Consider the following 576,716-nt stretch of genomic DNA (forward strand, 5'->3'; position numbering starts at 1 on the left):
TTGTTGGGGTTGTGGGCCAATCGCCGTGCCAGAACCCCAACATTTAGCCCAGTTGACAGTGCCCCCACTCACAGAACAAAAGTTCTTCACAGTTTCAACCACAACACGAAAGCTTTTGCAGTCAGCACAAAATATGGCAATGTCTTCTGCATACGCCAGAACGCGGACCTCGGCTGTATGCAGACGAAAACCATAACTGCTGCTGCTTTGAATTATGCTCAAACAAAAGGGTTCATTATACAAACAAAATAGCAATGGTGACAGGGGGCAACCTCGACGCACAGAGCGTTGCACTCGGATGCGCGCACCCACCCCATTATTCACTATCAACCGCGTCGTGCATCCCCTGTACGCCATGGCTATGCCCTGAAAAATGACTGATCCGACATTCACGTGCTCTAACAGAGAGAACAAGAGGTCATGCGGCAACCTGTCAAAGGCTTTTTTTAGATCAAGCTGGAGCATCGCGATGCTTTCATGCATGGCGTCGCAACACTCGAGCATAGACCGGGCTGCGTGGATGTTGGTATATATGGTGCGACCTTTAATACCACAGGTCTGATGTGGCCCTACTAATTCTTGCATAACAGTTTGGAGTCGTTTAGCCAGAATTTTTGTAAAGATCTTATAATCTACATTCGTCAGGGATATTGGCCGGTAAGCGGTAACGTGTCGCAGTCTAGTTTCATCGTCGCTTTTTGGTATTAAAATTGTGTGGGCTGTTAGAAATGACAAGGAAAGCATATCCTTGTCATAAGCCTCATTAAAAAACGCAGCCATAACTTCTGCAAAATCATTCTCGAATACCTTATAGAGCGATGCTACTAGCCCATCTGGTCCCGGAGACTTTCCAGGGTTGAGGTCTTGTATGACTTTCCGCACTTCGTCGGTTGAAATAGCCATTTCTAACCCTTCTTTCGTTTCGTCACTAAGCTTGGCATTAAGGACAGTAAATGGGTTTTAAAGTCTTCGGTTCTTTCGTGTAACCAAAAATCCAGCTATAGTATTCATAAAAGGCCCTCTTTATATTTGCTTTATCGGAGTAAATTACACCGTTCCACTCCATTTTCAGTATGTCATTCTTGTGGGCATGCCTCTTTTCCAAGCCGAGAGCACGTTTCGTGGACATTTCGTCCGCTATCAGGCGTTGTGCCCTCGCTGTCACGATCGCTCCTTGATACCGCTCCGCATCTATTGCCACTATAGTTTCCGCTTAGCGGAGCGAATTTCTTCGATGCATGCTCATGGCTGCTTGCCCTGTTGCGCTGTCAAAACCCTCAAGTCATCTCTAAGCATATTTTCCTCCACTCTTTGTTTTTGCTTTATATCGCACGATCTTTCAATAGCTGTCATTTTCATTGCCTGCTTAAATATTTTCTACTTCACTCCTAGAAGTTCATTGTCCTCGATTTGCAGTTCGCGTATCGCCAACGCTGCACGTTCCATAAAGATATCACCTTTCAGCAGCTTTTCATTAAGTTTCCAGGTTTCCCACATAAATTTGCTTTTCGTTCCTTTTTTTTCTTCAGGGAAGACAACAAAACAATGGTCACTAAGCGGCACTGGTTGTACGAGGTATTCGGCGGAGAATGGCATCAGTTCGGCAGATACATAAGCCCGATCCAAACGTGCGTGACTCGTTCCCTGGAAACGGGTAAAACGAACGCCAGAACCACACCTGAGACAATCGCCAACGTCTTCGAGATGACAGCGATCAGTTACGTCACTCAAACAGGCAGTATACTCGCATCTCTATAGGGAGTCGAACTGGTCTTGTCGCGTGCCATGCATACGCAGTTGAAATCGCCAAGACAGACGACCAGACGGTCTGTATCTCAATAGTTTCCAACTGTCTCAAAAAGTTTTCGCCTCTCCTCCACGTTAGTGTGCGCGTAAATACAGGTGACGCGCCATTCCAGACCAGCAAATGTCATGTCACAGAGAATACAACGACCGAAAATGCAAGTCTGAACTCTTTCCACAATCACTCCCAGAGACTGGCGGATCAAAAGCATGCACCCTGCCGATGTACCCACCGCATGAGACACGCAAACGTCGTATCGGCTGCTGAACGGACGCACCATACTGTAGGTCTGGTCTTGACTCTCGATTTTGGTTTCTTGTACCGCTACAATATCCAATTCCAGCTCAGTCACGAGTCGTAACAGCTGATTTTGCCTCCTCCTGGATGAAAGACCTATGACATTGAGCGTGGCTACGACGAGGTGTCTTTCAAAAGCCGCCATCACTTAGCAAGACCAGGCCACCAGTACGGCGCTTAACTCTGTATGCACAACGTCGCGCCGTGTAGTGTCGTCCCGCCATTATTAGGACTTTGAGTTCACGCGAGGAAACAACGACGATCGTTGCCCGCTGGTGACACGCTGCTTTTTCACCTCGCCGGCGTCCCGCTAGCTTTGTAGCAGACGTTGCCTTTGCTCCGGGCTCATTGCATCGACGTCTTCGCGGCGCCGTTTAGCAGCAGCAGCGTCGACCTCCATGGATTGCCCGTTGCCTTTTTCAGCGGGGCATGGGATATCCTGCCGTTGCTCGGTAACCTTGTTCGTGACTGCCGCCTCGGGTGGCTGAGCGTTGGTTCAACAGTCGGTGGCGTGTCGTTTTCCTTGTCGTCGCGCTTCAATGCAGCCGTTAGGGTCTCGACCACTGGGTTAGAGGCGGCCTGCCCAGCTTCATCATCGTCCATATGCAGCTCACTGTTTCCGCCGACCGTTCCTCGCCCAGCCGCGCGGGCGTACGACTTCATGCATTCAGCCTCTTCGTGCCCATACGCGTGGCACTGGCTACACTTGCATGCAAGTCTTCCATTTAACAGTGATATGCCCGGCGTCGAGCAGCTTTTTCTTGGCCTCCTCGCTGTGGAAGTTTACTAACCAGACGTGCGACATCTGGTATGCTCCGATACCGCCCACCTGTTCGATGACGCCGGCTTCTTTCATCGGCTGGCGGAAATCTTCAATCCTGCAAGGCCTTCAAGAGGTGTCGCAGTGACGAACAACCATTGTTTTCAGTCTTTCTCCGGTAGGCAGGTGCGGTAGAACAATCCTGTAGTCTTTCAAACCGTCCAAAAACGATGTTCCGCGGCCAGCATCGACCGTTATCACAGCTCGCGAAGAGCCAGCCATCCTGCGTCCTTTCACGACCGCGGCCGGAATCAGAATGACTCGACCACTGAGGAACTTTCTTGTCATTATTGCATGGAAATAGTGCCGAAAATAAAACTGTAAGCATGCTTACGCCACACAACACCAGGCCACCATACCCCCGCACAACCCCACCTCCTAAAACATCAATAGTCCGGCAGGCACACACATGCACCCGAATAGGAGAGCCAGCCAGGCGGCTCTTCCATGGCAGCATATACTCCCCGTACCAAAGCGCACTGCTCATGGAACAAAGATTTCGACGACCGTGGTAATTCGGTGTGGTGGTCTATCATGCGGCTCTTCCAGAGACTAAATAATCCCAGCAATATAAACAGATCATATGGCGCAACGCAGTTTTCATCCACTGGCAAAAAACATACTGTAGGGTGTGATGCCAATGTCCTTCTTAATTGCTCGTTGTAATATGTCCCAGATGAACATAGCATAAATGCACACAATAAAACAGTGGTCAATTGTCTCTGGTGTATTGGCAGAAATTCACCGTCCATGGCGCAAGCATCTGCTTAGCATGAAGTCATGCCTTAACAGGCAGCGTAGATGTGTGCAGTCTAAAGAATAATGTCTTTGCCGAAGAACATTCGCCTAACACGTTTTAAAACACTGGTGTCAAGGAACTCCAGAAACGGTTGCTGGTACAACGGTACAGGAAACAAATACTCTGTAAGTGCCTGAGTCATCTGCCATCTGGAGAGGCTATACAGGTAGTCTAAAGTAAAGCGCACAGTGAGGAAATTGAAGGCGTCAGCAAATTTCCTTAAGGAATCCCCATAAAGGCCCCTCACGAGCGTCTCCGGTCGGTGCGACGACTGACCACTGAGGAACGTTGGTTCCAATTCATTAAAGGAAGGCCTTGTGTCACCTTTTTAGAAAAAATTTAAGAGTGAAATAAAAATAAAAAAAGAAAAGTAAAGAAGGGCTTGTGTGATTTCATATGCAAATAGGACAGGCAACTGAAGGGACCGATTAAAGCTATCGCGTCGTAAGTGGCCCACGAATTTTTTTATCCGTGAGTGTCATTTTAAAACTAAAGCGCTGCTTAACACGGTCCCAACCACGAACCTTCTGTGAAGCCTCGGAGTAACTCGGGTACGCTCATGTTAGTTCCGAGAAGCGTCGCTCAAGCTGCAGCAAATGAGAGGAAACTCGAGTGAGGTGGGAGGAGCGTCGCGCTACTTGTAGCCAATGGGAGGGTGACCTTGAGGGTGGCCCTGAGGGTGACCTTGGTCAAACCTATCATAGCAAAAGCCCATGCAGAAATAAAATAAATATTGCCGTGACTGCGTTTTGAACCAGCGGAGGAACGAACAGATCTGCTTCGAGAGGAGTGCACTTTGGTGCGCGGAATATATGCTGCCCTGGAAGAGCCGCCTAGCTGGCTCCTCTATCTAGATGCATATGTGCGCCTCTCAAACCTTTGATGTTTGGGAATGTGGGGACGTGCAGGGGTATGGTGGCCTGCTGTTTTGAGGCGTAAGCAAACTCAGGTTTTTTTTCTTTTCGGCACTATTTCCATGCACTACGCTATCGCCGCTGTCGATCATGCCTCGCATTAAACTGCAACACGCACTCGCGCTGTGCACTCCACATTGTCGTCTTCATCAACTTTCATCTCTGGCGCGAACAGATGAGATCAGCTTAACCTCGATCAGAGCTTAACCTGGGTCTAATATCGTCGCCAGATGGGCCGATGGCCCAGCAAAGCAAAACGATGAGCCAATCAAGCTAAGCACATGCTTTCGCACGCCTACTCGGTTTAACTACGCTAAAACCCTATCAATTTTTTTTTAATTTGGTGCACCATGGCGCTGTTCTGTCATTGTGCAGAATTTCACAAAGTTGTATCATCTGCAGGCCCTGTAAACTAAAAATACATCTGTAAGCATTCAAAATGGTCACGTAGTATGACTGAAGCAGATCGATATGTTATGCACGCGGCATTATGGCGGAAGGAGAAGAAGCTTCCTGCCTGCAGAAGAAAAAGAAGTTGACTACTCGGACCGTGGACCGAAGAGAGAATGCAAACCTAGGAATTTTAATTCCCGAGAACATCCTCCAAACCGAGGACATGGCCATTTTCCTTCCTAGTCGACTGGAAGGCCATAACCTTCTATCGAGCGAAGAATTTGACTGTTACGACGGCTTCGGCCAAGGCGCCTTCCAGATGCGTATGTTGGTTCTCTGCAGCCTCGCGGTCTACCTTGTGAACACCCATACGTTCGTGATCCCCCTGACTGTGAAGGATGTGGACCACTGGTGCAAGCGACCACCAGGTCTGAACATGACCAATATTGAATGGAGGAACGTGGCCATCCCTACTGAAGCGGGCGGACGGTACAGTAGCTGTCTCCAGTACTCGAACACCTATGACCAGAACGACACCAGGACGCTACCGTGCGTAGCGTGGGAATACGACGAAGAACAAGCGGTTACTTCAGCAGTCAGCAAATGGGACCTGGGGTGTGACCGACGGCCACTGCGCGTTGCACTTTCCTTCATGCACATCGCTGGCGCCGCCATTTTCGGCATTGCAGGTGGATCTGTCGCTGACAGCATAGGCCGTAGGCCGGTCCTTCTGGAATCCACGGTGATCTTGCTGTCCTCTACTTTTGGTCTATGCCTCGCGACGACCTATCCTGTGCACGCCGTGATAAAATTCTTCGCCTCGGGAAGTGTGAACGCCTTTTATATTGCCACCGGCATCCTCTTCTTCGAAGTCACGACCCACGAAAACCGTCCGCTGCACGTCGTCATCGCCGGGGTAGTAGCGGCCGTTGCTTCCGATCTGTGGGTCGTGATGATGACACCGCTCAGCATCCGCTGGGAGTTTAAACAAGCACTCTTCCTGGCACCCACGGTCCTGTCAGCCGCAGCTGTCTGCGTGGCTGTGGAGTCTCCACGGTGGCTGGTCGCGAAGGCCCGGTTGGAGATGGCGGAGGACGTCATGCTCGTCGCCGCTGAGACGAACCTCTTTTCCTTGCACAACACTGCGTACCTGCTGGACAAGTTGAGGAAGAAAGTGATCGATCACAATCACCAACTCCAGCGAACGGCAACTTTGGAGATACTCCAAGGAGTCTCTAGTCGTAAGCGTGCCTTTGCCACTTTCTTTGCCTATTTTTCCTTGCAATTCGTTCTGCGAGTCGTGAATGCCTCTTCGACGATGCGGCAGACTCCCGTTTTGCAATGGGTCTCCTTGGCGCTTGTCGTGCTCAGTTTTCTGACGATGCTTTTGGTGATCACTCGGGTCACCATGCTGCAGTTAATCAGCACCTGCTACGTATTTCTCGGCGTACTGCAGTGCATCTTGAGCCTGACTATCACGACTGATTTCACCGTTGTGAACCAGGCTCTTCTTCTGTCTGCCAAGGCTGTGGCCTTCACTGGGAACATAGTCTGCGCCGTGTACAACCTGGAGCTCTTCCCGACGGCTGTTCGCGGCACCGCTTGTGGCTGGATTCACGCACTCGGCGCTCTGGGCGCCATCATAGCGTCTGTGGCAATTCCGCTGCAGTACGCTGGTCGCAACGACGTATCTTTTGCTATGGCGGGCTGCCTGATGTTCGCTTCCCTGCTGGCTCTACAAACACTTCCCAGCAACACTACAGCTGAATGTGCCAAGATCGCTGTGAGGCGCGCATCCGTCTTCAGGCAGCACAACATGGAGCGCATGAAGGAGACACTCGAACAACGAGAACCAGTTCACCAAACCAGGGGCTCCAAGTCAGTGTCGATTAATGCTTCGGAAAGGTCGAGGATCAGCACGTCTAGGGGAAGCAGCCGTAGCTGGCCCCACTAGATAGTCACATACGCAAGATCATTGCTCTCGGCGTGCGGTAAACCTACCTTAAGTACTCTTTAGCTGCGCACTATGGTTATTTTGTCTTCAAGGCGGCGCTTCGATGGAGCGCATGGACATCGGAGAGTCAGAATTTTTTTTAAGGACGCTGGCAGTGAAGTGCCGATGAAAAAGATTTGCTTTTGCGCTTAAGGCACGCTTTGCTGTACGTGTGCTGGTTCGATATTTTCGTGAGCAAATGGTCACTGAAGCATGCTACAGATGCGTGACTGTTGTTATTGCTACGTGGTCTGTCCGGAATGACTGTGGAATAACTATCGTGTGTGCCACTCGCGTAAGGGCCGTTTACCGATGCAATCGGTTTTGGATTGTTTGCCACTGACTGAGTTGGAATGTCTGAAAATATGCGCGCCAAAAGAATGTGAGCGAAAGATTTGAATTGTTGGCCACTGACTGAGTTGTAATGCCTGAAAAATATGCGTGCCAAAAGAATGTGATCGAAATATTCGCTTTAGCCATCTTTCACCCTAACTGCTGCTTGACAGCGACCTGTACAATAGGTGTAGAGCGCCTGCACCTGGATTGTGCCATTAGTCTTTTAAATACGTCAGTAACTCTGGATTAAAATGTTTATTTATTCCAGTGGCTCCTGTTTTCAACCACAATCCCCAATGCGCGAGAGTGAGCATGAAAAGGAGCAAAACCAGTTTTGAAATGCACAGGCGATCATAAGATGCAAGGCGACTAATCTGCTTTCAGCAGTATTTGTTGTACAAGTCGCTTTCACAATGACCACTTTTGCCTCGTTGAATTTCATTTAACCATCGCTTTTTCGTTACGCAACCACTTTTGTGGCCTCTGGAGGGTGGAGCTGGGTGGAGGCGCGTAGGAAGGAGGTATTTTTACCGGTGTGTGCCCGGCGGAGCACCCAATGGATAGAATTGCATTGAATATTATGACCACACCTTTTGTATCTAGCAGGCATCGTACAACGCCCAAACATTGTAATAAAAATTTAAGGACGAGAAAAAAAACTTGCCCACAAACACACGCTGATATGTGAATGTGTAGTATTTAGCTCTAATGTGGTTGACAAACTCATAAACGCACAAAACTATGGATACATTAGCATATTAGATACATTTGGATGCATTAGCATATCATTCACTGCGTTACCTACGCTGTAAACTGAGCAAGCACGACACTTTAGTTTGCTGTGCCGTAGCGTCCTTCAAGTGCACGTGCATGCAGTGCCACCATACAGTGACAAGAAGAATAAACTTTATTCTGAAAGTTTTTTCGATGTGAGCAGCGTGGGTTGCCCCGCACTTCTTTCTTCTAGTCCAGGGCTTCTATGGAGACAGAAATCACACGGGCTCGGTCTATGAAGGCGATCTGGTCCTCAAGGACCATGCTTGTCAAATCCGCTTCCCGCTGCACCAATGTGGGACTTATGTGTGAAAGCGCTGCCGGGTTAGGTTGGTAGGCCCACGTGGTGTGGAATAGAGTAGCCCTCTCCTCGCAATGGGGACATCTATCCTCATAGGTGGTGGGATGAATTTTGCTCAGTATATTGCCACCTGGTGTTCTCAGGTGGCGCTGAAGTGTCTTCGAAGACGTTGAAGTGTCTCTCGCTGGCTGGCTGGCTGCTTGCTGTATTCTGCTGGTTAGCGACCTGTCTCCCTGTTTTCCGTTACATATTTTGGTGTAGGCGCTGGGTAAAGATCCCTGTATATGTCTCATACTCCTCCGGATACCCTGGGCTCCAGTCCTTCGCTAGTGGACATCCCCGTGCACCGTGCTAGCCGGAGAAATCAAGGCCTACCTCCCGAACACGGGCTTTTGGAGTCTGCCAGAGCACCCACCCATCGACCTGTCATGCCAGCTGCTGCCTACTACACCTTGCAGAATCCGCGACTGCCCAAACCATTCCACGGAAGTCAGCTCGAAGACGTAGAGGACTGGCTTCTCGAGTTTGAACGCGTGGCCTCATTCAACCAGTGGGACGACGCCGCTAAACTTCGAAACGTCTTCTTTAGTCTCGAGGATGGTGCACGTACCTGGTACGAAAACCGAGAAGACGCCCTAACATCATGGCACGAGTTCCGCCGACGCCTGCTGGAGACCTACACCAGCACGGATCGTCGAGAACGGGCTGAACGGGCTTTGCAGTCTCGCATTCAGATGCCGAATGAGACTGTAAGCATGTACGTGGAGGATATGACTCGTCTCTTCCGGCGAGCTGACCCGGCCATGCCCGAAGATAAAAAGGTGCGCCATCTCATGCGCGGCGTTAAAGAGCAACTTTTCGCTGGCCTCGTGCGCAGTCCACCTGGGACTGTTGCTGAGTTTCTCTCGGAGGCGGTCACGATGGAGAAGATGCTCTTGCGGCGGTCTACCACCTACGACCGGCCGGTACTCGCCGCTTCACTTACAGAGCCGCTTCCTGCCTTCGGGGCTAACCCTGGTCTTCTCCGCGACCTGATCCGCTCCGTTGTGCGCGAAGAGCTCCAGGCGCTTTTCGGTGCTCCCCTGCCGACGGCCGGCTCTCTCGCTAGCCTGGTCCGCGAAGAGGTTCAAGCCTTGAGACCTTCGTTCCCGTCCGTTGACCCGCCGCCTTTACCAACGGAGTGCCGTCGTCCAACGTACGCTGAAGCCTTGCAACGTCCTGCGCCCTCTTCGGCGCAGTTTCCTCCGTCCAATCAAGGCTCGCTGTTTACCGCACACCCCGACACGTACTACATCGACAATCGACGATCACCCCAGCGGAAGACGGACCTGTGGCGTGCTCCGGATCGGCGGCGTCTCTGCTTTCACTGCGGGGAACCCGGTCATCTGTATCGCCAGTGCCCGTATCGACAGCTTGGGCTGCAGGGGTTCCCTATCGACATGCCCCGTCCACCAAGAGGTCAACGACCCCGGGAGATCGAGGACTACGTAGCCCAGCAGCGCATGGCGACAATTCCCCAGCGGCAGTCTCGGTCTCCATCACCACGCCGACCTTCGCCACAGCCCCAAAGCTCCTCCTGGATGGCGCAGAGACGGTCGCCAAGTCCCCGCCGGGAAAACTAAAGAGAGCGACCTCAGGGGGCGAGGCCGCTGGCAATCGATACGAACAAGACCCCCCGACAACGCGAACAGCGACCGACCGCGATTTAAAGGCAACGACTGCAGTACCTGAACTCGGAGATCGATTCTCGTTGGATATACCCGTGCTTCTCGATGGCTATAAGGTTAGTGCTTTGGTGGACACTGGCGCTGATTTCTCGATTTTAAGCGGAAAGCTAGCGGCGCTTCTTAAAAAAGTAATGACACCATGGTCCGGCACGCAGATTCGCACGGCTGGCGGACATGTCGTAACTCCGCTTGGCCTATGCACAGCAAGAGTCCAAATTCGCAGCTCCACATTTGTTGTCAGCTGCCTAGTTCTACCGAACTGCTCCCGTGACTGTATCCTTGGCGTTGATTTTCTCCGAGAGTATGGAGCTATTATTGACCTCCGAAAGCGCACTGTCACATTTTCTACCGAGAAAGCTGATGTTTACTCCGAGGACTGTCCACGCCGCGCCGCCCTTAGAATATCCGCCGAGAGCGTTTGGATTCCGCCACGCGCCAGCGTTTTTGTGAGTGTTCACTGCGACGGACTACGTGAAGGGACAGCGGTCGCAGAGGGCAACCTGTCCCTTTTGCTCACCCACGGCATCTGCTCAGCGCGAGGTCTCATCCATCTCCGCGACGGCGGCTCTGAGCTCCTGGTGACTAACTTCTCTAACGAGCCCCGGCACCTTTTTCGTGCTACTGCCATCGCATTCGCCGACCCCTTAGCGGAGGTTTCTGAATGTTTCGCGTTCGAAGCTGTTAGACCTGTGCGCCCATCCCTTGACATCAGCCCGGACCTTTCGGTGACTCAACAGCGAGAACTACGTGCCCTCCTACTTGAATACTCCTCCTGTTTCGCTTCTTCGTCGAAAGTCCGGCAAACGGCTCTTCTCAAGCACCGCATCATTACGCCCGACGATGCCCGCCCCATCCATCAGCAGCCGTACCGTATCTCACCGAAGGAGCGTGAGGCGATCCAAACGCAGGTGAAGGAGATGCTTTCAGATGGAATCATTCAACCTTCCAGCAGCCCCTGGTCTTCACCTGTCGTGCTGGTGAAGAAAAAGGATGGGACACTCCGCTTCTGCGTGGATTATCGGAAACTGAACAACATCCCCAAAAAAGACGTCTACCCGCTGCCTCGTATCGACGACTCGCTCGACAGACTTCGTCGCGCCCAGTACTTCTCCTCCATTGATTTAAAGAGTGGGTACTGGCAGATAGAGGTCGACGAGCGGGACCGCGAAAAAACGGCGTTCGTGACACCCGACGGACTGTACGAATTTAAAGTGCTACCTTTTGGGCTATGTTCAGCGCCGGCAACTTTCCAGCGGATGATGGATACCGTTCTCGCTGGACCAAAATGGCAAACTTGTTTGGTTTATCTCGATGATGTCGTCGTATTTTCCGAAACCTTTGCCGAACACCTTGAACGCCTGAGGACAGTATTAGATGCCCTCCGATCGGCCGACTTAACGCTAAAGCCCGAGAAGTGCCACTTTGGGTACAAAGAGTTGAAGTTTCTCGGTCACCTCGTGAGTGCCGATGGCGTTAAGCCCGACCCCGAGAAAACTGCTGCCGTCGCCAACTTTCCTGTTCCTGCAACAAAGAAAAGTGTGCGACGTTTTTTGGGTCTGTGCGCATATTACCGCCGCTTCATCGCCGACTTTTCAAAGATTGCCGCACCCCTGTACCACCTCACGCGCAATGATACACAGTTCGTGTGGGCTGCCGAGCAGCAGGAGGCTTTTGCCGAGCTGCGCAGACGACTGCTAACATCCCCTGTTCTTGCGCACTTTGATGAAGAGGCTGAAACCGAAGTCCACACCGACGCGAGCAACGTCGGCCTCGGCGCCGTACTCGTCCAACACCAAGGTGGCGTGGAAAGGGTCATCGCGTATGCAAGCCGCACGCTTTCTCGCGCTGAAACAAACTATTCGACCACAGAAAAAGAATGTCTTGCGGTTATGTGGGCAACCATGAAATTTCGTCCGTACCTCTACGGCCGCCCGTTCAAAGTAGTTACCGACCACCATTCGTTGTGCTGGCTTGCAAATCTTCGCGACCCATCGGGGCGCCTAGCCCGATGGAGCCTCCGCCTCCAAGAATTCGATTACACCATTGTGCACAAATCTGGCCAGACGCACGAAGACGCTGACGCACTCTCTCGCGCGCCCGTCGGGTTAGCGGATGATAGCATTGAGGACGAGAGTGGTTTTATTGGAGTTGTCAGCGCCTTAGACCTAATGACCCGCCAGCGAGCTGACCCAGACCTGCGACCTATCATTGATTATCTGGAGGGCCGAGCTTCTGTCGTACCCCGACAATTTTCTAGAAACCTGCCGGCCTTCTGTCTCCGGAACGGCATTTTGTTTAAGAAAAACTCCAGCACTGTTGACCGAGCGCACCTCCTCGTCGTTCCGGCAGATCTCCGCGCCGATATCCTTCTTGCTTGTCACGATGAGCCGACCTCCGGCCACTTGGGCTTTGCCCGCACACTTGCACGCGTGCGCCAGGTGTATTATTGGCCCAAACTTTCTCACGCCGTCCAGCGTTACGTCAGAGGCTGCCGCGATTGCCAACGTCGTAAGGCGCCTCCTCTCAAGCCAGCGGGCTTGCTCCAACCTATTGAACCCCCTCGGACGCCTTTTGATCAAGTCGGCATCGATCTTCTGGGCCCATTCCCTGTGTCATCGGCCGGTCATAAATGGATCATAGTCGCGACCGACTATTTAACAAGGTATGCGGAAACTAAAGCGGTGCAGCGCGGTACGTCATCTGAGATCGCCCAGTTTTTTATGCAACAAATCGTGCTGCGTCATGGCGCACCGTCCCACGTAATCACTGATCGAGGTACGGCGTTTACGGCACAGCTCATGCGCGACGTGTTCGAGCTCAGTCACACGAACCATCGCAAAACTACTGCCTATCACCCACAGACGAACGGGCTCACAGAGAGACTCAACAGAACGATCGCCGACATGATCGCAATGTACATAGACTCGCAGCACAAAACCTGGGACGAGATTCTCCCGTACGTCACATACGCTTACAACACGGCCACCCAGGAGACGACCCGATTTACACCATTTCGTCTGGTCTACGGACGTGACGTTCAGACGATGCTGGATGCAATGCTTCCATGCAGCACTGATGACCACCCACTCACGCCAGACGCCGAGCAGTTCGCTCAGCGCGCCGAGGAAGCACGTCAACTTGCCCGTCTTCACATTCAGCGGCAGCAGGGCACGGATGCACGCCGCTACAACCTCCGTCATCGGCACGTCGAATACCATCCGGGAGACCAAGTTTGGGTGCGGACCCCGGTACGCCGCCCAGGCTTGTCTGAAAAACTGATGTGCCGTTACTTTGGACCGTACCGAGTTTTGCGCCGCGTCACCGAAGTGACCTACGAAGTTCTTCCTGACGGGACTGTGCAGCCTCAGCGTCGTCCACCCCGCTCTGAGGTTGTGCACGTTGTCCGCATGAAACCCTACTTCACGCGGTAATGGATAGTACGCTCAGTGTTCTGCTAGTTTTCGCGTGGGACACCTTCGCCCACCTCCCTTGTACATTTTTGTGTGCTTGTGCTGTTTTTTTTCTCTTTCCACTGCCCATACTGCAACCCCGCTTTTGTTTTTCTTTTTTTTTTTGGAGGGGGAGTAATGCCACCTGGTGTTCTCAGGTGGCGCTGAAGTGTCTTCGAAGACGTTGAAGTGTCTCTCGCTGGCTGGCTGGCTGCTTGCTGTATTCTGCTGGTTAGCGACCTGTCTCCCTGTTTTCCGTTACAATATACAGGCAGGGAAAGCTGCCATCCTCGCTGTGTTGACGCTTTTCTTCGTAATTTTTGATAAACGTGGGTGCATCGTGTGGGGACCTGCCCTGCAGTCCCCTGTGTTTGCTTTCCCGCGAGGCACTGTGCAGCAGCAGCCTCGCCTCGAGGAGGAACACCTTCCCTTGTCAGTTACATCAACTAGCAAGAGAGGGCGCCAGCGTGACAGCGCGAGAGGCTTCTTCCAGCCCACGCACGGGAGAGGGCATGGGGCTCTTCTGTTGAGATCCTCGGCGCGAGCGGACGTGTCGCTCGCGGCTCCGCTCTTCGCCAGCGGGGCGAGGAAGCGATGTATCTCGTCCCGTCCGGCCTCGGAGTATGTCCCTTGCCTTAGCGCGGGCGAACATTCGCTCGCAACCTTACTGGTGAGTCGGACAACCTCGATTCATTAGCGTATCTTCTTGCTAGCTGGCGTTATTCTTGCTGTAGCAATAAATGCCTGTTTGTGTCAGCCAATGTGTCCTTCCTTTGTTCCCTCAGAGCAAGGCCCGCCGTGGTTGGCGTGTGCTCGGTAGCGTACGCGATCACGGGGTGGGGTCCGGGCAGTTTTGAACTCTGTCAGCCGCGGTTAAGAGAGGAGAACGTAAATATCCCCCTAGTCAACCCCACAATTGAGAGCCTCTTCTTTTCCAAGAAGAAAGCTATGTAAATAGAAGAAAATTTAGTAGCTGGCAAAAATCTAGAGAACCGGTTCGCGAGGTGCCGTTGCTGCGGCTAAAACGAATTCTGCTCATAGTTTTGTTTAACAGCTTGAAAACCAGCGAATTATATGGAAAACGACGTTAAGTTGTCGCTTATAAATTGAAATGTTGGCCAGAGTATGCGAAATGAAAGCGACCACCCCAATTTAGAGGGAGCTATGTCGCCGAAGAATGCAGCTGTAGCGGGTATTTGTTCCGAAGCGGACGAACAGCGCACCGCCATCTTGTCAACGCATCCCGTAACGTGCCAGTAGTAGTGCGCGCACAGCATCGTTTGTAGCGTACGCATGCCCGCAAGACGCCATGAGATACTCAGCATTCTGCGCATGCGCATTCTTTTCTCTCAGAGTCGTACGTACGCAAGCTCACTGCGTACATCACCTAAGACTGTTTATTGTTAGTCTACTAGCGTGGACTCACCATTGGCCACCACATTGTCAACCGTCTCTTCTTTAGTGCACTTTTCCAGCTAGTTGCGTTGTCCGCGTGCTCAGGCGTTTCATACAGGCAAATAGCGAGCGCCTGTTTGATCGTTGTGCCTCCTGTTGGGGGTGTCGGCGAGGGGCCTGTGCAGTGAGGGACCAGAAGTAGACGATGTTTCGCTGTGGGTATGTGTCATGTTTACTGAGGTAAACAACAGCACCGGCTTCTCTCTAAGGCAACGAAAACAGCAAAAACATTTTTCTAGTCTTTATACGACCTTTGCCCCACAATGGCCATAAGGTGCTAAAGAAGACCATTAAAGGTGCAGAAGAGGAATCTGAACGCGTCTTATTACCGCGGGAACTCTATCTACACGTTCCAGGCATCCTTAGAAACTTGGAATTATTGTCCAGTGCGGCCGATTGCCCTAATTAAATCGGATTAAACGTACCAGCTGCCGCTCTTTTTTTGAACTCAACGCGGTAGGTAGGAGGAGTCAGCCAGTCCCGTGGCGGCTTCCCGCTCTGCCATCGGCGGAGTGACACGTAAATCAAAGAGTCCACTTGTATTTTTTTTTTGGTGGGCCTAATTTGCGGCTATATTGTCTGTGACTGAAAATGTTTATTCACAGAAGCCTAAAAAACAAAATAAAAGCGAAAGCGAAGCCGCCACGGGACTTGCTGACGCGTTGGTTGACTCCGCCTGCCTACCACGTTGAGTTCAAAAAAAGGCGGCAGCCGGGACTTTTAATCCAGTTTAAAAAGGGCAATCGGCCACACAGGATAATAATTCGAAGTTTCTAAGAATGGCCGGGATGTGTAGATAGAGTTCGCGCTGTAAAAAGACGAGTTCAGATTCCTCTTTAGTGCACCTTTAAGGTCAGCCCAGCCGCCCGCGGCAAGACAACCCAGGACTCGACGCACCAGGTAGAAGCTGCCGAAAGTCGATGTGGCTCGGCTGTTAGGCATATGGGGCCGTTCTGAGCCTTCGCGCCGATTGGACGCCAAGTTTAGAGAAGATAACGGACCCTCTCATCGCCGCCGCGACCCCTGCTAGTGCGACAAAGGGCGCCTCATGGGGTCCTCCGTGGATCGGCGCCTGCTGTGGTCACGAGTTAGCCCCTGGAGCCAGAACCGGGTCACAGAACGACATGGACGCCAGCACTACTGCAGCGCGAGCCTACATGAGTACAGATGCTCCGCGGGCCATGTAGGCACAACCGCAATTAGCCGCTTGTTCCTCCCGACGGATACCGAGACCGGTCAAGATTCCTGGCCGTCCAGTTGAAGCATCACCTGCAAAGAAGGTAAGAGACGTCCCTAATATGCCAGTTACCGCTTACCCTGTGACTCCCCTCAAGCAAGCCTTCGGGGTGCACTGCAGGCCAACTGTAAGATTTGATACCACCAAGCTGCCCAACTAAATCATTCAAAGAGTTATCGACCCCACGCTTGGTACTGCAGGATACCAGGGCTTCGTAAGTCACGGGACATCTAACAGCGCCACTGTACGCTTAGCTAAACTTAAGGACGCAAAGAATTTGTGCACAATAGCACAGATACCAGTTTCGCCAGAAGAATATCTGCCAGTATAAATATATTTTACGCCATGTCCCAACACTCAGCGATGTGTCGTGTACGACCTATACTTAACTGATTCCTTTGAGACGGTGGCAAGAGAGCTATTATCAGCAACCCATACAGTGTTGGCTGCACCTTGTGTGGGGAACAACGGCACCTTCCAAGTGACATTACAGAGATCGTATACACTCGCCTCGACAGATTTCACTATAATGGATGCATAGTTCTCACTAAACAGTACAAGCCTAGAACATTTTGCTACTATAGATGCTACAAAGAGGGTCTGCAATTATTTTGTCGGAATGCAGTCGACCCGGGCTACCTAACAGAAACCGATGAGGTCAAATTTAGATGAGGACTATGCAAGTCCAATGGCCACGACATTAATTCTTCCCAGTGTCCGAAGAGAAAACAAAAGTTATAGTTAGCACGAGATGGGCGACACAATCGGATGACTCCATTAGTAGCGCAGAACAGGTTTGCTTTTCTATCGCCAGATCTGATGAGACGACTGAAGAGGTAGAGCCACTCATGTAGTACACGCAGGACAAGTCCTCCTATGCTACAACGCTCCAAAACGGACAATACAGAAAGCGCATGCAGTCGACGTGCGCTGCTGATGAGTTCCTTGAACTCGGACTGCACACGCCAGCAGGACGAAATAGGCAAAGATATTTCTGTGCTGGCAGCCCACATTGAACAGCCTTGCCAGAGGAAGGTGCGCATAGCTGAATGGCGAAAGGAAAGATCAGATCAGCAGGGAGCGATGCCTGCGTGCAGCAGATCAGCAAGGTTGGTAAATGTGACAAAAGTTGAACCAGCCGCCAACACTACAATATGGGAGGAGATACTACAGAGAGAAAAAGAGAATAAACTTTATTAATATAACGTAATTACGCGGGTGGTTCACCCAGGTCCGGGACACAATTGGCTTCTCCTCCCACTGCTCATGATTGAGTTCCTGCAAACTGTACGCTTACAGGTTGCTCGGGGAAGTTCCAAACCTTGTGGAGGATGTCGGAAATCTCTCCTCAGGCCGGGCATGCCTTTGTTGGGTATTGCGCGGGCCGAGTCTTATTGTGCCGAGCTGGGTTTGGGTTTGGGCTTGCACGTCTCGCCATATAGTGGCTTCCTGACGAGTGAGGTCTTTGTGGGGGGCTGCGTATTTCCTGCGACTAAATCGGTGGTAGTTAATGATTTCGCCGTATGTTAGTGGCGATGAAGGTTCGTAGGTGTACGGCGACGGGGCTCGGAATGTATGACCTCGAGCTATCCTGTCAGCCGCCTCACTGCCCTCTATGCCTTCGATGAGCTGGGATCCACAGAATACTGTGATGGGTGTACGTACCGGGAGTGTAATTCCTCATGATGTGGGCAGTCGCTTGGCAGAGTTCCCCATTGAGGTGCTCCTCGAAGGCTTTCTGCGAGTAGCTCATGATGGTAGACATTTGCTCTGTGGTGTCAGCATGCTTGATGGCAAGCGCGATTGCGACTTCTTCAGTGTCCGCTATGCTGTTTCGGCTTTGAACCGTGGCGCTGGCTATCTCCTCCCCGTGATTGGTTGTGACGGTTGCTACCGCAGCCACCCGGCCTTGGTAAGTGCTAGCGTCCAGGTAAAGGATGTTTGCTTTGAGACGTATGACCTTATGTTGTATTTGTTTGGCTCGGGCCTTTCGTCGTGTACCGTGGTGTATGGGGCTCATATCGGTTGGAATTGGGAGGATGTGATGCTCTCCGCGGGTGGCGAAGAGTTTTATGCTTTATTATCTTCTTCTAGTTTTACAAACAATATAAATTCTCCTACAACGTTAATGCAACAAAGCTGTACATTGCACATCTAAGCCAAACATTATAAATCCGCCGGACTTCAATCGTGGTTGTTTCTCCTGTGCTTTAAAGGGAGTCTGAAGGGAAACAACAAAATAGTCAAGACGGATAAATTATTCCTGCGAAGCACTAATGAAGTTTTGTTCTACGCGGAAATATAGCGGCGTAGCTGAGAAAACAGCAAATGAAAGTTTCCAAATCCTTTGAGACTCATAACGCCTGCGAAAAAAATGAAGTGTCGTGTGACGTGTTTGCTACCTGAATCAATAAGAGGCCCCAATTTCCACAGACCAAAAAATCTGTCGGAGACAGAACACCGAGAGTCAACAGATCAGTGGTCACGGCGCAGTGGTGCAAAAGCAGGCCGCCTCAGGCCCCACCACTATTTCGCTGGGGGATCTCCGCTTTATATATTGTGCGTCTGCGTCTCGTTGAAAGCTCCGTGGGTGCGACAGAAGCTACGCGAAGTTGCCTAGGACAGCCCCAGAATGCAGAACAAACTGCACTTCGCACTCACGCTTGTATACACTGCAGCGGCGATAGCGCGAGCGTGAGGCGTGAAGCGTACACGTAAGCTTCGTGGAATCCTCAAAAGTATGCGGGCAGCTGACATGCTCTCTTACGTATTCGTTAAACACCACATCTGAGTGAAAAAATCGCACTCGCATTAGTCATCAACGGCGCACTGTGCTGTCCATTATCGCCTGTTTGGTGCCTAACGACGCAGTTAGCATGACTGCCGACAACCCTTGTGATCGACTGTGCCGTGGTCGTTGCGATTTCTGCGTTCGTGTATGGCTTCCTGTGGGTTGTGAATGGAAATGGATCAGGATATATGCTGCAGTCTGCTGCCTTCGCACTTTTCAGCGGCGGCATCGCCGCCACGAAAAACGGAGTTGTGATGGAGGTGCCACGGAATCGCCCGCATGTGAATAAGCACGCAGCCCTCGACCCTGTTGTGTTTGTCTAAGCGATTCACTCACTCGCTAAAGGAACGCAGATCTGCGTCGTGGAGGATGAGACTCCTTTTAATTGAGTAACTTGAGTAACTGAGTAATTCAATAAGCTCAGCTGTTAGTCAGCACTTTTCTTTCCTTTGTGTCACCTTCATTTTGCTGCGCACCCACAATGAACACCTTTCAATGCCAGCCATGTGATCCACTAACCACTCGAAACCATACAACGCAAAGGAAGCCAGGGGACGAAGTAAGCACTTCCATGAGCCCCTTTGCATTACTTTGCGCTGCAACTTTTAACATAAATGGCTAACTAATTGGCTTCCGTGTGCCGTAATTTCAGGTATGTAGTCCGAGGGCTTTACACGTCTAAAAGCTGGAATTTCCCGCTTTGCGCGCGATTATAGGCGCGGACAGTACAGTATTTTTCAATATCGCCGGATATGGCGTGAAATTCTCTACGCTTGTTCTTTTACGAGGTTATGCTTCCGCTGTGCGTGCAGATACATTTTTATGCACCGGTCGGACACATTGCTTCTGTGAGCTATATGTATCCGGCGCGAAAAATCTAGTGAATAAAAAAATATTTGCAGAAACTTAACCCTGCTGAGGGGCTTGGACTATATATCATAAATCACAGTAATCAGCCACCTCCGGAACTAATGCACTGCTTTTATCTCGCCCTATCTAAAAAACATGTGTGAACGAGCGTAAAATACCCAACGTTTCGTAAAACATTACTGTTCACACGGGTCCGCTACATTTAAACGTTTTATCAGTACTAGGGTCAAAATGCACCCTCAGCTGTTCACATTCAAACCACACCTTTAAAACATAAATCTGCAACCTCCCTAGCCAGCTTGTGCTTTATTGTTTTGTTTTTTTTTTTGCATTCTTGACACCTTGTCTTAAGAGCACACGGTAATCTGTAGCGACGACACGGTGCCGGTCTTCAGCCGTAGTCGCACAGGGTTGCGATCCTTAATTGATATCATAAAACTTGGGACCGAGGAACGCCGTAACCAGTTGCACTATGGAGGCTAACTCTCCTAGATAACACCAGAAGAAACCTTCTTTCTAGATGTTCTCACTGTATACGACCACTGCATTCGCATCAGTCACTTCATTCCCGATCCACAGCTCCAAGCTACAAAGTGCTTTCAATTGTTTGTACCTAGGGGAACTGCGCAGGCTCAGTTCACCTCACACTGCACGATTCGTGCACTGGAGACACTGCGCAAACGCTTGCTTTCCACTTTTCGCATCGGCGCATCCATTGCGCGAAGGGTAGCTGCTTGCACTGATCACCGGTCGACCACTTCGGGAGAAAAAAACGCGTGGGGGTACCTCCTTTGCTGAAAAGTGCGAATAGCTGTCGGCAGGGGACGAGCGCATCATCCTGACGAACACGCATAAACCGGTTCAACGTATTTCTCTAGAAAAACCCTGGCTTCCGTGCCGGCCCCTAACGTAAAGCGTGCACGATGATCCACGCGGGGAAACCTTTTTCTTTAATGATCCAAATGAGACGTGACGGTGCATACATGTGGTAAATCTCAGCTATTTTTCGGGACATCTACAAAGCACATCCGCCTTTCCTCTACGCTGAAAACATGGCAGACCACGCGCTCGCTCAGCGCTTCATACGTTGACATGCACGCATGATGGCGCGTATAAAAAATAAGCAAACATTTTGCAACTTCATAACGCCCGCAGCCAGCAAAAAACAGCCGATTCGACGGCTTGAGAGAACGAAACCGTTTCGCAGGCCACGCCTCAAGCGCACACTGCGTGAATGCCGTCGAGAGCTCGCGGCTCTGAACTTGCTGCGTGCAATGGTTACGTACAACCTGGTACAACATGGTACGTACAGGTGCGCTCGGTCCTCGCCGCTGATAGGGTGTCTCCTTCACTTAGTAACAACTGTGCCACCGCTCGCCGTATCACGTACTCAGAGCGGAGAGGGACAAACAAAGAGCGGCTGCCTGGCAAAGCCTCACTAGACGACATCATGGCTGAACAGCGTACCGGGCCCTCGCGGCAAACGATTTGCAATCGAAGGCCAGCAGAGTTGGCTCATCCGGCTGATAGAGCTCGGAGACAAGCTGCCTTACAGCGGAAACGTGTGGCGTACGATACAGGGACGGATGAAGAACGAGAGCGGAGACTGGAGGAAAGTGCAACCTTGCTTAACCAGGAGTATGCGAGATTTTCGCTCGTCTTACTATGTTGAGCCGGGTTGAACTACAGCCAATTTTTTTATTCATTTCATTACGTTCTCTAATTATTACTACGACGTTTCGACTCATCATCAGCATCACCATCATCAGCCTGGCTACGCTCACTGCCGGAAAAAGGCCTCTCCCATGTCTCTCCAATTAACCCTGTCCTGTTCCAGCTGCGTCCACCCAATCCCTGGAAACTTTCTAATCTCATCCGTCCACCTAACCTTCTGCCGCCCCCTGCTACGCTTGCCTTCTCTTGGAATCCACTCTCTTACCCTTAAGGAGCAGCGGTTATCTTGCATTCGCATTACATGCCCTCCTCAAACCCATTTCTTCCTCTTGATTTCGACCAGGATGTCATTACCCAGTGTTTGATCCCTGACCTGCTGTGCCCTCTTGCTCTCTCTTAACGTTACATCCATAATTTTTTCTTTCCATAGCTCGCTGCGCTGCCCTGAAGTTGAACCCGTTTCGTTAGCATCCACGTTTCTGCCCCATAGGCGTGTAGCGGTAAAATACAGCTGTTATACATTTTCTCTTCAGAGACTAAGCCAGTCTAATTACCATTGGTGGCAAACAGCGCAACGACGCGGACAGAGTGGAAGAAAAATACAGGACAAGCGCTGACTCACAACTGAAATTTATTTAAGGAAAGCAGTACATTTTATAGACAACGTGGCCAACTTATCAGCTAGTACATAGACAAAACCCAAGTTTCTACGTGGCATCGAGGTATGCAACCTCACTGTCATATAATGAAATAGATGGCTCACTGACACATAACCTTGTTTTTTTCTTCATGTGATATGCTTCCATAATCTCTCGTGTTAATCGGGACGGGTGTTTGTAGAGGATATCACAGTAAGGCAATGAAGGAAAACAAAATTGGCAGTCTCGAACATGGTCAACTAGATGATTAGATTTGTTAGCTTCCAGATTATTTGCATGCACTTGGAAGCTAACAAATCTAATCATCTAGTTGACCATGTTCGAGACTGCCAATTTTGTTTTCCTTCATTGCCTTACTGTGATATCCTCTACAAACACCCGTCCCGATTAACACGAGAGATTATGGAAGCATATCACATGAAGAAAAAAACAAGGTTATGTGTCAGTGAGCCATCTATTTCATTATATGACAGTGAGGTTGCATACCTCGATGCCACGTAGAAACTTGGGTTTTGTCTATGTACTAGCTGATAAGTTGGCCACGTTGTCTATAAAATGTACTGCTTTCCTTAAATAAATTTCAGTTGTGAGTCAGCGCTTGTCCTGTATTTTTCTTCCACTCTGTCCGCGTCGTTGCGCTGTTTGCCACCAATATGTACCACCAACTCGCCCGTATGGCTATTGTGCTAATTACCATATTTTATCTCTGCAACAAACAACAAAAGTTGTTTCCAATGTTAAAGTACTAAACAGTATATAATATGTAATACTTCAGCATGAGCCCATCTATATAGGCCACAGATAAAATTTGTAACTCAATTTTTCTTTGAACAGCCCTCTTTTTTTATGCTTTGCAATCTGTCGGCCACACCATGACCATGGTTTTCCGATAAAGCTTCAATATGAATATCCCTATTGCCCTTTGGATAAGTCGTTCCTTTCATGCACGCCTTATCAGTGGCACGTGCGATTCTGTAAGCACAACGGATTGTGAATACATTTTGTGATGTACGCAAGCACATGCAATTACCGCTACGTGTACAGTATGTGTATTAGCGGCTATTGCAAGAAGGGGTGCAAAGGAAATTATGCTCGGTCGCGTTGCTGCACAGAACCAATGAGTGGTACTTGAGTGGCCCTGTCGGTGGCATTCGACTGAACTCGAGTATATGCCGTGATATGCCTTCGGCAAGTCAGAGGAAGTCTTACGTAATTTTATTCGGTGAATTCCCATTTTACTGCGTACTGTCTAGAGTCCGATACGTTATGACTGCTTATAAGAAATCTTTTGTGACACACAAAAGGTAAAGTTTTCATGCTTTTTTGTAGTTTTTATTATTAAAGCGCTCCAGCATTAGTGCGCTATACGCCGCCTTACCTGTTTCCTATGCGCCGCTCCTTTCCTTTTGTTTTCCATTCTTTTTCTTCCCCCTCAGCAGCAAAAACAACCCCAAGGGTGCCAAGCTGAGTCAAACGCTCCAATTCCTGGGTCTCACAATTCTTAACGATCCCCAAGAAAACACGCGGGTCGGAAATAGCGTTAGCATAGATACCTCACCGGATCTCACACTCTCCAAAAACATTCCCGACGCCCGCTGGTCCAACACGAAACACACACTGGGAAGCGACCATTAGATACTAGCCACGACATTTGACACGAAATTGCACAAACTGCACCTCATCCGCACTCGCATTACTGACTGGGATAGGTTCAGGCGCTTACGAGAGCAGACTGCCCCCGGTCAGATCAACCCAACGGAGTGGACCGCTGCACTCAAAGACGACGTCAAGACCACCACGGTCGAGACGCCTACTGAGGAGCCGCATCAAACGATAGACTCTAAACTCCTCCACATGTGTGAAGCGTAGACCCTTGAGAACGTACATTCAATTACGTCCGATCATTCCTATCCGAGTGGACCGCACAGCTTGTATTATGTGGCCTCAAATCGGAGCCCATTCCTCTGGGAAGCCAAGGCACACCACTATAGGTTCGGTGCTCTCGCCTTTCCTCTTTAACCTTGCACTCATTACGCTACCCCCCAAACTCGCCACATTGCCGGGGCTGCAGCACACCTCATAGGCGGACGACATCATCCTGTGGGTAACCACTGGGAATGACGGTCAAATAGAAGATATTTTGCAGCAGGCGGTTGACATAATTGAAACTTACGCATCGGGAGCGCGCCTTGAATGCTCGCACTCGAAATCAGAACTGCTGGTTCTTAGGGCGAAGCCACGCGGTAGAAACGCAAACCTGACCCCGCCGACCCCTCTGAATGGATATGTGCAAATACTTCCGGTCAAGGAGGTCCAAACTATACGCATACTGGGCATGTAAATACAGAACAATTGCAAAACCACCGAAACAATCAACAGACTCACGGCCACGGTCAATCAGACTGTGCGGCTAATCAGAGGGATCTCCAGCGAGAGACGAGGCATGAAAGAGAAAGATCTATGTCGACTTGTGCAGGCTTTCGTGCTGAGCAGGATCGTCAACTTCCTCCCTTGCCTACAACTGCAGCTCGCGGAAAGGAACAAGGTCGACGCTGCAATCCGGCAGGCCTACAAGGCGGCCCTTGGGCTCTCGCACAGTACGCCTACGGAAAGGTTGCTGGCGCTTGGGGTACAAAATACACTCTCGGAGCTGTGTGAGGCGCACCTCGTTTCCCAGCTCGGACAACTCACTCGTACGAGCGCGGGAAGGGCCATCCTATACAGACTAAAGATGTGCGAACAGCTCCCAGAGAGAGGCTCTAAAACACAATACCCACGCACATCAGGAAAGCTCTTTTAATTAAACCCCTACTCAAGAACATGCACCCCGCGCACCACGAAGGCCGACGCACAGCGAGGGCTCGCGCCCTGCACACCAAATACGGCCGGAACGAGAATGTGGCGTACGTGCACGCAGCGAAATACCGACAAACACCGGGAAAAGCGTTTGCACTTCTCGCGGTGAACGGGAACGGCGCCACGTTGGCGGCCGCGTCGATAGAAGCCACCTCCTCCGAGACGACGGAGGAAGCGGTAATAGCCCTAGCTATAGCGAACACGCGTGCTGATATTATATTCAGCGACTCCAAAACAGCCATTCGCAATTTCGCGAGGGGCCGTATCGATCACAACTACCTCACTCCACATCGTTCAATACGCCCCCCTTCAGATTCGATAAGTTGAATTGGTCTGGGTCCCGGCCCACTCGTCTAATCCAGGGAACGAGCCTGCTCACGCGCAAGCCTGAGGTTTCGTCGACCGGGCAGTGAACGCGCCCTCCGACCCGAATTTCACGAGGAATGTGTTGATCTCATTTCATGACATCACCCATCACTTTAGGCTGGAGAGGCGCGCATATCCCCCTCCCCACAAATCGTTAACAAAAGCGCAGGAAGCTACCTGGCGCCGACTGCAAACACGCTCCCTTCTGAATCCGGCAGTGCTTGCCCTCATGTACCCTGGCCAGTACGACCCAAACTGACATAAATGTGGTGAAAGGGCCACATACGACCACATTCTCTGGAACTGCGCAAATGATTCGCCTTCGGCGGAGTTGATACAGCTCCCTTCTCCCGAGCGGTGGGAGGCCGTGCTGGTAAGCTCGGACCCTAACATTCAAGTACGGGCAATCGAGCAGGCCAATGAGGTCGCCGCCAGCCATGGGCTAGCGGCCATCTAGTATGTCTCTCCTGCAACCTGCTCTCGACGCAATAAGTGTTTTACAATACAATCCCCATCAGACATTTAAGGTTGATTGTACAAAACCTCCACTGCAGCTTTTCATCCCTGAGTCTGCATGCCGCCCCGTAGAAATCAGAACTGTTTTTTTTCTTCATCATTATTATTCTCGGCGCATTATTCTCGGCAATATTATTCTAGGCACATTATTATTATCGACCGCGCCGCTTGGAAGAGTGCCTTGGCAGCTGTCTAGAAGAAAGGGGGCCGTAAACCGTACGACAGCCATAAGACAGTCGTAAGCGCGCTCTAGAATTTCCCTAATCGAAGACTATGGCACAGAACTTTGCCGAAGCAACTTGGCTAATCACCACGATGTTTACATTGTGAGGAACTGAATATTTATGTCGGCTCACTGCTCAATTTTTCAAACCAAAACAAATCACGACCAAGGCAATCCGCCCTCTCAATACTTCCGGAGGATGTATATTTGCATACGCAAAAATCCCTCCATGCATCTGGCGATAAATTTTTGTCGTACTGCTTCACAAGTTTTAACGCTTCGCAAAGAAATGCACGTTTCTGTGTTGACTTCATTTTACGTTGACTGCATTTTACGCGATAGCGTGTACAGCTTGTTTGATCGAAAAGCCTTCGGCGTAGCCGGCCCCGCGCGTCGGAAATAATCTGGGGCAGCGTAAAAAAAAAAAGAAATCGTACCGTGGTAACTTGTGGTTTTAGCGATTGATGATTTATTGATGTGTGATAGGTGATGACGGGTTAATGAATTCACTGTAATTAACTGATTAATTAAATAAATTGAAACATTTGAAAACATTGAAAAAGGGGGTTCAAAGGTGTCATAATGCTCAGAATGAAAACCAATGCTTGATGATGCTAATTAAGAAATTTAGAGTGTGTAATTGATAAATTAAATATTTGAAACAATAGAAAAAATGCAAAATACGCAGAATAGCGTCAAACTGCTCAGAATGGAAAGCCTAACCCACTACGCTATCGCGTCGTGCCATTAAGACAGCGCTTAAGTGCCCTGTTAGATTTTTTGTTTTTGTTTTCTTCATGGGAAGGCACTCTAATGATAGCCTGCCAAGATTCTAAATCTGGGCAGACATATGAGACAAAATTTAGCGCGGTATTTTATACCTTATGCTAGTTATTGATGAGCAGGTAAAACACGAAAGACACCACAGCAGGGTGTTTTAAAAGCTGACTTCATTTTAAACAAATTCAGTCATAAGCTACGCATGCAAGAAGTGGCTGCACCCTAGTTTTCGATTTGCAGACTGTAGCAAAAACTGGCGACCACGAGAGTCTGCTCTAGGGAGCTACCGAAACCAGCCTTAACAAGTGAGGATTGCACGCCCGCGGTATCTAAGCAGCCTCATAACAAAGTGGTCAGAACTTAATTGCAAGAGCACGAAACAAGAACATATCATAAGAGTAAAAGCAATCATGTCAAGGCAAGAAAAATGGGAGAAAACCTGTGTGACACCTTTTATGGAAGATTGCTACGGTTCCTACCACTCATTGGCTGAGCGCCACTACTCGCGTTAGGTTGTGGCCTCAGCGTAGATCTCCATGTGCACCTATATGTGCTGTTGGACGTACAGTCGGGCAACACCGCCATCGCCTTGCAAAGCACCATGGGCGATAGAACGCTTTCCAGCGGCACCCTGCCGAGACTTCGTGGCCCACTTTCACGCGATCCGTACTCTCGCGCAGGAAATCCCAACAAAAGCACGCAGGCGGTCGGTGACCCCCACATCGTCTAGCGCCTCGCGAATCGCCGCACGGCTGTTGTCGAACGCTGCCCGAATGCCGAGCAGAGCCAGGCGACAGACAAGTCTCCGCGCATGGGCGTGCTCGAGCGACGAGACCGCGTCGGAGGTGGCGTCAGCTGCGCAGCGCATCCTTCTCAACCGGTATTGCCGCTCCGCGAAAAAGCCTTCGGTTCTGCCGCGCGCCTTTGCCGCAGACGCACCGCTGCATGAATTTGAGCCCGTACAGCTCCGGCATTTATTTTATAGGCGATGAAACCTTGCGCCCGATCCCCGCAGGCTGACCCTGCCTGATCGGGATCGCACACGCCGACACAAACGCACAGCAACTCCCTCCGCGCTGATTGGAAGAGAGGCAGTGGGCACCGGTCAGACCACAGCGGTTGTGAACCCCCATCGCGGGGCATCCTCGCGGGCTCTGTTGGTCGCTTCTCGTCGCTGGCCCCTACCTGCGAAAGTGTTGCATGATATTGCCCTTCGGAAAAGCGCGAGGCCTTCTACTTCTGCATTATGGCGTCAGTCGATACGCTCACTGGACAAGCGGCAATGTGGCGTCCCACCAAGTCTGAACTCATGCGGTGGAAAAACCAAGCGGGAAGTCAACAGTAATAAGTGAGTAATTCATAATTGAGGAAAAATTGACCCCGGTCCGAGGACCAGGGCCAGGATAAATCTTTAACTGTCAAGTTTTAGTGGAAGCTATAGCTTTCGTTTGCGCTTGGGTTGATGCCAATGAAAAATTACTCCCTTATTACAAATCTACTCCACCTGAAGAGATTCCCCTAAACATTAGACCGTCATTTTAGTACACAGTAGCAGAATGCAACTCAACAATTATAATTTAGTACCCTAGTTAATTCCCAGCAGTGAGGCGTTTTGTGCAAAATGAAAAACATCCCTATTTAAACCTCACCCGGACGTAAACCGGCCGGATGTCATGCATTTCGTCCTCTTTCATTTATTTTGCTAAATTGACCGTTGGCAATTTCACGTCCCACGTCTTAATTATTTGTTACTGAAGAGTTCTGGTTCGTGGCACACTACAAACCTACAGAACTCTCTACTGCCACGTCAAGGTAAGGAACTTAATCTCTACACAATATTGTCAGTGTCACCAAGAGGCGACCTTGGTAATAAATTTAAAAAGAAATCATTTGACAGCTAAAATTGAGAACACACTTGCATTTAGTCTTATGGAAGCGAGCGAAATTTACCCCACATATTCTAATCGAATGCACATCAGATTTCTGGCCATGCCCGATTTCATTGAACAAAATCTAGGCTTTTGGTTTCACTGACTTTTAGTTTCGACTCGCTTTTACAGCACAGTCAGAGCCCACAGCCTTGTTTTTGTCGACTGTGAAGCAATGCCCTACGTAAAACAAACAGAAAGGGCGCACTCTTCATCGTGCGCTGACCGCTCTTTACAGAAATAACAGTTCTCCCACGCACGGGCACACCACTGTCATCTCTCAAGCGGCACTTGTGTGAGACACGGCAAAATCCAGCGCGCAAGCACGCCCACATCACGCCTGCATTGTTACGATCTGAGCGATAAACAGGATGGCTCCCGTCGGTTCGTGCCTGATGAGGGCGAGGAACGGCCGGTCAACGATGAACTGCTTGAAGTGCACAAGAGACTTGGACACAAACTGCGCCTCCGTCGCGGCCACGGCGCGAGTGCCCACTTCGTCGACGTCCATCGCCGCCTTGTGGAGGATCTCGTTCAGCCTCAGATCCTGGCCCTTGCTGATCCCCTGAAAGTCCGCCGCGTCCGTGAAGGGGACCTTGAGCCCAAGCTGCTCGAGAATTCCGCGCAGCTTAAGCAGCCTCTGCACGCTCATCTTCGGAAGACTAAGCTCAACCTCTTCGGGCTCCATGCTGTCTACGATATCTTTGACCTTCTGAGCGCTTAGCCCCTGCACGACGCTGGACAGCGGACTCTGGCGGTTGCGGGGAAGCATGAGAATCATGCTGTACTGGTCGTCGGCGTACGGCACCTGCAAGGCGTCTACGTTCAGCTCGTCGTCGTGGGCGAAGTTGAAGGTGTTGATAATGAACATGATGGGAACGCGCGAGATGCTCCCGTCGTAGTTGCTGAAGACGCGGTCGTCGGTGAACTCCGGGTCGAACTTGGTTTTCCAGTCGCCCTTGAAGTACATCGCGTTGAGGACCAGCATCTTCGTGCTCTCTTCGGGTATCTCCTCCAGAAAGCGCGGAATCCGGCCACGAGTCTTCTTGCTTGCCCACTCGTTGACCTCTTTGACGACGTCCTTGCCCCGTCCTTCGGCGAACTGCACCGTTGCGAGGCTTGCGTCGAACAGCTGGTTAATTTCGCGGTAGTAACTGGCATTGAACGGGGCACCTTCTTGAATGAGCACGGCGGAAGCGTGATCCGTGGCTCCTCCCGGAGAAGACATTTGCCGCAGGAGCTGGCTCATGAGCGGACTAGAGGGATGGCCCATCTGAGCGGACATCTGGTAGGCCGTCCGTCCGCGCGCTCCCATGAGGACCATATGAAGCACTATATTGACGCTGATGGGAGACACAAGCACGTTCTGCTCTCCCAGAGTCTGCACGATGCGCAGGCCCAGGCCGTTGTTTCCTCTGACGACATCATCCAAGGTTTGTTCCGAGCGCCGCAGCGCGCTTTGCGTTTTGCGGGCGCGGATTACGTCCAGAACACCGCCTTGGATTCCCAAGGGAGCCATGAGGCACAGCAGAAGCCACGCGAGCTTCATTTCTGCGGCAGTGAGCCCTGACTGTGACCTTCTTACTTGAACGACGCTGCGTCTGGGGCTGCACGAAAACGATAAACAAAGCCACTTTGTGAGTACCGACCCCTAGAGAGGAGGCGTACATCGAAAAGCACTTGACGTGGCGCTCGAGCCAACGAGGCGCTCATTCGGCCTCCGTCGGAACCTGATTGGAAGCAATGGACGCACAGTTGTTTTGTGCCTTCACGGCATAAGGCTTTTCGCTAAAGTCTGCATGAAACGGGAAGAACAGACCCGGCTGCTGGCCGCTTAACACTCACAATTCGTTTTTTTTTTTCATTTCCTCTGGGTAGTTCAGACTCGAACCAGTTTCAATGGCTTGCGCCGAAGCTAAATGGTTTTCCGACTACTGGCTCGGCACCTTTTCGCCATTCCGTACATCTCGTAAACAACACCGTTTTAGTAGGTTTTGTGCAAGCCCAGGTGGAAACGTTTCTCAGTTAAGCTCCGCGAGAAGCCAAGAGCTCATTACGTGCAGTTTTCCTCGTTCCCGGACTAAAGCAAAGCCTACACTACCGCAACATCAGACAGCACGGCTCGTGAGATTATCACTCAGTACGCGAACGTGTTAGGACTCTTCGGTAGAATGCCTCGGCCGACAGAGTGCCTTTACGCCATTGATAATTCTCGCTTTTTCGCTTGCATGAGACGATAATTTATGTTTGTGGTGCCTTTCGATCAAGCTTTCTGCAGTGATGATATCCCGCGACGCTGTACCTCCTGACGTTGAAGAGAAAAGCACTCGCTGCAAGCATCGAAGAACACGCACCTGGAGCTACCTCAGAGAGCCTAGGACCCAACGGGCGGCAACTGCGCAAGGCATACAGATCAGGGGAAGAATATTTCGTTTCTGTGTCTTGCGGTGTTGCCACCCGTCCGGCATGCGCCAAGTAGCCCGCAAAGCGGTCTGGTAATATTCCGCCAAGACCCTCGTTCAATTAAACATGTCCCTGTGAACGGGCGTACAAATAAGGAATGGCAGAAATACGAAAGGTTCAGTCGAAATGAACCACTCACCCGTAAGACGCAAGCCTCGGCAAACCAACACGGGAGCGGCGGCGGCGCGCGTTCGGATGGTGCGCCCGACGCGCTTATACGCAGCAACAGCGCCGATGCCGCAATGAGGCCGACGGAGCATCCATGCCTTGCGTCCTTGTTTCACCGCGAGTCGAGCGCACACTCACAAGGAGCGAGGCATGTACGCATTACCGGCGCGAACGCAACGCATCAAAACCCGTTTTCGGAAAGGATGAGCCGACGGGCGCGACAACAGCGCTCAAGGACGCCAGTTTTTCCCCCGCTGCCACTCGCTTTGCCTTCGCGGCGACAGAGACGCGAAACACGCTGCCGTCCGAGCGCGTTGAATGAACGGTGACGTCCGCGCGCGAGCCAACGCGTGCACGACTATGGGTAACCCACTCCAGCGCAGCGATCAATTCTCCTCACGTGCCGGATGTGGTAGCCGTGGCGGCACGATGCACCCGTAGCGTGCTGTGGGCGTCAGAAACCGGAACTTGTGATCTTCGCCTTGCAGTCATGCGCGGACCGCCCTCTCACGCAGAGTTTAAAAGAGTGGCACAAAGACTTCATGAACTTCGTGAAGTCGGTGCAGAAAAACTACAAAGAGCGCCTAAGTGCAGGGACAGAATTACTAAATGATCTCAGGACAGCCACAAAATTGTCACAAAGCCCCGCTCCTATTTGTCGGCACGTACTGGCGGTTATATCGTCCAATAGGAGCGGGGCTAACGGATTCATTTGCGGCAGCTTTGTGATTTGACCGTTTCATAATTCGGCCCCAGAAATCCAACCGACGCCCAACTGCCATCGAAGCAGCAAGCGATACAGACTGGCAAATGCCCACGCAGGCTTTATGAACTTCACGAGGTCGGTGCACGACTGCTAAGAGCGCAGCAGTACAGAAGCCCACATGTTTTAGTGGTGTAAAGCTCATGAGTACTCATATATTTCTCAATAATTGCACACAGTGAAAAAAAAACAATGAGGTTTTTCTCATTCGCGATCGAAATTCTTTCATTGAGCAATATTATTTCTTTATCCGCAAAAGTAACGTCAATAGTTTTGTATTAACATATCCATTTGCGTAGAATTAAGCGAACCCCCCCCCCCCCCCCCCCGTTTGAGGTTATAGCTTATGTTTTCTTCAATATGGTATAGACGTCCCAAATTAGTAAGAAATGCTCCGTGCACCAAGTGTAAAAAATTTCACGATTTTTGAACATTAATAACAGGAAAAATTAATAGAATGGCTCTGCAGTAAGCGTCAAATCCCTGTAAAGATTTTAAACGTCTTGCCCGATATATTTTTAGTAATTCGTAATCAAATTTGTTAAAAACAGCAGTGTGTGCAAGCGCGGGAAGTCACACCTGCGTGATCAGGAAGTTTTCGTCCTTCGAAGCACTTTTTCTCGATAAAGGTATTTTATGATTACATCTACTTGTCAGGCAATCTCATAAAAATCTTGCTATTGTAGAGATTAAAATAAACAAACCGAGTGTAGTACCCGCATGTAACCACGTTAATTACGAAAATATTGCTAATTACGACTTTTTGATGGCACTGCGTTTTTTGACTAACTGCAGGAAATAATAGCAGCAGCCATTAGTAACGAGTTTTTTAAATAAATATTTTGAGTCAGGCAATTCATTTTTGGGGAACGACAACATACGACGACGCACTTGTTTCATTTATTTTTTCACCGAATTAAGCTAAAGGTACTTTTATTTTTCAGGGTCAAAAGGATCGCTTCAGTCAGTTAGCTTATCACGAAATTTAATTGCGATCTCGTTGGGCATTTTTGTTGAAGCTAAAGTATTACCATGAATGTTATAGAAGATATCAATAAGATTGTTTCGAATCACGTGGTTATAGCGTACACCACAGGCGTAGCCGTAGCTCAAGACACACTGCCGGCAGTCGTGCAGCCCGCTGGCCTAAAAGACGGAAGCGCGGTGCCGACGCCATTTTCGTTTCTTTTTTATCGTCCCGCTTTGCTTTATACATGGTCTCCGTTCGCGGTGTCACCGTGCATTACATGTGGTTTGTTCGTGTTGTTATGGGAAACTTGACGTCCCAGAGCAGCGGGTAAGCTATGTGAGACGCCGTAGTGTAGGGGCCCGGGTTAATTTCGGCCGCCTTCGCACTGGCATCGCATAGCACACGCTCGTTTTTAAAATTCGCCTCATGAAAATGCGGCTCCCGCAGCCTGGATTCGATTCCGCGACCTTTGGTTTAGCAGCCGCATGTCCAACATTCTTAGACAAAAATTTTGAATAAGGTAAATTTTTAAGGTACTGGTGCAGAAATTTTGATGGTAATGTTCCATTCTTCCCACATGTAGCAAAATGTTTCTTTTGTAGTGTTTCCATCGCTCGCATTGAGCAGTAAGACTGCCATAAAGAAACCAAAGGGGAACGCTTTTCACGATACCATAAACGTTAATAGCCAAAAAAAAAAATGGAAGCATGCCGACGGGAGCTCAGCGGGTATATTAATTGTTCTACTCAAATCTTACAATAATGAAAAAATCGCCCTCAAAAACTCTTTCCTGTTCAAAAATTCTTTTGTCCAGAATTACTGGGTATGAACGTCATAACCGCTAAGCCACCGCGGAGGTTGTCTTGCATAAGTAACCGTCGTGAACCGTGGACTATACAAGTGCATTTGAAAGTAGAAGTTGAGGAAGCCGTAGCCCAGTTCAAAGCGCACCATATGCGACATGCAGAGGTCATGTGTTGGAATCCTACCTGCGGCACGCGGCTTTACTTTGATTTAAACCAGCTTCCGTCTAAAGTAAATAGTTACTCGACTAATTATACATTTTTGTCCACGCTATGACAAGGAAAAAGGTAAACACATTCCAGTATGTTTTCCTTGCTTTCAGTGACTGTTGCCTTCTTTCATATTGTGAGACAGGGGTTATACATATTTTGTGTGAGAATTGGCTTCTACCTTCACGCTACCCCGGATCTGAGTCACTGTTTTTTTTTTGTGGTCTACCGTCCGAGGTGCGAGAAAAAGAGAATTGGTCACGGGCGGCAACATGAGGGCTGTGCTACCCCGTAATTGAGGGTGCCTGAAGTATCCAGGGTGATCAAATTCTAGCTTTAAAGATCTCATAAAGTTAGGTCCTGGGAGGAACGTGAAACCTACATCTGCACATAAGTTAAGCCAAGGGGACACAAAGTGACATTATAGTTGTCCCCGTGGATAACCGAAACGACTAATACCGATTATCAAACGTTGTAGTAAATGCCGTAAGCGGACATATTTATACTTAAAACTTAGAGGGAGCCACATTCCTAGACAATGCCATTTAGTAAATCTCTCCTAGCCCGCGTGTGTTCCGAGATATTCGCTTCCAAAATTTTCAGCTCAATCCCGCTGAATGCGCATGCAATGCGGTGATGATCGGCGCGAAACACCCTGCCTTTCGCCTGCCAACGTTGTATAGTGACCGGTGAAGCTCATAACTGTTCCCCTTCCCCTGCGTCATCGAAATAGAAGAAACGCCCAAAGCAACAGTTGCGTCACACTGTGGAGGAGTTTCGCGTCGACTGTTATGGCCTTGCATGCGCAATTACGCAGATTGAGCTGGAAGTTTGAAAGCGAATATCTCGGAACACACACGTGCTATGAGAGGTATACCAAACGACATTGTTTAGGAATACGGTGGCCTCTAAGATTCCAGTATAAACATGCCCGCTTACGGCATTTACTGAAAAGTTAATCTGTTTTAGTCCGTTTACCTGACACTGACAATTATCTCTCAGTATGTCCCCCTGGCCGCATAATTTATATGTCCGCGAATCTTTGAAGTGTTTGTTTCTTCATTCTTCGAAGCTGCAGGCACACCGCTTTATCGCTTTGTTTGTGATGCAAAACGCGACCAGACTTATTTCGATTGATCGCATCCAGGCGGAGCCCATTCTACGTTGTGCCAAAATGTTGTAACTTTGCACGCTTTATCTCGAAAGTTCGTTATCAGCTTTAAATTGAGCACAGCCGAGAGCGGCGGGCATTCTGTTCGACGACCGCAGAGCACCGAGTGATTCAGTTCGTTGTGGGCGCAAGTCCGCCCAAATAAGGGGTTTCATTTAGACGCCATTTTTGCTAACTTTCTTCTCTCCGGATTGCAGTCAACTGTTCGTGACAATATGCAGAGGTGGGTCTCACATACCCCTCAGCGCCTAATTTTTTTTAAATCTGTAAAGCTTAATTTTGACCACCCTGTATCAATCGCCCTTTTACCCGTCTACCGTGCTGCTCCAAATGTTATGTCCTTTCACTCATTCTGAGCACCGGGGGCTGGAGGCTATACAGGCAACGGCTGGTCGAACAGAAGCTGCTGCGCCACGTACTACATGCGCTTCGGTGCCAGTCGAGAGAGTCTATGGGGATCCGCAGTTTTTCTTAACTCGCATGGGAGAGTTAACGCACCGGACAGATGCGTTTCGTCTGATTAGCCGTCCTTTCGTTTCTGCCCTCGTTTCTCTTTTCTTTTTGAGGGGAGAGGGGAGGGCGACTTATTAGAACGCAAACAAACGATCTTAAGTGTTTCATGGGCGTAAGGAGATGCTTTCTAGCAAGTTTCAGCCACAGGCGTTCAGTTGAACGTCATTTAGTTTTTAATGTTGTCCAAGGAGTGGCTCGGCATTTCCACCCGCATCAAGTGACGTCAAGGTGCACTTGCTCCAATTATTCTGACGTCACCGAACCCAGTGGTTGTTCTCAAGAATAACCAGTGCTTACCGGCGACGATGACATCATCAGCAATGCGGTAGCCCAGGTTGCCGGGATGGTGTGACGTCAAGGGGCACTTCAGCGCTGGCGCCAACCGAGACCAAAACTGGCGCTACGGAATCGGTTGTTTCAATTATTAACGCGGCGCACTGGTGTTCTGAGTTCATTTTCATGATTAATAGGCCCGTGGGAGTCTTCCAAGGAAAGAAAAAAACGCACACCTAAAAACTGTGACCCTGTACCCCGTGAAAAGGTAAGCATCCACCCAGCCCCAATTCTTGCCCCGTTTCTCAACTCGGTGGACAGTGGAACTGACGGCCATCCAAGTTTGCCGGCGTGAACACGTTCTAGACGCTGCTTTGTTTATAACTATCGGTAAATTTCTTTTTGTTTTTGCTTTTCTCTTTCCCGGCTAATTGCACGAAGCCGATAAGTTTTTTAATGTGACCCACGTGCCGCGTTGGGTTGTAATGCGAAAGCATTACTAGTCCCATTACGAGAGAAGCCGGCAGCTCGTGTTACTCGTATTTATGTGTACTCGCAGATGGTTGAGAAAATCCCAGCGATGGCAAGAAAAATGAAAAATAGGATGACGCCGTCAAGAGGCCGTAGGACGCATACAGCAAGCCGAGCACCGTCATATACATGTTTTTCGTCTATATATACTCTCCATGCACTGGTCGACCGGACCCCATTGTGGTGCCAGTCTTTCTGACATTCGTACCAAAATTGCGACGCAACCGTTTGTCGTACAACGTTCCGGGTGGTGTCATACGCGTGTATATGTGGGTGGTTGTCAATGCACCCAGGGAGATTAATGTTTTCGCTTTCGTTCGTGTAAGCAGCCTTCAGTGTTTCTGCCGAATTCTCATTGCTCCATCTGCCAGTACCCCAAAGCGCTTTTCATCACTTGATGAAAAGCGGAAGTGTGTGATTTTGACAGAGGATATAGAAGTACGGGCAGATGGTAACTAGCATCAGCCACGGTAAGAGCTTATGCTGGCGGTTGCAAGGAGTTACGCGCTGTTTACCATCGTTTTGATAAATATCTATTAAAAATGCACTCGGGCTAATTGACGGTTCGTTACTAATATTGGGAAGAGCATCACAAGGAACGACGCTCGTAAGAAAGCAGTGAATAGAGGCAGACGCTGTCTGCAATCGATGTTTCCTTCTGTGTCTCGGTAAAGGGGCTACTTTTCCTGTTGTTCGCCATGATGAAGACACGGATCAATGACGGTGCGTTGCATCGATGCTTGCACGTAACATCAATAAAAGCCAATTCCCCTAATAACTGACGAAGTTCGGTCGAAGGACAACGTCCGACATGCAAGGCCTTTTGACCACACCATTTAAAATGCCTATTTTTGATCGAAAGCCGCTGACACAGTACTTCATAAGCCTGTGTGACTATAAAAACTTCGACACGATTTTGCGCTTGTATCTTTTTTTGCTGACTGAAAAGGGCCGGAGGCTTTCACCTCCGACGCACCTGCATCGGCGATTTAGGAGGAAAGGACGTATAGACTCGGATGCAGAGAGAGAGAGAGAGAGAGAAAAAAAAACTTTATTGGCGCCAAAAATTGGTCGATTCAGCGGGACCCGGGTGTCTTCATGTTGAAGTCCCGAGTCTTCCAGGGGTGGTGCCCTTATTCCAGGGCCCCACTGAGTCTTGCTACCTCATATGCAGAGAAAAAATTTCGGCCTGCCAGAGCTGAGGGAGAGTGCGCTAGCGGCCGATATTAAGGAAACATTGTTAACAGCGCTAGGGCTTACTATTGCAACTCACCACTCAGCACAGGTACCGGCTGGCCGAATATTGTAAATGCATTGGCAAAAGATCGGTCCTACAAAGGACCAGAGTGAAACCTCGCACCGTGCGAAAGGTATATGTCGAAATGTTTGCTTACAGAAAGCAAAACGTCACGCAGGTGATGTAGCTCTCGGGCTACACTACACAGTGCATGAGCGCACGCGTTCGCCAATTCTCGTGCGAAGATATTGCGGCGCAACTTGTGCTTGCGAGGGAAACGTTTTTCCCGAGTTCATACAAGACGCAAAATTTGTCTTACAACAGTTTCGTGAAGGGCACAAACGAGGCAAGCGTGAATAAGCTAGAATTAACCTACGTTGTGAATGCTACTTAGAGCGTAATTCACCCTCATCGCGACACAAACTAACGCACAAGCACAAGGAACTAAAAGTTCATTATGGGTCATCGACACATGATTAGTTAGTGATCATTTTTCCACCAGTTGGCAAATGCATTTGAAGATGTACCTCCTCGTGTAAGTTTTCCCAATTTCCTCCTAGCCTATTCTTCTCCTTCGAAAGCCTAGTATGGCCCATTCTTTCAAGACGAACACCTCACAACTGTTTTCTACCTGTTGCGATCAGTGTACGGCAATCAGTGTTGATCGCTATCAGTAAGAAGGCGACCCCAGAAAAATGCCTTGGTTTCCGCACTGATATGAAAGACCTGCACTATAGGCTTCCGCAGCACCCAGAAATGGTGTCTTCCGTAAATGAGTGCATAATGGATAATAGGGACGAGATCAAATTTCAGAGATCGTCCGCCATCTGGGTGGAATGCTTTCTTCAACTACTTTCCTTTTACCTGCGGTCTACATCATTCGTCAGCGGGGTGGTGTGGACACTCCCGGCGTGGATCTTGACTGGTCTAGAGTACGTATCGTCTCAGTATAGCACAGTCGATAAGGCTTTAATGTGCAGTTTAGATGACGTGGATAAGCGAAGTAGTTATAGACATGTTGATTAATTTACCATCGTTGCACTTATGTTATTAATTGTGCTTCCTGAAATTGCCTGTACAAAACTCCCTTTTATTTTCTTACAAATCCTCGACGCGTATTCGTTTTTTTCCCTCCGATTTGCTTCAACCCTACTCACGCTAACAAGTCTTTGGAGGACGAGGGAACGGTATATAAATGAATAAAATAAATATATGGTTCTGACGCGAAGAGGTGTTAAAAACGGGTCAGTGGTATTGTGGAGATGGCTAGTTAAAAAGGCACAGTGTGAAATGTTTACGCTGGAATAGCAAAAACGGGGTAATGTGGCATTTCAGTACTAATTAAAGGAACACTGAGGGCGAACATAAGTTGGTCTGTGTCGATAGGCTACGGCATTTTACGACAAAAACATGACTTTCGCGGAAAACGAAGCTTCTATAAGCGAAAGAAGAAATGAGACACAGGTGTCGTCATCCCAGGCTCATTTCTAGAGCAAGCTGTGGCGTGTTCAACAGTTTTTTTTTTTTGTACAGATCCCAAAGGCTTACACCGCACATTCAACGGTGATTAAAGAGTCATTCTCGTAGCAGATGTCATGCTTTATAATCGAGTGGCGGGAGATTTTTTAATGCAATTTTGGCAACAAAACACGCGTCTTTCGCTCTTGCTGCCCCATAAAAAATATATAGCCGGCCGCATAACGTCAGAGAATCGATTTTTTACGAAAAGCAAAGATTGCACTATTTTCCTCACTGTCCCTTTAAGCTCCTATTCGCTGACCACCACATTTGCTGGCATTTTCAGCTGAGACCGAAAAAAGTCATTGTCTGGCTGTTCTTCAGACCAATAAAAAGTAACCAAGAATGCCTCCGTAATTTCGTGCTTGCAACCAGCCTTACATAAATCTTGTTATCACGTAGCGGGGCGAGGCAACGCGAATAGACCAGGACTAAGATAAAAGCAGCAGACATGACAGGAACTTGCCTGCTTTCTTTTCGCAGCGTGGCTCACAGCGCTGGCAGAGTGATCGGTACCTATCATCATCGGTATTTCAAGAGCCATAGCGTCTTCCTGAGGAAAGCAGCTCAGGAACGAATCCATAAACGCAAGTCCATGGGAAGCTATCTGGTGTAGCTTCTGAGAAAGCTGACAGACTGGTAACCATCCATTTTAGCACATCACTTACTGCACAACCTAAAAAAAATGGCCAGGCTTAGCTTGGTTAAGCCAAGAATGCGTTGCATATCTCGATGGAGTTCCGTGCTGCTCCGTTGACTCGATAGGCTATTGACTCGATCGCCATTGAAACTGCCCGTGTAGCAGCGCTCGATCGCCGTTGAGTCGATAGACTATCGGTTCGAGGGCCCTCGAAATGCCCGTGTGACAGGGGTATAAGACTGTCCCGGCGAAGGAGCGCAGCTCTTTTATACATATGCCGTGACGTCAATCATAGCGCAGCGCCCCTAGCGGGAGGAGCGGGAGTCAGGTGGTGGCTGCGGCCGCGCGCGACCGCGCCAGTTGGGGCCCAGCTTTTCCTCCGGCTGTCGTGACGTCACGTCACGTGGTTTGGTGGCTGCCCGGCCACGCCCAAGGGCTGAACTGAGCGATTGCAATATGCGACGCATAAAACGTGGCGAAACGACATGAGATATATGGTTCTTAATTTAGCGCTCCTAAAAATGAACCGCCTGTTTTCCGCAGTAACAGAAAGCTGCGTATAGGATTGGGCAAGTTGGTCAGACATGCTAAATGGAATAATGGCGCAGCACAAGCGCACACGCACAAGCGCCATACAAGCGCTTGTGCGTGTATGTGCTCTCCTGCTGTCCTCGTCACTTGATGCTGCGCCATTATTAACTTTAGAAAGCAAGGAGCGGTTCTCCCAGCTTAGTCCTTAAAATCTAGTGCTCACTTTTGTTGCCTACGCTTATGCAGTCGTTCACAAGTTTCCTGTCTCACTTGTGTACGACTGTTCATCAGACACACGGGCACAATAATGTAAGGCTTGGAGAAGACCGCTCTAGTATGCTCGAAGCTTGGCGGCCGTTATCAATTGCAATGCGACCTTTAAGTGCGCTGTGATATTATTTAGGCTTCATAATGAAGATTTCAACGGAGGCGTGTCGCATTTTAAGAGCACGACTGCTCGCGTTGGTCGGCCACCGGAGGCGCTCGACCGCAGTTAATGACGTCTGAACTTGATGCTTTTAAGGAAGCGCCTGAGCTTTGTCGTCTTGAGTTCCCATTTCTCGTGTTTTTCTTTTCTTTTTGTCTATGCGCCTTCTGTATTGCTTATATCCTCCTGTCGTCAAAAAATAAACTCTAGCCGAAAGAGAGGGCTCGCCCCTTCTTTTCTTCTTTACTGTCAGTCGCTTATCCGAGCTGCTGAACATCAACATGAATCGTTTTTTTTATCTTTCTGTAGCAGCCACTGAGGGGCACATGCGGTGCAACTGCCCACAGACCCTTGCAAATATTCTTCTTTCACAGCACAACTGACACGTCCGCTATTGCGCGTGGTGCGAAGAAAAACACCACCTCCCGCAGTATTGTTGCTTTTCCTCAGCTCTGCCGACTGAAAGTGAAAATACGGCGTGGTAACGCACCTTGAATCGCTCATCGGGCTCCCCCGCGCACTTGGGTGAAATATTCCGGGCCCTCGAGAGATCCTCGAGTCTATCCTTTCATCGACGGCAGCCGCGTTCACGCGCTCCATGCATGCTTGCTGGCATTTTCAAACGCGGCGAATGGAAAAGCATCCGTTCACTACTCCACGCCCGGAGGTGGAAAGCGAACGCATCGGCCAATCGATGATGTCCCCGACGATGTTGCCCGTGTGCAACCTGCCTTCTTTCTTTATTCCTCACTCTGCATTTCGCGCGTTCTTCTCATCTTAAGGCCTCCTGGTAGCGTATTCGCCTGTTGGAAAACGCAAAGCCATGGTGTTCTTTAGAAGGGTGTTTACAGTGTTTTGTTTTTGTCTTTCTCGACTTTGCATGCGACGTTCATTGAACTCGATGTCGTGCTGACAGCATATTCCCATTTTCCGGCGTCGCGCGTGCTTTTAGGTCGCGCGCCCTCCGTGTCGACGGCTCCTCCCAATGGCGCGTTTTTTCCGCCTTTGGCATCACGCTGCGTGTTCACAGACATCATGCAAATTTGTAGACGCGCCAGAAGCAGCCTTTATGCCAAGATGGAGACTTGGAAATTTTCAACTCTCACTCCAAAGTTACGTAACACCTGCAGCTCAAGACGCATACTCTGGCTGATCTTATCATCTTGTTCCCGACGCGGTCTTCAAAGTCCTTGAACCATGCGGAGGAAGCAACGACCTTAAAAATGCAACAGATCAAGCACCTCTCGCATGCTCCCGTGTGCCTTTGCACATTGCCGCATCGTTATTAAGTAGTACATCAGAAGTTATACACTTTATGTCGGGGCAGACACGAAGTGCTGAAAATGTGCTTTGCGGGCCGCACCCGGCCGAGGTGATCTTTTCACAAGAAGAAGCCAACCAAGTACGCCAGGAGAGGACTGGGGATGAAGGAGAGGTTATAATGAGCACTCAAGAGCGACATGACAGTAACAGAGATAGTGTGCAACATCGGCGTAGAGCTCGGTGCAGTTGATGCACTAGGTATCACAGCGGAAGCGGCATAAAGAAATTCTTTCTGGTGTAATGAGTGTGTTCATATTTCAGCACAAAAAAAGAACGCTCACTTCCCCACACTGTTTTTTCATAACAATTATATTCCTTTGAAAGTCGGTCTAACCTGCCAAAGAAAACATTTGCACGCGAGACAGAACATGCAGGCAACAAATCACTCACTAATGCTATTGATTCTGTTAGGCGATTCCAATTGCCGGGTTTTTTTTCTGTTTTCGCTATTTAGGTTCGCTAGATTTTTTTCACGAGCTCCTCTCCTCCTCAATACCAGTCTAGCCACTTCTTTGCAGCAATATTGCAGCAACCCGCATTGGAGAAATGCGAAAATTACTCGAAGTTCTGATGGTTTTGATCATAGTTTCTTACTATTAACTAGAGGGAAAGCTGGCGCCCCGCCTATGGGAGTTTGCATGGAGCTTCCTCGAGACCACCTGTACCACCATGGGCTCTCTGGGCATCATGGGGCGGAGAGCTACCGACTGCAGAACTACAACTTTTGACCAAAAAATAATGAAGAAACAAACCTTGTTCGATGATCAAGAATGTCCTATAATTTAATATTCTGTCTATAAATTGTAACAAATGAGCAGAAAAACATGTAAATGCAAAGTTTAGACAAAATAAGCGATGGCTTGCTCTGCTATTGGCCAAGCATTGCAGACCACAAAAGCCAATATTTTGTTTAACAGGCGCACTTTTAAAAATAAGTGTTTGAAAAAACTTTTGTCGCTTTAACATTTTAAAAGGTTTTTCCACAGTTTTTCCACACAAAAACCTTTTATTGGCGTCGTGTGCTTTTGCATTTTCGCTACTATGGCTTTTGCACACTACTTTTGCGCCGAAGTCGTCAGCGCGCGGAGTGCCCCGCTGCTACGGAATGGGACACTTCAGTAACGCCACTCTGTGTTCCTGACAAAAAAAAACCTACTGTCCCGCACCAAGTAGCTCATCGCCCCATGATGCTTTGCGCGCCCATGCAGGTTCAGGTGCAGCGCCGCTAGCTTTCCCGCTAGTTATGCCTAAGACAAGCAACCAACTCGCCCAAGAGCTTGTTTTACTGAATAGTAAGAAACTCTATGGTTTTGATAGAAGCAACGAAGTTTTGGTGGTTTTCTTGTTGCTTCTATCACAACCATCAAAAATTCGAGTAATGCTCTCGCATTTCTCCAATGCGGGTTGCCACAATGATCCCGAATTTTTTCATGAAGGCTTATTCTTAAAAGAACTTTTTGGTTTAATTTGGGTAGATTAAAACGCATTCATTTTATTAGCGTTATTGTCAAGACTTTTTGGCTCGAAGCAACAAAGTTTTGATGGTTTTGATGTTTACGGTGCAAGTTAGTATGCATGAAGGAAACCATGCGCCCTCCCGCCGGCGAACTCAACATGTCCTGCTTTCTTTGGAGTATACGGCGCGACCATGCTTCTGGGTGAGTATAGACCTGAAAATTCATTGCGTTTGGATGGCTGAGCGGTGCATAAGCTTGGGAAATATATTTGGGATACTTATTTTGTTCTTAACGTGTTTAGTCCCGCTTTGGTATGATGCAATAACGCACGATCAACCATGTGCGCCAGAGCGGTGACATGTTATATTGTCTCGTTGGCGTTAAGCGGCCGAGAGTCAGCAGCGGCGTAGCCCTGGACGAGCGCTTCTATAACACTTCGTTCTCCTCCTCCTCCGAAGGCATCGACCCGGTGCTGAAAAGAAAGCAGGGGGGTTAGATTGTTCTTGCGTAGTAGGGCTTCAGGCGAACCACGTGGACCACCTCGGGCCGGTGGTGCCGTCGAGATGGTTGAGTCTCATGAGGGACGACTTCATAATTCAGGGCTACAAGGCGGCGCACAATTCGGTAAGGACCGAAGTAGCGGCGCAAGAGCTTTTCACTCAGTCCGCGTCGTCGGATAGGAGACCAAACCCAGACAAGGTCACCCGGGTGGTATTTCACATGCCGCCTCCGTAGGTTGTAGCGTTGCGCGTCCTGGCCCTGTTGGTCCTGAATTCGAACACGTGCGAGTTGGCGGGCAGCTTCGGCGCGTTGTAAGAAAGACGCAACGTCGTCATTTGGATTTATCGTGGACATGAGGCAGCATGGCATCGAGTGTTGTCGTCACCTGACGTCCATAAACTAGGCCAAATGGTGTCATGTTGGTTGTTGCCTGCACGGCTGTAATGATATGCGAACGTGACGTAGGGTAGGACGTCGTCCCAGGTTTTATGTTCAACGTCAACGTACATTGAAAGCATGTCTACAAGCGTCTTGTAGATTGGTATGCCTGAGAATTAGAATATGGTGCAGGAGCTCACAGGAAAAGGCAGCTGCTGTGTGCGTAATCAAAACTTGTGGAGCACAATGGCGTAATATGATTTGATGAAGAACTGGGCTACTTCGGTGGCGGTGCTACTTTGAAGAGATGCTGTCCCCGCATAATGTGTCAGTCAATCATCGTCTACTATTATCCACCTTTTTCCGGAGCCTGATGTAGGAAATAGCTCGAGCAAGTCCATGCCGACTTGTTGAAACGCTTGCGATGGCGGCTCAGTGGGCTTGAGGAGTCCGGCTGGCTTCACGGGCGGAACTTTGCGGCGCTGGCAATCCCGGCAAGTGCGGACGAAATGCGCAACGTCAGGACCCAGGCGAGGCAAGTAGCACTTGTGTTGAATCCTAGCTTGTGTTCTAGTAACACCAAGGTGGCCGGAAGCTGGTTCGTCATGGCAGGCGTGAAGAATTTCGTCGCGTAGGTTCACAGGGACGACCAGCAAGTATTGCCTGCTGTTCGCAGCGAAATTCTTCTTGAAGAGAACACCGTTTCGTATGCAGAGAGACGACAAAGCTCGCCTGAAGGCTTTAGGAACTCTCCTGCTGGCACCTTCAAGATAACGAATGATGTCGCAGAGGTCGGGGTCGGCGCGTTGATGCTCGGCGAAATCGTTGGCATGTACTGCATTCAAGAAGACTTCATCGTCGTCAGCAGCGTCGTCCGGAGCTGCTTGCACGGGAGCACAGAGTTAAGCAGCCGGCGTCTGCGTGTGTGTGACTGGATTTGTAAATGGCGGTGATGTCGAACTCTTGGTCGAAGGCTCCATCGTGCGAGGCACCCGGAGGGATCCGTGAGGTTGGTCAGCCAGCATAGTGCGTGATGATCGGTCACTACTTTGAAAGAGCGGCCATGAAGGTATGGTGTGAACTTCGAAACTGCCCACACGATGGCGAGGCATTCTTTTTCAGAGGCAGAGTAGTTGGCTTCTGTCTTCGATAGTGCGCGGCTCGCATAGGCGATGACACGTGGCTGATCCCGCCGAACTTGAACTAGGACAGCGCCCAAACCAAAGTCGCTTGCATCGGTGTGGACCCTTGTGTCTGCAAGTTCATCAAAGTGCGCCAGCACAGGGGGTGACTGCAGGCGGCGTTGCAGCTCTTGAAACGCCATCTGCTGTGGTGGTTCCCACTTTAACGGTACATGCGCCTTTGTCAGATCAGTAAGGGGTGAGGCAATTTTAGAGAAATTCTCCACGAAGCGGCAATAATACGCGCATAGTCCGAGGAATCGACGAACTTCCTTCTGATCACGCGGCGGTGAAAAATTGGCAATGACTTATGTTTCCTCGGGATCCGGAAGGACTCCTTCGTAATTCACGACTTGGCCCAAAAACTTTAACTCTTCGCATGCAAAATGGTATTTTTCGGCCTTTAGAGTAGGCCTGATAACGTTATGGCCTGCAATACGGCCTCGAGGCGACGCAGGTGCTCCTCGAAAGACGGGGCAAAAACGATGACGTCGTCCTGGTAGACCAGACAAGTTTGCCACTTCAAATCCGCAAGAACGGTATCCATGAGCCTTCGGAATGTCGCGGGTGCCGAACAAAGACCAAATGGCATCACCTGAAGCTCGTACAGGCCGTCGGGAGTGATGAATGCCGTGTTTTCGCGGTCCCTCTCGTCTGCCTCAATTTGTCAATATCCAGACTTCAGGTCTATGGAGGATAAATATATGGTGTTATATAAGCGGTCCAAGGCGTCGTCAATTCTGGGTAGCGGGTACACAGCCTTTTTAGTGATGTTGTTTTACCGACGGTAGTCAACACAGAATCGTAAGGGGCCGTCCTTCTTCACAAGCACGACAGGTGCCGCCCGCGGGCTCCTAGAAGGTCGAATAACGTCGTCGGCGAGCATTTCTTTCACTTGTGTGGTGAGAGCCTCTCGTTCTGTAGTGGACACTCGATAAGGTGACTGCCGGAGTGGTGGAACATTTTCATCTGTAATAACGCTATGTTTCGCAATATGCGTCCGCCCGACGCGTGACGAAGACGCGAAGGCGCCACAGTAGCGATCGAGCAGTTCGCGCACTTTGTCTCGCTGCTCGAGCGGCAGGGTTGAGTTAATGTCGTACTGAACACCAGGAGGTATATCAGGCTCAGTCATTGAAGCACCTAGTTTCACTAAGAGCTTCAATATACGCCACAGTCGTCCCCTTGTTAAGGTTCTGGTGTTCGTTACTGAAATTTGTGAGAACGTTGACCTTGCTATCTTGGAGGAACACAACCGCCCTGGCGACGGAAAGTCCTCTGTCCAGAAGCAACAACTGCTTGCTTTCCCCGACACTCTCAATTTGCCGTATGTTGTTTGAGCCGACGGTTACCATTATACTGGAACGTAGAGGCACAATCACGTGTTCGTATAGAATGTGCAGCGCCGCTGGAGAACACTATCGACGGATATGGCCTTCTCGGTCGAGAACTTGACAGACTGCGATTGCAGATCAATCACGGTACCGTTTTGAGGCAGAAAGTCCATGCCGAGTATGACGTCCCGGGAGCACTCGGCTAGCACTACGAACGTTGCCAGGAATGTTTGGCTTTGCACGGTTACCCGCGACGTGCACATTCCCGTTGGTGTCACCAAATGGCCCCCTGCAGTACGCATCTGTGGGCCGTCCCAAGCGGATGTGACCTTTTTTAGTGCGGCAGCAAAATTTCCACTGAGAACCGAATAATCGGCACCAGTATCCACCAGCGCGGTTACATCGGCGCCGTCGACCGATAAGCCGGCTGTTGCTAGCGTCTTACTTTGGGGATGTCGAGGCAGTCGGTCTCGGCTGCAGTGCGTCGAAGGAGTCCGGCATCGTGGAAAGGCGTCGTGGCCACGGAGGGGTACGTGGGGACATCTGCTTGCTTTGAGGCACTTTCTCTGCTGAGTCGTCGGTACGGCTAGGGAATTCGGCGTTGTGTGTCTTGCGGCGATGGAGGATCTTGCACACTTTGTCGTTGAGCAGCCGCACCTAAAGAGGCTGCTGCATCTAGTTTCCGCTACAGGGACTCCGAAACTGGTCTTGTCCTGGGGAACTGTAGCGACGCGGAGATGGTGATCGAGAGAAGCGGCGCTGTGCTGAGTCCGCTAGCGAGATGTAGTCCGCGATCTCCTGCGGTCGTTCTCCACACGTCAAACGGGAACAGCCGGCGGGGAATCCTTGAAGGCCCATCTCCCTGTATGGGCAGCGGCGCCAAACATGTCCAGCCTCACCGCAATGTTAGCACAGCGGCCGATTGTCTGGCGCTCTCCAGATATCCGTTCTGCGTCGTCTTAGGCGCTGTGAAGAATTCGGCTGGGGAGTATCCGCCTCGTGCGCTGGTATGGTGGCGCCACTGCTCCAGAACAAGTGGCGCCACCTCACGCGCGGCGCGCGGAAAGCGGCTGTCCGCTGTCGTGTGAGGCAGCAGAAGGAGCCGTAAAATGCGTGCTTCCCGACAGCGTCAGCGCGTTAGAACAGGGCTTCTTACTGCCGCTTTTGTGTTTGCGTCGCATGCACATTCTCATACACCGTGTTTGTGTTTTACAATAAACTAAAAGCAGAGCAATGCAAGTCACAGCCCGTTCTCCGCCAGGCGCGCTTTTTGTGCCCCGGCGCCTTGGGTGCGCCTCTTGTCGTGAGCGCTTCTGAAGGCGGCGCTTCGTTTTAGGAGTTTACACCAAAACAGCCATTGGAAAGGCGTTGCAAAAAAAAAAAAAATATTTTTGCGGGGCGGGCAGACCACACACTTTCTTAGCAACACGGGTCGCATCTCAAGATCTGCCCTGAGAGCCGGTCATGCATATGTGCAACTACAACATCGCTCTGAAAGCGTCGTCGGTATCCACCAGCAGGTTCGGTCACCACCGCTGTTCTTTTGCTTTCTCGCTCGCTCGGTCCAAACGACGGCGGGATCGCGCTTGAGCGCAGTCTCCGGAAAGAACAGCATGCATGACCGGCCTAATTAACATCGTCAGCGCGTGATTATGTAGCTTTCGGATGAATGGAAATGTTGACGTGTTTTTAAAAACAACGGTTTGGTGCGCGGTCGCAGATTCTGCGACCCTACGCCTGTGTATGATGCGTGCGGTGAACCTTTCTGTGCAGCAATGTCCGCAGACACCTTCGAGATATGTGCAGGCTCAGTTTTGAGGCGAGTTTAATTCTTTTACGGCTCGTTTCTTCACCGTCTGTTGGTTTCGAGCACTGGGCACAAACATCGAGCTTGAAATCCCTCTTGCTCATCGCCAGGTATTGTGCGCATTGACGTGAACGCTCAGCGCGTGAAATACTTCGGACGATATGCGGCCGGGTGCATAACCCAGGCTGCTTTCAGTGTGCCGCGTGCGGAATTAGCGACGGGGTGTTACGTACACGCTGCTTTGTATATACAGTGCTTTTTTATGTTTTGTAAATTAGGCCACTGGTAGTCGCTCGCGCAGTTTGTTCTCGGACAGTGCCTGAGACTCACGCGTGCGGCTCAGATTTGTTTACTTTTTGTGTACACAGCTCTCACTTGAGAATTATCTCTATCGCTTCTCCACGCTGGCCTGTTTACCCTGCACGCCGTACTGCTCTCGGCAGCGCTGTTTCGTTTTGCACTCGTATTATTTCCAGGAAAAACGATAAAACATAATCTTTAACTGCCTCCCGGCGGAATTTTTGCAGCTATTAGGGCACCCATCGAGGCAACCGTAAATAGACATGCTTGTTTCAAAGGGCGTTTTCTCTTGGTTCTTGTGGGAATCCAGATCGAACGCCTAGCAAGCAAGCAAGAAAGCACTGTTGCTATGGGCTTTGCTACCTGTGGCGTGCGTCTACGGCAGGATACACTGCCCAGATGCAAACGCCGAGAACAGCAGGAAACGGTGATAGAAACTGTCAGCATGTCATAGAAAAGCGTTTCTGCAGGCCGGACAGACGTCGCGTTCGCTCATTAACGCGGCTCATGTCTGAAGACTTGTCCTGAGGCGTCGAGTCAGGCATGTCTGCAAAAGAGTCTGAGTCTAAAAGCTCCATCTGGATTTACAGCTCAGTGGTTCCTTTTCCTTCCCCTGCACTCGATTCATGCGATAGGTCGTGATGTGACTGCACAGTCCCGGAAAAACCATTACAAATACGCAGCCCTCCAAAAAAAAAAAACAGTGTACCCGAATTCAGGTGTGGGATGTCCATAAACGTAACAGTAACCGAGGTGAGTGTTTTACGAGGCATTTCCAGCTTGTTCTTGAGAAGAGTCACGACGAGGTCAGAGGAGCACAGCGTCGGCTGCAGCGGCGGCGTCTGATCGGAACAGCCGCTTTTTTCCCGCTGCGCCTCCCAGATGGCGCCATATGTACGGCCGAAACTGCAGCGCACGAGGCGGTGGAGGCAGGTGCGTCAGAACGTGGGTTCGGCTCGGACGGAATGAAACGACGTGTAACGGCGGCGTAGCTGAGATAAGGGTGCCGCGGCTGCACTGGACCTGGGAGAGGTATTGATGTGCTCGCACTTAAAGCTTGTTGCACCTCCTCGCGAACAACATCAGCAAGTGTGGCAACCTGAGGCTCTACCTTAGCCGGAAAGAGCTTCGCCAGTTCTTCTCGCACGATGGATCGAATAACCTCACGTAGAGATTCTGCCGAGTTCGCCGAGGCTCCCTCCACAGTGACCGTGTGCGTCGAGGCTGTTGTGCGGTCGGACTGTCGGGCCCTCACGTCAAGAGGCTTTTCCATGGAACTCGCCTCCTTTATGAAGTCAGTTACAGTCACTGGAAGACTTCGAATCAGGCCGGCGAACAGGTGCTCCTTTCATCAGGAAGCTTACCTTCCTCTCCTTCGACACGCTTGGGTCCGCACGTCGGAAGAGTCGCTTCATTTCTTCCACGTACACCATCACACTCTCGTTGGGGAGTTGATGTCGGGCCCGCAAAAGCAGGTCAGCCTTCTCCTTGCGTAACGTGCTGTCCTTGAAAACTTGGACGAACTTGGTTTTCAAGGTATTCCACGTGCACGTTCGAAGTCCAGATTCTTTGTTGATAAACCAGGTCCTCGCGTAGTCTTCGAGGGCGAAATAAACATGCCGCATCTTGTACTCAGCGCCCCAGCCATTGTAGATGGCCACCCGGTCGTAATGGTCCAGCCAGTCTTCGGCGTCCTCGTGGGGTTGGCCGTGGAAATGCGGTGGCTCTCGCTGGTGGTGGAGCAAGACCGGAGGAACTGTAACTGGAGGATTCATTGTGGGAGTAATCCGAATTCGGGAGGTAGGCCTTGCAATCGGCGACTGCCCTGGTGGACTGGCGTGTCTACCTCAGGTATTTGTCCGGGGCTTGAGCTGCGGCTTGAAGGGGGCGTACGGTACATTAACGACGCACCCCGCACCTCCACCAGATGTCACGTTGGCGTTAAGCGGCCGGGAGTCAGCAGCGGCGTAGCCCTGGACGAGCGTTTCTACACTTCGTTCTCTTCTCGATAGGCGCGTTCATCTGCGCGAGCGCTGGCGTCAATATGTCGCCGCTCTGAGGCGGTTGTGTACTCACATTTAGCTGCCACGTCAGCATCAGACTATCACGGGATACCAGTTTGGGCGCTGAGTAGATTATGACAGCGCCGGCCGCTACTGACACATTAGCAGATGCCGGAATTTTGAGTGCCTATCGATCTCGAAGCAGTGGCGCTGCTATCTCAGTGGCCATTGAAATGATTTGTGGTAGATTTATGAGGGTTTAACATCCCAAAGCAACCCTGACCTGACCTAACCTAACCTAACCTAACCTAACCTAACCTAACCTAACCTAACCTATAGGCCACCAGAAATGAGGCTCTGCTGCTGCAGAGCTTGCAGGCAAAGCAACCTCTCCAGTGCATGTAACTTGATGCTTGATTTTTCGGGATTTAGGGGGGTGGGGGGGGGTAACGGGGGTAACCGAGGTGAGGGTGACGCTGCTCACCTGCCTGTATGCCTGAGTACAGCAAGTGTCGCAAAAACAACAGCAGCAGTTTTTGTTCTTTGTTTGTACGCAAATTTTGTAAGCTTCTTTCACAAAGAAGCGAACACCTTTCCTCGAGAGAGCTTTAACCACAAGTACAATCCTTTTCACTTCCAGATTGATGTTGCCAGCCCAGTTTGTCAGCAGTGGTCGCATCAGCTTGCTCAGGGATACTTTGCGAGGTCCTTGGTGTCGTCTTTACTCTCACAGATCAGGCCTGTATGAAGCTTGCTGCTTCGTCTGACCTCCTGGTCATATGAGCTTCACTACCTGGAGCAGGGTATTATACGAATCACAAGGTAGACAGAAAAACTCCCCCTCCCCCCCCCCCCAAAAAAAAAATAAACAGTAGCAGTTCTTTTCTCGCTCAAAAGAAGGTGAATGACCCCACCCTATACTTGAGCAATACTACCAATAAAACAACATAAATTTCTGGCCATAACATTCGATAAAAAACTTATGTTTTTACCACACTTGAGCACGCTAAAAAAGATAGCCTACTAATCTCTAAACATACTAAACATGCTGTCGGGATCGATGGAATGGGACTTGATATAACATGCCTTAATCTGCACATCTCTTTGGTACGTTCCTCCTTAGACTTTGGGTGCATTATGTGCAGTTCAGCACGACTGTCATATACCTAATAATAATAATAATTGGTTTTGGGGGAAAGGAAATGGCGCAGTATCTGTCTCCTATATTTATTTATTTATTTATTTATTTACCCTAAAGACCCAGAAGAGGGCATTACATAGGGGGGGGGGGGGGGAATGATGAAAAGAAAGCACACATAACAAATCAACTCATAACAAATGATGGTAAATATACAGAGGGAAGAGTTTGGGTAACATTTGGTTAAGTGCAGTATAACATATTGAAACCACAAAATTCAACACGTTCAAACAAGTGAGTAATAATTAGGGCAAAATAAGTAACTAAAAATACAATGGCACATAAAAGAGGCTCCGGAGCTGTTCAGCACACAAGAAATGGCAAAGCAAAAAAGGACTGCCAAAAAGTCACGGACACGGTAAATCATTCAGCACTCTATGACGCATTTTCCGTGTTCAGAAATGTTAGTAAAGCTGTTTGAAAAGATGATAATTCAGTATGGCCGACAATGCTGGGTGGCAATGAGTTCCATTCATTTATTGACAAAACCAGCGGTGACTTCTGATATTTTAGTGTGCGAGCGAAAATCGGACGTACCTTATGCGCATGATCCAGGCGAGCTGAACAATGAGGTGCAGGAAAGATATGATTTCGGGAGAATGGCGTTACGCTATAGTATAAGGTGTGAAATAATGACAACCGGGCGAACTTTCTACGTGTAGCAAGAGGTTGAAGATTCATGGCTTGCTTCATTGCTGATACGCTTTGATGACGTGAGTAGGATGACAGTATGAATCTGACGGCTTTATTTTGTACTGCTTCTAGAGCATTTGTAAGAATCGCGTGGGAGGGGTTCCATATAACAGAAGCGTATTCAACAGATGATCTGATAAGCGTTGTATAAGCGCTGTGCCGTGTTTCAGCGTTCGCAAGGGGTAAACGGCGTTTCAAGAGACCAATTTTTTTAAAGGCTTTATTAGTTATGTATTCAATGTGAGCACCCAGGTTAAGTTCTGACTGAAAAACACTCCCAGATATTTTATACACGACACGGAGTCAATTCCACTATTATTTAACCGGTAATTATTCTGTGATGTTTCTGCTACGCTAGAGAATCTTACATGCTTAGTTTTACTGACATTAATATCCATCTGCCACGTTGAACACCATTCAGTTAGTTCTGTTAGATCTGATTGGAAAGCTAGTGCATCAGTCGGGGTGGTTATCTGCCTGTATATTACGCAGTCGTCTGCGAAAAGCCGTATTGATGAAGTAATACTAGAGGCTATGTCGTTTATATAAATTAGAAAAAGTAATGGCCCTAATACTGAGCCCTGTGGGACACTGGATAATACGTGAGTGGGTTTAGAAATGAGGTTCTCAATTTTGACCGACTGGTAACGATCGGTTAGGAATTGCTCGATCCATGTAGTTGTTTTGTCGTCGAGCTGTAAATTTCGGGTCTTTAGCAGTAAGCGTTTGTGGGCAACACGGTCAAAAGCTTTTGTAAAGTCAATGAAAATGGCGTCTGTGAGATGAGACATGTGTAGGGATTGATGAAGGTCAGTCACAAGCTCAAAGAGTTGCGACTGGCATGATCGGTTTTGCCGGAATCCGTGCTGGTTCTCGAGAAGTAAGTTATTTAGGTTCAGATGGTTCATGATGTGGGAAAAGAAGATATGCTCTAGTAGTTTGCAGCAGATACAAGTAAGTGAGATAGGCCTGAAGTTGTTTGGATCGGTGTTACTTCCTGATTTGTGTACGGGAATGATGTGTGCTTGTTTCCAGTCGTCCGGGAGCTGTCCTGTATCCAGAGATTGTTGAAATATCAGCGCGAGCAAACCAGATGATTCGTGACATGTTTCAGAATCTTTGTACTGATCCCATCGGGTCCTGGGGCCTTTTTCAGTACTAGCTTGTCGATTGCGCGGGCGACGCCATTTGTTGTGATAGTAACAGGTGCAAATTGAAACCGTATGTATGTTGGAGAAATGGGCGGTAAATTATCAGTGGGGAGTTCATTTGTGAACATGTCACTAAAAGATTTGTTGAAGATTTCGGCGCACTCGTCTAACGGTAAGGGCGAGCCCTCTCCTGTAGTTAGTGCTGGTAAAATGTTGCTGCTTTTAGGATTTACAGTGCGCCAAAACTTTTTGGGATCACTTTTTAATAGTTTCGGAAGTGTGTCGTTATAGTATTTTTGTTTCTCTTCTTCGAGTTTTCTTTCAGTAAGCGCAGCAATTTCCTTATATTTCATCCAGTCGAGTGATGCATTGGTTCTTGAAGCTCTTCTGTATACCCTCTTTTTTCTGTTTAAGTACCTTTTGCATTCGTTAGTGAACCAGGGATCATTTATTCGGTTTGAGATTGTGAATTTGGGAACGCATATCTTCTCAAGTTCTTTTAATTTATCACGAAATAAGCACCAGTTTTCATTCGTAGTACGTTTAGTGAAGTCGTGGCGGAAATCAGCTGCAAAGCTTGTTAGAATGCTATTCATTTTAGGTATATCTGCACGTGCGTAATCCAGTATCTCTTTGCTGATCCTTGCGTTATCAGGGCGAGGCAAGCTGAAGCGGCAATGAATAATCTTGTAGTCGCTGATTTCCTCCAGCACAGAAGCAGACGCATGGTCAGGATGGTTGGTGAAAACTAGATCTAAGGTATTATCGCCGCGTTAGGGTTCACGAACCAGCTGAGTTAGTTGATAAAGTTGCAACAGATTGAGAAAGCAAACACATTCGGCTCGGTTATTATGATGGCTGACAGAATAATCCAACCAGTTGATAGAAGGATAGTTGAAATCTCCGCACAGGACAAGAATTGATTTGGGATGTTTAAGTGTTATCTGCTCTAAGGCTTCATGCAGGGAATCAGTAAAATCAGATGCAGAGTCAGGAGGTCTGTAAAGAACTCCTAAGATAATTTTTCTAGTTCCAACATGTGCCGAGACCCAAATCATTTCCAGTCCTCTGTCAATAGGTACAACGGTCGGGCGGAATTCCTTTTTTATTGTTATGATTACTACTCCCCCTCGAGAACCGATCCTATCTTTATGAAAAATTTGAAACGAAGGCGGAAATGACAATTCAGAGTCGGGGATGTCGTCCGAAAGCCAGGTTTCAGTGCCGACAATGACATCCGCGGAACATGTGTAGATGAATGAATTGAGAACATGAAGTTTCGGTAGTATACTGCGGAAGTTTGCCAAGAGAACCGAAACGTTATTGGTGTCCATGTGTTTGCTATAGCCGGGCGGGGGAAGTCAGTCTGAAATTTTGTTTGGTTGTTCTTCGCTTGGCTGAGAGTTGGTTTGGCTGGTTTCGGCCGAGGCTAGTTCATCTCGTTCTGTGCTCGGCCTATTTTGGCGTATTTCTACGACACTGCTAGTAGCTGCATCATACATAAAGGTGCTCCCCCTAAAATTCAATTTGTTGAAGCGTATGCGGAAACGTTCCCTTTCGTCCCGATTTGCCTTGACGAAGTCTCGACACTTCTTGCGCGCTAGCTGAATCTTGGGAGAGAAATCCTCCTCCAGCCATACTGTCATTGATTCCAAGTGCTTCAGTTTGTGAGCGTTGCGCAAAGCCTCTGTTTTTGTTTTAAAGTTGAGAAATTTCACAATTAATGGCCTGTTAATTCCTGAGCGGCGCTGTCCTATACGATGAGCACGTTCGATGTCAGTGACGTTTAAATCGAGGTGGGTGGAGAAGAAATTCTTCACAATACGTTCAGATTCGGCAAAACCCTCCTGTTCTTCTTCGGGGAGGCCTTTGATGAGCAGATTGTTTCGTCTCATGCGGTTATTCATGTCGTCTACTACATCTGCCAGCTCTTCACTTGTTTTTGCAATGCCCAACTTCACCGCCTCGACATTGTTCCCAATTTCGGGGACACTTCCGATGTTCTGTTCAATGTTTTTAACCCACGTTTTTATGCTGATTATGTCTTTTTTGATTGCAGCTAGGGTGGCTGTGGTTTCACTATGGCATTCACTGATGAGAGCTAAAACGTCGTCCATCTTTGGACCAGGGTTTGCCTCGACATCCCCAGAACAAAGCAGTAACAGTGAAAAAAGAGTCAGCAGCACCACAGACGGTCTTGGGCAAAGCACGCGGATTAGTCCGGGTGCCCCTCTCCAGCCATAATCATCGTTGGACACCTGAACCGCGCCGTATGGGAAGGGATGAGGGAGGGAGTGAAAGAAGCAAGGAAGAAATAGGTGCCGTAGTGGAAAGCTCCGGAATAATTTCGACCACCTGGGGATCTTTAACGTGCGCGGACATCGCACAGCACACGGGCGCCTTAGCGTTTTTCCTCCATAAAAACGCAGCCGCCGCGGTCGGGTTCGAACTCGGGAACTCCGGATCAGTAGTCGAGCGCCCTAACCACTGAGCCACCGCGGCGGGTTCATATAACTAAAGAAACTAGGATCCAGTACACAGCTCAGGCTTGCACCTTTCGTGTGGCGCATACAGAACATTTCCCATTATCAGCCTCTATGTAAAAACAATGAACCCCAGTTTGAAATCGGAAGAACCGCTCTCATTTGTGCTTATATCCTTAAAGTGAGGTCGCTACCCAAACGCATATCTGCTACCTAGCAGTAACGAAGTGTCCTTTTAGAATAATACTGCACAAGAAACGAGGCTATTGCACTGCACTTTGAAGAGATGTGCCAGAATCTCAGCCTACGAGACACATTATCAAGCACTGCGCAAAAGGTGAGATCCACTACCTCCATGGAACATTTTTTGTTTTGCAACCTCCTATTTCGATTCTTACACAGTTCCGCAAAAAACAAGCTCCACGACAACATAATCATGCCAGAATTTCTTGTACTCCAAGAAAAATACGGTGGATTCATGAATTTTGATACTGATGGTTCAAGAACGGATGTTTAATTATGTTGGAAGCACAGTGGTATGTGGGAATTGGGAGGAAACAGTATGACGTCCGCAGTGTGCATTTAACTTCACTGTTGAATGTTACGCCATCTGGGTAGCCATGGAAAAAACAGTAAACGAGAATCTCTACAATAGTATTATTTTCACACACTCGCTAACTGCACTTACAGCTCTTCACTCTAGAAATGCCATCACTGCTCTTCTTGGTAGCATCATACACAACGTAACAAAGCCACAGCTCAAGGACAAAACATAAAACCCTACTAGGTTCCCAGTCATGTTCGAATAAAAGGCAATCAGAGAGCAGACTTGTGGCAAGCTTGTGGCAAGCAGATAAAAAAAAAAGTTACTATGCCTTTTAAGGTCTCCATCACCTTAGTACACCGTAAATTAAGAAAAAATTGGCGGTCTGCTTGGAACAATAAAGTAAATAACAAACTACACTTGCTGAAGACAGTGTTAGGTTAATTGAGGTCTTGCACACACCAGGAACGTTTCAAGGAAGTGATTTTCTAAGAGTAAACAATGTTACATTTTCGTGCAGGAAACTACGAACACTTGGGAAAAAAGCACATTGCAATGTTTTACATTGAGCTCATACCGTTCCATCCACCATCTCTTAGGTGAAGACAGTCTTGTTGATTCGTCCTGTATTTTTAGGTTCTTAAAGGAAGCAAATGTTTTAAACAAAATATAGATTGGAAAATTTTTTTCAATTATATAAACAAACTGACTTCTAGCCTCGTGGTTGGTACACAAAGCTACAGTCACTTATGTGTGATAAAATCCAACACAACACACAAAGGGCTCTCAGCTGAACATGCATGCATGGCTACTTGACAGCATGAAGCATGTCTTTATGCCATATTTAGGTCAGATATCGGATTCCATTAGGAATGTGGCAAGATGGTATGATGTGGATACACTATGATCTCCCTCGATCAAGCTTTCTACGGCCTGTAGACCTGTGAGATCACAACTAGTAATACAGAAAGGAAAAACGGCAAAGTATGCAAAGTCAAACCCGAGTATAAGTTTGTGCCTTGCAAACTGGAGCCATATATATCATATGCCCTTGAAATGTGGTGAACGTAATGTTAGTCATGCATGTTATTGCTTTAATGTGAAAATAAGAGAACATCATAGATCAATGTCAGCTTTCAGGCCGCCACTCATGTCAGTGTAGTGTCAAAACGTAAATTTCAACCAGCTTGTTCTTGCAGGAAGAATTTCATCCAGATAGTCATCAGTGCACATTTGAAATCGAAGCATTGTATATAGCATGACAATTAAGTCAGTTCTATCAGTCAGCCCTTGATTAAATGGTATAGAAAACAGCTTCACTACCTCGCATGTACTGTATGTGCAAGGGTTTTTCTGTAATTTTAATTTTATAAGCATATTATGCATTTATTTGCTTTTTCAAGTGGTGAAGGTTGCTCCTGATCCCGTCCTGGAGCTGCGCAGCGGCACTGTAACGTCAGAAATGCCGAATAACGCCCCCCTGGCTACCCAGCTGCCTCCTGTTCCGCTTGTCTGCTCCGGCACGCCTCGACAACGGGACCCAGCTGTCTTTAGTGGGATCGGCGACTCTGACGTCGAGGACTGGCTGGCTTCCTACGAGCGGGTCAGCACGCACAACCGCTGGGATGAGGCCACCAAGCTTAACAACGTCATTTTTACCTGGCTGATATCGCCAATCTCTGGTTCCGCAACCACGAAGCGGATATCGCCACATGGTCCACGTTCAAGGCCAGCTTTACTGAGGTATTTGGCCGCCCTGGCGTGCGCGAACTCCACGCCGAACAGCGCTTACGAGAGCGCGCTCAGCGATAGCACTGCCGCTACCGCGTTGGCACATCTTCGTCGTTACAATTCCTTGTATTTCTTGCTTTCTTCTTATTGTCTTGCTCCTGTCTTGGGATGTGCAAAACTGTATTTTTCAATAACATAATTCAGTTGCGGAAAAGCACTTATGTTATCACGTTATTTTCGTGCATAATTGTTCTGTTACATACTTCCTAAAGATGAACTATAGTCTCGTGAATTCGCTTTCCGCAAAACAAGGGTCCCATGCACCACATAAAATACTTTGTGTCATTTCTAATTGATCAATAGGTATTTGATTTCAGAGGAAGAGGAGTAAATAATAGTGTAACGTCACGAGGCTGTTCTTGACATTGCCACAAGCATAATCTCATAGTTCTAGATATTGCAGGACTAGGAGTCGTGTTTTGTTTATAGACTGCTGACTACAGGTCTACTAATTCTGCAATTTTCAACGCAAGGCTAATCTTGCCTTCCCCTTAATAACACCACCACTTCTTCCACATCTACATGTCCTTGACAAGAAGTGAAATCTTCAATTATGTTACTCTCTTAAAGGGATACTGAGGCAGCTTACAAATCTGCTAACCTTCTAGAGTTCTGAAGTAGACTCGTTGCTAACCATGTCCATGAAGTTTTTTTTTTTTCGATTCTGGCTAAGACACAGGCGCAATGATCAATTGAAAGCACGCCGTTCAAATATCCCGCGTCCCGCGCAAGCGCAGGGGAGGAGGACAACGGAGAGGGAAACCTCGTCAATGCGAACGTGACGTCACGTTGAGGAGCCGGGGATACTTCGAACCACCATGGAGGAAGTTCCATGGAACCACCCGAGTGAGCTTTCGGCGAGCTTATTTCTTGCGCTGTGTGCGTTGTTGCTCGTTCCGCGTGCGTTGCGGACGCACAAAACGTGCCACCTGAGTTCAAGCGCAAAGTTAAAACTTGAGTTACAGCTCTGCGTTCGGGTGCACGAACAACTTATGCCTCAAATGTGTTGTAGCGCAGCAGCGACACCTGTACCCTGGAAGAAGAAATAAAGTGAACACAGCCTGCGATGAGGTCCGACAGGGAGAGAAACGGTCACAAACTCAAACCTGGAAGCAAGGGCTTCCGCGGCTTCTTTCACTCCCGTGGTGCAATCCGTAGGGTATAAAAAAAGGGGCAGTCGGGAGTATCTGTTACGGGTCCAAGATGGACTTATTTTTTGAAATGTGGCGGAGAGTTTGAAGGATGCTTCACTCCCGCCACCGGTTGGCCCGGTATTGCACTACCTCCGGGATCGGCCTTGTCTTTAGCGCGTCTTTACTATTGTGACGTTCCCACCTGTCGGGAGTCAGTCACAGAATCTACGGGTCCTGCTGAAGCGAGGAGAAATGAGTCAACAAGGCGGTAACCCGGCGAAACAATATTTATTCTTCTCTGCCTGAAGGCGAAACTAGTGGTCCGCTCACCGCTGGCTTTCAGGAGCCTCTGGTTGTAGGTCCGGCAGATCGGGGCTCCACTCCAATCGTCTCGCGTAGGCGGGCAGCGGCTGCTTCGACTCTCCCGGGGTCTGCCTCTCTTCCAGGCGTCTCTCGGCTGGCGGTGCTGTGACGGGTCGAGGCCACAGGACTCTTGGGCGTTTCGGCTGGCTGTCAGTTTGCTACGGACGCTGAGGTCCGGCTTCGCTGACTATAGACCAGCGCGATATCTTGCGTCCGTTCGCCTCGCCCGTCTCTGCTCGACTTCTCTTCTTTTTCTCCGCTGCCCCTGCCGCGTCTCTCCGGAGATTCCCTTTCTCTCTCTCTCTCTGGGTAATCTTCGCCCAACGGTTTTTCGTCGTCGCTGCTCACACAGCCGACCAAAGCCACCCGCCAAACTTCTAGGAATCCGCAGCTGTTACGACGGGAAGGCCGATGGCGCCGTTGGGGATGGGTCGAAGGAGATCAGGTGTCCCTCGGAGGGCGACGCTTCTCTGCAGTCAGTCCGTCTGGTGCCAGCCGCCGACCTCCTCCGCCACCTCGAGCCATTACGCAGCCCGTCGTGTCCGCTGCTAGTAAGGTCGCCTGTCGGCCTGCACACACAAACGAACCCGTCTTCGCGCGCCGGTGGGGGGGGGGGGGGGGGGGGGGAGCACGGCGCAAACCACAGGGAAGAAAGACTGCGGTTGCGTAGGGCACCGCGCGCAGCTTCTCCTCTTAAGCCGTCTGGCGGTCTTTGCACATCTGTCTTCTGCATCGCCCGCCGCATTCCCCACCACCGCCTTCGCCGACATGTCTGGGTCGATACATTTGAAGGCAGGGAAAATGTCTTGGGCACTGGTCGCCTGGTTAGTTCTTTTCAGCAATGCCGGGGCCTCCCGTGTGCGGCCCTTCACACTATCCTGTCTTTCTATTCCATCTTTCAACTCTCCTTCTATCTGCACGTGGTAGCGATTGTGGCTCGGCTTGAGCCAGTGAGCAGGCCTGTGCACTTTCCTTTCTTTCTTCCTGGCAGCAACAGACAGACAGCGACGGGGGGCGGTAGTCCCCGGGCTGCACCGAAGCGTTGGTCTTACCCCTCTCTTCCCGAGCTTGCCGTGGACCGTCGGAGTCAGCGTTGCGGTACTGGTGCCCACCAGAAGCCCTCACTGATCCGATGGTTCCTGGTCGGGGCAGTGTATAGATATCCCTTACTTGGACCCGCGGACTTAGTGTTGCGGCACCGGTTGAACACCGGAAGCCCTCGTTACTTCCACGGCCCCCCGATCAGCTCCCCTAATCGTTCACGGCAGCGTCCCGCTGCGTTAGTAATTTGTACCCCTGCTGTCAGGCCCTCAAGCAAGGTGTTGGAATTAATCGCAAACCCCCCGGTTCGGTTCTCTGAATTCTACGACTCTCCGTCGCAACTAAAGGTGTTCCCTTCTTACTCGCGACAAAGTGGTGGAGGTGCGGGGTACACTCAACCTGTACCATGGATGAAAAAAAAATCGCGAACGCAGCAACGTCGCGACCGCCGGAAGCAAACTATAAGGGAAGCGTGAGTGCGCCACGCATCAACCCGAACGAGTCTGAAAATCAACCGAGGTCTCTAAATGAGCGATTTGACCGGCTGTTTGAAATTGCGACCGCGGCTAAACGGGCATCAGATTAAAGAAGCACCGTAAAATTAATGACAAAAGGTTGTATCGAGCGCGTTATGCGTACTCGCACAATCAAGATCGCTAGGGACGGCAGCACTGATACCGATCAGCAGCAAGGGAGGCTTTATGGACCCCCTCCGTGTTTTTCCGCAAAAACCGATGAGGAGGTTGAAGACTGGATTCGTCTGTACGAACGCTATTCGGCAGTAGTAGGGTGGTCCGACACGCAGAAGGCGAACAACCTCATTTTCACTTTCGGCGACGAGGCCTGCAGGTGGTACAGTGCCGCGCTACGGCAATTGCCAACACGACAGCTCGAAACATATGGGACCAGTGGAAGCAGGCCCTCCGCGACAGTTTTTCCGGAGAGGATGTTAGGGACTGGGCTTTCATCCAGCTAGAAGAGAGGCGGCAGCAGCCCCCCTCATGTAATACCCCTTCAATGGGGCCTTTGACGTATTAATAAATAAATAAAAAATAAAACACCTCGAGAGTATGTGGCGAGCGTACTGCACCTCTGTGCTCGGGCCAACACATCCATGACAGACTCCGAAAAAGTGCGCTGCTCGTTGCGAGGGCTGCGGCCGGAAATGATGGAAAGGGTAGCCATATCCAACCCCAAAACACCGTCCGAGTTCCTGCAGCACTTGCAACGCCTAGCGCACGTAGGCGCTATGGCGCGACACGCCATGGCAGCCATGCCAACTCATCCCCTCCCAGGCTTTGCAGCGACCTTGCCGTTTCTATCAGCGGCGCCCAATGATTCAAGAAGAACCACTGCGCCTGAACACAACTGGGGGTGCCTCCGAGTCATGAGGCATCGACTGCACGAGTCGTAACGGCCGAATTGTTTGACGCCTTACAAGACAGCGTGAAGTTCCTCACCAGTGCCGTCGAAGAGTTAGCCCGACCCACACCACGCAGGTTTCCAGGCCGACAGTCGCGAAATCAGACGGGGCAGGTTCAATGGTACCGATGTGGCCGGTTGGGACATATAATGCGGCAGTGTAACGCGCCGTCAGGGCCCACAGTGCCACAGGGCTCCCAGTCATCGGGAAACTAGGACGGCGGGGTCCCCGAGTTCGCCGCGAGACAAAAAAAGGTAACTCCTCAGGAGAGGCCAGCTACACACACCGGTCGCATCTCATCACCCTCCCCGTGTCAGTAAAAGACCAGGAGGCCACAATGATATTGGACACAGGCGCCTCTGCGAATATCGCCTCGCAGCGCTTCATATCCAGGATAGATGCACAAGTAAGCGGAACCAAGGCCACACTCAGGAACGTCAACGGAAAGCTCGTCAGCGCCGCAGGCGAGGTGACACTTAATGTGCGTATTGGCCCGGTCGAGCTGCAAGAATCCTTCTTAGTGCTGGATACACTGCCTTGCGAGCTCTTGGGTGAAGTGCCTCTTTGTGGAAACTCGAAAATGGTGATCAGTTTCCCAATGCGAATAGTCATTCAGAAGGTATCCGTGGAGTGGAATCTTCCCATGCTCGGTGTTAATGGAAATGTCCCCGAGGAGCCGATCAGCCGCCGCCAGGTTCGGGGTGTAAATCGCAATGAGGTTTTGTTCACGGGATGGTAAAACCGTAACAGACGTTGCTACCTCGGGCCCGAGATAGGCGGTAATGGCGGCGCCATAGCGATTCTCTGAAAAGGCTTGGTGCAGCGACATATGTTTGCATGGCTTGAGCACAACCACGAAGTCGTCTGGTCCCGGTCTTGGGAGTCGGCGAGGCTTCCAGTCAGGACGGGCCTTGCCTTTGCTTCCTGCAGCGCGCGAGGCAGGAGGCTGCGTCTTGCCAGCCGGTGTGCCGGGGGCCGGCGCTGCGATAGACGCCGCAAGCTTGGCTTGAACGATCGAGCGGCGCGCGACCGCTTCATTGAGAGATTGGTGCCGAAATTTCGGAACAGAAGCGGAGTTGTCCCCTTCCGATGTTGAAACTGTCGTCCAGATCATGCCATCGGGATCGTAACGCCTCGCGAATAATGCAGGGTCAGCCATTTTACCTCGGGAGGCCGGTTCCACGCCGACGCCGTTAGGTCAAACAGCGTCGCCCGGGTGTAATTCGGCCGTAAAATTAGCAAACTTGGGCCCACCTGACGAAATTTGGTGTCCACGTAATCCAGATTGCTTGCTGCGTTGAAAGGCGTCGGTCTTGTAGGAGGTGAAGAAGATTTAACCGTGGCTCCAGCCGAAAAACGACGGAGCTGACACCGTGCGTTTGTAGCCAGTTCTTAGTTTCGTTTTCCTCTAGACGGCAAAGGAGAGAGACGTTTGTGTCGGGTGTTCCGTCTGACCACTCTTTGTGTACCCGTAAAGTCAATACAGTTTTCCTTCTCTGTTTGTTAAAGAATGCGTCTCCGAGTCGTCACTGTTTCCTGAATATTCACCGTCGCACGATTCGACTCCCACAATTTCTCAAAACATGGTGCCGAAACCTTTCAGAGCGCCTCTAAAGAATATGCAGCATTGAGAGACCCGGCCCTTGTTGGAAATTTCCACGACCACTGTTCCAAGACACGCGGGAAATGGAAATTCATCGTGGAAAGAGCAGCATGGTGGGGTGCATTCTGGGAAAGGATGGCGAGGACTGTGAAAGTTTACCTCCGTAAAATCCTACACCAGGCAAGACTCACCTTCGAACAGCTTACAACAGTACTGCAGGAGGTGGAAAGCATTGTTCACTCCCGCCCCCCTAACCTACATGTCTTCGTCGCCAGAAGACGCCGAAATTCTTGCTCCGGCGCATTTTTTGACAGGAAAGAGACTGACGTCGCTACCTTCTCCGTATCATGATGTCAGTTTGTCAGCGCAAGCTGTGACACGAAGGTGGATGCACCGTAAATGATTGCTGGAGCAGTTTTGGAGGCGATGGCGGAATGAACATCTTTTGACGCTAAGGTCGGCGCACACTTTCGGCAAACAACAGGCTCGACAGACCTCTGTACGAGACTTAGTTCTCCTCCGCGAGGATAAGGCGCTGCGACACATGTGGAAGACGGGGAGGATCGTCGAAGTGATCCACGGAAGAGATAACCAAGTCTGAGCGTGTGTTGTGAAGCAGCCCAACGGATCCACATTGCGAAGGCCGGTAGAGCTTCTCTACCCCCTCGAGTTGTGTGTGTAGTGCTGCCACTGTTGGGGCCGGGAGGTTGTTGTGTATTCTGTCTTTTTTGGGGAAAGAGAGAGTGCGTCTTCCACGAACGGCATCGTTTACTACTGCCTGTGTTTCTCGTCGCCCGTGTGCCCTCCTTTGAGTTTTGTGCGTGTTTCCCACGCTCGTGGGCGCGACGGCGTGCCATTGGGGACCGGAGCAGTGCGGGGACACTCCCCGTTTGTGGAGCGCTAGTGTCTGGCCCGGGATCGGGTTTCGACGGTGGCGCCCGGGATGCGAGTTGGGCAGCGGAACGGCCGGGGCAGCAGAAAGCGGCCGGGCCCCTCGGACTCTTGGCAAGGCAGTGGCTTCTTAGACGGCAAAGAAGAGAGACGTTTGTGCCGGGTGTTCCGTCTGACCACTGTTTGTGTATCCGTAAAGTCAATACAGTTTTCCTTGTCTGTTTGTTAAAGAATGCGTCTCCGAGTCGTCACTGTTTCCTGAATATTCACCGTTGCACGATTCGACTCTTCCACAATTTCTCAAAAACATCAAGGGCAAGAGGACATGGTTAACAGCAGGGATATTGGAGAGGTCTTCATCTTGCAATGGACGGAGTTTGGCTTCCAAGGATGAAAGTTCTATGCCTAGAAAAGACATGTTCCTTTGAGCTAGCTTTACATGTTAGCAAGGGAGAGACTGGGAAGCAGATGATTGGAAGCATCAGCATTTTAATAGCACAAATATAACATGTTTCATAAACTAGCCAAATTTGACATTTAAAGGGCAACTGCATAGGTTTTAGAAATCGGCTAGCTTAAAGAGGTTTAATGTATAAAGCTTGAAGGTAAAGCATGCGAAGACCTTTCGGGCTAGCATTTGAAATGCTGACGTAATTGCTGTCAAAAATCCTGACGGCCTTCAAGCTTCTCCGCAACGCACAGCACCGATACCTTCGATACCATCGAAGGTATCGGTGCATTTCTAATGCAAAAACGCTTGCTTTCAAGAAAAAAATCCAATTACAGCAAAGGCAAAGGCCCCCGACCGTTGTTTGGCGGCATCCAACGAGGCACAGCAGGGTGTGGTCGACGACAGCGGAAATTTGAAATTTACCTTCAGTCACCTCATACCAAGCTTCTCTGCACTCTTTTGGTGCTGTGAGGTGAAGAATAAAATTTAATTGTCGAATACATCACTATTGGCAACTGCTTCGAAAGGGGTTGATGCGTCACATGGGCTCCGCAATTTTCGAAGATCTTGAGCGGATAAAGACATTGGACCACCGAAATTTTCGGCTGAATCAACGTCGGAAGTTGGGAGGATCAAGTGGACATCAACACCAGACCGGTAGGCCCATTTTTTGGACTATTATCGGGACTCGAAGTTTCCACGTGGTCCGGCGCGACCTTGTGTTTCTTGCTTTCTTATTGTCTTGCTCCTGCCTTGGGATGTGCAAAACTGTATTTTTAAATAACATAATTCAGTTGTGAAAAAGCACTTATGTTATCACGTTATTTTCGTGCTTAATTGCTCTGTTACATACTTCCTAAAGATCAGCTATAGTCTCGTGAATTCACTTTCCATAAAACAAGGGTCCCATGCAGCATATAAAATACTTTGTGTCATATCTAATTGATCAATAGGTATTTGATTTCAGAGGAAGAGAAGTAAATAATAGTGTAATGTCACGAGGCTGTTCTTGACATTGCCACAAGCGTAATCTCATAGTCCTATGATATTGCAGGACTAGGAGTCGTGTTTTGTTTATAGACTATTGAATACAGGCCTACTAATTCTGTAATTTTCAACGCAAGGCAAATCTTGCCTTCCCCTTAATAACACCACCACTTCTGCCACATCTACATGTCCTTGACAAGAAGTGAAATCTTCAATTATGTTACTCTCTTAAAGGAAGTGGTACAAATTTTTTTTCCTTCAAAAAAAGTATAATGCTTGAGTTATCAATTACCGTAACAGAAAAAACTGTAAGACTACTTAGTAATTGCCAGGCAGTGGCCTAGAAATTTGAGCATGCGCCTTGCATGCGGACGGTACTGGGTTCAATACCCGGTGCTGTTGGGTAGGCACCAGCTTTTCACAGGCCTCGTTTCCAGCTTTTATGGCACCTAACGCTTTGGAAAAGAGTCTTTGACCAGAAAATATCATCAACAGGCCGGTAATTCATTCCGCTATGCAAAAACTTAAATCTGCTTTGTGCAATAAACCCCAATTATGGCCCTTTTTTCCCAATGTTTTCAGACAGGAAAACTTTTGTTCTGTTGCCTTGGAAAGCACTATTCATGCTGACCTACCCAAAATCAAATTTACATGCTGCAGTAGAAAGCTGTACGTTACATAGCTAATATTGGTTTAGTTTACATAGCAGAGCCATCAAATATATAAAAAAACGAATTTTCTCACCATGACCACATATCTTTCAACTGTCGCCCCTCAAGCCAACCTCGGCACTGTATATAAATTTTTAAAACAAGTATATTGGTAACTTCGCTTTAACCTCACAGAACTTGGCTTACAAATGATACATCATGCAATTGCATGATTAATAAAGATGCTAACTTCAATAGGTTTTTGAGTACAAAAATCTAGTCTATCGCCTTGTCTAGCGTCTTTGTATTTCCCCAGTGCTAACATATGATGTGTGCATTCTGGTTTGCACGTGTCCTTTGGTAGGGAAATGTGCTATGTGTTTTAATGAACATTTATTAACTTTTAGCATAGGTGGCTGCATCTGACACTTTTTTTCTCTCTTCTGCTTAGTGCTCTGTAATTTTTTTTTCCTTTACTACTTGCACTTGCTGTATGGCCTCCCCATATCATTGTGATGTAACTAAATCTAACTCGGCTTAACTGTCCTACTATAATGCAACATGCCTGATACAGATGGCTCGGTAGTCTTATAAATTAACACAGTGCATGCTGCCGATACTGGCTTGCATCAGACCCATACAGAGCTCTGGTATGATTCATATGAAATTATAAAGCATTCCGACATGCTGACCAAACAACGTAAAATATTCAGGATTCTTTACAAGCATAGCATTCACATTGTGTTTAGAATACGCTCAGAATTGTGCTTGACATATATGTAGTCTTAGAGGGTGACTGCACCACTTTTTTAGACTTCTGCGCTATTCAAGGATTCAAATCTATTTTGGCTGTAGGTTATTAGCATGCCAAGAGTTTTGGCACTAGCATTTAAAATAGTGATGTAATCAACGATTAAATTTTAGACTTCTCCTCACAACACCAAAAGAGTGCAGAGAAGCTTGGTACGAGGTGACTGAAGGTAAATTTCAAATTTCCGCTGTCGTCGACCACACCCTGCTATGCCTCATTGGATGCCGCCAAACAACGATCGGCGGCCTTTGCCTTTGCTGGAATTGGATTTTATTTTTTCTTGAAAGCAAGCGTTTTTGCATTGGAAATGCACCGGTACCTTCGATGATGTCATGATGAGCCCCCCCTCTTGGTGCTGTGCGCTGTGGAGAAGCTTGAAGGCCGTCAGGATTTTTGACAGCAATTACGTCAGCATTTCAAATGCTAGCCCGAAAGGTCTTCGCATGCTTTACCTTCAACCTTCATACATTAAACCTCTTTAGGCCCGCCGATTTCTAAAACCTATGCAGTTGCCCTTTAAATGTCAAATTTTGCTAGTGTATGAAACATGTTATAATTGTGCCATTAAAATGCTGATGCTTCCAATCGTCTGCTTCCCAGAGTCTCCCTTGCTAACAAGTAAAGCTAGCTCAAAGGAGCATGTCTTTTCTAGGCATAGAACTTTCATCCTTGGAAGCCAAACTCCGTCCATTGCAAGATGAAGGCTTCTTCAATATCCCTCCTGTTAACCATGTCCTCTTGCTCTTGAAGTGGCCACCCTGCAATCTTGCTGATCTATCCACCCACCTGACTCTCTGATATGCCTGTCTTGTCTTGGAATACATTCCTTTAGTATAATGGATCATCATTTATCTGTTCTCCACATTACATGCTGTGCAGATTTGCTCGTTTCCAGCTAGGATATCCTTAACTCCTATTTGTTCCCTAACTAATTAGGATCTCTTCATACCCTTTACCATTACCCCATTATTTTATTTTCCATACTTCACTGCATTGTCCTCAATTCCAATTCCACCCACTTTTTCGCCCTCAAAGCTTCAGCCTCATCAGCGAGTGCAAGCAAAATGCTATGCCTTTTTGAGGAATACTGGCTACCGGACTTTCATAGCTTGAGGATAACTGCCAAACACCCTATTATTCTCCCTCTTAGAATCGAAGGCATACTACCAAACGTCCCAGTAAAATTGAGACTCCCATAAGCACCTTATTATTACAGACACTTCAACACACGTTTTGATGACTGTGTCATTCATGTGCCTGTAGATGCTGTGGAAAATTAAACATTTTCTCTCAATTTCAGTGTCTTTCTTTTCCCACACTAAACAGGAACAGTAACCTGGATGGTCTTCGTCGCATTTCACACGTTAGAAGGTGGAAGTGATCGGGGCTAAAGGGTGCTGCTGACAAAATTACATCTGTTGACGCCAACTGGGCCTCAGGGGCGTAGGTATAGAGGTGTGGGGAGGCAACACTTTCTCAATCGAGAAATTTTACATAGGAAAGCCATGCTGTGCCCTACTTTTTAGATAAAAAGGGCCCAAAAACATGCAGCCCAAATGAGATTCCCCCAAAACCACCCCTATAAGAGTGACCCATAAGTCTACCCCTGCTAGTCACATGCCCATATCTGTAATAACTTATACCAATGAGGTGCATAGCTCTTTTCATGCCATATGTGATTTTTGTTTTAGGAAGAAGCATGGAACAAAATTTAGAACTCACAATTTTGTTTTTGTCACAAGTAACATACAACCTTTGTCCGTAAAGTTTCGAGACTGATTTATTTTCTTCTCTAGAAATTTTGTTTAAAATATTTCTTTAAAATATGCCCACTTGTGATGCTTCGTCTGTTTTTTCTCTTCGTCGCTGCTTCCTATCGGCCACTGTGTATTAAAATTGTCTTCGCCAACAGCGTCATCTGCACGTGATTGCACCATGCTCGCCTGTCGGTCTCCACGGTTGCACGCACTCGTGTTGTGCTCGTCCCAGCCGAACGTACGGCACTGCACGAGTGGTATCCAGCCGAACGTGGGGCACTGCACGAGTGCGTGGAAAGCTCCACGAGTGCCGTCAGCTGAATACACCATAAGTTAACTGCCACCTGCCAGGGTAGGTGCACTGCCTATCCAGTGTGCAAACACACTCAACATTACAGACGCCAAGCCACGTCTAGTTGGCCGTCTAGATGCACCACAGCTTTCGCTCTGTAACCAGGTTTAGCAGCAGTTGAATCACAGCTAATTTTTTTTAATGAGCCAAATACATCTAAACACAAGCTGAGAACTTGACAAAAGAAATACTGCTACAAAGACTAACATAACGGCAGAAGGACGCAGGACAAGCACTTGTCCCGGGTCCTTCTACCGCTGTTTTTATCTTTGTAGGCACTTTTGTTTCCTTTCTTAGGTACCATGCACCATCTAGCCCAAATTGAAGTACTTGTAAAACTGAGAAAAACACGACAGTTTGTTATCCGCACAAACCGTAGCAAAATCCAGGCTATTTACGATATGCTTTATGTGTTCGTTGGAGCAACTCGACACCAGAATGTAATTAAAAATAATGCAAATAATTTAGTCAATATCAGGAGTAAACTTTGGATTTGACTCTTTTCAGTATGAAACTGAATTTGACCCAATTTAGTTAAGAAAATTTTTTCCTACTTGTTTTCACACTCTGCTTATGAAAATAATGCTTAAAAATTATTTATGCAGTGAATCAAGTAGAAAAACAATTGGGAAATACATTATGTGCAGTTAGGTTCACTTCTGTGCTTCAAGCCAAACAAGTAAATGCGAACTAAGGGTTCTGTCGCAAGCCCTATCGTAGCAAAACAACTAGTTATAAGTTATATCCCGGTGTAGGGAAGTTCTACATCATATATCATCATCATCACCAGCCTGACTGCGCACACTGCAGGGCAAAGGCCTCTCCCATGTCTATCGAATTAACCCTGTCCGCTCTCCAATTAACTGCGTCAATGTCGTGTAAACAAAATATTAAACAAATTCACTTCAATGATAATGGCTATTCCTTCATTGTATCCATTAATTAGTATAACAAGGTTCGACTTAACTCCTTACTGGGCAAACTTGTGCCAACACACAGAAAATAATTAGGTGGGGAGGATAGCATCAAGTGCAGTCATCAGGCTAGGATGCCCATCAGCCGTACCGTACTTAAGTCTGCAGTGAAGCTCCGCCCACATTCAGGACCGCCACACAAAATTTCTCAAGGGCAAAACTTAGACGTTGTTACTGCAGTAGCATGCCAGACCAACAACCAGGCAAACCTGTCCTGTTTCATTAAAGTTCTCCTCCTCCTTAGACATTGTTTAAGCTTTTCTTATTACCTAATCAGGAACCTAATCCCAAGAAAAAGTTATCTCAAGAATTTTTATGCCTCTGGTTTGTTTCACATAGTCAAACATTAAAAAGCTGATTTCATTTACTGTTGTGATTGGTCAGCAGAATAATACCAGATGAGCAGACCACGACCTATGGTTACCAACTGTTTTTTTTTTTTTTAAGCTGCATCCTACTATAGGAGTTTTCCACATCGCTACGTGCTTAGAAACACCGACAACAATCCCAAATATTTTAAAAGCTGTCACATGTAGGCCGTTCCAGAGCAGTCTGGAGGAGTCTCGATTAGCAAAGCAATAAAGCCATGTGCCAGCAGCGATTAACGAAGCACACTGCAACACATACAAGAAGCTTTGAGGCAATTAAAGCATTTAAAAGCATAGGCGTGTAAAGGTCTCTCAATAAAGGTGCTAGTGGTGGGAGGGTTAAAAGTCTACAGTAACGCCTGTCCATGTCTTCTCTGCATCAGGGAACAATGCGGGATAAAAACTTGGTGCACACTTCAATAGTGCACACCTCAATAGTTCACCTCAATAGTATGACAAGATAGCATTAAGAGGTCCCTGCATTCGCTTGGGATCCCTTCGTGCACCATCTTACAGACATTGACACACCTGTTGCCATCACACACTTCTTTAACGCACACAGTCGTCCATATTAGTGATGCTAATTAGTTACCCTAATTAAGTATTCCTGTAATGTAATTTGCCTACTGTGCAGTGTGAAGTGCTCATACAAGGCCTCCATTTATTTCACTCAACAGACACCTCTCAGAGGTGTAGACGCAGCGGGCCGGCTCCCGAGCAAAACTACAGCGGTTCAATTCTGCTTGACCACCATTTTTCTTTTCAGCGAAACTGCTTTTCTATGTCACTATTCCCGAACCAATGCGATTTTCCAATAAGGATGGCACTATTGACATGGTGTGGAAAACATGCAGGTTGTTTTTTATCGAATAGGTCCTTTAAAGTCACTCTGAAATGATTTCGATGGAAATATTCTAGTGCAACAGATCTGTAGAGGTGATCTTTATCAGCATTCGAGTCAAATTTGAAAGCTGTGTGGACCCTATAATTTTGAAATACGTAACTTTCAAAAATCGCTGCTCACAACCGATTAATGCGACACACCTCAGCGTGCATCCCCTACCCCGATGACGTCAGTGGGCAGGAAAGCCAGCCTTCAAGCTCACCCCGTCAGCCCACTCACATCATCGAGGTAGGGGACGTGCATTGAGGTGTGTCGCCCTAATCGGTTGGAAGCTACTGCAAGCAGCAATTCTTAAAAATTACTTCTAAATTATATGGTCCACGCAGAGCTTTCAAATTTGACCCGAATGCCCACAAAGACCACCTCTACATTTTTGTTGCACTAGAATATGCCCATCAAAATCATTTCAGGGTTCCTTTAACGATATCGCTTTAAAAGCCCTGTTTATGAAGTGGCAACTTCTGAACCCTGAAACTCAACTTCTATGATAAGAAGGATAATACTTTTACATTTACTGCACAGCTTAAATGTCATGAGAAACCAATAGCATGCATTTTAGCAAGTTCCCTGCAACAAAATTTCTTCGAAGCTCTTGGCAAAAAGTTGCATAACACATGAGTGCGCAAGGACTTGCCTTATATAAAATTAAATGGCACAGGTACGTATTTGGAATCAGATGCAAAAATATATATTGCCTGCAGATTTCAAAATGTGACCATTAATAAAAACTTTTTTTCAAAACCCTCTTTCCCCTTTAACATGTTCGTTGCGATGCGAGTCACCGGTGGGTCACGTCATTTTCTTATGCCATGCGGCCACGAATACTGGGTACCACGATGAAGCCATGGGACAGACCTTATAAAGAGGTCCTCCTCGAACCTCACAATAAAATTTGACCCATGGTCTCATACGAGGCCTATTATTCGAGGCCACACAGTATGGATAAATAACGTGACAAGCCAGTGACCCAGAATGCAGGGAATGTGTTAAGAGCCGATTTGTAACTGCTGTACCTAAGAAGCACACAAGCACTGAATGTTGGGCGAGCTGGTATCAATTCGTCATGGTAAACAGCCATCTCATGCAGCGGCTCACTACCACATGTGCAAGTGCATGTTCCTCTTTGACTGCAAGCAAATGCTTCGCTCGTGAAAACTGGCCCATCAGAAAAAACAGTCGTTGCTTTCATAGCCAAGGTGCGTCCCAAATGTACCATCAGCTAACCCAGGCAGCCTTGCCCTACAAGAAATGCGCTTCTTGGGATGCCTTCTGATTGCAACGCACAAGCTTTTTGAGTCAATACATTTCATCTTTTACCTTCTTTAGACAATAAAATAATAAAGATTCAACTAAGAGTCAGTACATGTCCTCTGCACTGCCATCATCAGCACTGTTTACGACATTTCACAAAGCAAGCCCATGCTGCCTGATATGTCATCAGTGTAACGTTATTTCACTAATGAATTGCTCTCTATAGCCACTATACAGAGCAAAACATCCACAAAAATTAGTTTGATTCTTGTGTCCTCTAATGTTTGCATGCTTGATATTGGTGTATCATATCAAAGAGAACATAAGAAACTTAAAATTCCTTGAGACACTGATAGTAGTAAGATGCCTTTGAGGTTAACAGAATTTTAATTCAGCACATAAACGCCACCTTTGATCAACCATGCAACCCAGCATCATTTAAAAAGCCCTGAGGCCGTATTCAGAGTTTGTGTCATAATAAAAAGCGTCATAATCTGCCGCAGCGGCTGCACCCGATTGGTCAAAACGGCGGAAGTGGATGTCGGTTCAATTGTGACTGTGAGCGGCGGCAAGATGTCGCCGCGTAGCGGTTGCCGCAGGGAAACGTCCAGCGGTGCTTTTGCTCTTTTCCGACAAATGGAACACGATCAATGCGAGATAAGAAACATTCAGCCGCAAGTTTAGTTGCCCAACGGATTCCACTGTAAAGGGGTAAAATGAAAGCTGCTTTATTTGCCCAATGGACTTCGACAAATAGAAACAATAGTTCAGATACTTTTTTCTGCACTGTAAAGGCGGGAGGTGTACTTATAGGAGAAAATATTGTACGCAATACGCATGCCTTTTCAGTGACAGAAGGCGGCCGCTACAGCCGTCGATAGCCTATGGTAATTAAAAGGCAGCTAGCTCGTTCACACAACACTGCATTTTTCATTTATCTTGAGGACAAAAGGGAAAGGATAGGAAAGCTTGTGGCATGCGCTCACTCGCTACACAATGCGCGCTCTGTGCCGTACTGAACCAAGATGCCATGACGAATTGCCATCTGCAACATCGCTGAACGTAAGTTGGCACTGTTAGCGGACGGTTGTGCAGACAGTAATTTACGTTTTTCATTCTTTTTATGCAGGCACTGCAAGAACCCCGAGATGCCACTGATAGGTTTTGAATTTTTCTGCCCCAAATAAATAAAAGGGACGAGCTAAAAAAATCTTCTTGCTGGGTTTCTCTTCATAGATGTGCTGGGAGACTTCGCAGATGAACTTTTCATAGGTTCGCCATGGTACGAAGCGCAGGCATGCCCACACTGATGCCTGAAAACTAACTTGCAAGCTAACCTATGAGCTCAAGGCAGAGCCACACCACCGCAGCTATCGAGAACCGTAAGGGACGCCTAAGAACCACCTCTGGAATGTCAAACGCGTCGGCATAGCAGCGCGTCGCTGACTGACCATCCGTGCACATGAGCGGTTTCATGCTGACGGATATTACACACAATCATGGTGCAGGACGCTTCAAAAGCTAGTAGAGATTTCTATAACAGGAAAAGCACATTTGCGTGCAGTAAACGCAAGTATTTTGTGGATCATTATGCTTTATGTTACATCACTCAACATACGCAGATGAAATAACTCTGGTGATAGTGGCACCATCCAGTTTGAATGAAGAGAATTTGTACAACAAACCGGTGCTCGTTAGGCCATGAAGCTACCGAAATAAAAAATAGGCCAAATTTATCGTCCATCCAATTTTTCATAGGCACGATAAGACGAAGCGAAAGCCCCGTACCCTGTTTATAGCCAGTTCACGTGCTGAAAAACGCAGTAACACCGACGAGTTCACTTCGAAGCGAGAGGCGCCGCTTCAGAGCGCACCACCATGTTGGCTGTCCTTGAGCATCTGCTGCTAGAGGAGCATACGCTGTGTGTCCGACATCACTAGCCGATTTTTTCGACCCTTTTCACTGCATCCGAACTACCGCATCCGCTTCCAGCGTTTCGACCAATCAGATGCGGCCGCTGCGGCAGATTATGACATTTTTTATTATGACAAACTCGGAATATGGACCCTGCTACGTGCTACAATTGTTACTCATGTTTCTTAAAAAATTTCTTCAGGTTTTGCTTGTCCCATTGAATACACCATGAATAAACCATCGCACTTTATTCTGACCAGGAAGTAAAATGCACACAGAATCACTTTGTGAGAATTCAGTAGTAGTGTCCACAATATCGTGCTCACTCCTGCAAATACAATGACAGAGAAAGCACTGATGACAGAAGGCACGAACAGTGTGCTGCATAAGGCTCATGGCCCTCCATGAGCAAAAACCCACTGCAAGATAAAGCTCTTTGATGCTACATTCCTCATTAGGTGAATCCTGCTCTTGATGTTTTTTTACCAGGATGCAAACACAAGCACGTTTTCAAATGGGGTGCAATCGGTATTTGCAAAGAAGGAGGGGGGGGGGGGGGGGGGACACACAATGGACACACAGGCTCTGGAATGGTTCTTTGCCCCCAAAGCACTAACAACACTCTCACACTAAATAAGGAAACAAAGATGCCTCAATGCACACAAAAGATAAAAAAAACCAAGACACAGTGCCCAGAAATGCAGTGACTAGTGATAACTGAGAATTCCAGTTTTAAAGACCCACCAATGGTTACAGACAAGGCATGATAAGTCAGAGGAACAATACATAAGGAGTTTATACAACAGGTGTATTTAACAATGAGCTCGTACAGGGACATCTAACAATGCATACTTCTCAACTAGAAAAACCACAATGTAAAAGAACAGAAGGGCTGAAAGAAATTTTGGACTGAAAATGCACAAACATACATTAAGTGCACTTGTTCGTGAAATACCTCAACACTGGCATGACAAAGTATGCAAGCCCTCCAGATGCCTACGTTACATAGCAGAACATTTTAAGGCAAAGACAAATATGAAAACAAATATAAACAAAGATAAGTGATAGCCCACTGACTTTGCAACCACTGCTAAACAGCACAAGCTGTTAACACTTACAAGGGTAGATAGAGGTGTGGGCTAGTTGGTTCTGCATATCTTGAAACAGGGCGAAGGATGCCAACAGTGACTTTAGTGGACAAATACAGTGCCATGTGTATCCACTCTTGTGACTGTCTGCATTCTTAGTGCTATTTTGAGATACGTTAACACTTCAATTGTTGCCAGGTACTCTTATGCAAAAAAAAAAAAATCACACCAGGACATTTTCATTGTTCTCACCAACCTGACACTAAGAATTTACACCTACCAACGTAGCACTGCACACATCAAATGAACTCCGAAAGACCACTTCATGCTTATTTGTACAGTCATTTTGTGTGTCCTTTTTGCAGGCTAGTTTCTTTTTTTTCAAAAAAGAATCCCAAAAGAGAAATGCATGTCTCTACATTGGAAATGTGCTTATAATAGGGTTTCCAGTCTGATATAATAAGCACCTCACCAGTGTCATACATGCAGCACAGCCACATGCTTAAAAAAGAAGGGAATTAGATGCCATGACATGGAACTGCCACGGAATATCAGCATTGACTACTACGACCGGTCAATACAAAAAATACATAAATAAGTGAATAAATAACCTACTGCTACTGTAATATTTGACACCTTTAGACAAACAGACCAATGTGTATAGATGGAAGCACACTAAATTTTCAGCATCTGTAATGCTATAATTCAATTTTTCTTATTGCACTGCACATTATTTTGCATATTATTTTGCGCCACTATTAAGTAGTCATTCATAACCATTAACCAAATCCCAAGCAAGTCAGCCAAACATTTTCATGTATAGTTCTCTGAAAATTGCCTGCCATTGAATTGGTTATGTAATACGCCCTACTGATGCACATTTCTTGGGCTAAAGAATGCCTCCTAAAACAGCAAAAAAAAAAAAACTAAAAACAAAACAGCACAGTTCCAGGAATTTTATTCACTGAAATCCTTCCCCCAACCCCTGTTTAAAAAAAAAAATGGCGTAACACAAACCGAATGAAATGAAGGGCAATTAGAGCTGAGCCACACACCTCAGTCATTGCTGGGCAGCTCCACCACGACGGGGCGGTCGTCCTCTGGCACCTCTTCGTCAAAGCTCCAGCCCATCAGCTTGGTGAGGCTGATCTTGAAGCGGGAGGCCTTCATCTTCAGGGTCGTCGGTGTGTTGTCTGGCAGGCTTGACTCGGCAATGTTTCGGAAGAGTGATGCCAGAGCCTCTGTCAGAAAGTTTTTTCTCGACACAACGTCGACGAAAAAGTCGCATGGCACCTCGCGCAGCTGAAAGTGCAGCACTGAGATGAGGTCGCTGAAGAGGTCTGGGTGCTGATCAATGGCCTCGCAGCTGGTGCAGAAGACACGCACCAGCTTCTGCCACTGCTCGAAGCAGGGGTACACGTGCCCCACCAGAAAACAGACGAAAACAAACTGCAGTTCGCCCAGCAGGTCCTCCTTGTGTGGCCAGCAGGCCAGTAGACTCTCCAGGATGTAGCTAGAGTCCATGCCGTGCTTGGTGATCTCGGCTGGGGTCACATTGCTTGGGTGCCTGCAGTGAAGCACGCAACCGCAGACTGCAAATGGAATCACAGCAAGCAAACACAAATGCCCTCAAATATGGTCAGAACGCATGGTACCACACTGTCACTGGGAGGCATCCTTCTGGGATCTGGCAACGTAAAATTTGTCCAATATATTGGACAATGGAATTGCAGGTGTGGCAGCCATCGAAGGAGGCCTAGTACGGCAGCAAGCTCTCCCACATCATCTGCTTTTAGAACCTGTGCTGCCATCTAGTGAGTGTGGCTAAAGCCATATACACAGTTTTTCTCTTCTTCAAGACCTCTCAAAAAGATGGGAGCCAGTGCAAGCACATTTTGCCATGGTGTTCAGAAGATGAAACATGCAGTAAAGAACCTCTAAGCATGTCTTAGCACTCATGAAAACAAACACTCATAAGCATATATATTTGAAAGATGGCACGAACTTTCATAATTTTCTCTCCATTGCGCATTTCTTAACACATGGACAAAAGTTTTAAATGCAGCAAAAGGTACTTTAACCATGTTTTGAGACCGAAATTATTATACCCCTCAGCATATGAAAAAAGAATAAAGAATTGGTGACGGGACACGGCCATCTCCCACTGACATCCAATCTGACTTTCACTTGGCAACTGCACTCATGTGCATTTCTCCTCTTCTGTCCTCTTCCGAGTTCCAATGGTTAAAAACAGACTGCCAGCTCGCATCACACATGTGCAGTTTGCATTAGCCACAAGTGCAAGCACACACCAGCCACTTCATGTGAACTGCTGCCTCTTAGAAGTGGACTGCGCTGCAGCGTTCATATGCATTTGTTTTCAGTGAGTTTTCTGAGCAGAAGATGAATTGGCGAGCATTATTCAGATGGTGCAACCTTGCTCTAGTTGAGGCCAACTCATCACACATTGATCTAACCTCATTGCCCTATCAGAATCTCTGCTGCCCTTGACTACATTCATCCCCCGCCCCCTCTGAGTTTTTGACCTTGACACTCTGGAGGCCACCGGTCACATCTCTTGTGTTTTACATGTGCCGGCTAAATGCATTTCCTCATCTGAATTTCAGCTACAATAACAAAATATGCATGGTTCAAAATGGTATCGACCAGGTTTTGTCCGGAAGGTACTAGAATCCAATGGCTACTCTCACGGCATGTGCATGCTGCAGTATGATTTAATGCTATTCAACATCACAGGCAAGTTAAATGACTTTGGACAGCTAGTTAACATTCAATTCTAAACACAACCCTTCACTCAAAATTGGAAGTTAAAATACACAGACGCCACACGCCGATAAACTGCACACCACTAAAGAAAAAAATGCATTTCATAACACTTCAGGAAAAAGTTTTCCATAATGCAGGCTGCCAAGGAGTGCTATCGTATTTACTCGAATGTAATGGGAGTCTTTTTACCGGAAATAGAAGTGAAAAGTCACCCCTCTGGTTATAATTGAATATTGCGCGGAGACAAAAGCACACTATGCCACATTTACTAGCATATTGATTGATGGATCGCGCAGGTCAGCTCTTAACTTCGGGAAAAAAAAAAAATTTAGAATACTGCATTGGTCGGCCAACAGAAGCTTCATGCCACAAATACCGAAGAAGCGGCCGATCAGTCACAAGCTCCTCGCTGGAGACGGCACACTTGAGCACCGAGCACAGAATCGACGCCTCATCCGGAGGAAATGTGACAGAATAAGTGCAACTTAAAGGCACCGTAAAAGCCTTCATCTGAAAGTTTGGGAGACTCCCTCAACATTCGCAGCACCACAGCAGTAATCCACCTAGAGTGCATGGAAAGCTTGGCATTACTACTTTATGCGAAAAGGCGGTCTTGCTACTTTCCTCATTATCACTACCTGATGCAGTTTTCAGCGACCCATTTTTGAAGCAAATTTTGTTATGACTTCGCGCAAGATGACTCATGTAAATGTTACTCGGTTGAGCAACAGGGATAGTACTTGTACGACAGCATGGTCGACACGGCGATGATGCGATGGGACACAGTACTTATCTTCATATCAGTCTTACCTCAATCATTCGTGCGGCTGTGTCTAAACAGAAGGGGCACATGTCGAGGCACTTCTGTTCGCAAGCTTCTACTCATCTTTCCATATAATGCGGCATACTTCCTAACGTTACAATCACATTCCTTCGTTTTTTCCTTTAAGCGCCCATAAAGCCAACCCTCACGTTACAATCTTGTTTTTTTTCCCCATTTGACACCAGCCAAGTCGACCCTCGCGTTACACGCATGATCGCATTACAATCGGGTAAATACGCTATTACTCTCCATTTCAGCAGCAGCATAGGCACCAACCTCCTCTTGGGGATCTCTGTGTAGCGTATCCTGCACTCCGGCACCTCCTTGAGCTCCAGCAGCTCCTTCACCTTGTCCGAGAGTCGGATGTCCTCACCGCCACCCCCTTGGGAGTCTATGGAAGCCAGATCGGCCCCTCGACGCGAGCAGAAATTGAGCGGCTCGAAAGGGGTGGCTGAGTAAATGCAGCAGCTCTCTGGCTGCAAGCGCTCCAAGACCTCGCGGGTAACATGCTTCGTGAGCGATATCCAGCGGCGCCACTCCGTGTACGCGTACACGGCCAGAAATTGGTCCAAGTCGCCCCTGAGGTTCGAACGAAGACACGCCACCTCCTCCTGTGACACTGGCTCCGGTGACACGTCTGCAAGGAGGCGGTGCATTGGCAGGAGGCGTCAGTGAGGTTTTACAACAAGGAAATCTTTCATCCTGCACATGCTCCATGGTCCACAATTACTTCTGAGTTTTCCAAAGCCAACCTGCCAAATTTGTTTGCCATGCACACTGATGCACAAAATGGCTCTCCATGGCCCACTTTGTCCAATACCACGTTACCGCATCATGACCACCTATCTATCACAAAAAATTAACAGTTAATGCATAGAAAAGTAGCACGACTACAGAAAATGCTGGCAAGATGAACTTGCGGTGATATCACTTGGAGCAGAACGCAACCTTCTGAAATTGATGCAGCTAGTACAGGGGGCTGAGGGGAAAGTAGGAGGAAGGAGGGGGAAGTCCTATTTGACAATAAATTTCTTAGCTTTTCTGTGTCAAAAAAAAAAAGGGGTGTCAATGCAGCTTTCCCAAAGAAAATTTCTCATTTAGAAGGATGGGAAATTAGGATACATTTTCCCTGCTGCCTCCGTTAACCAATCCTTAAGCTAGTGGAAAAACTAGAAACAACTTTTTAGTGCAGTTGCACTGCTAGGCACATTTTCCAATTCTAGGCATAGGTACATACATATGTCCCTGAAGCCTGCTTTGTGGCAGGTGGCCCACCTGCCCACAGCCCACCAGGAGTGTACACCTGGCAGGCCTTCACCTGGGTGAAGGGTACACCTAGGTGAAGGTCTTTAAGGTAAACGCCTTCAAGGTAAAGGCCTTTGTGGCAAAGGCCTTTAGGTCAAATGTCTTTAGGGTGAAATCCTTTAGACCGGATTCCTTTAGCACCTAGGTACCTTAAAGGGACCAAACACTAAATTTTAAGGACACAATTTTTGCAGCACAATGGAAAGCTTGGTGTCTAATGTGCTGGATTCTGCAATGGTTTGGATTACGGTTTATGCGGGTTCAACGTCCCAAAGCGACTTGGGCTATAAGGGACGTCGTAGTGAAGAGCTCCGGAAATTTCGACCACCTAAGGTTTTTTAATGTGCACTAACATCGCACAGTACATGAGCCTGGCCGGGATATAACGCGCGTTTTTCAGGTCAGTAGCCGAGCACCATAACCACTGAGTCACCACAGCGGCAAGGTTCCGCAATGATTTTGTTAGACAAACTGCGTAGAAAATTTTTACAAAGAATTTTTAAATCAGTGCTTGCGCCTATTTTTATGTATCCCGAAGCTGGAAACCATGATTACCGAGCGTGATAGTGATTACATGCTACCGTCTACTTTTTAACTCCATATCCTATAATAGTGTGACCGGCACCAAGTGGTGAAAATAAGGAAATCCCCTTTTACTGCTGTCACCAAATTAAGGAGTAAAATAGAACATTCACATAATTTTACTACATACAACAAATGAAAAATACAAATGATGGCAGATTTAGTAGAAGAGAGGTACACAGAGACAACACAACTTACAGCGCAAGAGCTCAATTTCAAAAAATTTTTTTCTCGCTTGAAACAAAAATCATCTTGAATAAAACTTCAGAAATGAAAGGCAAAAATCTGTTCTAATAACCGCATTATCATTTGTATTTTTACTTAGACCACATCATGGAAAAAACAAGTGTTTATGGTTCAAAATGCACTTTTTTGCAATTTCAGTATTTTACCTCGACATATTTCGTTTCATCATCTGTAAAATTTCTTATAAGTACTTGAAATCTAGAGGAGCAAGGTGGCTATTTTGTAATTTTTGAGAGGAAGTTGATGCCTTGTGAAACAGATGTCAAAATAGTAAAATTTTTGCATTTTAAACTGTAAAAAAATATTCATACCACACAAAAATACATGATCTGAATTATATCGAGAGCTGCAACCTCTGCGAATAAATTTTTTTTTCAGCAAAAATAGTTTAGACAGATTACGCACACTGCGATAAGTTTCCATGAATTTTTTGTTACAAATCGGTGATGGTCGAGTGCAACGTCTGGGACGTTTTACATAGAATGACCCTATAGCGAACAGCGCGGTATATGCACATGGGAAAATAAAACCGCGACAACTACGTATGTGCCAAGGTTGACGTGGTTTTATTTGAACACCTTCGGTTTGCAACAGTGCTTGGGTCCATCAAGGAGCTTCAAGCCAGGTCAAACCAAAACACAAGGGTTAAGCGGGCTGAATGTCATCATGAGCAATGCGCATGGAGAGGCATTGCACAGCCAGAGCTTTGCATTCAGGCGCACGATGGAGCATGAAAGAGATGGCCCCACTTGCATTGTACCTTAAGTTTGCAGATTTGTGTCCATTTCGTGAGCTGTGTTGCTGTGTTTTGCCAGCAATCCTGTGCACCATGCCACTCAAACAATTGACTGCTGCTGTCACTCCTCCAGTACAGAAGTATCTGGGCATATAGCCTGGCTACCTTACAGTGCTTCACGACAGCATTCAGTAAGCTCCGTTGTCATGTAGGCATTTAGTCAAACTTTCTTAATAAGCTAGTCACTGAAGAAAGTTATGTTCAGAGAATTGTAACCAAGATATTAGCTAGTCTATAATTAACTTACTGTTACAACTACATGATTCCCACTCCCTTAATACTACCTGGTAGGCCATACAGGTATACAATAGGTGAAAACAAAATCTACAAAAGACGTAGACATTTTTTTTTCATAGCTGCCTTTTATAAAAAAGTGTTTGTTTTTAGTTTAAACTACCTGCATTGATATTCTAAACTGTTTTGGAAATATTCAATTTCATTCACAACCAATTTCTATCATTCATATTCACTTTGCAACCAAAAATTTGATATTCGCACATCTCTAGTTGAACTGTAACTCAAGGTGTTTTCTGAAGCAGATAATTTAAGAACGAGTGGCATTTTATTTGTGCACATACAGTAATAGTGCTGTCAAAAAATGCAAGAACAATGACTTTCTCACAAAGCATGTGAGCGCGTTGCTGTCAAAGCTGCAGCATTTGATGTGCAAGCTTCCTTAGACAGATGGGGGAGAAAGCATGTCAAGGCATCAGCAGAACTTTTGTTGTGAAATTCTACCCTTCAAGAGAATTCAGGGGATATAATTAATCACATTCTCATCATTCTATAATTCCTACTGATGTCCACAAACACAATATCGCAAAAAAAAAAGAGAGAATGTAGCTCAGAATTTCGTGAGAGAATGTTCAAATGTGCGATTTATCGAACAATCACGGGAAACTAGGGGCCTTAATTATGGCTGTCAAAGACTCACAGGTCTTTTTTCCAGTGGTATTTAAAATGCACCGAAGCAGCCTGGTTTCTGCACTATAGAAACCTTTGGCACACCTACATCCTGTGCACTGATTACACACACATTTATGGTAATGGCACTCAGGCATTCCGAGTAATCCAGTACAATGAATAGACGTAAGTACGAGTGTAGTGTTGTTTGTGATGGGCTTTATGACGCATAGGTAGCTAAGGCTATCATGCATCAGGCATTAGGTAAAATGTCTGTATGTTGAGTAAGAAGAAATAAAGGTTTTCAACGGCTGAAGAACAAACACCTCCTTCTGTTAGGAACACAAATGCACATGACAAGTCTACAAGAGCAATTCCTCTTAAGAGCGACCAAGGGTGGAAAGGAATGTGTTCATCGCATAATACCGTATTTACACGATAGTAAGTCAAACCTTTTTTTGAAATTTAAAATTCCGAAGTGGGGGGGTCGACTTACAATCGAAACGAAACCTTGAACTGCCAATAAAAGCAAGAAAAACAATCTATCAGGGACGCTACTGCGATGTTAGAAGTTTTGTTTGCTCTACGGCTCCAAGCGTAGCATTCAGGTATTCCGCGGGCTTTTTGGCCAGGATTTTCCATTTTTTAATTTTTACTGCGCACACCGTTACCCACCGCGATGGTTCAGTGCTACTGGACAGGATACCCGGGTTAGAACCCGACCGCGGCAGCAGCGTTTCGATGGAAGTGAAACGCAAAGGCGCCCGTGTGCTGTGCGATGTCAGTACAGCGGGTTAAAGATCCCCAGGTGGTCGAAATTATTCGGGAGCCCTTCACTACGGCACCTCGTTCTTCCTTTCTTCTTTCACTCACTCCTTTATCTCTTCCCTTACAACTGGGTTTCCGCCGATATTTGAGACAAATACTGCGCCACTTCCTTTCCCCCAAAACCAATTTCATTTCATTTCACTCGCGGGAAGGGCCGCTGTCCCGCTGTTCCAATCGCGGAGTCTGCGCCAGCGTCCAGGAGTGTCGCTAGCTGATGGAAGAGCCGCTATTTCAGTTGGTTGCGCAATATATAACAGCGGCGCTTCTGGGGAATGCCGATGTTTGCTGGAAGAGCCGACGCCCCGACACCGATCACTCTTTGTTTGGTGGTGCTTGGAGTTGGTGCTTTTGACTCGACTGCCGGCCGCGCGCTTCGCCATGAGCTCTCCAGGTTCGAAAAGCATTCGGCGCTCATTCACTGCAGCGTTCAAGAGGGAGGCCATCATTTACGCCGAAGAAACCAACAACTGCGCGGCGGGCCGCAAGTTCGACGTTTCTGAACGGTTGGCGCGGGAGTGGCGGAAGCAGCGAGACAAAATTTATTTTCGATTGCGACTCCAAGCAAAGAGGTTTCCGCGGGCCGAAGTCGGGACGCTTTCTGGAGCTGGAGGTCAAGCTTGCAGCGTATGTCACCGAAATACGTGATCGGTCCTTTCCAGTGACATGCGAAATGATCACGCAACAAGGCCGGGTCTTTGCTGCGGAAGCTGGAATACTCCGAACAGACTTCAAAGCCAGCAGGGCTTGGGCTTCGAAATTTATGAAGAGGGCTGGCTTCTCTCTTCGTCGGCGTACTAGTGTATGCCAGAAGCTGCCTGCTGCTTACGAGGAGAAAGTTCTCGCCTTCCATAGGCACTACCTCAAGCTCCGCGACTCGCGGCGATACCTGCTCGGCCAAATCGGCAATGCAGACCAGACTCCCGTCTACTTCGGCATGACGAGCAACACAACAGTGAGCGTGAGGGGAGCTTGCGAGGTTAAGCTTCTCACGACAGGAAACGAGAAACTTCGGTTCACTGTTATGCTATCATGCTTGGCAGATGGCACAAAGCTCCGACCGTACATTGTCTTCAAAAGAAAAACTATGCCAAAGGAAATGTTCCTGAAAGGTGTGATTGTGCGAGTGAACGAAAAAGGCTTTATGACAGACAACTTAGTTATTGATTGGTACCGTCAAGTGTGGCTTTTGAGGCCAGGGGCATCCCTCAAAAACCACAATCCGAACCTCCTCGTGCTGGACTCATTTCGCGGCCACCTTACCGCGAAAGTGAAGGCAGAGCTCCGAAAAGAAGATACAGATCTGCTGGTGATTTCCGTCGGTCTGACGGGGCAGCTGCAGCCGCTAGAATTTGGCATTAACAAGCCATTCAAGGACTTGCTCCGGCATGAGTACAACGAGTGGCTGGCGGCAGAAGCGCGAGAACTTACGCCAACGGGGCGCGTGAAGAGAGCCTCCCTGGTGGCCGTGTGCGGGTGGGTGATTTCCGCTTGGGCGGCCGTTCTACGCGATGTCGTGGTGCGATCATTTAGGAAGTGCAGGCTTTCCATGGAGGACGATGTGCTGTGGGATCGCAGCAGCGATGACGACGATGACGACAGCAGTACCACTGAAGATGACTCAAGTGAGGATGAATAGCGCATCTATGCAATAAATTTTTGTTTTTGAAGCGCTCCACCGGTGGTTTTTTTTTTTTTCGGACATGCGATTGGGGGGTCGACTTACATTCGCGTCAACTTTTTTTTTTTTTTCGGACATGCAATTTGGGGGGGTCGACTTACATTCGAGTCGACCTACAGTCGTGTAAATATGGTACTGTGAAATGCATTTTTTTCTTTTTCTCAACTTTTCTACATTGTATGTTTGCATAAAATGCACTTTACTGTGACATCTCCACATGCTACACACAAGAGGTTTGCCTTGTTTTGCGAGTATGAGGTTCTGTGTAAGATAAGTAGCACACAGGGAACTAGAAGTGGTTGCGTGGGCGTAGCTCCACATGCATTACTATGCTTGACCCATAAAGCTACCAGAAACAACATTGGCTCAGAACTCTTCAATAACAATATATATCTAAGACAAAACGCTAATACGTTCAATGCTTTGTGATGTGTGGAGTGAACAAGGAGGAAATGCAGGTCCTGAGCAAACCATGTGCTTGCGCTGCCAGCACAGCTTGAAGGAAAGGTGCTGTTGGAGTTTAAAATCTACATATCCATTGATTCACTGAAAAGTAATTCACATCCCCCTTAAAGGGCAGAAACACTGAATGTTTTTTAATGTGTTTATGCTTTGGAATGATGGCTCAGGTATAAGTGAACATAGATCGTGACACATAATTTGCCCACACTCAGTGAATCGGTCATAATCGAATTCCTTTTCCCGTGCATGCAGTTTTAGTTTCAGACAGCTGCGGTGCTGTGATGTCACAACTACATATGAGATCACATAAGGCATATAAAAACTGCAATACAATCTCTGCTTTATCGGTCATAATTGAATTCCTTTTCCCGTGCATGCAGTTTGTTTCAGACAGCTGCGGTGTTGTGATGTCACAACTACATATGAGATCACATAAGGCATATAAAAACTGCAATACAATCTCTGCTTTGTTGATTTAATTCACTCCAACTCTTAAGGCTGGTTCACATGCAAGCGACTGAGCGATTGAGTGTCGCGTCGCAGCGAGAATTTCCAACTTGCTGGAACCTCGTCGCTCATCGCCACGACTGTAAAGTTTTTGCGCCGCAGTGGCAGGATTCGCTAGCTTTTTCCCTTGCATGTGAAACAGGCATTATTCTAGCCTGGCCCAAAAGTCAAAATGGCATATGTGAATGAACAGCTATTATATTGCAGTTCCTGCATGCCTGACATGATCTCATACTTGTGTTGTCACAACTACGGTTCAACTGCTGAAACTGAAACTAAATCTGCATAGCAGATGGAATTCAAATATGATTATTTACTGACAAAGGCAAATTTCACATGGTGACCCATGTGAACTGATGTCTTATGCATCCCTACAAAGCAATAACACACTACAAAAAATTTGGTCTCTCCTCCACATAAGCACGTTATAATAGTAATGTTCAAAAAGGTCCTCACCCTCGGCGGCTTTGTCCCATTTCCTGACGAGCATCTCTCCCTTCTCAAAGTAGTGGAAGAAGCCCGTGCGGGGAGCTGGCGTACCAGCCTTGCTCACGGCGCTGTAATGTATGAAGTGCAGGCCTGCAGGGATCATCTTGACACCACGAAACTTGTCCCCCACCACGTTGGTGGACATGTCCAGGCCGAATTCAGTGCCGGGTGGCACATCCAGGAACACCAAAGTGGCACCTTGCGTCAGCAGACGGTCCACAACAGCCGGGTCCGTTTGGACACTGCTGGCACCTTCACTCGCTCTGCGTGCACACAAAAGAACATGCACACCATTCACCTGCTGTGCCAAAAATTTTGGAAAAGAAAGAAATACGTACCATTTGTAGGAAAATCCTTAGGCCATGCTTATTAGTATCGTGTATAAGTCAAGTCCTGCTCACACACAACACAATCATAGTTACCAGGCCATAAAATAATAACCGAAACAAAAACTGCCAACTCCGTCTCTGGAAAAAGCAATAGCTGTGCAATGGGTAGCTGTCGCTAATTTGTTCACAAAATAGGAAGTTAAAGGCCAAGTGCACAAATATCCTTCCTGAGCACAAACGAGTGCTGGCACTTCCTCAAGTACACAGTCCTGGGCCGAATTACAGAACGATCACAAATTCCGTCAAAATTTGTTGAAAGTGACGTCAAAATGACGAAACGAAGAGACATCGCCACGTGAAACAACGAGGAATCAGCCAATTACAGCAGGGCAGCGCCCTGAGAGCATTTATTTGCACGGCGAGAGACCTTCTGCTAAATTTTTGTAAAAAGACTTAGGAAATATTTGGCGATGACAATAATTATATTTTATTTTAACAAAACATTGTGTTTCAAGTTGAAGAATATTAAGCAAAACAAAAAGCGTTCGAAGTTGTGCTATTAAATTTGCTAGTGGGCAACTTTTGCCGCCGCGAGGAAGCGCTGACGGCAGTAAATTGTCAAGCCGCTTTGCACGAAAGCAGCCGATTCCACACTGTGTTGTTTTTTATGCGGCGTCTGAAACTAAGCTACTGTGCGGTTGGCCTAAGTGCGCAGAAAAATTTGAACGAATGTAGTGAACGCTACATGCCTGCCGAGCGAACTTGCAAGGAGCGCATGGAACGAAATCGACGAAGACGACTTGTTGAAGTCTGTGTTGTTCGGCTCTCTTGATCGATGACAAAAAAGCCAAAAGGTGAGGTGTTGCAGTATGTTACGTGTGGTTTCTTTTCCCTTGGGAAACAGAAGACAGCCACGAAGTGCAATATGCTGGGAAAATAAAGTGCTTTGCCAGCATAAGCGTGTTTTGTTTACATGTATCTCTCGCAAAAAGGTGACTGCGGGAACCCACCCCTTCTGCGCGCTAACTTTGCAGATTGCCTACAACACCTGCCACACGCATTTGCTTACCATCGGTTGTGCGATGCAGACGTGCGCCTCGTTACCAATGGCAGCTTGAAAGCCACTGATAGAAAAGAACCACAGTGTACACAGCACCTGCCGCCACACCGACAGTGCGCTCGCTTGCAAACCTCCCAGTTCATCAGCGACTTCATTGCACAGCCACACCAGTCTGCTTCTCCAGTCAAAAAAGGCGTCGAAACAGCTTGTCCGGCAAGTCAAACATAGTCAAATGTGTCTTCGTGCGCTATCTTTCGCCGTTGCTTGCACCAGCATAGCCGCCTCACTCATATCGCAGCGTACACCGCCGCCATTTTCTGTCACAAATGAAACGGTCAAATTGACCGCCTCAAGGCTGTAAAAAAAAAACTTTCAATTTGCTCCTGCATAATTAGGTGTGCAACGTCACCACTTCTGCCACATCCGTGAGGTAATCTGCAGCCACCGATGACGCAAAAAAGAAATACAGCCGCCGGTCACGACCGACCAACAGAAGCAAAGCTAATTGATTTTTGACAAGTTTTTAACAACGTTGCTATTTGACAGTTCCATAATACGGCCCTTGAAGTACGTTTTCCATTGCAGCTATGCCACCTAAGGGCCCAACCTTGAATGCGTCGGTGAGAGGGAGAATGCAGGTAAAACATTTATGGACATTTATGGAACACTACAACAGATTCAAGAGACGTGTTCAAAACTTAAGACACCAATGCGTGTATGCTAAAATTTCGCACAGAGAGATAGGTTTCTGCTATCATTGGGTAGCATATTTTCATGCAGTAAGGGAAATAATTCACACATTTGTTATAATGAACTGCCATAAAAAGCTGCAGGCTTGAAGGCAGGGGCGGTAGGTGTACCTCGAAGAGCCTGGTAAAGGGCAATGTGCCTACCCTTTGGCCAGATAATAGCCTAATCCGGTAGTTTCTACTAATCCCCGGGACAAATTGCTGGCCACTAATATCATCAAACCCTCTGCAATCGCTGACAACGGAACAAGTGCTGTAAAAAAAAAACACTTTCCACAAAATAGTCAGTAAATGCGACCACACAGTCGCCGAGAATTTAAAATGAGGATGCCTTTGAAACGCAATACGAGAGAGGAACGCAGCATTCGGTACGTGTCGTCGCCGACAGCGTCCCGTACACCGTCCGTCGGTCGAAAGCGCAGCCTTTGAGCAGGACGGAGCGTAAAGTGCTCATCACTTTCACCTAGCACTGAGAACGCTGAAATGCACTTTTCACGGCACCGATTAATGCCTTCAGAATTCGCACGGTGCACTGTGAGCTGCTCCATATGAAGTTCGATGTGTACGCAGGAAGTACCGCCTTTGCCATAAGTAACCGAGCAACAGGGTTTGATTCTCAGCGGTATTGTGGAGACTTTATGGCACTCCAAAGAATCAAAAGGTTGCGAATTGTGAGGACAAAGCTTTTCTTTACCCTAGTCTGATTTAGAGCTTTTAGGGATGCAGTAAGTGCTCTGTTGCACGGCTAACAAGTGAAACCCGTTGATCGGTTACTTTTGACAAAGATGGTACAGCAGCCTCGTAAACGGATGCACATAATTACGCAGTGTCTGGAAGCATCAAGATGTCAGTTGACAATATCCCGTGAGGCACACAACAAGGGCCAAATGGAACCAGAACGACCGAAGTTCCCGCTATATCTGGAAATTAGCGTTACCAACTGATAATTACCATTCGCAGCTACGAAAGGTACTTGATCTCATTGCTCTCACCCTCGATGTGAGGTAGAACAGATACTTACTCAGCCATTATAAGCTGCTCTTATACAGAGGTTAGCAGTTTGGAATGCGCAAGCAAACACAGCGACAATCTCGCACGCGCTGCAACGCCGCCGCTCGCTGTTCCAAACCTGACGGATGCAGCCGCGATATGTGGGTGAACCGCTGTTTTAGTAATCAGAAGTTTACATTAAAACACTACTCGAAGCATAAAGTTAATATACTACATAATAAAGTTAATATACTACATTTGACAATTATACTTACATATTAATACTTGATAAAATATCCAATAATTCCAAAATGAAGACTTCTGACATGATCGAAACATAAGATACGAAACAGCGGATATGTAAAATTTTGCTACTGTAGCCAGGGGGGTAAAGCGCGGAGAGGAGGTTGTCATACTATGGTGTCTGGAAGGGGAAGTGTGACGGGCGCCAGCGAGGGAGTGCTCAGTTTAGCGATGAAGTGCCTAGGTGGCGCCACTAGCAGGAGGGGAGCTAACGCCGATGCAGCGCAAGCAGGGAGAGTTTGCACGTGCTACGCGTTTCTGCTAAATGTACACAATTGCTGGGCATTGTTTTTGTTTTGTCTTCGCATAATCGCAGATAAAATTGTCTAACAGGTTCGCCTCATGACGTGAGCAATGTATTAAGCTGATAAGGGACGTGTGTAGCCGACTACGTAGCTCTCACTTGCGTAGCTAGCGTAGCGTGTTTTGGGGCACGCAAAAGGTAAACAGGCACCTTCCTTCCCGGGAGTTATCACAGCTGTTTATTCAGAGCAGTCATCCACTAATGATGCTGTTTTACGCCTAGATATGTTGATCCAGAGGCGCTGCTAATTGCCATCGAACTCGCGATTCATGCATAGCAGCAAGGAAGGTTGTGCATGAACGGGTGCTAACATTCTTGCATTATTGAAACAGTGCTCAGGCAGCTAGTACAACACGATCATGAAACTTGAAATGTGAACATGTACAAACTTATTATCCCCACGTGATTAACGCGAGTGTTGTTACGCTACGCTTATAAAGCCTTAGAAGCGACCCTGACAAACTATTACTGGGCTAGCTTACCTCGCCTAAGAGATTCTCAACTTTTTTTTTTTTTCAGCTTGTCTTAAAGCGAAGCATTTCACAGCCAAGAACACTACTATTATTTATAAGCAGGAAACTTCAGAGAAACCATCGGATTCAGGAAAATAGTTTGCTGAGCACATACCAGCAGAATAAGTACACACCAACATAAATTCATAAGCATGTATCAGGAAGTCAGTTTATTGCTCACAGACTTCAAGGTTTGTAAAAAAGAAAAGAGTAAAAGGGCATTCAGTGGCATCTTCGAAGCTTTAAAAGCTTTTGCCGCTCCCTCTGTGCAGCCCTTTCCTTATTAAGAGACTTGGTAAAAAAATGCAGCCGTGTCACCACAAAGAACTGTATGATTTTGGCAGTGAGTTCTTTGCAGTGCTGCTCGCAGCCAACAGTGTCGAATCTTAGGCTGCGCAAAAAGGTTACAAAATCATGCACACTGAATGCATGGAGCTTCTCCTTTGAAAAAAAACATCGTAAAGGCATCCTCCAAAACAGACACAAGTTTGCCGAGCTTCTCACATGGGTAGAGCAGACCTCCTTTATCAAAGTGTGCAGTGAATGTGCTGTTTGTGTTGTGCACAGCTGCTGTTTTGGTACTCATGAGGCATAATGCACATTCCTTGCAGGCATTCTTAACTCCAAACTTCCTTGACATAGCCTGCCATGTAATAAACAAGGCGGCTATCACTGAATTCCATCACATAGCTGCTGTGATCAGAACGCAATGCAGAACGAATTACTTCCCCTGCATTATCTACATCCCCAAACTCAAGCATATCTTCGATAATGTCCTGAATGCTAAACACGGCCGCATCTGCTTTAGATGGAGGGGTCAGAAGTGGATTTATCATTTCTTCACTGCAATTGCCTGACTTTAGGGCTCGTGCCAAATTATAGAAACTTAAACAGTTCACAGTTATTAGGAACTGGCTTGGGGATGGGTGATCATTACTACCCGAATATTGCCTAATAATCCCAAACAGATTTTCTAACTTGTCTTGGCTCAATCTGGAAGTCAGCAGGTACTTAAATCCTAAAGATGTCACATACTTTAGCACAGACAGAGTGCTGTGTATTGTGACACGAAGGCCTTCAGCAGTACTGATGCTTACAAAACCACCCCCAGCCTTTTTTGATTCTTCCTCCCAGTCATCTAAGAACTGGAGGAATGCATTAAGATCTGTGACAGCTTGTGAAGATCCCCTTAGTCCATCTCGGGGACGCCTTGAGGTCATTAGAGATTTTATCCTGCTTAGACGCTGCACCAGTTTTTCCGTTGGTGCAACATAATCAGAGATATCCTTCCTATCAGTTCTGTACAAAAACATGCCCTTCAGTACCTCATCACTGAATAGTTTAAATGCCAGATTAACTTTCATTTTCTCGAATGAATTAGGCCTTATATGAGCTTTAGTTAAACTTGGCATTGCCTTCAGTGTGATGGAACTTCTGTCTTTGTCCCAAGCTGCTTCTATGTGTTGGATGCATGCCCGGCCATCAGGTGTCGAGAAACCTTTGCTCACAAAAGAATTCCGAAGACACTTAACTAAGTGTGGAAAGTCTGAGCAAAAGTGAAGAGACCTTGTTGAGTCCACGGGGTGGGTAGTTTTACATGTGACTTGGCCTGATTGCGCTGAAAAGCAATAAAACTGATTAGAAATAAGCACACCTATGTATGCCACTTTGCCTATTTAGCAGATTCCTCGATATATTAAATAAGCACATTGTTAATTACAATAACATGCTCTTTGATATGAAAACATTACGTATTACGGTCGACATGATGGTAGCACTTCAGGTTTGCAAGTACATCAAAATTGTTGTTGAGGCTTGTTATGGTGTGGCAATGCAGCAATAAAAAAAGAAAGTTATTTTACCATGAATCCCAAATGACTTCCACAGTCTCCGGTTCCATGAGGCCCCATCGCAAGTCACAAAGTCCACAAAAAGGCCAGCTTTCTCAGACAGCAGTATGGCTTCAAGCAAGATCTTTTCAAGCATTTCGGCCTTGATATTGCCCTTAGATGAGAAGACTCCAAGCACTTGGGTCCAGTCACCTGCAGCATGAAAAGGCAAATCAGGTGCTCCTATCACTTTTCCATGAAGTCTGCTTTTTTTGAAACCCAAGAACAGACACTCAAGCAAATTGTATTGTAAAAGGAACCACTACTAGAAATTCATTCTGTCTCTGATAATGAAACATGAGCAATGCCATTATACAGATAACAAAGACATCAATGTGAGAAATGTCACAGACCTTGGAATGGCTGAAAAAGCATGACCATTCCATGGTCTGCTGCAGTTGTCTCTTCCTGGGGCGTAAACTTTCCTAGGTCAACAAATCCTTCGACAGCACCTGAAATGAACATGATACTAATGATCACTCCAAAATCAAAGTGAGGATGTCACAGACCGAAAAACCAGCCCTGAAGGCCAAGAAATCAAACAGAGTGTTCCTAAAACACAGAAATGCCGTTTGTCACTACAATATTACTTACCAGCTGTGTTTACTCTGAAGTTTTCAGACAACTTCATCTCATCGAAGATGATGCCGCCGTGTCGACTGCATACGTCCATCTGTTTCGTTTTCACTGAAAGCGCTGTGAACACGTTTTCATTAAAGCCGAAAACACTCTTGAATTTTCCCATGTAGCGCTGTAGACAGCTCCGGCTGGGCAGGATGAGTATGTTATGTTTCCGCAAGTGTTCGTACAATTTTGGACTCTTCATGCGGAGAAGCACACACTCTAATATCCACGTTTTTTCATAGCTCATGCCAGATGTACTTTTTCGTGTAGCCGCCTGGAAACACGCCCTTACGGCCATCTGCTGTTTTGAAGGCAGTCCTCAGTCCTTTAATGCGGGAATTCACAACTTCATCTCCAATTTCTTCATTGGCGGATTTCATTTTTTCTAGCTCCCGCTCGACGTTGTGCAGCTTCTTCTGAGCAACGCGTAGACGGCGGCGGACTTTCGCATGCTTTTTCAGGCGACTCACCTTCATAGCTTGTTTCTTCTTTCGCGAAAGCTGATTCTGCACAAGCTTGCGCAAGCATTTGCAATAAATGCATGAACGTCTACTCGAAGCTGTCAGAGCACATTTCACAGAGTAGTAAGCACCAGCAAAGTGCACATATGTGCTGCTATTTGTGGGCTGCAGCCCACATCCTATGCACATTACAAGTGCGTGTGTTTCATCAAGTACGTCTTGAGCCTCGAGTGGTGATTCGATGGTTCGCTTCAAATGTAGTTTTCCTCTGAGAAAAACTGTGCACAACACACGGCCTGAATGACATGTTTTCAGTGAACTGGACCAACTTCGGCAGCAATGCGCAATTCATTTCCGAGCCCTCTAGTTCACAACAGCCAAAAAAAAACGATGCCTGGCTGTGCTATAAAGCACAGCCTATTCCAGCCCGGGCCCGGCAGGCGGAGGCTGTCACAAAGGACGTAAACTCCTGTTTGACTTGCTGCCATTTGCGAAGCTGCCCCATCTGCAGTTGGAGTATCCGTTCCCGAATCGCACGCTGCCGCGTCGTGTGCTTCAGCACCGCTTGCAGTTTTTCTTCTTTTCGCAGGGGGTGCGCCTTGCTTACAGAGATTTCTGTTCTTCCTCCTGACCGGTGCTTTTTTCGAGAAATACTTCGGGGCGTCTGGAAAGATAGTGGGCACGGCGTCATCTGATAAACTCGGTCTATCCCGTGGTACTTCCACAACTTCGCCGTTTATGATGTGCCGCCAAGACCTCACTATGAACTTGTCCTCAAAATGCCGTTCACAAATGCCGCAGTTATCCGACAGCTCTTTATCTGCTCGTTTAATATTACGCGCCCACTGCTCTCTCCTCAAATTATCCTTCGGAGGCCGAAAGAGCGATGCCTTCGTAGGGCAAGATTTGTAGCCGCTGCTGCAGCCGGGCACAAAGCAAGTCCGTGGCTTCGGCGGCATGGTTTGCTTGACAGCTTCGTAATACTACTGTTTCAAGCAAAGGGTGACGACACAGAGGTCCGCACATTCACACACACACACATCCTGCAACAAAAATAAACACGGACAAGTGGTTGCACTGCGCGGCCAGAACACGGTGACACGGTTGACATGCGGCTGCTCGCCGGGCGCCGCCGATGCCGCTTCCAAACTCGCTCCCATCCTGGATGGATGGATGGATGGATGGATACGGCTGAACCCTTTACATCGGGCGGTGGCTCAAGCCACCTAGCCATGTCTTGTGAAATTTTACTCCTGTCTTGCTTTTAGCCACCAATCAGATAACCTTCGCTTGGTTACTTCTAACCTCTTAAAATCCACTTTCCCTTCACTATCCCTAAACCCCAATGCCTTGGGTAAGTCAGCCCCGCTGCCTTCCACTGTAGGGTGAAGCCCTTTACAGAAAAGTATCAAGTGTTCAGCCGTTTCCTCCTCCTCTCCGCACGCAATGCACAAAGTGTCTATCTCCTGGTACCTGACTCTATACTTCTTAGTCCGCAAAACTCCAGTCCTGGCCTCAAACAACAAAGAACTTCCCCTACAATTATCATAGATATTTTCTTTGACAATTTCCTGTTTAAAGGTCCGGTATGTTTCTAGTGCCGATTTCGTCAGCATCCCTGTTTTCCACAAAGCTCTCTCTGTTCCTTTAACCTTTTTCTTAACCGATAATTGCTGATTTGCCCCCTTACTGCTGTCCAGATATTTGCTTGTCAATTTTCTAGTTCGCTTTCTCCATTTCGTGTCAACATTCTTTATATACAGGTATCTGAAAACTTTCCTAGCCCACCGCTTTTCCTCCATCCTTCTCAATCGTTCCTCAAATGCTATCTTACTGCTAGCCTCTCTGCTCTCGAAAGACGCCCATCCCATATCACCCTGTACCCCCTGATTTGGTGTATTGCCATGTGCTCCCAAAGCTAACCTCCCTACTCCCCGTTGCCTAATTTCCAGCCTTGCTTGAACATCTGGCCTCATACACAGGACCGCATTCCCGAAGGTCAGGCTAGGGACCATCACCCCTTTCCAGATCCCTCTTACCACCTCATACCTATTGTAATTCCACAGTGCCCTATTTTTCATGACAGCTGCATTCCTACTAGCTTTATTCATTACATATTTTTCATGCTCTGTCAGATACTCAACACTGTTATTTATCCACACCCCAAGATACTTGTACTCATTCACTACCTTTAGCACGAACTCCTGTATTCTATGCTCGCCGCCCTCTTCATTAAATGTCATGACTGCAGATTTTTCCTTACTATACTTGAAGCCTAATCTATCTCCCTCTGTACTGCATATGTCTAACAACTTCTGCAGGTCTTCCTTGTTGTCAGCCATTATCACTATATCGTCCGCATATATTAGTCCCGGTAATGTCTGTTTAATCAATTCCCCTTGCTTGAAAAAAGATAGGTTGAAACCTAGTCCGCTCCCCTCTAGCTTGGCCTCCAAACCTTGCAGGTACAACATGAACAACAAAGGGGACAGAGGACATCCTTGTCTAAGCCCCCGTTGTATCTCTACAGGCCCTGATACATTTTTTTCCCATTTTATGAGCACTCTGTTACCTCTATATATATCTTTTAAAAGATTAATTACTCCATTTTCCACATCCAATGTGCCCAATATGTCCCACAAATGCTCCTGAGTAACGTTGTCATAGGCTCCCCTAATATCCAGAAATGCTAGCAATAAGGGCCTATGTTCCTTTTCCGCAATTTCTATACACTGTGTCAATGAAAATAGATTGTCCTCCAACCTCCTTTGTTTCCGGAACCCATTCTGTAGTTCCCCTAGCACCCCCTCGTTCTCCACCCAAGCCTGCAGTCTATCCTTTATAATTTGCATCACCACCCTGTAAACCACAGACGTCACTGTTATGGGGCGATAGTTACTTACGTCTGCTTTGTCCCCCTTTCCCTTATATATCATGTTCATTCTACTTAATCGCCATTCATCGGGGACTTTCTCATCCACTATCATTTTGTTCACTACCTGTATTAATGTTTGCTTGGAGTTTGGTCCTAACTTCTTTATCAACATACCTGACTCTAAACCATGAACGCAGCGCCCCTAGCGGATTCGAAAGGTTTTCCTCGCGTTTCGTGCGCCTCCCAAGCACGGCGCGCATACAGCGCCCGTCACACTTCCCCCTTCCAGACACCATAGTCATATTACAGTGTACTAGAAGAGGGCAGTGGAACGAACAAGGTAGATGTATACTGGTAGCGAAGGCTCCATAGACGCCCATTGGTCCAAAAAATGGCGGCTCATGGGCACTCCAGCGCCCCCTGGATTTTGGGGGGCAAACTACGCAAACGTGACGTAGAATGACGTCACGCATACGTATGCTTTTGGCGCGAATTATAAAGCGGTCTTTCTGTAGAAACCGCGTTTTCGAGCCCGTATCTCTCGAAGGTTGCTGCCTTTCAGCGCGCCCCAACCTTTGCCAGTCAAATGTGCTCGAGTTCCTGCTAGTTATGGCCTTGTTAATGTGCAATTGGGAACGCAATGAAAGTGACTGGTAAAGGAGGGGCAGCATAGAAAGGCAGCAACACTTCCAGACACTGGCGAAGCATGCATGATTCGTAGTGCAAATACTGGTGCTAGTACTTTTGAGAGCTTTTGAGTACAGCAAGGTATGATGCACAAAACACTGGCTCAAGTGCACAGTTCGCAATAGAGTGTACGGCAAGTATGGTTTTCATAGTTTCATATTCATTGTTTATTGCAGCAACCAAACAAATACAGTCACAAAGCACACCCTTGGCACACAAACAAAAAATACATGTCACAGGCAGCACAAGCAGTATTGTGTAAGTTGGCTAATCATCTCAATAGTCACAGTGCAGAAGGAAAAAGCCCTGAAGTGCCACGAACGTTGTCAGTTAGGAAATTGAAGTATAGAAAACATTGCTACGACAGCTTCAATTGAAGCAAACATAACATGACATAAGTAGGCGCATCAACACAGACCATAGAGCACACTGGGATTATTCTTCACATTTAATTTCTTCAGCTGAAAGAATATAGCAGGTGCGTTTACATCTGCAAGGCAATGTTAAAGCCAGCTTTAGCACCCTCAAACGTGCTCAACGTAGGAGCAAATACCATACATTGAAAAAGACATGAAGCCAAGTACGCACGAACGGGTTATAGCTATGAAACACGAGCGAACAGCCCGGCGAAACCATATCGAAGCTATCGCGCATACCTAGAGCAGACGACACACCTGTGAAAGTCCAGCGGGAATCGGTGTAGCGTGACACCAATGGTACTATCCACGCTGTCGCAGTGTACCGCCTTGGTGTACCACGGAGCATCGTTTCTTCACATGCCGCAAGCTCATCTTTAAATGAAGCGCTAAGCGCTTCAAAAGAAGAGCGCGAAGCGTGCAAAGACAGAAAAAGACTTCGCACTGGCCGCACGCCGAAGGAAACGACAAAACCGAGAAAACTGCCGCAGCGGTGCAGCGGGGTGCAAATCTTACCGAACGGTGACAAAGAAGCGACGTGCAAGGACGACGAAAACTTCGCAAAAGGAGCATTTTGAGACCGGCGAGCTAAATTTATACGCTTTACCAGGGGCGCGATTACGGATCAGTCTCAATCGAAATTGTCTCAAAAAGTATATCATTTGGCTCTCTCCTATTGGTCGGCGGCCATTTTGATTTTTTTCGTCACTGACTGACGTCGTAAATGGCGCAGAAGTGGTGACGTTGGCCATCTAATTATGCGAGCAGATTGAGACGATTTTTTGAGACTGGAAAAAGTAGTATCAACACGTTTGAGACAGAAAATGGCGGCTGTTTACATCGTCGTATACGCGGGTGACCGCGCGAGCAACGGTGTCATAGTCGCGCGGCTAAATGTACTGTGCAAACAAGAAAACACGGCATTCCTTTGAGAAAATCAAGAATATGTCTCACACTGTGCATAGTTGGAGCGCTGCAATAAAGGAGTGCTTTGTTTTATAAAAGTTATTTTATCTTGTCTTGCATTCATCAGCGTTTATACATCGGCGGCAATTGACCCTTCGTTTTGATGAAAAAAATGCATGCATCAAAACAACAATTAAAACAGGGGCATGAAATCTAAAGTTCGACGAAAACTCGTCCGGTCAGGTAGAAGATTCATGTAAAAAGGAAAGGAACGCCGACCAAAGGTTGTTAGAAAAAAAGACTTCGGCTTCCCTACGGAAGCCTTGATCAGAGTTATCAAGGCCTCCATAGGGAAGCCAGAACGTCTTTTTTAACAACAACCTTTGGTCGGCGTTCCTTTCCTTTTTACAAAACAGAGGCATGCATACCACACTTAAAATTATCGCATTCACATGTAGTACGCTGTACACACAACGGTCTCTAAGTGAAGCGTTTTTTTTATTCCAATTTCTTGTTGCCCCGCCCCTCTACTAAAACACTTCCGATGGCTCAAGCTGGAGTACACTCGGCCACGTTTGCCGACAGCTTCGAGTTGGCCGCTGGATAACCCCGATGATCGATAGAATGTTTGCTCCTCTCCCTGTACTCAGCCTTTCCTATGGGTGGCGATAATACTAGTATGCACTAACGTTGAAATATGGGAGCCGTACCTGCAAAAGAGCACGATCAGCGTTGCGAAGCATTAACGGGGCCGCTCGTCCGCACCACCGCGCTATCGGCTGTTGGCTACTACTACATCTAATTTTCTTGATTCGCCGACAATATCTGTGTACAGCTTCACCTATTTGTAGGACCTGTTTTAAAAGACAGAGCCTTGCTTATTTCAAGACGATTCTATGCACAGCGCGCATCCAAGGCGCGGCGCGCCGCATTTCATACAGCCCATGCTCTGGTGGCGCCATCTGGTATCGTCGACACAAGTCGCCTCACCGCTGGCCGCTCCCTGGCTGCGTTCCAATACTCCCAAGTAGACGGCTACTTATACGTCTAGCCGGACAGCCGCCATCTTGGGACGCGTTCCATTTCTCGGCGAAGCAGTCTCATAAGACTGCTTCGCCGAAGTCCACATCGATGCAGGCTAACTTGCTGTCTAAAGATGGCGGAGCTGATATACGCGGATGAGCGAGTCGTGCTCTTGCGGGCGTCGGACTGTACACGGAGTATAGGAAAGGAAAAATGTGAGTCATTCCATAATGTTATTTGGTACGCAAACTAGTGGCTAATTAATCTTCGTGGACGTGCGATTACTAGCAGTGAATCACGCAGGAGAAAATCGTGCAGTTGAGAGCTTTGCTACAGCAGCGGACGCTGTAGGTCTGTTTACGTGATCCGGACGATGCCGGATCTTAATTAGCACTTGATTTTAGAGAATACTCGTCGCTGTCGTTGGTTTCCTCGACGGGCGTTAAGACGGCTGGCGTGACGGTTAACAAATGTGTTCTTCTGTTGCTGTATTAGTTGCATCAACTCTTTCGCGTGCATTCTTTTTTATCTCTACACTCTCAGAACAAATACACCGGCATGTTGCGAATTGATTTTAGTCGTTGCAGGATTAAAGATCGCTGCTGTATTTAGGTCTCTCGCTGTCTCCGAGTGCCACGTAGGGCAGACAGCGGGTTTAATGTCACGTATGTGTTTTCCTGTTGCAGTGTATATTAGCCGTATCGTATTTCGCGCATATTAATTACAGTCTTTCGTATTCTTATGTTTACAGGACCGTCTGGACGAGCACGCTCGAGGAGCATGTACAGTTGAGCATCAATAATAAAAGAATAATCGCATATCTCTTTAGCGTCGTCTTCGGAGAGCGGTCCCGTCTGCTACAAGTCGACTGACCGATAGGCACATCCACCAGTCCGGTTTACGCGCAAATTCATTCCAGAAGAAATGTGTAAACTTGTTGAAAACACGTTTTTAATTATCTTTATTGCTCAGTTTGTGAAAAATAGTAGTACAACTGTTCATAAGCTTTAGTTACATTATTATGCCGCGAGGCGGCGTGAGCACTAGACAAGTTCCAATACATGGACATGTAGACTGCTTCCTAGACGTCACACTAGACGTCTTGTTAGACGTCTAGTGTGACGTCTAACAAGACCCACTACCCATATTCTAGAGCACTGTAGAATAGCGCCATCTTGCTACTCCCATAGTTGCCTGTACTTATTAGTTGTTTGCACTACTGAAAATTAAGCGAATATTTTCAATATAGCTACATTAAATATAGACTTCTAAAACTTTAAACATCCAAGAAGATGTTTGAGCATTACACCAAACTCTTTTTGTTGTTTCAAAATTTGAAATATGCAAACGTGTACAAGAAAACTTGGGAAAGTTTCGTTTTCGTTTCGTCTGCTGTAGCAGCTGTAGGTTACCTACGTATGCTAGTTTATTACTACTTACGGCGTAGACTGCAGGACAGAATTAAGAAACGGCAGTTTCATACGCCCAATACGCGCTGCATTACACACCTCTCCACCCCATGTGTCTGCTCAAGGCACTCCCTTGCATAGTCCATTGAGAGCGGTCTCCCTCTTTTTCGACCGCGCGTTCTAGCCACTCTTCGCACTTTGGAGTCATTCACTCCCGCCGCTCGGTTCGCAGTCTTTCGCACGAACGTTGCTTTCACTGCTGGTGTTGGTTTTGGGTGTCTGATTCTGTGCCAGGAAAGCGCTGCACACGCAAGTCGTTTCCCGTGCGCACGTTGGCCGATCGTATCTCTTGCGCGCACGGCGGTCGATCATCGCACACAAGAATCTGGACTCTGGACCCGTCGGCAGCGTTCAGAGCGACACCCGAAACTACCATAGAAGTCGGCCGGGCGAGTAAGTCCGCCTTCGCTCAAAAGCATAAGAACACAGATAACAAATAAGATAATACAGAGAACAGAACCGTCCGCTTATGCACGCTCGCCTGTCAGTTGCTCAGAAGATGCCGTAAGCACGCAGCGCGCTGTGGCTCCGCGCCTCGCGATCTACCGCTTTGTCTCGCTCGTGCACAGAGTTTCCTCAGAATGCCGCCATCGTGCTTTATGTGTGAGTACTGTTCTTCTCTGAAAAATTCATAACGGCACTGTCGCGTTTTTTTTTTAAGATTTTCCGCTGCAGTGATGAGCAAGGGCACAAAAACGTTGACCGCTTGGTTATACAGTCCTTCCAGCAGTTCTGCCAACGACATGAGCAGAGCTTGAATGAAGTAGAACATTACAAACAGAGCCCAGCACATGTAATTGGAGTGATCAAGTTCGTTTTGAAGAAATATGTGACACTCAGACTGAGAGAGGAGACTAGAAGGATAACAGAGAAGGCAAGAGGGGCAGATGTTAGAGCACTGCTTACAAAGCAAATCTTGTTTCAGCATCAATAACAACCATTTCCAATTGCACTAATCAACTTAGCGACATATACATGAAGGAGTCCAAAGTTAATGAACTGTCAGTGTATATGTCATAATGAGCCCCTCGATTATCTCCCTTTGTCTGCACCGCAACTTAATGACAATTATTTAGTGCAAAGCAAGGAATGAAGGAAACACGAATAAACTAATAATAATAAATTTTTACAAGCCAAAGTCGCACTTGGATTATGCAGCACGCTGCAGAAGAGGATTCTTCAATAATTTTGATACCTGGGGTCTTACACATGCCGAAAATTTATTACAAAATACAGAGTACCAGCTGTTCCAACTAGCTGCATTGCATAATCTCTTAAATACTCCTGACTTTACATTATCACAAGTTGGCGTTCAACAACTGTTGATACAGCGACAGTAGTGGGGTAGCTTCACCAGTGCATTGGAGGAATGAACCTGGCCAATGTACATGTATATAGAGTAGTATCGCAGTGTAAAATTCAGGACTGCGTTCCATTACCTTGCAAAGATCTCTTGTCGCGCCTTGTCAGATAAATGGCAATGATGCATGACACGCAAGGTAAATATGTCTGTTGATTGTAGTAGAAGAAATAAGCATCCTTTTGTTGAAGTTCCTTAAAACACACCTTATATGTGTAATGCAACAACTCTTCACCAGTGCAAGGTTCAGTGCAGAAAATGTTTCCAAAGCTAAGATCACTGAAGTGCTCAGCAGGTACTCAAACATTTATTCGCGTTAAAGAAATCTAAATGCAAAGCAGTTGCACATTTCAGCTTTTACACAGATGCTCATGTGCATTTCTGAAGGTTCTATTTTTTTGGTTTTGTGGGGTTTAACATCCCAGAGTGGCACAGGCTATGAGGGATGCTATTTCTGAAGGGATCTGCACCAGATGCACAGTCCTGCTATAGATAACAAGTATGATGAAGAGTGACATCGAACATTTATTCGAACATTGTTCATGCAAAATCACTGTATTGATACTATGTTGAACATGTTTTTTTTTTCCAAGTTTCCCTCAGTACTGCATCAAGGCTGCCCTATTAGGTGTTCAACAAATGAGAGCAGAGGTCTTGGTACTGTTTCTTTTTTTTTTTCATGTGCATTCTTTGAGTGTGTGAAAAGATGTGCAAAGTATTGAATGCTATTTTGTGTATGACTGAGACATTATTTACAAGCTATGATACTTTTGTCTAGTGTGTACAACAGTAACATCAGTGAATTTATGGCAGAAATAAAAAGCAGGCATTCACAAACATAACTGCTGAAGTTAAATGACTGTCAACTATGAAACCAGCTGTAACTTTGCAGTGGCAGGTTGCTTAATAATCTCATATGCTTGTAATTGTGCAGATACACTGATTGTCAATTATTTGTTTTACAGAATATGGCCTGAATTTTTAATATTTCCAAAGCTGTACGCAAGCAAACCGCATTCCAACGTTTCTATTTACTATCATCACCTTGCAGATCTTCCGTTGTATTCAAACAGAATTCGCATCTTCACAGGCAGCGGTACAGAAGGCATGCGCTGCACTCCGCGCGAGTGTCGTCTCCCTTCTGCCTCGTCTCCTGTATGGAACACCGAGATCTGACCGCCGGAGAAGACAGGAGGTGGCGATGGTGCACACTTTACTAAAGAGACTCCAGGTTACGCCAAAAGGCATGGGGCATGCATGTTTTATAATACCCCGTACATCAAAACAAACCTTGCTGAACCTCGCCAACCATCCTCGTTGATCTCGGCTCACACAAACACAAATCATACGTAATGAGCGGCACAAGATTCACCGCCACCTGGAAGTATCTTCGTGCGCGCACCATCGCGAACATTTTGCGCATGAACTAGAAAGGAACTCAACAGAGTACGTAAGCAAGCCGCAGCACCATTCCTCGTACAACTTTTTGACGCGCACTACGAAGCGTGCGGCCATACTGGGAGAAGTTGTGAGGTTGCCAGATTAGTACGCTGCAAACTGCCGTTAAACCTGGTCTAGGTCGCCTGGACCATGCATGGAACCATGAGCGGAGTAACAAGATGGCTGTCGTCCACGGTTATAAAAAAAGTGGAGAGGGTTCACATGGGACTGCTGCCGCTTTCGCTCTAGTATGACTGTAGCCATGGAGATGAATCCAAAACTGAAACTACGTTGCCGCATTCCGCCCGTTCTAGTGCCACCAAAGATGTGATCTATTTCGCTTACGCTTATTAACCTCTCCGTGCGCGTAAAGCACAAGAACTGAAGAATGATGGATGAAGATGTTAGCGCCAGAGTAATCAAGAAAACACAAGACCTCTTGGGATCTGTGATAAAAAAGCCGCCTCTGCCGGAAAAACTGCTCAAGAAACCGCCTTTCCGATTTCTGCATGACGTTATCCATAATGTAAGCGACCACCTATGTCGTAACTTTTGCTGAGACTGTAACGCAAGTGTTTTAACCCGACAATGACAAGGTGAGCGATTATTTATGGGCGCGTACCGCAGGTCATCAAAGCAACCAAGTTTTTGGATGGCTTGTACACGCAAGAAGAGCTTACGTCGGAGAACATTAGAGTGAGTGCGAATCTGTTTGATTTCTTTCTGAAATTTTGACACGGCTCAATAAGATTTTTTTTTCGCGCTCTTAGGACAAAGAAGGCAAAATAGCCTTCTTGCAGAAGGCCATTGACGCAGTGGGTAAGTGAACCCTTCGTGCCAATTTTTTAAGCAGTAAACTGCAATTGGGTTTTGCAAGGCAGAGACTCGGAAGCATGAATGTGCCACGTGTGTCACACACAATGTATTTTAACGTATTTGACTGACAGAGTGTACCTTGCTGAACTTTAAATACATGCAGGTTTTGTAACTGGATCAGCATTGCCAGTACGGCCGTCAAAAATCGTTGCTGGACATGAACCAGATAAAACCAATGAGTTTCTTCAAACACTTGCAAAATATGCGGCGAAAAAGGTGATAAACGAAGCTAAATAAATTTGTAATTATTTGAATAATCTGATTTATGCTGCGTATATGCTTGATCGTGTCCTTACAAAAATCGCAGGTAGACTCTACTGAGGCTGTACAGAAAGTACTGGCGGGTGAAAAGCCTGCTGCATCCAGCAAGTCTGACAAAAAAGATGGCAGCAAGAAAAAAGAGGTAAAGTATGCTACTAAAAGTGTAGTGATATACTACGTGTTCAAAACTATAAGCTTTCATAATTTTTGAGAAAATGATTATTACATTAAGGCTGTTTTCACAACTAAACCATGTAGCAAGGCAGCCACAAAGTGAGAAGGCAATTGTTGCTGTCCAATTTTTAATTAGCCAAAATCGATTACTGAACTCATTGCATGCAGTTAATGCGCATGTTCATATTCGGTGTCTTTGATTTCGCTGCACAAGTTCCGTCAACTTCCGTCAAAGGTGGATGTGTTCCTAGACCATGGGATCTGATAGAATTTTTGTAACACACCTATGTTCCGTGCTGACTGGCTAGTATTCCATTAGGCAGAATCTTCATAGCATGCATGCATTCTCAAATATCTGACTCCAAATGTTCAACTCAATTGTTGTAGATATATGTAGGAAGATAGTTTGTTTTCCAAAAAGCCGTGAAAGCATAACTTTGTGCACAAAGGTGCAAAGTGTTGCAGGATAATAATTGTTTCACTTTGCAGTCATCAAAAGCATCAAAAAAGTCTGAAGGTGAACGAAAGTCAAGAAAGACTGCTAGTGAAACCGAAGGGAATGTTGACAAGAAGTCAGCGCCGAAGGAAAAGGATAAAAGTTCACTCAGCAGCAAGTCATCCAAGACAAGCAAAGCAACTTCAGGAGAGCACAGATCTAAATCCAGGGAGCCCATTCCAAGCAAGGCTCCCGAAGGTGTATCACAGGGCGATGCTGCCCATCAGAGCAGCAGCACCGAGAGGCCTAGGACCAGTTCGAGAAAAAAGTCATCACGGGAGAGGAAAGAGCCCACAGACCCTGCCCTGTCTGAACTTACCTATGGGATGGCAAAGGCTGAACGTGTAAGCTCCATTTTTTTTTCTGCAGATGGCACAACTAAGGAAGCGTCAAATGAAAAGTGATCAGTTCCCCAGGTTAAAACAGCAGGCCACTTGAACTAGCTGAGCACATTCTAGAACTAGTCAGACCCCTTCAGCCCATCTTCATTGAGTAGCATTTGGTTTTTGGTAGGCCTTCCATGGTATAATTAGTTATAGATGTTGATGGCCTACTATTGCCGAATTACCAGTGTGTCCCAGTTGTCATTTTCATCTGAGTTTTGCAGCTGCAAATGACAGATTAACGACATTCTTAGACTGGCTGTTTTGTTCATTTCAAGAATGAACCAACTAGCCTAAACTCTTTTATGGAACACAACAGAAAACTCTGCTCCTGTGATTTACAGCTCCTTTTCAGCAGCGTCAGGCTCATAACTCAAGCTTACAGCACGAGTGCCTCTTGCGTGCTGCAGGTTATATTGAGTGCGACAGTAGAATTAGACATATAAATAAGCCTAAAGTGTGCTTTGCATGCGCAAGCTTTGCTATCCAAGAAAAACCAGTGCTTGTAAAGCCAACCTTGAATGCATTTCATTTTTTGTAAACATTGTTTTGCAAAAAGTGGCAGTGCTTGGCGAGATGGCGGTGGAATTCATGCTTTCACTCGTGAAAAAGCCTATGTGTATTTTTCTTTTTCTTTCAGGATCCAATACCCACAAAAGAAGATACTACTACACAGTTGGACCTTCACGCCAGCAATGTATGCTGTGGCTATTGTCTTTCATTTGTATTTTTTGCCTATATATGTTACTATGATGCACAGTGCTTTGCGCAGTGTTTGTTGTGCATCTCAAATGCCCCTAAAAGTGGCATTATATGAGGACCAACCTGTAGCGGCTAATGCACTCTTTGTCCTACAGCACAACATCCAACAAGAAGAGGAAGTCGAAGTAAAGCGTCCACGGAGTTCCAAGCGCTCATCTCGCAAAGAAAAAACTCCCGATGGCAGGGCTGAAGCACAACAGGAGAGGCAGCCCACTTGTAAGAGAAATTACAGCGCAGGCTGCATGCCATCCTTTGCTCCCACAGCTAAGGCTTGAAAAATGTTGCAGCAAATGACTTTTGTTCAGTAAACACCCAGGAGACAAACTCTGAGGAGGTAAACAACTTGGCTCTGCCTGAACCCGAGGGCAGTGCTCCGGGAGAAGTAGAGAGACCAGTTTCACGGTGAGCATTTCTTCACAATGTTTTAGGATGCTGTGAGTCAATGTTCACAAATGGCAACGCCAACATATTGAACAAAATGATAGACACGAAGCCAACTGTTAGAGGTTCCTGAGGCTTTATCAGGACACACGCTTAGTTGGAGAGAGAACACAACTTTGTCGTGCATGATATTTATTTTTGTCTTGGACATGAAGTGCAGATGAAGTGAGCTTTGTCTGCTGGCTTGATTTGTCCTTGTCTTTTTGTGTCCAATATGAGTTGCCAACCAGCTCAGATCCACACTTTACTGAGATTTATATTTGGTTGCACAGCTCTGAGGTAACTTCATACACATTTATTATAAGTAGCACATTAAAGGGACACTGAGGGCAATTGCAAGTTGGCCTGCATCAGGTTCTACAGTACCAGGTTCTAATCATAAAGAAGAGCACTCTCACCGAAAATGGAGCCATTATAAGCTAGAAAAGATCAGAGAATGAAATGCAGGTGTTGCCACCATCAGCCAATTTCGCAAGTAAAATGCATGCATTGGCGCTGAATTTTGGGGGTGGATCCCAGAGGACACGCTACACCGCAATTCGCTTCAAAACGGTAACAACCAGTTCCTCTCTGTGTGGACGTCAGGAGTTTGAATCGATTGGCTGGAAAATTTTTAAATTCAATTTTCTTAGCCACACATGCGTCTTTTGCTGTCGTACAAATGCCAACAGAGCCAAAAAGAGCTGTGGAATCAATTTTTACTCAGAACGATTAATTTCATGGAAGTCTCCTTAGTGTCCATATAGGACTGCACAATCAAGATACAGGGAAGAGCCATGTTTGGTCCCATGGAAGAAGCAGTGCCAACTGTACAATTGCTGGCAGACCATCATTGGTTTGTGGCCAGTTTACCGGGACAGTACCAATAGCGGGCAATACATCATATAAAATATACCTGTTGTGCTTATCATCCTTTGAACCAAAGATTCCACCAGTTCTCCGAGTAGGCGAATGACACGTTACCTCTTCAAACTCATTGACGTTTAACTTTCCCCACCCCAAGTTAATTTGCAGGGACCGGACATTGAAAAGTGGAAGGATACTAAGAGTGCTAGATATACAACGCCAAATTGTCTGATTTCAGAACATTCCAACTCACTGAGCAAGCACACTTACTACGCTGTCATGCTTCTAGGTCTATTCTCACTGCCAAACACCTCCAATTGGATAACCAACAAGAAGTGTCATGAAAGGAAACACAATAAAGCTTTGAACAGATCCCCAATAAATGGTGTATGTGAGCACACTGTGTCAGGCTTGGCACATGTCTAGAAGGCACCGTTCATAGGTAACCATTTACACGGCATTGCTGTTACAGTAACCGCTCCTAAAGAGCATTCATTAGGCACCTAAAAAACTGCTACCAGTGGCCCTTTTTGCCTTGTGCATCCTAATGAAACCAGCCATGTGTTAGCATATTACTGGTCCAGTAGATGCGCAAGCAACATGGTGATATGTTGGGTAACTTGAAACTGCTCCAGAAGACAAGACCACGATAAAAACTTACCAAGTGCTTCACAAGCGAGATTTCAAAAGTGCCACAAGAAGCTGTTTCTACCATCTTAGGATAATCTGGGTTCACGGCTATCTGTGCTTTCTGCATCAGACAGGAAGTGACGCAGCCTATAATTGACTCGGATTTTCCCATGAGCGATTCTTTTTGTTAGGTCAACACTGCGATCATCTCGGCCTCGAAGCTCCAGACCAGCAGCACCAAGGATTCGAAAAAGGGAAAGTTCGGCTGACAGCACTCCTGTTGCAAGGTAACAACATGACCGTGGCTCGTGCAGTTGAAGCTTGTTCATTTAATAGTAACCAGTGCCTTTCCTTGGGTGGCTTAACACTGTAAGATGTAGTCATGAAGCTAGCTTTGAACCGAGTGTTAGACAGTACTGCTGCTTGAATGAGCCACCCCTTTGCGGCTGAAAGATTCGCATGAGAGCCGCCTTTGTGGCAAAAGTTCAAAAGCTTATGTGGCATGGTAGATTCAAACAATAGCATGGAGGTGATACTCTCAAACATAAACAGTGCACATTTATTTCTGCACCACTCTCTGAGCACTAAAAGTTTTTGTTAGTGTGAACTGCGAACACGGCTGGAATCAGCCACGTATAAGAGATGCAATGGCAAAAAGTGTTTTCATCAATGCGGGTATGCTACAAACACAGTTGGTGTACTCTCACATCTTAAAAGGCTTTGACTAGAGTGATGCCATTGTTGTGAAGGCTTGCTACTACTAAAAACTCATTTGCTCAACCAAGATATTGACAGCAAGAGCCGTTTTTCTGCACACGAATGCAAGCATGCAACTTTGATGGTTCGAATTCCAATCTTCGTGCCAGAAAAAATACCGTTTGTGTTACAGGGCCCCAACTGCAAAGCCAGTAGAAAATGTAATCTTAGACACCAATGATGACAGGAATGAAGACGACAAAGACGAGGAATTTGTGATCACCGAAGCTCCAGTGGTAGAACCTGTGCTTGTGAGTAAAACGCACAATTTTAACCAAAAGCTGATTTCAGCACACACGCATTTAATTTCAGCTTAGGTTGGACTAGAGTCTCGGCTATTGAGAGAATAAGCCTGAGTGTTAGCTCGTTCTGTTGAAGCTGTGATTGCATGCTCAGATTCTCAGCCCCAGCACACTTGAGGCTGAAACAGGGCGCCGTGAAATATGACCGTGTATTACTGCATCCTTGCAGGTCAAGTCGGATGCCCCGCGGTCAGAACAGCTTGTCGAGTCTGAGCAAGGTAGGTTCACCGATCCAAATAGCCAAAACATATGTGTCCACTTACTTTCAGATGGTGCATTTTATCATCCTGAAGAATTTTATCATCTGGAGAGCAGTGCGTTGGTGATACCTGCATGAGCTTCAAGTGAGGAGCTGATATTTTAATGACAGCACAGCACATCAAAAAATAAGCCAGACTCGGTAACATTAAGGTTGGGTTCCGTGAAGCTAAACTTCTTCATGATGTATTTATTTATTTATTTATTTCGCATACCCTCAATCGCCAAAGCATTGTATTTCAGTGTGCAAAGAGGTTTTGAAACAAGTGCTCCATGACGTGTAAATTTTATCCAGGCAAACAATCTCTTTTGCGCCTCTGTCATGACATTAGCTGTGACAATAAAGTGTAAACAGAAATGTACAGTGGGTTTAAGGCAATGTCCTACAGTGATGCAGAGTCACTTCTGGGTTGGACTTCCCAGGAAACCATAGTGCTGATCTGTTCCTACTTCTCATGACCATCTGCAGATGGCAGCAGAACAAATGCCGGAACACGGGTCATGTTGTCTCACTCCTTCATCAGTGTTATACTTGTTCCAACTGCTAATGACAACAACATGGTATATTGGTGAGCTTTGAAAGAGTGTCTTATAGCAGGATGCGTGTTCTTGCTTTCAGGCAGCCTGGTAAAGCAGATCCTCGAGGCAAAGAAAGAGTTGGAGCAAGGAAGCCAAAGGTCATCGATAGGCTTCGCACCAACTGAACCTGTAAGAGGGCACAGCTACATGAAAATGCACCATGCAGTATAGACACAAAGTGCTGTTGCAGCTGAAGCCTAATATCATATTATGAATGAAATGCAATGAAATAAGAGGCTTCCGTTATGCAAGTAGGTGAAGAAATATTGGTCAAGTAGGGGCCCTGACAAAGAAGCTGGAAAACTGACTTTTGTTAGCAAGACCAACAAAGAGGCTTTAAATGCAGCTGACTGACCATAGCTATTCCCAGCTCTTATTATATGTGGTGTTCAACCAAACATGAACCCAGGTTTTCTTTTTAATGTCTAGAGAAATCATGACCTAAGGTCTCCTAGGATTTTTTTCATGCTCAAGTAAAGTGGTTATAAAAATGATGCCACGAGTACTTTTGTGTTTTGTAGCACTTTACGGCTTTCTGACTGAATATTTATCTGCAACCATATTGTTTAATGTTTCAATTCATCAGTGCATATCGAACTGTTAAAAACTCCTCAAATACCCCTAACTTGAGAAAAAGAAGCTTGAAGTACACCCTTTGCCTCGAGAAATAGCACCATATACCCAAAAAATACGTAGTGCAGCATTCGTGGGTGCCTCGCCTTTATCTTGTTCCCAGACTCTCCGTTTCATGACGACATGTTGCACCAACTGGCCGCATCACCTATGCCATGTGCACAAAATCTATGTTTGGTGTGAAAGCCCCCAAAAAAGTGCACGAATCTTGCACGTATCGCCACAAAGTTCTCAAGACCCAATAGAGCACTGCCGCGGTGGCTCAGTAGTTATGGTGCTCGGCTGCTGACCCAAAAGAAGTGGGTACTGTCCCGGCCACAATAGTCGCATTTCAATGGAGGCAAAATGCTAGAGGCCTGTGTACTGTGCGATGTCATTGCATGTTAAAGATTCCCAGGTGGTCAAAATTATCCGGAGTCCTGCACTACGGCATCTTTCACAGCCTGAGTCTCTTTGTGATATTAAACCCCCACAAACCAAACCATAAACAAGTAACCAATCAAAATCAGACAGAAGAGCATTTCAGTAAAATAAAATAAAAATAAACTGCATTTTAGCGCTCGTGTCGTCGGTTCTTCCCTTGGTCCCTGTCCTGTGTGCGCTGTTTTTCTAGAATGGCATAGAATACTTCAGCCGCAATGCTGGCAGCAAATGACAGTAAAAAATGAGCAGGAAAAAAGGAATGGTTAAGTTATAAAAGATTAGCTGATGCAGTTAACTTCCCCATCTGGATGAACTATAGTTGTATGCATACAAGTCTTCAAACTGGTGCTAGCACCTGGTGTTTCTGACAAAGTATGTTTTTTAATTGCAACTGTAAGAAAGACAGTTGGGGTTTGATGCCCCAACAGCCAGCACTGATGAAGACGAAGCGGACGAAGCTCGGGTTGGCACTCGGGAACGCTGGTCTACTGAGCAGGACCGTTCTAACAAAGATTGTGGCCGTCCACATTAGTTGTTTGATTTGCCTTTTTACACAACAAATTACAGTGAGGTGTGCAGATCCTTTGCTAAAAGTTACTTGCTTATGCTGCTTTTAGCCTTTGTCACTACCTGACACACCATCTTGAGATCATTTCGCTGTTTCCAGCATCTACAGTGCTTAGCAATGCTGACTTACATGACAGAAATGTTCAGAGCCTATTACAGACAATGAAATCGTGCATTTGGCTCGCAAGCAGTTCATATGTGGACTACAATTGTGCCCCCTGCAGTTAATGTTAACTTTGTCTTAACAGCTGATTGCAATGTTGAACCTCCCAGTAGAATTTGGTCTCCACATAAGGTTGTAGCCGTACCGTCAAGGTAAACAACTGACAGGACAATTGTGACGGCATTAGTTAAGCCAAGTTCTTATCTCATGAAAATCAGCTTAGCACCATTTATTCCGCATTAAAAATTGTGTCCTTGAAAGCTACAGTCCTCTTTTGAAACTAACGTATTGCAGAGGAATCACAAATGGCAGTTCTGAAGGAAGTGCAGCCAAATGTAAATATTTTTGACACAGATACCAATATATTTTTTTTTTAATGTGGAAGCCATCTATCTACTTGTACAGCCGACAAAAAAGTTACATGGAGCATGCAAGTGGTCTATAAATTGCACGCCGAAATTCTCTAGCAGTGGATGCATGACTTGCAGTGAGAGCGCAGATGTTACACTGCCTGCATTCTCCATTTAGCTTTTGGGGTGCCTTTACTGTGCAAGCATGGATGCTTTGGGCAAAGCATGCGCTGATCTACTCAGCATGCTTCATTTCAGGCCATGCCCAGTGCTGTTTCCAAGGCAACAGCCGGCCAGGACAAGATGGAAACGCTAAGACAGCACATCCAAGCAGTTAGCCGCGGGGCACTGCCGCTCGGAAAGCTCCTTGACTTGCTCTCCGAAGACCTCGACTCTATGAATGCCGAGCTAAGCTCGTGGAAAAAGGAGCATGACAAGAATCTCCGCGCATACAACTCTGAGCAGAGGTACGAAACATGTGCAGCCTTGAACTCGTATTGAAGACAACTCGCTCAACACATACCCAAGGAGTATACAGCTGGAGGGCTAAGCAAGGAACAAGAGGCTCCCATCTGACTCCACTGAGCAGGCCACATTTAGTTTCGTGCTTGAATATATGAACGAACTGGTGCCCCAAATTGTGGCTATTGTCTCAAATTATGAGTGGTCTACAGGTCAGTTCGGTCCTTCTATTCTAGCTGCAGAGGTGGGAAACCTCATGAGGCTTCAATCTCATGAGGTCGACCTCAACCTCGTGTCGTGAGGTGAAGTTGAGGTGAGGTCGGCAACGGCTCGAAATTTTATGAGTGAGGTCAGCAAATCAGACCTTAACATCACGCGTGAGTTTGAGGTTGAGTGAGGTCGGCATGCAGTGAGGTTGAAATTGTGAGGTAGAGACTTTTTGCAGTTGCCACAGCTTACTCCGACGAGTGCCGGTTCTGAAGCAGAGTTGGAGCGCACCACCGTAGTGTTCATGCAATGATGCTTGATGTTCAGTTTCCCCTGTTTGGACAACCGGATGCCGCAGTCCGCTCTTAGCTTTTGGTGCTGCGCCGCAATTTCCGTTCAGCCCGAGCCTACAGGAAGACGCACCCCTCTGGTCTTCCTGGAAGGAGTGCTGCTGTCACAGCACGCCACTCTCACTCCCCCTTGCCCCCTCGCATAGCACCCGTAGCTGCCTGCCGGTCGGCTCAATCTCCCGGGAGCGCGAAAAGCACATTACTCACATTGACCCATGATAGCTTTGTCTGATGCCGCAAACAAATAAGTTCAGTCCAACAGGCATGCTATAAATTTGTCGCAGCGCGGATGGCCCAAAGCAAGACTGCTTCGTGCTCATGTTTATTGCCAGCGCTGACGTCATGGCTCCTTTTTTTTTTAGGCAAGGTTAATTGGTCCCAGAATATATACAAAAGATCATAAGTGTACAGACGAGGGTCCCATAGTCAAAGACTGTACCGGGACCCTCGATTGATCAATAATACAAGAAATAATTACAGCACAGTTAGCGCATGATTATAAAATATAGAAAATAACAAATCAATACTTCACCACAAAAACAGTCTAAAAGCATAATAGCGCAGGTAATATTCATAAAAAGAGAATAAAACATCAGCATTCCAACAAATATACCTTGAGCTTATTCTTGAATGCAGGCAAGGAAATTTTTAGGGTGGAAATGCTTTTAGAGTGGGCAACAATGTATATCAAATGAAATTGCTTGAAAAGACGACGTCGTTTTACCTGGTATGATATCACAGTAAATCGTCGTCACTTGACTAGATTTGACGTCACATTACATCGCTGTCACATGACCTGGTATTACGTCACACTCATATGATGTCATCAGTAATACGAATTAGTCTTAGCATTACCTAATTACATTAATAAGAACTTGTTAGGCACGTTTATCAGTGTATTAATTAGCATTAATTAATGATGTGACATAATCTTCGTCACGTGACTAGTCGGCTCATGATGTCACATGGTGCTGTTTCTTGCAGGCACTTTTTTCAGGATATGACCTTGAAACTGAGCCATCCAATGCTTTCGCATTAATAACAGAAGCTGCTCGCTTCTACACAGACATAACCACAACATGCCTCTGTTGGTGTACTACAGTCTCAGCTTATTTTCGAAGGCAGCATACAGAGGACTGAAAACAGCGTTTGCTGGGTGGAAAAATTTTCATCTACGCTGAGTGCTCTCGCTGTGCTGGATAGAGCTAAAATATCGAAATATACTGATATGCATCTGCGTAGCCGTCACATTGGAAAACACATCGGCGACCAGTTTCTATATGTTCACTATTCTCAAGTTTAAGAAGAGTATCGTGAATACCTCTGCCCCTCGTCCTCCCAAGTTCTGGTAGATGGTGTAGAAGGTCTGCATTTGTCAATTGCCGGTTCATGCATGAATGAGCGAGAGGCTGCAAATACGAACAACTATACGCGAAGCAGTTGCCGAACGTTGACACTGATAAGCTTGCAATTAGTGAAGCAAACTTAATGAAAAAAGTACCATCTAATGTACTGGTGGTAACCGCGTAAGGGACACCCCTGTCCGCAGGCCATAATCTCTCCGGGGGTTCATCCCAGATTATAAGCTTCTCCTATTGCGTGCACATCGATAGTTTCTGCACACACCTTATTAGATAATTACATACTGCTTAGTGCTGCTACTGTGATAACTAGTCATCACAATGGCACCATCACCATTTTGGCTCTCCTGTTTCACAGGATTCTCAAAATTGTTTTTAACTGAAAAACTTCTTAATCACGACGAAACTTATAGCTCTAAGAAACCAGGACGAACAAAGAAAGAGACACCACGAGCGCTCGTGGTGTCTCTTTGTTCGTCCTGGTTTCTTAGCGCTATAAGTTCTGTCATGGCAAACCAACTCGCCTGAATAGCCACTCTGATCAAGTTCTTAATCACTTTTGTTTTGTTGTTTTTTGTTTTCTGAGGTCAAGCAGCCAACCTCAAAATTTGAGGTTGAAGTCGCCAGTGGCCTCAGGAAAAGTGAGGTGAGGGCGTCTCAGGAGACCTCAACCTCAAAAATGAGGTTGAGTGACGTCAGCATATCTTTTTGAGGTTGTGGTCAAATGCCCATCTCTGTTTTAAGTCCCAAAGCGACTCAGGCTATGAGAGACGCCGTAGTGAAGGGCTCCGGAAATTTCGACCGCCCTGGGATCTTTAACATGCATTGACATCACACAGTACACGGGCCCATAGAATTTCGCCTCCATCAAAATTTGACCACCGCGGCTGGGATCGAACCTGCGTCTTTCGGATCAGCAGCCGAGCGCCATAACCACTGAATCACCGCGGCGGCCTATTCTACATGTAATGAACAACACAAAGAATGGGTGGCTTGGTAATAGACCATTGTGGCCAGTGCAAGCAGGATGCAGATGAGCATTAGAGAGACATTTACTCGAGCGATAAATGTGCAGTTTATGTCTGAGAAACAAGGCATGAGTACAGGTGTGTATGTAGTGATGCTCTGTTTTCGTTTGTAAACCAAACAAAAAAAAATGGCAAGGAAAGACCAATGACCCTCTGAGATTAGGACCTCTCAGACATAGTTACATGTTGCATAAATAAGTATAGCATAACCTTTGTGCTTCCCAATGAAAATGATTTCAACACCGTGCGTACACCAGCTGATCTTTTCGTTTGCTCCAAAACATGATGCCGATTATAAACACTAAATGTCACCGATATGTGCAACAGTGCATTGCCATAAAAGATGGATCTTTGTTTCATCTGATGTACCCATGGCTCAATAACTGAATGTTGCTCTATCATGGCAACAGTGCAAAGTTACGAGCACCAAAAGAATCCAAGAACTACAAACTACATTTGTGCCCTGATCGAAAAGGCTGTTTGTGCTATCTGCTATGCTAGCATAATTCGCCACTTGAATAACTGCATGAACAGCAAGCAATAATAGCACTGTTCATTTGTGTACAAAGGCCGTCTAAAGTAAGGGTACCATAGAAGGGGCAGCAGGAGGGGGCAAATCTTTTACATTTGGTCACAAGTGTAACACCCTGCAAAAATCTCGGGTCATAAGAAATGTGAAGCAATTAAAATGACTTTGAGCTTATTCTGATACACCGGGCAGTACCTAACCGTAGCCACAAAGGTGGCTTCATGGTCATGGTAGTCGGCTGCTAACCCAAAAGATGTGGCTTCGATTTAAGCCACAGCGCTCGCATTTTGCAGGAGGTGAAAGACCTATGTACTGTGCAATGTCAGTGCACGTCATAGAACCCCAGGTGGCCGAAATTATCCGGAGGCCTGAACTACGGCGTCCCTCAAAGCCTCAGTCGCTTTGGTATGCAAAGCCACAAAAACCAAACCCTGCCTATAAACATACAGGCCAGCCATAATGAATATCAGCCAGAAAACTGCATTTTATCACTTTTACTGAAGATGCATACACTTCCTCTTCCTGTGATGTCCATCATTCATGACATAACTGGCACCACAGGGAAATATAATCTCCCATCTTTTGTGATGACCACTTTGGTGGACTGCGATGAAGCAAGAGGAGCATGTAGCTGTCAAAGCATGCCTATGCATGCCAATCAGAAAAGGGGTGAAAAAGCAGCTTACAAAAATACAGCTGATAAGTGTGATAAATAGTGCACATTTTCTTGCCTTTGTATTTGTGAACCCTAATAATGGTGCCAATTCATCATCATCATCATCAGCCTGACCACGTCCACTGCAGGGCAAGGGCCTCTCCCATGTCTCTCCAATTAACCCTGTCCTTTGCCAGCTGTGGTCACCCTATCCCCACAAACTTCTGAATCTCATCCGCCCACCTAACTTTCTGCTGCCCTCTGCTACGCTTCCCCTCTCTTGGAATCCAATCCTTTACCCTTAAGGACCAGAGGTTGTCTTGCCTTTGCATTGCATGCCCTGCCCAAGCCCATTTCTTCCTCTTGATTTTGAATGGGATGTCATTAACCCTCGTTTGTTCCCTCACTCACTCTGCCCGCTTCAATATATTCTAATTGGAACTCTTGAGTGACACAAATCAGAAGTGCACGTCTATGTCGAATTTCTCACTCCATTACCACCAAAGTCGTCTTTCGGTGAAAACTTTTGCTGGTGGATGTACCTCCGTGCACCCGCTGGTAAAAATGCATCTCCCACCCATGAACCGCACCCACCTTGACTCTCCAGAAACTTCCACCCAGCAGAAGCCCACAATAAAATCAAATTCAAAGATAGAAAGGGAAGGCAACCAGTGTAAAAGTGGAATGTACTATCAATACTACTAACACAAATTTGCTGCATCACACTGTATGATCACCTGCGCATTTTTTGCACTTGTGAAAACAAACGCTGAAAACTGGAAACACGAAACATAAAACTGGGCAAGTTGTCAATGAACCAACTTGCTCTGTTTTCTGTTATTTTGGGCAGTTTTTATTCCTTGATCATGCAGTGTAGGTCATACACTGAGTAAAAATGCCAAATTATAAATATGGAATATTTTACTTTGGCTCAGTACTTCTGTGCCATATTAAAGGAGCTCTGAAACACCTTCTGAGGAGAGTACATAAACTCGCTCAATCACTACATTCTCATGTCATGAAGACCTGAGCCAAATAATACACTTCTAGACGCAGCAGTAACACCATAATCATTTGCGAAAGTTGGCGAGCCGTTTTCAGTGACATTTTCCTGCTTGTGCCCTCCAGTGTATCACACTCGTGCCTATGCTGACTAAGAGGTGGCTGTTAGGTTCTTTCAGACATCACACAGCTACCACGGCTGCAGCCAGTCAGCCGCGCCACTCCGGCGTGTCGGGAAGCTTCACGTCCCCCACACCCGCTCCCTGGAATTCCCATGTGCATCGGCTGTGGTGGCCGGCGGAGAGGCGCTGATCTTTCATCATGCAAAAAAGTGACAAGAGGAGAGGGAAAGGCGCAAAAAAACTGAAATTCAAGTTCTCACTAAAGATAACTCAGTTTACAACAAAACACAAAAAATTCTTGCTGGAGGATATTCATGGAGCTGTACCCTCTAACAGATACCACAACTTTATTGAGAGCTTCTTTCAGAGCCCTTTAAAAAATATTTCAGAATGTATAGTCGTGTCAAAATATAGTGACTGTTTGCAGCAGCAGGTGTAATAAGTTCGCAAACATTACTGGAAGCTGCTTTGGAGATGTGACTGGTGTTGGCCCTTCATTCTTTCACAATCAACAAATGAATAATAAAGAAAGTAGCTTTATAGCTTGGCCACATAGAAAACAAATGCAGAAGAGAGATTACAACAAATAAATATAACTCTAGGAGAGCTTGAAGCTCTCCTGGAGGTGAGCACTGCTGTATAAGCTGCAGACATCAAGAAGACAAAGTGCAAAAAAAAAATCCTCGAGGCGATCCTTGGCGATTTGTTTGAATGAGTTAAAATTTTCTGTTGCTGCTGATTCTGTTGTAGCTCTGCCTTAAGTGGATGATTCGATAAACTGAATGGGTTAATTCCCATATATGCGGAATTGGTAATTCTTTATTTTACATTTATAAATTGCGGGGAGTCCTCACACCACTTCTGGCACAGTGGCGTAACGGTTAACCAACACGCCACTGCCCCAGCAGGTGGCTGTTTCAAACGCAGCCACCGGTGCGGATTGCAAGAACCAAGCTGCTTTTCCCGAGCAACCTCTAGTGACCAATCATTAATTTAATGGCCACCTGCCACGGTGGGCAGGTTGTGATGACGTCACAAGGTCACGTGACGTAGGTGGCAGGTGGATTGCCTGCTTTCAATCACGCCACTGCCGCCACCATGTTTTCCACTGAACAGGACCCTTAATGCTGCCGCATTTAAACCCAATTTTGTCCAATTCTTCACCTTCTTGTATTTTTGATTTGATAAGTGAAACGATTTTTGTGTGCAAGAACCAGCTATTGACAACTCTGCCTGCTCTAGTCTCAGAAGCACACAAGGAGCCTTTTGGCGTGCGATCACCAGCTGTGAAAAATATTCCTGCAGGACCTCCTTTGAGTAAATAGCATAAAATGAGGTTACTTTTGCCTGCGTCTAAACCGGAACCAGTTCATCCCAAATGGGGTGCCAGTTTGGTTCTAGTTGGGATTCAAAACCTGTGCCAGTGGCGTTCCTCCACTGTATTGTACATAAACATAAAAAGAAACTCAAAGATTTTAGCTGTTCATGCAAGCTGAAAACAGCTTTCCATGGTAGCCACCAAAAGTGCATAAGCCACAAAATCATGCATTTATATTCGAAGCAGCCGCCGCGGTGGCTGAGTGGTTTTGGCGCTCGGCTGCTGATCCGAAAGACACAGGTTCGATCCCGGCCGTGGTGGTCAAATTTTGATGGAAGCACAATTCTAGAGGCCCGTGTACTGTGCGATGTCACTGCATGTTAAAGAACCCCAGGTGGTCGAAATTTCCGGAGCCCTTCACTACGGCGTCTCTCATAGCCTGAGTCGCTTTGGGACGTTAAACACCCATAAACCAAACCAATTATATTCGAAGCAGAAGTTTCAGATGGCAAGAAATATATTAGGTGTTGTTTGTTTATTATTTATACAATACTGGTAGCCTCAAGATGAGACTGTAAGCAGGAGTGGGAGGTATGAAAACAGACACAAGTAATACGTGCAAAAAAAAAACCAAGGCACAACAAGATTTCCTCCACAAATCGACACAAACAACCAAGCAAATGCACACGTGGATTGATAAAATAGTATAACAAACTAGTGTAACAAGTAAGTTACACGAGGCTGAGTTCAAAGCACTCAAGGATCATCTTCGGAAACAATGAGTTTGCGAATGTGTTTATACGATAGGAATAACCTTTTAATTTTTTAATGTGGTGTGATCGGGTGGTTCGCCTGCATACTGGCCGAATGTACTTGAGGTTGCTCATACCAAGTTTATCGTGGTATAGCAAGTACATGTATTTTAATCGATCGTGTTGGCACCGCTTTTCTAAACACTCTAATTCTGCCTTCCTTACCAGAGTGCTGACTGAAGGATGCCAACTATAAGGACGATATATAAATCTTGCCGCTTTCTTTTGGACAGATTCTAGCTTAATTATGTTTCCTTTTGTGGACAGGCGCAGAGTTCAGAATCAGAATGAACAAAAGGCTGTTTTGTTTGTTTCACAGTGTGACAGACTCTACCCTGGAACCACTGAGACAGAACTTAGAAGAACTAGACCAGCGCATTGGTGACCAGCTGGAGGAAATTTCAGCAACGAGGGCCACCATCTTCAGCAATGCTCAACGACTAGAGAAGATGCTGGCTGCCGCTAACCTCGGTCGCTGAGCTTTTCCATGTTTGGGCTTTTCATAGGGCCTAGCCTCGCACGTGTTACGCTGTTATATCCAGAGTGAGAACAAAATAAAGAAAAAAGGTGCATTCATGCTATGGGTTCCCCCACCAGATATAACGCCTGTATTCCGAATCATGAGCTTGACTCTAGACTGCAGAAGCGTGAACATGGTGTATTAATTGAAGCGATGATCCAGCCACATCAGTTTTTCAAGCGTCCCACAGACTCATGTTAAGAAAAACAGCATACAGTTGCCAAACAACCAATTATAGAATGCATTTTTCCTAGGGTATTAAGCTGCACAAAGTTTTGAAATGACATACAACGATGTCATTGGTTAGGCTTCAAACAATGCTCTTAGATCCTGACCTCCTCCAATACCCTGGGTAGACGATTAACTGCCATATGAGGTACTCAATGTCTTACTCCATAATCGTCACATGACCCCATTCATGTGAAAGACATACAATTGGCCGAGAAACTCTAACCCCTCAACCACAAAATTAATTCCCGAAAAGCGTTCCAAATAACCAAATTTTTTAAAGTAGTCATAACTTTTCCCATGTAATTCTGATTCTGAAAATATATTACTTCATTGGTTTCTGGTTAAAATTAACACAGATTTAAAAAAGCAAAAGCTGCTCTTGAGGGTGGCTTTCCCTCAGTGCATGTCATAGTAATCGGTCACAACACACAGAACTGCGCCTTATCAGCAACGCTGTTGTCAGGACTGCTCCAAGAAGTAGCTCTTTTTCTCTGGACATCATCGCCACCGGCATTCTTCATGTGTGACGTCATTGTGAAAATGAATGTTTTCAGGCTAAAAACACGCTACAGACGTGAAGCGTGCTTTTCTCATGGACAACTACTGCCCTCTAGTGATGAAAATTGCAAGCAATGCAACTGCTGACCATAACTCACCTTTGGCAGTGGAAGCAGCGCAGCACCAGGCCGGACGAGTGTGACTCGCCATTAGTGATATGGGTACAATTTTCCATGATGAGTACAGCTCAGGGTTGGCGCTAAAGGTTTGGTTTGGTTTATCGGGTTTCACGTCCCAAAGCGACTCGGGCTATGAGGGACGTCGTAGTGGAGGGCTGTGGAAATTTTGACCACCTGGGGTTCTTTAACTTGCACTGACATTGCACAGTACACGGTCCTCTAGAATTTCGCCTCCATCGAAAATCGACCACTGCAGCCGGGATCGAACCCACGTCTTTCGGGTCAGCATCCGAGCACCATAACCACTGAGCCACTGCAGCGGCTTGGCGGTTAAAGGGTTAATGTGCACATATAGCCTATCAAAGTCTTATTTAACGCTTCAATGCCCCATGCATCACCTGTGAAATAGCACAGATAATACATAATTTTCATTTTGCTTACAGAAAAATTACTAACATAATTGTAAAAGTAGTCTCTTGCAACATATTTATCAAAAAAGGTCAAAGTGCTAGCTAGTGGGCATGCGGGAGAGCTGCTGAAAGACAAATTCATGCAAAAGCTAACCTTAACTGCAAAACAGCCCAAAATTTCTGCGGTCGTAATGCTCCAATTGCAGGCGATAAAACAGTTCCGAGTCTTGCTCTTGTGGGCGCCTGTGTATTTGCGTGCAGTTCTATATCATCCTTAAGCATTTAGAAATTATCAACATTATCTAAATTTTATTACACTCCGATTGTCCTTTCTTATCAAATCTCAACCTTTTACACTTCTGCAGATAACGGACCTTTAATTATGAAGGTGGAAAATTTAAAACTATGCGAATTTATTACGTAAAATCTGCAAAATTGCATAAGAAGCCTTAAACACAAATAAATGTATACAGTCAAGCCCGCTCATAATGAACACAACTGTCATGTGTTGTTTGTTATGTCCGGATGTTTGCAGTAAGTGGGCTGGTCATAATGCAGATGACAGTCTCAAGGCATAGAGTCATGCTGCCTTGTCTATGCGGTGTCAGAGAGACGCCATCAGCCTGGCCAAGCTCCGACACCGGCTGGCACATTTGCACTCACCGCAATGAACTGGGCGATTGGCAGTGCATGCATTTCAGCCTAGCGCGTCACGCGATGAAAGGCTGCTTTTAGTTATCAGGCATACATCAGCCAGAAAATAAATCTGTACCAGAAAATGTGGTCATTTCTACACCTATGGTGCTTAAGTTTCCTGAGGACTCCATCTTTGCTGGGTACCAATGAGCAGATCATGATCATGAAACTTTTTATTTTTGAAGAGAACGGAAAGGGAAGAGGAAGAGTTGTCAAGCAGGTCAGGGTGGCTCGCAGAAGATCACACCGACGCTACATGCGGGTTCAGCAGCACCGGAGGCAGCTAGTTTTTGCGGAAACATTCCACACCATTCAAGCTTTAGTCCTAGCTACAGTTAATAATTCTTGGGCCAAATAAAGCATAGGAATGCTTGGTGAGCTTAACAAGGAAGCAGTGCAAGAGAAAATGCCTTTGGGAAGCTCGTATACAGCGCTGATATGAGTCTACAAGGCGTAACCACCAATCTGCTTTTGGCTGGGAGCCATGCAAGTGCGCAGATTTTACGAAGTAGACACTTTAGATGATTCCCTGGTGCGCAGTCCCACACCTGCTGTTGCGATTATGCTTGGGATGCAGACTTGGAAATGTTTGGCACCTACTTGTCACTCACTTTCATTCCTTGATGGCCTGGTGCCATGACATGAAGCTCCCAGAGTGGATGCTGAGCATTATTCGAAACAAGACAAGTGTTTTTCCCACTGCTAATAAATTCCTTTTAAAAGTCGGCAGTATGGCGACTGTTCCCGCAGAAGATTGTGAATGCATTGTGGCCAGAGCCACCATGCTTGACATGCTAGTTTGCACATGCAGATGATGGAGCAATGTCAAGACATCAGTAGTACTTCATTCATTACAAGGTAGTCTATTGTTCAAGAGAGTTCAGCCAATTAAATTAATCACATTTCCATTGTTCTGTCCTTCTTACTGACCAGTAACAATAATAAAATTAAAAAATAATGTGATCGCTAACAGACAATTCCAAAAAAATGCTCAATTTGTGATTTTTTTTCGAATCACAAGAAACTACTGCTGTACTACAATCTTTACGACCCGATTGTGGTTGCCATTAATTTCAGGATCCTGCAGTTCAAAATGCAGTGAATACATTGCCATGTGGTACACTTGCATGCTACACAACCAAAAAGTGGGAGCCAGACGGCAGTCAGGTCTGGCGACAACAGAGAACAGCCCTGATTTACAGTGTCCGTGTCGCGGAAGCACCGAGCTACATATGCATATGTGGCTTGGACATCAAGCAGCCTCTCTCAGTGCATTTCTTTCAAGGAACACTGAGGACATCCTGAAGTTAGCCTATACCAACAGAGTACTACATTCTAACAACAAAGGTGCTTCTTTCGCTGAGAAAGGAGCTTTTATAAGCCAGAAAAGGCCAAGAAATTAAATAGAGGTGTCGCCAGCACTGACTGATTGCACAGGTTAACTGCAGTGCACTGACAGAGGTTTTCGGGCATGGATATCGGAGGCAAGGCAACACCCCCATTCATTTCAACAAGGTGATCATGGAGTCCTTTTCAGTGTAGACATCACCGATTTAAATTATGTGGCAGGAAAATTCTTTAATCAAATTTTCACAGTAACAAATGCATATTTTGCTGCCAGAAAAACATCAACATACCCAGAAAGTGTTGTGGGACCGATTTTTACCGAAAGGAAAAATTGGATTGAGTTTTCCTCAGTGTCCCTTTAACACATTCACTGCACCATGGATCACCGGTGAGGCACGTTGTGTATCCCTGCTGTATGGCATGAATACAGAGTGGCGCCATGAAGCCGTGGGACAGCTCAGATTTTTCAAAACAGCCTGCGAAAAACACACATGCCAGACTGCTATAGCCATCTCTTTGTCGGTTCCAATAAGTTTACTTGGCCGCACCGCAACCAAAACAATTCTTAGGGTGGCCCACGGTGGGCCATGAAGCACAAGGATTAGGGATTAGGGTTTCTTATTTTGTTTCTTCAACGCCTGAAGGATACCCCAAGTTTCCAGATTTGCAACTTTAAAATAATTATGGGAGGTTGCGGATTTCAGCAAAAATATATTTATTTTTTATGTGTTTTATGTACTTACATAAAATTTCTGGAGCACATCAGAAATAACTTTACGACTACTCTCACAAAAATTTACTGTTATATCTTCAAAAAACTGTTGTATAACACATACTTTTCCTCTGAATCTTGTGAAAAGGCAGCACAGTTAAGAAAAGATGGTAGAAGGTTGGTTCAACATTGCGTTCCTACTGGCAAACTACAGATCAAGACATTTAGAATATTTTTTGTTTCTTTTGCAAAGCAGAAATTTATTCCGGTTTTCAAATTTTGGGATGCAGTATCCATTGACGTATCTAGAGTGACAATAAAATTTCATACAATAAGATCTAAAATTCATAAATTTGAAATACATAAAATATCCTGACCTGCCCTAAGGTCCTATGAGTGCAACAAAACAAACGGGGTCAAAATAAATAAAACTGTCGTGACGAAATCTGCTCCACAAGGCAAGTACATATTCAGAAAACCATAACAGACAAAAACTTCAAGCATTTCCCCATAATGTACAGCCGCTGCAGTTCCTGAAAAACATTCTTTTTTAGTGCTTCCCAGTTAATACCAGCAATGAAATTTCAGGAGAGCTGCACACAAATGGAAACAACAATTATAAAGAAAAAAAGAAAATTACCATTTTTTCGGGGGTTTCAAAGCTGCGCCTTCCCTTGAGACATGAAAACAAAGGCACCCAGTTTTATTCACAGTCTACAGAAACTTTCGCATTTATCTGTCCGGGTTTTAAAAATTCCTGTGCACAAACTACTGGCCCAATCGAGAGCAAACATCGCTCATAAGGTGGCGTATTATTGTCTATAACATGGAATTTAACATTGGTACTTGCCTGAATTTTCTCCAATTTAGCAGAAACTGCTGTCGGCTGCGTATTCAGTTTCCGCAAAGGTGAACTAAGCAGGGGATCTGACGGGCCGCACCATCTGGTGGGCAGCAAAGCAACCGATGTCCCGGTTCAGTGGATGGGCGAGTACCACACTTTCTTTGAGGGTGCTGTCAGCTGCTTGTCCAAATTAATAACGCAAGGCAGAGCCATCACTTTCATTGCTAAAAAACACAGTGAAAATACGAAATAAATAGCACTGCACACACTAATAAATGATAATTCGTTGCTTGTGTTTCCTCACTGTTTACAGTATCGTCTGCTTTCGATGGCTGGTCTGCTCTGAGTTCCGACGACTGCGAGTTAATCCCTTCTACCCCTGCGGGAAGGCAAGCTGTTTTTTGTGTTCAGTACATAACGTTTTGTTCTTCTGACGACTGCAGTAATGTGCCAGTGCACTCTATGAACGAGAAGGTGGCAGCTGTGTCATGGTTCCTCGAATCTGGCTTGCTTCCCTGCGTGCACACAAAATTCAAAGCGAAGTTCCGCCGTCGTCCTCCCTCTGAAAAATCTGCGCTCAGGTGAAAGAAAACGTTCCAAGAAAGAGGCAGTGTCGAGAGAAGAAGAGAACAGATCAAGGCAAAGTTATCGCAGCATTGCAGATGCCCTTGATGGGGCATTTTTATCCAACCCGCAGCTGTCTTGCAAGCGTGCTGCGCTGTTGTTCGCAGTCTCTCCGGCAACGGTTAGTCGTGCACTGAAAAGCAAAGGCTACTATCCATACAGGTTGTGAACTGTGCAAGAACTGTCACAAGGAGACAAGGACCGTCGCTTTCTATTTTGTCACACGGAACAACAAGAATAGCCACCAATGGACGTCAGTTTTCGCTGTTGAGCGATGAAGCAGTCTTCCACCTCGACGGCAGAGTGAACAAGCAGAATAGCTGGTTTGGGGCACAGACCAATCCGGGGTTTTTTTCTTCAACAAGAAGCATTGATTTCCAACGCACTGTGGTTTGGTGTGGATTGCGGCGAGAGGGTCACGTCGGTCCTTTTTTTTTAAGGACACAGTGACAGCCAATTCGTATTTGGAAATGCTACAGGATGAGGTTCTTCCTGAACTGGAGCAGAGACACATGCAGAAAGATGGAGTCCTGGCTGATTATGCTGTAATTGGCTAAGATCAAACTTTCCCGAGCATTAGGATGGGATGAGGCTCATCCTCATGGCCTCCTCGCTTGCCAGATCTCACTCCGTGTGACTTCTTTTTAAGAGGCTACTTGAAAAGCCGAGTCTGCAGCCATAGCCGGGCACCAAGCTGTACCGAACTGAAACAGCGCATTGAGGGTGCCAGCTCAGAAGTGACGGATTGCATGAGGGCATCGGTGCTCAAGGCATATGAAGAAAGGTTGCATCAAAGCATTGACACCACCGGAGGACACTTTGAGGTGTAAGTAATTTCCTGCACCTTAAGACAACCAAGGCACCCCTCAGCCCATCGTAACTTTATCGTTTTCTGACTGTGGGAGTGTCATCCAAGCAACATCTCGGAACACTCTGACAGAGCTGAAATGCATGAACGCCCTTGTGCTATGCGATGTCAGTGCTCATTAAAGAACCTCGGGTGCTAAGAAATATTGTCCTAGGAGCCTTCCATTACAGTGTCTTTCACAGCCCATGTGCAGCCTGGAGATGTTGAACCCCAGAAACCAACCTACCAAATCGGACCACACAGACGACACCGGAAACAATGTGGGAACACGAGTGATGAATTATCACTTATTAGTGTGTGCAGTGCAGTTTATTTCGCAATTTCACTGTTTTTTTTAGTAATGGGAGTGATGACTCTTCCTTGCGTTATTAATTTCAACAAGCAGCCAACAGCATCTTCAAACAAAGCGAGGTACTTGCCCATCCACTGAACTGGGACGTCGGTTGCTTCGCCTTCCAGCAGATGGCGCGGCCTGTCAGATCCTCTGCTCAGCTCACCTTTGCGGAAACTGAATATGCAGCCGACAGCGGTTTCTGCTAAAATTCAGGCAAGTACTGATGTTAAATTACATGTCAAATAACATAGGCAATAATATCGTAGCGATGAGAAAGTTGAAGCGCGATTGCCGCGTGCCGCCGCCGCCGCTGCTGCTGGCGGACCTGCGTGTTCCTGTGTTCTTGTGCTCCTGCTATCACCACCTGTGCTCACCGCCGGCCTCTACGTCAAGCAAGCCGTGACAATATGCTACCTTGTGAGCAATGTTTGCTCTCAATTAGTCCAGTAGTTCGCGCACAGGAATTTTTAAAAATCTGGACAGATAAATACGGGAGTGTCTATATTTAAAGAAGTGCAGTAAAAGGTGACGTACAGTAAATAATGCTGTCAAAACAAAGAAAAAAGAGATAAACACTGAAGAAGCACAAGATAAGCTATATATCAGAAATAGTTTATTGGAGTTCAAGAATAGCAGAGCAGAAAAACAACAAGGTTATTTGAGTAACCAGAAGTAGCTAATACACGTGCAGTATTAGTTATATACACTCTATAAAAAATTTTTCCATCAAAAAATCGGCAGCAACAATGGTATAAGACTTGTCCGGTTTGTATGCACTGCAAAAGCTGCTACCTAGAGGCCATCTTCGTCTTGCTGATCAAGAAACAGGGTGAGTGCTCCGGTCTCAATGGGAATCCACAAGTTCTCTGTCCCATCATGGCCCTGATGCAAAGTAACAAAAATGGACATGAACAACTGCCTAACAGTACAACACCTATCTGATGACAGACTTCAGGAAAATACCCGTTCACATTTTGCCCACAGTTCCAGCTGCTGGTACGAGAAGAAAATATTAAACAGCTGACTTGTGTTACTTCAAACTTGGATAATTCATACTGCTAGTTAACTTAGACGGTCGCCAAAATTTTAGTGCAGCTGTTATGTCTCTGAAATATTTCAACACCACTCACTTCAAAAAGTTTTTTTGGCTGATTTTTTTCTTTTCATTCCTTCACTCAACATGTTTGGGAAGAAAACAGTTTGCAAGAACAGCAGTGGTCTGCCAAGGCCAATGAACATGGAGTGAATTCAACACTCAGGCCCTAGAACACACTATGAAGAGCAATGCCATGGTGCTATCTAGCAAGCCTAACAAAGCCACTGTCACTCAATGCTCCATGACATTGTGGGCTACTAACTCAATCGATTATGCATATCATGATTTTATGTACTAGTAATTTTATGGATTTAATGCTAAAATCAACACGGTTTCAAATATGAATTCGAACTCCCTCATATAATCTGGCACGGACAAAGACAGCAAATACACAAAACTTACTTTACTATTTGCATTCAAGTTCCTTTGTTCTAAGCTCTCATGCATTGCAAGGACAGCCAATGAAGGGCACTTTTTAACAGAATATGTGTAGAGGCATACCCCACAGGACCTAGAAGAACCTGGCAGCAGCAGTAGGCCGCAACCTAAACCAGCCTTAATAATATATCCACCAGCATGGTAAACGAAGATGTCAGAGGTATTCAATGAAAAAAAGCACACATGGAAGCTGTTATTTGCATAGGACCACAGATATCCGTTATTCATGCCTGCTGCTGAGGTGGCCTCACAGCTACTAGCACAGCCTTGAAGGCACTTAAACCGGGTCCCAAATACTCCACTAAGTTCGACATAACTGCAACGCGAAAAAAGATGAACACAATGGAAGGAAAACATCGACGACACGGACAATTGCTACTGTCCGCGTCGCGAGTGTTTTCCTTCTATTGTGTTTGTCGTTTTTCGCGCTGCAATTATGTCAAAGCTAAGCAACCAACTTGCCCAAAAGCTCGTCTTACTAAAGCATATTTCTTCTACAGTGGGTCCTTCTCTCTGTGTTAATCAAGTATTTCCTTCTGTCGAAAAAAAAAAAAAAAATCAGCGATTGTCCGCGTCGTGAGTGTTCTTCCATTGTTTTTTTTTTTGCATTGAAGTTATGTCAAAGCTAAGCAACCAACTTACCCAAAAGCTCGTCTTACTACAGTTGAAGCCCGCTACAACGAAATTCACGGGGTGCGCGAAAAATTTCGTTGAAGCGGAAATTTCGATGTGGCAAAAACAGCCCAAAAACACTGTCAGGTTGGACAGCATAGTCCTAAAACATCATTTATTTCCAAAGAAGTCGGTCACCTTCTTCTCCTGCTTCTTTCCTTTTTGCCACGAGTGCCGTGGCGCAACTTGCGCGCTTGCTGAGCAGTTACATCGCGATGTCGTCATTGTGAGCACCAATAAATCTGCAGAGCACATCAAATGCTTCCATCACTTTTAATGCAGATGGTGGTGCTAAATCCTCTGCGCCGCTCTCATCATCCGATGATGCGTCGCTGTGGCAAACGCCCTCAATTATTGCTTCATCACTCAGGTCCTCAGAAGAAAGGAACGTCCGCTTCGTAGACAAAGTCGCCATGCTCGTGTCGATTGCAGCGCACAAGCACGAGTGAAAAAAACTAGGGCAAACGCGCTGCTACTGTTGCCAGGCTGCTGCGTCCTTTGGCGACGGATTGGTTGCGGCTCTGGCTTGGAAGAAAATGGAAGCTTGCACCCGCGCACTGTCACAAGGCACCCAGCCCAATTGTCATCACAACCAAGCAATGGCGGTCTTCATTTTCGTTTGAATGAGTGGATCAATTGGTTCCGGCGAAAGTTTAGTGAAACAAAGCAGCGTGGACCTATGGAAGTACACAGATGGGTGGCGATATGCTTGTATTATTGTAAGATAGATTTTTAAACCCAGCTTCGCATACCAAAAATTTCGTTGAAGCGGAAACGCGCCCCAAAAATGGTTCGTTGTGATAAGAAATTTGTTCCATTACTTTCTATGACGATCTGATGGGGAATTGCAAATATTTCGTTGAAGCGACGTTCGTTGTAGCGGGGTTCGACTGTAAAGCATACTTCATTAGGCCCCGTATTTGGGATAGCAGACAAACATATCTAGCGCACACACATATTCTCTAATGGTAGGGCCCAGGCGGTTGCTGTCGCTTGCATTGGATGACTTTTCGCCAGTGAAAGAGGCCTCAATGTCACTATCAGACCATGGTGGAGAAGTCTCAACTGTGCTGTCTATGCAGAACATGCAGAAGGTGACAGTTTCCACAGCATCTCCCCGTCGCAAAACTTCTTCGAAACGCTCTTCACAGGTGTCGCCGTCTACAGCGGCCGCCGCTTGGAGCTTTCCCCAACATGAGACACACTGCATGCCGACAGAGGATGTGCCAGGGATCGATGCACTGTACTTTACCTCACAAGCCATTTGCCGCTCTGTGAAAGGCGGAGCTTTACCATTCAATCACAGCCATGGAAGACAACAAACAGTCCGTCAAATATTAGAGCAGATGTTATGACTATTTTTCAAACTGTTATCGCAGCAATTGAAAAGGTAGGTCAGGATGATGTTTTGCAAGTGCAGTGAGAGTTTCATCCACTGGTTAAATTAGCAGAGAAAGTGCATGAACACAGCATGAAGTGGTGCGCCACCATTTGTAAACATGGCGGCCACGGAGTCGGCTGAGTCTCCTGCGTGCAGCAGCTAGACACTGGTGTTCTTTCCTTTTGAGAGATAGAGCCACAAGTCACGTGGGTGAGGGGCGTGGAGGAAAACGTTTTGCTGCGCATGCCGTTCTGACTGGCCCAGATCGCCACAGCCTTCACAGTGCTGCAAACGAATTGTGAGGTCGGGCATAGGAACCACTAGCACGCAATCCACAACAAAGCCAACGATGCGACAACAAAATGAGATGAGGCCGAATCACAACCATGCTGTGGCGCCGGTCAGCCTGCAACGCAGCAAAAACGGCTGCGGCACAAAGAGAAAAATTAAATTTTGCTCCAGCGAGCCTGAATTGTGGAGGCACCATGTTGCGGAAAAATCCGAGTCATGTGAAAAAGATAAGCGATGGCTATGGCAATGGGCACATCCGCGCAGCTCAGACTGTGACCGCATGCATGGCAGTCTTGTACACATTACAAAAAAATAAGTAACTGATTATAATTACAATTACTCCAACTGAAATTCAACTGATTTCAGTGGTCAATTGAGGTCCCAGGAAAGCAACCAATTAACTAAATAAAAGAATCAATTACTATTGTGTTATTTTCCTTCCAACTTTTATTGCCATAACACAAAGTTAATCAGACTACAATGAACTATTGCAGCTTGCTTGATATTTTGTTGCACGTTAATTTTCAAGAGAAATTGTTTTCAAAGTTGTCGTCACTAACTTTCCCACATCTCGTCGTGAAGATATCGGCAACTACAATGAACACTCTCTCAGTGTATGCGCTGGAGGGAAGGGCGGTATCATAAAGTATGAATGCCTTACGCACCCGCTCGTAATTGCGCATTGCTATGATGCCAGTGTCCCAGTCCTCTACGAAGCAGGGTGTAGTGGCAGGTAAGTTTAGGCATCATCTGACAGGACGGGGGCCCCTAAAGAGTGGTCACATGATATTTCTCGAGACTAGAACTGCCGTAGAAGACGGTGGTGTCACAGTTGTGGTCTGGACATGATTGCATACATGTTCCTCCTCCGCAGCAGGCCTGTTGTCGCTCGGTCAAGAAGGAAACATCCCTGTGTTTGCCGTCAAGTTGAGGTTCTCATAGCTGCTTTGTTGGTTATGATTGTTTTTGGAAAAAAAAGTAACCGATTACCAGTAATCAGTTACTTTTAATTACCAGTACTTACTGGTAGTCACTAATTACTGTTTACCAGTAATCTAGTTAAGGAAAATAACTGAACTCCCTGGAACATTGCCGTCTAAAAAAGCAATCGATTAATTACAAAATTACCAGAAAATGTAATTAATCATATAAGTAATCAATTACTTGCAACACAGGACATACAACTCTGCCACACAGACACCGGTATCTGCGAACAGGGTGGCGGTTGGTACAGTGACTTCAGTGGTGGGGGCACACTGGTGCCCCTTGAGACGGGAGGAGAGTGTCCTCTCTCTCCAAGCATGTCAGCAGGTGCCAGAGTGCTCGTTCCACGCTGTGCCATATCAGTATTGACGTCTTGCCGTGATCTACGCTTTAAGAGCACAGGTGAATTTTCTTTACAATGCGTGCCATGATTCATTATGTGTTCCGAGATACCTCTTCAATCTTGTAAATGGCAAAAGGTGCACGCTGACCGAGACATTCGTGATAAGCCACTACATCATAAGTGGACACCAAATGCACGAGGTTTAACGGAAGCTGAGTGGGGGTTTCATGTGACTACGTCATAAGCAGAATTAAGTGAGGATGCCTTAATGAGGTTTTAGTGTACATGATTAGATCAAGAAACAAACGTTTGTTATGTGCTCCTCTCTAGCATATGCTGGAAGCTTATCTGAATTCAGCTCATGGACAGAAACCATCAGTGAGATGGCGAGTTGAGCTAGTTGGTACATACTGACAGTGCATAATAGCGTAGAGACAAGGGACAGAGGACACATGGAACAGGGCTCAATGTACAAGAAATAAACTTGAGTAAGACGGCGAGTTGAGCTAGTCGGTACAGTCGAGCCCGCATATAACAAACCTGACGGTCAATCGGGTGGCACTTGTATCTGAAGTTCGTAGTAAATAGACTTTCTATAATACAGCCAAGAAAGCTAAGTCTGACAAAAGTGGCATTTATTTCTTTAAAAAGTGAGTTTTGTGTGTCTACTTCTTCAAAGCTGACCCTACCACGGCGCTTTCCAAGCTCTGCAGAGCGGTCATGTTCTCCTGGCGAAGACCTTTTCTGCTAACAATGTGCTAACATGTAACTAATCACAGATGAAGTGTTCATGGTAGCTGGTGGCAGTTTGGCCTGGTGATCAGGGAATGCTCGTGCTTTGCGTACAATAGCTTCATTAAAGCTTGTCTTTGCGACGTTCGTATCCGCACCAATTAACTTATTCCATGAGATATCCAACTTGTTGCACATCAAAGATGTGTTGAAAGAAATCTACATGAGTCTGATCCCTTGGACTTCCGACAGCGTCATCTGTAGTTCCTGGGCAGCGACGAAGGTAGTGAAGTGTAAGATGGCAGAGAATTTATCAGCTGCACTGGTTATTGTCTGCATGCTGTCCGCACACAGTAGAAAAGGCCGGCAGCTGACTGGGCAGGAGTTGCGTACCCCGTGACCTGCTGTTCCAGCGAGGCATTACAATTTTCGATACTGTTCAAATCGCTCCCATTGATTGATCCCCGAGAGTGCGCAGTGTAGCTTCGCTTTCAACGCTGCCCCTGTCTCATGCTCACTATGCTTCTTTTACTATAGACGCTTTTCCCAACCGGAACAGATGAAACAATTCACTTGCAGGCCATCGGTACACACTGAGCTGGCAGTTGTCTGCAGTTTCAGTCGCCTTTTTTATGCTCTTTTAGGTCACCATGTTCTCTCCGTGGTGGTGTCATGGGGAATGAGGGATGCTCTTCACTCTCCGCACTTACAGGAAGGTAGTTTTTCGACTCCGGAGGCAAGTTTACGGCGCCTCCTCATTCGATATAACCGAGTGAGGCGGCCACAGTTGTTCGTTCTACCTGAGATGTGTTGACACTGCCCTAATACATATTTTCATGGTAGCGTAACCCTTGTTCGTAATAACGGAACAGAGCTCAATGTACAAGAAATAAACTTCAGTAACACGGCGAGTTGAGCTAGTTGGTTGGTCTGGCTCCGTCGCATCGCTCTTGGTGCTGGCCTTGAGCAGCTCCTATGTCAAGGCGCAAAACTGGCATCCCCTCCCCGCGCGCGCGTGTGGCGGCCGATGGCGGCTATCGATAAACAGCAAACTGGCACCCCACACTCTCCACATGTGGCTGCTGACTGCGGTTGCCGATAAGTGGCGGTGCCCCGATAACACAATTGTGTTCTAAGGGAAGCTCAAGCGTCCAACAATTTTTCTTTTTACTTTCAAATGCGTGCTCGGTGTACAAGAGAGTGTTGATAGTTGATGGAAGGGCCGCTGTTCCGCAATATAATTAAAGGCAAGACAAACGAGATATCGGGCATGCTACAACGTGGTTGCATTTTTGCTGCGCAGCTCCGTCGCATCACTCTTGGTGCTGGCCTTGAGCAGCTGCTATGACAACGCATAGAACTGGCATACCCTGCCCGCGTGGGAAGCGGCCAAAGGCGGCTATTGATAAGCAGCAAACTGGCACCCCACACGTGGCTGATGACTGCGGTTGCTGATAAGCGGCGGTTCCCCGATAACGCAATCGCGTTCTATGGGACGCTCAAGCGTCCAACAGGTTTTCTTATTACTTTCAAATGCGTGCTCGGCGCTCAAGGGAGCGTTAATAGTTGATGGAAGGGCCGCTGTTCCAAATGAGGCGGCACCCCCACTCGGAACGGCAGCGGTACCGGGGAGTGTCGATAGCCGACAGAAGAGCCGACGCCATTCACGCGCAGTTTCTCTTTGGCTCTGGCGCATTTGACCACTGCCGGCCACGTTTCACAAGTTTTTAATGTAGTGCTTCGTCAGTCATCATTTGTGCTCCAGGTCCGGCAAGCGATCTCCGCTCGTTCACGGCTACATTCAAGATGGCTGCCATTTTTTACGTTGAAAAAAACAAACAGCCGCGCGCCGGGCTGCAAGTTTGACGTTCGCAACGGGTGATACAGGTGTGGCAGCTGCAACGAGGAAAATTTTTAGCTGTTCCACGCGATGTTGTGATGTGGCTGTTTGCGAAGTGTGGGATTTTGCTGAACGATGACGTTAGAGCGACGTGCTGTGGGACCGCAGCAGCAATCACGATGGCAGCGCTAGTGAGGACAATGGCGCAAGTGTGGACGAGTAGTCCAGTGACTAATACATTTCCGTTTTGGAATGTGTCCACGGGCACACTTGCGAGCGGCAGCCGATAGCAGCTGGCGATAAACGGCGGCAGCTGAATAATGCTATCGTGTTCAACTATTCAAGGCCAAGCTTAAACAACCTCAGAAGTTTTGTTTTTTTTTTCTTCGGAAATGTGATTTAGGGGCGTCGACTTACATTCGAGTAGACTTACAATCATGTAAATACAGTACTGTACATACTGACTGTGAATAACCGTCCCTCTGTCCCTTGTGTCTGTGCTGTTATTCAATGACAGAAACCATCAAAAATAAGCTTATCACTTATAACTATTCGTGCACAATAAATGCTCACAAAAATTAATTTTTAATAATTAAATTAAGAATCAATGGCCGCATAAAGTTCAAATTGCCATGAGCTGACTGTACTGCAGTCATCCTTATAAAACAGCTGTCATTCCCCAGACAGCAATTCCCACCGTGCCTCTTCCCAACATGTGAACGCTCAGGAACTACATAGTAATGGTTCCAAGATTCGGGAATTAATGTTCAACCTTAATAACTACACCTTAGACAGGACGAAATATCTCCGTCCTGTGCTTAATGTAAATACGGAAGAGAGGCCTGGAGCCCTGCGCTCTTAATTGCCTCTCAGCATACAATGCCGCACTCTAGCAAGACTAGCATAAAGTTGATCATAACATGCAATGAAATTGCATAAATGAAAGGCAGAAAAGAAAAATACCTTCTTGATCTTCAGCAGCATGTGGTCCAGGAACTCCCTCAGCTGTGCCCGGAGGGTCAAATCACTGTTGACAAGGAAAGCCTCTCGACAGCGATGGTAGCAGTCGTGGAAAGACATCCCTGCAAAAAGCGCAGAGGCGTTAAGTTAATAGGGGGCATGGCTTTCAGCAAAAATTTGTTTTTACTTTTTGATGCATATACATCATATTTTTATTTCACATATCAGAAGTAATTTTATGACTACTCTCAAAGATTTTGCTGTTACATCTCCAGAAAGTTGTTTCCTAATATACCAGGTGTTTCAGGCAAGCCAGCCACTAAGTTTTAAAATAGGGTTTGTGAGGTAGAGAAGCTTTTGCAGCATATTAATACCAGTGTTGGTGGACATCAAAAAACAGGCAAATCGCGTTAACTAGTAAAGTCATTAACTAAGTTCGAACAGCTAACTCTAACTGATATTGTTAGGCAACTGATCGTAATTAGAGATTTGTAGCCGGCTGTTCGTAATAGCCATATCAGTTTTGAGAATTTCAAAAACGCGATTACCCTCGCCGTTGTGGCTCAGCTAATTTGGGCCATTTCTCGCACCATTAGAAAATCGCACACTTGTGGGAGGGCACAAAGCGACATCAATCAAATCGCAGCACTCCGTGACGCATGCACCACGCGACAATCTCAGCCCCGCCTGTGCTGCAATGCTCCCTGCTCCTTGCCACTTCGCTGCTCCAGCGTGGACGGGGCAGATTATATAATGTCATGTTGTACGTGCATAACGAAGTGTCGCGATTTGATTGGCATCACTCTGCGCCCTCCCGCAAGCATGCGGCTTTCGAACTGCGTGAGAAATTGCCCAAATTAGTCAAGCCACAGCGGCAAGTGTAATCATGTTTATGAAACTATAAAAGCTGATATGGCTAATATTACTAACAGCCGGCTACAGATGTCTAATTGCAGTCAGGTGCCTATACGTAATATTTAAAAGTTGACTATTAGAATTTAATTAATCATTTTAATAGTTCACATGATTTGCACATTTTTTGACGTCTGCCAACACTGGTGTTACTATGCCGCAAAAAGCTTCTCTTTACCTCGAAAACTCTATTTTTAAAAATTAGTGGCCCGCTTGCTTGAAACACCAAGTACAGTTCAGTAAACTTAGCAGAAGGCTGGCTCAACATTCCTTGCGTTCCTACTGGCTTGCTACAGGCTACAGGTCAAGACGTGCTTAGAATATTTTTTCACAAAGCACAAACTTTGGTTTTTAATGTTTGCAATGCACTGCCCATTGACATACGAGTCGTATCTAGTCGTGACTCATATCTTGAGTGAGAAAAAAATTTTGTACAAGAAATTCAAAAATTTAAGAAACAAAGAATTTTATGACCTGCACTATGGTCCCAGGAGTGCAACAAAACAGTCAAAATACTGGCTCAAACAGTCGTGAAAAAATCTAGGTGAGTCTCAAGGGAAAAAACTGTAATGAAGAAAACTACCCATCATATTAGCATTTCCCTGCATTGCAGAGCTGCCGTGGTTCACAAAACAATTTTTTTAGAGTAAGTCAGTCGATTTCAGCAGCAAAACTGAACAAAGAGATACAATTTTCAAAATAATTAATTTTGGGCCATTTCTTTAGATTTCGAAGTTGCATCCCCCTTCAAGCAGTGAAAGCCTACTCTTCCTGTCTCCTTTCCCCAGCCAGAAGCTGTGGGCTTTTTGGCCTCAGGGAGGTCGAGTCTCTCAAGCCACATAATCGTGGTTTCTTTCCTGCCTATTTTAGCATAGTTTTGTGCACAATGCTTTCACACTTCATGTGGCTGCACTATTGCGATAAAAAGTACAGCAAACCAAACCAAACCAGATATCCTGACAAGCCCCTAATCCCCTGTACTCCTGTCTGCTCATTGCTGAGCAAGGATTTTAATTCTGGAAGTCTCAATGCCACAGGTAACCTGGGGGATATCTCACTCAGCTGCCTCTTTCAACCTTCACACTCGCGTCATAAAAGGGTGCAATGAAAGGGTGTGTCATATCCACTGCTATTTGAGTTGTGGCACTAGCAAACACTTTCAAAACTAGGGCACACCTAACTAAGCATAAATGTCCTCGAAAGACAGCTGCTGTTGTAGCTCAACTGGCAGGGCACTGCAAACGGCACGCAAAGATTGTGGGTCCAAATCCCATTGGCAACGTGTTGCCGCTTTTTCTGGTATGTTAAATTGTTTGCTACCTAAAATGACACTCGATTACTTTCCCACTCTAATGATAACGACAATAAAAGTAACAGTAATGTTCTTAGATGCCTGACTTGGTTTCATGGACCCCTGGCTCCTTTCACTTGTGAAAATGTAACCACTTGTGTTCGGTGTTGCAAACTGAATTGGCCTTCCAGAAACCTGCATAAGCTACTTAAGCAAAAAAAAAAAAATAAAGAATTATGAAAAGGAATAGCCAGTGGTGCCCAGAAGGGTTAGCATTACAGTGAACGCACGCAACATAGAAAAGTCTCCGCTTCTTCCCCGTCATTCTCATCGCCTTCCTTTGCTGCATGAATAATGAAGTTAGGAGACAGGAAACACTTGTCAGCTTCTTCAGCAAGCTTCTAGGTGCATCACTTCTTTGTCCAATGCACAAACAGAAGGCCTGCTACAATAGGCTCCACCCCTCTTTTCAAGGACAATGCACTCTGCCATGCCATTCACTGGAGGCAATCAATGTCTGCTACTTTAAACTGTTGCCACACCCTCCTTACACATCTGACCTCGCATTGTCAGGCTTTAGCTTGTTCCCTGCCGTAAAAAAAAGGGCATAAAAAAGAAAAAGCACTTCCAATGAGACAATGCAGTCATGATGCTGTTGAAGAGTGGTGTGGCTCCCAAGATGGATTCTTGAACACATGAGGGAAAAGTGCACAGAAGTACAAGAAGACCAAGTGGAACCGCCCTGAAGTTGTGTCACTCTTAGATGACCACATAGCATTCCAGTGAAAAGCTTTGTCCAATAGTTTTACGGGGCTGAAACTGAAACATCAAGGCTAACGAAACAGCTTATGACCGGACATAAGAGTATGCTTGGATAATGAAAAGGAAATTCATAGGTGTGATGTTGATAGACAGAAAGACAGCAGCATCGTGAATTAAAAAAGAAACTCAATAACAGTGCTGCGAAAATTAAGATGAAGAAACTTGAGAAGGGCCAAATATTGTCCAGAGCATTCAGGCTGTGATCTGTTTGGGTAACTAAGTTGACGCCAAGAAAAGGTTGGCTTGGTTTTATGGGCTTTAACGTCCCAGCCTATGAGGGACGCTGTAGTGGAGTGCTCTGGATAATTTCTACCACCTGGAGTTTTTTAACATGCACTGAGATCGCACAGTATACGGGTCCCTAGCATTCCGCCTCCACCGAAATGCAACTGCCACAGCCGAGACCAAACCCGTGTTTTTTCGGGTCAGCAGCCAAGCATCATAAGCACTGACCCACCACGACGGCTGCCACGGGGAAGGAAAACATACTCAATGGCAGCAGAGAATCATGAAAAGTGCGAACAATGCATTCAGATGGACACGGTGGCCACACACTGTGTAGGAGAAGAGTATAAGTGCAGACCTCCAGTACAATTAACTTATCTATTGGGAAGATAATGGTGTCAGTGGTCACAGCAACAGGGTTTGCAATGGACTAGGCCTCAATCACACTGAACTGAAGGACTTTTGCACTTCAGGAATGTACGCAAACTTGCAGTATCATTGCACTCAAATGCCATTTTGAGCTTTGCTGTACTCATTACTTTACTCTGGTCAGCTAGTCTTCTGAGATAGCTGCAACTTTGTGGCTAAATACATGGGTATAGCTCATGTAAACACTGACATACCTGCATACGCTGGTGAGTCTGCACTGACCAACTGATGCCGAGCAATGAGGAGGAATATCTTGCGGGCGTTGGGAGTCAAGCTGCAGAAGACGTGCTTTAGCGAGCTCAGCGTGTTGGATGCAGAGCTCTTGAGAGGCTCCAAACTGGACTCCAGCACATACGGCTCAAAGGTTGTTGCATTTATCCACACAAACCGGAATGTCCGCAACATCTCCTGGTTCCACACTGCACCAAGGAACAAGGTGTTGCTTGTGTGGCTGACACAAAAGCACAGTGACTTGTGACTGGCACTTTCAGCAGCACTGTGTTTGCCAGAAGCAGACAAACACGATGCGAGATGAAGCCTTCAGAAAGCTGCACCCTCATTGCCATAAGCCCACATTGCAAACACGATGTCAAGGATGATTTAAAGAAAAACACACATTTTATGCCTCACTGGACCAAACTGAAGCTTCCCTACCATAATAAATGCAATGAGTGATTCCCCAAACAAGGCAAAAGGACTCTTTGGTTTTTATTTATCCACTGCACAACTTTCTACTGCTGCTTCCAGGACACAGTGACGAATGCGGGGCACGTCATTTGAAGAAGTGTGTTCTTGTATTGCCAGTGCACAGAGGAGATACAACTGAATTTGCACTCTTGGCTATCAAGACAACCCAGTGAGCTGATACAGCAAACATGAATAATCTGATTTGTATACACGTGTTCTACATTGGTGGCACCAGCATGGTGCACCCTTGTTACATTTTAACTCCAGTTAGCATGAGCTGGGAATGAACACATGAAATACAGTAACCTCCCTTTAATATGAACTCGCATATCATGAAATACCGGTCAACTCAGAATTCTTTCACAATGCACAAATTGCCCCAAAAGGTATCGTGTTCATGTTACAAATTATTCTGAAAGGTTTTCACAGTGCAATTTGGATGCTTCAAAATCTGGCGTTTCCAATGTCAAAAAAAAAAAGGACCACCAGTCAGCCTTCAGTCTATTCCATACAGGCAGCCTGTGTAAGCATTATAGTATACCACTAGGAACACCTCACGAGATCATTAAGCAAGTATGAACAGAGAGGATTCAGCACAGCAAAAATGAGGTCTCTCCCACTGATAGCTATTAAAAACAGAAAAAAAAGAAACAGTTATATGAGTTGCTAGCTAAGAGGCTAAAGATGGCTAAATGCTGTACTGTACCTACCAATCCTTAACCACTTAGTGGCCGACTGCCACTTCTGGCTCATGACGAGTCCAGTTTGCCATGTGTCTTCTGCCACTCTGTGTCTGGCTTAAGGTGAGCAGGACTCATTCAAAGCATTTTTTAAATGTTTTTTGACAGATGGCAACACAGGCACTAAATGACTATTTCAGCACCATTTTCGAAAAAAAAATGTGCCCATTAGGGGATTTAAGGGAAACTGCGACACTGGGTGTTTGTAGAGTCGCCCCCTCCCCTATCTCCTCTTCTTTTCTTTCCATATTTTCAGCCATAGTGTCTGCTGATTAGTTCAATTTTTTGCCGTCTTCTCAGTATCTGCAGCTTGAACTGCAGGTGCCAGTAGGGCTGAAATGTTCAAAAGTAGGGCCAACAATAGGGTCTGATCTGTTTTCAGCTTCCTCGTTGGCATCACTGGCATTGGAGGATGTTTTGCCAATGATGGAGGCAACAACGCTGCTACTATCAGAGCATGATGGAGAAGTCAGGACTGCACTGTCTATGTCCCTAAACATGCAAAAGCTGATGCTCTTCCACGGCGTCTTCCCACTGCAAAACTTATGAGAACAGCCTTTTGCAGGCGTTGTCGTCGGTTGTGGACAACACTTGGAGCTTCACCTTGACGTGAGACGTGCTGGAGAGTGATGGCACTGAACATGGGAAGTGCACGAACCATGAAAACACCAATTACATGACAATGCGACGAGATGTGGCCGAATCCCAGGCATGCAGCAACGCCAGTCAGCCAGCAACGCGGCAATGACGGACACGGCACATGTGGAAGGAACCGAGGTTTTGCTGCGCCAGCCTAAACTGCGGAGCCACTGTGCTGTGGAAAAGCCAAGTCAAGCAACAATGATAAGCGATAGCTATGACAATGGGCACATGCGTGCGGCTCAGACTATGACCACCCGGACACCACGTCACCGAGCGTCTCTCTCAATGTGTCACCACATGCATTAGGAGTTTCCTTACAAGCAACCACATAGTTCATGGCTGCTCTATAAGAGACTTCTTCAGTTACGTGCATGATAGGTGCATACTAACCAAGACGTTCACGGTAAGCCACTATGTGGTAAGTGGGCACCAAATGCATGGCATTTAATGAAAGCTGAGACGGGGATTTCATGCGACTACATCCTAAGTGGAACTATCACTAAAGCGAGTTGTAGACCTTAACAAGGTTTTACAGTATATTACCTATTAAAACCTCAGCAATTTCAAAAACCGTGAATGCAATGTCACATCTCACACTATGCTGTCAAAGAATTTTAAAAAAGGCACACGCCTGATCTGCATTCCAGGGCCCTTAAAGAGAACAGATGAAGATAACCAAAGAAAAAACTCACATAGGAAATAAAATATCCAAACATCTGTAAGCTCGAGCAAACACCCACAAGGCCCCCAACAATATCAATAGGATGTTTTTGATAAAGATAGAAGAGGCTTTAAAAGAAACCAGTCTTACGCAAGGCAGCATTGATGTGGTCTACTGAAGCAACTATGTGGATGTGACGTGCTGTTGAGAGTGTCGAAAGCATCTCTTGGGCTTTGGCATTTCGCAGATTCAGGCCATCAATGTTGTTGATGAGGATGAAAATATCCTCAGCACCTAAACACCGAAATGGCACAAAGAGAAATGTGACATTACTCATCTAAACTACCTCACACCATCATAAGCTGCCAATTCTCCTAGTATTCATTCATTGCAGTCGAATATCTCCAATCCAAATTCAAGGCAGACCGATAACTCGCTCAGATCATGCCGAGTTTAAGGAGAAGCCTAAATGGTCTTCCCGAACTATACATGATGTTGACGGGTCCACAGGATAAGCTCAAATAAACCAGAAGTTTGAGTTATGCGAGTCTGAATTAATGACATAACACTGTGGCAGCACACCTGAAAACAATCAACTTCTCTAGCATAGCATGGTGCCTGTATACAGCTTGTATAAGAGGTTTTTGTATTCATCACCCAGCACCCAAGATGGGACAACCGTAAGCTGAAAAATCAGATTTCTAAAGGACACAGATGCCATGCGTGCCTAAAACCGGAACAAATAAAGAACAGTTCCTGTCCAAGAATAAGCAGTACATAAGCAGTGAAGGGAAAGGAGTCCAACTTACCCTCTCTTGAAAAATGTTCAACGATATGGTCCACTTGTGGTGATAATGTTGACTCACTGCCTGGGATGCACTGGAGGATGCTGCTAAGGATCTAAAGGCAGAAACCCTTATTAAAACACTGATCTGCTTTTCATGCCAGTCATGGCAGCCACAGTGTCTTGAATTTGATTTCTTATACCAGGCACGTATAAAGAATGATACAAATGTGTCATGGATTTCTCCGGAGAACACTCGGACCGAAAGAATGGACTAGGCGACGGGTGCACCCACACAAACGCACATTTAATACACCCTACGTGGCACACACACTAGAACACAAAACTAACAAAACTAACACAAAGCACAAAGACTATAAATACACACGACCCGGGCACACTGCTACTAGCGTCTACTACTAGTGTTCTACTATTAGCGGTCGGCGTTCGTGCTCATGGTTGGTTCGGTGTGGCTGCGGCGTTGTATGGATCCAGTAGGCGGCGTCGAGGCGGCGTTTGCCGTGCTTGGGCTGGTGTCGCTGGCGGCATTCGACGTGCTTGGGCTGGCGTCGCTGGCTGCGTCGTACAAGCTCCCAGTCCAATCGCCCGTGGATGTGATGCCGGTGTTGTTGGCGTTGGGGGAACCATCCGGATGAGTGGCAACAGCGCTGGAGACACCCCTGGCTGTAGCAGGTGGTAGCGTCCTCCGTTGACTCCCCGGAATGGGTGCAGGCACGGCAGGAAGTCCACGATGCGGAGTTGTAGAACGCGAGCTCACCGGAGCAGTAGCCGGCGTCGCTCTCTTCCAGCCAGTGTCCCTGACCCGCTGGAGCCTCCGCTTCTCTGCTGTTCCCCCCGAGTCCCTCGCTCTCACTAGCCCTTTTATAGCCTCGGTGTTAGTCCAGGTAAGCCTTGTCGTCGTCTTCTTCTCTTCTCCACCAATCACCTCTCTCCACCTCACCAAATGCTTCTGCAGCAATCATCTCTCTCCACCTCAACGAATGCTTCTTCTTCCTCTTCTTTATTCTTCGGTTAATTCGCATTGGTGTCGTCTTCTTCACACCTTTTTCCTTTAAAATTTAATTTAGGCTCCTTAATTAATGTGACAAAATGTAATTGTGCCATCAAAGATATATGGAAGGAGACTCAGTTAAAGAAATGTAATGATGCACTGTGCAATTCGTACAGTGACCATTAGGCTGCGTGTGTGTGTGTGCACATGTGTGTGTGTGTTTATTCCAGGATGCATACAAAGAGGGTGTTAATTCAATTTTTTTTTGCTACTACTGCCTTCCCTAATCTTTTAACATATATGCGTACTTACATGCATGCTCACAAATGCGCTCAAGTGCATAAAAGTGGTTGAAATAAGCACACTGTTAAGGACACACTACTTGCAGCTCACGATATTATTCCTGCTCTTCTTATCTGCAATGCCACCAAACAGGCAGTTTTGATTTGCCTAAGGTTGCACACGTGTTGTGAGGTACAAGTTTGCTCTGTAACTGCTTGAATGCTTTGGCTGACGTTTTGCTTTTCCCTCTGGCATGCCACAATAAGCCTTAAACTTGATGAATGGACAATTCTCTGGGCCTCTGCAATCAACTACGCATAATCCACAGCCACTTGCGAAACTGCCCCTGCGTCAGCCACAGCTGGGCGCTGATGTGAAAAGTGCCAACTTGCTGATGCCACTGTTTGCACTTCGCAGGCACGTAAGCAGTATAAAATGCGGAGCAGAGTAATGCAACTGAACCAAAAGAGTGGATAGAAATGTGACCTGTGACCATACGTGTGCAGTTCTTTACAATCAGATTATGCCACCTTGCATTCATTACAGAGATTACAGGGTGTTCAAAATCAGACTTTCAGAATTTTTAAAAGCAAATAATCAGCAGTAGACGAAAACAAAAAACCATGCAGACACAAATTGGCTAGACTGGGCAAGATAAAAAGAAATAAAAACAACAGTGCCCTGCCTGCACAAAGTAGGAGGATAATCGTCGCTGTCAACTGCTCAATTATTAATAAGCTTCTTAGTCACTTGGTCTGCTCAATTACACATGCAAGATGGTGATGTTTGGCACAGCTTTCCCCCTTGATGTGACACAGCTTCTGCACGTGGCATTTCTACAATCTCGGGATCCGAAAGAGACAGGGGAACAATTATCAGCTTAATCTATTGCTTTGGTGCTGCTGACAGACGAAACGCCATACAAAGCAGCTGCACCATACCAAAACAATTTTGCCCCAATTGCCACCACTTAGCATGAATAACTATGGGAATTGAGCAGAAAATTTGGAGGTGAACATTCCAGAACACGCGGGTGCTAGAATACTACCAAAGCCCCCACCCAGAATGGATGCTAGGCGTCACTCAAAATTAAGAGCGTGTTTTATGGCAATATTAACATTGCTTTTGAAATAAACCAGTACCGTGACTCATCCTGCACAAATGTGTGAGTGTGTTGTCAGCAAAGTCGCTGCACCTGATGCCGTAGCTTGATCGAGCGGACATGTGAGCAAGCAGGTCAAGGCACAGCAGAACTTCATTACCAAATTCCGGACTTTTAGAGAATTCAGATGCTTAAATCACCATGTTTAAAATCCATGTTTAAGTTTAAAATCACTGACTCACCCATTCAGCTTATGGCGGCTAATAATATTGAATCACTTGAAACGTGAAGAAGAGAACACCGTCTTGACTTTCTTTATTCTTTGCTTAACCAGGCTGTAGCTTTTGACCCTACTCAGTACTTGTCCCCTTTATCCATCCGACATACTCTGCATCACCACATCTGCTCACTAACATCGTATTTTGCGAAAACTGACTGTTTTAAGTATTCGTTTTTTCAGGAGACAGTATCCGACTGGAATCATGCTATGGCGTTGTTTTAGTTTAGTATAACACTTGTCACTTTTTTTCTTACGCACATTTCTCTTGATTGTGTTCTGCGTCTTTCTGACATGCTCTTATCAATACATGCCTGTCCTGCTTGGACCCTGACAAGGGTCTGCAGTATGTACTAAATAAATAAAATAAATAAATGTTCTCATCGCTCTGTCGTTCCTACTGATGTCTGCACGAGCAAACCATAAAAAGAGAATGTGGTTGCTGCCACACAAAAAACTGAAATCCGCAATATTTCGTGGAATTACAGAAAACTGGGGCCCAAACTAAGGTGCTGACACAATCGAGGAACTGCGTGCAAACCACCTATCCTTTTCTTGAACAAAAAAGAGGCTGCCCTGTTCAACATGCAGATATCATGCCTTGGCCTGGGCAGACTCGCTCCACTCGCACAATTCAAGCATTCATTTTCTACAAATGGAAAACAGTTCTAAAACAGCACTAGTGTTGTGCCCTCCTGAGTGTTATTACTGCTGCATCTACAACCCTGACTTGCTGAGACTAATGAAAGAGCCACATGCCAGTGAGCATCTGGCAGTTAAAACAACCGTCACTAGCCTAAAGCAAAGACAAAAAAGACAAAGGCTGTGACGATGAGACAAAGGGCAGCACCTCATATATGCCTACATGCTAGACTGCAAGGCAAGCAAGTATAGCTACACTGAAGTGGACATTTATGCGGGTTTGACAAGGCTAATGATAACCTTGCACATTTATTATTGCAGTTAGCTGTCCGATCCTATTTCCCACAGAAGCTTGCATTTCAGCACAGATGAACAACTGTTGTCAGAAGTTAAGAGAATACGACTTGTTTGAAAAGTTCAAAAAATATAACTCATTGTATCCAAGGCTCAATGCTTGAGATTTATTGGTAAGAAGTGCACACTCTGAATGAGGTTGCATAAATCTAGAGTTTGGATCTTTCGGTTTCAATCAACAGAGGTAAACGCATTCCAAATTAATTTTTTGGAAGTTGATTTTAACTCAAGCAAGCCAATATCCTTAATGTGTATGCCACAGCTTGTTAGCTAGTCTATCGCAACAAAAATTAATAAAGCGTAGAAGCCAGGGGTTGCAGTACGACAGTGGGATTGTTATGTTAAATAGTGCAGTCGTGTGTGCTTTTGCCTGCACCCACAAATGCAGGCAAAGAATCTCACCTGCTCCCCAAGCTGCATTTGCTTGCCTAATGCCGTTTGCTCACAGGCCACCACCACCCAATTAGAGCCTTTACTTGGATAAGGAGGTTTTTCCACTGCTTACCAGGGCAATTGCAATGTTTGTAACCACAAGCCATCGTCAGTCAGTACAAACCCATGCTCAAGCGTTAGAAATAAGGGTCGTGTTCTGGCTTTGGTGATGCATCAGCAACCATTAAACTACTACTGTCATGACGCAAACCATGAAATGTACGGCCCTCTGGCTCCTTCTGGATTTCTGCTGCGGTCACAATTTTCTTTCCTTCCAAATCCGAAAGTGCTGCTCTCACAGTTCCTTCCATGAGTGAAGCAGTGGGCAGTCTGCCGCAAGCAAGGGATACACATGCATTTATCCCAACCAGATAAACTGATTCTAACATAAACACAACCATCCTGATATGACCACAGATTAGAATGTGCTGCCATATGATTATGTTCTGCTTGCCCCCAATGACTGACCTGAATCGTCAGTTGGCGTTGTTTATAACGCGTTGCATTGTCCATGTCGCGTACTGTTTCCTTTCTCATGTGGCTCCTTTATGAGTAACAGCATTTCAGTTGGCTTTGTATAAGTACGCAGTGCCCATTTTCAGTATCTGTCAGTAGGAATGCTATTTTTCACGGCCACAGTTTTTGCACTATATTGTTTGTATTCTGCCTCTCCTGCTTGGACTGTATTTGGCTCACAGTATCTAATAAACAAAAATACAATAAATATAGAAAGGCTCCACTTGCTTAAGCATGGCAGGTAAGTATGCATGCACGTAGCTAACCTGTTGCTTTTGTGTGTTTGTTTCTCATTCATTTCACTATTGCACAAGCCAATTTTAAGAAATGCAGTTCATCTTTGTTTTTACCCCACACAGTTCAATCACAGCTTTACTTTTTTTGCATATTAGTAATGCTTTCAAAGTGAAGTGCACAAAACTTCAGCATTACATTTGGGAACATAATTCACACAAATTTTTCTCTTCTACACCTTGTGAAACACCTGCAGACTAGACAAAATGTGGTAGACAAAATGTGGTAGAAGACTGCTTCAACATTCTGCATTTCTGAATGCATGCTATGCGTGTTAACATTTCTTAGGTTGTTTTTCCAAAACATATAAAATCTACAATTCATTAAAATGAAAAAGCAAGAATGTTGACACATAAAGCAGAATTCAGTGTAAGAAAACAAACAGGTCAAAGTAGACAGAACAGCCGTGATGGAATCTACTGCACAAGGTAAGCATCCAGTTGCACACCCGGAATGGAGAAAAACAGATTTTTTTTGCATTTCCTTGGTAAGCAGTGCCACCATAGTGGATGACACAATTTTTTGAAGGGTACTTCCTGGTGGATTTCAGCAATGAAACTTTGGGACAGTATAGAAAACGAGGCACATGAGCAGATACAATGATTTTTAAAACAACTATTTTCTTGCCATTTTTCACAATCTGAAAGCCGTGCCTTTAACTACTACAATATTGCTTTTTCTTACAGTAATAACATATCATCCTACAAGCACTGCTCTAAATAAGGTAATATGTGCTTTAATTGCTGGCACATCAACTGTTTGCACTAAATAAACACAGAAACTCTACATGATTTCTGACTACAGAGGAATACCTCATATTTCATTAAAAATAAAAGCTACTGTTGTCAAACAGATAACGTGTGGCAAAAAGAAACAAAAACAAAAATTGCATTTTGAAATAAAAACGAAAAAAAAGTTCACCAAATTTTCATACAAATACTGAAAAGTTTAGCCCTTACATCCACCTTTTCCAAGCTACATGGAACGACAGCAGTGAAATTAATTTTTTTCCATGCGTGCAATATTGCATTCCACAAACATCTGAGGAGTGACATTCCTTCTAGCATGAGCTACCTGTGCAACATTTCATGCGCAACAGCATTTACCTCCATGTAAGATAATGCAGGGTTGAAACCGTTGAGAGTAATGTTTGCAAAGTCAGCCAGCTTTTCTTCCTTGAACTTCTGCAAGAGCTTTATTTTTGATCCGGGCCCATAGAGCAGGAGACTGAATCCTTCCCTTGGAAGAAACACAGGAGATGTATGCAGCACAAAAAGTAAGAAAGAAAATGATGGCCAATATACCATATTTACACGATTATAAGGCAACCTATTTTTTTAATTTTGAAAATCTGAAGTGTGGGGTCGACTTACAATCGAAACGAAAACATCGCACTATAAGTAAAGGCGGGACAAATGAAATATCGGGCATGCTACAGCATGGCTGCATTTTTGCTGCGTGGCTCCGTCGCATCGCTCTTGGTGCTGGTTTTGAGCAGCTGCTATGTCAACACGCAGAACTGGCATTCCTGCCCCGCGTACGGACGGCGGCCGATGACGGCTATCGATAAACAGCAAACTGGCACCCCACACTCGGCTGCTGACTGCGGTTGCTGATAAGCGGCAGCGGTCCGATAACGCAATCGTGTTCTATGGGAAGCTCAAGCGTCCAACAGGTTTTCTTTTTACTTTCAAATGCGCGCTCGGCGCTCAAGGGAGCATTGATAGTTGATGGAAGGGCCGCTGTTCCAATCGAGGCGGGGCACCCCCACTCGGAATGGCAGCCGTGCCAGGGCAGTGTCGGTAGCCGACGAAAGAGCCGACGCTATTTACACGTAGTTTCTCTTTGGCTCTGATGTATTTTACTACTGCTGGCCGCGTTTCACAAGTTTTTAATGTAGTGCTTCGTCAGTCATCATTTGTGCTCCACGTCCAACAAGCGACCGGCGCTCGTTCACGGCTACATTCAAGATGGCTGCCATTTTGTACGTCGAAGAAACGAACAGCCGCGCGCCCGGTCGCAAGTTCGACGTTCGCAGTGGGTGATACAGGTGTGGCAGCTGCAGCGAGGAAAATTTTCAGCTATTCCACGCGATGTCGTGATGTGGCTGCTTGCGAAGTGTGGGATTTCACTGGACGACGACGTTAGAACGACGTGTTGTGGGACCGCAGCAGCGATCACGGCGGCAGCGCGGGGGGGGGGGGGGGGGGGGGGGGGGGGGGGGGGGGGGGGGCGGCTTACATTTGAGTCTATCACAATCATGTAAATGTGGTACGTAGCCAAGCCAAATATGAATTAGGTGCGCTAGCACTTCGGTTCTCACTTCAGCTTCAGTGTTCAGATAGCAATAATGGTTTAATGCTCATATATTATGCGGAATTGGTCATCCTTTACGTTCATAGATTCCTGGAAGTCCTCATTCCACCCCTGGTGCAATGGTGCAGCTAAGTGATGCGCCACTGCCCTGCGATGGTAGGTGCTGCCATCAGTGAAGCTTGTGAAACCCATGTTTCTCTTCCCAAGCAACCTGTCGCAACCAATCATTAATTTAACTGCCACCTGCCACTGTGGTTTGTTTGCCCACAACTCGTTTGGCAGTGACAAGTAGGCAATCTGCCAGGCGTGTGTGTATAAACGCATGCATGCACGCACCTGCGCATGTGGGCTGCCTGCCACAAAACAGGCTTCAGACAGAAGAACAAAGGAACACTCAACAGCCAAATGCAGGGAATGGTTGCAGAAGAATGGTGAGTTGGGCGAGTTGGATGTAGTTTATTTCAGTTCAGCGTTTGTTAGTTCAGCATTTGTTTTGTCCCCTTTCTATGTCCTTCGTTCCTCCGCGCTGAATTTACCGCCAGAATGAGCAGGAAATGGCCACTATAAGGCGCAAAAACAATGCAGACGCTTACCTCAGCAGTGCCAGCCAGTGTGAAAAGCATGTGCGGTAGTGCACCAGCAGCCTTTCACAATGCTTCGCATGGGGGTCGTTCACGGCCCCCAAAGTTCTGTTAATCTCGTCTGGAGCCATCACAGGCCGGCCAAGCTTGGTGAGAGTGTGGTTGGAAGTCTTGGACCGTGAGCTACTTGCAAAATAACTGCTGTATTTCCCCAAGCCCGTCTGTAAAAGACAGGAAATAAAATAGCCAAAATGCAGTGATCTTCACTTGTCCAGGCCTACCTTTATTCTGGTAAATCGGAAGGCACTACGATACATTCAGATTCAAATTTTAGCAACCTCCGTGAGAACAACTCACAAAGTCCATTATGAGCACTCATTTTTTGCACAAATGAAGCATTACTTTTTTTTCAGCACCATCTTTTAGGCATTTATGGCACCTTTCTATTTGAACAGCCACACACATTTTCTTGCAGTGGTAAGCAGAGGTCATAACAATAAAACATCACAAAACTAATCTCATCAGTCTCATTTTGTTGAAACAGATGCACAAGCATTGTTCCTATTGGGCAGAGTGGTTCTTGAATTGGGTTTTGCACACACTTTTCGGTGCTTGCAGTCATTCCTAGGGCCTCTGAAGCTCTCGTCAGTAAAGTTCGCACCTTGCCTGATCAGATGCTCAGACTTGAAGCTTTTGTTCAAGTAAAAAACATGTGTCCAAGTAAAAAACAGGTGATTGCACACTTTAACAGCAGTGATGTTCTATGCTGTAATCAATACTACCCTTATTAGGTCCAATAATCTCCATTTTTGGCCCCCTTTTCCCTACACATGTTTGCAAAGTCCAGAAATTTGAAGAAAAAAAAAGAGAAAATTCTGGTCTTTAAAATTTCCTCAATACCCGTAAAAATTTCCTTTCTGCCAAATTTCACTCCTAAAATTACCTGAAAAAAGGGAAGATTCCCAGAATGGAACATTACTGTTCAAGAGCTGCTTTTTAAACACCAAGAGTAACAATGTAGCACTGCAATGAATGGACTTTTTGGTGAATTGAACTGAAAAAGGTTTTTTGAATTTCTATTTTGTGCATATTTCTGACAGAAACAAAATTCAGATCTCCAACTGGTTGCATAACCTATCCTCTGCCAACACAACAGTTCTTCCCCAGCATCCACGGGCTTCTTGGCTACTTTCACTGGTGCCCAAAGGGTTCCCAACCCAAAACCACTTGTCTGGAAAGTAAGCACCACGGCTGCCTCCGATGTTAGCAACCTCCAAAATACCGGGTCCACTAAAAAAGTGCTACCAGATATCCCAGTGAGTGCACTGACCCTGATTACAGTGCCTTTGTAACTTTTAATTGTGCTCTCGCTAGATAGCTGTAGGTTCTAATGATTGTTGGTTCCTCTGTAAGCACTAGATTTCTGAACACTGCCTTCTTATTTATTGCCAAGATGATGGTCCCTGGCCGTGAAGTGGTAGGGGCCAGTTGACAGCTGGTAGCACTTTTGTTGACACTATGTAAAATACTGCTTCAAGACAGCTACTTTGGGCTGGCTTACTCTTAGCTTATGAAATAGAACCTTACAGATCACAACGTGCAACCTACAACTGTTTATTACCGGTCATCTCTTGCTAGCTTCAAAAGTCACATGAGAAAAATCTTGAAACACGACAAAGAGCTATTGTCCGTGCAAATTTATTTTTAATAAATTATTATTACGCCCAGCCCTAACACAGATCATCTTTCCAATACAAATTTCCTTTCTTTTTAAATGATGCAACTGGTGGCAGATTCAAAATACAAAATAACTAAGACTATCTATGGATAGGAGTGAGACTGCACTGTCTGAAACATGCCATCCTTTGTACCCATGTTTATAAGTACATTTTTGAAGCTTCTACCCAAAAAGGTTATGGCACTATTCGAATAGCTAACCAGCATGAATGACACCCTCTGCCTGCCCTCCAAAACTCCCTGGACTAATTTATTTTTTACCTTTTCTCACTGGAAAAGGTAAAAGTTTGTGTACTTTTTTCTCTGCTGTCCAAGCCTATTTATCTCAGGAACACTGCAGCCTCTCTCCCTACACAGTCTTTGGAACGCACTGCTCAGCCTGATGACTGCACCAGTGCATGGCGCTGCCTTCCACAGTTGTCCCTGGCTACGACGCCTTCCTGGATTCAGCAGTTTTCAGTGTACGACCTTTATTGGCAAATGCAAGTAATTGATTACTGCTCACAGGCATTAACGCAGTCTTGATTAAGGTCAACCCTATGAGAAAAAGAAAGCTTTAACTTACATCACCAGGTTCTTCGTCCACATCATCTTCAGACGATTTCTCACTGTCAGACTCCCCAGAAGATGCTTCGTTTTCCTCTTTCATCTTTGATAATTCTTCACAGGGATTCACATGAAATGTTCAGTAATTCACTACTTAATATGAGGCATGCATGCATTTGAGTTGTGCCAATAACTCACTTTGCTTGATCTTCTTTCGAAGCGTGTAAGGCGATTTTGTGGCACCAGGCTGACGAGGTGTGCTAGATGAACTTTTTCTTTGCTCTCTGCTTGGTGTCTTCGAAGCCGTTTTGACCGCTAGGGGCATAAAACTGACATAAATATGAATACAAGAAAATTTAACTGGTATATGGCTGTACTCACCATGCTTTGCCTTAGGTGTACACGTCAGGTTAAAGACTTCACGTCCGGTTAGTGTATCGCTGTTGGCATGGAGACCTTAAACAATGTACATATCTGTTAGAGTGATAAGTGGGTAGATAACCTCGTCATAACAGAATAGAAAGCTGGGCGAGTTGGAAGCCATTCACGATGCTTTGTGGGCACCAACTTTACAATGACGCAGAGAGAAGACACATGACATGCACCGTTCTCACATCCGGTTTATTGGACAGGAAACCAATATTTAAATATGATACAGCAACGACAACAGAAACTATCGGTTATCGATTCCAGCTCACAGAGAAAACAAAATTACAACACATGACATGCACCGTTCTCACATCCGGTTTATTGGACAGGAAACCAATATTTAAATATGATACAGCAACGACAACAGAAACTATCGGTTATCGATTCCAGCTCACAGAGAAAACAAAATTACAATCTCCGAAGATAGCCTATTTCTTTCTTTGACAGTGCACTCGCATACATAGGCCAGACTGGGCGGTGCTTGAACATTCGTCTCAGAAAGCATAACGACACCTCTTCCAGGGTAGGCGAACGCTGCCGCAAATGCAGAAATTGCTGGCATATCTTCGAGAAAGCACGTCTTGTTTTAGCACCCGCAATAGCACACCAGAGAGGTGATGGAAGCATTCCACATCGCCTCGTGTAGATATTGTCTCAGCAAGCCACCACTCTCAATGTCAAATAAATAGGCTATGATCAAAGATTCTAATTTTGTTTTCTTTGTGAGCTTGAATTTATAACTGATAGTTTTTGTTGCTGTTGCGTCGTATTTAAGTGCCCGTTTCCTTTCAAATAAACCAGTCGTTAGAACGGCCCGTGTTGTGTGTCTTCTTTCTTCGTAAAGTTTGCGCCCACAAAAAAACATCGCTCAAACCTACCGACGGGAACTGGCGTCTCGTCTTGTTCCACACCAGCAACAGGTGGAAGGTTCTCAGCCAGAGATGGTTCTGGTGCAGCTCCTTTAACTGTAACGGCAATGTAAGCATAGCATTGACTATCAACAACTGTTTCTGCGGCAGCATGGACAGCACATGACGGCGCTGCAGCTACATATCGTTTGGTAGCGGCTCATTTAATTATTAAAGCAAAAGTTTCTCCTTACCGGATTAGAAAAAGTTCCGCGCGTTGACGCCTATGGATGCATTAAAGACAAAGCATGAAAAGAAAAAGGCAAAAACTGCCCGAAAGATCTTCGCCGCGAACGCAATTTAGTTTCTAATTTCTTCTGCAAGCAGCGCGCGCAGCACTTGCAGCCTAAACATCACTAAGGGATCATGCGGGAGCTACAGTGAAAGTTTTACCGTTCTTCTTTTTCTTGCCTGCGTCTGAAATGTTGTATATGTGTTCAATGACATCATCGTCGCCAACAAAGCGAACTTTAACAGCTCCTTCGAGAGTAACAGGAACCACTGAACTCAGCATGCTTGTTTCCCCGACTCGTGCTTCTTGTTTGCGTTGAGCGCGAATTGATGTCGCGCACCATTGGGCTGGCAGAGGTTGCCAAGAAGTCATCTTGTTAATAATAATAATAATTGGTTTCGGGGGGAAAGGAAATGGCGCAGTATCTCTCTCATATATAATGAATATGCAACAAGATGACTGCCCCGCCGCGGTGGCTCAGTGGTTAGGGCGCTCGACTACTGATCCGGAGTTCCCGGGTTCGAACCCGACCGCGGCGGCTGCGTTTTTATGGAGGAAAAACGCTAAGGCGCTCGTGTGCTGTGCGATGTCAGTGCACGTTAAAGATCCCCAGGTGGTCGAAATTATTCCGGAGCCCTCCACTACGGCACCTCTCTCTTCCTTTCTTCTTTCACTCCCTCCTTTACCCTTCCCTTACGGCGCGGTTCAGGTGTTATAAAGCAGTTGATAGCGCGTACGTTTACTACTAATACCAGTAAATGAGATGAGTATAGTACACTTTAGTAAGCATTTAGTGATATTCAGGAAGTCTTGGATCGACGGTAAAGGTGAAGTGGCGTTGGGAGTGACGTCACACGATCGCATGGTCCTTTCCAGCCAGTGAAACCTGAGCTTAGGGTCCCGCGTCGGACATGCATCTTATAGCAGCAAAAGCCGGAGATTGCAAGACGAAAATAAAAACAGTGGTACTGGGCGTAGTGGGGAAATGCAAGTACAACGATCTGTTATGGGTACGCCACTGTTCACACAGTGAAGTAGTTTCAAGCGCTGGCATAAAAATGGTAGTAGCAGACGACACACGTTCTACTTTCGTGCGCAACTTCTTTCACGTACACGAGCAACTTTTTCTAAGTAAATAAATTTCAGCACCGTTGATTCAAATGCGAAAAAAAAAAAAAGCTTGCGCCGAGGCTGGTCGAGACCGCGGTACCTTAGCGATGGAAACATCATTATTATGTACGTTGTAAGCCAAGCCAGGTGCGTAATAGCGTTTGTGTATGCTTGTGTGTGCTGCAATGAGCAGTTCTGCTGTAGGTAATGCTATGCGACTTTTTGCAAGATATTCTTTCTACAGTTTGCTGAGACGATCGCCTTCAATGACATGCACACGAAATCTTTCCGAACAGTCCTTCCAGGTGGAACATGACAAAGCGAACCGGGAGTTCTTCATAAAATTCGGCAAAGGTGCATAACACTGATCAGCTCTGTGTGCATACTTTCGAAGTTGCGAGAAATGGTTTCACTTCTGCACATCATTTGCGATTTTGATTTTGTGCGTGGCTGCTGCTGTTTGTTTCAGCACTGACCTTTCTCTTTCCCGTACGAGGCCTTAAATAACTTGAATTATTTCATTTTTGTGTTGCAGACAAAGCCGTATTGCAGTATGAAGTGATTGATCCAAAAACCCTCGATTTCGTTCACACAGAAGTACCGGAGTCTCTGCGAGGAAAAGGCATTGCTAAGCACCTAGCCAAGGTATGCCTGGTGATAAGGTCTGTCTTCGCATTTCATGCGGGATACATGCTTAGGCACCGGCGGACTATGTAAAAAGAAGGCAGGGATGAACTAGTCTACTTGCATGGGATACAGTGAAATGCAGTATAATTTATTATTTGGTTACAGCGACTCTTAGCTTCTTTTGTATATGCCCGTGCATGCCTGGACCACCAAGAAAAAAAAAGTCCATAATAAAGTTATTATTAGCATCATCATTACTATTACTTCTAAAGAGTAACTGATATGTGTCTTCTCAATGGCATATCATGGGTCAGCCTTGATGTCATATGGGTGGTAGCAAAGAAGGGCTCTCATACTTTTGCTACATTTCCTGTTCAGCCAAATTTTACATTCCAATTTCAGTATAACGGAGTATAACACGCATAACGGCACATCGGTGTAACAGAGTGTACCACATTCACCACTCTGGCCAGTAGTGATGCTGGTGAACTCACCGAGTTGTATAGCACTGCACACAACATACGGGAGTCGTCAATTTGGATCCCACCAGTGGCACGTAGTTGTTCTTTCTCATGCTTTCTGTGAAATTGCTTCCCATCTGAAATGATTCTGCAATTAATTTCCACCTCTGAGCAAGTCATAAAAAAAAAGCACTTAGAAAGAACTAGCATTGTTTTCAATGAATGTTGGCTTGTTTTATGCTGTAGTTGAACGGAACACTATATATGATAATGCCTTATTAAATAAGTCTTATTATGTCATACCAACTAGGCCATCAGTCTGTGTTGTAGTGTTATGACAAAGTAATTTGAAAGCGGCACATCACCAACTTTATTCAATCCAATCCCATAAAGTCCATTTCAGGCTGAAGGAAGCTCGTACTGTGTTGACCAGGGGCTATTCATGAAAGTTTGTGAATGTTGCTGAGGGTTGTGCCCTTGTTGTCTTCTTTCCTGATTGCTGCAGCAAGTCATTAAAATGAAATTAGACAGTTGGTTCCTTCGAATGGGTCACCTGTGAAGGTTCTTTAATATATATATATATATATATATATGTATATATATATATGGGCATGTTCAGATAAGAACGGTAATCGAGGTCCCATGACCATTTTTTGTTTTCAATTAAATTTTTATATGTGATGGGTAAATGTGTCCACACAAAGGAATGAACCTTAGTTTTGCAAGGAACTTCATGGTTTTCTCGGAAAAAAATTGTATGTCACAAGAGGTGGAGTATGTCGTTTTTGCCACTTCGCAAAGTTGCAAGTTTGGAGCATCACTGCATGCACAATAAGTTGTTTTCGCGCATAAGTATTTTTTCAGCACTTTATTACAACTTGCACTATACGATTAATATAAAAAACGTTTTCTTGCTGTGTCAGTCTTCTGAGTAAAAAATCGCAAACTTCGCTTCCGGAGCTGTGCGGCCGGAGCTGTGCGGTGCCAAAAAGGCACTTTTCAGGGCAGCCTTAGGGCAAGATGCGTAAAGATCTCCCGACTGAATCTTTTTCTCTGTATTTTTCAGCTACTTTTAATCACTTCAGGCAAGTTTTGTAGCTGTACACTTGACCTATATTTTTCAATATGGCCTCAAAATTGGCAGAAGTTCAAAAACTTCAAAAAAGTGACAACTTTGACTTGAATTTAAAAAAAAACATCATCATCGAATTTTATTAAAAAATGCCCTAATAATACTCAATACTCGATAATTTTAAAACACCAAAAAAGTGTTGCATTATTTTGTTTTAAAGTATAAAAATAAATGCAAAACTGAGTTCATGTTTTTGTTACCTAGAATTGCTTATTACTGCCTCTTAGAAATAGTAACTGTCAGAAATTTGATTTAGCACTCACTGAACGTGGTTACATTTCAATTACCACAATATGCGAACCATCCTGAATGTTTTTACAGCTTCTACTCGCTTGTTAGCGGCGTTCTTAATGCGTCAAAATGGGAATAAATTCGTTTTTTCACCTGATGAACTGACTGCTGGCGGTCAAACGTTTTTTTTTTGTATTCTCTAATTTATCATCGTAAGGTACATTGGTATGTAATCGATTTTTTAAAAATATTAGATAATTTGTGGGTTCCTAGAAAAAATTTTATATATAAAAATTTATATTAATGTATTTCTGAAGCCGACGTTTCCGTACCTGCATCTGTTCACCTCTGTGTTCAAAGGTTCTACAGGGCAATGTCAGGAGACAGAATGTCGTCTTCTGAGAGGAACAATTTATCTGCGAGATTTTTAATCAGGAGGAGTTTTAATAGGAACGCAATTTACAAATGGGATGCCGCTTTATATGCAGATTGCAATTCAGAAAATCGTAACAAGAAATTAACGGCAGCAGTTGAAGTCGGTATGCGCACAGTATATTGTCCAGCACGAAGCACAAACCAGATCACAGTCTCTTCCATTCCGAAGCAGCGGTGGAGGCCACGTAGGATGCACTGCCTTCATTTGTTTGAACGTACTTCCACATATGGAGCGCCTGAACTCCAGGCACTTTCTTTGCCATTTTCCATTCTTCCTTCTTCGTTTCGCGAAAGTCTGCAAGCTTTCTCTGTGGGAGCTCCAGAATGGTGATGTTCTTTAGCGTTCCTTTAATTGCGTCTACGAAGCCGCTGGCTGTTTGTATGGACTCACTTGCAGGCTTCCGCAAGTTGTGGTGTGATGCTCGATGTTTGACAAGCCCACCAACGCCGTCGCAAGCATTTTTGCCGTGTCCAGTGGCCGAAAACATCCATTTCGTCTCTCGACATTCACTGCGTTGTAGCTCATGAAACTGATATTTATTCTTGAAGTGAGCGGGAGCCCCGTCGCTCACATATGTTATCTTGGTGTAGATTGGCGCGTTGTCTTCGAGGTGTGCTTTGATTTTTGACAGAGCCAAGCATGCATGAGCTGAATCATGAGACATATCGTCGGAAATTACGGCGTAGTTCCGAGTCGATTTTCTTGACGTGACAACGCAGGTAAACACGGTCACCTGCTTTTTCTGCCAATGGTAAGCTTGTACTGCGTCTGGAAGCCCAACTGTCCAGTTTTCGGCGAAATCAAAATGCAAAACAATTGCACCTCTCTTGCAGCTGTGTTTTTCTTCATGTATTGCTCTTGCTTGCACAGATCTAATATAGTTGTGGGGAATCCATTTCATGGTCATTCTTAGACATTCTCTCATAAATGATGAAGCGGTCAGAGTCTTTTTAACGAGCTCACCGTATTCCCATGAAGCAATCAACACCTCGTCCTCGCTGCTCATTTCAAAATTTTCCGAAGTGAAAATGCCATCTTGTGGACAGTGCTCACAATTCCTAAGGAAACACGACGCAGTAGGTTCCTGGCATACGCAGAGGCTCTGCATATCTTCGGGAGAAAGCGACCTTCCGGACGCGTTCTGCAGTCCCACGAGGCACAACTGAAAGTTTGCACAGCACACACAAACACACACTTGCCACTGTGGCGAGCATTTCACCCACTTAGGACGCAAGGATATGAATTTTGTGAGGCCAACCTGGGAGGCAGGGTGAGCTTGCTTGTAGAGGCGGAATGCTTCTCGCAAGGACCGCGTCATGAAGCGTTTAGGTATCCATTCTTTCTCTCCTTCCTTCTCGATTCTCACAACATCCTTTTTGTTCGGAGTCTGTCTAGAGCAATCGAGTTCATCCATGGTGTAATATTCTAAAACGGTGGTAATGTCTTCCTGTTGTAGTTTACATCTTGTATATCTCTCCTGTGTTGACCATACGCCTTCCTCATCCACCATCTTCTTCGATTTTTGGATAACGTACCTCGTTGCCTCTGGAATAACTTCCTGCACATATTTCACGGTTAGGTTGCGTGGTAGCAGTGTCAGCAGCTGGCAACGCTCTTGAAAGGACGTGCACCTATTGTAGGCAGCATGTAGGTTGTCCTCCCAACTGCGGCATTGCGCACACTTTTCTTCTGACGCACGCGAAGTCTCTGGGACATTATATGCTGCCTGTATCCCCGATCGTATTTTCGTCACCATAGCTCTTGCCACCTCTTCCTGCTTTCGCTTTGCATAGGAAAGTCTGAGGCGTTTTTTTAGAGCGCTCGGTGGCTTTAGGGGCGAGATTTCGGAGGTAAGGCTGACACTTGAATTTAAATTTTCTACGATTTCTTCCCCAGGGCGGAATTCTTCTAATGTTTCGGTTGACTCTGCCTGCATATTATCTATGTCTTCCTTGAACCGACGGTAACAATTCTGACAGATGAAGTCACTTTCTCGTACTCGGAGAGCTTCTTCGGGAAGTAGGACTTTTTTGAGAGCAGCGACATTGAGTGTCTTTACACTGCGAAAATTACGTCCTTTTTCAATTCTCTGTTTGTGCCTTTTTGAGTAGTCGGCACAAAACGTTCGCCGCGGAAATCACTTCATGAATGCAAAAGCTCACCGCTTCCGGAGATTATCGCGAGACAGAAGAGCAGGTGACGGATGCAGGGCCCAGAGCTGATTTTCCAAAAAGAGGAGATGGACAGATGAATGGATTTTTAACACAGGCTGCCCACCGTCGACACTGATGTTCTTTCGGTCTGGCGTACGAGCTGAGACTGATATACCAAGTATGCTTGTCGAGGGAGCGCTCCAGCGCAGAGAAAACACGTGAGTACAGAAAACGACCCCACCGGGTCTACCAGGCCTGGAAAACGACACACAAAATTCGAGATCCGAACAACATCCGCTCACAAGGGTTATCTCGGTCGAAGGTCGAAGGCTGAGGCATAACTGCTAGGCGTTCGGTGCGTTGCGATGAAAAGATGATAGCGGCGGCTAAAGCCTCGGTGCGGCGGCGGCACACATGATGCTGTGAATTTCAGGGTCGCGCCGGGCGTTATATAGCTATAGGAGCGGCTGCAAAGCGCGGTTCATCCCTGGAGCGGCGGTAGCAGTTAAAGTCACCTTGAAAGTGCGACGGGTGCATTAATTGTTTGCATGAACTACTCCTACACACACGTCACTCCAAAATAACGTGTTGGAATATGCTTACAGTAATTTAGGTCCCACCGTTAGAACAGTACGAAAGCGAATAGGAGCTTTAGACCTTTGATTGTAATAGAAAAAAATGCTTACAAATTACACTTATGAACTCAGCAACTGTAGCGCTTAAAATTTACTTACAAAATACCAATACTAAAACCAGCTTCTGACGATTGCGCATTCTAAGAGGGAATACTGAGCAGTCGTAGGGATTGAAATCATAAAGTCCGTTTTGTATTTATTTCCATACTTTAGAACAATATAATGCAATACTTTTTTAAAGCCTTAGAATTATGAAATGTTGAGTATTATTAGGGCAAATTTTAATAAAATTCGATGATGATGTTTTTTTTTAAATTCAAGTCAAAGTTGTCACTTTTTTGACGTTTTTGAACTTCTGTGAATTTTGAGGCCATATTGAAAAACATAGGTCAAGTGTACAGCTACAAAACTTGCCTGAAGTGATTAAAAGTAGCTGAAAAATACAGAGAAAAAGATTCAGCCGGGAGATCTTTACGCATCTTGCCCTAAGGCTGCCCTGAAAAGTGCCTTTTTGGCACCGCACAGCTCCGGAAGCGAAATTTGCGATTTTTTACTCAGAAGATTGACAAAGAAAGAAAACGTTTTTTTATTTCTTCGTATAGTACAATTTGTAATAAAGTACTGAAAAAATAATTATGCGCGAAAACAACTTATTGTGCATGCAGTGATGCTCCAAACTTGCAACTTTGAGAAGTGGCAAAAACGACATTCTCCACCTCTTGTGACATACGATTTTTTTCCGAGAAAACTACAAAGTTCCTTGCAAAACTAAGGTTCATTCCTTTGTGTGGACACATTTACCCATCACATATAAAAATATAATTGAAAACAAAAAATGGTCATGGGACCTTGACTACCGTTCTTATCTGAACATGGCCATATATATATATATATATATATATATATATGGCCACAGGTGCATGATGTGCGCGACATAAAAAATGCAGTGAATTCTTAAAAGAACGTCTTGCTGGGCAAGTTGGTAACGGCGGTCGCAGAAAGCCTACTACAGAAAATAAAAAGAAAGGCTGTGAGAGCTGGCCAAGATGTCCCTCTAGAAGAGGTGGTGCGACCTGTGGTGGTGCCCTATGTGCACAAGTTATCCCACAATTTGAAAAAGGTCGCGAGCAGGCATGGTCTGCTGCTTGTCTTTTCAGCCCCAAAAAAGCTCGGAAGCCTTTGTTCTCGCATTGAAAGAGAACGAAATGATGAGAGAGGGTGTGGCACCAAACATGGGCGATCGTTCTTGAAGTGCATCGAAGGTGTGGTCTATGAAATCCCCCTCTCGTGCGGCCGCTCCTATATAGGGCAAACTGGACTCTGCGTTAATGAGCGAATCAGGGAACATGAAAGAAATGTGGAGCAAAATAAGGAAGGGCCAAATTTGCCTAAGCATATAAGGTCTTGCCCGTCACGTTCTTGTGAGCCATGTTTTTCTGGTGTGCGAATTTTATCAAGAAGTAAAGACACAAAAGCCAGGGAATTAATCGAAGCATTCTTTATTGCTAAGAAAAGAAGCATGTGCGTCAGCGACATGTCCATATCGTTGTATAGGGCAGAGAACGATTTTTTCACGCGTTCGCTGTCATATCAGATTGGAACATGATAGTATTCCTTGCGTGTCAGCTGGTATATATATGTTTGTCGTGCCTTCGAATAAATCAGTTGTGAGTGGCGCTCCGTCCCGTTCATCTACCTTGTGGTCTGTCTGTTTTCGCGCCTGTAATCCAAAGCAGTGAATTCTTGTTGGGAATTCATAAGTCTTGTAGTGCCAGACCTGCAAAGAAACACTGGGTTATTACCCTGAACGATGCCTAGTTTGCACTGTACAGTTGCCATGTTTGCACAAAGTTGTTGCAAGGTGGTGCAGCAAGGTTAGCCATTATCCACTGGTGTGCTCAAGCATACCGTCCTAGAGGCTATGGCTCGAGATGACCAAATACCTAGGAAACGCATTCTCACGTTAGCAGCTACGTCCACATCAGACCAGGACAAACATGTGCTTTGCCAGTGAAAGCCGAAACATACTTTTCAAATTTTGGTGCTCCCCAGGCAAAAACTTTTACAGCTGCATATCAAAAAGTTCATCTCTTTGTTCTATGCTATTGGTCTACGGCTCCAAAAAGTGATGAAGGCATTTTGTGCCTCCTATGTATTTGAATATATACGCAGAAGAATACATACCTAAATCAATGTTGCTAGTAATGTTGCAGTCAACAGCGAGAATCTTGTCACTTATTTGGCCAGTACATTAGAACACCCATTTAGACTAAGCTCTCATCACAAAAGTCTGATCAATTCTTGAAAAGGTAACTAGGTGGAGGCATGGGAAGTACTCCTGTGATTTCCAGTTGCAATGTTAGGATGCAGGAATAGTGTCTCTTCATAAAAATGAAAGTGACAATGCAGTTGTCATTTCCGCGGTATCTGAGAAGGGCATCTGTTTTTAGTTCTTCCGAAGTTTTAGGCTGAGTAGAAGGTTCATACTAGAGAACATGGCCTTTGCAAAACTATTTTAAAAACTGGAGCACTGTGGCAGCCATCTCATTGGATATCTGTGCTCAGAAATGCTGTGAACGTAACTTGTACAGTTAAGACCCTTTATAGATAAGGAGTGCCATGCAAGCTATTTTTTTTGTATTTAGTGTAAATAGATGCTTACATAAAGCAGCTGTTTGAGGAATGCTGCTGAATGTGAGGACACTTGCCAGCAGTTATAATTCTGCCACAACCTAAAGCTCCACACCTTTTGTAGTACACACTGAGAACTGCCGAGTCGAGACAGGGTAGTGTACTTCTCATATGATGCAGTATCCCAAGGCACAATATAAATCTGAGGATGACATAGGCTGTTGCTCTGTGCATCAACTTGTGTGCGCTGCCCACGTGCATTTTACTGCCATGGGATTCCCTTTGCCAAACACTGAGGCAAGTGATCTCTGCTTTCAGGCTGCTCTTGAATACGTCGCTGGGAAAGATTTGCAAGCTAAAATCACTTGCCCCTATGTCGGCAAATTCGCACAAACTGACGCAGCAAAGGCACAGTACCAAAACTACATCCTCAAGTGACGCCTCATGTCTTGTTTCAATAATAGCCACTTTAAGAATCTGAAAATGCCACTTTGGAGATGTCCTGTCACGTCAGCAGCTGCCTTTGGACAGCTTCATGTATACAGTGAATATCTTTTGCAAAAGAGCAATAGAACAAGCAATTGTGATCTACCTTGGTATTGTTGTTTTCTAAAGCAAGCCCGAACAGGATTGCGTTTTGTGTTACACTGTGCCTCAGAAGCAGTCTAACGTCAAGTTATACTCAGTGAAGCGATGAGCTTGAGCTTGTGGTTGACGAAAATACTGCTAACTGATGCAGTTTCATATTTAGGCAATCTGTGCTGCAGCATGTGATGCAAAACTGTCAGATGGTTTGCAAGGGCTGGCCTCACCACTGTCCATATTCATTAACATCTTTAGTTCTGTTCTGCGACTCTTGGGGCAATACATTAGTAGCATTTGTGCAAATTTTTTGCTGCAGGTTATGTTGAGTTGGAATCATGAGGACAGTAGTAAGCAGTACTCGGAACAAAGTGCATCCCAAGCTTGAAGTAAACTTCCTTGATCTGCAAAAGGAACCTTCAAAGAGAATTCAATTAAAGACAGCTGTATACATTAAAGAATGTTCACTTCGCTGCAGTTTTAAGCATTGGAAGCAAAAGCTATTTGAGCATTGTGCAACCTTTAAGCAGGAGCAGAAAGTAATCCGTTATTCAGTAGGTACCAGAGTTGTACGTAACATTTTAAATGTAATTGATTACTTGTAATAAAATACATTTTGTAATGCGTCTACTACTTTTTGCAAAGGGTAAAGTTCTTGGTAATCCAATTATTTTTGTTCAGTAATCGATTACTAGTAATCAGTTTTACTCTATTCGATAGTTGTAACCTTTGGTATAACTTCGAGAACATGAACTTGGTAGCAAACACTATTGCTAACGTGGAATAATCATTCATGATAAAGAGACAATGTTCGGACTGTGAAAAAGCCGCACACATGAGGATATGCGGACATACAAGCATACATTTAACTAGCCTTAGGTTACGTGCTTCGCTTTTCTTAATGATGGCACAACAGAATAATATGTTTAGCGAGCAAACTTGAGCCTCGTTCTCTCAGAGCGCAAACAACAAAGCACAGCGCTTTGTTGAACTTTGAGCTCGTGTACATGGTCTTCATATATTACAACTCTGTCCTTCCCTCCAGTGTGTACACCAGGAGATTCTTCAGTGTTGCTTCTGATGTTTTCACAATGAAATGTGGAAAAAATGTCTACGAGAAACAGCTGCTGGCGAAAATTAACAGCGAATTAATTGCAACAGGCAACATATCAAGGATGCCATACCGCTCATTCTAGTCTGTGTATATATTTTTTATGCTAATAAAAGTGGGAAGAAAAATGACATAATAGTAAGGGTCCCATTCAGTGGACAACCTAGCATCATAGTTGGCGTATCGAGAAAATAGTGATTGATCCAGAGGGTCATGACATCCCAGCCACATGACCTCACGCAGGTAATTAAAGCACCCCACAATGATTGAAAGAAGAATAGTTGAGGCAGGACTCGAAACACTGCCCTTTGGGTTGTGGGCCAGGCGTGCTATGCCTCCACCACTGAGGAACGTTCATTAACCCTATTAAAGGGAGGCTTTGATTGTGTTTTGTAGGGGAGGGGATGAAAAATAAAAACAAACAAATAAAAAGACAACAAACAAAATAAAGAGCAGTGTCCGTGTCTGCAAAGAGGACCTGAGGCTGCCAGCTGAGAAAGGGCTGCCAGCGAAGCATCAGTTGAGTCTTGAGGTGGTGGGAGGGTTCAGTTGGGTGAGCCTAGATAAGTCATGTTGCAAGCTGTGACTTGTCTGAGAGTTGCTTCACGGCCTGGTTTGATTTTCGCGATGCTGGGTGCACGGCACAGGTTTACTTAGTGCTTGCGGAATGTGTGCTCTTGCACAACAAAGCGGTGCTAAATTCTACCCCAAATTTTTGTAATTGTTCAGTTACTTTTAGATGGCTGTCCATTAAACCCAACACGACACACATACTTTTAGATGACTGTAATTGACCACACTGAAATCAGTTATTTCAGAAAAAGTTATTGTAATTGGCTACTTCTTTTCTATAATGTATGCAAGACTGGTAGGCCTTGAAAGGACTGTTGTTGAAGATGATCCTCTCACTCAACGATATACTAGTGGGCGCAGTTTTGTGCAGCACAATAAATGTGACAGAGGGGTTGTGGGAAGTTGCATCTTGTTATGCCCGCCGTGCCTTCCAGCCAAAATGGATTGAGACGCGGACTCCTTCGACCAGAATTTCTAGAAAACCAAACCAATGTGAAGGCAAAGGAGTCCTCTGAAGAAACACTGCTGCCTGGACTGGCGTTCGCAGAAGCAGTGGCGACAGTGGCGGCGCCACGTGGCCGAGTATGCCATCGGGTCGCCGGGCAGAGCGTTCCTTTCATCAGACACGTCTGGGGATGACAATTGAAGGACGGCTGTGTCGTTGACAGAGTTCATGCATTTCGGACAACAGGCGAGGAAGTGAAAGGTCGTTCACCCCCCTGCTGGGAAACGGCTTGACATTCCAGACCCACGTGGGCGCACACCTGGCAGCTGTGTTGACAACGTGACAGAGTCTTTTACCCTTTCCATTGACGAACTGAGAGAGCATCAGCACCACCACCTGTCGTGGGTGGTACCGCCAGTGCCTTTGTCTGCTCGCTTGATTGGACATTGTTCTCCGAACTGTATTCCCCGGTCACGAAGGGTATATAACGACATGCTGGTCTGGTACCGAAAGACCCTTTTGGCGGAGAGACTCGCTTCCTAAGAGACTCCCGTCCACTAAGAAGCTCCCTTTTCCTCAGAGGCATTCTCAGTTTCTCTTATCTGTACGTTACGTAAATAGTGTGTATAAAGTTTTCTTTGCTTTTTTTTCCCTTAACCATCTCCGATGCTCCTCGTCCCTTCTCCGGCCCAACCACGCTACCTGCATTCCAACAATCTGTACAGCACTTCATGTTTGAGTGACATGGTGTAAACCTCTAGGTTTCTAGTACCTCTAATAGGTGCAACATTTGCAGTGTGCCAAAGCCATTCTTCATGCGTGGCTTTGAAATCCTAAAAAATATCCAAAAATTGATTTTTTTTGGTAATTGCTATATCCGCTTGTATGCTTTATTTTGTATGCTGTGCCGAAGTTGCATTGCTGAAATTTACCGGGAAGTACTACTCCAAAAAAATTTTGTGAACTGCGGCTCCTGTGCATTATGGGGGAACACTCAAACAATAGGCACTTTTCACCGTTACAGTTTTCTGCCTAGATACTCGCTTTGTAAAGGAAGATCTCAGAAAATACCTTGGAAGCATGTGTTTGCTTTTAAGCATATTTAATAAATCAAAACAAGAACATGTTTGCTTCTTCTCATGGCTGCTTTTTGTCCGGCTAATGGGATTCAGAATTTTGCCTTATTTCAAAAGTATTTCATAGCAATTTGGCTTGGAATCAGATTTATAAAACACTTACCTCTAACTCGCATAAAATTTAGATTAACGATTACCTCCAACTTGCATAGTGCTTAGATCTGCAATAGTTCATTTAATTAAACTAAAGGTGTGCTAAATGGTATAGTTGTGCTTTGTGTTTTTGATACTCCAAAATAAGCCAGAAAAGCCCCTTTATTCCAGAATCAAGAAGATTCTGTGCATATGTCAGCAAGCTAGTGCCATCTGTGCCTTCAGTAAGGAGAAGCGTTGCCGAAATGAGGTAACTTTCACCACAAAAAAAAAAAAAACAAGAATTTTGTAGTGAGCACGAAAACCAAACGGCAATTTCGGAGCAGAATTAGATGGTTAAATAGCCGAGATTTCTGTATTGCTATTGAAGTAACTTTTAAGGAAGGCCACCGGATTACTCCCCACAAGTACTAATGGAAGGCAGAGCTACAAGTAGAAAATGTAGTTTTGCATTTTTACTTTGTCTAGTACTAAACAGTTGGGTGTCCAAATGCAGTCATAGCATACCACTGGCAAAAAAAAAAAAAAAAATTGTTACCATCATTCACATGCATTTCCCCCTCAAAAAAAGTTAGGCAGTGTTTAACCACGGTTATACCTAAGGTCGATTGATAGCATTTTGGCAATGGCCAGGCCCATATTTGGACACCTCCATTGTGTCGGGCATATTCAATTATGGTTGGACATCGATTTTGGTCCAAATCGGCCTAAGTCAAATTTCAGGGTTGGCCCAAGCCAAATTTTGGCAATGCCCTGGGCCAAATTTGGAGGTCACCATCGTGTTGGGCTTGCTCAATTATGGTTGGACGTCAATTATGGTCCAAATCGTGCAAGGTCAAATTTTGGGGGTGGCTGGGGAATCGGTGCGAAAGCATGAATTTGTGCTACGTAGAAGACGACGATGAGTGGCCAGTGCTACCGGATGGAGCAGGTAGAAGTTGATGAAGATGGTGTTCTGCAATTCCAAGAGTGTTCGGCAGTAGTGATAGCCTAGTGGTGCCGCAGCGTCCTGTGAAGCTGATCTGTTTGCGCCGCCACGGGTTCGACCCCCATTCATGGATTGATTCCTATTTCTGGCTCTTTTTTTCTATCTAGGCACATTTTGACCTTGTCTAGGCTGAAGGTCAGTTTCAGACAGTGGACAGGCGACGTGGTGTGAGCGGGGTCGGTGCATCTAGTACAGCTATCGCTCTAAAGCTGGACATCGAGATTTGCCATTATTTCCGATAAACTGTGTGATGAATGGCTGGCTGGCTCCGTCGAAACCAAGGCACAACTTGCTTCCAACACAGCATGTCTATTTATATGCTAAGGCAACTTTTGCCAGTAAGAGGACTCCCATTGGCTGTCAGGGCAAATATTAGTTTCATGAGCTCTCACACAAAGAATATCATACAACCAAGCTCATGTTTCTGGCCACAGGGCACAGCAAAAGTGCATGCAATGGCGATGGTGGGCTAGTTAACAAACGCTATTCACCCTGATCTCGATTCGAAATAAATGCTTAGAAAGAGCCAGTGGCTTTGCAGGTGCACTCAAAGGAAAGCTAAATGATATTAGCATTCAGGACCTTCAGCATAGTCAGCTTACAGAATTTTAGGACAGGATGCGAAAGAGCTGAAAAAGTACATGATAACCACATGTATCGAATGTAAACATGTTGAATCTAATTTAGGCAATGCTTAGGTGGCCTAGACCACTGTTTCGGAGTGGAGTCAGTTCTGTATTAATTTACCGTTTTGAGTGGGGCAACTCGTGGGGATAGCGACATGAACGGTTCCTCTTTATCTGGTAATACAGTTTATGGAAACGTAGTCATGTGCCTAAAGAAAGCCTTTAAGAGCGTTAGCTCTTGCTACTTACATTGTCAAGGACGCGCCTGTGTGCAACTAAGGTCAAATTGACCAAAACAGCTACCACGTGACCTTACTATATATCAAATAGCAACAATGTGCACATAGCACCTCAGTTGATACCTGTACTTTTGATCCGTCATATATGTGCCAGTATAGCGGCCATCGAAGTGGGACGTCCTCGGGACCACCATTTGCATAAAATTTGGGGGCCTCCCGTTCGACGCAAAATGCTTGAAGTGGTGTCAAATGACTTGGCATGTTCCTGAGAATAAAATTGCTAATTGAGATGAAGCCCAAAATATGTGTGGGATTCGCAGCGACAACCTTCAGACGGCCATTACGGCTGAACCATTTGTCGCAGGGGGTTTCGGATGGTGTCAAAACGATTTGTCATGTTGTGATGCACACATTTATAAAATTTGTTAACTGATATAACGAGTAAATATACCGAATATAGCGAATGTGGCTGTAAATCACAATAGCAGTAGTTAACAACGCATTTGTATCTGTTAATGTGGCTGTAAATCACAATAGTAGTAGTTAACAACGCATTTGTATCTGTTTTCACTAGTGAACTTGATGTGCCTTCTCAGTTACCATCGTTCAACATAGAAGCCATCATGCCAGCTATCATATTTTTCGCAGATGGTATCGCTTCCATAATTGATAACATGAAACTCTCATCATCAGATGGTATGAACATGATTAATACAGAACTGCTGAAAAATGTAAAGTCAACATGTGCAGCCTACTTACCTTTGATTTTTTCACAGTCACTCTCTTCAGGGATCATTCCAGATTATTGGAAAACGGGGAAGGTTGTTCTAGTCTACAAATCAGGTAACAGAGACTCGCCCCTGAATTATCACACCATTTCATTAACTAGTGTACCCTGCAAAATCATGGAACATGTCATCTACTCTCAAATTATAAATTTCTTAGATTCAAACGATTTCTTCCATTCTTCAAAACATGGGTTTCATAAGGGCCTCTCTTGCGAAACCCAATTAGCGCTGTTCCTTCTCGACTTGCACACTAATCTTGACCATAACACACAGTCTGACTCCATCTTTCTAGATTTTGCGAAAGCTTTTGATAAAATTCCTCACCGTCGTTTATTAGTAAAACTTTCACAGCTGAATTTACATCCTAACTATACTACAATGGATTGAGCAATTTCTCACTAATCCTCAATCGGTCTTTGCTAACAGCCTCCCGGTTACATCAGGCATTCCGCAGGAGTCTGTACTCGGTCCCTTACTGTTTTTAATATATATTAATGACTTACCTGACCATGTTTCGTGCAGTATCCGAATGTTCACTGACGACTGTTTTACTGCACTATTAACAACTCTTGTGATCAACTTAGTCTTCAGACAGATCTTAACAGCGTACTTAATTGGTGTAACAACTGGCTAATCACCCTCAATCCTAATAAATGAAAACTCTTATCCTTCTCTCGTCGCCACAGCCCGCATCGCTTCCAATATTCCATTGCTAACACCCCGATTGAATTAGTATCATCTTATAAGTATCTAGGAGTCACCTTGTCTTATGATTTATCTTGGCGCACATATATTGGCAACATCATTTCAGCATCAAATAAAACGCTCTGTTTTCTCAAGTGCCATCTCCGCCTTGCTCCCCCAACAGGTAAAATTACTCGCATATAAATCATTTATCAGACCAAAATTAGAATATGCCTCTGCCATATGGAGCCCGCACCCAGCGTACTTAATCAATGCATTGGAAGCAGTCCAAAACAGTGCCTTTAGATTCATCCACTCTTCATACTCATATGATATCAGCTTTTCTTCGTTGAAAGCGAGATCAGGACTACCACCCCTTTCGTTCAGTCATCGCATTGCAAGTTTCACCCTTTATCACAAATTATTTCATTCTTCACTCAATTGGTCACCATATATCACAGCTGCAGCACGCATACCTCACCACACTAGTCATCCCCTACAAGTTGCCCGGCTGCCATCGCATACTGCCACCTTTTCTGCTTCATTCTTCTTTCAAGCAACAACGGAGTGGAACGGCCTACCCTGTGACATCGTCAACATCGCTTCATCGTCGGCTTTTCAAGAACGTGTAGCCAGTCTCCTTCAGTGCTAAATAATATAAGCTGTTTGTTTGCTCATTTCACTAAAATCCCACCCCTTGTGTAATACTCCCAAAAAAAGAGGGCCTTTAAGGTAATAAACCACGGCCACCTGGATCGGCGCGCGCGGGGGGGGTTGCTCCGGCCGTTCCATTCGGACGGAGAGGGCGTAATTGCCTCCTTTCGCCGCACCGCGGCGCGCGTGCCCTACCCCTTGCCTCCCCTGCTACGGCTTCGCACGAGGCGATTTGCGGCGCCTTGGACGTATTGCGTGATGTAGAGTGGTGGAAAACCACGATGAAGAAAATTTACACAAGAACACCAATGCCTCCTGCGGCTAGGTATTTTTTTTTTTACTAAGCTCCAGACGCTACGGCCGCATGTGGTCAGACGCGGGCAGTCATGATGCCATGCGAAACGAGTGTTCCCCGGAAAACAATCATATCTGCGGGTTTGGGCGCAGCAGGCCAATGAAAGCATGGAAAGGCATTACTTCTTTATAAAAGAAGTGCCACGACTGACGAGGCAACGCAGTAATAAATTTTTTCCTGTAAATTCATGAAAATTTTTACATGACGTACTAGCTCTGTCAGAACGCGTTTACCGGTCAAAATACGGCCTAGAAGGAAAATGCCAATTGTACTATGATGAAAATCGGCAGGCGATGTTGCACGCTGAGCTGTCAATTTTATTTTCATTAGCCAAGCTCATCACGGTTCCTCCTGTACGAGAGAATCTGCTCACCTGAGTCGACAGCCGTGGAGAGGAACGTCCAGTGGCTCTGATTAATCTGTATAGCTGAATATCATGGCTGTATTCATGGTAAAAATTACAAGCATCACAGAGTCAGTGTATGCAGGAATTTATTTGCAATAAAAAGTCAGCTCGCGCGTGCTCAAGCTGTTCAAACACGCAAAACCTTTCGACTGAGTGGCTTGGAGATTAATTTTTTTCGATAAGCCACTCTGTCCGTAACAACAGCCGCAATGTTTGATAGGAGGGGCTTGATGAATTTTTTTTCCACTATTGAAGATGTGATCGAGGCATGGTCTTGTCTTGCGTCACATATAAAAAGAGGGCAGCTCTCCAGATGCGGCAAAATCATTGCCGTGATCGTCTTGCACACATCGTTTCTGCCAATATGTGGCACTGCGATGTCGATGGCCTTCTTAACTTTTACGAGAACAGCCACAAACTCGGCCTTTGGGAACACCAAACCCCCTCTATTTTGGTGGTTAATAAGTCCCATCAGTGGTGATATAGATGGTCCCGAATCATTCAGTCTTGGGCAGGCACTGCATATCCTTTGTTCTTCTATCGCTTTCACAACAAAGCCAGCGACGTATGCTACTGCAGCGGTTTCTACTGTTGAAGGTGGCCGCTGCACTGAAAAATAAAGGTAAGAACAAAGTGCTCATATCAGGACTAATTAAAGAATATGGAGCTCCAATCCCGGCTTGAAAAAGTAATAAGCTTGAAAGGCTATTAAACTGCATGCGCAATACATTTAGTCCACCTACTTACAAGGCGTCACTTTCAAGGGCGCCAACAAACTGTTGACATCATCCACGAAACTCGGTGGTTCACAAATGCTAGAAAACAAAACGGTACAGAAACTATATATTACTGACCGGCACGACAAAGGTACAAAAGCACGGGGAAACAGCACCAGCTTCAAAAACATTTTTAAACGGAGCTGGGGCTTATATACCTAGGTAGGGAATCGTTAGTTGCTGCTGATACACTGCTTTGATCATCCGCAATATCGGGTGGTTCAGACAAGCTGAAAAACAAACAGTGCAAAAACTAGAAGTTGGTTACCACTATATGTGGTGTACAGAGGTAAAAGAATCAAAGGAAGTGGGCATCCTTTTTGAAAAACTGACATCACATAAATGGTGCTGCAGTGGATGTGCATACCTGAGTAGTGCACTACTGGTTGTAGCCGAGGTGTTCTGAGGAATGCTCGATGTGTTCAGTCCTGAAGATGTCCCGCTCGACACAGCTGGATCAACTCTGCTCAATTGGGTTGATGTAGAAGGACTGTACATGCTGGAGAACAAAAAAAAAAAACGAATACGACAGAAATGACATCCGAAGGAGAAAATGCCAAGAAAATTTTCTTGCATGGTCAGCACAGACTACCATTAGTGAACAAGTGAAAATAAACCACAAGAACTTGACATACAGCGAAATACACTTAATTTTGCAGCAAAACTTGCGTGCTTACCTCATAACACTCTGACCATTTCCCACATTTGATGCCTGCGATGCACACAGGATGCCAGTCCGCAGTAACTTTTCAAGGCCGAAGGTGACAGCTCTAGCGTCTAGACAGTCATTGCAACCAGCCATTTGACGCAAAGCACTGAAGAGGACCTCAACCGGATCACTTGACAGATTTCTCGTGAGGACATAAAAGAACCCACTCTCCAGCAAGTACTTAATACAAAGAACAGAAGACTTGCTTGTGAGCAGCAGTGCCTCGTAAGTTTCTGCACTTAGGAATTTTTTTCCACTTGATTTGCAGGCACTGTGGAGTCTCTCAAGGTACTGCGGGAATTCGTCCTCAAGCCAGTTCAAGCGTCCATCTGTCGCACAGAAGAAATGCATCTGGTCGGGCTTGTTTAAGTGCACGTGGGCTCTTTTGTTGGCCACATTATGGATAGCAAACCACTTTTGGATTGCCTTCATGAACTGCACAGTTGCACCAGCATTTATGAAGGGCTCAGCTCTTGGGTGATAAGTGGGGAGCTCCATAAGAAAGGAAACTGCAGCAATCACCTCATCCGAGAAAAGCTGCACTGCCCTCCCAACATTCATTTTCTCGAAATTGCTCGGCTCCACGTGCTTTTGAGTTAGAAAACGAACAGGCTTCACAATCTCATTCTTCTGGAGTTCATAGAGCTTTTTTATGAATAATCCCGTTACTGGAAGGCTTCCATCAGTCATTTCACCTTCAAGAAAGAGATTTCGCACATTTTTTTATGATGTGACATTGGTCGAAGGACAAAAATAGTGGCCTGCTTGGGTCACATGGGTGACTGACAGCTGGCTTCAGCGATCCATTTCCAAAATGGCGCATCATAGCCACATTAATTTTGTGGCTGTCTGTAACGATTCCTACAACATGAAGACCACACTTTTCGACTTCTTCGATCACATGCTTTGTCAGTTTGTGCAGCATTTTACCACTTAGCCGGTTCGTGAAGAAGAAGCCGCATGGAATTTTGTAAGATGTTGACAGCCCTGCAGCCACAAAGCACAACACCTTATTAGCAACTACAACATTGCTTACATTTTCTTGGCTGATGGTGTCAGGCTTTGTTGTTTCATGACCAAAGAAACAGTCCATTTTGCGGTCATATATGTATTTTGAGCTTATGGCCATTTCGTCAATAATTACTGAACACATCTTTGCTTGCTCTTTTAGCTGCTTGACTTCTTGCATGAGACGCTCTTTCATCAGCGGTGTGACTCCACTTTTATTGTTGGACTTCCCAACATACCGGAGCAAAGTATTTTTTGAGGGTAGCTTCAGAAGGCCACGTTTACGTATGTAACGGTAGGTCTTTGGCGATAGGTAGTATAGGACTACACACTCCTTCACAAAATCCGATGACCAAGAAGGACGCTGCCTTGAAGCGTTTGCTAACTGCTCAACAATACAGTCTTCCAGGCAAAACTTTGCTGTGCCCACTTTTTGCAAGCATTTCCTCAATGCAGACTGCACTGTATTCGACTTAAAATCACTGAGTTTTTTCTTCAACCTTTCATTTTCTGTGCGAAGTTTTCGAATTGCTTTATTTTTCCTGAAAAGCTGCACCCTCAACCGATTTATTTCTCTTACATCTGAATGTTTATGGGGGACAATATCATCACTTGTTTGAGTAGCACATTCAAGTATTGAAGTAGCTGGGCGATGATTTTCAAAGTCTTGAGGATTAGCCTGAAGAACACAATTCAGTGTTTGGCTGTTTACAGCAGGTAAGAGCAGATGGCTGCTTTCTTCATGGCCATCGGTTGTTTTCCAATTTTCCTCACTAACACAGTTCATTGGACTGAAAGCATCATTTGATCATTTGTTTTAGGAACTGCGCAAGGTGGTTGCTCCCGCTCCAACTTTCGCCGTTTTTTTGCTATCTGCGGCTGCATATAGCTCGGGTATCCAGGAAAAATACTGGGTACAGCAGTCCGCTTCAGACGCCGGATCTTTGCGGATTCAGAAGTGTAGTCATGGCTCGAAAAGTGCAAAGAGCAGACGACACTGCTGGCGGACTTATCATTTGGAGTAAAGTCTTTCCTCGAAATAGTTTTCACCCAAGCGTGCCGGAGAGTTTCATCTGCTGGGAATTGATGGAAGCTTAAGCCAAGCTTTTTTTTTGTGCTGGATTTGCAACACGGCACGCAGCAATGTGGCATGTTCCTGAAAATACAGGAAATTATCCATGAGGTCAAAGTCCCTGATTATCAAAATAATGTTTTGTCTGAATCGAAGTGACTCGAACAACGCGATAATACATAATACATGGTTGATAGCAGCATTGCCCCTTCAGCCGCAGCACTTGAGGGCTGGGAAGCCTACTCCCAACACCACTCAAGTTCGCTTGAAGCTACACAATGTAAAAAGAATAAAAGCCATGCGTGGAAGGGCCCCGAGTATATTATTATTTGGCCAGCACGAGGCTTGAGAAAATGTACCTCAAAAGACAAACCCAGAATGCAGTCAGAGGCCACGATGAAAGGAAAGCTCGGAAAGAGTAATGTTTTTTTTTTTTTTTCAAGGGAAAAGAGATAAAAAGAAAGGAAGACGAGCGTTGTTGCCCCGCAGCGGTAGCTCACTCGCCAGAATAGATATTTCAAGACACGGGCAATGCGGCACATCAAGTTATGCATCAACGCAGCCTTAGCTGCGTCTCGATCGTATTATGCTACAAAAAACAACGTGCACTGTGTAAACCTGATGTAAGGATATACAGAGACTTACCTTGATTTCCTTGCGGTTTCCTCTGACTGTCAACACATTTCAGAGCGAAGCTGACGCCAGATTGCACACGTGCACCTTCCGATGCATGCGATTCTCCAAACATGTGCCGTGCCGCCACGCCGTCGGCAGGAGTGGGCGAACAGCGCCGATGGGGTGCGCGCTGAATGGGACGGCCGGAGCAAGCCCCGCCGCGCGCGCGTGATCGAGGCGGCCGTGAATAAACTGAAGTAGTGCAAAATCCATGAGGTAGATGGCGCTGCTTGTGTCTTAGAAGGGATGTTTGGATATGGTCTTCTTCGAAATTATTCCGGAGCCCTCCACTACGGCACCTCTTCTTCCTTTCTTCTTTCACTCCCTCCTTTATCCCTTCCCTTACAGCGCGGTTCAGGTGTCCAACGATATATGAGACAGATACTGCGCCATTTCCTTTCCCCAAAAACCAATTAATAATAATAATAATAATAATAATAATAATAATATGGTCTTCTCGATGTGTGCTGAGCACACCGAGAATTTTTTTTGTTTGGAGAAGTTTGCGCTTCATCTAAGACATTGCAATTGAAATGATTCAGTGTGGGATACGTTTTGTCAACAGACATGGGCGTGTAGGACCATCGTAACCCTAAAATGCTAGAGACGAGAGCATTATTGGGCTAATGCATGCTACCAATGTCCTATATAAAGAAAGTCCATGGAGTAACTGAGCCCACTTCAGCTTGTACCTTAGCCTAAATTAACTGACCAGTTAAAAGGTAATTTTCACATGAAGGAATTAACTGATATTTACATTTGAAAAAGTTGCCCATCTTAAAATGCACAGATAATTTCTATGGGCAATTGGCGGTCGTATAAAATTCATTAAAAGACAATAAATAAATAGTGACTTAACAATACTCGCAATAGCTTAACAATAAAGTAACATTAAAAGACTCGAGCTAGGAAGAACGGAATATTTGTCTTTGCTAGCAAGACCTGGAGAGATTAGGATAGAGGACTTACATTAATGTTGAACGTGATTAAAACTGTGCTTACAAGCAAAAACACGCTTCCAAGGTATTTTCTGAAACTCTGCCATTGTGCTAACTAAAACGCAACCACATGCGCTCATTTCGAAGTCGAATTCATGACCGTTTCTCTTTTTAACACACAATATCCAGTAATGGTAACTGGGTGAAATATGGTCTGTGTTAGGCCTTTAGTGTTAGTTTAAAACAATACAATGCAGCACATTTTTCTTGGTCTAAAATTACCAGGTACTGAAGGTGTCCCAGGAAAGTTTTGAAGAAAATCGTAGAGGTTGTTTCTTTTTCAAATTCTAGATGATTTCAGTGCCTAATTAAAGATCATCTTCCCTTTCCCAAAGTACAAATTTTGTCCGGTGACAGTAAAAAGAAGGGATTAATACTCAGAAAAAATTGCAGCCCCGGATTCTCGCTCCTTCTTGCCCTATTATTGTTGTAAAAAGTGCCCTTGTCTGAATGCCTTATTTTTTCAGCAATGTTTGCTTTCTTTTGGTGCAAAATTATAGGAATGAAAAATACTCTTGCATTGCTTCGAACAGGAAAGTTTGCTTACAGTTACGGAAAGAGTAATTAGGTTCCACAAAATTTTTACTTTGTGCAGAGATCCAAACTAGCGATTTTGCAAAATCGCAAAATCGATGTTTTCCCCATAGCTTGATATGCATTTTTTTCCAAAAGAACTGCAGCATTTATTGCAAAACTTTGAACAATTCCCTTCTGTGGACACGTCTGCCCATCACATATGAAAATTTATTCAAAATAAAAAATGGTCATGGGACTTTGATGACCATTAGCTGAACACACCCACATATATTATAAAACTATTCTCTGAAGATATAACAAGTTGTGAGCACAGTCATAAAATTATTTCTAATATGCTCAAAAAGTGTAATTTGAATGCATAGAGAAAAAAAATGCTGACACCCATGTCACCCCTTGATAAATAGGTGCAACGTGTGCAATGTGCCAAAGCCATTCTACATGCATGTCACTGGAAGACATAGTCATTGGCTAGTGTACTAAAGGGACACCGAGGACAGATTGTAGCTGGCCTGTCCCAAAGATTAATGCAACCAAATGACAAAGTACAGTCGAGCCCACTTATAACGAACCTGACAAGTCGTGCGGATTGCGTTCGTTCTATCCGAAGTTCGTAGTAAGTGGACTTTCCCTATTACTACCAAAAATGCTAATTCAGATAAAGCTGGTGGCTTTCTTTGAACATTGTGTCATGCGCACCTGCTACTCCGTCACAACGCCTGCTTCTTCACTGGAGACCCTTGACGGTGCTTTCTTAGCTCTTGAACACAGTCACGTATTTATCACAGAGATCCTTGCTGCCTACGATCCGCTTTTGGAGACATGATACAAGTACCTACCGTTTAACTGTACACAAGCCGCTAGCGCTAGGTCAGCCTGCTTGTTATGGCAATCTTCCAATTCCACTAGTTGGGAAGTGTTCGTACTTTGCGTACAGTGGCTTCGTCAGTTCATGGCTCTGCGATGTTGGCATTATCATCCGCACCAATGAAATCATTCCAACCGGTGACATCAGCTCTGATCAGTTGTACATCAACAACGCGTTGTGAAATTTCTGTGTTCGTCTCACCAACGGGGCTTTAAGTTGTGTCACCTGTCATCCCTGTCAACCAAAAAATAGCACAGCACACTTCTCGCACATAGTAGCACCGCACATGGTAGAGAAGATTGGGTAGGTGACTTATGCTACGCGACTGGCTGACCCAACAAGGAATAGCACCTTGTGTCTGTAGTTCCACCTTTGCTGCAATTGGTTGACCACTGACCGAGTGCAGTAGTTTTGACTTGAACGCTCCACCTATCTAGCACCCACCATGTTTATCGTTCTGTTTTAGACAATTTGCATGAGCTGGCAGGCACGCCTGGACAGATTTAGCTGGGGGTCCTTCTAGCTCATCTGCGCTTGCTTGGCCGCCCTTTTTATTGCTTTTCTGGGTAGTGTCGAAGTCTGCGAGAAGCGAGAGTTTATCGACTGTAGGGGCGAGTTGACGGCCCCTCCTCGTTCGCTATAACATAGGCCACTGTTGTTTATTGTATCTGAGGTGCGGTGCCATTGCCCCAATGCATAATTTAATGGTAGCACCATCCTCATTTGTAATAACTGCGGCCATTATAAGTCACTTTCACCAAAAACATCGGTTTTGCAAGCCAGAAAGGAAAAAAAAAAATGAAATGCAGTGTCGCTACCATAGACCGTCATGCAGAGACAGTCTTTGTCACATGCATCCCCGAGACTAGCCTACACTGCCATTTCCTTCTACATGGTGATCATGGAGAGCCCTTTCAGTTTTCACATCACAAGTTTGAATCAAGTGGCAGGAGAAGTTTTCAGTCAAATTGACCAGTAAATGTGCTTTTTACTGCAGGACAATTGCCAACATAGCCGGAAAGAGCCATATAATTTTACTAAGAACTAAAATTGGATGTGATTGTCGTCAGCATCCCTTTGAATGGTGGGTATTGACGTGCCACTTACAGGAAAGCAAAATAATTGCAGAGTATGAAAATGAACTTGACAGACCAGCGTCACATAAAGGAATACCACACATCTCATATTTATCTGTCCGGGTTGCAAAAAATTCACCTGCGCAAATTATTGGCCTATTTGGGCTCAACCACCAGCCACAAGCTAGCTTATGATAGTTGCGTTGTTCGATAAACAATGTAATTTCAGAACTTGCCTGCCTCTGGGATTGGCGAAAGCTGCAGTCGGCTGCACGCAGAATTTTTGTCGAGGCAAACTGAATAGCTAATTTGAGAGGCTGCACCATCTGGCGAACTGTGAGGAAACCAATGCCCCTGCTCGGAGCTAGGGTGGCTCTCACAGTTCCCCAGATGGCGCAGCATTTCAAATTGGCCTTGTTGGAACATACAAAGGCATGGCCATGCACAATGCCACATGTATGCGACCCTCCAGCCATGGTGTACCAGCCTGGTGTCACCTTTTCAGGGACATGGAGTCTCTTGCCATGATAGGTTGCAGTGCTGCTGCGTCATTTAGTCTTACTCTGCCGATTCAACACATGTAGATTTTGCGACATTTTGAAATATAAGCACTGATTAGATTTTCCAGTGATGAGATGCACTGCTGGACAAGTGTGGCTCTGTTTCACAAAGAAAGGTGCTTGCTGCCCAGTCTGGTCTCGGGCACGAGTAGCGTCATCTTGGCCACCACCAAAGTTTTGACTAAATTTGCAGGTGCCAAAGTGCTATTGATTTCGTTCCATCTTTACCTTTTCCCACTAAGTGGGGAAAAGGCAATGCATGTGGTTGTGCATATCCTGCGTACACTTAACCATAACTATCAGTGTAACCATGCAACTGTGCCTTGCTGTTGTTTTACAGGCAGCTTTCGATTACCTTGTCAGTGAAGATCTCCGAGCAACGCTGTCGTGTACATACCTGGTGAAGTACTGGAATGAAGCCCAAAACCCAGAATATAGAAGACGTGTTGTAACATGATGTCCTGCAAACTGCTCAGTGCATTGGCCTACTTGTGAGAGGGGGTGTTGGAAGTGCTCCTTTTGTCAGTAAAGCTGTGACAATACTACTTCTTGCCTGTTATCACTGTGGTCTGGTTGAAGCTGGAAACACATGCGCTCACACACACAAATGAACATTAGTGTAAGGCTTATATACTTTGACATGTTTATTGCCTTGCAGAGACACTAAAATACACTCACATTGACATTTCTTTTTCTTTTGCTTCCTTTTAGTGCACTTGGCCAAAGCACATGTATAACAATTGCGCAACAGTCTTCAATTCGCGCAACCACGTATATATTGCAAACAGCTTTTTCTAAGATAACAGGCTGTTATGCATGACACTAGTTATACATTCCCGCAGTTCGTTGCAAATAAAAACAAGCAGGGGGGGAATTACACAAATTCACCCGCACATTTTGAAAAAGTGCTCTTTATGCGTCTGGACATTTGATTCATGCACGGCGCTTGTTGCGCTTCCGGTACACGTGACTTGGCTCGCTCCCGGAACTGGAGCCAGGGAGGCATCTACCCATCAGATCCGATACACTACAGGCCCTGAGTCATCTGGAATCTGAGGAGGAAAAAAAAACACCCGTATTCATGTGTGTCTGGCACATGCGTTAACACCGCTGCTGAACAAAAAAGCACCACTGAAAACACGGGGAGGAACACAGTCTGCCCCCTCGTGCTCGTTTTCCCACACAACAGAAAAGGCAGCGAGAATGAAACCATCAAGAACAGAAAACTTAATTTGAAACAGATTGCACTCGTAGGAAAAGAAAGAGCTCAGAAACAAGACCATTAAGTAACAAACAATCATTTAACTAGCCAAACAACCAACAAAAGATGCAACAATGCTGATTTCTGCACTTTTCGTATGCAGGCAAAGCCAGCGCTTCAGGCAAAATTGGCCGGATGAGAACAGGGTTCTCTATATTGCCTTTCAAGCAAGAACAGTGAAAGAAAATGAAAGAAAAAAAAGAGCTCACTGCTATAAGCTTCCTGTGAACACTAATTGCCACTCTGTGATAACCAACAACCAAGGAACTTCAAGTCATGACACATTCCACTCGGGGTAGCCAGCAGATTCCAACTGCCTGCCTTAAGGCAGGAACAACAACAACAGCAACAACAGAAATATTAATGCAAAGAAAAACACCTAGGTACTCTCAGCCAGCTTCCACTAAAACAGGAAACAGCACAGCATGCATACTCAGCAAAGCAACAAAAAAAAAGGCTAAAGGACATATTCCCGTAGTCATCAGCTTGGAATGTCACCACAATGCTCTCACACATCCATGCTAAGAAAGCAGTCAGAAAGAAAAAATGAAAAAAAAAGGTCACCAGTATTCCAGTTCATCCACGTCTGTATCTGTGCATGTGTGTGTGTGTGTATGTCTCAGCATTCTCTTGTCTGCATGTAGACCCGTTATGAATATCACTTCTCTGAAAAGCCGGGCAATGGCCGCAGGCTTGTGAAGAGAGGGAGTGAGATCTTTGCTGCGCCTTTCTGCTCACAGCGCCGCCTCAAAGCAGAGCAGCTTTTTCTTTAAGAGGACACAACTTTTCTCCAGCCGGCTCCCGTCCCCAGCTGTCGAGGAGAGACTCGGCAGGTCTTCTGCGAGCGACCTCCGAGACGGTGAAAGCGGGCTTGGCGACTCGCCGCCATTTCTGCTCTCGAAGCTGCGGTCGTTGTTGTTGGCCTCTGCTGTGCTGCTGCTGCTTTTGACCTTGGCCGTGAGGTCGCGCACGGCACCACAGCTGAGGGCGTGCTCGCCGAGCAAGGTCGGGGAGTCGAAGCCCCGGCCGCACGTGGGGCAGGCATTCTGCTGCCGCACCAGGTGCTGCCGTGTCTTCTCGTGCCGACCGAGGTCAGACTGTGTCACAGCGTGGTAGCTGCAGGCACGGCACACAAACTGCCGGATTCCTGCCAGTGTGGAGAGACAACAGAGCAAGCCTGGTTACAAGTTGCTTTCCCATCAGACAAGCACAACAGACAGTGTGGAGTACTCCAGCTCAAGCAATTTTCCAGATACTCTTTTGCGCCATTTATGATTGTGACCCAGAACAAATGTCTTTCAGCCTAAATAGCATATAGAGCCTTCGAGGAAGGCAGTTTGATAGGTTACGAATGAAAAACAGCAGTGGTCAAATTTTTCTACACACATACAAAACATACAAACTGCAAAATATTTGGAAACCACAATTTAAACGCAAGGATTCATGAACTGAACACGTTAGCGATTGTGGAATCATTTTGTTTTCGAAGATAAGCGCGATGCATTACATTCATAAAAAGAAAAAATAGCAAACTCTGTCAGGCAGAAAATGGCGGAAGCTCACTCTTTCATGAAACATGTCTTGCTGTGCTTGGTAGTTAGCATAAAAAAGTGTCTTATTTGCAAAGCGAAGGGTGCAAATTCACCTGAAACGAAGAAGTTAGCAGTAGCTAGAGCACACTTAAAGCTGAGAGTTCGCAATGTATACAGATGTGTGCAAAGCGTCTTGAAGGGCTAATGTCGCAGGCCGTGCATGGGTTTCGACATGCACCACAGTGGAGTGCTCCTGATCAATTTCAACCACCTAGGTGTCTTCAAAAGTGCACCAACGTTGCACATCACACAGGTGTCTGTCATGTTTTGCCTCTATCGAAATGCAGCCAAACGCCATGGCCACCGAACCCCTGCAGGAGGTACTCTTTTCACAGACTGCTGTAAGCATTTAACAGTTATTTTTTCACACACTTAGTTGTTACTTCTTTATGTTTTGCTTGCTCTTGCTTATTTGTTTGTTTGTTTTTCATTTCCTGTCTACTTTCTTGTGCTGTATCTTCGTTTTGAAATGAGCTGATCAGCCTGAGCCCATTGAACTGAATACCATCCAGGAATCTGTTTTGGAAGAACGTCGCGGAAAGGCATATGTGAAGTCGAAGCGCAATCAAAAGCTTTAGTAAGCTCACAGGCCCTGCAAGGCAGCAACATTTCGATGACCATGAACATAAAACGGGGGCACAAGACACCAAGCATAGTTCAAATTATGGCATGTATGGTTACAAATAGTATGGTTTGCAATGCACTGGTGGTGACCATGGTGCGGTTTGTGTTTTACAGCACCTGAATGAGCCACAAAGAAAGGCTTGCCTTTTGAATGGCAGCTAAATGCATACCTTTTCATCACCATGGCCTCCTGTGACATCATGAAAAAAAGCTCTTTACTATACCTAGCATGTTACAAGTCAGAGTAAGACTGACTGTGCATCTGCATCACCCTCGTGTACAGCACCTGAACAGTGCACACCAGGTAACAAAAAGTGAGAACTAAACAGGATTTCATGGTTTTCCGGCAGCATGCTTGTGCCCACCTAGCTTGGCTGTACTTGCACGCAAGTGTTACCTTTAGAACATAACAGCTTTAGCAAAATGTCACTTTCATTGCAAGGCAGTACAGAGTTCATGTGCTTTGCACAAGGGTGATGCAGACCGTATACTAAACATTGTCCTTTTTAAGTGAAAGTTCAACAGATGTTGTACAGTACTGAAAAAGTTTTTAAAACATAACAGTTGTGTGAGACGCTGGAAGCAGCACTGCCAATAACAAGCAACATGCTACTGGTACTAAATTCCAGCAGGTTGCCAAATCTATGAAAAATGTGAATTGCTGTGAATCCTGGAGTTAGCAGGTGTATTGCATGGGCTGTATGTTCAAGTGCAAACTGGACGACTCAACTGCAGGGTGGTTTGGCTTGTGCCATGTTTCAAATGGCAATCCGAAGCGGCTCTCTGGATTTATGAAGGAACAAGATATATCTGCCCCAATCCAATCAGAATTCAGGATCTGAATCCAAATCGCCCATTGAAACATGCTCTTCAGTTCACACAGCAAATACACCATTAGGGTGCATGGTAATTTGGATTTTGCATCAGTCCAGAATTCTTCAAACTTTCTGTGCCAATGACTTATAAGCAAGGATTTGCTGCTTATATACAAAAGAGCTTTCAAATTCGTTCACAGTGAAGCTGGCAGCAGATTTCTATTTCCAAGGACCAGTCAGCAGCTTTCCCTTCAATGACTGTTTCATTGGCATGCCTTTATAAACACAGAGTTTAGCAAATGCGAGTGATGGAAAACAAATTTACTGCAACACCACATCATGACTTGGTTGCCTGATACTGATATCAGCGAATGAGGTGTGCCCATTACTCCAACACTTCTCTCATGCCGGCAGGCATTTGAGCTAAATGATTCACACAACGTATCGACAAAATTTTTTTTCTGCACATCGGTGTCCCATGAACATTAGCAGCAAACAATACGTTAAAAAGAATATAAAGTCGGAAGAAAAAAAAATCAGCTTTTTTTTTATGCCTCTCTCATTTTTCATTGGTAAAAGTGACCCTTAGGACTGTCCCACACAAAGTAGGTGGTAAAATGTTTAGCACACCATTGAAGAAAGGCACAGGAAGGCGTTCATTCCGACCCTTCAGTGTTGCCATGTAAAAAGACGAGTTCAGATTTCTCTTTAATGCACCTTTAAGCTATAAGCCCCAGCGCAACTGTAGTAAACAGGCTGCAGATTATTGAGGCAAACTTAAAATGAAAATCTTGCATATGCAACCATCTAAAACACATTCTGCGAGGCACTGACTGCCAAAAATGTCTGGCAAAGTAGGAGAAGTTAGCATTAAGCATTAATGCACGTTTCCTCCCCATAGCAAATCTCCAGTTTTCATGAAAATTGTGATCCACGGAATAAATGTTCATCTTAAAAGTTCAGAGAGAGCATCATCGGAAGCACTGGACAGGAAGGTGAACGAAATGCATTTTCACTGCCCAATAAAAACAGCACAGTACTTACAGCTCAGATCAACTTGAAAGAACAATTCCCCGCTGTGTGAAGGCAGAAGGAGAGGACAGAAATAGAAATGACGATGAAATGACACGAAGAAGAAAAAGGCAGATGCAAAGCAAATCGTTGTTTCTTGGGAGCAGGGAAAAACGGGCACTGAGAGAATTACCATAGGTTTGTGCATTCTTCTCTATTTTACAGGAGGAGAAAAAAAAATTCACCTGCCTGTCCCGCCTCCTCAGAAAACTAAAGCCTAGCTGTACACCCCGCTTGCTGTAACTGAGCAGTTGTACACATCCTTGACCAGAATCACTTGTTTTTCATGGTAGAGTCAAACCTCACTATAACAAAATAATGGATATAATGAAGGAACAGCTGTTCTCCTCCGAAGCTCCACATAAGCCCCATATTTGACATCTCGTTCTTACAAAGTAAAATTTCCCTACCTTCAGGGATCCTCACTGACCATTTTGCACAGAATACGTCAATTCGTAAAGGTAACACTTCTGTACCGATTCAATGCGGTAAACAAGTCACCGGGCTTCAACCTGCTCTGTCGAGCACCATACAAATCATGTGGAAAATTTGCCCTGCCTCATGCAGACCTGCATGGAGTGCACTACTGGACATTTCGCCAACTTCGGCGCGTGGTTTGACACTGGCACTCCCTTCTGTGTCAAAGATTGGGTAAGTGGCCGGTTGAACGATACCACACTACGTCAATCTGTGCCTTGACAGAGTCCCAAGGTTATTGCATCTTCCACATTTTCCAACCTCCTCACTGCACATGGCTCACTGCGAGTGCGCTCTGCTTCCTTGGTTAGTTCCATGTGCAGCGTAGCTTCCGTTTCTTTAGAATGGTCGCATGGTTAAAGTTGTTTGGTAGTGCACCAAGTGTCCTTGACGGTATCGAGGTCTCACAGGTTTCACAGGGCCAAGCAGCAGAAAATGAAAGCGGAAAACAATTTCTGTTGAATAGAAGGTGGCCGTCACAAAAGCCTTCCGTCTTATGTGCGTATTTTCCACACGACACACCGGTCGTACAGGAAGGTGCTGTGGCCCACGTGCTCATGAGCTGTGTGGCAAAGCAAACAAAAACAGGCACTAGCTACGAAACTGCCGATGCGCGCCTTCTTTTACATCGGCCTGTATCGGTTTTAGCGCATGGAAAAATGGAGCGAGATATAATACATCTCTCCCAGTCCTCTGACATCATTCCTCTAAGTCCCATTTAAGGCCATGCAGACAGTGGAAAAATATGTTTTTTTGGGTAATAACATGGCTCTTGCAGGATATTGATGACAATGTTGGTGGACGCCAAAAAAAAAAAAAAAGAAAAAGGTGACCCGTGTTAACTAGTAATGTGGTCAACTAAATTCTAATATTTCAGCACTGTGGCTCAACAAATTTCAGCAATTTTACGTGCGGTCATGGCGACGCCCATCTTTGCATGTCACTCCGTTGTGCACATGCCATATAATCTTCTCTGCTCCCCTTCGGCTGGAACAGCGAGGAAGGGAAAGAGGTGGCCACGAAACATGTGCACCAAGGTGTAAAGTGCAGAGATGGGTGCCACTATGCGCTCACCGCCGGCACGTGATTTTCCAACCGCACATGAACTTGCCGAGATATGTTGAGCCACAGCGCCGAAGGTAATCGCATTTTCGTAAATTCTAAAAATTGACATGGTTATTCCTAATGGCCAGCTACAAATCAGCAATCTGCAATAGTTAGGATGTTAACTGTTATAATTTAGTTGACCAGCTTATGGCATTCTCAGCTGTGTGGTAGGCACTTGGTGCACGTGTTGAAGGCTCCCACAACACACATCGGCGGCATGCTAAATGCTGGCCATGTTCTCCTCGGTGTACACATTACTCCCGTTGACATCAACAAATGCAAACGAGGTCGCAAACCACTACAACAAAGCATCGTCTATAATAAATGCCAGAGCCCCTTTTCGCTAGAATGAGGTTCAACTGTACTTGTGTGCTGTTTCATGCTTAGCATGCTGCATTTGCAAGCTGCCACACCTTTCTGAACTTCTGTGGTTGCTTTACAAAGTATCCAGTCACCCACTGAAAAGAGACTTGAGGCTGAAATATAAAATTTAGTCAAGTGATAATACACATATTACAGCCTCGATAAGCCAAGCGGTCACTATTGAGAAACTGAAAACAGAGAATAGCAAAAGTTTTATTTTCTGCTACCCTTCCACCACTGCTGCTGCTGCCAAAGCCTGTGCATGAACTGCATTACACTGTGCTGTTACTTTGCTTGGAATATGAAGTTTAGTATAACCATTATGCACTCCTCGATTTTAAGCTGCTCAACAAAAAACTAGAGCCGGAGCCATATTCACCCTTCACTTATGAAATGCTGCAGAAATTTGCTGCCAACAACTATACAACGAAACAAAAACTGGAGGGACGCAGCAGTGTTAATGGGTCCCTTCACCGCCGGGGGTCCTCCTCGTGTATCACTTCGCCTAGGATCTGCCAACATGCTCATACATGCGTAACTGGTGATTCTCTACTTTACATTCATAGATCACGGAAAGTACTCATGCCAATCCTGGTGCAGTGGTTAAGTGGCATGCCACTGGCTCAGCAGGTGGCTATTTCAAACACATCCACTGGCAGGGTTCGTGCGACCCATGCTGCTCTTCCCGAGCAACCTCTCGCGACCAATCTTTAATTTAACGGCCACCTGCCACGGTGGGCAGGTTGTGGTGATGCCACAAGGTCATGTGAGGTGACAGGTGCACCTCCTGCTTTTAGAATGAAAGCTCTACTCCTCCCATACAAAACCTCAAGGTCATGTCACTCCGAAGAATGACCTTCGAGCGCCAGAGCGGGGGTGTGACTGCGACATCATACCATGCGACTCCTCACGCCTCAGCGCACGGAGCCAGCGGCATTCGCTCGCTTTTGCAACTGCGTTAAAGGGACAGTGAGGAGAACACTATCAACTTTTTTTTGGTAGCAAAATCAGATAGTTCGGCATTTCATGGCTTTGTTGCCGCTTGTACATGAGCAAAAGATGCATTTATTTCAAAGAAATTTGGATTCGAAGTTGAAAAAGTTTTTCCCGCCCTACGATTCCAACTCAGCGCACTCTTATGACGTCACAGGACGGAGTGACGTGAAATGTGACGTAAACGCAGACTCCATGATTTCTGGCACCTAGCGGTGCAGTCTAGCAGCAGCCAAAATGAAAGCTACCGCCACCGCACGTTGAAGGCATCTATCAGGAAGTCGCTACCGTCGCTTCGTTTACGTTTGCACCGCGTCTTGCCAGCGTTACGATGGATCCCGTTCCTGAACCTGCCACCAAAGTTCTCACAAAAACTCTGGCCTGCATTTCAGTGACCTCAGCCCCACAGAGGATGCTTTTGAAGAAGCACGGTTAGGTTAGGTGCCGGTGGGTCGTTTCCTCCTTCCTCAGTGAGCAGCCATTGCCAATTAAATATCTTAATCCCAGTGCGGGGAGTCGCGAGGGGCGAGGACAAGGTCGGCACGTCGCGCCCATCGGAGGCTGGCCGAGGCTTTGGGGCCAATGGATTGTGATCCCTTGAAAGGCGCAGTTGCACGGTGCAGCAGGCAGCGTCGAGGAGGTTTCTCACGGTTGCACGGGCCAGGTTTTTTTTTTTTTTGTTCCCACAAAAAATGGATGGGTGCTCAAGGGCGCTCGCATTTAAAGTTGGCGGCTTAAAAGTAAAACCGATGCACGACGCTTCAACGGGTTCCGCAACGCTACGCACCAGTGCTTGTGAGTAGCCAGCACTGTAAAGACGGACTTGTTTCTCAAAGCTGCTCTGCATCGTACGGGAACAGCTTTTCATGAGCACTGCCTGGATGGCAGAAGAAACAATGCCTCGCTTAATCAGTTTCGAGTGAGCACTGTCATGCAGAAGAAGACCCTTCTTAGAGCGAGGGTTGTACGTCCAACATAGGTAAGTTAGTTCAAAGCTAAACAACAGGTCCAAACACTGTACAGCCTTGCCTCTCGGAGGTTCACACGTAAAGTTGAGTCCCCCAGAATGGGATTTGAAAAGGGCGACAATGTCAGAAGTAACGCAGTCAGCAGAACCAGGTGGGCAACTTTTGAGGACAATCAGAAAATCGTCCACATACCAGAAGACCGAATGGACCACAGTGCTCGGGAGAACCTGGCTAATGCGCTTATGGGCAGTGGCCAGGTAGATGTCACACAGGACTGGCGCGATTAACGACCCGATGCATATGCCATTCTTTTGCACGAAGTACTGACCGCTGTGCTGAACAACAGTAGATTCAAGACAGAACTCGAGAAGGCGAACGAAATTGTCGCTGCTCACACCTGAGCTGTTCAAACGCACTTCACCTGACATTTGGATCAGATCGCGCACCGCTGCGTATAGACCACTGTGTGGAACGGAATAAAACAAGTCTTCAGATCTTGCCTGCAGAAAAAGGGCTCAGAGTGGAACATACACAGCAGCAGTAGCATTTTTTTTTTTGTGCTCCTTACTCCTCCACTCTTGCAACTTTGAAGACACTCATGCTTGACATGCACTAAAGTGGGCTTATATGCAAAACTATTAGGAAAATAGTAGCAGCAGTGTTACCACAACATTTTCTTTCTGCATATTCCCATCACCATGGTAGGTTATTTTTGGTGTAGGCACTGCACAGTAATGCAAAAAATCAGGCTACAGCGGCAGAGTGTGGCAGGATACACAATTTTTTGCAGTGCAGACCAATAGCCCAGCAATTCCATCACTGCCGCAGGGCTTTGCTGTCATGCTCCATTCAGGAAGGAGACAGCTCAGCCATTCACGAGCCCAGCACGACCCAGCCACCCCCTCTTGAGAATGTGTCAACAGATCAAGTGGACATACCCTCATGGAAGTCCATGTGCCTGTTGAGATCGGAGGTAGAAGAGAAGGCCTTGTAACAGTAGGAACACGGGTAGATAAACTTTCCATCAGGCCCCATCTGGGAAGTGCAGGCTTCATCTCGGCCAACGGGTCGCTCAGCTGTGTCCAACCTGACCGGGGGAGGGATGAACAGGCCCGGTTAGGACAGGTTAGACTGGTTGCTCAATAGTTTGCTGCAAACCTGCTGTACAAATGCATCTGTTACGGCTGCAGTCAGTACGCAGCCATACCTTTCACAGAAACAAAACAATGCCAGCTGCTATGTTAAATGGACAGTGAGGTCAAATAGAAGTTGGCCTGCATCAAAGACGTACTGCATTCTAATCACAAAGAGGCCATTCTCAGCGAAAACAGAGCTTTTATAAGCTCGAAAAGACAAAAAGAAAAAGAAAAATGAAATGCAAGTGGTGGAAATGCACTATCCGATTTCACAAGGGTCCGTTCATGATTAAAAAAATAGCGCAGAGGGAACACGATGGACACACAGGACGATGCAGAAAAGCGCCCTGTGTCTGTCCTTCGCATTCCCTTTGCGATATTTCTTTCATCATGAACATACACCAACTTGGCCAACTTTTGGTACTGCTTAGCAAAATGCGCGTGTTGAGAGCGATTTTTGGGTGTGAATTCCAGAGGCTGCACTACACTGCCATTCACTTCAAAACGATGGCAGTAACGACATCATGAGTCTGAATTGACTGGCAGGAAGAGTTTTAAATTCAATTTTGTCGCTAATAAATGCATCTTTTGCTGCCAGATGCATCACCAACACAGACAGAAGGAGCCAGAGAATCAATTTTTAGTGAGAACAGTATTTGGATGGAGTTGTCCCTTGTGTCCCTTTAAAACAAACAAAAAAATAGCACAAGGCCCAGCAGACGATCATGAACCTTTGCAAGCCAATACTGCACAAGCTACAACAGCACAGACGCACTACTTTGTGCCAGCAATGCTGTAGCCGTTGTTGTTAACTGTGCTTCATCGGCTGTTAAGTTAGCTATAGTCAGATACAAGTCAAGAAAAAAGCGGCTTTTCCTCGTCAAAGGGCCCCCTTCCAGCCAATGGAGTCGGCAGATTCTCATGAACCTGCCAGCATGACAATCCAGGGAGTGTAGTGCCAATGTAGGAGGGGGACTAGTCCTAACAATGCAGGGGGAGGACTATTTCCTTTCGTCTGCTACTCCCTGCATTGTCACGCAGATGCTTTTTTTTAAACTTATAGTATCCGGACTATTGCAAGCATTGTGTACTCAGGCTGAAATGAAATTATGTAGCGATTAGTCACCTTTTTCAAAATTAACAGAATGACTTTAACACAGTGAAGATCAGGAAACAAACTCAAATTAGCTTTCTTAGTTTCGTAGTTAAAAGGCAGCACTTTGCTCAAATACAGTAGTGACAACCCAGACATTATCAGGAAAACACGTGCGCATGCTAAAAGGCAAAGTGGAAGCGATGACTCTGGTCATAAAATTTTTAGAATAGCTGAAAACAATCATGAAGTCTTTTCGACCAGAATGCATGGCATGGGTGACAATGGGCATTTGTGGCATGGCAATGGCCCCTAAAGAGGCCTTGATTATAAGTGCACAGGATCCCATGAAATATCATGATTACCACAGAAACAGAGCGATGTAAAACAGACAATCATAAAAGAGAGGAAAGTTCAAGATAAAAGCTTTGTAAATGTATATGAAACTGAAAAATCCTGCAGTTACCCTTTGAGCACCTTATTGGTGACCCCATACCTTGGGTTGTATGCTGACATGAAAGTCCCATGACCCACTGTGCCAACTTGGTTGCTGTTGTTGTCAGGGCTGCCGACTTCCCCATTTTCACACCTGCCAGGGTTATTTGCTGGAAGTAAGGCAGAAGAGGACACTTCAAGTCACAGAGAAAATATTGCGCTGCAACATCTCTTATACACCTAAAACAAAAGCAGCTGCCATGAATGATTTTGAGAAAGTTATACTGTGCACATAATAAGTACACAAAAAGTACAGATCGACCTTACTTTTGATAATTGCCTAAGGTGTGCGTGTGTGTACACGTGATATTTTTGTCTTTCGTAAGTGTAGGTTTAACTGTGCACAAATTTTGCGTCTCTTGGCAGTTTGTTGCAAACATACCTACATATTCAACTCATCTTCATGTTCTTCGTACATTTTGTGCATTGCTGTAAACAAAATGAAAAGCATCAGTTTCTGCAAAGCCTACTCTTCCAGCAAGCAAGCACGGCATAACCCTCCCTACAGTTGGATACAGCTCAAGAAAGAAGCAGCAAGCACTCCTTAAAGGAAGCCCTCGAGCCAAAGGCATCAGCTGTTTGTTGTGACGTCGTGGTTGATGCCATTTCACGGAGGCAGCTGCCAACCAGCTGTGGGATTAATCGCAATATCATGACATATGGTCGATGCCACCGGCTCGAAGACCTCCTTTAAGGGGTGCTTGCTGCTTCGTTCTTGAGCTGTATCAGGCTGTATCAGGCACAGGGTTATGCTGTGCTTGGTTGCTGGAAGAGTAGGTTTCACAATAAACTGATGTCTTGCATTTTGTTTACAGCAATGCATATGTATACATGCAGAGGATGAAGAGTTGAATATGTATGTTTTGCGACAAACTGCCAAGAGAAGCATGTACAACTAAACCTGCATTTACGAAAGGCAAAAACTTAACACGCACGCACGCGAGCGCATGTGCACGCACGCACACACTTTCTCTCTCTACAGTAAATAACACTACAAAAGATACACCCTTTAATATATATTTCAGCCTAGTGTTCAGGCATCACAACAAATTTTGTGCACCCGCTCTAATTGAAATAACAGCTAACTGCAGGAGGTCAGCATAAGATAGTGAGACTTCAGCATAGCAGCGTTCACAAATATGGCATCCACGAACTCCCTTCTGCAGTAGGGATTAATGGGGTTTTTGTTTACCAAGGAAGCTAAATAGTGCCACTGAATCTGCTTCCCTTCCTCATCGTTCATAGACAATGCTGCTTCATCTCTTTTCTCAGCTGTATCTGTAGATGCGAGCTGATGACAAGCAGAAATACCGCTTAGGTGTGTTTGGCCTCCTGGTTAGCTGAGGAGGTCTGCAGATTCCACAGTGCAGCAGGCAACTTATACGAGACGGGGTAAGAACAAGGAGACTTTCTGCAAATCTTTTGTATGTCCTGCAAAAGGTCTGCAGAGCTTTAGCGGCTCACGATAGTTAAGGCCCAACAAGACAAATGGACACATATATTCTTGTCATTGGTAGTCCTGCAAAGGCCTGCAGAGTTTTAGGGGTTTGCGATAGTTAAGGCCCAACAAGACAAATGGACACACATATTCTCGTCATTGGTTTCACGTGTAAAAACTGCTGTGATAAATATGGACACAGTTGCAAAAGGGGAAATAGAGGGGAATACTGGCAATATGGGTGTCAACAATGTATTTCTAGTAATACCAAATTCAACTTGGACGTCACCACATAAAAATCTAGACATTAATGGCTGCCTATAAGCAAGACAATAAAAAAGACGTACAGTTGGCTAAGTTACAAACATCACTTCTGGCTCCAGGAGCAGGTGTTTCCAGGCGGTACGTTTGGAAGCTGATCGCGAAGAGCTTTTTACCGCAACCCAGACAAGAAACTGCTGCCAAATCACCAAGGGAATGATATTCTGAATCTTACCAGCTGCTTTGCCAAGCTGCATCCAGGCTGCCATTTCCTCCTTAGAGTAAGGGTTTACATCATCTTCAGCTACTCTTTCATCACCGGTTTCAGATCCGATCTCTCTGCTTTCACTGGCACCTTCTTCCGCAGTTTTATCCCTGCCGCAGTCTTCAGAAGTTTCAACAAATGTTGGCCCGTAGCGCATTGGCCTTCCCTTCTTGCGCCTGTTGCCCGTTGGCCGCCTCAGCTCTTCATTGCTAGCATCCAAGTCTTGCGAGGACAATGGCGCATCAGTACTGCGCTTTTCATCCATCTGTGCTGGTTCAGCAGGTGCCATGGGCACCGGCTCCAGAGGATATATGATGGTCTTGTTGTCCTCTTCCCCTTCTTCTTCTTCAACCTTTCTCTCTGCCTCAGCTAAGCAAACAGGACTACCAGTGTCCTTCATGCAAAGTGCAACAGGCATCTCTGGTGCCAATGGGCTAGCTCCCTCCTCTTCAGACAATTCTGGATTGCTGCCATCCATCCTGTGGTCCTCTTTGAAGCCATCAGGGCTTCCGTTCTCGGTGAAGCCACCATCATCCCCTACTCTTATGTCGTCCTCGTCATCCAGGTCGCCCTCAGCCTTGTCCTCAAGGTCGTCCATGTCTTCCAAGTCATCGTCGTCGTTGTCGTCCTCTTCCTTGCTCTCGTCTACAGTATTGAGCATGTGCACCGCTGTCTTCTTGAGGAAGGACACCAGCTTGAGTGAGCCCTGGGGGTTGCTGGCGAGGTCGCCTTCGCCGTCGCACCCGCTGGCAGCGACGCCCCCGTTGGCGCCGCCGGCAGGCGCCGCCGCGGCGCGGCTCCTAGCGGCCGCCGCACGCCGGCGCCGTCTCAGCTGGTCCCGCTGGCTTACGTCCGAGTGGAAGCGGATGATGTGGTGTCGCAGGTTTCGGCGCTCGCTGAAACCGCGCCCGCACGCCTTGCAGTAGCACGGCTTGACACCCGTGTGAATGCGCTCGTGGCGCTGCAGCGAGAAGATGCGGTCGAACGACTTGCTGCAGTAGCTGCACTGAAAGGGCAGCCGCATGCCCGCCTCCTGGCTCGACGACGGGCACGAAGAACCCCCACCACCGCCCTTGGAACCGACGCTGGTGCGGGGCGGCAGAGGCGGCGGCGGCGGAGGGGCGTGCGACGTGAACTCCGGCATCGAGGACGTCGAGGACGGCGCCACCGAGGTAGTGCCTGGCATGGCCAGCGGCAGGCTCATGGCAATGTTGGGTAGGGCCCCCGGCTGGAGAAAATGTCCCGCCGCCAGCGCACCCAGCTGCAGGGCCTGGTCGAATGAGACCCGCGGCTCGCCAATGAGTGCGTCCGGCAGCGGATTGAGCACGGGCAGGCCCGCAGGCGGCGGCGGCAGGCCAGCCTTGCCCTCCATCACCTGGTGCACCTGCTCATGAACCAGGAGCTGGCTGCGCCACTTGAACACGGCGCCGCACTTGTCACAGTGGTGCTCCTTCACGGCACGCGTGTGCGCCTGCAGGTGGTCGCAGAGGCCACGCAAACTCGGCTGGGTCTCCCCGCAGATGCCGCACTTGTACAGGGTGTACTGCTGCTCGGTGAGCTGGTTCACCACGTCCACCTTGCTCGCCAGCGGCACCTCGGCCTGGAGCTTCATGCTGCGCCACGCCTCCATGCCCAGCAGCGACGATGAAGGCGGCAGGCCCGAAGCAGCCAGGCTCATGCGTGACAGCCCGCCGACGCACGACGTCGTGGTCGGCACGTCTTGCGATTCGGATTTGACCACTCCGTAGCCCTCAGGTGAGGGCTCCTCCTTCTTGATCGAGGACGGCGGCTCCCTCTCGGCCGCTAGGCTCGCCGCGTCCTGGGGAAACTCCGGAGGCACGTCCGGCTCGGACCGAGACGACGACCCGTCGGCCCTGGCGTGCGGCGGCAGCGAGAGGTCCTCCTCGCGGCCCTCGCTCGCGTCCGGCGGATCGCTGCAGAAGGCGGCACTCGAGGAAAGGTCCGTGGCCGGCTGCGCGTCCCTCCGAAGCCTCGAGAGGCGCGGCTCCACCGCGGGCGCCGCGCTGTCGTGCGTGGTCTTGATGTGGAAGCGCAGCGTATGCAGGTACTTGAAGCCGCGGCCGCACTGCTCGCACGAGTAGGGCTTCGCCGCGGGCGTGCGCCGGCTGTACGGCTTGGCCTGCTGCTGGTGCTGGCGCAGCACGTGGGCCGCGTACTGCGCCATCAGTTGCTCGGGCGACTGCTGCTGGTGGTCCATGCTGGCGTAGAGGGCTGGGGCGCTCAGCGACGACGGCACCGCACGCGGGTGGATGGACGACGAAGAGCTGCTGCTGCTGCTGACATGGCTGCTGGCGACGTCGCACGGCAGAATCATCGCACGAGGACCGCTGCAGCTGACCGCGCAGGGAAGGGACTCTCCGGCCCGCTCTGCAGGCGATGACAACACCGAGTGAAGTACGGCTCCCGTCTGCTGACTGCTTCTCAACAGATTCCGTCAAACATCACCGACGGTGTGCACTGCTGTCTATACACTATGAGGTAGTAGGTCGACGAGTTAGTGAGTAGGAGTGGCACTGAGATTCCCCACTTTTCGTGTTACCCGTATAACGACGATGGCTTCTAAGGCAGGCACAGCTTTCGAAGGTGCTTCGCGTCGCCCATGCCATGCAGCAATCCTGCAAAAGGCCAGAAACACAATATGGCTATCAGGCAACGTCCTTGCTGTTTATTCTCTAAAGCGCAGACAGGCAACATTCATTAAACATGAAATACTTTCACTCGGCTGGTTTCAGCACAAATTTTAACCAAGTCCATATGCTAGCCCATGCAAAGAAAAAAGAGGAAAGTATACTAGACATAAGAAGAAAATTTGGAGGATGCTTAAGCTTCTTTGCGTTTAAGAGCAGGATGGGACAGCATGTTGCAACATTGCCAAGGAATCTATGGAACTGACCCCCAACTGCGCCTTAAGGGAAGGAAAATCCCTTCCCTTACAGTGTCCAAAAAAGAAAAAGAGGAAAGTATACTAGACATAAGGAGAAAATTTGGAGGATGCTTAAGCTTCTTCGCCTTTAAAGGGACTATGCAATAAATTAATTGAGATTACGTAAAGGAGACCAGAAATAGGCACTTCATCACTCGTCACCCCAATGCAAGAATTTATAAGCTAGCATCAATAACAACGAAGATATAGACGATTAAACATTACGCTCCTCCTCGCACCCCTCAACTCTTACACGCGGGGCACCAGACAAAAATAAAGAAAACAGCTCTGGGACTGGGCTCTGCCCATGAATACGTCATCCGCTGACGTTACTTTTGCAACTTGCGGTTGTCGCTCCTAGCACTCCAGCAGCAGTGTGGGCGGCGTGATTGCGGCGCGCGTCGGGTTTCTTTGCTTGTCGTCTGTTGTAGTTACCAGTAATGGACCCGGATCTCAAGGCGCGACTGCTCTCTCTCACGGCCGCGATGGGCATCGAGCCCTATGCGTTCACGCTGTACCGGCTGAACGCCAGCGACGACAGTAGCGACTCGGCGAGCCACTGTGAGTGGCTCCGGAACTCCCGACAAAAGGAGACGACAAGAGGACAATTGAAACCATAGGTCTCCTCGATTTGGCTGCACTTTCTGCACCAGTTCAGGAAGTGCGGCACTCTCGCACTCGATTTGACAGTGCAGCTAGAGCCACCTGCACTTCGGCACTCGATTTGGCCTCGTGCTGCACGAGTTCTTCTGCACTGCTGCACTAGCCTCCCGGCGAGTTCTCTTCTCGTGCAAGTAGTGCAAGGTGCTTGGCGCGCTCCGTAGCAGACGGCTCCGCGGCCGCTTGTTTTAGTGAGCGGCGTTGAGACCATGTTTGAGACGGCCGCGTACCCGTGAAAGACGCGGCATCTGCGCCGGGCCCTCACCAAGCAGCTGAAATGACAGTGCGCGTATACGTGTGTGTATGCGCGCGCGTGTGCGCGTGTCTGTGGACGCGTGTAAGCGACTGGCTGGCATGGCGCACGTACGTAAGTACGTACTGCGTATGGGTTCGCATCTTTCTGTCCAGCCTCGCACGCACGTTGCTTACACCATTTCTATTTTGTGTGCAATTATTATTATAGACGCAGCACGATGGAGCGCTTCCATAAGAGGCAGATTGTGAGATGTTCTACAATACGTGGGTGATCGCAACGTTTGTGGCTCGCTGCGACGTCAGTACCTCCGCTTACGACAGCGACTGGGCTTGAGGTCGCCGTCAGCCCACACCTTTGCTTGCCACTTAGCCTCTGTCAGTCACGTCGCCGTCACCGTCCGCCGGAAGTGAACGCGATTGAGTTCAAATATAGATCTGGCAACTCTTGGCGGACAACCGTAGTCACTTTTCGATAGGACGGAAGCAGCCTGAATCACCCGTATGGACTGTAAAAGATTGTCTCGAGCGGTAGTCTGAATAACCTGTCTAATTAATTGTTGCCTCTTCAAAGTGCCCGTTGAATCAGTGACGGTCGACCGGCCTGCGCCCCTTTAAACAACACAACGGAATGAACGGTGTCAAATTCTTCACCACTTTTGGAATTAACAAAGTTCATAGCCGCTCCACGAGATGTGCCACTTGGAGCAAATACACAGCGTTCAATGCAGCTAGCACAATCTCGCGCATATGTGAAAACACGCGACAAACACCAACACGTACATGGCCGCAGCAGACGAAAGTTTCTGCACTTTTGCACTCGATTTGGCCGCTGCACCGACAGCACTAGTGTCGGGCTACACTCGCGCCGCAAGAACTGGCACTACACTGACACGGCACTTTTGTGAACTAGTGCCGAAAGTGCAGCCAAATCGAGGAGACCTCATATGCGCGAAGGCAATGCCCTGGCTCACGCTTGCCCGAGAGGCTCACGCGGCGGCACGAGCAGACGATTTTCACGGCTACCGGAAGTGTGCCCGTGACGTCGTGGCTGCCGTGGCTCCAGCGAATGACAGCGTGTGGTGGCCTGGCGACGTCATGGGTACAGTGACGTCTTTTTTCACGATTTTAGTTTGAAAATCGGTCCCTACACCAATCTGCCCGCGAATTAAAAACACGGTTTTTAAAAATTCATGATAAATTGCCGGCTCAGTTCCAAAGACTCATACTTGGTGTGAATACTCCTTAGCATCATTTCTAAGCACTGAAAACATTTGCAAGCGACTTTTTATTCATGGCATAGTCCCTTTAAGAGCAGGATGGGACAGTGTGTTGCAGCATTGCCAAGGAATCTACGGAACTGATGTCTGTCTCACAATTCTCACTGGTCAGCCTAACTGTGCCTTAAGGGAAGAAAAATCCCTTCCCTTACGGTGTCCACCGAGATGCGCCATTTTTCGCTCAAGGCCAAAGACGCCAACCACACCAACTTTTCTGCAACATGAGCTCATTAGCACTGTCGCGTTAAAAAGCCGCGGTTTTGCTACTCAACCTGGTTAGAGTGCGAAAGCTGTGGTGTATCGGGCAACTAGACGCCCCTTGGCGTCTGTGACGTTAAGTGCGTTCCGCACGCGGATAGGCAGCGCGCCCAGCATACGTTAGTGTGTTCTGCACGCGGGATAGGCAGTGCCGCGCTCAGCATACATTAGTGCGTTCCCGCGCACGGGATATGCAGCGTCCAGCACCGCAAAAGGCGCCCACGTGCTGCGCAATGTCAGTGCACGTTCAAGATCTCCAGGTCATCAGGAGCCCACCACTACAGTACCTCTTTCTTCTCTCAGCCATAAGGATGTGAGACAGATACTGCGCCATTTCCTTTCCCCAAAAACCAATTTCATTTTCCTTTCTTCTTTCACTCCCTCATTTATCCCTTCCCTTCATGTGGTTCAGACATCAGCCAATATGCGAGACAGATACTGTGCCATTTCCTTTCCCTAAAAACCAATTTTCACACCAATGAGGCGGCTGCGTTTTTATGGAGGAAAAACGCTAAGGCGCCCATGTGCTGTGCAATGTCAGTGCACGTTAAAGATCCCCAGGTGGTCGAAATTTCTTCCTTTCTTCTTTCCCCCGACCCACGCATCGCGGGAGGTGAGCGCATCGACAGTGTCACCGGCTGTCGCGCACTTACACGATCACAATGTGCAATGATCCTCCGCGCGCGCATTGGCTGCGTGTGGCCCGGGGAACGACGGGTGCGTCACGGAATCGCGACGAGTGATGTGTGTGACGGATGCGGTGCAGTGGAAACACTAGAACATCTGTTCCTTCGCTGCTCCGCGTTCGCCGATGCTCGTCGCGATATGCTCGCGGCCGCAGGGCATACTACCAGACTCCATCGAGACGCTATTGTGGCCGCAGGGCAGTGCGCGCACTCGTGAGCGAACTTTGGTGAGCCTCTATGCATTCCTCGAACACACGGGCTTGACGTCCCGTCTGTTCTCCGTCAGGTAGTTACACGCAGTGACCGAACGCTCCGCGAGTTCTACCTTGAACGAATAATAACTGGACGCCCCACTCCAGTTGTAACCTACACAGTGCTGTGCGCGTGTGTGATTAAATTCCTCTAAAATGAACTAATCACGCGCGCAACCTGGACACATTTCTTATTGTGTAAATAGTTTGTACATATTTCTCCCCCTATCACCTCTTCCTGTCGCATCACCTCTTTCATTTCATTTCTCCATTCTGCCTGCTATCCTTTATTTCCGCTGCCCCAGCTCAGGTGCTTCAGTATCGATGGCAGATGCCGGGGCTAGCAAAAATCTTTTCCTTCCTTTTTACTATTATTTTTTAATAAAACCACTACCACCACCACCACCACTCCCTCCTTTGTCCCTTCCCTTACGGCGTGGTTCAGGTGTCCAACTATATATGAGACAGATACTGCGCCATTTCCTTTCCCCAAAAATCAATTATTATTATAATTATTATTCATTTCAACCTGGCTGAACCCTGCAGTGTGGTGCACTCTTCAATGATCACGTGTATATATGAGCGTCACGAACGCTGCCACACAAACGCGCAGACCAATCGCGGAAGCGCGTGCTACGCGGCGTCGGAGTGGGTCCTGTTTTTGAAACAGCCGTCGAAGAAAACTACGGCATGCCAAAAGTTTCCATCTTCTGTGTAGTGGGCCCCACTGCGGAGTGCTAGGATGCGCCTCCCCTCCTAGATCGAGATTCGGAACGCTGTCGATGCACTGTGAGCCATGCGGCCGCGCTCTGAACTATCGACAAGGGCTGTGTACCCCGACAGCACCCAGCGCAGATAAAGTGACGTCAAGAAATGGCTTCGTGTTGTTATTGTCTCATTTCAATCGCTATATGTGTACACTCGGGGACAGCTTTCGGTAGCTACGCAGAGGAGCGCGCGCGGCTAGCTCTCAGGCCTGCGTCTTGGGCTCGTGGAAGCCGGTGTATCGCACTCGTCGCCACAGAACGCTGTGCCCGAGTGTAGCCAAGCGCTTTCGGCATGGAGAATATATAAAAATGTACACATGTGAGTGATTGACTCCATTAAAAAAAGTTTCTCCATACTATAACCGCTCGCTTTCACGCGAGGAGAGATACAGCACAGCTTTCCACCATTGCTCCACTGGCCTTCTCTCCCTCCCCCTCGGTTTTCTTTCCGAGCCACGCTGCAGGCATATATGAGCAGCTCCAGTGTGACACGCTTCGGCCATCAAACGTCCGTTGCACATTTATTTATCTATTTTTGTTTCATTCTGCAGCACAGCGCGTGGGACGCCTGGCTCTGTCAGCCCTTGTACCAATGAACTCGGAACATCTGTCGCAGCGCTGTCAAGGTTGCAAGGCGTGACACCGCCGCGTCAGTATTAAAACGCGTACTGAACGGCGTTCGAATCGCAACGTTTCGCGAGGACGCAGAGGATGAGCAAACCCGGCAGGCTGCCACGGCTTCTCTTTTTCCCCAGCAGGGGCGCGTCGTAAATGGCGCAGAAGTGGTGACGTTGGCCATCTAATTATGCGGGCAGATTGAGACGATTTTTTGAGACTGGAAAAGGTAGTATCAACACGTTTGAGACAGAAAATGGCGGCTGTTTACATCGTCGTATACGCGGGTGACCGCGCGAGCAACGGTGTCGGAGGGTGCATGAAGACGACTTTGACGCGCGGGAGAGTTATTTCGAGGAGACTGCGCAGTGTCTGTGCGACGAACTCGCCGTTGAACTGGGAAGTGCGCGGGTGAGTGCGCTGTCAGTGGTGCGCGCTGCGCTTCTTCGCCTCCGGTGGGTTTCAAGGCGCCGTTGGAAGTGAAGAAAACGTCGGCGCAGCCCAACCGACTGTGAACAAGCCTTTGCGGCGGGCAGCGGAGACCAATGTCAACGTTGGGTAACAGAAGGGGGGTGTTCGCTTTCCGAGGAGACCCGAGGAGAAGGCGGCGGTGAAGGAGGGCGTCCTTTGCCTAAACGTTCGCCGCGGCAGCATCTCCGGCGTCGTCGGGTGTGTCGATTGGGCACTCATCACTATCAAGGAGTCTGGGGGCAGTGCTGCGAACGAGCCGCAAGCGGTTCTACGCTGCGGACGTAATAGTGAGTATACCTCGGCTACTGTTTTTGACCGCATGAGTTCAAGTGCTACAAGTGCATGAGCTACAAGTGCGGGCCTCGGCAGCGAGAGTGAGTACGGGCTGTGCTTGTTTTTTCTCGGATCTGTGGCGCGAACATGTGCATCCTGGCCGTGGACTCGCGCTGACCCGGATCCTTCCGCGACGCGTTTGTCTGGCGGCATTTCGAGGCGGAGGAAGGCCTGCTGGACGACGGTGATTTTTTTTCTGGGTAAGCAGTAAAATAGCCGTGTCACCCGTCGGGCGAACTCAGTCACATCTATTGAGCTCCAGCACTATGCATTTGGCCGGATCTGCTAAAGCTACAAGAATCAGTCTGGACAGTTACACAAATGCAGACACTTTACAGTATGATACAGTGTATTGCCACCCTTTCCTTTTGTTAAATATAATTGCAGCAGAAACACAGGACACATATTACATTGTTGAAATGCATAGCCTTTCCTGTTGAAGAAACCAAAGCAAAATGCACCTGACAGCGCTTGTGTTTTGTAGGCAATCATAGCGCATCATTTATATGAATATGGTGGTAAAAGACTGACCTTACAGTAGTGCTCACTTATACATCTAAATCCTGCATGTATGTATGCTCTTGAATGTCATATTCAGCAAAGCCTGGATGTGGGCTACTTGGCGTGAGTCTTCTACTGTATAGCAGAGTGTCCTGTAATGCTGTTGAGATCACTGAGAAAGGACATGCTTAGCCGCATCATTTTTTGTTATGCAGGAGACTATGTCTACCCACTGGAGCCATGGCTGCCTGCACCAGTTGCATGACATTACAGACCTGACTCAGCAGAAGGCCTGTACAACACGCCACATGCTTTCACACAATTTGTGGCTGAGCGCTGTATTGGTGTGCCGAAGAGCTGCTTCCGTTGCTTTCAAGGGCACCGGATGCACCAGTGCCAGTGGAAGTGGACAGTGCGCATCATCACCGCACGTGCTGCACTTCACAGCCTCTGTTTGGATGTGCCCATATCAGCCGAGGGTGCAGGCGACACTGCCTCTGACCCAGATAACAACGGGCCACCTCTAAATGGTGGCTGCCTCGTACAGACGGGATCCCTCCTCACCTGCCTCCTGAGAAGAGCATGCGGTGCTGTACTTTTGGCCTCTCTAGGACGACCCGTCTCCAGAGGAAGGCGTACCGAGGGATGGTGCAGCGGCAGTTGCGATGGAAAATCTAGCGTCCAGAGACGACTCACCATGCTGGCATAGAGAGTCATATCAGGCACTCTTCCCCTGTTGCCACTGTCATTTCCTTGTGTCATTGCACAACACACATCTGCAAGTGTGTGAGTAATTGTGTGATGTGGTTGTGCCCTTGGCCAACCTGTGTGCAGCGAGAAGCCAGCAGTGACAAACAAGTGCCCCCCACCGGCTGCCACTTCATTTTCAGTGTGTTTGCTAGTATATCTTCCAGTCCCTCAGCAGCGTGTTGCACAGTCTCTTCCTGAAGACGGAAAAGGTGTTGAAGCAGCTCGCCCAATTTCTGAAAAGCATCATTTTGAACTCTCTTTTGTCAATGCTTATGTCAGCCCACCTGCCCCTTCTCTGCTGTCTCCTTCCAGCTTGGTGGAGTGCCTGTGGTCATTACCTGTGTGACGAACATGCATGAACCAAACGTGTAGTGCTGGAATAAGGCATGAAATATTTGTGATGCTTGTTGGAATCAAAAAGCTGTTTTTTATTGCATCATACATTCAGTAAGCGCGTTTATTTTTTTAGGCACAGCATTTGACACGAGTGTTTCTATTGCAGAAAAGGCAGTGTACATACAAGCATAGTTTACCTTGATGTACAATTACCGTATGGCATTTCTGAGTGCAGTTAAGAAAAAAAATCTGAAAAATTTAGTTCAAAGTGCATGTTTTCTTTCATACAGAGGCTACCTGTACAATAAATATGGCATAGTACAGTGTACATGATGCATTTTCCAGACTACAAAACATTTTGGCACATATAAGTAGTGTAAATACCAAAGCTAAGCTTTTAGCGTAATGGTGTGTGGCTAAGGGTTTCGCTCTGTGCTAAATGCTGTACCTACTGCAAGGAAACTGCTGTACAACAATGCATAATAAAGATTGTAAGGTGCAGTGGCTCCAATGGCTGCTGAATGACTAGAACATCTTCACTGATAGACAAAGATGTGTAAACATCACAGACACATCATCAAGGAGATGGTGTGTGATTGGAGGTTAGTTTACAATCACAAATCATGCAACACCGTTACTGGAAATGCTCTACAGCTCTAAGAATATACATGCAGCTCCATTGTGGGAAATTTTGAGCACTCGGTTATTGCCCCATAACTGACACCTAGCTTGGTTTGCGTAACACAGGGCTATGAAGTCTTGTCCATGATGACACGAGACGGTGACAATGCCGAATGGCCGGACAAGCTCCTTGTGCTATCATATAATATGTGTGATAAGTGCAACTGCTGTCAAGCTACTTTTCGCCTAGGTATTTAATGTCCTAGTCATTTTCAACTGGCTGTTCCCTTTCAAACTGGAGTGGCCTGTATACAGGGTGTCTCAGATATGATGGACCATAATTAAAAAAAAAACAAAAACAAGTGGTCTTCCGACCTGAAAGGAAGTGCATGTTAGAAGCTATGCAAAGTATTTAAAGCCCTTCAAACACTGCCCTCACCAAACCCAGTTATACCAACATCACTCCGCCTGCTGAGCAAAATACAATATTACACATCACTGCCCTGTCCTACCTACCTCACTGCCCTGGATCATATGCAATTCAAGCGCTGTGTACCAGCAAACATGAACAAACTTGCTCAACTTTCTGCCCAGTTGCAATTAGCCTCTATACAAGCAAACTACTTCTTTCCAGGTTGACCCTGGATCTACTACATGATCAGTAAATAACGTTAATGGAACAAGCTCGTTCTCTCCTCGGTGACAATAGCAAAGTTATCAAGTCAAGTGCTTCCTTTCTCTCTAAACAAAGTGGAGCATAAACATCACAATTTCTGCATCTTGCACAGGAAAAAAAAGAAACTACGGCAACAACTGAACATAAACCGAACGGAGCTACAAAAATACAAACGGAACATCAAGTGCTTAGCCCGATGTGGGCGGCAACACTTGGTTACGAGGCAGAAGAGTGCTGCCACAGAGGCAGGCCGTGTCGGCTCTCATTTCCCGCACCGAGATTGCAAGCTATCAGCAGCTGCACCTGTCTGTCGGCAGTTGCTTCTATGTGATGATTCATGGTTTTCTGGTATTTTCTAAAGAAAATAAACAGAACCACACGTCACTCGGCGATCGAAAGGCGCCGACCGAGAACACAGACTAAAGTTGTCTTCGTCGATTTTCGAGCCGAGCGCTGCTTGTAAGTTGATCTCGGCAGGCCCGTAGCATTCACTGCCTTCAATCAGATTTTTCTGCGCACTTAAGACATCCGCAAAGTACCTTGATTTTAGACGACACGCGAAAAAACAGGAACTAGCCATGGAATCAGCTGTTTTCTTGCAGGCCGCCATGTTCACGTTATGCCACTGCCAGCGCGCCCTCATGGCAAGAGAAGTTAACCTGCAGCAAATTTAATTGCAAAACTGAGAATGCTTCTAATTTTCCCTCGTGTTGTTGAGATTGCAACACAGTTTACTATCAAAATAAAACATTACTTGTTTTCTTCATTGCGTTTTTGTTCATTTTCAGACTAACATGTTCACGCTATACCGCTGACAGCACACCTTCGCGGCAAAAAAAGTGACTGAACAGCAAACTTAATTGCAAAAATGAAAACACTGCTTCTTTTGCTTGGTGCTGTTGGGTTTGAAATACAGTTTCTTAGCAAAATAAAACATTACTCGTTTTAATTCACTGCGTCTTTACTGCAAAACATTAGTCTACGGTCACTTGTCGTGCGAATAGTGGTTTCGGGGCGGAGCCCACCGCCTCCTTGCTCCGCATTGGCCGATTCGGCGGTCGGCATTACTCGGTGTCGTCATTTTGACGTCACTGTCTCAATATTGAGACAGTTTTTTGAGACTGATCCGTAATCGCGCCCCAGATCTCTGCAGCACAAGGTTTCCGAAGCCTTTGCTGCAATGTTCTAAACGCTGCTGCCGAGTCACGTTAAAGATCCCCAGGTGGTCAAAATTATCCCGGAGCCCTCCACTACAGCACCTGTTTCTTCCTTCACTCCCTCCTTTATCCCTTCCCTTAGGGCGCAGGTTCAGGTGTCCACAGATATATGAGACAGATACTGCGCCATTTCCTTTCCCAAAAACCAATTACTATTATTATTATTGCTGCCGCGTCTCCGGAAAAAAAAAATCTGGGGGCACTTGGTTACTTACGTGCAGTAATGCGAAAGCATGGACTTTTCTAGCACGCTGGGTTTTATAGCGATAGCTACATTACGGTAGCATTCCAAACCTTCCGCATGGTTGGTCACGTGATGCGGAGCAGCTGCCGGCGCCGTGGCTGATCACGTGACCAAGTTCCACTCGGCCAGCTGTAGCTATCGCGTCAATCCAGGTTTAACCAGAGCTAAACCACCGCCAATTTTGTAGCGTAGCTACATTACAGTACCATTCCGAGCCTTCGGCGTGGCGGCGCCGACACGCTGTCACGTGGTCGGCCACGTGATGCGCAGCTGCCGGCGGCGCGGAGCCGTGGTTGGTCACGTGACCAAGTTCCACTCGGCTAGCTGTAGCTATCGCGTCACTCCAGGTTTAACCAGAGCTAAACCACCGCCATTTTTTTCCACGACGGCCGTACGCGTTGTATAACTTTGTTCCGTCCACGGCGCAGACGACTTTGGAGCAAACGTAGTGCGCAAAAGCCATAGCAGCGAGAAGGCAACAGCACACGACGCCAATAAAAGGTTTTTGGTTTCCGAAGTGATATTAAAAAACCTCTTAAAGTGTTGAAACAACAAATTTTTTCAGCAAACATTTATTTTTAAAATTGCGCCTGTTAAGCACGAATTATTGGTTTTTGTGGTGAGTTGAGGTGTTGAATGCTACAGGTGGCATTCAACACCTCAACTCACCACAAAAACCAATAATTCGTGTGGTGTGCAATACTTGGCCAATAGAAGAGCAAGTCATCGCTTATTTTGGGCAAACTTTATATTTACATGCTTTTCTGCTCGTTGGTTGCAATTTATAGACAGGATATTGAATGTCATGACATTCTTGATTATCGAACAACGTCTGTTTTTTTCATTACTTTTTGGCCAAAAGTTGTGGTTCTGCAGTCGGTAGCTCTCCGCCCCATGGTGCTTAGAGTGCCCATGGTGGCTCAGCTCAGGCGGTCTCGACGAAGCTCCATGCAAACTCCCATAGGCGGGGCGCCAGGTTTCCCTCTAGTTAGTAGTAAGAAACTCTATGCTTCTGGCGGACTCATGAGGCAAGTAAGGATTGCGCCTCAAAAATTGGAGGACGCTTAAGCTTCGCCTTTAAGAGTGGAACGTGACAGCGTGTTGCAGCACTTCCAGGGAGTCCACGGAACGCCATCGCCCGTTGGAAACGCATTTCTTTTTCTTTTTTTCAATTGCTTTAACTAATGAATTGATCAATTACACACTGAATTTTCTTAATTACCATCATCAAACATGGAATTTTTCATTCTGAGCATTTTGACACCTTGGAACCCCCTTTTTCCAATTTTTTATATTTATTTTGTTAATAAATTCATCATTTAATGCATGACTTCATTAAGTCGTCACACAACAATCAATGCCTAGAACAACAAATTATCATGATAAGATCTTTTTTACGCAACCCCCGATTATTTCGGGCACGCGGTGCCGACTACTACTGCGCCGACGGCTTTTCGACCGAACGATGATTATGATTATGGATTTTTATAGCGTGAGGGCATCTGCGGCCAAAGAGCGCCATGACACAAGGTATTTTCGATCCCTCAAGGCGGGGTGGAAGACTCATTTCCCAAGCAATTCACCCTAAATAAGCCGAGCACCAGACAAGCCTGTACCCATTGCGTCACCGGTGGGTACCCGGCGGCACAGGGGATCGAACCCCGCACCTCCCGCATGCGAGGCGGATGCTCCACCACTCGGCCACCGCTGCGGTCTTCTCGACCGAACGGGCTGTATACGCTGTCGCATAAAGGTAGCGCGATTTTCGCCGCCAACTTTTGCTGCTAATCAGCTTCCCATTGAAATAAACGAACAGAAATTAGCATGCAAATAACATTCATTCTGATTTCAGCTGAACCAGTACTCCTATCATGCGCGGCGCAGCATCCCGCATTTATTTCCATATTATTTATTTGTACATAGTGCATATTACCCCCTATCCTTTCTCACTATCGTTCCCCCCTTTCCTTCCCTCTCCCTGTACTACATATACTTAGGAAGGTGTATCCTACACAGTATAGTAACACACGCCCGTGGTGCGGGACAACCCCCACGCTTTGCCATATAACCTGGGAGTGTAAGCGAAACTACACGTTCCACCAACACAAAACCCCGAGTGCGGAGCAGTGGGAGAGCCGCCCAAATGGTGCAGCGCGACTCAGTGGAGCCCTGGACTAGGGGCCCAACCCTGCTTTGAAGGGCAGGAGTCTGCAGCGATGCAGACGAAGACCGAACGCTAAACCCTTAATGGACCAAATAAAGTTTTCTCTCTTTCCTTCCATTGTTATTATATTAATAAATAGCCACTAACAACAACATTCTGCACCGTATGTATCAACGTACGCAGTGAACGCACCCGGCTTCAAACCCGACCGCGGCGGCCGCGTTTCGCTGGAGGCGCCCGTGTGCTGTGCGATGTCAGCGCACGTTAAGATCCCCAGATGCTCGAAATTATTCCGGAGCCCTGCACTACAACACCTCTTTCTTCCTTTCTTCTTTCATTCCCTCCTTTATCCCTCCCCTTACGGCGCGGTTCAGCTGTCCACCCAGAGATACGTGAGACAGTTACTGCGCTATTTCCTTTCCCCCAAAACCAATTTTCAATTTCGAACCCGGCGCGGACACAAAAAAGTGGCGACACAAAACCTCATGACGTCAGACGGTCACCCAGTAAATCATCATCAGCCTGACTACACCCACTGCAGGGCAAAGGCCTCTCCCATGTCTCTCCAATTAACCCTGTCCTTTGCCAGCTGCGCCCACCCTATGCCTGCAAACTTCTTAATCTCATCCCGTTCCACTCCGTTACCCTTAAGGACCAGTGTTACCGTAAGGATCTTGCCTTCGCATCACATGCCCTGCCCAAGCCCATTACTTCCTCTTGATTTCGACTAGGATGTCATTAACACGCGTTTGTTCCCTCACCCACTCTGCCCGCTTCCGTCATCTTAATGTTACACCTAACACCTTCATTTCCATGGCTCGCAGTGCTGTCCGTAACTTAAGCTGAACTCTTTTGGTTAGCCTCCACGCTTCTGCCCCGTAGGTGAGTACCGGTAAGATACAGCTGTTGTACACTTTTCAACTGAGGGAACTGCCACTCATGATCTGAGAGAGCATGCCATACGCGCTCCACCCCATTCTTATACTTCTAGTTATTTCCCTCTCATGATCTGGATCAGCTGTCACTACCTGCCCTAAGTAGATTCCTTTACCATTTCCAGGCCCTCGCTGCCAATTGTGAACTGCTGTTCCTGTGCTAGACTGTTGAACATTACCTTGGTTTTCTGCGCGTTAATTTTTATACCCACCGTTCTGCTCTGCCTGTCTAACTCATTGATCATGAGTTTCAGTTCACCTCCTGAGTGACTCAACAAGGCAATGTCATCAGCGAATCGCAGATTATTTAGGTACTCTCCATTTACTCTTATTCCCAACTGTTCCCAATTCAGGCCTCGGAATGCCTCGTGTAAGCAGGCGGTGAATAGCATTGGCGAGATCGTGTCTCCTTGCCTGGCGCCCTTCCCTATTGGTGTTTTATTGCTGACTTTATGGAAGGCTATGGTAGCTGTGCAGTTGCTATATATATATCTTCCAGTATTTTGACATAAGGCTCTTCTACACCCCAGTAAATAGTCAGAGATAGTTTAGGTTAGTCAGTATATGATAGTCAACAAGACCTAGTGATAATTAGCAGAAACCAAGTACCAATAAGTAAATGCTGATTAATGGTTAAATTGTCAACGGACATTGAAACAATAGTGCATGCTAATTAATGGTTACTGCAATCTAATAGTTGGCACTAATTAGTACTTGATTTACTTAACTATTAGTGAAAAGACCGGCAAATGCTTTCGCATTAACCGCACGTAAGGACCTTTTCAGCACTTCGGCTCCATCGAAATGCGGCCGTCGCGACCGGGATGCGAACCGCTAACTTCGGCTCGGTAGCTGAACGACAAAGCCACTGCGGCGGGTGATGCGCCCACACGGTTTCGCCCTCACGCAGACGCCTTTGCTCCCTTTGCCAATGTCACAGGTTGCCGTGGCAAGCAAGCATACGCTGTTGCACTATACGAGGGAGGCCGCTGTGGAGGGCACACAGCATGCTTTCTGGCTAGTCGGCAGGGACTCCGGAACAGAGAATCCGCCTCTGCCGGTGGGTGCCGTTTGCGAAAAAAAAGATTGAGAAGTAAAAAAGGGCCCGCGTTTTCCCCCCGAGGTAAACGTGGAGTGCACATTTCTCATGACGGTCAAGCGAACCAGCTCGCTCCCCCGTTTCTTTCCCTGTCCTTTTGTTCCCGCTAGTCGCAGCTCAGGTTCCGATGGCAGCAACAGCTTTTCCTTCCATTGTTGCTTTATTAATAAATACCCACTAACAACAACAAGAACAGCGTCCCTGCTATTCGGATTCAAGGAGAGGAACTGCCGCAGTAAATGTCTCTCATATCTCGGTGAGCATCCGAACCGCGCCGTAAAGGAAGGGAATGGGCGAATGGTTTATAGTTTACGGAGGTCTAACGTCCCAAAGCGACCCAGGCTATGAGGGACGCCGTAGTGAAGGGCTCCGGGAATTTCGACCACCTGGGGTTCTTTAACGCGCACTGATTTCGCCTCCATCGAAATTTGACCGCCGCGGCCGGGATCGAATCCGCGTCTTTCGGGTCAGCAGCCGAGTGTCATAGCCCCTGCGAAGAAAGGGAGGAAGGGCGGAGGACTCCGCAATAATTTCGACCACCTGGGTATCTTCAGCGTGCACTGACATCGCACAGCACACGGGCGCCTTTTGCGTTTCGAATCCATGGAAAAGCGGCCCCGGAGGCCACCACCACTTCTCAGATGCGCACCTTTCCGCATTTTGAAAGAGTACAATGCCGCAATCTTTTCTTTTTCTGGTGCGTGGGCTGAAACTGTTGGCAGCGGCCTTCCGTTAGTAGTCAGCGTCATTCAACTAAAGGCGGCACGTCAGACTTGTCGGACGCCATGGAAGACGGAGCGAACACCGACCGACGGCGCACGTGGCTCGACAGGAGGATCCCTCGGCTGCGGCGAGCAGCCCATGACGCAACGCGCCGCTGAGTTGCGAAACGACACTGGCGCCCATCGTGCAAGAAAGGCGCTGCTTTCTGCCCGCACGTGCACGCTCCACCGACGAAGCCCCGCTCTCGCCTCCCGCAGCGACAACGCAGCGGCCTCCGCCCCACTCGTTCGACGGGCCAGCAAAGCAATCTGGGCCGGCCGGTTCATAGCCAGGTCATTCGCGATGGGGTGGCGGGAAAAACAAAAAAAGGGGTGGCTAAAATATGCTGGGTGCTTCACTGGCTTTGCTCCTCAAAATGCAGTTAGGACAGCTTCAAATGCATGAAACGTCTTCTCGGTCACGGTCTGAGGTGGTGAAAATGCGTAATTGAGAGTTTATGAGAAGGACTGATGCTTGCCAAATCTGTCGTCAGCCTCCCCTTGGCGCCGGCAGAAAGAGCCCGTGCTCAGAGACCTGAAGCTGTCCATCATCGCTAGTCGCGGCTCGGCAAAGACCTCTCCAAATGCTTCCCTGCAGGATGGATAGATGGATAATGAGGGGTGCCAGCGGGCGCAACATCTTTTTCTTTATAGATATTTTTTCCCCAATCGTCCAATCTTACAAAGTACGACTCTGAAATGTATACACATTCATCTCACTTTTACGACTTTGAACTTGTACTCCTCCTCTGCTTTCACGCCACACATCCTGCAACCGTTTCTTCCTGACGTCTATACTCCAGGTTGCATTCGCATAACCGTCGCCATCTCTGAACCCTATCGTCCCACCCCTGTCATGACCTACGCTGTTGAGAGCCGGATTTCTAGAATTTGAAATTCGCCACTTCTCTGCTCCAGCGCGGATGAGGCAGAGATTGTCACGTGGTACGCGCGTCACGGAGTGTTTGCGAATGCGAGAACTGCCCCAAATTTGCTTAGCCACGGCGACGAGGGTAATAGTGTTCTCGAAATTCTAAAAAAACTATTTGGTTATTACTAAGGGTTAGCTACAAATCTCTAACTGCTATCAGGCACCTAACTATCTGTAATAGTTGGAAATTTAACGTCCGCCAACTCTGCTGCAAAAAGCTTCTATTTACCTACAAGAAAACCTATTTTTAAAAATTACTGGCGGGCTTCCCTGAAACGCTTGGTGTATTTCGCATCACCCGAATTAAGCTGCGTGCAAAGCGGCGGTAAAATTGTTTGTTTGCTAATATCAATTGCGTCCCACAAACATTTCACGGAGAGTGTACACAATTTGAAATAATGTTCTGGATGAACGCAACGAGACAACCTCAGCCGGAGAACAACTGACCTGACCGGGAGCTCAGTAACCGATATTATTGAAGACAGTGGAATTTTAGGGCCGAAATTTGGCAAAAAGGCGATCTTTATGGGTTTTCAGGGAATTTTAAGAACGGAAATTTTATTTCTATGAATTTCTGGCTTTTCCAAATAGCTGCAGGAATACGGTAAAAAAAATTAGGAATTTTTGCGTATAACAACTGCAATTTCCGGTTACATCACAGAATGTTACCGACTGAGGGGGGCCGTTGCCCTCAATCCGGCTTAAGCTGTATTGTTAGTATGCACGCACGCACGCACGCGCACACACACACACACACACACACACACACACACACACACACACACACACACACACACACACACACACACACACACACACACACACACACACACACACACACACACACACACGAGTATATAAGCAGGTGGATCGACGCATGGTGGAAGAACGAACAACTTTATTCCAACGTTTCGACGAGGGTCCGGAATAAAGTTGTGCATTCTTCCACCATGTGTCGACCCACCTGCTTTTATGTTTCACGGGATCCATACTTCACCGCACCGACTGTCTGCACGCTCCGCGGGCACCATTGGACACCTTTAGCATACTGTGTTACCGTTACCGTGACCGGAGTACCAATCCCGCCCACCGGCAATAAGCATGCGCTAAATGGTCGCGATGCAAACGGATTGTTCGCAGCTGCCGGGTACCTGGCGCTTCTGGCGGCCTCTAGGCGATCTGCGCATGCGCAGTGACTGCGCGCGGGCTCCCGGTACTCCGGTAACGGTAACAACACGCTAAAGGAGTTATAGCATATCGTTACCGTGTTTACGTTACCGTTTGCCGTGTTACCGGGCTTTCCGGTTAGCGCGGCGCACGCCAGAAGACGTTTTAGCATACCGTCTCTCCCGTAACAAGTTAAGGTCGACCCCCCCCCCCCCCCCCCCTTCCCCGGGAAAGGTCTCATACAATGCTTTCACCAACAACACTTGGCTTAACCTCTCCACTTTCCGCTTCTGCAACATCGCGATCCCCACCAGCCGCGTATGCAAACGAGGCAACCGCAGCGTCCCACACCTGCGCCACCCTTTGCCTCACACCCCGACGCCATTTGCGTCACATACTCTGGAACTCCCCTCTTTCACGCTCAGTTTATTATTATTATAGCTGCCAGGTGTGCGCGCAAGTGTTCCTGTCTGCGCCTGTGCCCGCCCCCGTACGGAGCCGCACCGGATACGTCCACGGCGAGCCAGCCTAATTCACCACCGCGCGAGGCCGAGGAGGAAACCAGCTGACGGACCCACTGCGCGCCTGGCGACACGAGAGCACATCAACCCCGATTACGACGGGACATTTTCTTTCTATTACTTTCTGTTCGCACGCCGTCGGCTAACGCTTTATTTGCACAGCAAAGACAAATGAGCAGCAAGCTTGTTACTTGCTATACGCACAGGGACGGTCAAAAGTTTCCAGGCCACAGGGCCTGCCTTTGAGCAGTACAGTCGGGAAGTTACGACAGCCCCGAAGCTCAAGCTATCGCGAGAGGGCAGAAGTATCGTTTTAACCTCTGGACACTTTGGAAGCTTTATCGGCATCGTGAGGGCCATGGATATACGTATGAAAGCAGACCCAGTGGCCTGGGGTCTTGTGACCAACCCTATACGTACGAATACCCCGCACTCGTGTAGTACAACACCTTGGTGCAAAGTTACTGTCACTTGGACGTTCTCACCACCGCATGCCTCGTGGCTGGCGTGAACGTGAGACTGCACGAGGGAATCACGATGACAGCTAGAGAGCCCGAAAAGGAGCTATAGTGTTGCCCTCTCGCACTGCAGCTCCTCACGCACTGAGGCCGGCGCTTCAAAGTATCCGCGATACTTTCGACTCGACCCGTCCGCCTCAGCTTCGCTTCTAGACGTGCCTTCCTTGAGTGGAGTATAGGCGCGATACTAGCGCACAGCCACTGCCTACTGAAATGGCCGACACGAAGCCGCCATGTTCTTCTCTCGCTGGTGGATGCGCTTGTGGATATTAGACCATTTATTTGCTATATTCTAAACACACGGGAGGCTCAGCTCTCGCATGAAATACGAATCTGAAGTGCGTAATATTCGAAGGAAACTTTTTGAACATTAAGCGCGCACCGTTTGTGTAGACAAGCCATCTAACGAGTGCCAGTATCAGTTTAAAGACGGTATAAGTTTTATTCAAATGTTCATGGGAATCCCCCGATGTGGGGTAGGTTTCTAATAACGGAGCGATTATCCACCCAAGCGCAGCCATACGGCCACAAGAGAAAGCTATTTAGGTTTCCTTTGTAGCCGTGTGGCTGCACTTGGGTGGATGCCAGTGAGTAATAATAACTCGCTTAATTATTACATATTATATAGGTACCAGTTCTCCAGAGAAACGCGCTCAGCTGCAACAAGGTTGTGGCGAATGGCAGAGCAGTGACGTATGGCTTCAGCTTCTGCACCTCGGGCGGTCATGGCGGACCGGGTTTTTGAATCACGTGGTCTGGGAAGTAAGCGTACCGTTAGAACGCTGCTAAGAGCCGTAACAGAACGGGACTGGCACTTTTAGTGCAAAAAAAAAAAAAATCAGCGATTGTGATTGAGAAAAACGCGTCCGCCATTTTCGCTCGGGAAACTTTACCTATACCGGTAAAGGCCTGCTAGTCCGTGAGCGGTCCATTCGTCTTACTTCCGTGAATCAGGGACGCGCATTTACGAGATAAATAAGCCAAGTGCAAAACGAGGACGTTGCACAAAGAAGGTCGACAGCTACAACGTCATGAGCGGGTCATTTCCATCTCTTCAGGCGTAGCAACTAGATCAATTAAGCAGAAATGCCAGTTTGAATCAGTGGCGATCAAGCTAGTACACGCCTAGATCGTTCACACCCAATCATAGCGCCGTTACACCATCGCATAGCATGACATCCACTGCCTGAGAATTTGAAGAGCACTTCCAAAGGCCTATTGCCTCGCCGCCACAGGACTTCCCACACTTCAAGCTTCGTAAAAGCTTCAGCTACGAAAGCCACTCTCGTAGCGTCATATCAGTCAGCGAGCGATTCAATCAGGTCGATGAACAACAGTGATTCGGCAAGGGAAAGCTTAATGGAGTAGACACACGAAATCTCAGTTTTTTTCTCCTTAAAATGATGCGCAGCACGTTAGAAAACATGGACAGCCACTTGGATTGCACCAACAAGTGGCCAATAATTTATAATTAGAATTCTTTTCGGTCACGCTATTTCGCTTTTAACAGCCAAACCACGGCTGTGGCATGCAATTAAGACACGTTCAGGTGACGTGAGAAATGCAAAAAATGCAGTATGGTCGCTGCTATTTTCGGTTTAATTCAGATCCAACTCTCACGCAAGCTTGCTCAAGAGTCGTAATGACAAAAAGTGAATAAGCAGCGATTAAGTCGCAGTTTTTAGACGCCTCACTTGACCTGAACGCGTCTTGTACATCACAGGCGGCGTTTCGAGTTTGAAAAAATCAGTTATAAATTATTAAGCTGCCGTAGGTAAATTCCATGTCGAGACTCCTGTATGCCCATTGTCCAGCGCATCACTCCAAAGAAAAAAATATGCGCCCAAAATTGTGGTCTACTCTTTTAAGGCGCCAATCGCGGCAGTTCTTAACGGGACCCCTTAATTCCGGACAGTAGGTACTGTTCGACGCGTCGGTGCAGGTCAGCTTCCTGGAGCTGCTGCTGACAGCCACTCCAATGCCGACAACACTGCACAGTTTTGCGGGGGCACAAGCCCAGCGCCTGGCACGACGGGGCTGAAATGAACCTGAGCGCGGGGGACACTGGTCACGGCTGCGCGAGTGGCGAATTTCGCGCCACGCCGCACGTAGCGGCAGCTACCAGGGAGGCTTGGACGAGCACCAGTCCGAGGGGCCGCTAGTGGGCGCCACGAAAGCAACGGAAAACGAAAGAAAAGGAAAAAAAAAAAGGAGATCGACGCGCGCGACCGCGCGGTGGCGATCTTGCAGCAACAGCAGCAGAAGGAGCGTGCTGGGACTGCGACCCGCCGCCAACTCTACCGAGCTGCTGCGCCAAATCGCCAAAACACCGAAGAAAAGGACGTGAGGAACAAACAAAAAGTAGTTCGGCAGATGAGTTGGGAGACGGAGGAAAAATCTGACAAAATAAAAACAACAGAAAGAGTCAACGAGCAGCTGGGGATAAAACAAACAAAAAGAGAGAGAGAGAGAGACAGAAATGAGTCTCAAAATCAATAGCTGCTGGCCCGTTGGGCGGGAGGTTGTTGTAAGCGGCTCGGCTAAAGGGACCAGGAGCGCTGGACGTGAGAGATTCTTTTTCTGCTTTTCCTCCGCGCCGCTCCAGGCAACAACATAAAAGCAGAGCAGCAGCAGGACCCAAACGCGGAGTGCGTGCCGCCACAGCCATAGCTGCAGCGCACGAGGAGCCGGCCAATCGAAAGAAGAGAAAAAGAAGAAAGCAAGCAAAGGTCCGAAGGAGGGGCGGTAGAAAAAGGGGGATTGGAACGGAGGCGGCTGTGGAGGAGAGAGTACCGATACCACAGGAGGGCGAGGGGACAGATCTCAACGACGGTCGTCGCACGTACCGCCGAACGTGGGCGCACAACGAGCCAGCGCCGCCGCCATCGATAAAAAGAAAAGGAGGAGCGACTGCTGAAACAGGGAGGACACACGCCCGTAACGACGAGGAGAGAGAAAAATAAGGGCAAAGCGTTCAAAGGCGGAGATGATCGCCAAAGCCGAACGGACAAAGAAGGCGGCAATACACGAAGGCAGAAAAAGAAACAGCAGGGGGAGGGAAGGGGCAGCAACCACCGAGAAACGAACGATCCACCGAGCGTGGTGTGCGTGCGTGCCGTAAGCAGCGCACGCTGTGGAAAGGCTCGAAACGAGCCAGCCGAAGCAAACGCGCCACCCGGATCGGCCGTGCGCGCCAGTGGGAGAGGCGACGTGAAAGGACAGCGTGCGCGCGCAGAGACAAGTACATACAAGAAGGACTGGCAGAGGAGAGAGAGAGAGAGAGTTGCAAAAAACAAAACGAGGAAGAGAAGAAGAGGGGGCGGCCCAGCACGGATTCTTTTGGAACACAGAAGCACGCGATTCCGAAGCCCGCCAGCGAACCACGCGCGAGCCGCAGAAGGGGGGAGGTAGGTGGGGAGGGGGGGAGCGAGGTTAAACTGAGGGGGGGAGGCAGAAGAGCTAAAAGCCGTGCCGCACCACTACTGATGAGTGGAAGAAATAAAAGACGAAACGAGGGAAGCGCGCAACGCAGCTAGTTCCGCGAGCAAAAAAGCGCGCGCTCGACGACGCGGGTCCCAGCGCGCGCGCCGCACAGCAGCAGCAGACAGCGTTGGTTGCCACGGGAGACGCTCGCTGGCTGGCACGCACGTACAGGCGGGTTGCAGCGCCAGCGGCTAAAAGTGCCAAGAACGAGAGATAGTGAGAAAAAAAAAAAGAACGCGGCCAGAAACTAAATCTGGCCACGGGCTCTCTCCTAGTGCGCAGGCTTCGCACGCTCGGAGAGAAACGAAGACAGAGAGAAAAAAAATGCCGGCTCTTCGAAAGAGAATGTTCTGCTGCGAAAAAAAGTTGCAATAAAGTAGAACGGTAATGAAACAAGCACGCGTAGAGGTACGAGAAGGAACCGAAAGAACGAAAGGCTCACTTCAGGGCGTTCCAAAAGCAGAGAGAGGGAGGATGAACGGCAGACCTGAAAAGTACACGAAAAGGTTAAAAAGCAAGATGCGCCCACTCTTGCAACAACCGCACCGACCGGCTAAAAGGAGAGGAAGAGAAAGATGCTCGAGAGGCGAGAACGGCCGATGGTTCGGATAGAGAAAAGAGAGGGAGGAGGAAGAGCGAATGAACGAAACGAAGGCCGGATAAAAACAAGAAGGTCGGCCGGACCAGCGAGCCGAGCGAAAAACTTTTGGCGCTTGTTCGCGCGGCCCGGAGGACGTGAGTTGTGTTGTCATGGCGACGCTCGTGCAAGAGACCAACCGAGATCGATTCGGCATTGGGCCACCACGCACGATGAACGCACCGGCCGAAGCTCCGGCGGGAGAAAGGGGGGGGGGGGGGAGCGGACAAGCAAGGCACGCAACGGCCGCCGACGTGGGGGAGGGGGACAGACAACGGCACACAACTGAAGGGAAAAAAGCAAATATAAAGCAGCGAAACGCGGCAGGGGCGTCCAGACGTCAACTTAACCAAGAGAAGAAAAAAAAATAGAAGCTGACGACGGCCCACGAACACAAACAAGTAAGCGCGATAAAAAAAGGAAAAGAGCAGCGTGCTTTGCAGTGCGTGGATGGTGGCCCCGGCGAGTGCGAGTTCGTGATCAGAGAGGAGACAAAAAAAGCCGCCCTTGCCCACGTCTTCGCCGCGCCGCCGGACCCACCTCGCGTCTCGCCAGACTATCGGCACCGAGGCTCATGGCAACCGACGGCCGGGGGGGGGGGGGGGGGGGGGGGGGGGAGGGGGGGGGGGAGGGGTCAGAGAATGAGAAAAAACATTGAGGTGAAAATTCCTGAAAGAACTAGCCGGGGAAAAAAAAAAAAAAAGGAACGGTGCCTGGTGCGCCTTGAATGCCCCAAAAATCCAGCGGCCAGAGAGCAACGAAGCACAAAGTCGTAGAAAAGACGAAAGCTGGACCAAGCAAAAAAAAAGACGCGCAAATGGCGGGGACTCCTCCCTCACTTTTTTCCTAATTTAAGAGACGCTTTCGCTCCAAGTATCGTCGCAAAGTGGCTAATTAGCGGGCCCGGCTTCCCGGCAAGACGCGGAGAAAGAAGAAAAAGCGGCTAATACTGTGAGGCAAGACGCGCACGACAAGCCCGCCCAAGATTCCCACTTTTTTTTTTTTTAGGCACGTCCTCTCACAGCCTCCCCCGCTCGCTGGACCGTGATTACGCTTCATTAGATGTCGACACTTGCCAGCCTCTAGCCGAGAACGAGTCTTGGGACAGACCAGTGAGCGAAGCACTCGACGCTCGGCTCAACGGCAGCGCGCGAATCATTGTAGCGAAAACTGCGCTCGGCGCCAACGCGACGCCTGTCACACCGCGGAAAGTCGGAACGAACGACGTTTGGGCACAAAGTGCGGTTTCCGCTCCCCACGACGGCCGTGGAACGCGGTCGCGCGCGCCAGCGGCCGCCGGTGCGTCAACTATCAGCAACCGAGGGAGGGATGCAAAGCGCGCCACGCCAGGGGAAAGCCTGCCTGCCGCCTTCCTCCGCCGTCTCTCCAGCGGGGAACGTGAATCGTCCGGCAGCTACCGGCAGCAGTAGCAGGGCGACCCGGAGAGCAGGCATCGTGGCAAGCCGCGCTGCGCGTTACGCAAGGTCGGCGGAGCGCTACCACGATGGGCAAAAAAGAAAAGCAAAGTGCGAGACCGAACAGAAAGGAGCACATTAAAAACCGAAACGGAAAGGTCGAAGTGAGGTGTGCGCGGCAAACAAGCCCGGATAGAGGGTGAGATTCAGCTTCGCAGAACAAATTATTCACCCTGCAGCCCGAACAACAAACAGCCGGAAGAGCGAGCCGACCCTCCCTCTCGAGTGGCAGAGGAGGAACGGGGGCAGTCAGTCGACCCGTTAAACAGGCAGGGGGCCGAAATCCTTTCAAGCCCCTCCGAAAGCCACTGAGGCCGCTACACACGGGCGAGGCCGCCTTAAATCGTTCTCTCTCTCCCACGAGACTCGATGCGATGCGCGCATGAAAAACAAACTCCACTTTCGGCAGCTGGATAATTTTATTTTGTTTTTTTTCCTCGTACCCCGCTCTCGATATGCGCATTTCGCACATACCACAGCGAAGTAAATCCCGCCGGTCGAGGCCGTCGTCGCTCTGCGTGCGCTAGATGAAAGCACTTTTTACGAGGCGCTCACGTGTCACGTGCGACAAGGGCAAGCACATAAGCGGAAAAGCACGCGAGGCGCAACGTGACCAAATAATCCCGCAGTCAACTAGAGCCCTTAAAGTTCAAGGCCACCGTTAGTTTTCTTTCCATTTGCTTTTTGCGAAACGTTCTTACGATACCGCGCAGGAGAGCCAACCTTTGGATATCTGCACCGTCTTACGATCTAAGAACGGGTGCAATCGCAGTCTGGCGCCCAACCACAGCGGCGCGTTCAGCTCAAATTAGGTAGCGCGCTTCTGTCGAAACTTCAGCCGATCCTTTTGTCTAAATTCAGGCTTAGTTCACCGTCAAGTGCACCATGTGCATGTGGCTGAGGTTATAATGTGCTAACTACTAGGCTACGAAGATTTTTCTTTAAGACTGTCCAAGTGCAAAACACAAGATTAAATAGATATGCAACGGTATCGGCGGCAGTTTAAACTTTAAGCAGGGTTGGATTCTGGTCCCTTCCCCGAAATGAGAAATTTTAGATAGGAAAACAACCATGCTGAACCCCGTTCTTCGACGACAAAAAAAAATTGCAAGTAATACATCGTTCGAGCAGGACCGCCCCCCTCCAAGAGCGAGCCATAAATGCGCCCCTGAACTGAAGTGACTGAATGTCTCTAAGGGAAACGAGTCTGGTTGTATGCGTCCATATCGGCGAGTAAAAATGGAAGGGATTCGAAACTGGAGGCACCCTCGGTGAAAAATTCCACAGAATAGTGACGCCCTTCTCGTACACGAGACTTGCCTGAAACGAGGGCACGCAAAACGGAGGGCGCACCACCACCAGACAACATGCCCCGGAGAAACCACAGCCTGTGCTCTTGTGTTCTATTGGCGGCATTCGTTGTTTTCGTTCGTGCTGCAGTATTCGGTGCTTTTTCGAGCGCATCAGAAGAGGTGGCTCGACTGGCTTCGCATTCAGTGGGTTAGCCGTGTGCATCGTCAGCATGCTCGAATCGCTCGTCTTAACGGCCCAAGCTGCCGTAGGTGACACCTTCCCGCCTGTCATGTGTACGTTTCAAGTGACAAAGAAACGACTTACAAGCACAGAGCGCAAGAGAACGATCATCGTCGGGAACGCGGCCATGAAACAACAGCACCACGTTGCAGCACGGGAGAGCCTGCAGCGCTCAAGGCTGGCACACGCTTCTGATCTATCGGGCGTTTTTATTGTGAACTGTCGCCACCACCAAGCTTTCCGCCCGCAAAAGGGCTGTGAGGCGCTCCTCGACCGGCGATCGTAGTGGCATGGCATGTAGCGCGCCGTGTAACCTAGATAATGATTGGTAGTCAGTAATGGCATCTGTAATTGTGATTGCAACCGTGATCGGTAATGTGATTGCAGATTAGAAATCGGTGAGAAATGAGAAGGATAAAAAGGGGGAAAAAGGAGGCGCTGTCACGTCTACCCATGGAGTTAAGGCGAAGCTTAACGCGTCCTCCTCATTTTCATTAAAGGGCCCATGACATGGTCGTTCTTCATATCGCAGTTTTCTGCTTCATAATGCAAGAGCTTATGACTCAATTTCCGAAATTTGGCTGCTCTGGACGCACTGTATTTTCCAAAAAATACGATCGAAATTGAGACCTGGAGACTCCTTCCACAGGCAGCGACCGCCATATTGAAAGCTCTCGTGACGTCACTAGCACATGCACGGTCTAGCTCTCGTTGCTGCAATACGCGCAGCGAGGTCTCCCCCTGTACTTTCGCGGGCAATCGAAGTAGCAGTCCTCCCCCGCATATGAATGACTGGTACCGCAAAAGCGATAATAACGCAGTTTTTCTTCGGTATAGGTAGGGTCCGGTCACACTATAGGCCGATGCGACGGCGATCGACAGTCGATGGGTTGATCAGTACACAAATGCCGTCGCTGACGCACTGGTCTGTCACGCTAGGCCGATGACGACGCCAGCACGATCAACGATCGCGTTTTGCAGTGATGTTAAAGAGTCAGCTTAGTGGGAACCAGAAGAGAGTGGTAGGGGACTAGTTGGTATCACGTTCTATAAACCTAAGAATTTTAAAACTCATTGCACATCATGCTAGCCACGGCGACATACGCGATGTGCGTGCACCAGCGAAGATGTGCTTGCATTCGGTGCCTGCGCATAGAACCGATCGGCGAGGCAAGCGACACGGGCAGAAAACTCCGCACGACGGTGCCGCTTGCCGCCGTCGCCTGGGCTTCTGCCGCCGAGCGAAAGCTTCACGCCCGGTGAGGCCACGGCCGGAAAAACTGCGCTTGTGTACCTTATTCGTATCAAAAAAAGCGCAACAAGCGGCTACATATCATACCTTCACACTTTGTTACTAATCAGTGAGGAACTTTTGCCATATTCTTGAACTTCGGTTGACGGTGGTCCGCCGGCCCCTTTCGTGACGAGACCTAGCGAGTACGCAGGATTCGTGTGTGCGATTTGGGCGATTGCGGAGAGCGAATTCGCAAGTTTTAGCGCCTGCAAATAGCTGTCGAGCGTAGTTTTGGCTACAGTGAACTCAAAGCGACGACTGCCTACATCGCAGGACGCGAGTACAACAAGGGCGAAGTGCCGATATATGTGACCCGGTCTGCATAGCATGTGCAGAAGGAAGCCGGCAGCAGCCGTCGGCGTCGACTGTGGACAGCAAATCTGGTTGTTTTCATTAATTCAAGTAATGTCCGAACGTATTTTTAGCTAAACCGATCTAAAATTAAATTTTGGTGACATAAGAGAAAGCAGATACAATTAGCGGAAAGCGCCGGTATACTAGCTACGCGAAGCGTTTCCCAAGCAGGCGACATATATATATATATATATATATAGCATCATCGGCCCTTATAGCAGTGTTATCATGGTGTGTAAATAAGTAAAAGTGTAATTTGTGAGCAAGAGTGCGTAATATTTAAGATAAGGACAACCCACCTGGCATTTAATGCCACGCAAACGAGCAGTACTGTTTGCACACAGCCGTGTAAACAACCTCAGCGCGGGGCTGCAGTTGTCCTAAACGTCTCACTCCAGGGGCACAATGCGCACGCACAGCAAAATACTGTACTATTATTTCGAAGCACTCATTTAGACGGCGGCGACTATTCATCGGTGCGGACAGTGAAAGCATTCTAGTCGCGTAGGGGATTGCAAGCGGCAATTGGTTCCTGCAAAAAGGTTATACGAGTCGAAGGAAATGTATGTTCGACTTACAAATGCGTACATGCAGCGAGGAAGTCGTCGCACTCGGCACTTTTCTCTGCTTCTTCCGTGCCTCAAGGTTACTGCAGTGCATCTTTTGATAATTTTAGTTTAATTATTGATCCGATGAATAGCGGACAAGAACTTTGTAGCTAGCTACACAACGCCGCGGCTTTCACGAAGCACATTGGCGAAGGCATGCACGGCACGTGCCGCTTTTCACATACGGGAGCACTTGACTGCTCAGAAGAGACCACACTTATAACATACGAACAGCATGCTTCTGAGCGTAGATAATAAAGCAGGGGTCCATCCATTTCTGTTTCCTCAACAATCACAAAACGGGCGCCACGAGCAAGTCCGCTTTGCCAAGGATCACTCGGCTCGCGTACTAAGTTGAAAGCTTTCCAAAAGAGAACAAGGAAAAAGCATTTTATTTCGCTAGGCTAAAAGAAAAAAACATTTAGAGCGACCGCTGTCTACGATGTGCATGCAAGCACCTCAACAGCTCGCAGCAGACGACGCGTGGCCTGTATGCTCTCGTGACGTCAGCGATCAGAGGTTGCCAGACCAGAAAGCAGTTCGCAAAAGAAAAGAAAAAAATAGTTTTAAAAATATTTACCCCACAGAATCAACTTAAAATTGGGGGAATTGTAATTTAACCTGTTGGGAATTAAAGGCGATAAGTAGGGTGAAAACAGGCTGTCATGGCCCCTTTGAGCTGGTTACGGCGCATGCATGGTTTGCCGCCATAAGGCTGCTGATGGGGACGGCGTAGTGGAATACGGATTGATTTCGCACACTCAACGCGCACTCACAGCAACACAGACATCACGCGCCGCTGCCGAGTGCAAGAATGAAACGCGCAACCACCAAGGACAGCCGGAATCCTTCGAGGATTCTCTCTCAAACAGCATCCCGCCCACCGAGCACCTTTTCCGTTAGTCCGCGGCAAAACGAGCCTCAAAATCTGCATATACACGCAGTACCTCACGCACGTTTCTTCTTTTTTCTTTTCCTAGCTGCAGGCATCCTGGCCAAATTACGCGCTCATCGTTGCCAACGCGAGCCGAACATCGCTGACGGCAAGCAGTGCTCGCAACAGCTCGGCCTCGAGCGGGCAAGAACCGCCACCATGCCGCACTCGCCCATTCCGTCCGCGAGCAGCAGCCCGGCGTTCCAAGCGCACGGGCGGCCGCCGCGCGAGATGAGATCTTGGAATCGCGTGGACCGGGGGGCCCGCCTCGTAGATGGGAGGACACCGACGGGACGGCAACCACCCCCTCCCGCCAAGACTGAAGCGAAGAAAAACGCCAAGTTAAATAAAAGCGCGGTGAGGGGGGGGGGGGGGGGGGGAGGGGGTGTACCCGCCGCAGCGACTGCCCGTTCTCGTCAAGGTCAAGCACGCGCAGAAGAGCGGTTCACGAAAACGCGTGCGTTCATCCTGACACGCGATCACGTGACTGCACGACGTCCGCTCATCCCCCCCCCCCCCTTGCCGCCCCCCTTTGCGGTGCCGTGTCACGCTCGAGCCGCCCTCTCCCCTAGCTCTCACCCTCACCGGGTTGCCTCCCCCTCATCTCATCAGCGCCGACATTCCACCTTGCGGCCCCCTCCCTCCGTGCCACTTCTCCGAAGTCTCCTCTTGCGTCATGGGCGAGAGCCGCTGGCTCAAAGCAACGCCGACGTACGCGGCTCACAGGGTGCTAATTACGCGCCGCAAACAAAAACAGCCCCGCAGTGTGCACAGTGGCCGCGAGGCGCTTACCCCCGCGATGCACGCGCATCCGCGGCTGAATAGATGTTAATCAGGCTCTCGGTTCGTGAAATAATAGTAATAATAAAATACGAGCGAAGGCGGTCAAGCGCCCACATTACGCGCATTTTTCGCGACGCTCGCATCCCTACCAGATTGGCAGTCGCCGTTCGGCGGCGCTTAGGGAAACAAACAACACAGGGCACTGAACGACGCCTTTCTGTTCGGCCATGTCCCGATTCCCTATCTACGCAGAGGCGCCTCCCCCGCATCAGAAGAGAAAGCATGACACCGGCAAATGGTTTTCGATCAAGACGATGGCCCGGCGAAGTGGCGCCTCTCTTAATAACACCGTTCTGCGTATCCAGCACGAGGCGGACCTTCGCAGCATCACACAAATCGCACACCCAAAAAATACTTCTCAAAAACAAGATGTGACAGTGCAGAGTCACTGACAGAGAACTTTAACGCACTAGGTCCGGGACACTCGAGGTCCGCCCTCGAAACCGAAGCACCTAGCCCGAACGAGCAGCGCTCTCCAGACTGCTTTAAAAGTATTCGGCTGAGAAGTGGGCACGGCCGAGGGGGAGACAAGAAAAGGTGCTCGAAATCCGTGCCACGCGCTTTTGTTACGTCGTGAGCAGAGGACAAAGCACAGACGCCGGCATCAGCTGCTTTCCCGCGGGCCCCGTCGTATCCTCACGTGAACTGTTCTCTCGGCGAAAAACAAATCAAACGGGATAGTAAGCTTCCAACTATACAGCAAATCTGACCAGCCAAACAACTCTATCAAATGCCCCGTCTCCAAGAGCGAACGGTCGCGTCGCCGGCCGAGGGCGAAGCACTTCGTAAGCAGGTGTTAATAGAGCAACAACCTTGCATCCCGTGCCACGAAACCCTGCATTATAAACGTAACGAACACAACGGCGTTCGATAGAGGCACCGTCCTATTGAAACGACACAGAGGACAGCACTTTATTTGGCAATTTCGCTTTAGTGGAGCCGGCCTGTGTTGGCAGGGTACCGCATTCGAATGACAAAGATGCCACGCTCATCGATAACGGAGTCTTTAAACCCCGAAACAAAATACAGGTGTCGCCATCACCGGCACATTTCGCAAGTAAACTGCGCGCGATGACACCCGATTTTTATGAACGGATCCCGGAGGCTATGCTACACCGGCATTCACTAGAAAGCAGCCATCACGGAGTGCACATTAATTAGATCGAGTTGACCTCAGCGCCCCTTTAGGACTCACCTACTATTCTTTCAACTGAATCCCCGCAGAGCACTGTACACCTGCAAGCACACCCAGCAAGCTCCAGAGGACACGTATATCAATGAGAGACCCAGTGTGTAAATTGTGTGGCCAATTTTTTTTAAGGCTTAGGGTATGGATAATAAGGATTCCAAAACGTGACATAATTACCGTTTGTCGCGTTTAGAACTGTTCGCTGTATGTTGGGAAGTATCCTGCAGGGAGGAACCTATCAAATTTCCGAAGTACCGGGGGAAATGAAAGCCCGCTGTTCACTAAACTGTGTTCTGGCGTGTTAGAGGTGCACTGCTACTCGGGTGCATAGAAGAGCTTTACGTAAAGCCTGCGCTCCCGTTTTTAGACCACAGCCGTAGAAGTGCTAGCACCAACTCCCACCTTTTTTTTTGAGAGAGCTCCCGAAAAAGAGGGAAACGATACAACTTTGACCATACTCACTGGAAAGCAACACAGATTGTAAAAGTAGCTGAGAAAAAGCTTTTTACAGCAATCGACTTTCTTCCATGGCTGCCGCGCGAGCGATTTCGTTGCCCTATGCACTGGACAGATTTTCCTCGCACCAAGCATTAATAGGCGGAACACCAATTATCTGTAGCCACGTCACAGCATCAGCAACGCACACGCCTGTTTCGAAAGGTGTCGTTACCGCTAACAGCGATAGAGAGTTTTAGCATTGCTGTAAGGTAAACACGGTAACTGCGACTGTACAAGCAAACGCGGCTAGGCAAGCCTGCAAACGGTAGGCAACGTGTTACCTATTTGCCGTACAGCTGTGCTAAAGAGAGAGAGAAAGAAAGCTTTATTTGGTAAGGGTTTAGCGTTCGGTCTTCGTCTTCATCGCAGCAGACTCTTGACCTTCAAAGCAGGGTTGTGCTAAAACATAAGAGAGTTATAGCATATCGTTACCGTGTTTACGTTACCGTTTACCGGGCCCGGCAAGCGACGTCTGCGCATGCGCCGCCACTTACCGGTCCGCAAACACTTTACGGAATCCCTTTTAGTGTTGCGGAGAGTTAGCGTTCGCTTGTAAACAAACATGGCGGCGCCCTGCACGGGCGCTTCGGACCAAATACAGCACCGCCGCCGCGTTCTTCGGCGCCATTTCTCGCTATACATGAAGGCATTCGCTTTTAATTTGCAAGCTCAAACTCGTACGTTGAGGTTTGAGTAACAACTAGGCCATGTTTTTGAGATTACTTGCCGATTTTTGAGCAGTTAGCGGCAGCGATGGGCGACGGCGGCGTCATCGCGCGACGTATCGCGAAGGAATATCGCCTCATGCGGTTACCGCTTTAAGCCTGGCCATATGTCGTGTACATAGCCAAATAGCAACGACTACACTGCAGCTCTTCAGTTTCGTGCCCGATTTAACATCTTTCTATATTTTCATGATTTTTGTCATCGAAAAAAAAAAGACTAGTAATTCTCTTGGTATATTCATCAGTAATTGCAGAAAATAAAAAGTTTCTCCGGCCCGGTGTTGGCGCGCTTTAACTGACTGCCACTAGATGGCGCCACAGTGTTCACATCCAAACACATAAAGAAGCGACATTGCGGCACGGCGAACAAGTGTCGTAGTAGTGCTTTTTTTTTTTTTTACAGCGCTCGCAACACAACGTGCGCTGTGTATGCAAGCTTACTGAGGCCTACGTAGTGAAATTGTCAACTGGCCAGGGCAGGCAAATGTGTCTAGCTTCACGAGTGCACATTTCAAAAGCCGCTGAGGCGGCTGTTAGCTGAAGTGCAGTCGGTACGTCTTTATATGCAGAGAAAAAGATTATTAAACAACTGTAGCATTTCACTTCATAGAAATGATTGCAATGCATCCGTTTTTTTTTATAATCAAAAGCTGGGCATCTGCCATCATCATCACTCGTTTTAGCCCTACAGTAACTTGTTACGGGAGAGACGGTACGCTAAAACGTCTTCTGGCGTGCGCCGCGCTAACCGGAAAATCCGGCGTCCGGTAACACGGTAACGTAAACACGGTAACGATATGCTATAACTCTATAGTTTTACCACAGCCGTGCGGCAATACGGTAACGCGTTGCCGTAGCCACGCTTGCCAGGCCGCATTTCACCGTACGGTTGTAGCTGCCGTACTTTATTTACAATAAGACGGTTCCAAATCTCTGCAATGTCTAGTAGTTTTTATATAGCCCATAAGCGACAAAGGCATGCGCCAAACGCAAGGTTAAACGTGTCTGCTTTGCAGAAAAATCGTTTTTTATTGTTTCTTTGATGAAAGGTAATAACGCAGTAACTGTCTCACATATCTCGGCGGACACCTGGACAGCGCCGTAAGGGAAGGGATAAATAATAAAGGAGGGAGTGAAAAAAGGGAAGAAGAGGTGCCGTAGTGGAGAGCTCCGGAATAATTTCGACCACCTGGGGATCTTTAACGTGCACTGACATCATTAAGAAGCCCGGACCCTGAGCTCCAGCGCACCCCCATCCATCTGGCGGAAGAGGCCGCTACCAGTCAAGGACTGCCAGCCAGCCTCTAACCGCGGATAAGCAACTCCCCGTCTCCCAGGTATGCGTGCCGGGGGCGGGGACTTTTATTTGCTCAATCAATCGATCAAAGAGACGTTCTCGGTGCGTGCACGACTTCCATTCTCCATTCCCTATTCCATTCATAGTATGCCTTTCACCCCTCAGCTTACAGCGCGCCAACTTCACGCAATCTTTGTAGGGAATGTTTACTTTCTTGACCTGTTCCGTGCTTGTGCAGCGCACATGTCCGCCCTCCCATTGCCGTCAATTCCGGCTTGGCTTGGGACCATGCAATATCCTTGCGCTGCGGCTCTTGTTATGTTGTGTAACTAGTTGTGTACGACATCACCCACCAGTGGTGCGACTGCATTTCTAAGGTGAACACCAATGAGTACGCTCAGGGAATCAGTGTAAATAATGCTCGATTTTCTCACTTATATTTTCAACGGCCATACAGATGGCATAACATACAGCAGTGAACACTTTTTCCTACTGCGGAAGCTTAAAGGGACTATGCAATAAATTAATTGAGATTACGTAAAGCAGACGAGAGATAGGTATTTCATCACTCGTCACCCCAACGCAAGAATTTTTAAGCTAGCATCAATAACGATTAAAAATTATGCTCCTACTCTCCCCCCTCAACTCGTACACGCGGGGCACCAGACGAAAATAAAGAAAACAGCTCTGGGACTGGGCCCTGCCCATCAATACGTCATCAGATGACGTTCGCTTTGCGACTTCCGGTTGTCGCTCCTAGCACCCAGCAGCAGCGTCGGCGGTGTGGCGGCATCTCCCCGGTCTCTCTTCGCCTTCCTGGATTGCGGCGCGCATCGGGTTTCTTTGCTTGTCATCTGTTGTAGTTAGCAGTAATAAACCCGGACATCGAGGCGCGACTGCTCGCTCATACGGCCGCGATGGGCATCTAGCCCTATGCGTGCGCACGAAGAGCCGTGCGAGTGGCTCCGGAACTCCCGACAGAAGGAGGCGGCAGAGGACAATTGAAACCATATGCGCGAAGGCAATGCCCTGGCTCGCGCTTGCCCGAGAGGCTCGCGCGGCGGCACGAGCAGACGATTTTCACGGCTACCGGAAGTGTGCCCGTGAGGTCGTGGCTGCCGTGGTTCCAGCAAATGACAGCGTGTGGTGGCCTGCTGACGTAATGGGTATAGTGACGTCTATTTTCACGATTTTAGCTTCAATACGAGCACAACAGTCGGCCCGCGAATTTTAAAAAACACGGTTTTTAAAAATTCATAATAAATTGCCGGCTCAGTTCTAAAGACTCATACTTGGTGTGAATGCTTCTTAGCATCATTTCTAAGCATTGAAAACATTTACAAGCGACTTTTTATTCGTTCCATAGTCCCTTTAACTTTTTTTTTTCTTTCAGTCATTCAGTACTACTGCGCTTTCGACGTAAGAAGCTATCTTCGAAACGTCGGCATAAAACTCAGCGTGCTTATCACGTTTCTGTGTGAGATATTAGAGTTTTAGTTTCGCGTACGTAGAGGCTTCACGTACGTAGAGCTCTTACGGGTGACCAGTGCGCATGCGCAGAACGCAAAGGGTATGCGCGAGTCCCACGTACGTACGTGAGATTCGGATTTTTACGTTGCGGTCTCTGCGTTGCTTGCATACGTAGCGTTGACAAACATGGCGGCGCCCTGCCCGCCCGCTTCGCAGCGATAACAGCTTCGTCGCTAATCCCTCGAGGCGATATCGTGTTCTAACATGTTGTATTCGCCTTCGATTTGCCCATTCTTACCCTCGCATAAGGTTTCAAGCGACAAATGGCTTTTGTTTTCCAGACAGAAGGGCGATCTTTCAGCTGTTAAGCCTGACGAAGTAGCGTTGGTCGTCGTCATAGCAACGGTCTCGCTATGAATGGCTTGGCTTAAAGACTTGTCTTGGATGATTTAGGCTACAACCAGTGTCTGTGTTTCTTAGTAGATGGCGCTAGGCGTAACGCGCGGCGTGTTTCGCGTACGTGAAACTATAAGGGTTTCAAACGACCTGCGCGCGGGCTACGTAGACTCCTCACGTTTGCGTACGTGAAACTAAAACACTCTATTCTTTAATGATATGTTCTGGTGGGGTTTGTCTCTACGGAATCGTATTAGCGTGCGATGCCAGACTGCGGGAATACTGACTATACACGGGGACAGTGAGTTGCGGCTTCGCACAGTACAGAGTAACCTGTTATGCCTGTACCGAGACTGCAGTGGCACATATCTCAAACTTTAGTGGTGAATATTGTTCCAGGGGGACAGTTTGCGGCAACCGGACAATGGAGGTGTTCTGGGAGTGCGAACAAGTCAGTGGCGATATTTTTTTCAAGTGGAGGCTCATATGATTCGACATGGAGGCTCGCACAGGAGACGTCTTGTACGCTCGACACGACAGGCGCAGACATAAGTTTCGTACAGGATCTAATCGTTTTAGGTATGGCGGTCTCGCTGAGCCACACACGCACCCGTCCGTAATCTAGGAAAGATCGCACCCAAAAAAAAAAACGATAAAAATGTTCACGGCAGTTGAGGATGTCAAGGAGTGTCAGTTTTTTGTACAAAGTTTAGCCGAAAAAATTGCGCCCGTTTCAAGAGATAAATGGTTGGTTGATTAATTGGTTTGGGGGGGAAGAAAATGGCCCAGTACCTGCCTCACATATCTCGTTGGACACCTGAACCGCGCCGTAAAGGAAGGGATGAAGGAGGGAGTGAAAGAAGAAAGGAAGAAGGAGGTGCCGTAGTGGAGGGCTCCGGAATAATTTCGACCACCTGGGGATCTTTAACGTGCACTGACATCGCGCAGCACACGGGCGCCTTAGCGATTCGCCTCCATCGAAACGCGGCCTCCGCGGTCCGGTTCGAACCGGGAACTCCGGTGGAATCAGTTTAAGCTTTAAGAATAGCCCGATTTTTGTTTCAAACACGAATTCATCTGCGTCTGCCCATTTCTCTAGTTTGTTTTAAAATGTATTTGTTTATCGCATGTTGATATGCACACAATTTGGAGGTCGTCGACTAATAGAATGCCTTCTGTGCGAGCATTTCAGAGGTTACTTACTGAAACTGATTTGGTCTTTCGGAACGCAACAAAATAGGAATCAAATTTGGGACCAATAATAGCGCCGGTTTCTTGCCGTCACGTCCCTGCAATGGACGGTCAGCGATATTTGAACACATCAGCGACAAGGGTTCAAAGTGGCACAATGGCCTACGAGACTCCGGATTAATTTCTACCACCTGGGGGATCTTTAACGAGCACTGACATCGCACAGCCTCTTTCACATTTCGCCCCCACAGATATGTACAGTTGCCGCGGTCGGGATCGAGCCCGCGTCTTTCGGGTCAGCAGCCGAGCGCCGCAACCATGGAGCCACCGCGGCGGCCAGCGCTGGAAACGTCAATGCGCAATGTTAGTCAAGATAACCACTTTATTACAATGTTCCGCTCTACTCTCATAATCGTCCCGCCAAAAACTCATCAGGCGTTGAAAACTGCGCGCATCACTGGTTTCGCATATATGCAGGGGCCGGCTGCGCGACAAATGTCAACGGCGAAAGAACCGCGGCTCTTTCGACCAAGGGGAGCTGATACGGCAGCATTCTGAAAAAAATGCAGAGGAAGCCAGCGACAGCAGACTGCTAGCAGCGTGCCGGGTACATTGATCAGCTTCGGCGTTTCATGCCGTGAACCAGGGGTATTTCTTGTAGCCACCATTTAGCAAAGGTGATGCAAAGCGGCTTTTGTTCCGCACGTCATGGAGGAAAGCTTAAAAAAAATGCACTTTCAATACCACCAGCCATTATCGTTACGAAGAGCGGTTTTGGGGGGCACTGAAGATTTCGCATACATTTTTTTTCTTTCCTGCAAGTAATCTTCCAACAGTCTACATCGGATGGTTAACTACCAAAATATTGGAAAATTAGCAAAGTTGTGCCGGTGGCAACCGATCAGACCCATTTAATTATTGCCCCATTTCCTTGGTATGCTTTAGCTTGCAAGCTTCTCGAACACGTAATATATCCGCAAGTCTCATCGCCTCTGAATCCTAACCCTTTCTATTTTACTCAGCAGCAAACTCTTCTCCAGCGAAATTCGGCTTTTTGAATTTACTACTGACCTTCATTTAAATCTGGACTTTCATTCCAAACTGACAATTTCGATGGTTTTTGTAAGAGCTCTGATCGCGTACCTCAGCACAGTCTCATTCATGTCTAAACTTTCCATCGACCCACCCAAAGATCGCCTGGTTCATAAATTATATGACAACTTTCCTGCCCTCCGTGAGACATTATTTCTAGTCCAAATCAGAACATCACGTCGCCTCTTTAATTCCCTGAGCCTTCAGCGTTTACATGGATCATCAAAAGCGTTCAATAAATCTCTTTCACCAACAGCAATGTTTCGAAAACTGGAACCAGCTATCGGACAACACTGTCAACAAGAGCGACCCTACTAAATTTAAACACGTGTTATTCGACCTTTGGCACGAATAAATAGTACTGAATATCTGTCTGCAGCCTGGTGCTTTCACTAACAAAATTTTCCCTTTCTTATAGTTCCTGCCCTATCTGCCACTCTGCATTGTATTTTATCATCAACACTTTATTTATCATATCACATCCCATTGTACTGCACTACACTGCGTTCTATTTTATAAGCATTGTATAACTCTCTTTACATTCTATTTATTCTGTTCTCTCCAATGCCCCAATAGGGGCCCTAAAGGGGAAAAGAAATTATCATAATGGAAGAGAGGCTACAGGCCGAGTTTTCTGTAATGAAGGGCTATGCTTTTATTGTAGGAAAGTTCAGCATTTCCTTTTTCCACACCATGTCTTACCGTTCAGACTTTCAGTGCACATATAGCTTGCACGAACTTCTTGCGACGTGGCAGCTTCCTTGTGTTCCAAAGAGGAATCGTGGATAAATTTGCCCTTTGTGTGTTTGTGACTGCAAGCACATATACGTGTGATTTCACTGAACAGTTCCCATGCGTGATATGTTAAGAATGTTGACCGCGATGACACGTATAGTACGGCCGAGTCCTCCCCCCCCCAATTTCGTGCTTGCCAATCGCTCGCTACTGAGGCGGATAAATTTTTGCCGACAACCAGAGATCGCTCCGTATCTCTCTCTCGGCAAAGTGTCGCGTGGTGTTTGGTTCCATGGAGCATAAGGTAATGAGGCCATCACGTACCAAGCACACGGTTAAGCGTCTGTTGTTGTGGTAGCGATCTAAAACACTTTTAAAACGTTAGAATTCCATAAGGAAATTTTCTCTTATGAGATCTAGGGTAGACTAAACTGATGTCTTAGACGTAGAACCCTACTCGCGGAACACAGCCATCGGAGAAACAGCGACCTGATATTTAAAGCTCTCGCATGTTCGCTGCGGTCGCAGTCGCCCTTTTCAGGAAAATGCGAATTTCTGAGAATGAAGAGGCACTAAAACAGTAGGAAAAACAGACACGTTGAAAGGCTCTTTGCACAACCTACAAATTAAATATTCGGCGCAATGCTATTTCATTCTCCCCTGCCACACAGGCTGCTCCAGCTACGTCCGCCAAAATGCACACAGTCTGAAGTGACAGATCGCGCTTTACGTAAGGCCGAAAGCACGAAAGGCGCGCGGCTACATATTCATTACCGCAAACATCCCCAACCGCCACGCCCACTCCCAGCCGGCCAATTTCCATGCGCGGAGAGAACTCCCCACCGAAAGCGATTTATAGCGCCGTCAACAAATTCATAAGCCGCCAGAAATGCATCGCAGAAGAGGGGGCTTCGTCGTAACGACGGGAGCAGCCGATAAAAGAGAGAAATAAAAAAAAAGGGGGGGGGGGGCGACACTCGCGGTTGGGGCGCGATAAAATACGTTTACGTGTCGCCACATTCAAAGCGGCTCAAACTCTTTCCCGTTCATGCGCTTACTTTTCCCGTTCAGCCTTGAAAGCAGCGAAGCAGCAAACAGAAGCACAAAAGCGCAACCCTTATTCCCGTTTGTAGCACTCTCTTGTTTTTTTCTCTCTCTCTCTCTCCCTCTATGGCGAGCGGCCGTGCCGTCTTCAATCTCGGTCCACATTCGGCGCGCCCCCTACTTTCGTATTCCCACGCCTAGTTTCCCATTCAGACGGGTCGGGTCGCTACCGTCGCGCGCCGGCGTCTCGGCCCCGCAACTTGAGCGCCCCGCGCAGAAAGTTAACTTCGCGCCGCTCTCTCGCGTGGCCGTCGAACTCACACTGGACTTTCGAAACAAACTGGCCCACACGTTTCGCTGAAAAAGGACGAACGAGGAGAGATTCGTTTGCGCATCGCTCACCTCGGCGTTGCACTCCGACGCAGACGACAGCGTTTCGTTTTCGCGGCGATCCCGAGTGAAGCACCGTGGATTCACACACGCACCGACACACACACACACACACACACAGGGGGTGGAAGATATCGTAGAGCGGCGGTTCACCGCGCCGCGAGAATACTTTCGAGAAGGAGGTTCGCACACGCAGTCGGCGGCGGCACTGGCAAGCGTCAAGGCATGTCGCGCGGCGTCGCCAACACGGCTCGAGCGAGGAGCGACGACAGAGCCGGCAGACACCGGCGGTCGACTCCCGCGACCGGCTCTCTCGCAGCGGCGACGGTTGCTGCCGCGAGCGCCGCAGCAGCAGCCGAGGAACACGGGGGGGGGGGGGCTTGTGCGCGCTTGCCACGTCCTAACTACCACACGCACTGCGTGCAGGGAACGAACGAACGAGCCAGCGACGCGAGCGCGCGCGCAGCTCACAGCCAGCGCAGAACACACGCACGCCCGCTCGCTCGCGGACTGGCACAGGAGAGAAAGCGAAAAGAAAGAAAAAGCACGCAAGAGAGAGAGAGAGAGAGAGAGCAGAGAAAGAAAATAAAAAAGCTGGCGGGCTGCTGCCGCAGCACGCTGCTGAACGCGCGGCGCGAGCTATAGAAGCGTTAGCGGGCACTCGCCGCTAGCTCGGTTTTTCCAAGCGACAAGGGAAGGAGAGAAAAAAAGGATAAAAAAAGAAAGCTACGTGGAGAAACGAGTATAGCGACTAAAAACAGAGGGCCCGCCGAGGAGAAAGAAGAACAAAAAAGAAAGAGAGGTGAGGCAAGAAGAGACGCGGACGACAGCCAGAGAGAGAGATAGAAGGGGGAAGAACGCGAGAGCGCTCGCGCGCGAGCTGCCGCAGCAGAAGCGTGAGATGAAAATAAAAAGAGAAAAGCGGAGGGAATCCACCGGCGAGCGAACGCCGCGCGCAACGCGGCGGCTTCGAACGAAATCCGAAAAGAAGCACGCACGCAATAACAGCGCACGCACACGCACGTACACTGGCGCGTGAAGACCGAAAAAGAGCCGAAGGCAGGGAGGAGAAAAAAAAAGAAGAGTAAAAGCTGGGAGGACCCAGCGCGAGCTCGGCTCCCAAGAAGAAGAAAAGAAAAGAAGGGAAGGCTGCCCGAGAAGCGAAGCTAATAAAAACCCGCGCGCCAGAGGGACGCGCAAAAGAAGACCGTGGGGGACCGATCCAGAAAAAAACAAGAGCGAGAAAGCACCAAGAAAGCTCGCGCCACCACCGCCATGTATCGGAAAATAAAAGAAATGAAAGAAGAAGGCGACCGTCCAGCGGCCGAAAACAAAAACAAAGCGCCAAGTCAGAGGTGGACAAGAGTGGAAGGGAAAAAAAAGTGAGTTGGCCGAGAACAAGCAGGGATGGAAAGATAGAAAGAACAAAAAAAAACTAGAGACCGGCCAGCGGAGACCGACGAACGTGCTCGAGGAGCAGGGAAGCTCTCGCTAAAGAGAGGAGAGAGAAAAAAAAAAGAGAAAAAGCGAGCGCGGTCCAAAGACAGCGCTGGGCTCAAGCAAGAGAAAGTAGGCAGAGTAGAACAATTCTAAACTGGCTCCCCCCCCCCCGAAGCAGCACGAGGAGTCAGGGCTCGTCCCTCGCCACTAGCACCTAGCGTCTTTCACGTTTTCACTTCGCTTTTTCTTTCTTTTCTTTACACCGTTGCCTGTGAAGCGGGGCGTCGCCGTTGCCATCATCATCATCACGACGACGACGGTGCTGGACGCGAGGCTTCACCCATCCCCTCCCTTTCCCGCCCTTCCCTCGCAGTTCCGATCGGCGCCCTTCTACGACTGCCCTTGGAGGCGTCCACGAAGGGCGATCATCAACGTCGCGAAGGGAGCGTGCGCGAGGAACAGCTCCACATCGTCCGCGCCCTTTCACGCTTCTCCCACCTTTTCTTTCTGTCATCTTTGGCGCCTCTCTTTCTGGGGCCCCGCTTTCCTCTCTGTCCTCCCTGTCAAGCTGCACCGGCTTCCTTCGCCCCACACCCTTTGCGCAGGCTGCATCGTTTGCGGATATCCAAACGGAAAAAACAGAAAAGCTAACGCCGGGAGATGCCGGACGGAGCGCCGCGGAAACGGGACGACGTCTTCAAGGAACGGCTTCGGATAAGCATTCAGCATCGGAAGGCCAGCGCTTCGGGGCGCGCAGCGAAGATGGGGCGCTCCCAAATAGAAAGAAAAAAACGGGAGAAAAGGAAACAGAAAAGGGCACCGCAGTTGGGACAAAAACGCTTAGCTAACCCGGACGCATCGGCGCTGCCGCGCGACTCCTCCGCAACTCATTTTCCGAGCAATCACGCGTCGGCGGCGCCACAGAGTAGAGAGAACCCCTGGAAAGACGTTGGACGTCGTCGGCGCAAACAGCAGAGGACTTCGCGGAGGGTGCTGATGGGGGAGGGGGTCGACCGGAGAAGAAACAAAGAAAAAGATGGAAGGCGTCCAGTTCTATTTCGTTTCCCAGCGCGCCGCCGTCTCCACTGGCACTCTTTCTTTGTCTCTCCGCTATTTCTGACTCGCTGCTGCAGGCGCTTGCGCGATGAGCACGCGCGCGCAGGGCAAAAGAAACAAAAAAGAGGGAAGCGCGAAATGGCGTGCAGGCGGCGGCAGCCTCACGTTCCTTTCTGCACGAGCTGGCGTGCGCAGACGACGCCGCCGCCGCCAGTTGCGTTCGCTCGCCGGCAGCGATTGCCATTACTCTATTTCCTTCACGGGCCCCCGCTCCTCGCACACGTGTGTGCGTCATCAGCGCGGCGCTGAAGCCTCGGGCTCCTCGCTCGCAAGGAAAAAAAAAAGGGGGGGGGGGGGGAACGTCCAGCTACCCTGGCGCACGCGACAACCGAGAAACGAAAGGGCGGCACACGCTGCGGTCCTGCTTTCACCGCCCCCACAACCAAGTGTCGCTGAAATATCCTTCTGTACGCACCCCAAGACGCGCAAAGAAAGAGAAAGGGCTGCAGACACAATATGGCCAACGCTCATGACGCCGTCTGCAAACCTCCTTTGGCCAAGTCGCCTCGATGAACCGCATCACAGGTGAAAGGTCGCAAATCTCAGTGACACATCACCTGCATTTTCTCTTCCATTAATGCGGCCAGCGAAGTGAAGCTTCTGACATTCACACACTTGACACATGGACCGACGTAAATTTCCGCACAGTTCCGGCTGAAGAGAACCGAATGAGGCGTCCCCGACTTAATTCCTTAAGGCTCCAGCCAAGACTTACACAAAGAACCCAAATAACCGTCCTCTTGTGGCCCTCGAACCTCCATAAGGTAGAAGGACTGCGCGAGTCCGTGCATTCTTCGATGTACAGCGGCAGTGATATTTAAACACGACTGTCAAGAAGGCCCAAAATGACAGGGACGATGAACTGCACAAACAACCATGTTTTCATTTCAAACCACTGCGCTTTGATACACCACAGAAAGCAAGATAGCCTGCAGCCTAGTGTATCTGCCTGGAGCCACGCGCTACTTCCTAATCCGGTGGTGGTGCCACTAACACTGTGCTGAGGCACTGCTTCCTGGAATCCGATGGCCCGGGCTTCCAAGATCAGTCTGTCGCACTCTACTCGACCATATCCGCATTGCGAAAAATTGCTGTGCAGTTTTTCGGTGCGAAAGCGCCACTCCAGACGTACCAACCCCGAGCAAGAATCTTGTCTTGTGCTACGAACTAGCTCGGAATCTCGGTAAGTTCGAAGGAGTGTCGCGCCAGCTGTAGCCGATGGGAGGAGGCCGTCGCGCCACCTATAGGTCACGTAACCTTGTGGCGTCGTCACAACCTGCCCTCTCAGGTGGCAGTTAATGACTGGGCGCGAGAGGTTGCTCGGGAAGTGCAGCATGGGGCGCACAATCGCTATCGGTGACTGATATAGAAACAGACTCCTGCCAGTGCAGTGCTCATAGCTTAACCGATGCGCCAGTGTGCTGGACTCCCAGATCTACGAATGTAAAGTCTAGAATTACCCATTCCTCATACATAGATATTAACCCATTAACGCTGTAGCGTTAATGGGTTAATAGGCATTCCCAGGGCCGGCATCACGTCCTCTGGGCCGGCGCTTTAAAAAATCACCGGCACCAGGGTCACAGCAATGCTGCAAATCATGGAACGCCACACGTGGAATCCAGCTTCCACAAGTTCACACAGAGATCTTCCATGCAAAGCTACGCTTGAACTGATGATGGCAAGATTGCGACCCCCTCCCCTTTTCCACTGTAATCTTTGTGACATTCCTTGTGTGTGCTACGAGGTACAGTACTCACGGATTGAAATAGGACATTCGGAGCGCGTGGCCGTCGCTTCATGGAGCGCCGCCCGTAGACGCTCATGGAACCAAGGTGGTGCATTGTGGTATGGCGTGAGAGGGAGAACATCTACAAAGCAGAATTGTTCCTTCCAGTAGCCAATCAGCCGGCCTGTGGTTTACCACATGCCTGCGTGGCACTGCAAGGCTAGCGCTCCGAATGTCCTATTTCAATCCGTGAGTACTGTACATTCCTTGTGTGTGCTACGAGGTACATTCCTTGTGTGTGCTACGAGGTACATTCCTTGTGTGTGCTACGAGGTTCCGCGTTCGACGGCGCGGCGTAGACGGAGACCCAGATGACAGCGGCATCATCAATTACCCAGCCATGCTCTTTGAGTGACGACCAGAATGAAGGGACCCGCCGCCGTCGCCGCGGGGAAACGGGCTTATCCTCCCCAATTGGCGTGGCGGTTCCAGGGGCGGCTTTCCCGAGCACATTCCAGGACAAGGGAACTGTCAGCGGGCCAGAGCGCGCCTTACCTTGAGGAGCGAGTGTCAGTTGATGGATGCAGAATGGAGGCCGGTGACCCGCGGGAACTGTCAGCGGGCCAGAGCGCGCCTTACCACAGCCGACGCTATGCGCTACCTCGAAGACAACCTTCTTTCCCTCGGACTCAACACGTGAGGGGGGCGAGACAATAAGTGCGGTGGTATGTTTGTGCGCCCAAGTGAAAGCCCTAGCCCCCCCCCCCCCCTCCTTCCCCTCCGGCGTGGGCGTCCTCACCCTAGGGAGTGTGGAGAAGAGGATATAAAAATCGAGAAGCAGTACGGAAGAAGGACGCTCAGGACGACATCGTTCGCCAAGAGGGCCTTCAGCGCCGAAACCCGACGGCGTGCAGCTACCACCAGCAACCGCTCGAGCCCAACTCCGGAGCCACTCCATCGCCCCCATGAAGTCGTCGGCACGTAAGCTCGGACGCCCCAGCCTCTGAATCTTAATCATGTATAATTATTGAATATATCTGTTTGTTTAAACTGAGCCATACGGTGTCTCTTTGCCTCTCCGTCCCGTGTGGACCTGCGCATTATGGGGGTCATCACACTGGTGTCAGAAGTGGGGTCTCAAAAGCAAATGTCCTCTGAATGCTGCGACATTCATGACTTCAAAATTGTAATCAAAAGGTAATCACGGGACTGATTGTGGGACTTTTACCCCCATTTGAGAGGCTTGAGGCACCGGAGGGCTTGAAAAAAAAATGTCTTTATCTGAGGGAGCTCCCACTCCACAGCCGTCGCTCGGAGCAAGCATGCTGGCATTAGGAAGCGTCATTCCGACGTTTACGGGAGATAAGACAGGGGTTCCAATCTGCGATTTCTTTTCCATGCTAGAAGAGATTGGGAAAATGGAGGGATGGTCCGATGCTCAAATGCTGGGAATGGCGAGGTGTAAGATGGCAGGAGCTGCTCATGATTTTGCATGGCGAGACGAAAAAGTAAAATCCACAAAATCATTTGCGGAATTTAAGAAGCTCGCGTTTGAGCATTTTGACACTGAACCACGTCACGTGCGAGTACAGAGGTTCCGTGACGCCGGACAGATGGTAGGGGAGGACATGCGAACGTTTGCGTCGCGGCTTCAGCGCTTAGCGCGCGATACGTTAAGCAGGGAGGAGGAAGGAGACCAGCTTAAGAAGAAATATGCGGAGGATATACTTAAAGAGGAAATGACCGCTTTGTTCGTGGCTGGTCTGCAAGACCCCGTGCGCCGGTTCGTGCTCTCGCGCAAGCCGAGCAATTTCGACCAAGCCGTGGAGGCCGCATTGGATGAGGAACAAAATGAGGCGTTAACGACAGCCGCAGCGAGAGTACGCGTCATAGAGAGAGCGGTGCTCAACCCTGAGGTTGCTCTCTTGACAGAGCGGTTAGATCGCTTAGAACAGCTGCTATCTCAGCAGGTAGAACGCCAGGTTGAAGCGCGCGCTCAACAGCGCCCATTCGCTGGAAACCGGAGACCGCCACAAAGCTACAGGCGCGGTATGCGAGATTTTGCAGAAATCGTATGCTTCGCTTGCCAGGGTCGCGGACACATCGCCAGGTTCTGCCAAAACGTGCGCCGTGGGGAGCCACAAAGAGAAGCAGGCGAGACACGCCCTAAGCAAGCCTACAGCGGGGCTCCAGATACCGAGACAAAAAGCTATATAGTCCTCCCCAGCCTGAGGAGCGTGGGGAGGGAGCAGTGGATGATGAGGTGGTGGTAGTTTGTGTGGCCGACGAGGCATGCCCTGTTGTGCGTTGCAAGTTAAATGGTTGTTGCATGGAATTGTTGATAGATACGGGGTCAAAGGTGACATTGCTTAAGGAGAGCAGTTTTAACACGCTTCGAAGGAAGGGGGACCGCGAGGTGTTGGAAGCGTCTGGTGGTATGGCAACCAAATTTGTAGGCATAACGGGGGATCCTCTTGGCATAAGTGGACTCTACCGGTTACACTTCTCTCTCGGCGGAATTGCATTGGAGCACCCCTGCTACGTATGCCCGGACACGGTGTCTCTGCCAAACGGAGTGTCAGGTATATTAGGGCAGGATTTTTTGAGAAAAGGGAAGGTAGTAGTCTCATTCTCTGAGGAAGAGGTTAATGCGGGCGGATCAAAAGTTCCGTTTTTGAACAGGAGAGGGGCTGAGATTCGCATTACCGATATTGACACCCGTCAAACAGTGGTATCATTGGAGAAGGTATATTCGCGGGTTGCCGTCAGGCTGGTCGATGAGGCGGTCGTCCTTCCTTGGTCGGAGCACGTTTTGTACGCGTTTGTGCCTTCAGATGTAGAGAGCGGCGCCGTGGGAGTGCTTGAGCCGGTCGACTCTCTCAGCAATGGCCTGAAGGCAGCCGCGTGCCTCGTGACAGTTAATGACGCCCACAGAGTGCCCCTACGGGTGGTTAACTGTAGCCAGCAGCCACTGAGCCTTCCCAAGAACAAAACATTGGCTTTCTTCACCTCTGCGATAGAGAAACGTGAGCCCACCGATACGGTACTCGCAACTGTAGAGCATGCTAGTCCTTCGGCTGCTCCAAAGGTGTCGTTCGATCTTTCTCACGTAAAATCCAGGGAGAGGGAGGCTCTGGCTGGTTTGCTGAACGACTACTCGGAAGTATTCGCCGCGTCCAACCTGGATTTGGGCTGCTGTGGCGTTATAAAACACAGGATAGAAACCGGCACTTCATCGCCCGTTTACCAGCGTGCGTACAGGATTCCTTACTCCCAACGCGAGGAGATGGAGCGGCAGGTGCAGGACCTGATTGATCGCGGCATTGTCGAACACTCAAAGTCACCCTGGGGAGCACCAGCACTATTGGTGGAAAAGCCAGATGGCTCGTATCGATTGGTAGTGGACTACCGCAAACTAAATGCCGTAACTCGCATCGATCCATACCCCATCCCCAATATACAGGAGACGCTTTCTCAGCTGGGCTCTGCCAGGTACTTCACGGTAGTGGACATGGCGGCGGGATTCTGGCAGATAGCAATGGATCCGGCAGATGCCGAGAAAACGGCATTCAACACGCCCTCAGGGCACTATGAATGGAAAAGAATGCCGATGGGTCTGGCCAACAGCCCTGCTGTCTGGCAGAGAACCGCTGATGTTATCCTGGCAGGTCTTCTGGGGAGGCTGTGCTTCGTGTATATGGATGACATTATCATATACAGTGACAGTTTTGATAACCATTTGCGCGATATTGAGCAGGTTTTGGTGCGACTAAGAGCAGCGGGTCTCAAGCTGAAGCCCTCTAAGTGCCAATTCCTCAAAAACGAGGTGAAATACCTCGGGCACGTTGTTTCAGCTGACGGCGTGCGACCGGACCCTGAGAAACTAAGGTGTGTCTCGGATTTTCCATCCCCGACTAGCGTCCGCCAGGTCCGGCAGTTTCTCGGCCTGATCGGTTACTACCGAAGGAACATAGATGAGTTCGCCAAGCTCGCCAAGCCGCTCACCGCCTTAACAGCCAAAAATGTACCCTTACGCTGGGACGAAAACGCGGAGGATGCTTTTGGGGCCCTGAAAAGGAAGCTAATGAGTGCACCGCTGTTGCGCCACCCGGATTTTAGTTTGCCCTTCGTTATGGCCACAGATGCGTCAAAGTTCGCAGTTGGTGCCGTGCTATCTCAGGTTATCGAGGGCAAAGAACATCCCGTTGCTTTTGCTAGCCGACAGCTGAGCCCCACAGAGCAAAAGTACGAAGCTACGGAAAGGGAGTGCCTCGCCGTTGTCTGGGCAGTAAAGCACTTCAGATGCTACCTTTACGGCCGCAAATTCAAGCTAGTCACAGACTGCCATCCTCTGAAATGGGTGATGAGTGTCAGGGACCCTAGCTCGCGACTCGCTAGATGGAATCTACACCTGCAGGAATATTGCTTTGAAGTTGAGCACAAGTCAGGAAAGACACATCTGAATGCTGATGCACTCAGCCGCACAGCTGCCGTGGCAGCTATAGATGAGTTTGTCCCCGTAGTCGACCCCGCCGAATTACGCACAGAGCAGTGCAAAGATCCTGACCTGAAGCGAATAATCGAAAGCTTAGAGGGCGCATCGTCTCACCCCGAACAGCTAGGTTATTTCATTGGCAAAGACGGCACCCTGTGTCGGCGCACGAGGCCAACCAGGAAAGGGAGACCAGAGAAAACCGCTTGGGAGCGAGTCGTCATACCTCGGTCGTGGACAGAAAGGGTTCTTCGCGCGTTTCACGATGCGCCATGCGCCGGTCATTTTGGCGTAGCGAAGACACGCAGGCGTGTGGAGCGTTTGTACTTTTGGAGTGGCATGCGACAGGATGTTAGAGACTACTGTGCGAAGTGTCATTCCTGTCTCGAAAGAAAAACACCCAAGGGACGAAGACCAGCTCCAATTCAGCCGTTCCCTGAGGTTTCGGCTCCCTTCGAGCGGACAGGTATGGACATAATGGGCCCATTGCCCACGACCACTTCCGGAAACAAGTACATTTTAGTATTTGTCGACCACCTTTCAAAATACGCGGAAGCGGTAGCACTCCCAGATCAGAAGGCAGACACGGTTGCAAGAGCATTTGTCGAACAGATCGTGCTCCGACATGGACCCCCGAGGCAACTCTTGACAGATCGGGGAACGAACTTCGTGTCGCAGCTAATGAGGAGAGTTTGCGAGCTGCTTAAGATCGCTAAGAAGCAGAAAACACCGTACCATCCGGCTTGCAACGGCGCGGTGGAGCGACTGAACCAAACCGTGGCCGGGTTCCTGTCGCATTTTGTTTCGCGCGACCAGCGGGACTGGGACTTGTGGCTCCCGTATGCAATGTTTGCCTACAATTCCGCAGCACACGAGAGCACGGGCGAATCGCCTTTCTTTCTTCTCTACGGCCGAGACCCGGACCAGCCTAGTGAAGTGCCAGAGGGCCCCCGTCGTGTCCCATACGCTTCACTGGACGACTATAAGGTTGAGCTAGAATCGCGCTTGCAAGTGGCGAGGGACATCGCAAAGGAGGCCTTAAAGAAAGCGGCGAAGCGCAGGAAGGAGGTGCACGATCGCAGTGCTAGAGACGCGCCGTTTGATGTGGGGGACAGCGTGTACATTGAAAACTGCCAAAGGCAGATTGGGCTAGCTCGTAAGTTCCAGACGAAGTGGAGAGGACCGTGCGAGGTTGTCGAGAAGCTTTCTCCGGTAAACTTCAGAGTCCGAGACGTAAACCGGCGCTTGATAAGGATACACGCAAATCGCCTCAAGTCGGCACCGGTTCAGTATTCACGAAATGAGGAAAGGGAAAGCGCGGATTTTGATGGGGACAGAAGTGAAGCGGAGCGCGCAGATAGTTCGCAAGAAACGCCCTCTCCTGCATTTGTTCGGCAGGCGCCAGAGGTGACGGCCGGAATGCCACCGGATTTACTTCATGCATTGCTAGAAGAAGAAGCGCGCGAGGTTGCCGCGCAGATAACGCCAGGAGAGGCTCCTGCCACGAGCCCTCGCGAGTCCCAAAGCAGACAAAGGGTCACAGACTTACTTAGTATGACTCATGAAGGCCGATATCCGCTGCGAAATCGGAAAGCTAAGTCGGACTAATGGCGTATACAGAGCGGAGTTTTGAACTGGTTAGAATTGTGTAATGCCACAGCTCATAACATTGCTATGTGCTTATGTGTTAAGTTATCGGAGTTGGTAGTTAAACCTTTGTCATTAAGTAACACCTTCACAGGAGAGCATGCGGAGCGCATGCAGAACCTGCCCTACTTCCTTTCGTTATCTATATTTTTGTCTGTGCCGTGATCGTGCTAGAAGTGGGAGCTCCTTTGTAACTGTGGTAAATTTATTTCGTCCAGTTTGGACTAGAAAGGAGAGGCTTGGGTGCTGAGTTTCATGTTTATCTGTAAAAGAAGATCAGTGCTGCCCCTGGAGACGCCAGTTATGACAGCGGAGGCATATGGTGTTGTGCAGTGGTGTTGAGTGCAGCGAAAAGTGTTTTGTCGGACGCACTGTGCGAGGCGATTCAGAAAGACAAGGGGAGCTGCGTGGACTCAAATGTTCGGAGAACATTCTTCTGGAGGGTGAGCGAGTGTGACATTCCTTGTGTGTGCTACGAGGTACATTACTTGTGTGTGCTACGAGGTACATTCCTTGTGTGTGCTACGAGGTTCCGCGTTCGACGGCGCGGCGTAGACGGAGACCCAGCCATGCTCTTTGAGTGACGACCAGAACGAAGGGACCCGCCGCCGTCGCCGCGGGGAAACGGGCTTATCCTCCCCAATTGGCGTGGCGGTTCCAGGGGCGGCTTTCCCGAGCACATTCCAGGACAAGGGAACTGTCAGCGGGCCAGAGCGCGCCTTACCTTGAGGAGCGAGTGTCAGTTGATGGATGGAGAATGGAGGCCGGTGACCCGCGGGAACTGTCAGCGGGCCAGAGCGCGCCTTACCACAGCCGACGCTATGCGCTACCTCGAAGACAACCTTCTTTCCCTCGGACTCAACACGTGAGGGGGGCGAGACAATAAGTGCGGTGGTATGTTTGTGCGCCCAAGTGAAAGCCCTAGCCCCTCCCCCCCTCCTTCCCCTCCGGCGTGGGCGTCCTCACCCTAGGGAGTGTGGAGAAGAGGATATAAAAATCGAGAAGCAGTACGGAAGAAGGACGCTCAGGACGACATCGTTCGCCAAGAGGGCCTTCAGCGCCGAAACCCGACGGCGTGCAGCTACCACCAGCAACCGCTCGAGCCCAACTCCGGAGCCACTCCATCGCCCCCATGAAGTCGTCGGCACGTAAGCTCGGACGCCCCAGCCTCTGAATCTTAATCATGTATAATTATTGAATATATCTGTTTGTTTAAACTGAGCCATACGGTGTCTCTTTGCCTCTCCGTCCCGTGTGGACCTGCGCATTATGGGGGTCATCACATCTTCAATCAATCTTAATTTCGCCGGAAAAAAGGAACAGGACACAGACGAAAAGCTCTGATGAACTTGACGGGCTTCCGAACTCAATGTAAAAATTAAGGCACAACTACAGCGCCGCGAATAGTACCAACAGTAAAGCAAAAGAGACCGACCGATATGGGGGGGGGGGGTGTCTTTCAAGTGGCCATAGTTAAAAGAAAGCAATTGCTGGTTTGATCTTGATTTGCTTATACGTCCAAACTCATTCTTTTTCACTGCGTTTTTTCACTGCAGGAAAGCATGCCCAAAGACTTTGTACCGACAACGATATCTGTGCTATGAATTCCATATAAATTCAGAACCCCAGGTGGTCGAAATCGAAGGACAGCCCTGCCCCTCACTGCGGCGGACCCCAAGAATCGACGGAGTTCTTCTGACTCGCCAGAACAGCCATTGCTCAATCACTCTTCCCACTGATCGTCGCGTGCTTTCGCCCTTGATGGCTCGGCCGGAACTGCACCTACCAGACACTGCGGCAGCCGCACTGGCTTTCTGAAAATGCCACGCTGGGACAACAGTCTCGCACCGGCACGGAAAGGGACGCCTGGCAGCACGCGGCGCGCCTCTTCGATGTAGAGGGCTTTATCGCCAGGCTGATTGCGCAAACCGCGATGCCTTCCGCCAACGACGTCTTCTTCTGTGTGTGCCCAGCATTAGCGACACAGCGCACTGTCGTCGAATTATTGCGCGCGGACGTCACTGTCGAACTTGGCAAAACCACACTACGCGCAGGTGGATCACTTCGCACGCCTCGTGAAGAACAATGGAGCCTAGAGAGAGAGAGAGAGAGAGAGAGAGAGAGAGAGAGAGAGACGAGCGGACGCTTTCGAACGCAGTACTGCTTTCATTCACGTGCGCCGGTGCCTTGACGGGACCGACCGCTCTGCTGTGAGTTGCGAAAGAGGATCGAGTTGCCAAATACTATACGTCTGAATGCGCCAAGGGCTTCACGAAGACACATGAATCTTGCTGGGCCAATCACTGGGGAAAGTGCTAGTGCCTGAGCGCACAAAAGTCTTGGCACGTGGCATGCAGACACAGAGAACCAAGAAAATCTGGGAAGCGTTCCATATCAGCGGGACACACGGCACCTGCGTAAGAACATCACCGAAGTCCACTTTGCGGCAATAGAGAACCGTGTACAGTGTTACCGTTACCGGAGTACCGGGGACACGACTGCGTATGTGGGACTTTTATCGGAGGCGTCTGCAGTACCGCGACGCACTTTTGCAGCGAAAGCTACACTGGCCACGAACTCGCAGCTTTGCCGTGCTCGCAGTCCCACCGTGGTCGCACCGCACCACGTGACCAACCACCGCCGGCAGCTGCTCTGCACCATGTGACCGACCACGTGGTCGGTGGCGGGAGCCACTGAAACCCCCGCACACTCACTGAATAAAAAAAACAACAACCTGTGTCGAGGCTGGGAATCGAACCAGGGCCTTTGGAGTTTAAAGCGGAGACGCTACGACTCCGCCACGACGGCTTTTTTTTTCTTTACTGCATGGAAATAGTGCCGAAAATAAAAGTGTAAGCACGTTTACGCCACACAACACCAGGTCACCTTACCCCTGCATGACCCCTCCTACCAAAACATCAAAAGTCTGGGAGGCGCGCGCGCGCGCGCACGCACGCACGCACGCACGCATCCAGATAGGGGAGCCAGCGAGGCGGCTCTTGCAGGGCAGCATATACTCCCCACACCAAAGCGCATTGGTCACGAAACAAAGACTTCGACGAACGTGGTTATTCGGTGTGGCGGTCGATCATGCGGCTCTTCCAGAAACTAAATAGTCCCGGCAACATAAATAGATCATATGGCACAACACAGTGTTTCTCCACAGGCAAAAAACGGATACTGTGGGGTGTGATGTCAATGTCCTTGTTAACTGTTCGTTGTAAAATGTCCCAGAAGAATATAGCATCACTGCACATAATAAAACAATGGCCAATGACCTCTGGCGTATTGCACACCCGGCAATTCACCGTCGACGGAACAAACATCTCCTTAGCGTGAAGCCATGGCTTGGCAGGCAGCGTCATAATGTGCAATTTAAAAAAAGTATGTTTTTGCAGCAGATGAAATGCACATTCGCCTAACACGTTTTAAAACACTGGCGTCAAGGAACTCCAGAAAAGGCTGCCGATACAACGGTACAGGGAACAAATAATCTGTAAGTGTCTGAGTCATCTGCCTTCTGGAGAGGCTATACAGGTAGTCTAAAGAAAAGCGCACAGTGAGGAAACAGAAGGTGTCCGCAACTTCCTTAAGGAATCCCCATAAAAGCTCCTCACACGAGTGTTTCCCGTCGGTGCGAACAGGAAGGGCAAATGAGCACTGAGACGCCTAATAAGCACAGCTACTAAATGAAGATTTGAAAAAGAAAGAAACGTGAAACAAGATGACGCATGAATAAGTGAACAAGGCCGATTCCACCACTCTCGAGAAAGAAAAAGGTTATCGCGACGCATGGGTTCCCATTGGGAACGCCACACAAATGTAGTGTTCTGTGCATCACCACTGTAACCGCACCCAGTCACCAAAAAAACGCTGGATAACATGTCTGCTGAAACGTAAATCCTCTCAAGCCGAGCACTAGAGGAGCACTGATAATGAGTGAGATGGATGTGGTGTCCCTTATCCTGCCCAACATCCACCAGGTTGTATTCGCATGCCAAATCAGTGAGTAAAGAAGCACTAGGGTGATATCGCTTACTTGACACTGTTCGGTCTTCATCCCTACAAACACAATTGAAATCACCCAACAGCATAAGTTTACGATCCGTGGACAAATGGTCGATTAATGACAGGAAAAATAGCCTTCTATTACTCTGCTTTACAGGGGCCAGGAATGGCATGCACCCACCTGACAAGCTTCCCGAGTGACTAATGATAACATTGAATTCTGAAAAAAAAAAAAAAAGCTCGACAGCAGCTTCAGTCTCCTCATCAGAGAACAGCTTGGTTTCTGGATGGCTGCCACACTCACACCCCAATTGTTTAAAAGATGCCGTAACTGATGCTGCCTTCGACGATTGCGCAAACCCCTAATGTTAAGGGTAGCGACCTGAAATGCTGTGGCGCCCGCCACGACGGATCAATGTTTAATTATGAATAAAGGCACGTCTAGTGAATGCACGGGTTTCATATATTAGCTCTTCCGAACCAGATGTCGCCGCGCTTTCGCCGCGTATAACCTGGCTTAACAGAGCTAGGCCATCATTTTTTTTTTTACAGTGCATTGTACCGCAGTGGCCCTGCACCTTCATTCGAGTAGAAATTCGCCCTTGCTCAGTCGCTTCACTGGCCACGAATTTCGTGTTCCCGATAAACTGTGACCTGTTCTCGGATCGCGAAGCTACTGCATCTAATGAGGGCAGTCGGACTCCCTTTAACGGTGTCGAGGTACACAGTACGCTTAAAGGGAAACTGTATATGTTTTAAAAATTGACCAGCTTAAAAGAGTCGAATGTGTGAGACTTGCAGGTAATGCATGCCAAGTCCCTTTAGGCTAGCAGTTGAAAAGGTGACGTAATCCCCAATTAATATCGCGACAGTCTTCAAGCTTCTCCGCAGCGCACAGCGCTAGGTGTGTGTGTGTGTGTGTGTGTGTGTGTGTGGGGGGGGGGTGATGACGTCATCGAAGGCATCGGTAGTTTCAAACGCATAAACGCTTGCTTTGAAGGAAAAAAATCAACGCCACCGAAGGAAAAGCCCGCCGCGCGCTGTTTGGCAGCATCCGACGAGGCACCGAAGGGTGTGGCTGAGGACAGCGGTAACTTGAGATCATACCTCCCGTGACGTCACACTCAACTTCATCGCATTCCTCCGGGGATTCGAGGAGAACAGCAAAACTAAATTGTCGATTCCGTCACTATTTTAAATGCTAGTACAAAAGCACTTTGCATGCTTTACCTACTGTCTATGTAGGTTTGAATCCTTGAATACAGCGAAATTCTCAAAAAGTGGTGCAGCTGCCCTTTAAGGTTTCTAATTAAACCGGGTAGTTGTGTTCCTTTTACCCCTTTCTCTTCCTTGATGTCAGCCCGAAGGGGAAAGGTAGAAGTTGTTGGATGCCGACGTCTTGAGGTTCTAAACTTGCTCAGTCACATTACTCGTGGAACTTCAGGAAGTAAACTGTTTAATCACACATAAAATAGCTAAGACAGAACGGAAGGTACAACAAGGAGAACAACTATGTACATAGTGATTGATCCGCAGAGTGACCAGACGAAATCAACCCCCGGTCCCACCAAAACGTCTTCTTTTAATCCCTAAGTCCCCGCCCTCAGTGGGGACACCAACCAATTAGGTCAAAACACAAGCACGCATCCAATCAAGGACCGGGGAAAGGAAAACACATCCAATAAAACACATGGGAGAGGAAAACACATTGAAAAAGAGACAGAGGAGCGTAAAACACGCCCATTGTCACGAATACTAACAATTCCCCTCTCGGATCACTCCACCCTCCCCCCGCGGGGCGGCAAGATTACTCGCTTAAGGAGCATGCGAGGGCCGCACAGATTGTCGAAAGCCGTGCCACTTAAGGCGCCATCGCTCCCCAATTCTTCCTGATGCCCCACGTGTACAGGAAGTGCCTGGCAGTCATATGGAGCTGATAAGCGCTCACAGTGAACATGAGGAACGCGTCTTCAAAATTGCCTCCTAGCCACACACTGAACGACCGCCGCCCGGGTAATGGCCTTGGGCAGCGTCGCCGCGGTAGGGATGAAAGGCGACGCGCCTTCGTTGCTGCTTCTCGGAGCGGGCTGCGAACAGTGGGGCCCGGCCAAGCTGGGTCGTCTGCGCACCCCGAACTCCCCTCCGTCGCCGTCCGCTTGACTCGTTAGTTCCATGTGGAGTCAAAAGGAAATGGATCACAGCGTACGCACTCTTGTCCACATACAGGCGGCGTTCCGTACGTGATTACTTGAGGCTCCGGATGTGTCCAAGCCAGCCGCGCACGACACCTCCCCACCAAGTGTGCTGCATAACATCTTGGAATGAAGCACACACAGAAAACCGAAACAGACCAACGTGCCGCGGGCCCGGAGCCGAAGAAGCACCACCTGCCGCTGCCGAACCATATGCGTTGCCAAAGCCTCAGGGTACACCTCCATAAATGACATAACTCCAGGCCCCGGATACCCCCACGCCTCTAGTTGGCAGCTACGAGTCGCGACGTTGCATCGGCATTAGCGTTTTGCTCCCCCTTTTTGTGCTCGACCCGGATATCGAATCTCTGCAGAGCGAGTGCCCAGCGTGTCAGCTTGGCGCTGTGCGGACTACTCAGAGTCAAATATTTGAGCGGGTTATGGTCCGTTATGACCCTAATTTGTGCGCCACACAACCAGACTTCAAGTCGCCCTAATGCCCAAATGATGGCATAGGCCTCCTTCTCGATAGTCGCCCAGCGGGTCTGAGCCGGGCTTAGCTTTTTGCTCAGAAAAGCGATAGGCTGCTCGCGGCCCTCGTCATCGCACTGGGCAAGGCAGGCACCCACCGCGTAGTCCGAAGCATCGGTTGCGAGCACGAACTCCTTACTTGGGTCAGGCGCATGAAGTGAGGATGCGCTCTTCAAGCAAGCTTTCACCTCAATAAAGTTATTTCTCCCTCTCTCGGGCAGCAATCGGGGCAATCGAATCAACTCACCGACTGGTTATTAAGAGTCTGATTAAGCGGCGATTGCGCGATCATGTGATATCCAAAAGGAATGTTTTTAAACAATAGGACCGCGCTCGCTGCTTCAAACCTGAGGGTGCGTTCCAATAAGTTCATGCAATGGATACTTTTTTTTTTTACTTGAGATACTCTCTTAGTTCGCAATCAATTATTAGGGACGTCATAGGTGAATCAAACGTTATCGCTTCTATATCACTGTCCAATAAATATTTTGCTAGCTGCCATGAGGTTTACTCAGTGACAGTCTGAGGGATTATGTCTATGCGCCTCTGAAAGCGCGAACCTGACGGGGTGCACCGGAAGCGTATGGTGTCTTTCCAGAGTACAACTCTGAAAGCGCTGGCCGAACTCATCACGCTACCGACTGACTGCTCAATCACCGCTTTGCACGACCATGCTCACCGAGGCCATGCGGATCATTGTGCAAAATACGCGCTGACGACACCTCGGAACCGAAAGCGTGGCGAGGAAAGGGAAAAACAGCACGCCGAACACAACGGGACGTGGCAAAGTGCAGCAGCCAACCAGTATCTCCAACGCCAAGAATAGCAACGGCCGAAAATGCCCACGCGTCCTGTAAACGACACGAGCGTCCTTAGCAGATATATACAAGCTCAGACCGTTCAAATTCTACTGGTAGGCAAATTTATACGCCCATCTATAACGGTGTGACCAAATAAATTGTCAAGCTTGACCGGAAGCCGACTGCACCCCTGGACAGCGGGACCTCTCGCGCTGCCTCGACGGTGAGCTGGTGCAACCCGTCCGCTCTAAGTAGGCGACCTTGGCCCAATGTGCACTACTCGAAAACACACATCAGAATGACAACCCCGTCCAAATTTCGAGCGTCGCTCCCCTCCAGGTCATTTGTGCCACCGTCGTCAGGTGCTAGAAGGGCATACGCCCGGCCAGCTCCATCGGAGCGCGCAGCGTGCTTGACCCGACGGGCCTCCTTCGAGAGGGCTGGCCGGTAAGTTCACGACGACGCTATACGTCCTTCGAGGTCATGCTCCGCGTCGGTGGCAGGATGGACGCCGTGCCTGGCTGGAAGAGCCAAGTCCAGCTCACGTTCCGTCTTCTTCGCAGACCTGGACGATCTGCTCTACCCGCTGGATACAGGGGCGCCCCGATGGTTACTGTGATGAAATTCTTAAGCAGCGCATCGGCAAGGTGCTCCACGTCCAATGAACGGCAAGCCGCCTACGCCAGTGTCCGACTGACTGGCCGGATGAGGGCGGCAATGGTGCGGACTGCCCGCTAGAACCCCATCGCCACCAAGCGGTCTGCTGCGTCCAGAACCAGCACAGTGCTGCGACGGAGGCTCCCCTTTCCCCCTAAAATGAAAGCCAAAAGGCGGAACTTGATTGATCTATGCATTTTGTAAACAGTGTACAAAGCTCTCCCCCGTACGCTCTCGCCATCGCTCCCCTCTATACTCCTCCGCGCTATCCTCTCCCTTTCACCTCCGCCGGCTGCAGCTCGTTAAGGGGCTCTGAAAGAGGGTCAAATAACTTTGCGGTAAGCCTGGGATGTTAAAGCACGCCGAATCACGAATATTGTCCGGGAAGAATTTTTCAATGCGCTTTGTAGAAACAGCGTTATCTGTAGTCTAAATTTCAATTTCAGCGTCTTCGCGCCTTTCCCTCTACTCTCGGCACTTTTTGCACGCTGGAAGGTCGGCGCTCCTCCGCTGGCCCCACTTCCGGCAGCGGAGCTTCCTGGCCCGCCGGAGCTACGCGGCTTATGGGCCGCGGCCTTGGTAGCTGCCTGACGTCTGAAAGAATCTAACCAATGGCCACCTCTCAACATGTATACGTAGATGCGAGCGGCGGAGGAGGCTTTGAGCACGAAAACGTCCCAGGGAAGGGCTCGCCAACTTTGACGCGTGATTGTGCACGGGTCCTCTGCTGCGTGTAGAAGTGTATTATTTGGCTCAAGTGTTCATGACAACACAATGTAGTGATTAAGCAAGTTGATGTCCTCTCCTCGGAAGTTGTTTCAGAGCCCCTTTAAGATATTAGATACTAGATAGCAACTGCCGCGGCCAGCAACGTTTTCTTAATTTTTTTTTAAATAAACCACTACCGCTGTTGCGATGCACATTCGTACGGCTTCGCTTGCTTCTTCAGCTGCCGCTGCTTGCAGTAGCCCGAAAACATGCAGACGCTGCGAACACCCGCGCCTTTCTCGAAGTCAGCTGCCACGCGCTCAACTTCTTCAACCAGCTCGCGAGTCGGAAGCATGCAGCCCGACGACGAGGGGCCCGTTACTTGGCTGTACAGGGGCGGCTGGCGGAGGACGTGGGCGATTGCGGGTAGCCGAGCGTCTTGCCACCACCATTCTGCACGGCGGCCAGCACGTTGACTGAGCGCAATGGGCCAGCAGTGGGCCGCCTCAATCCTCTGCACTACGCTATCGGGGAAGTTGGCTTCGTACCAGCGGCTTGGGCACGACGCGTCCCTGGACTACGACGCCGTTGGTCTCCCGGTAGGCGTCCCCTTCAGCGGCCGAGCGCCGTGCCGTCGAAGTGCTCCTCGCAGGAGTTCTCGGACGGCTGGGGTGCGATCTGCCCCCAGTTTGGCTGGCGAATGGCAAGGTCTGCCTGGCTCTTGCCCAAGACTCGGGCACTCCGGCTTCGGCGAGATATGGCGGCATCCGGGATATAGCCTGCTCCGCTAGGCACGCATGTGGGTCACCTGTTCAAGGAACGTGTTCTGATCGTCCGTGGACGCAGGATGGTCCGAGAAGGCGTTCACTACTTCCATGTCCTCCATGCCGTTGAGGCCGCCGATGCCATTGGCGTCATTCATTTTGAAGGTTGCTAGATGTCCTTTGCGGGTAGAGTTTCCACCGCTTTCAGTCGGGCTTCGCCTTAAACACCCTGCCCCTTTTGATGATGATGATGTCCTGAGGCTTAATGTCCCCCCCCCCCCCCCCCCCAACCCCCCGCTCCTCTCCCCTGCTTCACCGGGCGCCGCGCGCGCGCTTCTTACCTTTTTCGCGTTCGTTGCGCGCCGGACGCCGCTTCTGGAGAACAGGAAAACCAGACAACAGGTGCTCCAACCACTGGGCGACAGAAATGGATCTCCGCTTGTGGCCACCGGTGCCCACAAATGGAGCCGGCAAGAAGGCAGGGAAGAGTAGTTATCAGTGAAGCAGCTCGGTTCGCCAGGGATCTCCGAAGCACAGGAATCAACCAGTCTTCACACGAAATCAGATTGAAAATAACACACGTGACCATGGCGGAATGAAGCGACGCGATGCATCTATGCAGGGTACAAAGACCAGAGATGAGGACAACTGACTCTCAGCGCCGAAAAAAAAAATTGTAAGCCACTGTTTTCTGAACGAAAATTTCTCGCTAGGAAAGACCCCCCCACCGCCCCCGCCCCCATTATATCCGCGACTGGATCCTCATTCGAACACCCCAAACTCGAAAGCTGGTCACGCCCAGACGAGCTTCTTTTATCATAAAGTGTTGGATGCCATATGAGCTCGTCAAGACTCGCGAAGCCCAGCTCTGTCCGTTCGACGAACGGAGAAATGCAGATGCAAACTGGAAAATATGCATCACGTTAACAGCAAGGCTCGACAGCCCGCGACCTCCTTTCGGTGCAGTTTACTGGAAGCAGAGGTTGACCTTAGAAAGCTCCGTCAGCAGAATAGGAAACTCCTGTTAGTTTCGTTTTCTATTACTCCAGCGCAATTGGTGACTAGAAGCTAGAGAAGTGGTGCTTAAAAGTGAATGGTTCCTGCGCATGCACGCAGCACGATAGGCTGCGGCGGTGGCCAAATTCACCACTTACTCCGGTACACTTTACACTTCGTTCAAAACATCCAAGATTTGACGAAAAGAGTCGCCAAATACTCACGAATGTCTCTGACATCAGCCGAACAGCTATTCGGCGCTTCCACACGCTATCTAAACCGAATAGCATTAGCGTATCATACGACACACGATCGACATTCTGTACACTGCCAAAAACCGGATCCCATTGGGACAAACTTTAATCATTTATAGCGAGACCAGTTGTCCGTAAACCAGCTCACATTTCGAATTCATGCAGTACGTATTTTGCTTTGGGAAATAAAGCCAATAGAGAGAAGAAGAAAGAGCGGCGATGGTGGTAGACTACGGCAGCGAGATGCGAAGCCGCTCTGTTTTGGCCGGAGGTGATACGAACCCCCCACTAGGGGATGATTTTTTTTTTCCTGCTGGATGTTGTTGTCATGACGACTTCCCTCCTCCCGCTATGGAAGGAATTGGCGCTGCCGTCTGTATTGGCTGGACAGCGTGTATATATGGAAGTTTCCTATCCTTTGCTCCGTACCCAGTTATATGCTAATTAAAACTGACTAAGCACGCTATGCTGCGCAAGTCAGGAAACTCGGCGACGTAGTCCATTTCTTGTTTTACCTAATCCTCTGCCCCTTCCACTCCATCCTGTACGGTCCAAGTGTCCACCAAGTGTATTCTACCACGCCTTTCCCAAAAGCGTCACATAACGCCTACACGGACGCGTACAACTAAGGCTGCACGGGGCGCGAGACACGTGGGGGCTGCATGCACGGGGGCTGATCACGGGGTAGAGGTGATCGGCGGCAGAAGGTGTCCGATAGACGGCTCCTGCTGTAATAAAAACGCGGCAGCTGAGTGCCCGCTGGCTTGTATTCGGCTGCTAGGAAAGCAATGCCTGGAATGTCCTTAACCGCATCAGCGAGCCGCATTTCTGGACAGCTCCGCTCGACCGAGCCGCGCTGCAATATCGGCCACTGCAACAACCGCCGCCGCGGAAACAAGAACAGCAAGCACCGCGAGAAGAAGAAGGCGGCGCACGTGCAGCGGCATGCCCTTTGTTCCTGGCCGCTGTAGCGCGCCGTCGAAATAGCGGGGCCGGCGCGCGTGCAGCATGCGGACACATCGCCCTTTTCTCACCGGCGGTGCATTCGAGCAGAGCAGAACCGCGCCGCATTGTTGGCTCTCTTCTCTGCAGGTGCGGCTAAACTGCTCCAATTCTCGCCCTCCTTCACGCGATCGAAGAAAAACACCGCCAAGGAGTAGGCACAACTCACGAGCGCCGTTCGTCAAGAGAAAGGCTCGCGTGTCTTTGCACGGGTGTCTGCGCGGTCATTCAGAACCGAAAGGCGGCACGTGACAGCCTCCAAGAGATGCTGCTCCGGCGTCGCCCAAGCGGTTCCTGTTATTACGGTGCCATCACCGCTGGCGACCGCCGTTGAAGCCGAGCACCGGGGCAAACATCTGCACGCCTGCTTGGCTTCAACGAATCCTGAAGCACTCTTGGAGGTCTCAACCCCTAGTTCATGCTCCATCGGAGTGGCACAGTTAATGAAGTCCTTTACTACTACTACTATACTACATTATGTCGCAAAATTTATTTTTTAATTTACGGTAATCATTCGATTTGATACAACAAAGCTGCGTCAGCAATACTGGCTCTACGTTTACGTCTTTTTTTTTTAATTTTCGCTTCCACTACAATAGCCTTTGAATTTTATGTCGCCGCCGATATTTTGTTACGCTGTCGCGTGGTCTTTTCTGGTGGGCGCAGGCAGGAGATGCACTTTCACCCATATGCTTTTCCGCAGAAAGACGAGTACACCACTAACGCTTTAAAAAAAGAATAAAGGACGAATGCGAAATCTCAGAACAGCAGCTGTCATCTTTCCCGTACACCGGCCTGCATGGCACGTTAACGTGGGGTTATGACGTCACAGAGCAAACGCTGACTGACTGTAGAGAAATGCCCACACTGCACGTTAGTGGGAATGCGGTCACTTGACGCTATGGCATCGGAGAGTGAAGCACAGTGCGGTTCCTTAAAGGGACACTGAGGAGCACTCTATCATTTTTTTTTTTGTTAGCAAAATCTGACAGTTCGGCATTTCATGGCTTTGTTGCCGCTTGTCCGGGCGCGAAAGATGCATTTATTTCAAAGAAATTTGGATTCGAAGATCAAAAAGTTTTTCCCGCCGCTCTGATTGAAACTCAGGGAACTCTTATGACGCCACGGCAACTCTTATGACGTCTCTGAACGGAGTGACGTGATACGTGACGTAAACGCAGACTCCGTGATTTCTGACGGCTAGCGGTGCGGTGCGCAACCTTTCTTTGCCAGCCTCAGAGATTCGTGGCTTCCATGAAGTAAGGAAAATTCCTTCAAGGTGGCGCCTCTTCTCCAAGGAAGTCATCACGCTTGTACTTGCGAGATTGGCCTGTGGCTGCGATACCTGTATTTTGGTTCTTGCTATTTTCTACATTACAAGAGCTTTGTTTTCAGTAAGAGTGGCGTTTTTGTGATCAGGAGCTGCTATTCTATCGATACAAGCCAACTTCAATTTCTCCTCAGTGTCCCTTTAAGGGTACCAGTTAGGAACCTCGGAATCAAAATTCGGCCACAACTTGCGGTATAGCTCACGGGCTTCAGATGGCGCACGTCGCACAACTTTTCCCAGCCAAACCGGGTTTTCAGCAGACCAGCGGAGTTCACCTGGGCGCCGCAAGGGTCGTGACAGTCTGACAGCCTCAAAGCTGTATTTAGTGCCGGATTACAAAATGTGCATCCTACGACGAGTTTCGCATGATCCAAGTCGGTAAAGAAAACAGCACAGGCAGAACCCGGCAGAACTGAACTCGGAAGCAGCCATTGTCGTAAAAAAAATAAGGCAGCCGCAGTCATCCACTTCGCGTTCTACAAACCAGAGAGCACAGCACGGCCGCGAGCGCAGTTCCACGAAGACGAGGCAAAAAGACGCAGCGCATTGACGCGCGATCGGTATTTCGCTGCGTGCGCTGCCCCCGCCAGACCGCTGAAAGCAGTTACCGAAAGGGAAAAGCCTTGCCCCAAGGCCTCCCAAGTTAAAGCTAGGCGACCGTGTAAGGAGCCCTCCCCGCCTCGCTTCTTGTCGGCCTTGCGTTCTTCATTCACTCGTTAACATCCCTCAAAGGTCGAAGGTACGCAAACAAAAACAAATGGAGCAAAAACTAAGGAGAGTGGAATGCGACACTTTAGATTTCTCATTTGTCCGTCACAACTTCTATGCGTGTTAGCGTCAGTTTAGTTGAAATTTTCGGTCATCATATTCAGACTTCCAGCTGCAGTAGTAGTGCCGACATTGCATACATCTCTAATAGGTTGCCGTCATAAACAAGGTTGCTCACAACCCGGTGGCCAGGTTGTGATGACGGCTGTCACAGAAGGGGCGGCATTTTTTGATTCACTTGTGCTTACATAAAACTGATGTGTCCGCGTTTCTTTACACACACGTATGTCGATGCAGCCTCTATGTGTCTGTGGAAGAGCACGCGTACGTGCAGGCTGTTTCGGTTGTAGTTTCTTCGAGTGGTGCAACCCCCTCGCACTGCACGTGCGGGGGCGTACGTTCTGCTTGTTCTGTCCATCTCTTATTTCTTACCAGCTCAAAGTCACCCCTACTGCTGCCAAAGCCTTGAGCTAGCTGCTTTTGTGCATTCGTAATTTTCTTCCTACTTCAAGATGGCGGCCATACAGTGTCCAAGTGTGAGTGCCTACGTGACTCCCTTTTTGTGTGAGAACTACTTGGTGCGTTTTTGGTGTGTTTTTTTTTCGCACACCGAGTCATTCGTCCGCTAACGACCTAAGCCTTTAAGAAGGGGCCAAACGGGCGCGAGGCCCTCTACTTTCAGCACGCGGCAGCGAGCGTGGCTCGGCTTGAGCCAGTAGGCAGGCCTGTACACTATCCTTTTCCTTCTTCCTATCAGCAACAGCACGAGCTTCGGTGCGCTCCGCGGAGGGAAAGCCGCCGCCACGCACTCCCGGGACCCCCAGCCGCTGTACCGCATCCTTGAAGGCGCGCAGCCCGCGTCTTTGTGGATGGACTGCCGCCACGCTCCCCGGTCAACTGCATGTTCGCTCCCCTTCTCAACTTTCTTCTCAACTGACTCGCTCCTTCGTCGTGATCTCTGCAGACAATCTCTTATTGAAATGTATAACTTAATTGAGTGCATTTAATGCGATGCGGGTTTTTCCGCAGCCCGTAGTAATTGTCTTGTAAAATTTCCATTCCTCTCCTGTAAAAGCTGTCGTATTCCTCGTATCGAATCTATAAACGCTGTTTTGTTGCTGTTATATCTTAACACGCCTCTGTCTCATTCACTGCGTTTGCTTACCGGCTACGCCGGGCATCGGACGGCCACCCCCTTATTGTCGTTACTCGGGGATGAGTTCGCGTGAACACCGAACCCGTGACAACGGCACATGATCACGTGACCTCTCGACCAATCAGCGACTTTCGTCTTGGACATCGGTGGAGTTTTGGTTTGAGAACTCTGATGCTTCTTTTCTGCGTCCGTGTCCTTTACTGCACATGTTCCGTACACTATGAGTTACCAACAAGTCCGGCCTTCCGTCCCAGAGAACTCTAATGCCCTCACATTAGAAAACACGATTAACGGTTTTCGGTGATCCGATTGCACATTAGTGGGTCGATCGTGGCGGCACGTTCGGTGGGCAAGCCATTCCAGTCTCGGTCTGGTTGAAAGGTATGGGGGCTACACAGCGCCAGGGCGGATGGGGCAGGCGACGCTGTGGGCTCTTTTATTCTACGGGTTATGAGAAGACAAAATATGGGGGGGATTTTTGAGGGAATGAACACGACATCCTTACAGTTCGCCAATGAAATCTTGGAAATTTGGACACTGGTCGCCTTTTTCATCTATCGAGTCGAATGACGCGCAGCAGCTCAGGTTGATCTATCTGAATCAACGCAAAGTTCAGTATATACGTCGAAACGCATTCGCATGCACACCCAGCGCGCGTGACCGGTGTCAACGAGAGACTGCGGAGGCACGGGCACGATTAGCATCGAGCGGCTGCACTTCGCTCGTGGCGCACATTCCGAAAGTGCAGCTGTCCTCGTCACAAGCCGATGGCCGCGCACGCTTGCTCAACCGAGCCTCGCAGTCGAAGGGACGCACAGCTGGTGGATGCCGCCAGAACCGTGGCGCCGACACCATGCTCGAGTGGGGAAACATACGCGAATGAGTCGCTAACGCGTTTATCAACGCAGCTGGGGACACGCTTACGAGTCGCGCACTGCACACGCAACTGCTCCCTGTCAGCCATGACGACAAATATGGCGTCACCTTGCGGAGCTACCAGAGCTATTATTCGGTCATACAAGTTGCCAGACTCCCCGCTTCGCCCATGCCTCAGAAACCGGGCGCTCTGATTGGGCCCCAATTTGTAGCTCAGTGGATTGTCACGCCATTCGCGGTGCCCAGATGAGCTCCAGCCGGATTTGTTGAGATGTGTTGTGAAGAAATACAAGCTATAAAGAGGCGGCGCCAACATCTGTTGGCCTCCACGACCTGGCCGGACTGTGATACATTGTAGGGCTAAACAAGTGAGAAGCCACGACAGCAAACCAGCGGACAAGATGAAGTTAGCCAGTAGTGGCTGATTATATCGTATTTTAACGACAAAGATGATGTTACAAGCTGGGAAAGGTAAAAAAATAAAATAAAATACAGGTGCCGCCAGCACCGGCCGTTTTGACAAGCAAAGCGTAATGACGTCAATAGTTTTTTTTTTTCTTACGCGAATGTCAGAGGCAACGCTACTCCGGCATTCAAAACGAATATGGCGACCGCGAAGACCCTTTACCCACTGACGTCACAGGTTTCAATCGGGTGGCTGAAATCGTACTTCTTCAGCGACAAATGCATTCATCAACACATCCAGAATGACTCACAAAAGAATTTTTAACGGCAAAATTCTGGGCGGAGCTCTGACGTGACCGCAGCAGGCCGTCGGGTGGCATTCGGCAAGCCGCAGCAACTTTCACCACCCTATCACACGACCGACGCGGACGAAAGCGCGTGCAGTGGCCCCTCGCGCGCCAACCTTATCGTAGCCTCAGCCTTGACAGTTCACGGTGCGAACAACACCGCGCTTCGATTCAGCGCCGCTGCAAGCCCGCCCAAAGACGGGCGCTATCGCCGCAGCACGCACGGAGGAAGGCTTCGCGCGGCTACGTGCTCCGCAGCAGAAAGAATGGCCCCAGCCACGACAGCTTTTTGCTCGCGTCGCACCTGAAGCTGTACACACAGCTGGACACCTGCATGCAGCTTGAACGTTAACGCCCCAGCAGTAGCAGCGCTGGCACGTGACTGATGGCTCGACGCAACCGAACCAGCGCATCCGCAAGCAGACCCATGACGGAAACGCGCCGCAGACAAACATGAAACGGGGATCGCGGGATATGGTTTGATTCATGCGCGGCGTCAGTGCAACCAGGACGGTGTGCGGCGGCAAAACCGATGATTAGAGCTCCTGGGCTGGCCACAGGGAACTTATACTGCTCGTACCTGTTAAGGGATGGGGTCGGTTTTATAATGCTTTTACGAAGCTTTGGTGTTTTTGGTTTTTCTAAGAATTCGACGAGATTCAAGGATTTGAATGCATGCAGCTTCTAGGTATACCATGCCAAGTATTGCTGCGCTAGCATTTAAAATGGCGACGCAATCGCCCATTAAATTCACTGCTATCTTCGGGCAACTACTGGTTTATGGGGGCTCAACTTCCCAAGGCAACTGAGACTATCAGGGGCGCCGTAGTGCAAGGTTCCGGATAATTTCGACTACCTGGGGTTCTTTAACGTGCACTGCCATCGCACAGTACGCGGGCCTCTAGAATTTCGCCTCCATCGAAATGCAGCCGCCGCCGCCGGGATCGAACCCACGTCTTTCGGGTTTGCAGCCGAGCGCCATAACCACCGAGCCACCACGGCGGCCTTTCTTCGGGCTGCTATTCACTGCGTCGGAGAAGTGCTTAGAAGCTCGGTGATGACGCCGTTCCTGCAAGACTACAGATACTATTTCCACTGCCTTCGGCAACATCCTGCCGTACGTCGCGCGATGCGGTTGTGAGCTGCACATTCGGTGGCACATTCGGTGGTTTCTTCCTTCGAGCAAACGTTTCTACCCTGGAAATGTAGCGCCGCCGTACATGACGTCATCACTGCGCCCACGCCCTCGCGGCTTAATTCGGCGATTACGTGACCAAGTCAAACGATAGCACGAAAAGACTTGGCATGTTTTGCGTTTCACACATCTGATTCCTTCAGCCTCGTCGCAAATTCTTCAGCTGCCACTTAGCAAGGCGTCCGACAGGTCAGTGCAAACTACGACACTGCAAAGAAACAATCATTCCACATAACAGGGAAGGAATGACAGTAAGGATGTTATAATAAGTGCAGATGCAGCTTTTCGCGGTAAAAAAAGGCGTATGATCCGTCTTCGGCTCTCTGGATGGGTCAAAGCATTCTTTGCTCAACTTCAGTTGCTAAAGAGATAGAGAGAAAAAAAAACTACGCGACCGATCCGAAGCAGTCGCCCGGTGCGGCGCAAAGCAGCCAAGACTCTCCCTCGCGGCGGCGATACAGAGGACCGGAGCTAAGCGTGCTTTCCGAGCGCGAGTCGTCTTCAACTGCCCACCTGATGATAGCAGTGCACGCTTAGAGATCATACAGGAGTGCACCTTCAGTCCGAACGTAGCACGTGGTCTCAGATGTCAACTTTCTGCACAGTTTTCACGCCACGCACAGCACGCAAGAAAGTACCGTTCCTTGCGTACTAGACCATGCGCTCAGGTGACCACTAGCGATACTGTTTTGTAGCGATAGCTACATTACGGTAGCATTTCGAGCCTTCAGCGTGGCGGCGCCAGCGCTGCCACCTTGAGGCTGCGTCGCCACGCTGTCACGTGATTGGTCACGTGGTGCGAAGCAGCTGCCGGGAGCGCGGCGCCGTGGCTGATCACGTGGTTGGTCACGTGACCATGTTTCACTCGGCCAGCTGTAGCTATCGCGTCACTCCAGGTTTAATCATAATCAGAGCTAAACCACCGCCAGTTTTTTCATCAACCCCCCCCCCACCCCTCCTCCATTTTTTCGTTCCCCATATGCCACTCGCCACGATATTTGTCTCGTGCTAATACCATCACGCCGGATGGCCGGTCAACCAGATGACGCCAATAATTAGTCTGTAGATCAAGCAAGCAGTAAAATGGACGCAGATCAACGAATTTTCTAACACGCGCGACGGAAATTCACAGCGCGCAAGCTACGGCAGCATTTCCGGGTTCAGGTCCACTGAGCGGGTGCCGAGAATGACAGCGAATCGAAGCGCCACCCCTGCAAGCTCACTACGCGCATACGCCAGTAGATGCAACTGTTGGACGGCAGCGATGGACAGAGCGAATTCACTGACTTTGTGCGCTATGCTGAGACCAATTGAGTTTTTAGATTCTACTGGAACGACCACCCACGGGCGGAAAAAAACAGCGCCGCTACCGGATTGTGCAACTCGCCGAAGACCTCCCCCCCCCCCCCCCCCCCGTCCCCCCTCTCGAAATCGCTGAAATCAATCTCCCGGTTTCTTACACCAAGAACGCACTTCGCAAATGCCCAACTTGAGCTCGCTCTAGGTAAAGCACAAAGAAAACGTATAAAGAAAAATCCCCCCCCCCCCCCCCGCGTTACGTCATTAGGCGCTGTGAAACCGGCCGCATTCCAGTGGGTGCATTCGCAACAGCGCATCACACATTCAGGGGTGCTCCGTGCGCAAGGAGGCTGTTCTCGGCATAATTCTTACGCGTAGAGCAGAGCCCCCCCGGGGAGGGGGTCAGCGCGGTGCACAGCGAGAGAAGGGAGAGACGTGCCCGGCGAAAACAAAGCGATAAATAAGGCGGAGCGGGGCAGACCTTGGACGAAGGGGCATCGCGGCGCCACCGCGCGCCTTCGCTAAATACGGGCCCAGAAGAAGAACGCGCAAGAGAAGGGCGTGCGGGGGGGGGGGGGGGGGGGGGGGGGGCACAGTCACGCAAAAGCACCGCGACGCAAAACGGCGCCGCCCGGACGCTTTTCTGAATTTCAATCGGCGGCTGAGCGCTCGTTCAACCCGACCGCGGCGGCTGCGTTTTTATGGAGGAAAAACGCTAAGGCGCCCGTGTGCTGAGCGATGTCAGTGCACGTTAAAGATTCCCAGGTGGTCGAAATTATTCCGGAGCCCTCCACTACGGCACCTCTTCCTTCCTTTCTTCTTTCATTACCTCCTTTATCCCTTCCCTTACGGCGCGGCGCGGTTCAAGTGTACAACGGTATATGAGACAGATACTGCGCCATTTCCTTTCCCCCAAAAACCAATTATTATTATTATTATTATTATTATTATTATTATTATTATTATTAATAACCAGCCATGCAAACTCCCCTGACGTCAGCGGTGGGAGAGCGAACACAAGGTGTACCCGCCTTTACTCGCCCCCTCTTCCTCCCGACTGGATCGACACACGTTCGTTCGCTTCGCGGTCTTCCATCCCTCCCTCGCCACCTCCCGTTGTTGACTTGTTTTGCTCGTGCCCGGCCGTCGTTTGGGGCGCAGGGGAGTTCTGGTGGTCGGGGACTCGAATGTAGCGAGGGTTGAGGGAGGCGTTCTGACGGCAGTGAAGGCAGACAGGCGGGTGCAGGTGGAGGCTCAGTCGGGAAAGTGCATGGTGGATGCAATGGCCAGAGCACGGGAGGTGGTGGTGGGCAGCATGGATGGCGAACACCTTGTGGTCATCCATGCTGGTCTCAATGATGTACTGCAGGGGAGGAGCCAGAATCTTGAGACGCAGTTGGAGGTGGGGATGCGTAGGCTTAGAGAGGCCTCTGAGAGTGTGCATGTGACCATATGCACAATCCCAGAGGTCCAGAGGCAGGCTCGCGAAACGGAAAGGAGGGTCGTGGAGACTAATCGGGTAATTAGGCTATTGAGTCGACGACTAAGATACGAGGTGATGGAGGTGAACAGGGAAGTGCACGAGGTTAGGCCCCACCCTTTTGCACAGGATGGCATCCACTACGGTGGTGCCACTGGCAAGAAGGTGGGTAGTAGGATAGGTCGCCAGGCAACAGCTTTTTTGGGGGGACCCAGAGCTCTGAAGGAACCAGTGTAGAGAAGGAAGAATTAAGATCAAACGGACAATGGAACCATAGGGGAAGAAAGAGACGCAAGCGCCAGGGCCAAGTTAATTCAGATATAGGTCTCATTAACATGCAAGGTGGCAGGAATAGACTGAAATGGGAGGAAATAGAAGAACAGTTAAGACAGGAGGAATTAATGGTATATGGTTTAGCGGAAACACATCTTAGAGACATGGAGCAACCACCCTGTAACCCAGACTACGCATGGGAATATTGCAATAGAACAGAGGGCAGCAGAAAGGGAGGTGGAATTGGGGCATTCATTCATAAAAGTATGAATTTTCAAAGGGTTAGACTGGGATGCAGGGAACATTTATGGCTAAAAGGAACAGTGGCAGGCAAGCAAACACTCCTTGGCTTTGTATACCTGTGGACAGGGGTCAATGCCAAAGAGGAAAACAGGAAAATGTTAGAATGTATTGCAAGCGACATTGATGAGCTAGGAGGACAGGGCGAGATAATTATATTAGGCGACATGAATGCACACATAGAAGACCTGGATGGGTACACGGATTCGACAGGAAGCATGCTGCAGGACATGTGTGACAGGCATGATTTAGTTGTATGCAACAGCACCGAGAAGTGTGAAGGGCTCATAACATGGGAGGCGGGGAGTCTGCACTCGACGATAGATTATGCACTAATGTCACAGAGGATGTATAACAGATTAGGGGTAATGAGCATAGATGAAGATGGTTCCAGAAGTCTAGGTAGTGACCACAAGCGTATCAAGTTGAGCTTCAGAAGAAAAAGCAATGTAGGACTGAAGCAAGATGAACAATCAGGGGAAATTTTTACTCAGAAAAGCAATTGGAAGTAGCAGCCAAACAAATCGAGAAAGTAATTTTTGAGGATAGTGAAACAGAATGGACTTATACCAAATTAACTCGATTACTGGAGCTAGAGCTAGCTAAGGTGCGAGTAAAGCTAAAAGGGAAAAGATGCAAACCCAAGAGTTGGAGGGATGAGGAGGTCAAGAGGGCAATAGAAAAGCGCAAGGAAGCATCCAGGGAACACAGATATTCCAAGAAGAGGGGGGAACCAGAAGTTGAAGTAGACAGAAAATGGGATACCTTCATAAAGTGTAGAAGGGACGCATCCTATTTGATTAATGAGAAAATTAGAAGAAAGGGTGCCCAATGGATGTCAAAAGTAAATAAAAAGGATAGAAAAGCCGCCCCAAAGTTCTGGAAACATCTAAATGCAATGAGTAATAAAACTAGGCTAGAACAAAGGTTTATTGTTACAGATGAGGGTATTCGACTAGAAGGGGATGAAGCAATAAAACACATAGGAACAAGGATGACGGAAAAATTTTCAGCAAAGCACGTGGTACATAATTTATCGAAGGAGGATAGACCGGTTACAGCAATAGCTTCACTTGAGCAAGGAGAGTGGGAAAGGGCAGAGAAGAAGGTTCCTAGTGGCACATCAACAGGACCAGATGGTATCCCGATTATGTTGATAAAGAAATTAGGACCAAAATCCAAGCAAACATTAATACAGGTAGTGAACAAAATGATAGTGGATGAGAAAGTCCCCGATGAATGGCGATTAAGTAGAATGAACATGATATATAAGGGAAAGGGGGACAAAGCAGACGTAAGTAACTATCGCCCCATAACAGCGACATCTGTGGTTTACAGGGTGGTGATGCAAATTATAAAGGATAGACTGCAGGCTTGGGTGGAGAACGAGGGGGTGTTAGGGGAACTACAGAATGGGTTCCGGAAACAAAGGAGGTTGGAGGACAATCTATTTTCATTGACACAGTGTATAGAAATTGCGGAAAAGGAACATAGGCCCTTATTGCTAGCATTTCTGGATATTAGGGGAGCCTATGACAACGTTACTCAGGAGCATTTGTGGGACATATTGGGCACATTGGATGTGGAAAATGGAGTAATTAATCTTTTAAAAGATATATATAGAGGCAACAGAGTGCTCATATAATGGGAAAAAAATGTATCAGGGCCTGTAGAGATACAGCGGGGGCTTAGACAAGGATGTCCTCTGTCCCCTTTGTTGTTCATGTTGTACCTGCAAGGTTTGGAAGCCAAGCTAGAGGGGAGCGGACTAGGCTTCAACCTATCTTTTTTCAAGCAAGGGGAATTGATTAAACAGACATTACCGGGACTAATATACGCGGACGATATAGTGATAATGGCTGACAACAAGGAAGACCTGCAGAAGTTGTTAGACATGCAGTACAGAGGGAAATAGATTAGGCTTCAAGTATAGTAAGGAAAAATCTGCAGTCATGATATTTAATGAAGAGGGCGGCGAGCATAGAATACAGGAGTTCGTGCTAAAACTAGTGAATGAGTACAAGTATCTTGGGGTGTGGATAAATAACAGTGTTGAGTGTCTGACAGAGCATGAAAAATATGTAATGAATAAAGCTAGTAGGAATGCAGCTGTCATGAAAAATAGGGCACTGTGGAATTACAATAGGTATGAGGTGGTAAGAGGGATCTGGAAAGGGGTGATGGTCCCTAGCCTGACCTTCGGGAATGCGGTCCTGTGTATGAGGCCAGATGTTCAAGCAAGGCTGGAAATTAGGCAACGGGGAGTAGGGAGGTTAGCTTTGGGAGCACATGGCAATACACAATAAATCAGGGGGTACAGGGTGATATGGGATGGGCGTCTTTCGAGAGCAGAGAGGCTAGCAGTAAGATAACATTTGAGGAACGATTGAGAAGGATGGAGGAAAAGCGGTGGGTTAGGAAAGTTTTCAGATACCTGTATCTAAAGAATGTTGACACGAAATGGAGAAAGCGAACTAGAAAATTGACAAGCAAATATCTGGACAGCAGTAAGGGGGCAAATCAGCATTTATCGGTTAAGAAAAAGGTTAAAGGAACAGAGAGAGCTTTGTGGAAAACAGGGATGCTGACGAAATCGGCACTGGAAACATACCGGACCTTTAAACAGGAAATTGTAAAGAAAATATCTAGGATAATTGTAGGGGAAGTTTTTTGTTGTTCGAGGCCAGGACTGGATTTTTGCGGACTAAGACGTATAGAGTCAGGTACCAGGAGATAGACACTTTGTGCATTGCGTGCGGAGAGGAGGAGGAAACGGCTGAACACTTGATACTCTGTAAAGGGCTTCACCCTACAGTGGAAGGCAGCGGGGCTGACTTACCCAAGGCATTGGGGTTTAGGGATAGTGAAGGGAAAGTGGATTTTAAGAGGTTAGAAGTAACCAAGCGAAGGTTATCTGATTGGTGGCCAAAAACAAGACAGGAGTAAAATTTCACAAGACATGGCTAGGTGGCTTGAGCCACTGCCCGATGTAAGGGTTCAGCCGTATCCATCCATCCTGGACAACGTCGAAGGCAGCAGGAGTGGGTCCACCCAAGCTCTTTTCAGACCTGTCTCGCATACATGCAGCCCCTTTCCAGTTGCGCAGTTTCAACTGAAGACCTCTTGGAAGTGTTACTTTATACACTGCTTGTAGTAACCGAATATGGATTTGATTCCGCCCAAGCAAACGAATTTGTTGTCACCGAAAATTACACCGTTACGAACAGGTGGCCACCAAAACACCCCTTTCTGCTTTATTCAAACGTTTCCATAAATAACCACGACTTGATTAGGGTGAGAAAAAAAACGGGGGGGGGGGGGGGGGGGGGGGGGCGTCCGCGTCATCCCCTAGGGACACTGAAGAAGCAGCGGAGCGACGCAACTGGGGGGTGTAGAGTTTCTGGCGACAGCCGGTGGTCTGATTCAGCTGCGTATTCAGCCAGGACACCTGCAGCCCGGGTCCCTGCACGGCGATAGGCATTTTGGTTCCCACGGCCCGGTCCTCGCGTGGTTTATTGGATTCGAGACGGAGGATTCCACTGCCGTTTGTAAACAACATTGTTCCCGGAAGATCGTGCGGCCCGGAGGCAGTTGCGACCGCCAGAACCGAGCAGGGGGTGACTCACCCCTTCAACTGTGCCTGCTCGCCGGCGCCTCGCCCCTTCGGACTTCCCGGAAGACGTGTCCGGCTGGAGCGTGAGAAACTGTCGTTCGGACGCGAAGACAACGCTCTCTCTGGTGGGGGCGATTGTCCAGCGGCACCCTCTTTCTCCGGCGAGGCATGTGACGGGGGGCGTGTCCCTATGTGAAGTGGTGTGTGTGTGTGTGTGTACGACAACGCAAGTTAGGCCACGCCCAACCTGGCGAAGACTTCCTCGAATTTGGGGAATCCTAGGGACCGGACCCTTTTTAAACCGGACGACGAGTGCCGTGAGAAAAGAATCCTCGATCATCCTCAGATCTTCTCAGATCCTCCGACCTTCCCCCATCACCCTCCAATGGGTTCCAAAATCTCGTAAATAATGTAAAATAAACCCCCTGTGCAGTTTCCTTCATAACCAAGTCCGACAACGTCATTCGGAGAAGGGACCTGCGGCGCTGAAAGAGTCAGCTCACTCAAGGACCCCTCGTCTCTAACAACTGGTGGCAGCGGTGGGATGGACCGTGCGACATCGTGATTTCTCAACCGGTAAGCGTTTCGGCATTTTGCTATAGGATTCGCCAGGCTTCAGATTTTGAGAGAATAATCTAGAATCACTGGGAAGTGTATGTCAATTGAGAAAGGGTAATCTCACGACATTTTGAAGATAGCATTGCCAAAGCGGAGAAGGCATTGTCATGGACCTTATGAAATTGTCAAAGTCGGACTTGCTGTTGTTATGCGAGGAACTGTCAATAGAAGTACAGGGAAAGATTACAAAACTTGAAATATGCAAGACAATTCAAAAGCACGTAGATGACGATCAGCTGGTAGATACGTGGAATTTGGTACAGGAAGAAAAAAGAAAAAGGGAAGCGGTATGGGAAAAAGAGAAAGAACGGCAAAAGTGGGAAGCTGAAAAAGAAGAAATCTAAAGCGATTGCAGCTTGAAAGCGAAAATCGAAAAAAAGGCGACAGTTCGAGAGCCGGGTCTCCTGAAAGAGCAAGCGATGTACAATCATATAGAATGAACAGATTCATGCAGCCCTATGAAAGTGGAAGGGACATAGGATTGTACCTGGGAAACTTTGAGAGAACTTGCGAAACGGAGAACTTTGCTCGCAGTACATGGCCGCAACGGCTTCTGACACTCTTGCCATGTGAAGTAGCTGAAGTCATAGCGAGACTTAGCACACAAGACGCAGCTGACTACGAAAAAGTCAAAGCCAGCCTGCTAAAAAGGTACCGGCTGTCAGCCGAAGCTTTCCGACAGCGCTTCAGGAACGCAATGAAAAACGATAGCGAGGGCTATCCGGATTTCGCGTATGGACTAAAGACGAATCTGCTAGAGTGGCTAAAAGGAGCCGAAGTTTATGAAAGCCGAGACAAAATCATTGAGTGTTTTTGCCTTGAGCAATTTTACCGAAGCATTCCCCAAGTGGTGAAACTGTGGGTTCAAGACAGGGAAAAAGTCGACACAGTTGAAAGGGCCGCTGAGCTAGCAGAGGAGTACGTTTCGCGCAGAAGGTTGAGCACTGAAGAGGGTGCGTCACACGCTCGAAACGCGATGCGAGATAAAGGGCCTAGCAGAAAGACGCGAAGTGCTAGAAGTTCGGATCAATCAGAGGCAACGAAGGTAGCGCCAGAAAAGCGTGAAGAACAGGCGAAGAGACAGGGAGCAGACAAAGCCGCGAAAAAAGAGTTTGAGGCTAGCAGGCCATTTTGTTGCTACAACTGCAATGGTGTCGGGCACTTTGCAGCCAAGTGTACAAAGCAACGTTTGGTGTTCTCGTGCGTCGAGGATAACGCCGAGAATCTAGAGCTCCTTAAGCCATACCTGCACGAGCTGCACGTTAACGGGAAACCGTGCAGGGTGCTTCGTGATAGCGCCGCGACGATGGACGTTGTCCACCCGTCTTACGTGTCAGTGGACGATTTTACGGGTGAAGTCTCGTGGATAAAACAGGCAGTAGAAGAACACAGTGTATGCCTTCCCATAGCTAGAGTGATAATTTGTGGACCGGTTGGAGAGCTAATCACTGAGAATCACTGAGGCCGCAGTTTCGAAGGCCGTGCCACGTCAATACCCTTACCTCTTCTCGAATCGATCAGACCAATTGCTACGCGAGAGAGGCCAGAAACTCGGAAGCGGGGTGATACAAGCTTTGACAAGATCGAAAACTCGTCAGCTCGCATCTCAACTAAGTCAGATTCCCGAACCTCAGGTAGCCAGAGACGCACAAGCCAGCATATCGTTGCAATCAAATGAGGAGGGAAGTGAACCATCGAGGAATGAAAGCCAGACAGCTGACCGAGCAAATGAGCGACGAGGGACTTCAACCACTAAGTCGGTAGAGGAATCAGAAAACGCTGAAGGATCCGTTTTATCTCCAACATCGCGTAGTTTTGATCGCCTTCTGCAGGTGAACAGGGAGTCCCTAACAAAAGAACAGAAGCAGGATCCCACTTTGGAAAGACTGCACCTTACAGCTAAATAGGGCATCGGGAGACGCAACATAATGATGCATGAGAAGGGAGGCTTACTATACCGACACTACCAGGACAGAAAAGGCAAAACATTTGATCAGCTGGTCGTGCCCGAAAAATACAGAGCGGACATTCTGAGTCTGCCACGGAAATGGCTGGGCAGGACATCTGGGAATCAATAAAACAAAGGAGCGCCTATTAATAGAATATTATTGGCCGGGTTGTTTCAAAGATCCAGAACGCTACGTAAAATCATGCGATGCGTGCCAGCGCGTGGGCAAGCCGGGAGAGACATGGAAGGCTCCACTGAAAACTGTTCCATTGATCTCGGAACCTTTCCGCCGGCTTGTAATAGACACAGTAGGCCCTTTGCCTAACACGAAATCAGGCTATAAATACTTGCTTGCTATGCTATGTCCCGCCACAAAATTTCCCGAAGCAATTCCGTTGAAGGACCTGAGCTCCACAGAAATAGTTGATGCCCTTTTGTTAGTGTTCGCGAGAATAGGATTTCCGGCCGAAATCCAAGCCGATCAGGCGACGGTCTTTACAAGCGCCTTGACGACCACATTCCTAGAAAGATGCGGAATAAAACTGTTGCACAGCTCGGTGTATCATCCGCAGTCCAACAGTGTAGAGAAATGGCATTCGGTGCTGAAGCGGGTGCTACGCGCTCTTTGTTATGAGCATAAAGCAGACTGGGAGGATTGTCTGCCGGCCACACTTTTCGCTTTACGAACAGTCCCCCACGAAGCTATGGGGTTTACGCCAGCAGAACTCGTGTACGGAAGAGCCCTCCGCTCTCCCCTCCGAATGCTGAGAGAAATGTGGGAAGGGACAGGAGAGAACCAGACAGTGGTTGAGTACGTGCTTAAGCTACTGGACCGCCTTAACAACACGAGGGAATTAGTAAATCGAAATATGAAAGCTGCCCAGAAGGCCGCCAAGGTCTACTATGACAAAAACGCTCGCCTTCGAGGTTTCACCGCGGGCGATCGCGTGATGATCCTCCGGCCATCTAGAAAAATCATGCTGGAAGTTCACTGGGATGGTCCAGTAGAAGTGTTGCAAAAACTTTCGGAGACGAATTATGCGCTAAGGGTTCCAGGCAGGGGAAAGCAGGTGAGAATATATCATTGCAATCTGATGAAGCCGTTCGTGGAACGCAGCGGGATCGTCAATCTGACTCTAAATGAACCAGAAGAGCTGGACAGCGAGAGTCAGGGTTGGAAGGGAGGTGCGGACGCTAGTGACAACGTGGAAAACATTCTGGCTCACTCCGTGAATGCAGATTTCCTAAGCGGGACACAGGTCGACACGCTAAAGCAGTTGTTGAGCGAATTCGCTGACCTATTTAGCAGTCGCCCGGGAAAGACACACCTCCTGACACACGAAATCGAGCTCACCTCTGATGAGCCGGTACGGTCGAAACCCTACAGGGTATCACCGCGGCAAAAAGAAATAATGGACGCGGAAATTCAGCGCATGTTGGAGTTGGGGGTTGTAGAGCCAGCGGAAAGTGACTATACCTCACCGCTAATTCTTGTTGAGGCCCCAGGGAAAGATCCTCGTCCCTGCGTGGATTATAGAAAGCTTATTGCAATTACCAGGGATCAGCTATACCCGATTCCCAACATAGAGGAAAGGATAGAAAGGGTGAGCGGCGCGAAATTCATTTCCACCCTCGATCTCGTACGGGGATATTGGCAAGTTCCCCTCTCAGAAAGCGCGAGCATGTATGCCGCTTTCATCTCCCCAGCGGGCACCTTTCGACCCTTAATGCTTAGTTTTGGGTTGAAGAATGCCCCCTACAGCTTCTCGAAACTCATGGACATCGTACTGAAGGACATGCAGTGCTTTGCACTCCCTTATTTAGACGATGTGGCAATTTTTTCGGAAACCTGGCAAGAGCATCTAGAATACCTAAAGACTGTGTTTTCCAGTTTACGACAGGCTGGACTGACACTGAAGGCAGAAAAGTGTAGATTTGGTTGCGCACAGGTGACGTACTTGGGCCACGTTGTAGGCCAGGGAACTAGATTGCCCCGATCGCAGCATTTCCGCAACCACGGACGAAAACGGCCATTCGCTCATTTTTGGGATTAGTTGGGTACTACCAGCGATATATTCCTAACTACTCACAGCGGGCTAGTCCCTTAACTGACGCCTTGCGAAAGGGAGCACCTACTAACGTAAGTTGGGATAACCAAAAAGAAAACGCCTTCAAAAGCCTGAAGGAAGCACTCGTGTCCCGACCCTTGCTCAGGACCCCTGACTATGGGAAAGAGTTCATAGTCCAGTGTGATGCCAGTGATAGAGGGCTGGGTGCTGTCTTAAGCCAAATTGGCTACGACCATGAAGAACACCCAGTTCTGTACATCAGCCGCAAACTGACCAGTAGAGAGGAAGCGTACAGCGCTTCCGAAAAAGAGTGCGCGTGTTTAGTTTGGGCAGCGCAGAAGTTGTCGTGTTACCTGTACGGAGCAAAGTTTGTATTTGAGACTGACCATTGTCCTTTAACGTGGCTGCGACAGATGTCCCCCAAAAATGGTCGCTTGCTCAGATGGAGTCTGGCTCTCCAACAGTACAATTTCTCGGTGCGTTATAAGAAGGGGAAACTGCACGGAAATGCTGATGGCTTGAGGAGACTGATGTAAGCGGGAGAACTAAGAGGAATCTCCTCCTGTGTGAGTGTTTTTTTTTTACTTTGTTCCGAGTAATCCGGCTGTGGCAGTTTCAAAAGGAGATGTTTCGCGCTCAGTCGGCACAACATTAACACAAATTTGAACACCATTTTTTTTAAAAGTGTATTGTTGTCAATGGAAGAAGCCTGGTGATTCTTTGGCGAAGTCCGAGCGCTTGCGGGTGGGGCAGTGCTTTGCTGTTTGGAACGTCCCACCTGCGCTTTCCTTTGTTGGTGGTGCTTTGGGTTCTGCCTTGGGGGCGATGATATTGCAATCCAGGGGACCAACACGGACGCCATCTCATCTCTTCCTGCCCAGCGGTCGTCAACGCTGGACATTCGAGATTTTTCGGGCCGCGGAGGAGCTGTAAGGTTTCTGGCGACAGCCGGTGGTCTGATTCAGCTGCGTATTCGGCCAGGACACCTGCAGCCGGGGTCCCTGCACGGCGATAGGCATTTTGGTTCCCACGGCCGGTCCTCGCGAGGTTTATTGGATTCGAGACGGAGGATTCCACTGCCGTTTATAAACCTTGTTCCCGGAAGATCGTGCTGCCCGGAGGCAGTTAGCGACCGTCAGAACCGAGCAGGGGTGACTCACCCCTTCAACTATGCCTGCTCGCCGGCGCCTCGCCCATTCGGACTTCCCGGAAGACGTGTCCGGCTGGAGCGTGAGAACTGTCGTTCGGACGCGAAGACAACGCTCTCTCTGGTGGGGTCGATTGTCCAGCGGCACCCTCTTTCTCCGGCGAGGCATGTGACGGGGGCGTGTCCCTATGTGAAGTGGTGTGTGTGTGTGTGTGTGTACGACAACGCAAGTTAGGCCACGCCCAACCTGGCGAAGACTTCCTCGAACCTGGGGAATCCTAGGGACCGGACCCTTTTTAAACCGGGCGACGAGTGCCGTGAGAAAAAAATCCTCGATCATCCTCAGATCTTCTCAGATCCTCCGACCTTCCCCCATCACCCTCCAATGGGTTCCAAAATCTTGTAAATAATGTAAAATAAACCCCCTGTACAGTTTCCTTCATAACCAAGTCCGACAACGTCATTCGGAGAAGGGACCTGCGGGGCTGAGAGAGTCAGCTCACTCAAGGACCCCTCGTCTCTAACAGGGGGAAGGCAACACTTGCTCCACCCGAAATGAATAAGGTACTGAAAGATACAAGAGCATAGAGAGAGAGAGAGAGAGAGCCGACTGCCGAAAACACATGATTGGAGGAATAGGTAAAGCCAGAGGGAGGGGGAGTGGGCTTCCATCATGACTAACCAGACAAAGGACTCAGTTTAGCTGGGCACGGCGGGCGCTTCGTCATAGGTGCGGACACAGGACGAGAGACCGGGATGCAGACTTCGCGAGGGTAAGGTAAGATTAGCTTTATTGCTCGCAACTAACTGTCCGAACCAAGCGCTGTATTTTCCCGTTCCGCCTACTTTAATGATTAGTCGATGTTAATTAATGATCTTTTAAAATATGCCTTTACACGCTCAGGTGTGAATTGGAAAGTTGTCAAACGCCATGAAAATGGTGCAACCCGGGTGCCTCTGACGAGGTAGCCTAGTAGCCCTTTTTATTCGGCAAAAATGAAAGCCCGTAGAATTTAAACACGACTACCACGAGACAGCGTGCTCCGTACGCCCCAATGCGCCGCAATAGCAGCGCTATCATCTGCGACTAGGTAAGGCTTCTTGAGTGACCAGAGCGCGCGCCCACTGCTGCCGTTTTGATCGTTAGAGAGATGGTGGTGGTGGTGGTTGGTACTATGAGTTATTCTAGGGAGGATGGAAAGATTCCCCCCCTGGACACCTGAACCGCGCCGTAAGGGAAGGGATAAAGGAGGGAGTGAAAGAAGAGAGGAACAAATAGGTGCCGTAGTGGAGGGCTCCGGAATAATTTCGACCACCTGGGGATCTTTAACGTGCACTGACATCGAAGAGCACACGGGCGCCTTAGCGTTTTCCCTCCATAAAAACGCAGCCGCCGCGGTCGGGTTCGAACCCGGTTACTCCGGATCAGTAGTCGAGCGCCCTAACCAGTGAGCCACCGCGGCGGGTCACTCATTTTTCGAACGTATCGTTTTCGTGAAGCAACCGCGCGACGGACGTCCGAGAGCGCCGAACAGGCTTCCGGGCCGGGTGAAAGGGTGCGAGCTGTACACGGCTAAAAGGCCCATAAAGGTCCTTTTCCACAGCAGTAGTTCTCGCGTCGTTGCGGAGCGTTCGCTGGCTGAGATCACCGGCACGCGCACCTGACGAGGGGCGACACACACTGCGCGCGCATTTTGCAAGCGTCGAGCCGTTCAAAAGCGCGGCCATACACCTCCGCGAGCTTCGTATCCCACGGCGCGCGTCCGCGTTTTAACAGCCCATCATCAGCTGCGTCGCCTTCGCTTTTACGTCCCTCAGACAGGACGTACGAGCCGACCAATTCAGTGCAGCCGGCAATAAATTCCTACGCGTGCATCTGTCCGCAGCCAGCGCAGCGGGGCTATTGATAGCGCCCAGCCTGGTGCGTAAGGCTCGTACGCAAAGCCCCATTGAGGCGTCCGTTTAGGAATGGCCAACAGCGAGCCGAGATGTCCCACACGCCTTGCAAACTCATGCGTACACGAGAAGGGCTCGTTGTGCTGCTTTGAGCGACGCACGATGGCTTTGCACGGTCGCCACTGGGAGCGCAGAATGACGCGGCAACGTGTCTCAGCCGGCTTTTGAGTTATTGTTTAATCAACCACATTGAAAAAGGGGAGTGGCGAGGCGGTAGTGAAGGCGAGAATTGCACCTTTAACTCTCGTAAGGCACGCAACGAGCTTGGAACAGAAACAATAATTACGTAATTTACGCTAGTTGCGCAATTCACGAAAATCACAGAGAAATAATGCGATGCCCGCCCCTTCCTCCCTTTTTTCACCGCACGCTCCTCTCATTATACTGCCGGTCCCCCGCGAAGAGCCGTTGCGGTGATGCCAATACGGAGACCTACACACCCCGTCCTTACTTATAATAACAGTCGTCTTGCAGCAGCGCAGACGCCCGATTAGGGAGAACGGCCAAAACTGCGAGCAAAACGGACGCTACGCAGGTTCAACAAAGCCGGCTGCAAAGCTGGTGCGAACAGTGAATTCTCGGCTCGACGGCCGCGTTGCGAAAGTTGGGGCACTCCGCATCATGCAACGGAGCTCGCAGACATGTAGGCTACTCCAGACCCCCTTTTTGCCTGTTCGATACATTCCCACTTAACGAATTAGAAGGTCACGGAAGGTTAAAAAAAACAATAATAAATTGTGGGGTTTCACATCGCAGAGCGGCAACATGGACACGACGTGGTCGAGGGCTCGTTATTTTAGACCCCCAGGACGGGTTCTTTAACGTGCGCTCGTATCTTGCATTTTTCTCCTCCCATCGAAATACCGCTGCCGCAGGCGGGATCAAACCCGTGACCTTTGGATGAGCAGCCGAACTCCAGAGCCGCCGTGGCGGGTGGGTGGGCATGCAAGGATGAGACATACACCGACGGAGCCAAAGGTGCTGCACAGTGCACTTTCCAAACAACGTGATTGAACACATCCTCCTGAGCGAAGAGGAGGAAAATATGCCCTTGCTCACGGATCGAAAGCACAACCACTGCAAAAGGAGGGTATATAATATATATATATATACACCTTACGCAGCGTGAAAATGCAGGTGCGCACGTGTGCGACTCTCACCTCAAGTGCTGTGCGCGACGATTTCATTAAAGAAAAAAAAGCTCAATTTCAATTACCCATCGCGGGACACATCATTCACGCTGGTCGACCAAGAACTGGCGCGGGGCTAATTCACTGCGCGATATATGCAAGGCGAAGCGAACTTTTCGCGCGCTCGTCCCACCGGGTCGTTAAACAACACGACAGAACAGCACACACAGCTGTTTCGCAAACGTCATCGACGCGCTTGTTTTTTGCCCCGCTTCGCTTTATTTCGCCGCTTTCGAACGTGCCTACAGCACCGCGCGGCGCATTTCCTGCAGCCCGCCACTGCGTGTGCGCATAGCCGCGACCGGCCTTCGCCCCCCCCCCCCCTTTTTTTTTCTTCCACACCTTCGAAAGTTCTCCGACCTCCCCTAACTAACTCCCCAGGACTCACGGCAGACCGGACTGTTCAGTTCGCTTAACCATCCTATTCGCATCTCTCCAGCCATGAATGAACGCGAGTACAAGCTGCGCCAGCCAAAGGCTGGAACGTATACAGGCGTGGACCTTCAGTGTGCGAATGGACGAATGGAAGCAGTCAGTCTGCACACACTGCAGGCACGAATTCTATTTTTACTTTTGCACTGAAGCTGAAAACGTCTCGTGAGCATCGTTATCTGTCCTGATGGAAACCATTCAGAGAAAAGGTGTTTTTTTTTCTAGGGGGAGGGGGGGGGGGATTGGCGCAGTATCTGTCTCATATCGTTGGACACCTGAACCGCGCCGTAAGGGAAGTGATAAAGGAGGGAGTGAAAGAAGAAAGGAAGAAATAGGTGCCCGTAGTGGAGGACTCCGGAAGAAACGGGAGAAAAGGAAAGAAGTGTGCTTTCACTCTGAATACTTGATGTGCAATCATTGGTCGAACGCGGATAAGCGTGTCCCTTTTTGTACTCCAGCTGAGCTGAACGAGCGAGACCGACACAGCGCGTAACGCAGCACTAGTTGCTGCCCCTGCAGACATGAACGCACGAGAAGCATAACAGACCCTGATAGCCCCCTTCACTGCTAAAATACGCGACGGGGTATATAACTAAACTGTCGCTTACCGCCAGAGCAGAATCAAGTCCGACAAGCCGACGGTTTTTCGTCCCTAATTTACCGCACCACACAGCGGAATTTCTCTGGCGTTCTCCGTTACTTTCCGGCGCCAGAGCTGGAAGAGCCGTGGTGATCTGTGCGCGAAATGCACCTTATTTCGACCGCTCCGCAACCAAAAACGCAACGGGCAAAGGCGTATAATTACCGCTTACCCTGAGGACCTGAGCCATACTACACGAATTGTACACGTTCACTATGACGCGAGAGGTTTCGGATCGACCGCGTACCCGTGGAATTTGTCTGGTTCTTTCAAAAGCAGTATACTCTTCACAGCGAGCACATTATTGCACACATAGGCAGGAATGCTTGCCTTCCCCTGAAGGAGTATACGCGACTCTTCCTTTGACGTAAAATGCGGGTACCCTTAAAACCAAGACACGCGGTAAGCCCCCCCCCCCCCCCCCCCCCCTCAGAAGAAAAAAAATCTTGAGAGGCATTAGACACAGAAAGTCCAAATAATGCATGCGGTGACACCACCTTCACTCAACGTCGTTACCGGGCCTACGGTTCGCGCGCTGGCGAGGAAACAACAGCTACGTCGATCGCCTTGCAAAACAATGCGACTCTATAATACTCTCAGAAAAGCAGGACGGATTTAAGTGGGCGCCCCTTCGAACAACCCCCAAGCAAGAAATTTTACATAGGAAACCATGCTGAAGCCCATTTTTCGACCCAAGCAGTCCAAGAAACACATGGCTGAAATGGGACCGCCCCCTACCACCCTCCGCCTCCAAGGGCCACCACTGAATCCGCCCTGCAGACAATGTACTGGGGCTCTGCCTACGTTCACGGTGTTGTGGTCTTTACACAACTGTGCGCAGACGTATACACGCGAGTGAATTTGAAAATTTTGTTGCCGAGGAATGGGAAGGCGCAGTAACCGTCTGACCTGTCGGTGAACGCCACAATCGCGCCGCGAGGGAAAGGCCGGAGTGAAAGAAGGAATAAAGAAAGAGGCGCCGTAGTGGAGGGCTCCGGAATTATAGACACCTTGAGATTATGGAGACCCTGCCGGTTAGGGAGACAGGGGATAGCGGGGCGCCAGTGGGCATGCGCAGAACAATACCACCCCTCGCACCCCAGGCATCTATGAATGTAAAGCAGGGAATACATGGGCATTATCCGGACAACTTCTATCCATGAGCAACGGTTTCGAACACCGGAACCAAAGTGAAGACCGAAATGCCGGCGCACCTAATTCGCATGTCGGGCCCCGTCATGGCCTTCCAGGCCCTGTAGTGTGCGCATACGTGCATACTGGCAAGCAGTTCTCGCCACACGAGCTCTTCGTGTTGCTCCATCGGTGGTGAAGAAAGCGCTGTCCAACAAAGCCTGAAACGCGCAAATTGTGAACCCGTGGCAGAACGAACTTGTCTGAATCCATGCTGGCAGCATGTTCTTTCCACTCTCCCCGCCAATCCTCGACACCTCCACTCGTTTTTCTTTCTTTCGGCGGCCTATCTGCCGTTCGTGCGGCGCACGCGCACAATGACTCTTTGCAGTGACGCCAGCCTCTCAACACTTCTCTCCCCGCACAATTAAAGTTCCCTTTCCGCACCTCCATCTCACTCCAACAGCCGGAAAAACTGCAGGAAACCGGCACGCTGAAACTGAAAACGCTAAAAAGTGTGCGTATATATGTTCGCAGTGTACCTGAGGTGAATTGCTAGTGCGAGACCACTATACTTCACGAGGTCTCACCGGGTTTGTGTGAAGCTTGACCTTAAAGCTGGCGTCGGCAAAACCTAGCATGGCAAAAGCCCGTGCAGAAATAAAATAAATATTGCCGCCACTGGGCTTCGGACCCGTGGCTTCGCTGACCACTGCTCGAGAGCACTATGCTACCGACGCAGTTTTTTTTTATTGCATGGAAATAGTTCTTTTCGGCACTATTTCTATGCTATCACTGCAGCCGATCAAACCTCGTGTTGTTGTTGTTGCCTTCGTGACGTGGCACATAAACTGGAATCGCTCTGTGCATTGCACACCGTCGTCTTCACCAATTTCCACCTGCGGCGCCAACATATCCCATCAGCTTAAACCTCGATCAGAGCTTAGCCTGAGCCTAATATCGTCGCCAGACGTGCAGGCGACTCACCAATGAGCCAACCAGGCTAAACACATGCTTTCGCACGTCTACTCGCTTTAACTACGTTAAAACGCTAGCATATTTTTTTTTCTAGGTCTATAGCGCAGTTGTAATGTACGCAGCTCACAGTACGTTTTCCGACTTCAATCGACTTGCATCCTATTACTCTCTGTATTACGTCTGTATTACTCTTGGATATTTGGTGTGCATGCAGTTGCTGAGCAACACGCGGGTGCCAGGAGGTCCACTTTTGTGTCTAATAATAATAATAATAATTGGTTTTTGGGATAAAGGAAATAGCGCAGTATCTCATATTATTTGGAGTCGCCACCAGAAATATTTAATAGGCAGATTAGAACGAATTCAGAACCTTGCAGTACGCTTTGTATACTCGAACTATTCCAGGCACTCCAGCATATCTAACCTACTAAAGAAAGCCGATCTGCACACCCTAGCTCAGCGTAGAGTGGTATCAAGACTGAAGTTCTTGTACCTACTTTATCACGGACACTTTAACATAAAAAAAAGAAATACCTTCAGGAACCATTCTACCACTCCTCAAGGACTAACAATACGAAAGTACTTCGTCAACCCATAAGCCACATTAATGTTCACAAATATTCCTTGTTTCGTTCAGCTATTCATTACTGGAATATACTACCATCCACTGTTGTGAACTGCAGCACAGTAGAATCTTTCTTACAACATGTTAGTCACCTTGATCCAACGTTCTCACCGTGATGCTTCTGTAATGATGAAACTGTATTGTGTATTTATTTGTGCATATACCTGTCTCCCTTCTTGAATCTGCCATCGTAATTTTTTGTGCCTTGTATCTACTCCTGCATGGGCCCAGGAAGGGCCTGCAGTATTCGCAAATAAATAAATATATCGTTGGATAAAGGAGTGTCTGTTAAAACAATTATGAAAGTCACGCGTCGCATAAGGGCGCCTGAAGACCAAGCGCGCTAAATCAGCAGAAGCTGCGAATTGTCCCGAGTCCAACGGGCGTCACAAGCATCGCGCACCGGGAAGCGCCACGCGGGTCACGGGAACAGGCGGCGGCGCACTCACCTTCAGACGCGCTCACGTGACGTCGTCAGCGCCAAATTGGGTGAGGCGCACGTGAGAGGCCCGCGAGTTGGCAACCTGCGACAGAGCAGAGCAGAACCGAGGCACTGAGGAGGCAGTTTACCAGTATTATTAGATTCCCGCGTTCTAATCCCCAAGAGTTAATACTTTAAATGACAACCGAGCGTTTAATTGTCAGACAGGAAACGTCAGAAAATGAAAGGCAGGTTTCGCAGCCACCGACAGTTTTCGAGAGAAAACCGAGGTGACGGCAAGCCCGCTTTTGAACCGCGAATCTCTGAAAACAGGCTACACCGCCATACACGTCCTAACCATGATCACCGAGTCCCTTTTTTTTACATCATGGGTTTGAATCCAGTGAAGGGGAAAAAAAAAATGTTCCGCGAAAGCTGCCGGCCAAACATCAAAATAGCCAAAAAAGGAGAAACAATCGACTTTTACCACAGCAAAAAATTGTACGCAGTTGTCCCACTGAGGCAACACACATGGCTGTGAGCGGAGCTTCCGGAAAAACGAGGTGGACACCAAGGCGCGCGTACGAGAGCGATATGTAATACGCCGACAGGAGCCCTTCAGAGGTTAATAAACTACGATAACAAAAAGTGGGCACTTGATGACAGCGGACTTTGTGGGAAAAGCACCGCATACTGCAGCGCTTTGGCACGGGGGAATACCGCCGATGCTTGACTGGATGGGGCCACTCACTGAAATCTACCAGCGGCGGCTTAGTGGTGAGCATCCGCATCGTGCGCGAAAAGTGCTGGGTTCGATCTCCAGTTCGATCCCCGGTAACAGTTTTCTAACGTCCAGAGCTATAGAAGTTAGCTTCCTGGCACGCGTGGGGCGTTTTTCGCGCGTGATACATCACGGGCGCAATCGAAGCGTGCGCGAGGAGCGGCCACGATAACGCAAGTTCGGCAACACGGTCGCTTGTTGTTGCACACGCGGTGCGCTTTCGCCTGCGAAAAGCACTCCACGCGGGCCGGGTTTCAGGGCCCCTTCCCGGCCATGGGTGAAGCGTCCACCGTGGCCATGGGAGACACCTTGGTGCCGGTAAAAGAAGTAGAATGGGACCGCCGCCCTGGCCCTTTGTGTGGGGCGCTCGGAACCATCACAAGCCTAAACCAGAGGAGACCCGGGCACAGGGTCGATTGCTCCCAGATATATTCATAATATGCCGCCATTAGCTCAATCGACGCTGTGCTTCAGCCAAGGGGAAAGGACTGAATTGAGGAAATAATCGCTACAGGACTGAAAGCAAGCACGAGACAAGTGCAGCGACGCACTGCAGCAAGCTATAATTGCGCGCAACCGCATCGTGGCAGGTGCGAGCAACACGAGGAGGCTCCTTCTTAAACTCCGCGCCGCTATCTGGCTCTGCGCGGCCCACTTTAGGAGGGCGCTCGCCGGGGCACCGCTTTTGTAGCTCCCTTCGCGAAATTCCGGAGCGCGAAGGAAAACGCGCGAGTTGCGCACTGCTGCCTGCCGGCCGGTATTCGCCCCTCAGTGGGGGAATGAAAAATGAACGGCGACAAAGAGCGACACACGGCCAGGGGCGCCAGAAGCGGCGGTGCCATCAACGCCAGCATTAGCAGCTGCGTGGACAGAGAGGAAAGGGCGCTCCAGGAAGTGAAAAAAAGGAGCAACAGAAGCTCCTCAACCAGGGAGCTAGAGAGAGAGAGAGAAGAGAGCGTGCGTTCCTACTCTGCGCGCACAGACGTAACGGTGGCCTTGCCTTGAATGGCTGACCCGTACACCCGGCTCGTCGAAGATCGCGAACAACCAGTGAAGCTGCGGAATAGCGAACTCGCCCGGGAAAGACGCGTCCGCGAGTGAGGATCGTGCAACTGAGGCGCATTGGCACCCGAGTTCAGGACAAAAATTATTGTGGGGCTATTAAAAAGACGGAGAAACAAAATGTCCCCGTCCGCCGCCGAGTTTAGGACAACAGGAGGAGAGTCCAGTGCTCAAAGGGGGGCAATTAGCGACAAAATCACACGAAGCGCTATCCCTCGCAAATTACCCTGCCGATGGCGAGGAAATTCTCGGCGTACTTTTGTGACGGCATGGTAGAACGACAACCAAAGTTAGTAAAAAAATAAAAAATAACGAGCTCAAAGAACCAGGCCCGTGCACCGTTCGAACACAGCGGGAGGCGGGGATGGTGAGAATAACTGCACAGAATGGAAGGGTGCTGAATCCATCTGGAAGCGAGTCCGATTCCGGCGATAGCGACGCCACCCGGTGAGGTGCCACGCAGTCCCGTGGGAGGGCCTCGCAGGAAGGAATCGGCGCCTGCGCGGCCGAAACGAAGCGGGAGGCCGAAGCGGGCCAGACGGACTTCGGGGCGCGTCTCACCGTGCAACGCTGAAATCACCGAGCCAATTCCACGCAGGTAGAACACATTCATACACGGGCAAAGTACCTTACAGAAGTGGAATGAGTTGGCGGCGATATCCATTACGACAAACAGCACAAAAAAACACAAAGGCGGAAAGAAGTTCACATGGCGAGCGCGACGCCGAGCGCTTTTCGTCTTGGACGTCTCCGGCTCACAGCCAAGTAGCTATACTATGTGCTCCGCTTCATGGCAGCCGTTTTTCCCCCTTCATTCAGGAGCCGCAAATAAATTAATGTTTCACTGTTATATGACCGCCGTTAATATCGACGCCCCTTGAAAAAAAAACTAAAATATACCTGCATTGGAGAGTATCGATAAGCCTCTACCGTACTATTCGACGCTATAATAGAATCGTTTGGGCCAAAGTTTCAGGGTTTTCCTCCGCTTTAGTGAGGACCAATAGAAGTTGACCAGTATCGATGGGTATACACTGCGTTCTAATCACAAAGAGCCCAAACTCAACGGAAACAAAGTTTCCAAAAGCTAGAAAAGAGTACAGGTGCCGCCATCGCCGACCGATTTCGCAAGTAAAATGCGTGCGTCGACACCGGTATTTTTTTAGCGCAGATTTCAAAGGCTACGCTATCGCCATTTGCCCCGAAACGAAAATTTGCATCACGTCCTTTTCGGTAAGGGCTTCACGAGTTTGAATCGACTGGCAGAAAGATTTCTATAAATGAGTCTTTTGCTGACGGACAAACCCAGAAAGCGCCAGAGAATCATTTTTTTTTACGGCAAACAATAATTCGATGCAGATGCCTTAAGTGTCCCTTTATTTCTTGTGACACTGGAAGCGCCGAAAGTGCGCTGAGAAAATGCAAAAACAACCATCGGCGACTCTGTCTTTGCTCGTGTTAATATGACAAATAAATGTATCCGGCTGTGGCTGTCGTGCGAAGCAACACAACCGGCAAAAGCCCCTTCAACGGTCCTCAAAGGAGCCCCCCCCTCCCCCCTGCCGCTCCAGCCAATGGCGTCGACCGGCTCTCATGACGCCGTGGTTATAATCTCCTTGCGCACTGCAGGGGGCTGGAAAGTGCAAGCGGTTATAACCACGGATTAAGGGATTAACCATAACAACATGACAACTAGTCGAGGCCACTGGCTGAAAGGTTACTGTGAGGAGCATTTGCCGCTTCGTACTTGAGCTGCACCCGACTGTATAAAAACCATTCCAACTGCGGCGAGCCACGTGGGGAATCACGTCGCTCTGCACGTGCGTTCACGCCTTTACACGAGCACTTAAAAGGCAGAAACAAACCACCTATGTCAAAGACACAAATTTCTAGTAAAAAATCAGGTGACGCCAGGTCCCCCCCCCCCCCCCCCCATTCGGCTGTTTTTCCCATTTCCCCTTTGCTTCCCTATCTAAAGTCCTTTTTACTCAAGATTCATATCTGCTGTTCTTCGTCTGCTGTCTTTTTACTTTTTCATTCAAAATTACTTCGGCACTGTGCGATAGCATTTTAAACTATAACTTACTTTCTCGTGTGGCGATAGAGCACCGACTGTATCTTCTCCCTTAACTGGCCGGCCTCAACAGCGTCTACTTTCGATATTAAAACTACGCATGTGCATCCCACACAGTGCTGGCGATAGCTGTATGTACCATGTGAGGTAGCAGCAAACATTTTAATGTGCGAACAAAAAAAAAGATTTTGCTTTCTCTATTTTTTTAGCCTATTCTCAGATCCCAGTAGAATGTCAAAATACAGAAAAAAGAGGGCTGCTGAAATGTTTGCCCCAGCTCTCCGAACACTGCTGATGTGCCGGTATTTCTCACGAACAGTAGCGTTGCAAGCACACTAGAGCTGGAAGCCGGCACTGCAGGAACAATCAGAGCCTTAGAGAAAGGAAGTGCTCGGCTCATAGGCACATTGTTATTTTGTAGCAGCGCACTGACGATATCCCTAGCACGGTGTTTGTTTCAAAGCGCATTCGTACTGTCGCAAATATTTAGACATTCAAAAGTTAGACAAGCGCGACTTTCAACAGGTTTTGCGTCCTGGCCTGTGACTTTTTACTGTGAGACAGCATTGAGAGATTGACAGTAATGAGCCTCTTATTCGTAACTTAAACGTTCCAATCACATCATTTGATGAAAAAGTTACAGCCAAGGAAACAGAGCTCTATGAGCACGATTCGGAATTCCGGACACCAAGATAAGGAACTGACCGCACGATACTCCCGTTATTTCTTTCCAGTGCAACAGATACATATCAATGATCTGGCTTCTTTTTTTTTTTTGACAGCGTTTAACAAGACTGCAAGTTCCCTCACAAAATACGGGAAGCATAGTCCAGTCCCACAAGCGGTACAGTCTATGCCGCTGAGCGCCACAGCGAGAGGCTGAACGGTGTTACGTGGCAAACGCGCCACCTATCGCACTTTAGTGAGAGAAGCTTTTATTTGGACTGCGTTACGTATCCTGCTAAGCAAAAGTGTATGAGTCCAGCGTGTGCCCGGTGTCGCAGTCTGGCGATATGGCACAAAATGACTGGCGAGGGCCATTCCCATTCTGAGTGCACTTATTGACAGCATGTAACTCGCGGTTTCGCACGTTTACATTTTGCCTCTTTTTTTTTTTTATCAGGGAGCAGAATCAAGATCACGTTGTATAACAACCAATATTCCATGTCGTCCATCCACAATGATTATCCAGAATATCCGCGATGACATGTACACCCTTACAGAACTGCCTGCGCTCTCGTCAAGTGTAAGGAAACAGCTAGGTTTGGACGGCAACGCAATCAAAATTTTAACTTCCCCTCTCGTCCAAGAACTGGCGACTCCCAGCCTATAATTCCCCGTGCGCTAAGCCTAACGAAGCTCAGAGACGCAGAGAAAAAAAATAATAAAAGAAACGTCGACGCGGTTGCCTATCGCGCGTTTGGGCGGCGCCGAAAGACGCCAAAAGAAGCCGTGCTGCTTCTGCTTCGTTTCACCACGGCGGCCGGTGAGTACGCGTCTCGTCTGCGGAGAGGGAAACTCGCTGCCGCCAGCGCGCGCTGGCTGCGTCGCCCAAGGAGCGCAAACGCAAGGCACAAAGACGAGAGACGCTATCTTTCGCGCACGAGGAATTAGAACGGGGGCATTAGCGAGTCGCCACGGCGGCGGGTCCTTCGCTTCTCGCGAGCAGCCGCCCGACAGCGGCAGCGCGCGCAATTCCCGACACGATCGCGACAAAACCGGAAGCTGCGCGCTCTGCGGCGAGGGCAGCTCGCGCGACAGCGGCCGGGCGCCGCTTGGCGGAAGCTTTTCTCGGGCGGCGGGAAGAGGAGCACGAAAAAACTTGGACGCGGGCGCACGCCGCCTCTTATCGGGGCTCCCGCAAAGAAAAGGAGCCACACACACGCACCATGTAGAGTTCGTCCATACAAAAAACCGCGAGCCCCCCGCGGGCTCCGCTGCAGAGGCGGCGCCCCGGGCGCATCCGGAACGCGCTCTGCGTCCGCGATGACGGGGCCAACCGCGCGGGGTGCTGACCGACCCCGTTAACAGCCCGCCTCTTTCGTCCAAAATCGCCCCGAGTGTCCGAATCTGCCACACGGGGAGAGAACGTTCTCACAGGCGGTGCACGTCCCGGGTCCACGTGGGTCGCGAGATATGGTGTGTGCATATATATATCAGCTATAGGGGAAACACGTGTTCTCTGAGCAGTTTATCTTACATGTTGGCAACGAAGGTTCACCCCTCAGGTGGCGCAGCCAGCAGGAGACACGTAGCGGGCACTGACGACGTTACAATGCACGTCTCATGCCTTCTCCCCTCGGGTAGCAGTGCTGCAGCAGACCCCACGTTCTACGTGTCCCTGCCCCGAGCTCCTTTTTACACGATTAGGATAAGAGAGCGGTGCGCGAACATATTGCAACCTTGTCGATCATAAACTTGATTCCATGTTCATTTCAGCATTGAACCCAATACGACTATCAGTTAACTTGGAATATTTTGGAGCGGATTCCAAGTTCGAGAACCTAAAAACCAACCATCTACAACGAGAAAATAGATGAAACATCACTTCAAAAGATCACCTTCATTGTTAGATTGGTTTATTGGTTTATAGGGGTTTAACGTCCCAAAGCAACTCAGGCTATGAGAGACGCCGTAGTGAAGGGCTATGGGAATAATTTCGACCACCTGGGGTTCTTTAACGTGCACTTACATCGCACAGTACACGGGCCTCTAGAATTTCGCCTCCATCGAAATTCGACCGCCGCGGCCGGGATCGAGCCCGTGTCTTTCGGGCCGGCAGCCGAGCGCCGTAACCACTCAGCCACCGCGGCGGCTTCCTCCATTGTCAGAAAACCGCAAGTAGTTCGCGACCACAGTGACGTAATTAAAGTTCATTCATTGCAGTATCCCTCACAAAACGACCGATAAGCTCCTTTTTTCTTTGCCTACGTTTTCCTTCAATCGCCTTTGGTGCAACCAGCAAACAATGACGCTAAATCAAATGGTCATGACTGCACTCGCGCCCCGAGGGAACGTCAGCCATTTGCCTGACGCGCATCGAGCTCCCGTGTCACGGTAAAAAAAAAAAAGAAAACTTTGCCGACGACTCGGCGACTTTCACGCTACCTATCCCGCACGCACGCAAAAGGGATAGGACGGAAGAAAACACAAGCCGCGGTCCCCTTGATGCAAGGCTACAGGTCTCTTTGGAACAGCGCGAAAGAGGCTAGGCGAAGACAAGGAACACACAAGACAGTGATTACCAAGAGATTTTATGCACGTCTCATGCCTTCTCCCCTCCGGTGGCAGTGCTCCAGCAGCTGCAGCTGCACGTAATACAACATCATGTACGTGTTTGCTTCTGTTGTTTGCGCACGGCATGATGGCTCTGTGCTTCCCTCAGGGCGAAAAATCTGTTGGTAGACAGCGCCCGTCCTGTCTTCACGTTTAACTTCGTCCCGTCGTTTCTCGCGCTATTCTAAAGAGACCTAGCACCATGAACCAACTCGTCCGACCAAGATTGGCAGGGCAAGGTATTTTTCGTTACTGCGAAGCTAGCTTCACCGCAGCCCTCAGTGTCGAAACCTCCGGCGGAACAGCCAACTTTACAGGGCACTGGGGACAAATTCGAACTCGGCCGTGTCAAGTTACTGCATCGTAATCACATCGATAAAGGGACCACTTTCACTGAAAGCGAAGCCTCTTGGTCTAGAAAAACAACAAAAAAATGAAATACAGCTGTCGCCGCTAGCAACCGTTTCCCCATGCAAACGGCGGTGACCTCGAGAGCAGCATAATACGCGCGGATCCCTCATACAGGCACACCGCTTCCTAACGGTGATGACCGGTTCCTTCCAGGTCTTGAAGTCGCGCGTTTGAATCAAGTGGCGGTAAACAAAAAGAAAAGCACCATTTTGAATACGATTTTCTCATCAACAAATGGGTCATTTGTTGCCGAACAAACACCAACACAGCCATATATAGATCAATGCAATCAATTTTCACTAAGAACGAGAATTGGACGGAATTGGCCTATGTGTGCCTTTAGGACCGAATCTGATGCCGCAATGTATGTGCGGCTCTGCACGCAAGCGACGATTCTGAGTGAATTTCGAGGGATGCAGGCAAGTCTCCCCGTTGAGAAGGAGCACAAGCAACAACATCCCTAGGAGACTGCGAAGAAACAAGAGAAAGCCAATGCGTGTGCGTTGGTCAGGTCGCAAAACTCGAAGAATTTCGTCTAGCAAAGTGGAATTTCAAGCATAAACGAACGCCAGGCGGATGGCTACAGTCTAGGCAGACCTTGGCACCCAGGGCACTGGATTCGGGAAAACCGTACCAGCACAGATAAAGGCAACTATCACGATGCCAGCACCGTCCTTTTGAGTGGAGACGTTCTCTTATGGATAACACCATGATGGTTAGGAAATGCTGGGAAAATGATGCAGACACGTTTCTTATACTAGATGTGTTTAAATTGCGGCCTCAAATGAAAAGTGGACAACGGTTTCGCTCGGCTTCATGGCCTTCGGAAGCAAGTGATTTCTGTCACGTTAGCGCAGTAGCACGAAAATACACTTTTTAACCAAAATGGCGGCTATAGCATCACATTCAACGGCAGCCTGGCCTTCATATAAATTCGAATTCAGTCTCATTTGTTTTCCAAGTGGAACTTGGGGCTTTCTTGGGTGATGTCGCATCTACAGCTCGACCTAGTGAAGACAAAATCACGATGGGGGCACTACACAAACTCGCCCCCCATTCCCACACTTTTTCTGTTCTATCGAGAAGCGTCACTTTTGGGAACAGATTTTGGGCCGACCTTTGGTGTGGACAGGAAGTCTGTGTCCACCTGAAATAACTAGCAGCATGGCGTCTTGGTTCACGGAGCCGAAGAATGCTGCCTTCGGGAATCAGCGGCGAAAACTGCGCGCTCGAGCACAAAAAATGGCGCGGAACTTACTCCCCGCCCTGAATGGAAGCAGCGCAGGCTGGCGCCGAGCAACCCAGCGTTATCCCGAGGAAAGGGGACGGTGCGAGGCACCTGTAGGCAGGTCCACAACAGCAGCTCGTTCGCAGGTCATCAGACCACGGCCCCGAGTTATCGAGCGGTCCGTGCGCATGCGCGTACGCCGTTCATCCATTTCACGGTCGCTCTTCGTCACGCGGTGCTGGCCGACAGACACCGTCGTCTCTCCAACGGTGTTACTTCTAAAACCGGACAGCTGCACACAATTACGCGCCCTACAGGCGCAAACACAACGCACGCAGCAAAACAACCGACTGCGTGCGCAGGCGCCAAAGCGGTGCACTCAAAAACGAGTGTTGCCGCTGCATCGGCCGCTGTTTTCCATTATTGCGACGCGACTTCTGGCCAAGGCGACGACCGCGCAGAGACGAATCCCTCGCAGTCGCCAATCGGCCGAGGCATCGTTTGACGCAGTAAGCTACGTCACGCGCCGATCGAGGAAAAAAAAGAAAACGAACGGGCATCGGCCGGAGAGTACGCCACGCTCACCTCGCGTCGACGATCGGCCAAAGCTCGGAAAATTACAGCCCACTGTGCGCAGCGCGTTCGGTCGGCCGAACGCCCTCTGCAGCGCGCTATAGGCAGAGGCTATACACAAGCAGCGATCTAGCGCGTCCAACCGACCGAAAGCGCGCGCCGCTTTCTGCCTGGCAGCGCTGGCGCAGCATACGCTTCGCCCCAGTCGTATGTGTATTGTGTGCACGCGGTTACACTGCTGTATACGAGTAGGAAAAATGGCCAAATGCAATGCCCTCGTCATAATTTCGTCCATTCTGCCCACAAGACATTTGCATGGGTTACAAAGACCGTTTGAACAACTGTAAGGCGAAGTTTTGGCTGCAAATCATGATGGTTCCCCGACTGCACAGGTCCCTATGTTCTCAAAGTATGGCATGTGGGCTCCCGAGAGGCGCTTAATTGTTTAGGGGTTTTGCATTGCTGTATTTTTAACGTATTGTTTGCCAAATTCAAATTGTTATTTGTGGGGGAAAAATATTTTGTGGCGAAAAAAGGGAAATTCTGCGTCGAGAAGGAGGCAAAGCCAACTGAGCAATAAATACGACAGCACTGGCTCGGCGTCAATGGGAAGGTGCGTCAGTTGTGTTCATACAGCTCCGCGTATCAGGTTGGAACGGAGTCACAGTCAGCGCAGAGCGAGCGGAAAACCCCCGCAAGCGCAGAGGGCGACCACGGGAGTATGCGTCGCTGGAGACGCCGAGTATCGGAGGCTGCTCAGGTTCAGCACGTATACGCAGCCTTGACGGAGGAGGAGAAGCAAGCCAAGCGCACTTCAGACTTTGATGCTATCACATTCTCAACACGTACTGCAATTACGTGTCCCATAAATTAAAAACAAAAAACACAATGTTTGAGTTGTGTTCGGCATAACGAGGTCACCGGTGACGAACATCAGGAAGCAGCTAAGACGTTCACTAACTGAATTCTCAACTGTTTAAAAGTATGCGCCGGTTCCTAACTCGAGGCCAGTTTTCAAGAACCTCGAAAGCTGCTGCAACATGAGGAATTCCGATGCGCCGCCAAAGAGGAAGCAGCGGCGTCAAACAGCGAAAAAGAGCACGTGACACGGAAGAAACGATGCCTTGTTTGGTGATGATGAACTTTGGCGCTAGGGCAGCTTGGCCAGACAGCGCCAAGGCACAAAAATGACAGATAATGTTTACAACATTCGATTCAGAGGCAAAGCACTTTCTTTTTGTGCCAAATACTGTTCTTACTGACTGTACATGCATGAATGACTGAACTGAGGCACACACATGATGACTGATTCAATTTGCTGTTGTTTTTTTGCGCGCGCACGCAAAGGACGAATTTGCTCGGGTCAGAATCGCCGTATTAGTGCTGCGTCGAGGAAAGCAAAGAGCGGGCAGTGGCGGGACGGAGCGCTCGCGCTAGGCGCACGCACGCTAGAGACAATTTTGCTCGGCCCCGAACGTCCGGCACCCGGAGGCAGTGGGGATCGAACCCCGCACCTCTGCACGCATACGAGACGAATGCACAAAACACTAGACCATCGCGGCGGTGCATTGTCTGGTGCTAAGCACTGTACATATATGATGAAAAGCCGGTACCAAAAGCAGAATATTATCACTACTGGCTTTAGCAAACGTCGCAAGATACAGCCCTGAACAAGCTGCCATTCACAAGCGGCGAAAATGAGACGGGCCACCACGTGGTGCGAGGCGCCCTTTCCGTCTGCTCTCGGGCCTCGTGATACAAGTAGCCTTTCGAAAGCCACCTGAACGCACAGGAACACTTCACCATGTATCGATATATGCCACGACACAGCGCACACTTCCGATTCCGCAGAGTAAACCTCTCTTTTTCCCCTTAGGACGAGGAAGGAAATAACTTTCTCTCTCCCTCAGTGGGCACACGTTTAGCTTGTAGGAATTGCGCAAGCAGTTGCCGAACACTGGCGATGACGTCGTGAACGACGAGGCGATAACGCGCTAAAGAACATCCACGCCTTCACTGCATCGCGCCTTTCGACGTTATTGTTACGGAGCTCATGAGCCCCCCACACTCAACCCCCACCCCACGAAAGAAAAAATGTAATCCGGAGCCTCCTATCATTTAGCCTGTGGACTTCGACTCCAGCATTGCTCACAGTCAAACCCACTGGCGAAAAAAAAACAAACAGCGTACGCTCTTAAACGTCAGCCAAAACGCTACTATATGCTCTTTCGCCCCCAGCACAGCGGCCTACTACTATTCGCCGAGCTGAAATACTGCCCACGCCCACGCCATGCAGTTATTCACGCTCTTAACTGGAGCGCCCGCAAAGAGTGCACCGGATGGTGCTTCATCAGCCTTGAGTAGGATATGAGACTGGAAACAAAAATAACGTCGACATGGACCTAAGTGGCCATTTGTTGCCATCTCGCATTAGTGTAGCGTTGAAAATGAAAAAGCTCACGACATCGCTTTTTTTTTTTATCTCAACGAGAACATATCCTGGCTGGCATTTATATCGTTATCGCACTGCGCTTACAAACAAGGATGCATTTCGCCCATATCTTCTGTCATGAACCGATGGTACGCTTAAATATGGCGTGTGCAAACTCCGCTCAGAAAAAATAAAAATAAACGACGTTAGCTGATACCCTCACGAGACAATTATTTTTCTGATCCCAAGAAAAGCTAATAAATAACGTGCGGTACTTCCAAATTCAACTTTACGGAGACTAAAATTGTTAGACTATAATAATGATATGGGCATGTTCAGATAAGAACGCTAATCGAGGTCCCATGACCATTTTTTGTTTTCAATTATATTTTTATATGTGATGGGTAAATGTGTCCACACAAAGGAATGAACCTTAGTTTTGCAAGGAACTATATAGTTTTCTCGGAAAAAAATCGTATGTCACAAGAGGTGGAGAATGTCGTTTTTGCCACTTCTCAAAGTTGCAAGTTTGGAGCATCACTGCATGCACAATAAGTTGTTTTCGCGCATAATTATTTTTTCAGTACTTTATTACAAATTGTACTATACGAAGAAATAAAAAAACGTTTTCTTTCTCTGTCAATCTACTGAGTAAAAAATCGCAAATTTCGTTTCCGGAGCTGTGCGGTGCCAAAAAGGCACTTTTCAGGGCAGCCTTAGGGCAAGATGCGTAAAGATCTCCCGGCTGAATCTTTTTCTCTGTATTTTTCAGCTACTTTTAATCACTTCAGGCAAGTTTTGTAGCTGTACACTTGACCTATGTTTTTCCATATGACCTCAAAATTGGCAGAAGTTCAAAAACGTCAAAAAAGTGACAACTTTGACTTGAATTTTAAAAAAAACACCATCATCGAATTTTATTAAAATTTGCCCTAATAATACTCAACATTTCATAATTCTAAGGCTTTAAAAAAGTATTGCATTATATTGTTTTAAAGTATGGAAATAAATACAAAACGGACTTTATGATTTCAATCTTTACGACTGCTCAGTATTCCCTCTTAGAATGCGCAATCGTCAGAAGCTGGTTTTAGTATTGGTATTTTGTAAGTAAATTTTAAACGCTACAGTTGCTGAGTTCATAAGTGTAATTTGTAAGCATTTTTTTCTATTACAATCAAAGGTCTAAAGCTCCTATTCGCTTTCGTACTGTTCTAACGGTGGGACCTAAATTACTGTAAGCATATTCCAACACGTTATTTTGGAGTGACGTGTGTGTAGGAGTAGTTTATGCAAACAATTAATGCACCCGTCGCACTTTCAAGGTGACTTTAACTGCTACCGCCGCTCCAGGGATGAACCGCGCTTTGCAGCCGCTCCTATAGCTATATAACGCCCGGCACGACCCTGAAATTCACAGCATCATGTGTGCCGCCGCCGCACCGAGGCTTTAGCCGTCGCTATCATCTTTTCATCGCAACGCACCGAACGCCTAGCAGTTATGCCTCAGCCTTCGACCTTGAACCGAGATAACCCTTGTGAGCGGATGTTGTTCGGATCTCGAATTTTGTGTGTCGTTTTCCAGGCCTGGTAGACCCGGTGGGGTCGTTTTCTGTACTCACGTGTTTTCTCTGCGCTGGAGCGCTCCCTCGACAAGCATACTTGGTATATCAGTCTCAGCTCGTACGCCAGACCGAAAGAACATCAGTGTCGACGGTGGGCAGCCTGCGTTAAAAATCCATTCATCTGTCCATCTCCTCTTTTTGGAAAAGCAGCTCTGGGCCCTGCATCCGTCACCTGCTCTTCTGTCTCGCGATAATCTCCGGAAGCGGTGAGCTTTTGCATTCATGAAGAGATTTCCGCGGCGAACGTTTTGTGCCGACTACTCAAAAAGGCACAAACAGAGAATTGAAAAAGGACGTAATTTTCGCAGTGTAAAGACACTCAATGTCGCTGCTCTCAAAAAAGTCCTACTTCCCGAAGAAGCTCTCCGAGTACGAGAAAGTGACTTCATCTGTCAGAATTGTTACCGTCGGTTCAAGGAAGACATAGATAATATGCAGGCAGAGTCAACCGAAACATTAGAAGAATTCCGCCCTGGGGAAGAAATCGTAGAAAATTTAAATTCAAGTGTCAGCCTTACCTCCGAAATCTCGCCCCTAAAGCCACCGAGCGCTCTAAAAAAACGCCTCAGACTTTCCTATGCAAAGCGAAAGCAGGAAGAGGTGGCAAGAGCTATGGTGACGAAAATACGATCGGGGATACAGGCAGCATATAATGTCCCAGAGACTTCGCGTGCGTCAGAAGAAAAGTGTGCGCAATGCAGCAGTTAGGAGGACAACCTACATGCTGCCTACAATAGGTGCACGTCCTTTCAAGAGCGTTGCCAGCTGCTGACACTGCTACCACGCAACCTAACCGTGAAATATGTGCAGGAAGTTATTCCAGAGGCAACGAGGTACGTTATCCAAAAATCGAAGAAGATGGTGGATGAGGAAGGCGTATGGTCAACACAGGAGAGATATACAAGATGTAAACTACAACAGGAAGACATTACCACCGTTTTAGAATATTACACCATGGATGAACTCGATTGCTCTAGACAGACTCCGAACAAAAAGGATGTTGTGAGAATCGAGAAGGAAGGAGAGAAAGAATGGATACCTAAACGCTTCATGACGCGGTCCTTGCGAGAAGCATTCCGCCTCTACAAGCAAGCTCACCCTGCCTCCCAGGTTGGCCTCACAAAATTCATATCCTTGCGTCCTAAGTGGGTGAAATGCTCGCCACAGTGGCAAGTGTGTGTTTGTGTGTGCTGTGCAAACTTTCAGTTGTGCCTCGTGGGACTGCAGAACGCGTCCGGAAGGTCGCTTTCTCCCGAAGATATGCAGAGCCTCTGCGTATGCCAGGAACCTACTGCGTCGTGTTTCCTTAGGAATTGTGAGCACTGTCCACAAGATGGCATTTTCACTTCGGAAAATTTTGAAATGAGCAGCGAGGACGAGGTGTTGATTGCTTCATGGGAATACGGTGAGCTCGTTAAAAAGACTCTGACCGCTTCATCATTTATGAGAGAATGTCTAAGAATGACCATGAAATGGATTCCCCACAACTATATTAGATCTGTGCAAGCAAGAGCAATACATGAAGAAAAACACAGCTGCAAGAGAGGTGCAATTGTTTTACATTTTGATTTCGCCGAAAACTGGACAGTTGTGCTTCCAGACGCAGTACAAGCTTACCATTGGCAGAAAAAGCAGGTGACCGTGTTTACCTGCGTTGTCACGTCAAGAAAATCGACTCGGAACTACGCCGTAATTTCCGACGATATGTCTCATGATTCAGCTCATGCATGCTTGGCTCTGTCAAAAATCAAAGCACACCTCGAAGACAACGCGCCAATCTACACCAAGATAACATATGTGAGCGACGGGGCTCCCGCTCACTTCAAGAATAAATATCAGTTTCATGAGCTACAACGCAGTGAATGTCGAGAGACGAAATGGATGTTTTCGGCCACTGGACACGGCAAAAATGCTTGCGACGGCGTTGGTGGGCTTGTCAAACATCGAGCATCACACCACAACTTGCGGAAGCCTGCAAGTGAGTCCATACAAACAGCCAGCGGCTTCGTAGATGCAATTAAAGGAACGCTAAAGAACATCACCATTCTGGAGCTCCCACAGAGGGAGCTTGCAGACTTTCGCGAAACGAAGAAGGAAGAATGGAAAATTGCAAAGAAAGTGCCTGGAGTTCAGACGCTCCATATGTGGAAGTACGTTCAAACAAATGAAGGCAGTGCATCCTACGTGGCCTCCACCGCTGCTTCGGAATGGAAGAGACTGTGATCTGGTTTGTGCTTCGTGCTGGACAATATACTGTGCGCATACCGACTTCAACTGCTGCCGTTAATTTCTTGTTACGATTTTCTGAATTGCAATCTGCATATAAAGCGGCATCCCATTTGTAAATTGCGTTCCTATTAAAACCCCTCCTGATTAAAAATCTCGCAGATAAATTGTTCCTCTCAGAAGACGACGTTCTGTCTCCTGACATTGCCCTGTAGAACCTTTGAACACAGAGGTAAACAGATGCAGGTACGGAAACGTCGGCTTCAGAAATACATTAATATAAATTTTTATATATAAAATTTTTTCTAGGAACCCACAAATTATCTAATATTTTTTAAAAATCGATTACATACCAATGTACCTTACGATGATAAATTAGAGAATACAAAAAAAAACGTTTGACCGCCAGCAGTCAGTTCATCAGGTGAAATAACGAATTTATTCCCATTTTGACGCATTAAGAACGCCGCTAACAAGCGAGTAGAAGCTGTAAAAACATTCAGGATGGTTCGCATATTGTGGTAATTGAAATGTAACCACGTTCAGTGAGTGCTAAATCAAATTTCTGACAGTTACTATTTCTAAGAGGTAGTAATACGCAATTCTAGGTAACAAAAACATGAACTCAGTTTTGCATTTATTTTTATACTTTAAAACAAAATAATGCAACACTTTTTTGGTGTTTTAAAATTATCGAGTATTGAGTATTATTAGGGCATTTTTTAATAAAATTCGATGATGATGTTTTTTTTTAAATTCAAGTCAAAGTTGTCACTTTTTTGAAGTTTTTGAACTTCTGCCAATTTTGAGGCCATATTGAAAAATATAGGTCAAGTGTACAGCTACAAAACTTGCCTGAAGTGACTAAAAGTAGCTGAAAAATACAGAGAAAAAGATTCAGTCGGGAGATCTTTACGCATCTTGCCCTAAGGCTGCCCTGAAAAGTGCCTTTTTGGCACCGCACAGCTCCGGAAGCGAAGTTTGCGATTTTTTACTCAGAAGACTGACACAGCAAGAAAACGTTTTTTATATTAATCGTATAGTGCAAGTTGTAATAAAGTGCTGAAAAAATACTTATGCGCGAAAACAACTTATTGTGCATGCAGTGATGCTCCAAACTTGCAACTTTGCGAAGTGGCAAAAACGACATACTCCACCTCTTGTGACATACAATTTTTTTCCGAGAAAACCATGAAGTTCCTTGCAAAACTAAGGTTCATTCCTTTGTGTGGACACATTTACCCATCACATATAAAAATTTAATTGAAAACAAAAAATGGTCATGGGACCTCGATTACCGTTCTTATCTGAACATGCCCATATACATATATTGGAATCAGGTCACAGACAAATCTTTAAACCAAAATTTCACTGGCAGAATTAACACCCCCAGAAACCTCAGTACGTATTGAAAGCAAAAATACGCATAAAATTTTTCACACACCTGGAGAGAAAAGGGCACGGGGTAGGCATGTGGATTCGACATCCCGTGGGGTGTGAGGGGCGCTATACAGGCTCCGAATTAATTTCTACCGGCTAGGATTCTTTAACATATGGGCTGACATCGGAGAGCACACTGCGGCCTTTTTGGATTTCGCCTGCGCGGAAAAATCTCAGACAAAACATTCTGCACTAAAAATGGCAGCTCTGCTTCGGACGCTTTTGGGAATAGCATATAAAACTCCTTATAACTTCAACAGACACGAGAAGTGGAGGCAAAACTTGAAGCCATTTTCCCCACCAGAAGACAGGATTTTTAATAATAATAATTGGTTTTGGGGGAAGTAAATGGCGCAGTATCTGTGTCATATCATTGGACACCTGAACCGCGCCATAAGGGAAGGGATAAAGGAGAGAAAGAAAGAAGAAAGGAAGAAAGAGGTGCCGTTCACCGACATCGCACAGCACACGGGAGCCTTAGCGTTTTTCCTCCATAGAAACGCAGCCGCCGCGGTCGAGTTCGAACCCGGGAACTCCGGATCAGTAGGATATTTATGCCCAAATTTGAATCTGTACGCAGTTCCCGAAGTTTTTTTTTTTTTCTGGGGGGGGGGGGGGGGGGGGCAGTACTGCGGGTAGTATCGGGAATGACTTCAACAGACACCTTCAGCACACAAAGTGTCACCGTTACGGGAGTACCGGGAGCCCGCACGCAGTCAGTGCGCATGCGCCGATCGCCTTGAGGGTGCCAGATATTCATTGTTATTTATTGTTCTGGTTGTAATTTACAGTGCATATGTAAACCAAGAAGGAGCAGGCAAAATGCGTTACAGAACACCTCATGAAGGCCTGCCCTCCTTTTTTAAAATTTAACAACAACAAATTCAGTGCATTTGACAGCTTCGATTGATAACAAAAATGTAAAAGAAAATAATGACACTACTAATTACAAACAGCTAACCGTAAAATACAACTTTTTATTATTATTAAGGTACAACGCAACAACATAAACATACAAATAGCGTGCCATATATGTTACGAAGGTATCATATCATGCGCAACTCTTTCTTAGTTGTGGTCACTCCGGCTTTCCCTTGCCATGGCACCAGGTAAAATGCCTTCCGCATCGGGACCAATCAGCGCGTGCCCACCGGCGGTGGGCGGGCTCCAGGTATAGTCCGGTAACGGCGGCAGGGTACGCGGTATGATAAACGCGCCTAATATCATCCAATGCGCGAAGCTGGCGAAGGACCTTCGAAAGCCAGCTTGTGAAAACAAAGAATCCGGCGGAACGCGCTCGCTCAGCTGACAACCTCTCGCGGTGATTTTCAGGGAGCATTGACGGATGTAGCACGTGCCAAAGCGCGAAAGAAAAAAAAAAAACGTCCGTAAGTTCTTCATCAAAGTGTGGCAAGGGAAACGTGATTCCCCCCCCCCCCCACCCCTTCCACGGAACGAGGAATTTTCATTTTTTTTTTTACAACGTAGATGAAGTAGTGCATTCTACCGATTAACCTTCCCATCACCCGTCGCGCGTAGATGACGGCAAGAAACTCGCCCCTGGCGACTCTCTCCCCACGTTCAGCGGAAAACTGCACGTTGCACGCGGGCACCAACGTCCGCACCACGCTGCATCGTATTTCACCCAGCTCACAAAAATGGCCAGTTACAATCGCCTAATCACGCGCCCATGCACAAGGCGGCAGAACAAGAGAAAATCTGAGCCGTAGGTCCCGACACGGTGTTTTGGAAACGCCGACATAAGAGGTCGGTCTTCGACGCCATGATGTGATCATCCCCGCTATAAGACATTCCAAAAGTCAAACGAAAACGCTACGGCACGTTATCCTCCTTCCTCGTTTTTCGTCGTAGGCCAGACTACGTGTCAATAATTGGTTTAAGAAGTCGTGCCAAGCTTTGTCTAGTACCGGGCAGCACCGCAGACATAAGCGATTGCACCGACTGCGCAGCAAACAAGCAGCGTTAACAAACAACACGTTGAGACTGTGACGCGAGCCAACAAACCACACAGCACTCGATATTTCTGTCCATTGCGGTAAGCACTCATGGCTCACGCAGGGAGAGGCGGCAGGAATTGAAGCCGTACAAGCACGGCGGCAGAATTTGCAGGAATCCCTCTCTCACCACGAAACGATAATATCCCCCTGCCATGAGCCGGAGAGGAGCGCGCGGAGTGCGCGATTTCGTCGATAAGCGACTTCGTAAGCTGACCGGGCTGGGCAAGGAGCCCCAGAGTTGACGCACGAGATGAAACTTCGCGTTGGGGGTAATTTTTTTCTTTCTTTGGAAGATTTCTTTCTTTTGAGTAAGATTTGTTCCTCTTTTTTTTTTCTGTCGTTAATTTCACCACGTGTTTAACGCCGGACAGCAGCAGGAAAAGGGACGGGCGGTGGCCGACTCGAAGAAAACTGCGAACAAACGCTCAAGAAATAAAAACCCAAGCGTAAAACTCGACTTCGCGCGGCAGCGAGAAAGCACGCAAACAGCGGTGGGCCATCGAGGAGGGCGCTTCCCAAAACCCGATATATAACGCTATCTCAAACCTATCACCGCAGCCCGATCGATGTGAAGGCAGGTCCGAAGAACACGCGCGCACAACTGCGCGCACAGTGGCAAAACTGGCGCTAGGCGGTATCCTTGAGGTAAGGAAAGAAAAGAAAAGAGAAAAAAAAAAGGACCGCTCCCGATCGGAGTAACAGTTCCGATAACAGCCCGGGGAAAGCTGCCGAGCGCAAAAGCAAAGCCGACACAAGGAGAGAGAAACGCGCGGAAGGCCACTGCGGCGGTGGAAGGAAGAACCGCCAGCTAAAGACCCTGGGACCAGAAAGAACACCCCCCCCCCCCACCCCACCCCCGCAGATAAGAACATTTTCTTCTCGTATTCGGTTTTTTCTTCCCTTTTATTTCTATTTGTGTGTGTGTGTGTGTGTGTGTGTGTGTGTGTGTTTGTGTGTGTGTGTGTGTGTGTGTGTGTGTGTGTGTGTGTGTGTGTGTGTGTGTGTGTGTGTGTGTGTGTGTGTGTGTGTGTGTGTGTGTGTGTGTGTGTGTGTGTGTGTGTGTGTGTCTTCGAGATTTCCGAGTTCAAAAATAATTGCACAGCTACACAAAGAAACCTGGGCTTCGAACCCTTCACACCAGAGCGCACACACGCAGAATGCGACAGGGAGGCGTCCCGGCCTGTCCAGAGTGCACAGACAGACTGCCGGACTGAGCGACCAAGCAAAGACACACACAAGTACCGCGGGTGGGACACACGTTAAATCGAAGGCGCCAAATGCCGCGAGGAGGGGGGGGGGGGGCTGCAGTGGAAGAAATGAAACAACTAAAACGAACTAAATAGAGCGCAGCGGAAGAATCGCGCCAAGAATGAAATAAAACAGCGCACATAGCAGCTGAAAAGATGGGAGGGGGAAATGAGAGGGAACGTAACGAACGCGATGGCGCACGGATAGGAACGAGAGAAAAAAAGAGAGTGCTCAGAGGGAGCTCCCCTCCTCATCCAGCGACTCTCGCTCGCTGCTCCTCTTGGAGGACGAGGCCCAAGTTTCGAAAGACAAAATAAATTACGTCCACAGCACGGACCGTGAGCGCGCGCGCGCCGGAGCAATGGAAAAAAAAAAATCAGAGGAACGAAGAGCACGCTGGAGCACTCGGTATAAAAGTGCGGACAAGAATTAAAAGCGGTTGGCTGCCGCCTAAGAACTGCACCCCCAGCGGAAGGAAAGGGAAAAAAAAACCGTAATGAACGCGATGGCCGAGCTCGAAAAATAAAAGCAAGTGACAAGAATGCAATGATCCGCCCGGTAGGCGGCTTGCAAGAAAAAAAAGAGGAAGAGGAGGTACGACTTGGGTGCAAAGAAGGCCGGGCAGCGATGAAAGCGGAGAAGTAAAATAAAAGCGATGACCAGGCGGAGCTAGACTCGGGATGAGGATGGGACGTGGAAGAAGAGGAAGTGGGGAAGAAGGCGGCAGGGAGTCGGAGATTGCGATGCCGAGGACGAACGCCACAGCTCGTCCAGGGGAGGGGGAAAGGAAGCGGCGGAGGATGGAGCAGAGCGTCAAGAAAGCAAAACAAAGAACGAGCGACAGAAGAACGCAAAACGCAAGAAGCTGCAGAAAAAAAAAAAAGCAGCCCCGGGTCGCCAACACCACGTGCTAGTTCGGTGGGCGCGCGAGCCAGCGTGCACGAGCAGGTGAGAGTGAGAAAAAATGAAGTGCAAGAGAAGGAGAAATCGAGGTGAAAAAAAAAGAAAGAGCAAAGGCACAGTGAAAGCAAAATGTGGGGGAATTCCAGTTCGCCGCGCGCTGTGGATGTGAAAGAGAGCGGCCCCCGCTCATGAGCAGCAGCAGCCGAGCGCCAAGAACAAAGGCCGCCTCCGGAAAGGAAGAACACGCACAAGAAAAGTGCGCGTTAGTCCCTCCTCCTCAGCACAACCGCCACTTCGCTTCCACACGCCGCGCGCTGGGAGACAAGCAACGCGCGCGCACGTCCGGGACAAACTGCGGCCAGGGGGAGGAAATAAGAAAAAAAATGCGCACAGGAAGAAAAGCACACAGCGTAGGCCGCGAATGCTGCTGCTGCTGTGCTGTTGTTTTCGGGTCTATATCTCTTTCTCACGCTCGGAAAATAGGAAGGGTCAGCGCTATGATAAAAAAAGTAACCCAACACAAAAGCTAGTACGCCAACACAAAGGAATAGCGCGAGCAGGGGGGGGGGGGGGGAGTGATTAAAGCAAAACACGAGACCGGCGTAAAGTGCGGCAGGTTACCGCACGTGCTTTGGAAGTGTCCACGAACTTCCCGCTCGTGGCGAGATCAAGTGCTCGCCGAGGGCGCCCAGAGGAAGGACCCCCAGCCGCCGAGTGTGGAGAACTGGAGGACAGGTCTCACTCTGTGCACCTGACGCAGCAGGCATTGTTATTATAAATGCGACTGCATTAGAGTTGTCACGTCAAGAGCCCGCGGATGTCCCAGACAAAATTGGCTGATTGGTCGAGGGAGGCCACGTGACCTTGTGGCGTCATCGCAACCTGAGAGAAACCAGGGAAGCCCTGCTGCGGTGCGAGATCTCTGCCCCACAGCAACAAGCCATCAGCCTGGCGGAAGATGCCGCGAGGAGTCAAGACCTCTTTGCCTGTTTCTAATCGCGGAGGTCCCGGCCACCGTCACCCAGGCCTGCGTGCCGGAGACGGGGAGTATAGGGGCCTCCTTATCTGGCGGAAAATAAAGTTGGTATCATCATCATCATCATCCAACCTGGTAGTGAGTAACAACATAGTTTCGAGATAACCTAGACAGAAAATCGAAAAAAAAAATGTGACATGCAAATGTCAGCAAGGTCACAGCAATGCACAGTTGCAACAGAAACTGTGACAAATACGACGTATTGCATTCCACTCTATAGGTGACTTAAGAGTGTCCATAGTTTTTGCAAACCCAACAGGGCAGCATGCAAGATTTCGCAACAGTGAGGCCAGAACGAAAACAATGCGCGTGAAGGTGACCAAACTATAGATACTCGTTCACATTTGTACATCCTGGGCTGAGACTGCTTGCACGCTGTTGGGGACGAGGGGTCCTTGAGTGAGCTGACTCTTTCAGCGCCGCAGGTCCCTTCTCCGAATGACGTTGTCGGACTTGGTTATGAAGGAAACTGTACAGGGGGTTTATTTTACATTATTTACAAGATTTTGGAACCCATTGGAGGGTGGTGGGGGACGGTCGGAGGATCTGAGAAGATCTGAGGATGATCGAGGATTCTTTTCCATGGCACTCGTCGTCCGGTTTTAAAAGGGTCCGGTCCCTAGGATTCCCCAGGTCCGAGAATGTCTTCGCCAGGTTGGGCGTGGCCTAACTTGCGCTGTCGTACACACACACACACACACACACACACACACACACACACACACACACACACACACACACACACACACAAACACACACACACACCACTTCACATAGGGACACGGCCCCGTCACATGCCTCGCCGGAGAGAGAGGGTGCCGCTGGACAATCGCCCCCCCCCCCCCCACCACAGAGAGTGTTGTCTTCGCGTCCGAACGACAGTTCTCACGCTCCAGCCGGACACGTCTTCCGGGAAGTCCGAATGGGCGAGGCGCCGGCGAGCAGGCATAGTTGAAGGGGTGAGTCACCCCTGCTCGGTTCTGACGGTCGCTAACTGCCTCCGGGCCGCACGATCTTCCGGGAACAAGGCTTACAAACGGCAGTGGAACCCTCCGTCTCGAATCCAATAAACCTCGCGAGGACCGGCCGTGGGAACCAAAATGCCTATCGCCGTGCAGGGACCCCGGCTGCAGGTGTCCTGGCCGAATACGCAGCTGAATCAGACCACCGGCTAACGCCAGAAACCTTACAGCTCCTCCGCGGCCCGAAAAATCTCGAATGTCCGGCGTTGACGACCGCTGGGCAGGAAGAGTTGAGATGGCGTCCGTGTTGGTCCCCTGGATTGCAATATCATCGCCCCCAAGGCAGAACCCAAAGCACCACCAACAAAGGAAAGCGCAGGTGGGACGTTCCAAACAGCAAAGCACTGCCCCACCCGCAAGCGCTCGGACTTCGCCAAAGAATCACCAGGCTTCTTCCATTGACAATAAACTTTTTAAAAAATTGTGTTCAAATTTGGGTTAATGTTGTGCCGACTGAGCGCGGAACATCTCCTTTTGAAACTGCCACAGCCGGATTACTCGGAACAAAGTAAAAAAAAAAAACACTCACACAGGAGGAGATTCCTCTTAGTTCTCCCGCTTACATCAGTCTGCTCAAGCCATCAGCATTTCCGTGCAGTTTCCCCTTCTTATAACGCACCGAGAAATTGTACTGTTGGAGAGCCAGACTCCATCTGAGCAAGCGACCATTTTGGGGGGACATCTGTCGCAGCCACGTTAAAGGACAATGGTCAGTCTCAAATACAAACTTTGCTCCGTACAGGTAACACGACAACTTCTGCGCTGCCCAAACACGCGCACTCTTTTTCGGAAGCGCTGTACGCTTCCTCTCTACTGGTCAGTTTGCGGCTGATGTACAGAACTGGGTGTTCTTCATGGTCGTAGCCAACTTGGCTTAAGACAGCACCCAGCCCTCAATCACTGGCATCACACTGGACTATGAACTCCTTCCCATAGTCAGGGGTCCTGAGCAAGGGTCGGGACACGAGTGCTTCCTTCAGGCTTTTGAAGGCGTTTTCTTTTTGGTTATCCCAACTTAAGTTAGTAGGTGCTCCCTTTCGCAAGGCGTCAGTTAAGGGACTAGCCCGCTGTGAGTAGTTAGGAATATATCGCTGGTAGTACCCAACTAATCCCAAAAATGAGCGAATGGCCGTTTTCGTCCGTGGTTGCGGAAATGCTGCGATCGGGGCAATCTTTAACTCGGATGGGCTCCTAGTTCCCTGGCCTACAACGTGGCCCAAGTACGTCACCTGTGCGCAACCAAATCTACACTTTTCTGCCTTCAGTGTCAGTCCAGCCTGTCGTAAACTGGAAAACACGGTCTTTAGGTGTTCTAGATGTTCTTGCCAGGTTTCCGAAAAAATTGCCACATCGTCTAAATAAGGGAGTGCAAAGCACTGCATGTCCTTCAGTACGATGTCCATGAATTTCGAGAAGCTGTAGGGGGCATTCTTCAACCCAAAACTAAGCATTAAGGGTCGAAAGGTGCCCGCTGGGGAGATGAAAGCGGCATACCTGCTCGCGCTTTCTGATAGGGGAACTTGCCAATATCCCCGTACGAGAGCGAGGGTGGAAATGAATTTCGCGCCGCTCACCCTTTCTATCCTTTCCTCTATGTTGGGAATCGGGTATAGCTGATCCCTGGTAATTGCATTAAGCTTTCTATAATCCACGCAGGGACGATGATCTTTCCCTGGGGCCTCAACAAGAATTAGCGGTGAGGTATAGTCACTTTCCGCTGGCTCTACAACCCTCAACTCCAACATGCGCTGAATTTCCGCGTCCATTATTTCTTTTTGCCGCGGTGATACCCTGTAGGGTTTCGACCGTACCGGCTCATCAGAGGTGAGCTCGATTTCGTGTGTCAGGAGGTGTGTCTTTCCCGGGCGACTGCTAAATAGGTCAGCGAATTCGCTCAACAACTGCTTTAGCGTGTCGACCTGTGTCCCGCTTAGGAAATCTGCATTCACGGAGTGAGCCAGAATGTTTTCCACGTTGTCACTAGCGTCCGCACCTCCCTTCCAACCCTGACTCTCGCTGTCCAGCTCTTTTGGTTCATTTAGAGTCAGATTGACGATCCCGCTGCGTTCCACGAACGGCTTCATCAGATTACAATGATAGATTCTCACCTGCTTTCCCCTGCCTGGAACCCTTTGCGCGTAATTCGCCTCCGAAAGTTTTTGCAACACTTCTACTGGACCATCCCAGTGAACTTCCAGCTTGTTTTTTCTCGATGGCCGGAGGATCATCACGCGATCGCCCGCGGTGAAACCTCGAAGGCGAGCGTTTCTGTCATAATAGACCTTGGCGGCCTCCTGGGCAGCTTTCATATTTCGATTTACTAATTCCCTCGTGTTGTTAAGGCGGTCCAGTAGCTTAAGCACGTACTCAACCACTGTCTGGTTCTCTCCTGTCCCTTCCCACATTTCTCTCAGCATTCGGAGGGGAGAGCGGAGGGCTCTTCCGTACACGAGTTCTGCTGGCGTAAACCCCGTAGCTTCGTGGGGGATTGTTCGTAAACCGAGAAGTGTGGCCGGTAGACAATCCTCCCAGACTGCTTTATGCTCATAACAAAGAGCGCGTAGCACCCGCTTCAGCACCGAATGCCATTTCTCTACACTGTTGGACTGCGGATGATACACCGAGCTGTGCAACAGTTTTATTCCGCATCTTTCTAGGAATGTGGTCGTCAAGGCGCTTGTAAAGACCGTCGTCTGATCGGCTTGGATTTCGGCCGGAAATCCTATTCTCGCGAACACTAACAAAAGGGCATCAACTATTTCTGTGGAGCTCAAGTCCTCCAACGGAATTGCTTCGGGAAATTTTGTGGCGGGACATAGCATAGCAAGCAAGTATTTATAGCCTGATTTCGTGTTAGGCAAAGGGCCTACTGTGTCTATTACAAGCCGGCGGAAAGGTTCCGAGATCAATGGAACATTTTTCAGTGGAGCCTTCCATGTCTCTCCCGGCTTGCCCACGCGCTGGCACGCATCGCATGATTTTACGTAGCGTTCTGCATCTTTGAAACAACCCGGCCAATAATATTCCATTAATAGGCGCTCCTTTGTTTTATTGATTCCCAGATGTCCTGCCCAGCCATTTCCGTGGCAGAGACTCAGAATGTCCGCTCTGTATTTTTCGGGCACGTGCAGCTGATCAAATGTTTTGCCTTTTCTGTCCTGGTATTGTCGGTATAGTAAGCCTCCCTTCTCATGCATCGTTATGTTGCGTCTCCCGATGCCCTATTTAGCAGTAAGGTGCAGTCTTTCCAAAGTGGGATCCTGCTTCTGTTCTTTTGTTAGGGACTCCCTGTTCACCTGCAGAAGGCGATCAAAACTACGCGATGTTGGAGATAAAACGGATCCTTCAGCGTTTTCTGATTCCTCTACCGACTTAGTGGTTGAAGTCCCTCGTCGCTCATTTGCTCGGTCAGCTGTCTGGCTTTCATTCCTCGATGGTTCACTTCCCTCCTCATTTGATTGCAACGATATGCTGGCTGGTGCGTCTCTGGCTACCTGAGGTTCGGGAATCTGACTTAGTTGAGATGCGAGCTGACGAGTTTTCGATCTTGTCAAAGCTTGTATCACCCCGCTTCCGAGTTTCTGGCCTCTCTCGCGTAGCAATTGGTCTGATCTGTGACATTCCTTGTGTGCTACGAGGTACATTCCTTGTGTGTGCTACTAGATACATTCCTTGTGTGTGCTACGAGGTACATTCCTTGTGTGTGCTACGAGGTTCCACGTTCGACGGCGCGGCGTAGACGGAGACCCAGATGACAGGCATCATCAATTACCCAGCCATGCTCGTTGAGAGTGACAACCAGAACGAAGGGGTTTAAGCCCAACCGGACCCAACCGGACCCGCCGCCGCCGCCGCGGGGAAACAGGCTTTATCCTCCCCAATTGGCGTGGCGGTTTCAGGGGCGGCCCTCCCGGGCACATTCCAGGACAAGGGAACTGTCAGCGATCCAGAGCGCGCCGTACCACAGCCGACGCTATGCGCTACCGCGAAGACAACATTCTTTCCCTCGGACTCAACACGTGAGGGGGGCGAGACAATAAGTGCGGTGGTATGTTTGTGCGCCCAAGTGAAAGCCCTAGCCCCCCCTCCTTCCCCTCCGGCGTGGGCGTCCTCACCCTAGGGAGTGTGGAGAAGAGGATATAAAAATCGAGGGGCAGTACGGAAGGAGGACGCTCAGGACGACATCGTTCGCCAAGAGGGCCTTCAGCGCCGAAGCCCGACGGCGTGCAGCTTCTGCCAGCAACCGCTCGAGCCCAACTCCGGAGCCACTCCATCGCCCCCATGAAGCCGTCGGCACGTAAGCTCGGACGCCCCAGCTTCTGATGTATAATCTTAATCATGTGTAATTATTGAATATACCTGTTTGTTTAAACTGAGCCATACGGTGTCTCTTTGCCTCTCCGTCCCGTGTGGACCTGCGCATTATGGGGGTCATCACACTGGTGTCAGAAGTGGGGTTCAGCTGTCGGCTAGCAAAAGCAACGGGATGTTCTTTGCCCTCGATAACCTGAGATAGCACAGCACCAACTGCGAACTTTGACGCATCTGTGGCCATAAAGAAGGGCAAACTAAAATCCGGGTGGCGCAACAGCGGTGCACTCATTAGCTTCCTTTTCAGGGCCCCAAAAGCATTCTCCGCGTTTTCGTCCCAGCGAAAGGCGACATTTTTGGCTGTTAAGGCGGTGAGCGGCTTAGCAAGCTTGGCGAACTCCTCTATGTGCCTTCGGTAGTAACCGATCAGGCCGAGAAACTGCCGGACCTGGCGGACGCTAGTCGGGGATGGAAAATCCGAGACACACCTTAGTTTCTCAGGGTCCGGTCGCACGCCGTCAGCTGAAACAACGTGCCCGAGGTATTTCACCTCGTTTTTGAGGAATTGGCACTTAGAGGGCTTCAGCTTGAGACCCGCTGCTCTTAGTCGCACCAAAACCTGCTCAATATCGCGCAAACGGTTATCAAAACTGTCACTGTATATGATAATGTCATCCATATACACGAAGCACAGCCTCCCCAGAAGACCTGCCAGGATAACATCAGCGGTTCTCTGCCAGACAGCAGGGCTGTTGGCCAGACCCATCGGCATTCTTTTCCATTCATAGTGCCCTGAGGGCGTGTTGAATGCCGTTTTCTCGGCATCTGCCGGATCCATTGCTATCTGCCAGAATCCCGCCGCCATGTCCACTACCGTGAAGTACCTGGCAGAGCCCAGCTGAGAAAGCGTCTCCTGTATATTGGGGATGGGGTATGGATCGATGCGAGTTACGGTATTTAGTTTGCGGTAGTCCACTACCAATCGATACGAGCCATCTGGCTTTTCCACCAATAGTGCTGGTGCTCCCCAGGGTGACTTTGAGTGTTCGACAATGCCGCGATCAATCAGGTCCTGCACCTGTCGCTCTATCTCCTCACGTTGGGAGTAAGGAATCCTGTACGCACGCTGGTAAACGGGCGATGAAGTGCCGGTTTCTATCCTGTGCTTTATAACGCCACAGCAGCCCAAATCCAGGTTGGACGCGGCGAATACTTCCGAGTAGTCGTTCAGCAAACCAGCCAGAGCCTCCCTCTCCCTGGATTTTACGTGAGAAAGATCGAACGACACCTTTGGAGCAGCCGAAGGACTAGCATGCTCTACAGTTGCGAGTACCGTATCGGTGGGCTCACGTTTCTCTATCGCAGAGGTGGAGAAAGCCAATGTTTTGTTCTTGGGAAGGCTCAGTGGCTGCTGGCTACAGTTAACCACCCGTAGGGGCACTCTGTGGGCGTCATTAACTGTCACGAGGCACGCGGCTGCCTTCAGGCCATTGCTGAGAGAGTCGACCGGCTCAAGCACTCCCACGGCGCCGCTCTCTACATCTGAAGGCACAAACGCGTACAAAATGTGCTCCGACCAAGGAAGGACGACCGCCTCCTCGACCAGCCGGACGGCAACCCGCGAATATACCTTCTCCAATGATCCCACTGTTTGACGGGTGTCAATATCGGTAATGCGAATCTCAGCCCCTCTCCTGTTCAAAAACGGAACTTTTGAGCCGCCCGCATTAACCTCTTCCTCAGAGAATGAGACTACTACCTTCCCTTTTCTCAAAAAATCCTGCCCTAATATACCTGACACTCCGTTTGGCAGAGACACCGTGTCCGGGCATACGTAGCAGGGGTGCTCCAATGCAATTCCGCCGAGAGAGAAGTGTAACCGGTAGAGTCCACTTATGCCAAGAGGATCCCCCGTTATGCCTACAAATTTGGTTGCCATGCCACCAGACGCTTCCAACACCTCGCGGTCCCTCTTCCTTCGAAGCGTGTTAAAACTGCTCTCCTTAAGCAATGTCACCTTTGACCCCGTATCTATCAACAATTCCATGCAACAACCATTTAACTTGCAACGCACAACAGGGCATGCCTCGTCGGCCACACAAACTACCACCACCTCATCATCCACTGCTCCCTCCCCACGCTCCTCAGGCTGGGGAGGACTAACTAGTTTTTTGACTCGGTATCTGGAGCCCCGCTGTAGGCTTGCTTAGGGCGTGTCTCGCCTGCTTCTCTTTGTGGCTCCCCACGGCGCACGTTTTGGCAGAACCTGGCGATGTGTCCGCGACCCTGGCAAGCGAAGCATACGATTTCTTTAAAATCTCGCATACCGCGCCTGTAGCTTTGTGGCGGTCTCCGGTTTCCCGCGAATGGGCGCTGTTGAGCGCGCGCTTCAACCTGGCGTTCTACCTGCTGAGATAGCAGCTGTTCTAAGCGATCTAACCGCTCTGTCAAGAGAGCAACCTCAGGGTTGAGCACCGCTCTCTCTATGACGCGTACTCTCGCTGCGGCTGTCGTTAACGCCTCATTTTGTTCCTCATCCAATGCGGCCTCCACGGCTTGGTCGAAATTGCTCGGCTTGCGCGAGAGCACGAACCGGCGCACGGGGTCTTGCAGACCAGCCACGAACAAAGCGGTCATTTCCTCTTTAAGTATATCCTCTGCGTATTTCTTAAGCTGGTCTCCTTCCTCCTCCCTGCTTAACGTATCGTACGCTATGCGCTGAAGCCGCGACGCAAATGTTCGCACGTCCTCCCCTACCATCTGTCCGGCGTCACGGAACCTCTGTACCCGCACGTGACGTGGTTCAGTGTCGAAATGCTCATCTTTAAGTAACACCTTCACAGGAGAGCATGCGGAGCGCATGCAGAACCTGCCCTACTTCCTTTCGTTATCTATATTTTTGTCTGTGCCGTGATCGTGCTAGAAGTGGGAGCTCCTTTGTAACTGTGGTAAATTTATTTCGTCCAGTTTGGACTAGAAAGGAGAGGCTTGGGTGCTGAGTTTCATGTTTATCTGTAAAAGAAGATCAGTGCTGCCCCTGGAGACGCCAGTTATGACAGCGGAGGCATATGGTGTTGTGCAGTGGTGTTGAGTGCAGCGAAAAGTGTTTTGTCGGACGCACTGTGCGAGGCGATTCAGAAAGACAAGGGGAGCTGCAGGGACTCAAATGTTCGGAGAACATTCTTCTGGAGGGTGAGCGAGTGTGACATTCCTTGCGTGCTACGAGGTACATTCCTTGTGTGTGCTACGAGGTACATTCCTTGTGTGTGCTACGAGGTTCCACGTTCGACGGCGCGGCGTAGACGGAGACCCAGATGACAGGCATCATCAATTACCCAGCCATGCTCGTTGAGAGTGACAACCAGAACGAAGGGGGTTTAAGCCCAACCGGACCCGCCGCCGCCGCCGCGGGGAAACAGGCTTTATCCTCCCCAATTGGCGTGGCGGTTTCAGGGGCGGCCCTCCCGGGCACATTCCAGGACAAGGGAACTGTCAGCGATCCAGAGCGCGCCGTACCACAGCCGACGCTATGCGCTACCGCGAAGACAACATTCTTTCCCTCGGACTCAACACGTGAGGGGGGCGAGACAATAAGTGCGGTGGTATGTTTGTGCGCCCAAGTGAAAGCCCTAGCCCCCCCTCCTTCCCCTCCGGCGTGGGCGTCCTCACCCTAGGGAGTGTGGAGAAGAGGATATAAAAATCGAGGGGCAGTACGGAAGGAGGACGCTCAGGACGACATCGTTCGCCAAGAGGGCCTTCAGCGCCGAAGCCCGACGGCGTGCAGCTTCTGCCAGCAACCGCTCGAGCCCAACTCCGGAGCCACTCCATCGCCCCCATGAAGCCGTCGGCACGTAAGCTCGGACGCCCCAGCCTCTGATGTATAATCTTAATCATGTGTAATTATTGAATATACCTGTTTGTTTAAACTGAGCCATACGGTGTCTCTTTGCCTCTCCGTCCCGTGTGGACCTGCGCATTATGGGGGTCATCACAGATCGATTCGAGAAGAGGTAAAGGTATTGAAGTGGCACGGCCTTCGAAACTGCGGCCTCAGTGATTAGCTCTCCAAACGGTCCACAAATTATCACTCTAGCTATGGGAAGGCATACACTGTGTTCTTCAACTGCCTGTTTTATCCACGAGACTTCTCCCGTAAAATCGTCCACTGACACGTAAGACGGGTGGACAACGTCCATCGTCGCGGCGCTATCACGAAGCACCCTGCACGGTTTCCCGTTAACGTGCAGCTCGTGCAGGTATGGCTTAAGGAGCTCTAGATTCTCGGCGTTATCCTCGACGCACGAGAACACCAAACGTTGCTTTGTTGCAAAGTGCCCGACACCATTGCAGTTGTAGCAACGAAATGGCCTGCTAGGCTCAAACTCTTTTTTCGCGGCTTTGTCTGCTCCCTGTCTCTTCGCCTGTTCTTCACGCTTTTCTGGCGCTACCTTCGTTGCCTCTGATTGATCCGAACTTCTAGCACTTCGCGTCTTTCTGCTAGGCCCTTTATCTCGCATCGCGTTTCGAGCGTGTGACGCACCCTCTTCAGTGCTCAACCTTCTGCGCGAAACGTACTCCTCTGCTAGCTCAGCGGCCCTTTCAACTGTGTCGACTTTTTCCCTGTCTTGAACCCACAGTTTCACCACTTGGGGAATGCTTCGGTAAAATTGCTCAAGGCAAAAACACTCAATGATTTTGTCTCGGCTTTCATAAACTTCGGCTCCTTTTAGCCACTCTAGCAGATTCGTCTTTAGTCCATACGCAAAATCCGGATAGCCTTCGCTATCGTTTTTCATTGCGTTCCTGAAGCGCTGTCGGAAAGCTTCGGCTGACAGCCGGTACCTTTTTAGCAGGCTGGCTTTGACTTTTTCGTAGTCAGCTGCGTCTTGTGTGCTAAGTCTCGCTACGACTTCAGCTACTTCACATGGCAAGAGTGTAAGAAGCCGTTGCGGCCATGTACTGCGAGCAAAGTTCTCCCTTTCGCAAGTTCTCTCAAAGTTTCCCAGGTACAATCCTATGTCCCTTCCACTTTCATAGGGCTGCATGAATCTGTTCATTCTATATGATTGTACATCGCTTCCTCTTTCAGGAGACCCGGCTCTCGAACTGTCTCTTTTATTTCGATTTTCGCTTTCAAGCTGCAATCGCTTTAGATTTCTTTCTTCTTTTTCAGCTTCCCACTTTTGCCGTTCTTTCTCTTTTTCCCATTCCGCTTCCATTTTTCTTTTTTCTTCCTGTACCAAATTCCACGTATCTACCAGCTGATCGTCATCTACGTGCTTTTGAATTGTCTTGCATATTTCAAGTTTTGTAATTTTTCCCTGTACTTCTATTGACAGTTCCTCGCATAACAACAGCAAGTCCGACTTTCACAATTTCATAAGGTCCGGGACAATGCCTTCTCCGCTTTGGCAATGCTATCTTCAAAATGTCGTGAGATTACCATTTCTCAATTGACATACACTTCCCAGTGATTCTAGACTATTCTCTCAAAATCTGAAGCCTGGCGAATCCTATAGCAAAATGCCGAAACGCTTACCGGTTGAGAAATCACGATGTCGCACGGTCCATCCCAGCTACTGCCAACCAGTTGTTGGGGACGAGGGGTCCTTGAGTGAGCTGACTCTTTCAGCGCCGCAGGTCCCTTCTCCGAATGACGTTGTCGGACTTGGTTATGAAGGAAACTGTACAGGGGGTTTATTTTACATTATTTACAAGATTTTGGAACCCATTGGAGGGTGGTGGGGGACGGTCGGAGAATCTGAGATCTGAGGATGATCGAGGATTCTTTTCCATGGCACTCGTCGTCCGGTTTTAAAAGGGTCCGGTCCCTAGGATTCCCCAGGTCCGAGAATGTCTTCGCCAGGTTGGGCGTGGCCTAACTTGCGCTGTCGTACACACACACAAACACACACACACACACCACTTCACATAGGGACACGGCCCCGTCACATGCCTCGCCGGAGAGAGAGGGTGCCGCTGGACAATCGCCCCCCCCCCCACCACAGAGAGTGTTGTCTTCGCGTCCGAACGACAGTTCTCACGCTCCAGCCGGACACGTCTTCCAGGAAGTCCGAATGGGCGAGGCGCCGGCGAGCAGGCATAGTTGAAGGGGTGAGTCACCCCTGCTCGGTTCTGACGGTCGCTAACTGCCTCCGGGCCGCACGATCTTCCGGGAACAAGGTTTATAAACGGCAGTGGAATCCTCCATCTCGAATCCAATAAACCTCGCGAGGACCGGCCGTGGGAACCAAAATGCCTATCGCCGTGCAGGGACACCGGCTGCAGGTGTCCTGGCCGAATACGCAGCTGAATCAGACCACCGGCTGTCGCCAGAAACCTTACAACGCGTGGCATCGCGACGCGATAAGCGGCTTCATTACACGAGTAGTTAATCGCATACGCGCGGTCCGCAGCCGAGCCTGTTCTGAATCCCGAGGAGGGAAGCGGGTTTAAGTAGAAAGGCAGAGAACTGCGGTGCCAGCTGTCCATAATAAAGGAGTATAGACACCTAATTCTGGTGGCATGTTTTCTTCGCTACAATGATGCGGAAGAAACTAGCACGCATGAATCATCGCGTGATGTTCGCCTCCGACCGCTTAATAATTTATAATCGAAATTTTTCTGTCATGCTGTTTCGGTTTCAAAAGCCGAACGATGGCTGTGACGTCAAAGAGTGCTTTTGTGTCACGTGAGGCATGGAAAACGTCCATATGATCGCTGCTTCATCGTTTTAATTTACTGCTGTGCCGAAGACAGCCTTCCTCAAGAGCCGGAATGATAACGAATGTGGAAGCAGCGATTATATTGCATTTTTTTCATGTCTCACGCAACATATACAAGGATTCAATAACCAAGATTCTATTTTGCATAAAATACAACGATGTTGAGTGACGTACCGGTAAGCTTTCAATGAACTTCACTCCTTTTTTTTATTCACCACCAGACGCACAAGCCCCCCCCCCCCCCCCCCAACCAAGTCCATCGAACGAACGTGCCTCGACGGCCTAGGAGTAGCATGTCTGACCCGCGATCCAAGGTTCCTCCCAGCCGGGCTCGGTTCCCATCTCACCCGTTTTCTTTTCTGCTCAATGAATTTATTTCCCATTCTTACATGTCATAATGACGTTTGAGGGTTGCGACTTCATTATATCAATTTATCTTATTTTTTTTTCAATTTAAATTCGATGTGACGCCACATCGTCATCGATCAATGGGAATTTCGTTCTCGCACCCCAGGGGCTGCCGCCGAACGAAATTTCGCTTCCACGCCCCCGAGGTTGCTAACAAAAGTGCGCTCTAACGCTATCGCGTTAAAACGATCGAGCGACACACAGAAAGGGGGCGCAATGAAAGACGACACGGACCTGAACGCATATTTTTTTCGTCAGTTAATAATAGGTTTTGGGGGAAAGGAAATGGCGCAGTATCTGTCTCACATATCGTTGGACACCCGAACCACGCCGTAAGGGAAGGGATAAAGGAGGGAGCGAAAGAAGAAGGGAAGAAAGGGATGTGGTAGCCGAGGACTCCGGAATAATTTCGACCACCTGGGGATCTTTAACGTGCACTGACATCGCACAGCACACGGGCGCCTTAGCATTTTTCCTCCACAAAAACGCAGCCGCCGCGGTCGGGTTCGAACCCGGGAACTCCGGATCAGTAGCCGAGCACTCTAATCACTGAGCCACCGCGGCGGGTTTTCGTCAGTTCCTGATTTCAGCATTTGGATAGAGAGATAACTTGACTGAGGCCGACATGCGCCAGCGAGACATAACGAGCTTCGGCCAAGCTGCCCTAGCACCAGTAAAACCGCACATAACTATCATCATAACTGAATGCATGCGTCGTCCCTCAAGTCCGCAGTGTTTTACGCGCTCCCGTTCAGCGGAGAAACCGCGGCAGTTGTCGGACTTGGCGTGTCGACAAAATCCTAATTGCTCGAGAGGCTCGTGACGTAAAACGTTGAGGAGTAATATGAATGATTAAAACGAGTTAAATTACGATTAGGAGGTCGTGGCATGACTAAAATGACACGATGACTTGTTATTAGGATGAAAAGTAAATTAATTACCGTGGCAATAAAATTAGGTGATTAGTTGGGAATCGAACCCTTAGGTTGCGAGTGAGACATGCTACCCCTAAAGCCACTGAGGCATTTTTTTTTTCTTTCTTGCCTGCTATAGGCACGTTCGTTCGACTCGGCTACAGGAAGACCTCGTGTGTCTTGAGATGTATCACCTGGTCTAGTGTGCCTATTAATGTATGCTATTGGGTGTGTAATTACAAATAAATACTGATGAAGAACGCAGGAAACAACCATTAACGCTGTCACGTGATACCCTCGGGACGGACCTCGTGTGTCGCCCTTATTTACTTTTTGCACTGCACTCGTGCTCCAAGAAAGAAAACTGAGCGCTGCTGTAAGTCGGAACCCAGCTGACAACAGAGCAGCCAGTTATGGGCGCAGCAAAAGAACGGCCACTCATTGTCACGCGTTTGCAGCTATTTTTTGTCGTGTAGGGATTATTTCGCAGTTGTACAGGATATTTCCTCAAGAACGTTCAGTACCACTCCAGCCTTTCCTGCATCCGGTGGAATTCTCAAATGCCGCCAAACGCTTCGGAAAGCAACTGGAAGAAACTCGGCGAATCCAAAACGGAGAGTCAGCAAAGACGCGAGAAAATGTGATAACTAGACAGAAGTGTACGGCAATCGTACGGACCACGGCCCAATTTAACTAGGAAAATTGAGATTAAATGCGCTAGAAGCTAAGATACCGACACAATTACTTTTCAACCGTCAGGCGCGGAATTTAAGAAAGAGCTACCAGGCATTTATGTGACTCATGTATTCCATTTCACTGCGTGACATACATGAACAGATTCCATCCTGCAGGTAGCACGTCCTCGAGGAGGAAAAGGGAATGGATAGCGGGGGGGCGGGGGGGGGAGCACTCGTTTCGGCAGCACCTCGCGCATGCATGCAGGCCCTGGAGGAGAGCTCAGAGAACTGGCAAGACAGCCGCTCTATGCATTCCCCAGCCAATAGCGACTTTGGTCGGTGGAGCCTCATGCTCGAATGCATGCCGACCTGCCAGTATCCGATCAGCGGTTTTACAGCGTTGGCCGTTGACAGATTTTACAACGGTTTTATTGGCGTAGGTCGGGCCGGAAGGTCTGTTTATCTGCAAAGCACTTCCTGCTACACACACTCTCGATGACAAAAATATTGCTTTTTTGTATTCTTTTTTCAGAGAGCCTGGTCACGCTGCTGAGGGGCTGCAGCTATCGTGTGCGTTGCCCTTACGGTGGTGCTAAGAAGCGTTCGCAGCACGAAGTGAAAATTACTCAATGTGCTAGCCCCTGTTAAACGACCGGACAGTTTACCCTCATTGTTCTGCGCAGGCCGAACACATCTCACAGCCCCTCCACACATCGTACCGGAGAAAGAGCATCGCAGTCAGACCAGCAATGCCCCTTCCGCCTGATTTACCGATATTCCCGCCAGGATCGTATTTTCCCTTTTCCAAGCTTTCTGCGTCCATCAGGGGTCACTTAAGCTCCGCCTTAACGCTGTGACGCAATAGCGTTAATGAGTTTGCCCATATATGCTGAATCGGTCAATCTCAACTTTGCAGTGAAACGTCCCTCCTTCCGCAAAACGGTGAAGCGGTTAATGAATGTTCCACTGCCCTGCGATGGTTTGGTTTGGTTTAGGGGGGGTTAACGTCCCAAAGCGACTCAGGCTATGAGTGACGCCGTAGTGAAGGGCTCCGGAAATTTCGACCACCTGGTGTTCTTTAACGTGCATTGATATCGCACAGCACACGGGCCTCTAGAATTTCGCCCCCATTGATATTCGACCGCCGCGGCCGGGATCGAACCCGCGTCTTTCGGGCCAGCAGCCGAACGATATAACCACCGAGTCACCACGGCGGCCTGCCCTGCTATGACAGGCGCTGCCACCGGTGGGGCTTATGCGATCAACTTTGCTCTTCCCGAGCAACCTACCGCGTCAGTGATTACTTTAACTGCCACCTGTCACGGTGGTCAGTTTCCTCACAATCCGGTGGGTGACCATCCATCCTACACCACCCTATTTTTCGCTCACAACGCCGACGCCGGATTTTTCTGGGGCATTAAAGGGGCTCTGAAACACCTTTTGAGCAGAGCACATCAACTCGCTCAATCAGTGCACTGTGTTGTCATGAACACCTGAGCCAAGCAGTACACTTCTACACGCACCAGAGGACCCACAATCACGCGCGCAAGTTGGCGAGCCCTTCCCGGCGACTTTTTCATGCTCGCAGCCTCCTCCGTATACATGTTGAGAGGTGGCCATTGGTTAGATTCTTTCAGACGTCAGGCAGCTACCAAGGCCGCGGCGTAGCTCCGGCGGGTCAGGAAGCGGATAAAGTGGTCTTATTTCTGGCAGTTGGCATATTCACATCAGAGCTTGTTGAAAACAAATATAGAAGGCCGTGGTTCACTTCGTTTTTTTTTTTGTTACTGGCGGACAGCGGCGACAGGGAATTGACCGCTTGCCACTCACTGTTTCGCTAAGTGCCGCCGATACATAGATAGTATCACGTAAGCTCGTAAACAAGCGGCAACGAAATGGAGCTGTAACTGTACTTGCATAACCGTAAACTTTACAACTGACATTCGACGCGTATTGAAGCCCGTAGTACTTGTTTAGGCAGTTGCACAGCTGCCGGCCGTTTCGGTTGCACGGCGCCTTTTTCTCAAGCAGAAGAGCCTTCGTCCGTTTCGCCACGGGCAGCGGCGGCGCTCTCACTGGCCTTAGAAGATATCTTGCGCTTCAAAAATTGAGTAACATTGCAGTCGAGGTCTTCTCGCACCATTTTCCCGCGATGTTATGCTGTGATTCGCCCGACGTTAGTCCGCTGAGTTTGCGCACGGCGCGCATTTGTGGCAAGAAGAGCGTCGTGTGCAAATTTAGGGACTAACGGTGGGTTTTGAGGACTAACGTTGTCTTTGCTGCCCTCTGGGCCGGTTTTTTTTCTTGAAGCGTACAATGAAAATAAAAACAGTACTAGGGCGATAGACCGCCTCTATTAAGGACACCTTACGGCAAGCTTTTTTTTTTGCCAGCTCGGACGCGAAGCTAGGGACAACTCGCGGAAGGAGAAGTTGCCCTATGAAAGGCACGCTGGAATAACACGACCATCCATAAAGGGCGCTCAGACCGCAATGCCTGGACACGATGCGCAACCAGCCCGGTGTGCCTCTGTGCACAACACAGGTTGGCGCCATAGTGATCGCAGACACTTGTCTCGGCACATACCGGTGTGTACGCGCGAGAATGCAGACGGTAAAGTGGTGTCCCATAAAAGCGACTGGACAGTACTCACAAAGCTTCGGCCGCTGAAGTTTCCTGTTTTTTTTTTTTCACGGGGGTTCTAATGCTAACGCGTTAATGACAACATAGACGCCGACTCGAAATTGCCCAGAAGCAGCCCCACAGATGGAGGCAAAAGACGGGCGCCGACAAGTTTCAAAACCAGGAAGCCCACAGATGAAAACCACTGGAATGTACTACATCACGCATCTGTTTTCCTTTTCTACGGGGGCACATTAAAGAAAACGGTTAGGCTTGCATCGTGATAGCCAAACTGCAAAAAAAAAATCACACCAGAGATTGTCAGACTAGCATTTAAATCAGACCTTTCTACGACGCTACAGGCTGGATTATTCTAGGCTAAACGAAACAGCGATTGAGGACAACTGTGCCAGGTTCCTGGCTCCAGTAAAATACCGCAGCCAGGCCTTTCTGGGCGAGTAATGGAAGAGATGCTGCCAACGCAGGCAGAGTATTTTATACGTCGAAATTGGATGTCGCTTTACTTCTTGAAGTACAAGCAAGTGACCCCTTTCGGAATCCCGACCAATGGTACGACATCGTTCTTCGGGTGAAGGCGATGCTCGAAAAACCATTTACGTCGCGTAGCGTGCGCGATCGGCTCAACCTCTTGATTTCGCGGTACGCCGCCAACGATAGGAGGAATGAAAAGAAGTTTTACATTATATTTATGTGTGCGCGCAAGCGTTAATATTTGTACTTCACTCCATTCATATCGGGAAAAACTCTTTCCGGACATATTGAGTTTAATCGAAGGGACACCTTATAAGATTAGACGTTAGAGGCAAGCGACACGGGCACAAAACGCCGCGGTGGGTCTGCGAGCAGGAAAGACCTTGCAGCCGCTTCCCAGCTGATGAACATCGCAGCGCGGAAGACACCACCAGAAAGTGCCGGTATAGACCTCGACAACGCCGGTAAGCGTTCCTGCAGACGGCAATAATTCAGCTGCGATCACAGAGGCTGAATTTGCATCATGCAGGTTTGTTGGTGAAAGCAAATTTTCATAACTTGCGTTTACAGGCAGCATCGGGGCCACGCCGGCAGAGTTATTGCTCGGCATGCTCGCAACGACGGCAGGTGACGAGGAGCGCGCCCCAAGCACGCCTCCTATGGACCCAACTCCTGCAGTGCCTGATGCCAGGCCTCCTATGGACCCAACTCCTGCAGTGCCTGAAGCCAGGCCTCCTATGGACCCAACTACTGCAGTGCCTGATGCCAGGCCTCATATGGACCCAACTCCTGCAGTGCCTGATGCCAGGCCTCCTATGGACCCAACTCCTGCAGTGCCTGAAGCCAGGCCTCCTATGGACCCAACTCCTGCAGTGCCTGATGCCAGGCCTCCTATGGACCCAACTCCTGCAGTGCCTGATGCCAGACCTCCTATGGACCCAACTCCTGCAGTGCCTGATGCCAGACCTCCTATGGACCCAACTCCTGCAGTGCCTGATGCCAGACCTCCTATGGACCCAACTCCTGCATTGCCTGAAGCCAGGCCTCCTATGGACCCAACTCCTGCAGTGCCTGAAGCCAGGCCTCCTATGGACCCAACCTGCAGTGCCTGATGCCAGGCCTCCTATGGACCCAACTCCTGCAGTGCCTGATGTCAGGCCTCCTATGGACCCAACTCCTGCAGTGTCTGATGCCAGGCCTCCTATGGACCCAACTCCTGCAGTGCCTGATGCCAGACCTCCTATGGACCCAACTCCTGCAGTGCCTGATGCCAGGCCTCCTATGGACCCAAATCCTGCAGTGCCTGATGCCAGGCCTCCTATGGACCCAACTCCTGCAGTGCCTGATGCCAGGCCTCCTATGGACCCAACTCCTGCAGTGCCTGATGCCAGGCCTCCTATGGACCCAACTCCTGCAGTGCCTGATGCCAGGCCTCCTATGGACCCAACTCCTGCAGTGCCTGAAGCCAGGCCTCCTATGGACCCAACTCCTGCAGTGCCTGAAGCCAGGCCTCCTATGGACCCAACTCCTGCAGTGCCTGATGCCAGGCCTCCTATGGACCCAACTCCTGCAGTGCCTGATGCCAGGCCTCCTATGGACCCAACTCCTGCAGTGCCTGATGTCAGGCCTCCTATGGACCCAACTCCTGCAGTGCCTGATGCCAGGCCTCCTATGGACCCAACTCCTGCAGTGCCTGATGCCAGGCCTACTATGGACCCAACTCCTGCAGTTCCTGATGCCAGGCCTCCTATGGACCCAACTCCTGCAGTGCCTGATGCCAGGCCTCCTATGGACCCAACTCCTGCAGTGCCTGATGCTAGGCCTCCTATGGACCCAACTCCTGCAGTGCCTGATGCCAGGCCTCCTATGGACCCAACTCCTGCAGTGCCTGATGCCAGGCCTACTATGGACCCAACTCCTGCAGTTCCTGATGCCAGGCCTCCTATGGACCCAACTCCTGCAGTGCCTGATGCCAGGCCTCCTATGGACCCAACTGCTGCAGTGCCTGATGCTAGGCCTCCTATGGACCCAACTCCTGCAGTGCCTGATGCCAGGCCTCCTATGGACCCAACTCCTGCAGTGCCTGATGCCAGGCCTACTATGGACCCAACTCCTGCAGTTCCTGATGCCAGGCCTCCTATGGACCCAACTCCTGCAGTGCCTGATGCTAGGAGCCTTCCCAACGCTCAGCCAACTGAGCGAGTGCAACAGCAAACGCCCCCGAGTTACCCAGGACGATGCAGGTTATTTGCAAATGTTCATATTCTAGACATGGTGCCTGAGGCATGAAACGCCATACATGATCCCTGCTTATTCTTTGAAAATTGTGTCTTCTACAGGAAAAAGAAAAGCAGATCAGAACACCGACTACGATTTCATGCTTAAAAGGATGAGGCATGAAATGGTGACGAAAGAGAAAGCGAGGCCGAAATGCGCCGATTGGCGTCAGAAGAAAGCAAGCTCCAATGGGAGAAAGAGTTCAAAATTATGGAGCACGAAGAAAGAATTCTGGAACGCGGAGAACATGCCGAAGAAAAAGAAGAGGAGAGGCGACGACATCGTGCTAAGGAGCAGAGACGTGCTGATGCAAGGGACAATGCTCTCATACAGGTGATTCAAAGCCTAACGGCAAAAACAAATTAGCAGGTGCCCAAGCACGAGCTTGTTTCGGTGTATTGAAATACGCTTTATCACAGCTGAGATAATTACACAAGGAGTGGGCGCAGGTGCTCACGCAAGATAGGCGGGTCTAAGTTAAAATACGTGGACGCTGGCTGCCATAAATAGTTGTGTGACAGTTCGTTAAGATTGCGGCCACCTTATACATTTTTTCGACTTGTTGCCAAAGAAGTTTCTGGTTTTTCTTATAGTCGAGGAAGACAAATTCAGCAATAACCTTGCTGAATCCCCATTCTACCGCCTGGCGGACTCCGCTCATTGCATAGTTGAAAGCCTCCGGGCCACGTGTCAAATAGCAACCACCATACGGCTTCATAAGAAGTGGCCGAAGCGGGTATGCAGGCTCCCCATAAATAACCAAGTCTTCTCCGTTCACTACCTTCTCCAAATTGGCATACAGTCCACTCTCTCGTAGTATTCCTGCACAAAAAAAAGCCCGTTTACGGGAGGTAAATCACACTAGTATGTTTCTGACATTTCGGTGCCAGTTTTTGTGGCACTCAGTGAAGGAAATCAAGACACCGAACTATAAGGGAGAATGATATAAAGGGCTCACTTGAATCATGATAGCTCCCTGGATAGTGCCCATCCAGCTGACATATAATTCCACTTGGGCACATCAATGATTGGTATTTCGTGCAATGCACGCTTTTATGTCCTGAGTAGCACAGCCTCTGATTCCTTTTGGGGCGACATATAGGGCGGGCAGTCCAATCAATAAAAGCCCCAACAGTTCGGCAATGGTGCACCTCTTGTTTCAACAGCCTGTAACGAAAAATTACAAGACAAACCATTGGGTCCTGCTGTGTAATGACAGCGTCAGACGAGCACCTTTCAATTGTGACTTACATTTGCAAACTTTTGGAGCACAGCAGTCGATAACCAGTCATGGTTGTTGCAGTCGGTGATAAGATGTCCAAAAGCGGCGACGACGTGGTCTATCACCATTGTTGCAGTGCTAGGCATTAGAGACGAATGCCTTCCAAACATCGTTTCCAAGTCACACCATCTGTTTGGATAAGCGAACCTTCGCAGCGTAATGCACAAAGCTTCTCGGCCGGGAATGTTGACGTTTTGTGCAGTCGTGATTGCGTCCGGAATACGAAGGCGCGCTACACAGTTCACCAAAATCCTCTTCAGCACATCTGAATTGCTGCCTGAAAAGTGCAGGCTCGAAGTTGTCAATATCTGGCAGCCCATACTGTGAGCGGTAGTTGGACAACTCATCCCAGTTGCTGCTCATCTCGTCGTCGCCGTTGTGCAGATGCGTAGCAGCTCCAAACAGCCGTCGCTCCTCTCGCCAGGTGACGATGGCGTCGATCTCTTGCCATGACAACACAGAGATCACATGAGCACTCGAAAGAACACTTTTTCGGGGCATGTTAAAATATAAAGGCCTCAGGCATGGAGGAAGGAAACAACTCGCTCTTGCCTGCTGACGGCTGCTGATGCCTGCTGATGCGAGTACGGAAAGACTGAAGCGGTAACCGCATGAGGCGATATTCCTTCGCGATACGTCGCGCGATGACGCCGCCGTCGCCCATCGCTGCCGCTGGCGCAAAACCGCACGAAGCGACGGGACTCGGCGTCGGAGCGGCGCGTTTTCAGTGTTACTCGATTGCGGCAGCTTCAGCGTTCAGTCATTTTGCGTTAATTAACGAGTAGAACAACGCTCGTAAGGCTTCACACAAGGCAAAACACAGTAAAAACATTCGAAAATATATTTAGATAATTTTATTTTTAGTCTACACAAAGTCACGTGACGCAGAAAAGCGCGCCCGAGGGACGCTGCGATGCGGCGCCAGGCGACATTCCGGCGCTCTTGTGACTTATAGTGCGTGTAGGACATATCCCACAGCACCCTTTCTTCTTGAACTTCATTAATGAGCCTTTCATTGAATTTTTGCATAGTAGCCATGGTGAGGGATACGTCGGCTGCTGCTCCGGTGAAAAAAAAAATCGACTTTCGCGCGCAAAACGGACCGGATGTTACGCACCCGCAAAGCCTACCGTCATTGGCTAGTCTCGCATGGCACTTCCGGGCGATGGGAGAAATTTTCTGCAAACCCAGAACCTGGGCGACGCGATAAGCGACAGTGCTTCGCCGGCCCTCAGCCCATCGCGCGGCGTGTCGCCGCGAATTGTCGCCTCATGCGGTTAGCGCTTGAGGCTTGGCCTGGATATTTGTTTGGATTGAATCCGCATTGCAGTTTTTGCTCGTGGCAACAGATGGAGCTAAAAGAATTCTAAAGGCATTGGGGTTTAAAGGGGCTGCGAAACACCGCTTAAACGGATGCCGGTTCCGCTTCAGATAGATTCTTTATGTCCCACAGATGCTGACTCAAAAAGAATTACGAAAATCGATGCATAGGAACGGGAGTTATTCAATGAACAAATTTCAAAATACAAGCAAACAAAATGCTGCCCTCAACTCGATTTTCGCGCAGCTTCCCATTCCCATTTCACTCTCCCAATGACGACACCAAGAACGACCAATCAAAACAGCCTATCTTAGCACGCGGCGGAAGTTTGCACTCCATGGTTGCCTGTTTTCTGTAACTCGTTCATGCCAAGGCTAGCAGCCCCGTTTGCGTGGTTGCAACCATGTGAACACTTATGGGCCTGTCACACTAGGCCAACAGTCGGCCGATTTGGTCTGCCAAAACCATGTCGTCGTGATGTCTGGCTCTATGTCACACTGCGCCGACGAAAACAGTCGGCCGACTGTCGGCGTCATGTCTCCCACAAGACGGCAGTTGGCCGATGGTCCGCCAACTCCCATGTCACACTAGCGAGACAGCGTGCGAGACCTCCCGCCGACTTGGCCCTTTCTCGTTCTCACTCTTTTTGTCATTTCCTGCTATGCGAAATTTATGGGCCGGGACGCTTCATTTTTAACTCTTTTAAATAAATCCCACCATAGTAAAACAAACTCTTTAACAATCGTGATTATGAACCTAGGTTGAGGGCAGCCCAGTACTGAGCGGCACTTATTGCTGGGTCAGAAAGGCATGGCTCGAAAAATAATTCAATCGCTCGCGGGTAAACAGGACGGGAGAGATTATTTAAGGCTAAAATAATAAAAAGAAAAAAATTCCGGCCACGCGGATTCGAACTAGGAACCTATGGAACGCGAAGCTACTGCCATACCCATGACGCCATGGAAAACAGAGTAACTTTCGTCCTTCAGAGGCGCTGATAAGAAGTACTCCGCAGTGTTGCACTCGCGACAGAAGTAAAGCCGGCGACCCATGTGCGAAAACTCGGCCGGCGCGATGCACCGGTCGCTGCTTGCGCATTGCAGCCCCACTGCAAGCAGGGACACACGGAGTAGCAAGCATCGTTGCGCCGCTCGACTCAAGCACTCGAGCTCAAAGTGTACGCTTTGCCACCCGCAGCAGTCTGATTACTGCTTGGCTTGGTGTTGAAGTTCGCACCAGAAAAGACGAAATAGCCATATTATCAGAAAGACCGCCTGCTATACACGAGCAGCGACAAAGCATGCTTGCGCTAGTAGCGAGCTTTCGGCAACGGCACCGCCCGCGGTCCCGCCAGGCGACGAACTGTGCTGCTGCCTGGCGCAGCGGACGCCGCTTCGCAAGTAGCCTGCGCTATATCTCTTAATATCGCTTGGCTGTTAACAGTATAATCGCACCATGAACAAAAATTATGGTCAATTTCCGCGACACCTTCGGCTCCGGAGCGAGCGGACCGCTGCGGGCGACAGGCGAGCCGGACCACAACGGCGGGCCAGCGGCAGCTTGCGGGGCGATTCTGGCGAGAAATTTTGCTCTTATCAAAGTTGTTGCTTTTACCAGCAACTCGGTGTTGGTCAACGATCCTTAGAAATGATACATTTGTCACATTTTTCAGTCTCAGCGTTTATTGCTTACGTCGAAAACAATCTTAAGCTGATTTTTATTACGGCGGCGGACGGGATCCATGCTGGCCTGCCGGCGAGCAGGCTCGGTTTACTTCACGTTCGCACAAGAAAAAAAAAACGAAACAGCCATGCTATCAGAAAGGCCGCATGCTATATTCGAGCAACGACACCATGCCTGCGCAACAGCCGCGCTTTCGGCAACGACGACGCCTGCGGGAGCGCCAGGGCGACGAACTGCGCTGCTTCCCGGCTGCCGTACTCGTCGCTAAGCCTAGCTGGTTTCGCATCGATGCCGCAGCTCAGGGAGCTTTGGAACTAGCCAGCACAGTAATAAAGGAACTCCTCTAGTCACACCAACCTGTCCCATAATAAAATAAAGTTATGCTCGATTTCCGCGACGGCTTCAGCAGCGGATCTAGCAGACGTCAGGCGAGCCGCACGAAGCAGCAGCAGGCGGCTATAGGATGAAATATGCTTGTATCGTAGTTATCACTCCAACCAGCACCTTGGCATTGGCCAACGATCCTCAGTAATGGTACCTTTTTGGACATTCATCTATCCCAGAGCTTGTTATGAACATAAACAAACAGTACTATAGCGAAATCGTGTTCGTGTCTCGTGAATGTTTTTGCTCGGCGACCGATCTCGCGACGACACGGTCGGCAGACAGGTTTTGTCGGCGTCGCGGGCGTGAAAGCATGTCACACTACGAAGACATCTGGTCGTCGGACGAGTTGGTGTCGTTGTTGGCCTAGTGTGACAGCTTGGTCTGCCACAGACAAGGTCTGCCGACAGGGTTGGCCGATCTTTGGTGTCTTTGTCGGGTCGGCGTCGGCGGCGTGTCGGGCTAGTGTGACAGCGCCCTTAGCTAACCCAGCGATGCTTCACCGTCACGTCGATGGCGCAGAAGGGAGCACTGATCAGTGACGCTCTCTTACTTATTGATCCGAACTCGAGCGCAAGATACTGCGACGCTGTGACAGCCTGCGCAAAATATCAGACACATTTAGCATAGCGCGTACCGCTACTGCTTATCGCAAACCATCGCTCGTCCCTCCTAGCGCGCTGGTTGGTCACGGCGAGCAAGGACCGCGCGCTGTTGACGGGAACGTGGCGCCACTCCACAAGCTGACGATGCGCACCGCCTGCTAAATGTGAAACGAACACATCCTTCCTTGGGACCGAAACGAACGCTTATAGAGTTCAATGGCTCGATCGGATCGATTCTGCAAAGCCGCTCTCAGATACATAGAGAGTAGCCATAAGTGTTTAGTGCTAGGTCGCAGGATGTTTACAGAGAGGCGCAAAGTCCTCCGATGCAAAAAATAGCCAGTGCCTCTGGTGGCGTGTTTTTGTTTTACTTGATTTACAGTGCTTTTATCTAGGGCAAACAAGCTGGTTTTGTTAAATATAAAACACAAAACTTGACAAAACGTATCGCTAGTTATTAACCCAATTCGCAGTATATTTACTCTTTGTCCAATCACCAAGCTAGCACAAAGTGATGTCATATCCGCTGCTAAAAACCACCACTGTATGCTGACACCGTCAGCGCCACGAATTCGTTTTTGCGAGCTAATTAAAATATTAAAAACCGCAGTATACGCGGTACGACCGATGCTAATAGCATCACTTTAACTCATTCTATGCAACCAACAGGTAAAACAATGCACTGAAAATGTGTTTCGGAGCCCCTTTAAGGGAAGGTAGATTTCGAGCGGGTAGAAGTAACCAAGCGAAGCTTATCGGATTGGTGGCTAAAATCAAGACAAAAGTAAAATTTGAGCCACTGCCCGATTTAAAGGGTTCAGCCTCCACCCAACCGCCCCGTCCGTCCGTCCGTCCATCCGGCAGCTACCAGACCAACATCATCATCAACAAATACTACGCGGCTGCTCTGCGGCCGAACAGCCAACTATAATGGTGTCTTCGCTTTAGATCGCTCTAGAGCGCTCTGAGAGGCGACCGCACATTCGGCTGCTCGAAACCGGCCGCTCTGACTACATTCGGCTGGTTCTCTGTGAGCGCTCGCCTCCAGCTCAGACGCGCTCCGAGAAAAGAAGTCGGAGCGGCTCCGAGATAAGTTCACGTGACAGAGCGCACGCAGAGAAAAAGCGCACGCAAATAAGCGGGGGGAATTTCGAAAGTCCGCCGATATCTCGAGCGAGGAGCAGGCAAACGGAGGTGAGGCAGGACGTGCAAGGATGCCTTGGGAGGCAGCTGCGCACGCTGGCGCGGGAAACGCCCCAGAGGCAGCAACAAAAAGAAGCCAAGCGTCCGAGATGCGCGCGCTGGAAAGTACGTGAGCCAGGAGCGGAATCAGCGATTGCGTCGCATGCGCAACACAATCTGCAAGTGAGGAATCTGTTCCCAGAACTACGAGACCGCGCGCACGGCCACTGGACGTCCACGCACGCGCTTCAATGTCGAAGTCAGCGCCAAATGGACGCCCGAGGCAGAACGTACGCCGTCGCAGCAACGCGCTAATTACCGAGCACGAAAAGGGTGCATAAACTTGAGCTCGTCTGCCGCCTGACGGGGCAGCCACTAACGCCGAACAGGCGGGAAGAGCGCGGCCGTAAAAGGGGGCGAAACAGAAAAGAAGCCACGAGGCAGGCCAGTTTGCAAACCAGCCGGACACTAGGGAAACGCAATTCAACTGTTACCGCAGCAAGAATTTAAAGACTATAGGCAGCTTGCCAGCTAGGACGTCCGACTCGCGTACAAAACGAGCTTCGGTGTCGAAATAACCGGCACTCACAAGAAGCTGGCAAAATTTGTCCCGCTGTGCCCTAAATTTAACTCATTTTGGTCTTCTTTAAAACCACTGCCTGTGTCCCTGCGTTCGTTAGTATTCCTCTAGTCATCTTTCTCAATCTCCACATTGCAATCGACTCTATTTTCGTTTTGATAAGGATGGGGCAGCCTTAAGAAGCTGATCTAAGTGGCAGCTTGAAGAGGCGGCTGCCCTTGCATGTGTGACAAATATCAGTACACTTGAAGGAAAAACCACAGAAGCACTTGAACAAAAATACTGATTCCAGAACTATACCCACTCAAGTGTTCTGTATGATACAAAAAGATAAACAAATATTATGTAACAAAACAATTAGGAACAAGGAACATAACACACATGCCAGAAAAATCAAGAACCTAAGAAGAAACAATACAAAAATAAGAACAACTTTTTCGCGTATACTGCGCATGGGGAAATGGTACACAAGAGGAAAAATTTAGACAAGACAATTATGGTGCAATCGCAAAAAAGATTGCATCACAAGATCGTCTTCAAGCCTTTTTTATAAAGGTGAGAAATATTTATTCCAGGGTTATTAAACTTGTTTAGCAGAACTGAGACTGGTTCTGAAGACTGCAAGGCGTGCTTAGTGTAGGGATGTAGTTGCGATCCTGTGTCGACTGCGCCAGTTGCGATTGTTACGTCTCGCCTACGACGCGCGGTATAGCCGGCGCGGATGCAACGGACGCCGCGGCTTCGTTCAAAGTGGCGGTCATTTTGGGCCCGTTCTTCGCTGCCGCAACGCCTCCCGCCAAGCGCGTCCAGGCAGGTTTCAATGCCACGTGTCGTCGTGTGTGTGTGTGTGTGCATGTTGGTGCCCACGCTTGTCAAAGCGCGGCAGCCGGGGAGAGGAGCTCCCCAACTGGGAGGCGAGGAGGTCTGACCGGCGCCGGCCCGGCGGACGCGCCCGTCACGTCTGAACATGAACGTGCGTCGCCGTCTTGTGCGACTCATCCCAAGCCGTTCCTTCTTGCCCTCGACTCCGAGGGTATAAAAGGGCAGCTGCGCCGGACGCCAGAGGGGGGGGGGGGGTGCCCCGCCGCGGTGGCTCAGTGGTTAGGGCGCTCGACTACTGATCCGGAGTTCCCGGGCTCGAACCCGACCGCGGCGATTGCGTTTTTATGGAGGAAAAACGCTAAGACGCCCGTGTGCTGTGCGATGTCAGTGCACGTTAAAGATCCCCAGGTGGTCGAAATTATTCCGGAGCCCTCCACTACGGACCTATTTGTTCCTCTCTTCTTTCACTCCCTCCTTTATCCCTTCCCTTACGGCGCGGTTCAGGTGTCCAACGATATATGAGACAGATACTGCGCCATTTCCTTTCCACCAAAAAAAAAACGCCAGAGGGACTCCGATTTCTTCCTTCGAGTAACGTGGTCGCCCTGACCGGCTGCTCTTTTGCGATGCCAGAATAAACAAGTTGTTCTGTTGCCAGTCGACTCATCCTTTGCCGGGACCTTCGGATGTTTCCAGCTTTGCCCCAGGCCGCCAGGCCAACGCTACCCTTGGGGCTTGCAACCCTTTTGCAACAACTGGTTGCCAGCGGTGAGATCCCGACAACGGAGGCCAGCAGCGAAGATATGCGGTCAACTGTATGCTGAGCAGCACAACGAGCATCCGGGAGCAGTGCAACGAGCCCTGTGTGATGACTGGTTGCCTGCAGCGGAACGACTGCGCTGAATTCTTGGCTGCGAGGTTTGGTGAGTGCGGGACTTTCTTCTTCTGAGTTTTGCCAGGCTTTTGTTAGTGTCAGAAACAGAGCTGGTAATTGTGGTTGTCGTTGCTGCCGGGTTAGTTTGCGGCAAGACAATAGTAGGCAGTAGAGAAAGCAGCATTCGGAGCAGCCATGGATTTGAAGTCGTTGCGCAAACCGAAATTGCTGGAGCTTGCAAGAGAGTTGGGTCTGGATGTCTCAGACAAACTCAGAAAACCAGAACTGCTAAGGGCTATTCTTGAGTTGGAGGCTGAGGATGACGAGCTGTCGGAATGCCTTGAGACAATTGCGGAGAGGGAGCAAAAAGAGGAGCGCGAACGTAAAGAACAAAAAGAGAAAGACGAGCGCGAACGTAAAGAACAAAAAGAAAAAGAGAAAGACGAGCGCGAACGTAAAGAACAAAAAGAGAAAGAGGAGCGCGAACGTAAAGAGCAAAAAGAGAAAGAAGAGCGCGACCGTCAACACGCTTTGGAAATGAAGCGTCTCGAGGTAGAGATGGAACGCGCTCGTAATGGAAGTCAGGCACACGGTGCAGGAGAACGGGTATCGTTCAAAATGACTGACCTGATGCGGCCGTTTAAGCTTGGAGAGGACATTGGTTTGTTCCTGGTAAACTTTGAGCGAACGTGCGAGAAGCAGGGGTTCTCTCGGGAAACGTGGCCACAGCGCTTGCTCACTTTGTTACCCGGCGAGGCGGCCGACGTAGTCGCTCGCTTGAAGAGAGAGGAGGCAGAGGATTTCGACCAAGTGAAATCGAGTCTGCTAAAAAAGTACAGGCTGTCAGCGGAGGCGTTCCGTCGGAAGTTTCGGGAAAATGAAAAAGGCAGAAGTGAGTCATATACAGAGTTTGCCTACAGGCTTATGTCAAACATGCAGGAGTGGCTCAAAGAAGAGAAAGCGTTTGGTGACCACGAGAAAATTCTGCAGTGTTTCGGGCTGGAACAGTTTTATAGTCGGTTACCTGAGAACGTGCGGTACTGGGTCTTGGATAGGCCAGACGTTAGTACAGTGGCTAAAGCCGCCGAGCTAGCCGAGGAGTTTGTGACGCGTCGGGCTCGCGGAGCTAAGGACGGTCAAAAGGGTGAATTTGGCTCCAAGTCTGAGAGGCCGAAGTTCACACCCATGAGAGCAAGGGGGGACACACGTAGTGCGGATGCGAGTGAAAGCAGTCCGACCGAACGTAAGGAGACGGCGGCAGCCGAAGCCGAACGCAGAAAGCGGTTCGAGAGGAGGCAAGCGCGCGTGTGTTATACGTGCCAGAAGCCGGGTCACTTTTCGGCGCAGTGTCCAGAAACAAAAAGAAAAGGCGTGTGTTTGTCATTATGTAGCACTGACGAGAACATGAAGCTTCTCGAGCCTTACATGCGAGACTTCCTCGTGAACGGGAAAGAGTGCCGAGTGCTTCGTGATTCCGCAGCTACAATGGATGTAGTTCACCCCTCTTACGTAGAACCCGATATGTTCACGGGCGAGTGCGCATGGATCAAGCAAGCCGTGGAAGCTCACAGCGTGTGTCTGCCCGTAGCAAAAGTGCTTATTGAAGGACCTTTCGGAGCAATTGAGACGGAGGCCGCAGTGTCATCTATGCTGCCCCCCCAGTACCCGTACCTATTTTCGAACAGGTCCGATCACCTCCTGCGCGAGAAGGGGCTTTTGTTTGGTGAGGCTAGCGTTCAGGCCTTAACCAGACCGAGAGTTCGGGAGCTCGCTGCAAAGGCGGTAGTTGCGGGCCCGACGTTGTCGAACAATGAAAAAGGGTCGGAGGCGCAGCAAGCTGATATTCAGAGCACGTCCGAACTGAATAAAATTGAGCCTGTAGCGTTGAAGGCACCAGGTACTGGAGAGGAAATGCCCGACACGGGAAAGAAGAGCTTCCGGTCGAGCTTCCGGGACTAAGCTCAGTGACGAACAGGGAAGACACTGATCAGGTCATTAGTGACTTAATCATTAAAGCACCGCTGTCGCCTGAGCAGAAAACCAAACTACACCAACTCTTACATGAGTTTCAAGGTCAGTTCTCTGAGAGGCCTGGTAGGACTTCTGTCCTTACTCATGATATAGAACTTACCTCCCCAGAGCCAGTACGATCCAAGGCGTACCGGGTGTCACCCCGCCAGCGCGATATTATGGAGGCCGAGGTAAAGAAATTGCTACAGCTCGGTGTTATTGAGGCGGGTGAGAGTGATTATACCCCCCCTTTGATTTTAGTTGAGGTACCGGGCAAGGAACCTCGTCCTTGCGTCGACTACCGCAGGCTTAATTCCATCACTAAGGATCAAATTTATCCGATCCCTAACATCGAGGAGCGCCTTGAGAAAGTTAGTAGCGCTCAGTTTATTTCCACCCTAGATCTTGTCAGGGGCTATTGGCAGGTTCCATTTACAGAAGAGGCTAGTAGGTATGCGGCGTTCATTTCACCAATGGGAACATTCCGTCCTAAAGTTTTGAGTTTTGGTTTGAAGAACGCGCCATACTGCTTTTCAAGCCTCATGGACAAAGTGTTGCGGGGACAGGAAGAATTCGCTTTACCGTATTTAGACGACGTAGCGATATTCTCCGCATCCTGGTCTGAGCATATGGCACACTTGCGGGCAGTGCTAACCCGGCTGCGTGAAGCGGGCTTGACAGTCAAGGCTCCCAAGTGCCAATTAGCACAGGCCGAGGTTGTCTACCTCGGTCACGTGATTGGACAGGGTCGTCGCCGCCCCTCTGAAATAAAGGTGGCCGCTGTGCGAGACTTCCCGCAACCGCGCACGAAGACCGATATTCGGTCGTTCTTAGGTGTCGCCGGCTACTATCAGAGGTACATCCCCAGGTACTCCGATATCGCGGCTCCCCTGACGGATGCTCTAAGAAAAACAGAGCCCCAAACAGTCGTCTGGGGCGAGACAAAGGAAAGAGCTTTTAGCGCCTTAAAGAGCGCCCTAACAAGCCAGCCTGTGCTACGATCGCCAGACTACACAAAAGGGTTCGTTGTTCAGTGCGATGCTAGTGAGCGAGGCATGGGCGTTGTACTGTGCCAAAGGGACAATAGAGAAGTGGAACACCCCGTCCTGTATGCTAGTCGTAAGCTGACCTGTCGTGAGCAGGCGTACAGCGCCACCGAGAAAGAGTGTGCGTGTCTCGTGTGGGCCGTTCAGAAATTGTCATGCTACCTAGCCGGCTCGAGGTTTATCATTGAGACGGATCACTGCCCTCTCCAATGGCTGCAGACCATCTCTCCCAAAAATGGCCGCCTCCTGCGCTGGAGCCTCGCTTTGCAACAATATTCCTTTGAGGTGCGCTACAAAAAGGGGAGTCTCAACGGTAACGCCGATGGCTTAAGTCGAAGCCCCTAACGTAGGAATCCGCCTCAAAGTTGTTTGTTAGTGATGTTTTCTTCCTGAGGCAGGATTTTTAACATATTGCTTTTGTTTAGTGTTTCAAAGTGATTATGTGCTTTCTAGTGCAATTTTCTCATTTGTGGACGCGTTCTGAGTGCTGCTTGACTACTGTAAAGAACTAGGCAGTAGTATAAAAGGGGAAAGAGCCTGGCAGAGCTTAGTGAGGGTTGTCTCGTGCTTGCTGACTGAGCGGTTGCGTTTCGGCGTAGTTCTAACGCTGGCTGGGAACGAGCACAAAAATGGCAACTCTCCCGAAGTCACTTTGCAGTGCCCTCTGTGAACCTGAACGTGAGAACGAGGCCTTCTCTGTGCGCTGCGCTCAAGCAACGTCGAGGGACGACCGGTTTCGATTACGAGCATCATCGAGCGACATCCCTCCGGACAGCGGATGCAGTCCCCTGACCATCGGGATCTCCTTCTCCCGGCGGGGCGGTCTGTTACGTCTCGCCTACGACGCGCGGTATAGCCGGCGCGGATGCAACGGACGCCGCGGCTTCGTTCAAAGTGGCGGTCATTTTGGGCCCGTTCTTCGCTGCCGCAACGCCTCCCGCCAAGCGCGTCCAGGCAGGTTTCAATGCCACGTGTCGTCGTGTGTGTGTGTGTGTGCATGTTGGTGCCCACGCTTGTCAAAGCGCGGCAGCCGGGGAGAGGAGCTCCCCAACTGGGAGGCGAGGAGGTCTGACCGGCGCCGGCCCGGCGGACGCGCCCGTCACGTCTGAACATGAACGTGCGTCGCCGTCTTGTACGACTCATCCCAAGCCGTTCCTTCTTGCCCTCGACTCCGAGGGTATAAAAGGGCAGCTGCGCCGGACGCCAGAGGGACTCCGATTTCTTCCTTCGAGTAACGTGGTCGCCCTGACCGGCTGCTCTTTTGCGATGCCAGAATAAACAAGTTGTTCTGTTGCCAGTCGACTCATCCTTTGCCGGGACCTTCGGATGTTTCCAGCTTTGCCCCAGGCCGCCAGGCCAACGCTACCCTTGGGGCTTGCAACCCATTTGCAACACGATCCTGTGTCGACTGCGCCAGTTGAGTTTCCCCTTCCCGGTGGCGATGAGAGGAAACTACTTGATGATGAAATCGGGGTTTCTTGATGACCCGGTGGTTCTAATCGCAAGCATTCACATTACTCAAGGAAAGGAGAAGGTTAACTATTTATTTACAGCGTAGGTAAAAAAACGAGAAGAAACAAAGCAAGGAGAAAACTATTTACATGACTAAATCGTGGATCAGACAAATTCAGCCCCCGCTCAACCCAGAGCGCTTGGTTTTAAACCCTCTGTCTCCGCCCTTAGCGGGGACAGCAACCAATAAGAAAACAAACGACCCATCTCGCCAATCAGTGGTCAGGGAAAGGAAAATAAGGATTTCCGCCAACTGATCACCGATTGGGGAAAGAGTGCTGATTAAACATTTGGGAAAGGAGAGGTTGCAATCAAATAGACAAACAGCACAAACGCGACCGTGCACCCTCTCCCACGGCATCCACGACAAAACGATCCCTAAAGTGTTTACAGAATACACCGCACGAGACGAACACAGTCGTTACGGGAATAGTGGGTTTCCGGTCACTCGGCTAATACTCAGCCGTATCTCGTGCGCCCCCGGAATCTCGTCAACCCCTTAACAACCACACGTCGACAGCTGTACATGGTTAGCGTTTTTCCCGGCGGGTCATCCCCGTGACGGCGCAGCGTAAACGAGGACGTCCGCCGCACGAAGGGGAGGCAGGGACGGGACGGGCCCCTTTGTTGGGGACTTCCGACCCCACTGGAGCGGCCTTCCCTGCGGACAATATTAACGAGTCGCGGAAAGGTCAGCGAACTCCACAGATGTGCCACGTGTTCGCGAAATGAGTGTGAATGTAATATATGGCTGAATCCTAATTGCGATAACTGACAATAAATTGAATTACTGTTCTTAATCGTTGTGTAGCAGGCTGACAGTTAATTGGCTTTGCTGTAAATTGCCCACCTTAATTATTTAATACTGAACAAACAGTCCCTGCGCGTGTGAATCAAATGCTGTATTAGCAATTATCTTTACCGCTTGGTTTGGCAATCTCAGTAAATTATCAGTGTTCCTTCCTGCAGTATACCAAATTGCAATAGGTCAAGCGCGGTCAAGGGCGTTATAAAGCAGAGCCTTCAGGAAACATACAGCGAGTTTTATTTAAAATTCCACCAACTTTGCCTAGCTTCCTGTGGACTTCGTTATCATGGCTATCCCAACTTAGTGTATTTGAAAACACAATACAAAGCATTTAAAATTTATCGACTAGGCCCTACAGTTTCTGTGCCGAATGATATCTTCGTACCTTGTTTTTAGGCCAGTAAAACGCAGCTTTTGTCGTTGTGTAAAAAATTTCTATTAGTCCACTCAAGGAAGCTACGTAAGACCCTTGGACGCGACGGATGAACTGCAAATCATGATCAATGAGGTAAGACAGGCAGAGCAGAACGGTGGGTCTAAAAATTAACATGCAGGAAACCAAAGTAATGTTCAGCAGTCTAGCAAGGGAACAGCAGTTCACAATTGGCAGCGAGGTGCTGGAAGTGGTAAAGAAATACGTCTACTTAGGGCAGGTAGTGACAGCTGATCCGGAACACGAGAGGGAAATCACTAGAAGAATAAGGATGGGATGGAGCGCATACGGCAGGTTCTCTCAGATCACGAATGACAGTTTACCAATATCCCTCAAGAGAACTAAAGCTGTATCGTACCGGTACTCACTTATGGGGCAGAAACGTGGAGGTTAACAAAAGGGGTTCGGCTAAAGTTAAGGACAATGCAGCGAGCTATGGGGAAAAAAAATTATAGGTGTAAGAGACCGGAAGAGGGCAGAGTGGGTGGGGGAACAAAGACATCCTAGTCGAAGTCAAGAGGAAGAAATTAATGGGCTTGGGCAGGGCATGTAGTACGTGATGCGAAGGCAAGATAGCCAGTGGTCCTGAAGTGTAACGGAGTGGATGTCCAGAGAAGGCAAGCGTAGCAGGGGGCGGATGAAGGTTAGGTGGGCTGATGAGATTGAGAAGCTTGCGGGGATACGGTGGTCGCAGCTGGCAACGGACAGGGTTAACTGGAGAGACATGGGAGAGCCATTTGTGCTGCAGTGGTCGTAGTCAGGCTGATGATGATGCTATTCGGATGAGAAATTACCAAGTGGCATGTATACTGTTGACAGTAGTCACATTAGGAAACTATGAAGTCAAAAGCTACGCAGCATGTTCTTAGCGCTATCAAAACTCTTCTATCTGAGCCGAATTACGTAGCGGCGTCGCGATCAGTGCAAACCTCACATGCATGACGGCTGTAATGAGGGTAAGCCTAGACCTGAAGTTCGCCCAATAACTAGTCCTTCAATGAAGATTAAGTAGTTTTCAAAAATATGCTTTTAGAGCTAAAAATATGGCTGTATTGTGCCAGAATGCATGCGCAATTCAGAAATATATACAGGCAATTGAAGCAACGTTTTCAAAGCACGTAACTACAGTCAAAGCTCGCTTTAACGAAGTGACGAGCAGCCACGAATTATTTCGTTAAATCGGCGGATTCGTAAAATCGTGGAAGGCATTTTCCCGCCCCTAGATATCTAAACCTAGAGTAGCGGTACCCAAAAGCTACCGCGGCATCGCGCTTGTCGAGAACCCACGCCTGCGCGTATGAAAAGTACGCGAAAGTGGCCCGAATCGTTTGTGCGTGAAAGCGCCGTATAGTAAATGCATTCGAAGCCAAGGTGGGAAGCGCCGCCGACTGCCGAGTCCTTCGTTCCCTGCAGCGGCGCAGCTTGCAGCCCCGTCAGAACAAAACCACGGCTGTGAATTGGGCGCCTAGATGTTGCTGCTGGCACACTGCCAACAAGCTGCGAGAAATCGTGCGCAAGTTAAGCGAGAAATTGCCTCTTCTTTTGACTCATTTATTCCCGGAATAACTTCGCTACATCGGCTTTAGTGGTCGTTGTTTGTTTGTAATTCAGGCTACTGACAACACTGAACCCTATGCGTACTTGCCAGGGAATCACAATTTGTTCGTTAGATCGAAAACTTCGTAAAATCGGGTTTCGTTGGAGTTTTAAATTTATAGTAAAAAAACAAATTTTGCCTAGCCACAGCCCCAAGAGCAATCACGTTTTTGAAATTCTGAAAACTGATATCATTAAAACTAACGCTGTAAATCTAACTGCAACTAGGCGCCTAAACCCCAATAGTTAGAAGCTAATTATTAAAAAATCAGTTAACCAGCTTACTACTTAAGATTCACCGGTTTTCTGGTGCCCGGTAAAAATGGTAATACTAAGCCGCAAAGGCCATATTTTTACCCCAAAAAGCCTATTTTTGAAAAAATACCTCCTACTGAAGTCATTTAGCTCTGACGGCCTCCGAGCGCCGCCCAAAGCAGCGAGGAATCAGTGAGGAAAACCGGCGTATCATTTTATCATTGCCAGAACCCGCTGGCAACGATACAAAGAAGGTGGCCGCGGCTGCGAGGCGCTGGATGCACTGGACGCTCGACGGTCGCCTCCAATGGCCGGAGCCACGTCGCTTCCCGAGTCTTGCAACCGTGTGCGGTAGCCCCTGGGTCACTGTGGTTTCAGTTGTTCCGAAAGCGCGTGGCACGGGTTCGGTGTTCACGCGAACTCATCCCCGAGTAACGACAATAAGGGGGTGGCCGTCCGATGCCCAACGTAGCCGGTAAGCAAACGCAGTGAATGAGACAGAGGCGTGTTAAGATATAACAGCAACAAAACAGCGTTTATAGATTCGATACGAGGAATACGACAGCTTTTACAGGAGAGGAATGGAAATTTTACAAGACAATTACTACGGGCTGCGGAAAAACCCGCATCGCATTAAATGCACTCAATTAAGTTATACATTTCAATAAGAGATTGTCTGCAGAGATCACGACGAAGGAGCGAGTCAGTTGAGAAGAAAGTTGAGAAGGGGAGCGAACATGCAGTTGACCGGGGAGCGTGGCGGCAGTCCATCCACAAAGACGCGGGCTGCGCGCCTTCAAGGATGCGGTACAGCGGCTGGGGGTCCCGGGAGTGCGTGGCGGCGGCTTTCCCTCCGCGGAGCGCACCGAAGCTCGTGCTGTTGCTGATAGGAAGAAGGAAAAGGATAGTGTACGGGCCTGCCTACTGGCTCAAGCCGAGCCACGCTCGCTGCCGCGTGCTGAAAGTAGAGGGCCTCGCGCCCGTTTGGCCCCTTCTTAAAGGCTTAGGTCGTTAGCGGACGAATGACTCGGTGTGCGAAAAAAAAAACACACCAAAAACGCACCAAGTAGTTCTCACACAAAAAGGGAGTCACGTAGGCACTCACACTTGGACACTGTATGGCCGCCATCTTGAAGTAGGAAGAAAATTACGAATGCACAAAAGCAGCTAGCTCAAGGCTTTGGCAGCAGTAGGGGTGACTTTGAGCTGGTAAGAAATAAGAGATGGACAGAACAAGCAGAACGTACGCCCCCGCACGTGCAGTGCGAGGGGGTTGCACCACTCGAAGAAACTACAACCGAAACAGCCTGCACGTACGCGTGCTCTTCCACAGACACATAGAGGCTGCATCGACATACGTGTGTGTAAAGAAACGCGGACACATCAGTTTTATGTAAGCACAAGTGAATAAAAAAATGCCGCCCTTTCTGTGACACGGACCCCCCCTTTCGGAATACTATCACATAATATTGTATACCCACAGAAGGTGGCGCGCAGGCCTATAAACAATTAAAAATGCAGAACACAATATAACCCCTTACATAAACCTAGCACACAAGTCATGTGACATAAATGTAGCATGTTTAACGGTGCAAATGAGTACCGCGCGAAACCTTCACACCCTGCTAAGAAAATCAGCCCCGACGTTGTCCCTGCCCTTTATGCGCTCCACACTGAACTGGGTACTCTAATTAGGAGCAGCAACTGAGCTGTTTCGCTCGTTGGATGTAGTTCAGTGGTTGTTGGTACGCCTGAACTAAAAGAATGCAGCCCGTACAGGTAGGTGGCACACCCCAAACTAACGCTAAGCACTCTCTCTCGACTGTCCTCTATGCTGCTCCCCTGAGGAGCAATTTTCTGCTCGCGTATGCCCTTACCATTTGGTAGCACGGCAACCTGCACTCTTTTCTACCTTAATGGGAATATGACCTTTATCGAAGTGATAAGGAAAACACCTGACCAGCTCCAAAACTTTAACTTAAAACAAAGTAGCCTTTCCTTCCCCTATTTCACAAACACAAAAAAGAGGAATAAAAAAAAAACAGCTACTTCGAATGGCTACGCGGGGTGAAATCTGACTCACCACCCCCGCGTTAAAAGGATTAGTCTTTCAGACGCGCTCTGACTGATAGTCCTGCTGTGAAGGCTTGACAAAAAGCTACTGAAAAAAGCCATTCCTGATCGCCACTTTGAGCTGCGCGGAGCCCCTCGACGCGCTCAGAAGGCCTTGGTAGCGCATGCAAAGTGGATAACCGAGACTGGGTAACGTGCCGAGGCCAGCGCGAGAAGCTGCTCTTTGTTCTCGCGCCAAGCCGTAAGTTCGGCTACCCTTTCGCCCTGCGCGCGTCCTGGAATACAGCGCCGAAAGTGAAGGACCCATCTTCTCAAGTGCGCGCGCCAGACAAGCCTGCATGTGTGGTGTCTGTTGCACGATCCCTGCGCTCGCACGCGCAGAGTGTCGCGCAACCCACCGCCTTCTGATCTCCTAATAGCGTCAAGGGTCGCTCAGCGGAAAACCGGGCGGAGTGAGCGAAAAAGCAGGTGGCCCACCTGTCACCTAGGTCACGCGACCTAGTGACGTCATCACAACCTACCCACTGTGCCAGGTGACTGCTCGCGAAAGGTTGCTCGGGAAGAGCAACCTGGTTTTCACAAACCCCGCGATTTTAGTTTCGATACCTGGGCGCCGCCATGTTTGTTTTACCCGAGCGCCGCCTAGCGCCGACACCATCATGGGCTGATAATCTGCACCCCGTGGGCGGCAGACGAAACAGCGTGTGGTTTCTAGCAGTGTCATCCCCCCGTTGTATTCCTGCCAAGCCTAAAAATGGTGCGTGGGGGTTCACCTCGTGTTAATCCTCGTGTGTGCTCTGCCATTAGCGCCTGCAACAACCAGCGGGAGCAAGCGACCATGCTTCGACGGAGCGAACGATCAGCGACGGTGAGTGCCATGCTCGCAGTTCACGCGTGTAGTTTTTGTCGCCGGTTGGCACCGTGTTGCATGTTGGAAAAACGTAAAGCGAAAAGTGCTGAAACTCAAGATCGCATAGATCAATCGAATATCTCGTTTTTCATGCAGCACAGCGTCTAATTAACGCTTGGGCTGCCTGCTTGAACATGGCGAGTGGGAGAATTTAGATGCAGAGCTTACGACAGAGTACTCCGTTCACAAACTGAACATTCGGGAGACAACAGCGAGCTCTGTAACCAAAACGAATCCACGTCTGATCATTGCAGTGCTTGTTTGGGGCGATACGCGCGATGAAATTGAAATCGCTCCCTCCTGCCGCTCGCGTAGGGCTGTTCATACCACGAGCGTTACAAGCCAGTTCACTGAAAGCAACACGCATTCTTGCCTACTCTGCTCCCGCCAGTACTCACTGGCCCACAAAGACCAGAAAATTTGTAATTACACGGACTGAAAGGTTGATACGCTAATGGAACACTATTACCGCTTACTGACAGGCCGAATAGTCGCACCTGTGTCGAGAATTCCAAACTCAGTCGGGTAGGGGCACTGCTCAAGTCGTTGCGTTTGTCTTATCTCTGGCACGGTCATGCATAGTGGATTTTCTAACAGTGCATTCGATGCGATTTCCCGCGTATGCCGTATGTTCTTTCTTCTTACACTGCCGTGGTTGCATTTTTGAATGCTCGCTTTGCAGTTGGGTAAAAATTTGTGTCGCCACTATCATTCATGCCATTGTGCAAATGAAGTTAGTATTTTTGTACTAACAACATGTTTTTTTTTTTTTATTTCAGGTGGCTATGCCCACACGCTCCCGATATTCGTGAATATGTGGAATGGCGAAACGAAGTTGTGGCAACATTTGCGAAATCCTTACATCGTGTACTGTTTAATTAAAACAGCTTTGCCAAGACCATCCAAAAGCTTGATCTCTTAAAATTATGTACAATGTATAGTTTGGCAAACCAGGCGCTGTGCTTCGTTCCGCGCCCGATATTAAGCAACGGCAATGGGCTTGCTTCTGTTTGCATTTCACTCACAAAATGCGCTGATGCGTAAGCATGTTGTTGGCGCAAGTATTTTCTATTCGCCAACTACGTCCACTACCAATGCAACTCGGGGCCGGCGGGAAAGCGGTGAAGAAAGGGACATCGCAGACACGCTGAGACCTTCCCATAACATGGTGCGCGTACGTACTCGCGGCTTTTTTTTTTTTTTACTTCCGTCGACTATTGCCCCAACCGGAAATAAAACATTGATGTCTAGAGGACGTTGGCTTTCCGTACAACATTGCAGCTCTTGTAGCACAGACGCAAACACGCGCTTGACCGGTGGCTGACCAGCCGAAAGTTGCTCCGCGCGCCGGATTATCAGCCCAGGGGAGGATGGCAACAGTGGGGTGTCGCGCAGCGCACGTGTTTGAGAGTATTTCTCCCTCTCCTGCCCGCTCCTCGTAAAATGCACTGCGCCAGGAATGGTATGAACTCTCCCAGCGGTCTATGAATGTAGAGAATCACCAGTTAGCCATATATGAGAATTATCAACCAATTAACGCTAGCGGGTCATACCTTTAAGGATGTTCCCTCCAGTTTTACAAGCAGTTTTCTGTGCAGCACACGTGCTTTCGCGCGCTCCGTGTAGAGTGCCAAACCTGTGAGAAAAAGCGAAGACTGGTCGCGACTGTTTCATGGCTTTCAGCAAGGGGCGGGGAGGGAGGAGGCCTCTGCAGTACGGCCGTCCCTTCTCCGGTTCGAAATGAAGTGGGCAAGCTATAGCATATTCTCTTCTACGGAGTGCAACGGACACATCGTTGTATGCCGAGCAGAGTCAGCGCTAGGCTCGCGTTGCTACAACGGGAACAACGAAGCATGGCACTCCCAACGTCGCAGGCCCCCCCCGGCAACCAAGTAGAGGATATAAAGAAGAAAGCAAAATAATACGCGGTGTCGCGCCTCTGCGCGGCGGCGATTCCGTCGTTGCGAGTGCCTGAGCACGCGCGCGCTCGCCCGCTCGTTTGTCACCGCACCGGTGGTGCACGCTCGGCCTCGGCAGCAGCGACAACCGGCCCAGTCTCACCCGCGAGCCACCCCACAAGGCGGAACCCAACCCTGGCACCCAGCGAACGGGTGCTTTGCGAGTGCCACTGCACCGACTCACTGCAGCGATCTAGACTGCTCTTCACACCGGGGTAGCGAGCTCGCACATTAAAGGGCGCACACCGTCGTATGTAACAACGTGCCTGATGGCGGAATTAACATCCTGACGACACAAAAAGAAAAAAAAACGCGGCATACAGCAGTACCCGTAAGAGACTGACTTTTTGTTGTTGTTGTTGTTCTTCGTAGAACACGTCAGTTGTGCATCCCGTGACTCCGTCGAAGCCCGTTGGGCAGCCAAACTCGTGACGAGTGTCGTGAGTTTAGCTCGTTTCTAATTTTCCGCCTTTATTTTCACGTGCGATAAAAGTGCAACCCTTCGTTTTACGTTCCGTGCAACGTCGCCATTCGAACAAAGGGCACCTCTTTTTCATTTCTGGCTCTTTTCCATGCCTATAAAAGCTCCGTTTCAGCCAAAACCATGGCAGTTTGCTTTGGCTGGAGAGAGCGGTGATCTATCGATGTAGGCCTCGGAGCCCCTTTAAAAAAGAAAGCGGGCACCACAGACGACTCATCATTCCCGTCGGAACCGTCGAAGCACTCACGCCGAGGCTTACTGGAACGGCATTATCAGCGCGCTAACGCCGCATTTGGCTTTCCAGCCACGGCTTGCTACGCCACCAGCGACACCACGTAGCCTGATCTCATGCAGCTAGACGCTACTGAAGACTGCGCTCCTAAGTTTGAACAGAGTATTCGACGTAGCTTGCACAGAATGACACTCGTGACGAAACTGTCACGGAACACATGGTTAAGCGGGTGTGTAGTTCATGCAGCATGTCACACACTCACAATGAGACGCAGTTCGACTCGGCCAGCAAACGGTATGAATGGGCTTCCGATCCCTCGTTCCTCGAGAATTGCACAGTCGAACAACCGTAATTTCTAACGCGTACAGGTGAGTCTGCAAATCGAGGACGCAGGAAAATGAGATACACCTTGGCATGACCTCGAAGGCACTGAGAAAACCCTTTGGGTTGATTACCTAAGTCCAAGACAGGAACTGTGGGCTTAGCCTAGTACGCTTTCTTCAGCCGGTCGACAATCCCAGGAACTATCACGTTTCGTACAAAACTAACGCTTCACACCATCCGTTTCACCCGACAAAGCTCTGCGCACGGCGGTACTTTTTTCTTTCTGCTGCAGCGACTGCCTAGAGGACGCGAGTGCGTTCAACCCGGCCCAACCGCCTCGGAGCGCGTCGTTGCACCGTTAGAGTCACGCAACAGCGAGCGTACAAAGACACTGCGATGCCTAGTTTCTTTTTTCCAGCGGCGCGAAAATAAGCAATTGATTCCCAATCCACCTCATTAATCGACATTCAAAATCAAAGAAAAAAAAAACTCAAGGCATGCACGCTGAGTGGCTACGAAAGTTTGGACGCGGTATACGGCGCATGGTATGGTGCGTCGAGTCTAACGCTCAGAAGATGCCCGTCGGCTATGATATACACACCGTAGTGGAGGGCTCCGGATTAATTGCGACCGCGTCATAATAATAATAATAATAATAATAATAATAATAATAATCGTCACAAGTGCACTCTCTCCAGTTAACACTGTGATGGGCCACTCTATCTCCGAAAACTGCATGACTACTCTCTGCCGTCCCCTGCTACGTTTGCATGCATTACCCTAAAAGGAAGTATTGCATGCCCATTTCATCCAAGCAGCTGACGAATAGAAAACATTCGAACGTTTACGGTGGTCTTGAAAAGGCATCACCGAATAGCCCATGTAGTAAACACCAAGCGCTAAGCTCGCGACCCGTAAGCCTTATTTCACTAAGAGAAAGACGAAAAGGACTCTTTTTTTTTTTATTCGAGAAGTGTGCCATGAGGGATAAGTTGAAAAAGGAAAGGGGGGAAGGACTCTTCAAGCGTCCAGTCTGGCTAAGGCGCGACGGAAACGGCCGGGACACGAGGAAAGAAAAAACGCGGGACCACACGCTATACGTTAACCATGATAACGCTGACAACGTAGTACACCACAGCTGGAGCCACCAATGTCGCGGAGAAGAATACACGCCCTCCCCTGTCTTACCTGCGGTGAAATAAGGCAGCCATCCTACGCAGTGGAGCTATATTCGAGCGCCTCGCTGCGCCGGTGCTGTATACACATGTGCCAAGAAAACGTGACCGCCTTTACGCACCATCCCGAACGCTACGCAATTAAATTCTCTATTCAGTGTCATGACGCTCCCAAAGAGAAGTTCTGTCGGGAGCGCAACAAAACTTCCGGTTATTCGGAGAAGTGACGATACCCGCAGTTTATCCGAGAATGTTGCGAGTTGGTAAGCACATAGCGTTAGGCGTGTGGACTGCCAATGACCCTCCATACAAAATGCTCAACGTACTACGAACTGCAAACGCGCTTGACACTCTTCAGACCCTTCTTCGGGCTATTTTCTACCAACTGTCAACGTTACTGAGCGAAAGCTGCAGATGCTACCTGCACTCGCTGGCCTCGCGACAAAAGGCGACCGAAGCTCTCTCTCTAGTTTTCTGCTGGACTAGAATTTGGAGGTGCCATTTTCGAGAAAAGATGGAGGTTTTAGAACACGGGAGCCCGTCGGGTACAATTAGGGGGAATAGCGGTGAGCCAGTGCGCACGCGCTGAACGCATCATTAGGTTAGCGGACGGCGCTAACAGCAGTTGGTAAAACTGGCCACGGTCCGCGTCTTCCTGCATTAGGTACACTCAGCAAACATTCCCACTTGTGTTACGCAACGCGATAGAAAAGCGTGAATGCGGAACCATGGTCCATACTATTTTGTGCGCGACTGTACATTCCTGAGGAGACTCGTTTAGAGCGCTGCTGCGGGATCAAACCATAGCGCGCAAGTGCCGTGTTAAGGGCAATGTTCGTTGTTTTTATTTGCATATGCAGCTTCGCTTCAGCGCGAGCACTGGCCGTGAAACGCAGCACCTGCTGTAAAATTTCGCCGCTTGCTCTGCAAAGGACCGCTCGAGCGCTCCGATACAGGATATCTGTGTACTCGATACCCATGAGTCAGGGTCTCTTCACTTGGAGGTTTTATTTTGCAGACCGTCATACACGAGTGTTAATAATGAACAGACACTCATGTGAAAGCATAAAACGCAGAGAGGGAAAAATGCAGGCGCTGTAATTGCAGCTTTGGTTACGCCGAGGTACAATTTTGCGAGTGCTATGGTTGCAGTGTGCCAGCAATTACAGCGACCAGCAGCCTAGTCGTTCAATTAAAACCAAAGAAAGCTATAGTGGCACCCACTCCTTACCTGGAAGAAAGAAGTCGCCTCCTTGAAAACGCCGCGAACACAATGCCACTGACGCTGTGATTGAATAGCCAACCCGCACTTTCTGCGCCCAAGGCAAGTGCCTCCTCTTCGGGCTGCTAGCAGTGATACCTCCCGGCTTTTCCATCTCGTTGACATACAAAGAGACGCGCAGGAGTGCTGCCGAGCTCCGAAAGCGCTTGCTGCGCAGCACGCAGCGCGAATCAGTCGGACGAGTTGTGCGTACAGACGGGATCGCGGCACAACCGCAATGTGGCGAAACGAAAACCGTCAATATCTGTATACAAAGAAAACCATGACAACAAAGTCCCCAAAGGAGCAAATAAACGCTCCCGAAGCTGCCGATCCTGCACACCAGTCCGCGGCGCAGCGTGGCGTCTATTTCGTAAAAATCGCCGACAGGCTTACCGAGTATATGCGAAATTAAGCGCCCGATGCCCGAACTGGTTGGTGTTGCTAACTTGAAAAAGACGTTACAAAGCACAGAATTTGCAAAATTCCGCAAGTGCGCTTGTGGGTTTCTCAGTAGGCACAGGCCACTACCCACCGCGGGTTCGAGCTTCGCGCGAGCCAAGGGCCCCGATCAGCCGTCACCACACGCACCCTGGGGCACCGCTGCGGCGGCGTTCAACCTCTGAAGAGAGGAGAGCGGCTCGCCGCAAGAAACAGGCCTCCAAGTTCACAAGGAGACGTTTATTGACGCCGTCCTCCAGCGGTACATACACACACCCAACAGTCACCCCGTCCCGGGGCGCGCTCAGAGCAAGGCTCCGGTGCGCGCTCGGGGCAACAAGAGAAATGCGCGCCGCTAGCACGCCGCTGCAGGAGATTGTCCCCGCGGCAGTGCTGTGATCTCTCTCGTGTCGGCCGGTGGGCCGTTTGCGAGAGAGAGTGGGCAGTCAACGCAAGGTGCGCCTGTCAGAGGTCATTGGACCCCTGGACAGGCTCGAGCCGCGGCGGATCAAGGACCCACGCTGGCGAGCTCGAGTATGAACTGGTCCGAACGGCAGAGGCTGGCCCGGACGAACAGTAACGTACGCACCTTACGCTGTCTCGGAGGGGTCTCTCTCTCTCTGGGCCCCGCTCGGAAGGTCGCGCGACCACCCCAAACGGGTCCCGAATTCCCGCCAAAAGTCACCAATGGCAAAGGCCCTTGGGAAGCCGGGGGCGGAGCTGCGGCCGAATGACAGCGATTAGCCACCAGCCGTCTCTCCGCCGCCCGAGGCGGGAGAAAGGGAAAGAGGGCGACGCGGGATGCCGCGCAGACGCCACGGCGGGAATCTAGCAGGCTTCCCACACGCTTTCCCACATAACAATTTTGCGACGACGGAGGTCTCTACAAAAGAACTGCGAGGGCATCGGGGCAGGGGCTAAATGTGTGGATGGAATGCATGAAACGTATTTTGGAAGAATCGAACGAGAAAGTCGTCCTGCCTACTTTGTTTCAGCTGGAGCAGCGTGGTCGATCATATTTCTTAATTCACAAGTGGGAAAGCGCACTCGCGGAATTTCGCACATTTCCTAGAGGTTGTTTTTGTTATTTATTCGTATTTTTGCTTAGGCTGACGTGAGTAAAAGTGGAAATGAAATTAAAAGCGGCGATATTTACAATTCAGCGTTTCACTTTCCAGCCTAAGTGGCGCTGCGAGCGGTTGACGCTCTCGCGTGGACCCACCGCAAGGCCACCGTACACAGCGCTAATATGGGGGCCCCTAAGCTTTGTCCTAGAACTCTAACGACGGGGGAAGCTGCTCGGCCGACGGCCATGACTTTCGCCGCACTGAATGCAGAAGAAAAGAAGCATGAAAGAAATAACGGGATTCCCCCCCGTCTACATGTTGCGTACAGACAACAGTGAAGGTGCTGATGTGCATCGGACTAGGCGCGCCCACCTTGCGACACTGATGTGACATCGGTCTTACGGTACCGCCCGTCTTTCAGAGATATTTATCAAACAAAACAGTGTTGTGCCGTCGAGCGAGGGTTCCTTCAGCGGCTGTTCAGCACCCGCGACGATGTTTCCAAAAAGAAAACGGTCTGACATGAATCTTGAGTGCGTTCAGAGGGCGAATTTTTAGCAGCGCTGCCCAGGGCACGCTTAGTTCAAGAGAATAAAGTGTTTCAATGAAGCGACGCTTTGTCTCGCTCGAAGCGTGTTTTGGAAGTATTTCGAAAGCAGCGAAATGGTTTATTCACTTTTGGAACCCGGGTATTGAGTAGAATATTTAGTAAACTTTCGCCTGGCATTTCACAGCCACAGATGTTAGGGGCGCGTGTAACGGCCCTGCGTGAGGCGTCACACGAGGAACTGCGAGAAGGAAGGGGGAGAGAGAATGAAACAGGTGCCACGGTGATTGTTCAGCACCCAGTGACACCACACAAGACGCCACTGCAACGCGGCACACCGATTGCTCAGTATGCAGTGACGTCCCGTGCACTCTATCACACTAGAAGACAAGTTACAACTAAACAATATTCAACACCTTCAAGACAGCCGTCGCTCAATCTGGCGTTAATACGGTGGCAACCGTCCCGTAGATTTTCCCAGTACCCGAGCAAGCCGGAACCCGACAGCGTGCAGACAAAACAAAGCAAATAAAAAGACGCTGCCGCCTCCGTATCAGACCAGCCTTGACATTCGAGAGAGAGCCGTTTATCGGCGCCGCGCTCGAGTGGCAAAGTCGGCGGCATTGAAACGAGTCGGCCGGGAGGCTCGCGCGAAGAAGCGAGCATGCATGATGCAACGCCGCGGCACGCGATTGCTCCGGCGAGCGCGCACGTGCTTTCCCGATGGGGAGGAGTTTGCGACACGCGCTGCAGTAACGCAGCGTTCGAGAAACCATTTCTGCACACGCTGTGGGCCGCACGCTCCACACACGTGACTTGCGCGCAGCGAAAGCCAGTTGGCCGCGATTACAAGCTCGCACGCGCTGTCGACTGTCGAGCGGGCGCCTGAGCTATGCGCCATTAGACCGTGAGCGCAAGAAAGCTTCTGGTAAAAAGGGAAGGCCGATTCGTATGCAAGCGACTGGGCGAATAGAGCGATTAAGCGGCGGATCGCAGAGAAAAATTTCCCAACTTCGAAACTACTTGCTCTGGCCGCTCGAGCCGCCACGACGACTCGAAACAGGTTTTTGCGCCGCTGCGGCAGACATATCACTAGCGTTTTGGCTTGCATGTGAAACAGGCTTTAGGCAATCCTCATTGAATTGTTTGAATGAGTCAGCAGCGAAACTTTCGTTACATCACAGGTTGACACACAACAGTTCGTTATCCCCAAAGTTGCATAAAAAGGTTCGTTATACCCGAGTTTAACATGAAACGTCGCTATATATCCAAGGTGGTGTACTAAGGTTCGTTATGACCGAGGTTGACACACACAAATGTCGTCGTATCCGAGGTGGTATAGGTTAGTATATGGGAGGTAGTACACTAATTTGTAGCCTGTTGGGCAGGTGAGCCACCTGACACTGACTACCGACAGGAGGCGGTCGCCATTTCCGCTTGTGCAGACTCTTCTACTGTTAACAAAATTAATAGCGTTCATTCTGCCATCTTTTAAACCCGATGAGCAAGCAGTACAAGATGCAGTTCTTGGTTACTCGCACATCCCTTCAGTTCACACCGCCACTCACCACAACTGTCTCTTCTAACACTGCGCACTAGTTAGCCAGAAAACTAAAGCCAATAATAAAATTAAAGCTTCCACATTGGCTTTCTCTGCACAATAAACCGGTACCTCCCAGCATGTCCCTCTTGTCTATACTCCATCTGATAACTTGCTTGCAGCACTATGGAAGCTAGAGACCCCCTGAGCCAATGAGGACAGTGCGTTAAACGTGTTCCTCCGTCGCCTGCTTGTCTGCTCGCGGCGTGTGCAGAATGGTTGGAAAAGAGTATACATAGACGTTGTCCATGCATCCAGCACTGAATTGAACATTGCACACAGTTTTACAACAGCCTATGGACGCTTACTTACGCTAAATGCAAGCATTTTGCGGGATGTTACGCAGCGTGTCACACATGCAAACGGAGACGCGACAATGCCCTCGTGGCGCCAAGTGGCTACTTAGAACGGAAACCATTTTTTCAACAAATAGACATTCTCGTTTTAGGCCTAGAAGCGGCAGAATTGTCACTCAAAGTTAAAAAAAAAATGCAAAGCAAATTTATCGCTCATGGATTTTCCTGTAGGTGAGATGAGACACAACGAAAGCCTGATACCCCATTTATGACCAGTGAACGCATCTCGACGAGTTGAGTGCACTGGAGCGGTTGCTTTGCCTGCAAGCTTCTCGAATGTGCATACATATTGGCGCGAATTAGTTAAAATTTTCTGGGCCACAGCGCAGAGGGTGATATGGATATTGCTTGCGGTGGGTTGCACGCCTCTCAATAATTAAGGAGACTAACAATTAGTTAAAAAGTTCACTTTACTCAAGGTTTGTTAGCGAGCCTAGTATTTGGCACGTCTTGGATGTGTTACTGATGCGCTACACCGCTGATAGTGCTATATATGCCGAAAAACACTCTTCAAATTCAAAAAGCCTATTTTTAATATTGCAGAACTTAGGTGAAGACCGGCATGACATGTGTATTTGGTAATTGTTTGTTGGGCAAAGGAAATGACGCAGTATCTGTCTCACATCTCGGCGGACGCCTGAATCCAGCCGTAAAGGAAGGGACAAAGGGGGGAGTGAAAGAAGAAAGGGAGAAAGAGGTGCCGTAGTGGAGGGCTCCGGAATAATTTGGAATAATCCGGAATGGGGATTTTTACTAAGCACTGACATCGCACAGCACACTGGCGCCTTTGCGTTTCGCCTCCATCGAAACACGGCCGCCGCGTTCGGGTTTGAACCCGCGTACTCCGGATTAGTATAGCTGAGCGCCCTAACCACTGAACCACGTCCAAGCCGCAAGCTGGAACGATTCGGGAGAGAGACTCGGATCTGGGCTACAGAAGCTCTCCACGGTGCCACCGTGCCAGTTACACCCGCAACCGCATCACTCAAAGACGAGAACGCGAGCGTGTCGTGGCCAAGATTTGAAACGGTAGACGCGAGGCGCGACTCGCTCATGGCGCGCACAATCACACAGCTCGAGTCGCCACACGGAGGGCATTCTGAGGCAGGCCAGTATCGACAGACTGCCGCGTCCTAGTGACAAGGACACTATTTTAACCTTTTAAGGATCTTTCTATGTATTGCGAAGTCAAGGCTTTTTTTTTTTTCCGAGTTTGCAAAGACGAGCACTGCTTTATTCGTTTCAGACGAACATGGTATTCTTGACATTGCAAACAGGGTGCTTCTTAAAGGACTACATACACTTAATTTTGCTTTTGTGCTTTCTTCATTCAAATGATGCCTTAGATATCGGTATACATAAAGTGCCCCGTAGAAATCGCCTACGACGGCTAGATAATTTTATAATTTATTTCTTCGTGACGCTGCTTCGGCCTCGTCAACCGGACAATGGCTGTGACGTGTAGTTGGACTTCAGGTCAAGTGAGGCAAACAAAAAAAAACGGCAATATAACTGCTCATACGTAGTTTGCTGTGTAATTCTAGCTTTTGAAGCAGGCTGGTTTAAGTTATGTAGTGAGTTAAGCTATTGCAGTTTTTCCGTGTCTCACGTGACCTAAAGTTCAACTGCACGTCACAGCCATCGTTCGTTTAATGAAACCGAAGCAGCATGACAGAAGAAATTCAACGATTAATTGTTTAGCGATCGTAGGCGAATAACAAGCAGTGATCCATGTATTATAATGTGTAATGCATCATTTTAAAAGAAAACATGAAATAAAATTAGGTGTCTGTAGTCATTTAAAAGGTCATTCAATAAATTCGCTCAAACACTGCATTTGGCTGTCATCAACACCTGAGCAAATAATACGCTTGTACACGCAAAGGAGAACCCGCAATCGCGCGCGGAAGTTGGCGAGTCCTTTCCGGCGACTTTTTTCATTCTCGCAACCTCCTCCGTCGCTCGCACCTGCGCAATTCTATTCACAGAAGGCTGTTGTGACGACCCCCCATAATGCGCAGGTCCACACGGGACGGAGAGGCAAAGAGACACCGTATGGCTCAGTTTAAACAAACAGATATATTCAATAATTATACATGATTATGATTATACATCAGAGGCTGGGGTGTCCGAGCTTACGTGCCGACGACTTCATGGGGACGATGGAGGGGCTCCGGAGTTGAGCTCAAACGGTTGCTGGCAGAAGCTCCACGCCGTCGGGCTTCGGTGCTGAAGGCCCCCTTGGCGAACGATGTCGTCCTGAGCGTTCTTTCTTCCGTACTCCTTGTCGATTTTTATATCCTCTTATCCCCACATTCCCTAGGGTGAGGACGCCCACGCCGGAGTGGGAGGGGCCTAGGGCTTTCACTTGGGCGCCCAAACACACCACCGCACTTATGGTCTCGCCCCCGTCACGTATTGAGTCCGAGGGAAAGAAGGTTATCGTCGAGGTAGCGTCGGCTGTGGTAGACGGTCTATGGCCCGCTGACGGTTCCCGCGGGTCACCGACCTCCGTTCTCCATCAAATGCCACTCAAGGCCGGAACGCGAGGTCACTAAAAGGCCGGGAAAGTGGTCCCTTGTCCTGGGATGTGCTCGGGAGGGTTGGTGATGATGTCCGCCGTCTTGTCACGGGGCCAGGCCCGCCGAAACGAGGCCCTTTGTCCCCGACACGGTTACGGCAATTGGGGAGGATAACGCCCGTCTCCCCGCGGCGGCGGCGTTCGACACGTGCCGACACTATGGAAAGGGGATCCGGTTGTGCTTAAACCCCTTCGTTTTGGTCGTTCACTCTCAACGAGCATGGCTCGGTAATTGATGATGCCCGCCGTCTTGCCACGGGGCCAGGCCCGCCGAAACGAGGCCCTTCGTAGCACACACAAGGAACGTCACACTGTTGGTCACACTTGTAGCGGCGCTCATGACGAAGACGAAGCTCGCGCTGATCAGAACGCTTTCGGCCACCGCCTGGCCAGCAACGTCGACGGCCCTCTCCGGCGGCTCACCGGCCGCGGCTACTGGGGCGTCCAATAAATGTGCATCACCTTCCACAGGTTCTTTCAGACGTGACATGGCCGCGACCAGTCAGCAGCGTGGGCGGGTCAGGAAGCTTCGCCTCCCGCGCCAGGTGCGCCGACCTTGGCAGCGTGTATAAAGCGTGCATATATATATATATATATATATATATATATATATATATATATATATATATATATATATATATATATATATATATATATATATATATATATATATATATATATAGGCATGTTCAGATAAGAACGGTAATCGAGGTCCCATGACCATTTTTTGTTTTCAATTATATTTTTATATGTGATGGGTAAATGTGTCCACACAAAGGAATGAACCTTAGTTTTGCCAGGAACTTTGTAGTTTTCTCGGAAAAAAATCGTATGTCACAAGAGGTGGAGAATGTCGTTTTTGCCACTTCTCAAAGTTGCAAGTTTGGAGCATCACTGCATGCACAATAAGTTGTTTTCGCGCATAATTATTTTTTCAGTACTTTATTACAACTTGTACTATACGAAGAAATAAAAAAACGTTTTCTTTCTCTGTCAATCTTCTGAGTAAAAAATCGCAAATTTCGCTTCCGGAGCTGTGCGGTGCCAAAAAGGCACTTTTCAGGGCAGCCTTAGGGCAAGATGCGTAAAGATCTCCCGGCTGAATCTTTTTCTCTGTATTTTTCAGCTACTTTTAATCACTTCAGGCAAGTTTTGTAGCTGTACACTTGACCTATGTTTTTCAATATGGCCTCAAAATTGGCAGAAGTTCAAAAACGTCAAAAAAGTGACAACTTTGACTTGAATTTAAAAAAAAAACATCATCATCGAATTTTATTAAAATTTGCCCTAATAATACTCAACATTTCATAATTCTAAGGCTTTAAAAAAGTATTGCATTATATTGTTTTAAAGTATGGAAATAAATACAAAACGGACTTTATGATTTCAATCCCTACGACTGCTCAGTATTCCCTCTTAGAATGCGCAATCGTCAGAAGCTGGTTTTAGTATTGGTATTTTGTAAGTAAATTTTAAACGCTACAGTTGCTGAGTTCATAAGTGTAATTTGTAAGCATTTTTTTCTATTACAATCAAAGGTCTAAAGCTCCTATTCGCTTTCGTACTGTTCTAACGGTGGGACCTAAATTACTGTAAGCATATTCCAACACGTTATTTTGGAGTGACGTGTGTGTAGGAGTAGTTTATGCAAACAATTAATGCACCCGTCGCACTTTCAAGGTGACTAACTGCTACCGCCGCTCCAGGGATGAACCGCGCTTTGCAGCCGCTCCTATAGCTATATAACGCCCGGCACGACCCTGAAATTCACAGCATCATGTGTGCCGCCGCCGCACCGAGGCTTTAGCCGTCGCTATCATCTTTTCATCGCAACGCACCGAACGCCTAGCAGTTATGCCTCAGCCTTCGACCTTGAACCGAGATAACCCTTGTGAGCGGATGTTGTTCGGATCTCGAATTTTGTGTGTCGTTTTCCAGGCCTGGTAGACCCGGTGGGGTCGTTTTCTGTACTCACGTGTTTTCTCTGCGCTGGAGCGCTCCCTCGACAAGCATACTTGGTAAATCAGTCTCAGCTCGTACGCCAGACCGAAAGAACATCAGTGTCGATGGTGGGCAGCCTGTGTTAAAAATCCATTCATCTGTCCATCTCCTCTTTTTGGAAAAGCAGCTCTGGGCCCTGCATCCGTCACCTGCTCGTCTGTCTCGCGATAATCTCCGGAAGCGGTGAGCTTTTGCATTCATGAAGAGATTTCCGCGGCGAACGTTTTGTGCCGACTACTCAAAAAGGCACAAACAGAGAATTGAAAAAGGACGTAATTTTCGCAGTGTAAAGACACTCAATGTCGCTGCTCTCAAAAAAGTCCTACTTCCCGAAGAAGCTCTCCGAGTACGAGAAAGTGACTTCATCTGTCAGAATTGTTACCGTCGGTTCAAGGAAGACAGATAATATGCAGGCAGAGTCAACCGAAACATTAGAAGAATTCCGCCCTGGGGAAGAAATCGTAGAAAATTTAAATTCAAGTGTCAGCCTTACCTCCGAAATCTCGCCCCTAAAGCCACCGAGCGCTCTAAAAAAACGCCTCAGACTTTCCTATGCAAAGCGAAAGCAGGAAGAGGTGGCAAGAGCTATGGTGACGAAAATACGATCGGGGATACAGGCAGCATATAATGTCCCAGAGACTTCGCGTGCGTCAGAAGAAAAGTGTGCGCAATGCAGCAGTTGGGAGGACAACCTACATGCTGCCTACAATAGGTGCACGTCCTTTCAAGAGCGTTGCCAGCTGCTGACACTGCTACCACGCAACCTAACCGTGAAATATGTGCAGGAAGTTATTCCAGAGGCAACGAGGTACGTTATCCAAAAATCGAAGAAGATGGTGGATGAGGAAGGCGTATGGTCAACACAGGAGAGATATACAAGATGTAAACTACAACAGGAAGACATTACCACCGTTTTAGAATATTACACCATGGATGAACTCGATTGCTCTAGACAGACTCCGAACAAAAAGGATGTTGTGAGAATCGAGAAGGAAGGAGAGAAAGAATGGATACCTAAACGCTTCATGACGCGGTCCTTGCGAGAAGCATTCCGCCTCTACAAGCAAGCTCACCCTGCCTCCCAGGTTGGCCTCACAAAATTCATATCCTTGCGTCCTAAGTGGGTGAAATGCTCGCCACAGTGGCAAGTGTGTGTTTGTGTCTGCTGTGCAAACTTTCAGTTGTGCCTCGTGGGACTGCAGAACGCGTCCGGAAGGTCGCTTTCTCCCGAAGATATGCAGAGCCTCTGCGTATGCCAGGAACCTACTGCGTCGTGTTTCCTTAGGAAATGTGAGCACTGTCCACAAGATGGCATTTTCACTTCGGAAAATTTTGAAATGAGCAGCGAGGACGAGGTGTTGATTGCTTCATGGGAATACGGTGAGCTCGTTAAAAAGACTCTGACCGCTTCATCATTTATGAGAGAATGTCTAAGAATGACCATGAAATGGATTCCCCACAACTATATTAGATCTGTGCAAGCAAGAGCAATACATGAAGAAAAACACAGCTGCAAGAGAGGTGCAATTGTTTTGCATTTTGATTTCGCCGAAAACTGGACAGTTGGGCTCCTCCTCGCCAGTTGTGGCATGTGATGTGTGTCACGTGATTTGCTCTTGCGCTTGAAGTCGCGTCAGCCGCTGCGCCGACCGTCGTAATAGCGCACCCGTAACCCCGACCAACCAACCAATCACCAAGCCGACCACCGCTGTACGGCCGTTTCAGAATTGCGTTATGGCCTACTTGTAAAAGCTAATTAGCGTAATGAAGCTACCCTCATCCTGCGCGGACAGGGGCTTTGCGATTCCCTCGTGGGCCACGAACTCGTTTTACAGCTCTTTTTTCCTGATGTCAGCTGGAAAACAGCGACTGCTAATTACCCCTCGCATTGAATCACAGCAGACTGGGAAACCTGACCGGCTGCCAGTGAAAGTCTCATTATTTATTTTCAGGAACTAGCTTTCTGAGACACGACCGAGCGCCAAAGGATGTTCCCACATCAAAACTGGCATTCTAAATAATGACTAAGGAATCCAAGACCTCAGAATTAATCGGTATTCGCAAAAAAAAAAAAAAAATTCGTTAGCCTCATCCGAGGAGGGAAAAGGAGCGGTAGTGGGCAGTGGCCAAATAAAATCGGTTGGAACTTCAGACGTGAAAGGGCTAAAAAAAGAAAAGACTGCTGTACAGAGCGAACACGTAAAGAAAAAAAAACAGTGAAAAGGGAACTAAAAAGTAAGTATAAAAACAACGTACCTTTTGTTGTTTTTCGCCTACGTCACACCGCTCTCTTGAGAGAGGACCACTAATATCCACGCAAATCGATCAGTTATAGAAGCAAAGTTGTGTCACCGTAAATTAAGTTCAATAGATCCGCCTTTAGCATGCTCAAGGAGACAAAATAGAAATGAATGGCGGATGCAATCAAGCACCTTTACGAGGTCTGCTTGATCCAATGCAAGCCAAGGGCCATCGGTACTAGGTGCCTACCAATGACCGGCGGACCACTGCGGGCCAGGCGTCACGTGACGTCCCACTTCCGCTCAGTGATGTTCGCGCTTGGCCGCCATACTTTGGCCGAGATGTTGGAGAATGTTATAGCGTACCAGTGAATGTATGTACTTTCGGCACGATAAACAACGGCGGTTTCTTTCCTTATGCCGGCTTGACAGCCGGAACCGAAACTGTGACGCTGTCGTTGACAGTTTCGCAGTCCAGCTTGTTCCTTGTGCACGAAATAGTGTCACGCGCACGGAACAAACAAAAAGATTTTTTGCCGACAGGGCGTTGATATGCTTGGGTATCGGGACCGAGGTCTTCACCGCATGACGATGAACTCTGCAGACGACGGAGGGAAGCCTTCAGGAGGGTTGGGAAACTTGAAGGTTTATTTACATATTTACATGAGAAGCAGGGAGACCCAAAAGTCAGAGATGAAGTGCTACATATTTACAACAGAAGCAGGGACCCCAAAAGTCAGAGGTGGAGTCCCTTGAAACCAGCCAAATCGCGGCTTAAATACAGTGGATATTCCCTAGGCACCTAGCTAGGGAAACCGGTGCCTGATCAAGCGTCCAATGGGAAGACACACTCTTCATAGTCTCTTCCCTAACCCCGTGACCGCTCCGCCCCCACAAACATGTGCACAGGCGATGAGGAATCCTGGCGCCTTGAGTTCCTGGAATCCTGTTTCCGACCGGTTGAGCAGGTTCGCAAGGTCGTAGGCTTAGCAGGCGGTGACCCCCTCCGTGGGAAAGAGGCGTCCTGGAATGTGTTTCCCGACGGGTTGATCATGTGCACAAGGTCGCTGGCTTAGCAGGTGGTGACGCTCTCCGTGTAAAGATGCGTCCTGACGCCCCCGGGCATTCCCGAGGGTAAGATGAATCAGCCGTGTCCGCCCCCGCTTTGTCTGGCCGCACGTGCAAGCGAGCGAGGCGGGTTCGGCGCCTTTGTTCGCGTCTTTCTGCCGGTCCACGTGAGGGCACAGTTTGGGAGCAATGCCGCATTCCATACTCCTGACGACCGGATGAGAGGCCTTTCGTCACAGCTCACAGTCCGTTCCTAATCCTCTTCTCAGGACGACAGCACCTTTGGGTCAAGCATAGTTCGATGGCGCCTGCCGGGCTCGTCTGTTCCCGCTGTCGGGGCCTCCGATCATAACAATCCGTCCGCCGCCAAGAAGACGCCACGAAGTCGTTGCAGCTGTTCGGTGCACCACGAATGGGCGTCAGAGTCCCAGTCGGCCTCGTAGTAGTCAGTCCACTTGACCTGCACAGCTGGCAAGGGTCCTCAAAGGAGCATCAGCCATCCGATCTGAGCTCAGCCCCTACCTCCGGCTAGGCAGCACGCGGCCAGCCTCAGAACATTGCCAGGTCTTTAATACAGAGCAATATGGCTGCAAATTTTGGATTACTTAACCCTCGCCAACAGCTCACGCCCGGAAGTCTGCTGCACCAAAACTAGTTCCGCTTTGTCTTTCCTTTTTTCGCAAAAGACATGTGTCTGAAATTTGGTAAAAAACTTTTTTTTTCGGCAATGAGGTAGGTACGGAGAAGCAAGAGAAAAATACAAAACAAAAACCAAAAATGATAGACGGTAGCCTTTCTCGAGCATTTGGGCATTTTACGCCAGATTATGCAGGAAAGCTACGACTGAGACCGTCGGCATTCCCGTTTTCCCGCCCTTTTCGGTAGCGGTAGCCCGACTGAGTCACTGGTAGAGGACCGACTACGTCCCCCACCAAACAACGGAAGGGTTCGCTAATCACGGGCACTAGCTTCATCGGAGCCTTCCTTAAACCCCCTGGCGTTCCGACACGCTGACAGGTGTCGCAGGACTTTACAAACTGCTTGACATCCCTGACGCAGCCAGGCCAATAAAACTCCTGTAGAAGCCTAGCTTTAGTTTTCTTCACTCCAAGGTGGCAAGACCAACCCCCACCGTGGCACAATTTAAGGATGCCTGCGCGGTATTTCTGCGGCACCACGAGCTGATCGAACTGGACCCCCTTTGAGTCCTTGTACTCGGCGTCGCATCTGTTCCTGCCGCGAGCCTCTCCGCTCGTCTCAGAAGCATCGCCTCCTGGGTTTGCCCCTGCCCGACCCGTCGTGGGAGAGCCTTCGTTCTTCCTACGATTTACTTCAGCTGCAAACTCGCTAGTCTTCGCACGAGTAAGCGCCTGGACGGTTCGATCGCCGAAACTACGACCCTCTTCCTTGGAGCATCTGCTCCGACCAATTTGAAAAGAGGCACGGAAATTTTCCCGGCAGATTCCGTGATACCGCTGCCTCCGTTTCCAGAACGCCAAACGGGCCCTCTATTCTAACTCGTGCGATCGGCAAGCATGCGCTATTCTCTTCGGCCACCTGCCTTATCCCTGCACATTCCCCAGTAAAATCAGCTGCGTTCACGTACGTGGGGTGGATTAGGTCCATGGTGGCCGCAGAGTCCCCCAGAACCCGGCACGGTTTTCCATTAACCTGCATGTCTTTCAGGTATGGCTCTAGCAGGCGCATGTTCTCATCGCCCGCCTCCACCAAGGAGAGAACGATTTCCTGCTTCCTGCAAGCGTGGGCGAAGTGACCGGGCTCGTGACAACGGAAACACACTAGTTTCATTCTGGCTTCAAAAGCCTTATCCCTCTCTTTTTCGGTCGCCCCCTTTGTGGGGTTGCTTGGTTCTGCTTTGTGGCCCTCGTTCCGCTCCCAGTTGCGGCTTGCTGCCCATCCTGTCTGGATCCGTGGAAATTTCTTTTCTACTTTCGGGCTTACGGGGGCACGCGCACCCTCTGCTACGCGCTTGACATGGAACTCTTCGGCCAGCTCTGCTGCACTTTCTAGGGTTTTATTTCCCGGCCTGTCCTGCACCCACACGCGCATTTCTTCCCTCAGAGAGCCAAAAAACTGCTCCAGGCAGATCACCCCTATTACTTTGTCGTGAGTTCCATAAGCCTGTTCTCCCTTTAGCCATTCCTTCAGGTCTGCCTTAAGGTTATACGCAAAATCCGGAAATGACTGATCAGGCTGTTTTCTGGCTTCCCTGAAGCGGCGCCGAAAGGCCTCTGCGGACAGGAGATACTTTTTTAGGAGTGCTGCCTTTAGTATAGTCTGCCGCCTCTTCTTTTGCCAGACGAGCGAGTACTTGGGCCGCCTCACATGGAAGTTTGGTCAGAAGTTTCTGCGGCCACGACTCGGTCAGGAACTCGCAACTTTCACATGCCCGCTCAAAGTTCACGAGAAAGAGCCCTATGTCCTCTCCAAGTTTGTACGGTTGCAAGAGGTCCTTTATTTTTATTTTTGATGCTGCCTGGCTTGCCACTGTGTTCGGCACATCTAGCCTAGTGCGTTCTGCCTGTGCAGCCTGAGCTATCTGCAGATCGAGCCGTTTTTTCTCGATCTCTCTTTCATGCTCTTCGCGCTTCCTTTCGTGCTCCCTTTCCTGCTCTTCGCGCTTTCTTTCGTGCTCTTCGCGCTTCCTTTCGTGCTCTTTCCTGCTCTTCGCGCTTTTTTTTTCATCCTCTCGCTTCTTTTGTTCCCTTTCCTTAATTATCTCCCAACATTTTACTATCTCCTCCTCGTCAGCACCGAAATCCTCAATGGCCCTAATCAATTCAGGTTTTCTACGGATCGACCCACAATCAATGCCCAATTCCCCGCATACGAGAACTAGGTCTGGTTTGCGCAGCTTCTTCCAGTCCGTGACTATTTATGCAACGGCAAGTCTCTACTCACGTGGTAAGAGGAGCCCCGGCTGCCTCTTATACCAACCTTCGATTACCTAGGCTAACAATCTTCCAAAGTTGTAAAACCTGGCAATGCTCCAAGAGAAAGACCGCGCACTTACCATACCAGAGTCAGGACCAGGCGCAGACCATCCCACCGCTGCCAACCAGTTGATATGCTTGGGTATCGGGACCGAGGTCTTCACCGCATGACGATGAACTCTGCAGACGACGGAGGGAAGCCTTCAGGAGGGTTGGGAAACTTGAAGGTTTATTTACATATTTACATGAGAAGCAGGGAGACCCGAAAGTCAGAGATGAAGTGCTACATATTTACAACAGAAGCAGGGACCCCAAAAGTCAGAGGTGGAGACCCTTGAAATCAGCCAAATCGCGGCTTAAATACAGCGGATATTCCCTAGGCGCCTAGCTAGGGAAACCGGTGGCTGATCAAGCGTCCAATGGGAAGACACACTCTTCATAGTCTCTTCCCTAACCCCGTGACCGCTCCGCCTCCACAAACATGTGCACAGGCGATGAGGAATCCCGGCGCCTTGAATTCCTGGAATCCTGTTTCCGACCGGTTGAGCAGGTTCGCAAGGTCGTAGGCTTAGCAGGCGGTGACCCCCTCCGTGGGAAAGAGGCGTCCTGGAATGTGTTTCCCGACGGGTTGATCATGTGCACAAGGTCGCTGGCTTAGCAGGTGGTGACGCTCTCCGTGTAAAGATGCGTCCTGACGCCCCCGGGCATTCCCGAGGGTAAGATGAATCAGCCGAGTCCGCCCCCGCTTTGTCTGGCCGCACGTGCAAGCGAGCGAGGCGGGTTCGGCGCCTTTGTTCGCGTCTTTCTGCCGGTCCACGTGAGGGCACAGTTTGGGAGCAATGCCGCATTCCATACTCCGGACGACCGGATGAGAGGCCTTTCGTCACAGCTCACAGTCCGTTCCTAATCCTCTTCTCAGGACGACAGCCCCTTTGGGTCAAGCATAGTTCGATGGCGCCTGCCGGGCTCGTCTGTTCCCGCTGTCGGGGCCTCCGATCATAACAGCGTGCACACAGCACAGCAAACGGCGTGAACACGCAAGCCAGCGGCAGCAATTCATCCGGAGGCCACCAGACCATACCCTATAGCAGTGTTGTAGGCGTTACCGAAAAAAGGTAACTAAATACGTTACTCGTTACGCTAAAAAAATAGATACACGTTACCGCCCTACGTTACCTTTAAAAAAATGTAACGCGTTACCGTTACCGAAAAAATGTACCGCACGTTACTTTGCCGTTACTCCATGGCCATAAATTTTAATTAGTGCGTCTTCGGTGCAAGAACTCACGATAACAATTTTATAAAGCTCATATTTCACATAAAGCTTCTAGCCCAAACAACGATTTTACCCGAAATTATGATTTCCGAAAATACTTTGCAGAAATTTGCAGGAGCCTAGCAATGTTATAGTGGCTTAAAGTTACATGTAATGGCTTTTAACTCTGTGGCACATGGTGAAGCCATTTACTGAATGTGACATTAAACACAAAATGACACTTCATCATAAATTCCAACTTCAGAAAGACATCGCTGAACTCTCCATAAATTTACAGTAATTCTGAAAAATGCGATGTTCCAAAATGCTCGGCATGCTTCCACTCTTTAGAGAGTTGTGTGTGTGTGTGTGTGTGTGTGTGTGTGTGTGTGTGTGTGTGTGTGTGTGTGTGTGTGTGTGTGTGTGTGTGTGTGTGTGTGTGTGTGTGTGTGTGTGTGTGTGTGTGTGTGTGTGTGTGTGTGTGTGTTTGGGAAGGGGAGGTAGGTGAAGGCAAGTGTGTTTATGCGTGTTCGTGCACATGCTTCGTGCTTTATGGGTATTATCTTTTTATATTTTAGTTGGGCGCGTCGTCAAGAGCGGGTGTTTTCTGGCATGCATCAAGGGTCATCGAGTTCACCTGTACATTTTGTTTATTAGCAACACCACTTTAGGTGCTCTCCACTTTTTTTTTCTGAAAAGGGGGCGGAAGGGGGGACACTTGGAATTAAATGTAACTAGTAACGTGACACCTCACGTTACCGAAAAACGTTAACTTAAGCACGTTACCGTCACAGTTCCGATATGGTAATGAGTACGTTACTAAGTTACCGAAAATAGTAACGCGTTACCGGTAACGCCGTTACTTGTAACGCGTTACCGGTAACGCCGTTACTTGTAGCGCTTTACCGCCAACACTGACCTACAACCCAGGCGACTGCAGCGCCGCCGCCGCCATCAGCAAACCGTCGACACTCGCCGCCTCATCATATTGCATGACGCGTGCTAGCTCCTAGGTCCGTATTCAGAGCTTGTGCCATAATAAAAAGCGTCATAATCTGCCGCAACGGGCACACCTGATTGGTCGAAACGCCGGAAGCGGATGTGGTGGTTCGGATGCAGCGAAAATGGTCGAAGAAACCGGGCGGTGACGTCAAACACATAGCGCACACAGCAGACGTTCGACAGCCAACATGGCGGCTCGCTCTGAAGTGGAGCCTCTCGCTTCGAAGTGAACTCGTCGATGTTACTGCGTTTTTCGGCCCGTGAACTGGCTATAAATTGAGCACGGGACTTTCGCTTCGCCTTGTCTTCCCCATAACAAATCGGATGCACGATAAATTCGGGCTGTTTTTTATTTCGTTGGACGATTCGGTAGTTCCTAGGCCTAACGAGCACCGGTTTGTTGCAGAAATTGTTCTCTTCGTTCAAACTGAATGGCGCCACTATCACCGAGTTATCTCGTCTGCGTATGTTGAATGATGTAACATAAAGCAGAATGACCCGCAAAATACTTGCGTTTACTGCGCGAAAACGTGCATCTCCTATCCTAGAGCTCTTTATTAGCTTAAAATCTTAGCTTAGAAACGTCCTGCATCATGATTGTGTGTAATGTCTGCCAGGGTGAAACCACTCACGTGCACGGATGGTCAGTCGCCAGCGACGCACTGCTACATCGAAGCGTTTGACTTGCCAGAGGTGGTTTTTTGGCATCTTTTACGGCTCTCGATTGCCGCGGTGGTGGGCTCTGCATCACTGAGCTCGCGAGTTAGCTTGCAAGTTAGTTTTAAGGCGTCAATGGGCATGCGTGCGCTTAGTACCATGGCGAACCTATGAAAACTTCGTCTGCAAAGTCTTCCAACGCCTATATCACGAGAAACACAGTAAGATTTTTTTTTACCTCATGCCTTTCATTTATTTGCAGTGCCTGCATAAAATGAATGAAAAAACGTAAATTACCGTCTGCACAACTGTCCGATCACAGGACCAATTTACATTCAGCGATGTTGCAGAAGGCAAGTCGTCACGGCGTCTTGGTTCAGCCCAGCACGAAGCGCGCATTGTGCAGCGAGTGACTGCATGCTACAAATTTTCCTCTCCGTAACTTTTTCCTCAAGATAAATGTAAAACGCTGTGTTGTTGCGAACAAGCTAGCTGCCTTTTGTTTACCATCGGCGATCGACGGCTGTAGAGGCTGCCTTCTGTCACTGAAAATCCATGCGTGGTTGCGTACAATATTTTCTTCTTTAAGTACACCTCCGGCCTTTACGGTGGAGAAGAGTGTGCCTGAACTATATTGTTTGTATTTGCTGAAGTCAACTGGGTAAATACAGTGGAATCCGTTGTGCAACCAAACTTGTGGCTGAATGTTTCTTCTGTGGCATTGGTCGCGTTCTTTTTCTCGGCAAAGAGCCAAAACGCCCCTGGACGTTTCGCTGTGGCAACCGCAACGCAGTGACATCCTGCTATACTGCTCAGTCACAACCGGACCGACATCCGCTTCCGGTTTTTTGACCAATCAGGTGTGCCCGTTGCGGCAGATTATGACGCTTTTTATTATGACAAAAACTCGGAATACGGCCCCTGAACACACTACCCATTTCTCGTACACTTTAGCATGGCGAAAGATAGTGTGCACGCCTAATACGATAACCCCCCCCCCCCCCCGTACAGGCGAAGGTCGGAGAAAGGCGTGGGGGGGGGGGGGGGGGAGGGGGTGGCTTTCCTCCATACGCTGATCAGGCGGGAACCACACGGAGTAGAAGTAGGACGTCACGTGACTTTTAATCCACGGTGGTCCGCGAACCAAGCCGCACGTCAGGTGAGGGCCGATGATAACATATTGCGCACAGTAAGCAATTTGACAGAGGTTTCGCAAAAAACTGTATTCCAAATTCGCCAACGTTATGAGCCCGTAACCTTCCACAGAGCGAAAATTTTCTTTATGAGACAGAGAGAAAGCACTTTAGTCATCAGCTCTGCGTTAGTGGCCCAGGCTTTATAAGTACTCTATGCAATTAGGACCGTAATTATTTTGTGCAAAACTCGGTTAGGATCTCTTCATCGAATCCCAAAGGCAGCCAGTAGTAGGATAGGACCAAGAAAAGAGTTCGAAGCTTTATAAAATTCGCACGAAATTTCGTCAGAAGAAGCTTCTGAGACACACTTAAATGTTCAAAGGTTAGTTCTAACTTTTGGCGCGTGGAATGCCCGCCGATGTCTAAGCAACTATCAACTGATAAAGGCGTCAAAGGGAGCGTGAGATCCGTTAGAAGGTCGGCATGTTTGGTCCTAAGCGGCACGCAACCGATGACGAACGCCACTGTGGAGGGCGCGACATTAATTTCGACCGCCAAGGGGATTCTTTAAATAAAGAAAACAAACGTTTACTCGTGTGTTTTCTTCTTCAAAATAATGCCTTCAGCGTTACTGTGCGTGGATCAGCCCGTGACATTGCCCTACGACCGCTAAATAATTTGCGGCTGAATTTCTTTTTGATGCTGTTTCGGTTTCATCAGCCGAACGAAGGCTGTGACGTGCGAACAGTGTTTCGGTTACGTGAGGCATGAAAAACTACTGCAACTGCCGACACGCACCTTTAATTTATTCAAACGCTTAAAGGGACACTGAGGAGAAACTGAAGTTGGCTTGCATCGATAGAATGCCAGCTCCTGATCACAGAAACGCCACTCTTTCTGAAAACAAAGCTCTTGAAAGGTAGAAAATAGTAGGAACCAAAATGCAGGTATCGCCGCCACAGGCCAATCTCGCAAGTACAAGCGCGATGACGTCTTAGGACAAGAGATGCCACCTCGGAGGAATTTCCCTTCCTCCATTGAACCATGCACGAATCTCTGATGCTGACAAGGGAAGGTTGCGCGGTTCAATATTGAAGTAAGTTTTGTGTTTAATTCGATAGTGCACTTTTATGACACAAGGAAGACAGACAAAATACAATCTGAATGTTGGAAGCAAATAAAACCGATGCTTGGCGGCGCCACAGGCGGCCAGGAGAGCTTCGATTTGTCATGGCGCTTCGCGTCTATGAGCTTTGCGTGCCCCGTGGTTTTGTTTTTGACGCGCCTCGATTTACAAGCGCCGAACAGCAGAGGAACTCCAAGTGCCGCTTCAAGTGCTAGTAAACCTTTGAAGGAGCCTGTTAAGGCTGGTCAGATGATCGCCACGGTCGATGAAAAACCATGATGGCACGATGGTCGGTGATCGTACAAGGCAGTTCGCAGTATAAAGAGCGCTTGTGTCTTCGTACGCTCGCCCAGCGAAACGTTCCCGGCTGTGCCAGTCAACTCCAAACTACCTAACGGAAATCGTTTGTTAAAGACGGGAGACAAGATACAAGGCAGTTAAGAAAAAGAGATTTGGAACCTGCAGAGACCGTGACTCCGCTCCCCTCCAACTCGTTTGTTTGCGGCTCCATTCAATAGCTTCGGCAGTTGGGCGGAGCTGTTCTATTCTAGCTCTCGGCTAATTTAATCCATTCACAGTACACATCTGAAGGTGCATGCAAGTGAGCGAGAGAGCCCAATCCAGTGGACCCCGTACCTACGGAAACGCGAGGAACCCGTTGAAGCGTCCTGCGTCGGCTTTACTTTCAAGCCGCCAACTTTTAACGCGAGCGCCCTTGAACACCCATCCGTTTTTAGTGGCAAAAAAATAAATAAATAAATAACCTGGCCCATGCAACCGTGGGAAACCTCCTCGACGCCACCAGCTGCACCGTGCAACCGCGCCGTTCAAGGAATCACAATCCGTTGGCCCCAAAGCCCCGGCCAGCCTCCGATGGGCGCGACGCGCCGACCTTGTCCTGGCCCCTCACGACTCCCCGTACTGGGTTTACAATATTTATTTAGCAACGGCTGCTCACTGGGGAAGAGGGAAACGACTCGCCGGCGCCTAACTGAACCGTGCTCCGTCAAAAGCATCGCACGCTCTGTGGGGCTGAGGTCACTGATATGCAGGCCGGAGTTTTTGCGAGAACATTGTCACCGGGATCGGGAACGGGATCCATCGTAACGCTGGCAAGACGCCGGTGCAAACGTAAGCGAAGCGACCCCCGATAGATGCCTTTCATTTCGACTGCTGCTAGCTTTCATTTCGACTGCTGCTAGACCGCACCGCTAGCCCCCAGAAATCACGGAGCCTGCGTTTACGTCATGTTTGACGTCACTCCGTCCTCTGACGTCATAAGAAGGCGCCGAGTTTGAACCGGAGCGACGGGAGCGAGTGAGGAATAAACTTTATTGCTCTAATAAGGGAGCCTTGCTGCTTGCCCGAAGAATGCCGATGTCTTCCAGGCTGAGCGTGGTTGGCGCCACTAGTGCAAGGCACCACTGTCCCTGGCCATCCGGCATGCGTGGCTCACTAGGTCTCTAGACCTTGAGCTGGCTGCTGGTTAGCCGGTCCTCCCACTGCTCCGCATTTGGCTCTTTGTTACCTCGGAAAGCTACATTGTGTATGCATTCCCATGTGATATGATACAGCGTGGGGGTTGCCCCGCCCCACGGACATGTATCCCTATACTGTTCCGGATACACCTTATGTAGAATATGAAGGTTTGTGGAAGGCTCCTGTTTGGAGTCTTCTCCAACATGTCGCTTCATATTGTGTTAGCAGAGGATGTGGCTGGGGATATTTGCGCCTTCTGCCTTTGATGAGGTTGAGGATAGCTGCGTACGCGAGCTCTACCGTTATCTCCGGGCCGTCCGAGGCGTTTGACGCACCAGCTCGGATAGTAAGCTCGCGAGCTAGCTTGTCCGCCTTCAGATTGCCTTAGACTCCGGCGTGTCCCGGTACCCAGTAGATCCTATGTTAGATCTTTTCGTTGGTTCGCTGCGTTTTCAAGAGAATCCTCAGTGCTTTCTTGTTGATTCTTCCTATGCATGTAGCGTCTGCACGCTTCTTGGGAATCTGTTATGATTGTGAGAGATTTATTGGTGCGATAACCCTCGCCTGCCGCTAGAGCTACGTCGATCTCCTCTGCCTCAGTTATTGTCCCATCACTCGTGGAGCGACGGGAAAAACTTTTTCAACTTCGAATCCAAATTTCTTCTAAATAAATGCATCTTTCGCTCCCGGACAAGCGGCAACAAAGCCATGAAATGCCGAACTATCAGATTTTGCTAACAAAAAAAAATTGAGAGTTCTCCTCACTGTCCCTTTAAGCAAGACTGATTCAACAGCTGGGATGACAACAAACGACGTATTATCGGTTATGCTGGAGATTTTTGCATGTCTCACGTGACCCAAGCGCTTCTTACACGTCACAGCCATCGTCAGGCTGATGAAACCGAAACAGCATGACAGAAGATTCAACCATAAATATCCATCGGTCGTAGGCGAACACCACACGGTCATGCATGTATTCTAACGTCTTATGCACCATTACAAAGAAGAAAACACGTCGCAACTGAACTTGGGTGTCTATAGTCCTTTGATGTGCACTGGCATCGCACAGCACACGGGCGTTTCGCACTTCTCCCCCCATCGAAACGCGGCCGACACTGGGTCATCGCGGCGGGTCGCTAAAGGTCAATTACGAGCAGCGTGAGAAGCGCTAAACACTAACACGGAGATTATTTCATTCGTGTAGGGGTTCCCTCGCACATAATATTCGGAATCAGCTTTGCAATATCTAGGAGGCGCTCATCAGGTAAAGGTAATCGTATCGGGCACAGTGCAAAGCGCGATTGGCACGCGACCGAACTCGGATGCCCGTGTATCGTTCTGCGTCGGGTGAAAGGTAGCTTCTCTGGACTGTGAACGCACCTCTGAAGAGGATTGAAAGTTGGGCTGGCTGGGAATAAACACGGAAGGATAGCGAGGGATGCAGGCACTTTCATCCCCCTCTCTCTCTCAGACATCACTTGTTTGTTTTTGCCCTGTTCGTTGTACACTGACAAAAGTGCACAAAGACGACGCGTTTACGCTCGCTGCTTCGACGCGCACTACCTGGTCATTTTGTTCGTCTCTCCGACGGTAATACTTGCGTTAAGGCGCGCTCACATTAGCGGGAAAACGCGCAACGCCGGGCGTTTTCCGCGTGCCGCTTCCCGCCCAAGCCGGTTTTTCTCCCGCGGACAGCCTGCTGTGCCGTCCCGCAGAGCGATGGGTTCGGTACCTATTTTTCCCGTGCCGCTGACCAGAACAGCCAATGGGCGCCGACCGTGAACCGTGACGTCGGTCCCAGTTCAGTGACCCCGTCGGCGGAGGCGGAGGCTGCGCGCGTCCGGCCGGCCGGCCGGGCACTCGGCGGCTGCTTTGCCAGGGCGACGGGAGGGGAGCTAGCAGGGTGCGCTTTCCAGTCTTCTCTAGTGTCACGTGACTGTCCCCTTCTCTTTCTGCTCGTTCGGGTCCTCCTTCAGCGCCTCCTCTCTCCACATTCCAAGACAACCGCAGCGAGAAAACGCGCGCAGTGTGAGCGTCATTCCGAGGAGCTGCGAGGCAGCGTCGGCGTTGACGCTGTGCCGGCGCGGGAAGCTTCCCGCTAGTGTGAGCGCGCCTTTACACGTCCTACACCTATTTAGCGGCTATATTCAATTAGCGACACATGCGCCACCTGGTCACCGGTGTCTGCGCCGCGTCGTCCTGAAGGCAGCCGCCGGACATTAGACGTTTTTAGCATACCGGAGACGTACTATCCGAGACGTACCGGACTCCAGCGCACGCGCAGTGGCTCCCCCTCGCCCCAACAATGCCACTGCGCATGCACAAGAGGAGTCCGGTACGTGTCGGATAGTACGTCTCCGGTATGCTAAAAACGTCTATTGGGTGCGGAAAACGCGTCACGGCTAACGTATTCACAAGCCGGCCACACGTGAGGGATGGGTGATGATGGCCAGAGAGAAGCGTCGCTTCCAGGGCCACCCGCGCCTCGACCACCAGGCGGCGCCACACGTCCAACGGAGATAAGTGCGGCGGCGAACATGCTGCGGCAGAGACAAAGCGGGGGAATTACGAAAGAGGCGAAACCGCAGAAGCGCTGCTTCCAGAGAGAGCCGAGGCGTTGTGGCCGGGAACAAAAGAGCAGGCCGCGAGCGCAATCTACGCGGGCTGGATTGCAATGAGATCCCTGCCGAAGGGAAAGGAACGGACCCCACGGCCAAGGACACGGGGCGCGAGTTCCCGCCCCAGTGGTCGTCGCGCCACGTGGGGCTCATTGTTTGCCTGGGACGCGTCTGCGATGGACGCTGCTGCTCTTTGGGCACGTACGCAAGTGGGCGCGAAGGTCACCGATGAGCCTTGCACTCCTCGCCAGGACAGAGTACGACTCCTGCGTTGTCGCGGCAAACAAATGGAGACGTGAACTGGAGAACAAGCCCAACTTCGTAATATTCCAGCGGAAGCCAAGAGGTGCACAGATGCCAGGACCAAAACACTATATCGCAGTAGTTGTGATGACAAAACGAACAAAATCTCCCCATCCGTCTTGAATAGGCGCAGCAACCCTTTGATTCCCAGGTGACACTAGAGAACAGCCTCCATAAGAGCAAAACAATCGAAGACACGTGCAATACACGCTTCGCTATCATGTGGGAGATGACGCAACTTTAATGGCGCGAGGGGCAGCTTTGAGAGCGCTACGCTAACGCGGCTGTTTTGTCTGCGCGAGGTAGGGTCGAAGACTCATCCGACCAAGCGCTTCATCCTGCGCATTCCGAGAACCAGGCAAGGACTGTACATGGCAAAAATCCGGCGGGAGTCCAGTGGTACAGGAGGGTCGATTCCCGCATCCCTCCCGTACGTTGAGAGGCACCAAAACATCGAGATTCAGAATAGAACATGCGCAGTGACCCTGAATAATAATAATAAACACAGAGAGCGGAGAAGCGAGCGCTTCACAGCCGCAACTAGACCACAAAGGTGATCCACATGCGTTCACTGTCTGCAGTGAGGTCCGAGGCGAAGAGTGAATCAACATTTAGCGAATACGGGAGACGATCGAACGCATTAATGCCAGGCGCATCCCCGCGATGGTTCAGGCGTTGCGCGGAGCGCTCTCTCCCTCGTGCTTGATTGATGCGTCACTCGTGGGAAGAACGTGCCCTTGAGCACGAATGCGAAGCACACCGAGACCTGCTTTGGGCGTCCCCGGAGAGACACGACTCAACAACCGCTCAAACAACCTTCCCTCCTTGGCTCGAAACCATCCAGTTTCGACCACTCCTCAGCTCCAGCTTCGACGCGCGCAAGCACTTCAAAGCTGCCAATCAGTCAATCTTTATTACCGCGGAAGGAGAAAAAAAGTAGAAGAAAAACTACGAAGAGCTTGACAGGCTTCTGCAGGAAATTCCGTTAATTGCCCAACTGATGGCGGAAAAGGCAACTTTCCAAGTAGTAACTATACAAGCGCAGTTCGCGCGTTTTGCGACGTGGCAGGTGTCGCCATATTTCCACAATGGTCTTCTCAGGCGCGTATCAGCATTTCATTAGCGTCTGACTTCTGGCCAGTGGGCCATTAGTTTCACGAAGTGCATTGCGTAGAAACCATCATAACAATTAGGGAAATCTCATTGGCAGCGGCAAGAATAATACGTTAATGAACAAGGTAAATGGTATCACAAAAAGACGGAAAAAGAAGACACGAATGGGAACAAGAAGTCGATGGTATGCGCGAATAAGCGCAATGCAGTAGTACTGACGCAAATTAGCCACAAGAACTAGAAAATATGACCAGACAGAGAGCTAACAGAAGTCTGCAATAAAAGCATTACAATTCCAGCACAGCACTTCGGTACATATCGTATGACGGCTGCTTCCGCAGAAGGCAAATCAGCCTACTGCCGAAGTCATGGCGCTATAGAGTCACTTCCTGTGCACAAGGTACCGAATGACGGAGCCGATTGTTAACCGCTGAAGGAAAGCAGTCACGAGGTAACATCAAGCCCGTTTTTAGCAATTCGGTTGAAAAGAGGCTGCCTTCGTACCGTCGGACTATTTCCAAGAGGATCTTCTGGCCTCATTTATTCTTTGGCGGCAATGGCACGAGCAGTCAAGCGTGATTTGACGGGCGCAACAAATCGGCTTGTCCGACGCCTGCTCAGTGCTGAACGATGCGCACCCGTTGAACGCGGCCAAGGTGGCGTCATGATCACAACGTCGTCGTGATGATGACGCCACAGCGCACTTTGCTACATTTTACATCCAAAGGAGAAAACAATAGCCACTTTTAGTTGAGCCGCGGTCCTGGCTGAACCTATGCAGTGTGTTTGCGTGCGGCTAACTCTGCGGGTATTAACCTCGGATAAACTAGCAAACTTTAGCGTGTCAACCTTGGATGTAACGTATACGTTTGACTGTTAACACATTCAAATGATCAACCGACGATGGCCTAAGAGTTTTTACAGATGTATTTTTTTCATGCGCAGACAAATGCACGAGCTAACACGCGGTATTTTTGTTCAATGCAGATAAGAGAAGGGGCAAGCCAGGATTTTTTTTTTTTCCCACGGTCCGGGAGTGATTTGCTTGTTCGCACCTCGAGGATGCTGATTTTATGCGGAGGACTGGACCACAGGTTGAAGGTGGGGAGGTCGTGGCTTGATCTCATGGCACTGCTGCAGGCACGAGCTAGACACAAAACTAATCGATAAAACGCCGAAAGCGTCGCTTCCAACTTTTGGAGCGCTACCCCTTAATGCGAAAGGTTTCCCGGCCTGTGCGTAGTTGTTGCTGTCAACATAATGCGGTCGGTGGACACCTCAGCCGCGCCGCGAGAAGCGAGGAAAGAGGGAATGAAAGAATGAAGAGCGAAAGTAGCGCCGTAGCGGAGGGCTCCGGATAATTTTTGACCACCTGGGGTTCTCTAGAGCGCACACCTTTGCGGAGCTCACGCAAATACCCCGTTTGGACCGTCGGACTTACCCTCCTCCCCACCTCTCTCTTACGCACTCCCAACAAATCCTCTTCAGATGCCTCCGGACCCGCTCTCTGTCATCCCCTCAGCTTTTATCCCACTATTGCGGCACATCCCCTGCATGCTCCCTATGCGGTGACCCCCACGCCACACTCTCCCATATCCTTTTCGGCTGCGCTGCTGACCCTCCCCCGCGGGGACAGCACGCCATCTCGAGCTGGGAGGACTGGGAGGTCCTGCTCATGTCTGCAGACCCGACATCGCAGCTTGCTGCGGTGACTCGGGCTGCCGACGTCATGTCCCGGCATGACCTACTTGATGCAGTGCGGGACCGCGCAGTGGCCCAGGGACCCAGCTGGGTCTAAAACTCACTTGCTCAATGAAGTTTTTCTGTCTATGTTAGAGCGCACAGACATCGCACATCACAAGGATGCTTTTATTTCTTTTTGCGTTGGATCCGCCTCCCTTTGTCTGCTTTCATTCCCACCTTCCTTCTTTCGCTCACGCCGTGGCTGGGGAGTCCAGAAGTGGGACAGTTGCAGGAGATGCATTGCAAGGAAGGCGCTCAGTGCCCCTGGCTGCGCCGTAGCTGCGGCCAGCTTTCGGTCACCTCCTCGCCTGACGCTACGCAGTGCGCCGTTTGCGCCATGCGATCCGGCTCCACTGCCACCCAGCATTTGCAAGCGGAGATCGAATGAATGAAAAATGACGACGACGACAGCCTCTATCAATTCTAGTAATTACGTCATTCTATTTAGAAAAATGTGCAAAAGTTTGATTGTGTTAGATAGTGTGTGATGAGATCTTGCTGTGGAAAAAATTTGGTTGATGAATTGTAATTACTTAGTTAATGCGAAAATTACACTTCGAAGTGACAATAGTCACGCGACGTCGACATAGCACCTGGATGTCAACACAGCCACGGACGACGACATAGCCCCCGGACGTCAGACTAAAATTTAACAAATGAAAAATAAAAAATTAAATAGAACGCGTACTGGCGTAGTGGGAAAAACCCGCGTTCTAGAGAGTTCCATGCTTTCGCATTCCTCTACGTAAGCTGACTTAAGTGGCTTCCGATTTTTTTTCTTCTGATATCATTCAAACGAAAAGTTTCGGCTTCAGTTTCGGCGACGGCTTCCCCGCAGTTTCGGAACGATGTTCGCCAGTTTGCCAAGAACTGGAGCTAAAAACCGTTTAACAGTACCTCTTGCTGGGCTAGTTGGTGTAACACTGTAACAAAGGGGAAACGCTGGAAAGACTTTGGCGAAGCCAAACCAGTGGTGATACCGTACATTCGCAAGGTGTCCCACAATTTAGAACGAGTTGGCAACAAGTACGGAGTCCCCATGGTCTTCTCCGCCCCTGCAAATGGGTCAAGATGTGTCCCAAGGTTAGCAGCGGTGCCAAAGCAGCATCTGGGTGTGGAAAGAAGCACTCGAAGCCCTACGTAAGGTGTGCCACGAGAGTGGTCTACGTCGGCCGGACTGGACGCTGCGTAAACGAGCGTGCTGGGGAACACAAAAGGTCGTTAGGGAACGCATCAAATTCGTCCGAAAACCTACCCGGCCATTGTCGCTCGTGCATTGATAAAAACGAAAAAATCTGTGAACCACGACTTGACGAGATTAAAATTTTATCTATGATAGGTTAGGTCGCGAACTGACAGAAGCCCTTTTTTTTATCAGAGAGAGGTGTCATGTGCGTCAGCACCACTTCGATCTCCCTACGAGAAAGTGAGCATAGATTGCTAAAATATACGCGATATTGAGTTGCTTTTGTCTGAGTGTGTTTTTTTCCCGGTTTTTTCTTATGTAAGAAATGCGCATGCGTTCGCCTTCTTAGGGCTATATATATGCAACATGTGGCTTTCAATAAACATAGTTGGAGTCAGCGCCCGTCCTGTCTGGTCTTTCTGTGTGGTTTGTGGAAAAATCAGCGCTGTTTTTACTTTTACTTTCGTTACATAAAACACGTTTCATGCTTTAAAAGAATCAATTATTAAAAGAAAGGGAGGGGGAGAGCGAAAACTCACAGGGCAATCACGTGTCAGACGCAAGCATTTGAGAGTTAGCTGCGGTGTGACAGCCAAGAAAGAAGCCAGGCGCCGGGCTAGGAGACGCTTGTATGCCCATCCTTGTTTTCTAACCAGCCCGCAGCTGAGGCGGACGCCCAAGCCACTATACAGCGGATACAACTTAAAAAAGAAACTGCGGTTGGCAGCATTGACCATGGTCCACGGCATCCTGGTCGATCTCATTTCACGACATTAACAGCCATTTTAGGCTGGAGAGGCGCGTTTACCCCACTCCGGACAAACCTTTAACCGTTAAGGACTCGAGAAAACACGTGGCGTCGTGTTCAGACGCGCTCGTTTCTAAACCCTTTGCTGCTCGCACATATATGTATCCGAGCCAGTATGGCCCGCAGTGTAAGCACTGTGGTATTCGAGCCACATATGATGCGACTGCAAGAAGGAACCGCCTCCGGCGGATTTAGCACAAGCTCCTTCTCTCGACGGTGGGAGGCCGTGCTGGCCAGCTCAGACCCAAGGACGCAAGTCCGGGTCATTGAGTGGGCCAACCAGGTCGCCAACAGCCATGAGCTGACTGTCACCTAACATGACTGTCCTGTAACCAGCTCTTTTCGACGAAATTAGTTTTCCAATCAAATGTATAACTCCGCTGACCGATTACGACAGTGAACTCAGCTTTGCAACGTGACATTATCACGTTATCACATCGTACCCACCGGAATGTGAGCAAACTGACCACCGTGACAGGTGGCAGTTAAATGAATGACTAGTCGCGAGAGGACCCGCCGCGGTGGCTCAGTGGTTAGGCGCTCGGCTACTGAGTCGGAGGTCCCAGGTTCGAATACGGCCGCGTTTCGGTGGAGGCGAAACGCAAAGGCGCCCGTGTGCTGCGCGGTATCAGTGGACGTTAAAGATCCCCAGGAGGTCGAAATTATTCCGGAGCCCTCCGCTACGGCACCTCTTTCTTCCCTTCTTTCACTCCCTCAATCAATCAATCAATCAATCAGGTTTATTTCACATCAAGGATGTGGGGAGCGGGGACAAAAAGCCTATAGAGGCTTGACGGAGGTCCCCGCCCCCTACAGCAACTACATTGTGCACAAAAACCCACAATCACACAACGGTACATTATATGTTATGCCTGTGACATATTTAAAACAAAAGCACATTGCATCGAAAATAAAACACGTTCAGGGCATCAAAAAACACAACCATCAAACATATCACGTAAAGAGGGAAGGCATAAAAGCAGGCTGAGTTAGTACACTAAAGAAACTATATGCTGTTACTCTTCACTAATTACAGTTTTTCACAAATTGTTTAAAATGGACGGGATATTATAGGACAGCATTTGTCTGCCATAGTTAGTTCGCGTTCGCGGTAAATACCAGTTGTCTCCGATGCGCGTATTGTAGGGGCGTTCTCTGCATGTTAGTCGAGACAAATCAGCGAGAAATGCAGTTCCTTGATTAATATTTGATGTGTACTTTTTGCGGAGCATGACAGAGTACAATTGCACAATAGGTACAATGTGTAATGCCTCAAAGACAGGTTTGGTGTGTACATCATTTGGGATGTTGTTAATTGCACGAACTGCTTTTTTCTGTAGTGCATGGAGTTTTGTAATATTGGAGACAGAGGTTGTACCCCAGACTAAGAAACAATAAGTTATAACACTGGTGAACAAAGAGTCGTACAAAAGTTTTTTTATGCATTGTGGAAAGTAGTACCGAAACTTGGACAGGATACCTACTACTCTTGAAATTTTGGCTACTGTATTATCAACATGAACATCCCAAGATAAGTTCTCGTGGAATGTGACACCAAGGCTTTTAACGGAAGAGGAGACGCGTATTTTTGATGAACCGATCGATAACGTTAACTCAGAAACAGACTTATTACGGGGTCTAAAAAGCACAGCTTTTGTTTTGCTTATATTGATATTCAGCGAATCCCTTTTCTTACGGTGCGGTTTAGGTGTCCGCAGAGATGCCTGACAGATACTGCGCCATTTCCTTTCCACAAAAATCAATTTTTTATTTGGTCGCGAGAGATTGCTCGACAGGAGCAACCTGAATCGCACAAGCCCCACCGGTGGCAGCACCTGCCACGCAGGGCAAAGGTGCGTCGCTTAACCGCTGCAGCACTGCGCCAGGAGTGGCATGAATACTCCCAGGGATCTATGGCTGTAAAGTACAGAATGACCAATTCCGCATACACGGGCATTAACCCATTAAGTCTATCGCGTCATACCCTCAAGGCGGAGCTTATCTGTCCCCCACAATTTTAACGTTTGAATATCAAACAAGCCACAATCATCAAAATTCTTGAGCGCTTTAAATCTCGTCTCCTGATCAGTTCCTTGTTCAGGTAACAAGAAAAAAAGCTTTAATGGTCTACTTTTTGTCAAGGAGGAGCTCTGTTCGGCGGTCCTGAATGTGGGCGGAGCTTCACTGTAGACGAGTTGTCCCCCCCCCATGCCAGGCCGACAACCAGGCAGACCTCTCCTGTACCATTAAAGTCGTTGTCCTCCTCTCCAGTTCCCCCTCCGTCATCTTCCCTAAATGTGGAAAATCTCCATCTACTTTGCCACCTGCCAATCGAGGCAGGTGTCGACGCAGCCGCTAAGGGCACACAGGCCTCCACATATAAATGCTGTACTGAGACGTACGCACTGGTCTGAATTAACAATTGAAAGCCTACTCAGACGTTCCGCGCACCTGCGGAACCTCGCTGCTTCTGTGTGCAAGAAAGAATAACGAGCCCGCTGGTTGAAGCATATTCGCTCTATGCCGACTTAATTTTCACATCCTAGAATGGCCGTCCAGTAAAAAACGCCACGGCGAAGTCGGCGTTTGGAAGACACGACACGGATAAAACGTCCTTGACCCCTACGGCACGCTGCAATCATAAAAGAGAAAGCGACGCACGTCACGGCCGTCTGTTTGTCGACACGAATGTATCGACGATGCGCGGTTTGACAGCAGCGACCGAAGATCGCAGGTGTCAGCGCGGATCACGCGCCTGAAATGATGCCGCTCATCACACGGCTCTTTCACGATCCGAGGTGCTACCGCTGCTTTGCTCCAGCTCGGGCATTTTAGTATACACACTGAATAAGACACAAGCTTTAGTAAAAAAAAAAAGTACTTCATTTTAAATACACGTGAGGGAATACATGCTTATAAGCCACAGAACAAAGCGTTCGATAGGCCGCAGTAAATGCACGCAGGGTAGCAAGTGAAAAAATGATATCGTACAACACATTATAACAATTCAAAAAAAAAAACGCCGAGACAGGACTTAGCTTAATTACTTCAATCGAAAACAGCCACGAGTTTTTTTCTTCTGAGTAGTTGGCGCTTTCAAGCTGACTCAAACGGAACAAAACACACACACATACCTATACGTGTATGCACATGTTTGTCAACTAAAAATGTCCGGTTGGGTAACTCTGCATGCTTTAAAGGAATCCTGCAACGCAAATCGAGCACATGTGTTGCTCGCTGGTTGCGCAGATTGAGATGTGGTAATGCAACTTGAATGTATTTTGAGTTTTCTCTACTCAACAGCTGTGTTTGTGTCCACCGTCGCGTCTGATTCCACTCGACCTTTGGGTTTCATTTCAGAGCTTCAAAAAGTGTTGCAGGACCCCCTTAAGGTCGTGTGGCTGACAAGGCGGCAAAGAAACGCCTGCCGGCCACGAGAGGGCGCTAACGATGACCACTGTCTAAAAATTGGATAGATTCAATGAAAAAGAAGCATAGTGTAGAACTATATCGATGCTGGAAAAGGCAGATCAGGAAGGAAACGTTTTATGATAACTCAAGAGGCAGTGCCCTCCTATTTGAAGCTAGGTCAGGGTGTCTTTGAACGCGCAGCTACAAGAAGAAATTTAACGAAGATGATGACACATGTGCTTCGTGCGGTAAATCGGTAGAAACAATAGAACACCTCATACTAAAATGTGATGGTATTCATCCCGATGCCGACGCAGGCACAGTCGCTCTTCCTGAGGCCCTAGGGTTTAGAGATGACAATGGTCACGTAAATAAATCTGCGGTGGAAATTAGCAAAAAGCGATTGAGAGATTGGTGGCTGAAAAGCAGAGAGGTGACATAGCTTTTAAAGTGTAGGATGACGTATTTTAAAGAAAATGGCGAATTTTATTAACAACTTACAGCAGAGTTAAACAAAAATAAAGGGAAAAAACTGAGCATGGTGGCAACTACCACTGCCCCGTTTCAAAGGGGACGCTCCTACCTTCCATCCATCCATCCGTCTAGTGTTCCTGTATATTCTCCCCCTGCGGGAGCATATACAGGAACACTACCACTGTCCAGGCCAGGACGGGAGTTTTGCGGACTCAGACATATAGAGTCGGGTACCACAAGATCGACACGTTGTGCGTTGCGTGCGCAGAGGAGGAGGAAACGGCTGAACACTTGATACTTTTCTGTAAAGGGCTCCACCCTGCAGTGGAAAGCAGCGCGGCTGATTTACCCAAGGCATTGGGGTTTAAGGACAGTGAAAGGAAGGTAGATTTTAAGCGGGTAGAAGTAACCAAGCGAAGGTTATCTGATCGGTGGCTAAAATCAAGAGAGGAGTAAAATTTCACAAGTCATGGCTAGGTGGCTTGAGCAACCGCCCGATTTAAAGGGTTCAGCCGTATCCATCCGTACATACATCGTATCTGGGCCAAGCTTTAGCGTAATGTTACGTCCAACGCTACAGCTCCATGCAGCCCCAGCTGCATTAAAATGCCGAGTCTATAAGCGTACACCCATGGTCAAGTAAGTACACGTGCAAGTCTTTACGAAACTTGCTATCGACTCGCTCGCTCAAGCGTATAATGAGACGCACGTGTCAATAAGGCACTCAGAGGCGCCTTTCGCAGTCGGGTCGCGCGTGAGATTGACCCCGCTCGTTCTCCGGTGGCCACCGGCGCGACAGCCGCTCGTTCTTTCACGAGGCAGGGGGCTCACGCAATCACGACCGTGCGGCAACGCGAGCGCGAAGTAGTGCGTGTTATCAATGATCTCGCAATGACTGCACCACCACCGTCCCTCGGCGGGCGCGCGGCCGGGAATACAGCAGCAGCCCTCGTGCCGTCGCCAGGGGTTGCACAATTTGCGGGCGAGCTCTTCCACGGCGCCGCGCTTGGCTCGGGCCCAAAGGCGGCAGCAGTGCGCGCGGTCGCGTAATATCACCTCGGCAGCGCCACGACGCGCTATCGGCACCGGCGTCTCGCTTTACATTATCTCCATGCCCACATAAGCATACAGCCTAATCGGCGCACGACACATCGAGGTGTTGGAACGCGGTCGTGCGTTGGCAGACCGTACGGGGGACACTAGTGAAGATTAAGCGGGCAACACGACGCGGAGGTGAAAGTCCCGCCAGAGGACATCGTTTCGAGCGCCACACTCACGCTGGGAAATCGGCCAAAGCAGCGGCCACGAACACGTTCTCACGACAGACATGTTAGGCTGGGAACAACCCCGCCGAGCACCACGTATCTTCGGCAGGTGGCTTTGTTGGGGCGTGCGCGAGCAACGGACGCACCCTTCTCGAGAACACTCGCAGCATGGGCCCACGTGATGAGATTCGGGGCACTTGTGCGGCCGACCCGACTGCATCCCTTTCTGGCGTAAGCAAAACCTTGCCGCAGGCTGGGAAGAATCGAACCATCGCCGTAGCCATTACGAGATGCCTGGAACCGCGACTGCCACCGGCGGCAAGTGAACGCTGCACGAGCTGTGTTCGTAACCACGCGCGAACTCGGGCCGCTGTGCACTTGGCGTGGGCCAGCCGACGACAGCGCGCGTGCGTGCCGCCGCATGCGATGAATATGCAAGGCGCGATTAACTCACCGAAGACGCGCTGGCTTCCTGACGCCTCCGGACATTCGGACGGCACGCGCCGATTTTGCGGCAGCTTTTCGCACGAGTGGAAACCGCTGTTTCGTCGTGCTCGAGTTCGTTTAGCGGTCCAAAACACTTGCGACCACCGTGCCAGCCCACTCCCACTCACAAAATTTCCATGTTTCGTGCCGACACGAGACGCCAGTCGGCGCGGGTGATCGAGGCGGCGGTAGCCTCACACCCAGCGCACCCAGAGCGGCGGCGCCGTTTTCTGTTTCGATTTCGCAACTTCGGACGCGCGCGCTCCGCCTGCGGGCGCGCTTCCTACGATGTGGGAGTTTTTTCCGCGTTAGCATGTAATCTGGTGGGAAAATACAATAAAAATCTCAGGCTCCTTGCACAACCACCATATAACGCTCACCTGGAGAAGATTCCTGCCGGCGTCATTTAATACTCGTGAAACGCCGTTTGCTGGGCCGCATACATTCGACCTGACGCAACGCCGGTTATTTCGCTTCCTTATTATGCCCTTGACTCCCCGCGCATTCGATAAGTGTCATTTGTTATTTGCATCTTCAGCTTCATCTCAGATGCATGGGACACAAACCACTGCATCTCCGGTTCAAAGCGAATAAAATGTCACAACTAATATTTCAAACGTTGAATCGTTTCTTCGGCTTTTTAGCACATGTGCTGACAAAAAGAACTCGGGCAAATGAAAAGCGGTTCAAACAGAACTCGGGAAGCAAACGGAAGATTTTACTAGAATGCAGCATAAGCTTGAGCGGGGAGCTTACTTTTAGATGGCAGCAATTTTGAGCCTGCTATCACAAATTATACTCGCGTAAATGCAGCTTGTGCAGGAGAGGCGGATCCAGGAATGACGTCCGAATGTCTCGACCACTCCCACCTTTTGTGCATGTCTACCATAGTGCTAAGATATTGGCGGATGTTCAATTACTTCAGTTCATGTTCTTTTAAAATTGCCGCCCTATATATATATACAGGAAGAACAAAACGTCGTAACTGTGCTTGTACCGCGACAATTTCTTCGTTAATGCAGTTCAATCACTTATACATTATATAATATTAATTAATAACAGGAACCGAATTGCAATATGAGCTTTTCAATCTGCCTCAGAGAATGCATGACTTATAAATATGTGTCACATTCGAGGAAGTGAAACTGATAAAACCATTGGTGGTCGCCTTCAATTTTCAATGTGGTTTCTCATAGTATACATCCCAGTTTTCTTTTCAATTCAAGTTTTATTTGCATCTATATATGTACAGATGACCGGAGTACAGACAAAAAGCCAAATGAATTCGGCTTGACGGGGTCTGTACCCCTACAGAAATGGCACTGTGCACAATAAAGAGAACACAAACATACAATACAGGATAAACGAGAAAAAAAAAGCATTAGTGAACATTGTATAAATACATACGGGTAAAAAAATCAACGATAGAATGCTGCAAGGAATTATATTACAGAAAGCGAATAGTATAAAATGATGCAAATAATAGTCTTGAAATTCACATCTATAAATAATAAGTTAGTTACAAGCAGAGAAAATTGGTCAAGCATTCATGGCGTCAGTGTATACCAGGGGAAAAAAAGGGAACCACAGTGAGCCCATTAAAAGGAGAGATAGGTGTCTATTGAGTTTCTAATGAGTTTAACAAAGATGGCAGTGCGTGGCATAACATTTGTTGACCGTAGTTAGTGCGCGCTTTAGGAACGTACCATGTTTCTCTGTGACGTGTGTTGTAAATGTTAGAATTCATTGTCAATAGAGATAAATGCTCGAAAAATTTCGCGTTCTGTTTTTTCGCAGTAGTGAAACGCTTGAGTAAAACACTACGATATATGGAGGTGACCGGTTGTAAATTAAGGGCGCTGAAAAGAGGCTGCGTATGAGCTTCGTATGGCGATAGCGCGCACTGCTTTCTTCTGCAATAGAAGACGTTTTGTGATGTTAGACATCGTGGTGTTTCTCCAGACTAAATGACAGTAATTCAGATGGGACAGGAAGAGAGAGCTATAAAGCAGTTTTTTGACAGTCAAGGGAAGAAAAAATAGAAGTTTCGTTAGTATTCCCACAACACGAGCAATTTTGTTAGCAACTGAGTCTGTATAAAGATTCCGAAGTAAGTTTTCTTGAAATACGACCCCGAGGCATTTAATGGATGGCACAAAGTTGATAATCGAGGAACCCATTTGCAAATGGCCGTCAATATGGACATTTTTGTTTTTAGGTTGAAAAAGTACAGCCTTTGTCTTGTTTTTATTTATAGACAGTGAATTCAATGAACTCCATCGATTAAGTTCACTTAACGCAGCGTTTGCAAAAGCCAACAGGTCCCTCGCACAACCAGATGTAAAGAACAGACTAGTGTCATCAGCGTATATGATGAATCGGGCAGTGGTGTCAATATTCATTATGTCGTTAACGTAAATATTAAATAACAAAGGTCCAAGAATGCTTCCTTGAGGTATGCCAGAATGAATGGGTAAGTTATCGGAAATACAGTTATTTATTGAAATCCTCTGACACCTGAACTGCAGATAGCTTTTGATTAAGCCAAGGAATGGGCCCCTAGAACCGTAAATTTCAAGTTTTGTTAGCGGAGTGGTGCGGTTAATTGTGTAAAAGGCCTTTGAAAAATCAATGAAAACACCTAGTGTCACTAAATTTTGCTCAAATGCTTCTAGTATTAGTTCCTTTTGTGTTAGTAGAGCTAACTCTGTCGAGCGACCCTTTCGGAAACCGAACTGGCAGTCAGTAATAATACTGTGTTTCTAGCAGAAAGCGGTCATTCTCAGTGTTATTAGTTTTTCTAGGCATTTTGAAAATACAGGCAAAATGGATATTGGTCTGTAGTTAGACAGGTTGTTTTTATCACCGGCTTTGAAGAGCACTGTAACCTTTGCGAGCTGCATGCGCTTGGGAAATATACCATTTACAAAGCACAAATTATGCACATGCTCAAGAACTGGGCATATCAGATCTAAAACGTGTTTTACGGGGCGTATTTGCAGGTCATCAATATCGCAGCTTTTACTATTTCTCAGAGCGGAGAACATGAGATAAATTTCTTCGGCGCTGGTTGGAAGTAAAAAAGCACTATCACAATTTCTGGAATTGAGGTACTCTGCGGAGCGTGGATCGTGAAAACTATTTACAAGGGACACAAGATAATTATTAAAAGCATTTGCTAAATGCACGCCTGATGAATGTTCCCTGTTAATTATCAATCCTCGTACGCCCTCTGAATGCTGACGTCCAATGTTAAGCACTGTGCTAAGGTTTCTCCACGTGATATCCGTTCGCTTTATAGCTTCAGGATTAAACAACCTATGAAGGTGATCTTTCTTGGCTTGTCTGAGAGTAGCAGTTAACTTATTTCGAAATTTCTTAAATTCGGATAGATGGCACGTGTCTCTTGTGTCTAAAGAACGTTTGAATAGAGCATCTTTTTGTTTGATTAATTTTAGAAGTGCATTGGTTATCCAAGGTTTTCTAGCTTTTCTAGGCTTCAGTGTTTTAGGATGAAAAGATTCCGAGTAAGCTTTTTTGAAAAGACGCAGAAATGACTCGTACGCGGCATCTACGTCAGACTGATTGTACACCTCAAGCCAATTTATTTTTGATATTTTTGTGCGCAACACCTCAAGTGTAGCCGGATTAGTATCTTGAATAGTCACTGGGGGACACTGCTTCGGTTCTTTAGCCGAGACATACGATTCCAAAAGAAGAAATACTGGCAAATGATCACTAATATGAGCGCTGATTACTCCAGAGTTAATAGTTCGAGATTCAATGTTTGTAATAAAAACATCAATCAAGTTTTCACAGTCGTTGCTAATGCGAGTTGGAGCAGTAATCGTGTTGAAACATACATTAGCTTCGAATAGTTGAGTGAAATCAGTACGTTTCGTTCAACATGTTAATATTTATATCGCCGCCCAGGACGAGCTCATAACTGTTTTCATTTATCCAGGATATGAAGTTTTCCATATAAGTAAAAAACTTTGCCACGTTCCTGCCTGGAGGGCGATATAAAACAGAAAATATGCTTTTTTTTATGAATGACAGTCAAAATTTCAAAGTCCGGTGTGACCGCCGTAAACTCGTCGATTTTTTCACACTGAAAACTTTCTCTGGCCATGAAAAGTACTCCTCCACCGTTCTTGACTGAGCGATTTAAGTAGTGTCTTGTGTAACCCAGGATCTTATATGGCCGCAGATGAGAGCCCTCCATCTTCACTTCAGTCAGTTTTTATAAAATAAAGCAAATGCCTACAGACAGCATTAAAACTTGTGGACTTTATTTTACATATGTACAAAACCTTCACTTGTTTTCCTTGGTGTAAGTATGAAAATATTGCACGCGATTGGTATGGACTTGCTTGTATGACATTTCACAAATTGATCACTGGTTTATACAAGAATCTGATTAAAAGCATACCCTTAACAAGAACTTGACATTTTATGCACATATCCAATAATTTGTCAGAACTGCTTTGCCACCAGTTAAACTATACAGCATGAAAGTGCAGCCACACTCTGCCGTACAATACAATGCCATGGAGCATGCTGTAATGCAACACCAGTAAGCATGCAAGAGACCAAAATTTGTGTATACGCTATTATGCAACACCAAAAATGACTATTACAAATTCTGGAAGACTAAAATGTGTTTACTGAGTACAATGTATGCGATCACAGCTTATTGACAAAAAAAAAGTGTGATGTTATTATTTTGTTACAGCCCATAATTTTCTGACCAGGTACAGTGAACTTAGTAATCCTGCAGGCATTTTTTTTTTTCTGTTCTAAATGAACATTTCTGCTGAGCCACAGCTGATAGCTGATGTGTACAAAAAAACATGACAAAAAGGAAACCAAGGATATTTACCTTATTATCTAAGCAAATTATTATCTCAGTAACTGTAGAGTGCTAAGCTGCTGCCTATTAGAGCGCTAAAAGTTTTTTGCTGCAACTGAAAACTCATACATAGTATTTCTGGCTTCTGAAAAACCTATTTATCACAATTTCTATCACAGTATGCTAAAAAATTCACCAGCAGCTTATAAAAGCAACCTGAAGCGACTTAAGCATCATTGTGCTGGTGATCAAACCAGTTCATGGGATGCCTGGTTGATAAGCAATGCAATGACTTCCCTAGTGTGGCTGTGCTTGACTGAGGCAAGGAACAGTCATTGACAAGATGCTGCTCATCATTAGAGAGAACAGTGGTGCGATCAAACAGGCAATACAAAAGAATCAAATAATGACTCACTGCACAGACACGACCACACTGAACAGGCAAGGAAACCTGTATTTTTAAATCATGCCACTTGTGGCCACAATAAGGCGGCACAGTATAACCTGCTCAACAGAACAACAGGTATGAGATGGCAGGTGTCTTGTTTCCATCCACACTGATCTTGTGTTAGAGACGTGTTCAAGAACGTGTTAATGCATTGGTTAGAGGAAAAAAACCCAATGCAAGCTACACTAAAAGAACACCCAAAACTTTCCAGCAAATAAAGATAAAAAGTTTCTACTACGTACACCAAGGTGCCAAGCATTCATCTATTTGCAACGAACTGATACATTCCCACACGCTATTTGACTTTCTTCAGCTGCTTTCAAAGGAATCTACCAAAGCTGTCAGTGTGGAGAAATAAACCCACACGCTCACTTCCAACCACGTGAAAAACTCCCCAGCAGTGTTCCTGAACAGAGTTCTGGTTTTTACTCATCACTGGAACAACATTGTCATCACATGCAGCATAACTTTTTCATGCAGAGCACACACCCACAATCATTTGCTACACTACCACCGATAGGGTCCAGTGAAATAATGACAAGAAGGTTAAAGCCCGACATCACTGTGACTGTGACATTGCTTATGTACTAAAGTCACCTTTGCTTACGCAGTTCTTCTGCTGCCAAACAAAAGGCCAGGACTAGGAACCTGACAAGGAACTACAATATTGCCAAAAAGTGCAAACATATCTCCACCAACTAACTTGGATTTCACTGTGCCCATGCATAAAAATGGCAAGCACTTTTCATTCTTTTCATCATGCATTTCACACACTTTTGCCGCAGAATTCGGAAGAGCAAAACATGAATTGAACAAGACAGCTCAAACCTTTCGTCAATCCTTTGCTGGGATCATACATTACAACGCATGCAACCATGATAACAAGCATATAATACCAAAAAGCAGGGATCAAGTCAGGAACCATACAGGACAAACAGTGCTTTCTCTGAATTACAAGCACATAAACAATGGAGCCTAGCTACTTTACATGGTAACTACTCTTGAACGAAGTTGCAACTCTTTTATGTAGCATTTCTACTATATGTATACAGCCCAGCTCTAAGCGAACGCCTTGCACTAACAGAGTTGTTTTGCTCGTTGCTTGCATTTTCATTGATCTCCATGTACTTGCTACTATCAAAAAATTTCCCCACTGCACTAAACCTCTGTATAGGTATAATCAGCCCCCCATCATTGTGAAACTGCGGTTATAAGGGGATCTCCCATTTTGGTAAGAGTACAGTGGACTCTGCTTACACAGGACTAAAAGGGAAGACGAAATTCGCTCCACTTGATGCCAATTTCACCTAAGCATAGTGCTAACCGTAATTGAAAAAAATGTGACCTTATTACAGTTCAGTTAAAAGTGACTGTGATGAGGATGAGCACCGATGGCGTATAGGTAGAGCATCCACCTCGCGAGCAAGATGACCAGGGTCTGAATTCTGGTGCCATGTAATTCTCCACCGGGTTTGAAAAAAAAAAAAAGAACTCCGCATATCGATGGAATTGCATAACCAGGCCTGGGGTGCAGCCTGATCTCAGTAACCAGAACAGACAACACACTCCCTCACAAGAACAGGATTTGGCCACCCTGGTATAGTACTTGGCCATAACCTTCTTAAGATCAAACCAATCAACTCTAAGCCCTCAGCCCCCAGTGGCTGCGGAGCAACTGACCAAGGCAGCAGTCAGACCTGTGATGCAGCAGAGGGTGCTAAGAATCTCTGGCACCATACAGGCCGCCATTGGAAACTGAACCTGGCAACATTTAACGCTAGAACCTTATCCAGTGAGGCTAGCCTAGTAGCGCTGCTCAAGGAAATAGCGGGTTTAAAGTGGGATGTCGTAGGGCTTAGTGAGGTTAGGAGGACAGATGAAGCATATACAGTACTAAAGGGCAGGCACATACAGTTCCATTGTGGATAGACGAGAACTAGGCGTGGGATTCCTCATTAATCAGGATAAAGCTGGCAACATAGAGGAGTTTTATAGCATTAACGAGAAGGTGGCAGCTATCGTAATTAAGCATAATAAGAGGTGGTCCTCGAAAAGGTGTGTTGTATTGACCACAGAATGGCAAGGTCTCAAATTAGCTTAAATTTAAAGAAGGAACGGAAGAAACTAGTGAAGCGGAAGCCCATTAATGAGTTAGCGGTAAGAGAGAAAGTAGAGAAATTCAGGATTTCGCTACAGGACAGATACTTGGCTTTAACAGAGGAAGACGATCTTAACGTTCAAACAATGAACGATAACCTCACAGCTATCATTACGGAGTGCACCATAGAAGTAGGAGCCGCCGCGGTGGCTGAGTGGTTATGGCACTCGGCTGCTGGCCCGAAAGACGAGAAATGTCCAGGAAATACATGATTCAAATGCCCTCCCCCAACCGCCCTCTCCAAGAATGACCAATGATCCGCCCCCGGGGCATTCAAAGATGCACTGAGGACAATGCTAACTAATTTTCCCTCTTAGTAATAATTGATTGTTTGGCTTTTTGTGGCTATGTCGGTGTTTGTTTGCTCAGTGAGAGGTGCACTGCATGTGTATGCTGTCTTAATTTTTTTACGACTTCACAGGTTTTTGTCTATGACGTGGGCAAAGCTGTTCAAAAGTTTTTGGTCAGCGTGCTTGTAGGCAGTGTCCCTAGTACGTTGTGTACGGCTCTCACCTCCCAGCTATGTGCTACATCTGGATGGTGTTCAGAAGTATTTGGCAGTGTTTTTCAACCATGAGCCCCACCCGATGATGACAAAAGTTGCATAAAGAGCGAGACTTGGAATTCGTGCAGGGGGTCATGTGATAGTGGATGAGAGCACATGCTACTCAAAGACAACAAATGCAGTGCAAGCCACTCGTTCCTTCACCCCCTGGAAGTTCTATGCATGATCGCCGCTGGAAGGCGTCTAAAAAAACTCACGGGACAGTTAATAATCTGTTATGCCAACATTCAGTTTTAGCAGGCACAAGGGAAGAGAGGAATTTTAAAAATTGGGATTTAGTTTGGGGAAGGTGGTGGGGTTGGGGGAGGAAAAATAAGGAGACTTTGCGGCAACCACAGACATCAGCAGTGGCTCCGGCGCACTGCTTCCCATCTGTGTCGAGGTGCTTGTAAAAGCTCGGCTATCATCTGGGGCGGCGGGTGGTCTGTGCTCGTGGTGCAGACACCAATGACAACGACACTGACAGCTCTCGCAGTAAAAGCTGCATTTTTCACTAAAAGTAGTTGCTATGTCATTAGAAAGTTGTGCAGGAGGTTCGCGGTTCAATCCCCAGTGCCGCCGGGTACCTACCGGTGATACAATGGGCACAAGCCTCTCTTAGCCTGGTGCTCACCTTATTCAGGGTGGAATGCTTGGAAAATAGGTCTTTGACCCCACCTTGAGCAGACAAAAATATCTTGCGCCATGGCGCTCTTTGGCCGCAGGTACCCTTGTACCATAAAAATTCATTATCATCATCATTAGAAAGTGGTAATTTATCGATACCACCACCTTCAATTTGTCCTCAGTATCCGTTTCACGCGTGTTCCATCTGAAATCTTAACATCCACGAGGGCCAAGTTCTTGGGCAAACTTCAGCCCCACAGCAGGCAAAAATGCCTGAGGAGCGTGTTTCTCTTCACTGCTTTCATGAAGGCACAACGTGATATTCGCAACAGAACATGAAGTACGGTAGATGTCAGCTGGTAGCACTAGGTCTTCACAGCCTAAAATTGAGAGGCAAGTTCACAACAGAGCCTCTAAATTAACCACACATGCTCCTTTTGTGTTCCTGCAGTCTGGACTCCTGCGGAACAGTATTAATGGCTTACAAAAACTACATGCTGAACAAAACAAAACTAATCGACATCACATGTTGCACAAGTTTAGTACTGCACTGGTTATGAAGAAGCTTCCCTTAGAGTCATGTAAGCTGTTATCATTGCTTAACACAATGAGTTTCATGTGCTGTGCATTCTACCGTGCCTTTACACACTGACAGTCAAATGCAACGAAAGACCTCAAGGCAAGGCTCTCCAATACTTGCAAAGTCACCATTGTGTATAACTTAATACTTGAACCACAAGCTTCTTTTGCACAATAGGTTGCAACAGCAAGACGTTGTGCTGAATAACACCGAGTGTAACATCCAAATACATTTCAAACAATTTCAAGTCTTTCATGAGCTGTCATAAGGTTTTGAAAAACTGCAGTTTCCATATATGACATGGAAACAACATGAACCACTCCCACATGTTCATGCGCCATGAATGCACTCGCACTTACAAAGTTCTTCGTTCTTCTTTCAGTAGAGCCTGCAGAAGACTACTACACCACTCCAAAAGCACCTGATAAAGAATTCTGATAAAGTGCCACTACCCATCAAGGTGGCTCAGTGGCTTTGGTATTCGGTTGCTAATACCAAGGTCACTAGATTAAATCCCGGCCATGGCGGCCGCATTCAAACGAAGGTAAAACTAAAAACACCCATGTTCTGTGCAATGTCAGTGCATGCTACAGGACCACATGTCGTCGAAATTAATCCGGAGCCCTGCACTATGACATCCGTCATAGCCCAAGTGTCACCTCGGGTCGTTAAACAGCACATACCATATTGCATGCCACAAAAAAAGCCACCAGTTCTGCAGAAGGTGCCTTGCCGATAGGTTGCAAGTGGTTTGCATAAACAGTCAGTGTGCAACATATTTCCATATTCAACACAGCTGCTATCACAAACTCACAGCATTTGAAGGCCATCAAACCTTTTGTGTGTCTTGTTCTTGTTACATCACCTTCACTTTACTGAGCCCATGCAGTGGTTGGAGCATCAATATGATTGAACCTGTATAAGTTGTAACCGCACAGCTTGCAATGGTGCTGATGACAAGACAACTGAATAACTTTGGCTACACAGTGCTTACTCAGGTCGTAGTTAAGAGGCTCCCACAATAAATTTTACAGCCCATCAGTGTTGTGAAAGCTTCAATTTGACTTAAACTGATGTGTGTGAGAAAAGTCATCTCATTACAAAAAGAATCTGATCATGACAAGCAAAGAGAAACAGCCTAAGTTACATAGGCATTTCTGCTTATCCAACACTTTCACTTAAACAAGCTTTATTTATGCAGAGTCCACTGTAATCCACTGTATCGCTTTCAACATTTAGAGCTTTTTAAAGGAGCTCTGAAACACCTTCCGAGGAGAGCACATCAACTTGCTCAATCACTGCATGTGTCATCATGAAAACCTGAGCCAAATAACATGCAGCAGAGAACCCACAATCTCGCACGAAAGTTAACGAGCTCTTCTCAGAGACTTTTTCATGCTCACACCCTCCTCCGTCGCTTGCACCTACGTATACAAGTTGAGAAGTGGCTATTGGTAAGATTCTTTCAGATGTCAGGCAGCTACCATAGCCACGGCCAATAAGCCGCATCGCTCCAGCGGGTCAGGTAGCTTCGCCCCCGGAGGTAGGGCCGGTGGAGGAGTGCCGACCTTCCAGTGTGCAAAAAGTGACGAGAACAAGAAGGAAAGGCGCAAAGACGCTGAAATTCAAATTTTGGCTACAAATACCTCAGCTTCTACAAAGCGCATTAAAATAAGTTCTTCCTGGACACAATTCATGAAGCGGCGTGCTTTAACATCCCAGGCATGCCGCAACTTTATTAAAGCCTTTTTGAGAGCCCCTTCATTAAGTCTAGCCTCATGTTACCAACCTAAGTCTCAGAATTAGTTCAGATAGCAGAGCTGGTGTCACGCAGAGTTGCAGGGGTCCTGAGTTCCAAACTGTGAGAAAACGAGAACCTTTGCTTTACATGAGTTTGCATGGCCTTCACTTATGGTGTGAGCGGTCACAGTCCTTTCCTCGAACATACATGCCAAGGTGCATTTCTGAAGGCCCTTACTAGTAAGTAGCAAACAGACAAAGTCCAGTCATTGCAAACGTCCCACAATGCAAAACCAGAGCCAAAGGTCTATTCTTGGGGGGCCTGACTACCTCAAAACATTGCAGCATCTTGCCCACAAACGTTTCAGATGTTTCAGGGCATGCATGCACAAGGCTTTGGCTTCTCAAAGAACAGTCAGAATCTCAGCACCTTCATTACAGATGTAGACAGTGTGTTCAAACTGTGCAGTACGGCTGTTGTCGACAGTGACAGTGGTCCAGCCGTCCTCCATGATGGCGATGTCTGGGCTTCCTTCCGTGATTACAGGCTCTGCAGACAGAGGAGCACAGGCCTGATATTACGCATATATACTACTAAAATTTAACAACAGCAGATCTATCAGGCATGGGAGGAGTGACTTGGAACAGGAACAGTTTTTGTATCCTGGTTTGCAGCCCAGCAGGCAAGTAGTTGAAAGGAAACACTTGGTTGAACACTCTAGAGAATTACTTTCGAACCTACCACATTATACATGACAGAGAAACGATGCCAGATAAAAGTCTATTTCAATCTGGGAAGCACCGATGAAATACAGATGATATGAGTGAAGGAACCCATAGAACAGTCTCTAAAAGTCTAATAAATGTGTCATCCAAGTCACGCTGATATTTACAACATTGGCGTAAACTGGCCTGCCTAGCCACCAGCTTGTTTGATAATTATCTTCAAAGTCATGAAACTCAACAAGAACACCGTCGTCACAGCAGACATGGTTCAATGATGCAATTCTTTAGGCTTATTCTGAGAACAAAGGTGCTAACACCACTTGAGCTGTTTGTAATCACAACCACGCCTTTATTAAAGAAGGTGCCCATGTTCTACATTGTCACTGAACCTTGTATGGTTAAACTGCTAAGTTTCTCAACTGCAATTACAGTTGGCTGCATGATATGTGCATTGCAGTTGCGTGATGGCACCACTAACACAGAGAAAGTAATAGAAAAACTTAATACTTTTACGACTTTACAACTTTTTGTGTTCACCTATCAAACGCACATCACACAATTGCAACCGCTTTCCTTCTCTCTATTGCAACAATATCTGATGTTTTTTTGTTCTATTTTGCTCTGCAAATTGCAATAAAATGATGTGCAAAAAGCACTTTATAATATGATATGGAGCTCTCTCATTTTCATTCTCTTGATTTGAAAGGTTATGTAAAACTTAAACAATTTCACAATTAGAAGTTTCAACACATTTCACTTTGTTTTTCTTTACACTGCTTACTCTACTATGTAGTCCTTGCTCCAGATGGCACAAGCACATTAAATAATAAATAGTACTAATGAAGCCCATTATGTTGCAAAGTACATTTTCTTACAGCAGCAACAGCACAACAGCTTGCACCAGGCTCTGCCCCTGTTAATAGCATCAGAGGTTCTCGATTCTTTCACCTCCACCAGTAAAGACCCGTGTAACGATCCGTTTATCAATTCTTCTGCCCTTCTATCAATAACAGCCACTACCTGTTAGGTCACGGTGGACAACCAGCAACCAATGTCATCCATCAGCCCTGGCATCAAAGGCACCAATGACCACTGGGGAAAAAAGGTCTAAGATCCTTACAGAATATGGCTCCTAATCTGGCTTTGGCAAACAGCAGTATTCAGCATTGTCTAGCAGCAGTAACTGATTGAATACGGGAGATGGGAGCTTGGAAGCAGAGAAACTTCCTTGCAGATTATATCATCTGAAAATTTCTTGCCAAATCAGCTTCACCAAATGCTGCAGTTTCTTAGGTAAGTATGGAAGCTGAGCTTGCATGCTCTCACTGTTCCCACTAATTTCACACTCACTTGTAACACAGGTGTTGTGGCATGCAGTAGATGCACACCAGCTACCAAAACTATGCTCCTTCAACTACTTTCATGGAACGAGACCAGCACTTTGGAATGGTGTACACATTATAGACATCACAAACCGACAAACACACTCTAACAAAAGTTGGCTGAGAGGTCACTGAGTCAATCATCTGGATAATTTTAGAGAACTCAGCAGTTCTGGCAAGCTATGCATAAATTAAGTAACCAAAGAGTGTGCTCAAGGCCAAAAAAAGGCATAAAAAATCAAAGCTGTCCTAAGTCAAGAATCAAATCGTGAGCGTGACATTGTCAATTACTGTGGCCATACAACTTGACACATGAAAGTTTCAACCAGAAAAAGAACCAGGAATTTCTGGATGAAGCTTTTACTTCAAGCTCAACCAACTGAAGCACGCTGACACCTTACAGAGCACTGCCTTGGAGGTGTAGCTGCCACTAATTTTGTGAGATTCTTCATTTGAAGCCTGCCACTCTGAAAATTAATTTACTGAATGCCTCAGTTTACTTCAAGTGGGAGAATGGGCTCACATTTACAAAAATTCAGAAAAGAAAAAAAATTAGCTGTGGCTTAAACTTTGGCTAACCCTAGTGAGAAGCGAAAGCTTCCTTTGCATGGCTATGCTCACAAACGCCACACACACTGCCGAACGGATTGTCTGCAAAGCGTCAATGAAATGCCCGATGCCCGATGGGGCAGTTGCCACCTGCCACTGTGGGCAGATTGTGATGACGTCACTAGGTCACATGACCTGCCACGTGACACCACGTGACACCTGTCACGCAACAGCACTGACACTGCCCTCTTGAAAACCTAGCATAGTGAAGTTTTCGCTTCAAAAAATGGGCAGTTCTCGGTTCCAAGCATGTTATCAAGCATTAAATGGACATATGACATTTTGAAGGAGTCTGAACTGCACGAAGCTAGGAACTCGCAAACAAATCATGAACACTGAGCCATACAGATTATTTTAGTGCATATTCACTCCATCCGTTCTGCTACAATGCTGAGCAGTGGAGCCAAGGAATTATACTTTGCACCGTAGTTATAATATGCAGCAAGGGTAACTTAAGAAGACAGTGTACAGACTTTTACCTATTTTATCAGCCTTTTTCATCAATCGAGAGCTCCTTTATCAAATAAATGAACAGCTGGCTGTGGCACTGAGAAACACAGCAGAACAATTTAAATGTTATTTTTTCCATATGCTAGTCATGTTTGCTCGTGGGAAAATCTAAACCCTGACACTGAGGACACGATATACCGTTAGTATAGTAACTCTATACAACTCTATGGACAAAACAACCGCCATGCCGCTCAGATGATGCGCAGTGGCAATTATGAGTGTGACATTAATCCTTTAACCACCAACCCTGAGCTGGATACGTCACGAGAGATTGTACCGAAATCATGGATGACTAGTCACACTCATACGGCCCGATGTTGTACTGTTCCACCGCCAAAGACGAGTTACAGTTGGCAATTGCGTTGTAATTTTCAGCACTAGGTGGCAGCAGTTGTCAATAAAAAGCATTTCGCGACTTTAGCGCATTTTAAGCCTGACGACGGACACTTTTGCCAAAAAACACCAAACAATTTGGCGACCTTGGCACCTTTTTCGAGAATTCATTCGGCAATTAAAGCGTCAAGCAAAATGCATAGATTTTATTAAAACTACAGCTAGGAGCAGTAAGGCAATTTTAAAACTATTATCAATAAAATAAAAGTGGTGACATCTACCGCAGATACCAGTAACTGCTTTTGCCAGCAGTAGCACTGTCAATGGCAGTGCCAGTGGCGGAATAGCAACAGCATGCCTTTCTAAAAGCACTAGAAAGTGCAGCTAAACCATGAAAGAAATGATTAAAAGTTGCAAGAGAAAAAAAATCAAGGCATCTGAAGTTTCTTCCAGCAGAAATGACAAAAAAAAACATTGCACTCGGCCCTATTCACAAAGTGCAGTATCGAACTCTGGGCAACGCACCTGGAATAGTTGGAAAGCCGCAAATTTTGCAACAGTACGTTGCAACCGTTGGCACTGGCCTAACTTTCTTTGGCAATTTAAAATAGATTCCTGCCAAAACAATGAAAATATGTGCGTGCGTGCATCTGTGTGCACGCGTGCGTGTGTGTTTATGGCACATAGGCAACTCAGGCCATCATGCGCCAAACTCAAGGTAGGGCAATGAAACTTTGGGATAACAACTTAAAAAAAAGGAATACGGGCGAATACAGTGATTTAATAAAATAACAATATTTTGGCCATTTTTTGCTACTTGAGAGCCACGTCCCCTCTTAAAATACACATTCCTGCTAAAACCCTGAGTTCTACCTTTGCTATTGTCATCATAGACAAATATCTACAAGGATATGCCAACATTCTTATACTCGCCTCCAGTAGCAGACTGCCCCCCTAAACTTTGACTTAGCGGCATGCAGACGGCACACACTTAATATACTGCGATGTGAACTCACCAATTGTGAACACAAGGCCTTCCATCATTTCCCCTTTTTCGTCATTATCTGCGTAAAAGGTGCAGTATACAAATGCAACATAAGACGTAATCAAGGCACAATCAACCATCAGGATATTCAAAGACACAGATTCACTTAATCTTTGTGTTTCTAGGCTACAAAACTCTCTTGCACAGAATGCAAGAGCGTGGGACTTGACAGAGCCAAAACCAAATTGACAAAAAGCCAAAGGTCATCAGTATGCAGCGTGCTGCCCTATCCTACCTCTCATCCTACGTACAGCAGACATCCTAACTCATTTCAGGGTGCCAGTGTTGCATCCTATCACATCTTCCTACATCCCTGTTCACCTTTTGCATCGTGTAATCATGAACAAGAGACAACTTGTCCAACACCTCCTTAATTTCCTTTCTGATATTGACACAAGAAAACACTAAGAGCATGGCGTTCATCTTGTTTTGAGGTAGTCAACAACAGGATACATTTTAATGTTCTGTTTAACAAGGCCTCTGAAAGGCCCAAGATTTTTCTTTTTTTCAATAAAATGAACACCAGTTGCTAAAGGTTCTTCAGGTCACTTCACAAGAAAGCCCGAATTCTGGAAAGTTGATATCTGCAGAACAAATTACGCTGTGCAAACACTAAAACACTGCATTCATTCCCTTTTAAATTTCTGTTTGTCTAATAATACCAAAACTTTGCAGGTAAATACTAGGCAGCTTAAGAAAATTTTTCTTCATTAAAAAGTATGCCAGGTACGACGAGAATTAGTACTGTCTAATTTAGTATTGTATAATTCATGAACTGACATCTCACTGCCACGGTATTTTTTAGGTTGCATGCATTTATGCTGTATTAATACATTCGTCTTCGGACACCATGTTCGAATACAACTGCACTGGAATTTGATACGTGACAGCTGCATAGTGCTTCATCATATTGTATGGTTATGAAATGTTCGACTTAAATTCCGGTACAGGATGATAATTTTACCCTTATTGCATAGCTTTATCTCAAGAGAAACCAATGGCATATAATCTAACAAGTTCCATGCAGCAGAATTTCTTTCTAACTCTCAGCAAAAAGTTAGATAAAATATTGCATAAGTGCACAAGAAATTGTTGGACATAAAATCAAATTACATATTCGGAATCAGCATGCAAAAATACATGTTCCCGGAAGATTTCTTAATTCTGACTTCATTAATAAACATTCATTTCTAAACGCTCTTCCCCCATAAGAACTGTCTTTGCAGAAGAAAGTCGCACACTCGTAACAAAAAGCACAAATGCTGAAGTTCAATGATTACCGTAGGCTGTGAGACCAAACATAAGCGGAAGCTTAGTTCTAAAAACTTCTATGTCACATCCTTGTTGCACTCTGTGCTAAACGAGAGGAGCGCACATCCTACGCTCCGTGTACTGAGGCAGCGACGGAACTGCTGCTCAACCGTTGCAGAAGCCAGAATACGACACTTTCGTGCCGTTTATGCCTGGTTTCACATTGACAGTTGCGTGTCACAGTTCCAGAAGTATTCTGTCCTTACCTGCAGTGGAAAAACTTACTTAACGAAGAGGCGGCCCCAAGTAGATGATAAATCTGAGCAGACAGTGCTACGCTAATCAGTAGCACTTAGCCAAGCGGAGCAGCCTTCCTATCTGCAATGACGTGTCTGAGTTTGCGGATCAATGCCTTACAGCTCAGTCACTAAACTAATTTATAAGGCACCTTTGTCTCACGTGAGACCATGTTCCTGGTTCCAGCACATTCTTAATTTTCTGTTGTGACCTACTGTGTCTGGCACTGAATAGCCAGTTGGATATGTGACATGCAAGCCAGGAATAGTGACCTCTTTCGGTTACAACTGAATTTTAAAAAATGAATTCGGTGTATACTTTTATCGGTGTTTCTCGGTTGAAACCGAAAAGTCCAGCTCCTAGCTATGAGGGGTGCCACAATGGAGAGCTCCGCATTAATTAGGCCGCCAGGAGTTCTTTAACATGCACTGACACTGCACAGCACATAGGTGCCATTTGCGTTTCGCCTTCATTGAAAAGTGGCCACCGCGGCTGGGACTGAACCCAGGTCCTCCAGTTCAGTAGCCGAGCGCCCTAACCACTGAGCCACCACAGTGCTGTGTGATTTGCTGTGCAAACAGCTGAATGCAGAACTTTAACCCTTGGTGGTCATACAGCTTTATTAACTACACTGCTGCTGCAGTGAGAAATTACATTGAAGACTCAGACACCGCAGAGAAATCTACGGTGGCACAAAATTCCGTGTCATGTCTCTGCATCTTCTAGTGGTCCTTCAATGACAATCCAACTCCACAAGAAAGTGCTGAAAGCACTCTGTCCTGGGTGGTGGCCAGTGTGCTTGATGCATGTTTTGTGGTGAAGTACCTTTTTTCATCTTTAATTTCACCAAAGTCATTCAATGTACTTCCTGCACCTTTTGACCGAGGAGCACAACTCTCCTCCTCAGAAAAAGTGATGCCACTGTCACTGAGCTTGTTATGGTCAGTGCCACGGAATGCAAGCATTAAAAATGTTGCTACGATTGACCTTGGCAGTAAAGATTACAGGCTGACTTCGAGGTCCCTTTTGGGAAAAAAAAAAAATCTGCAAGGGCATGTCTTAGAAAAGACTTCAATATCCACCAAAAACAAAACAAGCAAACAAAAGGAAGAGCCGCAGTTTAGTGGTTGAATGAGCTTAAGGGGAGACGCGGGTCTTGAAATGATAAAAAAAATGCAAAAATCTCCATTTTGCAAAAATGGCATACTCGGGGTCTATACACTCTGAAGTAACTGCCTAAAAAGTTTCAAGGCCTAATTCAACCTCTAATTGCTAAAAAATTATATTTTTCATGCCTACGAAGAGCGGAAATGGCAATTTTGGAGTGAAATGCGGCAGAACTTCGCATCCCTCGCTTCCCATGACTGCGTGCCCGATACCCGTCATCTTGGTTTTGTTTCCGGACTGGGCCCCTTCCCCCACATCTTGGTATTACTCACTGATGTGAAATATTTTTGAAATGTCTGCATTCCGCTGTTTTTTCAGACCTCTACAATGACCTTTAAATGGCTGTTGTGCGCACTTCAAATGTGACTTTCTCAGCTTCGTGTTTTTTGCCAACATGACTAGCTTTACGGAAATTTTTATTACGTTTTTATGGTGCAATTTCGATTAATCTTAGAATGTTGAGTTCAGAAAGAACTATACTGTGAAGCTACGCTATTTCTTTTTGGTTGGTTTGAAAATTGCAAATTTTGTTAAACATAATGTTACCTAACTATATTTCAAAATTACGGTGCTTGGACATATCTAAACAACAATATAAATAGCACAGATCTGCATGGTACACCTTTGGCTACAGCTTCTTTTCAGTCGAAACCAAAAAACATTGAAGGAAAGTGTCTTAACTACCCATAAGAAATTACCTAATTAGGCTTCAGTTATTTTTTTGTAACATGGGAACTAATTGAGATATACTGAAACTAATAACATTTTTGAAAACAGGAAGAACAAACACATATACACACACAATTTCATTACAATATCTTGTATGATAAAAATTTTTATTTCAAGGCCCACGTCTCCCTTTAAGAGAGCTTACCAAATATGCTCCGGCCTATGGCTGGATCGGATTTTCCTCAATGTCGAGTAAGATCGTATGGTATTTGGGGTTTAATGTCCAAAGACAACACATGAGCCATGAGGAATGTCGTAGTGGAGGGCTCCGAATTAGTTCTGACCAGCTACGGTTATTTACGCGCCAACATCGTACAGCAGACACGTGCCTTGCATTTCTCCTCCATCAAAATGCAGTCAGCGTGGCCGGGTATGAACTCTCGTCTCTGGGCTCAGCAGTTGAACGCGCTAACCACTGAGCCACTGTGGCAGGGCTATGTCAAGAAAAAGGTGACCAATGGCTGCAAAAGACTAATTTAAGCTGCAATGTTGAGGAAAGCCAAAGATGTTTGTACTCATACTTTTCTTCAGTTTGCAGGGATAAGGTGGCCGCAGCTGACACAAGACAGGGTTAACTGGAGAGATATGGGAGATGCTTTTGTCCTGCAATGGATGTAGTCAGGCTGATGGTGATGATGATACTTTTCTTGTGAAGAAATTATGTCTACGTTTCTGTGGTCACCGATGCCAGACCAACAACCAAAACAGTGCCAGAGTTTGGATCCAATTACAGCACTGGTACAAAGGCTTCAGTTAAGCACACTGGCCCCCAAAATCCAGAGTCATCTTAAAGCTTAGGTTGCATGGCCCAAGCAGAGCCAAAACAGTACATACCAAAGTGGTAGATGTCGGGGGGTCCATGAAAGTAGGTTCCAATTCCATGACCACAGAATGCGGGCACAACTGTGAAACCAGCCTGGGATGCAACAATACTGGGAGAAAAAAATAAACAAAAAAAACTATAAAAAAAGCACAGACCAAATACTTTCGGTCACAGCTGCTTTGCGTGAGTGAAATGTAAACCTATGAGAAACCCAGCAGAAAAAAATACAAAATAACGAATGCGCATCCCATGCTACACACAAACAGAAGTGCAACAAAAATTTTTCTGTAAAGAAAATTTTTACTCACACATCAATTCTATAGCTTATATCCCCCATCCCCCCTTTTAACAATGTCTACAAAAGCATTTTCCTATGGAAGATTTTCAGGTGCAAGGATTATTTAGAGACTTACAAGAGGTGAAAATTAACTTCATTCTGCCCTCTGCTTACTCAACATGCTTCTTCATCTTGGCACAGCCATGCAAAACCCACATCAACATGACATTTTATTCCTTGCAAGAATGCAGCTCGCATCTAGGACCTCTGCATCCATCCATCCATCTATCCATCCATGGGAGAAGGGGGTTAAGCTTAGCTGGTGTTAGCGTTGTGAAGAGAATGACATTAGGAGGACAGGAAAAGCATAGTGAAGCCCTCCACATCTCTGCACTCAGTCATCTTGGAGGGTTGCGAGGAGGGGAAAGGCTGCTGTGCAAAGTGTAAACTGCCGCTTGGACTGCACTTGACCTCGGCCAAGTCTTCAGTGTTGCAAGAAAGAAGAGGAGAGCAAAGGTGCACAAATTCCTGGCACCAGTCTCACCCAGCACCTACAGAGAAGGCAGCAAATGTTTCCTGTAGGAAACCAGTACACAGTCCTGAATGCATGGCATTTTGCTTCCTATGCCCTCATTTGCACCCTGGCCAAGATTCCAGCATCCCTCAGCGCAGCTGTCAATCAGCTGTGCCCAGTGAAAGAACAGGCGAAGGGGCCAGAGGATCTTATATGTGAACATTTGGTCTCCCCATATGGTGCACAATGCAACGTTGGACCAACAAGGTCGTAACCATGCTCTCATAGTGCCTCGTGGTTTTACAGAGTTCTCACCCAAGCCCTCTCCAAGAATTCTAAAACAGCCTTGCAATCATGAGGCACTTGCAGAGTTACTCCCAAACACGGTTTTCCACTCATTAGTGTGTAACAAAGTAAACAAAACCGTGCTATGCTTATCCAGTTGCAAGTCAAGGCTCTGAGACTCCTCCTGAACTAAAAATTGTTGGCAAGCAGTTCTGTACACAGGACGGGGGTCAAAGATCCATTTCCCAAGCATTTCACCCCAGAAAAGTCGAGCACCATACCAGGTGAAAAGTCGAGCACCATACCAGGTGAAAGCTTGCACCCACTGTATCCCCAGTGGGTACCCGGCGGCACTGGAGATCAAACCCTGCATCTCCTGCACGTGAGGCAGATGCTCAAACCACCAGGATACAAGCTAATTAGTGCCAGCATGCATTTTGAAAGCGCTACAAGTTGCTGGCTGTGTGTGTGGTGAGATTTCCGGGCAATGATCAGATGACCATTGACCATTGAAATGAGCAGTGACCAAAGCATGTGAATAGTTGCTCTTTCTGGCCTCATTAGGCTGGGTTCTCCTTCCGGTTGCAGGGTGTGCTGCATTCTTCGTGTCCTTACCTGCAATGGTGACAACCAGTCAGCAACCCTCCAAAGTTAGTACTGAACGTAACCATTTGACAGGCTTTTGTCACAACCCTGCAAGTAAACTTTGCTCTATGCCTTAAGTTATGAGAGTTTGTAAGCCAAATGGCCAATGTCCTTAAAGAGATACTGCAGACAAATTTAAATTGGCCTCTATTGACAGATTACTGCATTCTAATGACAAAAATGCTATTAATGCTATAGCGTTAAAGGTCCCGTTTAGCAGAGAAACCGGCGTAATTGGTGTTGGCGTGTCGAGAAAATCTGCATTGGTCGAGAGGATGGTGACATCACAACCACATTATCTTGCACAGGTAATTCAAACACCCCAAAACGATCACTCAGTACAACAGTGGTGATGTCACTACACAATTCCTTATTGGTCTACAGGGTCGCTACGCCACTCCGCCACCACTACGTAGCGCCCCTGAAAAAAGAAAAGGAATTGTGCTGAAAACAGAAATGGTCGAGCCGGGACTTAAACCACTGCCCCTTGGGTTCAGTGCTGGGCACGCTGCCCTTTAACCCCTGAGGAACATTCGTTCAATTTGGTTAAAGGGAGGCCTTGCGTGTCTTGTGGAAAATAAAATTAAATAAAAAATAAATAACAAAAAAGAAAAGAAAATAATGAACAGTGTCCGTGCATGAGAAGTAACAGGCAAAGAGGACCACAGGCTGCTGAAGGAACCCATTAACGCTACCACATCATATCCTTAAGGCAGCGCTTAAGTGTCCTCTGAACTTTTTTTTTTTCACTAAAACAGAGTGTTTATAAGCTAAAAAAGGCCAAGAAATGAAATACACATATCACTACCACCAGCTGCTTTCACAAGCAAACTGGTATGTCAAGACAGTTTCTTGCATGCGGATGCTTGAAGTTGGGCTACACCACCAACCACTTTCGAATGGTGATCATGGAGTCATTTTTGGTCTCGATGTCACGAGTTTGAATTGAACCCAGAAAAACTTTCAAATCAAATTTTCTCAGCCGTAAATGCATCTTTTGCTGCAAAGCAAACATCAACATAGCAAGAAGGAGGCCTAGAATAGATTTTTACTGAGAACAAGAATTAGCTGGAGTTATCTCAGTGTTCCTAAAACAGCAAACATCCCTCCCATTTTCATCATTCTGAGATGATGTATGTAAAGTCTGCTGCGTAGTGCATGATGGTGCTATGAACATTAGAAATTGTCTGACAGGGAATAACTTTAGAGGAGACCTAGGCAACGCACAATGCATCATCATCGTCATCAGCCTGCCTGCACCCACTGCAGGGCAAAGGCCTTTCCCATATCTCTCCAATTAACCCTGTCTTCTGCCACCTGTGACCATCCTATCCCTGCAAATTTTTTTATCTCATCCATCCACCTAACTTTCTGCCGCCCCCTGCCTCGATTGCCTTCTCTCGGAATCGTCTCTTACCCTTAACAACAATCTTAGCAGGACGTCATTAACCCGTGTTTGTCTCTTGACCCACTCTGTTATCTGCCTGTCTCTAAACATTACACCAATCATTTTCCTTTCCATAACTCACTGCGGTGTCCTAAATTTAAGTTGAACTCTTTCTGTTATCACCATGTTTCTATCCCATAGGTGAGCACTGGTAAGACACAGCTGTTATATATCTTCCTCTTGAGGGATATTGGTAAACTGTCATTTATGATCTAAGAGAACATGCCAAATGCGCTCCAACCGATCCTTATTCTTCTAGTTATTTCCCTCTCGTAATCCAGATCTGCAGTCACTACCTGCCCTAAGTAGACGTATCCCCTTACCACTTCCAGCGCCTCACTACCAATCGCAAACTGTCGTTCCCTTCCAAGAGTGTTGAACGTTACTTTGATTTTCTGCATATTAACTTTTTTATACCCACAGTACAGCTCTGCCTGTTTATGTTATTGATCATGTTTTGCAGTTCGTCCCTTGAGTGACTTAGCAAGGCAATGTCATGAGCGAATCACAGACTACTACGGTATTCACAATTAACTCTTTATCCCCAACTGCTCCCAATCCAGGTCTCTGAATACCTCCTGTAAACAGGCAGTCAATAGCATTAGAGAGATTGCAACTGCCTGTCTGACTCCATCCCTAACTGAAATATTATTTCTGTCTTTATGGAGGACTGTCGTGGCTGTGCAGCTGCTACAAATGCGGACAATGTATTTGAATGTAACGAAAACAAGGTGAGTGAAACATAGAGCAACTATACTCCGCGACAACTTTACTTGGCAATGCAGCCAACACTACAGAGCCGAAACATGTTTTCTCTTTCTCTGCAGCTGAATATTTTCCTCGACTGCCGTTGTTCGTTTGCTCTTAAAACATACTATATTGGTAACACTTGTTATTTAAGGCATATTTCTAAGTAAATGTGCAATTGGAGTGTAGCAAGGTCATGGAAAAAACAGTTTCTTCGATTACAAGGAGTTCTTTAGGTGCTTCCAATCCAAGAAGCTCCCATTGATCATGCCAGCTGCTCCAGCAACAGAGCGAAAAACCGTGCAGCAAGCATCGTGCGAGGTGGCTGCCCTGCAGCCAAACCATTGGCAGAGGCCATCATCAAACCATTGACCATCAAGGCTGGTGAATGTAAGGCCCACGAGCTTTTGGCTATACACAATGCCAGTGCTGCCACAATTCTTGTAAAAAGCTTCGCATACAGCTACCGTTATAAAAGGAGAGAAATTAAAAACTACAGAGCTATGGTGGCTGGAGAAACCGGACATGCTTGGCAAGTTCCCTGAAATCTAAGAAAAACCTAGAAAAAAAAAACATGCTATTCTGCACATGTTTCTTTTACTTGAAACATGGTGCGATTTCCTGCAAGGAAATTGCAACCGTTGATTTCAACGGTAACATTCTTTTCACCTCTTATAACTAAGAATCTGTTACAGATGGGGTTGAAAACGCACATTCAATGCCTGATGGTAGAGGCAAGTTTGTCACAAAAGAGACCAGGCCAACAAACTGATAAGACTGAGAGTGCAGCAGCACTTCTGTGTTTTCCTTTTTTCTTTTCAGGACCACAACAATTTTCATGTAAAGATAAATTTGATACCATCATCATTACCATCATCGTTGTCCTAACTAGGGTCACTGCCCTCCCGGACCTCCTATTAACCCTGTCTTGTGCCAGCTCTGGAAACCTTATCCCTGTAAACACCCTAATCTCATCCACCCGCCCGACCATCCACTGCCCCCTGCTATGCTTGTCTTCTCTTGGAAACAATTCTGTTACCCCAAGGGCCCATTGGTTATCTTCCCTTCACATTGCATGCCCTGCCCATGCCCATTTCTTCTTCTTGATTTCAACTAAGATATCATAAACCTGCGTTCGTCCCCTGGCCCCCTGCGCATACCATCGGCCAAACAGAATTTTCACTTCACATGCTCCACAAGTAGTTGACGACAGTCGAGGAATGCATAAGCGGAACGCCAGTGTTACCTGATGACACGGCCAATCGCACTGAGCTTCTGACCAGGGCCACACACACTGATGGCTCTCTCAAGGCACTCCCTTGTTGTAAGCACCAAGGCTTTGCCCCTGTCATCCACGGAGTGACCCACCATCACAGTCTCAGCACAGTCCCCGTGGTAGCCATTGTAAAACACCTGGGGTACAAAGATAACAAGTGCCACATCATCCAGGGTTTTCAGAACACAAGACTGAGACAGGGCATGTATGTGAAAACAAAATACACCCTGAAAGCCATTGTTTACAAGGCCAACTTCTGCCCATGGCTGCAGGAGACAAATCAGGGTCAGAAGAAACAGACGCATCTCTAGCTGCAGTGGAACGTTGCAAGAGCTTGACTGAAGGACAGTCGGCCATGTGGAAAAGTTTGATGGTGCTCTTATATATAGCGTAATGAACAGAAAATGGTTACTAAGGAAAAAATAGGCAGACCGATATTGTGCACAACAGAAAAGTGTAACAGAATGTACGTCTGATGACAAAACTAATGGACGACAGTAATTGGAAAAAATGTGAATTTTGTGTAAGCCACTGCATGTAACCCGAAATCGAAACCTACAGCCTGCAATTTAGGGTGGGCATTTAGTGCCTGTCATTTTCAGGCTGTGTGCCCAGGGTGCACAGGAATAGTGTTTTTCAACAACATGTATGCCCCGCAAACTTATGATGCTAGGTGTACTTGTAATCCACAGCAAAAGAGACGATATTACAGAGTGAAATACTTGAAGGTACCGGGAACTAGACCGCCTGTTCTCCTTGTCTTCACTGCAGATAGTTTCATAGTTGTTCAGCAAGAAAGGGAACTTTCTTGTGAAAAAACCTATACTAAAGGGTCACTGAGGACAAAATAAGTTGGCCTAGACTAGGAACTAGCATGGCTAGATTACTGTTTTCAAAAGAAAAAGAGAGAGAGAGAGTAAGCAGAGATTTTACAATATAAAAAGACCAAGAAATCAAAAACAGGTACATTGCTACCACAGGCAATTTTTACAAGCAAACTGCACCACTGCCAAGACAGCTTTTTGCACATGGATCCCTGAGCTAAGGCTACACAGCCATCCACTTCGATTGATGATGGAGCCCTTTTTGGTCTTTACGTCAAGAATTTGAATCAAGTGGCAAGAAAAAGAAGTTTCATTTTCAAATCCAAATTTCTCAGTGACAAATCATCAATGCAGCCAGAATGAGCCACAGGATTAATTTCTACTCAGAATAAAAATCAAATAAAATTATCCTCAGTGTCCTTTTGAAGAAGTAAACCTGTAGAATGCATCTCCATGAAAAAATTTTTCATAAGAACAAGCATGGCATCACACCCAAGCAAACCATCAAAGCCAGTTGTTGAGCATTTTAGATGTAGTAAATAAATAAAGTAAAAGGTAAATTAAAATGGCCATGAAATGCTGGAGGAAATGAGAGAATAGAAACTAGATTGCTTGCAAACACTTCCAGATATGCTGCTAGTATTTTGGATGAGGTCCTTCAGACATTGAGGCAACCTAAACCCTTCAGAGGTAAACCATACTGGCCCCAGCAGTAAAGGTGTCATTCACGAACAACCGCATACAACCAAAGTAGGACTACCAGCAACTTGACCTCACAGTAAAAGCATGCATCTAAAACTGCAGCAAAAAATCAATGTGTGCCAGTTTGATGCTTTCCATGCTTAGAGTGTAATTTTTTTTTAACATAACTTACCAAATGTTCAACAGTGCAAAACTCTATCTTCTGGTGCATCAGGCTTTGTTTGTTCCTCACACACAACTTTACAATGCTCAGGTGAGACCCACTTGCCCTGGGTTATGCAGCAAACTTCATGCAGGAAAACAGTAAAAAATGTTGACACCTGCGCTTAAATAGACCATTCCCTTCTTTACCAAAGCTCTAGATGAAGCGACATTCCTGTCATCCCAGGCACTCATACCCACATGCTTGTGCTCACAATTTCCAGAAAGTTTAGGTAAGTTGCACATAACAATAGGACCCCTAGTACAAAGAACCAAATGTTGTGGTTGTCCCATTTCTGCCATGAAATGGCATTTCTTGTCTATTTCCAGTACAGTCGAGCCCGTATTCATCGAACCCACAAATTCTGAATAATTAGATATATTGAACACAGATTATCCCCACAAAAATCCTATCTGAAAGTATAGGAAAGTTGCACAGCAGTATATTGAACTCCAATTTCACCGGTCATTCGATTATTTCCCGGAAGACAACATGAGCCTGTTCTGCTGGCTTATTGCGCTCTTTTCAGGGTACATCTAACAGGAGAAAGCAGCTTTTAATTTCTACTGCATGAGCCATGCAAGTACCAGTGCCAGATAGATTTTACATGATGCACACCTGAAGATGTGATCACAGAGCAAAATCTCAGTGCAAACAAGCCACCGACATAAAAGAAAAAAATTCTGCAGGATGTCATAACAAATGTGCACATTACCGCAGTTCCTTGGCACCGCGCATATTTAGTCATTATAATTTTTTGCACGAATGTATTGCAACCAGCGATTATAGTTTCTCCAAAGTGTGCTACTCTGTGGTACCTTTCTCTAGCAACATGGTTATAATGAAACCACAGGCGTGCACAGGCCTCTCCATAAGGGGTGCCAATGCCCATGGTAGCACTTGTTCATGATTTCTGGAAAGCCAAGAACAATGAGGAACAAATTTTACCACCCTCTCCTCCATGCCTACTAGGCGGGCCACTGCTCCCCTCAGTCACTCATTGTGCAAGTGGAACAGCTGCCAAGCTGTGCAGCGAGTCTCCCGTCATGCTCGTAGATTGAGATGCCTTGGACAGCACTTCTCCTCATCTAAAGCTGCCATATCACCAGGCACAGCCTGAAACTCAGCTCCAGGTAGAGACTGTGGCTGAAGTTGACATGCTGACAATGTCCTTAAATTTTTTAACGACCACTGACCATTTTTTCAAGCCCCATGTGCCTTTTCCTTTTAACAATTTTATCGCACTTACCTTCGCTATGTGCCATGAATCATTTTACACCATAAGAAAACTTGACCCACAGCATATCTATGTGCTCAGTGCAATTTGGCTAGAGATGCCCTTGAAATATAACAATCCATTATCGTCATCATCACAACCTGAAAGACAACCCAGTTACTCCTCTGGTCATAAAGGTGACCTGAGAACGTTCACAAAGCTTAGAAACAGATTACTGCCGAAAGGTACAAAGATCCGGCAGAAATAAACATGAAACACACAGCTAAGTGCCCCTGCAAAGTGACAGAGTAATATGGAGAGAATCGAGTAATGCTCTAAAGAATGGAGGTAGCCTAAAAGCGGTGAAGAGGAATTTAGGCATAGGCAAAAACCAGATGAATTCGTTAAGAGACAAAGAGGACAATATCATTAGCAATATGGATAAGATAGTTAAAGTAGCCAAAGAATTCTACACAAAACTACACAGTAGCCAATGTAATAAGGAAGTTAATGAGAGAGGTAGTAGCGCACAGCACTGGGACATCCCGCCAATAATGAAAGAGGAAGTAAAGAAAGCTTTAGGAGCAATGCAAAAGGGGAAAGCAGCTGATGAGGATCAGATAACAGCAGGTCTGCTGAAGGACAGAAAGGCGATTGTGCTACAAAAATTAGCCACCCTGTACACGCAATTCTTTAAGACGTCGAATGTACCAGAAGCTTGGAAGAACACTAACATCATCATAATCCATAAGAAAGGAGACATCAAGAACTTGAAAAACTATAGACCGATCAGCTTACTGTCTGTTGTCTATAAGGTATTTACTAAGGTAATCGCTAATAGAGTGAGGACAACCTTAGACTTCAATCAACCAAAAAGCATAACCAACCGCTACATATAGCCTTTATAGATTACAAAAAAGCATTTGACTCAGTCGAAACTTCAGCAGCTATGCAGGCATTGTGAAACAAGCTTCAAGGAGAGCCTGATGTAAAAATACTGAAAGATATCTATAGCAGATGTACAGCCAGCACTGTCCTCCATAAAGTCAGCAATAAAATTCCAATAAGGAAGGGTGTCAGGCAGGGAGACATGGTCACACCAATGCTATTCACCGCCTGTTTCGAGGAGGTATTCCGAGCCATGGATTGAAAACAGTTGGGGATGAGAGTTAATGAAGAATACCTTAGTAATCTGGGATTCGCTGATGACACTGCCTTGTTAAGTCACTTAGGAGATGAACTGCAAAACATGACAATGAGTTAGACAGGCATACCAGTGCCATGCGTGTAAAAATTAATATGCAGAAAACCAAAGTAATGTTCAACAGTCTAGCAAGGGAACAGCAGTTTACAATTTATAGCGTGGTTCTGGTAATAGTAAGGCAATACATCTACTTAGGGCAGGCAGAGACTGCATATCCAGATCACGAAAGTGAAATAACTAGAATAAGAATTGGCTGGAGCGCATTTGGCATGTTCTCTCAGATCATGAATGGCAGTTTACCGATATCCCTCAAGAGAAAGGTATATAACAGCTGTACCTTACCGGTACTCATCTATGGGGCAGAAACATAGAGGCTAACGAAAAGGATTCAACTTAAGTTAAGGACAGCACAGCGAACTATGCAAAGGAAAATGATAGGTGTAATGTTAAGACACAGGAAGAGGGCAGAGTGGGTGAGGGAACAAACGCGTGTTAGTGACATCCTAGTCGAAATCAAGAGGAAGAAATGGGCTTGGGCAGGGCGCGTAGTGCGAAGGCAACAAAATCGATGGTCATTAAGACTAACAGACTGGATTCCAAGAGAAGGCAAGTATAGCAGGGGGCAGCAGACTTAGGTGGGTGGATGGGATTAAGAAGTTTGCGGGGATACGGTGGCCACAACTGGCACAGGGCAGGGTTAATTGGAGAGATATGGAAGAGGCCTTTGTCCTGCAATGGGTGCAGTCAGGCTGATGATGATGATGGTGAAAGTAAACCAATTTTAGTCATGCACCAATAATGCAAATCAAGTACTGAATTAGTGCTGTGCAATATAAACTGTTTGGTGCAAGACAAACAGCAGGTACCAGGATGGCATGCTTGGCCTTTTTTTTTGCTGCAGGCACGTCATGTGTATATCAAACAATGGTCATCTCACACAATAAAGGTAAAGCACAATGAAGCGAAAACTTACACTGACGTCGATACTGATAATGTCTCCATCACGCAATGGCCTGTCATCCGGAATTCCATGGCAAGCTACGTTGTTCACAGAGGTGCACACAGACTTTGGAAACCACCGGTAGTTGAGTGGTGATGGATATGCATTGTTCTCAATGCACAGTTTGTGGGCATACCTGTCCAGCTCATCCGTGGTAACCCCTGCCTGCACAAGAGGAGTTGATTTGCTGGTACACATTTCATCTACAAACGAGCCACAAAATCATCCTGGTTTCTGTAACTGCTGGCTTTTTTCATATGTATATCATAAAGAGCATAAGAATGCACAGGTCTCTACATAATGGGGGATGGCAGCAAGAGTTTTTGGTGGTACACACGTCTACACGTCTGTCTAGAGCACTCGAACGGCATGCTCAGTTGTGCATTTGTGACAATCCCTGCTGCCTGGCAGGCCAAATGTACATGAGAAGTTAAACTCGACCCTTAGGGGAATGTACATGCAAGATAAGATGTTTCGAACCCTAAGCCATTCTTAAATGATGCCAGTATAACGCCCTGTGCGCTATTCGGGCACTCTAAGTGTTCGGACGTGTGTAAGCGTTCATGTTTTGTGAGTAGCAAAGAAGAATACGGAACAAAATTTGCGCCCCCTCCGCCATGTCCATTACGAAAGGGCGGGGGGGGGGGGGGGGGGGGGCACTACAACGCCTCCTCCCAGATGCACGAGCCCCTTGTTTCCGTCTACCCATGCCTGCTCAAAACATTGGCATCGAATGTGCTGCAACCTCCGGACACTCGCAATCTGTTCGCCAGAAAATCACCAAAGCTTTGTATTTTCTATTTCTCTGTACTGCATTGGACTCAACTCCGCAGCATGATTACGAGTAAGCTCATTTACTACATCTCAGATGAACTTCTTGTTTGTGTAGAATTGACCATACCGAGCTCGCTCCGGTATACACAACTCCAAATGAGCAAACAAACGTGAGAGAGAACACTCATCACCATCATCACCAGAACACGTAAGAGTTACCTTGACTTGTTTGGACACTCGACTCAGGATCATCCTAGCGAGCTTACACGCTTCGCGCATGCGGGCAATTTGTTCCTCGGTCTTAATTTCCACCTCCTTAGGCACCCCCACCACAATGCCGCTGATAGCGTAGCTGGGCCTGGCGATGCTGTCAGGGACATACTGCATGGGACTGACGTTGCCCGGCTCCGTAATCACATCGTAGTTCGGTGTTCCGATGCCACCTTTCCTGTAGCGATCACCGTGCGTTAGGTTTGTTATCCGACGAGTGAAGGGATTCTGGTGAAGTTCGGTGCCCGTTGACAACAGCAGCGTTTTGGGAAACACAACAGGACCGCTGTGATACAATCGTCGTTCCGCAAATAGCGCTGCCGTAAACCGGGAAGTCAGCAGCAACTTCAAGGTTCTTGTTCCTGCTACGCAGCAAGCCATCGTTGAAATAGCGCTCAGCGATGGTATGAGTAGCAGCCTAGACAATGAGTCAACACGAAAGGCCAGCTAAAAGCACAGTATGTGTCTATTAATTCATTGCCACTCGTTGGAGTACTGATTTTCAGCTAGCAGAAGCGTAGATGCACTGAGGAACGAGGCACCAGTAGCAGACGCAGATTCAAACAGATGATAAACAAAAGCGCGGCTGCGCCACCTGGAGCTAGCGGTAACGTGTTTGTTTACCCCGAAGCCGACCTGCTTTGATCCCAAGGTCATTGCAACTATCAGGTGAGCAGTTCGCGTGATATGAGCAGCAAAAATTATTTACGTCTGATATTACGAAATCACTACGGGCAAAGCGCTAAATGCGAACTGTGTAATATGCAACCGGGCTGCAGGCTGCCGCGCTTTGACACGATCCCTAGCTTAAATCCGTGTGTGCGAGCTAGGATGCGTACGTTGCTTTCTCTTCCCCTCATTCATCTTACTACATCAATATACGTACGGTGTCGCCCCCATGCAGGCGCTATGGGCTCCGTGCGCTGCAGTTTGGCGCGCGCGAGTGGCGCCACCTGGTTAACAGCGGTGGCGAAAGGCGGACGCAGCCAACGCAGCTCTCTGGTTAGGTTCAGTTTGCAGTGAGCGAGGCGAGCGGTGAGGTGTTTCGTCCGAAGGCGAGAACAAATTTGGATAATTATGGGTGCTCTACTTACTGCTGTGTTTACTCAATGTCATAACAGCTATAAAAACACTGCAGTCAAAGTACCGAATATATTTAAACGCGTTTCTTGGACATCGTGCATGCTTGTTCATGCACAGAGGGTATGCTGGAAATGAGTGCACTGTGGAATTAAATTCATGGGAGTGAACTGGGAAATGGGTGTTTCGAACGTGACATCATTGGTAGGAGCTGCTTTATGTAGAGTGAAGGAATGCGTTCAGTCAGTCACAGGAAATGGCCTACGGTGAAGTCCTTGGAGCTAGCATCTGAAGTTTAAGTCTTCGTTTGTTATGCTCATCTGTAGTTCAACGTGTCAATTTTGTTTCTAGTTTTTTTTTCGTGCGTGTGTGTATGCAGTGGGAGCGACGTCGTACTTTTGAGAGTGCTTATGTCGTTTTTCACATTGTTTCACCTAAGCTTTTGTGTATTTATTTGCATCATTTTATTTCCTTCAGTGGTTTAAAATTTTGTATCTTTATTTGTTGCATTTATGAGATCTCAAATCCTGTTCTAGACGAATAAAAAGAAAAATAGAGAGTGGTTCAAATTTCTCTATATATTTCTTGGATTTCACAACATCACTAAACCCTTAATTTCGGGAATTAATCTTTTGATTTTAATTAGGTTTATCGTCCCAATGCAACGAAGACTATAAGGGGCGCCATAGTAGGAGGTTCCAGATAATTGCAACTACTTGGAGTTCTTTAACGTGCACTGACATCGCGCAGTACGCGGGCCTCTAGAATTTTGCCTTCACCGAAATGCGACCGCCGCAACCAGGATCGAACACGAGTCATTTGGGTCAGCAGCTGAGCACCATAACCGCCGAGCCACCGCGGCGGCCTTTCTATAGTTAAGTATTTACCAAAAGAGAAATGCGACCAAAACAATTCATGTAATTGGTGCCTTCATGAAATTCCTGAAATGAAACTGCTCTAACCGTGGAAGATACCAAAAAACCCAACATCTTTTTGTATGCTTAGAGCTATGCTCCTCTGAGGGAAATATATAAAGTAAAGCAGGGTCAATCGTGCAGGATGTAGAGCACTATCTGATATTTATGTGTAGTAAGTTTGCGTTTTTCGCATTTCTAGCCGACCATTCACAGAGTCGATGTCACAGTGGATGTAAATTACATAGCTGATTTCATTATTTTGGTCAGAGCCTTGTTTCTCAAACTGTAAAGGTACTTAATTAATCTCAATAAGCTCAACTGCGCTGCCAGATATTGCAGTGCCGTCGGGACTGCAACACAATCATGGTTGCTCGGAATCGGTGATCAGCCCGAAAACGAAATGCAGCAGCGGTGGCGTCAAGGCTTTCAATGCGTTGAAATCCGCAGAGAAGAAGGCGTTGACTTAGAATGGCATCGCGGTCAGTGCGCGTCTGCTATGCGGCCGGGCTGGCGCTAACGCATTGGGCATGGAGGAAGGCGCAGGGCCACCACGGCCAGTCTCGAGGGGACGCGCGCGCTCTCCCTTCGAGAGACCGGCCGTGACTGAGCGTCCGGTTAACGCGGCGAGTGCCACGAGGCGGCGCTGGCGATGTGGTCGCTGCTGGCGCCACCATACCAGCGCACGGAGCCCATAGAGAAACATACGTAAGTATCGATGGATGGATGAATACGGCTGAACCCTTTAATAATGATAATTGGTTTTTTGGGAAAAGGAAATGGCGCAGTATCTGTCTCATATATCGTTGGACACCTGAATCGCGCCGTAAGGGAAGGGATAAAGGAGGGAGTGAAAGAAGAAAGAAAGAATAGGTACCGTAGTGGAGGGCTCCGGAATAATTTCGACCACCTGGGGATCTTTAACGTGCACTGACATCGCACAGCACACGGGCGCCTTAGCGTTTTTCCTCCATAAAAACGCAGCCGCCGCGGTCGGGTTCGAACCCGGGAACTCCGGATCAGTAGTCGAGCGCCCTAACCACTGAGCCACCGCGGCGGGGGCTGAACCCTTTAAATCGAGCGGTGGCTCAAGCCACCTAGCCATGTCTTGTGAAATTTTACTCCTGTCTTGCTTTTAGCCACCAGTCGTATAACCTGCGCTTGGTTACTTCTACCCGCTTAAAATCTACTTTCCCTTCACTGTCCTTAAACCCCAATGCCTTGGGTAAATCAGCCCCGCTGCTTTCCACTGTAGCGTGAAGCCCTTTACAGAAAAGTATCAAGTGTTCAGCTGTTTCCTCCTCCTCTCCGCACGCAATGCACAACGTGTCCATCTCGTGGTACCTCGCAAAACTCCAGTCCTGGCCTCATACAACAAAAAGCTTCCCCTACAATTATCATTATAGATATTTTCTTTGCCAGTTTCCTGCTTTTAAGGTCCAGTATGTTCCCAGTGCCGATTTCGTCAGCAGCCCTGTTTTCCACAGAGCTTTAACCTTTTTCTTAACCAATAATTGCTGATTTGTCCCCTTACTGCTGTCCAGATATTTGCTTGCCAATTTTCTAGTTCGCTTTCGCCAGTTCTTGTCAACATTCTTTATATACAGGTATCTGAAAATTTTCCTAGCCCACCACTTTTCCTCCATCTTTCTCAATCGTTCCTCAAATGCTATCTTACTGCTAGCCTCTCTGCTCTCGAACGACACCCATCCCATATCACCCTGTACCCCCTGATTTGGTGTATTGCCATGTGCTCCCAAAGCTAACCTCCCTACGCCACGTTGTTTAATTTCTAACCTTGCTTGAACATCTGCATGGTCTCATGCACAGGACCGCATTACCGAAAGTTAGGCTAGGGACCATCACCCCTTTCCAGATCCCTCTTACCACTTCATACCTATTGTAATTCCACAGTGCTGTATTTTTCATGACAGCTGCATTCCTACTAACTTTATTCATTACATATTTTTCATGCTCTGTCAAATACTCAGCACCGTTATTGATCCACACCCCCAAGATACTATTGTACTCATCCACTGCTTCTAGCGTGAACTCCTGTATTCTATGCTCGCCGACCTCATCATTAAATATTGTGACTGCAGATTTTTCCTTACTAAACTTGAAACCTAATGTATCTCCCTCTGTACCACATATGTCTATCAACTTCTGCAAGTCTTCCATGTTGTCAGCCATTAGCACTATCTCATCGGCGTATATTAGTCCCGGTAATGACTGTTTAATCCATTCCCCTTGCTTGAAAAAAGAAAGGTTGATGCCTAGTCCGCTCCCCTCTAGCTTGGTCTCCAACCCCTGCAGGTACAACATGAACAACAAAGGAGAAAGAGGACATCCTTGCCTAAGCCCTCGCTGTATCTCTACAGGCCCGGATATATTTTTTTCCCATTTCATGAGCACTCTGGTACCTTTATATATATGTTTTAAAAGATTAATTACTCGCATCTTCCACATCCAATGTGCCCAGTATGTCCCACAAGTATTCTTGAATAACGTTGTCGTAGGCTCCCCTAATATCCATAAATGCTAGCCATAGGGGCCTGTGTTCCTTTTCAGCAATCTCTATACACTGCGTCAATGAAAATAGATTGTCCTCCAACCTCCTTTGTTTACGGAACCCATTTTGTAGTTCCCCTTTATATGAGCTGTAATGCACACACTGCCGGCAGGAAACAAAAGCAACGTATTTTCTCTTTACTGCAGTGCTTAAATTGTGCGATCAGAGGTGGTGATAAAGCTGCGTATTACTGGGTGAAATTGTCCAAATGATCTCAGTTTAAATGGTGTATTTGCCGATTCCCTAGCTGTTCCTGCTGTGACCAGCATGTCTGCCCTGGTAGAATTGTAATGCATTTCTTTGGATGAACTATTTGTTTAATGTCCATCATTTTCTAACCTTTCTGGAAAGTTATGTGTTAAAGCAACGTTATATTGTTCATTTTTCCGGCACACGTCACACACACACACAAAAAAAACAGACAGAGAGAGAGTAGACACCACGGCTGCCAGGCTTTCATTAAAAACTATATAGCAACTAGACCAGCTGTCTATACTTAGAGCAACAGTTTCCTAATGGTTCAGCAGACTTTAAAAAAATGAAGGAAAACACATGCAACCACTTGTTGAGGGTTTCCCACAGGTGAGTTATTGTGTATAATTAATGATTAATAGCAATGTTTCCTCACTAAATTTTGGTACAAGTAGTGCAATTCATAGCAGACAAAATCTAAGAAATATAGCTGAACTATTTTGTTAGTTGATCATAATTACCACACAAGCAATAGAAAAGGCTCTCTTAAATGAACAGCAAAAAGGTTAGCAGGAATCAGCAGATCTCAGTTCAGAACCAGAAGCCCAGCTGAGACCAGTAGATTCCGTAACAGAAAACCAATAAGCTTCCTTCTAGAGCACATAAAACCCAGTACAAAACTAGTTGGTGCCTTTTACTGGGACCACTTCAACCAGCAGTAAGCCACGTTTCTTGCTGGTTCCAGATGAAACTATTAAAAACCAGAAGACGACACCATTAACAAGTTTTTCCATGTGTTTCCTCTAAATTCAAGCTCAAGAAAGAGTGGATAATCAATAAAGCGTGTGGTAATAGCCATGATGGTTTGAAATGAGCCATTTCATCCCTGATAATTTCTTTGGGAGCACCACTGCGAGCACCCTTTAAGTATACCTTCAAAGAGACAATAATGTATTCATTTCTCAACTCGAACCTGGTCTGCAACTTGCATGCTCCAGTAGTGGCTATGGAGACATCTACACCAAGTGCAACAAAGCAGGCATGTTTGGCAGTTAGTATGTTTCAGTTACCCTAATGTATATATGGATTAATTTTAATTCATAAGAAAGGAGAGGTCAAGGAGTTGAGAAATTACTGACTGATCAGCTGACTGTCTGCTGCCTACTAGGTATTGACTAAGCTAATCGCTAACAGAGTCAGTACAACCTTTTGACTTCAATCGACTAAATGATCAGGCAGGCTTTCGTAAAAGATACTCGACAATAGACCATATTCGCACTATCAGTCAGGTGATAGAGAAATGCGCAGAACATAACTGACCCCTATTATAGCCTTCATTGATTATGAGAAAGCATTTGACTCGGTGAAAACATCAGCTGTCATGCAGGCATTGCAGAACCTGGGTGTAGAAGAGTCTTATCTTAAAATACTGGAAGATATCTGCAACGACTGCACAGCTACCATAGTCCTCCATAAAGTCCGCAATAAAATTCCATAAAGGAAGGGCGTCGGGCAAGGAGACACAATCTCACCAATGCTATTCACCGCCTCTTTACAAGGTGTTCAGAGGCCTGGATTGGGAACAGCTGGGGACAAGAGTTTATGGAGTATGCCTAAGTAATCTGCGATTCGCTGATGACATTGCCTTGCTGAGTCACTCAGGAGGTGAACTGCAAATCATGATCAATGAGTTAGACAGGCAGAGCAGAACGGTGGGCATAAAAATTAACATGCAGAAACCCAAAGTAATGTTCAACAGTCTCACAAGGGAACAGCAGTTCACAATTGCTGGCAAGGTGCTGGAAGTGGTAAGAGAATATACATGTTTATGCACAGTGCAGAGGACGAAGACGAGAGACACAGACACATTGTCCACTCAAGGCAGGTAGTGCCCTCAGATCCAGATCACAAGAGTGAAATGGTAACTAGAATAAGAATCAGTTGGAGCGCACACGGCATGTTCTCCCAGATCATGAATGCGTTTACCAATATCCCTCAAGAGAAATATTTACAACAGCTGTATCTTACCGGTAATCACCTATGGGGCATAAATGGAGGGGTTAAAAATTACGGACAGTGCAGTAAGCTAAGGAAAGAAAAACAATAGGTGTAACGTTAAGAGACTGGAAGCGGCCAGATTGGGTGAGGGGGAACAAATGCAAGTCAATGACATCCTAGTCTAAATCAAGAGGCAGGAACGGGCTTGGGCAGGGCATGTAATGCGAAGGAATGATAACCGCTGGTCCTTAAGGGTAACGGAGTCAATTTCAAGCGAAGGCAAGCGTAGGAGGGGGCGGCAGAAAGTTAGGTGGGTGGATGAGATTAAAAAGTCTGTGGAGATACGGTGGCCGCAGCTGGCAAAGGACAGGGCTAATTGGAGAGATGTAGGAGAGGCCTTTGCCCTGCAGTGGGAATAGTCAGGCTGATGGTGGTGATGATGATTAACGTAGAAATTCAAAGCACGTACGTGTGAACCAACTGATATGGTTGGATTTGTCGCTACTCCCATATGTATAGGCTTTCATCAAACCATAAAAGCTTTGAACTATCAGTTCTCACCCAAATAGCCAGTTGATGGCTCGTAATGTTCACACTTGTCAGCAGTATGAAAGAGTAACTGGAGCGCTGAAACAGGGCAAGGAAATGAGGTTTGAGCGATCCAAGGCCAAACATTTTTAATTGTTGAAGTCGAGGGAGGAAAAGGAAAATTTGGGACACTTACTTGCTTTCCATTAAGACTAGCTGCAGCTGCAATAATGGCCATTTGGACCCTGCTCTTGCAATCTGAAAAATGCACATCTTTTGCCTTCATTGCTCTGTTCAGCAGCGTGAACCTTCAGTGAAGCTGCTTTCGTTTCTTCCAAGTCCACCAAGGAGATCGGGTTCATCCTTGTCCAGGTAGTTTTCAGTACTCGGCTGTCAAAAGGACACAACAGTCCAGCTGCATGAGAAAGCCAGCCTTGCAAAACTTCCATATTCAATGAAATGCATCTTGCCAAGCAGACTCCCATCTGTGTTTTTCAGTGTGGAGGCAAACAAACAGCAGTGCGCCTTCTGTTCATCATCACCCTCAGCCTGACTACACCCACTGCAGGGCAAAGGCCTCTCCCATATCTCTCCAATTAGTGCCAGCTGCGGCCACCTATTCCCGCAAACTTCTTAATCTCAATCGCCCACCTAACTATCTGCCGCCCCCTCCTACGCTTGCAGTCTTTTGGAATCCATTCAGTTACTCTTAAAGGGACACTGAGGAGAACTCTATAAATTTTTTTTTGTTAGCAAAATCTGACAGTTCGCCATTTCATGGCTTTGTTGCCGCTTGTCCGGCCGCGAAAGATGCATTTATTTCAAAGAAATTTGAATTCGAAGTTGAAAAAGTTTTTCCCGCCGCTCTGATTCAAACTCAGGAAACTCTTATGACGCCACGGCAACTCTTATGACGTCACAAAACGGAGTGACGTGAATCGTGACGTAAACGCAGACTCCGTGATTTCTGACGGCTAGCGGTGCTGTGCGCAACCTTCCTTTGCAAGCCTCGGAGATTCGTGACTTCCATGAAGTAAGGAAAATTCCTCCAAGGTGGTGCCTCTTGTCCAAGGAAGTCATCACGCTTGTACTTGCGAGAGTGGCCTGTGGCGGCGATACCTGTATTTTGGTTCTTGCTATTTTCTACATTACAAGAGCTTTGTTTTCATGAAGAGTGGCGTTTTTGTGATCAGGAGCTGCTATTCTATGGATACAAGCCAACTTCAATTTCTCCTCAGTGTCCCTTTAAGGGAACCACTAAGGGCCACTGCAACAGGTGGTTTACATACAACTAATCAGTGTATGTGGGACTTTGAACCATACTCTATGATCATGCAGAAAGGATAAGCAAGCAGGTGCCATTTGTCAACAAAAGTTTATTGTGAATGAAACTGCATTCCTAACAAAGAATGAGTGTATAAAAAGAAAAATGTGAAACACGAAATAAATAATATTTCATTTAGTTTATGCAAACTGAATTTTGCTAAACCACACCGGCACACAATATCCAGTAAGGCATCAGCCTACAAGACTTGTTAGCACAAGCAGTTTATTGCACAAGTTTTTACATAAAGTTGCGCTCCAATAAGCTCAACATACCCTAAAAATTAGCATAGTGTGATCATGAAACTAAAAAGAGATATGCCATTGTTCCTTGCAAGACTTAGCTGGTCTGCTGTAATCAAAAGGCACACATTCATTCTTTCGTAGCAAAGCTAAGAAACTTCTTATTTACAATGCAACAATGTAGCAAAGCGGAAAACTACCAAGCCAAACTTTTGCCCGTTTCTATGCGCTTGTTTTGGCGGCAATACAGAAACCCCCGAGAAGAGAAGAACATTTACAACAGTGGGCGGCAGCCCAAGTCCAAAGCACGTTTAACACAAAACAAACGGCAAAAGAAGGAATATGGTGACTGCGCTTGGTCACGTGTACACACATTTATAACCACTGCACACACACAGTACAGTCAGTGTACGCAGGCACACAGTTCACCCGCCCATCGCTGAAGGGGTGTCTCGAAGAGCACTTCCACACGCACCTCCAGTGTTGTTGAGCGTCTTTAAATCACAAAGTGTAGCTTTCTTGAAGCAAGGAAGAGGATGCAGTGGCTGGAAAGGGTGCCATGGTGATGCTTCTTGTAGGGGTTGCTCACGGGAAGACTTGTTGGTGACACTGCAACTCGTAGCACCATGGATTTTTAAGTCATCCCGCCAGCACTTCTAAACACTCACACGACGATTCCAAATGTGCTCACAATGAGCAATCATGCGCCGAGCACAGACCTTATCGACTGCACAGTCCGTGTAACCACATGAAAAGGGCGAACTGTGAAGAAACTGGGAAACAACAAGACGCTGAGCACAAGAAAAATGGCTCCACCTTCAAGCTTCACCTTGAAACAGCACGCATCATCACTCGTGCATTTGGCCACTTGAGAGGAGAGGATAGGAGACCCCCAGCAGAGCTCTCTTGAATATGCTCGCAGGAAAGGAAGAACTTGCCTCTGTCTGCTCTCAGTTGACCTTTGCTTATTGTGATGACAGCGGCGGTGGGAGCGACCAGTTTGCAATGGAAACTCTGCCACCCATTCGGACGTGCCACCAGAGGCCACCGGGCCCTTCCTAGCCACTGCACTTGAGGGTGCACCTCACTCGTCGCTATCCCACTTTGTGTTCATCTTCTTCTTGAGCCGCTCCTCATCTGTGGCAGGAGAGGATGCCCTGTCCGCAGCCGCGAACGATGCCTCGAGGTGGGTGAACTGCTGCAGGGTGGGGCTCAGCGGCCGCGTTGTGTTGGCTGCCAGCAGCTGACAGAGGCGGCTGTACTTGTCACGCCCCAGGAGCCGTTGGGCCAGCAGCTCCTCGTGGCGTCGCTCCAGCTCCTGTCGTTCCAGGTGCAGGCTCTCTACATCCTGCTGCAGCGACAGGATCTGGTCTAGCTTGCGCTTCCGGCAGTTTTGCGCTGCCACCTGGCAAGAAAGAGGGTGTTACAAGTTTTATGAATTGTAAGTTACAACGGTGAGTTTCAATAAAATAATTTCACTATGAAACAGTGCCTGTGTCATCGTCTTCCTTCCTTTTTGTTGTCGCCTGATTCACGCTTGCCTTTTGAGATGAGTTAAAGAGTGCCAGCTACTCAAGTGGCAGAAAGTGCAGAGCAGGGCTCGAAGGGAGCAGTCTCTCTCAGAACAGACCGTTTTCAGAAGTCTTGAAGTCAGCTTTCGAGAAGTTCATAGTACATTGATCAAGAAATGGCTATGCATGCTGACGATAAAACTAAGGCAGCTATAGCCAACGCTTACCACTAACATGAATAGTGCGAAAACGGGAACATATCTCCTTCTATGTCCAAAAACACAAAAACTGCACCTGTATCTTATGAATTAAAAATTAGCCATTCCACCGTAGCTTAATCATGTGCCATCTGTGTGAACCTGTGAGGACATCTTTTAAAACGATCAGTAGTTCAGGGTGATAGCACTGTCTACGAGCCACTGCAACACTGCCAAGCATTGTGTACTTCATATGTCACAGAGAACATGAATTTGTTTCCAGAAATATCGCTGCCACAGGGAAGACAGGCAGCATGTCACGCATGGGGCTCAACATCTGAAATGACATATGGGCTATGAGGGATGCTGGAGAGGATCTGGAGTCCTTTTAAGTGCGCTGACATTGCACAACGCATAGGCACCTTTTGTATTTTGCCCTCATTGAAATATGACTGCCGTGGTCAGGATTGAAGCCTCGACCATGGGATCACCAACCGAACACCAACGCCACTGAGCCACAGTGGTTAGTTCAATTTAAGGCAGGCAAGCCGACTGTAATAACAGACAACCAGCAATACAGCTTTTGTAATACAGGAAAAAAAGTTGACTAATGACATGTGCCATTACTATGCATTTTAAGGGAGGAAGGGGGTCTCAAAAAGAAAAATTTAATATTGAACTTAGCAAAAAGAAAACTTCAGCTATTATGTATTTTAGTGTGCTGACTTCAAATATGGTGTCCATATTTGTGCATATTATGTCGTTTCTTATTAATTCAGAGAATTTTGCTACAATTATTCTGACAACTTTTTGAAAAAAACTGGCTACTCAGATTAAAATAAATTTTATCCGAGAGGATTCTACTATTATTAATGCTTGCAATAAGGGTACTTTCATTGTTCTAGCCCTTCTGCAGCCAAAGTTACAATGTTTTGAAGTTCACATTAAAGTGGCGAGGAAAAAGGTGATTTTTTTTATGCTGTTTAATATTTTCACACTTTATTAAGAGTGATGTTAATGTTTTTATTGCGAACTCCAATCATTCAGCTTTCAAATAAAACAATAATGGTGAAAATGGCACGAACCAAAGCCAGGAACAGCTTTTCAGCAGTGTGTAGGGTGGTGCAGAAAATGAAACTGAGAGAAACGCAAAAAACGAAATGAAACATTTTGAAGCTGTGTAAGCACATTACAGTGCTTAATTTTCAGAAATAAAAAGCTTAGAAAGTCTGTATCACATTTTTGCCGTTGCCGCCGCTTAGCAAGCTGCAAAATGAGGTCGAAGGTACAGACTGTATTGTGAAGCAGTTTGTCGATCGCCACCAAAGCTACGACCACGTCGGTAGCTCTGCAGGCAATGGCGGATTGGCGTCTACGTGCTCGTTCGCTAGCGTCCACATCTTGCACTAGGTTGCAGAAATTGCTGCCAAACTGGCGATTTTATCATTGGCGTGCTTCGCAATTCCTCATGATCAGCGCTGGGCAGAAATGCGTCTACTCTGACCCGCTGCTGCCAATTTTGCCCGAGCCCGCGATTTGCTCTGTGTCGAAGGCGGACGCCGAAGCTGGTAAAGAAGCGCTTATCACTACCGCCGAATTGCACTCCCGTGCCTCGTTATCCCCTCTTCCGATCACTGCTTATGAAGTAAAACCATCCTCGAGCTCTCCGTCATCCGCTGCAGCCGCGATGTGTACAGCACTCGAAACGTACGCCGGAACGGCTGCCAAGGTCGCGTCATCCGCCGGTCCATGCTCAGGCACTCCGTTGCTGCTGGTTGACATCATTGCCGATGAACTTGCGTCTTCTGCTTGCTTTCTGCAACCTTTCTTACATTTTTTCCCAAACTTATGCGCGCTGCGAACTTTCGATACGGTTTCACGCCATGGTGGTCTTTTTCAAAATGGCATCGCAGGACGAGCACAGAGCGTTCAAAAAAATGGCGCCGGCCAATGAGCCGCTTGAATTTCACCATGTGGTGCCCAACAGCCAATAGCATTGCCGCATTTCATATTTGTTTTCTGTCTTTTTCTTGGAGACCAATCACAGTAGACCTTTCGTTATGGCGGGACAGAAAGCTGAGGCATCGCTCTTTCAAACGAGACCAAAGTCGCCTTGCTGCGCCGGCTACTTTTGACGCGACGCGCGACGCAAAACGGGCATTTTTTAAACCGATTTTCGCAAGCTCTCTTGTCAAAATTGCATCTTTGCGTGTCGATTTCTCGTAAACTAGGCGGTATTTAGCCATGAAACTTGAAATTAAGATGGAAAATGATGAGACATATCCAACTATGACAAAATTGAAAAGTCGATTTTTTCGCGATATTTTGGTCCCAAAGACCCGCGTCCCCCCTCAAACAGCACTGATTACCGTATTTATTCGAATCTAAGCCGATGGTTTTTACTGAAATTCCGAATACGAAACTGAGGTGTCGGCTTAGATTCGAGGATGTGGCTGCGCAAGCACCATCGCCATCGCCATCACGTTTTTTTTTTTTTTTCTCCATTTGCGTTGGGGGCTTTGTGGCTAGTGGACTCTCCGTGCGGTGCGGTTCTTTTGTGCACTTCGTCGACTTCGGTTCACGACGCGATGGCGCCGACAAATAAGCGGTGTCATTATACCGCTGCTTTCAGGCGAAAAGTTGTGCTTGCGGCGGAAAGTTTGTCCAACCTTCAAGCACAGCGAGAGTACGGCGTGGACGAAACAAATATCCGCCGCTGGCGAAAACAACGGGGCCAGTTATTGAACTGCGCTGCAAACCGAATGGCATTTTCCGGACCCCGCAAAGGCCGTCACCATGCGGTGGAAGATGAAGTCGCAAAGTTTATTAGGACGCAGAGGGCCGGAGCACTTCCTGTTACGACCGGAATTATTCAGGCGAAGGCAAGGGAGGTCGCGAAAGCACGCGGCATTCCCCGCACTACGTTCAAGGCAAGCAGAGGCTGGCTTCAAAGGTTTATGAAGCGGTTTGGCTTCAGCCTGCGGCGACGAACGTCAGTGTGCCAGAAGCTGCCCGGAGATTTTGAAGAAAAATTAATTTCTTTTCAACGGTATGTCATAAAGAAGAGGCTTGAGAAAGGGTATGGACTTTGGGCAAATTGGCAATGCAGACCAAACCCCCGTTTACTTCGACATGCCCATGGCGTACACAGTGGCCGAAAAGGGGTCAAAAGAAGTAAGACTGCGTACTGCGGGCTACGAGAAGGCACGTTCGACTGTGATGCTCTGCTGCACTGCCGATGGACGGAAGATGCCACCTTATATAGTCTTCAAGCGGAAGACACTTCCTGCGAAGGAAGAGTTTCCTAAAAACGTCATCGTTCGTGCGCACGAAAACGGATGGATGACCGCGGCAATGGTCGAAGAATGGATTAGGCTGGTTTGGCAACGTCGACCAGGTGCATTGTTGTGTCGAGATTCCCTCCTGGTCTTAGACTCGTACAGCGGACACCTGACGGACGGCGTGAAGGCTGCACTCTCACGAGGTGGGACAGATTTGGCTATAATACCCGGCGGCATGACCAGTCAACTTCAGCCACTCGATGTCGCCATCAACAAGCCCTTTAAATCTAGAGTGCGCAAATATTACACAGATTGGCTGACTGAGCAAGATCACGAGCTTACTCCGGCAGGTCGAATTAAACGCGCATCGCTGAGTCATGTGGCCAAATGGGTTGCAGCAGCGTGGGAAGATATTCCCGCGGAGATGATCGTGCGATCATTCCGGAAATGCAGCATCTCAAACGCGCTGGATGGTACCGAGGACAGCGCGCTGTGGGATGAAGATAGTGAGAAGGAAACCTCCAGCGAGGAAGACGACGCCGAGTGATCAGTCGGTCTCGTGAAAAGCACAGCCAGCTTTTATTTCAATACATGTCTTTCTTGTTCAGGATGGTCTCTTTCTGTCGGCTTGCATTCGAGTTTTTTTTTTTTTTTTTCGGGTTCGTGAGTTTTGGGGGGGGGTCGGCTTGCAATCGCGGCCGGCTTAGATTCGAGCAAATACGGTAGAACGCAACAGTACAGCAGAGGTTCGTTCCTGATTTCAACAGAATGCCTGTGCTGCATTCATTCAATATTGCCCAAAATTATGCATTTCTCACTCCTTTATTACATTTTATAAATGTAAAATTTTAACATTAGTTATGTTGTGAAGCTTACAAAAATTTGTTCACGTTCCAGTGACAAAACAAAGCCATACTGATGCACCTAAATGCAGATTCTCATCCAAGCAATGGCTCAGCCAAAAAGATGTTTGCGCTTCTTGGTATACACACGGTGCCTAAATGACCATAGTATAATTTAATCTTAGCAGGTCGGTAACTGTGAGAAATTTCAATGTCTGGGGTACTTGGAGTAGTATGTCTGCAATGGAATTACTTTTCAGGTGGCACCAGATAGTGTGCAATTTGTATATTATACCACACATGCACACACACACAAACCAGAATGAGAGGCACCATCCCCGCTCTGAAGCTGTGCAGTCACCCGGCTATCCTTTTCAAAGCGATCTTTTCATCGGCCGACTATGTTCATTCCAGGGTCAAAGAAATCAACCAAAACGTGTCACTTCTCCTTTGCTGCCTAAAAATATTGAAACAACACAACAAAAACACCCAAGACTTTTTTTGTTTTTCGCCCCCGGTGAGGCCACCTCGATTCGAGAACTACAGACTGCACACTCAAAACAAAAACGGCACTCACTCAACAGGCTACAGATCTCTTACGGCTCACAATTTGAGTTCTCCAAAAATACATTTCCACTGATTAATGTGCCAAGTTTCATGGTTTCTTACAAATAAGTTACTCATCCATAAGGCCGCATCAACACTGTTGGTGCAAGCAAAAGGGTACGGTGCATCAAAAGCTATCTTGGATGCTTGTGGTGCTTTCCTGACAATAAGATCTTTCCCAGTGACCATTCCACATGTCCCATATAAAAAGGAACAATTATAACGGTTTCAGCTCATTTCACAGTGTTGCTGTAATGCCAAGTTAGTAACAGAATCTGCCCGCAGTGTGAGAGAAATCCGGCACACCAGATCAGAAGCAACAAGCCAGATCAACACAACACAGTGGCACAAGGCCAGGAGCTCAATTTCCTTGGCTGTAGGAGGATGTGCCTGGCACTGCAACGAGACAGGGCACCAACGGATGACGAGCAGCCTGGAATAACCGGCAGTGCCGTACCTTGTTCTTGCCGCGCCGGCGTATGTCCCTGATCAGCGCCAGTTGTGCCTCTGTCAGCTCGTACTTTGCGAGTCGCTCGTTGAACTCATCAATGGGCAGGTCCACAATCTCGGCGTTGGACAGGGGCAGGTTGAGCGCCCGCGCGCGCTTCTCATCTCGGGACGCCCGTGCCTGCCGCTGCTCCTCCGTTTCGCCCACCTGCCTGCCGCACGCCATGGGTGAAGCAGCATCCTCGTCGTCCTCCTCCTCAGATGACTCGCAATTCTCTGTGGGCACAGAAAGGGCACACCATGAGGAGCAGAGATCATGACTGCGAGGTTTCCTCATTCCGAACGCATGCTGCTGCACTCCTGTGGATCTAGTTATTCCCCCACTGTAAGCCACTTTGTGGAATTTTCCCCGAAGCCCACCGAGCTAAAACAGAGCTGGCAGCAGAAGAGCGCCGTCCCAAGTCAGGTTGCAGTAACCAAACATTCCAGAGCTTGTCACAGCTCTCCCTCTCAGCTGGAGGGAAATCGACGTGGAAAAAGCTGGCAGTTTTAAGCATTAATCTGTGTAACGGCTGTGCCCTACACAAGGCATGCTGGCCCACTCTTCCTTCAGTTGCTGGCCAGCACAATCAAACTGTTTGTTCCTTTTAGCCAGTATTCAGCTAACACAGCAACATGCTTGTGTCATGCTTAGGTGCCTCATTGTCCCAGACTTTTTTTAATTCCAGGTGTTTCACAGCTGTTTTATCAGGCTGCCAACATTTTAGAAACACTAAAATCAATGGCTGAGATGTTAGCACAATGCTGCAAATTGTGCAGACAAGTCCGAGCCTTGCTTTAGAATCCGACCGGTTATTTTATAGTTGCCCCTGGTCTGCCACCATTTTCTTCACAGTCACTGTTTCATTCCACTGACAACAAAACATTCCACTGACAACAAACTGCCCCTCCAAACGGAACCGTTAAGTTCTGGTTCAATGGTGATATGCTCTGCTGCACTGTAGAGGAACAAACTGGGACACGAAAAACAACAATGTATTGTTCACTTTCTTCAAAACAAGCTCCAAAGAAAAATCGATGCCTATTGATGGGAAAAAAAAATTTAAGGAACCGCTGTCGCAAGCTGTCCATCAGCAATGTGTTCCAACTAGGGGTTGGATTTTTCAATTTAAACTGAAAAAAAAAAAAAATCTTAATTCAAGTTTTTAAATTTGGTTTGAAATCTGGGCATGCGGTCTCAGTTTGTTATATACAAACATGAACGGTCTGCTTCATGTGACGTTACATCTGGAGTGCCTCGGGGCTCCGTCCTGGGGCTTCTTTTGTTTATCATTTACTTTAATGACGTCATCAAAATACTACATAACACTCCTGTAAGACTGCGCTTACACGCATATGATTGCGTGCTGTACTCGGTCATTAACAATCCTGATGACCAGCAGGTATTGAACAACACATTAACTCTATTTTGCGCCTGGAGTGAAAAGTGGCAAATCACTATCAACATGAATAAAACCGTATCCATGACGTTTACAAACAAGAAAAACCTGCTGCATTACAGTTGCTGTCATAATGGGCACGAATTAACATGCGTCGACGTCTTCAAATACCTTCCCAATGTAATCCCAGCCCAGATAATTTTTAAGTCACTTTTGACCACACAGGAATACCACATTACATCATGGAAAAAAATATTGAGCTATCTGTAGGACTTTTGGAATGAACACTGAAAACTCCAAACCCCCAGCTACAATGGTACAATGACCGTGTTTAGACTATATCAGAAGCATTTTTTTTTTTCAAATGCATATTCTGTCTTAACGCATATTCATGGTCAAGACATGCCAAAAAGACAAAGGCAAGGGAGGAGGGACAAGACAACACAAGGCTCTACTTGAAACTGAAATTTTCATAAAAAATTCTCGCACAAGTGTACAACACCAAAAGAGAATTCCTGGTTAACAGCTGCAAGTACCGTAAAAACCGGACTATAGGTCGGACCGGAATATAGGTCGACCCCCCAACTAACCAATTCTAAAAATGAAAAAGATCTTTTTCAATAGGAAAAGTACCGAAAGACATCCTTACTTTGAAACAAATGCGACTCTAGAGGTTGCACAATGGTGACTATTTAATTTCATTTAAATGCTGCTTGTATGTACACCCGGCAAATTTTTTAACAATATTGCGCACCAATCGGCCCGCGTGTTTGTTTCTGGCACAGGCAAGTACGGCGCCGTAGAGCAAAGCCCTCCTCTTCATGAATCGCCGCAACCAGGATGGCGAGCCTTTGAATTGCGCCCTCGTGAGTCTAGAGGCACGCGCGATCTCTGCCGCTTTCACGCGGATGCATTCGGCAGTCACAGGCAGCGATCTTGCTCGCAGCGCAACGTTTCCTTCCTATTCTCGATACACTACGGTCTGCCCACGAAATGATGTTTTGTTCTGGTTGCTGCAAGTTGTAATACGCAGCTTCTGCCTCCGCCAGTACTGAATGCTCTTTTCGGATACTCCAAATTCGCGCTGTGCCGCCAGGTTCCCGTGAGCTTCCTCGTACTCAATCGTGTTTTTCTTGAAGGCAACGGTAAATTGCCATTAGCTTCCGCTTTGCATCTACTGAAACGCAAAATGGCGGCACTGCTGCTGATGGCGATGGTGATGGAGGCTGCTGACTTCATCCACCCATTGTTGCAAGACTTCCGTATTTTTTCCGCCAATGACCGGTATATAAGACGGGGGTTGTGGAGTTCGCTGACCATTCCGCGAACTCGTTGGTCTTGTGTTCACAAGGTAGGCCGCTCCAGTGGGGTCGGAAGTCCCCAACAAAGGGGCCCGTCCCGTCCCTGCCTCCCCTTCGTGCGGCGGACGTCCTCGTTTACGCCGCGCCGTCACGGGGATGACCCGCAGGGAAAAACGCTAACCATGTACAGCTGTCGACATGTGGTTGTTAAGGGGTTGACGAGGTTTCGGGGACGCACGAGATACGGCTGAGTATTAGCCGAGTGACCGGAAGCCCACTATTCCCGTAACAACTGTGTTCGTCTCGCGCGGTGTATTCTGTAAACACTTTAGGGATCGTTAAATAGGAAAGTGGTAACGGCTGGGCCGTGGGTGCCGTGGGAGAGGGTGGTCGCGCTTGTGCTGTTTGTCTATTTGATTGCAACCTCTCCTTTCCCAAATGTTTAATCAGCACTCTTTCCTCAATCTGTGATTAGTTGGCGGAAATCCTTATTTTCCTTTCCCTGACCACTGATTGGAGAGATGGGTCGTTGGTTATCTTATTGGTTGCTGTCCCCGCTAAGGGCGGAGACAGAGGGTTTAAAACCAAGCACTCTGGGTTGAGCGGGGGCTGAATTCGTCTGATCCACAATTTAGTCATGCAAATAGTTTTCTCCTTGCTTTGTTTCTTCTCATTTTTTTTACCTATGTTGTAAATAAATAGTTAACCTTCTCCTTTCCTTGAGTAATGTGAATGTTTGCGAGTAGAACCACCGGGTCATCAAGAAACCCCGATTTCATCATCAAGTAGTTTCCTCTCATCGCCACCGGAAGGGGAAACTCAACTGGGGTCGACTTTTCACCATGGTTTTTTGAAAAAAAGTTCGACCTATATTCCGGTTTTTACGGTAAGTGCTTGTGTTGTCTCTGTGCCTTCCTCATCATTAACTTTTTTGCATTCTGAACTTGGATATGCATCAATAATCCCAACTATGCACTTAAGGGGAGACACGGAGGTTTGCGGCCGAAAAATGACAAAAAAAATCGACTTCTCAAAGTATTTTTTTTCCGAATCTAGACGTTCTCAAGAACCCATACAAAAAATATTACAACTCTCAATGAAGTATTTATCGATTTATTGCTCTTCAAAGTCATCTGTGTGGAAATTTTTCTCGCGAGAACAACTAAAAAAAACTGTCAAATTCAAACGCGTACCGCACAAGAACCGTGCCGCGGAGCGCAACCATTTTGGTCTCGTTTGAAACGCGAAGCTCTCAGCTATCCGTTTTCGGTATAAAACAGTCTGTGCATCTGGTAACAGCGGCGCAACAAGCCAGTAAAAAATAAAAAATATTCGTACAGCATTGGTGCTTTCGCGTCACGTGTCCTGAATCGCGCCTCCCTATTGGATGTTGAGAAATCGTCAGCTAAAAGCTAAAAAGATACAAGAAAACGGCATCGCGTCCGTCATTTTGGATAGAGCTTTTTCGGAGGCGCTACGATGGCTGGTGGTAAAAGGAAGTTCCGTACTGCCCATGCATTTGCAAAAAAGAAAAAACGACCGCAACCACGGCCGCCACGGTCGCAGTCACGCGAAATGTCGCCGGATGCACCAGCATCACCGACACTACGAGCTCTGCCGCGGCGTCGTTGGAAGATGCTGCAACAACCGAAGGAGCCAGGAGAGCCGTCCGTGTAGACACACCGTTTCTGACCGACGCCGATAAAACGGAGCTGGAGCGTCGCGCGACGGAGGCACGGCATGAACTTTCGTCAGTTTCAGGCACTCGACGAAAGCGATCTCTATTGGGAGCAACGATCGATGATGCGCCCGCGTCGGAACACCGTTCACGGTGCTAGCCCTAACCTCCGTGATGAGCTGCTCGAGTGTGTGAAGTGCAAAGTGTGCGCCGGTTCCGTGAACATTTCAAAAGGTGAGCTGGAATTTGGGATTGCTGTGAAGCTCTCGCTCAATTGTGAAGTCTGCGGGCAGGTGAAAACTACTTGGAGCTCGCCTAGAGTAGGCACGAACGCAACCTGCAAGCCCTTCGAAGTCAACGTTCTCGCCGCGCGTGCGGCTGCAAGCACGGGAAACGGGCAGACCGCATTGAACGACATTTTCGCCGCGCTCAACATTTCCCGGCGGGGTATGCACTGCAAAACATACCAAGGTTACTTGAAGGACAAGCTGAACCCTGCTGCTCTAAATGCTGCCGCGCAAGTGATGAGGGACTGTGCTGGTGCGGTGAAGCTTGCCTACCAGAACCTGAACTTCGATCACCCAGCAAACATAGCTGTGTCGTTCGATGAAACGTGGCTCACACGGGGCCATTCATTGCATGTGTGCGTTGGAACAGTAATAGAACTCTTCACGGGCTATGTTCTAGATTTTGTTGTTTTGTCAAATTTCTGCCTGAGATGCCATTGTGGTCCGAAGGAGGACGATCCCAAATTTGAAGCATGGCAAGCGGAACAAAAATGCCAGAAGAACACGTCGAGCAAGCCAGGTGAAATGGAAGTTGAAGCAGCTAGGATTCTTTTCAGCCGCTCACTTGAAAAGTATGGGCTGCGCTATGTCACCATGCTCTGTGATGGCGACAGCCGCGCCTTCAACAATCTACAAGAGGCAAAGGTATACGGATATGTGCAGATACAGAAAGAAGACTGCACCAACCACATCAGCAAGAGAATGGGGACAGCACTACGTAACCTAGTGCATAAAAAAAAAGAAAACGGACCAAGCCTCAGCGGCAAAGGAAAGCTGACTGGCGAGCTCATTACAAAGCTCACCATGTATTATGGATGGGCTTTTGAAAACACACCAGGGTGATATCGAGAAGATGCACAATGCTGTGCTTGCCACTTACCACCATGTTACATCCACGGATGCTGAGCCAAACCATGGTCTCTGCCCTCAAGGCCAGGAATCCTGGTGCAAGTACAACCAGGCTTTGGCAAAGAATGAGCCACCCCCAAAGCATTGCTATAAGTTGCTAAAGTATGTCGCAGATGCTCTGAAACCTGTTTTTGTCCCCCTCTCCGATAGGAAGCTGCTTGAGCGCTGCCAACGAGGAAAAACGCAGAACTCAAATGAGAGTCTTCACTCTGTCATTTGGTCCCTGGTTCCCAAGACCAAACACGCCTCTTTGTTTGCAGTGCAGTCAGCTGTTGCCGAAGCAGTAACAAGATTCAATGCCGGCAAGGAGTATGCCACCAAAGCTGTTTTGCACAGCTGAGCGTAAATCATGGCACTGCAGCTATTTAAAGGTCAGTTGAGAAGGATCGGCACCGGCTTGCTACATCCGATGCAAAGCATCTACAAGCAGAAAGGTTCCGCAGCGCTATGAAAAAGCGCACAACTGAAAGAGACTCTGACTACATGCCTGGTGCATTCTAGGGATGAACCCTTGCAGATTCATGGCTGTTATTGGCCATAATAAAGTGTTACTGGGTTCTCAAACTTCTTTTCTTGATTTCTCAAAACGGATTATTTCGCTACACTGACAGCCCTTGCCCATGATATCTTGAGATCTACTGGTCCGATTTGCATGATTTTTGTTGCATTTGAAAGCTTATAAGATGCTTTGTGCAACCATACTAAAACAAATACATATTTCTATGCATAAATATAAATTACAATCAATTTATCTGGTTCTAGAAAATTGCATTTTCAGACTGGAAATTTCTAAAAGCTGTAACTTTTTTGGTGATTCATCTAAAATTATGCCTGTGCTATGGTTGCATTCCCTGGTTCTTCTAGAGCATGCACATGTAAAATACAGGCCAATATTTCCACTGCAAGTTGCCATAATTTTGGGCAAGGTGGCCCAACATGACACTTGAAATATCTTGACATCTATATAAGCTAGGTAAAATCTAATTGCATATTTGATATCAGCAGAGGAAACTACATCAGGTGTAAAAATTTCAACTTCATAACTTAAGAAATAAGAAAAAAAAAGGTCAAACCGCAGTGTCTCCCCTTAAAAGTCAAGACTTCCGCCACTCACCAGCAGCTGCTGCGTCGGCTGCCGAATACGAGTGGTTGTGGCGCACGAGTGAGCCAATGGGGCGGATTACCAGCCGTGGCACATCAGGAGCCGGTGGAAACATGCTGCTGGGTGCTGGGCTGTTGGGCGGCACAACCGCCACCGTGGCACCACCAGGCAGCCGGCCCACTGTGGCGGGGAAGGCACAGGCACCACCGTAGCTGCCCAGCATGGTGTCATTGTCCCCCTGAAATCAAGAATCATGCGGCTGCTATTTCCCTTTGCTCACTGAACATCCTCCGAGCTTCCGCTCTCTTTAAGGCATGCTGGCAAGGTTGTTAAGGGTCCCGAGGCACGGCTTTCAGCATAACTTTAATGGCCATGCCAGTGCTTGTTCGCAGAAATGAACGGCCCAGACTTTTCGGATGAGTGTGCAGGTGCAGTTTTGCCACTTCTCTGTTCCCAACTGGCTGATGTTCCGAAAAAATGTTGCACATCACTACCTCGAACTTTCGCAAATGCGTCGGGACTGCTTTTTAAAAACACTTCACTGTTGAGAGAAGGCAAATGCATTGAACTCTATGAAAGTTTACCGGGGACACCATAATTTTTCGTAGCCGCGAGAATTTCGTTCTTGAGAGCTTTCGTTATTGAGGGGTTCAACTGTATTTACATGAAATTTTTTGAGCACATTAGAAATAATTTTATGATCACTCTGGAAAAATTTCACGGTTATATCTACAGAGTTAAGAAAATGTGGCAGAAGGCCGGTTCAACATTTTTTGCGTTCCTACAGGTGCGCTAACAGGTGAACACATTCTTACAAAATTTGTAGGGGCGTGCGAATATTCGAAATTTCGAATACGAATCGAATATGTTTGATATTCGTGAATTTCCGAATATTCGAAAATTCCCAAATACTCGCCAGCGATCGTATACTGTGCATACTTCCATAAATTCGACTGTGGCAAAAACACAATATCTGGGCTAATTAGCCGATAATCAAGTTGAAAATTCCAGGAAAACAATACAGAGGTCCTATCCCATTCCTTCGCATTTATCACGCGGACCGACCACATCCCGACGCCGCAAGGCTTCACCTCGTGAGAATTTCCCCAAGTGGGCTTTCCCACACATCACCCGAGCTGCGAACAAGATGGCCGACGGCCCGCTTCGAGCAATCACAACGCGAAACCGCGCTTTTTTTTCTTTAATGCTTCCGTAATATGTTACATATCTAATGCCCACATCCGAAGAATGCGACCGACAGGCCTTCATAACTCTCCGAGCGTGACTTCCGCCATCCCGTTTTGTAAACTACGCTATGCGGGAAAGCCTACTTGCGGAATGCCGCAGGAACCTCCTGAAGGGGCGCGTCGAGTAGTCACAATAGGGCAAGCGACCCTGTCTATTGCAACCTATTGCGCCTATTGCAACCTCCACACCTCTTTAGCCGGCGTAACGGCAGGCGTGGCAACAATCGGAAGGCCTCTGTTGCTAGGGCAAAAAATATCCTGGCTGCGTAGTTTCCGTTTCTGAGCCTCACCGCTGCCCCGCGGCAACTTCAAATGTCGACCCGCGCATTCGCCGATAGTCCAATCCCAGATCCGCGCGGCTTATTTCTTTTTAGAAACCGTCCCACCATTCTAACGCCAGTGTGTGTTCCTCGGCCCCTTGCTTGCATTTGTGTTCTTCCAGCACTCCAAAACGGGTGGCTCGTCACGGGCTTACAGGTGTTAGCGCGATGGAGCCGCCTCATAAGGCCTTACTGCATCTTCAGCATTTTCGGCAGCATTTTTTTTTTCGAAAGGGAGGGGGGGGGGGGGGGGGGGGGGGGGGGGATTTTATTAACAGAGGCCTTCGGATGAACCGGGCATTTCTTCTGGTCCCTTGAACTCCGAATGAATTAGGTTTAATAGTCATCATGTTGTTTTTTTGTTGCCAGTCTTGTCATTTTATGGATTTTGTTTTCCATGACCTCATTATAGTTTGGATACTGTTATGCTGTCTAATCAAGTAGTATACATTTCTGTGCACGTTATGTTTTTTTATATGGTACTGAGGCAGTCTAGTTTTGTTTATTTTGGTTGCAGAGACCATACACTATTTTGAAGAAAAAAAAATAAGGGCAACAACGTTTGCTTGCTCAACGTTTTCTGAAATTTTTTTTTGTACTGAACAGATATTCAATTCGATATTAGAAGCCATTTTTTCTTCATATTCGTATTCGAAAATTTCAATATTCGCACACCCTTTAAAATTTGTTGTTTTTTATTGCAAAGTACAAAATTTGGCATTTAATTTTTGTGATACTTTGTCCAAGTGACATATCTAGAGTGAGAAGAAAACTTCATACTGGAAATTTAAAATTCACAAATTTGAAAAAATGTTCTGACCTGCACTACAATCCTAGGAATACAACAAAACAAGCGGGGTCAAAATAGATAAAATAGTTGTGATGAAATCTCCCCCATAAGGTGAGCACGTAGTCAGAGAACCGAAATGGAGAAAAATGCCGATTAAGTATTTCCCCACGATGCACAGCCGCCCGGTACACAAAAAATCTTTTTAGAGTGCTTCCCGGTAGATTTCAGCAATAAAACTTGGGGACCCCATTACAATCATAATACAATTATATAAAAAAAAATTTCTGGTAATTTTTTTACTTTCAAAGCCGCGTCCCCCCTTAATAGTAGCCTAGGCGACGAAACAAAACCAGTTTTGCAACTAGCTTGTGCATAAGCTACTCTCGGCTTTGGGCTCCAGTGCTTGAATCTCTTGCACATCTTCCAATTTTCCTGTGTACATAATAGTGATAGCAATTTCCCACTGAGGGACTTGCCAGTCACCTGTGGTTTAACGCTATACTCGGGGACAACTTCTTATGGCACTGCAGCAGAGGCTAGGCAGGAAAGCGAAGGAGGCAGCCCTTTGCCCCCGTGCCGTGGGGTCCTCAGCACTAGCGACCCCGCACCCGCTCTCTCCAACTTCCTCCTTCACCTCTCTGCACCCCTAGCCCAAACAAAACCCACTCCCTTGGACAGCGACAGAGGATTGTTTTCTTCCCTTTCTTCACTAGCCTCTGCCGCATTCCCATAAAAAGTTGCCCACAAGTAAAGCGTGAAATCTCAGGTGACTGGCAAGTACCTCCGTGTAATGCAATTAAACGCGATGTCATGACATTCGGTCAACGCCATTGGGCAGAGGACGTCCTTTGAGGGATTCGCTTGCTGCCCTCATGACTTGTATCCAAGTATAATATAATTCTCCTGCACCATATAATGCCCCGCCGCGGTGGCTCAGTGGTTAGGGCGCTCGAGTACTGATCCGGAGTTCCCGGGTTCGAACCCGACCGCGGCGGCTGCGTTTTTATGGAGGAAAAACGCTATGTGCACGTTAAAGATCCCCAGGTGGTCGAAATTATTCCGGAGCCCTCCACTACGGACCTATTTGTTCCTCTCTTCTTTCACTCCCTCCTTTATCCCTGCCCTTACGGCAAGGTTCAGGTGTCCAACAATATATGAGACAGATACTGCGCCATTTCCTTTCCACCAAAAACCAATTATTATTATTATTTATTATTATGCACCATATAATGATCAAGGCTGCAATAATTTTCATAAAACCTTGGAACATATTTTCTGCAGCCAGATTTGAATGCATATACTTATCACACACACAACTGATCAGTTAGCCTCTCATGTCTGGATACAAAAATCCTGGTGTCAAAGGGCACTGCCTAAATAACTGAGCACTATTATGCATCTTGAGAGAGAAGGAAGACAGAACAAGAGCTGGACATCTGAAAGCTTGCAGGAAGTAATGAAGTTAAGCACAGCACTAAAATGATGTTTCACCGGATGCTATTGATCCCCAGCAACGATAAACTCTGTCAGTGTGAGGCAGTCCTAAGAAACTTGAACGATTCGGGGGCAAGCAAAACAGAGGCTGTGCAACAGCATTTTGTGCGCCTATTTTCATGCAGGGCTACCAGTTCAGAGAGAGCACAGCCTCTGTGCACAGAGGGGGAGACCAAAGCGTAGACCAGAAAACCTGTGTCATGGTTGCTGCCTTTTACCATTCAATCCAGGGGAGTCATAACTGTTGCTAAAAGCAAATGACAACCCCCATCGCATAAAGATACCACGATCCAGAGCACAACTCCGATCACTGAGGATTATTATTCCCAGCAGACTCGCGCCATTCGGCACAACTGCATAAGTGGCCTTCGCTTGCAAGACAAAATGCCTCTAGAACAGCCATCAATGACAGGTATATGAGTGCCACTACCAAAACATACTCAACTCAGCACCTAAATTTTGTCACTGCAGTCTGGCTGCATGGCCTCAAACACTGCAGACTCGGTAGATCAACTTGCTAAGCAGAGGGAATGCCACTTTTCGGGACAGTCGATTGTCCATTCAAATGTATCAAACTGATGCTCAAGGCATCCATGGCAAATACAGAGCTGTTTAGGAGCTGAAGTCTGAACAGTGAATAGGAAGTTGTAGCTGTTTGCTAACAAATGGAAATACATTCATAGTATTTTACCAGGACATATTTGTTTTTGAGCATGCTGTTTTTTATGCAACTACAATCACACCCAGGCACTGTCAGGAAAAGAGAAGTGAGCACAGAAAGTCCAACTGTACTTTTCATTGCAAAAAGACTCAGCAAACTGGTACTTGCCAGCACCAGTGGATGTGCAGGCAGTTTAGGGGTTGAGTTTGGGAGCAGGCACCCTTACTCACCAAGCCTGGTCGACGTCCAAACAGCTTGTACTTCTTCTGGGCAACTTCCAGAAGTCGTTTGGCATCACTCTCAGCATCAGCATGTGATGAGGATGACTCAGAGCAGGAATCCAGCCATTCCTAGACATGGGCAACCGCACTTCATCATAAAACGAGCACAAAGTAGCGTTACATTCTCCACTCAGAGTATGAAATGAAATTACAAGTAACACTTGGTAGTCCTTTTTCAGTATTACACAAAATAACACAAAGTATGCATACATTGTTCATTGAGCTTTATGCCTATGACATGTGATTATCAGAATCTGAACCGGCACATGAAGAGTAAACATCATGTGGGGACTTCCTAATAGTTGGAAGAAGCAGTTAAGTGCAGCACAGTTGTCCAACAAGAGATGATTTATAAATGGTACACACACAACAAAGGAAAAAAACAAGACGAGGTAAGTGGCTCTCCCTATAGCAAGTTAGCAGCAAGTTGGACGACAAAACAATGAAGCAAGACTCACATGTTCCTCGGACAGTGACGGAACACGTTCGGAGCCCATTGATGACACACCCGTGTCGCTGCTGTTGTCCATGCGGTCTTCAGCCACAGACAGCTGGACTGGATACGGCACAGAGGACACTGCGGAGAAACAATGAAGTTTGCAAGGTTGAGCAACAGTTTACAGAAGGTGCCTGGGCCCAGTGTTCTACCATACGGCAAGCACCGCTAGGCTTAATTAGCTGTGAAACACTACCCAATTCCTTCCCCTTTACCAGCCCTATAGTTGGATACAGCTCAAGAAGAGAGCAGTGAACGTCCCTCACTTGAGGCTCTCTAGCCAATGGTGTTGACCCACTGTAACGACATCACAATTTGTCACCTTGAAGCTGCCAGCAAGCTTGAGACGTCATGATGATGGGTCGTCGTCATTGGCTGGGGGAAGACCCTCCCCTAAATGACACCTGCTTCATTCTTAAACTGTACCAGACTACAGTCCATATGATTTGTTCCTGTTCTACAGCTATGACTCAAGTAGCCCACGCACAAACCAATCAGAAATGCAATTCGCCGAGGAGAAGGATGCAGTAGAGTTTTATTTCCCATCAGCTGCCAGTGCACAGAGGTGCGCAAAAATGCAGTTATGATTACTAATGTGAACTTCCCATGGCTATCCGAGCTCAAATGGTTGGGTGAGCATCAGAAGATAAATACCTGTTTGTGCCGGTCAACAGCTACACTGCACAATTTTGTCTCATGAAGAAAAAAAGTGGGTAGGTACAAGAGCTTGCCTCAATACATTTCCTTACGGGCAGCAAGCATAAATCTAAGACAAACATCACATAAAAAAAATTACAAGAGCGAAATGTTTTTAGAAAGCCATTTCAGAATGTAAAGGAAGGCACTGCAGAACCTTTGACACTAAATATTTTTTAAGTGCCTGGTACTGCAATGCCATACAAATTGTGCATCTGTCTTTTTCTTCTGCACTGTATTAGATGGGTTCTCTTTCAGCACTACAAATTATGCATCAGCATTCAGTAACATGCCACATGCTTCTTTCTTTTTACTCTAAATGTTCATTACATCTTTGCTCAAATACCAGCAAGTGATAATATGCAATGACCTGCTACTATACAGAATTACAGACAGCTGCAATGAAGCAGCACACAATGACAACAACAAATAACCGAACTGTATACACCAACGGCCAATTTTTCTAGCGCTTCACATGCAGCAGTAGAATGTTTCCAGCAGATATTGCGTCTCGTACCATCTGAATGCTGCCTTTACTATTCCAGCTGATGTGTTTAGAAGGCCCCGCTTAAAATGAGACCCACAGGATAGTACATGCATTATGTCAAGCAATGACACATGAATGTGGAGATTATGCCAATTAATCTATGCTGGGCCTCCGTGCAACCTGAAAAGATCGTTGGCGAAAAATGTTTTTCAAAACCTAAATCCATACCCCACTTCCCATTCAACCAAGGCTTCACCTTAGGGTACTTTTCTACATATTTGCACTTCAACATTGAGACTGACCACTATGGTGACCAGAATTTTAAAAAAATATCCTGGGAGAGGACCCTTTTGTGCTGGTACCTGCAAGGATATGCTTTTGGTGTTCCACAGGTGCCACATGGGAGGGGTGGCTGCACAGTGCATGGCTAGGACTCCAGGAGCAAGGACTCCGGAACGGGGGGGGGGGGGGGGGGGGGGGGGGGGGGGGGGGGGGGGGGGGGGGGGGGGGTTGCCCCTCCCCCCCAACATTTCTCTAGAGCAGGCAGCGCCCCCCCCCCTCTCCAAGCCTCCAACTTCTTGCACTCAGATCAGATTCCATGACAACGCTTCAACTTTAGGACGTTATAAATGTAAAGCATAGTGGGGCTGAGCTCGTTGGCTTCATAGGCAGCCTTAATTCCAGTAACGTAAACCAATCACGTCCCACACTGAAATTGTTAATTGACTGAGCTCCGTTAATGAGCATGATTACTAGCATTTAAACAGTACGAACAAACGTTTTTAATGCAGCAGATCACACCTCAAGTGTACATCTTTACATATAGAAAGTTGCCCATTTCAATTTAAGATTTTCAATTTACAAAAACACTTTTGAACAGCGAAGTAGAACATATAAACAAAAGTAAATAAAACTGAATAAGCATTTCATAAAACATGGAATAAACAAACAACAAAAACTCTAAGACGTGCCCCCCCCCTTCCCACTCGAAAAAAAGTTCCGGAGTCCCTGTTCAGGAGTCCGCCCAGTAGAAGCTCATATCGTATTTATTCATTCAGTAAAGTTCATCTCACTCTTCTGGCGTCCCATTCTGTCCACTGCACCAACCACTTCATCTCGCTCAAGCAAGGGAATGCGTGGACGGGACAGAAAGTTCCCGACGATATGCGTGCCCTTTTTGTAGATGCTGGCGGCCGCGGGCTGGCGCGTCCTTTATCTGGGGGGAGCGCCGTCGCTCCTGCAGGCGCACACTGCACGAAGCCATCGCAAACGAGCAGCAAGTCACGTCGGACCCCGCGGGCGACCCGCCGATAACACCCGCCGTTTTCGGCCTCCCCTGCCATATGCCTAACGCTTGTGCAAGCACGCGATAAGCAGGCCGTCCCCAGCCGCTGCTTGCTTCGCGGTCCGATGTCACGCCCCTCCCTCCCAATCTCCCCTCAAAAATAAAGAGAAACGAAACAGCGCACGTGAGTCCCAAAGCGTGCACCGCTGCGGACAGCCCCGCATCGACTGCAGGGGCAGGAAACATCGCACTCCGACGACGCGGGGACCCGCAACGCAGGCTGAACTCGAGCGCTAACGCTAAGCTGCGCACGCGTCGAAGGACAGCACCGATCCTGGCCAGCTGGCTCGCGACCTCAGGAATCGGATGGTGGAAAAACAAGCGAACAGAAACGGCCACAAACAATAGCGTTTACCATCAGCCCAACGGCCACAGCTCCATATAAGCCGTCTTCAATTAACCTTACGCGTGCTCCCGGAGCAAACACACCGAGCAATTACCGGTTGGCGTACCTGTCGAATGTTCTAGAACAGCCTAAAAATGCTGGGTTATCCAAGCGCTGGCAATGCCGGCATTTTCCTCACAACAATCGGAAGGCAAGCCACACAAAATTCGATGGCAGCGGCTTCTCTGCCGTGCTTGTGTCCCTGCGTGTAGCAGTCTTTCGCGCTGTGGTCAGGTTTAAGGAGCGTTCGGCCCGCAGGGCACTATTACGTCTGCTTCTTCGTTTGTAGGCCCAATCTGCGCAGACGACATGCAGACAGGACGCCAAAGGCAGACTTCCCATCGCTGGAGCCTTCGATCAGCGCCCACCTCGGAAAGCATGCCTATCTTCGACTCAAGGCTCTATACGCCCCGTGTGCCCGTGACAAAGCGTTGCGGTAACAACGCGTGACAAAGGCCTCCAGGGGAGAAAACAGGCAGACTGGCACGAAGTGGCACACGTGCTACCCAACGGCCGTCGCGTGACACCAATCGCGGCAGCTGGACAAATACGCAAATAGAATCCACACCAAGATGGCAGCTGCCACCGCTATTTTTTCCCCCCCTCAACGTTATCTCAGCACCGGCGGGAAGGCCGATAAGCAACAGAAAGCAAAAGCACTCCACTCGCAGAAAGTACCAAGCAGAACCCGTAGCGCTGTGTGTGCGTCGGGTTAAGCCTCAAGACCCCTGAGGTGGTGCAGACCTGGACAAAAAAGCCGTTTCTCCTCTATCTCATCTTGGTGCACCACAAAAGCACTCCCTTGCCCTTGCAAGCACCAAGGTAGCCGCGTGAGTAACCCGAAGAGCTCGCATTCAGTTCAAACCACTGAAGAAGCCATGCCTTAGTACAGTGCCGAGCACGAAGGTCCTTACGATCCTTCTTCTGTGTCCTGCGAGACCTTCACTGCCGAGAGACCCGAGAAGGTGCGAACGGCGCAGAATGAAGCCATCGTGTGCAAAAAGATGCTCCCGAATAAACCACGCAGCACCTACCGGCGCGCACCTCTACCTATGCATTCAACAAGCCGGCTACCAAATCACGAGGCGGAACAATGAAGCGGTAACTTCCAACCACACTATATACAGGTGATTTGTGCAAACCACCCTGGTGAATAAATGGCCCACGAAGGATTCAGACTAGGCTCAGTCTCACGATCCAGACCACACGGTCTAGTACGCCTCGCCTGCACAGTTCTCATCCTGCACATCATGCAGAAAGTATGAGAAAGGGGAGAGCTTCCCCCACAATGGAGATCAGCGGATGTTATATTTATTCCCAAGCCTGGAAAACCACAGAAACTAGAAAACCTGAGACCTATATCCCTCACCTCGTGTCTAGGGAAACTGATGGAAAAGGTCATCCATACAAGACTCGCCAACTGCACGGAGACCGAGAGACTCTGGCCCCATGAAATGGTTGGCTTCAGAAGACTCCTCAGCACACAGGATGTCATGCTGAGGCTAAAACACGACATCATAGACAAAAGAAAGACTAAGGACACCAAGGCCATACTAGGCTTGGACCTCACAAAGGCCTTGGCAACGTCAGACATGATGCAATTCTCAAGAAACTTGAGGGTATGAATGTCAGCGCAAAAACCTTTGCCTACATAAGTAGCATCTTCTCAGAGAGAAGGCTCAAGCTAAAATTCCTAGAGGCTGTATCTCCAATCAAGACAAAAGGCAGAGGCACACCACAAGGATTGGTACTCTCCCCCTTGCTTTTCAACATAGCAATGATCAATCTCCCGTCTCTGCTCAAAATAATCCCGGACATCAAGTTCAGCCTCTACGCCGATGACATTAACATCTGGCTAAACGAAGGCTCGGACGCGGAAATACAACAGAAACTACAGCACGCGGCCAAAGCAGTTACGGAGTACGCAGCCAAAATAGGACTCAAGTGCTTGCCGCACAAATCAGTACTACTAGTCTACACAAGTAAGAAGGAAAAACCAAGTTTCAACATCATAGTAGACAGCCAACAAGTACCCATGGTGAGCCAGATCAGGATCCTCGACCTCATTATTCAAGCGGACAGCAAAAACGGCTCCCTAATCCACAAACTACAAGGATATACTGTACAAGTCACTGGCCTTATCAGAAGAGTGTCCCTCAAAAACAGGGGACTCAAAGAAAAGAGCTTACTAAGGCTAGTACAGGCATACATAATCAGCAGAGTTTGCTATGCAACACCCTACCTGAACTTAACAGCAAGAGAAAGAAAACAAATCGATACCGTAATAAAAAAAAAAGCGTAAAAAGCGCGCTCAGCCTCCCCAACAGTACATCTACAGCCAGATTAATGGGAACGGGAGTACACAATACAAGGGAGGAAGTGGCGGAAGCCACGCGAGTCACACAAGTGGAAAGGCTCAGCCAGTCCAAAACAGGGTGACAAATCCTAGAATGGGTCGAGCTCCAGCACGACAGAGGGCCAAATCCCAAAACCAGCCTAAGCCAAGGATGCAGAGCCAACTTGCGCATCTCACCCATGCCAAGAGATAAGAGTCCCACCCACCACGAAAAAAAGACAGGGCCAAGGCCATCGAAAGAGAAATGAATGAACCAGAGCCAAACACTGTAGCATACACAGACACAGCCACTGGCAAGTCAGGACCTGCAATCACGGAAGTGGTAAACGGCAGTGGCACCCCCTTGATCACGGCATCGGAAAAGACAAGAGATGCAGACGTCGCTGAGGAAGTGGCGATCGCACTAGCCTGCGTCGGCACGAAGGCAAATATAATAATTAGTGACAGCAGAACGGCTATATAGAACCTAGCTAAAGGAAGAGTCTCTTTCGAGGCGAAGAAAATCCTCGAATCAAGAGATATCACACGTAAGATCACAATCAAATGGACCCCAGGCCACGAATCAGTGTCTGGAAACGAAGCCGCTCACGCGCTCGCCCGAGATATCTACTACCGGACGAGTGCAGAAAGGCTCGACAACCCAGAACACGAGGAGACGCTAAACACATACAACGATAACCTGCGAATATTACAAGCTCAGGAAAATATTCTCAACACCACACAAACAACTAAACAACGGAGAGGCCAAAAGCCTTCGAAAGCTGCAGGCTGGAAACTGCCCCAACCCCGTATGGCTACATCACCTCAAGATCGATGACAGAGACCACGATAAATGTAAACATTGTGGACAGAGAGGCACACTAGACCACGTCATATGGGAATGCCCCTTTTCACCTGGGGCTATGGCCAACATCCTAGACGTCAAAGCTTGGGAGTCCCTCCTTCAAAGTGCAAACCCTGAAGACCAAAAAGAAGCCATCCGCCTGGCGGATGAGGCCGTGAAGAATCAATGTATTCTCGCGCGCTTTTAGTTGCGGAGTCCGGCCCCCTGCTCAGGCCTGCGTACCTGAGTAGGGGAGCCTATATACTGGTGGAAACAAGTTTTCAATCAATCAATCAATCAATCATGCTGCACTTGGAAAAAACAAGCGGGAAAGGTGTCTTCTGGTAGTGTGTCACTATTGAAGTTTAGCTTTTCTAAGGACGATTAAATTAGCCCCAATGCATATACTGTTTATACCTGCATCTGGAGCTGATTAAACACCGGTGCCTCAATTTAGCCCATTCCACTTGTTCTCTACATTTTCTTCATGTAATGGCAAAGACCATAACCTGCCTCTGAATGCCGCACTGCCTGCAAAACTGCCACTTCAAAAAACCAACGGTGAACTGTCGAAATCTCAGCTTCTCCGCAAGGCTTGTTTTCCAACCAAAAGGTCTCATTCCGAGATGATACCCTCGCATATTACTCGTGGAAACGAAAACCAGCAGCTGCCCTCTTAACCTGCGCCAGCTGCTTTCCAGAGGCGCTGCGGACAATCCGCCATCTCTTCTAACAGCAGTTGGCAACACTGGATCACGATCCGCGGCGTCCTGTATATTGGTCCGCTGGCCAATCACAACGGTAAACGAAATCCCCAGGCATCAAAATTCTAGGGCTTGAAACTTTTTTCTTGCAATTCCCTTCATGTTTAGGTAATAAGACAAGTTTTAACAACGGACTACTTTTTTTGTCGTGGAGGAATTCTGTGCAACAGTCCTGGATGTGTCCGGAGCTTCACTTGTTGTAATCGACTATAGCCTACAACGTACTACGCTTTCGATAGCTCTCTCCCAGCCACCTCAAAGTCAACTGGCGACCGTCCGGAGGAGACACCTGCCTCTTTTTCTTTTCCAAGAAGAATGCGAGAATGTCGTCTGGGAACGAGTTTCTCTTTTTTTATTTTGAAGCAAACCATTAACACTTGGGAATACAAGCCTTGCGGAGAAGCTGACTTGCAAATTTCCGAAAATGGTCAATTACCTGACACAAGCCGCATCACGCCACTGCATGCCCTTCAGTGCAAAGAGGACCAAATCTCGGATGCATCGTCTTTCAAAACACCATGTTGCACCCACGCCCGTATCGGTGATGTCAGGTTAGACAAATGAACCAACACAAAGTGTAACGATTGCTTTCGCGTTCAAAGGACTCCTTCGGTTGTGCTTTAGCATGGCTCATGCATATACACCGTTCACCTAAAGTCACTCTCAGAGCTCCAGTGCCAATGACTTTAGGTTCACCAGGTTAGATTATCATCGGTGGTGCTGGCTGCATAAGCGATTATATTTGGTGACAACTTCTATTCACAACTTCTATTCGGCAATGCAGAAGAGGCTAGGCACCAGGAAGGGGCAGGAGAAGGGGCCTTTGTCCCCTTGCCGTACTGGGCTCCTAAGCCCACCCAGCCCTGGTGACTCCACACCGACCCTCTAACTTGGTCTCGTTCATCCCTCCGCACCCCTAGCCCGAACAACGAAAAACCCCCCCTCCGCGGCATGGGGACTAAGGCCCGTCCCTCTCCCTTTCCTGCCTAGCCTCTGCTGCACTTCAAAAAAAGCTGTGCAGCTCGGAAAAACTAATCAGAAGTCGGTGTGCGTGGCCAGTTTTGAAGGAGCAAAAGGACCAAATTTCGGCTGCGTGTTTTATTTTTTGCAATGATGCATAAGGCACAATGATGCATAAGGCATTACTTTACACGGATCACCCATGTGGTATTCGCCTACGACAGCTAAAAAATTTGCAACTGAATTGCCTCCCTCATGCTTAAGAATGATGACTGTGATGGCAAAGTGAGGCATGCAAAAACTGCGATATAATGCCCGCGGCTTCTTTTATTCGTTGTTATTCCAGCTGTTGAAGCAGGCTGGCTTTAGAGCTGTAGTGAACTAAAAACGACGAAGCAGCGATTATATTGCAGTTTTGCGTCACAACCAACCTTGGGCTCTTGAAAACTGAAACAGAATCAAAGAACTAATTATAAATTATTTAGCAGTTGCAGGCGAATACCACGTGGTGATCCATGTATATTTACTATGTTGCACATCACTGCAAAGAAAAAAAATTCGGCAGACTGCTTACGTGTGAGATTGAGATTGCGAAAGCATTAAAGCGCCAAGTCATGTCAAGTTGCAGAATAACTACGACTACGAGGCATGACTATGTAAATTTGTACAAACTCTATACACCTAAAGTTAGGTTACTTGCAAAGTGCCGAGTCAATGCGTTGCAGAATGACTACGAGTCATGACTTTCATTGATCATAGTACCTTACGTTCCATCATCCATGACTATACATGTTCGCTTACATGTGTTGTGACATCGTAAACCGGAGTACTGCATGATCCGAATTTTGTACCATAGACGGCAGCTTTTGTGCTAATGAGACACATAATGCTTTCGCATTAAAACACGCCATCGAGGACTTGGTGTCTATACTCCTTTGTGTGCAACCCACGAAACATCCGCATGGAAAATGCCTAGCACAGCCGAAACCCACTTGGGTTGCTAGCTTTCCCACTTGCAGATCTGAAGCATTTAAGTGACCGTCTGCAAGCTTACATCCCGAGGACGCTGCCAGGGAAGCTGGAGAGATGATCAAAGTACACATTACTCCCAAATTTTCAGTCCCACGCTCTGTTCTTTCAACCTTCCCATGCATTCCACGATTACAGCAAAAGGTTGTAAACTTGGGAATCCCGTGGGCGTGGTGTATCGAACAAACGAAGACAGCCATGTATGCCCCAACAGCAATATGCATTTCCGGCCTGCCAAGCAGTGCACGGGGAGCACCAGTCCCGCGTAAATGGGTGAAGACGTCTTGACAGGGAGCTTCGGCCGAAATGTGGGTCATTCACACAACCAGACGAGACCAACTGGCAGGTCAGAGTTTCCAAATGGAATGCAAATCATTGTTGCAAGGCTTTTTGATAGGGGACGCCAGAGCTTAAAAAGAGAGGCGAACAATGGGAACAGCCACGTTTCGCAAAATTAACCCCACGGCAGCAGAACGCAGCCGCACCCGACACAAGCAAGCAGGCAGCGGCCAGTAGGGCTGTGAGCAAGGCCGCGGCGGCAGCTGCTGCGTCATCGACCGCAGCGGGCCAGCAGAGCGATCTGCAGCAGCAGGGACGACTGCGCACGCGCGGGAGCGGAGAGAGATAAGAGTGCGTCAGCATTTTTTTCTTTCTTCTCTCGCCGGGTCGGGTTCCTCTCGGCGGTCGACGTCGACCTCGGCGCAAAATGCAATCGCGAAACGCCGCTGCAAAGCGGATGCCGCTCAACGGGAACGGCGAGATCTTGAGGCGAGATCGCGGTCACCCGTAGCGGCCGCCGTCTATGCGAAACTAACGTGCGCTAAATGCGATGGCCACGGCGATCGATAGTGCTTCTCAGCGCCTTTTCGGTTCCTCGCCGGTTTAGTGGCGTGTGTGCGCGCACAGTTCATTTGATTTCAAGTCGCCTCTCCACTGCTTGCAGCCACAAGCCGGTACGGGACCGGGGAGACAAACACCAGCCGGCGTAACAGATAGCATGCGCGCGTGCTATTAATAACTGCATGCGGATGGCACCAAACTGGGCTTATCAAAACAGTGCTCGCGAAATCCACTTGCCGGCACGTCATCTCCGCGAGTGGCTCAAAATAAAGATCGCTGCAGCGACTCCGCGGTCACCGCTTCGGGCGATCGCCGTACGCGGCGCACCCACGTGTTCCGGTTCGGCACCAAACCATCCCGGCCAATGCAATGCCTGCGAAACAAACGGAGCTCCCAAGCGTCAATGCGATCATTACCTGACCACGGCCGCTTTTTCGTGCAGTACGGTCGCGGAGTGCCGCATATGACATCGTCCTCTTCGTCCGACGAACAACCGAGACACATAATGTCCGGTCGCACCACGAGTATCTCCGCCGGCTCCGCGCAAGTCATGATCAACACCGGTTCGGCCAGCTTCCTACGCGATCACTCCACACGATGCAGCATGTGCGATGATCATAGGGGCCGCCATCGACTCGACATCGACCCGTGACAAGCAGCACACGGCCCGAGTTGGGCGGACGCCGGTGTCACAGCATGCAGCGTCCTTCGGCCGCACCGCACTCGTGCCGCCTCCATGCAAGGGATTCTCTCGCGTTCCCGACGGCCGTCGGTCGCGCCGCCGATGAGCTGGCAGCAGCGGCTAGCGCTGTCGCAGCACACCGATCCTGCTTTATCACGCTCGCTGAGGACCTTGGACCCGTCACTTCCTCGTCGCCGGAGCAGCAGCCGACGAGAAAAACCAGCCCGTCCAGTGGTAGCGGTGCGGACGCTGCCGAACCTTGCGGGGAGCCCCGACTCCACGCCGAAAACCGCAGCGATCGGGCGACGGCAGAACCGCAGGAGACCCGCACGAGAACGCACGATCGGGAAACGGCGATCGAACGTCTCCGTGATACACCAGAAATGTCCCAGACTTTTCCGGCGCATTACACAGCGATAAAATGGCGCCGAGTCATCTCGCGCGGAGGTGGCGCCATCCCGGGGGCTGCGCGCGAAGCCCCGGCAGCAGCAACAGCAGCAGCAGAGAGGTCTTCCTCTCCGACAGCTGCCGCGCGGCCGTGCGGCGTGGAACTACGCGTGCTGATTTTCGGCGCTCCTCGCCCAAGGCAACCGGATCGCTGCGTGACTGGCGCTTATCGCAGAGCCAGCCTGTTCTGCAGGCGGGGCGAGGCACACATTCGCGCCCGCAGACGCGGAGGTAGCATTTCGCGGAAAGGCAACCGCCGCGACGTGCTGCATGTAGAAATATACCCCTCCGAAACTTCTGGCTCACGCGGATGGCACACGGGCTCATTTTGTGCACCTCTAACTGTGGTGTCGATTACGCGTCCTCGCTCGCTGCGCGTGTCCTCGTGATATCATCTGGCTAGTGCAACACTGGCGACAGAATTAAACAAACAAAAAGAACCAGGGTTTCTTTTTGTTGTCGGCCTGATTTACGGATAAAATGCCGAAAAATTATGCCCAATTCAAAAACAAGGTATCTCTCGGCAATTCAACCTCATGCTTGCCTCATGTTCACCAGCTGTGTCACACGCCCGCCTCTTTCTCTCAATAGCTGCACTCCCTCTGTTCCCTCAAGGCGCAGCTGAGGTGTCCACAGCGAGTGAAACTTACTATGCTCCTTGCCCTGTCTCACAGCCAGTTTTGTTCCTTACATCGGCTCCCTTAACCTCGTAACCCATTCTGCTTTCACGAATGCGGCGGGTTACATGCAGTCCTCTAATCTACGCAGCAGGGATGCAAATCAAGCCAATTGGTGACGCGTTCGTCCAAATGCGCTTCGCGTGGTCACCTTTTTCTCAATTTGATGAACCAGCCCCAAGAACACATAGCGAAAGGAGGACGACACGGACGGAAGCGCTAAACTTTAAACATTAATTAAAAAGAAAACGGGGACCACATAGATTTGAATGTTCAGCGCTTCCTGCCACGCCTTTTTCCTTATCTTATGGTCCGCTGTGTTATTGCCACTAGTTCACCAAATGCACCACCTGCATGTTGTTTTTGTTCGGGTGCAAGCAAAAAGCTGTATATGCTCAGTAAACGCATGGAAAATTTCGCTGTACCGTACGGATTCCTCCTGCCACAATCGTGGAAGATGAGATAGCGCAGTCTTTGCGAAAACGTCCCTGGCTTTGGACGTTAGGAGCGCTTCATGTTTCATCGCCAATGATTCAACGACCGGCGCCTTGCCTTTGACACAACGCATATTAACATCAGTGTAGGGTGACCAGAGAGGTGCCGTTTCAGCTCTTTTTCGCACCCGCTCAGACGGCGCCAGCACCCCACTGCTACAACTGAACCAACCAAAACCTCCACATTCACTCAAGGCTTCGATGGCCTTTAGAAGGAGCGATTCGGCGCAAACATAGAAGGGCGTGCGTCACTGCGCGGTTGATCCCGCGCCCCTGGCTGCTCTGATTCACCGCCGATACGGCGCGCTATCAACGGCCACATCACCGCCCAGAAACGCCGAACAGTGCCGCGCATCGTCTTCTGCAGCAGCTCGACGAAGCTTCGCGCAGTCGCCCTTCGTTCGCAAGTTTCCCAACCCAACTCGCTAATAATATTTCTTGAGCATTTACGCGGTACTGCTGAACCGCGATGCGAGAGAAGAAGGAAGAGAGGCGCCAGATTAATTTCGGCCCAAGATTATTTACGTGCCAGACGGACGCTATCGCTACCTGACAAAAGTCTCGCCAAAGCTCAAGAGGTTGGATGGAGACATCTCCAAACCAGGTAAGAATGCACCAGATCAACCCAGACGAATTCATACCTGACTGCTCAAAGTGTGGCCAGAGAGCCACTATGGAACACATCTTTTGGGACCGCCCCGCAGACACAGCGCCCGAAGAACTGCAGAAGCTTGTAGCTTCGCAAAAGTGGGAGACCCTGCTGGACACCGTGTCACAGCATGAGCCCAAGAGGTCGCCTTCAGCAATGACTGAGGGCCGTCTGGTGCGGGTCGATAGAACCCATCGCTACCTGCACCGATATTAAAGTTTTATGACTAATTGACTTACATGCATCGCACACGGGCGTCTTATGCATTTCGCCTTTCATCGAAAAGCAGCTGCGATTTGATCCGCGTGCTCACAAGCTGAACGCCGTAACCACCGAGGCTGCCACCAACACGGTGCAGCAGGTGCGAAAAATGCGGGGGGGCGGCTATGAGGGATGTCGTAGTGGAGGGCTGCTGATTCATTTCGACTACCTACAGGGTTTTTAAACGTGCACCGCACTAAAAACGGTGTTTTTTGCATATTTCGCCTCCATCGAAAAGCGGCCACCTTCGGAGGTGTTTCTTTGAGGACAGAAAAGATACTCTGCATATCACATCGCCGCATACGGTCAAGGAGATGTTTCCTCCCTTCTGCTGAAATGGATTGAGCCGCGCCTGGCTACCTGCCGGCGTGCACGCATCGAGACGCGATCTTCGAAGATCGTGGCGACAAAGGACTTCCCCGAAGCTAATAGCGGTGGCCAGTTTCTGCCACTTCTAGATCTCTTTGTTCGGCGGGACCAGATGTTTCCTGGAACCACGACTTCGTCATAGGGGCTGTGAAGTTCGCCGACCTTTCGGTGGAGCCAGTTGGTCTCGTGTTCGCGAGGAATGCCGCACCAGTGGAGTCGGTGGTGGCTGTATTGTGATCAGCATGTCCCCAACAAAGGGACCCGTCCTGTCCCAGTCTCCCCTTCTTGCAGCGAAAGCCATTGTGTTCTTCGTGTCTTCAAAGGCATAACCCGTATTGAAGAGGCAGGTACGGCTGTCCACATGTGTGTGGAGCCAAGCGGTTGCCGAGCTTCGGGCATGCTGGAGAGGCGCCTGGGAGGGATAAGTGACCATGAAGCGAATTCTTCCCCTGACCACTGTCTTCTTTTTTTTTTTCTGTAAAGAACTTCGAGTGATCGTCTCGTCGGCATACGTTTGTCTCGCATGCACGTGTGCGAAAGAGAAGACAGATGACAATGTTAGGAATGCAGTAACTGCTGTGCCGTGGTGAAATGGTAGTGGTGTATGTGCTGTTTGTGGGTTTGGTTGCAACCTCTCCTTTCTCAAGTGTCTGGCTGGCCGATGGAATTGCTGAGTTTTGGCTTTCCTTTCCCCGACCATTGTTTAGTCAATATTCTTTCCCCAATCTGCCAATGTGTGATTAGATGACGGAAGCCTTATTTTCCTTTCCCTCACCACTGATTGGTGAGGAGGGTCGACTGAAAACTTATTGGTTGCTGTCCCCGCTAAGGGCGGAGACAGGGGGGTTAAATGTAAGCGCTCTGGCTTGAACCAGGGCTGAATTCGTCTGATCAACGGTTTAATCACGTTGTAAATAGTCTTCTCCTTGCTCGTTTCTTGTTTTATTTATGTTGTAAATAAATGGTCAACCTTCTCCTTTCCTCGAGTAACGTTAATGTTTGCAAGTTAGAACCGCCGGGTCATCAAGAAACCCCGCTTTCACCATCAACAAGGTGTTTCCTCTCATCGCCACCTGAAGGGGATCGCAACTGGCGTAGTCTGAAGGAGAAACTCAACTGCGGCTATAAAGTGGCGGATTAGTCCAGCACTTAACCAGTGCACCTCCTCTCTTGACGGAAGTGGGGCCTGGGCCACATCTCCTAATGTTATGTGGCATTGACAAGCGCTCCGCCCAGGCATGCCGGCGGGGAAGACCTTATGAGAAAGAGGTCCACGGGCGCCGCCACAATGGGCACTGGACTGTGCTCGTAGTACGGGAAAAAGTTCAGGATTTAGCTCCCCCACGTTCTCCCCACAGCCCAGAAAACCGGTTTTCCCGAGGGTCGTGAATAGACTGTCGGGGACAAAAAGAAGAGACGGCACGCGATATCCTCGGCCAGCGAACTCAAGACAAAAGGAACGTTGTGTGTGTGCGTGCGTGCGCCCGAATGGGGATCCCGCAGCCATCCCTGCCCGAACCGGGCTGCGAGGGCGGCTCGGTTGCCTGTCGCCGCTTTCCAGGAACTCTTGCTGTACGAGGTGGGGAGAAGGCGGGAACGGCGCCGGAAAGGGGAGAAAGGAGGGCTGGGACCGGCATCGAAGGACGGGACGCTCAACAGAAAGACCGTGCTTCCAACCTCGCTGTAAAGTTTTCTTCTTTTACCATTCGGCCAATTAAAAAAGGTGTTAAGTTTTACCGGAGTTCCTTCTTTGTGACCGGAAGTAACGAACGCGTACGTTGAGCACGTACCCTCATCCGAACCCTATTTCTTTACCGTCTCGTCTCTCTCTCGTCCCCATGCGGAGAATTCGTCGGCCCCGAACCACGATCGCATCACCAATAAAAACTATCACGGGGTTGAATGTGCACGTATAGATCGGATGTTTTGGCCACCGAATGAACCTTGCTCCAACAACCTGTGCCTGGTGCCAGTGCTCCTGCGCCATGACCAATTATCGGATTAGTGCACAAATATATAGGTACTCACCGCTGGATGCCGAAAAGTATGAAGATCAGCTCTCAAAATAACGGTGTATGGACGTGAATGCAAAATAAACAAAATAAAAACGACAGGTGGTAGTCGGCCATGCTGCCAAACCACTGCCGGACCGCCTCTAGCTTAAAGCCGCCTCTGTCAACCCCACATATTGTCGTGTCCATCAGCAGTTTCAAAACGGTGTGTGATGTCGTTGGCTGCTTTGACCGCATACCGACAGCTCCAGGTGGAAGGAGCTGATTATCATGAACTTTTTCCGCATTCCTAACATCATCGAAGGCAACTGCGAGCGCTCAATACACTCGGTACAAATCGGTGAGGGTGTGGCTGGCTCGCACTAAGCAAGCCGATTTTCACCCCGAGAACCCCAATTTAATTGTGCGGAGCACACTTGGTAGCAGGTAAGAAAGAGGCTTGTGCAGTGAACTAAATGTTTACGAAAACGCGGGAAGCAAGGACTACATGCTGAAGAAGTGAATGTTTTTGATTCGCGGGACGTCATCCGATTTGTTTGACAACACAAACCGAGACTGGGCTCCGTCGCTGCATCTTTCTCGGCCACTCTTCGCCACAGCACAAGGCAAGCCGGTTCGGATCGCCGCGAGCAATGACGGCAGATAAAGCGGCGCACCGAGGCCGAGCTTTTTGTCTCGTAGACGCATCGCAGACAGGCTTCTCACCCGACTGCTGGTGAAATAGCTGTGCGTCTCCAAAGCTGGAGTAGTAAACTAGATAGTTCACGATATCCGCGTAAACATAACTCTTACGTCTGCTGTCTGCTTACGGCCCCTCATAAGCTCAAAAAGCTTTGCAAGCTGATGAAGCCCTACCCCTCGGTCAAACAAACATGTAGCATCAAACACCAAACTGCGTACGTGAACTGTATTGACTGTGTCGTTTACTGCATCCCTCTATCTTGTGGCAAAAAGTATGTTGGACCAACAGGCTGTTGTCTCAACGACCGGCTATGCAAGCACAACAATAATGTTAGAAATTCGTCCGGAAACAACCTAGCTATTCACTGCAGTAAGCGCTGGAACAGTGCTCCATTGTTAAATCAGTGTTATATTATCGGACGTAGTCATGATCAACTTACCCGAGAGATTATCGAAGCACAGAAAATAGCATCACTGGGAAGCATTTGTGTCGGCGCTCCTTCCATTTCATTGTCCAAAAAAAGAACTCGCATTCCTCAGTGTATGACCGTAATCGTGCACATGTTTTCTGGTTCTGTCAATCTCGGCAGCTGCGCTTTTTTATCGCGCATGTACAGTCTTCTGCCATGTCATAGTAGTAGCCTTTGACCACTGTATAAAGCACTTGCGGTCTCATGAAATAAACAGTTGGACGTAGCGCTCGTCCCTGCCTGTTCCTTTTTTGTCCGTGTTGTTTTAGTGCTTTCGAAAAATGACAATCATATGAATCTGCAAAAGGAGCCGGTTCTTATAAAGCGATATTGAACACCCACATGCTATTAACATTTTTCTCTCCTTTAATATTTCAGGTCTGTCAATGATATTGACAGATACATGCTATTTTTACTGAAAAAATACCTTGTACGAGTGAAAGATTGTATTGTGCAGTGAGCACCTGGCCTCCAGTAAGCAAGCAACCTAACTTTGTGCCTACCACATTTGTAGCTTCTAATTCCTTATGAATCATTCCAAACACCAGAAAACTGCCTCAAACAGGTCAGAATCACTTCCTTGACTACTGGTTTGCCACTGTCAAATAGGGGGCTTGAGGCTCTGTCGCAACTTTTACTTCAGGTCTCCTCCATCATCAAATAAAGTTATTATCATTATTATCGACAATTCACTGCCGCATGAAGTGCATGCGACCAACTAGCTCATGGGTATACCCTGCATCAACCGAAACTGACGCTATTTATGCCCACTGTTTAGCAACACCATCATGTGACGTCAACTGACATTTTTCCTGTAGCGTCCTGCACATGCGCCACACGCCTCCTCATCCACCACTTTTATCAGGCACACAGATGCATGCCCCCCCCCCCCCTCTTGTACCAACGTCAAGCAAGAAGTCGCGGTCTGATTCACATTTTTCTTTGAGTGTGGGATTAAACAGGCAAAGTGCAGCGGTGAAAACAGATCCTTAGATTGCTAACAGATCCCTAGGATTCATGAGATGTCATCTTCTTCATGCGCCGCAACACGTGAAGCTTCTCGCTTACAAAACCCTCATCAGCCTTATCTGGAGCCCACACCATGTATACCTAACAAATGCACTTGAATCAGTTCAAAACCGCGCCATTCACATACCACCAGCGTTTCAGCTCTGAAGACGAATTCTGGTCATGAAAGCCTCACAGCCCGCCGCCGCATCACCAGCCTCTGTTTGCTTCACAAGTTTTTCCACAGCTCTCTAATTCAAACACCCTACATTACTCATCTGAACCGCATATCTCACCGCACTGCCCATCCGTTTCAGATTGCCCGCCCTGTGTCCTGTACTGCAACTTTTTCAGGCTTCTTTTTTTTTCCAAACTGTTGTGAACTGGAATGCTCTCGCCACTGATATCGCTGCCATCACACACCCGTCTGTATTTTCAGATGCTGTAAGCAATTATATTTCAAGGAAATGACTTGTACTTGTTGATGAATATGTTAACCTACCCTTTATATAATACCCCCTGATGGGGGTCTTTAAGGTGAATAAAGCGAAGTGAAAAATACAGAGCGGCAGGTGTGTCCACAGACGGCTCGTGCTTACCTAATCTATGATTTTTCTTGACATTTACTTCTGCTTTGTAAATTAATAAAAGCTTTAATAAAAAATCTGTCCACAACATTTTCTCCCTTCACAAAAAAAATGTTGCTGCGAACCTCTAGAAAATTCGACCAAATTTAGGCATGCTAGGGCTTCTGAAAGTGCAGATGTATTCTCTATGGGCGCTTGCACTGGTGAACCCTCAGCTATAGTCCGAATTAACTCCACCCCGCCGCTGTAAAGGAATTTTCACAGTAAAGTCCGGCGGAGCGACGTGGCCTAGCCCGACAGGCTTAGTTTGCCTAGCAGCCTCTAGAGAGGTGGGCTAGTGGAAAAAGGCTCACTACGCAGTGCACCTGTGCTGGCAACCATGACAGTGTAGCATTATGGCAGTTGCATCATGCCAGGACCCATGAGCAGAGTAATCCGGTTGACCAGAAAGTCCAGTAATGACCCCCAAAAATCCAGCAATGACTCCCTATGGAAGGAGGCAAAGTTTATCTCATCTCAGCATCCTCCAGTTCATCTCTTCTGGGAACCATAGGCAAAACTTACATCTCCCACCAACAACTATTGCGGACAGAGTTGACCAAGAGGCTCCATGCACAATGAGCACCCACTATGACCTGCAGTTCACGGGTGGCCCCTATACTGACGTCCAAATTGTAGACACTTGTGGAAAATGGAGCTGCCAGAGGAATTTGCACACTATGAACAGACCTATATGCCTGTACTGTGGGATGAATGCAACTTGAGGCTTCAGCCACGGGGTCAAAACTTGGTGCCTTATATTGTCAGTGCTGTAGTCATTACGCCATCGTTTTGAAAACTATCTCCACGTGACTAGTCTATCTTTTGCTGTGCGTAATTAATTTCTCAGGCAGTAATGTGGAACACTCATTTTTGCAGTTCGGTGCTTTTATTTTATTGGCCTCAGTTTTCCTGAGGCCAATAAATTACTGCTCTTAGCATTTGCGCCGTGCAGCTAGCCAAAACGCACCAATTTACCGAAAAGAAACAAATGTCGAAAGATGTCCGTAGATTTTTCTCAAAAAAAAAAACTGGAAAGTGCACGGCCTAGTTATAGGTCACACTGTGGCTAAATTCAGCACCTCCCTCAATGTCTTTTTCAACCTAAAGGAATAGTCATAATGGGTGAGGACCAGAAGGACCACGGCTGCTATATATGAGCAGCCCACATGCGGACAGAGCAAGGTGCGGTTGGTCTACTCAGGATTTTCGCAGCAGCTTTACAAATGATGCAATGAAAATAAACAAATTTTGAAGCTCATTTTAAAATTTATCAAAAGCCTTTATATAGAACATGCAGATAGACATCTGAGTCTATCATCAAAATGAAGCTAATTTCGCACTCGCTAATGTTGTCACATGGTTGCAGCACTGGAGCAAATTGTACACGAATGAAGTGTGATGCTCTTATTGAAGTGTGCTACGCATATCAGAGATAATGCACCAATTAAACAAGAGGGTTGGAGGTTTGGCAAATAAAGATTTTGTCCTCGGCTGGGTTCAGTACATGCAACACGTCTTTTTCATACTTCCTCTAGCGCATCAGTTTTTGTTCTTCTCCAGGTGCACCAATACATGGGTTTTTGTGTGTCACAACCAGTGTCTGCACGGTACCTGTCCTATTACATGAGACCTTCAAATGAATCCTTGCCTGCAGTTTTGCAGCTTGCTTTTATTTTATTTTTTCATGCCCTTCCTTCCAGTTGGCACCAAATATGCATTACTTCTTCACGTTTTTTTCAGGTGCACTGTTTGTTTTCATTTTTAATTCACTGCAACATACACTCTAAGCCATCAAATCTGGCCACTGAACATACGCTGCCTGCTTATGTTCCACTCAGCCTTGGGCAACATACACACAGATCCACACAAACAGCCTGTTCACACTCCGCCCTTCCAACCGCCTAGTTACACGGTGCGATGCTCACAAAGAGCTGTCACCTGGTATTCATACAGGTGTTCAATAAGTCACTTCTGCCACAATATCTGGCATCTATTCCCATTTCGTGCCTAAAGTGAAAGTTTTCATAGCACATATTTTAGGTGCCAAAATAGCATTTTTCATGCCTGAAGACCTGGTTTGTACAGTACTCCCTTGTTATAACGAAATCGCTTTATTCGAAATTTCTTCCGGTCCCGACCCAAATGCACGTATTTTAAGCCACATTACTCGAAGCGCACGAAGAGCTTGACCCGCTTAGAGCGAAGTGGCAAGCGGAGGCATCACCGCCGAGCGACAGCGACCCTTTTGCGCATGCATGTCAAATTAATACCGCTGACGAATTAGTCTCATGCAGACACAGAACAGGCCACAAAAGTACCAAACCTACGACCGATGACCAGCCTAGTAACAGGTACCAAGCGAGTGCCGAGTGCCCCCAGCTGTTTACAGCAAAGTGAGCGGAAGCCGTCAAATTACATGGTGCAGCACGCTCGAATCGGTCGCAATCGCATCACTGGTGTCCCCTACTACAGTAGAATCTCGTTACAACGAACTTCACGGGACCGCCGAATTTCAATCGTTATTTTGAAATATCGTAGTACTGAAAAACCATTATTTTCATGTCAGTAATGCATCACAAGAACTAAAATTAGGTACCTTTGCAGCAGATTTATGTGTTGGTAAGTAAATAATAAACGATAACGCTGGGCACAGTTTAACTACAATTTATTGCTTGAAAAAGTCTTATCTTCTTCTGGCGAGTAGACGACAAACGCTGCAGGACGAACGTCTCCACATCCTCGACCTTCCTGTGCACGTCATCGGGGACATCTTTGCAGCGCCCGAGGAATGATTGGGTCTTCTCTAGAAAGACTAGGACATCCGAGCTGGAAACAATCTCTTCCTCTTCGTGCGCTGATCCAGTGTTGGCATCGTCTTTGTCACTACTACATTCTTCTTGCTCACGCACTTGAGTCACGATGTCTTCGGTGGTGAGCTCCGCGGATGTAGCCGCCGCGCTGTCGCTATCCACATAATTCGAAAGTCGCTGTCCACGGTAGTTGCCCAGCCGCAGACGTTTTCTTGAGGGAGCCAGCTGCGACACTCAAAGTTTTACGATCTTGTCCCGATCTTGGAACATCGTTGCTATTGTTGACGGTGTAATGCCAAGCTCCCTGCACAAGTCCGCTTGCTTTTTTCCAGCAGCTGCGACAGAATGTCCCCTTTTTCTTTAAGCGAAAACTGGCGTCGCTTCTTTTTAACGCGGGGGCCAGGAGAACTCATTGTCAGCAAAGCTAATGCACAACACAATCACAGCGCCGATAACTTCGCAGATCCTAACGTTCGCTGTCGACGTGGTGACACTGCGCTGAATAGGCTTAAGACTGCTGCGCAGTACGTATGTGACCACACGCTGGGTGGATGATAATGGCCTTACCCTTTGTATCGGGCGGCAGCTCGCGCCGCCTCGTGTGATGGCGATACCGCTGGGGCTGTATCCGTTGCAACGAGTTCCCCAGCGCATAGCTGATGCTTCGGATGATGATGACAGGCGTCAGCTTCAGGGATTTGGTACGGAACTTCGTAATAACGAAGCGTTTTGCGACGAATGCGAGATTAAATTACATACGTTATTCTGAAATATTCGGTAATTTGAAATTCGTAGTACTGAAAGTTTTTTACATTGAAAGTATAGGCATTTTGGCGGGGATTTTAAAAAAATTCGTAAATTTGAAAATTTCGTTAATCTGATGTTCGTAGTAACGAGATTTTACTGTATAAAATTCACACTAAAATAAAGTTTCCGTGACGATTTGTGATGCCAGAAAACCGCGGTCTCTTGGACGCCGAAAAGTGACGAAAAGACTGTGGGCAGACTTGCGCCGTAACATTCCATGGGGTGCACTCGATGAGCAAAATTTTACTGCCCTAAAGAGCACTTCTGGCGCTGAAACGTACCAAAAAGCACAAAAGAAGTGTCCCTTCGATTATGAGCCCATTCACACTTGCAAGTCACGAGCGAGTTGAGCTTTTGGCAACGACATCGACCGCGGACGCACCAGGCAACGAACTGGGCTGCTCCCTGGTTGCCGTAGTCGTCGCTTGCAACCAGGCATCACATCAGCCAAAGCAGACGAAACTCTCGAAAGCGCGCGAACAACGTCATTCCCGAGAGTTTTGGCTTCAAACGAGAAGGCGACTCGCAGGTCGCGCTTGCAAGTGTGAACAACGGTGTTGTCGAGCTGCTGCCTGGTTGCAAGCGACTGCTGATCGCATGCCCTTTGCCATGTTTGACGCGAGGAGGGACGATGACTTTGGGGAAGCCGGTCTAAAGATTTGCTTGCCGCTTGCCATAATCGGCCTGCATCGCAGTAAAACACCGCCCCTAGCTTCGTTGCACTTTTGACAAAGCAAATCGACTGATAACCTGCCGAAAACACGAAAAATCCGAGCATCTCCAGCAGCGAGTCAGGCTGCCAAATGGTGGGTCAACGCAACCACGGTGTTTCCCCGGCGATTTTCTCGGACCGGTCATGCTCGATTTGCGCCATGCAACTAGACAAACGGTCGAAATGCATGGTAGGGTCATTGAATTTTGTTCCTAGACATTTGTCAACAGCGCAAAAGCGGCGCTGCGCGAACTCTGACACTCGGACTGTAGAATTTTCGTCGACAACGGTGTGTCGGAAACTCTTGCTCTGCAAACTTCACGGCTGCACACCTCGGGAAAAAATTGCCCAGTAATCATGCAAAGCCTCTACTGCAAAAAACGTTCCGTTTTCACGATCGCACTGCGTACCCACAATGAGCGGCTAATACTTTTTTGAGCACAACAAACACAACCTCAGGCTCAAGGCGCGGCATTTGCGGGAGCTTCCCAGTGCGATACTGTTGTAGTCTTGCGTGACACCCTTCCATAAAAGAGGCCACTGCCTTCGAAATACCCCCATAAAAGCGGCCACTGCCTTCACAATTAGAAAAACCCCGGTGGTCGAATGCATGGACGGCGACTGCTGCCTCATGCAATGCTTGGTCAGATTAGAGCAGGGGTTGCACGTGCCCGATAAGAACTTGAAACAGCCAAAGCTCACTGCCTTTTTTGCACTTGAATAAAGTTTTGCTTCACTGAATGCATTGTATTTTGACTTCCTCGCAGTTGCAGAGCAATTAAAGCTTGACTGTTTTAGATTTTCTCGGGTGGTCGCATATATCGAATTACCGCTTATAACGAATTTTCCCACCATCCCACTGACTTCGTTATAACGAGGGATTACTGTACTTGTAAAGCTTCATTCAAATTCTACTGATATCAATCTAACTTCAACCCTTGCCAACCCTCATCACTGTCGTCACCTCTGCAATAGCATCATGCTTTGAAAAAATAAATAAACAAACAAATAATAAAAAATAATAAAATAAATAAATGTCGGAATTGCAGGTTGCATCAGAATGAAGTAAATATTTTAAAATAAATTTGTGCCAGAATGAAATGTCGCATGGCTGCTGAACTTGGTGGAAGTAATTAAGAGCGAGAGAAATACCTACATTATAAATTTGATTAGAATATGATAAACTTGAAAAATCCCTGCCACTTTCCTTTAAAAGGGCCCAAAAGGGCTCCCAGTAAAGGTGTAGTATTCCTGAGATGTAAAAAAAAAGATGCCACTTCATGAATATCCTATATCCTTCAGTAACGATTTTTTTTATGCGTTTTGTAAGAGCCGAATTATCTGCAGTAAAAATTTGAATTTCTAGCGTCTTTGCACCTTTTCCTCTCCTCTCGTCACTATTGCAATGCTCAGTGGTCGGTGCTCCTCCACCGATGCCTGACCCACCAGAGCAACACTGCTGACTGGTTGTGGCCATGGCAGCTGTGTGACAGAAATATGCAAGAGCGTGTGATAGAGGAGGGTGCGAGCATCAAAAAGTCTCCAAAAAGGACTGGGCAACTTTCGCGCAAGAATGTGGGTACTGTGCTGCGTCAAGAAGTATGTTATTTGGCTACGAGAGAATGTAGTGACTGAGCGAGTTTATGTGCTCTTCTCAGAAAGTGTTTCAGAGCCCCTTTGAGCTCCAGCTTGGTTTAACACTCTGTAGAAAAGTCCAAAACAAAATTGCAAGAAGTGCAGTGTAACATCTTGAAAATTGGTTGCGCACATCTTAAATACAGTTGAGCCCGCTTATAATGAACATGAGCATCACGCGGCATCCGTTCGTTATATTCTGAAGTTCGTAGTAAGTGAACACAGCTTTAAAGACAGCTGCTTGTCAGAACACAAATTTTTTTCTTTGCGAAAAAGTCTGCGATGGACGTCTGTTTTAGCAGTGCAGATCGGATGAGGGAGGTTTCCAATTTGTTTAAAGCAGAAGCGTGCTCTTCTTCAAGGCCCTTAGCATAGACAAGTTGTCCGAGGCTCTTTATGTAGCCCATTGCTACAGGCGCGCTTACGGGTGCTGGCTCTGAAATTTCATCCTCACCCGATTCCTCCGGGTCACTCTTGTCCCGCACTTCAGAAACGATGCCCTCGTCTCGTCCGTGCGCGGTTCCGCGGTGTCATCGAGAGAAATAAAATCGTTACAACCAATGTAATGACCCCACATCTCATCTCGGAGTTGACGACGCGCTGCCATAAATCGTCGTCGGGCTGGTCATCTTCTGAAGCATCAGGCTCGGTATCAGACAGTATGTTGATGAAACCGGCCTTGCGGAAGCAGTTCCGCACGCCAGTGGCCGTCACCTCCTCCCTGGCCGCTTTCATCATCTCTACCGCTGAATACAATGGAAATGGGCATGGTGTTCCCATCCACCATCCCAAATTACAACCAGGGCCCGAAATTTGAACAAAGCCAACGAAACGTCCGCACTGCAACAAGAGTGACAAAAGCGCGCAATGGGGTAGACAGATGCGCAACGTGCGCAGGCGGCAATCAAGCCAATCAAGCTAAATACACAGACGCACAGCGCCAGCGGAGAGACCAATGAGGAACGTCCGTGAGCGTCAGTGCAGCCACCTCTTGGCTCCCACAGAAGGCCTGCTTCACGGAGCGTGGCCTCCACGATCAGCACCGGTTCCGTTGATCGCGGCAGCCACGCGCGGATTTGCAAGAGAGTGAGGAGAGGGGAGCGGAGTTGCGAGGAGGGGCGGCGAAAGGGTTGCTCGCTCGAGAGCGACACGAAACGGGGCGGGCAGTTTGCCTGCGATGAGGCTCGGGAAAGCGAATCACACGCCGGGCGCACAAAGGGGTCGGAGGCAGGTTATCTTGCATCGCGCCGCCGGGTTTACGCTGTCCATTCGCTGTAAACGATCAGCAGGGCTCAATGACGTTTGTTATATGTGCGATTTTGTGCCATTGAAACCATGTATATTTTGATGGTCGCGTAGGTCTCGTTCGTTATAAGCGATAGTTCGTCTTAAGTTGGGTGTTATATGTGGGCTCGACTGTATATTCGCGGAACCAAGTCTTTTGCTGCAATAGAAAGGCCAAAAAAAAAAGATCTGTCTTTCAAAAGCTTGATTGGACTCGCGAGTCAAACCTGTTAGCTAAAATGAGCACAGCATGAGCTTCTTAGTGCCCACAATGTCTTAAAAAGACTGGCAACACACCAAAACAAATACTGAAAACAAGTAAAGAGATTACGGTGGAAATAAAAGATCCTGTCTGATATGGGTAAGAATCAAGCACTATAATTATGTAGAAACGAGGATTTATAATTTTAATTTGGCACTGGAAAATGCATAAAACAAGGTGAAGTGACATCAACAGAAAAACCTCAGCATTATCAGCGAATCACATTACAAAACGCCGCCTTGGTAAAATATAATTACATTTTATTATGTGCACGGTAATTTTTTCTTCCAGAAGCGGCTGTCCAATTTCACATCAGTTTATGTTGTCTGCAGCGCACCCTTCAATCAAAAGAAACGCTCACCTCATATCGAGAATGAGGTACTTTCAGCCTTTGTTACTGCAGTGTTCTGCATTTCTTGCTTCAAGTGGTAACCATGATTAACTAGGACTGTCGTCAACAAAGCATAATTCACTGTGCCGTAACAGCTTTGGGTGTGGACACTCAAATGGGCTGCCCCAACCATACACCTTGCTGAAGCCTAAAATGTTTGACAGTTATCTGCAAATCTTGAAATAAAACAGACCTCAGTGGATAATTTCGCAGCCTATGGTAACTGTGCTGAGGCAACACAGCAGAGATGCAAACATCATGCTTCGCACACTACTTCAAACTACTGCATGTCAGCCACATCATCAGAGTCTTTTAACCAGGCACCAACCAGTCTGAGCTCAATTTAGCTTAAACTAAGCAAGTCTACTTTTCCAAGCATTATACTTCGGTCTCAAGCTTCCTATAACCAATGCCATTCTGGACATCGCATGCGTTTTCTTTGTCAAACTGCAAGACGGGCTTCGATGCAATCCTTGCTTGCCAACTCGCAGAGTTAACTACATTCAGAAACTCCGAGTCTTGAGGTGACAGGATCTGATCTGCCTCGGGTCTCGGAGGATTGTGTTAATATTTCATGAGGATGCCGACTTGGACTCTTGAGCAATGAACTGGCGGACATCACTGTCTCTCGTGCGAGTGCATCTCCCAACATGCAGCAATTGACAACCTCAAGGGAATGTGTGCGCACAGCATCGCTGCCAATGCATTTGACTCCCAAGTAAACTAACTGCGTGTCACAGATTGCATATGACTTTCACCATGCTGACTTCCGTATTTTCTCTCTACCTGTAGAACATGTTAGTTTAGCCTACACACCCGAGTCAAGAGCTTCTATCACAAAGAATGTGCCCATCAAAACTGGTAGATGCGATTCCCCACAACAACACAATGGTTGGCATAACCAGTGATGCTCTGAACTTGGGAAATTTAAACAGGTTTGCTGAACGCAGTTTCTTTTTTTCGTGGAAAAAAAACAACAGCATTTGAGGCCTAAAATACAGCCACTGACGCCGAGGCATCCTGAACTAGGGAGTCTAACTGACAATGCATAAAATCATTTGTCACTGTGGTTGGTTGGTTAATTTGGTTTGAAGTCCCAAAGCGACTCAGGCTATGAGGGATGCTGTAGTGAAGGGCTCCAGAAACTTTGACCACATGGGGTTCTTTAATGCGCACTGACATCACAGAGCACATGGTGCTCTAGAATTTCACCGCCATTAAAATTTGACCGCAACCGCTGGGATCAAAGCCGCGTCTTTCGGGTCAGCAGCTGAGCGCCATAACCACTGAGCCCCGCAGCGGCTTCATTTGTCATTGTGAATAAGGGGCTATTATTTCTCATGCTTTTGTTTCGCCCCACCCTAATATATGTGAATAAATCCAAATTTGTGTGAAAGTTCATTTCTGTGGAAATGATACAATATTACGCCATTTTCCTTCAATTGGCATGAAACCTGGTACAAATGCCACTTGGACACTTCATTCAAGTCGGTCATAAGCACAGGCTACTGCAAATCCCTGCAGGCAATCTCCGTTCTCAGGCTAAAAGCCTGCTTACAGGTGGAAGAAGAGCTGACCGCAGTGTGAAAGCGAAGAAACCGACACATGTGACAGAAGATGTCAAAGCGTTCTGGATTTCAAGGCACCTGCAGTAATTCTGTGTGTTTAGTACTGTGCAAAGGGTGGAAGACCATGCATCAAAACCGCGAGCTGTGACTGAGGCTTTTGAACACCTGCAACTCCTGCATCAATAGGCGTTATTACTGGACTGGTCGGTGCGCAAAAATTATGGGGCCTCTTAAGGGGGGAGGCTACTTTCAAACACCCAACTTTTTTGTTTCTTGAGATAACTGAATGAAATTTTCAGGGTACACTCATGGCATAGACATTTGAATAACTACAATGTTTCATGAAGCTACGTCCACTGGTACTCAAGTTACAGGAGTATATCAGAATGGTTCACATAGGTTCCTTATGACGTGCCTGGAGAACTTGCAAAATGTTTTGGCACTGTCAAATTCATTATGAAGATTCCTGAATAGGTACCACAGGGCAAGACAGAGCCCTTTTTTTTAATTTCCTCGCTGAAAAATTTTAGCACAGCATTGAATTTAGTGTTACTAATTAGACTTCCATTAGACTAATTTCGATTGCTTATAATAAATTTCAGGCTCAATATCTTGAAAAAGTGGGCCTGTCTTGCCCTCAGAAATTTATTCAGGCACAGAATAAAAACAACCTGGTGGAAATCTGATTAGTGTTTGCAGAGATACTGCTGGCATAAGCAGCCACACCAGGAAAGAAATTCATTTCGAAAAAGCGGCCCTTGATGTTTTGAAAGAACATTTCCGGGTCTAAAATGACCCCGCAGAATAGTTTGCGGTGTCTTTGCAGACTTTCTTTATCTGCCGCCTCTCAGACTTTATTTGACCTCGCTTCTCAGCCTTTCCCATGTGCAGGGCATCTTTTTCCACAGCTCGATGGATGGCTATGTGGCCAGGTGTGAGCCTCGCAGACAGAGAAATTTCTTTGGTCGCCCTTTGGTTTCCAGCATTGTACATCATCACTGCATCATTCAGTGCTGTCTCCACTGCAATCAGGGAAACATGCTGCTCCTTGGGCATCAATGACCACAGAACAGAATGAATAGATTCCGGTGCATTTTGAGTCTTCGCTCCCAGGCGCCGCTGAAGAAGAGAAGGCTCCGAGAGGCGCTTATAAACAGGCAGCATAGCCTGGCAGATTGTACCTGTGCCTTGGTTGTGGTAAACCATTTGGCTCGGCAGCCTTGTGGTGGCACCATGAGTCAGCACCCTCTGGGCATAGGTGATGGTGAGGCTCTGCATCGGTCCATGTGATGTGGTGGTAGGACGCCATCACTGCATTGCTGCCACATCATTTGAGTTATTTCTCAAAGCCCAGCCATAATAGTCTTGTCAGCTTGTCGATAAGAGCCTTTGTCAGCTTTTCTTCCCCTCCCAACGACTTATCACTCTTTTGCACATGATTGAGGCATTCTTCTTTCACAACTGGGACTAACCCATAAACATTCTCCTTCACAAGGGCAGGGTAGGTGGCACTCTCTCCATCAGACACAATCGTATAACGAAGGTTGTGCTTTGTCAGTGGACGAGCGAAAAGGGTCAAGGCTGCCTCGACCTCTGTCCTCCCCGACTTGGCATCCGTGATTTTTTTGGCAGATGTCCTGCTCACGCCAGCTTGAGTACTCAGTGTCTTCAGGTTTGGGTCCTGTTTGACACCCGAGGCACCGGTTTGAGAGGACAACAGCATCCAAGATGAGGCCAGTGTGATACTCAATCACTGCCCCAACTCTGATGTGGGACGTGTCCACGCTTATGCATCGTGCCATCATAGACTACAGTAATGTCTCTGGTAAATTCTGGGTCCATCTCCTGATAAACCTTTTTCACAGCAACTGCTGATTCAGAATAGAAGCTCTCCATGTGTTGAGTCTCTGGGCCCCTGAATGTTTTCTTGAGACGTTCCTGGTACGTCTTGTGATGAGATCCTCTGTGAGAGACATTCATAGCAGCCCAAAAGTCATTAACAGCTGTCTGCCCCTTTCCAATTTGCTTCAGAGCCATAATGGCTTGGATGTTCACCTCGAAAGCGTTTCCATCGTTCTGGCGTAGTGAACTCCAAGAACTAGCAATAATCCCACAATGTGGGCATACCAACTCAAGCTTTGTAGCTAGTCCGCGCTGGGTACCTTGTTGAATTGTCAGTCCAGTTGCAAGGCAGCATTGGCACAAGGTTCTGGAGAGCAGGTGGCCAAATGCACACATTTGCACAAGGCAAAATACCTCATCTTCGGTAGTAGCAGTGGCAGGTGCGGATCGGGTGACATTGCTTGAAATTTTCGTAGCGTCGCGGGCGTGGCACCGAGTTTGTTTTTCACAGCATTACGTTGTGCCTCCGCCGCCTCTATCTCCTCGGGCGTCAAAAAGTGCGTGTTCACGTGCATGGTCGACGATGCATCATCGCTCACAGCGACAGACGTGAGACGGGATGCCGCGATCGCCGAGGTTGATGCAGTCGGGACAACAGGCACAATTGAAACGCCGTCTCCTTGCGTTGACGCGGAAGGTACGGCACTGGAAGTGGCAACACAGTCTTCTTGTAGCGGTGTAGCAGAGGCAGCACTGCTGGAAGCGTCTCCGCAATCGCAAGCAACGCGGTTTGTTAACTTCACCATGCGGACGGCATTCATAGAATGACGCCGCGAACCGAACACATATCATTTTGAATTTCCTTTTAAGGCCCATCATGAACGGCCGCGCGACGATCCGCAGTGTGTACAAAACCGTTCAAAACACGCCACAAGAATCCGGACAGCAGCGGTGACAGCGATCTCAAAAATGGTGACAAGTAAAGCGAGGAGCGCACAAAGAAGGAAAGCCATCAACGGAGCCAGCCGCAGCACACGACGCACTGGGGAAAGACCACGTGTCAGTGTGCCCAGCAGCCAATAGCAGCCGCGCTATCTCCCGCGTTATCAAGGAGCGTGCGCGCTTCGTCCAATCACAGCTCGAATTCGAGACACGGGAACCTCAAACACTGCTTCGAGTCCTCCAATCTCGTGCGAGCCATGTTTCTACCATGCCGCGGCCACCGCCGGCGAAGGCAACACGGGAAAGGGCAAGCATTCACAAGCAAAACAAGACCAAGATGGCGGCGCTCGGTTCAGCGGCATGGAAATGGCGCGCGTGTGATGTTTAGTTATTTTTGCCGTTCGCTCGTGGCTCGTGGGCTGCCGCGGCCTGTTGTATATCCAATTAGAAGCAGTTCTACGATGAATTAGGCGTTCATAATTACAGAAAAGGTAGTTTGCAACACATATAGCCAAAATATATACTTTTTGAAAAATCGAGTTTTTCGCGATTTTTTTACTTCTGAAACCCGCATCCCCCCTTAAAAGAACTCCGTTCATTTCCAGCAAAAACTGCTTCTTAGGCTTTTGACGAACTTGTTTTATCAAGTATATTTTGGAGCTGTTCACAGAGTTTTTGAGCAACTGAGCATGCAGAACAGTTTTGTAAGAGCAATTCGATGCAACAGATGGTGGTACATGCTCTGGCGAGTGCCTATACCTATCAGACTTGGCACTGCCAGCAAAGGTCGCAGTAGAAAGCTTAGAGCCACAAAACTCAAGAACGATTCTCACACCATTTTTCGTCGCAAATGGTGTCCATTAAGAGGTTAAACAAGTTGTGATTGGCTGTCCGACTACAGAGGCAGCACAGCTGTGACAATGGCTGGTGGTACTCACTTTCTGTTGGCGAAGCGACCATGTCCATTAGGTGCAGGTCCTCGTCACCCAGCAAGTCGTTGAGGAGGTAGTCGTTGGGTGTGCACGCCATTGCACCAGGACTGGTCACATTGCTGGTAATGTTGCTGGACATGTTGCTGGTCATGCTGCTGGTCATGTTACCCATGCTTGCCATGTTGGATATGGTGCTCATCATGCCATTGCCAGTCGCTGTGTTTCCCATGCCACCATAGCCTCCCATGCCCGTGCCAGGTGAGTAGAGGTAGTCGGGAAAGTCCTGTCCGTACGTGGGTCCCTCCGTCAGCAAGGACCCATTGTTGCAGGGAAGCCCTGTGCAGGCAGTTGCTCCTATAGCAGCCAAAAATAAAAAGGGATGACCAGTCATTCCACGGTTCCTTGCTTGGACAGCACGACCACTGTGTGAGGGCAACTAGAGGCCCTTGTTATATGCTTCGAACTAGCGCAAATCTTAGCCACTCGAAAATAACTTTGGTGTGGCAGGAACATTCAAACCTGGCAAAACATTTTGCGCAGTCATTCACAGACAGCTTCTGTACATCCTCCAAAAGTCCAATGCACACATCCACTAGTATGCCTCTGACATCTGACAGACAATACAAACACAGATAGTTCACATTTTCTCTGAACATGTTTGTGATTACCAGTAATTCTGACACTGAGCCTAATAAGTGTGAGCAATTCAAGCGCCTGAACAAGAGTTCTCGATCTGCTACACACAACTGCAAGGTGACTGCATGCAGTGTGCACTAGTGGGCCACAAGCAAGTACAAAACTGCCAGTAATGACAAAACAATCCTTTGCCTTTTATGCTCAGCTGCAGAGAGTGAATAGTATGGTTAATGTTTATGCATAAAGGGTCCTGAAAAATGCATATACTTATAAATCATTTGCACATAAACGTCACAGTATACAACTGACGAAAAACATGCAGGAGTGCTTGCATTTGAATTTGGCTCAGTAGTAAGATGCATTGAAGCCAACAGTTCACATATTCAAAGACTTCAATGAGCATCTATTCTTAAATTGCACACATGTGAGCCTTTGCTGAACAGTTGTACCAGGAGCAGAAAGGCCACTAATTCAATGTTGCACTAACCAAGTCTCGAAAGAAAATCCATTGCCTTGGAATGACATGACCATACTCCCAAGCTGTGCCACGTTTAGACACTCACTTGAGAGGAGACTCGATAATGGCCTTAAAATGTAAGTTTATTATTAATATATCTCGTAATTAAATTACGTGTGCATATGTATTTCTTCCTTCTATTTTCAAAAATAGAATTAGTTTTAGCATATCTCAATTATTCACCATATTATAGAAAAATAAGCCTAATTAACTTCTTATGGTTCATCAGAACAATTTTCCTCAATATTTTTTCATTCTGACTGAAATGGAGCTGTAGCCAAAGGCCTGCCATGTGGAGCTATGCTACTTATATTGTTGTTGATGTACAACATATAAAAATGTTCAATTATGTTGAAGCACAATAACTATGAAATATAATTAGGAGATATTATTGTTCACAACATTTTACATGTTTGACTAAGCCATAAAAATATAGCATAGCTCCACAGTTCAGTTCTTCCTGATTTCAATGGTATACGATCAATTGAAATTGCACCATAACAACATAACGAACACTTCCGTAAGGCTAGCATGTCGGTAAAAACAACAAGTTGAGAAAAATCGCATTTAAGTGCACGCACCAGCTATTCAGAGGTCATTGCACAGGCCTCAAAAAATGGTGAAATACGAATATCCTGAGAGGATTTCACAACTGCGAGTAATACCAGGATGTAAGGAAGAGTGCCAGCTTTCAAACAAGACTGAGATGGCAGCTATTGGGGACGCGGTTGTGGGAAGCGATGGGCAAGAAGTTCAGCCGCATTTTGCTCTCAAATCACCATTTCGGCACTTTAGAGGCATCAAAATATAGATTTTTTCAGTAGTTAGAAGTCGAGTTGGAACGTGAAATTTCGTGGGTACTGAAAAATCTCTTTTTTTCATCATTTCAAGACGTGCGTCTCCCCTTAAAAGACCGGTTTCATCACACTCACTGAAGACGTGAACAGCACATAAGGCAAACATGATGCCTGTAGTCCTTACCAGTTAACCACTGCTCTGAAGCATTGAGACAGGTACCCAATCTAGAAAGCGCCCTGTGTCATATTACAGAGGGTTTCGACCGTTGGGCGTTTCTCTTGGTGCACTCGGTTGCATTTTGTATAACACTTGAGCAATGAAATTAATCGTACAGATCTTAATCTTTACAGCAAAAAGATTTGGTCTTTCTGACATGAGGCACAGATCCTCGAGTTGAAATATTAGGTATCCTTAGAAATATATGCACACTTTTTATCTTGGTCCAGAAACAGATCATACTGTGCTCAGCTACAATGCCTTCCCTGTCTTCACAAACTCTTCCTACCCTCTACAGAGGCTCAGTGGTTACAGCATTCAGCTACTGAGCTGGAGGATTAAGGCCTAATCCCAGCTGCATTTCGATGGAAGCGAAACTCAAAAGGAGCCTGTGTGCTGTGCAATACCAGTGCACGTTAAAGAACCCCAGACGGCCTAAATTATAATCCAGAGCCCTCAACTACGGCGTACCTCATTGACCATGTGCTGCTTAAGAGCGCTGGACCCCACAATTTAGTTTTACATTCTTCTTCATGCTAGCCATGCAGCTCTGCTAAGCACTGCAAATACTGTCATCTTCTGCAGCAGTGGTGGCATAGTGGAATTTTCAGTAAAGTCGATCTATTTTTACTTCAACTGATTTCCCTCTGGAAATACCAAATTTTATTGCACCTCCAGCCACACAAATGTTGAAAAAAATGTGTTACAAATGCAGTCAGCAGGGTACAGCCACAAAAGAGACCACTCCAGCTTCTAAACACAGCAATTTGTATGACTATTAAGAGCCACAGAGCCCCTGTCTACCAGTGCATTTGCCCTGAACTCTATGGCCAAATTTACTTCAGGTACAGCATGGTCCAGTCACATCGAATCACACTTCTGAGCCGACAGCAAAATAGTTTTTTCTGTTTAGTGTCACAAAGCAGCAACACATGCTACTACCCTGATATTTCCTATCAGGCATCAAAACTTCTGCATTCATGTATGTAGCCTGGACTGGCCACAATGTGGTGCCACTTTGATAGGAAAGCATAACATTCTGAATGGGAGAGTTCAGCATCTCTTGCATGACCCCCTAACACAAAGCAGTGGCCCTGCCTCAATGACAACCCAGGTGGCAGCTCACTGTCCTGGCTTTAGGCGAACATGGGAAACATTCGTTCAAGCATTAATTGGAGCTGCACTTCGCTTGGCAAGTATGTGGTAGGGATGCATTCAACACTTGTGTTGAATTCGTTTGTTTTATTTCGTTATTAATTATTTGTTTGCCTATAACACCTGACCTGTCACCATGCGTGGAAGATTCTACAAGGGAGCAGCTGACGGGATGAAGGCAATGCAACTGCCATTACTGATTAGTGCATTGTGCCGGCCCAAAGAGCTGCTCATCTCTTAGTTTTAGTGTACTGTGAGTGATATACTACTGGTATAGACCGTTTACAGAGAGCAGTTCACTTCATACATGACAGGTGGCGCCACTAGGACGGCCACCATTCCTGGCCTTTGCAACAGTTGTGGACAGCATCGGTGCGAAATGCGAACTGCTGCCGTACAGCTTGTGCACTAATGTCATGTCACACTCAAAGACACTGGGTATGGTACAAATGTCATGTGTATTGTTGGATAAATATGTAGAGCTACGTCCATGTGGCCTAGCGGTGAAAAAATAGACGCGCTTATGCACTTCGGGGCACAAGCCGGCGTTTTTCAAGGAGCTGCCTTGCGATTTCATGCTTCTTTCTGAGAGAACAGAACGTTACTGTATTGTTCTACAAAGAAAAGAAACATATCACAAACTCGAAGCACCAGTTTATTTCAGTGCCGGCAGTATAGCTGATGATATCGCCACAGCAGTAATATACTGCGCCCTTCAAATGTCACTGCTTTATTTTCACAGTGTATCAGAAAGCACCTTCTGGTGGTTATTAGTGCTTCATAATTCATCGTGCAAAGAACAAAGGTCAATGTGACTAAGAACGAACGCTTGCCAAAAGAATAAAAATAGGCTAAAAACAAATGACATACCAGGACCCATACACGCATCGCTTGCTCACATACAGAGTGTTCCACAATTAAACGCGCACCATATAATGCTGTTCTCAGCTAAACTGGTGAATTTCTCGAACTCAAATTTTGCACAGAAATATGGCATTTGGCCATTTATGCTACATTTGTTTGGGGGTACTTGTCTCAATTGATCAAAAAAATGTCGAACATTCACATCGTCTGCGTCGACAATGAAACAAAACAAGCCATTATCTCAGCGACTGCACCGGTGGCCCCATCTTGTTTGTCGGCCATGGTGATTCGGCGGATTTGGCAAATGAGGAGCAAGAGGAGTGTATGTGGGAGCTTTGAAGATTCTTTTTCATGAAAGACGTGAAATTTAGTGCACTTATGGCAACACTAAGTTTTTTGTGATCATTGATGAAGCAGTTGAAAAAAAGTCTTCAAACCTCTCGCAAAACACCCCTCGCCCCCCACTTCTTTGCCGAATCTCCGCGGCCAGCAAACAAGATGGCGCCACCATGCAATTGCTGAGATAACGGCTGGTTTTGCTTTGTCACCGCCTCAGACGATGCGAATATCCAACACCTTTTTTTATAGATTCAGGCAAGTACCCTAAACAAATGTAGCATAAAATAATTCTGCCGACCAAATGCCACTTCTGTGCATAACTCGACCTCGAACAATTCACCAGTGTAATTGCGAGAAGCATTCTACAGCACACAAAATTTAATTGTGGAAGTCAGTATGAAACGAAAAAAAGCCAGGTTGGCCGTATATATATGTGCTATGTGTGCATGCCTTTAACCTTGCTCACCTAAAACCACAAACACTGATCCAACACATAGAATAATCAATGCTTTTTTAGACCTTTGCAACAGTGCTTCCTGAGTGTAAGCATAGAGCTTATTGCACTGTCGTGCACACTTGGCGCTAGTACGGTGGAACTAGTTTGCATCAGTCCTCAGAGAAGGCAGTTCGAGAATTTCCTCGTCTGACGCAACGTCTACAGAAGTATGCTGATGCACGGGACACTGGTGAAATTCATCATGGCAGGACTTTGTACATTTCAGCTTATACTGGTTGGCTACATCTGTGGGTGCTGAACTCCGGAGCATTTTTCATTCTACATAACCCCACTACAAGGCAGTGGAAGCATACTGGCTCCATCTACTTGGCACTTGGCTCAAAAAGTGAAAGCAGAATGAGAGCAAGGCACACAAATGACCCGTCACAGTCTATCGACCAAGTTTTAATTCTTATGAATGGAAGAATTCTTACACTCAAATCCACAAAAATTCAACACCACTAGTCAGTGCTCTGCCTGAGCATGTCCCGCTTTCGCAATGCTTTTGAGCAAGCTCTGTTCACGCACCAAAGGCTCCAGCTCCATGCAGGTAGGCACTGCTGTGGTCCACAGGTGGGGGCCCAAGGGTGGCGTTGTTGAGCAAGACGCCTGGATACGGGTCCGTGTAGTTGTGTGGCGGTGGCCCCCCAGCCGCCGCCAGGGAAGCACCTTTCTCGGCAGCAGGGTCCCTGTGCTCGGGGCCTCCCCAGCACTCATCAGCAGGATACAGGTCTGCTGCCTGCGCGACATGCGTGCACAATGTGAACCTCACAAATGCCCACCCATTTCACGGCACAAGGCCTTTGTGGTGGCGGGGAACCAATCATGGCACTACCTTACACTACGCACCACAACACTTGTGAAAAGTTAGCTTTCAAGTTAGCCAAACTTCTTGACAACAGCTTGCACCAGCTGCTGTTATTTGCTCCCGTGTATTTCCTTTTAAGAAATTGCCATGAGATTGGTAACTGAAAACACAGCTGTAGATAGCCCTGCAAAGCAGATTCCTTTTTTTTTTCATCTTGCTATACAACCTTCAGTCCTTTATACTTTTTCACTTTAGGGATGACTATATCAGTTACTGGCCATGGCCACACAGAACATGGTGTTGTCAGCTTCCTTCTTACACACCAAATGTGAGCTAGTGCAAAACAGAGCCACTTTCTTTTCGGCAAGCGTTCAAAAATGACCGAAGTTTGTTTCTTGGTATGCACCTTTGCTCGCCAATGACTTGATGGCACAGCCAGGTGCCAACCAACTTGCAACAAGCAGCATGTTGCCAAAGCAAGTTGCAGAGGCTCGAAAAAGAGGCACGCCACTGGCTATACTCGCGTCATATTTGCAGTTTTCACTGAAGATGAATAACTTTATTATAAAACAACATCCATTATTCTGCTCAAAACACCTAAACACGAGTAGTGCCTTGCTCTGTAGAGCAGACGGTTGACGTGTATGACACACACAAACCGTGATGTGTGTGTGTGTGTCGCGCGCGCGTGTGCACAAGGATCATTCCACGCCAAACGTCCCAGACGTTACGCTCGACAATCTCAAATTTGTTCAAAAAAATTCACGGAAACTTATCCTAATGTGCGTAATCAAACCATGAAATATTTTTGCCGAAAGAAATTTACTCGTGAGATGAGGGCAGTTTGAATATTTAGAAAAGGCGAGAAACCAGGCACTGTTCAATAATTAATCAAAAATTGAAATTTTTTAGAAAACACCACGATTTTTTTCATTGACATGTGCACAGATTCTGGCTTTGTTTAATTTGGAGCATGCAGCTTTATATGGCATAAATATTTTTAAAAAATTGACAGAAAGTGTGAAAATGTACCGTTTTTGTTATAAATATCAACTTGCTCTCAGAAATGCTGAAATAGCAATTTTTGTTTTTTTGGATGTCTAGTACCTATAACAAATGTTACAGGTGATGAAACTGCGTACATCGAGGTAAAAAAATGCTGAAGTTGCAAAAAGGGCGTTTTGAGCCAAAAATACTCGTTAATTTCACCCTGAGGTGGTCCAAGTAAAAATACAAACAATAGCGGGTTATGTAGAACAGATTATTGCCATTAATTTCTGAAATTTTTATCAAGGTGATTTTTGAAAGCGAGAAAAAAATTTTTGAAGCTGAGCTCTCGCGCCACAAGCTGCATCGTCTCTTAACATCTCTTCACCGCAGAGCACGACACTACCGACATTGTGGCCAGACGAAATGTAGAGTTCTTGTTCTTAAGTGAAGTTTGCACTGCAGGCAAGCGTGGAAACGTTGAGCAGTTGAACAGGTATTCATGGGAAAAGACTCTTATCACTGCCGGGGCGGAACATGCCCAAGTGAGCTATTTGTTCGGTGTGGTTCCGTAAAGCCATGACAGAAGTAAGCACCAGCATAAGAGCTTGTGAGACGCCGATCTGAAAATGACGAGAACGATCCGTTGTTAAAACAATCCGCGACGCAGCAGCACCACGTGGTACCTGGCCCTTGTGGCCGTCAGAGGCTCATGCTGGTTGTTTCCGATGCGATGTCTTGGTTGTATTTCAATTAATCTGTGCAATTTCTGCATTAATAACCCAACTACAACTGTAGACAAGCCTTTACTGGTGAAGAACCTTCATGCAAGTGACGCACCTATGCACGAGCGGGCCGCGTTCATCGCCAACGTGTCTCGTGTTACTCGCCGCAGCGGTGTGCACTTCGCACCTTCACGTGCGCTCCGAGAAAAGCGCTCTCCGCGATATTATTCGGATATAAATAAAGCACTTGTGATACGCTTGCCATGACAGCTGGTCTTCCGTCCTCGTGGTCCATGCGAGAATACCACACGAAGACCCGCACCAAAGCGAGTCTGTTCGAACTTCGAAAGCGAAAACAATCTCTTTCATTGCATATTATCCTCCGAATGTCACTCGATATCTTCTTTTGTGCCAGCCTTAAAAATGCACGACAATGAACGACGGCAAACTGGAGTTCTCTGGCCGTAAGTTTCGTGCCATACCAGGTGCGTGTTTTGCGGTGAAGAGGCGTTAAGAGACGACGCAACTTGCGGCTCGAGAGCTCAACTTCAAAAATTATTTTCTCGTAAAACAAAAATTACCTCGATAAAATTTTCAAAAATGAAAGGCAATAAACTTTTCTACGTAATCCGCTATTGTTTGTATTTTTACTTCGACCACCTCGGGGCGAAATTGACGACTGTTTTTTGGCTCAAAATGCACTTCTTGCAACTTTGGCATTTTTTTTACTTCGATATACGCAATTTCATCACCTGTAACATTTGTTATAGGTACTAGGCATGTAGAAGAAACGAACAGCTATTTCCAAGAGTAAGTTGATATTGACAACAAAAAACGACAAAAATGGTACATTTTCATACTTTTTGTCGATTTTTAAAAATATTTAAGCCAGATGAAGCTGCATGGTCCGAATTAAATATCAAGCCAAAATCTGTGGAACTGTCAATGAAAAACATTGTGAAGTGTTTTCTGTAGTTGTTGAGCGGTGCCTGGTTTCTCACATTTTAAACTGCCTGCCCTTACCTCGAGAATAAATTTTTTTCGACAAAAATATTTCAGGGCTTGATTATGCACATCAGGATAAGTTTCCATGAATTTTTTTTGGACAAACTGGAGATGGTCGAGCGCAACGTCGGGGACGTTTGACATAGAATGACCCATAAAGAAAAAGAACAGAACTGCAAACAAGTAAAAACGTTAATCACCCCACATGGTCAGTGGCTCAAAGGAGTTGAGGCATGTTTTTTTTTTTTAAGCGAAAGCTTCACTATGGGACCACCTGTTCGATTTCCGTGAGCCTATTTCTGTGAGCCTTCAGCTGAGTTAGAGGTCGAACCATGAAAAAGAGAACAAGAAATTGAATCAATATCTATGACCAGGAGTCAAAACCCGCAGCTGCGCAAACAGATCTCTTTTAAGGGCTACTCAGTGAGACCACAAGGCTATCGCCGCAGCCAACATGCCTCGTGCGCAACTGCACCACACTCTTGCGCTAAGCATTGGAAAGCGCCGTCTTCCTCAACTTCCATCTGCTCCACCCCGTGGCATTGCCTGCTCACCGTTGTCTTCTACGTAGCACAAATCTGTGCTTTCGCTGATTCGAATGTAGTAAACATTCTCAGTATTTTTTTCCAACTTTTGCAGCATTCACTTTCGTTGTCATCAGATATGCTGAACACAACGAACAGCTTTGATAGTGTGTTTTCTCTACTACCATTCAGCCTAATGTTCTCTCAAGATGTCACGACAAAATTCTTCTAATTAATGTATTGAATGCAAGTATGGCGAATACAATCAAGCATTATTAACTAAGTGCAGCTTAGTGATGGAGCACTGCAAGCCCAATTCCATTAAAAGTAGGGCCAGCATTATGGCCAAGATGTAGCTAAGGCCTGCTAAGGAGTGCTACAAGGGCACGCCTTATTTTACAAAAGAGAAAACCTACTCAACCGGGCCAGACAGGATTACTACTCCACTAAGCCTGCTGCATGTGCATGTAACTGTGTTTTTCACTCTTCATCTGCACACCCTCTCTACACTGGATGGCAGCTGGCGCGATGCCCTCCTTCCATTGGCTACAGCAAACGCAAAGCTCCTCCAAACTTACCCGAGTTACTCCAAGGCTTCACACAAGATTCTTGGTTGGGTTTGACCACGTTAAATAGAGCTTTCCCACTAAATATGTGAGAACTAACCTTGGCTCTGACGGCACTAAGACACTTTTTTCTGCGTCCTCACATACTGCCTACCGAAAATTCACATAATTGCCACATGTACATATTATGACAGCTACCCTCTGCTTATACTCCACCTGACAAGCTGTTTGCAATGCTGTGAAGGATGGTGCGATCTGAGCCAATCAGAACGCCGTGTGCTACAAAATGTATTCTTCCGTTCCCTTACCACCTCAACAGTTGGCTCCACCTATGGGAAGCAAAAAGAGCACCAGCCTCCAGCAGCTGCACGCAGGAAACTTGGCTGACTTGGCGGGTGCGATGTTTACGAATGGCGGTGCACCGCTTCTCAGCAGGACTCCGCACTGCTGTGTTCAGGCAAATATTGTCTGCTGATTTAACCACTGAATGAAACGCTAGCTGTACTTCCTAAACACCATCCCAAACTCTTTTCAATCATTGCAATGACTGCTTGAAAAATGGTCACAACACCGCACAAATATCTGAGGGACTATTTGTTGCCTCAATTCCTTGGCCCTAATCGTACGAGAAAGCTCTATGTGTCACAGCGCCTGAAAACAACTTGTGAGATGGAGTCTATACCCATTGGGCATCTCATGAAGGTGAGCAGAGATGTCAGCAGCCACGAAGGGGGCTCTACTAATAAAAAAAAAGGTCTAAAAATGAAAGAAAAAAAAAGAAAAATGATCAGTGATAAACATGATAATTCCTAACTTTCCTTTCACACTGCCACAACGTATGCTATAGTAAGAGGCTTCTACCAACGTTCCTGAATTATGTTCAAACTAAGCAAGAGACAACCGTTCTAACAGCTAACGGTTCTAATGCACAACTGCATGATGACTCCCTTGCTTCCAGCCAGTCAAGAGAGCCGGGTTAGAGCTCGCAAATCAAGACTGGGCCTACATGATAAGCGGACCGGTTAGATATAAGCGTGGCGGGGGGGGGGGGGGGGGGGGGGGGCACAACAAGCACGAGGAGAAGCGAAACAGCAAAGAGAGCGGGGTCCTTTCGGCGCCGCCGACCATGCGTGGCCATCCTTCGGCTCGCTGGCTGATCGGAAGAGTACAATGGCAGCGCGGCAGGCCCTACGCGCTGGCCGCTAATGAGCGCGTGCCACAGCCGCCACCGGGAGTTCGGGGCCCGTCGGCGGCGTGCTCATACTCGACACCACGCGCCGATGAGCTCGGCCCACGCACACACGCCGCCCACACGCACGGCAGCAAAGCGGCGAACCTTCTTCGTGGCGTGTGCAGTCACATGACCACAAGCAGCGTCATGAGCGACACGGTGGCGCGCGGAACGAAAAAAAAAAAACAATCGAACCTACACAGACAGCAGCACATGGTGCAGCGCGCTTTTCGACTTTTACCCACCTTGATATGGCCACATTACTAAACACTACGCGACCGTAACTTCAGCAAACGATGCACAGTGCAGATATGCCGGGCAGAAACTGGTCAACTCCAGTCGTTCGACGGGTGCAACTTCCCACCATAGAGGCACCGTGCAGGAGTAACTCTGGTGCGATGCGCGCACCCCTAGCGGAGGAAAGGGCAGACCGGGTGGGAGACGCGCGCCGGCCCGTGCCGCTCAGATGCTGCAAAACTGCCCGGGAGCGCGTTGTATTCTTCCTTCGCTCGTTGCTTTGGGGATATTCTGTGGTCAAAGATCAATTGCTGTGCAGCAGTCTACAATAGCCCATACTTGAACTCACCAGGGACAATGTTTTTCACGTCCTCAAACAAGTTCTATAATCCGAAGCGACGGAAACAGTGAATGGCTCTCGTCCCGACGCGCAGTGAGGCGGCAATTATGTCAGGATTCACCGCATGACGTTCCCAAAAGAGTAAAAGAAGGCACTCACAAACCCCTGCATTCCTAATTTTTCTCACCATCTGAAAAAATCGAGCTATTCGGCAATGTGGCCCTTGTATTTTGTGTTCCCATTTAGCCCACCCGACAGAACGAAAGCGCGTGCTCTAGGAACCACAGAACGCGTCTGGTGGCGCGCACCTACGTAGATAGTTTTTACACAACGCTCAATTAACCTGTGGTTTGGTCACGATATTAGCAGTTGTGTTTGTCAGTGCTTTTGTTTCCTTTTTTTTGATTGTAACTTTTTTTTCCGGGAAGGGCCCCACAAACACTCGGCTCCGACACAGGCTAAATAAAATGTGTCCATTTTCCAATGATAATACAGTCTTTAAATCAAACGATACGAAATTTTATAGTTACAATGATTCCCTCAATCATCATAGAGATGCGAAAACAAAATTTTTAAAGTGTACGTTGAAGGCAAATAAAAAATTTAAATTCGTATGTTCCAGTCGGAACATTTGTAATTAAAGGGTCAACCTAGTATACTGGATCAGCCACTTCTTGTGCGCATACCAGTGCAGTGTGGAGAGAATGATCAAAGGGCGTCTTATTGAGATTCGCTGCGGAGACCACCGCTACATGCTGTACGTCCTTTAAAAACTATTCTGTCATCAGGAGAAGAGGAATCCGACCCACCGGAGAGATAATTGAAGCATTTGAAAAAAATTCTGCCAATCTACTCCATCAGTTATCTCAATTATTCTCACAGGCAGGACGATGTCGCTTTCTATGAGCCTAGCTGGCCGACGTACGCGAATTTTCAGGCCTTTCGTCAGCTTCTGGTATTTTTTCTCCGTTTCAGCTGCCCCTCCGGTCATTCCTCTTTTTCTTCCGTACCCTTTCCTTCCTTCTCCACCGCCACTTCCTTCGCAGCGTTCTTTTTCTCTTCATTCTCGCAGCTTTTGCCTAAGTACGTCCCCACCTCTCACAACCATCCGGCCGTCCCGCTTGATCGACTTGCTCGTGGCTGGCTTTGTGTCGCGTTGTACCACATGTTGGGGGTGCCACAAATCTTGCTCTGTATTTTTCTACTTCTTTCTTCACCGTAATTTTTATACCCTCCCTTCAGTTCGTTGCTGTGTTTTGCTTCTTGCCCTTGGGCACCCTTCTTGTGTCGTCTGCTCCGTTTCTCGTGCTTTGCTACTTGAAAACAGACGCCCAGCATAAAGCCAGGGCTCTACCATGTCTCTCTGTGTGGCGTCTTCATGTTCCCGCACTGTTTATTTATGACTGTGTCACTCCAACTAGGCCAAATCGCCACCACTTCGCAGCAAAAAATACCGAAAACTTTCCGACGGCCGCCCCAAAGTGGGCGCGCGCCCGACCTAGGCGGCCGCGACTCTCCCAACGCAACTGCTCCGGCGGCCACCGGCGGCACTTCCTGTTCGCCGAAAGTGCTGCCCCCTGGATTCCTGCACGGCGCCGCGCAAGCAATTTTGCTGCAAGGTGAGCTACCGCGGCGGCGAAAGACAAGAGCGAGGGAAAAACAAGAAAAGGGAGGGAAAAAATCACAAAACGCAGCGCTGTCAAGCACCGGCAGTGCTGCGCCTGTCCCTAGCTCGGTAAGCCCCTAGATACGCTTATCCCTAGGTAGGTACTCGAAGCAAGCTCAGCCAGCTCAGCTCGGCCAGTTACGCGAGTCGAAGGAAAATCGAAAGGGGAAACAGTGCAAAGCATCTTTTGTGCTTTCAAAGAACTTGCACGGACAGATAGATGCCGGAGCAAATTTGCAAGGCACATTTCAATATCGACAACAGCTGATCGGCAGTTCACATTTGAGCCCCCATACACCTAGCGCAAGTGAAATATGCATCCTACATAAGAAGAAAAAAAGGCAGGGGGGAGGGGGGAGCTTTAGCATTAGATTTCAGATTTTATCGCAGCTTCTGTTGCAACTTCTTTGTGTGTGTGCATCAGTTACTTCGTAATTGACTGTCCATCAACCACCACATTCGGACTGCTATAGCAGGTACCTACAATGCTCTGACGGTGCCGAAATTTGCATATATATTTTTTATTCCGATTCTGTATCTCGGTTGGCACCTAAAAACCATGTTGCTCTAAACCCAGTGGGCAGGTTGTGATGGCACTACAAGATCACGTAACATGTCTCGCCTAATAAATAATTTAATTGCCACCTGCCACGGCGGGCAGGTTGCTCACAATCCGGTGGTCACGTGTAATAACGTCACAAGGTGACGTGACCCCTCTTGTCCAATCAGGGTGGCCCATCAGAGCAGTCGTGATGACCAATCAGCGAATTTCGTGACACCTGACATCAGTGCGGTTTGTGTCGCATTAAGAAAAAGGGGGGAGGGGGCAAAATGTCCTCTGGAACTCTGGACAGAGATTAACTCGACTGCTGTCTTCGTTCTGCATCAGGCGGCTGTCTGCAAAGATTAACAGCTTTCCACATAAGGCAGGCACTGCCGATAATACCAAGCTTGTTTCAACCAGTCGCCATTCAATTTCGAAATTACAAATACCTTTTGGTAAGTGTGGCACAGCAGAAAAGGAGCCGGGGCAGCTATAGGCTGCCAGTAGGATGAGCAGATCGAACCGCGGAGGATTAATCCAGCAAAGCATAAGCGTCACTTAGATGCGCAAACTATGTAAACGTGCCGGTTCCGCCGTCTCTATAAAAGACCTTTCCCGGCCACGTCATCAGCGCACGTGTTTTAGTGTGATGGTCAAAACATGCGGCGTACCAAGGAGGCTTCTAATCAGGAGCAGAAAGGCTACGGGAGAACGCTCGAGACATACATTTCCGGTTCAGAAGCGAAAGCGGACGATTTTGTTGAATGGGCCACAACCCCTTGACGTCACGTTGTTTACACCAGGGAGAAGTCTATTGCAGATTTGCGGGTGATGTATTCGCGTCTTGGTCTCTCACGCGACCATCTTCTAACGCTGCATTCCCGCTCCGAATACCGGCTGCTAAAATTCTCCGGACGCCAGGTGAGGCCGCTCGTAGGCGTCGTCGATGGTTCTCTTCTCGATCAAAGGGAAAAAAGAGGGGCAGAGATCAGACCGCTGACCAAATGACAATACCTCTGCCGTCATATCTACGGTTTCAATCGTGGCCAATTCTTGCACGTGCGCTAGTTGCAAGGTCGATCCTCCGCCATGATCAGTTTTTGGGCACATTCAGATAAAAACAGGAATCTACGTGGAACGGCGCAGCTCGACTGACGCAGCTAGACACGCACGCGGTTTGAGGCACCATGAAGGCTAAAGTTCCGACGCACGCGGATGCAGCAGATGAGAGGAGCGACGTACCTGAGAGCCAGCCCGCATGGCGCACGGACTTATTAGTGGGGGGTCACGGTCCGCTCGCCCACATGCGCGCGCACGACGGCGGCTGTCCCGGGACTACATGCGTCGCTTTCTCTCTAAACCGCCTGTCCGCCCGAGGGAGGCACCCGAGAAACAGACTTTGTGCCCCCCCCCCCCCCGCCCCCCCCCCCCTGCAAAGTAAACCCCGTCGAGTGCAAACGGCCCTGTTTTTGCAAGCAGTGCAGTTGACGAGGGTAGGTGTCAGGGCGCGTCGGTACTCCAACCATAACATACGTTTCAGAGCAAAAGACAAAGCAGAGTTGTCGCCTCCGGCAAGACAAAAAGTCCGCTACTCACATGTGCACAATCTTCGCGTCCTACGCAACAAAACTGACACAGAAGGCGCCAGCTGTACAGCGCCACTGGCCAAAGCTGAGGCCACCCATGTGGTGCGCGCACCGCACCGCCTCGCGCTCATAGCGAGGGACCAAGCTATCGCCCGCAAAATGACCAATCAATGCTAGGTGCAACCCCGCAGAATTTGCTCAGACAACTTCTTTGAAGTCCGCAGAACTTAAACGCCTGTTGCGAGCATCTCAAGCGCAGCTTCCACACAAACTCCACCAGCCATTGTCTCTCTCTCCCATTTTCTTGTGCACAGCCGCGTGAAAACATACTACGTATCTACGCGCAAATTGCTGTGACCGAAGTGGGCTGCGGCACGACACAGCTGCGGGGTTCAATACCCCGCCACAGAATGAGAATGTTCGGAGTAGGGAGACAGTACTATCATGCTGGCCACTTCCTTGTCACTTCAGGACTCTTCTTTGGATCCTCTTGATTGCGTCGTAACACCACCCACAAATAATCCAAACGCTTCAAGTCAGCAGCCAAAAATTTAGGAAGCGTAAAAGCAAGGTTAAATAGGGTTTACTGTCGGTTACCATTGGGAAAGAATTTTACCCCACAATTCAGGGCTAGCGAGGTCATGCGGGAACAACTCTGGGAGATCTCGCCGATAACACCACTAGCACGTGAAGTAAAGGGTGCCCTCCGTGCTTTAAAAATAAAGACAGTCGAATATTTTTCTCCGTTGGTGAACCATCGTGTGTACACAGGTGTGACGCGCCGGAATTTGTAACACGTGCCTGTGACAGCACCGGCGGGCCACAAACTTAGCAAGCAAACATCAAAAGCAAGCAGTGCACCAAAGTGAATTTCAGCCAGCCAGCCTAACTCGATAACGAAATGAGAAGTATACGTAAACTCCGCCGCAGACAAGATCGCATTTCAGCGCGGGCAAGACGCATACTACAGTGATTAACTCGACACACCACACCACGAGAACCGAAATTAGGGCCGCATCGCTAACATCGGCAAAAGAAACCCGCGCGCACCGCTTTCGAACGTGCCTTGTCGACCTAACTCACCGCCATATCATACACTCGTTCGTGGAGCCGCGCATGCAGATGCCAATCTCATCGTCCCGCACGAACTTCCTGCGGTTCAGTGTCGGAAACAAAACCTCAAACTGCACGAAATAAGCGGCAGCAGCTCACTCGAACGGAAACAAAATCGAGATAGCTTTCATTACTGAAACAGCACGATGGCATGGCCTTGTGACGCAACAAAATCCGCATCTCATCTGATCTTGCAATCAAAGCATTACCATAATCCCCGCTTCCAAGCAGGAGTCTGAACGAACGGAGCGAATGCTCGACTATGAGCACAAACCACACAGCGGCTGGGGACGGCAAAAAAAAAAAAAAAAACTGGTTCACGGGAAGCATACGAAACAAAATGAAACGTTCAGATATTTGCGAGAACTGTTGTGGACTACAGCTATACTGAGATAAATTTGGACAGGACACCGTAAACATTCAGCTCTGACGATAAAATTAAGTATTTGGTTTTCCAAATAGCAGTAATCGCAGACCGAGAGTCAGAGGATGCAGAAGAACTACGTCGCCGGTTTCGTCAGCTGACCTACGCAAGACAATGCAGCAGACTAAGTGCTGAGCCATGGCTGCAAACAATTATAGCAGAGCACGCGAAAAGCACAAGTGACCGAATCTGGCGCAGTGTTCACATGTTCTTTCAGCTCGCGTGACACATGCGAAAGTAGGTTCCAGTTACGCCTACGTACTGGCGCGAAACAATGAGTGGGAAAAGAATGATGGCGGGCGCCATTACTTGCAAGGCACTCAGGCGGCTCCAGACAACGTTCTTGTCATCCAGGTTCAGGTAGGAACTGGCTGGACCGCTTTCGCAGCTGCCACCCTGCGTCACCGCCCGCGACGAGTCACGTTGGGAGGGCATCGTCACGGCAGCTATCGTCACAGTAGATATATCGTCACTGCACCTCACTCCGAAATGACGCCTTCAGAAATCCGTGCCAGGCAGGCGGTGAACAGTGCGAATCGCGCGGCGGTTCCCTATGGCGCTGCATTCGTACCTAGTTCCCCGGTGCAGCGGGAAAAGATGCACACTCGTCGTAATCGCGTTTCCCTAGCGTGGGAGTCTTCATTCGCCAGCTTATCAGCCCACGACAGCGGCAGACGGCGACCAGACATATCCGCAGACAGCCTCCGGCGGCGGGAGCGTGACCGCGCCGCGCGAGATGAGTCGGCAATTTCGGCGTGCGGGCAGATTTCGCGGCGGGGCAGAACTCGATCGTCGCGGCTCCGTCTTCACTTTTACGCCGGAAGCGTCATCCTTGAAGCCACGCACGCAGCAAGACGCAAGTCCCGCCAGTCATTGGTGTTTCCAGTTTCCTCCAGGAAGAGCGAACCGCCCACTGAACTGGCTTTGGCTAGGCAGTTTTTGAGCTCAGGGCTTCCGACAATTGACGCGATTATTGACAGCAAGCATGCCCGTTAAAGCGACGAGCAGTGCAGCGCGTCGTTAGGCCTCGGGCGACCAGACCAAAAACGCACGTCCACAGCAAGCTGGCAAAGATGCCCGGGTACCAGGGATTCGAGGCCACTTTTTGCTTGCTTCCGGCGCTACCCACATTGATCAGTGCTTCGACTCAAACCATCGCCAACGCGGTTTGTTAGTTTTCCCTTACTTTTTCCGGTTTCATTTTACGCGACAGTGTAAGGTTTCCGTTGGGCAGAAAATCCGACATAGTCGTCGTGAGCGAATACTACGGATTGGTCAAAAAGGTGGCTACGTCACACGGAGCGGCGGATTTGATAAGTGATTCAAACAGAAGACAACGTGACTCGAACATTATTAGCACATGTAGTACACCCTTTGTCAAAAGTTTAGAGCCCAGGGGGTTTTCTTCCAAGCCACGCCGTGTGGCTCGTAATGCATCCCCAGCGTTCCAACTCACCTGAAGGTAAGATTCCTGGGTAAGCCCCACTGCACGGCTTAGAAGCAAACCCCCTTGGGCTCTAAACTTCCGACAAATGCTGTACACCCCCCAATTAACGCGCGAGCGTTGACTGACCGGTGAAGCAGAGCGGAAATCGGGAGAGGGAACGAGCATGCGCGCTGATCGTGCGAAGCAACCCCCGAGAAGCGTTTTATGGCCCAGATCTGAGAGAGTTCGTTTCGTGTTCTATCTGCTACGTGTTTGCGGCTTTGGACTGGTGCAAACGCGTAGCGTTCCAAGCACGACTGTACAGGCCCCGGTTGTGTTTGCGGGTAGCGTGTCGAGAGCATTTGCTTTAACGAAATTAACACGGCAAAATCGAGGGTCCTCTTCAATCAGGTTTTCGTAAGTAACGATTGCAACTGTTTTCTTGGGCATGCTAGGCAGTTCCCAAATGTACGCTCTTTCCGGAATAAGCCATGCTATATGCAGCAGATAAAAACAATTGCTCGCAGCTTCTAGGGTCCCCGATGCATAAAAGCCGATGGTGCACAGGGGTTGCTTCGCACTAGTGAGAACAGCCGAGCAGACGAAGCGTACTCCAGCAGCAGGAATTGTGGGCGCGCCCTTGCCCTCGCAGGCATTCTCCTCTCCTCCCGGAACAGCAGCGCCGGGCAGTCGACGCTTGCGCGTTCAGGTAAAAAATTGGAAGGGTGTACATATGAAGGAAGCTAACCAAGCAGCATAGGGGGAATGCTGCAATTTTTGTTGCGAAAACAGCACTACGCCAGCCAGCGAGCCATTTCGGCTCGTCGCGCACTTCAGCCGTATGACGTGACCGACGAACGACCTTGAGCCGCCATTGCCTAGCAACACCGCAGCCGGGCTCCAACAGATGGCGCCGCCGTCGCCGCTCGCTTCGCCTGAGTGTATTGTAGTCGTTATGGGGAGCGCGAAAGAGACGCAACAACGACGGAACGAAGCGAGGAAGAGACAACGCGCTGCCTCACCCGCAGCAGAGGCAATGGAAAGCGACGCAACCCCTTCAGGACAGGCTGCGCATGCCCTCACGGCACTCGAGGCGAGAGTGAGCGCGCTCGAAACTCAAGTTAACAACAGAATATCCGCATTGGAAGCGCAAATCAATGCCACACTTACGGCGGCACTCAACAAAATTAGCCACCTTGCGGCATCTATCCCGAACCTCATAACCGCTCAGTTCGCTCAACTCACCCGCGCTCCCAAGCGCGCTGGCCCGCTCAAAACCTCCGCAGGCCGGCAGCTCAAAGCGTCTAGGCATCGAATCGCCGGAGAAGAAGAAGAGGTCCCCTGTGCCATCCTCAGTATAGAGAACGCTCCTCTCTTTGGAGCCACTGGCTCTCAAGCCTCCTCTCTCCAAACTCACAACTCTACCCTTGATCATGGCGGGCGCCCCTAGAAATAGGAAGCATCCGCGAAGCAATTCGATCCCTATTCAAATTGTACAGTGGAACTGTCGCGGATTCAAGGCACGCACAAAGCGAGCCGATCTACGCCTTTTCCTTACAACGTTCCCAGAATTACCTGCTGTGGTGGCCCTTCAGGAGCCAGGAAATGGCGCCACCCTTGCCAGTTACACGGTGTACCAGCAGGATGCGCATAGCTGCCTCTGCGTACATAAAAATTACACGGCCTCCCAGGTTGACCTGGATCTTAGCGCTACTTTCTCCTATGTAATGGTGACGATCCTTCCGCTACGCAAACAGGACCCCCCATTGCACATACTCAACATTTACTGTCCCCCAAAGCTACCAAATGTTACATTCGCAGATATCTTCAGCCGGGCTTTGAAGGTCGCGAATCGGGATCCCCTCATAATCGTTGGGGACTTTAATGCTCCCAGCACCTTATGGGGGTACACACGTGAAGAGAAACGCGGACGCAAGTTGGCGGAGCTTGTTTCCACACTGGGCCTTACTCTTCACACGGATCCCGCGCAACCCACTCGTATAGGTAACTCCGTTACACGCGATACGTGTCCGGACCTCACCTTTACGAAAAATATTCGCTATGCAGATTGGAGGAACACCGAGGAATCCCTCGGTAGTGACCACTGCATAATTACCACTACAATCCATACCAAGCCACTCACAAGACCACAGGCCAATGCAAAACTACCCGACTGGACCAAATTTAGGAACAGTTACACCAATGCTCAATCGATAATGGACCAAGGATACTCAACGTGGTCCCAACACCTAGTATCCCACTTGAAATCAGTCGAGCAAAATGTTCAACTCTCAGAGGCGAGCCCGGCGGTGGATAACCACCTCCTCCACCTCTGGGAGGCACGACACAGCCTAGTCCGCCGCTGGCGTCGTCAAAAACACAATCGGAAACTCAAAATTCGAATTGCGGATATCACCCAACAGGCGGCACAATACGCGGCCCAACTCGCCGACTCCAATTGGGTGCACCGATGCAACACTGCAGCTCGGCAAATGTCGAGTCGGAGTACGTGGCGCCTCTTCCGCGCTCTTATTGATCCGGCACAAACCCGTACTGAGACACAAAAACAGCTTCAAAGGGCTATACATAACTTCACTGGAGACACGGCCAAACTGGCCGATGCGCTCCGCCACCAATATTTGAGTATACACCAGGATCCCCGTGGTCAGGCGTACTCGTATGCAGGTTCCGAGAACGCGGATTTGGATCAACCGTTCCAGCTCCATGACCTAAAAGCGGCCCTGGCTAAAATGAAGCGAGGTACAGCACCAGGCCGGGACAAGGTGACGGTAAAGCTTATTGCCAACCTCCCAGATCCCGCCTACGAAACTCTCCTCGATTACTTCAACACTATCTGGATTGGAGGCACACCACTCCCCATAGATTGGAAAACGGCACTAGTAACTTTCATTCCCAAGCCAGGTAAAGCCATTAACACCGACAACCTCCGGCCCATCTCCCTCACTTCGTGTGTGGGGAAGCTGATGGAGACTATGGTCCGCGACAGATTGTCGGCTTTCCTGGAACAACAAAACATTTTCGCAGACACCATGTACGGTTTCCGCCCACACCGGTCCGCACAAGATGTCCTGTTGCAACTTCACAAGGAGATTCTCGACCCCGTCGAGCACCCCAGCAATGATAAAGTAGTCGTCGCACTTGACCTGCGGGGGGCTTTCGACAATGTGACCCACGAGATCATCCTATCCCACTTGTCGCAAACACATTGTGGGCGCAATACTTTCAATTATATCAAACAATTCCTTACAGATCGCCAATCCTATATCCGGCTACAAGACACAGAATATGGCCCATATCAACTTGGTACACGAGGGACCCCACAGGGAGCTGTCCTCTCGCCATTACTATTTAATCTGGCCATGATGAAGCTCCCTACCCAGCTGGCGGAGGTCGCCGGTGTGCAGCACGCTCTGTATGCGGACGACATCACCCTCTGGGCAACACAACAATCGGTTGGAGACATCGAGACCAACCTGCAACAAGCGGCAGCTATAGTGGACGAATACGCTCGTCGCTGTGGTCTTGAATGCTCCCCGAGCAAATCTGAATTTGTGCACATACGCCCCAACTCAAAGTGCACAACCAAAATTGCCCTTTCCCTACTTAGCGGACCGATACCTGAACACGCGGAGATCCGGGTACTGGGGCTTTTCATTCATCATAGGCGCAAGATAGACACTACCCTAAACAAGTTACGTAAGGTGGGGGACCAGGTGGGTCGGATGCTCCGCCGGGTGTCCAATAAAAGGGGGGGACTACGATGCAAAGATGCCCTGCGGCTGGCCAATGCATTCGTGACCAGCCGGATTTTATATTCGGCTCCCTACCTCCACCTACGCAAATGCGATGAGAATGTCTTAGAGGTAGTTCTCCGCAAGATTTATAAGAGAGCGCTCGACCTCCCCATAACGACGTCCAACAAGCGTCTCCTCGGTCTGGGGATGACCAACACCTTTGGGGAGTTACGAGAAGCTCATCTTAACAATCAATACTTGCGTCTAAGCAAAACACCTGCGGGGAGCCGCCTTCTAACCCGCTTACACATTTCCTACGCAACACATACAGAAGAACGGGTCCGCCTCCCTGAAGCCTGGCGCTTTGCACTCCAGGTGCGACCCCTTCCGAAGAACATGACTGCAGACACCCATGATGGTCGCCGTCTCGCGCGGGCGGAGGCTATTTCTCAACAATATGGCCACAAGCCAGGTGTCTTCTATGTGGATGCGGCCGGCCCGCACCATGGGGGTTGGTACACGGCGGCCGTCATCCACCAAAACACTACAGTTCAGGGCCTTACTTTCCGTGCCCCAAACATTACATTTGCGGAAGAGATCGCCATTGCACTGGCCGCCGCAGATCCAGAGTCCCGAGTCATTATTACGGACTCCAGGGGCGCCTGCCGCAATATTGAGCAAGGGTACATTCCAGACCGTGCTTTCAAAATTCTCCACGCATGCGATTACACAGGGTTTTCGACCCATCGTACCATCGTGTGGGCTCCGGCTCATGCGGGTCTTGAGGGGAACGAGGCAGCCGACGCTGCCGCCCGCGCGCTTACTCACCGGGCGTCGCCTCATCCGCAGCCTGATCCGGAATTCAATTTCAATCCGGCCATCACCTTTAAAGAGATCACCTCTCTTTATCAAAATTTTCATGGTCTCTATCCCCCTCCCTGTAAAGGCCTCACCAGGGTGGAGGAGCGCTGGCTTCTCCGCCTCTATACCAATACTGTACTGTGCCCGGCAGTACTTAAGCACTTCAATTCTTCTTTCTCGGGCGCGTGCCCACACTGTGAGGAGGAGTTTTCGGACACCTACCACATGGTGTGGGCATGCCCTTCCAATCCTGCCTACCCACCCCACCTCCACCCCACTCGAGAGGCCTGGGAAGCTGCCCTGCGCGGCTGCTCCGAACTCCATGCCCAACAGGCATTGGTAGCTAGAGCACGAGCCGCTGCGGAAGCTACAGGGATCCCGGACTAGGGCTCCCTCCTAGTGTTTGTAAGGGACGGGCCCTTCCGGCTCGCCCCATCGACCTCTCACTGTAAATAGAAATAAAAGTTTTCCTCCTCCTCCTCCTCCTCCTCAAGAGACGCCGGAAGAACGCGCCGCACGACTCGAGAATTAAGCGTCGTAACGAAGGTGCGGCTAGAAGTAGTGCCACGTCCCGTCCCGGAGTGACTCTTCAACTGCGGAAGAGACCGGTTTGAGTTCTCGAGAGCGTCGGAATAGACAGTTTTAGTATAGCGTTTTCGTTTTTCTGTGTACGCAAGACGGTTGCGCACGCTAAGTCCAAAGTACGAACGACGCTTTTAGATGAGCGTTTGCGGACCGTTCCGCAGCAGGCGATCAGTGGACAAACAATCCCCAGGTTCAGCCACGTTTGGGTAAGTACCTAGAGCCATCACACGCCAGAAAAAGAAAAAAAAACAGACCGATTTGATCCAAACCAAGCCACGGCAAAGCGCGCGCTTTTTCTCGTCTGCTATTTCTTTGGCGGATGGTTCCACGCCATGCCATCAAGCATCCTGTGCGATCATCGCCTCCTCTCTATGCTCACATGGGCGGAGTTCGACGACCTCATGTTGCAGCACGCGGAGCGATTGTTCCTGAGACATTTCATTAGACTACTTTGAGTATGAAATGCGGCGCAAACGAGAGTCGGAGCTACTACGATACCGTTCCCGCCACGGACTGCTGGCCACAAATAACATCGAGAACTCCTTATTCCAGCAGTTCCGACCGAAAAGCGCGCGCGGCTGGCAGCCATGGTCCTCACACGTGTGCGAAACCGAAACTTCTGAGAAAGTAGCCATACAAAAATGGCACAAACGGCCGTTGCCATGACGACAGTGTAAACAGAGTGTTGTTAGGCTTACAGGCTTGAAAATAGACTGCTGTCTCAAAATTACCGACAACTTATCATATATAACATTGTGTGCGAGTGAGATAACAAGAAGCGGAAGCGAATGCAACCAATTTACAGCCAGTTGAGCGCCGAATAACGCAATGAGGTATTTTAGAACCGAAGCGGGCAAGAAGGGTGCCGCCATGTTGCCTCCGCAAAGCCCCGCAAAGACGATACGCTATTTCCAGAAAATTGCGTGCGTACGCTAAACTTCCTTTAGCGTTCTGTGCATGCGAATTCTACATATGCTATTTTATTGCGAACGCCATGGTTTTGCGTACGCTATGCTAAAACTGTCTAATGAGACGCTGCGTAGACGACGTGCCGAGGAAACGAACTTTCGTAATTCAACTAGGGTTAACCAGAGCTAAACCACAGGCTTTTTTTTTCAATAGCGCAATTATACTGTATCCCTGAAAATTAATCGATTTGAAAGTATGTGAAAAAAGCAACCACATCCGACTGAACGGTTTGTAACTTTTTATCTATTACGTATTAATTCTTGTTTTCGCTCGCTGCAGATGCCCGCGAAATAAAAAAAATATATATGCCACATGACATACGTGCCCGCTTGAGCGCCGCGATTGCAGTGCTCTCAAACGTTCCGCGTAGGAACGAACAGACCATTTAGCCGCTTCAAAAGGCGACAGGGCAGCGACGCAGCAGCTGGCTTTGCGATTTGCGCAGCGGACGTATGCCTCCCTCGCGGCGGTTCATGACAGTGATAAGCAGACGCAGCCCTTATCGCTCGCACTGGCGTAAATCGCCCAGCCGGAGCCTGCGTCGTAGCCCTACCACCTTGTCAGCGGCACCCGGCCAAATGAGCTGTTCCGTTCCGTAGGCGAAGCGGAGCGTTGGAGAGCACGGCAATCGTGGCGCGCAAGCGACGTGGTATTTTTTTTGTATTTCGCGGGCATCTGCAGCGAGCTAAAAGAAGCTAATGCGTGACAGATGGAAAGTTAGAAACGTTTTGCGGACCATTCTACAACTTTCTCATTGGAATTGTTCGCCTATTTTTATTGCTTGCGAAGTTGGTTAATTAACTCCGACTAATTGCGCAATCAAGCACAATACAAAAATTGTGCAACATGCATTTGGTCGCGTCGTCTTGCATTTACCGCGGCAAATTTTTAGACCCTGGCTAAAGTTAGCTGGCACAACCTGTGTATATGTCGTGTGATGTTTCACACGATGACTGTGAAAAGGGGTCTGCGTGGGCAAACGGAACCGCTGCCAGGTGGAGGGCACCGAGGGCAAGTAACGCTGGTCTGTCTGTCTGTGTGGATATTCTCCGGCACATGATAGCCTGAATAGTGGCCCATTAACGCTGTCTTATTCGGAAGCCGGTCTATATATGAACCGAAGTGTACCATTCAGTCGTGCTCAACATGGCTGCAACACGACGGTCGTAGCCAGCATATATGGGCAGACTGCAGCACTGGAAGGGACCCACACACTTGAAAGCCAGGACCCCACTTTTTCGTTTTGTACGTCACACTCGGGCAGGGCACTTTTATTTTTCTTTCTTTTCATAAAACCCTTTCTAATGTACGTACGTCACACTTGCACTGCACAAATACGGATCGGTAATGCCTGTCCGCTACTCTAATTCCGCAGAGATGTCGCTGCGAAGATACAAAGCCGCTAACTGTGTTTACATATATCGGGTGTTTCACCTAAGACTGTAGACATATCTTAAAGACAGGCTCTTTGAGTTAGAACAGCGCTTTTTTCCGCACAGTACTGTGACATTCCTTGTGTGCTACGAGGATCCACGTTCGACGGCGCGGCGTAGAGGGAGACCCAGATGACAGGCATCATCAATTACCCCAGCCATGCTCTTTGAGTGACGACCAGAACAACCGGACCCGCCGCCGCCCCGGGGAAACAGGCTTTATCCTCCCCAATTTCCGGGCACATTCCAGGACAAGGGAGCTGTCAGCGGGCCAGAGCGCGCCGTACCACAGCCGACGCTATGCGCTACCGCGAAGACAACATTCTTTCCCTCCTTCCCCTTTCGACGTGGGCTATCGCCGGGAAGGCACCCACAGCTTCCCGCCGTGCCTCGTGAACAAAAGCGCATTCCCAGAAGGGCCGTGACGGACACCTGTCATGGCGGACAGGCAGTACTCGCCAAGAATGTGGAAAGACAGGCGCTAGTGAATTAGCTCCGAAGAGAGAGCCTGTGTATACTCTCACTTGAGAGAGAGTGGTGGCGTTTTTGTTGTTTATTTAGTTTGTATTGTTAACAGACTCTGGGTTCGAGGCTAAGCCCAACCCAAGGGGTTGTTCCCATCTCGCATGTTATTTTTCATTGGAGAATTGATGCTTTGGGCGGGCCACTGAAAATGACCGCCCTTAGTCCTTTGTTAATCAAGTGCTTAAAAGCGCATGTAAACGGATGCAGTCCAGTCCAGTCTGAGCTGGGGCTCCATGCTTAGCATGTAATGTGATGCTACTTAGGCACTAACCTGCCCGGTCGATGAGTAAAGTAGTGCAAAGTTTGTTCTTTTGTAAAATTCAGTTCTGCTTTTTCCAGTTTAACTCTCTGTATATGTATGTTGTAAAATTATGCTCTGCTGTCATCATCTACAAGCTCGCCTCCTGTTCATCTTCCAAGCCGAACGACACTAGAGGAAGGGTTTGTGAACCATCCTCGAAGAAACGGACGACTATTGAAATTCTACTGCAAGCACGCTCAGGACGACATCGTTCGCCAAGAGGGCCTTCAGCGCCGAAGCCCGTCGGCGTGCAGCTTCTGCCAGCAACCGCTCGAGCCCAACTCCGGAGCCACTCCATCGCCCCCATGAAGTCGTCGGCACGTAAGCTCGGACGCCCCAGCCTCTGATGTATAACCTTAATCATGTGTAATTATTGAATATACCTGTTTGTTTAAACTGAGCCATACGGTGTCTCTTTGCCTCTCCGTCCCGTGTGGACCTGCGCATTATGGGGGTCATCACAGTACTGTCAGTGGTGTAGTACATCAGAATACAGAGCCAAGACGTGCTTACTAACATGCAAGCTGGCTAACTAATACTGGATAGTTAACTTTTTAACAATTACTGTTAAGCTCCTTAATTAATTAAAGGCGTGTAGCCAACCTTAAGTGATATCCTTGCCAGCTTTTAAAATTTCGAAAACGCGGCTACCCTCGGCGCCGTGGCCCAACAAATTTTGCCTACATCGCACGAGAATACATGCTCTTTCGAGAAGCTTGCAGGCAAAGCAACCTCTTCAGTGGGCGTAACTCGTCGCAATAGCTAGAATTTGTTGGGCCACTGCGCCGAGGGTGACGGCGTCTTCAAAATTCCAAAAACTCATATGGATACCACTTACGGTGGGCTACGCCCTTCTCAATAATTAAGGAGCTTAACAGTAATTGTTAAAAAGTTAACTATCCAATATTAGTTAGCTAGCTTGCATGTTAGTAAGCACGTCTTGGCTCTGTATTCTGATGTACTACACCACTGACAGTACTATGCCGAAAAAAGCGCTGTTCTAACTCAAAGAGCCTGTGTTTAAGATATGTCTAAAGTCTTAGATGAAACACCCTGTATAGCGTGCAGTGTTCAATTGATGACTTTCGCGTTGCTGGCATTGCGACCTTCAAACGAGTAACCGTGGGGGGGGGGGGGGGGGGGGGGGGGTGCAATCTTTGGTTGCCTGAGCTGCTTTGGGACGTTAAACTCCCATAAACCAAAACAATCTCTGACTGTTTTTTTTTAAGTGGTGCGTGATACGTCGGAATACGCAGATCTGATCACCACATAGAATCTTCCCGCGCCCGCTAAATAATTTTTAATTTTGTTTCTCAAGTTGTTTCCGTTCCAGCAGCTGAATGGTGGCTATGAAGTCATAGTTTTGTTCCTCTTTTCGTGTTTCAATGTTCACCCGATAAGCAAGTGTACATAAACTTGCCTGTGTTTTTTTTTTATTGAAACAACCAATTCGTCTCCAAGATCATATCTTTTTGCCTCTGGCAAAGAAGTTCCGCCTGGGATGGATGTACCTCGGGTACAAAGTCTCTGCTACAGCGTGGGCGAAGAAGCAAGAAGATATTGTTTTTCATCCTTCTCAGCGCGCGAAAAACATCAAGACAGAAAGGCGAACCCGCTTTTTCACTTTTTGCCGTCCAAACGCTGCGCCACGCAGCTGCCATGGCAGGCGGAGTCGAACATAGTATATGGCTCCCAAAAAAACATCGGCACACACGGCGACTTAACAGAGCACTCCGGTCGCGAGTACGTCTGGCGCCCCATCTGAAAAGATGGCCTTGAAAATTGGTTTTTGGGGAGAGGAAATGGCGCAGTGTCTGTCTCGCATATGGGCGGACACCTGAACCGCTCAGTAAGGGAAGGAATAAAGAAGGGAGTGAAAGAAGAGAGAGGTGCCGTAGTGGAGGGCACCGGAATAGTTTCGACCACCTGGGGATCTTTAACGTGCACTGGCATCGCACAGCACACGGGCGCCTTAGCGTTTCGCCTCCATCGAAACGCTGCCTTCATCGGCAGATTTCGGCAAATGCGCACCCTTCCTCGCGGTCTCGGTGTCGTGCACTGTAAGATTAATCGCTAAGAAGATTGCTCCTTAGCGTCCGCGCTGTGTGAAGTGCCGAACACCATTCCGCCCTGTGCGCTTCGTACTGAGTGAACAGGGCTAGACGTTTGACAAACAGAACGAAGCTCTTCCTGCTGTACGTCGTCCGCCTTACCATCGGCCCTCGTGTGCTCTCGATGATCGATGCGAGAAACGGGACTAGTTGCCACTGCATTTACTTGTAATGTGAGTGCGCTTAGTGTGGACAGAACGGACGAAGACGTACAGTCGCGGGCAGAATAATATGAGCCACGCATCCGCGTTCAATCTTTTCTGACGAGTTGCACAACGGAAATAGAAATATTTGCTGCCTTTATATGTTCAAGAACAAAAGTATATTACTTGCATGAGCACCAAATTTAACATTCATTGCTTTTCGCAAGGTAACGCGTCGGAGGCCTGGCCGTCGAAGCGTGGTCCATACTCTTCTGTGCGCGACTGCACAGCACGGTAAGGCACAATTACACGTAGCGCACTATCTCTTACCGCATGTATACGCCATCGCCCGTTCCGTGTACACGATAAGCGCATTCAAGTTACAGAGAAATCTCGTAACATGCCGGTTGTGTTATTCGTAATGGCCGCAGAGTCGGCGCAGTTCAAAACAGAGACGTCCCTCACTTTCGGTCACCCCTGCACGCATTCCCAAACATGGCGGCGAATCAAGCCAGAGGGCGCCGCGTTCGGCGCGCACAGCGACGCGTCGGACTGGGCACGTGGGCTGGCGCAGCGTTGACTGCCGTTGTCCCCGCTCCCCCCCCCCCCCCCCCCCAGCTCAAGGAACGGTCCTCGAAAACGGATCGCTGCCCAAGCAAATCGGCACTCATTAGCGAACCCGGGTGGGCGCGCCACGCCTGTCGGCGGGGGCGGCGAAAGCCGTCGCCGAGGTGCCCCCCCCCCCTCTTGGAGGCGGCGCATTTGCACACAATCGGCTCTCTATACAGTACAGACGCCATTACACACCGCCGGGCAAGCTTTGGACGCGCGGAGAGTCAGAAGTGGCACACCACTCAGCCAGCGCTTAAGCTCAGCATCTCAGCACCAAATCATCGAAAAAGCAAAAGCGTTCGTGAACTCAGTCACCCGATGTCTGCGCATCATCGCTGTGCACCCTCTACCTATGATCGCGCCCCTAGTTCCATCTCAAGTACAGTCTTTGTCAGAAGTAAAGATCCCAGTGGGTTTGCTTCAAAGTCGTGAAGGGGGCTCCGCCATAGCGTTCATGGAAGCCTATATATGAGAGAGAACAGGAACAAAATCTTCTTACCTTCAGGTGATGGGGATGCATTACGATGAGCAAAGCGCTCCCTCGCCAAATTTGCTTCGACTCACACGAAACTCACAACATAGAAGTCGGGACGTCGAGTGGAGTTGGTAGCGCATTTAATGAAAGCTGCGGCTGAAAGAACAACCGGATGCAGCGCACGCTACCGAGCAGGGGTCAGACGAACCTCCTAGCGCGACCGTACGGTGGTACCACGCCACTCCTCAAAACATCACGTGACAGCGGCGACACACTGGATAAATGCAGTGAAAACTGCGAGCCTGCATGCAGCGCTATATATCGATCGAAGGACAAGATGGTGGCTGCGATGCGAGAGGCCACATCATCCTTTCGGCGACTCGTGAAGCACGAATACGCACATAGCGCAAACGAACGAAGACAGGATAGATACAAGGCGACGCAGAACGCCATATAAAGATTCAATGAACGTGCTGTACCGTCCTTCACCCTTTCTTCGCTCGTGCACGCTGCAATAAGATACATGTAATCCGTGAACAAAAGCCAACTAGCGCAGCTTGTCATCGGACTGATTCCCTGCCACAATCTCACAAACGGGTGGGCTCGTTTCCTGATCTAAGAAGGAAGACAGCGCACCGAATTGGTGAAGACCGTTGGCGCCAGCTGTGCGCGACTTGATTTACAACCGCCGGCCTCTGGCGAGAATGTTTGCCTGTATTTGTTGGCTATTCGCGACCAACTGCATGCTACAGCCGGGGAGGACACGGGCAGAGAAGCGACGGAGGTTGTGGTGCACGTTTATTCTCTGTAGCATGCAGTTGGCCGCGAATAGCCCACCGGTTAACAGCTCTGGTGCTGTTCGCTTCTTCCCTGTCCTTCACGGCGGAGGTCAGGACTCCAAATGTTCAAATGTGAACACAACACCAACTGCACTGAACGTATATTCACCTTTGCACCGAGGTCACGTTCCTCAACACGCAACGCTCAATTGTGTGTCGGCCTGCCTTTCGTGCCGCCTCGCCAATCCAAGAAACGGAGATAAGCGGACCAGGAAGACGCCTAGGCTTCTGCCGCGCTTCTAGTCCCGAAGAATGCGACGTTGGTGCAAGCTATAAGTACAGTCGACCACGTTCCCGCAGTCGGTTGCCCGCATGGGCGGAGCAGATCCCAGCAGAAGCTCACATGCCTGAATGTGAAGCTACTCGGAAAGAGAAGGCCAGAAAGCGCCGGTGTACTCTGCAGTGTAATGTTGCAAGTGCCCTAGACGGGTGCCCTCGTTCACCGCACGGGTCGCGTGTGTTCGTACGGGAGATCAAATACTTTCAATACAACGAACACTGGCCCTGAGAGCGTTGAATACGAGAGGCCCGTTTCTCCGGGATCGCCGAGTGTTTACCTTTGCCGACCTTCACAACGAAATCGCCCCCTCCGCCCTGACTCACAGATCACCGACATCGCTTTCACTCAGGGGGACTAATGGGCGCTTCCCAACCGTTCTTAGGACGGGTCGAGGTGTCCCTCCCAATCGGACACAGTGGGTGGCTCTTGTGTTGTGCCGTGAAGACATCTTGGGGGGCAGTCACTGTCGCTGAGTCTTCAACCGGGTACGATTGATTTCCGCTAAATTTTAGAGTTAGAAAATAAGTCAAGCACTGCAGGTGAGCTTTGCTCACTCTATGCCTGTGAGTTTGCAATCAGGAGAAAAAAGTGTTGCAAAAGGTGTGGTCTTTCGGACATATTACACGTAAATCAACAATTCATCTAAAAAGCAATGAGCTAAATTTAATCGGTTTAGTCACCAGCTGGCTACTATGTGAGTGAAAATATTAATCGAAGCTCAGTGGAACCAACAGCACCAAAAGTCGATGTCAGACGTTACCGACAAGCAGACGTAACGCAGCAGGACCGAACCTGGCAGATGCCGACCTAACGCAGTTTACAACTCCAGAACGGTAACCCTATCAGTCGTGGATAAAACACGACAAAGGCGATGAAAGCGGGTTTCTGGATGAGCATTCCAAGCACGTCCCGAGCAATGACCGCGTAGCGCATCAAGCTGAAGTTCCAGGCTCTGTTCGCTCTTCTAGACGCCTGCTCTTAATCCACCCTGCCAGCCACCAAAATTATGGAATCAACGTCCGGTTAACCAGAATCCCTACATGTGCAACGCATCATACATGACCAGGAGCATCGCTATACGAAAGCACTGTTTAGCATCCCGCAAAAGAGCCCGTGTCCAGTGAAGCACAACTGCAATATTGAAGGTTCCACCGGTTGACGCATGACAGCAGCAATGGATCTGGCGAAACGTACGGGTTGCCACGGCGTGCATGCACAGTGAATGTCGACGCGAGTGCGCATTCGTGAGCACGCCTCTCACGCATATCCGGCATCGCGATGTAGCCGCACGCATGCGAGCGCACGAAGCACTCAGCAGCACTGAAGTCGGCCCGCGAAAGCGAACCCGCAGCTCGCCGCGGAGAGCACATGGCGCACGTTTTTTGCGCCCCGATCAGAGCAGGAAAAACGCACCTGGCAGAGGATGTGAAGGCCCGTGTGCTGGTCGTGGTAAGGCGGGTACGTGGGCTCCCGAGTGGCGTACATCGCGGGGGGAAACAGATGATGGCCGCCGACGTTGAAGAGAACGGCGCTCGCTACGTTTCGTCAGGACGCCCGGCATAGGGAATAGGATGCCTCGGCGCTGCCATTATCCACACGGCCTTCAGCGTCGGGGATGTATACAACGAAAGGTACCAGGTGGTACAAGGTACGCTTTTTTTCCCCTTTCTCGAAGAGCAGTCACACCAGCAGTTGCGGCGAACCGTTCACGAGCAGGACAGAGGGCTGTCACCAAATAACTGCCTCGGCGCTTTGAATTCACCAGTACTATGGCATCAAAGAAAGCCAAACAGGGGAAGACTGTAAACCAGCAAGTCGCTGCGCACAGTTTTATGGCATTATTAAACCGGAGACGAAAGTCCTCCCCGCTGAAGCCTTCAGAGCTGGACACAGTTTGTTTCCCGAGTGATCGGAGATGGACCGGCCTGGTACTTCCGACGAGGCACAGCAACACTGACGCAACCGGCTGGTTTAAGGGACGAGCAGCGGCGCAGAGCACAACAGGCGAGCAGTGACCAAGCAGGCCACGAGGGGCCCGGACGAGGCTCGAAGGCGGGTCTCGGCCAGCACCGTGTGCCTCCGGCTCGGCACGCGGGCATCGACTGGCGACGAAGACAATGCCGCGCGGGGCGCCGCAGCGCGAGACGATCCTTGCGTCGACGCGCAGTGGCTTGCTCGGGGGCCCCGCCCTGCGTGCCCCCGCCTTCCGCGCGTCGTCGCGGGGCAATGGCGGATGACGAGACGCGTCAGGCTCCAATGGCGGCTGCTGCCACTGTGGCCAGGGCCCTGCTCCTTCGAGGCGCTCTTCTACGGTCGGAAGAACGCCGACCGGGAAGTCCGGGCCTCGAATATGCATCTACAGCCGACCACGGGCCGTGCGTACCCAACATCTCCCTCAAGAATAGAACAGCCCGATCCCTGCAAGCGGCCTAACGCTAAATGCTTGGAAGCCCGACTATCGAAGTGTCTCCCCAGAAACAGGAACCCACCACCAAGAGCTGCAATGCCTGCATTTATGACTAATGCTGCCCCTGGTATGAAAGCGGGCCAGCTTGCCCTCGAGGGACACGGAGGACATCCACTTACTGTCCTCAGTAGCAACTGACTCTCTGGCGCTTTCTGGGTATGCTAACTGACGTCTGTCCGGCAGCGAAAACGAACAAACCTATTTATGGCTGAACTGCAGTCACCGACACTCGATTCAGACTCGTGACGCCCACATCGAGAAGGACTGCCGCCGTTCTGAAGTGAATATGGCGGTGTAGCATACAATTAAAGCCTCTGCGATCCGAGCAACACACACACACACACACACACACACACACACACACACACACACACACACACACACACACACACACACACACACACACACACACACACACACACACACACACACACACACACACACACACACACACACACACACACACACACACACACACACACACACACACACACACACACACACACACACAAATAGGCGATCGATGCACGCAGTTTACTTGCGACCAGTGTGTATGGGTGACAGGGCCTTCTCAGGCCGAGAGCATCTGCCTTTAGCCCTGTTATCCACCAATTGCGTCTGAAGGAATGTTCCAAATAAATAAATGAAATATATCAGTTGAACACACACACACGGCCCCGCCGCGGTGGCTCAGTGGTTAGGGCGCTCGACTACTGATCCGGAGTTCCCGGGTTCGAACCCGACCGCGGCGGCTGCGTCTTTATGGAGGAAAAACGCTAAGGCGCCCGTGTGCTGTGCGATGTCAGTGCACGTTAAAGATCCCCAGGTGGTCGAAATTATTCCGGAGCCCTCCACTACGGCACCTCTCTCTTCCTTTCTTCTTTCACTCCCTCCTTTACCCTTCCCTTACGGCGCGGTTCAGGTGTCCAACGATATATGAGACAGATACTGCGCCATTTCCTTTCCCCCCAAATCCAATTAATCAGTTGAACACAGGAGACTCAGCACACGCTTAAAAAAATATATCAGTAAAAAAAAATCGCCCAGTGATGGTGACAACCGTAATTAATTCTTTTTGCCTTTTCTATAATAGGTTTTACAAAAGCTCAGTTTTCAGTGAGAGTCATCGCTTTGTCGTTAGAGTAGCGTGGTCTATCGATACAGGCCAACTGCAGTTTGTCCTTAGTGTGCACTTTAACAATATCTGCTTTCCCTGCAAGCTCATTTCTTTCAGCCCAGTTTGACAAGGTGGCATCATGTCTTCATGACAATCGCATCGCGGACTATGAAACACGCGACCACAGCCCAGTAATGGCGAAAGCGCGGCTTTGGCGCAATAGATGTTTTGGTCTACACAAGGTGGGGTGAAGTACCCATTTTCCAAGCATTTCCCCCCAGAGAAGCTTGTAACCACTGTATCACCGGTGGGTGCCCACCGGTGGCTCCAGTGCCGCTGCGCTGGGGATGGAAGCCCGCACCTCCCGTATAAGCGAGAGAATCGAACTTTTTTATTAATGCGAAAGCATCAGATCGCTCATAGACACGAAATTCCGGCGTCGCCCAGAAAGTAACGGCGTTACAAAGATCGCGGTTGGTCGAAACGGTGTGACGTCGTCAAAGGCGGGAAAATACGAAATCTTAGCCAGTAATAGTACCATATATGTTTACAACTGCACCAACTATAAAGGAACAGAATAGAATTGGAATAGAATTACAAAGGAATTGGAATATAATTTGAACAGAATTGAAATACTTCAGTGTTACTCGCACGCAAGTTCCGTTAGTGCCCCCGGTAATGTTTTCTTCTTTCCCCAGTAGACTTGACTGGCGGATAAGTGATTTCGCTTTCCGGTGTAATAATAATAATAATAATAATAATAATAATAATAATAATAATAATAATAATAATAATAATAATAATAATAATAATAATTGGTTTTTGGGGAAAGGAAATGGCGCAGTACCTGTCTCGCGTATCGGGGGACACCTGAACTGCGCCGTAAAGGAAGGGACAAAGGAGGGAGTGAAAGAAGGGAAGAAAGAGGTGCCGTAGTGGAGGGCTCCGGAATAATTCGACCACCTGGGGATCTTTAACGTGCACTGACATCGCACAGCACAAGGGCGCCTTAGCGTTTCACCTCCATCGAAACGCAGCCGCCGCGGTCAAGTTCGAACCCGGGAACTCCGGATCAGTAGCCGAGCGCACTAACCACTGAGCCACCGCGGCGGGTACCTTGTGGTTATCAACGCAGACGGGGGGGGGGGGGGGGGGGACGCGGAAGTGTCGACTCTTGTCGAGCACGAAACCGCGTGTGAAGCAATTAGGGACTGTCATTTATACAGAGCGTCATACCAAAAGCTCCATGAGAATGAAATGTCAGGCCAGCTCATCTGGCACGGGCATCCCGTCCCAATGCCCGCCACACATACCTATCTCGTCCTACTCGTGTCTGTTGGCATCGAAGTCCGCGCCATCGACTGTCGTTCTCGATTCTCACAGCGGGACCAGCGCAAGTCGACAGCGAGGGAGTGCGTCGGACCCCAGGCCGCCTCTAGAGGGCGGCACCGCCCGCCGGGAAAGACAAACATGCGCCGTCACGCACCGCCGGGGCGGCAGCTATACGCGGCGACGTGCACCTCCGGAGGAGCCCAGGGCGGAGCCATCGCCGCGCCTCACCTCACGGGCAACGCGCCAGCAGGCGTACGTGAAAGCTGCCCATGACAGGACCCGCCGCACCACAAATTAGTATAAAGGAAGCAACCCACGGCCATTCCCCGCAGATAAAGCTGCCAGCCTCTGCGGGAAAGCTTCTAAAGTCAGCTAGACTTCGCCACAAGGAGCTTCCGGCTGACGTTTTCGCGCGACTCTGGCCACTGCTCTAGCTGGCAAGTCTGGTCGCTTCAGACATCCTGTCGTGCACGACGACGTTCCAACCAGAACGCGGCGGGCCACTGCCACCGATTAGCGTAGGAGTAGCGCGATTTCATTTGCTCAATACATATGCTAACTTGGAGACACAAAAAAAAATATTTTCGGATAATTTGAGCTCATGTTGTGGTCATACTTCTTGGTCAATCTCCTTCTCTTCGTTACATAAGAGACTGTTTTTAAAATGTTCCAACTGCCCCATACACCGAAAACTAAGGGTTCCAACCAACAAATGACATCACAAACAGTAAGGCAAACTCGTGCTGAATAAGCAATGACCCCATTCATGAAATCTTCGAAGTTACCAAAAACAGGTTGAAAATTTTCTTGTTCAAGCAATCAGAATGAACAGTATCAACTGAACATGACCACCCAGAACCATTATTATTTGTCCCAAATAAAGGTTACACACAAACAGGCGGGTAGTTTGTGATATCAAAAATTCAGGGTTGCCCACAGAGGTCACCTAAGATGAGGTCACCAAATTGAAACTTCAAATATTTACAGGAACTGACATAAATGCCACATGCCTGTGAAAGTTGGCACAAAAGCCTAGGAAGCCCAGGTGAACCTATACCAAAGCTTGGATAAATGCGTGGATCTCAAAAAAACCTTGCTTTTTCCAAATAAATGCCTCGCAAATACATATGTGCAATCACGTTTTAAAGGAAGCTCAGACGTTCCGGAATTGTTTGCTATTCGAGAAAATTTCCACCCATATTTCACAACGGTAGTTCGCTGAGCTGCTGTGCCTCATAGAAATCATTTCATTCAGCAGACATCCAATTCACTTTCAATGTTCACTCATGCTAAAAGAGCATGGTTGCATGATCACAGACATAAAGGCCATTCAGTTAAAATTTGTAATGGCAAATAATTTCAAGGGCACCGAGATTACCTTTTAACCCTGTAATGCTGAGGAAATGAAAATTTCCTTTAAACCAGTTGAACTACCAGCACTTGGTCATTCTGATTCAAATACTGCAGAAGTATAAACAGCTCACAGGTTTAATGAGAAAAATATAACTCTATAATTAGATCTAACAAATCTGGCTAATTTCTGAACACACAAGTACAATAAAACTACTTATATGCTCAGACACAGGCAATATATAAGTAGTGCAATCAGAAATCATTCCATGGCCTATTCATACAGCACATTCATACAGTGGCCTGTTAACATTCAGGTTGTTTGGCTGGTAAAGTTAAGCTTTTGCAATGAGTAATATTTGAGCAGGCCTTCTGCATCTTTGGCAGCTGACACTTTGACCTTGCTTTGAGAAACACAATGAAAAATGCAGGTCATGAAACTACCGCATGTGGGGGTCTGGTTCTCTTATGTGAGCACAAATGAATACTACTGACATTTCTACAGTCCATACTGCACGCGATATACCAAACGTTACAGGGACAAAGGACCCACTGAAAAAATAACAACTGGTACATACTGCATCACTAAACTAGAAGCAGTGCTGATAATGGCCACTTCAGGTGGTTCTTATTTTAATATTATTTTAATTCCTTAGCTACAATTATCTGAGTTTAAAAGCACTGATGATGTGTGAAAAGCAACTGAACAGGGTGTAGTAGACCAAAAACAACTGCCAATGGCACAATTTTTGCAACTGTCTCTATGTTTGGAGGCCCTCATCCCCTCCTTTTTTTCTCTCTTGTCCTGAGTAGTAATAGTGAAATTGAAAATTTCCAAGGCAGCAGCACCTGTATCGGACGTCCTGTGGCTAGAGGTGGTCCTGTCCTGCCTCATCCCATGGCACACTCAAGTAGCCACAGCAACAGCATGGCTTCCCGTGCCAGAAAACAGCATGAGAACGGCCACTGTCTCGTAATCTTTGGAGGTTTCGTACACCTTGCTCAGTACATGGAAGGGATTCCTGGTGGTAAGTAAAGGCCCCTTGCCTGGGGCTCATGACAGGCAGTGCTGAGCATGAAACTCAGCATTGCAATCAATCTTTGCCAGCAGGCAGCTAGCGAATGCTGCCATCTGAGCACAGCATGTGCAGTTCTTTTAAGACCCGACCCATTCACATGGCACCCATGGAATCCTGAACAACATACTTTCTGCCATATAAGATGTACTTCCAGCACAACTCACAAGACCGCACGGTCTGTGTAAAAGCAGTATGAGCACCTCGTGCACTGAAAGCCTTTGCTGTACAATATTCAGCGCTCATGCTGCCGGTTCTACACACAGCTTGATCCTAAAGGCAATTGGAGTGCTGAACACGTTAACTGCGTCATGGGTCACTGCTGGGTCATGTTGTGTATTCATGCTGTATCACAGGCCAGGCTGACTGTATTTACTCGAATCTAGGTCGGTACTTTCTTTTTTAAATCGTTTACGAAAGTCGGGGGTCGGCTTAGATTCGACGATGCACTTTGCACACAACCACTAGACACGTAACGGCATCTCACAGCCACAGCTTTCAGCTGCTTGCAGCTTGCAGGTTTGCAGGCTCGATTTTGCTTGGTGGCACTGGCTTGTTCTAACGTTGTGAACAAAGGTCTCGCCATCCCGTACTTGCTTGTGTTCGTTGCCATGTGACTTCGAGAAATGCCCGTGCTTGCGGTACAATGGGGTCACCAAGCGATACCATTACACCGCGGCTTTTAAAGGGACTATGCAACGAATAAAAAGTCACTTGTAAATGTTTTCAATGCTTAGAAATGATGCTAAGAAGCGTTCACACCAAGTATGAGTCTTTGGAACTGAGCCGGCAATTTATTACAAATTTTTAAAAACTGTTTTTTAAAATTCGCGGGCCAATCGGTGTGCTCGTAGTGACCGATCTTGAAACTAAAATCGTGAAAAAAGACATCACTATACCCATGACGTCCCCAGGCCACCACACGGTGTCATTCGCTGGAGCCACGGCAGCCACGAAGTCACGGGCACACTTCCTGTAGCCGTGAAAATCGTCTGCTCGTGCCGCCACGCCACCCTCTCGGGCAAGTGCGAGCCAGGGCATTGCCTTCGCGTATATGGTTTCAATTTTCCTCTTCCGCCTCCTTCTGTCGGGAGTTCCAGAGCTACTCGCAGCGGCTCGCCGAGTCGCTACTGTCGTCGCTGGCGTTCAGCCGGTACGGCGTGAACGCATAGGGCTCGATGCCCATCGCGGCCGTAAGAGCGAGCAATCGTGCCTCGAGGTCCGGGTCCATTACTGCTAACTACAACAGACGGCAAGCAAAGAAACCCAACACGTGCCGCAATCACGCCGCCGATGCTGCTGCTGGGGTGCTAGGAGCGACAACCGGAAGTTGCAAAAGGAACGTCAGCGGATGACGTTTTCATAAGCGGGGCCTAGTCCCAGAGCTGTTTTCATTATTTTTGTCTGGTGCCCTGCGTGTACGAGTTGAGGGGGGAGAGGAGGAGCGTAATTTTTAATTGTCTATATCTTGGTTGTTATTGACGCTAGCTTAAAAATTCTTGCGTTGGGGTGACGAGTGATGAAATACCCATCTCTCGTTTGCTTTACGTAATCTCAATTAATTTATTGCATAGTCCCTTTAAGCGGAAAGTAGTTTTGGTGGCGGAAAGCACTTCAAACCTACAAGCCCAGCGCGACTTCAGCATGGACGAGAAGAACGTGCGCCAGTGGCGGAAGCAACGGAACAAGCTCTTCAACTGCGCTGCAAAGCGAATGGCGTTCACTGGACCCAAGTGTGGGTGACACCACGAGGTGGAAAAGGATGTCACCAATTTTATCAGGAAGCAAAGGGAAGGTGCGATGCCTGTGATGACGGAGATAATACAGGCAAAGGTGAGGGAGGTCACTAATGTTAGAGGCGACCCATGGACCCAATTTAAAGCCAGCAGGGGCTGGGTCACGCGTTTCGTGAAACGCTTCAGGTTCAGCCTGCGATGGCAGCCTTCCGTATGCCAAAGCCTACCACCTTATTTTGAGGAAAAGCTTGTGGCATTTCAGTGCTTTGTGATCAAGAAGCGGCTGGAGAAGCAGTAGTCTGGGCCAAATCGGTAACGCCAATCAGACCCCAGTGTATTTCGACATGCCTGTGGCGTACACAGTCAATGAGAAGGGCACTAAACAGGTGAAAGTAAGAACTGCTGGATATGAGAAGCAGAATCTTACCGTGATGTTGTGTAGCATGGCCGATAGGTGAAAACTGCTGCCCTACCTCATTTTTAAGCGGAAAACGCTTCCATCCGGACAGGTTTTTGCTAAAAACGTCGTTGTGCGCGCACAAGAGAATGGATAGCTGAGTGGTGCCCTAGTCGAAGAATGGGTGAAGGCTGTTTGGCAACGTTGTGCCGGGGCCCTATTGTTTAGAGTCACCCCTAGTTCCCGACTCCTACCGCAGCCACTTTACAGATGCCGTAAAGTCAGTGCTTTCGAAAGGCGGTACAGACATTGCGGTGACACCCACAGGAATGACGAGCCAGCTACAACTGCTCAACGTTGCAATCAACAAGCCTTTTAAGGATAGGCTGCGGAAGCACTGCAACGACTGGCTGGAGCTTCAGGACCACAAGCTCACACCCACCGGGCGCTTCAAGCGTGCTTCGCTTAGCCAAGTGGCGAACCGAATTGCCGCGGCTTGGGAGGAAATTTCGGTCAAACTGATTGTGTGGGCCTGCCGCAAGTGCAGCGTCTGGACGGAAGCGAAGACAGTGCGCTGTGGGACGAAACCAGTGACAAAGAGGACAGCGATGTCAGCGATGTTGACGAAGACGATGAGTGAAAATTCATCATGCTACGACGAGCGTCGCAAGCTTAATAAAATGCATGCTTAGTTTTATTTTAGTCAATGTGCTTTTTTCATTCAGCTTACATTTGAGTAAACTTTTTTTTTATTTTCTGACTGAATTTTGGGGGCGGCCTAGATTCGGGTAAATACGGTATCGTCCTCATCTAGGCAGCACAAGGACATGACAGTTTCGTCCTACATTTGGTGTGGGCAATGTTGACAACTATAGAGTGCACATTGGCTCAGAACCATCAGCATTAGCTTTTCCACAAACAGTGTGCAACCCTTAATGATGGCAACACCAGTGTGGCGTGCCACGCGCACTCACACACAAAAAGGAATTGGTATGAAAATCTTAGTGCTCATGCATTAAAAGGAATGGGTTTTGTTTCAGCAACCTTGACACTGTACAGTCAAGCCCAGGTATATCAAACACTAATATTTTGAATTATTGGCTATGTCAAACTTACAGATTATTCCCTTGAAAATCCTTTGTAAAAGTATAGGAAAGTCTCGCAGAATATCGAGTTCCAATTTTACTGGTCGTTTGATATGTCGGAACTGCACCCCTGCAAGCCGCACTTCTCTTAACAATGCTGTTCGATCACCTCGCCAGGCGTGCTTCGCTGCTGAAGGCTATGCAGAAGCCAGCTGTACCTTAATTTTAATCAGCAATCATTCTATTTGTAGTGTATTTGTAACAGGATTAAACATTTTATGATCGGTAGTGGCTTGTTCCAAAGGACCCTCTGCTGTGGCTTCGATGCAAAACAGGTTAGTGCTAGCAACACACTGCTGCCTGCATGCTAGGGGGTACTATGTGTCGCTACAAGTGCATCTCTAACTTTGATGCAGTGTATTGTTGCTTCTACGTTATCAGTCAACTTAAGTACCGCCATTTTATGTATATCAATTTATTGATATATCCAACTATTTCTCGGTCCCCTTCGAATTCAATATATCTGAGTTCAACTATAGTGAAATGAAGTTTGGAAAAGACAGTCGACAGTGCAGCATCTCAATAGCTGTAGCATCCAAGCTCCCAGGATCAAATCTTGTCCATGGTGGTCGCATTTTAGTCGGGAAGTGCAAAAATGCCAGCGTGCTGTACAGTGTCAGTGTGCATAATAAAGATCCCCAGGCGGTCAGAAACAACCTGAAGCCCTCAACTACGGCAGTCCTCTTTGTTGCCCACCAGCAGCTTTGGTATGTTAAACGACGTGCATATGCATACCATTTTCATTGACACATTCACTGTGGGGCAATTTTCGGAGCCCTAATCCTTGTGTGGTGTGGCCCACCGATGGGCCACCTTTAATCTTTTTGGGTGCATCACGACAATGCACACCAACAATGCACAGGGAGCAATGGTGAAGCTGATTTCTTGAATCAACCAATAAATGGCTACAGCAACATGACCTGTGTGCTTTCCGCAGGCTCTGATTAATCAGAGCTGATCCACGGATTCATCGCGCGACTTAGTAAGATGCTGCTTCTCATATCCAGCAGTTCTTACTTTCACCTGTTTAGTGCCCTTCTCATTGACTGTGTACGCCACAGGCATGTCGAAATACACTGGGGTCTGATTGGCATTACCGATTTGGCCCAGACTACTGCTTCTCCAGCCGCTTCTTGATCACAAAGCACTGAAATGCCACAAGCTTTTCCTCAAAATAAGGTGGTAGGCTTTGGCATACGGAAGGCTGCCATCGCAGGCTGAACCTGGAGCGTTTCACGAAACGCGTGACCCAGCCCCTGCTGGCTTTAAATTGGGTCCATGGGTCGCCTCTAACATTAGTGACCTCCCTCACCTTTGCCTGTATTATCTCCGTCATCACAGGCATCGCACCTTCCCTTTGCTTCCTGATAAAATTGGTGACATCCTTTTCCACCTCGTGGTGTCACCCACACTTGGGTCCAGTGAACGCCATTCGCTTTGCAGCGCAGTTGAAGAGCTTGTTCCGTTGCTTCCGCCACTGGCGCACGTTCTTCTCGTCCACGCTGAAGTCGCGCTGGGCTTGTAGGTTTGAAGTGCTTTCCGCCACCAAAACTACTTTCCGCTTAAAAGCCACAGTGTAATGGTATCACTTGGTGGGCCCCATTGTGCCGCAAGCACAGGCATTTCTCGAAGTCACTTGGCAACGAACACAAGCAAGTACGGGATGGCGAGACCTTTGTTCACAATGTTAGAAAAAGCCAGTGCCACCAAGCAAAATAGAGCCTGCAAACCTGCAAGCTGTGGCCGCGAGATGGCGTTACGTGCCTAGTGGTTGCGGGCAAACCGCATCCTTGAATCTAGCCGACCGCCAAAAGTACCGACCCAGATTCGAGTAAATATGGTCAGCCTGGCCTGTGATACAGCAAACAATGAAAATTTATTTTCAGAGTTCATCTATATGGTCTGAGACTCTAATCTAAGAAAAATGGGCTATTCCTCCTGGCTGATTTTATACCATTCAACAGATAGCGTAGCAAGCAGCTACAGTTTCTTGACAACGCCTCGGAAATAGGCTAGGCACAGCCAAATAAGACAAAGAGAAGCGGTACTACTTCTAACATTATCAAACAAAATGACTCAGTACCAGACAAAGAAAATGATGCCATTCACAGACGACAAACAGCTACAACACTTAACGGCTGGAGCACATCATCAGAAACAAACATAACTAGTATTGGACGTTACCAACAAAGATCACGATGGCCTGTGAAGGCGCAGCAATAACCAAAACAACCTCGAACTGCACCTTACCCAGGCTGGAAACAGAGTTTCGGTCTCACAATAACCTTCTATCGATTCAGATGAAATTGCCTCTCCACAGTTACTGTAGCCACTATAGAATGAAAAATCCTGACACCAGAGAGAACTTGATTCTGGAGCATTCTCAACAGACTGACAACTTCAGTTAGCGCCTCTCGTCTTTCCAATCATTCTACAGGTTTCGTTAGTAGCGTCAGGTTGTTGCTCTTTAAGAGGGGCAATGCCATACGCCTAATAGAGCCTGTATTTCTTCGGACTGTCCACAAGCTCATGCATTTTGTGTCTGCTGCTGCACAGTGCAGTCACACACCCACACTGCTCAAGCAACTGAGGCACAAACCGCCCAAAGTGCACTTGCTTCCTACAGCAATATCTTAGTGACACAAGACAGGCTGAGAGACTTGTGAAAGTCAAATGCACTTATTTTATGTACTTAGTTTAGTGCAGGGATACTGTCGGAAATTTTTTTTTACCTGTGCAAAGCCAGCCTAGTCGCTGCTATTTTTTTTTCTTGTATAGTAACCTGCAACTAAAATTCAGCCTTTTCTATTTGTGATCAATCGCAACTCCAATTCTTCCCATCAATGATGAGAATGAGCTGTACTTGTAATATAAGTCTCCTCAATTCGGGTTCCAGGAACTGGTAAAAAATGCCAGAATCATCCGAAAATTCAAATAAACGAACGGCCTCCCCAAAACTGCCAAACACCGTTCACATCATAGCAAATTTTTTTGGCAAAAACCAGGCCAGCGGTTGTTGCTTTTGAGATGAAAGCTACATGGCAACAACGATTTTTCTGAATAATGTCAGATGCATACTGGGTACACGCACTCAGGATTGTTAACGCAGGACTGCTCCAAAATGGCAAAGGTCTCCGCGGGCTCCTTCACAGTGCGACAAAGCAACAGCGGAACCTCCTCACAAGTGGCGTCCTTGCATGTGAACAGGGACAACTGCCCAAACTGGGAACAGCTCGTGACGAGCACACATTTTTTTCTTTATTAAAAGATCGGGAAGATATGTACGCATGGAACTGAGGAAAATGAGATGCCTTCTGGTCAAAAAATGAAAAGACCAGTGACACACCAATCAGCATGCGAAACTGCGTAAAACTACTCAGCTAGCTGGCCAATAAGCAGCCCGGCCTGAAGCCATGGTCTGGAACTAAACTCGGGTAAGGAAAACCAAAACTATGCGGCCGCACAATTTTTTGTCGTTGGAGCCCTCCGAACATCGTGCGGACAGCCGTTGCCAGACATTAGTGGTGCACGAGCAGCTCTCTGAAGTGAAATTTGACACATGAGATATTAGCACAATCGCTCGCTATGTTGTTTATACAGTGACACGGCCTCCGGTCGAGAATGCATGCAAATTAATCGGTGCCGAAACAATAGCGTCTCAATTAACCAGAGTCCAAGGCATACACTTACATGGGCATTGGCCTGAACCACGCCAAAAGTCAGAATTACCCGGATTCCCAAATCACTGTGTATGCTGCAGTTACTCGCACAATGTACTCACTTTTTTTCCAATACCATCTCAGAAAATTTGGAAGCATGTTTGCTATGCAGGGTAAAATATTTAAAAAATTTAAAGCAGCAGATAAACAAGAAATAAAGCTGGCTTGTGGAATACACATTTCACCCAGTAAGGCGCACCTTCAAAATAAACACGCACTTTTCAGCATGGTTTCTGTGTTCAAGAACATACCCAACTTTTATCTTAAACCCTCATATATAACTCGCTTAGCAGGCCATAATGCTGTCCAAAGAAAGCACAACTTCACTTCACTGCACAGCCCACAGCATTCAGCATAAAGCTGCAAAAATCCTCAATATGGCAGATCTAACAGAAAAGCGATCAGGCGTGATTACTGTTGGTTTTTGGATTCCTTGCAGAACATTCTTATTGGCTCTGCCTCCCGTATGGAAAGGTATGTAGCCGAAATTCGATAGACAAGTGCTTTATAGTATTGCGTAGTAAAACCCCTAAACAAACTAGAGACTAAGCAGTGGTTTATTGTGTAGTTGATTTGGTGTCCAAAAAAAGCCAGCATTTAGCTATAATCATCAGGAGACTGTGTGCCAAATGACAGGGGTGAATTTTTTTAAGCAAGGTAAAAAAGTAATCGTACTTTCTGACAGCCAACGTAGGGGCTCCGTTCATTATGCAAGTAAATATGGCACACCGTGGACTTTGTTCATTATTGCGACACATCACTGCAACCAACTTCAATCCCCATCAGGTGATGACTACTTATCTCAGTAGTTACTTGCAGCACCACCAAAGCTGTGGTGAGTGCAGAGGCGACATTTGGACGCTGCAGAATGCAGTGGCAGTATAAAATGGGCATATGGATAAATAGGATAATGCGTTTTTATGCACCAAATGCAACTTGAAATTGAGGCGTAATGTATGCTCACATTACATATGCTATTATTTCCTTCCCAAGTTAGTGCGCGTGGCTCTTGCGTATGCTAAGATAATGGTTCCAACATCACGGCCCGTTTTGAAGCTGGGACCTTAGATTTGGAGTGAACTGACTGTTGTTACTGGGTTTTCATTAGTACGTTCACTCGTCACAAATGGGGCATCGAGCGTTCGTTTTGTCTGATTTCACCTTGGGCAAATTCCATGAGCTATAAATTTGCTTCATGTTTTATTTTGAGTGAAGATTCTGCTGCTCGTAGGCCTAGAGAAGTCGGTTTGTTGACAGAAATGGTGCCCGATCTAAAAATCTAAGCTGCAGTTTTCGTTACGTCTCCATTTGCATATGCTGAACTAAATGTTCAGGTCCGACAAACAATGTAACGTCCCATAAAATGTTTGCATTTAGCACATGTAAGCGTGAATCCATTGAGAGCATCTAATTATACACTTTTGCAGCTGTATCCGCATATTCCGCAAGCAGATGACAAGCAGACTATGAGGCATACAGGAACACATTTAACGCACTCTTCTAATTGGTTGAGGAGGTCTCTAGCTTCCACAGTGTTCAAAGGAACCTATAAGATGGAGTATAGCTATACATAACTATTAATAAAATAAATAGCGATTTCTACTTTACAGGTGCTCATCGTAGATAATTTCATTCATTTTAATTTCAAGAACTGTGAGTAGGGCACTTTCATACTTCCAAAGAAAATATTTTCCCATTGCCAAAACAAAAATACACAACAAAGCATACAGCGAAACAACAGCTGACATCCTACCTTCACCCACGGTGAAAAAATCCTGCCTGTACGCTTGTATGTGACTGGGTGCTTGGGAATGTCCCATGTGAACTGCCTTGCTTGCGATAAGGACACTACTGTGCTGGGGGACTCTTGAAAAGACTTAGAAATAGGGAGGCAAGCCACTGACCTGGGGAGACTGCCCCTGAAGGATGCGGTCCAGCTCGGCAAAGAGAGCTTCCCGGTCCTCCTCAGGCAGGCTGAGTGTGGTGTCCTCGTCCAGGACAAAGCAGCCACTGTCCACACGCTCCCTCGTGTCCTCACGCTTGCTCTCCTCTTGGCTGCTGCCACTGCCTGGGATGTGCTCCCCTGCACACAGACCGAGCAACGACAGGCACCACTGAGAAGAGATCGGGGCCAGCAAAGTGTCGCCATACCTGGCTGGGCCTCAAGGACTGGCCTGCTAAGTGAACATATCAGGCAACACAACTGCCCACGGTAATCACTGGTCAATTAAAATTGCAGCTGGTTAATCAGGTTACCAGTTTTTCTGCTTGTTTTTTCTGCTGACTGTGTGTAAAGTGACAGGGCAAGGCTGACCCTCCTGCCACTCAACGGGGCCAGGCCGTGGGTGCGTGCAAGCAACCAGCGGTGCAGAGCACGCGGGCACAGCCAGGAAACCCTCCCCCACGTGCTCTGCCACTGCATGCGTCAGAGTGGCGCCTACACCGCCCGGCACAACAAGATCGTGAACCGGCTGAAAGCGGCCGCGCAGAAGCGATTCACAATCACCCACGTGAATCGTCCCGTGGGAACGACTAACCTCAAGCCAGACCCCGTTCTAGCGCGAGGGGAGGCGGCGATCGTGATTGACGTCATATCCCCCTTTGACAATCACAAAACTGACCCCGCCATCATACGATCTAGCACTTCATCCAGTAAATCGATAATTTCCTTCATCGTGCCGGCCTCATACTGATTGGTGCAACAAACTGGTGACCCGGACGTGATGAAACTTCTGCGCCTGCGTGGTGATGTGGCCAATAGTGAACTGGCTGTTGACCTGAGCAAGCTAGAGTTGAGGATCAGCCGTCAAGAACTGGGGAGGGCAAAGGGACAGCGCAGAGACGGCGCTGGAGGGTCTGTCACCGGGCATGGCGGAGGCGTTGTTGTCAGCGTTGGCCATGGTGGGAGCGGGTGTTCCAGCGGACGTCTGGCCCAGCATCAACAAGAACCTGCGCGCCTGGGCTCGTGCCTGCCTGGCTTGCCAGCAGTCTAAAACTCAGCGACACACGACGTCTCTCTTCGGCTCGTTCCCTCCGCCATCAGCCCGTTTTGACAACGTCCACATCGATATCCTGGGCCCCTGGCCACCTTCCGCTGGACAGTCATATCTTCTTATTTGCATCGATCGGTTTACTCACTGGCCCGAAGCGTTCCCTCTGCCTGACGCCACCAGTGACACCATCGCCAGAACCTTTGTCGACGGCTGGGTCTCCCGGTACAGGGTTCCCTCGACCATCACCACTGACCACGGCGCCCAGTTTGAATCTTCACTTTTTGATAACCTTATGACTTTACTTGAAAGTTCCCGAATTAGAACTACTGCTTACCACCCCATCGCCAACGGCATGATCGAACGCTTCCATCGTTCGCTAAAAACATCCCTCAAAGCTCAACTCGACACCACCCACTAGACTGCCTCCCTACCACTTGTTTTTCTCAGCCTCTGTGCTACACTGAAACAATATCTTTGTTGCACTCCAGCAGAATTTGTCTTCGGCTCACCCCTGCGTCTTCCTGGTGATTCTTTCGAATCTACCGATTCGTCTACAAGTCCTGACCCTACCAATTACGTGACGCAGCTCCGCTATTTTTGCCGTCATCTCTAAGCGGCACATCTCCGACGCCAGTCTCGACCATCTTCACATGTTCCATCCGAACTAGCGACTTGCACACACGTCTTTGTTCGCCGAGACTCTGTCCGCAAGCTGCTTCAGCACCCCTATGACGGCCCCTTCCATATACTCAAAAGAACATCGAAGTTCTTCGTCGACATTCATGGGTGCACTGACACCAGTTCAATCGACCGCTTGAAGCCAGCCTTCCCAGAGGACGCCCGCCCACTGGGCCTTCATGTGTGCTTTCTCTGCCCCAACCGGCCGGCTGCCCTCCTCTGCCATGTTTCCCTGCCACTCCTCAGAAGCGGGAAGTATCGTTCCGGCTCCCAGCTTCACTGGACTCCTTCACTAGGGGGGGGACTACTCTAGCAGCAGCAGCGGCCTCACGCAGCAGGAGCAGCACCAGCCGCCGAAGATGATGACGCCTAAGTGCAGCCGAATTGAGCTCCCTTCTCGTGCCGGCATCACACGCCGTCCGGCTGCACGCCATCATACGCTCTAGCGCTCTAGCCAGTAAATCAATCATTTCCTACACTGTGCTGGCCTCATACTGATTGGTGCAACAACAGAAAGGACTGACATGTAATCACTAGGCAACAAAAAGAAACAGCCTCGCAGCGTACAACACTTTGTGGAAGGTTATCACTGCAATTCCCACCAGTAGCACATTGCCTTTTATTCTGCTTTATGCTTCTATTCTGTGCTACTGTGCCCTGTGACCAGTGCAGGTTGTACAGCAAGTGCTTTTAATCAACCAAAAGAAACTTCCTCCTAGCAGGCACTCAGTGAGGACTTAGCCCGGTCATGTATTGCCATGACTAGAGTGACTTTTGGGTGCTCAAATAACGTCACAATTGTCGAAACCAAGGAAAGCATAGGGAAATATTTACATTTATTTTTATTTATCGCTTTGTTCAGAGGGAAATTAGTAGTGCAATTATTTTAGAGGTGAAAGATAACTGATCAGAAAGTAGAAGGAAAGAACCACGTCCCACCCGTGGGAATCTGAGCCCACTACTTCCGCATGACATGTACAATGCTCTACCAAGTGAGCTAATAGGGTGGCAGCTCTCCAACCTTCTACTTTCAAGTGTATATGTTTCAAGTGCAACCTAACCTTGAGAGAGTTCACCAGCACCACCCTCCACTGCAGTTGTGGATGTGGAACATGACTGAACAGGGAGGGTGGCAAGCTGTGCAAGAACACTCTTATGCTACCTATGGCATCAAGTCTGGCAAAGCTGAGACCCTCATTAAGATCTTAAGCACACACTGCCCACTGTCTGCTTAGCCGGCTGCTCCTGTGGCAAATGAAGTGGAAAAAATTGACGGTACAATCAGACATCAATGAAGCAAATCTGTAATATACTGCAATTTATGCATGTTTGCATACTGTGTACAGTGCTACCCCTAACCTTGTCCTTTTTTTTCTATCTCCTCTTTTTCTCCCTGCATCCTCTCATGTAAGGCCGCCCCTATTTTCCAGCTGCATACCTTTGCAGAAAGCAGGACGCCGGCACACGTGGAAACCGCTCCCCAGTATAAGCGAGAGCCCCCGAGTACATACCGGGAACGAAAATTGTCCCTTGACGCACGGACCCCCCCCACCCCCTTACGACGTGGGCTATCGCCGGGAAGGCACCCACAGCTTCCTGCCGTGCCTCGTGAACAAAAGCGCATTCCCAGAAGGGCCGTGACGGACACCTGTCAGGGCGGACAGGCAGTACTCGCCAAGAATGTGGAAAGACAGGCGCTAGTGAACAAAAGCGCATTCCCAGGATGGCCGTGAAGGACACCTGTCATGGCGGACAGGCAAGACTCGCCAAGAATGTGGGAAGACAGGGGCGACCCTTAATCTGGTTTCCCGGAGCGACAGACGAACCCCTTCATGCTTATTAGCTGTCCTTTCGCCCCCCTCCTCTGTTGCTGACGAGCGACCCGGACCGATGGTGGGTGGCGGTATGCATGCCTGAGGCAAGGATTAGCTCCGAAGGGAGAGCGTGTGGATACTCTCACTTGAGAGAGAGTGGTGGCGTTTTTGTTGTTTATTTAGTTTGTGTTGTTAGCAAGACTCTAGGTTCGAGGCTAAGCCCAACCCAAGGGGTTGTCCCCTTCTCGCATGTTATTTTTGATTGGAGAATTGATGCTTTGGGCGGGCCACTGAAAATGACCGCCCTTAGTCCTTTGTTAATCAAGTGCTTAAAAGTGCATGTAAACGGATGCAGTGGAGTCCAGTCTGAGCTGGGGCTCCATGCTTAGCATGTAATGTGATGCTACTTAGGCTCTAACCTGCCAGGTCGATGAGTAAAGTAGTGCAAAGTTTGTTCTTTTGTAAATTCAGTTCTGCTTTTTCCAGTTTAACTCTCTGTATATGTATGTTGTAAATATATGCTCTGCTGTCATCATCTACAAGCTCGCCTCCTGTTCATCTTCCAAGCCGAACGACACTAGAGGAAGGGTTTGTGAGCCATCCTCGAAGAAACGAACGACCTTTTGAAATTCTACTGTCGCAGCCAACAGGATTCGGCACGTCTCATCTCAAGGCCAGGCATCGCAGTGACAACCACAGGCCATCCGACACGGAGCAGCGAGGAGCTGTCAAGGGACGACTCCACCTCGGCTGCTGCCAACGCTGGTGGAACGGACGCATCATCCGGGCTCTGGGCGGCAGACAACAGAAGATCTCCGCCGGGTGAGTGGGATTTCTTGCGTTTTGTTGAGGCAGGTATGGTGGTTAGTTTGTGAGGCCCATGGTCGATACGAGGAGAACGTTAGCCGCTAAAGATAGCGAATCTAATCCTGAGAATGAAATGAGGTCGAATCCTCGCCAGGAGCAGCAATCGCTAGAGGGCGGTGTAGAAACGGGGATGGATCAGAACGAGGGAGCGACCATGGAGGATGATTTCAGTGTGGAGAGCAGGTTACAGGCCGACGACCAGAGACAGACATTGTTGCTAGGCGCTACAGGAACTGATACAGAAAAAATGGCTATTCGCCGTATGGAGTTAAAAATGGAAATGGAACTACGAATGCGTGAAATTGAATCCAGGGAGCGACTGGCACTTAAGCAGATGGAGCTTGGGCTGTCGAATGGTCGAATGTCACCGCTTGGGTCGGGACAGAGTGATGAACGGTGTATAGGCTCAGATTCAATATCACAATGCGCGAAAGTCCTTAAGGGCTACAGAATGCCATGCGATGCAGATGTACCATTGTGGTTTGAGGAGGTGGAGAAGCTTTTCACTACTTTCAATGTTCCAGACAGTAGCCGAGTGCACTTAATTTTGCCGGCACTGACAGAGCGAGTCAGATACTTACTTCGTAACCTTGACCGAGCCGAATGCACTGATTACGAGGCTGTAAAAACAGCGGTTCTAGAAGAATTAAAACTCACTCCGACTGAGTACCTTGAGAGATTTGAAAAAGCAGCGAAAAGGAAGGAGGAAACGTGGGCTCAGTTTGGTCTCGCGTGAAAGCGTATTTAATGTACTACATCCAGGCTAGAGAGGTAGACTCAAGAGAGGCTTTGACCGATCTCATGGTGTCCGATCGCATTAAGGCAAGCCTCAGCCCGGAGGGCATTGAATATGTGCACCTTCGAGAAGGAGAGAGTTGGCTGAAGCCTAAAGAAATATCAAAGGCCCTACAGACCTTCGAGCAAGCAAAAGGTAAAGGGCGGGCTGCGAGACAGATTACAGTGCCAGTACTGCAAACGGGCCAAAAGCAGGGTAATGTTGAAAAACCCGCAGTAAAGTGCCACCAGTGCCATGGACTAGGCCATGTTGCTAGGAATTGCCCCCGTGTAACAGCAAATGAGCCGCGCCAGCAACAAGCATATGGGCACAGGCGGAGGGTGCAAAAGGTCGCTCTGGTAGATGAGACAGGAGTAAAGGACGCAGCGGTAAACCAAAGCGCGGTTTTAACTGCTAAAGTAGGAGTGCCTATGCAAAAATCAAGGGCAGCCGCATTGAGACTACAGTTCGTAGAGCTTGTATGCAGAGACGTCTGCACCGAGGCATTGCTTGATACGGGTAGTGAAATGACAGTAATAAGAGAGAGCATACTACCGCAGGCGCTGACGGAACCATCGGGAACAGTGAAGCTAGTGTCGGCTTTCGGCAGATCTATTCAGGCGAAATTGGCGACGGTCCCTCTAAGTGTATCTCATACAGGAGCAATCGCAGATGATCAAAAGATAGGCATAGCATGTGCCCTCACCAATGAGCTTACTGAGGGGGTGGACTGTTTGCTGTCATCAGAAGACTGGCAGCTGCTTAAGAAGCACAGCGATAGAGCGTTCACGACAAGTACTAGTGCTGCAGTCAGTATGGCGGCAAATCAAGAACCTACAAAAGCGGCGAATCAAAATTGTGAGGCACTGGTAAGCGAAGTTGACAGGGCACCAAATGACGACGTTCCACGCGAGGCACTCGTATGCGAAGTTGGTAGGGCATCAAATGACGACGTTCCACGCGAGGAAGCAGAGCCACCTGGGAGGGAAGATGCAGCTTCACTGGCTAGCCAGCGAGAAATGTTTCGAGCAGCGCAGATCGCTGACGAGAGCTTGAGGAAGGCAAGAGAAAATTCTAAGCACGGAAAGGTGGGTATGTTTGTTACTGAGGGATTGCTACACCATTGGGATTCAATAACAAGTACTAAAATGCGACAACTCGTGCTTCCCCAAGAGAGACGAAAGGAAGTTCTGACCTTGGCGCACGAATCGCCGTGGGGTGGACACCTGGGACCAAGGAAGACCAAGGTACGCATAAAGTACAACTTCTATTGGCCCGGTATGGAAAAGGAGATTTCAGAGTGCTGCCAGTCTTGTCATGATTGCCAAATCCGCCCAGGCAGGCGTCACACTGACTACATATCCATCACCCCATTAACTAGTCCTGAACTACTCAAGAAAGAAGTAAGCTGCCAAGTGGAGGAGTTACTTAAGTTAGGAATAATTTATCCTGTAGAAAGTGAATTTGCACACCCAGTTGTGTGCGTGGGAAAGAAAGATGGGTCAATGCGAATGCATATTGACCACCCAAATTTGAATGCAGAAACTCGTTCAGATGCGTTTCCGATGACTAACTCACAGGAGCTAATTTTTCGGGTCGGCCGCGCGCAGTTTATCACGCTAGTGGATATAAGGCGTGCCTACTGGCAGGTACGGATGGACCCGCACAGCCAAGCGCTTACTCCATTTGTGACGCATGAGAGGCCAGACCATGTGCAGCACGCATTAGAAGAGAAGCTCGATTATTGGCTCTTCGGCGCCGTGGTCAATGTCATCTCTGGCCACAACCCCCTGTCATACTTGACGACGTGCACTCCACGCGGGGCAAAATTGGCTAGATGGGCGCTGCCACTTCAGTGTTATAACCTAACAGTGAAACATAGGAAATGCACCAAGAATAGAAACACAGATGCGCTATCCAGGCTCCCCAACTTGACATGGGAGTCAGGTACCACCATGCCAGCCTCGAGAAGGCGTGAATGTTCCCACTCAACCGACGCTCGATGAGCAGGGTGCCGTGTGTTGAAGTCGGGCACTTACGAAGAGACTTCTGCCTGGCGTCTGCACAGAACGGTGCCCGTGAGTGTTGTGTGCAGACTTGTGAACAGTGATGAACAATGTGGCTTTGTGTGTGCTTCAAATGTGGACTCTGCACAGTGCATGATGTGGCTGCCCGTTCAGTGAACTGTACAGCAGCATGCACCAATGTTGTGCCTTGTAGCTTTTTTGGTTATTGATTGTTTCATTGCTTTGGTTCTCGAAGATTTGAGTACCCAGGAGAAACTCTGCCTCGGGAGGGCTGACATTTGTAATGTGAAAGTGTTGCGGCCTCTTTGTTAGGAAGCATAAATGAGCTGATAGCAAGCTCGGTTTATACTCTTAGAGGGGGCGTGTAAGGCCGCCCCTCTTTTCCAGCTGCATACCTTTGCAGAAAGCAGGACGCCGGCACACGCGGAAACCGCTCCCCAGTATAAGCGAGAGCCCCCGAGTACATACCGGGAACGAAAATTGTCGCTTGCGCACGGACCCCCCCCCCCCCCTACCCCCCCCCCCCCCCCCCACCCCCTTACGACGTGGGCTATCGCCGGGAAGGCACCCACAGCTTCCTGCCGTGCCTCGTGAACAAAAGCGCATTCCCAGAAGGGCCGTGACGGACACCTGTCAGGGCAGACAGGCAGTACTCGCCAAGAATGTGGAAAGACAGGCGCTAGTGAACAAAAGCGCATTCCCAGGATGGCCGTGACGGACACCTGTCATGGCGGACAGGCAAGACTCGCCAAGAATGTGGGAAGACAGGGGCGACCCTTAATCTGGTTTCCCGGAGCGACAGACGAACCCCTTCATGCTTATTAGCTGTGTCCCGCAGTCGGTAGCGCGGCAGCATCGTGGGCCCTTTCGCCCCCTCCTCTGTTGCTGACGAGCGACGCGGACCGATGGTGGGTGGCGGTATGCATGCCTGAGGCAAGGATTAGCTCCGAAGGGAGAGCGTGTGGATACTCTCACTTGAGAGAGAGTGGTGGCGTTTTTGTTGTTTATTTAGTTTGTGTTGTTAGCAAGACTCTGGGTTCGAGGCTAAGCCCAACCCAAGGGGTTGTCCCCTTCTCGCATGTTATTTTTGATTGGAGAATTGATGCTTTGGGTGGGCCACTGAAAATGACCGCCCTTAGTCCTTTGTTAATCAAGTGCTTAAAAGCGCATGTAAATGGATGCAGTGGAGTCCAGTCTGAGCTGGGGCTCCATGCTTAGCATGTAATGTGATGCTACTTAGGCTCTAACCTGCCAGGTCGATGAGTAAAGTAGTGCAAAGTTTGTTCTTTTGTAAATTCAGTTCTGCTTTTTCCAGTTTAACTCTCTGTATATGTATGTTGTAAATATATGCTCTGCTGTCATCATCTACAAGCTCGCTTCCTGTTCATCTTCCAAGCCGAACGACACTAGAGGAAGGGTTTGTGAACCATCCTCGAAGAAACGAACGACCTTTTGAAATTCTACTCTCTCCCTGTCTCTTTTATTTCTGCCCGCTGCAGCTCAGGTGCTTCAAGCTTCGACAGCAGCTAGACGCTGCGGCTGCTGCGGCTAGCAGCAACTTTTCTTTCGGTTTTTATTTTGTTTGCTTTTTTTGGAACAAATCACCAATAATAACAACAAATCTGCAAAAGCAGTGTGCTTATGCAATTATGCTTTTGATGATTTATGCGTTGTATATTTTGCGTTTATGAGTTTGCCACATCTCTATGCCTGCACTTGCACCAATTCATTTCACCTTGTGCACTAGCGCCGTAGGCTACAGGACTGATTTGTGAGTTCATTGGTGAGATTAGTGGTGGACGGGTGAGCACCCCCTAGCTAGGGACAGTGGGGACAAGAAGTGGCCCATGGGTGGTGCTTAGTGTGGGCAGCTGGCTTTTTGATTGCATATTTGAATCTGGTTTGCAAAAGGGTGCCTGTCTGGGCTAGTCGGTACATTTCGCAAGAAAAGGTACAGCGCAAAAAAAGGCAGGACTAAAGGAGCGGACAGACACAGGCTCTGGCAGAGTGCCTGTGTCTGTCCGCTCCTTTAGTCCAGCCTGTTTTTTTTTGCGCTGTACCTTTTCCTGTTGAATTTGGTTTTGCGGTAGCTTTTTGTACTGCTGTTGCGTGGGCTTCTGGTGGATGGAGGCATTGTGGAGGGCAGAGGTGTGAAGGTGGGTGGGGGTAAGGTGGGGAGGTGGGTCGAGAGTGTTGGTGGCTGGGTGGACATCCCCTTAGCTAAGGGGGTGCAGTTGAAAGGCAGCTGGTGGGTGGCTGAAGGGCTGCTGGCTGGAGGGCTGCTGGCTGGAGGCTTCACTTCAACAAGAAGGAAGGGGAGGGGGGGGAAGCTCCTTTTACAGTAAAAAAGAGAAAAAGTAGCAATGCCATCAATCTAGCAAAAAAATATGAAAGATATTGTACCATGTCAGCTATGGTAGCAGGCAGCTTTCTATAACTGCAGTGGAAGCTACGGGTGCAGGAGAACAGTTGCTGTTGCAAGAGTGCTGTTTTCTTGGCCGTGGCTCTGCTTCTAAGGCACAACACCAGCAAGTTGACCCCAGATATATACTATGTGTATTTCTGATAAACACATGCGTTATTAAAGGTTCTAATCACGGTCAATTAAAAACTGAAATTTTTAATGCCCAGACCACAAAAGCACTCGATGGACATTTTAAATTTATGGTATCTGGCCATTTTAGGTTTTGGATAGTAGAAATGCAAAGCAATAAAAAAAACTCATGAAGAAATTATAAATTTTCTTCCATTATACACTAGCAAGATAAAATGCTTTGTAAACGTCTTAAAGCAATAAAAATTGCAGAATAATGCAATCATTTTTCGCCTACCATTAAAATTTTACACCGTTAGTAAGAAGTTGGTCCCACGTCTTAGCTTAAGCTAAATGTTGCCTTGCACCATGTTTTCTGTACCTGTAGGACCCTCTGTTTGCAGCTCTTCTTTAAAATTTTTGTGGAAAAAATCAAATGCTATTTTTCAATTTCAAAATCTGGTAGAATTCAAGTGTTCAAGAAGCCGTGCTCTTATTCAGGTCTTGTAAGGCTATTTTGATGAATAATAATGTACTTAGCTATAAGCATTCAATTCGCCATGGGGCACAAAATGCCCAATGGTTGTTTACTACTTTCACAAGTGTAGAGCAATTGGATGAGCAAGGAGCAGTGTGTGTGCTGCTGAGCAGGAAAGCTGTATGACGTGGTGCAGCACACAGAACATCCTGGAACGCACATGAATGGGGACAAATAATTAAAAACCTTGTTTCTGTGGGCTTGTATGCATGTGCAAAAACGAAAGGTGCGACAGAAAAGCACATGCACAATGAGCAGACGACGCAACGTGTCAGTTACACCAGCCCTTCACCTGTCTGTGAGAACGACGGAGCAATGGAATACCTTTCGTGAAGGTGTCATCTCCAAGGCTCGTGATGTAAGCATAGAGCAAGAGGAGGTAGGCATCCCAAAAGGAAGTGTGAAACGGCTTTGAGGTAAATGTCTTAACTGCTTTTAGAGGCGCGCATGGCTCCAGTATTTTTCAGAGACTATCTTTGATGACTGGGCTTGTTTGTTCAAATGTTCAGACCCTGGTCAGTGTCCCTTTAAGGGAACACTTAACTGGTTCCTACCCCACTAAGCTGGAGGTTTCAGGCACAGAGGCTGCTTGTCAGAAAATGATTTCTCACAAGAATCTTTTCTGAGTGTCACCTTTCAAGGGATCCATTCAAGACTAAAAATAACCCTCCCCTTTTCCTCAACTCCTACACCCTGAACATACGCACCCTCACCTTACAGCGGAAGAATCAGTGCTAAACCAGCCAATCAGCAATGCAGCGCCCACTGACTGCTGCTGTGTCCAAGCCTGCCGAGCAAAAGTCTACTTGATTCTTCAAGACTGATGTTGGCATCTCAACATGAACCCTGAACATGGACTGTGGACGCAGCACATTAGTGACCAGATAGGCCTTAAAGGGGCCCTGAAACACATTTTCAGTGCATTGTTTTGCATGTTGGTTGCATAGAATGAGTTATAGTGATGCTATTAGCATCAGTTGTACCGCGTATACTGTGGTTTTTAATATTTTAATAAGCTCGCAAAAACAAATTTGTGGCACTGACGGTGTCACCATACAGTGGCAGTTTTTAGTAACGGATATGACCTCACATAGTGCGAGCTTGATGATTGGACAAAGAGTAAATATACTGCAAATTGCGTTAATAACTATGCATTAATAACTAGAGATACGTTTTGTCAAGTTTTTGTGTTTTATATTACATTAACAAAACCAACTTGTTTGCCCTAGATAAAAGCACTGTAAATCAAGTAAAACAAAATCACGCCACCAGAGGCACTGGCTACTTTTTGCATCGAAGGACTTTACGCCTCTCTGTAAACATCCTACGACCTAGCACTAAACACTTATGGCTACTCTCTATGTATCTGAGAGAAACTTTGCGGAATCCATCCGATCGAGCCACTGCACTCGATAAGCATTCGTTTCGGTCCCAAGGAAGGATGCGTTTGTTTCACATTTAGCAGGGAGTGTGCATCGTCAGCTTGTGGAGCATCACCGGGCGGTGGCGCCAAGTGGCGCCACGTTCCCGTCAACAGCGCGCGCTCCTTGCTTGCCGTGGCCAACCAGCGCGCTAGGAGCGACAGGCGATGGTTGGCAGTAAGCAGTAGTGGTATGCGCTATGCTAAATGTGTCTTATATCTTGCGCAGGCTGTCACACTGTCGCAGTATTTCGCGCTCGAGTTCAGATCCATAAGTAAGGCAACGTCACTGATCAGTGTTCCCTTCTGCGCCGTCGACGTGACGGTGAAGCATCGCTGGGTCAGTTGGGCGTTCACATGGTTGCTGTAATCATGCAAACGGCGTTTCCAGCCTTGGCATGAACGAGTTACAGAGAACAAGCAACCATGGAGTGCAAACTTCCGCCACGTGCTAAGATAGGCTGTTTTTATTGGTCTCACTGAGTGTCGTCGTTAGGAGAGTGAAATGGGAATGGGAAGCTGCGCAAAAATCGAGTTGAGGGCAGCATTTTGTTTGCTTGTATTTTGAAATTTCTTCATTGAATAACTCCCGTTCCTATGCGTCGATTCCCGTAATTCTTTTTCAGTCAGCATCTGTGTGACAAAGAATCCAACTGAAGTGTAACCGGCATCCGTTCAAGCGGTGTTTCGCAGCCCCTTTAAGACACTGACGTATCCCTCATTGCAAGCCTCCGGTCTGTGCCAAGCGACAAAGTAGTGATTCACATGGCTTGCCATATGACTTTGGTTTGCAGCCCATAATAGGATAACGGTGGCTCATAACAGAACAAAAAAATGCAAATAATATGCACCAAATGTGGAAACAACCCGTGCAGCTTTGCAAGCAGACGAGCACTGCTCTATGCTGGAACTTCCATATTACGAAGATGGATATTAGTTTCCTACCTACATACATATTATATAAGAGAAGATGCAGGTCTTGAAATGATTTAAAAAATGCCAAAATTTCGATTTTGCAAGATTGGCATATTTGAGGTCAATGCACTCTATAGTTCCTGCCTAAAAAGTTTCCTGAATGACATTTGGTTTCCTGAATGACATTTGGTTTCAGTGTACTATTGACAAACAGCTATGCACATATTATACCTACAGCAGCACTCACCTGTCTCAGAGTCGATTCGATAATGTAAGCCCTCCCAAGGATTGGAGTCCTCGTGCATTTCAGAAAAAGGCTCATCTTCTTCCTTAGGCACTTCAGTACTCTGCAGCAAGGAGACACAAGAAACAAACTAAACTCACTCTCATGTGGCAGAAACCTTTCAGAAAGTTGCACTTTCTATAACCTCTATTGTCAGAATGCAGCACAGCTAGAAGGAGCAGGTGAAACTACAGGACACCTTGAGCAAACCCTTTAAATAGGCGCCTGTAAATGTCACAACAGAAGCCGCAAGCTAAATATACTTCTGCAAACTCCTGTGACAGAATTGCAACATAATGAGTAGATGCCTGTTCTGTTGCACTTGCAATTTTGCACATTTCAATAATTATATTAGCTAATGGCTTCTGTGCAAGTTGTTTTGTTGTAAAATAATGTATCCACATGAATGACAACAAGTTTGCCATTACATTCCTTTGCACTCAAATTGGTTTTGTCCCAGGGATAGCCAATTTTGCAATCCCTTATTCCAACATACGTACTGTGCCTTCCACGCCGCCACTAATACCGGACGTACATCTCTCAAGTGGCATGTAGTAAGAAGTGACTAGAAACATGTCTAAAGGCCTCTGCATGTGCAATAAGATGAGTAAAACCATTTTGGAAGCAAAGTACAGCAGGCACTACACGCATTTAGAGGGCTGCTTAAAGCACCAATACATATGTCATCATAATCACGATCATCAACACCAGCCCAACTATGCCTACCGCAGGACCAAGGCCTCTCCCATATCTCACCAATCAACCCTGTCTTGGGCCAGCTGCGGCCACCTTCCTCACAAAGTTCCTAAATTCGTCCACCCAACTTACTTGCTGCCACCCGCTGCTGCGCCTGCCTTTTGTTGGAATCCAGTCAGTTACCCCTAACAGTATCTATTATCTATTAGCCGGGATCGAACCCGCGTCTTTCGTGTCAGCAGCCTTGCGCCGTTACCATTGAGCCACGGCGGTGGTTCCAATTCTTATTCTCCTGGTTATTTGTCTCCCACAGCCTGGATCCACGGTTGCTACCTGACTTAAGTATATGTATTCCCTTACCACTTCCAATGCTTTGCCTCCTATCGTAAACTGCTGTTCTCTTCCGAGAATACCGAATAATCACTATTTTACGTTCACCATTCTGCTTTGTCTGTCTAGGTCCTCGATAATGCTTTGCAGTTTGTCCCCCGAGTTATTTAGCAAAGCAATGTCATCAGCGAATCGCAGGAAGACCTCAACACTAGAAGACAGAATTCAGGCCATAGTAAAAAAAAAAAAGAAGAAAGGAAATTTCAATTGGAACCAACTGGACTTTCCAAACAGTTTCGACTGGATTTTCCGATGGGTTCCAGTTGTGTTCCTAGCTATCCGACCAACTGAACCCAACTGGATCCAACTAGACCAACCAATTGGTCTCATTAGGCCCTAGGAAGTTATTGTATTCAGAACGTATTTGCAAAATGTACCTCATAATTAAGTTGCGCAAAATACACAATGTGAGAAATGTTTCTACAACTTGAACACATTACTAATGTGCAAAAAGAAAACTGATTTGTGACGCCTGCAGGGAGACACTCTGCCTGGTGCCAACTGACATTTTACAAGGAAATTGAAGATCACAAGCTTTTATGAAAATTAAGGCCGACAGACCCATACACATCACATATAAGAAACTCTACATGTTCAGACACTACAAGCACATATATATACATCCAGAGAACACACTTCCTCTCAAAGTTATATATTTATGAGACTCATGCTGGGGCCAGTGGTGCCTGGCCATTGAGTGCAGTTATTTTTAATTCGACCGCAGAGATAGTGCAGATGATGAATACAATTTAGCAGATAAAGCCACTGATAGCTCTTATTGTAAGAAGCATATTAGTTCTGCATTGCTCATCGAATACGCGAATTTTCACATGGGTAAATAGGGTGCAGTTGGATAGGCCAATTGGGCTCACCAGCTGGAAACTCAATTGGTACAACTGCAACCAGTTGGAAATCCAACTGGCTCCAATTGTTTTCTTTGACTGGGACAAATGGACAAACAGTGCTGGCCAGCTATCCATGCCTTGTTTCATGAATAAACAAGGCAGTCACAGTGCTGTCCTATTTCGGGCAGGCCCTTCAGGAGAGTACTATGTGGAAATGGAGATATCTAATTGTAGCAATAAAAGACTCTTGAACGTCGCATCTAGCATCATGAAGGCTGGGTCTGGTTATGTACACAGGCAACTAAGCTCCTGAAAGCTCGCCAGCACAACTATGTTGCTTCCTCAAAGTTACAGAAAGTAACCTGAAGCTCTTACGAGTGTGAGAACCTTCAGATTGTGAAGACATAGTGTCTGTAGTGTTGCCAAATTGTGGGAAATTTCCCATATCGTTGGAAAATCAAGCCACTGAGGGAAAAAAGAAATTTTGTTTAATAACCCATTGAAAACGTGGGAAAGTTTGGTTTCGCTAAAGACCGGTGTTCTAAATGTGCTTTCTCGGGAAAATGTGCAGAGATGAAGAAAAAATGCTGTTATCATGGCGGCCTGACTAGTGTCGCGAGAAGAAATTTGGCTTGCTGTTTCCCTTTAATTTGCGGCCTAGCCTTGAATACAGAGCCCTGGCCCATTCAGGTTCATTCAGGCTTCGAGTGCTGCGTCCTTGGATTTCTTCCAGATATAGTGGCAGTGACCCCTCCATTAATTGCTTCCAACCACTCCCAGCTCTTTACTCACACAATCCCCTATGTACGCATGTTGTTGCAAAAGGAATTCCCGAACATTTCTACGATCTATACAGGAGAGGCTAGAAAGGAAATGCAAGTAGCCGAACTGGTCTCTGTTCCAACGCAAAAACTAATAAAAACGAAGTGGTGATTGACGATGATGTGATCAAGAACCATCCAGCCCTGATGTTCATTATTAATGGGCTTTTTATTTATTTTATTTCACTCATTCTTATATTTATTACCTTGGCGGTATTCATTCTAAAATTACTATATATATTGAAAAATATATATTTGTGGGAAAAAATGGGAAATTTTTACCCAACAACTGGGAAAAAGCAACTGGCCAATGCGGCAACACTGAGTGTCAGTGTACCACACAGTATTCAGCCTTCAGTCATAAGACAATGATGACATGCTAAGTACACAACAAACAGCCAGAAGTCTTGTTAATGCTTTTTTCACAAAAGCATTAATCACAATCTTACAAAACTGTGCCTAAGTTGCCTAACAGAAAAACTTTCTGTTGTTTCCTTAGTAAAATATAGCACCTTTTATGATCAATTCTTATCTTTATTTATGGTTGTTGGATTTCGAGCTACCTGAAAAAAAAAAGTCAGTGCCTTGAATCACAATTGCAAGCTGGGCTAGTAGGTCTAAGTTCGAGTCGAGAAAGGAATAGTGTAACGAAAGTGATAGCCTTGAAGAAAAAAGAAAAAAACAAGCAAATTACTTTACATACGCACATGGCAAATGCAGATGCCAAGAGGCAGGGCATGCAGTGTCAAAAGCATCTGTTACATCTGCTGGTATTGGGTTCAAATCCCTAAGCTACTTAAAACTGAATGCTTTTTTAATGGGTACAGCTGTCCTCTAATACAGTGCACAGCTTTCAGCAGGCAGAAAAAAGACATGAAAAAGTGCCAAGTCTTTGGCACTAATCACCTTTGTTGTCCCGCCCTCAAGATGAAAACAGTATTTTACTGCTTCTTAGCTAGGTACTAGCTAGGTAGCTCACAGCTAGAGAGAGAAAGTTCCACAGCCAATGTGAAGTGTAGCAAGATCACAGAAGTGCACTTTTATGTCTGAGAAGTCAATGCTAGTTTGTCTGAACAGTGTACATAGTAGGTAAGTAGCTCACATCAGGTTGGGATGCCTTGACAGCTGCCTTACTGCTGCTTTCAGAGGCCACGTGATAGTCAAAGGCATTTCGTGAAACACCAAGGTCTTCATCTTGTTTCCATAGGATCTCAATGAGATCCATATCCTGCATGTGAAAGAGAAATTGAAGGTAATGAGGTGTTAGTCACAATTTTTCACATGCAAGCACCATTTTGTACAGGTGTAATGAACAGTAACAGCAGTACAGTAGAACATTATTTTAAAAAATGAGAAAAAATCATATCAGAAAAAACCTATGATCCAAAGCCACTAATGTTTTGAAAATGTACTTCAGGAATGGAGGTACAAATGCACTTACTGACAGTTCCTAAATATGTCAATTAACATTTGTTGTAAAAATATCAGAAGAGCTCCTTTTTTATTGCTTGTAGAATTCCGTCCAGCGAGCACTGTCATTATTGCAGAAGAAACTTTGTAACGCACCCGTTCCGCCAACCGCCATGGCTAAAGTCGCCTAAACCCATTCATCGCTGTCGTTTTGGGGGCTTTGCCCTCTACACGTAGACGCTGCGGGGAAGCCACCGCGGCAACTGACTGACTGGGTCGTTTTCGGATGCTTCGCCCCCTTGCACTTAGGCACCGCGGAGAAGGCACCGCGGCGGGTGACTCACGTTACACTCGGTTCTTACCGTGTGATCCAAGGTTCGGGCCGTCCTTATGTTGGGGACCTTATGCTGCTCGCTAACCATATCATACGGCCAGAACTTGACGAAGATTTGAACGCACTTGCCGGCAAATAGTGTTATTCGGGAATGTATTAAACGAAAAATTGCAAAACTGTATGCGGCATTTTAACTGCTCACGATTTCGAGCGCGCAAACCGGGAAATTGTACGGATCGGGAACGCATCAACGAACTCTACGGTACTTGTCTCACGCTTCGGAGCGAAATATATTTTTATATCTGGAATGAACGCTAAGAAAGTATTATGAGGACAGCTGTACATGACTGCATACATTAGCTTCCAGATGCATGCAAACACAGTTCTCGCTCTCCCTTCGGTGATTAACGGCTGGTTACATGCTAACAAATCGCCCCCTTTACAGGTCACACATTATCATCAGCAGGGGAGGGCTCAGTCTTTTGTCAAACTTTACAGGGGGTAATCCATTCATTTGCAGTATTGTTGACAATGGTCTGGTACACCACCTACAAGTGACATAAGGAATGCTTTGGTAAAGAAGATGGGGCAAACATTTTTCCCTCGTCCAGACCAGGCCAAAAGGGGAGTGCAGAAAAGCAAAGCAATAAAACATGAAGTCAAGATAACAATAACAAAGCTATCTTCAGAGCCATGAGCCACATCCATTTTGTTGCAACAAGCTCAAGGCACATACCTCACACAGAAGGAAAGCCAACTGCAATAAAGGGGCCCTTGGGTGCTAAAACCATTTTTAAATTGTAAAAGGAAATGTGTGAAGCCATTTCAATTTGGCGACACCTGCCAGTGGCACATGCTGGTTTTTCCCCATTCGAAACTATGTTAAAAAAAAAAGAGAAGGTAATGGTCAACTTTTCAATGTACTAAGTGCTTGTTTTTTTGAAAGAACCAAGTCTAGTTCCTTTACTTGCTACAGTCACCACGAGAGATAACGTCAATAATTGCATACCTGTAAAAAGACTAACACCACTGGTTGCATGTTCTGCACATGTGTTAACAGCACTTAATTACTTCAAATTGCTCAAAATGTCAGTACTGCAATAGCTCGACACACAGCATCAAGACAGTGTAACAAGACAAAGGATGGGCACTTGGCTACTTGTTGAAATGCTTGCATCATAGGTCATTAGAAAGTTGGCACAGTGAGCAAACTGCATGCTGCCAGTCTGCCTGTGCAACCATTAATAACGAAAGACAAGGCAGCAAATGGGGCCTCTCAAGCTGTACTGTAGCATATTTTATCTCAGCCTCCTGCATTATGTAAAATGGAAATCAATAAAAGAAAGAAAGAAAGACAAACGGCCCATATACCTGCCACCAGGTCCTCAGCAGCTAAGTGTCATGTGGCCTATCAAGCAAAAACATTTCAAACTGTGATCGAAAAAAAACAACATGCTATTGAGGGGCACAAATGGTGCCATCTTTTGACTGATATAATGTTAGTAATACAGTGCTGTTAACAATTTCATGATTATTGTACAATTACAATTAAAGCTGTACTAAGAAAACGTGCTTGAGTGAGAAACATCTATCGCGTACCTGTACTGACATTCGAAAGTTAATTATATAGGGAGATTTTTCCTTTTTCAGAATTTACACGTTAGCTCTAAAACTGGCTTCAAGTATTGCCTCTGACATAACGCCATCGTCCCAAAAACAACAAATACCGCAATCCGCACTGCACGAGGCTAGTACCAGAACCAAGCCACCACTTGTATTCCTGAAGCCACAGTACAAATCCGCACCGTACTGCGCGCAGTTAACAACGCTGATAAATCGCGTGAAGCCACTCACGCGATGCAGCCCGTCCGACAACAAGAGGCGGTACGAGACGGCGCGCGGTACATGTCCGTCAACCACATGGTCGACCACGTAACACTTCGTCGACGCCATGGCCAAAGCATGTGAGCACCGTCGGCGGTAGGTATGGCCGGCAGCAATTGACAGCAGTACGACGGACGAGACGCACCGGCGGCTGCTGCGCCGCGCAGTCCACGCGTGAAGTCAGACAAGCGAACGGAGGTACTAGATCACACAGGAACTTCGCAGTTTCGGTTCTGCAAAGGGAAGGCGTCAGAAGACGACAGTCGGGTCTGCACACGTAAATCGAAGGCCGCGGAAGCGCCTCCCGCACATGGGTTCGTCGCACACGGTGGTCCTCCCGGTCCGTTCAAGTCTTCGCGCGCTGCCGTCCCTTGGCGAAGGCCAGCAAGCAGGCCCCGCCAGTGCTGCTTCTCCCACGTCGGGCATCGTCAATGCGCCAGAGTCTTGACCTGGAAACGCTCACACGGGCGTTTCGAAAGAGTTCCGACCCCGACGGCACTGCAGCGCGCGATCAGGGCCGCCGAAAGAGCAGGCGGCTAGCTGGCGCTGCGCGGCGGTGGTTTCCAGCCCGGTGGCAAAACGCGTCTCCGGGCGCGGGTCCAAGGCGATCCGGTCACACGGCTTCCAAGGAACCGCCGGTGCGCAACGCACGTTTCCCAAGCGGACCGACGACGACACCCGCGTTGTGCGCGCGCCCTCGACCAGGTGTTGAACCCCGGGCGGCCCTTTGAAAAACAAGCGCCTCCACGCGATCGGGGCCCGTGCAACGACGAGTGCCTCAAAATAAGAGCGCTAGAAAGGCTCATTACGGGTCAAAGGCACGATGATCGGGGGCTCCGGGAAGATCGCGACCCAGTCCCTCGCGGCCAGTTCCGAGAAGCAAGGCTTGGCGACATCGGCCGTGATCGGGGCGGCAATGTTCCGCGCGGGCACTGCTCAGCGTGTTGGCAGCGGCCCTCGGTGGGCTCCAAAATTAAGACCTTAGGTTCACTGTAACGAGCTCTCCTCCCTCCCTCCGGACGCGCCGATTGCTCAAAGCGGCGCTTTTCACTGCGCCGGCGCGCGGGGGTGGCAGGCGGTTGTTCACTTCGGCTGGAGTCAAGGCCGGCCCGTCGCGTGACGCCCGTGGTCACCCCGAGACACACGCAGTCGTCGCCGCGCGTGACGTGTCGCGTGGCTGATACAGGGCGCGCACCTTCACCGCCGCGCGGTCCACGACAGCTTCGGCCGCCCACACTAGCGCCGCAGAAATCGACAGCAGCAGCCAAGGACAACGCAGCAGCGGCGGTCTTTATTCGCCCCGTACGCCACGAGTAGCGGCGGGCGCGCCCAGATACTGCGCCTACGCTGGGGCAACAACGGGTCCTGGCATCCCGAGTCAAGAGCCGCAATGGCGGAATCTTGGCAGCGGCGTCCGACGGGCGGTGCCTCCTCTGCGCTCCCGCCGTTGCCGGGGCACCCACCGGAGGCCGAAGAACGACTCCCATTCACCGAAATGCATGGTCTCGTCCGGCCCACAGAGACCGCTTAAATGTCCTCTTACGGCAGCCGCCACGGCGCCCTCGCGTCGGTCAATAACCGATGTCAGTCAGTAATCGTCAGCCTAGCTGCGTCCACTAACGTAAAAAGGCCTCTTCCATTAACCCTGTCCTGTGCCAGCTGCGGCCACTTTGTTCCAAGCAAACTTCTTAATCTCATCTACCCGGTGGATTGGTTATCTGTCGCACCCAGGCACGCTTGCCAAGTGTCTCTTGGGATCCATTCCGTTATACCATAAGCGACAATCGGTTAATCTGTTCTCCGCCCGCATTACATGTCCTGCCCATGCCTACTTCCTCTTCTCGACGTAGGATATATCACTAACTGGCCCACCCTGCCCTCTCCCTGTCCTTGTATACGCATACCACTCATCTTTGCATAGTTCACTCCGGTGCCCTGATTTTAAACGGCGAGTCGCACACAGTGACGACAAACGCACTCTTTGCAGTGGCCGAGTCCCTCCGCACAGGGGTCCCTCCCCCCCGTCGTGCCAACCCTCCCACTGCCAAGTCTTTCCCCGCCAACTAGCCCAATTCACCAACGCCAGCTTACATCCACCTCGCGGCACGCCACGCTCCTTCCTTCCCCCCATGTGCACTCGGGCAACGTGTCCCATCTCGCGATAACGCAGGCCGGCGGCTCCGAACGAGATTAGGCGGAGATATATATGCGCCACCAAGGACGCACGAGGAGGGGCCGCTTTCCGACCGCGTGATCGCCCCGACACCGGCTTCCGACCGCCGATCGCCTTCGACGGGGAGGAGAACGGCCATGCACTCGCTGCACGTGCGAGTCCACTGCGAGATCGGAGCTGGCCTAATCGCCGCATTCAGCCGTGCCACGACCCCCGTCAAATGGACAGTTTTTCTAGGGACTAAACTTTTGAATTACGCTTCGTTAATATGGAAACTCGCTGTCCGCAGAATAGAATAGACAGGAGTGAAATGCACAGAGCCCGTTGGGGCCCATGTATTTTTTGTCGCGTTAGTACGGTCAGCGATGAAAACAAATTTCCAGCTTCCGCTATCAGATCTCCCTTTCCTGTATTTTGAGTGAGGTACGCTAGCGAAAGCTGACGCGAAAGTGCAAATACCAGAGTGATGTTGGTGTCGTTAGTGGCTATTTATTAATAAAATAACCATGGAAGGAAAAGATGTTGCTAGCCGCGACATCTGCCCATTTCCTTTTTGCGGTTTGACCTCTCGCAGTGCCAAGATGCCCGGATGACGCGCATTTGCCGTATTGCACGAATGGCTTGGAACAAAAATCTGTCTGCGGCTGATATCGTACGTTGAAAGAGAGCTTTCAGCCTGCTTAATACAGTGATGTGATAGTGGTTCGTAGGATGTGCACAACCTTGGTAGGACACACGTCATCACACCATGAGACGACGCAACGCATCTCATAGACCACATCCTTTCAGAGATAATGGTGACCAGCTTAATGCAGTTTAAGCTCCAAGATTTTGTTGCTTTTTTCTTCCCTGTACACCAGCAAGTGTAGAAGCAGACCTTCATGATAAAGTTTTTTCTCTCACCTTCATTTTTTTGCATTTGTTTTTCATCACGATTCGTTATTACGGACGACTCCCTTTCGGGACATTTTTTTCTGCGGGAACTATATTAACGAGGTCCGCGCGGTTGGCCTTCCCATTCAACTAACCGGATGGAGCTTCAGTTCTAAAAGTGACACAAAGCAGACGGAAGCAACACGCGGTACGACGCCGTATCCGCCCCGCATGTTGCTCGCTCTGTGTGCGTAACATTCTACGCCGACGTCTCACACGATACGTTCCAACGGGTTCAGTTTCACAACGACAGTGCGAACTACACATACGGCGCTTTGGCGTAGTTCTTATGAAATTTTAACCGCTGCAAGCCGGAAGCAACGACAGGAACAAATAATTATATGCGTGTGCGAATATTTGAAATTCTCGAACAGTGATTCAAATATCCTCCACTTGGATGCCCTGAATGAATCGAACAGCGCACATTCATGACTTCGAAAAATTTCCCACATCTGTTCAGCCGGTTTAGAACAGTTATCGAACAGTCGGTATGAAGAGGACGAAACTATTCTTCCCCATTACCGCCCGACGCCACAAGTTTATGTTATCGACCACGACCTAGCGCTAACCAACTTATTACCGTCTACTTGCTACCTTCATAGGATCTCTTGCTCGGGCGACTCCATTAGAAAGCATCAACCTAAAGGTAAACAAAAAATCAACAGTAGGACACGTCTGCTGTGACACCCGCAAGCTAGAAGGTGGCAAGTGTTCGACAAATCGTAGCGCTTCTCTTTTTATAAGGCCGTTTCCATGCGATGCAAATGCCTTGACCTAGAATGCCTGTCAGTGAAGCCTGGATGTTTCATGGGACCTCTGTGTTAGCTAACTGCTTCGGATGAGGTCGTGCTTCTGACTCGCGGACAACTTTCTGCGGCGCTGCAGCAAAGGGTGGCAGGAAAGGTAAGGAGACAGGCATTTGTGCCCGTGCCGTGGGTTGTTCGTTGCTCGGGCTATGGAAGGGGTGCGGAGGGATGAAGTCGGAGAGACGGTTCGGGGTGGCTCCTCACGGTACGGGAACAAGGGCCCGCTTCCTGGCTAGCCTCTGCTGCAGTGTCCCAGAAAGTTGACCGGGAGTATACAGCATGTCCATCCTGCTTTTGCATTGACGTTCAAGTAGCGAAATGTTGCAAAATGCTCGAATAGTATTCGGTTCGGTTTTTAGCTCTTCCGATTAGTATTCAATTCGCAACAAAGCTGTTCCCTTTCCAGCTGATTCTGGTTTGGAAACGCCCGAGGAGGAGGAGGAGGAGGATAAACTTTATTTTCATCGACCAAGGTAGCAGTTGGTGTGGGGTTATAGCCCCATCAAGTGGCCATGAGCCCGTGGCGTCCGGCGACTTCTAGGGCTCTTGTCACAACCCGGATCTGTGTGTCTGAGTCGGAACTGAGCAATGCGGCCTCCCACTGGTCTGGATTCGAGAGCTGCAAACCTCGCGGAGGGGAGTCCTGAGGGCAAGCCCAGAGTATGCGGGATAGAGTGGCATGTTGTCCACATAGTTGACAGGAGGGAGAGCAGACCCCAGGGTATACGCGGGCATATATCGCGGGGTTGGGGAATGTGTTATTTTGGAATTGCCTCCACACAACCTCTTGGGGTTAGGTGAGATAAATATGTGTGGGGGGATATAGAAGTCTACCTAAATGGCAGTGCATGGTTATGTCATGAAATGTAACCATAAGATCTCTCGCCGTCCGCAGGACGGGCGACAACACATCCCGGTCGACGAATCATCGGGCATGATTGTGGGCCGCCTCGTTCCCTGGATGGGATGAGTGCGCAGGTACCCAGATCAATTGGATCGGGCGGAGTTGGTCCTTGGTGGAGCGGAGGAGAGATAGGGTGACGGGGGAGACCCGGCCTTTGGCGAAATTACGAATCGCAGATTTAGAGTCGCTGAAGATGGTTTCTGCAGAGATGGAGACCATCGCCAAGGCTATGGCCGCCTCCTCGGCCTCTTCAGACGATCTGACGGGAATGGAGCACGCAACCTACGGCTGTCCACAGTAGTTTTTACAACCGCGAGCAAAAAAGCATCGCGATCGGGGTATTCGGCGGTGTCGACGTAGATTGCTGTCTGATCTGTTAAATACTTTTTATGCAGAGACAGCCCTGTCCTTGCGGCGAGCGACATGATACTCTGGGTGCATGTTTTTCTGGAGAGGGGTAACGATAAGGTTGCTGTGGATATGGGACGGAAACTGGGCCTTGTCGGCGACGGTCGTTTCGAAGCTTATGCCAAGCTTGTCGAGTATGTGACGTCCCGCGGAGGTGTGGGTGAGACGCTCGTACTGAGCGGTGAGACGAGCTTCCGAGAGCTCCGGCACAGTGTTGTAGACCCCTAATACCAGTAGTTTATACGTGGGGGAGATGGAGAGCCGCCTTGTATGCCTGTCTAATAAGGCAGTCAACGCGGTCCCGTTCCTGGCAGCTAAAGTAGAGGTAAGGGAGGGTACATGTGAGGCGACTGATAACAAACGCCTGAACAAGACGTCGGAGGTCAGCCTTTCGCATGCCTTTATGTTTATTAGCAATGCGACGAATTAGACGAATGGTCTGTGAGACAGAGACTGTGAGTTTAGCCAGAGTGTCGGTGTTTCTCCGATTGCTCTGGATGAGAAGCCCCAGTACCGAAACATTTCGCCGCTCAGCCTAAACTTATGAACACTACCACCATTTCGACTGTCTGTGCGCGGATTCGGACAGCGTACGAAACTACGACGGTAGTTGTAGTAGTCGTGTTAAGGGGCACGCGAGATTAGCAGCGACGCTGTGCAAAACTTCCTCAAGTTCCGCACAACGTTCTGCAAGCTGTGTGCACGAACTTTCCAGCGCTCGATAGCAGCTGGCGCAGCATCTGACCTCCCCACTGGTAAACACATGCCTTCCGGGCAGACGGAATCCGCTTGAACGAAGAATGGCTACGCGTGGCTCACGATATGACAAGAAGGTCAGAAGCTGAAGGGGTTCAAACGACGAGGATTCTCTCCGGTTAAAAAAAGCCTCGCTGAGCAAAATCGTAAAGCGTCGCCGACAGCTGCTGCGCTTCACAAATCAACTCCAGACATGACTCGAGACGACTCCAGCCCAAGGATTGCTACGGTTCAGCTCAAAATCCGCACTCGACGATTGTGCTCACTGTCTGCGGCGCGCCACTCGACGGGGGTCACACGCGCAGGAAAAGTGCACCGCGTGCGGAAAGCAGCTGCCTTTTTCTCTTTACCTGTTTTATTCGCGCCCACCACGCGCCTCCCTTCTAGGCCTTTTATCCTCAGAGCCAAGAGGAAGTCACAGTAAACTCGGACGAAGCGCGCGCGAGGCAAGAAGAAAGCAATTTTTTTTTTCCTTCCTAAAAATGAATGAGGCGGTCTCAGGTCAGATATTTTCTTTTCTGCGTGTTGGGTGTCGAAACGCCACATGGTAAAGCTCAACGGGCGTCGACTAGGTTGCGAATCGTCTTCACGTGTGACCCTAGTGTGATCTGCTAGCGTTCATGCCGCGCGTCTCCTGACAGAGGTGTGTAGTTCAACTACCAGTAGCGTGATGTCGAATCAATTATGTGCTGCCACCGCTCAGAGTAAAGCGGCGCGCAGCATGCAGTGAAAACGCTACAGCACTATTTAGCCCACAAAACCAAAGCCCTGAGGCATCGTCAAAGGCGAAATTATACACATTCCCGTTACGCTGCCGGCTAACTGCGCACAATAGAGGAATAGCCACTCGGTGCTGCGATCTACGAGTGCGCAGGCGTCCGCCTCCCCCGCGCGGCGCTCCTTTTTGAAAGCGCCCGCCAGCAACCCAGCGCTTACTCAAGAGCTCAGCTCGCCGCATTGTCGGATAAAAAAAAAACAATAGCGCACAGACCGCACTCGCGTCGTGGTGCGTTGCCAATGCCACGGCACACACTCTCATGTGAGCGCAAAAGCTCCAGAAAACTCGGTCGCTCGTCGTGCGCAGCGGATTGCTCGGAGACGCGTCACAACAGCAGTGGCGGAACTTCCTGCGACCCCCCCCCCCCTTTTCGTTTTCCTTATCTTGCGTCAGCCGGACCTGACGACAAGGCGCAGAAAGCTTGCTGCACACCGTCGCGTTTTTTTCGCCTGGTGCGTCGTCTCCTCGTGACAAACGGCCGTGTGACTAGGGGACAGCTTTTTAGGAAGGGCGACGACTGCGACAGCATTTCCCCGTTTCCGGTGGACCACAGCTACGCGTCCGTTTGCGATCGTGGAACTGTTAGCACGAAATGTTTCGTCGGCAGAGGATCAACAGGAACGAATTGTGTTCAGGTCCGACTGCTGGTCCAAGCCCACAGAGATTTTCTTTCCTTTTAAAGTCGACGACCGGCAACAAGTCGTGTTCTCGTTATGAAGGTAAGATTACACAGGCGATATAACTGAGAAATACCCGATAATTAGACACTAAGAAACACCGTACACAGCAGCAACAGATCCAGCTAGTGAGACAGCCTGCTGTCTTGCGGTGAAGTTGCTCCGCGCTCGATAACGACATTCGCTCGCTAAACCAGAATCTGCCAAACAAAATACAGAGTGGCACCATATAAAACCAAATACCCTCGAATGTGTGTTGAACAACTGCTGTAACGAACTCCTCACTAAACTGGTCTATGAGCAGCGGTGCAAAGCTTCTCGCCAATCTAAGCCACTCCAATTATTTCACAAAACTGGGCCGATTGCGTGGTAGCAGCTTAGTGCTATGACTCGTCGGCTTACAGGTGTAAAGTTGCATCCGTACTACACAAACCACTCTCATCCACGCCCGGCTGCTAAAAGCCATTTAGAGGATACCAACAATAGTTGCTTTTTTCGCGCAATGCTTGTTTTTCCAAGCGAGCACTTCGAAGCAAAGAAAACGTCGAATTCAACGTCAGCGAGAAGCGTACAACTCGAGCGGGTGTGGGAAAGTACGGCCGCCTAGCAGCGCACGCCATTGTTACCACGGTCCAGGTTTCAAAATATTACAATAAACAGAGGCATGTGAGGGGAGAGGAGGTGGTTGCTTCAAGGCTTTCGCCTCATAGCCCGTAGGAGGAAGCGCACCTGGCTGAGGCCGTTCCCTTGGGTGCGACCGCGTCAGGCAAACTCGTTTTTTTTTTTCTTTTTATGCACGTGCTCCTTGTCGAAACCACTTTTTTAGCGAGCAATACAGGGCGAAAGGACCAGAAAAAAAAAACTTGAAAAGCACGCGTCAGCGCGTGCCAAAAACGATTGGAAGGTGCTATTGTTTTCACACGCACCTCTTGTGTCAGGTTACCGCTCGCGCCGGACGCATCTCTGGGAGAGTCGGCGCGCTGCTCGCTGTCGGATGCGGCGGCTGCTTCATTCGAGAGCCTCGAGGGAGGCGGCCCTGGGTCTTCGGCCAGGTAGGCGAACACCCGCGTTCGGATACGACGTATCAGCGATGGGATTCCCAGTTCGTGCAGCTCGGCGAACATGGGGTTCGCGTCGAAGGCGTCGACGCTCTTCGGGTGGACGAAAAGCGGAGGCGTGAGGCTCTGGGCCTGCGTGAACGCCGAGTGGACACCGATGCGCACGCTGCGGACAAGATCGGACCGCCGGTCCACGCGGACGGGGTTCGAGTCCGGGTGGGAGCCCAGCTGCAGCAGGCTGACTGCGAGCAGGAGCTGCAGGATTGTGGATCGCACGCCACTGCACTTCTTCAAGTTCGTCATGGCGATCGTTGACAATGTTTACACTCAATAATCACAGCAAAGATACGCTGGGAGCACGTCGCGAGGCGGATGTCGCAGAGGTTCCCAGTCAACGCTGTTTACGCGTGGCGCCGGTCGGGGCGGCGGCTTATCACAGTCGACGGCACAAATCGAGCCTACGTACGTACTGCTCGCTGTCAGGCTGGGCGATCGTCGTAACTCGATGCAGTGTCTCGCAGCAGCCGGACTTCAGCGTGGACGCTGGGAGCCCGTAGGCGCACAAACGAAGCCGCAGTTCGGCGTGCTGCGCTCAGCGTCATCGCCGCCTCTTCTGCTTCCACTGAGGAAACTGGCAGTGCCTCGAACACATCTCGGTATCACACAGCACACCGCAGCCTTCGGGCGTATCGTCGCGGGCACCAAGATTTGCGAGCTTAGCAACGCGCGTCGTTCGAAGCAAAACGCCAGCCACAGCGATGTTTGCCTCGGCGAACAATGAGCTTGAGCAATCGGCATCGAGTTCACGCAGCGCACGTTGACGTCGCTGGGATCGCTTTCTCTCGCTTCCAGTACGTCACTTCCGAGGTGAAAGCCTTCTCTCTGCCTCCTCGGCCTCCTCGAAATCTGACGTCATGACCTCACGCGGCCGGCGCGCGTCCTTGCGGCTGCTGTTTTCCTGCTGGTTGCTTAGCTCTCTATTTTGCCGAGGGGTGCAGCGTCTGTTTCGCAACGCTCGCTGCCTTGCATTTAAAAGGCTCATAAATACTCTTAAGCGATGCGTTTGAGTCCGGATTTAGGAGCTTGTTGCTATGTTTGATACAGAAAGTTCAACGCTAGCTCTACACGTTGGTACTTCGTACCGGTGCCAGTTCCTTGCCCTATATTTTTGCCCCTGAAATCTACCGTGTATTTATCAGCGGAAAGGGCATCTTTTAATCGTTGTGCACAGGAAGCGTCCAGAGCCTCTTGCAGCGTATAAACAACACTGATTAACCGCAGCCGCCTGGCTCAGCCGTCATAAAACGCAAAATCAATTAACCGTGTACGATGTTAGCTGCGAGATGTGCTCGTGTGACCAGGATTCATGGTGAGATTTTCCTGCCATTCCTTTTAACGGAAGGCTATCATCGTCGCTTTTACCTCTACGCTGTACTGAAGCGGAGCAACAGCGTCGGTCTTTCCCACAAGCGCTTATATTGCGAGGTGGGAAAGAAGGCAAGGTGACTACACTTTCCTTGGTGCACCGGGTGCTGTGAATTATACTGCTCGTCTCCACGGTCAACATGAGAGGCGTGTGAACGTGCCGCGGCATTGCGTCTGACGACTGCAACGGAAATTAGTACGTCGAGTACAATATAGCCATGCTCCGACGGCTGGTTTGCCCAGCTGGCTGTATACATTCGTGCACTGACATGGACTCGACGGAAAAGTTTTTGTCCGTTTCAGCCGAGGCTGTGAAATGGTCGTCCAAAGACGCCCTCTTTAGTTCGTACTGTGCCTATGGCGCCATTATGTTGCTAATCCTAGATTGAAACCCATAGCTTTAATTACCGCTGGTTTAACCTTTCCTGTTTTAAAAGGTAAAGGCCAGTGTCAAGGCTCGTTGAACGTGCTGCGGTGACACTCGATTGAAAAATGAGAAAACATTTTCTTTTTTTTTTGGCTACAATTCAGAGGCCCTTCCTTCATTACGTTTCACTAAGACCTCTGATCTGTACAAATAACTCGTACCGTCCGGCGGAAACATGCAGGCCTTCAGTGTCTAGAGTTGGCGATCAAGTTACGAAATTAAGTGCAACTTATCGAGATAATTAAACACAAAACAAGTGATATTTTAAAGAGAATGCGTATTCAGTCTAAATGCAAAAGAACAGGGAGCAGGCAGCTTTTCTGTAAACATGGCGTGCGATTTGCAGATTGTTCTAAAACGTGCCTGTCGCCAGTTTGTTGCCATCGGGTCCACTGATGAAAACCGTGATGATGAGGAGGGACTTTAAAGGCGCAAGGCAGTTTTGGCCAAATAGTGCCATGGCGCAAGGCATTTTTTTTTTTGTAGTGATAGCTACATTACGGTAGCATTTCGAGCCTACAGCGTGGCGGCTGCCACAGCTGTGCGCATGCGCCGTGTCAAGTGGGACGAAGATGAAGAAGGAACGCCCAGCGAAACGGAGCGGCAAAAGACTGACTTTTCAATTCAACTGGGCAAGTTCCACTTGGCCAGCTATAGCTTTCGCGTCACTATAGGATAAACCACAGCTAAAAACCGCCATTATTTTTATTTTTATTTTTTGCACAAGGTGGGTACCCGGCTGTACTGAGGATGGAATTCTGCGCCTCCCGCACACATTTTGCCGCAAACGAGAGCAGCAAAGATAAACTTGATGTGAAATCCCTTTCCTTTTCTGTCATGTTTTCCTCTTGCTGGTATCGAACGAGAGATGTTTGACGGTTTCAGTGTTCATGCGTTACGAGGTGGTATCTCGTGACTAATATATGATGGTGCACTGCCGCAGCGCGTGCACGTGCAGCCCAGCTTTATCAAATTCCTTAGCTCCATTAGTGCGCACTAATAAAGTGAAACTTGAAAAACCAACTAGGTCCATCTGCAGCTTTACTCACGTTATTAAATTGCATATCCCTAATGAGCGGGTTTCTTTCTTTTTTTGGCATGGTATATGTGCGCGTGCACTGGTTGAGTAAACAGCAAAAGATTTTGAAACGTAGAAAACTCTAGGGACTGAACGGCGGAATCGTCTTATAGGAAACACGTTAACCTTGCTTTACTGGCATATAGAAATTGTTGCTTACCGATGTCGTAGGTGGTGCAATCCTTCCAGTATCCCTAAAGCGGAATGTTGCTCTAGACACATTTTTGTCGAAATATCGGCACATCAAGGACAGCAAATGGTCGGTGCAATATTTTGGTCACCTAGTTAAATTAATTAAAATTTATTCACGCCTGTTTCTGTCGCTGGTACCCCCCCCCCCTTTTTTTTTCAATAAAACCACACTCCATCACTCCCCACTGCAAGACTGTCATGGTACACTGAAACTAGACTAAACCGCCGCAGTGTCCCAGAAGTTACGACGTTCGGATACTAACCAGAAGGACGCGGGTTCGATCCCGGCCGCGGTGGTCGCATTTCGATGGAGGCGAAATCCTAGAGGACCGTGCACTGTGTGATGTCGGTGCACTTTAAAGAGCGCCAGGAGTTCGAAATTATCCGGAGCCCTCCACTGTGGCGTCCCTCATAGCCTGAGTCGGTTTGGGACTTAACTCTATAAGCCAAGCTGAAACTATAGTCTAGTCTTCGTCTCCATCCGCGCTTAGAATAGTCTGTGCGGAAAATAGTTATGCCCGGCATTCTATGCAGCACTTTGTAATATTATCGTTATTGTGCAAAGAAATAACTGAAGGACAGCTACACTTTCAAGACGGGATGTTGTCATTCCTCTGGTGGTGCAACTGCGTATTTGGATAGGGTTAACGTTTAATTGTATTCTACATTTGCAAAACCCACTAAGTACTGCTCGATCCGTATAGTATCAGCTGTGATAGCTTGACAGACGAAACACGTGATTTGGGGCATTTATCGACTCATCCAAGCTTTTCGTCTCACGTCACAAAAACCGCTCGGTGCGCCTTAGCTGCCTTGGTGTCGTGTGCAGATTTATTTACTCGTTTATTAATTAGATGCTGCGGACCGATGGGTCCAAGCAAGGGGCTTATAAGACATACAATATTTAACAATACAGGAACAAGCAAGTAAAAATTTGTACAATTTTTAGGGATTCTGTGCAGCTGTCTGTAAACCATCGTTCGTGTCCGATATTGTCCGAGGAAAAAAATAAAATTTAAACATGTCACTTCGCGCATAATGGGGTGTTAGTGAGTCAGGGTGGTGTTTTGTGTGCTGTATTATTACAGGTGTTACATAAGGCGATGGGTTCATTTCAGGGTTGTTTGAAAGGAGGGAAATTAATTTTAACCTCAGCTGCTTTCAGCGTGATTTAGGTGCGGAATTTTCTGTCATAATTTTATAGCCCACCCTTGGGAATTTATTAAATATGAACCTCACTGCCTTTCTTTGTAATTTTTCAAGGCCCGTGATGTTTGGCACAGTATATGGATCTCGTGCTATAGGCATACTCCAGCTTTGGTATCACAAATGAAAATAGAGTTATTTCTCCGGAAGCAGAGTTTGCCGAGTTTGGTGGTTCCCTTTCAGTCCTTGAATTGTTTCAACTTATCTGTCTGCGCCACCTCGAGTGCATATCGGCTGTTTGAAATGAAACATGTAAATCTGAAGGTCATTGTATTCCGTTCTTGCCCAGCTGCAAGCACCACATCCGTCATTTGGATGGAGCTGGCATCTCTTTCCTGTCCGCTTCTGATTAAGCCTTGCTAGATACTGCGCTGTACAGTGTATGTGCTGGGGCGAGAAATGGGCAGCGGTGATTAATGTAGAAAAAAACAAGCAGTATTTATGCGCATAACAACCGAGAAAATGCCCCTCATGTTTAACTACTCTGTTAACAGACCTATTTCTGAGGTTACGCGCTACAAATACCTACGTGTTTTAATTCATTCGTAGCTTAGTTGGACTGACCACCTTAGTTATATCACATCATCCGCAAAAACAAATTTAGGCCTCTTGAGGCAAAAGCTGAAAGGCACACCCTACAGCGTTAAAAAATTAGAATATATGTCACTAATTTGGCCGCAACTCGAATATGCCGGCAGAATCTGAAATCCACGAACAAAGAAAAACAGTTCATAGCTGGGAAAAGTACAGAGGTGTGCAGCGTGTTTTATTTACAATAATTTCCAAAATACCGACTCTATATATCTGCTCTAAAAATAGCCAATCAATTGCAGCCCCTCAGGACAAAACGCAAAATTTTTCGATTGACCTTTCTTCACTGATTGATTCATAGGAAATTTGGAATTTCACCATAGCCTTACGTCATGTACTCAGTAACTAGGAAAACCCGTCATGCGCATAATTACACCTTGACCTTCTACTTCGCACGGGCAAACCAATGTAAGTATTCATATTTCCAGCAAACTACCCTTGCCACCATTCGGTCACATTGCCTTCCTATTCATGTTTCTTAAACTCTACTTGTTTCAAGTTTTGTATTGTGGCCATTCGCTAAATTGAACTTTATTTGAATAGCATTTTTATTGAAATGGTTCCTTGGCGTTTAGAATATTGTTTATTCCTAGATTTTTGCCGTCCGGCTTGGACCATATGAGGTTTGAGGTTTAGTGCAAATAAAAACAAGTTCCCCGTCTACTCGCCTCCAGCGAGCAGATCTTCTTCTGTACAGACGCTTTCATGGCAGCATTTTAAGCGGCGACTTGCTCATGAACATTTGGGTGCCGCGCAGGCTGATTTGGCCCGACCGCCCCTTATTAACCGGTACTTAGAACAGTCGACACTCTCTTGTTCGCAGCCCTCACCTAACACTTCGACTTCTTTAAAGGGACACTGAGGAGAAATTGAAGTTGGCTTGTATCCATAGAATAGCAGCTCCTGATCACAAAAACGCCACTCTTCATGAAAACAAAGCTCTTGTAATGTAGAAAATAGCAAGAACCAAAATACAGGTATCGCAGCCACAGGCCAATCTCGCAAGTACAAGCGTGATGACTGGATGGATGGATGGATGGATACGGCTGAACCCTTTACATCGGGCGGTGGCTCAAGCCACCTAGCCATGTCTTGTGAAATTTTACTCCTGTCTTGCTTTTAGCCACCAATCAGATAACCTTCGCTTGGTTACTTCTAACCTCTTAAAATCCACTTTCCCTTCACCATCCCTAAACCCCAATGCCTTGGGTAAGTCAGCTTCGCTGCCTTCCAGTGTAGGGTGAAGCCCTTTACAGAAAAGTATCAAGTGTTCAGCCGTTTCCTCCTCCTCTCCGCACGCAATGCACAAAGTGTCTATCTCCTGGTACCTGACTCTATACTTCTTAGTCCGCAAAACTCCAGTCCTGGCCTCAAACAACAAAGAACTTCCCCTACAATTATCATAGATATTTTCTTTGACAATTTCCTGTTTAAAGGTCCGGTATGTTTCTAGTGCCGATTTCGTCAGCATCCCTGTTTTCCACAAAGCTCTCTCTGGTCCTTTAACCTTTTTCTTAACCGATAATTGCTGATTTGCCCCCTTACTGCTGTCCAGATATTTGCTTGTCAATTTTCTAGTTCGCTTTCTCCATTTCGTGTCAACATTCTTTATATACAGGTATCTGAAAACTTTCCTAGCCCACCGCTTTTCCTCCATCCTTCTCAATCGTTCCTCAAATGCTATCTTACTGCTAGCCTCTCTGCTCTCGAAAGACGCCCATCCCATATCACCCTGTACCCCCTGATTTGGTGTATTGCCATGTGCTCCCAAAGCTAACCTCCCTACTCCCCGTTGCCTAATTTCCAGCCTTGCTTGAACATCTGGCCTCATACACAGGACCGCATTCCCGAAAGTCAGGCTAGGGACCATCACCCCTTTCCAGATCCCTCTTACCACCTCATACCTATTGTAATTCCACAGTGCCCTATTTTTCATGACAGCTGCATTCCTACTAGCTTTATTCATTACATATTTTTCATGCTCTGTCAGATACTCAACACTGTTATTTATCCACACCCCAAGATACTTGTACTCATTCACTACCTTTAGCACGAACTCCTGTATTCTATGCTCGCCGCCCTCTTCATTAAATGTCATGACTGCAGATTTTTCCTTACTATACTTGAAGCCTAATCTATCTCCCTCTGTACTGCATATGTCTAACAACTTCTGCAGGTCTTCCTTGTTGTCAGCCATTATCACTATATCGTCCGCATATATTAGTCCCGGTAATGTCTGTTTAATCAATTCCCCTTGCTTGAAAAAAGATAGGTTGAAACCTAGTCCGCTCCCCTCTAGCTTGGTCTCCAAACCTTGCAGGTACAACATGAACAACAAAGGGGACAGAGGACATCCTTGTCTAAGCCCCCGCTGTATCTCTACAGGCCCTGATACATTTTTTTCCCATTTTATGAGCACTCTGTTACCTCTATATATATCTTTTAGAAGATTAATTACTCCATTTTCCACATCCAATGTGCCCAATATGTCCCACAAATGCTCCTGAGTGACGTTGTCATAGGCTCCCCTAATATCCAGAAATGCTAGCAATAAGGGCCTATGTTCCTTTTCCGCAATTTCTATACACTGTGTCAATGAAAATAGATTGTCCTCCAACCTCCTTTGTTTCCGGAACCCATTCTGTAGTTCCCCTAGCACCCCCTCGTTCTCCACCCAAGCCTGCAGTCTATCCTTTATAATTTGCATCACCACCCTGTAAACCACAGACGTCACTGTTATGGGGCGATAGTTACTTACGTTACTTACGCCACCTTGGAGGAATTTTCCTTACTTCATGGAAGTCACGAATCTCCGAGGCTTGCAAAGGAAGGTTGCGCACAGCACCGCTAGCCGTCAGAAATCACGGAGTCTGCGTTTACGTCACGATTCACGTCACTCCGTTTTGTGACGTCATAAGAGTTGCCGTGGCGTCATGAGTTTCCTGAGTTTGAATCAGAGGGGCGGGAAAAACTTTTTCAACTTCGAATCCAAATTTCTTTGAAATAAATGCATCTTTCGCGGCCGGACAAGCGGCAACAAAGCCATGAAATGGCGAACTGTCAGATTTTGCTAACAAAAAAAATTTATATATAGAGTTCTCCTCAGTGTCCCTTTAAACCCTAACAAAGTTGAACCCTAAAAAATTAATCCATTTGACGTGCTAGCTGTGAAGCTCTCTACATAACTTTCCTTTCCGGCCTCTTGAGAAAACCTCCAAATTTCAGATTTCATTGGTCGAAAATTTTCATAGCTACAGATTGTCGCGTCATCTATATGCTCACGGTTCAACTGCTCAAAAGTTTTTAGGCACTCCGATGACCTCCGCCAAATAGTCCTGTTCGCTGACGCATGTATACTGTTAACAAGGGTCCCACCGGCGTACCAATGACTGACTCGCCATCAACCTATCTCCAAATTCGGCCACATTATTAATCAGGGTTCAGGAAGGACGCGGTGTGAGTGGCTGAGAGGAATGCACCCGGAAATTCTGAGGAAGCGCATTATTTTCAACGGAAAGTTGTTCGTGGACGCTATTTTTTCGCATATTGTAAGATTGCATCGTAGCAATCAATATGTTCGCCAGATCCCCTTTCTGGTTTTCTGCTATTTATTGGCAAGAACACATCCCATTGGTTTTCTATGGCAGTCTTAAGTATACTCGGCGCGAGCGGAGGACAAATTTTGAAAGGCAGATTTTGGTACGCATCTGAAAATCAGATAATTCCCATCTATATGCTCATAACTGTATATTACAATGTTCTGCAGCTGCTTCACAGTCATTGTCAAAACCGCATCCCATTGATTTTCTATGGTGGTCTGAACTATTCGCTGTGAACTCAGGAGAGAATCTAAAAGCTAGATTTACCTACTCATCGGGCGGTCAGACCATTACTGTCAATATGTTTATAACAGCATCTTACAAAATTGAACAGTCGGCTCACAATTAAAAGTGGCGTCCAAGAAAGCTGGACTTGGATGCTTGGTTCACCCTGAAGCCTGTAGATGGGCAAACATGCAAATGATGAAGCAAATGATGCGGAGATGACGTACGGGCTGTTTAGCCCGAAGTGCACCATTTGTCAACTGTTTGCTCAATAAAAATTCCTGCCATGAGTGTTTATTTTTCTTACCCGTGTCGCAGCAATCTGTGCTACAAACCGGAAAGAAGTGATAACAACGTTTCTGGTGTATTGCCGGTTTCGAAATACCAGTGACGCCTCGGTTTTGCTTATGACGCCATTCCTGCGTTTTCTGCATTAATTCTAGCTCCAAACAGATGAATGCTCAGCAGTTGCCTCTCAAAAGGTATGCCCCTCTGCGCCAAAAAACTGACCACAAGTATAGGCGTTGTCACTATTTATTTAGGGAGTTTACTGGGGTGCGCGCAGCGATGACAAAACTGAATCATTTTTGTCCACAAAGAAATCTTATCACAATTTCAGATACCCTGCACCGACTGTCGGCCTGTATACGTACCGTCAATGGAGGTGGCGGCCGTAATGTGGGCTGGTGAAATGGCTGGTTGGCCACGGCCATGTCGCCTCCCGAAATGGAACTTTTCCGACGGTATTCCGATGTTATTTGATTCTGGGCTCCTGCGAGAAAGATTATGCACATGCGGTGGGACCGACGTCTTGCAGCATCTTGCAACCGAGGCAAAGTTCGTAGCAAAAGCGCGAGGGGCTCAAAAAGCGATTTGTTATCTCTGCCATCGCATGTGAGGGCATCTAGAAGTAAACATGTGCGTACGCCGAAAACCCTTTGATTCGTTTTAACCTCGAGTTGGTATATATCTACACGCTCCGTATATTTCTTTTTTCGCCACGATATAACAGCATGAGCAGCTGGGAAGAGCTCTCATGCCTGTCACTTCCGGTTAGCACCAGCGAGTGTGAAACAAGCAGTCTAGGCCTAACGCTGTTGCAATTGCTGAAACACAGCGTCGTGTATATGCATGAAGCTTGCCTTCGGGGAAGGCCAGTGGTGAACGGTGTGTAGTCATCGATAGGTGAAGCGCGTCTCTTAGTGTTTGTGTGTTTTTCCACTGATCCCTCCCCCCCCCCCCCCCCACCCCCCAATTCCTCATATGCTCGAGAGAGGCCGTGTCGAAGCGATACTGATCAAGCACTGAGTACACATTCGGTGGCGTCATGCACGTAAAGGCTCGAAGTTGCGTAGCCTTGCTGGCAGGTGGCTGACTTCAGGTGCACACAGAATACAGTTGCACGTCATCCGATGTGGTAGTTAAAACCGAGAAAGAAAGGGAAGCGCCAAGCTTACGAGGCAGCTGACTCGCCAAGCCGACAGCGTTCGTTACGTCCGAGGCGTTCTCCTAGAGCCCGCTTGCAGACCGCGTCCGAAATTTGATCGGGCGCGTGCGTGCTCGTCGCAGGATCACATCACACAAAGATGGCGGTCGTTTCTTCGCGACGCCCAGGTGCTGAGGCACCGATCAACTGCTACTTTCTTCAGATTGCCGAAGATGGAGCGGCGAAGACTCGGGACACGGAGAAGGTCGGAGCAGCGCCGTATCCCCGCCGCTATCGTGGCGCGTCTCCCTCGCCTGGTCTCCTTATCGGCGACGGCGGCAGCGTGATTGTGCTTCTCGAGGCCCGCACAGGGACGAACCCCGACGGAAAGGGGCTGAGCGCGGAGTCGCCACTGTCCACCACGTCGGGCCTCGGCGGGAATGGCAAGTTTGTCTCGTAGTGTTTTGAACAGCTGAGCCATGGAACGGAGTCGCTGGACGTCAAACGAATCGCTCGAATGCATGAAACAGCGGTGTCCGCAAAAACTCAGTTGCCTCGTAAGTTCCTTGATCGATCACAAATTAATGAATAAATAAGCACTCACATATACTTCCTCCCTTCACCTAGAAGGGCCCATTGCTAGGTCCACAGACTGCAGACTTGAACCGACCGTATGACTTAAGCTATGGTAGAGAGCTGGAACCCTGTTACTACATATGACACTTTTTCATTGGCCGTTTCCTACTGAACACTTCGCCGTCTGTTACGCATCTAGAATACCAGGAGCTTCAAGGAAGCCGCCACTAATTTTTAAAAATACTGTTTTTGAGGTAAAAAGTAGATGTCTGCAGCATAGTAATACCATTGTTGGCAGACGTCAGACAACGGGCGAATCATGTCAAGTAGTCAATTGAATAAGTAAATTACAATGGTTAAATTTGTAACTATTACCGATAGGCGCCTGATTGCAATTACCGACTTGTAGCCAGTTGTTAGTAAGAGCAATATAATTTTTTTATTTAAAAAATGTAATTACCCTCGCCACTGTGGCTCAAGCATTTTTGTGCAAAGCATTTTTGTGGTCATCTACCGGCCACCTTCTGGCGATTTTACCAGGTCTCTGGCTTTCTTTAGCAAAATTCTCGAACGCACTTTAGTTAACAATCTGGACCTTTATCTGGGAGGAGACCTCAATGTTAACATGCTAACACCTACGCATTGCCAGAAAGAATTTCAGCTTTGAATTCAGTCGTATGGCTTCACAAATGTTATAACCGAGCTCACGCGTGTCACCCAAGAAACAAGTTCTTTGCTGGATGTGTTGATTACAAACATTAATATTGAGACAATAACCGCAGCCACAGGATACAGTGGTATCAGTGACCATTTAGGAATACTTATGCTAGCCGACAAGGCTCGTCAAATAAAAAGAAAAAAAAATGTAAAGAAAATAATTTTGTTTTGATCATCACTCCCACCCATCTTGAATCTTTCCGTTTTGCGATTAACGAAGAAAACTGGAATACTGTCTACAAAGCAAGTAGCAGCGATGTCGGATACTGTAATTTTATAGCTGTGCTCAGATTCATATATGATGCCCATTTTCCTTTGTGTCGTGTAAAAAAAAACACCCAAAGCGCGCAGGCCTTGGCTAACGCATGAGCTGTTGAGCATGGTTAAACGCAAGGATGCATTATATGCTCGTGGCGATGATTTCTCTGTTTTTAAGGCATATAGAAATAGCCTAAACTCAAAATTAAAGGCAGCAAACAATTTTTATTTTCTTAATATTTTCAGGAACGAGACTACTCTGCGGTCAGATGTAGTCTGGTGAAAATTGAAAACCTTGCTCTCATGCAGTATCTGGGCTTTTGGCCCAGAGGCTTTTCCTGAAAAATTCCAGCACCATGGAGTGTGCAATTCCGGTAGCCAACTAGCCGACGCTTTCAATACTCTTTTCATTCAACAATCTAATCAGATTAGGAATGCAGTAAATAGTATGGGCAACTTTGACCGGTATCTGCCGGAAATGTACAGCCGTCAGTCAATATTTCTTGCACCCACAAATTGCTCAGAAGTTTACTCTTCCATGAATGCTATAAAAAACAGTAAAGCTCAAGATACAAATGCCATCCAGGTGATCCCGGTAAAGTACGTTCTTGACCTAATCTGTCCAGTTGTCACTTATATTTATAACCTAATTTTGTGTACAGGCATATTTCCTAAAGAAATGCAGGTCGCCCGTGTAATACCTATATTCAAACATGGGAGTAAAGGCACACTAAGCAATTACCGCCCAATTTTCATGTCAATTTTCTCGAAGGGAATGGAAAAAATATTACATATAAGAATTTCTTCATTTTTTTGACACACAGTTTGTATTTTGACTTTCAGCACGGTCTCACACGGCACCGATCAACAGAGACGACCCTTGTAACAAAAAAAGAAATCATTTTAGAAGCTTTTAGCAAGAGAGAGATTATAGCAGGAATCTATATCGATTACAAAAGCGTTTGATCTCGCAAAAATCATTCAGTCCTTTCCAAGTTACACACATACGGAGTCCACGGCATTGTTCACGCACTGCTTAACTCAAATCTTGAAAATAGAACTCAGTACGTTGACATAAATGGCAGTAAATCTTCCGTGCTGGCTGTATCCAGGGGCCCCGGAACAAGAGGGGCAAGGGGGGCGGTCGCCCCCTTCCCCCACATTCCACCCCCCCCCCCCCGTCTCAAATTGCTTCCACTTGGATCAGATTTCTGATAATTGAAACACTTCAGTTCTAGCACTCTTTAAATGCAAAACACAGTGGGGCTGAGCTACTTGGCTTCGTGGCCAGTTGTAAAGCATTTCGTATATGAGTTACCTAAACCAGTCATGTCCCAACAGAAGCAAACTGTCTGACCCGTGTACATGATCGTGATTAGCAGAATTTAAACAAAATATACACGAACTTTTTTAATATAATTGACCCTTCCTCGTGAGTAAAGCTTCCCGTTTCAATTTGATTTATATTGCCGTGTATCTTTGCACCGTTTGTTCGTTTGCACTCAAAACCGCTGGCACACGGCTTTATCATTTTGTTTTTGTAATGCCAGATGCGACTAGACTTATCTCCATTGATCATGGCCACGTGAAATGCTTCCACATTTTTCCGTATTGTTGTAGTTGCTTTTGGTCCTTTATCGCGCAGGTTCCTTGCCATCTTTAAATTGAGCGCGGCCAAGGACTGCAGGCATTCAGTTCGATGACCGCCGAGCACGCTTGTGGGTATCGCCGCCGCCGAGTCATTCGTTTCTTAGCGGGCGCGAGTCAGTCCCTTAAACATGCAGTTTCTTTTGGAAGCCTTTTTTGTTGTCTTCCTGACTGCTGCATTGTCGTCACCACAGCGTGACAGTTTGCATCTACCTTTGAACATTGAAATAATAATAAAAATAATTATTTTTATGTAACGGAGTATTAAGTAAATAAGAAAATAACCCCCCCCCCCCCCCCCCCCCCCACACACACACACACTCAAAGAAAAAGTTCCGGAGTCCCTGGCTGTATCAACTGGAGTCCCGCAAGGAAGCATACTTCGGGACACTGTTATTCATCATCTATGTCAATGACATTGTTCGATGCACAGAAGATGCTCAGTTTGTCTCATACGCAGATAATACGACGCTTTTTGTTAGGGGCAAGACAGAACCAGACTTTGAATGGCTATCGAATAAAGCGCTTGCTGATTTACACCAATCGGTTAACACGAACTGTTTAAGGATAAACCCGTCTAAAACACAAGCAATTTTATATTCAACAAAAGGAAAACATCAGCTCACGTCATTGAATCTACGTTCAGGTACAGATCGCATCCAGATAGTCGATACAGTGAAAATACTTGGTCATCTTTTCTCAAAACATTTAACTTGGAACAAGCATGCTGAGTACCTCCAATAGAAAATATCTATTGCCGTTGGCGTTACTGCGAGACTGAGAGAAATCTTGCCTACCAAAGTTAAAATTCTTTTTTATAATTCCCTAGTATTATCTCTTCTTCAGTACTGTAATATTGTCTGGGGCCCGACTGGTATGACAGACTTAAAAAAAACTACACTTAAAAAAAAGCAGTTCGGTATATCGCTAATGTGTCTTTTTTGCATTGCTCGGCTCCCATTTTCGAGAAATATAATGTCCCCCAGTATTTTGTCTTTATAACTATAAGTTAATACTAATATATACACCTTTGTGAAAGAAAAACGTAATTTTTAATATCTTTAGCCCAACTACAAGAAAACACGAGACCTCACCTTACGAGGCACAAGGAAAAATGGTTGGTGCCTTCACCTCGCACATCATACGATACTCAATCCTTGAAATATACTATTCCCACATTACTCAATAGTTTAGAGTCATCGAATTTCGACCCAGCATACGAACCTAAACATACCATCAGTCTGTTCTGTCGGCAGATATTAATGTAGGTTTCTTAGACCTTGTAGTGTGAGATGTTTCCTGTGCTGTAAATGCTGTACACATCTCCCTTGTATAAATTTATTGTTGCTTCAATTTGTTATATACTGTTTCCAGAATGTCCAACACCTGCATGTGTTTTTTTCTGTTTTTTTCTGTGTCCGAAGCGTTACAAACTATTGTTGTCTTGCGATGTTGAACTTGCCTTTATTTTTTTCGCGCTTTAATTATATTGCCTCTGTAATTTGTATCTGTACTTATTTTGCATTTGTTATGGTGGTATTCGTCTCCGACACACTGTAGTGCCACTTTGTAGGGGGCCCTTGTGAAGATGTTTTAAAGCGAAAGCTTTACTACTCCAGCCAGCGAGCCATTTCGGCTCGTCGCGCCGTATGTCATATGCGTGGCCCACGAACGACCTTGAGCCGCCGTTGCCTAGCAACGCCGCAGCCGCGCTCCAACGGATGGCGCCGTCGTTGACGCCGCTCGTTCCACCAGATGTGCTCCGCTGGGACGCTGGGGTAGCTGGAGAGGAAAAGTCACCTCGCCGGGTTTATTTTGGGTCGATGTTTCAGACAGAGCCTGTCCTTTCTCAAGACTGCGGTTACAGCGGTCTTCTTCCTCTTCTTAAGGAGTTGGCACTGGCACACAAATCCGGAGTGAGAGGCACCAGTACTCCAGCAAGCCCAGGCGGAGCATCAGGCCATTCTAGAGCAGCGCAGCGTCAGCTGACTTCCTCGGTGGAGGGACAGGTTGATAAGATATCCAGCCGGAAAGAAGAAATTCCCAGCACCCTCTATCACGCTACGATCTTCGAAAGTGCTGCGGTTCGGCACAACGGGTTCGTCAACAGTGACATTCAGGCCGCGTGAGTACGCCGACTCTCTCTCGCTCATCCTACCGACAGCATTCCACAAATAACTCCAAATTTTTAAAATTAAGAAAAATTGTGGATAAACGAATTAGGCATGAACTACATATTCATAGCCTAAAGGCCTGTCTTGAATCAAAAATCGTACCAAAAGGTTTACAAGTGTCGTTAACACCATCAATGGGTGACCTGTGTGAAGAGGAGAAGGCTAATTGGAATCGTATACTACAATCTGCCTCTTTAAATTTGCTTGTAGTTACCATTGCCCACTTTGAGAAGGCGTTGGTGGCTCTGAGAATGGAAGAGAGTCGTGCTCATAAACAAATTACCCTTACCGCGCCGGAGGCCACAGAGCTTATGTTCTTTGAGGAAAAGAGAGCGACTGAGGTGCGCGAGACCAAACGCAAAAAATTCATTCGGGACGGGGTTCCACACCACGCGTGGTCAAATTCAATAACAAGCGAAAAAGAATCAAGAGCGGATTCAGCTATAAATATTAACCCCACTATTATAATAAGCTCCAACAACAAATCCAGTAGAACGCCACAAACATCAACAGTTCAAAAAACACGCGTAGAACGATCTGAAAAGACAGCATCTACTAATAATAATCCTGCGGTTCCAAGCACCGACTTTGCTTTCCAGCATAATATTATTAATCTATCAACCAGGGCCTTAACGACAGAGGAAAGATCCATCCTTTCTCGAGGCCTTACATTCTGCCCTACCACCGGTAAATACAGCGAGTTCTCGGTGTTAAAATATTTGGACAACTTTGCACGAATGTTGCGACACCGGGAATACTTCTTTGATCGGGCGCGGGTTACCGCGGATAGCAGAGAACTCGTCGTTACTAACCACCACTGGACTACTAATATAGGAAGGGACAAACACTTGGACATGTACATTAACGCCGTCCAGAAAGACATTATTTACGCCTACAAGAACCACACTCAAGGGGGGCAGAACCTGTCTAAAAACGAACGGGATGCATTGAAGGTTCTGAGCAGAAGGATAGATATAATCATAAAGCCAGCGGAGAAGGGAAGTGGTATAGTTGTCATGGACAGCGAAAAATACATTGAAGAAGGCTTGAGACAACTCTCTAACATTAGTTTCTATCAATGTCTTGAAGGAGACCCAACTCCGCAATACCAACATTTTGTAGCGGAGACCCTGGGTCAACTTGCGAAGAATGGGGACATATATCCCTATGGTTATCTAAAGCCCTCACCGCACCACACCCGTCGCCAGGCCGATTCTACATGTTACCGAAAATCCACAAACAGAATAATCCTGGCCGCCCTATAGTATCCGGCATCGGCACGATTACAGAACCAATTTCCAGTTACATTGACACACTAATGTGATGACCCCCATAATGCGCAGGTCTACACGGGACGGAGAGGCAAAGAGACACCGTATGGCTCAGTTTAAACAAACAGGTATATTCAATAATTACACATGATTAAAGTTATACATCAGAGGCTGGGGCGTCCGAGCTTACGTGCCGACGACTTCATGGGGGCGATGGAGTGGCTCCGGAGTTGGGCTCGAGCGGTTGCTGGCAGAAGCTGCACGCCGTCGGGCTTCGGCGCTGAAGGCCCTCTTGGCGAACGATGTCGTCCTGAGCGTGTATGCAGTAGAATTTCAGTAGTCGTCCGTTTCTTCGAGGATGGTTCACAAACCCTTCCTCTAGTGTCGTTCGGCTTGGAAGATGAACAGGAGGCGAGCTTGTAGATGATGACAGCAGAGCATAATTTTACAACATACATATACAGAGAGTTAAACTGGAAAAAGCAGAAGTGAATTTACAAAAGAACAAACTTTGCACTACTTTACTCATCGACCGGGCAGGTTAGTGCCTAAGTAGCATCACATTACATGCTAAGCATGGAGCCCCCGCTCAGACTGGACTGCATCCGTTTACATGTGCTTTTAAGCACTTGATTAACAAAGGACTAAGGGCGGTCATTTCCAGTGGCCCGCCCAAAGCATCAATTCTCCAATCCAAAATAACATGCGAGATGGGGACCACCCCTTGGGTTGGGCTTAGCCTCGAACCCAGAGTCTGTTAACAATACAAACTAAATAAACAACAAAAACGCCACCACTCTCTCTCAAGTGAGAGTATACACAGGCTCTCTCTTCGGAGCTAATTCACTAGCGCCTGTCTTTCCACATTCTTGGCGAGTACTGCCTGTCCGCCATGACAGGTGTCCGTCACGGCCCTTCTGGGAATGCGCTTTTGTTCACGAGGCACGGCGGGAAGCTGTGGGTGCCTTCCGGCGATAGCCCACGTCGAAAGGGGAAGGAGGGAAAGAATGTTGTCTTCGCGGTAGCGCATAGCGTCGGCTGTGGTACGGCGCGCTCTGGCCCGCTGACAGCTCCCTTGTCCTGGAATGTGCCCGGAAATTGGGGAGGATAAAGCCTGTTTCCCCGGGGCGGCGGCGGGTCCGGTTGTTCTGGTCGTCACTCAAAGAGCATGGCTGGGTAATTGATGATGCCGCTGTCACGGGTCTCCGTCTACGCCGCGCCGTCGAACGTGGATCCTCGTAGCACACACAGAATGTCACACTCGCTCACCCTCCAGAAGAATGTTCTCCGAACATTTGAGTCCACGCAGCTCCCCTTGTCTTTCTGAATCGCCTCGCACAGTGCGTCCGACAAAACACTTTTCGCTGCACTCAACTCCACTGCACAACACCATATGCCTCCGCTGTCAATACTGGCGTCTCCAGGGGCAGCACTGATCTTCTTTTACAGATAAACATGAAACTCAGCACCCAAGCCTCTCCTTTCTAGTCCAAACTGGACGAAATAAATTTACCACAGTTACAAAGGAGCTCCCACTTCTAGCACGATCACGGCACAGACAAAAATATAGATAACGAAAGGAAGTAGGGCAGGTTCTGCATGCGCTCCGCATGCTCTCCTGTGAAGGCGTTACTTAATGACAGAAAGGTTTAACTACCAACTCCGATAACTTAACACATAAGCACATAGCAATGTTATCAGCTGCGGCATTACACAATTCTAACCAGTTCACAACTCCGCTCTGTTTACACCATTAGTCCGACTTAGCTTTCCGATTTCGCAGCGGATATCGGCCTTCATGAGTCATACTAAGTAAGTCTGTGACCCTTTGTCTGCTTTGGGACTCGCGAGGGCTCGTGGCAGGAGCCTCTCCTGGCGTTATCTGCGCGGCAACCTCGCGCGCTTCTTCTTCTAGCAATGCATGAAGTAAATCCGGTGGCATTCCGGCCGTCACCTCGGGCGCCTGCCGAACAAATGCAGGAGAGGGCGTTTCTTGCGAACTATCTGCGCGCTCCGCTTCACTTCTGTCCCCATCAAAATCCGCGCTTTCCCTTTCCTCATTTCGTGAATACTGAACCGGTGCCGACTTGAGGCGATTTGCGTGTATCCTTATCAAACGCCGGTTCACGTCTCGGACTCTGAAGTTTACCGGAGAAAGCTTCTCGACAACCTCGCACGGTCCTCTCCACTTCGTCTGGAACTTACGAGCTAGCCCAATCTGCCTTTGGCAGTTTTCAATGTACACGCTGTCCCCCACATTAAACGGCGCGTCTCTAGCACTGCGATCGTGCACCTCCTTCCTGCGCTTCGCCGCTTTCTTTAAGGCCTCCTTTGCGATGTCCCTCGCCACTTGCAAGCGCGATTCTAGCTCAACCTTATAGTCGTCCAGTGAAGCGTATGGGACACGACGGGGGCCCTCTGGCACTTCACTAGGCTGGTCCGGGTCTCGGCCGTAGAGAAGAAAGAATGGCGATTCGCCCGTGCTCTCGTGTGCTGCGGAATTGTAGGCAAACATTGCATACGGGAGCCACAAGTCCCAGTCCCGCTGGTCGCGCGAAACAAAATGCGACAGGAACCCGGCCACGGTTTGGTTCAGTCGCTCCACCGCGCCGTTGCAAGCCGGATGGTACGGTGTTGTCTGCTTCTTAGCGATCTTAAGCAGCTCGCAAACTCTCCTCATTAGCTGCGACACGAAGTTCGTTCCCCGATCTGTCAAGAGTTGCCTCGGGGGTCCATGTCGGAGCACGATCTGTTCGACAAATGCTCTTGCAACCGTGTCTGCCTTCTGATCTGGGAGTGCTACCGCTTCCGCGTATTTTGAAAGGTGATCGACAAATACTAAAATGTACTTGTTTCCGGAAGTGGTCGTGGGCAATGGGCCCATTATGTCCATACCTGTCCGCTCGAAGGGAGCCGAAACCTCAGGGAACGGCTGAATTGGAGCTGGTCTTCGTCCTTTGGGTGTTTTTCTTTCGAGACAGGAATGACACTTCGCACAGTAGTCTCTAACATCCTGTCGCATGCCACTCCAAAAGTACAAACGCTCCACACGCCTGCGTGTCTTCGCTACGCCAAAATGACCGGCGCATGGCGCATCGTGAAACGCGCGAAGAACCCTTTCTGTCCACGACCGAGGTATGACGACTCTCTCCCAAGCGGTTTTCTCTGGTCTCCCTTTCCTGGTTGGCCTCGTGCGCCGACACAGGGTGCCGTCTTTGCCAATGAAATAACCTAGCTGTTCGGGGTGAGACGATGCGCCCTCTAAGCTTTCGATTATTCGCTTCAGGTCAGGATCTTTGCACTGCTCTGTGCGTAATTCGGCGGGGTCGACTACGGGGACAAACTCATCTATAGCTGCCACGGCAGCTGTGCGGCTGAGTGCATCAGCATTCAGATGCGTCTTTCCTGACTTGTGCTCAACTTCAAAGCAGTATTCCTGCAGGTGTAGATTCCATCTAGCGAGTCGCGAGCTAGGGTCCCTGACACTCATCACCCATTTCAGAGGATGGCAGTCTGTGACTAGCTTGAATTTGCGGCCGTAAAGGTAGCATCTGAAGTGCTTTACTGCCCAGACAACGGCGAGGCACTCCCTTTCCGTAGCTCCGTACTTTTGCTCTGTGGGGCTCAGCTGTCGGCTAGCAAAAGCAACGGGATATTCTTTGCCCTCGATAACCTGAGAGAGCACGGCACCAACTGCGAACTTTGACGCATCTGTGGCCATAACGAAGGGCAAATTAAAATCCGGGTGGCGCAACAGCGGTGCACTCATTAGCTTCCTTTTCAGGGCCCCAAAAGCATTCTCCGCGTTTTCGTCCCAGCGAAAGGCGACATTTTTGGCTGTTAAGGCGGTGAGCGGCTTAGCGAGCTTGGCGAACTCCTCTATGTGCCTTCGGTAGTAACCGATCAGGCCGAGAAACTGCCGGACCTGGCGGACGCTAGTCGGGGATGGAAAATCTGAGACACACCTTAGTTTCTCAGGGTCCGGTCGCACGCCGTCAGCTGAAACAACGTGCCCGAGGTATTTCACCTCGTTTTTGAGGAATTGGCACTTAGAGGGCTTCAGCTTGAGACCCGCTGCTCTTAGTCGCACCAAAACCTGCTCAATATCGCGCAAATGGTTATCAAAACTGTCACTGTATATGATAATGTCATCCATATACACGAAGCACAGCCTCCCCAGAAGACCTGCCAGGATAACATCAGCGGTTCTCTGCCAGACAGCAGGGCTGTTGGCCAGACCCATCGGCATTCTTTTCCATTCATAGTGCCCTGAGGGCGTGTTGAATGCCGTTTTCTCGGCATCTGCCGGATCCATTGCTATCTGCCAGAATCCCGCCGCCATGTCCACTACCGTGAAGTACCT

At 48.2% G+C, this 576,716-nt stretch overlaps 10 protein-coding genes and 3 pseudogenes across 27 annotated transcripts; 5 read left to right on the forward strand and 8 right to left on the reverse strand.

Moving 5' to 3' along the window:
• Positions 1–5,124: 5,124 nt before the first annotated feature.
• LOC144095502 (solute carrier family 22 member 7-like) lies at positions 5,125–6,981 on the forward strand. Its single transcript, XM_077629223.1, has one exon. It carries the CDS (start codon positions 5,125–5,127, stop codon positions 6,979–6,981), a length of 1,857 nt encoding a protein of 618 aa, XP_077485349.1.
• A 21,955-nt stretch (positions 6,982–28,936) lies between these two features.
• Positions 28,937–31,729, reverse strand: LOC144094064 (leukocyte elastase inhibitor-like). Its single transcript, XM_077627931.1, has 2 exons — positions 31,565–31,729; positions 28,937–30,569 (listed from the first exon to the last, which is right to left on the reverse strand). The coding sequence occupies exon 2, from the start codon at positions 30,509–30,511 to the stop codon at positions 29,297–29,299; it is 1,215 nt and encodes a 404-aa protein (XP_077484057.1). The 5' UTR covers positions 30,512–30,569; positions 31,565–31,729; the 3' UTR covers positions 28,937–29,296.
• Positions 31,730–76,431: 44,702 nt separating this feature from the next.
• On the reverse strand, positions 76,432–100,741 carry LOC144094066 (protein AAR2 homolog). 3 transcript variants are annotated; one of them, XM_077627932.1, is made up of 4 exons: positions 100,408–100,741; positions 88,660–88,955; positions 81,173–81,533; positions 76,432–78,853 (listed from the first exon to the last, which is right to left on the reverse strand). In XM_077627932.1, the coding sequence occupies exons 1-4, from the start codon at positions 100,641–100,643 to the stop codon at positions 78,343–78,345; spliced, it is 1,404 nt and encodes a 467-aa protein (XP_077484058.1). In that variant the 5' UTR covers positions 100,644–100,741; the 3' UTR covers positions 76,432–78,342. The 3 variants fall into 3 exon arrangements, with proteins under 3 accessions (XP_077484058.1, XP_077484059.1, XP_077484060.1); XM_077627933.1 differs by lacking the exon at positions 100,408–100,741 and adding an exon at positions 91,852–92,010; XM_077627934.1 differs by lacking the exon at positions 100,408–100,741 and adding an exon at positions 91,782–91,800.
• Positions 100,742–103,754: 3,013 nt separating this feature from the next.
• On the forward strand, positions 103,755–123,438 carry IFT54 (intraflagellar transport 54). 6 transcript variants are annotated; one of them, XM_077627937.1, is made up of 17 exons: positions 103,778–103,892; positions 105,243–105,306; positions 106,463–106,615; positions 106,717–106,785; positions 106,860–106,908; positions 107,069–107,181; positions 107,273–107,368; positions 107,890–108,240; positions 108,920–108,976; positions 109,137–109,257; positions 109,329–109,443; positions 111,150–111,245; positions 111,848–111,965; positions 112,186–112,234; positions 112,894–112,982; positions 115,248–115,456; positions 123,155–123,438. In XM_077627937.1, exons 3-17 carry the CDS (start codon positions 106,478–106,480, stop codon positions 123,312–123,314), a joined length of 1,830 nt encoding a protein of 609 aa, XP_077484063.1. In that variant the 5' UTR covers positions 103,778–103,892; positions 105,243–105,306; positions 106,463–106,477; the 3' UTR covers positions 123,315–123,438. The 6 variants fall into 6 exon arrangements, with proteins under 6 accessions (XP_077484064.1, XP_077484063.1, XP_077484062.1 ...); XM_077627938.1 differs by lacking the exon at positions 105,243–105,306 and having other exon boundaries at positions 103,755–103,892; XM_077627936.1 differs by lacking the exons at positions 103,778–103,892; positions 105,243–105,306 and having other exon boundaries at positions 106,254–106,615.
• A 7,261-nt stretch (positions 123,439–130,699) lies between these two features.
• Positions 130,700–158,031, reverse strand: Orc2 (origin recognition complex subunit 2). 2 transcript variants are annotated; one of them, XM_077627942.1, is made up of 12 exons: positions 157,850–158,031; positions 157,427–157,513; positions 156,501–156,575; positions 156,318–156,434; positions 156,139–156,233; positions 153,849–154,057; positions 152,046–152,178; positions 146,054–146,144; positions 145,395–145,538; positions 142,709–142,933; positions 138,839–138,957; positions 130,700–130,980 (listed from the first exon to the last, which is right to left on the reverse strand). In XM_077627942.1, the coding sequence occupies exons 1-12, from the start codon at positions 157,968–157,970 to the stop codon at positions 130,891–130,893; spliced, it is 1,506 nt and encodes a 501-aa protein (XP_077484068.1). In that variant the 5' UTR covers positions 157,971–158,031; the 3' UTR covers positions 130,700–130,890. The 2 variants fall into 2 exon arrangements, with proteins under 2 accessions (XP_077484068.1, XP_077484069.1); XM_077627943.1 differs by having other exon boundaries at positions 130,702–130,980; positions 157,964–157,997.
• Positions 158,032–158,926: 895 nt separating this feature from the next.
• Positions 158,927–184,605, forward strand: LOC144094072 (protein NATD1). Of its 3 annotated transcripts, none has more exons than XM_077627950.1 (5): positions 158,927–158,998; positions 159,095–159,152; positions 159,334–159,443; positions 167,423–167,512; positions 184,401–184,605. In XM_077627950.1, exons 1-5 carry the CDS (start codon positions 158,966–158,968, stop codon positions 184,515–184,517), a joined length of 408 nt encoding a protein of 135 aa, XP_077484076.1. In that variant the 5' UTR covers positions 158,927–158,965; the 3' UTR covers positions 184,518–184,605. The 3 variants fall into 3 exon arrangements, with proteins under 3 accessions (XP_077484076.1, XP_077484077.1, XP_077484078.1); XM_077627951.1 differs by having other exon boundaries at positions 159,394–159,443; XM_077627952.1 differs by lacking the exon at positions 167,423–167,512 and having other exon boundaries at positions 159,394–159,443.
• Positions 170,641–183,415, reverse strand: LOC144094071 (uncharacterized). Of its 2 annotated transcripts, none has more exons than XR_013306399.1 (5): positions 179,995–183,415; positions 176,928–177,059; positions 176,719–176,790; positions 176,532–176,599; positions 170,641–176,393 (listed from the first exon to the last, which is right to left on the reverse strand). XR_013306399.1 is itself a non-coding variant. In XM_077627949.1 (5 exons), the coding sequence occupies exons 1-5, from the start codon at positions 177,957–177,959 to the stop codon at positions 175,912–175,914; spliced, it is 1,476 nt and encodes a 491-aa protein (XP_077484075.1). In that variant the 5' UTR covers positions 177,960–179,028; the 3' UTR covers positions 170,641–175,911. The 2 variants fall into 2 exon arrangements, 1 of the variants encoding a protein (XP_077484075.1); XM_077627949.1 differs by lacking the exon at positions 179,995–183,415 and adding an exon at positions 177,238–179,028.
• Positions 184,606–184,680: 75 nt separating the features above from the next.
• LOC144094069 (uncharacterized) lies at positions 184,681–390,372 on the reverse strand. Of its 5 annotated transcripts, XM_077627947.1 has the most exons (7): positions 390,171–390,372; positions 288,727–288,801; positions 197,990–200,655; positions 196,057–196,165; positions 194,270–194,418; positions 189,397–189,428; positions 184,681–186,468 (listed from the first exon to the last, which is right to left on the reverse strand). In XM_077627947.1, exons 3-6 carry the CDS (start codon positions 200,352–200,354, stop codon positions 189,400–189,402), a joined length of 2,652 nt encoding a protein of 883 aa, XP_077484073.1. In that variant the 5' UTR covers positions 200,355–200,655; positions 288,727–288,801; positions 390,171–390,372; the 3' UTR covers positions 184,681–186,468; positions 189,397–189,399. The 5 variants fall into 5 exon arrangements, with proteins under 5 accessions (XP_077484073.1, XP_077484070.1, XP_077484074.1 ...); XM_077627944.1 differs by lacking the exon at positions 189,397–189,428 and having other exon boundaries at positions 390,171–390,371; XM_077627948.1 differs by lacking the exons at positions 288,727–288,801; positions 390,171–390,372 and adding an exon at positions 240,178–240,672.
• Positions 255,164–260,487, reverse strand: LOC144095503 (putative ATP-dependent RNA helicase DDX5; annotated as a pseudogene).
• A 3,451-nt stretch (positions 390,373–393,823) lies between the features above and the next one.
• On the reverse strand, positions 393,824–422,024 carry LOC144094074 (methionine aminopeptidase 1D, mitochondrial). The gene is made up of 6 exons (XM_077627953.1): positions 421,356–422,024; positions 420,336–420,527; positions 415,185–415,351; positions 410,035–410,132; positions 405,728–405,775; positions 393,824–401,701 (listed from the first exon to the last, which is right to left on the reverse strand). The coding sequence occupies exons 1-6, from the start codon at positions 421,785–421,787 to the stop codon at positions 401,556–401,558; spliced, it is 1,083 nt and encodes a 360-aa protein (XP_077484079.1). The 5' UTR covers positions 421,788–422,024; the 3' UTR covers positions 393,824–401,555.
• A 7,375-nt stretch (positions 422,025–429,399) lies between these two features.
• Positions 429,400–566,055, reverse strand: cnc (NFE2 like bZIP transcription factor cap-n-collar). 3 transcript variants are annotated; one of them, XM_077627956.1, is made up of 12 exons: positions 565,742–566,055; positions 564,938–565,056; positions 544,523–544,648; positions 540,633–540,732; positions 527,730–527,908; positions 485,944–486,154; positions 480,401–480,748; positions 449,108–449,226; positions 448,599–448,718; positions 443,869–444,094; positions 437,151–437,416; positions 429,400–431,661 (listed from the first exon to the last, which is right to left on the reverse strand). In XM_077627956.1, exons 2-12 carry the CDS (start codon positions 564,995–564,997, stop codon positions 431,341–431,343), a joined length of 2,076 nt encoding a protein of 691 aa, XP_077484082.1. In that variant the 5' UTR covers positions 564,998–565,056; positions 565,742–566,055; the 3' UTR covers positions 429,400–431,340. The 3 variants fall into 3 exon arrangements, with proteins under 3 accessions (XP_077484082.1, XP_077484080.1, XP_077484081.1); XM_077627954.1 differs by lacking the exons at positions 564,938–565,056; positions 565,742–566,055 and adding an exon at positions 555,410–556,364; XM_077627955.1 differs by lacking the exons at positions 564,938–565,056; positions 565,742–566,055 and adding an exon at positions 547,019–547,459.
• On the forward strand, positions 437,427–443,861 carry LOC144094076 (uncharacterized; annotated as a pseudogene).
• LOC144094983 (uncharacterized) lies at positions 530,511–535,453 on the forward strand (annotated as a pseudogene).
• Positions 566,056–576,716: the final 10,661 nt, after the last annotated feature.

This window comes from Amblyomma americanum, chromosome 6 (genome assembly GCF_052857255.1).
Source record: "Amblyomma americanum isolate KBUSLIRL-KWMA chromosome 6, ASM5285725v1, whole genome shotgun sequence".
NCBI classification, from domain to species: Eukaryota; Metazoa; Arthropoda; class Arachnida; order Ixodida; family Ixodidae; genus Amblyomma; species Amblyomma americanum.

What these genes read in the sequence shown, in the direction of transcription:
- Orc2 (XM_077627942.1), bottom strand. Translation starts at nt 157,970, where the DNA reads ATGCTGAGTTCAGTGGTTCCTGTTACTCTCGAAGGAGCTGTTAAAGTT. An exon ending in TCGAAAGAAGATCAAGCAAA is followed by an intron (nt 156,234 to 156,317) that starts GTGAGTTATTGG and finishes ATCCCTGTGAAG; the next exon opens with AATTATCAAAGATGAAAGAG. An exon ending in CCACATCAATGCTGCCTTGC is followed by an intron (nt 142,934 to 145,394) that starts GTAAGACTGGTT and finishes TCCTTGGTGCAG; the next exon opens with TGTGGAACCAGGAGATGTTG.
- IFT54 (XM_077627938.1), top strand. Translation starts at nt 106,478, where the DNA reads ATGATGGATGAAGATGTTAGCGCCAGAGTAATCAAGAAAACACAAGAC. An exon ending in TGGACCTTCACGCCAGCAAT is followed by an intron (nt 108,977 to 109,136) that starts GTATGCTGTGGC and finishes TTTGTCCTACAG; the next exon opens with CACAACATCCAACAAGAAGA. An exon ending in GCTTCGCACCAACTGAACCT is followed by an intron (nt 112,983 to 115,247) that starts GTAAGAGGGCAC and finishes GCTTCATTTCAG; the next exon opens with GCCATGCCCAGTGCTGTTTC.
- LOC144094074 (XM_077627953.1), bottom strand. Translation starts at nt 421,787, where the DNA reads ATGGCTTGCTGCGTAGCAGGAACAAGAACCTTGAAGTTGCTGCTGACT. An exon ending in TTATCAGTATCGACGTCAGT is followed by an intron (nt 415,352 to 420,335) that starts GTAAGTTTTCGC and finishes TTTGTACCCCAG; the next exon opens with GTGTTTTACAATGGCTACCA. An exon ending in GCGATTGGCCGTGTCATCAG is followed by an intron (nt 410,133 to 415,184) that starts GTAACACTGGCG and finishes TTTTTCTCCCAG; the next exon opens with TATTGTTGCATCCCAGGCTG.
- LOC144094064 (XM_077627931.1), bottom strand. Translation starts at nt 30,511, where the DNA reads ATGAAGCTCGCGTGGCTTCTGCTGTGCCTCATGGCTCCCTTGGGAATC.
- cnc (XM_077627954.1), bottom strand. Translation starts at nt 555,844, where the DNA reads ATGACGAACTTGAAGAAGTGCAGTGGCGTGCGATCCACAATCCTGCAG. An exon ending in GGTCGCTTCGCCAACAGAAA is followed by an intron (nt 449,227 to 480,400) that starts GTGAGTACCACC and finishes GTTTCTCCGCAG; the next exon opens with TGTCCTCTGTGCCGTATCCA. An exon ending in CGTCACTGTCCGAGGAACAT is followed by an intron (nt 448,719 to 449,107) that starts GTGAGTCTTGCT and finishes GCCCATGTCTAG; the next exon opens with GAATGGCTGGATTCCTGCTC.
- LOC144095502 (XM_077629223.1), top strand. Translation starts at nt 5,125, where the DNA reads ATGGCGGAAGGAGAAGAAGCTTCCTGCCTGCAGAAGAAAAAGAAGTTG.
- LOC144094072 (XM_077627950.1), top strand. Translation starts at nt 158,966, where the DNA reads ATGCTTGTGTGTGCTGCAATGAGCAGTTCTGCT. An exon ending in CTGCAATGAGCAGTTCTGCT is followed by an intron (nt 158,999 to 159,094) that starts GTAGGTAATGCT and finishes CTTTCCGAACAG; the next exon opens with TCCTTCCAGGTGGAACATGA. An exon ending in TTGCTAAGCACCTAGCCAAG is followed by an intron (nt 159,444 to 167,422) that starts GTATGCCTGGTG and finishes CTCTGCTTTCAG; the next exon opens with GCTGCTCTTGAATACGTCGC.
- LOC144094066 (XM_077627932.1), bottom strand. Translation starts at nt 100,643, where the DNA reads ATGGCCAACGTCACCACTTCTGCGCCATTTACGACGTCAGTCAGTGAC. An exon ending in CGCTTCTTTGTCACCGTTCG is followed by an intron (nt 88,956 to 100,407) that starts GTAAGATTTGCA and finishes GTGTGCACGCAG; the next exon opens with AGCGAGTGAAGGTGCCAGCA. An exon ending in ACAGAGATCCCCAAGAGGAG is followed by an intron (nt 78,854 to 81,172) that starts GTTGGTGCCTAT and finishes GCTTCACTGCAG; the next exon opens with GCACCCAAGCAATGTGACCC.
- LOC144094071 (XM_077627949.1), bottom strand. Translation starts at nt 177,959, where the DNA reads ATGACTGATGGAAGCCTTCCAGTAACGGGATTATTCATAAAAAAGCTC. An exon ending in AATGGTCAGAGTGTTATGAG is followed by an intron (nt 177,060 to 177,237) that starts GTAAGCACGCAA and finishes TTTGTTCTCCAG; the next exon opens with CATGTACAGTCCTTCTACAT. An exon ending in ACCAGTAGTGCACTACTCAG is followed by an intron (nt 176,791 to 176,927) that starts GTATGCACATCC and finishes TTTGTTTTTCAG; the next exon opens with CTTGTCTGAACCACCCGATA.
- LOC144094069 (XM_077627946.1), bottom strand. Translation starts at nt 200,354, where the DNA reads ATGATTCTGCCGTGCGACGTCGCCAGCAGCCATGTCAGCAGCAGCAGC. An exon ending in GCAGCTTGGCAAAGCAGCTG is followed by an intron (nt 196,166 to 197,989) that starts GTAAGATTCAGA and finishes CCTTACTTCCAG; the next exon opens with CAAATAACCCTGGCAGGTGT. An exon ending in ATGTCAGCATACAACCCAAG is followed by an intron (nt 194,419 to 196,056) that starts GTATGGGGTCAC and finishes TCCCCCGGTCAG; the next exon opens with GTTGGACACAGCTGAGCGAC.